General features: G+C 35.8%; 37 protein-coding genes, 5 long non-coding RNA genes and 3 other non-coding genes across 77 annotated transcripts; 29 read left to right on the top strand and 16 right to left on the bottom strand.

The window, feature by feature from the left end:
* Positions 1-40,273: 40,273 nt before the first annotated feature.
* TRNAS-CGA (transfer RNA serine (anticodon CGA)) lies at positions 40,274-40,355 on the top strand. The gene has a single exon. It is a non-coding gene; the product is annotated as a tRNA-Ser (tRNA).
* A 115,341-nt stretch (positions 40,356-155,696) lies between these two features.
* On the bottom strand, positions 155,697-162,079 carry LOC138123867 (uncharacterized). The gene is made up of 4 exons (XR_011156927.1): positions 161,688-162,079; positions 157,545-157,797; positions 157,406-157,482; positions 155,697-156,187 (listed from the first exon to the last, which is right to left on the bottom strand). It is a non-coding gene; the product is annotated as an uncharacterized lncRNA (long non-coding RNA).
* A 647-nt stretch (positions 162,080-162,726) lies between these two features.
* Positions 162,727-164,207, top strand: LOC138123866 (uncharacterized). The gene is made up of 2 exons (XM_069038699.1): positions 162,727-162,875; positions 162,932-164,207. Exons 1-2 carry the CDS (start codon positions 162,768-162,770, stop codon positions 164,078-164,080), a joined length of 1,257 nt encoding a protein of 418 aa, XP_068894800.1. The 5' UTR covers positions 162,727-162,767; the 3' UTR covers positions 164,081-164,207.
* A 2,773-nt stretch (positions 164,208-166,980) lies between these two features.
* On the top strand, positions 166,981-168,618 carry LOC138124417 (uncharacterized). Its single transcript, XM_069039451.1, has 2 exons — positions 166,981-167,846; positions 167,902-168,618. Exons 1-2 carry the CDS (start codon positions 167,835-167,837, stop codon positions 168,520-168,522), a joined length of 633 nt encoding a protein of 210 aa, XP_068895552.1. The 5' UTR covers positions 166,981-167,834; the 3' UTR covers positions 168,523-168,618.
* A 91,499-nt stretch (positions 168,619-260,117) lies between these two features.
* mRpL9 (mitochondrial ribosomal protein L9) lies at positions 260,118-261,260 on the top strand. The gene is made up of 4 exons (XM_069038321.1): positions 260,118-260,377; positions 260,427-260,750; positions 260,798-260,998; positions 261,047-261,260. The coding sequence occupies exons 1-4, from the start codon at positions 260,243-260,245 to the stop codon at positions 261,194-261,196; spliced, it is 810 nt and encodes a 269-aa protein (XP_068894422.1). The 5' UTR covers positions 260,118-260,242; the 3' UTR covers positions 261,197-261,260.
* Positions 261,200-262,615, bottom strand: LOC138123570 (protein FAM50 homolog). Its single transcript, XM_069038319.1, has 4 exons — positions 262,260-262,615; positions 262,039-262,203; positions 261,514-261,972; positions 261,200-261,461 (listed from the first exon to the last, which is right to left on the bottom strand). Exons 1-4 carry the CDS (start codon positions 262,437-262,439, stop codon positions 261,237-261,239), a joined length of 1,029 nt encoding a protein of 342 aa, XP_068894420.1. The 5' UTR covers positions 262,440-262,615; the 3' UTR covers positions 261,200-261,236.
* Positions 262,616-268,613: 5,998 nt separating this feature from the next.
* On the bottom strand, positions 268,614-274,848 carry LOC138123364 (uncharacterized). 3 transcript variants are annotated; one of them, XM_069038033.1, is made up of 10 exons: positions 273,773-274,848; positions 273,282-273,674; positions 271,810-272,024; positions 271,442-271,757; positions 270,780-271,391; positions 270,096-270,185; positions 269,943-270,038; positions 269,688-269,887; positions 269,331-269,634; positions 268,614-269,278 (listed from the first exon to the last, which is right to left on the bottom strand). In XM_069038033.1, exons 2-10 carry the CDS (start codon positions 273,651-273,653, stop codon positions 268,784-268,786), a joined length of 2,700 nt encoding a protein of 899 aa, XP_068894134.1. In that variant the 5' UTR covers positions 273,654-273,674; positions 273,773-274,848; the 3' UTR covers positions 268,614-268,783. The 3 variants fall into 3 exon arrangements, with proteins under 3 accessions (XP_068894134.1, XP_068894135.1, XP_068894133.1); XM_069038034.1 differs by having other exon boundaries at positions 273,282-273,702; positions 273,786-274,848; XM_069038032.1 differs by having other exon boundaries at positions 273,786-274,848.
* A 3,271-nt stretch (positions 274,849-278,119) lies between these two features.
* LOC138124158 (receptor-type tyrosine-protein phosphatase S-like) lies at positions 278,120-354,432 on the top strand. 19 transcript variants are annotated; one of them, XM_069039097.1, is made up of 24 exons: positions 278,120-278,351; positions 278,401-278,505; positions 278,563-278,699; positions 278,770-279,019; positions 279,076-279,405; positions 279,552-279,791; positions 279,847-279,981; positions 295,107-295,237; positions 295,295-295,472; positions 334,901-334,995; positions 335,129-335,615; positions 335,669-335,898; positions 335,948-336,020; positions 336,359-336,546; positions 336,594-337,153; positions 337,207-337,426; positions 337,477-337,564; positions 337,619-337,689; positions 337,748-338,145; positions 338,204-338,580; positions 338,627-338,832; positions 338,882-339,156; positions 339,210-339,345; positions 339,400-340,620. In XM_069039097.1, the coding sequence occupies exons 1-24, from the start codon at positions 278,204-278,206 to the stop codon at positions 339,475-339,477; spliced, it is 5,136 nt and encodes a 1,711-aa protein (XP_068895198.1). In that variant the 5' UTR covers positions 278,120-278,203; the 3' UTR covers positions 339,478-340,620. The 19 variants fall into 19 exon arrangements, 18 of the variants coding, with proteins under 18 accessions (XP_068895198.1, XP_068895197.1, XP_068895210.1 ...); XM_069039096.1 differs by lacking the exon at positions 295,107-295,237 and adding an exon at positions 280,038-280,168 and having other exon boundaries at positions 278,121-278,351; XM_069039099.1 differs by lacking the exons at positions 278,120-278,351; positions 278,401-278,505; positions 278,563-278,699; ... (8 more) ...; positions 336,359-336,546; positions 336,594-337,153 and adding exons at positions 293,219-293,450; positions 293,500-293,604; positions 293,662-293,798; ... (8 more) ...; positions 296,984-297,168; positions 297,216-297,775.
* LOC138124164 (tyrosine-protein phosphatase 99A-like) lies at positions 282,804-285,385 on the top strand. Its single transcript, XM_069039115.1, has 7 exons — positions 282,804-282,988; positions 283,035-283,582; positions 283,633-283,852; positions 283,906-283,993; positions 284,054-284,121; positions 284,175-284,578; positions 284,633-285,385. Exons 1-7 carry the CDS (start codon positions 282,887-282,889, stop codon positions 284,829-284,831), a joined length of 1,629 nt encoding a protein of 542 aa, XP_068895216.1. The 5' UTR covers positions 282,804-282,886; the 3' UTR covers positions 284,832-285,385.
* On the top strand, positions 286,202-288,354 carry LOC138124165 (uncharacterized). Its single transcript, XM_069039116.1, has 9 exons — positions 286,202-286,379; positions 286,429-286,533; positions 286,591-286,727; positions 286,787-287,042; positions 287,099-287,422; positions 287,539-287,778; positions 287,834-287,968; positions 288,029-288,159; positions 288,217-288,354. The coding sequence occupies exons 1-8, from the start codon at positions 286,232-286,234 to the stop codon at positions 288,142-288,144; spliced, it is 1,461 nt and encodes a 486-aa protein (XP_068895217.1). The 5' UTR covers positions 286,202-286,231; the 3' UTR covers positions 288,145-288,159; positions 288,217-288,354.
* LOC138124163 (receptor-type tyrosine-protein phosphatase S-like) lies at positions 288,274-292,381 on the top strand. Of its 2 annotated transcripts, none has more exons than XM_069039113.1 (12): positions 288,274-288,394; positions 288,454-288,545; positions 288,679-289,165; positions 289,219-289,448; positions 289,498-289,570; positions 289,910-290,094; positions 290,142-290,701; positions 290,752-290,971; positions 291,025-291,112; positions 291,173-291,260; positions 291,315-291,701; positions 291,756-292,381. In XM_069039113.1, exons 2-12 carry the CDS (start codon positions 288,495-288,497, stop codon positions 291,952-291,954), a joined length of 2,568 nt encoding a protein of 855 aa, XP_068895214.1. In that variant the 5' UTR covers positions 288,274-288,394; positions 288,454-288,494; the 3' UTR covers positions 291,955-292,381. The 2 variants fall into 2 exon arrangements, with proteins under 2 accessions (XP_068895214.1, XP_068895215.1); XM_069039114.1 differs by having other exon boundaries at positions 288,275-288,394; positions 291,173-291,240; positions 291,298-291,701.
* LOC138124166 (uncharacterized) lies at positions 294,561-297,089 on the bottom strand. Its single transcript, XR_011157039.1, has 2 exons — positions 296,953-297,089; positions 294,561-294,847 (listed from the first exon to the last, which is right to left on the bottom strand). It is a non-coding gene; the product is annotated as an uncharacterized lncRNA (long non-coding RNA).
* Positions 314,211-315,507, bottom strand: LOC138123744 (uncharacterized). Its single transcript, XR_011156903.1, has 2 exons — positions 314,540-315,507; positions 314,211-314,483 (listed from the first exon to the last, which is right to left on the bottom strand). It is a non-coding gene; the product is annotated as an uncharacterized lncRNA (long non-coding RNA).
* On the top strand, positions 345,884-351,611 carry LOC138124162 (uncharacterized). The gene is made up of 16 exons (XM_069039112.1): positions 345,884-346,128; positions 346,178-346,282; positions 346,342-346,490; positions 346,546-346,756; positions 346,814-347,143; positions 347,672-347,911; positions 347,967-348,101; positions 348,158-348,288; positions 348,347-348,521; positions 348,581-348,678; positions 348,772-349,258; positions 349,312-349,538; positions 349,588-349,660; positions 350,479-350,663; positions 350,710-351,248; positions 351,299-351,611. Exons 1-16 carry the CDS (start codon positions 345,981-345,983, stop codon positions 351,462-351,464), a joined length of 3,399 nt encoding a protein of 1,132 aa, XP_068895213.1. The 5' UTR covers positions 345,884-345,980; the 3' UTR covers positions 351,465-351,611.
* A 2,311-nt stretch (positions 354,433-356,743) lies between the features above and the next one.
* On the top strand, positions 356,744-364,201 carry LOC138124161 (receptor-type tyrosine-protein phosphatase S-like). Its single transcript, XM_069039110.1, has 25 exons — positions 356,744-356,809; positions 356,930-357,031; positions 357,081-357,185; positions 357,245-357,384; positions 357,440-357,641; positions 357,699-358,028; positions 358,145-358,384; positions 358,440-358,574; positions 358,635-358,765; positions 358,823-359,000; positions 359,060-359,157; positions 359,251-359,737; positions 359,791-360,020; positions 360,070-360,142; positions 360,971-361,155; positions 361,202-361,740; positions 361,791-362,010; positions 362,061-362,148; positions 362,205-362,275; positions 362,334-362,731; positions 362,794-363,170; positions 363,217-363,422; positions 363,472-363,755; positions 363,810-363,945; positions 363,999-364,201. Exons 6-25 carry the CDS (start codon positions 357,782-357,784, stop codon positions 364,074-364,076), a joined length of 4,401 nt encoding a protein of 1,466 aa, XP_068895211.1. The 5' UTR covers positions 356,744-356,809; positions 356,930-357,031; positions 357,081-357,185; positions 357,245-357,384; positions 357,440-357,641; positions 357,699-357,781; the 3' UTR covers positions 364,077-364,201.
* A 4,063-nt stretch (positions 364,202-368,264) lies between these two features.
* Positions 368,265-376,441, top strand: LOC138123379 (uncharacterized). Of its 2 annotated transcripts, none has more exons than XM_069038066.1 (9): positions 368,265-368,464; positions 370,290-370,397; positions 370,451-370,608; positions 370,669-370,846; positions 370,902-371,231; positions 371,419-371,673; positions 371,726-372,157; positions 372,209-372,438; positions 375,158-376,441. In XM_069038066.1, the coding sequence occupies exons 1-9, from the start codon at positions 368,323-368,325 to the stop codon at positions 375,335-375,337; spliced, it is 2,013 nt and encodes a 670-aa protein (XP_068894167.1). In that variant the 5' UTR covers positions 368,265-368,322; the 3' UTR covers positions 375,338-376,441. The 2 variants fall into 2 exon arrangements, with proteins under 2 accessions (XP_068894167.1, XP_068894168.1); XM_069038067.1 differs by lacking the exon at positions 375,158-376,441 and adding an exon at positions 372,490-374,103 and having other exon boundaries at positions 368,266-368,464.
* A 9,601-nt stretch (positions 376,442-386,042) lies between these two features.
* Positions 386,043-399,111, top strand: LOC138123614 (uncharacterized). 2 transcript variants are annotated; one of them, XR_011156862.1, is made up of 25 exons: positions 386,043-386,218; positions 387,397-387,504; positions 387,556-387,713; positions 387,774-387,951; positions 388,007-388,336; positions 388,524-388,778; positions 388,831-389,262; positions 389,314-389,543; positions 389,597-389,669; positions 389,725-389,912; positions 392,759-392,952; positions 393,926-394,282; positions 394,480-394,678; positions 394,730-394,817; positions 394,876-394,952; positions 395,006-395,140; positions 395,194-395,468; positions 395,519-395,654; positions 395,701-395,902; positions 395,954-396,087; positions 396,142-396,264; positions 396,320-396,468; positions 396,520-396,655; positions 396,762-398,312; positions 398,404-399,111. XR_011156862.1 is itself a non-coding variant. In XM_069038385.1 (24 exons), exons 1-24 carry the CDS (start codon positions 386,071-386,073, stop codon positions 396,834-396,836), a joined length of 4,380 nt encoding a protein of 1,459 aa, XP_068894486.1. In that variant the 5' UTR covers positions 386,043-386,070; the 3' UTR covers positions 396,837-399,111. The 2 variants fall into 2 exon arrangements, 1 of the variants encoding a protein (XP_068894486.1); XM_069038385.1 differs by having other exon boundaries at positions 396,762-399,111.
* Positions 399,112-402,825: 3,714 nt separating this feature from the next.
* Positions 402,826-407,660, bottom strand: LOC138125079 (uncharacterized). Its single transcript, XM_069040346.1, has 6 exons — positions 407,606-407,660; positions 406,589-407,563; positions 405,899-406,521; positions 404,631-405,460; positions 403,711-404,566; positions 402,826-403,233 (listed from the first exon to the last, which is right to left on the bottom strand). The coding sequence occupies exons 1-6, from the start codon at positions 407,658-407,660 to the stop codon at positions 402,826-402,828; spliced, it is 3,747 nt and encodes a 1,248-aa protein (XP_068896447.1).
* Positions 407,661-407,925: 265 nt separating this feature from the next.
* Positions 407,926-408,696, bottom strand: LOC138125078 (uncharacterized). Its single transcript, XM_069040345.1, has one exon. It carries the CDS (start codon positions 408,694-408,696, stop codon positions 407,926-407,928), a length of 771 nt encoding a protein of 256 aa, XP_068896446.1.
* Positions 408,697-425,158: 16,462 nt separating this feature from the next.
* Positions 425,159-430,588, top strand: LOC138123615 (uncharacterized). The gene is made up of 19 exons (XM_069038387.1): positions 425,159-425,180; positions 425,301-425,402; positions 425,452-425,556; positions 425,616-425,752; positions 425,806-426,010; positions 426,067-426,396; positions 426,513-426,752; positions 426,808-426,942; positions 426,999-427,129; positions 427,187-427,364; positions 427,424-427,518; positions 427,610-428,096; positions 428,150-428,379; positions 428,430-428,502; positions 429,125-429,336; positions 429,384-429,940; positions 429,991-430,204; positions 430,258-430,349; positions 430,410-430,588. The coding sequence occupies exons 4-19, from the start codon at positions 425,723-425,725 to the stop codon at positions 430,411-430,413; spliced, it is 3,213 nt and encodes a 1,070-aa protein (XP_068894488.1). The 5' UTR covers positions 425,159-425,180; positions 425,301-425,402; positions 425,452-425,556; positions 425,616-425,722; the 3' UTR covers positions 430,414-430,588.
* Positions 430,589-446,653: 16,065 nt separating this feature from the next.
* On the top strand, positions 446,654-447,425 carry LOC138125071 (tyrosine-protein phosphatase non-receptor type 5-like). Its single transcript, XM_069040331.1, has 4 exons — positions 446,654-446,695; positions 446,755-446,889; positions 446,944-447,218; positions 447,269-447,425. Exons 1-4 carry the CDS (start codon positions 446,654-446,656, stop codon positions 447,423-447,425), a joined length of 609 nt encoding a protein of 202 aa, XP_068896432.1.
* Positions 447,426-447,760: 335 nt separating this feature from the next.
* On the top strand, positions 447,761-448,978 carry LOC138123620 (uncharacterized). Its single transcript, XR_011156863.1, has 5 exons — positions 447,761-447,811; positions 447,865-448,346; positions 448,401-448,549; positions 448,601-448,736; positions 448,844-448,978. It is a non-coding gene; the product is annotated as an uncharacterized lncRNA (long non-coding RNA).
* A 9,734-nt stretch (positions 448,979-458,712) lies between these two features.
* Positions 458,713-485,433, top strand: LOC138123612 (receptor-type tyrosine-protein phosphatase H-like). Of its 4 annotated transcripts, none has more exons than XM_069038381.1 (27): positions 458,717-458,909; positions 458,968-459,069; positions 459,114-459,401; positions 459,452-459,763; positions 459,847-460,074; positions 460,288-460,412; positions 460,465-460,636; positions 460,700-460,797; positions 460,943-461,402; positions 461,473-461,687; positions 461,743-461,806; positions 461,856-462,025; positions 462,077-462,276; positions 462,806-463,078; positions 463,131-463,278; positions 463,333-463,476; positions 463,970-464,060; positions 469,308-469,384; positions 469,437-469,571; positions 469,627-469,901; positions 483,894-484,029; positions 484,076-484,277; positions 484,332-484,465; positions 484,519-484,641; positions 484,696-484,844; positions 484,896-485,031; positions 485,125-485,433. In XM_069038381.1, the coding sequence occupies exons 1-27, from the start codon at positions 458,756-458,758 to the stop codon at positions 485,197-485,199; spliced, it is 4,686 nt and encodes a 1,561-aa protein (XP_068894482.1). In that variant the 5' UTR covers positions 458,717-458,755; the 3' UTR covers positions 485,200-485,433. The 4 variants fall into 4 exon arrangements, with proteins under 4 accessions (XP_068894484.1, XP_068894482.1, XP_068894483.1 ...); XM_069038382.1 differs by lacking the exon at positions 483,894-484,029 and adding an exon at positions 469,952-470,087; XM_069038380.1 differs by lacking the exons at positions 460,700-460,797; positions 460,943-461,402; positions 461,473-461,687; ... (8 more) ...; positions 469,437-469,571; positions 469,627-469,901 and adding exons at positions 476,797-476,894; positions 477,040-477,499; positions 477,565-477,779; ... (8 more) ...; positions 483,379-483,513; positions 483,569-483,843 and having other exon boundaries at positions 458,718-458,909.
* Positions 485,434-487,463: 2,030 nt separating this feature from the next.
* On the bottom strand, positions 487,464-488,284 carry LOC138123621 (uncharacterized). Of its 2 annotated transcripts, none has more exons than XR_011156865.1 (2): positions 488,167-488,284; positions 487,464-488,062 (listed from the first exon to the last, which is right to left on the bottom strand). It is a non-coding gene; the product is annotated as an uncharacterized lncRNA (long non-coding RNA). The 2 variants fall into 2 exon arrangements; XR_011156864.1 differs by having other exon boundaries at positions 488,156-488,268.
* On the top strand, positions 488,032-496,294 carry LOC138123611 (uncharacterized). Of its 2 annotated transcripts, none has more exons than XM_069038379.1 (24): positions 488,032-488,346; positions 488,406-488,507; positions 488,552-488,842; positions 488,893-489,207; positions 489,291-489,536; positions 489,789-489,904; positions 489,957-490,128; positions 490,192-490,289; positions 491,168-491,633; positions 492,117-492,331; positions 492,387-492,453; positions 492,503-492,672; positions 492,986-493,185; positions 493,240-493,515; positions 493,568-493,718; positions 493,773-493,931; positions 493,981-494,071; positions 494,373-494,440; positions 494,489-494,892; positions 494,941-495,314; positions 495,368-495,573; positions 495,628-495,893; positions 495,945-496,080; positions 496,129-496,294. In XM_069038379.1, the coding sequence occupies exons 1-24, from the start codon at positions 488,193-488,195 to the stop codon at positions 496,204-496,206; spliced, it is 4,821 nt and encodes a 1,606-aa protein (XP_068894480.1). In that variant the 5' UTR covers positions 488,032-488,192; the 3' UTR covers positions 496,207-496,294. The 2 variants fall into 2 exon arrangements, with proteins under 2 accessions (XP_068894480.1, XP_068894478.1); XM_069038377.1 differs by having other exon boundaries at positions 489,777-489,904.
* Positions 496,295-496,389: 95 nt separating this feature from the next.
* Orc4 (origin recognition complex subunit 4) lies at positions 496,390-498,392 on the bottom strand. Its single transcript, XM_069038389.1, has 5 exons — positions 498,131-498,392; positions 497,736-498,075; positions 497,389-497,687; positions 496,753-497,040; positions 496,390-496,697 (listed from the first exon to the last, which is right to left on the bottom strand). The coding sequence occupies exons 1-5, from the start codon at positions 498,320-498,322 to the stop codon at positions 496,533-496,535; spliced, it is 1,284 nt and encodes a 427-aa protein (XP_068894490.1). The 5' UTR covers positions 498,323-498,392; the 3' UTR covers positions 496,390-496,532.
* A 200-nt stretch (positions 498,393-498,592) lies between these two features.
* mdlc (RING finger protein mdlc) lies at positions 498,593-499,921 on the top strand. The gene is made up of 4 exons (XM_069038390.1): positions 498,593-498,738; positions 498,823-499,040; positions 499,093-499,565; positions 499,676-499,921. The coding sequence occupies exons 1-4, from the start codon at positions 498,621-498,623 to the stop codon at positions 499,851-499,853; spliced, it is 987 nt and encodes a 328-aa protein (XP_068894491.1). The 5' UTR covers positions 498,593-498,620; the 3' UTR covers positions 499,854-499,921.
* A 146-nt stretch (positions 499,922-500,067) lies between these two features.
* Cht2 (Chitinase 2) lies at positions 500,068-502,807 on the top strand. The gene is made up of 5 exons (XM_069038388.1): positions 500,068-500,282; positions 501,234-501,398; positions 501,456-501,651; positions 501,702-501,798; positions 501,849-502,807. The coding sequence occupies exons 1-5, from the start codon at positions 500,207-500,209 to the stop codon at positions 502,677-502,679; spliced, it is 1,365 nt and encodes a 454-aa protein (XP_068894489.1). The 5' UTR covers positions 500,068-500,206; the 3' UTR covers positions 502,680-502,807.
* Positions 502,808-502,895: 88 nt separating this feature from the next.
* Positions 502,896-516,092, bottom strand: Rbcn-3B (WD repeat-containing protein Rbcn-3B). Its single transcript, XM_069038384.1, is given in 24 exon segments — positions 502,896-504,394; positions 504,449-504,619; positions 504,672-504,798; positions 504,850-505,036; positions 505,090-505,216; positions 505,272-505,673; positions 505,676-505,760; positions 505,763-505,850; positions 505,899-506,643; positions 510,417-510,515; positions 510,627-510,695; positions 511,824-512,167; positions 512,217-512,316; positions 512,370-512,589; positions 512,640-512,860; positions 512,911-513,051; positions 513,103-513,376; positions 513,426-513,516; positions 514,244-514,376; positions 514,432-514,660; positions 514,807-514,950; positions 515,201-515,411; positions 515,459-515,604; positions 515,937-516,092. Coding segments are annotated over 23 exon segments (4,518 nt in total). The 5' UTR covers positions 515,596-515,604; positions 515,937-516,092; the 3' UTR covers positions 502,896-504,221.
* LOC138123619 (transcriptional regulatory protein AlgP-like) lies at positions 508,448-509,782 on the top strand. The gene is made up of 2 exons (XM_069038391.1): positions 508,448-508,596; positions 508,651-509,782. The coding sequence occupies exons 1-2, from the start codon at positions 508,585-508,587 to the stop codon at positions 509,596-509,598; spliced, it is 960 nt and encodes a 319-aa protein (XP_068894492.1). The 5' UTR covers positions 508,448-508,584; the 3' UTR covers positions 509,599-509,782.
* A 385-nt stretch (positions 516,093-516,477) lies between the features above and the next one.
* Positions 516,478-518,208, top strand: LOC138122897 (dnaJ homolog subfamily C member 21). The gene has a single exon (XM_069037288.1). The coding sequence runs from the start codon at positions 516,578-516,580 to the stop codon at positions 518,138-518,140; it is 1,563 nt and encodes a 520-aa protein (XP_068893389.1). The 5' UTR covers positions 516,478-516,577; the 3' UTR covers positions 518,141-518,208.
* Positions 518,209-518,736: 528 nt separating this feature from the next.
* On the bottom strand, positions 518,737-519,515 carry LOC138122901 (LHFPL tetraspan subfamily member 2a protein). The gene is made up of 3 exons (XM_069037291.1): positions 519,218-519,515; positions 519,053-519,163; positions 518,737-519,004 (listed from the first exon to the last, which is right to left on the bottom strand). The coding sequence occupies exons 1-3, from the start codon at positions 519,513-519,515 to the stop codon at positions 518,748-518,750; spliced, it is 666 nt and encodes a 221-aa protein (XP_068893392.1). The 3' UTR covers positions 518,737-518,747.
* Positions 519,516-519,883: 368 nt separating this feature from the next.
* On the top strand, positions 519,884-520,716 carry LOC138122902 (putative gamma-glutamylcyclotransferase CG2811). Of its 3 annotated transcripts, none has more exons than XM_069037294.1 (3): positions 519,884-520,061; positions 520,233-520,479; positions 520,549-520,716. In XM_069037294.1, exons 1-3 carry the CDS (start codon positions 519,884-519,886, stop codon positions 520,574-520,576), a joined length of 453 nt encoding a protein of 150 aa, XP_068893395.1. In that variant the 3' UTR covers positions 520,577-520,716. The 3 variants fall into 3 exon arrangements, with proteins under 3 accessions (XP_068893395.1, XP_068893396.1, XP_068893393.1); XM_069037295.1 differs by having other exon boundaries at positions 520,537-520,716; XM_069037292.1 differs by having other exon boundaries at positions 520,233-520,716.
* On the bottom strand, positions 520,611-521,921 carry LOC138122900 (protein CDV3 homolog). The gene is made up of 3 exons (XM_069037290.1): positions 521,609-521,921; positions 521,120-521,526; positions 520,611-521,016 (listed from the first exon to the last, which is right to left on the bottom strand). Exons 1-3 carry the CDS (start codon positions 521,780-521,782, stop codon positions 520,875-520,877), a joined length of 723 nt encoding a protein of 240 aa, XP_068893391.1. The 5' UTR covers positions 521,783-521,921; the 3' UTR covers positions 520,611-520,874.
* Positions 521,922-522,056: 135 nt separating this feature from the next.
* On the top strand, positions 522,057-524,026 carry LOC138122898 (thyroglobulin-like). Its single transcript, XM_069037289.1, has 9 exons — positions 522,057-522,321; positions 522,373-522,502; positions 522,555-522,665; positions 522,719-522,857; positions 522,911-522,993; positions 523,077-523,289; positions 523,341-523,518; positions 523,571-523,659; positions 523,716-524,026. The coding sequence occupies exons 1-9, from the start codon at positions 522,229-522,231 to the stop codon at positions 523,925-523,927; spliced, it is 1,248 nt and encodes a 415-aa protein (XP_068893390.1). The 5' UTR covers positions 522,057-522,228; the 3' UTR covers positions 523,928-524,026.
* A 1,114-nt stretch (positions 524,027-525,140) lies between these two features.
* On the bottom strand, positions 525,141-525,893 carry LOC138122903 (ciliary microtubule inner protein 1-like). Its single transcript, XM_069037296.1, has 2 exons — positions 525,480-525,893; positions 525,141-525,432 (listed from the first exon to the last, which is right to left on the bottom strand). The coding sequence occupies exons 1-2, from the start codon at positions 525,620-525,622 to the stop codon at positions 525,204-525,206; spliced, it is 372 nt and encodes a 123-aa protein (XP_068893397.1). The 5' UTR covers positions 525,623-525,893; the 3' UTR covers positions 525,141-525,203.
* Positions 525,894-526,959: 1,066 nt separating this feature from the next.
* LOC138122891 (probable cytochrome P450 49a1) lies at positions 526,960-531,851 on the top strand. Its single transcript, XM_069037281.1, has 8 exons — positions 526,960-527,541; positions 527,597-527,713; positions 530,173-530,249; positions 530,304-530,505; positions 530,683-530,851; positions 530,899-531,147; positions 531,197-531,412; positions 531,656-531,851. The coding sequence occupies exons 1-8, from the start codon at positions 527,060-527,062 to the stop codon at positions 531,764-531,766; spliced, it is 1,623 nt and encodes a 540-aa protein (XP_068893382.1). The 5' UTR covers positions 526,960-527,059; the 3' UTR covers positions 531,767-531,851.
* An 831-nt stretch (positions 531,852-532,682) lies between these two features.
* On the top strand, positions 532,683-535,627 carry LOC138122895 (kxDL motif-containing protein CG10681). Its single transcript, XM_069037286.1, has 3 exons — positions 532,683-532,899; positions 533,807-534,471; positions 534,526-535,627. Exons 2-3 carry the CDS (start codon positions 534,326-534,328, stop codon positions 534,875-534,877), a joined length of 498 nt encoding a protein of 165 aa, XP_068893387.1. The 5' UTR covers positions 532,683-532,899; positions 533,807-534,325; the 3' UTR covers positions 534,878-535,627.
* Positions 535,628-536,717: 1,090 nt separating this feature from the next.
* Positions 536,718-537,575, top strand: vih (ubiquitin conjugating enzyme vih). The gene is made up of 2 exons (XM_069037285.1): positions 536,718-536,942; positions 537,002-537,575. Exons 1-2 carry the CDS (start codon positions 536,839-536,841, stop codon positions 537,420-537,422), a joined length of 525 nt encoding a protein of 174 aa, XP_068893386.1. The 5' UTR covers positions 536,718-536,838; the 3' UTR covers positions 537,423-537,575.
* On the bottom strand, positions 537,571-538,920 carry Syx16 (syntaxin 16). The gene is made up of 3 exons (XM_069037282.1): positions 538,623-538,920; positions 538,264-538,567; positions 537,571-538,211 (listed from the first exon to the last, which is right to left on the bottom strand). Exons 1-3 carry the CDS (start codon positions 538,701-538,703, stop codon positions 537,661-537,663), a joined length of 936 nt encoding a protein of 311 aa, XP_068893383.1. The 5' UTR covers positions 538,704-538,920; the 3' UTR covers positions 537,571-537,660.
* An 85-nt stretch (positions 538,921-539,005) lies between these two features.
* LOC138122890 (XK-related protein 6-like) lies at positions 539,006-541,007 on the top strand. Of its 3 annotated transcripts, none has more exons than XM_069037278.1 (4): positions 539,006-539,163; positions 539,223-539,889; positions 539,939-540,094; positions 540,146-541,007. In XM_069037278.1, exons 2-4 carry the CDS (start codon positions 539,292-539,294, stop codon positions 540,592-540,594), a joined length of 1,203 nt encoding a protein of 400 aa, XP_068893379.1. In that variant the 5' UTR covers positions 539,006-539,163; positions 539,223-539,291; the 3' UTR covers positions 540,595-541,007. The 3 variants fall into 3 exon arrangements, with proteins under 3 accessions (XP_068893379.1, XP_068893380.1, XP_068893381.1); XM_069037279.1 differs by having other exon boundaries at positions 539,010-539,168; XM_069037280.1 differs by having other exon boundaries at positions 539,011-539,159.
* Polr3G (RNA polymerase III subunit G) lies at positions 540,998-541,959 on the bottom strand. The gene is made up of 3 exons (XM_069037284.1): positions 541,885-541,959; positions 541,580-541,830; positions 540,998-541,531 (listed from the first exon to the last, which is right to left on the bottom strand). Exons 2-3 carry the CDS (start codon positions 541,751-541,753, stop codon positions 541,058-541,060), a joined length of 648 nt encoding a protein of 215 aa, XP_068893385.1. The 5' UTR covers positions 541,754-541,830; positions 541,885-541,959; the 3' UTR covers positions 540,998-541,057.
* A 473-nt stretch (positions 541,960-542,432) lies between these two features.
* Positions 542,433-542,504, bottom strand: TRNAD-GUC (transfer RNA aspartic acid (anticodon GUC)). Its single transcript has one exon. It is a non-coding gene; the product is annotated as a tRNA-Asp (tRNA).
* A 433-nt stretch (positions 542,505-542,937) lies between these two features.
* LOC138125147 (small nucleolar RNA U3) lies at positions 542,938-543,145 on the top strand. Its single transcript, XR_011157360.1, has one exon. It is a non-coding gene; the product is annotated as a small nucleolar RNA U3 (small nucleolar RNA).
* Positions 543,146-550,455: 7,310 nt separating this feature from the next.
* On the top strand, positions 550,456-551,053 carry LOC138124185 (PI-stichotoxin-Hmg3c-like). The gene is made up of 3 exons (XM_069039130.1): positions 550,456-550,616; positions 550,670-550,849; positions 550,908-551,053. Exons 1-3 carry the CDS (start codon positions 550,490-550,492, stop codon positions 550,913-550,915), a joined length of 315 nt encoding a protein of 104 aa, XP_068895231.1. The 5' UTR covers positions 550,456-550,489; the 3' UTR covers positions 550,916-551,053.
* The last annotated feature ends 2,593 nt before the right edge of the window (positions 551,054-553,646 follow it).

Here is a 553,646-nt window from a genome sequence, read left to right as displayed (position 1 = left end):
CTAACTAATAGGGCCAAGTGCAGTATCTAATAGTTTTCTTAAAATAATTACATAACAACATTACACTAACGCGTATCAAATCATTAATTTCATTTGTTCTGTTTAATTGTCAAATTTGCTGAACTAGAAACTTCAAATCAACACAACAAAAACTTGCACATTTTTTGACATTTCCTTCTTTTTCTTGAGGTCTCTGCATATCAAGTGTTACCACGAAATGACAATATTTAGCGTTTTAATTTATGCACATGATCTTTTCACAACACACTTGATTCACCTGTTTTCCAAATGTAACCACGCTGTATATTTTTTGCTTACTCACGCTGCTGCGCTCGTAGCGTATAATAATAATTGGTTAAGGCTCGTTGACATCATTTGTTTTAATTGTTAATGTTAACAACAAATTAATTGAAAAAGTTCAAGTACTTTGTGGACTTGTTTCGGTCAAAAACCAGTAAATTTTGGTTGTTTGTTTTTTGTTTTTGCACTTTTGCCGTGTGTTTTCCCAAGTGGAGACGTTGATGGACGGCTTTAAACAATAATATTTGCGGAGTGATTTATACAGGTGCGACATTTTTTTGCATGCACAAATTGTGCACGGCCGACTTGATAATAAATAAATATTAATTAGTAGAGTAAATGAGACAAAGAGTAAACAAGTTGTATTATTATGAAATGCATCACGGAAACATTCCAAACATGTGTACATTTTCACACACCATCACAAGAGAAATAAACATGACGAAATTGTAGTTTTTTGGTTTATGGCGGCGTAATTTCTAGGACAGCTTGTGTACAGCAGAAATATTTAATTATGGATTGTGCACGTGAAAAATAAAACGTCGATGGATGGTGGTTAAGTGTTGATGAAAAACTAATTGTAAAAAATTGCCGGTTGCGTCGTTCACGGTTGTAAAGCCGCTTGATTTATTATGGATAACAACCCATTAGAAATTCCAGAAAAAATTAATTAAGATTATTGGCCAGGATCGAGGAAACTGTTTAAATATACAAAATTCTGTTGTCTTTTGTTGAAAGTTTGAAACCAAAAGCTGCATAAATAGCGCCGGTGACAGTCTGCGAGTCTCAAATAATGTTATTTAAAAGTTTCCCAATCGAGTAACATTCTTCAAACGGTCAACAGTCTTTGCAAACGGGGGGGTGACATTTATAAAATTGAATTATTGTATCTGTGGCAAATAGCGTCAACAAGAGCATGATTTTGGTAAATGGTCGTCGATAAATCAAAATGGAAAAATGAAATATGGCCGAGTTGTGAGGACCCATATTTTAAAAGTCATGGATGCGGTCTCGAATTACTTAACAATTTTCAAAAACGTGTGATTATGGGATTTTTTGTAAATAGCAGCTCGTCGTTTTTTTAATTAGGGGGGCGGGGTTACTCAACAATGGCTGCTCATTTAATGTGATTACTTAATAGTACGTATTCGATTCTTTAAATTTGCACTAATGTAATAGTCGAGATTAGGATGGAGAATTCCCGTCTAAAGTAAATGGCTTTGTGTGGGTTGGCTTTTTTACAATTTTATGGTTCATTTTAGAAACATCCTGAAATTAAACCAATTATAGCCAGAGCAAATAATCTTGAATAGGCTAACGAACAGGCTTCCATTATCGTGGGCCGATTGTTTGCTGAATTGTTATGTTATCTTTTATTACAATAGGCGGGGCTTTGATAACTGCAAGTGCCATAATATTCTCAGCACAATAATTAATCTGGAAGTGGATGAATATTTATTAAAAATGTAATAATATGAAGTAATAAAATTTGAGTAATTAATTGATACAAATCTCCAGACCTTGGCGAGTTTTGTGAGCACGTCAGGAAGAGTGGAGTCCAATTTGAGACGAGCCATCCGCATTTCTTTGTAATTAAGAGGACGGACGCGGCACGGGAACGGTACGTCGCGGATTGATTGAAACGTTCGCGAGTTGAATGGCAAAATTGGCACGAATTTTATCACCTCGATTGCGTTCCCACCGCAATTAGAATTTTAACAAGGAGAGCGATTTGTGTGTTGTGTACGAGCGCCATTAATAAATTAGGTGCAAAAGTTGTGAGTTATGGGACTGCCTCTGAGTCAGCCTCGCAATACTCAATCTGAATCTAGCACCATGGACGCTAACTGGCGAAATGGTAATTTTTTATTTTACCAAGAGTAGGTACACCAACGAGTCGGAGATATTTTTAAAACCGAATAAGGAACGTCCGCATTTAGCTCGTTACAAAGCCTCTTTCGTCGAAGTCCATTCCGGCTTTGAGGCACAAAACGGAATTCTGGGAACCGGGGTCGGACCAACCCCTAAGCCGCTTTCTTTTGCCACCCGTCCTCGAATTTGTCGAGTCGTTGTGCGCCGAAAAAGATTCGTAATTAAAATTTTCGTTCGAGGCCGGCGCGTCGACAAACTTGCCAACAGTAGTGTACGTAGTGGGTTGGCGGCGGCGGCGGTGGCGGCGTGGAAGACGTCAGACGTCACTTTGAACACGTCAGATTTGTCTGACAGCGGCGGTGAAGGCTCGCCGTGCTCTCTACTCGGTATCACTTGTTTACGTCAAGACTGAGTGTTTGAAAGATTTATTCAGGGCGCTCAATCATTTTTCATGAGCGACGACGAAGAGCGTCGCGAGCGTCCTGCAGGAGACGCCCATGATTGACGTTGACGATGACTGACTCCCGATCCACGGAAGGCCTCACGGCGACGCTCTGCAACTCCACTTCCCCAAATTACACCCTTTAGCAAAAACGGTGATCTCGCCCACGCGGTTGGCAATCATGATAACTCCCACGGTCGTAATGACATTGCTGGGCTTTGAAATTTGCTAGAAAAATAATCAAACTGTCAAAGCCACTACTGAAGATATCGCATTGGTACACACTACACAGCGAAATCTGCTTACCCCTACGTACTTGTTGGGGGAAGGATCACAAAAGAGGGTTGGCTTGTTGCTTGTCTGTAATTTTTTCTGACTGTGGTTGTCACTATTTGTTATGTTAAATAATTTTAATACCTGCCTGTTTCTTATACATATTTAGAAATTAAAATTATTTAAGGAAACATTTTTTAACATAACTCGACAACAAAAATGATCATTCAAGATACATTTTTCGAAAAGTAAAATATTTTGCTTTACTTAGGATTTAAACTGCAACGAAAAATATCTCCTAAAGCCAAAATAGTTTATAAATCAAATTATAGTTATTATTTTTAGCAGAATTTTTTCTTATCGTCAAATAATTGAACTGCCTGAAGCGCCCATAATAGGATCAGTGAAAAAATAAAATATTTTTGAATAAAGTTAATTAACATTGTAAAAGTAAAAATACGAGGCGTGACCACAACAAAAGAAGGCGTCGAGGAGGTAAAATACCTAGTTTACAAACTGATGAGTATATTTTATAAGACGTATTGATGAACAGACTTTTTTTACCTACTGTAAATAATTTTCAAATATGTTTTGGTTCTCTGTTAAACTAATTTAAAAATGAACTGATTCACACTATTTTTGTTTGAGTAAAAAAATGAATAAAATATGAAATGGGGTATTCTTGTTACCTAAAAGAAAAGATTAAAATATTGTTAAAAAATTTAGTAGCAAACACATATCGCGCGTTCATTTAAATGTATCCTCAAAGTTGGCGTTGAAGAGTTGATTGTGAACGCACCACGGATGACAGATCACTGATCAGCTGTTTAAATCTAACCTCACTTTTTACGTTGTTTGTGTTTTTACTCTGCAGTCGGACGAGTGCGCGTTCACAATCGACTCTTCGACGTCAACATTGGAGATAAATTTAAATGAACACGATATTAATAGGCCCGAGGCGTTCCACATAATAAGCAATTTAATAATCATTATTATTATAACAATTCTTGAATGTTGTTACGTAAAGTGAAAATGATGTGAACAGATTTTAATCATGTTGACGTCGTTAGTTTGGAGAATTATATATAAAAACATGAATTGATTAATTGATCCCGGCGAGATTTTTATTAATCTGCTGTAGAAGTTAAATAAATTTGTAAAGAAGAAAAAAATTAGGTTAATTTTTTATTTTCATTTTTAGTTTTCCAACATTCGTTATAAATGAACTGTTACATGTCAAAAGGAATATCCTTCACATTTGCTTTGCTAATAATTTTTAAAATACTTCTATAGAATTTTAATCGGTTTTTTATTTATGAATTATGCAGTTTCACATTTTTTATCCTTGAATGGTAAATTTCTGAAAGAAAATATTTAAAAGATATTACGCAACGAGGGGGACGGTGGATTTAATTTATCCTTGAAAAATTAGAAATGTATTTCAATTGCCTAGAAAGCAATTTTTCATAACTTCTTCAGATATTTCAATAGTTGTTTGTTTAAATAACTGACAGTAGCGGAATTAAAATTTCGGGCACTATTGTCAATGTCGTGATATAAACTCTAAAACAACCTTTACGTTAATAACCTTATTTTTTACTCTTGTCATGTTTTTGTCTTTTTGGCATTCAAAGGTTGTCATTTGTGGCATAATAACGGGTAGGCAACATATTAAAGCGATGATTTAAGTACATCTCAAAATTCAAAATTGATTGGGTGACTGACATAGAAAAGTTTAATTTTTGAATGTAGAAGGTGCTTTACAGAGATTTTGTTGAAGTGACAGAAAAATGGTGCCCGAAATTTTAATTCCGCAACTGTACCTATTTATAATTTGTAACTTGAAATTCCAAAATTTGAGACCAGATTTTGCTAAAACAATTATTTTACAGAATTAACTAGAATTTAATTAATTATTCTCGCGTAGGCCAACAGATTATTATCTAAAGTTGCAGAAAGAAAGCAAACAATTCTTAAAAATAACTCAATTTTAATTTTTAATTGTATTTACAAAGCGACTCTTTTTCGGTTGTCACTTTTTCGTAACTTGGAATATTAATTTTTCGCATTACTCTTGAAAAGGAGATTTTACAAGATATGTCAAGACACGATATTCTAATAAGTTAAGAATTTGACATTTCTGTCTAATTTACTAGAAGGTGATTGCCAGAAATGTCAAAAAACCAATTTGAACACTTTTTTTGGCGTTGCACCTGCTGCTTCCGAAATTTCAAGTGAGTCCGTCCCTTCGCCCGTTCTGTCAAATTTTAGATTGATGTCCAGGTCCGTCTTATTAATAAAACTTGCAAAAATTCAATTTGGCCGGTTTCAGTTTTCGTCCCTGATGATGACGCCGCTTGAAACAGGTTCCGATCAGATCGATCAGTGTTGTGTTGTGCTTGTGTGTGTGTGTAGCCCCAGCCCACTCGAAATCGATGGGATTTATAAACTATTCAGCCGCAAATATCAACACTCGCTGCGGTTTAATGTCAATTCGACATTACACGCATCCTCGTTAAACATTTAAACTAAAAACTAGACCCGAATTGACTGCACAATCGAACACCAAACGAGATTTCTATTATTAACGGCCTACAATGCTTTAACGATTTCCTGACATGTGCATTTAGCCTTAAGGGGGCGCGTTAACAATTCAGAAACCCCACTCGGAGTGGAGGCGCGCCACGGAAAAAATTTCCAACGTAAAATCTGTTTGCGTTATTCTTGACGAATTTATCGTTTTATTGCTCACGAGATTACCCAATTTATTACGCACCTACTGTAGATAAAAAAATGGCTGAGCGGTGGTGACCCGACCAAGAAAAAATCCTCCGGAGAACCTCCCCGGAATTTGTTATTATCTGGAAGACAAATCATTAATATGTAAATTGAATGTGCATTTAAGATAAGCCCGGAGAAATATTCGAAACGCTCCTACTTAAGTTTCACTTTCTGGTAAATCTCTGCATAGTTCACATTATTTACCCAAGGCAGGTAAAATTTTTCGAAATGAAGAGGGCGAACCAGCCCCGCTCAAGATTCTGTGACTCTAACTTTAAGTATGAGATTATAATAGGGCCCCCAACCATATTTATCAACTTCAACGGCCATAAATTCACCTAATCTTCAAAGTCAAGTAATTTAGTGTAATAATCATAATTACCAGCCAACGTATAATTATGGTAATATCTCCTTTTTTGCCGGGACAGGGATAACGTTTGTGTTAATGCTCAGCTCTGAACATTTCAAATATGTGACGTTTCGTTATTTATGATTTTATGAGTGATTGCAACTTGTCAAAACAACAACTGATTTATTGAGTAAATTCATTTTATAGTTATTAGTTCAGTACTTTGTACGTTTTAATTGATGTTTTCGTTGCCGCCGTTGCTCGATTGCGACTTTAACAAACACTAAATCAACAAGATTTTTGCGAAAAAATCGGCACAATTAAACCGCACACGCCGCCTCCATTTGCACCGCAACCTGGTTATCGCGGTACTTCACGAGACACTTTTTCATTTGCGAACTTCGATCTGGATCAATTCGAAAAATGTACCGAGTGGGTCAAGAGCCGGACGCGGAAAATTTTTCTTTTTATGATTCGATCAAACTAAGTCACGACGAACCTTAATGAAGTCATAAATAACGATAATTTGTGAAATTACAGCCGCAAAATCAATAAACTGCGGTATTCGCCAGAGATATTTCATATAAAAAAATTCTTTCATCTCGGACGTTTCATCGAAACTTGAAATCTTCAACACGAGTAATTAAATTGGTCGAGGAACTGACTGAATTTCACGCGCGTCATTTCTCTTATGAAAGAAAATCATTAATAAAATCTTCGGATTCTTGAGAGTAGAAATTTCTAAAATGCCATAAAGAGTCCGACGAGCAGAGAACGTCGCCAAAGGCTAAAATTTGGGCAATTTCACTTCAGATGAGTGCTACAGGTCTAAAGTTGAAAAGATCTTTGGCTGCTCATTAATATGTTAAATGTTTTATTATTGCCAAACTAGTTTGACGATAAAGCGTATCTCGTTTATTTTTAGTACGAACTAAAATTGTACACTTTTGAGCCTTATCATTTGTGCACGAAAAAAACACTACAGTATGCAAAGCAACGAAAATAAAATACAATGTCTAAGATAATAAAAAACAAAAACAAAATGTGGAACAAGCGCAAGTACATACTACTAAATTTCTTTTTTGTTTAATGCAAATTTTGCAAAAACATTTTACTGTTTTTATTTTTTATGGCGCACGTCACCGTGGAAAAATTTATTGGGCGCTGCATCAAGATCGATTTTATTAGCGAAACGGTACAATTATTTATGACTTTGAAACTTTTACAAATACATACAGTAAAACCTCTCAATAACGGCCACAAAAATTTATTGTAAAAGTAACGGCTATAGGGAGGTGGCCGTTAAAAAAAACACATCGATTATTTTTATGCTTACTTTATTAAGACTAAATATTTTAAACATTACCTGCCGTATTAAGTACATCATATAACAGGTGTTCAATTGAAAAGTCGAATTGGCTTTGATCTTTGTCGCTATCTTTGTCTAACCAACTTAATTTACGATGTTGTTGTCTTTTAAAAAATAAAGTCAAAGCCAACTCGATGAATTTTTCGGGCGCACTCGAATTCCCGTCTGATTTATTTCTTGTCATAAAGTAATGCAAGAATTCCCGTCAGGTAATTATCAACTGATATAATCCATAACTCGAGTTCCCGTCAAGGGTAAAAGAGCGCTTCAATCCCTTACTTACCTACCCCTCTAGCCGTTGCCAGGTACCATTGTTGTTTACCATTACGTGGACCAAAAAAAAAATGTTTAAAATTTTAAAAAGTTACAAATACCCTGTGATCAACAATTATATATGTACATAGATAAGGGGCGGCTGTGATTTTGACAGTGTCAGATTTTTCGTATCTGTGCTAAGTCAGCTAATAAACGTCAAACAACTGTCACTATTAACCAAATTTTAACGCAAAAATGGTTTTTACTTCAGAACATAGAAGATTCATCATTGAATCTTACTTTCGTAACAGTGCTTTCAATAACCAAGATTTTTTTCTGACGGGAATTCGAGTCTAGAATTTGTGGTGCATTTTTGCCTTGACGGGAATCGGCGGAGACGAGTTCCTCCCGGTACCCAAAATATCCTAATCTTGGATGCAGGTAGCGAAGGGTTGGGGATTAGACTGCATTGCAGAGGTGGTAATTATTATCTGCACATTTAAAAAATAATTTTTATTCTAGTCATCTTTCCATTTTTACTTATTTAGATGTACTTATTTGTTTTCAAACATATACGTATAGCAAAATTCAATTTGCAAACAGAAGAATGAAAAAGTTGAGAAACGAGGTAAGAAACAAATAGGAGATATTACAAAAATTAATAGAAAATTATGAAAATGGAATACTCCCTAGAATAAATTTTGTACAAATAATTTCTTATCATAATAAACCTATGTTGTAATAATATTACAAGCGCGAAAAAAGGCCCAATTTACATACGAACGAGTTGAATACGTTTTTTTGTTCGACGAGCCCCTCAAAGGCTCCAAATCGTTTAAAATCTTTAAAATTAGCTTGACGTTTCGTTTTGACAAGTTGTGACATTTATCAAAATCTGTTCACACAGGAGGAAATTCTCAAATTCTGACAGTGTCGAACAAAAAACATTTTATTATAATATTCCTTGATCTTGCACTCAAAAATGTAAAAATATACCTGCCGCCTTCCTTAATCCTTCGACAATAAGCGGGAGCAACTCGTCTACAGATAACAGCTAAGTAGCGACCACCTGTGGTGTAAACTGACCGCTGGGAGGAACTCGTCTACGTCCACGGGAATTCGTGTGCAGGATTAAAGGGCCTATGTCCAAGGCCAGGTATAAAATATTATGCTGACGGGAACTCGTGTGCACCGAATTTTTCAACTGAACACCTGTTATGTAATTAAATTTTTTTGGAATATTTTTCAATAGAGGTTTGTTTTAAGATCTTAATTTTTGTTTGTAATGCCCCGAGATTCACCATTTGCTACAGCGCGTTCACTTTTATCATGACAGAATAGACAACTTTGTATACGTCTCTTAGTTTTTCACACACTTCACTCATATCTTTGATATTTGACGTGTAAATTTCAGATTCTTCCACATCACTTTCACAATTTGAATCATCACCTGAATCACAAGGACACACAACAGGTTTAAATTTAAATCCAGAAAAGAAGAATTAAAGGTTTTTAGGTATCTTTTGTCAAAACAATTTATGACCGGTATTGAGAGGTAAAATTGTTGGTAATTTTCCAATAAAACCTTTGTCGGAGTGGCCGTGGCAGTTTTATGGGGTGTCCGCTATTAGGAGGGTCATTAGTACGAGGTTTTCGGTATATGTAATCAATTTTGAGAACTTCAAAACTGGCCGTTTTTCAGGGATGGCCAACTTATGCCTATTTTTAGAAAAAATATGTTCGTGTTCGTTTCCTGGGATAGGTATATAACCGGGAAAATGGTATATAACTGAATATACAGGGTGTTTCTGAAATAGGTGCATTAATTTTAACCGGTAATAGAACTCGTCAAAAGGAACAACTTTTGTATCTACCATTTTGCCGAAAAACAATGTTTAATTCCAAAAAAAAATTGGAGAGATTTTTCACTAAAATAGCCCTACGTCACTAAATACTGCAATGGCTAATTAAGATCAGCGCTAATATGAAAAAAACATTCATTTTCATCCAGAAAACGTGTTTTAACGCCGAAATCGAAATTCAAATAAATCTACCCGTATAGCAAAAAATCCACGTAAGAATCTGGTTGTTTCACGTTTTTAGGTTGCTTAGTTTTGGAAATATGAACGGTTTTAGGAAAATTTTTCCTAATTTTTTAAGCCACTACGCAACGTTTTTCGCCAAAATGGCAAAGAGAAAAGTTGTTCCTTTTGATGAGTTCTATTACCAGTTAAAATTAATGCACCTATTTCAGAAACACCCTGTATAAATTTTCCCGGTTATACATACCTATACCTAACATGACATCTGTCAAAGATAACCTCAAAATTTAGAATAAATTAATGTTTTTTAAGACTTTGCCTAAACGAACACGAAAAATGTTATTCAATATTCGTGCGCTGTCAGTTTTCAGGTATTCGGCCTGTTTTGCAGCACTTGGCTGACGCCTCGTGCTTCAAATTTCGGCCTCATACCTGACAGCGCTACTCATATGAAAATAACTATTGTCGTGGTTGATTCAAAAATTGCACTGTCTTATGCGTTCGTATGATCTGGAGCTTTTTCTGACTGCAGTCAACAGGCATTTACATTGTCCGAAGGGTGTGATAAATTATTTAGCCGTGTTCGAAATCCTGTCTCATGCACGTTAAATAGGTGATAAATGGGGTGACTGGGCAGACCGTGGAAGTAGGTTCATCTTGTCCAAACAACTCATGTAGAGTTCGCGCCGTGTGGGAGCGCGCAGTATCTCGTTGAAAATTTTCAGTGATTCGGGTAATGCATGATGGAGCAGTCATTAGAAGAGCATGGCGTCTTGAAATGCATGCATTTGAATGTTTCTATTTATGAACGTGAAATTTATTTCAATCAGACATCGGCTTAGGGTTACCATCCGAAAAAAGTGTTATGGGGAGCCAGATGTGTGTAGAAATAGCAGCGGCGCGAAGGCAAAAGCTGTTTTATTTTGGAGCGGGTCTGTGAAAGAGGAAAGGTGTGAAGTGATATCAATTTGCAATCGTTAAAAGTCAAATTAGGTTTTTTATTCGTCGATCAGATCGAAGGAGGACGAGGCCCGGCGCGTGATAACTGATAAGTCCAGGAGAGGGACTTTGATATATCGTTAGGAGCGAGATGTTTATTTTCATATCCGTAACCAGATCCTTGTGTAATTATTTAAATTGATACCCATCTCGGCAACGACCATGCGAAATTTCGCATCAATGCATATTTTCCTCGGGCCATTAATTTTCCAACTACTGACCATAAAAACGTGAATCATATCGATTTCCATTGGCGCATTGATCGCCGAATAACGACCCGTTTGAAGTAGAACTTGTTATCCCGGCCGTCTTTCAGCGGAATTATTCCGATTGCGCTCCGATACGAATTAATAATTTAAATATTTTACGGCACAATGAGATCATTTTATAATCAGGTCGGGAAAAATTCCGCCATAATTGGACTCGGGCCTGATTTGTTCGGCGAATTTTTCTTCCCCCTTCCCCATATATCAAGCCGAATGGACCGAACTTTGTCAGAATTAATGAATAAATTCTAATTAAGACCGTGCCCATAAAAACGTCACTCCACCAAGGAACAGCGCAAATTAGCGATCAGAAAACACTAACAGGAGGCGGTTATAAATTATTATCGTTAAACTTAAACTCGGCTTAACGTGTCTGGTAACGATGCCCCCATGTTTACAAGGAAGCGATCGATTTCATTTCGCGGTCGCCGCTGCCCCCGTTTCGGCCTTTTTTGCGGAATTCGTCGACAAAGGCCTCGTAAATCGCACAAAGCGGTGCATCGTAATATTTGATTTATTCGCAATAGACCTTGATATCAACGTCCATTCATTTACCAGATTTACGACCACTTAACCTTGGTTCGTGGATCGACGTGACCTGAGCGCAAAAAATTTTCAGGATTTTCCTGAAAGGGGCCGCACTATCGATCTCCTCCGATGACAAAAATGAGCCGTAATGAAGTAACGCTTTCGGGAGCAGGGATGGGGTCTGATCGATCCGCTATTACTCCGTGTCCGATAACAAACTAACAATGACTACTAGATTACCACCCTTTGGGGCCGTTCGCCCCCCAGAACCACCCCGTTGGATTTTTTCTCGGCCCTCGCGATACGAGAAAATTGAAATTTCACCTCGATGTGAATTATTAAGCAGTCGTCGGTTACATGCGGTTGTGCCCTTGATTGCCGGTGGAATTAAAAATGACAGGTTGATTGTTAAATATTTATGAAATTACAGAAAATTACACCCTATTATGGCGTTATTGCCGACGTTTCTTGATTGTTGTTGCTGTTGTTGTTATGATAAACAATGTAAAGTGGCCTGCTCGTGTGTTATACGCGGTGTGTTTGTTTATGTGTACACACAATTCAACAGCAATGTCGTTCTCTAAACGCAAAACGCATGTACTAATTGACCGTGTCGTCTAAACACGCTGTTTGTCAAATACTTATCAACCGACGAGGTTTTTATTGTGTTTTAATGTCGTTCGTGTGGTTAATAATTGTAAACATACTATAAAGTGCAGGCAGCGGCGATTTCTCAAAATAATGCCCCCGGAAAATTACGGTGATTATTTAGAAAAATATGGCGGTCGTTGATCAAAAAAGCAAACACCGAAACGAGAAGGAAACGGGAGAGGGCCGGATCGAGGTCGGATACTCGAATCCGAACGACGAGAAAGTTTTCTTGCGTGCGGACGGTGCTCGGAAAGTAGTTGCATCGCACGACGCCGCCGCCCACCAACCATTACCATGACAGAGTTTGGTATTTTCACTTGATTGAGCCGAGGAATTTGTTGTTAAATGCGAAATTGTTCACGATTGCAATAAATGAGACCTTAACGCTGATTACTAAATTATCTACTTAACTTACTAGTTGTGTAATGGATCTCTCTGGTAACTCACGGTTAATTATATTTTTTTCTAATATTTCTCTTAAAACTGTTTGCATTTTACCTGCTTGTAAAACGTTATTCGTCATATATTTATTATTCTTAATTAGCAAACGTTTCATAAAATATTAGTCACTCATATGGTGATGATTTTGCTCCAATGACAAATTGTTTGACAAGAGGGACAGTTATATATTTAGACAGATAATTTAGTTGTAATTAGGAAAAATGACAGTAAGGAAAAAATGGTACTGTAGGTACAAAAAATTATATCGGGTGTTCATTTAAATTTCTCGTCAAAGTTGGCGGATTACGAATCAAATCTAACCGCACTTTTTACGTTGTTTGTGTTTTTACTCTGCAGACTGACGAGTGGTGCGTTCACAATCGACTCTTCGTCGCCAACTTTGGGGAGGAATTTAAATGAACACCCGATATACATACCTACAGTGTTTTTCTTTTGGTTTTACTCTTTTGTCAATTGTATTTCACTATTTCTCAAAACTATTTCCTCTCTCTATTAAATGTCAAAGTGGGGTAAATATGAAATAGTTTTGAGAAATAGTGAAATACAATTGACAAAAGAGGAAAACCAAAAGAAAAACAGTGTAAGTTGGAAAAATGACGAAAAGAAAACAAAATTAAACGGCAAGTAAATTTTTTAATACCTAGGTATGGAAACAGAATAAAAATGTACCTATTATGTGTAATTGGAAGATCTACTGCAAAGAAAAAGGAAATGATCTTCTGCGAAGAAGAAATTGCAACTTGACTTTTAGAAGAAGTGAAGAAAAACTGAAATTAAGAAGACCTCTGTTTTTTGCTAGCAAAATGGACAATCATTTAAAATGTATAATTGAAAATGACGATAGTGATAGAAAACAAGGAAAAAATAGAGTAATGTTAAGAAGTGACAATAGAGATTAAAATTAAAAAATGGAAGGGAATGAAAAGCAAATGCGAAAAGTTAAGAAGTAATCCATATTTTTGTATCCATATATTTTTTTAAAAGGAACAATACACAAAATATTTGTGTATTGTAATAGAAAAAAAAAGAAAATACTTACATATATTGTTTAAAAAAGATATTAGAAATGAGATATAAGGAAAAAAGAATCAAAGATGTTTAGCAACAAGTGTATTTGTACAAAAAAAAATGCCAAGATACAAAAACTTATAGGTACATGGGTATAGTTTTAAAGAAGAAAACAGAAACTGGATGTAACAAGGAAAAAAAAATGAAGTTAAGAAACAGGTCAATTTTTTAGGAACAAGAAGAGAAAGAAGAGAAATTTCAAATATAAAGGAAAATGCCTCAAAAATAATGTTAATTATTAAATTAGAAACTAAGTTTGTTGTTGCTCTAAATAACGTCACACAATACATAAATGAAGGGAAAAATTGGTTAAAAGCAAATGAAAAAATTAATGTTTAAATTTCTGGTTGTCAAATAATTGTTAACCTAATTGGAAAACATAAAATGTATCAGGGCTGAGAACAAAATTTTTGAGCGTCGTATACAATGTAAACGTTTTCAAGCGTAAAACAACTCCTTTCATTATACAATTATCAATGACTATTAAGTATCTCCATAAAATACTCTCTCTCTTGACAGGTGCTTTATAGAGTTGGTCGGTACATTCTGCAAAAATCCTGTCGTTCGCCTATGCAAATCCTTGCAACATTACGCTCTCCACTCGGCCGTATATTATTTAAAATGTTAATCGTAACGAAGGAAATAACAGAAATTTCATTTCATTATGGAGTTGGAGCTTTCTGCTTTCGCTGCTACATAATGCAGCAGGAATTTATGATTAGCAGTAGCAGTCGCAATGTTTTTTACAAAACGTTTATTATAATTAGATCCGCACTTAAATAACTAAATAATAAAATCCCGCGGAAAAATTTCGCCCATTCGGATTGTTTTGTAAAACCTTCGCAATGGCGTCGTCGGAAGCGTCACGTGCCGCCGCGCTATTTCGCACACGTTAAAAATTTTTCCTGCCGAATCCGTCTCGTTAAAACGGATCCTGCGGTGTCGCCTATCGGAGACGGCGTCGTTAACATACGTTGAAATTAATTTAATTTGGTTGGAAGAATGGGGCCCGGCCGGCGACTTCTGAATTAGGCAAGAACATGTTTGTTTGGACGTCGTCTGTCAGGTTCGGAGAATTATTTGCATTTTTTCCGTGTGTGAACAACGGAAAAATCGGTCGGAAGAGGGGTGGAATGCGAGCCGCGGTTTTAATTGTTGCTTGTTCTATTTATGTACAATGGCCCGAATAAATTAAGCCCGCCAACACAATATAATTAGTTTTAATCAGTGTATCGTCAGCAATTTAAATATTTAATTAATTTAGAACGCAATTTAATGATCCGGCAGAGCGCATTGAATACAATTTTCTTCAAAAACACTGTTTGGACGTTTTACAATTGTTTATTCACGTCACGTGTATTTAAAAAACAGTTCTATTTTTAATGTGTTGTAAAATTTAATCGTCCGCAGATAGTATTTTATCGAATTGTTTTCCCAAAATTCCCGACCGGGCTCTCCGCTACATAAATAGCTAACGCCTGATTTAATGCTAACAATAACTCTAATTATATGTAAATAATGCCCAAACTATACAATATAAATACAAATAAAGCTGAGCGAAATTGTATAAGCTGAAGAGAGGAAAGGAAAAACCTATAGATCATTACGAAATGCAAACACCAAAAAACAAACTCATAAAAGTATATTGATGTTATAAAATAATAACGAAATGCATTTATGAAAGCATTTTTAAACACGTTTCAGATGGATGACTGGTACAGTTTTTTAATTATCTTTTAAATACAGTGAAACTTCCCTTAACGGACACTTCCGAAAAGCAGACAATTCCCTTGAGTGGAGAAATTCTAATTCCTCGGCGTCGTCCCATTTGTTTCTTCGAACTAAATTTTTCTATAAAGCGGACACTCCCAATACCGGGCGCGGACAGGCTTTTCGTCCAATTTCTGCAATTTCTCTTTACAAAAATCTCTCCAAAGCGGACGACAGCCCCGCGAAAATGAACGCTTTCTGAGAGAAGCCGAATGTTTCCGCTATCCAATTCTCGAATTGCCAGATCTATATGTATGTTGTGTATAGAGGGTGTGTAATATACAACACATTTTCGTTTTTTCGTAATGTTTTTTATGGTCCACCCCTGATTCCAAATACTTTTTACATTTCTGTGAAAAGCGGACGCCACTGTGTCCGTTATAGGGAAGTTTCACTGTACTGAGGTTGAAATCGTAGCTTTAGTAAACTAAATTAAACAGAAGAAGATCCAAAATTTATTAATTTTGTCTAATTAAAATGTTGTTACTAATATTACATAACATTTGTAACAGCTGTTCTCTGTTCTTCAACATAATTTTGCTAAGAATCTAATTGTAAATAATAACAATAATTAAATAATCTAAAAAACCCATCAGGTTCCAGATTTTAGCTTTCAAACAGTTTTTATAATGCATTTATAATATGATAAACATATTTTTTTTCAGTGTTTAATTTTTTATATGTACGTCCTACTATGATTATAGCAAGCACTGGATTTAATAAGATTATACTTAGTTAATGATATTACGATAAAATTTACATTACATTTACATGTTTTTCCCAGCTGTCTTTCATTTCTCATGTTAATAACTGTGGAATTTATTTAATAATCCGGCCTGAAAACCGTGCATTTACACGTATTAAGGGGGACGTTCCATTTCCCGCCAAAATTTTCCAAGCTCCGCCGGACCGGTCCGTCCGGCTCGGACCCCATTCCTGCTCCGGAATAAAATAGTGGATTTTTATTTGTCGCCATTACGCGATCCGGGTGCGCAATTAAAATTCTGTTAAAATGAAAAACGGCTGGGTACGTCGCGCCATCTATCGGTCGCGCGACGAAGCCGTCCCCGCACCGCCACATTCGATAGGCCCGAGCTTTTGTCCGGACGATTTATGGTTTGACACTTTCGAATACGGACAAAAAATAGATGCTTGAGCTTTTCTTAAGGAGCATATGGCATAAATCACTTAGCCGGTGCATGGGATCTCTTTCTCTCGCTCTGGTCGGGCTCTCCGGCGAGGTTATTTGTGTCACTCATACGGTCCATTGTTGCTTTGGTTTGTTTTGTAACACGGCTAGATTTATTGCCGGCATTCAGACGTGCTCCCGGCGAATACTTTCGGGGGAAACAAAACGTTAATTGAACCGAAAGTGCAACGGAGGCCCTCCAGTTCCCGATTTATTGGACGGACGGACGAGGCCGCAGCCGTATCGGAGCCAAAGACAACCGAAATCAATTTATCGCGTTATTCTTGGGCCGCCGACGCGAGGCCACTCTTCAGGGTTCCCGGGGCCACACACTCAAAATGAGAGTTGGCGATTGCAATTATTAAGAACGCCCGTGCTAAATCACATGCTCACTGAAAATTCCAAAGAAGATAATTAACTCATGTAACGGAAATTAACAAAAAATTAAATTTATCTTATCAAGTGTAGGATTTTCATAATCTTCAAACCTACAAAGTTTCTGGATAACCAAGAAATCACGGTGATTGATGGTATATGATCATTCTCTTCAAATGATAAGAACACAATGTAAACGTGGAAGCTTGAAATTTGAAAAAGCAATTTAAAAAATACCTACCGGACAGATATGCGTGTTAAATTCAAATTTCGAAATGAAACATTACAATGTAAAGGGCGTAAAAGAATTGCGGTCAAGTGGTGCTCGCTTTTGTTTCCGTAAACTTATGGCAGAGCTTCATCAATTGTCAAATTTATTTGAAGTGGTGTAAATTGTCTCTTTTGCAAAACCGAGTGCTTTTGAGATCTAACCGCCAATAGGTTTCCTGATACATGATTTTACTGTAAATTACTAATGTACTTTATACCCAATGAAAATGAGGTTATATCTGAGAGAAATGTCAATATACCAACTGAAAGGAGCAGACATTTTTGAACGCTCCGCAGTAGTTTTTTCAAACGGCCTATACCAACACCGATGATCATGAAGACGATACTAGCCGAAACTATTATTGGCTACAGGTTGTTAGAGCTTTTAAAAAGTTACCGGATATAAATTAAATAAAGGAAGTCGTTTTCTTTTTTATAATTGCAGGAATTGAACGATGGAAAACGTTAAGCAGTTGAAAATAATTGCATTCGTATAATTTACTTGGCATGTGGGTCGATGAAAAAATAAGGAAGTAACCAAATTAGATTTCTTTAAAAAATTCACAAAGTGATCAAAACAACATTTCAAACGATAATTGTTGTTTCAACTTTTATTCACATCGACTGTTTTCTTAGCTCATCTTTTGATATTTTTGCTTTTGTTTAATTAGTGAGAAATATTTGAAATTTCTCCACAATAGGGTTTAAAGTAATTTTCCGAAAATTCTTCTCTCTTCTTATGTACAGTTACTTGCAAATTCTTGTAAAGGATTGAGTTTTATTTTTTCTAAAGAGCAATAAATATTTTACAACTCTTTGGAAGAGGTTTTCACAAAGAGAGTCTTCCGTTGCGTTTGCAATTCTTAGAAGGAAAGCAACCACTAGAGGTGGTCCCTAATGGTAGGAAATTAGAAAGAAGTAATCTTTATAGCTTTAGCAAGAGTAAGACCTTGTCATTCGAGGTAAGGACAAATATGTTGGACAATTGAACACGATTCAAAGAAATATGTGGAAGGGTTGTCAGCTGCATACTTGAGTATTATTAGGGTGGTTTGGAGCAAGAGCAAGAGGTGTCGATGCGTTAAAGTTTGACTGTTAAAATTATTTGATATTCATAAAAAAAATAAATTGTCTATAGAAACTATAGTCAGAACGTTATAGATGTGCATTGGGGACTTCTTGTTAAGTTGGCACTATCATAAAAAGTAACTAGACCCGCTTGTAAGGTATTTGGAATTTATGACAGATTTCTCACTAACGTACAGTTCAGTCATAAGTTTTAACCGACCTTGAGTTTGACAGTTCACATCTAAAACGTTTTTACAATAAGTAGAACAAAACGAACTTCGTCTCTAATTTTTATCTCTTCATTTTATGCAAAGATTAATAAAACAGAATTTTGATAAATATTTCACAGTAGATTTAATTTAAATTTTTGTAAAATGCAGATCTGCTGAATCTTCTGCTAACTCTGGTAAGCTTTCATTGAGCCCCAATTTTTAAAAAGAAGTTTTTACTTATGTGTTAACGTTGCTCCAATATTTTAGATTTTTTTAGACATTTTGCCAAGTTACGACCTCGACTGCGTCTCGGTTTTCAATCTCTGGGCTTGGCACAAAAAGACTCACTTCATCACTATTATTATCATCAATCGTGAAATACCAAGAAATGACAATATTTAATTTACTTTTTGAACTATTTTACTGAATTTTTTACAATGATCATTTCTCTGGATTCTTGAGAAGCGTAGAAGTAGAATAGTGAACGCCCACCCTAAGAACAATGAGCAGCGCTTAGTAACGGTGAACAGTAAGTTTCTGTTAGTGATGTTACAGCATTATCATAAATGACATTTAAAAAAAAAAAGCACTGGGCGCAAAAAATTTCACTCGTATAAGAGTGTTAACCAGAATCTTGTGTCTTCCATCGCTCAAATCGTGCGTTCTTTCGTTGTATCCGGAGCTTAATTCATTTTTGATAACCGTTTATTTTACAAATGATCTTGACAGACACCTCACGGACAATGTATCTGAATATTGCGAGAAGTTGCACGAGCTAAAAATTAATTTCGTTGTGTACGTTTAAGGTTTACTCACACGAGATGATCTAATTAGTCGCGTCGTTTGTTCGAGATTTTGATAAATTCTGGTGTACTGCCCTCGCGGCCCCAGTTGCTCGTTGACCCAAATTTTGTAAAAAACACCGAAGCTCATAGCTCCACCTGTGCGAATAATTCGCCAATAAATGTCAGCATTCGCCATCGAACAAGAGACATTTAAAACGATTTGGAAAGAACGTGTCAGTATCAAATTTCATTCGCACTGTAAGCGTCGGAAAATTTCAGAATGCGATAAACCGGCTCGATAAGGCATTTGCTTTATTACGGCGAACACAGCGCGCAAAAAGTTGGGGCTCCGCTCCAGGATTCTCTCTCATTTTTTTCGGGGGATGTTTTTTTGTCTGTTCGATTTCATAGCGTTTTTCCGTTTCACATGCAAACAAAGGCAAAGCTGAATAAGAGTGAGGCGCGTATCAGTCACGATGCGCATTACAATGCCACTGTTATATATTGATGGACAGAATAGGGGTGGAAAATTCGACCAACCCTTGCGATGGGGTCGAATTAAAACATCGCCGACCGGAGGAATTTCCCGTATTACGTGCAGTAACGACAGCTTTTCTAATTTTACGAACGGCGACGCATCGGGACATGAACGATGTGAACCCTCCCTTATCAACGCAGCCACTTGTGAAAAGTAAACACGAATTTCTTAAAACCACCGTTCCACAAATTTATGGCTTAAACACTGCCGGGACACAATTTCCCACACTTCTTGCAGGCGACAGGGTCTAGGGGAACCCGTCCACTGTCAACCAGAACCTTCACTTTTAACATAAATTAACCACCGGACAAAAAAATATTTTTTTTTGCACCCCCAAATTAGACCAAAACAAATTTTAAACACCAGAAACTACAAACTCATTGTTCTGGCCTGGTAAATAAATTAGCCAAGTTGAATTCTTTAATTAGCATTTTTCGAGGGATTGGTCAGAGTTTGTCTGAATTAACTCAACTAATTTAATAATTAAAAAGTACCACATTTGAATAAGGTAAACCAACACACCATCTCGATGTGAGTGAATTAAATGAATGAACCCACTAAAACTTTAATTAATTTCCGTCTAATTTGATGAATTATTGATTTTTAAATAAACTATTTGAATTTAAATTAGCTGTAATTTGCTCAAGTCCGGGGTACTCATAAATTCCGGTAAATTTGAACAGCGTCGTAAATTTCAATATTTTTATTAGTTAAAAAAATACTGAATTACGTTATGTTAATTGGAATGATTTAGTAGAAAACGACATTTTCTCAGGTTAATTCCGATATAGAAATTAATTTAATTTATCGCAAAAATTATCGTTCGTACGAGAAATCGGTTGGAGCTGTTCAAAATTTTTAACACCGAAGTTAGATCAAATTAACACTACTGATAGGTTAATCTGATGTAAATTTAAAGTACGTTTACGAGTTATGTGATGTCTTAATAATTCGTGTCCTGTTAATTATCATTTATCTTTTTGTTAAAGCACCAATCCCGAATTTACAAATTAATTTAATTAACCGATAACATAAACAGAATTCCGGACAAACGAGATACTAAAATTAATAGTGGAAACTAGTTCACCTATTTTAAAGATTTATCTAGCATTCGATGGTTTTTAACATAAAACTAAATTATTGATTTATTTTGTGACATAAATTTCTGTAAATTGAATATATTACATTATTCAAGTAAATTAAAAATTAAACGTTCATGTGGTGAAGATATTTTTTTCAGGATCAAATCTAATCAATACACCGTTAGGATAGATAAAATGTAATTAAATATATAAATAATTAAGTACAATTTGATAAAATGCAAATTTTATGTGTAATGAAAAATGTATTTGTTGTTAATTGATAAATGCAGTGTGTAGTTTAAAGGCGGCGATTAACTTCTGTATCAATTAATTAAAGTTTCTTGAGAAGTTCTGTTTTTCGATTTACATTAATGGCCAACATTACAAGAAAAGCCAACTTGTATGGCTTAACTTAATGGGTTTAGTTAGCCATAGATTGAACGATAGTCAAATTAAATCGAATCTGATTAGTTAAATAGCAAATAAACAGTCTGATTACAATTGGTTTAATTTAAATTCCGAGGTACCAAAAGAGCGGTGGTGGCTCGAAGGGATGGACGTGGGCATCGAGGCCCCCATAAATATTAATAAATTCCTCGATCATAACACTGATGGTTCACATGTATGTTAAGAAGTGATCGTCTTTATGTGTTGTATCGAGATTACGTTATGAAAATTGGATGCAAATGCTTGGTCGTTAGTCGACTTAATCTGAAGTTAATATGTATCATCGCATGGCTTTTCGTAATAAGACATCCTGTTTTAAATTATACACGACGAAAAAAAAAGTGGATTCAACGCTAATTAATTAAAAGTGGCGATTATTTCCATAAAATTAAATTTATTAGAGTATGGTGGTAGTTTGAGGCGAATTGCTCCACTTGATGCACCATGCATGTACATTTACGAGGTATTAATTTGTTTTGTTGAATGCATATTTCCTGATGGGATAAAAGTTTTGATGTGCAGCTCGTGGGGTGTCTGAAATTCATTTCACGTCACGGACGTGGGGTAGAAAGGCTTATTGGTGCCTTCTCCTAGACTAGTCCTAATCCCTTTTGTCACTGTCACAACTACAAATGTATTAAGGCATAAATGAATATTTCCGAGTCGCTCGTCGACTTTTCAACACTTCCATATTTGAATGGGGCAAATCCGATGGTTGTCACCAGAAATCGGTGCTTTGGGACACACCTCACGCACTCGTGCAGATGGTGGATCCGGTTCGAAGGCCCAAAACTAGGAAAGGGATGATTTAGGACCGATATTAATTTGTACCTGTACATTTGACAATTTTAAATTCGCACTAATTGGGTTGAAAACGTAGTACATACTTAAGGTGTGAATTATGTGTGACCTGTCGGTTGTAATAGTATATTTCAAACCAAGGTAAGAAAGTGGTTTCTTGCAGACCGCAGGCAAAGATTATAAACCGAGTCGTAGACGAGGTTTGTAAGTGCCTAAGGTCTGCAAGGACACTTTCTTAACAAGGTTTGAATACAATTTTTTTCCCTATCGGCACAACTTTGTTGGAAAAAGTAAAAAAAGATGGTTATATTCGTGATTAAAATGAAAATTTTGAGAATTGAATAGTAGGCTGTGTTATTTGTTTAATTAACTTGTCATCGCATTTGAAGATTTGAGGTTTGTTCGAAAATTTGATATAAACAGGGTAAAGTAATCTACCTACCTAGGTTATCTGTTTATTTTCCAGATTATATGATTGACCTACCAACTTACTTCATTGAATTGGCTTTCATTTATCAATAACTTATTTCACTTTTGACACTTTTGACATTTGTATTTTGGTACAGTTTTACCATAAACATTTCATGATTCACTTTCTTACCTTAGCGAGAAAGTTGAATTTTCTCACCTCAAATGAGGTATCCACAGCCTACATTTCTAACCGGTAGGGAGAAAAAGAGTTTCCTCACCTAGTGCAATGAAACAATGACATTTTAAACATAATGTTACTCTTCGCCTCATGTTTGAAATGACTTTCACAAAGTCGGGACATCCATTAAATTGCAGGTATCAGTAATTACTTGCATTAATTCGGGAATTGTGCCAGGCCTCTTTTTGAATACGTTGTTTTTCAGGTATGAAAAAACGAAATGATCAAGGCAAGTGCCTTGAAAGTCCGGAAACTTTTGTTGAACTTCCTCAAAAACTCCAGGTGTCGAATAGGACCATTCGCCGTTCTCAAGTCTTTCTCCATTTGTGAAGTAACACTGCATAATGAACATTATTTGCTCTAAATTTAATAGCCAATAATTAATAATGACAGTTACTATTGTAATGACATCTGATGATATTTCAACTAAATTTTTACGTGTTGCTAACTGAAGCGTATTAATCACGGCCTTCTCGATTTTTTTATTTTCGATCGCACGGTACTTCAGCTTGTGATGATGATGACGACAATGAAAATAAATTTTCAGTATAAATTTAGAAGTTATATTTTATTCTGAATATCAAAAAGAAAAATTAAGGATTTGTGTTTAGCATCAGCTAAGATTATTGGAGGAGTTTGCGTTGCTAGGATAAATTCCAGAATAAGAAACAGAACATTTGGAGAGAGCGAACTATTTCGTCATCGTTCTTCTAAATAACTCGGATTTTATGAAAAACGTAAAGATGTTGATAAAAGAACTGCATGTGGCATGATTGACGGTTGAATAAAAGCTCGGAATTATAGAAATTACATTACATTGATGAGTTTTACACTAAAGACGTGTAAATCTATGCGAAACATTTGATGCTGAGATGCATATTCAGAGGGTGAAATCACCCCTTGAAGATGTTGGTTTACCATTTACACATCCAAAATCAAAAGAGATATCGAAAACATTTCAATTTTTAGTATTTTTCACACTCTAGTTTAATTTTTCTCAAAAATGTAGCAAACTTATGCTTACAGTTTAATTTCATAATACCTAAGTGTTTAATTAATTTTTTGTTTGACACTGTCAGAATTTGAGAATTTTCTCCTATGTGAACGGATTTTGATAAATGTGACAACTTGCCAAAACGAAACGTCAAGTTAATTTTAAAGATTTTAAGCGATTTGGAGCCTTTACGGGGGTCGTCGAACAAAAAAACGTTTTATTCAACTCGTTCTTGTGTAAATTGGACTTTTTTGGCACTCGTGAGCCTTTAAAACGCTCGTTTCACTCGCGTTTTAATCTGGCCCACTCGTACCAAAAAAAGCCCAATTTAGACACGAACTCGTTAAATAAATAACTATAATACCAAATACCTATTTGTAATGTAATACTCTACAGGGAGTGAACCATCTGGAAAATAACTTTCATAAACTGCTTATTTTGTACTTCCGTTTTTCTTGTCCGTTGTTCAACAGGATGGTGCAATGCCTCATTATGTTGCCATTTATATTATAGAGCTTAGGTAGAGATTTGGTAGATAAATCCAGACTGGCCAGTAAGATCTTCTTGTCAATAAAAATAAAGAAAACATTGAAGACCACAACATTTAAAAGGTTTAAGAGAATGTACGGCTCAACATCTTTTACATTTTCTCTCAAAAGAAGAAACTTGCATTGAAATTTGTCAGACAACGTGTTTTGCTAATTCATTCTTAATTGTCAGAGAAATTTAAAATAATAGTTATCTATTGTACAAGTATTTTAGATAGCGTTTTATCACGCAAGAATATTTAAATGCGAGACGATAGTCGAGCGTTTAATTTTCGTGAGTCACTCATTTAGAATCAGAATCGCTGGAATTGCATCTGATTTTATCAAAAAATGATTTGACATTTCGCTCTGGCAGCGCCTGTCACCTCAAAAATCATTGAAATTAATTTAAAAAATATCGGGAGGTGTTGAATAGTTGCTATTTATTTTCAAAGACTCCATTTGTAAAAATTTGTGAAGTTGGTGAAAAATGCAAGAAAGTTATTCTGTTCCTGACATAATCATTGAGGAAGCTGAAGAAGCAACTCTCCAATTATTGCCTGCAAAGTCCAGGGAACATTATGAAAAAGTATTTTTTGAATTTAATGAATGCAAAGAAAAACGGGGGGTAATGACAATAAATGAGGAAGTGATTGATTTAAGATTGTATTTTTCATTATCCAACTAGTGGAATAAAGTAATTTCATTATTCTACTAGTGGTTAAAGTGGTACTTTAGACGGTTCATAAGTGTGGATAAAACTTCAATTTTAAGGTGATTGTGGATAAAACATTTTTAGACATTACATAATTTCATTAGTAACCACTTACTTTTTTGAAGCCTCTTATTTACACTTACTTAACTTTTTTGAAGCCTTTTATTTACAGCTTCGTTATAATTGTTAACCGAACAGCGATTCCATGGTAGGTACTAGACTTTTTCCCAACAAATCCCATTATCATATTTACCGTTCAATTACGCAGATCATAAATAAAAACCATTTTTCATTTTACAATGAAAATGTAGGTCGTATTCAAAATGTAATTTATATTTTTCCGCTAATTTCGCACATTTGATCTTAAATTAATCAAAAATACAAAAAAGTAAACTGTGTGCTCAATAATGAATCAGTGACGTGTACCAAATTTGATTAAGTTTGTTTAACAAGAAGTCGCGAGAACATTAAGTTTTATTATATCGGGTGTTCATTTAAATTTATCCTCAAAGCTGGCGTTGAAGAGTCGATTGTGAATGCACCACGGATTACAAGATCAAGGATCAGCTGTTTAAATTTAGCCTCACTTTTTGCCTTGTTTGTGTTTTTACCCTGCAGATCATATCAGACCGACGAGTGGTGCGTTCACAATCGACTCTTCAACGCCAACTTTGAGGAGAAATTTAAATGAACACCCGATACATTTATTATCAAATCATAGACATTATTGGATTCCAAACATTGAAATGATGCGTTATAAATATCTATTTATTTTAACTTAAGTTAACTGTTTTCTTTTTAAACAAATATAGCGGGGGTAAAATTTATGGAGTAATAAATGAGCCAAACGTAATAAACGTTTAAAATTTTTAGAAAGAAATTAGGGGTGATCGTAAAGTAAAAGATTTTTATGTTTATAACCCTACAGGGAAAGGGAAATAGTAAATGTTTGTTGGTGCATTGATAAAATTTACTTACTACAGATTCTTAGACAATTGAGAGAAGTGTGAACGCTTCAGAGTCGTAAAATAATATAACCAGTTCAAATTGTCGGCGTTGAGTGATCAATGACTTATTTATGGCAGTTTAGAATTTCTTATTTTTTCATTAAAAAACAAGGCATTGGACAAGTGTAAAAAAATGAGGAGAAATGTTTGAAAAACCAGAATGTTTGTTCGTGCACTCATAGATATTTTTACACAATTGAGAGAAGTACATGAGTCGTAAAATAATATAACCAGTTCGAGTTGTCGGCGTTGTGTGATCAATGACTTCTTTATGGCAGTTTAGAATTTGTTATTTTTTCTTTATCATGAACAAAAAAAGTGCATTGCACAAGTGCACAAAAAAATGAGGAGAAATGTTTGAAAAACGAGTTGAAGCGAGAGCTCATTTGAATTTTCTCTTTGGTCATGTTTCGAATTTATCATTTCACCGTGAGGACTTCATGAAGTACGAACTGCTGTGAAGTAATGACTCACGGTCGAGGAAGACAGTTGGACGATTTCTCCGTGAGCGAGGGCCATTAGCAGATTTCCAAATGGCTCAGTGAACCTGAAGAAAATTTCCAGTGCACAAGGCCCCAACATAATAATATTGACTGCAATGTCTCCAGAACGATTTGTCACACAGGACAAAATGAATTTTGAAGAGGGGGAATGTGTATTACATGACGTGTAACGAATCTGAAATAGGAGGGTTGGTAGTTGTTGCGTAGTACAATCGATGTTTAGCGCCCGGACTTTTTCCATGCGGACCTGAAAAATGCTCTCCACGTCTCTCGATTTCTTCATGCTTAAGTTGTCAGCCGTTCATAAATCAGGCGTTTAATTAAAAAAAAAGTGTCCTTTTTAGAATAGTGCTCGGGATCAATTTAACAAAGCTGCGCCGATGTCTGTAAGCCAAAGCGTAAAAATAAAACCGTAAGGATACAATTACCATTATAAGCGAGCTTGAACATGAGATGCAGCAACGATACGCTGATACGGGGCCCCGGAGGCCCCCCTTCCCGATGCACTCGTGTACCCTTTCAATGTTGGCAGATACAAAGAAGGCACCTGTAACAAGACAGGGCCCGGTCGCGGGATCATGACCCAAAGGCCGCCGGAATAATGATGATTTAGCGATTCCTCGGACTCCCATTTCGAAAAATCGGCGGCCTTCTGACTCCACGAGTTATGAAAATTGGCGCGGCTCCAGACAAGAATTAGGCATAAAAATGCACACGTTACGGCCGCGCCATCCGGAGTGAATTGACTTAAGTAGGCGTTGGAAAACCGTGATTTTCAATTTAATCCGAGATTTTATCTGGGGATTTTTCAATCTTTTAACGAACTTCTGGTGCAGCGAAATTAATTAGCCGGCGGAGTATTGATCTTAAATCCAGTCGGATCCAATTGGATTAATTTTTAATGGATTTAAATTTTCAAGTCGATTAATATTTGAGTCGCCGGCACCGACTCCTCAAGAATTGGAAATTACTTATGCGGACCCAGTGGGTAAAAATATTTAAGTAATTTCGAGATGATTACGCTGTTATAGTCTGGCAACAGCCAAGACGAATAATGACGACCATAAAAACCTACGCTCGATAAATTAGCCGAAATTAATTAGTTATTATTAAAATGTAACTGCCTTGTAAACATAATACCCATTTAGATTATTAATAAGTTATTTTAGAAATCTTCGATTCGCTCGTTTTTACTCCGACTTTTCGAAATACATCACCACACTTGATGTATTGTTAACGGTCGAGTTTTCGGAGTGAATTTTTAATTAATTGTTATTATACTTTATTTATTTTAATTCGAATAAAATGTAAATGTTTCCCGATGAGCTCATCCCAAATCAAAATATTTAAAAAATCATCGGCCAAGTTATTACATTTGGCTGATGTCTTAAATTGAGTTTTGATTAAGTCAAATTCCGAAATTTAAATGGGCTGAATTGGCATCAATAACGAACCAACGGGTTACGTCATCGCAATTTTGCAAATCTGATTGTCGGCAACTGTTGTTCTTGTCGAGCACTTGGTGTTAACATCTCTTAAATCAGGTTAATGAAAATCTAATTTGAACAGAAATCACGGATTTAAATTTTTTGAAGACAATTTGCCACGTGAAGTAGAAACGTAGAGGGTGGAATTTTTATGACAGAACGTTTCAAATTTTTCTTTTGGAGTTCTTTTGCGAAGTGACAATTTAGATAAATATTTTGGTGTAAGAAGATTTATATTGTTAATTTTTTTGGGCAAATATTTTGACAATGGTCAAGAAGAAATATTTTTCGAGTCGTAGCTTATTTAAAAATAAAAGTTCAAAAAGTATAACAAATGCTTTGCCTCTTTCATCACAAGAAATTTGGAAATTTGTACTTTTGCTATAGTTGGCGCGGCGAATCAGTGGAGTAGTCACGAAGTGTTCACGTGATACTTCGTAGCGACGTCACGAAAAGCCTGATGTGATTGTTTTGCTGGAACTTTAAATCTTACTACTTTAAGATGGATGGAAATTTCGGCTGCGTGCATTGAGCTGTACCATACTTAACGCGCGCCCTTTAACCAATAGGAAACCATCTCCCGAATATCACGTGAAGATCACGCCAGTTTGTTACTCTATTGAGTCGTCGCGCCGACTATAGTTCATATTGCGTAAACATGACTATACATAGTTGGGTAATAGGTAAAAATATGGTGTTATAGTAAAGTGAACGGACGAACTTTAGAAGAGCCCAAAGATGGATGAAGAAGATTTCTTCTAGAAATGTCGATGGTGCAATTAATTTGACAAATCCAATAGAAAGTATTACAATTTAATATTTTTGAATGAGTGATGTTTATGTGTGTCAGCCTGTATGGACATGTTGTCATGTTAATGGTCAGTGATCGTTTTCATCAGCCAATAAAAAAGTAATGGACGTCCAATTTTGTAAATGAATCACAGAAAAATCAGTGTGTGATTTGGAGTTTTAAGCATCATTTTAGGTGTTACTGGCCATAAAAACCGGTGATAGGTCGATATAATGATTTTCTTGGACCATTTAAACTATTTAGATTTAAACGCAATCAAATAAGGAAAGGGTCTCGGTTTGGACATCCACCCATTGATTGACACCTACCATTAAAACGGTCGTAAAAATAGAATGATTTACATTTGGGAAAACGTAAATTATTATATTTCAGCATGCAGATCGTATTTGGAAATGTACTTTTTCCGTGATTATTTTTAGTGCGATCGCGTTTCTACGTTTGAATTTAAAGCGAAATGGCCCGTTCCACATTAAAAGAATACGTTTGAAATTTAAATGAGATCCGTAATTGTTATTCATGTCAGTTATTGATTGTATTGCAGTTAATGAATTTTTCTGCTTTATTATTCATCATTTAAATTTTCGAGCGATCATTAAATTATCGGCCACGCTAAATTATTCCGAAATGCGCATTACATATTCATATTTTTCGAAATGACGTGTTCCCGCTCATCATTCTCCGGGCGGCCGTTTGTACCATATGGATCGACTAATTACCGAATTTGCATATCAAGGGGACACCTGTTCGTCGTCCTTTCTGGAAAAAAATGTCGGACGGTGATTGAGTTTGCGTTCGGCGAGTCGATATCTTCGAAACAAACCAGAAATCGAAGGAAGAAAGGTGGTGGTGTTGCCGTTGGGGTCCGGGCTTGTTCTGTTCCGCCGCGATATGCAGACGGCTGCCATTCTTCTTGTCCGCTGACAGCCGTGCAAATGTTTATGCAGATGGCCGTCTCGTAGCTTTCCTCGAGGCTCGGATGAGAAAAGAGCAAGATCGCTATAGAGCGCCATCAATCAACACCTTGCACCCCAGCTCATTTACCACAATCACCAGAGGGTGTCTCGTCTGCTGGAATTCCGAGAATTCCCTATACGGGGCATGTAGCCGAGACATCCGCAACCATGAGACGATTTTTTACTTTTCAGCGCTTCGGCGAAGGCGATTAGTAAGATAGGTTCCAAAAAATAAACGCTACTTTGACGTTATCGAATCGGTGTTTTTTCGATAGCGGGCGTTCAAATGAAATCCGGGGCTGGGACTGTGTTGGAAACCGTCAACTGTTTTACTTTTTTAAAGTGTAATTTGACAGTTGGAATCAGAGCATGTTGACAGCTAACCTAAAATTTATAAACAAAAAATCTTTCTGTTTTTTTCTTTTTTTGCGATGGTGTTTGTTAAAAATAGAATAACTAACTATGTATTTCTCTTCTCGAAACAAATATTTAAGGGCACGCTTTGCTGAAAACAAAGATGTTCAATCATGTGCCGATTAAATATAAATAAATGTCTTTTGTGTCAAACGGCGGGAAATTCAAACTTTACTCTATTCCAAATGGTTTACTTTTTTCAACGCCTACTCAGCCCAGGTTTTGATTTGAACGCATGATATACCTTCATTAAAATATAATGTTCTGGTACTGTGTTTCTTGTTTCTTGTTTCTTGTTTTTAAATTAAAGGAAATAGTCCAATGAAAAGACACTTTTTTGGAAATGATTATAAGAATTTTATTCCTCAAGATTTCTAGTCGTATCAGGAAAATTACCTTTCTTAGATGATTTCTATTTTATTAAACAAGAATATTTTATTCTTATTATTGTTATTTTGATTGTTTCTTGCCCATGGATTAAAAACCCTGTAAAAGTGACAACAATAAAAACAGATGACTTGCAACGGATGTTCAATTAGAGAAGGATTCGGTCAAAAAAAAATCTAAACCATCTGGTTTCTGTCGTCTATCAGAAAATGGCTTGTTAAAAAACACAGGCCATGCTGACGTTAAAAAAAATACTTATGGAAAATTTGTCAATGTAGGGTGTGAATAAAAAAACTATGTCTTAACTTATTTCTCTATTTGCCTAATGATGCTAAGCCTTTGAATGGGCGTCGATGGAGTTGCTTCCATAATTTCCCTTGTATTATGTACTACCTCGGCTATTCCTTGAGTTTTTCAGTTTTCAATAATTGAACAGTCTTCTTTACAACTTGGTAAACGTTGTCATAAGTATGATCGTCTGCTTCAGCGAGAAAATATTTGTGAAATTCTTCATAATAGGCAACAAAATTAAATTTAACAAAAGACATGTGAACTCAGGTCCACAGTCAACTTTGACTATTTTTTTTAAATTATTTCATTCCGTAATCAGACAGGTAGTCCTGTTGCGTAGAATAATAAATCATAGATTTTCCTAAATAATTCAAAATATTTAGCAAGATACCTACTAATGTATCTTTTGGGGCTTAAAAATTATGGATAACCATTTAAACTTGCGTTTTCAAGTAGGTACAATATACCTACTTTCAAATATTTTTAAAACTTTACAGGAACAAGCTACATTAACATTTTATTTTTATGGCAACAGACTTTTAGAAAATATGATACTATAAACTATACTGACATACCACTTAATGTCAATGCTTCGATGAATATTATTTTATTACTTATATTTTATGGTTGCAACAGATAACTGGTTACCGTACCTAAGTATGGTTCTACATGATGAAACTGAAAAATCTTAGATCTTTAATATGGTGAAGATCCAAAGAGTTTTTTTAATTGTTCAATGATTTGTAAAGAAGCCAAATTAACTCTCGTAGCTGTTTCGAGTCGTACTTCTATATCATTCTTTTTTTTGTCCTATTTCACTATATGTTTTAGGAATAAATATAAATAGTATTTGTAGTTTCTTTCAGAATTATTTTTCTATTTTTATTTTTGAAGATATTTAGCAAAAACCCATTTTTGATACTTCTTAGGTGATGCAATTTTTTCCATACAACGAATTGAAGGGTACTCTTGATAGATTAATTTATAAATATTAAATGAAACAATATTGTACCAAAATTCAGCTAACTGGAAATAATTTCCTTAGTTCAGTGATTTTTTTGCACCTAGTAATCTTATTATGATTATTTTTTTAAGTTAAAATGCCATACGAGTCCAGTAAAATCACTTTTCTGACGAAGAGCGTATACCTAAGTACTATTTTTTCGCATTTTAAGAATATTAACATTTATTCATAAATAGCACGGAAAATAACTCAACAGATATTTTAAATGCTGCCCGAAAAGCTTCGTCAAGTCTGCTGCAAGAAAGATACGAAAAACACAAAATAGTTGGTTGGTATGCTGTAAAGTGACCTATTATTGTACGATTTTGAGTACAGTAATATAGTTCATTACTGCATACTCGTAAAATGCGAAAAAATGAATTAAGTAACAATTTCTTTTAGATACTTTTCAGTTCCAATATTACTTATGACAAAATCTGCAGCATCTCTGGTCAATCGTTTTAAAGTAGTTTTTTCAAAAAGTGAAGAATTTTTTTTGCTTTTGGATCGTTACCATTTAGAAAGCAAAAGAATTTTGCATCAGTCGCTGTTCAAGTCCTTCCTTTTTTCTTTCTCCATTCTGCCATCTGAAACATTGGTGTAAATTTTTTCGGCGATCAGAATTACGGAGCGCGAAGGCGTGATGGATTAATTAGAAGAGGAAGAGACCCAGCACCATCCGGGACTTTTATTTGATTTTTAGAGAAATTCCGGCGTCTGGGATACTTTATATACTCCACCGGCTTGATTTATGGGTATTTAATGAAATACAATATGGCCATAAATTCAGATTTAATTGGCCTTGAAGCTTGAAAGATTTTGAGCTGTATCACATTTCATTTACAAACCTTGTAATACAACGATTTAATTAGTTGGCTTTCTTACCACCCAGGATAGCCGGGGTTGACGGAAAAATTGGGACGAATCAAAACCGAATCGCGTCTTTTTTGCATCGTGTGCAGTTGAGATTTTATTGGTTCGTGCAGAATGATTATTGCATGATGTGTGTGTACGTTGCGGATTAATAATTTGTTTAATATAGTGTGCGAACACATTTCGTAAACAGGCAGGGAACTTCGATTTCATTAATATTTATGAGCGTATCCGAGCCATGAGCACGAATAAATTGTCAATGTTTTCATAAAATATTTGCCAAATTAATATCGAATCAATGCGGATACTGTAATGCATAATGTTGAGTAAAGCCAAACGTCAACCCTCTGGCTGGGGGACGCCGCCACAAATATCTACCCCGAACACGAACCAGGAAACTTCACATAAAAGTCCGAAGAAATTAAAATTTGCACACGATCCTTCTTCTTTCAGTTTCCCTCAATTCCTATTCAATTTAAAGAGATCGAATCAATTTTTTATATCAATTGATCTCGTACGTTCCACTCTACGACTGCACTTCTTTCTGTTCCCTCCGGTTTCCACGATAATACATATTTCGCCTTTTTTGCATTGCATTAATTGTCTATTGTGAAAGCCGGCCATAAATTGCAAAAATGAGTTCTTGTCCGCATTTAACACCGATTTTACACAGTAGCCCATAAATTACGGCCAGATCAGATAATTCAGTGTCGTTTTAAAACAGTTTTTGATCATTTTTACCTTCAATACACTCTTGGTGGTCTCATTATAACACACAAGTTTTCATCAGATCATTTCCCGATAAATACTTCACAATACACAATTATTTCCGCAAGAAACAACAAATGATTCATTTTTTAAAACACTCGTAAAAATATTAATTGTCAAACAAGGACAATTTTAGAATTACATTTTATCACCAATGTTTGCCATCAATTACTCGGGTGCACTTTTTACCATTTCTCTCGGGCGTACCGCAGAGGTGCGCTTCGGGCTCTCTCCTATTTAATGCTTCACACGGTGACAATTTTATTATGCCGTTGTGATCGGTCTAAATTATTCGAACAGAAGAAATAAATATTAAAAAGTTTAGTCTCTGATATAAATTACTGTCAGTTCGGGAACGCCCTCAAGATAAACACATGAATAAAAATGAAAATAATATGGTGATCAATTGCCTTGGAAACAATTAAGCAATTTGCATAGTTCTGAACTATACACATGTCGTCTGACAATAATTAGCCATTGCTGAGTCTCTAATAGCGGAAGCAATAAATCACATTGGAGTAATTTATATTTATTGGGCAGATTCTGAGTGAATTTTGACATCATTTTCGAACCACTTTCTAAAACTAGAGCCATACAAATATTTACAAAAATACATTTATTTTTGGTTCGGTTGTAGACTTGGTAGTCTCGAGTGCTAATTCTATTAGTCTTGGCTATCAGTTTTCCAATTATGTACTATTTTATGTGTGCCATTTTGGTAGCGCTTGTTTTCTTCTGTTTGCTGGTTCTAAAATTTCTCTTGGTGGATCACATGACAGGCGTAGTGATGGTGTGGGCGTCGTGGTGAGGTGTTAATGGGTGATGATGGCCCGTCAAATTTATCTCTTGCTGTTATTGATAAAGCGCACCATTAAATTCCATTTACCAAGTGGTATGGCGTTAGCAAAACGGTGATAAATTACTCTTGTTTTAGGGTGTAATAAAAGCTTGTAACGCAAAGTATATGATGTTTGCAGAAAGATATGATTAATAAATATTTGACAGGTGTGTGTGACATTTGATACTTCATTAAGTAGAGATTTACAAGGGCCAATAAATGATATCTGTTCGATATTACTGGAGTGGTCTATAAAGGCGAGTCGTAAACTTTTATGGCACCATATCCGAGATTGTGAAGAGTGAACACAGTACCGATGAAACTCTCGCAAAGTAAGGATGCACTGGGTGCAACAAGAAAGGGTTTTTTCAGTTTTTTTAACTTGGAGACCATAAACTCCCACACGTTTATGGGCCATCCGATATCCACCTATCTGCGTAATACGACCGATAAAAATACCAACAACAACTGCATTATGACCCATGAAAACCCAACCGAGAAGAGGACGACGTGCTGCCTGCAACATGCCGCTAAATAATAAATACCCACTTGATTTGCTTTTTATTCCGCTTTTACGATTATTAGGTGGGGGCGGAGGAGCACGTACCCCAATCGTCTAGTCACTCTAGTCTTACACGAGGAGGTCTCGAAGCTCTCCTTAAATAGTACAGATCATCGATTCTGCTTCTTCTTAGGATCTTCCACTTTATTGGCTACTTATATTATACTACATCTTCTATTATTACAAACATCAAGTAACAATTCTCAATCTATGAAACTTCGTTGTCATTATTTTCTTCTTTCTTTTTTGCAGTACCGATTATCTCTTCGATTATTTTTTCCTTTGGTTCTTCAACTTTCGACAAATCCTACACACTTAGTTTTTGTCTTTTTCAGTGTTTTTCCCAAACCCCAAATCATTATTTTCTTCTAGTAAAGATCCACAATATGAATTTCCACTTCCGCTAGGTAGGTAGGTACTCCTATATTACGACTTTTTTAATATATCTGTTCGATACCTCCCTAGAAATTGAGTCTCTACCCATGGTAACCAGTGGGTGAAGATTTCTCTTTCGTTCACTTCACTTTCGCTCATCGTTTTCCGCTCACTGTCTTTCGCTCAATGGTTTTCATTCACACGTAAATTTTTCCAATTTTTTCTGAAAACGTAATTTTGATTTTTTAGCCAACATTTGGACACTTGCCTTTTCCAGGACATCATCAGGAACATTTAACTCTTCATTATCCATTTCCACAAATTCCACAATGTGCACACAACCACTTTATTCACATTGCAGAACTTTGTTTATTTTGTATTTAATTTTTTTCCATAGCGACAGATCCGTCCAAAAATGTGATTTATTTAAAATTTTGAATACAAAGTTACAGACTCACTTTCTAAGGAGGTATCGAACCAAATACAGCACTCCCTGTAAGCCTGCTTTCGTTCACTTGAATTGCATCGTTCACTCAGCTCTGCTTCGTGGATGAACACGCAATTCGCGTGAACGAAAGCTTTGCCTTCTTCACTCTTACTGTAAATATCTGTTGTTTTTATTATCTATTTGTTCCTGTAGTTTTTTGGTTCTGTAAACGTAACGCAAGGATTCCAAAAGTTTTTCAATTTTATTTCCATGTTTCGTAAAGAAGTGGAAGAATGGAGGCAGTGTCGTAGTTTTACAATTAGAAGATTTATTCGCATTGTTTTTTTTTTATTCAGTTATCAATACATTGAATTTGTTCAGTTTTTTTCTTAAGACCCTTTGTTGCTCGGTACTGTTTTCTCCATTCTTCCTTCATTTGATCTTTTATAGGTAAGGAAGATTTCTCATTCTACATATTTTTCGTTTCTCTTCTAAATGTAAAGCTTTCTTTTTACTTCTCTCTGATTTACTCCAAGTTATATATCTTAGATTCATTTTTTATATTTTTTTTTGTTTTCGGTCTTTTTATGACCTCTCTTTATAACCTTCTCATTTTGAACTTGTTTCCACTTCCTCATCTTCTCAAAATCTCCATTGGGTTAGCATTCTTGATAGGCAGGTACTCTCTGTATATCTATTGTATTTTAATTCTTTTGTTTAGATTATATTCTATTCTTCTATTCTTTCTACACATCCCTATTCCCATCAACAACGTAGTGTCGTTCTCTTCGTTTCTTCTAAGCAGACCTGATCTGACTGGACAAGCACCCCTCTCTCTGCATTCTTCTCTCTTCTCTTTTCTTTTGAACGTATCGTTGTTTCTGTAGTTCCTCCGTTATTAATTTTAGTCTTCTTCTTACTTCTTATTTTTTGGTACTTTTCTTAGACACGTTTTTCACCGCACGAACTTCATATCTTTGGCTTCTCACACATTACAAGTACCGTTTTTGTTTATCGTGTTCAACGTAAGTTTTATTAGCATAGAGTCCGCCTTTTTGTATAACATTTAATTAGAGGGTTACCCTTTTGATCCCCGCAACATCCCCGGTCGAGCATGGCTCGGTCTAATTTCCTCGTGGAGAAATTTAGATGCATGCGGCGTTCGCTGTTTCTTTTTTGGCTCGGTCGTGATGAACGGTCGCCTTTAGCACCCCGCCAGGCCTCGACGGTGCATTCCGCGTCCACCTGGGTGATAAATACCTTTCGCGTCCATAAGTGGAACGCCAGTCGATAAATATTCGAATAATCCCTTGTCGTCACCATCATCCCGGATGACTTATGGGACAGGAAAGTGTCACATTCCGCGAATTCGCGCGCCCCAGGGTTGACTTTTCAGTCGGAGGACGACGGGGCTGGTAGCGTGACTGCCGTGTGGGGTGTCTAGTCATCGTCAGCGGTGACCTCCGGAGGAAGTGATGACCGGACCAGCCTTTCTGACACGTCACTCCCACATTTGTTACGTCGTCCATCATCCATAAACTTCAGTCTCTCTGACCCACGGTCGGGACGTTGCCAGTGCGTCCATTATATGACATGATGTATGGTGTACAACAATCAGTATTCCGAATGTTATGATGAATATCTGGGGAATGAGGAAAAAAGACACACTCACCTGGTGGTATAGAATAACAAACTTGTTGTAACGTCGTTCTGGAAAAAAGAAAAGACCAACGGAGGTCGGAATAAATTAAACAAGAAAGATGGTTAATCGCTAATTTGGACATGGCGGATTTTTAATATTTACGAGGAGCTTGATTATGTATTGTTGTTCGAATATCAGTTGCTGCTCGACACAATGAAAGCTGATTCCGAAGTGACTTTCAATATTTCTGGGTGGACTGTTTGCTCAACACGGTAGTTTCGACAAACATTTGTTATGTACGCTTTCGAGTATAACTAGACAATCATGTTCCGAGAAAAAGATAAGCTTTTTGTAATTTCAGGAGGTCTACACAGTGAGTCAACTAAAATTCTACATCCGGGACAACAAACACAATAACTATTCAATGGGTAAATTGTCGAACGTATTTGTCAAATGATTTCAAAGAATTTATTAAAAATTAAATTCGTTATTCATAAGAAAATATGATTTCTTATATGAAAGAACAACATTACAAATGATTTTTTTTAGTTCATTTTTTAGATGTCAGCAATATTTGAATTTCTAGAGTCAATATTTACATAAATAATGTGTCCGTTGTTGTTTTGTAAATATTTTTTCTTTATATTTAAAATCTTTCTTATCGGGGCACTATAGGATATAATAACCAGTGTTCAGAAATTAACCCGTTTGGAGTAGTCTGTGCATTCCTGAACGTAGGTACTTCGTGTTTAAGACGCCAATTTTTGAACACCCGTTATGCTCCAGTTTCATTTTGTTATAATTTCTTATCAGGTAAATAAACAAATAAGTTTGCAACGCCAATATACCAGAGCACTAGAATGTATACTTTTAGACAATGTTGTTGTTGCAAATCTTTTAGTTATTTATCTTTTCAAATTGAAGGATTAGATTTTTTTAACTTCTTCACTACTATAAGAATGCTTTGTTTTCCCTATGGGTTTTTCCGAATCCTGCTTAGAGTTTTATCTAAAAATAAAGGTAACAATAAAAAAAAATGTTTTCTTTCAACCCCACCACTTTCTTTTTCCATTCTGTCCCTCCTCTTCCATATCTTTTTCATCCATCCTATCTCCCTTCTGTCTTCATTAAGTATTTCTCACCCTCTCTCTCTCATTTCGCTAATCCTGTTCCATGTGCTCGATTGTCTCTCTCCCTTCATAGCACATTCTACACCCTTTTTCCTCTCCTTCCGGCTAATACCTCTGCCTCGTTCCCACATCTAAATTTCGCCATTATTTTTCTTTTTCTTTCATACTCCCTGTTGTATCTGAATTCTCTGATTCTCTCCCTTCTTTCTTGCTTGTCTGTCTGTTTGTCCCTTTCCAATTCTTCACTTGCATACCCGGTCGTCTGCGAGTATTTCTCTCTCTCTCCTTCTTCTCCGTGTTTTTTCTTTTCTCTCCAGCACTCCGTTAATATCCGACACTCTTCCCTTCCATCCATTTTATCCTCAAGCTTTGCCGCTCTTTTTCCCGCTTTCACTCTCAGCCTATTCATCTTGCACTCTTAACCTGGCGTTTCTCTGTGCAAATGCCCACTCCTAACACCCATATTTTTCTTGCACACTCTCTCTACCTGCTCTTACTTTTTCTTCTTTACATGCTTTCCCAGGCTCCTCATCATTTCTTTCATTCCTCTCTTACTCTCACTTGTTCGCTACTAGAATACTTCAGTTTCTGAAGTTATGAATAAAAACAGTAAAATGGGAATACAAAAATATTAAGATATATATTTTTTAGTTCATTTGCTCTAAAAAACAAGAAACAAGTGCGAATTAGGATGTAAAGGTTTTTGGAAAATTTAATTTTAATTGGACACTGTTCTCCTTTCATATCATTTTTACTCAAATATGTAGGTATACATTTTTTATATTAACGCTACTACGTCATTAATGTTACTAATTACTTAATAGTATACCTATTAAAGAACGAGTTTTATAAGGGTTCAGTCCCAAGTGTAGAAAACGAGCCGTAGGGGAGTTTTCTATGGGACGAGTGCGCCAATGCCCTTATAAAACCAGTTTTTTATGTAATTTTTTTCGAATTTAGCACCTTTTTTTAATTTTTAAATAAAAAAATTTAATTTTTAAATTCTAGAGAATTTTGTATTATGTATTTGGTAATTCAAGGTAACGGATGCAACTACATCTGCAACAGATGTTAAAAAGTAGAGTTTGAACATTAATACATACATATTGGAAGTAATTTAATAGACCTATTAGAGACGCAAATTCTAAAAAAGTTTTAAAAATTAATAATTCAATTTAATAATTAATCTTTATAATTTTTGAGGAATGTACCTATATATTTTGTTATGGTCTTTTGAACTTTTTAAATCACATTCTTAGTTGAATTTGATGAGATATTTGTCATATTTTGTTTAGAATAAATACCTAAAATTACAACAAATAATTAAGTACAATGGGCCGTATCACGACACTCTTTAAATTTATTCATGACTCTAATTACGATGGCGACGCATTCATCTCTTTCTGGCACGTTATAATTGCATAAATCTATATCGTTTTATATTTATTTTAATCACAACTTTAGTTATCGGCAACTTTAATAACGGTGTCGTGATACGGCCCAATACCTTTTTAAGTTACATATTTAATTTTTAAACAATACATATTAGTGGTTATTATACACTGCGGAAAGGGCATAGTCGATGACATAATGTGATAAATAAAGCAAAACGGAGTAACGGAATGTGTTAATGTTTGTATAAATATTGCAAATCAAACATTATATTATGTGTGATCAATTGCAAATGTACGATATCTATACTATGACGCAGCATAGTAGGCAAGCTGCGATGTCCGAGTGGTTAAGGAGTTTGACTCGAAATCAAATGGGCTCTGCCCGCACAGGTTCGAATCCTGTTCGCAGCGTAATTTTTTTTTCTTTTTAAAATTTTTTCTCACACTTTCTATTTGATTTATGTTAATTAGGGAGTCAGTCGAGTATCGACTAATTAGTACAAAATTACAACACACCGTTTTATATGTAAAACTTCTGTCCGAGCGAACACATCTTTTCTAATGAAGCGGAATGACATAAAACCGCCGACTGGAGGCTGATTTCCGGGTGTCCGGGGGCTATCAGATCGAATTTAACACACTTCCTTGTCTGAATATTTATGCAGCATGGGCATATGCGATGAGCGATGATAAAAAGAGGCAATTTCGACAGCCACCTGGAGGATTTCCGTCGAAGGAATCCTCTCGTGATTATTTTAAGTAACTCACCAGAACCTGCTTGGAAGGTATTATTCGGAAATTTTTCGCGGATTTCGTTTTACGGCACTTCCATAAATTCGACGAGGCCGTCGTGATTATGGGAAATTGCCATATTGTCAGTGTGTGGTTTTTGATGTTTTACAACGCAATCTACATTATAATTCCGTCATATTTCCTAAATGAAAGTCGTATTACGGGGGCCATAAAGCAATAAAACCGCCAATATCACCTCGATAAAAAGCGCCATCATCACAATAACACAGTGGCACCAACGTCGTACGTTTTAAATTTTATTTCTCGTAAACATTTTCTTCGTGCTGTCCTGTCTGGGGAAGCACCAGACTGGATGACGCTTCGGATGCACGATTTGCTAAAATTAACTTAATCTGATTTTGTTTCGTCTTTTGCCTTCTCGTTAACAAGTTTTCAAATTTAATAAATTGCAGTTTTTTGCCGAGCAACAAATTAACGGATGCATTTCCGAATCCGGGGATAAAAAGCCGGACGGCGTGCGTTTTTAGCGATGTGACAATGATAGAATCCCATTAGTCCTGATTGATGGATCATCCAGAAGCTGTAACATCCAGCCGGAGCTCTCCTCCTGGATTGTTACTGTCAGTAAACACGCAGATAAAAAAAATAATAATCACGAGTGTTTTCCGGTCGATTTATAGCCGGCCATGCGCCAATTGTTTATAAATCAAAAAGCAATTAGCAACAAAAGCGATAAATCAACGGGTAAAAGTGATAAACGCCCTACGCCGTCTCGCATCGATCTCTCTCCTCTCCTCGGATATGTTGTCAAATCGCCAGCGACTCCGAAGAGGGTGTTCGAGGCGTAATTTATATGATATTAATGGGCGCCGGCGTCTGTCACGAGTTCCTGCCTAGGAACGACTTCATAACTCTAGAAGTCCAAGTCATGACGGTGCTGCTATCAAATACGCATTTATCTTGAGGTTGAGGTAGGTCGCGTGCTCCCGAACAACAATCATTAATCGTCGACAAGTGGCAGTTCGGACTCGCACCCATAGGGTCTCCGAGCCCCACGTGGTGGCCGTTGTCCGAAGAACGCCGCCACCTCCGCCTCGAGAAATTGATGATGTCATCCGTCTATCGACGTCGCCCCACGTGAAGAGTTCATTTGTCAACGGACACCGATTATGCGAAAATCCAACGCGAAACGGGACGCTCGCTTTTCGAAAATTAAAAACGAGATAACCGCCAAAATTGCGGCTGAGTCACGTTCGGTAATTATCGCGAGCGATAGGCCTGGCTAATGGATCACTCGAGCGTCTTCCTAGATCGCCAGATACGGGCCCGCTTGACTTTTTGTGGGGCACATCGAGAGCGATCAGCCTTTTACATTCCCCCTCGGTTTATCTAGATTTTTTACACAAGGGACGGAACTGAGACTGGAAAAGGTTCTCGTTCTAGCTTCGTTACGATCAAGAGAAGTTTGTTAGTCAAAGATCAGAAGACTTACTGATTTCTTGCAGGTAAATTTTATCAGATTTTTATTTATTTGTAAATCGTAAATGTAAATTTAAAAAAAAATGTTATTTACGAAACGAGTGCGAGAAGATATTTTTCACGCATGAGCGCATCATTTGAGACACGAGCGACGAAGGAGCGAGTGCTTCATTTGCACAAATGCGTCGAATACGTCTTCTCGCATTGAAATTCGTACAATATTTTTTGTAACGAATATTATGTGAATTTATGTCTGATTTGTCGTATACCCTTTGTGAATAGAATGGCGCTTGTCTATGCGCCAAAGTGTCAATCGAATTAATAGCGATTTAATTTACTCTTTCGAAATTTTCATCATCCAGATTGGAGAAAAGAGCATTGCACAGTTGAAGAATTTTCTTTGTGCTTGATCTCATTTTTGTGGCGATTCGGCGCAGCTGGACGCGTTTACGTGGCAACCGGGTATAAATCACAATCGTGCCGAACGTACATATATGTTGGTCCGCACACCCTGTAAACATACAAATGATTTATACATTAATTAATTTATTAAAGTCCGACTTATTTAAATGATTCGCATGTATTTAGAAAATTTGCATGTTGATCACATTTCAGTAACATTATTCGTAGTCGTGTTAAACGATAAATTCGGCGGGAATCAGGACCAGCACGCACTCAAAAATGTCCTTATCAGATGAAAGGCTAGTGCATTAGCTTTCGAGGAATTGAGATACCAAAAAGTAAATTTTTAATTATGCAGAAATGGGAGAAGACGCGAAAGTACTGTTACGTCGTTATTCGGCAGCAGTGGCCTTAAAACTGGCCGCTGAAGAGACATCAAAAAATAAATCAAAACTAATTGAAATATGATACTTGGTAAAGTTCATGGACCTCCTACCTGAGAGTGTTTCAGAAATATGAGTTTTCGATTAGGAGTGCATGGCCTAATATTCGTGATTTATGGCGGCATCGATTTAGAAAAATGGGTTTTTGGAGTCCGGACCATATGGTTCTTGTGAAAACTGTAAAGTGGTAACGGTATCTAAGTATAGAGTAGGTTCAGAGAAAAAATTTTTGCCATGAAAAAATTGCAGATTTATAAGGTCACGTTGGCAGCACTCGGTTCAAATATATTATCTGTACACCCCGCTGGACAATTTACAGTTGGCTATTGACATAAATTAGCTTTCGCATGACCATAAGTGCACCCAAAATCAGATTTCTCCGTCTAGAAATATGTTTTCGTTTATTTTTTACGAGTGTGGTTCCGTGAAGGCTTCCACTCAATTCGAAAGAATATTTTCTGTTGGTTCCCAGATTCCTCTCGAGATTTAATAGATTAAGTAAACATTTTAGAATTTAGAACATGTCCATGCTGGGCTATCGCAAGCCGCTCGCGGATGCCTGAAATACTTCATTACCGAAAAAATCCAACAAATCTATTCGATTTCATAAATGTCACCGCTAGTGGATAGATAATTAGATGTAGTCATGTGGAGAATTTCGCAAATACAACCTACTTAAGCATGCATTTAAATGATAAATAATGAGTTTAATCCGGAGATAAATTTAAATATATGCTAATTAGAAATATAAATAATTGTCTAAATACAGTCTTAGAAACACATGTGCGCGCCACTGTAGCGGATTACCATCGACTTCTTCCGTATAACAGAGTGGATTAAAACACGTCCTCGACTATCCAGGAGAATTTTTAGTTTCCATTGCCGTAATCCCATGAGTTATGGGTTGCGTGTGCACCAGCCCATAGAGCTGCCTCCGACGTCTATTTTTCGAGGGTATTTCTCTCGAATTTAATTAGAAGAGGAAAAATTGCATCCTCGCACTTATTAGAACACACAATTAATCTCCTGAATAATATAAACCCGAGAAATGTGTTACGAGGTGGGCTCCTTTTTAAAGAAACACTCACAACGTAAATCATTCTTATCAACTAATTAACTTTTACTTATCGGTTGGAAATTTATGTTTAATTGTTTTATTGTTATTAGAAAACGTTAAAAACTAAAGAAATATTGCGTCGGGCAGATTTACCGGACGATAAAGTTTGAATATTTTTGTCAAGGTCGAAGTCAATTTCTGCCGTAAATCTGCACGCGGTATAGCTAAAGATTGTTCACATTTAATAAAATCGAATTTTATGTGAAAATTAGCGTCAGGTGCTTCACGGAAGCGATGTTTTATGAAAATGGTGTCCTTAAATGTGGCACGTTGGCAACAAATCATTGATGTATTAAATGCCACGCGGTGTTTTCTCTAAGAAAAATTATTGCCAATAATCCAATGCTTTATACACGAAATATCAAATATTTGTCTATTTTGCATTTTTCGATGAAATTTACGTTTGTTTTTTTTTTGGTCGCCACACAGAGGCAAAGGATTTTATTTCGGCGAGTGACATTTATTTTAATATCTTTATTATTAATAAGATCCGTCCGAGAAGTTATCAATTTCGCTTGACTGAGCTCCGTTAAGTCATTCCGACCCGACTTAAGAATATAATGCGCGAGTGTCAGCCTCGGCGCACCATTTCCTCTTCACAAAGAAGTAAAAATTGTTCGTATCTGATTTCGTCGATTTGTTGTCTAGAATTTCGGCCGCCATTCATCATACGAAAACACGTCAAGACTGATTAAGTCGAACATTCCCCGTTTAGCTGTGCATATTAAAGTGTCATTTTTTTATTGGGATTGGTAATTAAACCGTCACGATGTCGGCCGTCACGGTGACGTTTCCGTTCGCGTTATCGACGAGATTCCCAGCGGGCATGCTGTAATAAGGAGTAGGTTTATGTCGGACACCATAAGTCACGAAGAGGCCATCACGGCGACAATAGAGAGTGACCCCTGACCGTCATCGTCCCAACGAGATCAGCATCTCCGGACTAAATGACCCTCATACGTCTCACCGAGTGAAATTTCGTCACTTGACTGTCAGACCGCAAGTAGGTCCGCTGTTCGTCATCCGATCTAACAGACACCCATTATACGGAAGTCCTGCGTCACCTCGTAGATCACGTCTCTTTCAGGGCCCTAGAGGTCCTGCCGAGGACCCGATTGGAAGGGTTGGAGAGCGGCCGGAACGCGAATTCGGGCCGAGGAAACGCACTTTCACTAGGTCAGCAGAAAGATTTTAAGATTTCTGATTTGTTCTGATAAAAAAAAAAACATTTTATTAACGACCACAATTTCAGTTTCTTTGACGTCAGACGGATAAATCTAAGATTATTTTGAAATGCGCAAATGTAAAAGATGTACTTTCAGCACTTTTACAATAAAACAATTCATTACTAATCATTCTACGTATTACACAATGAAAATCTTTCAGTATTTTTTCAAGTGAAAATTTTATTCCATGGCTGCGAATTAGTTTCATGCGTCACGCTAAAATCGTTTGCGTTCGCATCACGCTAAAATCGTTCGCAGCAAGCTAAAATCTCGGGAGCGAGCAAGAAACAATCAACTGTGCATCACTTATCACTTCCAAATTGCATTGTTCATTGTGTTTTCATTGCATTGCTAAATTTAAGTGACCTCACTGCAGAGCTGCAGGAGTAGCTATATACAGGATGTTTCTGAAATACGTGTGTTCATTTTAACCAGTGGAAGAACGCGCCAAATCATGGAACTTTTCACTATAACATTTTACGAAAAAGCAATACAAATTGATTTAAAATTTGGAATAAATCAAGCATCAAAGTGTGTACCCGCCTATGGGTAAGGGCGAAAATTTTCTGTTGTGATAGAAACAGAGCTTTGTTACAAAGTTCCATTGTTATAGAAAAAAATAAATAATCAAAATTTAGATTCTCATCGTTACAAAAAATAGAAACTAGTTAATCACACAAAACGACTTGTTTGGTAAAAATTGTGGGGCAAAAAATCTTGGAATAATTTTACGAATTTTACAAAATGTTATAGAGAAAAGTTTCATAAATTGGCGAGTTCTTTCACTGGTTAAAATTAACACACGTATTTCAGAAACACCCTGTATAAAAATGACACGACAAATATTGTAACTATTGTAAGTTCACAGATGGATGTAGGATTTAGTATTCTCAATTCTCAATTATATGGCTTTAATAATTCATCCACTGGAAAAATTTGTGTAACAAAACGTGAAGCGCAAAATGAACAAATTATCATAATGCACGATATCTATAAATGATTGTCTGGTCCCGCTTCCTGCGAAAACGTGGCCAATCAGAGAGTTGAGCACCATCAAGGTAGGATTAGCGCAATTTTGCGTTGCAGGGATTTCGAAGTTTTCTGTCTATTATCAAGTGTCAAAAGAGAAACGAGTCTTACGAATTATTAGATTTTTAAAATACTTCTGGCCTTAAAATGACTGTGTTTCAAAAATTTCCTACACTTTTTTTTCTACCTTTACAAGAGTTATTTCATCATTTCATCACAAGAGACTGCACTTCTTTAGAGACAAAATTTGGACGTGTCGCCATTTGAGAAAATTGTCACAGACTGGGTGTGCTTGAATGATTAAAAACTTGAATTTTTCTTATTAAATTGACCAACAAAAGCCCACAAACGTCGCTGATTAGGGTGCAGTCTCATTGTTACTTTCAACAATATGCTCAACGCAAACTTCACCAGTAAATCATCTTCACTCTCGGTACTAATGAATAAGTCATAAACGAAACTGTTACATTTTGCTGCGTTGCTAAACTCAATTAGTCTGAACAACGTGAAAAACGTACTCCACAATGCAATTTTGATAACGAAGATAAGTTTTTTATAAATTGCCCGTTATTTATGGTTCTAGTGAAAGAACGTAAGTACCGCACTAATTTGCGACTGATAAGAACCACGCTACTTCAATTTGTTGCAATATTTGTGGTAATGTTTAGCAATTAGTACTATCGGGTACAGTTCGATGGAAGTTTTGCGTTTTTGCGGCCGCCAGAGTATCAAAAAATACACGAAATGAAACATTTTTCTTGAGGTTGTCGTCGACGGAATAATTATAGGTACACGTCGGGTCGCTTAATTATAATAAATAGAAGATAATTAGACCGTCAAGATACTTTGAAAAAATTTATGAGCGACAGTAAAACGATGATTTATGGCTTCCCCACATCGAAGTACCAATTATTCAGGAAACATTGTCGCCGCAATTAGCGCCGTATGGAATTGGCAAATAGTTGTCGTTGCCGGCGAGCTAGTTGTTGATTTTTATGGGCCAATTATCTGAGGGGGAGTTTTTGGGGCATTACAGGTGAGCGGATCCAGGAAATGGAATCTAGCCGGTGTGAAATTCAGAGGCGAGCTACCCATCGAGCTATGTGACATGGCAACCATTCTCAAATATTTATGGCGGGTAATTTTGCAGCCGGTCTCGATTAGGTAAACAATAAACAAACATGAGGGCGACATCGCCCCGTCGCACCACTATTAAAAATGACAGTTTTCTCCGGAAGGCAACAGGTGCGAGCTCGGTATAATATATTTTTTTAAACGATGATGGCAGTGTCCGAAGAGCGGCCCGCCAGCTGTAGTACATCATCTCTGTCACGAGGTACTTTACGGGTTTACGAAACAGTTAGAGGAGATACACACAAGACTTTCATTATGATACATCGGACCGCCATGAATAAGCCGGAGCGCCACGGAAGCTCCGGGGGCGGCCTTAATTGATCATATTTATTAAGGATAATTTATCGCGAATGCTCTTCTTTCTCCTCCTCGGACCCAAAAAAACTACACCAAAGCTCTGGCAGTGTTTTTGGTTGGGGGCCCCAGTCCGGCCCTGGTCCTAATCCTCGCAGCGATTGTTTCGTTTTCTCACACGGCTCGATCTTCGGTGGAATGTCATATGTAGATGCGGCCCGGCAGGGAGTCCACTTGCTTATCCATTATCCCATGGCGATGCCGCACCGTCACCGGGGCCCCCTCGCTCCGGCCCCCGCCACCGGTGCGGGAACATGTGTTCCGACCGAAGCCCGAGCGAGATAAGGCCTTTTCGTGGTCTTATCGGGGCCCGCAACGAAAACTACAAATTACCTGAGTCATTGTTAACACGGAGATCGAATTATTTAGCCGTGACTCCCTTCCCCCAGCTGGGGAAGTCGCCACAGAAGAGTACGCTCCAATTTCGAATCGGACGATAGCGGAATTTTATTCACTTTATCTGCGCACCGCAAGAATACACTAAAGATTAGATAACGGGGCGAAGGAGGTGGAAAAGTGAATTTTGAGACGAGGGGACTTTTCGGAGTTGTTGACTTTAGTCAAAAGTGAGAATTTGTGGCTGGGGTATGAGAGGTAATCAGGTAATGGTGTTTTCAATTGTTCGGGTGTCCAGGGGTCCTACTTTCAGGTCCGTGGGGTGAAGATGCAAAGTGCAAGATTATTTGTTAATGAGGCTCTAAATGTTAGCCTTTGAAGGTCTAAACTCATATTTTTATACATATTTTATAGCTTCAGAAAAATTTTCAATCACTGAGTGTAAAACGAGTCTTATTAAACGTGAAATGTAAATTTATTACTTCTAAAATAATTTTGAATTTAATTGCTTTCGTATTTTTAGTTCCTTATTTGTCATGACAGACATTTTTTGTTTCAATCTTATTAATTTTTTTATCTAATTTTTCATTTTATTTCCCAAATTTTATAATTTATCCTCAAAGTAGGTGTTGAAGAGTTGATTGTGAACGCACCACTCGGCAACCTTCAGAGTAAAACACAAACAACGCAAAAAGTGAGGTTAGATTCATAATCGATTCTTCAACGCCTACTTTGAGGAGAAATTTAAATAAACACCCGATATTTAAATATACAACGTTTTAAAATTCTCCAGCTGCACAATGAAAGATCCATCTCTTCATTAAATTTAATATGTTATTAATTTAACGGTCAAAATGTTAGATCACTACGAATTAATTTTTTGACACTCCGTAGATACTGTCACGGCTAAATTTTATCACTTCTAAGCAAATATGTGTCCTGTTGGTTTACAACTTCCTCCCAGTAAGAGGATTATAGAAGCAGGTACTTGTCACCGGTCATTAGAAAAGACAACCTAGCGGCGTTTTGTTAATTCGAAAATCCTATACGAAAGTGTTGGAGGGTTCAGAAAGTTTTGAAAAAAAATTCTTGGAAATAACCACTCCGATATTTCGCTGATTCACCTGTTCCGAGAATCATTTAGGTGTTAAGTGGTTCTTAATGACCACTAATATACCCTCATTGTTTATTTCTGATGTAGTGATAGCAAGTCAATCAGTTGTAAACAATGGTGGAAAGCGAAGAACTTTTCACATGAACAATCCCATTTGTTGCCAAACCTGGCACATTTTTAATTTTCCACAACTTGCTTTTGGTTGGTTAATTTGTAAATAAGTACTTGGATAAATTAAATTTTAATTAGCTAATTAAGAATCAAACGTATGCAACTTTGGTACATACAATACTTTTGTCAAACAGTCTGCAGAGTAAAAACACAAACAACGCAAAAAGTGAGGTTAGATTTAAACAGCTGATCCGTGATCCGTAATCCGTGGTGCGTTCACAATCGGCTCTTCACCGCCTACTTTGAGGATAAATTTAACTTAAATTCCGTCGGCCCCGGGTGCGGAGACGGCGTGCCCCGCGACCTCCGTCCCGAACTTTAACTCCTGAAGCCCCCGCCGCCCCTGCGATTCCATAAGCGCCTGAATTATGCAGGCACGTAATGCGCCAAAATGCAAATGCTCCAGTCAGGCCGTCCTAATCGCGACGCCGAGCGCACGGGCACATTCCAAATAAACAAGCCCTGGATCGTCGGCGGCGGCGTCCCGGCGCTCTCCAGTTAAAAATAAGCGTCCATTAACAATTCACTGGATGTTCCGCTTTTAAGGAATTAAAAATGCATGAAACTTCGATGTTTCTAATTACGAGCTAATAGATTATTTTAATGGCCTTGTTAAATATTTACGCAAATCAAGCGCGAAATGACATTCGTTGCGGATGGGTGTGAGGAGCTTTTTTCTGGCTGCCGGACGTCGGTCCGGTTGACAGACGACAGACGAAAATTTGCACTATTGACCTTCTGATTACCAGTTTCGTCGAACGTTCAAAATGGTTGCTTATTGCGGCACTTCGACGGTCGCTTCGAATAATGAAAGGTGTGGAATGACGTGAATATATTAAAACTATAAATTCTGGAGAAGTCGCCATAAATTAGAGCGAAAGTCAAGGAAAATAAAAAAAGATCGTATCCTTCTAAAACTGAATTAAGTTGTTGGCTAATCGCATATTTAACAGAGGCGCAGCTTCATCAACTTTTCCCAGAAAACGAAAACGCTTGAAATATTAGAATTGTGCTCTTCAAGATAATCACCATGTCCACTCTGACTATTCCTTTACCCCTCAGATACCAAAAACTCGACAAACTTTCCTAAATTCAAACAGAATGACTCAAGTCACAATTGCAATGTTCCTCTGGGAGTGGGATGGCGCAGTTGAATAATACCACTGCAATTTTTTTGAAATAAGTCAAACGGAGTTTTCATTAATTGTAGAATTATTGTGCGTGTCGGAGTTTAAAACAATACATATATCACAACAATACAATTTGTTATGATTGTTTTAGTAGTGGAAAAATTTTTTGCTCAAGTTGTTTATGGCTGTTTTATCACTGCGTGCCTAGATAGGCGCCCGATGAACATTGCGAATTTTATTGGTCCGCTGAATCTGATTGTGATTCAGTTTGCACAGAAATTATTACATTTAATGGTGATTTGATCACGTGAGTAGTTTACAAAGACTTCAAACTATTGTTATTAACCCGAAAAAATTTTGAAAACAGGTTGGTCGCACGTACGACGTCTCGAAGAGGAACAGATTTAATTTAAATAAAAATTATAACATGGTCTTATAAATAATTTATTTGCAAAAAAATTGCAACCTAATTAGATGTTTAAAAACGAGCATTGTCATTGAACCCAGAATTTTGTATTACTTTGATGATTTATTATCTTGGAAGTGCAATTTTAACGAAAAGCGAGCTAACAAAATCAACCACCTGTACTGTATGTATGTTTATTATTAGCATTTATATTGCAAACTTATAATTAAAACAGTAATTGTTATGGTATAATAAGTGGTTATGCAAATTAATAAATTAAACATTACATTTAAACTTTGTTTTACATAACAAATACACATTTACGCGGGCATATATTTCATCAACTATAATTGTGTCTCAATCATACAAATTCAGTCAGAAAGATTTACGAAAATTATTTGCCAAATTATGGACCCAATAAGTATATCTTTTTTGTGCAACCGTACGCGAAACAAACACTTCGCGTAGCTAAAACAGGCCGCGAAATCCAATTGTTGTCATGTTGGTATGAGCCACTAGTTATTTGATGGTTATTAGGTTGGTAACGTAAAATGTCAATTGTATGTCAGCCATTTTGATGTAAAGGCGCTTGCGCTACCACTGAATATGTTCAATTGTATTTCTCAGTGTCATTATCGTCTTTATTTTTTGTCTTTTGGTATAAAATTTGCTTACACCTGACACTTTTCTGACTTTTGAAAATTATTGACATAACCTCAAACCTGATCTAGGGAAACTTTACGGTACAGGTGTTCCGAAACGAAAGATTTTAGAATCTTTTTTAGTCTTTTTTATGTAGTATTTTCATTTTTACCGATTCTTTCCATCGATTCTGTAATACTTAACCTCATTTATCCAAATTAGAAAAAATTTCATCAGTGTTTGTTTTTCCATCGTCGATAACATTTTAGCCAAACCTGTCAGATATTGGTCGGTGTCATCCCGGTCCTCGATGTTATCACTTATCACCTAGTTTTACACGGCAATAACACGTCTAATGGATCTGTTCGAGTGGGGGTGCATAAGAGTCATATCCTGTTAATTCGTCCAAATCCCGCGTTATTAGTTTATCAGGAGAGGTGTCGCAGCCACATTACGCTTGTAAACAGGGCCCCCCGTCCAGCAATACACACTCATTATTGAGGAAAGTAAATAAGCAATCAACTCTCACACGCAGCGTGATTGACGGGATTGATTGACAGCGCCGAGTAGCGCTGCTGTGGCGCCCTCTGGCCCTGTTTGGCCACGTAATGGCATCGCAAACACCGGCACATATGCACCCGTCAACGGCATAGACAAATACTATTTGCCGGGGGTAAATAATAGTCCACGCGGATGATCGCACTAAGCCCTGAATAATTCCGGGGGTGGCGGATAGCGGTCCGCAATCTCAAAAAGACTGTTAAAAACGTGACGTCTCCAGTCAATCACTCAACTGTCATTCATTACCGACTGACTGCCAGCCATTTTTGACAGTTTCCAGCCAACTCGTGAAAAAACTTGACGTTCGATTTCGGTGGATTTTTTGAGATTTGGTCGGCCACCCCCGGCGGCAAAAACGCGCCCGTACGAAAGGCGGTGGTAATTGCGGCATGTTCACAATGCGGCATAAAACAGATTTATGACGTACGTTCGTGTATCATAAACAATGAATGGACGGGGAGGCATTGCGGGCAATTAGCACGGACGTCGGCGGCCACGGTAGCCGCCACCAAATTTTCTGTTTTATTGAACGATTAACGTCTTCAGAACGGTCCAAAATTGCATAGAGCAGCCGGAACGGATGCCGAGTCGTAAAATTTCGACTCTAATGTCTAGGCGTGATAAATACTTCAATGTTCATGATTAACTCCGGGGAAGTTGAGAGCAGCGGCGGAGTTCGGATGTTAATTAAAGAAGATCATAGGCCCGACCGTTATTTATTTGTTTACGGGCACAACGGGCTTCGCGATTTGTCAAAAAGATAATTGAGAGCTGCGAAAAGCTGCACGAGCAAAACTTAACCAAAAGTGGAAACTATACAGATTTTCTAAACAAATTTGTTATTCAATTTGGTAATTTACATAATTCTTTGCTTCAGAATCTTAAAGAACTGTCGCATTAAAGTGTTTTTTTTTCGTAGGAGTTCTTTTGTATAATAACCAAAATGTTGTACCTAATAGCTATTTACGATACGAGTATCGTAACGTGTCATATTACGATACGAGGTTGAGTATCGTAATATGAAGTTACATATAATGTCAGTATCGTACAAATTTTTATCCTATCAATTATTATCATAACAAATATAATATTATACAAACCAAAGTAGCAGACTGGAGATATTTTAAATTTTTGTAATCATAGCGAAAATATGTACGGTATATGTAGACCACTCTTGGGCATCGACATTACAGCATATACCACTACTTTTTCAAACAAAATTACTGCAAACCATTTTTACGTTGAACTTTACTTTACCACACTAGTGGGCTAAGGTATGTCATTACTAACTACATTTAAAGCAATGTTTCGGAATGTTTGTAGATAAATTTCTTTTTCATAAATTTAATTTTACACAAAAGCTCTGTGTCGGGATATTTCAATAGATTATTTCCTGGCCCAAATTTAAAAAAGAACGCAAGATATAAGAAACGTTTGCAACTAATTAATACAGTTAGTTTTCGCGTCCTTGTTAAATAAGAATACAGGAAGAGGGCATTTATCGCAGGAAGAGTGCATTTATCGATATAATAATGTGTTGATTGGCTAGTTTCAAGGTTTTTAATTGGTGATTCCTTAAAAATTCAAATTGGACAGGTGGTGGACATAATCGTAATCGACAGTGGGATTACAACAATCGCTACGGTCGTGCGTGTAAACTTCCCACTTTATGCATAGCGCTTTATACAGATGTTGCATAAATAACTATTAAAAGGCAAAGGAACAATAATTGTGTTATGTCGCTGGAAATAGCTATTCAGCTATTAAGAGTTGGACAGGTTTAAAGAAATATAAATTTTGATCTTTTACGTTACTGGTCATTGGCTAAATAATAACTCTTGATAAAATGTATTAGGTATCTTTTGTTACGATTTCTATGAAATAATTTCCATTTAAAATAAAAAGAAATACATAATTGTAATTAATTAATAATAATTGGATTTTTTTCGTTAAGGAAAATAACGTTGAGAATCTAAATTAAGCTAGAACTTAACTTGTGACAAAATTTCATCATTTGAAACAATTTGAGATGAAAATAGAACAGATTATCATTTACGTCTGAAAATTATTAACTGAAATCGTTGGCCGAGATGTTCATGGCCTCCGCTTTTCTGATAAACAGTGAAAATTGGATCATTTCGCAACCCTCGACCAGATTTCTCGAAGTGACACTAACTTACTGAAGGTTGTCAAGTTGTAGGTTGAAGGAGTCGCGATTAGATATCATGTCCCATACACGCTCTAGCGGTTTCATGTCTGCACGTCTTGCCAGCTCATTAAAATACTCCGTCACTATTTGCGAAGTGTGAGGTCTCTCATTATCAGGAAACAGGAAATTTTTATTTGTGTAGACACATCTGGCCGAGGCTCACGTAATGACCGGGGGTAAGTTCAATAGCCACTCCTGAAGCGAAGACGTCACTCTGAATAGCTTTTTAATGGGCGAATATTCTGAATAAGGCAGTTTTGAAGGGGCCCCCTGTGTGACAGGGGCCTCGTGTCTCCGCCACTGCAAGATGCAGACGGTAATTTGAGGTTCGGATGTCCAGTGGCTGTTGTTGTAATTAATGCTAGCGTCGATAATGAGGGTACTGTAAAATACGGCGAAAAACAATTTCCCCGTGGCTTCGTGGCCTATTCGTGATCAATTATCAATTATCGTCATCAAGCAGGAAAGATTACCGTTCATAACTCATTTAATTATATACGTTTCCTCTTCAAATTACATGTCTTTTACAAAAGGTATCATTAGGGCTTCTTATGTCATTGTGAGGTCGAAAATTTGTGGTAATTCGAACACGGAAGGATAAGCGTTATTAAGTTTATTTTACTGCATCACACCACGGCACGTTATAATTTTATAAATAACGGATTTCGTTACCGGAGACTCGTTTCGACCGTGAAAAAAATTAATTGATAAATCGCAATGTAATGGTTGAAAAAGTTGAACGAAGCCACTTCGAAATTTCCACCGGCAGCAGTACACTGGAAAATAATTAAGTGAAAAAATTTTAATTTGGTTAAACCTGTGATATTGGATTTTTACGGTTCTCAACGATAACAAGACTTTTGAATTATGTGGCCAGGCTAAATACTTCATGGGTTCGGATTCGTTTTCAGAATTAAAGTAGCAATGACACAGCTGTTCTTTGGTGGTTTTATTTAAATTGGGCTTTTTTCTCGTTTCAATTTTTTATTCAACTTAATCGATCGACGAACTATTTTGCGGTCGAAAAGTCGGGCGACGACATGGGCGCCACCGGCGGTTTAACCGCAGGGGGCAAATAACAGCTTGAGAATTCAATCTATAACAGCAACGATGGAAAAACACCACGAACAACCACCTAGAAATCTGAAGATGTGGTTTCGACGGGTCACAGCTTTTTTCCCAAAGATGCTGCATTTATGAGCTAAATGTTGTGGTTTCGCATCTCGCTGTGTCTTTTCACGGCCATTTAACTACAATTGTTGGTCGTTGTGAGAGTTGGGACTAAGAATAATCGAGGTAAATGATCCTTTTTCAATGAACTTTGTACGAGGTCAGGCACAGTGCCCTCAGGATAATTTTAAAATTGTTATGAAGGATTAAATGAATGCATAAACGTTTATTTATCGTTTTGTTCAACTCTGGAGGAAATTTATTTTCAGTGAAATAACACACATTTTTTGCTTCAGCTTGTCTAATACTGAAATGTATTTATCAATTTTTCTTCATAGTCGTAGAAAAAGTATTGTATGCTACTCGCGGGTAATGGCTATTACTCACTGCGAGAGTATAGCCATCATTACCCGCTCGTTAAATAATATACTATTACAATTTTTAAGTATTTTTATTTTGTTTTTACTTTTACTTTTACTAATATTACACACGTGTTGAGTCTAAATTTATAGTTCACATTACTGGATGATAACGCCGTTACTGTGTAGCGATAGTAAACAATTGCAAAACTGTACAAGACTTTTGTTTTGCTCGTTCTCGTCATCTGTTCATAAAAGTGCATATCAAGTGCAAGAATCCGCCGTGTGCAATACGTATTATTGCGCTTCTGCAGCCCGAAGGAGCGACTCTGTGTGCACTTTCTCTCGGAGGATCTCTCGCTCGTTAATCATTATTATCTGCGTTTTTCGAAATTATACATTTGGTTGTTTGCATCGAATGGGTATTATAGGGTGCTTCTTTCTTGCCGTGTGATTGAAGATGCAGTTCTGAATGGTAGTGCATTTGCATACGTTGGCTCGGACATCGCAAATTACACATTACGGGAGTGCTGGGCGTCTAAATTATGATGCTTCCCACCTTGCGAGATGGCGTAAAGAGCGTGTACGTCGATACCCTCGCAGATGGTTCCCCGGGTACCTGCGGCACCGCGTCAGGTGCCCCATTGTGCCCCGCATCCCCAACCCTCGTCACGCGGTCCGTGACGCGTTCCCGGATACGCGGGGGCACAAGTCGCATACCAGGAGTCCTCCCGGTTATTTTTAATTGTAGCCGCGCGGTTTTAATCTAATTCTGACATGTGTCATGTCGAGTGGACGTATTACGTTTGTCTGTTTGTGGTGTGTTCCATTGTGGAGTCGGTGGGGCTCTCAGATTACCGACCGATAAGTTGCCGGTTGAATTTAGTGCGATGTGTCCGACACGCCTCGCCCGTCTAATCGCAGATACATCTCACGGAATTAATGAAAGGGCCCGATCGCGATATACTCACGCGCTTTTTCAAAACGGACACTCGATAAGCGACCAAGAAACCCGCAACAAATGAGATGGGAAATTATTCGAGAATGGGGTTAGGGCGAACGGGCCATCCGCGCTCTTCGTTTCTGAACAAATGGTCAAACCTGGCTTGCCTCTAAATCCGGGAAACTACACCAAATCACCGTGTCTTATTTGCAACCAAATGGTCGCTAAAGTACATCCGAGGAAAGATACGATACGATAATGAGAACCGCGAGGTGCGACGTGACTCTAACCGGACGCGTTAGTGGTTGCATAGCGGATTAAGATGATCTACTGCTTTGAAGATTTGAATTTATTCCATTATTTCACTAGCTAGTACAATTAGTTATTCTTGATGATTTTACTAAATCACAAAAGAAGAATTGTATAACTTGTTGCAGCACAGCAATGTAGCCACAACAAAAGGGGATAAGTTGGAGCCACATGTTTCATAGTTTACCAAAGCGTTACATTGCAGAGTGTGTAATATATCCGGTAATAATTTACAAAAGATTCTACCTAGAAGGTATTGCAGATTTGCTTACATCTAGGAATATAAATAGATATATTAGTGCCTCAAGTAATGACTGTTACTTAAATAAATTTGTGGTAAGGCACGGTGTAGTCTTCTCTGTCTTTTCTAAACCTCATTTTGATCGTACCTTCATTTCGTTTTCGGTTGATTTTATATTACATATTTCTCTAACTCTTTCAATGGTTCCTGAAATGCGTATTGATGGTCGTCCACTTCGGCTCTTTTCGTTCTACACTTTATGTTTGACGAGATATTTGAGAGCTAATGAAGCTACAGGCACGGCACTGGATCACACATTTTTTGAACACCCGTTAGTCACACTAAATTGTTAGATCAAAATTACAACCGAAAATGCAAACATACGAAAAGTACAAAGTAAATACCGTTTACGTTGTTTTGGCATAATTATTTATTTTTTTAACGTTGGATACACTGTTTGATTTCCGTTAATAAAGTGCCTGACATGTGGACCTATCAAAATGAACATAGCGTGTTGTTGAATTTCCCGCGCCTCTCTGAGTATTCTCCTATTGCAAACTAGTAAAACTGGCAACAATGCACTAGACATTGACACTAAGTATTTATAACCTCAAACTTAGAAAAACATAACCTAATTCAACAGACAACTTTAGTATCAAATTGATGCATAAATGCAAAATTTCCATGGCCTACCATTATGCTAAAACAACGTGAATGCATTTGATCTGATTTCTGTGAATGTAAAAACATGCGAAAATGACTAAAGATTATTAAAATAATTTCTCTTATTTCTTTTAATTTGCATTTTAAGGTTTTTTTTACTTTTTTTTCATCAAATTCTTTTTTGGTTTTGTACTAAGCATGATAGAAGTGACAAAACCATAATTCAGAAAACTTAAGGTGCATGAAATTATAACTTTAAATTTTTGGTTGGCAGCAGCGATGTCTTACTGTCCTAATCTTTCCACGCTTCCCCTTGGTTTTATTTTTTTTTAACAATATTCAAATATAACAGGCGTTTAAAAAAATATGATCTATAGAGGGCTTTGTCACAAATTGTGTTAATTTTCCGTATGTTGTAGCTTGTAGCTTATGAACTGTCATCGTTGTCAAATTAACCTCCAATTTATGATTATGTTGTTTTTCATTTTGTTGTTCTTTTATTAAAAAACAGTTTTTTTTTTCAAAACTAACTGATATTTAATATTTGGCTTATTCAACTGAACAAGACCCTTTTGACAGTAACTTAATGGTTTGTCTCTGAGCTAAATAAAAACTAAAAACATGATATTTATGAAACATTCGTTCAAAAAATTAGTATTGTTAACCAGATTATTATCCGAAGCTATCCAAGTATCCACACATAACAAAATGAAACATTGTTGACTTCTATATTAATATCATATTAATATAGAATATTAATTGACTTCTATATTAATTCTGACTTAAATTTAAAAACTGTTTAATCCCAAGATATTCTTCTTCTTCTTCTAAATATTCGGCTGTTACTTACTAGTTTAGAAAATCATTCTGTCACGAGTACTTACAATTCCTCCAAAATTATACAGGGTTATTATAAATGATTGTAGTCGAAGCAGGCCCTGTCCATGTTATGAAATTATTGCCGCTTTCATGTGAATTGTCAATTTTTGTCGCTGTCACTGTCATTTTTTAGGTGAAAAGTGCGGTGATGAGAATTTTATTTATTTTTTTAAATTAACGATTGTATCCAAAACTATTGAGTTGTTTTGCAACCAATTCTAAAAATTTTGAGTTATTTTGCACCCAATTTTACTCCTGTGTGTACTCACTTATTCACATCATTTTGATGTTTTTTACATGGAGCGGCAACCATAAATTTTACATTCAGTTTTTACGCGTACTTGGACTACAATCATTTATAATAACCCTGTAGTACAGTATCCCTAGTCAAGTTTAGTCATGAACGATAAAAGCCACTTCGTAGATTGGTTCAACCAATTTTAATTAGATCGTTGTAAATTAAAATTGAATCAGATGAGTTAACAACAATCGTGATTGATATTTAATTATAATAAATTCCTACTGAAATCTCATTTTTCTTCTCTTTACCTTTTAAGGTTATTTGATACGACATATGGCCATGGCGCTGTCAAAGTGAAATCTAACCTTACTTTATTGTAGTAATTGATTTAATTATCTTGTTTAACGAATGCATTGTCTTAAGGAAATCCGGAAACTTGTTGTACATTGTTCTTCGTTAATAAATAGATATTATGATGTTTCACTGTTCATTTTATTTTTTGGTCAGCACCAAATTCAAGTTTTCAAAGGATTCATGTTCTGAAATTACTAAATAACTGTTGTAACAAAAGTTATCGTAGATAAATATTCCTTTCAAAATCGTAGAACTGAAGAAAATAAATTGCAGGTTATAAATTCACTTGAAGTGAATTATTAGGTAAGCAAGATGTTGGACTTGCCGAATGAAAATATATGAACTGTGCACTTTTGTTGCTTTTTTATTTATTGAGCAATCTAAGTCACATTGATGTCATAATTTGGCATCGTTTTCGAAATTTAAATAAAATACAATAAAACAACAATGTTGTTGCTCCATTGAGTAAAATTTTTATTTGAGAACTTTGACAATGATACTTGTATGAATCAATTTACGAGTCGAGTTTTGTTCCTCAGGTTCCAAATTTATTCGTTCAGAATAAATGGTATTCGACAGTGTATCACGTATACCATTTGATAATTTGTACATGTTCACTCATAAATTGCTACTTTCTAGATAAGTCTTAACACTTTGTAACTTAGATATATAATTTTATCTGCAAGGAGTGTTTTCAATTTAGCTAATAAGAATATTAACCGAACACGGTTGCTTTATTGAATTTTAATGTCGAGTAGTTCATTACGTTTTATTTTCGTTCTTGTAGAAAGTGTTGCAAAGAGAGTATAAGTAAACCACGTTACGGAGAAAATGAATCGTCTTTATCAGATATCACTTTGAGACACACTGTCGCAGCTTTGAGTGGTGTTGCGTCTCTTCTGGGTGGCGCAATTTATTTCGGATTGAAAAAATTTTGAAGCAAATTGTCCGATTATTTTTTAATCAGCTTGACTCCCAGTCGTCCGTCACGTCTTAAAAAATAAAAAACGAAGAAAACACTTTCGTAATGACAAAATGGCGCGTTCGCTTTCTTGAAGTCGGCCGAACGATATGCAGGATCAAAACTAATTAAGACGAAACTAATTGAATTTGGCTGGGGGCGGCGCGGGTAAGTTTGCGAACGACACATCGTGCAGGCGATATCTCGCGTACAAGACGGATATCTCCCGGAGCAAATGGTCGTGTATGTGTCTGCGTATATAATTCACCCGGAAATGGAAACTGCGTGAAAGATTTATGGGGACCGCTTCACCTTGCAAACGGCGAACGAAGAGAAGAAGCGTTTGTATGTGTGTGTGTGTTTCTCCGGTTAAAAAATCGAACCGCATCTGTATGTAAAGTGGCGGTATCTGGCAGGCAGGTTTGAAGAAAGATTGAGTTTGATTTTTAAGACACTTTACATCTCATTCGGCCTGACGTAGAGTGACGTGCGCAAATTGAGCAAATCAGACGTGGCAGAACGGCGGCGGCGACGAACGCGTTTATGCGACGCCGGAATCCTCAACACCGACGCCCTGACAATAACAATGATAAGCTTCAGTTTAGAGGTATTTGTAAATATGTGGATGAAATGTGGCGAAAATTTTGCAACGCGTTTTAATAAGATACGGGATCCGAGACGGGAATGCAGAGCGATGCAAGCGGTGACTCTTCACATTTGTTTCCACTCTTGCTCATTGTCTACCGGCGTTTTACGGCTTCTCTTTGGACATTAAAGTCTCTACACTGTTGACCTCAACTCTTCTTGTTAATTAGAAGTCAATATTTTTCAAATAAATTCTGAAACTGGTACCCGCTTTCTTGTCATGCTCTCTGGTTCCACTTCTACCGCATTGACAATGTAACATTTATTGTACCTATTTTTACACTTTCCAAAAAATAAACAATTCTCTTCCAAAGCATTAAGTCATTTGTATTTTATTTTACGGTTTAATTTTTTCCTTCTTCATTCTTTCTTCAACAGGGATTCTATTGTCACTCTTATTCAACTGAGAAGAATTCCAAAGCGTTGACAATTACAATTTTTTTCCTTCCTATTGGACCAACTTGTTATTACCCCATTCAACAGATACACTGATATTGTTTAATTAGCTCATTTACTGTCTCTTTAGAGATTTTTTATACAGGGTGTTTCTGAAATAGGTACATTAATTTTAACTGAATACTGCAATGGCTAATTGAGATCAGCGCTAATATGAAAAAAACATCAATTTTCATCCAGAAAACGTGTTTTAACGCAGAAATCGAAATTCAAATAAATCTACCCGTATAGCAAAAAATCCACTTCATAAGAATCTGGTTGTTTCACGTTTTTAGGTAGCTTGGTTTTGGAGATATGAACGGTTTTAGGAAAATCTTTCCTATTTTTTTAAGCCATTACGCAACGTTTTTCGCCAAAATGGCAGAGAGAAAAGTTGTTCCTTTTGATGAGTTCTATTACCAGTTAAAATTAATGCACCTATTTCAGAAACACCCTGTATGTTACCTCTGACTCACTGAGAAACTTCTCAATTTGCGGCCTTAGTAAACACATTGCAGTAGATTTTTTAAACACTTTGAACTGCTATTCTACACTTATGAAAATGTTTATTGCTTTTCAATAACCTTTGAATCCTGTCGGCACAATTCTTCTCTGGTACTGGTGATTTTACATCCTTGCCAACCACATATGTTGAACGATAAAGCCACTTTCGCAGGCAAGACCCAAAGGTCAGTCTACCTTGTGAAATTTTAGGTCAATCTGCAAACTGTCAAAACATCTGTTGTAAAGTTTAGGTCAGTAGGTATCAAATCATCAGTATGCCACATACGATGAACGAAATACCTTGAATACATAACCAGGAAATATTGTTATGGGAGATGCTATTTGTTATTTATTTTCGTTTTGCACTTGAATTCCTAAAACAAATAACACATTTCTGAGCTCTATTGCCACAAAAACTTACTCGTTCTTGGACGTTAATACGAAATCTCATATCTCTGTTCTCGGCTTCGCCTCGAGCCTAAAACCTAGTTTTCGCGCTGGAAAGTACACCTACCGTACTCTCTTCCCTTGTTGCTTTTACAAAAATGCATTTTTTCTTGAATATCATTCGCCGAAAACCTTTACGATGATATTTTCTAACATGAGAATGTCAAAGCTTTGGTAACGAAATCATTTTATGAAGCACTGCTACTAAAAAGTCACATAACTCACTGTCAGTATATATTTCAAAAATTTTAGTGCCTTTTTATGGACCAGTGAAGAATGTGTTTGTCGGATGTAATAACTCTTCTTTGAAAATGTTCTACTGCCATAGATACATACGCTTTAACGCAAGCATTATATTGGTTCAAGAACTAGTTTTTCAGTTCTCTTTCTTGACTTAACAGGACATAACTCAGTCCTGCGGTTTTACTCTGGTCTGGTGTTGTGTTTTTCCAAATTTTATTTTTCCTGCTGGGAATGTTACTTCCTGCATCGCGTTATCGATTTGTCTCGTCTCCCAATCTGCCAAAATGTCTTATTTCTTCGGAGGTGCGGAGGAAGCGCAAGACGGATCGAAGAGCGCGATAATTGGCAGTGACGTGTCGCTGATTCGTTCAAAGTCACAAATTTTTCCGTGTTAGAGAAATAAACGGCAATTAATTCGATACAATCGCGATTTAGTTGACGGGCGAGTGATATCGCGGCTACAAACGGTTTGTTGTTGGGGCCGAGATATCCATCCCTGATGTGACTTATACGACAGCCGTCACGCACCGACCATGACAAGAACTCTTATAATGGTCCCGTGCAGCGGCTATAAAATCCGCGCATATTATATGCTAATGAGGGCTGGCTGCCCCAAGAAAATGTTGTGGGTACACGAAGACCATCGCATGTGCTGACCGGTCAGTCCTCTCCGCGGTGCTGCAACGTTGACGCCGCATAATTACCCCAAAACGAAAAGGAAAATCACCATAAAAGGACCACGAATACTGAAACGAATTCGACTACCTTTCATGGAACTCGCACGGCTCTCTTATTTCCATCCAATAACATGCAGATAACTCACGCAGGACCGGACTGGATAACCTCCTCTTCGCCGGGTCACACCTTCTTTCGCTCATTCCAGGAATCCCGGACTCGATCCTTCGCTCGGACGCTTTTTCAGCTCCGGACGACCATGTTTGGAGCTGATAGAAACGTTTCACTAAGTTCCTGCAATCCTGCTATCCACTTCGTATTAATAGATTGTCAGTTTTGCCATTTCCTACCCCAACAACTAATCTTAATCTTTCTGCTGGATTACGATTCGCTTTCTTGCTGCCATCTCATAAAACAACATTTTAACATTTCAAGCAAAAACCTTTTATCCCTTCTTTATCACAGCCAAAATATTAATTATACCGCTCACCAACTATGTACTTCTTTAGAGGTGTTGGATTCTCTCATGGGCTGTGACCTTGGAAATATCTGCGCGAAGGCGGAGCGATAAATCAGTGAAAAATGTGTAAATAAAAACTGAAAGCAAGAGAGAGACAAGAGGGAGACGAAATTAACGTAACGAATGACGATGTTTTCCGGTCAGTTTGCAGCGCCTACTCGAGACCAATATTCGTTGTTTGCGCAGTTATGACTCATAGCCCATGAGAAAATCCAACACCTCTACCTATGATCAAGTTTTTGTTATCTCCTTTCAGTTTCTGCAGAAATGATCGTAATTTTAAATTCTTCAACACATCCTTGGCATGTACATAGGAATCTCATCCTTTACTTCTCAATTTCTTCCTTGTTTTGTTGACTTTTGGTTGCTTTTAAATCAGCTAACCAAATGAGAATTTTTAAGATTTCCCCTTAAAATGCTTAAAATTATTTGTAGAAGTTTTGTGTTTTTTTCAGATTTCAGACATTTTCAAAAATTGAAAAATTTCAGGTGAAACAAACGTTCAAGATTAATTGGCTCTTTCAGATTAGGTAAATAGGAGCTAAATATAAATAAGGTGGTAAGATCGTGTCATAGATCTCATTAAAAAGATTTGTCCCACAAAAAATAGAAACGACAGAACAATTTTTGACTTTATTTTGAAAAAATTATAACGATTTATTCAAGTTGTAAACGTTCCAGAGACCATGAAATTAATTGAATCAGATTATGCTCAATTTAATTTATTCTGAGGAAAACGATTGGATTCCTAATCAGAACTAGTCCAGTAAATGTTTAGAATTTTAAACAGTATTTGTGTGAAAGGCTACAAGTTACACGCAGTATATTAATTTTTATAGTCTTGCTTACATTAAGTGGCTAAATAGGTTCAGAAATTAGCCGTAAAAAGATCCATTTAGATGATTTTTATTCGTGATTAATTTTCTTAATATAACAACATTATGGTCGTTATCTCATGCAACTAAACACTGACATAATTTTATAGCGATACGCAGTGAGAATAAAAATTGTGTTGATCTTCCTCATGTTTGAGGCCACCGAAACTTTTCTATTTTTTACCAGATGACTGACATTTTTTGCAAATTACTTTATGCGCTAAACAAAAAAGTCAGGCAGTTTGAAGTTTTCAAAAAATAAAAAATTCGAAAACATTTTTGACTTATTTTTACACAAATTCCAAGGAAAACAACACCAACTCGCTGTGTTTACATAAAATATTTTTCAAGTATTTAAATCATGACATTAAGAATAATTAGAAGCAGAAAAATATTTTTAATTTACTTTTACATATGGGGTGTCCCATGAAAATGTCCAACGCGAGTAAAAATTTGAGTGAAATACAATTTTATTTCCACATTAAATGCAGTTAATTTAAACTTTTTTTTAAAACGATGTAATGTCAGTTTGTACTAGTTCTGTTGAATTCAATATTTATAAAATATATCAATAAAAATACGGAACAAATGAAATATGTAGATGATTTGTTGAAACACAGTTTTAGAAAAATAGAAGTGTTTTCATTCGACAGAATACAGAAACATATGTATTTATGTGGCAGTACCGCAAGGTTCTCGTTTGGGTCCTACGTTGTGCGCCTTTGGCAATATGTATTTTGCAAACCAGCTGTGGGAGCGTGCGCTGCGATCGATTTCCTAAAATTAGGAATCTGACAGGTACACAAGCATCGAAATTTTTGAAAAATGTGGCATCGTCCGGTCGGCGATCCCCGAATGCCGGTGCTAGTATTTTTTAATTTATTTGGTATGGTCGCAGCAATCCGAAATTCAGATTGTAATAAAGATGATATATGAACCGATCGGGACAAATGGGCAAGAGAGCCGCCTCTGTCAGCCGAGATTTTCTCGCACCGTGTGTCGTCTCGGGTCCGATTTCTCGCTTACGAGAAAATTTCTCGCCCGGACGACAACGCGGCTCCGGGGGGGTTGGCGGGGATCGTCCTAATGAAGCGGGCTCACCTTGCCTATAAATTACGACCGACTCCATGTTATAACGGTTTGATATGGCCAAGATAAGCACTTACATAGCGACGGGGGGTGACCTCCCGCTGGCATCGCTCCGTTCACTCTAATCAACTTTAAAACCGAATAAAATATACAGCCGGCTCGGTCGCGGTATGGAAACCACACGAAAAACAAGACGAAACACTGGCAGGGGGTGCCTCTGCGAAACTCACGCTGTTCGCCTTATTGACCGACGGCCAATCTTGTCTCGGACGAAACGCCACTCGCGAACCGAAACCATGTCTGGGATGGACGAGCCGGGGGTGCTGCTGCCGCTGAAGATGGCCACGCCGGGATTTATGGCCGCGGATGAGCGACGGAACGAAGGGGAAACACCTGGTGTTGCGATGCTGCACGACCTAAGCCAACGCCGTCGAAAAATCTCATGGACAAGTCGCTCTTTTAAGCTCTCCGACTTCTTCCAATCGCTTTCCACCGTTGCCATTCCTGAAACACTCATTACGAGCTTTCGTCAACAACTTTTCTGCTCTTCCTTCCTGCGCCAGTCGGAATTAAGAGTTAACAGAAGAATGGTCTAGGTCAAGGATGTGATTATCACCAAACCACAAAAAGCTTTAAAGTATTGGCAATCTTTTGATATAAGTAGACAATATAGGTACCAGTTTGGAGCTCTGCGACACACTCGACGATACTAAATATTTTAATTTAAGAATATTTTTTAAATATTTTCATAATATCTTGGACTGCTTTAGACGTCTTATTAATTTTTTATTATTTATTTACTTAGTAAAATATGTAAAACGCTATGGTCGAAGTAGCTGTAAAATAATTACTATATGTATTAATGATTCTCTAAAAACACGTCCAAAGGCGTGAAAACAAGAAGTACAATAATAAATTACTGTAGATCTTGTCTACAGAAACAGTGTAATAAACATAACTCAACTGTCATAATTTTTTACGAATGCAAGGTGAATTTGAAGTTGGTGGTTTACTGCAGTTAGTGTTATCGAGAACATTCACATCACGATTTTCTTCAGGAGTAGAAGTAGAAGTCATCTGAATGATTTCTGGGTTTAGATATTGATAAATAAAAACCTGATGTTTGGAAATCAACATCGAAGATGTTGTTAGTCTTGCCTGACTAATTGTAAATATTTTGCATGTTTTGCAAACGAACGTATGTATGTATATTATTTGTTTTGGACCTTGAAGTTATCAAGAATCAAGATGTCACCATACGGAACTACAGAAAAAGAAAAATAACAAGCAATCAAATCTGTAATTAAAGTCACAAGAACATGATGATACAGGTCATTATAAATGATTGTTCCATCGCAATTGGCGTTGAAAACCCACACAAATTTTGGATGTGCCGCCAGCCTCACAACGTTAGACAAACTAATAGAGAGGTTTCCATTACTGCTGATAGCGCCACGTATCGGTGGTACTAGTCTCACTCACTCATGTTATGAAGCTTGCGGCACATTCAACTGTGTCACCAACGCCTACTGCGATGGGACAATAATTTATAATGACCCTGTATAATGAGATGGCTATTGGACAACTTCTTCTCCAGTTACGATAACTCTTAGAGAAAGTCAATAATGGAATGATAAATACATCATTTTCAAGTTTCTGCTTCCGAATTTTATTTGTCAGTTGAACATTCCTAGAATGTCATTGTCAGGAGATATTCATCATATTAGAGGAAGAGGTAAAGGAAGAATCTCATTGAACAATTTTTTCCATGGAATAATTATCCCATCAACGAGATACGGATATTTACGAGTACTAAACATTTTGGGAATTCTGAAAAACTTTCAATACCTTCTACTAGTCAAACATTATCTGTGATCTCTATAGTTTTAAATATAATGCATTCATTTTTGTAATGACGAACTAACTGGAACTTTTTTTTTTGTTAAATTTTTTTACAAAATATATGAAAATTCGACAGTTGGCAATGATTTAAAATGTCATGTTATTGTCACTGCCAAAATGAATGAATTTCCAAAACGGAGTAAAGCATCAATAAACAAGCAGAGGAAGCAGCACATTTTAAAGGCTTTCAACAAAATTAAGAAAGAAATTACTCATGGAGACAATGGAAACGTAAATACGTAAAGTATAAAATTGTAGAAGCAGTGGCGAATGTTTTTTCGGTAAATCCTAATCTAAAATAAAACTCTTCCTAAGTGCTGCACAGGCTTCAGTCCTAGAAGTACGTATAGAATTTTAAATGAAGGACAACAACAAGGCTTATGGGAAACTTTAGCACCCATGACATATCCACAAATATTGTTAATTTGGTTGAAGATTCGGATTCGGACTTGGAAAACAGCGACGATGACGAGGATGAGTAGCAAAATGCAAAATTATTTCATTGTTACGTTCAACTGTCTTTTCGTATTTGTGTAATGCAACTTTGCTTTTTTCTTCAAAATAATTAAACACATTTAGTTTGACTATACTTTGAATTGGACCAGTTTTGACAGAACAAATGACGTGACCCATAACCTAACTTTTTAAAAGCCCAAATTCGCGGTAAAAAGATGTGTTCACAAGACAAAAGTTACTAAATTTAGTAACTCTAGTTCGTCATTACAAAAGTGAATTGATTATAAATTGTATAATGGGAAAAAATAGAATATCTCAAAAAGTCAGAGCTTCATAGTCCTTACGTGATTAACGTTCTTTACTAAACCCCAAAATATGTATTATTTTTAAGACAAGCAAGAAAGAAGAGAGTATGAGAGGTGTATGACAGCGGAAATTCCGGAGTACCTGGGAAGAAAGAGTGCAAAAGAGAGAAAAATGATGACGAGATTTAGATTTCGATGTGGGAACGAGGAGAAAGAAAACAGGAAGGAGAGGAAGGAAGGTGCAGAATGTGCTATGAGGAGAGAGGGACAATTGAGGAATGTATGTAGCGAAATGAGAGAGAGGGAGAGAAAGGAACAGGAAAAGGGATGAAAGAGAACAGAAGGGACAGGATGGAAAAAGAAAAGAGTGGGGGATATAAAGAAAAATGTATATATTTTTTTGAATTGTTATCTTTATTTTAGATAAAACTGCAATCAGGAATCTGAATTTTGCGAAAGCTGTCCAAGAAGGTTTGCAATCTTGAATTCTTCATTTTGGTCTTATAATAAGAAAACTGTTTTTGCCTGTTGAATTGAACCTTCTTCATTTCCTCAATGAACGACATTGTCAATCAAGGGTATTCTAATAAATTGCTTATTGTCGTTGGTTTCAAATTTTAACTAATTTTTTGTAACTGATTCCAAAAGAAGGGATATCTATATAGGTTGATGTTGAAGCAAAGAAATTAATTGTGAAATAGTCAAAATGACACCGTGAAAATAAAACCAGAATTATATCATCCATATTTACAGTATTGAGGTAAATATTACTCCTCCCACTCTTAAATTTTGAATCAGAATTTTGATAGAGATATCGCACAAATAATTAAATGATATCGGGTGTAGTTCTTTTTGATATCAAACTGAAGCATGACTTTGCAAAGATGGCGGTTGAGACACCGTCAACTTTGAAATTTAGCTTAGCAAGGGAGGTCAAGTGATACATCATTTCAAAGGTCTTTCAATTATCTCTCCATCAGTGCCTCGATTTTTCACATCCATCAATTCGTTTTGGAGTTACGATCGTTTAAATCAGATTTCACAAGCATGCTGTGTTAATTGTTTCACCTTTGTATCTAAACAATTATTAAAGCAAAATGCCAACCAGGAACGTGTTTGAGATGAACATTAGTTTACAACAAGATGGAGCCTTCTACACTGTCAAGCCTCAACCAGCTTACCTAGACCGAACATAGGTAAATTTGTAAACGAATGACCAGCTTATCGACCCGATTTAACTCTTCTCGATTACTTCTCATGGAATATTTAGAATCATAGATAAATTTGTAATTTTTCCAATTATGTCTTTTGCTTAGTAGTTCATGCGGTTGCCTAAAAAAATGTATGTGCACCTCTGCCAAAAAATGCCTTTGGTCCTGTGTTCAAGCCTCGGCTGCGCCTCGGCCAAAAATCTCAAATTCACACGGAAAAGATGCACTTTTTAGCCTTGATACACAAATAACTAGTAAATACGACAGCGAAACAACTTCTTCAGCACGCCTCTGTAACCACATTCAGACGAAAGTAACTTCAAAAGGAATTCGTGGAATTGATAACTTAAGGCACTGTTAGATACGGAATTGAAAGACCTTTTAAATAATATATCACATCGCCTTGATTACACACCTCACTTAATTGGTACTTTGATTATCATATTAACCTAAGTGAATTCTTTTTCATTTGTTTCTTATTTGAGGAGATCTAGTGTGCTGGATATTTTGAACACTCGGTGTTACTGTTGTATGTATTTAAATAAAATTTTATCTAATTAACAATTAATTGTGCGTATTATTTGCAAAAAATAAAAATGGTTTGTAGAATGAATTTACATGAATTTATTATTTTTCGGTGGCAGAGTTTTAACAGTGATGCTATAAAATATACATTATTTAATTAGTAAATTCGTCCTGTTCAAAAAATGCAATAATCATCATCACTATTATCGGTACCTAGTGTTACTATAATTTTGTATTAACCGGGGCCTAATTGCTCCAACGTAATTAGCGAATCTGCTCGTGCCGAGTGCTCGCCGCGTTTCACGTGCAGGAGCAGGGGTTGTTGAAGAAGGGAGAAGGGAGTTAATCGTGTTAGATTTTTTGTTTTTGGTTGATCAAGCAGCGCGGCCGTAACGAGTACGCCACGGTGATTGATCGCTGCCCATGCCCATTGACATTGAAGAGAAAGTTGATCCAGTTGATGGTTGCGCCAAGATTTATGGCGTTTGCGTCGTTATCTAAGCGATGTAACAATGGTCGAGATGACAGTCGGCCAATTTGGCAGCGATTGAGACATCGAAGGTGCGTGCGGGCGCGCCGCAATTTCTATTCCGAGCTGTGACGTGACGGACCTGGTGATCCCGCCGGTCGAGCCGAAACGTCTTGAGCTTTCGGTGCATTCTCGGTAATTCCGGCGCCGTTGTTTATTCAAATACGAGCGAGAGATAAGAGCTTGGCCGGGTCGTTCTCCCCGTATTTTTGTGACTTCCTTATGCTCTCAGCTTTAATTATAAGTATAATATCTCGGAGATGGCATTACGCTCTCTGAGACTGGAGGTAATTAACTGGTCGACCCTCCGACCTCCGCACCTGACATCGGACATCCACGAAAACACGCAATTCTAAGTGCACACACAGGCCAGGATTATTACCATAATTAACTTTTCCGAGTATTTTCGGCCCACGGTTCACGAACTCTCTTGTTCTCTCCCATCAGCGGATTACGAAACCTCTGATGTCCGGAAAAAAGGCACGATCGCAGACATGCATCACGACGGGCATGACCGATAATAATTGAGGATTAACGTCGAACGACGAGTGTGAATGCGAGCCGAAGAGCCGCGATCGATTACGTTTTCCCGCAGACGATGCCGATGTTTTGGCAGGAAGGAAAAACTTTGGAAACTTTGCACGCCTAAAAGCGCGACCGGGTTTTTCTCGATTTTATTTACTCGGCCCGTGCTTCTCCCGCAGTTCTCCAATCGTTTTTCCTTCAATATACAGTTTCCATTACGGGTTTTCTATTTTTCCCCGCGTTGTCGCTGCATCGTTTGCTCAATAAAATGAGAAATTCACCGTTTCTCTACTCTAGGGAAATTCACAACGGAGTTTATCATTCCTGGACAATCGAAGTTACTTACTTACTTACTTACTTACTTACTTACTTACTTACTTACTTACTTACTTACTTACTTACTTACTAAAAATTTTAATCACAATTTTCCAAATAATAAATATAATTTAGATTTTTTATTCGTTATTGTAAGCGTCTCGACTCCATTCTCCTTTATGTTCTACCGTCAGCCATTTTGTTTTAGTTTACGTTACGTCACAGTTGGATATGCACCAAAGTATAGATAATCAAGAATCCTAATAATATTTATGTTCTGGATCTAATTAACGACTATGTTTTGCACTAGGGGGCCTCCAAAATAAATTGTCAAAAGATGTTACCAACTTATTTTTTAAACAGACAAAATGTTGCTTAATTGGCCGACTATTTTCTTGGTAAATTTGCTTTCGAGAAGTGGCAAGAAATCAGTGAGTACAAAACTACTAAGACAATTAGAGATAATTGTGGTTTTAATATCAGAAATCAAGATAAAAAAGTTTTAAGAGTATCTTCGAGGTTAGAAACATTTTTTTTTTATTTTAAGCGAAATTTAGATTAAAGCTAGAAGAAAAGTTAATTAAAATGTCACCGTTAGCAGGAGAGAAAATTAAATTATAAGTGCTCGCTGGTTAAGAAACTATAAAATAAAAATAAGATATTTGATGATGGCATTTATAAATTAAAAAAAAAAAGATTTGGTATCGATTTTGTGCTAAATTAAATAAATGTGAAAGGCAAGTGCCACGAGAAATAAAAGTGTAACGAGTGATACAAAATAAATTTAAAAGCTAACGCAAAGTAACAAAATGAGTTACTTTTTAATTAGTAGGTAGTTTAAATGCAAAAGAAATTAAATGCTAAATGAAAGACAAAAGTGAAGATGAAGTTAAAATAAACAAGGAAATTTAAAAATACGTATTTACTTCAGATAAACGAGAAATATTTGAATGAATAACCAAAAATGACAAGTTGAAAAAAATATTTGTTCGCCTATTGCTAAATTCAAAATAATTCAGTAAAGTGATATTTCACAGCATAGCAACGAATTTTCCATAAAATAGTAGATTACGTTACGAGTTCAGAAAAGTAGCAGTTTACTAGACGAGTATGGTAAGTTTAAGTACTATCGCGGCCAAAATACTTTGGTCGTCACTTTTTGACACTTCAAATGTAAATCAAGTATTAATGTCAATATACATGACAATTTCAAATTATTCTTGTCAAAAATATGGCACCTTCAGTTTTTGATAAATATAGAATCGTCTTACTTGCTTCTGAAGGTTGTCTAAACCGCGACCACGTTGATCTTTTGCTTTTGAACCCTGCCTCCGCAGCTGGGATTTACCCCACCCGTATGACACTGATAGATTAAAATAATTTTGACAGTAGTAAAAAATAAGGTTAAACATCCTAAAGTTTGCTTTACAATTGAATGTCATTTATGTCACATTGACGACCAAAGTATTTTGGCCGCGATAGTACGAGCATTAGCGAGTACTTAAATGCCATAAAAGTCCAGTAAAATCACTTTTCTGACGACGAGCGGATACTATTTTTTTCGCATTTTAAAAATATTAAAATTTGTTCGTAAAAAAGTTGAATATTACTCAAAATCGTACAGTAATGATTGATATGCTGTAAAGTGCCCTATTACTGTACGATTTTAAGTACAGTAATATAGTTCACTACTGTATAAAATCCGAAAAACAATTTTAAATACTAAAAACACAATTGCTTTAATTTGAAATATCTTAAAAATATGTTTAAAATATGTTCTCCAAAAGAAATAGTGCTTTTTCCTTACTTTCCTGGGTTTCTTTCTTCTTTCTGCTTCTCCAAATCCAAACCAAACCTTGTATATAATAGGACACTAACTTTGGTGATTTTAAACAAATAAAGTGGCTTATAAGTCACTAGTGATTTAAAAACCATATAAGTCACTAGTGATCCGAAAACCTAAACCAAACAGACGAATTTATTTTTCGTAAGCATCTAGATTTCTTCGGTATTAAATTCGAATTCCATTTTCATGTGAAATGCGAAAAAATACTCGTAGTATTCGTAACGCGTTAGAAAAGTGGCTTTACCGAACGCATTCCTTTATTACACTGTTTTTCTTTTGGTTTTCCTCTCTTGTCAATTGTATTTCACTATTTTTCAAAACTATTTCATATTTACGTCACTTCGACATTTAATAGAAATAGGAAATAGTTTTGAGAAATAGTGAAATACAATTGACAAAAGAGGAAAACCAAAAGAAAAACACTAAGAATAGTTCAAATTCTATATTTTCAAACGCTTTTGAATGTGTAAAGAAAATCTTCGAACTTCGGTCTTGAACCAAAACATTTCTCATTAGGAACATGGAACATCTAGGTGTTCTTGAGGATCAACAGGTTTTCCCCGATTTTTGTTGATTTTTTTCCGTTTTTACTTGAAATTATTTTTCTTATGTAGGTAAACTTAAAATGGCTAAAGCAGGTAGTTACCTACCTAATGTTTAAAGATGATTAAGTTTAAAATCTTAGACCCTTCTATATAAGTTTTAACTGTTCATCATATTTAAAAAACAATTAATTTAAGCAACAGAACAATTTCCGGTGTTCCATTTTTTAAATTTATTTTGTTACCTACAGTAATTATCGTATGGTGTACCAAGATATACATTTGAATAATAATTGTCTCTAATAGTCTTTTTTTTTTAATTAATTGTTCTAGAAAGCCAGGGACGTAACTAAAATGTTTTTGTTGGAAATTCCATCATCGGCCTTGAAAGAAAAAAAATTGATAAACTATTCTCTTAATGTTCTTAAATTAAACAATAGCTATACATGCAGTTTTGAATCTTTCAAAAATCTTTAAAAATTTCTGTGTTAACTGGATGAAGGACTACATATTTGCTGAGCCAACAAAAGAATTCATCTCTGATTGTTTTAAAAATATACAGGGTGTCCCCAAAAAAAAAGACGAGTCCATAGCTCCCTTATTTATCGGAGGATTTTAATTATCTATACACCAAATTAAATGGTTGTTAATAGGCTACAAAACGGCTTAATAAATTCACGTATAGCTCCAAGGGCTTCAAGACTAAACTGTCAAAATATTTTTTTTTAAATGGGATCACATACTTTTTTTTAGAAATTCTGATAGAGATTTTAATTCTGAAAACAACAATGTATCACAAGTATAACTTCACATAAAAAAAAATAATACTAACTTTTGAAACAAATGACGAGCACCAAGCGAAAAGCTATCAAAATGCATTGCGTTACAATGTAATAACCAAATTAAGGTAGCTGGAAAAACAAATGACAAATAATAACATGTGGGATTGCGCAGATATGCCGCCAATGTTTAACGCAAAATGGAACGTAGACGATATTAGTGTTTTTTTTACATTTTTTTTTGTGAATTTTTGGTATTTAAGTGTATACTTGTGATACACTGTTGTTTTCAGAATAAAAATCTCTATCAGAATTACTAAAAAAAAATATGTAATCCCGTTTGAAAAAAAATATTTTGACAGTTTACCCTTGAAACCCATGGGGCTATACTTAAATTTATTAGGCCATTTTGTAGCCTATTAACAACCATTTAATTTGGTGTACAGATAATTAAAATATTCCGATAAATAACAGAGTTATGGACTCGTCTTCTTTTTTGGGGACACCCTGTATTAAACAAATAGAAACATATTAGTCTTTGTGTTGCTAGGTTTAGTGTTGTTGGTTAGTGCTGTTCCTAGATTTTTTTTTGTAGTTTGTTAGCACATTCCTCATTGTAACGCAAGAATTTTTAAAATTTTGAAAATCATATATCACAATAAAATGCATTTTGTTTTAAGAAGCGACCTGCTTTTTTGATAAGCCACTCAAAAAATCACATACAAATCTAATATTTAGACTTTTACGACGGCTGAAAAATATCAAAGAAACAGAAAAAAACAAACTTTACATTGGGAATAAGACAAATTCTTTTTTTTTCAGTTGACGGTTCACCGATCCGAAAACAGAAATTGCATCGGGGTTGGCGCTTTTATTGTAACGGAATCCCGTCCTCGCTTAACACCAGCTGCACAATGGAGCCAGGTAAAAACCGAAAAAAATCGCATCTTATATTAAACGCATTTTACCCCCTGCGAGTACATAACCGTGTTTATAGAGAAGTCATAGATTACAATAAGAGAAGACACCCTAAATTTATTAGGAAGACGGCAAATGAGGGTGGTCTGGGGGAGCCTGGGGAGCCCCGGAGCCTGGTCGCACGTCTTTCGCAGCCTGCATCGGTTGTGTTTTTTTCGTGATCAATAGCTCCGCGATAAAGACAAAGATCAAAAAAATGAAACATTACGTAAGCGCGTGACATAGCTTTTCATTTCCGTTAGCGCTCGAACGAAAAACTTTCTAAACAAATTCAGCGGATTTATCTTTGCCGAAGATACCGAACGCGATAATGTCACAGAAACTAACGAGAAGCTTTGGTTATTTATCAAACCGCTCAAAATAATCTTAAATCAACGATCATTAACAATTTGTGCGACCAGGATTTATCTCTCTCCAATTATAATTCGGTGCATTTCGGACGGGCGAAATTTTTTCCACCAGGATTCGTCCGAATTACCATAAAAAATTAACGCATAATTATCGCGCACGTATAAACGGGAGAAATACGTCCCATTGATGACATAAATAATTCATGATCCCGGCTCGTATCTTTCTGACATCTAATTTATTTCGAACAGGTATTTTTATATTTTATACACAGACATGAGCTTAAGTAAGTTGTTTTCCCATGTTTATACACGGCTCGGACTAAGTGGGCTGTATTCTCGTTGTTTTCGTAATTTGTAAGGAGATTTTGATAATGTTTCATTAAAAATTTAAAACAGATCGCAACAATGGCGACCGTCTCGCGAACTGGATGGCGCTAATTATCCTCCGACAAATTAATCGATCTCTCCGACCCATCGCCCGAATAAATCACCCAAATTCCTAATTTAAAAACTAATAAAGCCCATAAATGCAAAGTATAAATGCGCATAAATAATTTAATGCCCGGATTTATGGTCTCCGTAAGGCTGTATTTTATAATCCGGGAAACATACGTATTATTAGCACTTCTCGTGTCTCGAACCTCGCGCATAAAACCTGTAGTTATCGAAATTTATAATATTAGACGAGATTACGGTTGGTCTTAATAAAATCGAGAGAATTATAACACCACGCACCGGAGTGCACTCTCCATCCAGCGACGTCTTATGCAACTCCCGAAGATGACGCGGACGGTCCGAAACGGGGGACGAACAAATCGGATGCATATTTCCCTGTTACTGCGGTATTTGCATAGATCAAGATATTCGTTTCGTAATGTTTATAGTGGAATATTATTTTACGGGCGGCTATTTTTAGCTTTTATTGTCTGTTTGTATAATGGCGAGTGGAGGAATAATAGACTTGCGAAGGGGTTCGTGTTCGAAAGCCTATGCGTCGATAGAGGTAATAGTGAGGTTAAAACCTTAATAAAACCGCGTGTACTTTACGCCGAGATGGGGTCGGCGCGGCCGGGACCCCTCCGCGTAAATAAATCGACTCCTCAAATTTATTTATTGCTATTTAAATTAACATCCCAGTAGGTACACATAATTATATTTAATCGCTTATAATTACAGCGATCGTTCATGCACGTTGTAAATTTAATTAGATGGGGTTTTTATGGCGATCGAACAAAATGCTTCACGTTGCCACATAAAATCCCCATTCATTATAAAACGTAGGCACTCCGGAGCATGCTTAATCCCGTTTCGGCTGTAAAAATAGATCGCTACAAAAATACACACCGGGAGTGTCGATTGCCGTATTTGGTGAACTATCTCAATATGTCATGCTCAACTATTTCTTCCTTTCTCCACAGTTCGTACTCCAAGCCTCATTCCTCGAATTTATGCCCGTTCGCCTTACAGACGTTACAGTCGATTTGAATTCAAACGAACAATGGGAAACTCGTACTGTACTGATATTTTTGCACAAGAAAATCTCAAAAGGATATTAATCAAAATGAAACAGAAAAATTCGGAGGGGTTGAAATGAAAAATCGAACATTCTTAGGTTGGAAAACATTTTTATGCATTCGGAAGTACAGAGAAATTAGCTTTGCAAAGATGTTGTTTATTGGTGTTTGTTGTTTTCGAAATTTTCGAAAAACTTAAGTATATTAGGTATAGATGACTTTGATTTTAGAATGAAATGAGATATCTATATCTACAGATACATTTCTTTTCAAGATATTTATTACAATAACTTCTCAAATAACTAACTGTTTTGTTAAAAAAAAAATCCTTTCTATAGATGATCGGGGAAAAATATGTAATTTATTATCATGAAAGTTATATTTAAGGGGACCGTTGTGTGGGGTCGGAAAAAATATGTTTGCACAGAAAATAGAGTTGTTACCTTAAATGTTTTCTTTTATTTGAAAAAAAAAACACACTGAATGATTTTTTTACGAGTAATCTTGGATAAAAGCTTCTTTGTTATAGTTTGTCCAGCGAGAGGATTGGTTAACACAAAAATCACTCAATTCTACGTAGAGAAAGCACGTAAAATTTGAAATATATGCTTCAAGCTTCAAGCATTAACATTTTTGCCCTGAAATTATGCTCTAATTAATGTATTCTAGTGCATTGTTTTTATAGAAAATTTCAATTTATTTAAATTGTTACATAACATTTTTGGTTTACAATACAAAAATTTCCGATAATAATGCGGAATCTGGGAAAGTGCTCCGAATGCTTGCAGCGTTTCCACGTTGAATAGCAAAGGAAATCGAAATCCTCTCATTTGTATTTTGTAGTGTTGGGTTAATTTAATAAAATTTAAAATCTTCCAATCTCCCGCTGGACGAAGTTTACCACCTGTTTCATTCAAATTAACAGTAGTTCTAGAATAACTAGTAAATATCACTGTTTTCTACGTAATTAAAATATATTGTACGTTACATAAAAGATAAATTTTAATTTAATATACGTTCTCGAGAAATTTTCCATCAGCTATTTAAGTATTCTGTTAGAAAATACCAAATTAGTCTTGGTTATTTCTGAAATACCAAAGGTTTCAAAATATTTTTCCGTTCATTAAAATATGACATTTACTGTCTATCGTCATAATAAGCATTTTTATTTTTATAATTGTTTAATATTCATGTTTTCTTTAATTTTAAAATTTATAATTTCAAATATAAACAGAAGCAACAACAACTGTCAAAATTAGAGATTTTTTGCTGCGTGTGATCCCCTTTTATCTTTTTATCACATAATTTTTTTGCTGACACTTGCTGAGACTCGAGGGAGTAAAGAAACTAAGAGAATTATGGAAAATTTTACTACCAGGGAAAATAGATAAAATACTCAGGCTTGTTTCTGTAATTTATTAAATTGACTATTTTATTATATAGTTGTTTCAACCAATCACTCAACAATGAATACTAAATTTCAAATTAATCTAATCAAAAGTTTGCCGGACCGTATGGTCCAATGAAATCGCGAAGCTAGAGGGTTTTTAAAATGGCAAAATTTTTGTCATAGCAACAGGTTTAATAAGCCAACCAAATAAACAGTCAAAAATTTGTCTAAAATGTTTTGTTTTATTCATGAAACAGTCCTTCGAATAGGTGGTAAAATTTTGTCTGGCAAAATTTTACAATTGATTTACTCGAGTTTGTGCCAATTTATTGGTCAAAGATCATTCGTCTGCGACTCGTGATTTTTTTTAACATTGTCACTAGATAAATTGCTATGCAACAAACTCTTATACAATCAATCTCAAACTTTTTCCGACAAAATTTCACCACTTATGATATTATAACAGGTGTTCAATTGAAAAGTTCATCGAATTGGCTTTGACTTATTTTTTAAGAGACAACATCGTAAATTAAGTTGTTAGACAAAGATAGCGGCAAAGATCAAAGCCAATTCGATGAACTTTTCAATTGAACACATGTTACCTATAGGTATGATAAAAAATATGTAGATGACAATCTTACTCTGTTCTATAAATTGAACAAAATAAATAATAATTTCACCATGAATTTCAAAAACATGCTTCTAGAAATTGAAAAATTGAAATAATTTTTACAAAATTTTTTAAATACAATTTTTAACACATGTGATTTAATCGCTGCACTCATGTTGTAGAATGAAATATGTACAATTTCATTTTCTACTATTAAAGATTCATATTTCCACAAATTGAATATATTTATACGGTGTGATCCACAATTATGTACATACATGAGGGGCAGCTATGACTTTGACAGTGTCGTATTTTTCGTATGTTTGTTAACTCAGATAATAAACGTCAAACAACTGTCACTATGACCCAAATTTTAACGCAAAACTGGTTTCTGCTTCAGGACATAAATTACTTATCATAGAATCTTACTTTCGTAATGGTGTTTTCAATAACGGAGAATGGACATATGCAACCAAAAATACTTCCATGCATTCCGTAGCATCTGTAAACATACTTACGTCCAAAATCCCAAATGCTTCTTTGATCTAAATAATTGTTGATCGCACGGTAATTTCATAAAGAAACAAGAAATGTTTAAATGATATCTGAACGGGCTTAAAGGCTATCAGTTATTTAAATAAAGTAAAAGTCTCCTTATTAGTACCTAGTCTTAATGTCACATTATTTTTTGGCACTTGTTATGTAAGAAGGACTATAGTCTCCCATCTAGTTCTATTTGTTTGAAAGGATTTTTAAGGAGTTTTTTTAAAAATGTGTTGCAGTTATATAAATTTTGTCGCAGACATACACATAATAATTCGTTATTACAGCAATAATAAAATAAAATGTATTCATTTTTTGTTTTAAAAGTACCTATAACAAAACTGTCTATGGTAAAATATTTTTAATTGTAGGTACATAATTTATGCAACAAGTGCATGTAGTACTTTTTTCACGAATTGGAAGTTTAACCGCACGGGGCGTAGGCGAGTGGGGCAATCTCATGAGTGAAAAAGACATTTTATGCACAAGTTCCAGTAAAATATTTTTTCTATGACTGTCTACAGTTACAAGAATCTAAAATTTCACGTTTGTGAAACCATGATCAGCAGAGAACTTCAATTGTTTTCAATGCACTATAATGATTCGGCTATTTCGGTGCATTTGCATAATTCTAGATTGAAACAATAGCCACCGTACACTACACTACACACTTTTTCAACGCTTTTGACTTTTTCCACTATTACCTACCATAAACAGATGTTTTCCGCATTAAAAATAGCGATATACAGTGTCCCAGAACTGCCTCCTCCCCAGAGAAAAAAGGGTGTAAATGTGATACTTTGAATGTTAAAGAAAAAAAGTCCTATCTTCCTATCCCAAGCGATAATCGAGAAAAGACATCCTAAATTTGACCAATCAGAGCTGGGCACCATCAAGCTAGGCTGACCGCAAAATTGCGTTGCCGGGATTTCGAATTTCGAGCGTCTGGGATTGGTGAAATTGAAAACTTTATGTGAGCTCCAGGAAAATTTATTTTAGTCATCTTGGAGTCTCTTGCTGTTGGCACAGCCTGTTTTCTATGGGGAGGCAGTTCTGGGACAGGCTGTATAGTAGAGTGGTAGAAAAAATATTTTACTACATACTTCTAACTGAACCTAATTAAGGTCGTCTACAATAAAAACAATAACAAATGCAAGTGATTCATTTTGTCAAAATGTCGTTGTCTTAGATTGTATCGAATTAAGTTTTTGTCACTGTAAAATTCATATTTCCCTTAGTTTTAAAATTGTTACATGTTAAAACAAAAATCGCAAAAATGTTTCTCTTAGCTACCAAATTTTGTGACACGGTCACTTATATTTTGTTGTCCTGTCGGTAGAATAGCGGCAACTTTCAAATCGCTGTAAATAAAAAAGCCCTCGATAAATTTTCACCAACAACTGTTATTCAAATTTGAATACATAAATTAATGTCGATTGGAATTTGAAAAAAAAAATTAATGTGTACGGAGTGAAGGCTTCGAGAGTACGATTCTTTTAACCCCGATCCTTCCCTAGATGGATCCCAGTTAGTCACCGGCACATTTAGAATGATAAAGTATTGTTCCTTGTATTAAATGTCTCCAGCCCACATTTGTCGAGTTAGAAGTTTATGTTTGCTTAGATACTAAATAAACAAGCACTCGACAATCAAGTAGCCAGTAGTAGCTGATGGTGATGCATTAAGTTCGAATTATTCGATTTATGGGGGTTTAGCGTTTAAGTGTCGGGTAATTCGGGAGTTGACAGCCAAACAGTAGGTGCTCTTCACTCGAAACGGTTGAAAAAATTAAATGATTCTCTCATTTGTTAATACTTCTATCGGCGGTAAAAATTTTTCAACATCAGAGACGTGGCTGCGGTTCAAAGCTGCTGCTTTTATGACTGGTAAAGATGGACAACGAACCAAACATCTGCGCCGCTTTCTCGTCGAAATATTTGACAGTTTCAAGAATTTTTATTTATTTCGTTATTGTCGACTAACGAATCTGAAACGTTGCCAGGCTTAATTGACTGCATTTTCTACAATCTATTTTAAATAAATAATTTGTTCCCCTAATGTTTATCGCCTGGAATTCGGGAAAATATGACACAACTGCTTCCACAACGAAAGCGTTTATACATTTTTAACCAACCAATCTTCCATAAAATCCAGCTATTTGTGGAATTTTGTATTTGAATTCTCGTGTACGTTTTATGACAAATAATAAAATATTCTTAGATTTAAACGTTTGAAAAAAATTATACATAATTAAGTGTAGGTTTCGAAACGTCGTTGTATAATTTTCCACATTAAAACCACTAAACGCTCCTTTTCAAAACAACTTTATAAAATTTAATTATCGCTTTTATTATCGTTTTTGCTAATGAGGAGAGCGACTCTTCCAGACAATATCGGATCGTTCTCGTAGCAATCCCTCCCAAAGATCTTCCTAAAATTGCAAACATTCCGACACCACTGTTATCTTGTTAAAGTTCCAAAGGCACAGGAGGGAATGAGCAATTTTGACCAAGGTGGAAGTCATATCGTAACGCAAAGTGGACACAAACCGTCCCATAATGAGTGCCACAATTAAAATCTTATCCAAGGCTAAATTGTTACTAAAATATGATAAAAATAAATGACATTTTATTTTTACACTTTCGGCAGGTTCATTTCCAGCCGAAACGTAGACTAGACCTCCCAGGAGTCAGTGGTACAAAAGTTTTTATGCTACACCCCGGGATGCCCCGATATTTACCATCAAGATTTCCAGATTTGAATTCAATGGAATCTAACTTCCAGCCCAAAACAAATTCGAAACATGGTCAATGCAAACACCGGAACTACGCTTTATTAATTTGATTTATTACTTTGGCAGTTACTATTTTTTTTTTCAATTTTCAAGACGTGTAAAAATTTTGGATCATATTAAAATAGTACCTGCAGGATTCAAGACAACTTTACAAGACGAATCTTGACCACTAAATCTAAAAATTACTATTTATTATTAATTGCATTTATAATTTCTGACCATTTCTGACACTTTATAAAATATTTTTAAATGGGTTGTTGTCTAATGGCCACTCGTCGTGGATATGAGGTATGTAGACCTCCCAGAAGCGGCGAGCATTTTACATAAAATATCTCATGCTTACTGCCATAAAGATTTCCTGATCTAAGCCCGGTGGAAAATTTAATTATACGTTTCCCGGCCAGAGCTAATTTAAACTGTCGTCAATAATTTCGCGTGATTTTTATGCAACTATTATCCAGGCAAAATATCGCATCGTACCCACATTTCTTACAGCCTTTCCACATGCAATTTTAATTTTTCTCCCGACTCGCCATCCATTCGTACCATCTGCCCCGACCTTTCCACGAGCATCATCATGCGAAGCGGTTTCTCCTTTTTCTGTTTGCAAGTGTTTTGAAAAATTAGCCGCAAATGATACCGACTAGTCGAAAATGAAACCAATTAGGCGAACCGTTATGAAAAAAGCCACAAATTAAACACTTCCAGAATTTGATTTATACACGAAATACGATATGACACACTTTTACTTCTGATCCTTAACTGTGATACCCCTACATATGTTCCATGCCCGTCATGACATATTCGTTTTTATTTTCGTAATTTACGACATTAAAACGTGAAACTCGAAAATTAATTTTTTTGCAAAAATGAAACTTTCTTTCCGCGTCCGCTTCATTTTGCATAAGAGGGACCATATGGCCGTGCAGCTAGACCCATACTTGACACCGCATAAATCAAAAGTGTGTGTATTTTGTGAATTCCGAACGGAGAAATTGATTTTTAATTTTTAATGTGGGAACGTTTATGCAATTATGGAGCCTCGGAGGAGAGCAATAAATATAATTGGCCACTCTGCGTGGTGCCGGCGCCTCTTGTGTTAGAAAACCACGACACACATTCTTCATATTAGAAATTATTTTATGACTTTTTAATGGTACCACAAAAGTGCAGAGAGATCACGAGGACGGTCTGCATTTCAATCATTTATTAGCACCGGCGTGATCGATTCGTCGAATCGGGACTCACTTTAAATGCTTAATTTCCACTTTGTAGCCAATTAAAAATTCCAAGATATCTCTTCGTTTTTCTTCGCTGGTGATGTGTTGTGGCTTCTATATATGGGAGACGCATTCATTTTTATACTAGTACCTCATTAATATTATTCCTTGTAAACGATATCCATTAGCTATAGATATTGCAGTATCGTGCGTTAATGATAATCAATTTTTTACAGCTGTGGCATTTTGTAAATAATTAAAACGCTTACGGGATCGTTAATGATCCGGTATGTCACGACTTCGGTCTGGCACAAATCTCTTTTCCTTCTTGGACAATTAGATAATTTTATTGGATTCGAGTGGGTGACGTTACATAAGTGGAAGAATCCAATTTGTTGTTAATTTAAAAATATGGTGTTTTCCTTTTGTATGTTTGTCATAAAAAATTCGGTATTATAATTATGCAGGTGAGTTAGTAGATCTTATATATTCAAATGTTTAGTTTATGGTTTTTTCATAAGTATTTTCTCTGTCATAAAATTTCGTGTTTGAAGTGATAGTTTTTTCTTTGTGAATTTACGATGACGTTAATCGAAAAACGGTGACAACACCAAAGGCGAAATTAGTCCAGTTATTATAATTATATTTTGACAAATTTGATTTAATAACGATAACTGTCGGTTGGGATCGTATAAAATTTGAAATAATGTCAGTTTGGGAAAAATGGTGAAGGAGTCGTTTGTTAGAGTTGCGGTGGGCCCGGGCGCTGGCAACAATTATCTAGTAGAAGTCTAGGTACGTAAGTTAATTTACGAGGCAGCCGGCTCGCCGGCATTTAATTTAATTTGGTAACCGGCGCATAACTCTCCCACAAAAGAAGCCCCCACGGTCCGCGAAATAATCGCGCGAGTGTCACCTCTGCAGGCAATTTCTGTCGGTAAATAAAAATCGCGGTGGTCCGGGCGGCCGCGACCACGTGCCCCATCGCCGCAGCCTCGGTACCTGTTGTGGTGCCTCGCGTCGAGAGGCGACCGTGCCGATCGTCCAACCACGCCCCTACAGCAATATGGCGTACGGCGTGATTGGTTGAGCGACGGCGCGGCCTTGACGCCTACCTGCCGTTCCTCGCGTGACAGATTGATGGCACGCCCCGCCCCCATCGCCGTTAAAAATCCACCACTTGCTGGATTCGCCGGTGACACCACGTGATCAGCGGTCACGTGACGCCGCCGACTCACGTGCTGCGTGGTGGACACCGCGTCACCGTGACGTCACGTGATAAATGTATGATAAACATCGAAAATCACGCATCGCACCGATAGATAAAGCGAACGTGACGGCTCCGGTTTCTCTCTGTTTACGATCTGTCGGGGCAGGTGGCGAAAAAGATGAATGGAGCACCGGGGGTCGATAAATCTGCGGGGTGCGTCGGTGATAAGCCGAGTGCACCGATCGCGGACGATGACAGGACGCCGCAGATGACTTGATTCGCACGTGCGACAAAAATCAAAACAATCGACACACGAATCGATCGACGTGATTCGGATCAAGGGTGGGGAGCGGCTCGCCTATCAATGGACGTCAAGAGTGACTGGAAACAATTAAATTTGATACATTTAGATATTGACGACTGTTTGACACGAATTAAACAATTAGTTACACCTTCTGATATTAAATTTAGTGGATAATGTGTCTATCAGATTGGCTGCATTGTCGGGTGAAGTTGTACACGGAACTTGACAGTCGCTGTCAAAACAACGACTCGATGCCGGCACGGAATCGGATACGGTGCAGTTTTTGTTGGTAAAAATTGCCAAACAGTCTGACACGAATTCGGCATTAATGTCGAACCCGCCAAATTGCACTGCTATCAATTTTATTTAAAATCGGACGCGAAATGTCACTCTGTGACATTAAACATTCACCAACTTGTCAAAACCGCTGCTCCAAAAATTAAATAATTACTCCGAACACTGCGATTAATGTAGTGTCGAGTCGTTGGTATTTTTTCTTCTGGCTCTACCAAACAGCTGTACCTTCATCGCCTCACTTCCAAATTAAAAATGATAAGCATTCATAAATACGTAATATGTATAAATGATAGTGCCTCGACTCCTGTCCCTACTCTCGTTTTTTTCCGATTATGATTAGGCCTGGTCTCGGCTTAGAAATTCCGAATAATTAATTAGTGTTGGAAGATATTTAAATAATTCCTCGATGATCCCCGACTCGTACATCATCTATTGAAAATATAATTACAGACTCGTTGACCTTGAATATTGTACACACGTACAAAATGAAAATGAATAGAATATGTTGACAGCGATATGTGTCAATTGCCAATTGACCAGTCCGGGGCCTATTGGTAAAATTGAAAAGGGGGAAATAAATGTTTTACTTCCGAATTGATTGATGATGCCCAAAATGTGAGACAAAATAATAACGAGCTCTTAACGAGCCCATTGGTCAAAAAGCTTGCAGAAAAAAGCTCTAAAATGAGTGGCATAAATGTCGAGTAGAGTGCGTTGGGACAATCGGGATTTGGTAAATATGGCCAAAAATTATCGAAAAATGAAATATCAATAGAGGGTCGAGTTTGGTAAAGCACTCACTGGAACTGCACATAGGTACACAACTGGCACCAGATTATTACGATTTTATAAAAAGAAAACTAAATTAGGTTTATCGGAAGAGAACTAAAAGGTACTTGAGTGGATAGATATCTCTTAAAAAAAAAGAAGTCAATTGTTTTGAAAATATGTAAATTGTAAAAAATTGATAACGCATCAACCAGTACCATATTATTTTATTAAACTATCTAAAGAGACAGTGTGGTCAAATAAAATAAACTTTAACGTGCGGTTGTGGTCGATTTAAATTTAGTAGTTTGAACTTGTGAAGTTCTAGGTCATAAAAAGCACAAACATAGTTTCAAAGAAAATCTGGTGTTTTTTTTAAATGTCACCTCAAAGTTGGAGTTGACGAGTCGATTGTGAACGCATCACCCGTCAGTCTGCACAGTAAAAACACAAACAACGCAAAAAGTGAGGTTAGCTTTTAACAGCTGATCCGTCATCTATAATCCGTGGTGCGTTCACAATCGGCTCTTCAACGCCAACTTTGAGAAAACATTTTAAGTAACAAGCGTTCAAATAGTAACCAATAGTTAGAATTCAAGCGTCTATTTAATTGAGTTTCTAACCCTTCTTATTGAAGTATGTACATACTTGGGCAAGTTAATTTTTCCTTTCTTATTCTTCCTTGAGGCAAAACACTTTTAAATCACATTTAAATACTAGGCATTTTTTATTTCTTCTTCTATCGTGAAGTAGAACACTTAAAATAAATTCAGAAATACCTAAAGCAAAATCTAGAAAAGAGAAAACCCAAACTAGTAAAAAGACGAAAAATGTTCCAGAGTTAGTTAAATAATTCTTAATCAGTCGTTAATGGAATGAATGTAAATTGGAACATAAAACGCTAAAGTTTAATAAAACTTGACTTTTATTTAAAATTTATTACTTCGCTTGACTTGATAAGACTAATAACCTAACTTTATTTCCGAAAACAAATTGTCAGTAGCCATCTGCCAGTCGCTAGATGCATGTATCAGCGACACACGTCCGCAGCAAAATGAACTGTTGCTTTTTAAGTACCTGGACAGATTTCGTTTCTTTTTGAATTTTTTAAATAGGAATTTCGTTTCATTGCGGCAAAGTAAATTTTTCTTCCGACCGACATGTCTGAATCAAGTACCGCTTTAGGTGTCTTTATTATCGGCGGGGAGCGCAGTCGTCTGACGGATCGGTTGTTCGACGATGAATGAAATCGGTCGATCCTGGTGCCCCAGAGAGCCGTTCGGTGCAGCAAGCCCATTTTCCGGCCACGTCTCACCACTTATCCTCGTAAAGCTCACGTATGTGTGTGTTTATGTGTGTCTTTGTCCGTGGATGTGTGTGTGCGGATGAAATGAATGGGTGCATTGTTAGGCCGGAACCGCAGGAACGGAACGGAACGGAACGTTGCCATTTATTCCCGCGCTTTAATTACTTCCAATCTTCCAGCAGTCATTAATCACCGCCGTTGGTCGGTTGGTCGGTCGCGAGCTTGCGGGGGTGAAGACTGCCGGATCCGAACCCGGATTTTCCCTCCTGGAAAAAAAATATGTATTTATGGTGTGCCGGGCGAACGTACAGGGTGGAGACGGGAAATAACGATTTCTTCAAAAATGCTAATTTTTAGCAATAATTATAATTTTTCTGTTTTTCACCATAATTATGTCTGCTTCGTGATGGTACTTAAAATCGTCTGTATTCACTTTTTATTACATCTTTCAATGTAAATGTGGGTAAATGTACGGTCATAAACCCGTATCTACTTAATACCTGTATATTAAATGTAAACGTAAAGTACCACACCTTTTCGCACAGTTTTACTTCTTACTAAGTTTTCTGCTGTTTTTTTTATTATTAATTTTATTTCTCTTTTCGATTTCTATTCTTCTCGTCAGACTGCAGAATAAAAACACAAACAACGCAAAAGTGAGGTTAGAATTAAACAGCTGATTCGTGATCTGTAGCCCGTGGTGCGTTCACAATCGACTCTTCAACGCCTACTTTGAGAATAAATTTAAATGAACACCTCCGAGACAACTTCATCGTTATTTTCTATTCGTGCACTTTTTGAGAAGTGTTTGACCTGTAGGTCGAATGTTGGTCCTTCGAGCCGGATTGTTTTCATCAATGAATTATTTTGATGTTCGTTTTTAAACCCTCCACATTTAATTTCATTCCATATCTTCTCTTATCTTTTCACTCTGATATTATTTTGCGTTCCTATTTTTCTTCTGTGGTATTTATTTTATTAGATGTCATAATTGTTGGCATTTCTCTTATATTCTTGATATTTTACATTTTCTGCTTTGTTTGAAATTGCGTCTTTTCTTCTACTTCTCAAGGTAGTTCTTATTATTTTGTCTTTCTTTATCCTTCTACTAGGTATCCTATCGATCTTTTTTTGGTCACTTTATTGTTTTTGTTTTTATATCTACGTACAATTTCTAAAGAACCTTTCTTCATTTATTCTGTATTACTTTCGTCTTTGTTAGTTTTCTTTTATATTTTATTTTTGAATTCTTACCTAGATACATAGGTACTCGTATCCTTTTTACATTTTCAGTTACGTCACAATTTGTTTGTGCACTTTGTTTCTTCCTAGTTTTCTTCGTTTTCATTTTCTATTTTTAGATTATCTTTTAGTTAGTTTCCATTTGTGTAGTTCAGCGGTTCCCAACATATCTTTCGTTCCGCAAACCTCTTTCAATAATAAAAATGTGTTGGGAATCATTTGGAAGCATCTTGAGCAAGTTGCCATTCCAGAATTTTTTGCGCAAAACCCTCAGGACTTTTGGAGTAATGTTCCGTTCTCCACCCTGTATAAAAGGCCACTGCGTGGTTGCGTGCGTGTAGGTTATGAATAAGTGCATGTATGCAGTCTGCGAGCAGTTATTGTTGTCTTAATCGTCTCCGGGCTCCAGACAGCTACAAGCCACCGGCCTACGCCGTCTCCGCGGACCTCGTTGGCGTAGTTTCTTTGCCGTGTCGGCCACACCGCCTCCGACCCCCACGAAACGTCCCCCGTAATCGCGTGTCGACCCCCATTTTCCCCGGCTTTATTGGCCCAACGTGCGTGCTCCGGGCCAATATCGCGATTAACATGCATCGAACACACAATCGACACCGATGATGTGTTTCCACTCGGTTCGCCGCAACGGACGACCATTTTGACAGAGGTGAAAAACTGAAAGAGCGGCGTGAGCCCGGCGAGTAGCCATTACTCACAACGTAACGACAGCACCACGCGAGCGATACGCATCGGGGCCGTGCTTTTACGATGAGACCAAGGCCCCCGATTTCGTCCGGGCAGAATTTCTAATTAGAAATAAAATTATGTCATATCTGATATGTTTTTTAATTTTCGGCCGAGATCGGTATCGTGTCCATCGTAAAAAGGTAATTAACTTGTCCTAATGGCCGGATAATGTAAACAGTGTCAGGGATAACGTATGGGGTTACGCAGGGGTTCGCTCCCGGACTTCCGTTTTTCAGACTGTCGAATGTACTGCTGCTGGAAGAAATCGACTTACGTTACAGAATCGGGCCAAGACGTCGCCTGATTTATTCCGGTGTGTTTGCTTATCTTTCATTTTGTGGACACAAATTTCGCATTTTACAACTTTTTGTTAAAAACTTGTTTTTTATGGCGTCGCCTGATTCCTAGAATGTTGCCCGAATTATTCCCACATAATATTTATTTGCCAGATTTGTATTTTTTAATCTAGTGCTAACATTCTTAATTACGTCAAGTTAAATATCCTGAATAATACATAATTCACAGGTCGCAACGAACATAAAGTAAATTTGGCCTGATTTAAATTAAATGTTTTACGCATTTTCGTTTCTGGCTGCAATAAAAATTAGTCAGGTGGACAGGTTTCAGAAAAAACTCAAATATATGTTAGTGTTACACTCATGAAACTGTAAGTTTTTTTTCCGCGAATTTGCAAATTTTTTAATTTTGAAATTAATGCGTCGGCTTTAATTAATTCTGATTTTCAACTGGTTTCAGGTTTCAGATTTACGATAAAAATTTCGTTTTCATTAAATTCAGTCCGAAATTTTATTTCTGACACTCGTGACTGGCGATGCAAATACTAACACTTAATGTTTTTTGCACTGATTCTACGAAAAAGCATAATAAAAAAGAAATATACAAAATAAATTAAAGAAGTAAATAGGGAACTGGAAATTTTCTTGGTAAAACAAATAACACAAATTTAATTTTTGCAACAGAAATATTTTATTCATTTTTTTTTTGTTTAATTAAGAACACACGTGGAGTTATATATCGGGTGTTCATTTAAATATATCCTCAAAGTAGGCATTGAAAAGTTAATTGTGAACACACCATTACAGATCACGCATCAACTGTTCAAATCTAACCTCACTTTTTGCGTTCAACGCCAACTTTGACAGGAAATTTAAATGAACACCTGATACTTTTAGTACAAAACCCAATAAATTTTGCTAACTAACTCACGATAAACAAGAAGAATTACAAAATTTCGTAAATGATATCAATAATCTAGTGATAGTTAAGTGAAATTCCGGATAAAATTCTTATCGGAAATATCTCTTTGCGAGTTTGCATTGTTAAAATAAATTTTCGGATAAAGACTCGTTGGGAACGTCTCCATGTGCAGAATCGTCCCACCTACATATTAAAAAATTCCAAAAAGCGTAACAAGAGCAGCTCCGGCCGGGACAAAAACTCTGGCATCCTCTTTCAGCGCGCTACCTTATTGCTCGTGTTAAAAAATTAAAAATTCAATGATTGGCATCCCAGCGTGTCCGAATGAAACCTGCAAAAAAAAATCCAAAAAAAAATCTCAATTTATGACGGCGAGAATTGGTGTTTTTTAGTTGGGACGCCCCGTCGGGAGGTCAAGAATATCTCGTCGAATTTCGCAATTTCGAAGTAATGCAAACAATCCGGCAGATCGTCTATAAATATAGAATGTTTCGAACGACCCAGCCGGATAAGAATTCCGCGATTCGGTCGATAAATCTCCGGAGAAAAATGATCCACCGGAGCGGGGTCGTGGGTGTAATTAAAAACGGTCCGGGCGTCCGGGTTACTCCACTAGAACTACCGAAACTCGGTGTTTTATTTAATTGTCGGGGTCGGGGTATTGTGCGGACGGCATACCACAATAGGCGGTTATTATTTATCCACTGTAATCAAGGTGTAATCGTTAATAACGTATGAGATTGTTACAAAACAGTGGTTACAGCTGGACCCTGCCCAGGCTGTATAATTTTTACCAACAGCATAATAACTGGTTAGTAACTCTCCGATGCTGGGATAAGAAAAAATTTAAATACAGCCACGACCATGGCGGCTCGACCATGATGCCGTTTTTAGACCAAATCCAGGCCCGGCCACAATGGACGCGGCACAAAAGCTCCGTGTAATTATCCAAGAATCCATTTTATATTCTGTATGGACGAGGACTGGTTTCCTTAGACGAAGAACCAATAAGTGCGACGTCATTTTTTATCGATACGACCTATTATTTTCGGCTATCACATAAATGTATAATTACTGTCAACGGAACGTCTATTACGGCAGGGACTACCTTAGCCACAAGCTATAATTGGATAATTGTCAATCAAACCATTTTTTAATTGTCGGGTTGGTGGAAGAAATTCGGTGCTCGCGCATTCGCTTATGGAATATTGTTTTTTTGTCCACTCTTTGGGCTATTGTTCATAATGATGAGATCTGACACATCCAAGACGAGGTTTGTGGAAATGGCGACTAATAAAAATGTTGTGCCAAACTGGACGTGTGGTAATTATTTGTCTTTGTGGAAAGTATGATTGCACCCAATTAAAATTTGTAATTTATGGCGGCTCCTTCGATTTGAAAATTGTTCGGCGCTGCTTCGTAATTATTAATTAATGATCCGGCCTCACCCAGGATCGGCGACTGAGAAGGTTCAGAAATTCATGGCAAATAATGTAATCAAGGAGGAAAGGCAATTTAAGGAAAAAAGTTCAATAAATGACTGAACTTAATTACAGTTAAGTGAAAATATGCAATATTAATTATTGCCGGTCATTTCAGAAATTCTTCCTTATTTGTCAATTAACTAGGTATTAGGAATGTAATTTTTTCAGTCGACATCCCTAACATGGCTATTTTCAAACATAAATTATTCGTTACTTATCTATAGCGCTTTCACATGAAATCCTGGGCTGGGAAGGCGTTGGAAACCCTCAATTGTTGTGCTTTTTTCCAAAATCCAAAATGCTTTATTTTGCCCTACGGGCTTTCGGATTCCTAATTACAAATATAAACATAAAAATAACAATTTATTGTTCTCCCTCCCTCCTCTCGTTCTTTATTCTTTCTCTCCTCTTCCTCATTCTTTCATCCATCTCCCAGCCTTCTTTTCTCCATATTTCTCCCCATTCCCTTCTCTTTCTCTTTCTCATTTCGCCGCATGTGTTCTATCTTCTCACTGTCCTCGCGTCACCTCCTGCACCTTCTCTCTCTCTTCTCCTTCTTTCCCATTCCTGTTCTCTCTCTCTCTCTCCTCGTCCCAACCTCTGCAACCCGCTATCATTTTCCTCTCTCACACACACTCTCTTCCCTCTCTATTGTACTTCGATTCTCTTATTCTCTCTCTTCTCTCTTACTTATCTGTGTTTTTGTCCCTCTACCTTTTTATTCACCTTCTCCTTGTACATTTTCTCGCCGGGTCGTCTTCTTATTCTGTCCTTCTTCTAGCAAATTTTCTTCAGTTTCTCCTGTCTCTCATCCCATCTAAACCAGTTTCCGTTTATCTGTATTTTCCTGTAGGTATCCTATTTTCACCCTTTTTCCTCTATCTCTCTCCTCTCTGGCCAACTCTCTTAACTTCTTTTGTGTTTCCCTTTCTTCTTTTGTGTTGTGCTTTTTTAAAGCGTAGATTAATTGGAGCATGTTGACAGCTCACCTAAAATTTAGAGCCAGAAAAATCTTTCTTTTTTTCTTTCACATTAAAATTAGAATAACTTAACGATTCCTATTCTCGAAGCAAATATCTAAGAGCACCCTTTCCTGAAAACAAACATCTTCAATTATGTCCGGATTTAAACAAATAAACAAATGTCATTCGTGTCAAACTGTTCTAAACGGTTTAATTTTTCCACCGCCTACTCAGCCCAGGATTTCATTTGAGCGATATTTAGTGGACATATTTTCTCATTAACCGTAATAGATAATAAGAAAAGTAAAAAAGGATATGTTTGAAGCATTAGACTTTGCAGCTTTGTACTAGCTACTGAAGTACAAAGTAAAAATAGTAGAGAGTTACTTTTCTGTCGATATAGTGGGGGGAAAATGTCTAAAAAATTAAAAAATAGTTATTTACATTAGAGTACGGTAGGTGTATTTTCCAGCGCGAGGCGAAGCCGAGTGTCATATTAGTTGGAGCGCTGGAAATTTTATTTGTGTATTCTAGTTTTTATATTGTAACTGCTCCCATGTAAAAAAAATACTTCAGAATAAGTAATTAAAAATAAGTAAATATTGCGGCGTCTACTTTTTTTCACTGGTGCAAATTGCAGATGTTTGCGTACATGCATAATACGAGCAAGAAGATAAAACTGGTGATCATAATCGATTTTATTAAAATATAATTTATTGCATCTTGTCGACTTTGTAACCGCCAAAGTACTCACTTCGCTTGCATTAAATTAAGAAGCAGACTCTTAATACTCACTCGAACGACATTCTCCAACGAAGAATGGAACGTAAAACACAAGACGAATCATTCTATGTTCTATTTCCTCCCCATAGGTGTGCCCTCCCCCAGTTCCGTCTGGGCAAGTGCATGTACTCATATCGCGTACACTTTATCTTCTTAATTACTTAAAGTGCAATCATTAGCACCTCATTTATTTAATTTAACGTTGAATTTAAAATTGTGCTCGGCTCCTTCCATTAGCATATTTTTTTGAACGTCAAGTCTTGTGTTATGCCGTGGTCAGATGTTCCACAACGGCACCATATGGGCCGCGCGTTCGTGGCCCACTTCGATGACAGCGCACCGGTGCCCATATATCTGTTATAAATGAAACTATTCAAAATATTCCGCGATAAATAATAAAAGGTAATTTGTCTTCCGAACCGACACCGGAAATTCCTCGTGTTGTATAAATATAATTGAATTACGCCGGTCGGATGGGGGTAGGGGCCAGCAGGTGTCCCCGCCGCACCGGAATTATCATAAAAATCAGCATCTTCGCCGGAGACATCGACGCAAGATGTTTACGGCGATCTGGCGTGTTCTCCGGGTATAAATGTTAATGAGACGCAATGAGGGTTTATTATTGTAAACACGAGCCTCCTCCGGTAATTGCTCCGGACGCGGGGTCCCAAACAATTCCTTTAATTATGGAATTGAATTATGATAATTTATAATCTCGGGACGTTAAATTAATTAATTAAACCGGTCAGGAGCCGGCCTGTACCATTTCAATTATGTTAAAGGACGACACTGTTAATTTTTTAGACCAATTAATTATTTATGTGGTTGGAGAGTGCGTCGGGATCGTTAAGTTTACACTTTGACAAATATCCGGCGATGTTTATCTTATTTTTATTTCGCCAATTAAAAAGGCGCTGTAAATCAATGGTCCGGGATTAGCGCTCCGGGATTAATACGGAATTGGGGCCCACGTACCGGGCGCTGACTTAGGGGCGTACTCGACTTCAACGGCGCACTTAGATATTCATAATTGATATTTTAATATTTATTGCGATGCCGGCCCTGATAACGTATACCCGGTGAGCTAATTTATACGGCCACTTGCTCTCCTGTTTCGGTTTGTTTTCGACTCATCTGCATCTCGATAAATTCCGGATGCATTCCGCCGTAATTGACTCTATTTATACCCTCACCTCGTCCGCCGATCTCCTCCACTTCTAAATTATGACGATAATTAGTCGGGCCGGAATTTGTCAACAGCTCATACCTACGTCGGGTTTATTTCGTACGTAAGTGAAAAAAAAATTCTAATTTAGGCTTGTCACGGAAGGCCCAGTCGAACACCCCCGGAACGGGCGAGATACGGCTCTGATTAATGGCCTAGAAATGTTTTACCAACAAAAATTAACACCAACACGGAATTACGATGAAATTTCTTTTTACACACTTACATATTAATTAAATGAGCGCTAAATTGGCGGCGGCGACGGCGGCGGTACGACCGAATTCGTGCTTTATGACGCAAAAAATTTCACGGATCGATCCGGCTGACAGGTGCGCCCTTCGTACAAATACATTATTTTCGTGTGTGGGCTGGAAAAATAATGGAATGTCTTGTGTACTGCGAAAAATTGCTGTCACCACCGAGACGTTTCGCTAGCCACCGGAGCATCATCAGTGTCATCAGTGTTTTTCATAGGTCAATACAAACCCTTTCCAACTAATATATTCGTCGTTTTCATGTTTAATCGAAAGACTTTGTATTTTTAGTTAATTCAGTTTTATATCTACAACAATATTTCTAAGAGAAATTAAATTAATTAATTAAATATTTCTGATTAGATTTAAACATTTTCTTCGCCCTTTATTCGTGAAGTTTTTAAGAAACGGTCAACAAACAGACATAATCTAGCTAGGAAATGGAACAAAACGGAGAAAGATAAACATAAAAATAAAAAAAAGATTTGAAACACAAGCACATCAAATATGCAGTCAAAGGAATCTAATACTTTTGTTTATTACACTAATTTCTTGTGATAAACATTAAAGCAAATTATTTTCTCAGAAGTAGATAAAATGTTAATGCTTTTGGTTGTGCATCATTATTTATAAAGTTAAAAGTAGTAAAATGTTATTTGTAGAATCAGTTTTACAAACAATTTACATAAATATTTTATTTACTTAATTAATTTTACCTTAAGAAGCAGTAAATCATTTAGCAGAACCAAGGCAGAGCAATTAGTACAACTAAGCAGATATGTAAATAAGGTAATTATAAGAAATGTTCATGAAGTGGCCAATTAAGACAATACAACCGCAGCTAATTTAGTGTAAGTTCTGTTTTAACACATTAGAATAATACTTGTGGTTTTGCAACATTTCCATTACTAGTACCTACATAAGGTGCTCATATTACCTATTGAGATAATTAGTTTTTTTATATTCGCTGCATAAATAAAGAATAGTATATTATTATACAAGTTTAATAAGGCGTTTTATTATCACAAGAGTGTGTGATAATAAGTCTTATTAAACGAGTATAATATCTATAATATCAGTTCCCTATGAGGTGCTCTCTCAAAGTAATGGTTTGTGTATTAAAACTTACGTTAAAAAACATTTCAATTATTAATAAAAGCCCCATCAACATCTGTTCAGAATTTCTTTAGTTATAAGCGTACAAGAGATGCATACAAATTTTGTCTTTTATAATATTAGGTAGGTATACGTTAAATAAATGTTTAAATAAGTAATTGTTGTTCGGCAAGATTTGTAAGCTGGTATAAAAATGTTCGCTTCATTTAAATGAAAGAAAGAGTGGAATAATAAAATAAGAATAAATAATAAATAAATAAACAAGTACAGAACAAAAGAAAATCAAGAACTACAAATAAATGTGTGTAATGAGTAAACAAATTATTATTATTCATTTGGATTATTTTTTTTATGGTGTAAACCAAATCCTCGAAAAATCATGTCTAATTTTAAACGTTTGCAATTTTTTTTTCTAAAAGCCTTAATTTCTTCATGGAGCTTTTTCTACAATTTTTTAGACAATTTACATAAAAAATTTTGAATTAATTACTTAATTAATTTTGCATAATGAACCAGCAAATCATTATTTAGTAGAAATAAATTTGGGCAATTAATTAGTACAAGTAAGCAGATGCGTCTATAAGGTAGCCAATCAGGAGAACTTAACCGTAGTGTTATTTCAGTGTAACATTTATGAATCCCAATTATTACAAATTAAAATATGTACTGTGTTGTTGGTTAGTTCTGACTAAACACATTTCAATTAGTTTTAGTTGGACAATATTTCTATACAAGCTGTTGCAATACCACCAGTTCAAAGCAAAATAAAAAAGGACTAGAATAAGTTTATAAAGGAGGCAATAAACGTACTCATACCCAAGAATGAAGAAAAAGAAGAAATAAACGGATTGAGAAATTATCCAGACTGCAATTATTCATTTTCATTTAATTGTTTTAGCAATTTAAGATGTATAGGAGCATCATAAAATTAAATAAATTAAATTAGAATATTTTTGGTTTTTGCAAGATGATGTAAAGGTTTTTTAGGCTTAATGAAAAGGGTAATTTTACGTACTCCCATGCGGACGAAAAGTAACTCTTTTCTTTTCTGACCCCGGACCGTGGCGCCATCTGTTGGTCTGTTTAGTAAGTTAACAATGAAACCGACAAAACCGAGTAAACCGACTGAAAACAAATGAATATTTCACAGTTAAATTTAACCAAAGTATTTTATTGGTTCGAAAAAGTGTTTATTTCTAGTGCTTATTTGGTGCATAATAAGAAAATGAACGTTCATATAATGGATAGCAACAGCGTCGTAATAAAGAAATGTCTAATACAACAGCGAAAGTCATTAATAAATGTCTAATACGCCGCCGACATCGCAGATGATAATCGTAATAATTGGCGCTACTCAACTAGAAGAAAATCACTATCTGATCTCAAAAACTATAAAGGACTAGAAAAATCTAAAATGACAAATCGATTGTAATAATTTGTTTGTATTTAGATTTTTAATTTTTGCACGAAATAAAGGACGAAACATATTTTTTTTTGGAAAAAGCTTTAAAACACTTGTCTAGTTGGTTGTAATTTTTCCACAAGCAACAAATCATTCAGTAGATCGAAAGGAAAGCAATTAGTACCGCTGAGCAGAGATATTTAAGTGAGGTAGTAAGATACGTCCATGAAGTAGCCAATCAGGCCAACGTGACCGCGGTACTAATTTAGTGTAACTTTTAATCATTCAATAATTGCAAATTAAAGCAACCAAGTCTGCGCTATAGATTGGCTCTGACTTAACACATTTGAAATAGAGCTGTTACCACTAACAAATCTATTTTTAATGCCGTACCGAGGCATGTCGGTGTATTCACACTCGAGTCTGGACTGCGTGAGAGTGCTGTTATTTATTATAATTTACTTACCTAATACAAAATTATTTTCCACGGTTAGGATATTATAATGGGGCAATAAAATGGCCAGTGTCTCTTATTGTTGGCGCAACTGACGTCATAATTATTTTCTCATTGTGTCTGCAAGATTTCTTGTAAATGTCAACTGCTTTGCTTTAATTTCTATTTTAATTCAACGGCGACTTTATGGGACTTTTTTATTTACAATGCCGTCATTAGAGGTAATTTACGTTACGACTAGGACGATTACAAAATTTTTATTACACCAATTTTGTATTTTTGTCACTCGAGATGGTCCCCGCGCACACGTTACTTGTGCCTAGGTCTGTATAAACTATTGCAATCATTTCTTATCAGGGCTTAAGGATGATTTGTGTGAGTGGTAAATTTTTCTTTTTGTAAAAAACACCGACATCGGTTTTGACAACAAGAACTCCTGGCGCGGCGCCACTCCACAAATGATGGAAATGTTGCCCAACCAGAAGTGTTTATTTTAACGAATCGCTATAATTAGAAGAAATATTCGCGAAATAATGGCACAAATCTAATATTTACTCGGCTATTTTTATCGCTCTGACGGCCCATTTTGAGATACTGGCCTGCCAATTCTTTGAACGAAAAGAATTGAAATATTTGGGCCACCAGGCGGCAGAATTCAGGTTAGCAGAGTGAAAAATCATGGCAGTATTGCTTAAGTAGAAATGGGCATAAGCGATACTTGATACATGTGGTCCATATATAGAACGGCAACGGCAGAAAGCTGGTGTGGCATTCTAGGTCAAATAAAAATTTTATTACCTCCTTCTAGAAAATCCGATACGTGCTAATCCCCAGACCTCATAAAGAATTAATGCAACGCAAATTTCGCACTTGCGGTACAAATAAGTCCATAAAACGATAGTTGCTAATAAAAACGGCACGTTAACACTTCTTGCAACACACGTCACGAAGAACTCAACAACTATCACAATTAACTACTACTACTAAACGGTAAATTACAAATTTTAAAAATGGTAAATGACCCGCATTTCCGCCATTTGCGTTACAGACAGCTCGTTGATGGTTTGCATTACGCCTCGGAGTGTCTTTTCGTTTGAAAAAAATGTAGCGATCAGAAAAAACATCGATGTAAATTTATTCAATTGAGAACTCGCTGGTAATTAATTTTATTCTGGAGTCGTTATTACCTTGGCAGAATGATGAATCGGCAAGAATCGGAAGCTTTCATCTGCTGCTGCAGTTTCAAAATTGGTTTCTATGATTTGTATCATCTCTCACGCACAGAAGATCCGTGTTAAAGGTAGTTAACTACAACAAGTTTGTAGAGTCCTGCTGTAGATCGTATATTCATTCGCTGCATGTGTTTGTCTCTTCTCTTCAACATTTGCTTTCATCATTTCTTGGGAAGATTTTTACTTTCATTTTTGGAATTACTGAGCAGCCGGACGGTGACATTAAAATTCTCCATGTAAATTACGACGGTTGGAACTTTTTTAAATCGTTTAATTTGTCATAATGCAAGATTCAGAGAACACTCACAGTTTTTTGGTATTAGAAATAAAATTACACAATATTTTTATATGTAAAGTGTAAAATCGAGAGCAATTATACAAGAATGATAAAGACAGGGAAGGTTTCAATTTGAACTACAAAGAATCCATAAAGATAGGAGTAATGAAGTATTGGTGAATCGACACCTTCACATGAAGTGGCAAATTTGAGTTAAAGCTTGTGAACATCCATCAGGCATATACACTCCAGAACCCCAGAAAATTTGCAACAAAAAAAGTTGTAGCTTTTCTGTTGGTAGAGGTGTTGGATTCTCTCATGGCCTGTGACCTTGGAAATATCTGCGCGAAGGCGGTGCGATAAACCAGTGAAAAACCTGAAAATGTCGACGAGAGAGAGATGATACTAACGTAACGAATGACGATGTTTTCCGGTCGGTTTGTAGCGCCTATTTGAGACCGATATTTGTAGTTTGCGCAGACTCATAGCCCATGACAAAATCCAACATCTCTACCGTAGAAAATATTTTGGACAACAAATTGTCCTAAAAACCCGATGAGAGCTTTCGACAACTAGCTTTTGAAACAGGATCTATCATTAAGCACAATTTTTATGGATTTCTTGAAGGATTTGACTTTATCACTTTGCTTTAGACACACGAGTTCATCGCATCCTTGAAATTTCCCTGCAGTCACCTCAGCAGGAATAACTTTTCCTACTTTTCGTACAAGATGTTGCTAATGAAGAAATAAGGAGAACTCTGACAGTAATTATGCTGTTCCATCGGAGGAACATTGCATTTTCATGATCGTTATCCAAAATATTAGAGCAACTCGCCTATTTACCATTCTAGCCTTAATGATTACCATTCATTTCCAAAATTACAAGAGTTTCTTTGTGGTATTAGTTTTCCTGAGAATAAAACAGTGAATATGAAGGTCCCTGAGAATGTTGCTCGGAGCACAAACAGAAGAAAATCTTTCTAAGAAGATATAGCAGACTTTTTCTTTTTTCTTTGAAGACTTATTTTACCACAGTTCAAACTACAAATTACTTTCTTCTTTCTTTCAAAATGTGTCATGGAGACTTCACTTTTAGATTATTTTCCTTTTGAAATTGATCCCTTTCTTTAATGACGTCTTGAAAACAAATGAAATATTGAGGAGTTCCTTTAGAAATTCAATAATTTCTAGTTATGATTTATTAAGATTCACCCTCTCTGTCTTTTGGGCAGTATAGTAATTATAATACTGTGCTTTTTGAAAAATCAAGATCAACCTTGTACCTCTCTTCCAGTACTTGTTTTCTACAGGGTCATTATAAATGATTGTCCCATCGCAGTTGGCGGTGAAAACCCACACAAATTTGGGATGTGCCGCTAGCTTCGCAACGTTAGACAAACTAGTAGACAAATTTACACTACCGCCAGCAGCGCTATCTATCGGCGTTGCTAGTCTCACTCATGTTATAAAGCTTGCGGCACATTCAACTACGTCACCAACGCCTACTGCGATGAGACAATAATTTATAATGACCCCGTAGAACGCTGATGTTTCTCTCGGCAAAGGCTTTCCTAAGATTTCCTTGCAGGAATTACTTTTAATGGAGTCTCGTCATGAAGGTAAATATTTTGATTGTTCTTTTGGGACGGAATTAAGAGATACATAATTTCCATAGAGGACATCTAGGAACTTTTTAACTAATATCTGTTCATCCTTTGTTTTTTTTTTTATATAATGACAGCATAATACTTCGGTTTAAACATTTACTAAATCTATTGAAAAACAAAAAGACATGAGAATAATTTAAACACTTCTTCCAATACTTTTAGAATTTTTTAGGAGACACGAGTTAATCATCAAATTAGTTGAAGAAAAATATTAGTTAAAATTAATACAGGGTATTAAAAGAGTGATAATGAGCCCGGCGGAATTCAAAATGCAACCCACAATACATTTCCAAAGTTAACGTGGCTATTTTAAATATCGTATTGTTTTAAAATGAAATTATGAATCCATGATGGCTTTGCTTCCAATAATGTTATTTGTCACAGCTGACATTTAAGAAAAAGTTAAAATACCACGATTAAAATGTATTCGAACGATGAGAAAACAGACATCCTGCCGTTGCACGTTTATGCAGACAATAAATATTTTCCCAAAACTTCTTCGTTTTTTCAAAATTACATTTGACCAAGCGAATGACATTTATGTCAAAATTACGAAACTGCACAGCTAATTATGTTTTATGTTTTTAAAATTAAAAAACAAATATCCACGTTAACTGTGCAAATGTATTGTGGGTTGCATTTTCAGGTCCGTCGGGCTCATTATTATCACTCGTGAAGTACTCTATCAAAGTAGCATTAATCTCGTTTAAAAAAATAATAATTTAACACAAATTTTTCGGTCAAAGACTACGCCGAAAAGTAATAGTGACAAGAGCTGGATTGTAAACTAGGCCCAGTCTAGGTGAATTATTGAATGTTACTGAATCACTTTCAATAATAATCGGCAGAAAAATTAAACTAGCTGGATCACGTCAAATTGGATCAATTTATAATCAACAGGTGGTGTCAATGGTGTCATGTTGCCTAGGCCAATGATTTGTGAGTGAATAATCAAATCTTATGACAGGATGGAGACATTTTATTAGCTATTTTACGTTATATTTTTGTAACTATTATTTTTTAAACTTAAAACTGAACGTAACTTTGCCTCTTTAGTTATTTTTCTATTGGTCATACATATTTTAATAAAATTCCATTTTAACAGAAATCTTTTTAAATAATTGGTGCGATTCTGTTTTAAAATTTACCAATATTGCTACATAACAAGGTTGTAGTTGCTATGATATGAAGCTGTTGATTGGTTGGATCTATGCAAAATCAATGTTATTCAATAACAATATTGCTAAATTTTGAAACAGAATCGCACTAATTATCTATTCATTTTGATTGTGACCAGTCCCTAGTAACTTTTCAGTTGGTAGGTTATTGATAGGGAATTTTACATAACACTTAATCCCGCCGCAGTTGGCAACTCTCGGAGGCGCCATTTTGGCAGAAACGTCTCGCTGACAGAACAACTTGCGCAAACGTTTTTCGACCTACACTGTGTGCGCTTATCTATAAAATTGAGTTTTGGTACGAAATTTCAGAATTCAAAAAGAAAATGCCACGTGGTCTTCTCAAAGTTATTGTTATTGAAGCCAACAGAAATCCCCAGGTATTTTTCCCATTTCTCTTACTGCCAAATGACTATTTCCTTCATTTCTATCGAGAACTGCATGAGGTGATTTTGAGGTTTTGACATTAAATGATCTGTACCTGGACATAACCCCACTTTTCAACAGACGTGATCACAGAATCAGACAGACGTTTTTAGTTTCTCCTGTTACAAATATTAATTTCCGTTATTAATATTGATAAATACATTGAGCTCATTGTTTTACCACCATTCTCAAGTTTTGACAATTTTGACATTTTCACATCACGTTCACACCACACAATAATTTAGTGGAAAACGTATGCAGCACACAGCTAAACAGCGCCTACTATTATTTTATATAAGTACCTACATATTAAGATTGATGTAGTGTTTGTATTTATTGTCACCATTTTAAAATATTTTGAAATATCGAAACGACAATTTGCGTGAGAATTTTTAATTAAAAGATATTCGTATTCATTTGGAATTTGAATTTCATCAATTTTAGCACCTGAAAACTACGATAATATTGTTTTATATTTGTTCATTAAATGTTATTCGAAATTTGGCAGGATGTACGTTTCGTTCGAGACGTTTATCCTCCATTCGTGCAGGAGAGCAGGCCCGTGATTTGCAGCGTTCGTCTGCTGTAATTTGTTCTTTTAATTTCACACATTAGCCTAAGCCTAGATTTTTTGCGGTCCGACGCGTAACTTTATGAAGATTAGAGTCGGAAAAAGAAATAGATAGGTCGTAATAATTGTAATTCCCGTTCTGATGGGTCTCGTTCCACGTTGAAAATTGGGAGTATGGCCGAAGTAATTATCGAAGAGCTGAGCGGAATGGACGACCCCATCAGAGCCGTCCAAACTCGCCGTATAAATTTAAATTATGATAATTACATCCCGCCCCTGACTTCCACGGTCATGTTTACACTTTTTTCTCGCGGTGCTCTCTCGTCTCGACTCGAGAGATTTAATAAAGTGCCGGTTGAATGGCATAGAAATCGCCCGTCACAATGGTAAAAAGATACACCGCGGCGTTACCATTCACACCACCTGTTTATTATAACGACGGTGATAATAATAATAATGAGTGTGCACGAGGATGATAATAATAACAGGTACCGGGATTGAGACGTGCCATACACAGCCGTCATCGTTATTAAATCTACTTGTTATTTCTGCTACATGCAGCTGCTTTGTGATCCTGTCATCCAGTTATTACAAGGCAGCGACAACCGCTGACAGCTGGAGGTTACCAGCGCACCCTGTATACTACGCGTACGACCGCCAAAAATACATCACCAACAATAAGAAGCCTTTAATTTGTCCTCAAAGCTTCACAAGACATTTTCAAGACTAGACAAACGGTAGACACTTGACAGTTCGATTGGTTCATCTTTTGTCCGCTGGCGCTGCGTCGCTCGACTGAGTTGACAGATTATTATACCTACTATTTTTTTAATGCGAATTGGATAAGCCAAATCCTGAAAGCCCCCGCATAAAAAATCCAATTTTCAATATTCCGAGGGGTCAGCCATCGTCGGTGCATTTTTCGTGTTTGCTTTGTGACGTGGACGTGGCTGCCGCCCCTCGACCGCCGCCGGCCGAAAATAATTAGAAAACGATTACAAGTCCCCCGCGACGCGGTCCATCCATCAAACGCGTGCCAGATCTCTGGAGATTAGTGCGCCGCGACGCCGCCTCCGGAGGGACTCTCCGGTTCATATTCCCGGATTCCCCGGAGTCGCGCCCGGTGTGAGAGCACCGGCGCCGCATCAACACCGCCGCTACAATGCACCGGCGTTAATTACCAGCTTCGATGTGCACTTGATGTGTAATTCCCGACTCGTTAGCGAACGACGACAAATTCGTTCCAGGAATCCGGTGCGAAAGCTTTACGGCGGCGGCGGCGGACGTTCCTGGAAACGGCTGGGCTCGCGCAAAAATGCGAATTTACGACAAAATTAATAGGAATTTATGCCGTTAGTTAGGTGGTGTACGCCCGTCTGGTGGTACTTAAAACAAACGGAACATGAATGGCGTTGTTGGGGATTTTTGCGCGAAATGTTAAGAGCCCACGTGATTTGCGGAGTTGATGGCGCACTAAGCGAAGGTGGCAGGAGTACCGATGGTGAGACGTTTTACGATTTCAGAAACGAATCCCTGCGCGAGTGGGGGAAACTGAATTAAATTTGCTCTCTGGGTTTGGGGTTGAGATGGCACACCTGGTCTCCTCATCTATCTCGGGACGAAATTTTGGCAGAGAAACGCGTTCCCCTCGGTGTGCAACCCTTCACTTTAAACATCTCCCACCACAAATGTGATTGGTAATTAGAGCGACGAAGGGTTTGGAAAATTTTAAAGAAAAATATTTGGAAAAATAAAAATCGAGAAGGGTGTTGTTGTTGTTGTAACATCCAGAGGTGGTGGTCTTCGGTTCGGGGTGAAATCAATACCCTCACCTTGATCCGGTGAGCATGAGGGCCGCCGCGTCCCGACCGCATTTGCATTATTTGTTGTTACAATGTCTAATTTAACACGAGTGAAGGGTGCTTATGCGGCATCGGGTCAATCAGCGACGGGGTTCTTTTCAATGGGGTTGAAACCGCTCACGAAAACAAGCGATAAAGCCGGGGTGTCCCGGTGTAATGAATATAATAATAACACGGCCCGTCACTAATAGTAATTGGCAATTCAAATCGAAAAGAGCAAAAAAGGGGGTCGGTGGTTCACAGAGGGGTGTTAGGTCGTGAACGAGGGCTGCCATTGTGGAGTGATCGTGTCGTGGAGGAGAGTCGCCGTGGAGGATTATGACCGCAACGTGACGCCGTTGCTCGGATCATCCCAGATTTATTATTATTTATTTGCTGGCGAGACTCGCTACACACTAAATCACATTGATCCGCGACTCCGCGTTACCACACAATGAAATACACGAGAGACGATAAATAGGCCGATAGAAGAGAGAACGGAACGCCCTTCCGGCTTCGACGGCCAAGAGAAAACATGCCGGAAACGTCGCCGACAGATAGCCAGATCCAGACGTGCGGCCGGGGGTTTTTTCAAAACGACGACCAATGGCGAACGAGAGCGGCTACGAAGATAATTCTTTGTGAAAAACACTAAACACACAGCCAAATTAAAATGGCGGACCTTTGTTTTGCGACTGGTAGTGTAATGGCTTGCTGGAAATACAGCTAATGCTGCGGCATTGTCACAAATTGGACATGCTTTTTAGAAGGAACAAGACTACATTTATGTAGATTCATAAATTGTTGCTATATTACGTTGGTCTAAAAGTTGCAAAGAACGATCTTACACCTGTCAAAAAATTTAGGGCAAAAAGTCCTATCAAATCGACGGACCCTCTTCGACATTTCATTTTCAAGATTTAGTTCTAGTAAGTTTGAGAAATACTCCTCAGAAGAGTTACAGTTACGCTTTGAAGATGTTGTATCTCAAAAAATTGACGGATACACATACAGGGTGTTTCAAAATTGGCGAATTCCGAATTCAGAGCGTGGTAGGGAAGGACCCAGTGGAGCTCCTAAATAAAAAAAAAACGCTCTTCCTGAAGAAAAAGAAGAAGAAGAAGAAGGCACTTTAATTTTGTTCAATTCATAGCAGTCTTCTTAAAAATTACAAAAATTTAAGATTTTTTTTACTCCAAAGTAAAGCTATTCATGAAAAAATTGTTTTACGTTATTATTTTCCACAATCATCTACACCATAAATAACAATAAACACCAAACTTTTCAGCCTGTATTTGAAGAAAACGCAGTTCAAAGAGTGCACCTTCAGACCAATGTATCTTTGTGGGGGGAGTCCCGATTTTGTTTTATTTCCATATTTGGACTACTGAAGTGATCCTCTACAACGCTCTGAATTCGGAATTCGCAAATTTTTAGACACCCTGTATACCACATTTAGAGATTTTCTCAGTGTTTTACCGAACAATACACCCGGTGATTCAAAATACTCTTTTTGAGACGTCTTCCTTTGTTTCAAAATTTGTTTTAGTTATGTTGATAGCCAAGGAAAACTCAATCCTAAATAATTATGGTCCAAGAATCAGTTGTAAATATGTCTGACTAGAGAAATGTGATTACGAAACCAAGAATCTTAATCTAATTTACTTTCACAAAATCATCAAAAAAAGTAAATCTTTGGAGTCTGTTACGATTCCGTCATTTATCGAAAGAGAATTAACTCAGCGAAAACATTCTCAAAAATTTTCCCCTCAGACTACATGGCCCAAAAAATCGTTTGATGAAAATTCCTCGTTATTCCTCATCGGCCGCCTCTCGTGACCCCGTCTTCCTCCGGCGGCAGTAAATTGACGAGCCCGCCGCTGCAGACGGAAGAGAACGTCGGTATTTATTTTTTGCTTTGGTAATTTCCGTGCCCGGCTCGCGGCCGGCGGTTCCGGGGGCGAGGTTGCATGTGCAGATTTCGGAAACGGCGGGCCAGGTATAACGTGTCGAATAGACGTCGACGTCGGCATCGTCGTCCCGGTGGCAGTTTGTGCCGGGGTGCCATTACGATGATTGCTATTATCGCGGCAGCGGCGGAGGGGAGCGAGGGCGGCGTCCGTGCACCGCTGAAAATGCAATAACTGTCAGTTGTTTTCTCGGGCGGTGGCGGCGGCAGCAGCGTCGTCGGCGGCGGAATATTGCAAGTGGCTGCAGCGACGCGGAAAATCGTACATGACACGTTCATATCCATGGCAACTCCGTCAGATATGAATATTTCATAGAATACATTTTCATACTTTATTGAACGTGTCACCTCTGATTACGAACAATATACCTGTCCTGTCTTTCTCTCTGTTTGGTAAAGCGCCGGTGTCTCCGTAAAACACGCCAGATAACTGAGCCACATTTCCACCCTTCGAAGCTGCACGTTACGTAACGCCCGCGTCAAAATTAATAACCCCCAGCACGGCTTATAGCCGCCCCGACGCTCCTCATCAAAAATACACGCACACCCGGATGCGACGACCGATCCGGGGCTCCGGACGCGAACGCCGCGAGTATCCCGAATTACACCTACACGTACTACTTATACTACTCATACCTACTCAATACTCATCAAGAGCAGATGATCATCCTGTTTTTTTAAATTTATTAATCTAGTCTAGACACTTCAATAGCCCGAGTCTGAGTTTTCTGGCCGAGGCGCAGCCGAGGCTTAACACAGGCGAGGACAAAAGACACTTTTTCAAATAGATACATTTATTAATAGATACATATTAACAATTTTTGTATTGTATTTGTTATCAGCTTGCCTAAATTACTTATTTACATGATTTATGGTGACAGCACAATTATCGGTTTTGTCGGTTTCGTTGCTAACTTACTAAACAGACCAACAGATGGCGCGACGGTCAGTGTCCGAAAAAGTGCGTCCGAAAAAGAGTTACTTTTCGTCCGCTTGTGAGTACGCAAAATTACCGTTACGAAATTGGAGAATTCCTTTTCTCCCTGCTTAAATTGTGTCCGCAAATCCTCCATCAAGAGGCCAACTATTTATGTTTTTAATGGAGCGCAATATTCAATAAGCGGGGCAGAGCTCAGGGATCCGGCGTGTCGCTCCACCTCTTCGTTATTCCTGGTGGCTGGTCATTAGTAATTTGCAGAGTCCGATTCCGGTGCGAAAATAAATCGCGCAGGTGGTTTAATCCCATAACTCTTGCCGTTTGGCCCCCGACACCGAGCCGGACACAATAAAACCAAACAATAACAATAATTACAGGACTAATGTCGGTATTGGGAGCGGATTAAGCCGGCACACAGGCGCGTACACACACACAACCCAACAAAGCAATTATCCCCAGCGGTGGTGAAGTCCGTGAGAGCCGTCCTCGTGCATTGTTGCGGGGCCCTCGGAAAGGAGCCCTCCGTGGGGCGGGTGTCAATCAAGTGTACCGGGCGTCGTGCGGGACTAATTCCCGACACGCACCCCGTAATTGGCGACTGTAATCCAACACTTACGACAAGCAGCTTAGGATTTCATACTCGGATGCGTACCGCGCGACCAAAACTCATAATTAGCCCGAGACCGATCCCCCACGTCCCCGGGGACCGGAGTCGGGACGCTAATTGCCGTCTCCGAGGCCGTTAAGTCGAAAGGGTTCGTTATTTCTATTAAGCGGGGGAAAAACTTTAATAAAAAAACTTGCCGACGAAGTCAACGGAATGATTCGGGAGGAGGCGAGGCCCGCCCGAAGCGGAAAGAGACAAATTGTAATTTTTGCTATGCCATAAAAAATGCAAGAGCCGATTGATCTCGCGACATTATTGATGAAGGCCTGACGTGACTAGGAGACGTTAGCTGGAGTTTCGGCTTTTATCTGCCTCAAAGTTGGAAGATGGGACCGTGATAATAGAGTGCTGCAAGTACTAGAATATAGAATTACGAAATTCAGGTCAGAAGAGTGAAAAACTGAATCGATAATGACAACCGGAATTGTGTCAGACTCAAAAATATCGCCGAGGAAGAAATCGACAAAATTAACTCATCCAAATATTTATTTACATAATTAATACATGATTAAAATTTGTTTTCCAGATGATTGTTCTTCTATCATTCTTTTCAGCATTTTTCTTTTAGGTGCTTTTGTCTTATTCTATGCTACATCTTCTTTTCTATGAAATATTTATCGACATCTATCAATCTCGCAGTTCTGTTTACAAATATTAACAAATAACAAATGGGTTCTGGTAGTTAACATGGTGGAATTTGTATATCACAAAAGAAGTGACGTATTCTACTCTCGTGTCATGGCTATTACTCACAGCACTCGTGCTACAAACTTCACTATACCCATGTTGCATAATTACTCTTCTATTTCGCTTCTAATGAAATACTTGTTCTTATCTTTTCTTCGTTTTCTTTAGACTAATCCTATAAATCTTGTGGTTTTCTCGTTTTTTTATCTTCGGTAGTAACCTAGAAGAACAAAATCACGTGAAAAGTAATAAAACACTTTCTTTTGAATGCTTTTACATCAAGAAATCAAAAGACGTGAAGTCGTTGAGTAAAGAGGAGCGGCTGTAACCCTCCTTGCCCTATTTATTTTATTATCAATTCCGCATCGAGATAAAATTTTTATCTCGGTGCCTCGACACACCCCTCGGGTCGAAAGGGCGTCGGATGTAGTAAAAATCTGCATTTTTGTGTCGCAAATCGGCGCTGCAATATCGGCTAATATCCGCCGCCATTAAAAGGTGTTAGATTAGTTTTTATTGTTTCAGCGATGCGATCGCGGGATAAAAGTAAAATCCGGGGGCGGCTATTTGCATGCCGGGGAAACAGCTGGCGAAATTGCCTACTGGCGGCTCTAATACAGTCATAAAAGTAAGTGTAATTAGTGCTCGCTTTGTTTAAGTACAGCTTAATTAATTTATAGGTATCATCGTGTAGGTAGGTAAGTAATTTGGCTGGCTGGAGACGGCCCACATTAACCCCCATCAAATTGCCTTCTATTACGTACTTCTTAATTATTATAGCACCTGAGAGACGGTTCGTGCGTCGTGTTTTTGTGGCCGGTCCGTCCCTGGGCGTTGTCCATGGGAATATGACTATGTGGAACCGATTTCGGCGAACACAAATCATTACAACCCACCTGTTCTTCTTCCACTCAATCAACGAGAAAACTTCGAATGCCTCACACACAATGCACTTTAACTAAAATGTAGAGGTTCTAATTTATGGCGTCACGGTTCGAAAGAAACGCTTCGACTTTCCAACACTTAATTACACGCAAAATTATCTTAGTTACAAATTTGTTAATTTCACATAGATCGCTCCGCACAAATTGAACCATTCATCCTCCGATCCGTGAAGAATCGATGACCAAACCGATCAGCGCGCCGCCTAATACATCATTTTTTTGAGCATTCCTGTATGCTCTGTCACGAGGTACACGGTGGAGTCGCGGAGACGGAATGCGAGGAACGACGCTTTCGAATGACAATGGACATATCTGCGGAGAAGACAAATAACGCCGACAAAAAATACACCGGACGATGCTGCTTCTAGCGCGAGCTGAAGCGCTGAATGGATAATTGCCGCTTCAAAACCGCAAGGGTGGTACCTGCTTTTGGAAAAGAGATGTTAGGGTCGTAGACAACGTGATACTTGAAATTGAATATTTTTATTTGGGAGTTACAGATTTTGGTAATCAAGCGAGAAATTTATGTTACAAAAAGTGTATCTTTTCCGTCCGAGTCTCAGTTTTCTGGCCGAGGCGCTGCCGAGGCTTGAAAACAGGCGAGGACAAAATGTACTTTTTGGCAAAGGTGCACATTAAATTTTTTAGGCCGCACGAACTACAAACCAAAAGACATCATTGGAAAAATTACGAATTTATTTTGTATCTACCTTTTCCGAATCAGCTTGCCAACAAAACTAGAAGTTTACAACATATTTGCAATACAATTACTTATTTATATAATTTATGGTGACAGGACAACACGGTCAGCGTCCGAAAAAGAGTTACTTTTCGTCCGCTTTCGAGTACGTAAAATGACCGTTTTTTTGGAAAAAACTGTTTCAAGCTTGTGATGTTATCCCTTTATTATTTTTGGAGTTCGTGTCAAAAATTGGCCATAAATCTGATTCACGGTCGACGTTGAGGAAATTCCCGTTCCCATTCCCGTCCCCGTCCCGGGCTTATCTTGAGGACTTTGCATGTTGGACGTCCGTACGTGTGCTGGCAGTTCCCACCTTGTTTGTCCCTGTTTGTCCCTCGTTCGCGTATCCTGTTTGTTCGCCCCCGTCCTGCTATGATTTATTTTATTCGGTGGTGTGCGCAAGCAAGTAAAATCCCATTTCCTTGAGCGTGATCTCCTCCGGCGATAAATAGCCCGAATAAAATAAAAAATATACAGCTGGGAGGCTAATCTCCGGAAGAACACCTTAATTCCAGGGAGCGAGATCGGAATCCCATCCTGATATGTGGATGTCGCCGTGCAAAGCCCGTTCAAGCCCTGGAGGGAGTCCGACGGGCCCCTGCCTGATTCCGGTAATTTACGGCGACAAATTCCCACATATTATGCCGCGGGAGGCCGACAACACCGGCGTGGCGTCGGGACCGTTCACATCACGCTCGTCCTCACACGGGGACGGCGCCCTGCGCCCCTCACAAATTACAACCACTCGATATATACACGGCGACACAACAAACTATCTGTACACTTCGCTCGTGTAACCTGAAACGCTCTCCTCTCTAATTAGAAAATCCGAACAACTCGAAGATTTGTGGACAGGATCGCACTCCTCACATTTCGAAGCAGCTGCAGCAGACTTCGCGCATAAGGAATTTTATTAGTTCCATTCGTTTAATTTTATGCGAATGTTTACGAACAGAATTACGAGAAGTTTAATCCTCTTGCCTTACATGTCGTAACGCAAGCTTGTTATAATTTTTATGCCGCAATTAATATTGCGTTTACATTTCACTTAACGTGCGCATCCGCCGCTTCCGGCTCCGGAGGATCCTTCAGTCGCGACCCCTTCGTCCTGTTCTCCTTTCTAGGAGTCCACCGTATTCAATAGAGCTCACCAGAAACTAATTGGGTGGGATGTTTGATCAAACATGATAATAACGAAGCTGTAAAGGATTAGAAGATCAAGTGATAGAAGAGGAATGGAAGAAGAGTTAAAGATGGCCGAAAAGTATAAACCGGTAAAACGACGTAAATAAATAAAATCTACGAAGAATTGAAGAAGTGAAGAAAATGTTAAAGGGAAGTACGGAGATAATGTTTCTTAGGTCTTAGTTGGCTGTGAAATTTGTCACCTACAATACATAGCGTAACTGTATTGTACTAAAGGAAAATCGTTGTGATTAGTTGGTTGCCTAAAACAAGGGGCATTAGGATAATGTAGTCTGAAGTAGAAAAAATTGCAAGAAATAATTAAAATCAAATCAATCCATAACACAACAAATTTTGTCTTTTCGATTAAAATATACAGGGTGTTTTTGAAAGTTGTGCAGAAATTTTACCCACGAGCTACTGGCTTCATGTAGAACTCGGAAAAAATATTTAAAAAATTCTATGTCAAAAAATAAAATGACATTTATTTTTTGAGCTACAATTTTTTTTAATTGCTTTCAGTCTTCTACGTTGTTCCACAACCTCGAAGGTAAAATGTCGGCACATTTTAAAAATACATCTTTGTATATCATGTTTTATAAAATGTAAGCCAATGCGGTTTCCTTGTTTTAGAGCATATAACAACGTAGAAGACTAAAAGCAATAAAAAAAAAATTGTAGCTCAAAAATTAAATGTCAATTTATTTTTTGACAGAATTTTTTAAATATTTTTTCCGAGTTCTACATGAAGCCAGTAGTTCGTGGTTAAAATTATTCCGTGTATTTCGATTACACCCTGTATGTACTTTGGCCATTAGTGAAAGAAACATTTCTAATAACCACCGTACTGGATGGAGAACATGACTTCTTGAGCTCAGATAACAGTGTATAAGAAGAATGACTAGTTTGGTCTCCGGATTTGACACTCCTTGAAAAACAGTGGAAATGATGTTTGTAATTAATACGATTACGGGTGGGAGGATGTTTCCGGTTCCGGAGGATCGTCGTTGCGGTGCTGTGTCCTGGTGTCCCGCGGAGGAGTCCGATCGGGGCCAGTGGGTCAGTTCTGGATCTAAGAGAGCTTACCGGCTTGGCGTCTAATTGGATGGGATGCTCGTGGAGATGATTAGAGTGAAGAGTGGATTGGTCGGAAAGGCATTACTCCGGTCGTAATAATCTGCGTGGCGGAACAGGTGGCGCATAAACGCCCATCAGACTTTCGGTTAGATGGTATCAAAGTTTGGAAATAAAAATCCCATTTCACCCTTCACATTGTGACGATCAAATGAAGCAGCGAGCGCATCTCGATCCCTAATAAAAGGAAACGTCGGCGGGGAAAGCGAGATCAAGAATCGTCGTCATCGTTCGCGACGAGGAATTCTTGAGGAGGACGGTTCGGTTCCACCATTATGCGATATATTTATGGGCAGCGGATGAATAAAAAGATCTGCTCGGCCTGTAGCTGCGAGGCGGCCCTACATCATTTTAACATAATAGAAGAATGGATGGCTTTCAGATTTATGTCATCTTTCGGCCGTATCAAAGTTTGTAGCGATAAAGAACACAATGAGCCGAGACCGAGAGCGCGGTCCGATATTATAATATTGAATTAATCCGCCAGGTATATCTACACACGGGGATTTCGTTGCCGCCCCATTTGTTAGGACCGTGGCAGTTCTTTAATCCCCAGAGGTCGCCGCGCGGCATTCCACGGCCATTTCACCACGCTCAACAAATACGCCACCTTCGAACGCAATTATCTTAATAATGTCATATTCGGCGGGGACGAAGAACACGACCCCCAAATGAAAATTGCCATTCGCGAAATTACATTCCCGAAACAAATTCAATTTGCTGTTTCATATTTTGATGCCCGGACGGTCACCAGGACCTGGGGTGCTGCGGGATTATTTATTAATGCCCACTTTAGACCAGCCCGACAGACACCCTCAGCTTGGTTTTCTCCCAATCTGTCTGTATGACGAGACACAAATAAAAATGAAAAAATACGACGCGAAAAAAGTAAAATATCTTACTTCCTACCAACTGCACCCACGGAAAACCGTGTCGGGTTTATTTTCTGACTTTTCAGTCTTCTCGATGTAAACATCATTTTGATGTAAAAATTATAAAGCAACGGAGTTGGAATCAAGGAAGAGTTATTGGAAGTGTTTCTTACGTGGCAGAGCGTAAAAGAAAAATTAAATTAGGAAGTAAGTGAAAAAAAAAACACGAAGTAAATAATAGTAGATGAAGGAAGAAACGAAAGAAATTAATTAAGGATTATTATTATTACATTTATACGAAGTAGTACAAGATAAGAAAAAGCAAAATAATCTAAAGAAAAAACAGAAAAAAAAGACAAAATCCAGGGAAGCAAAAATGGAAAAAGCTTTTTAGTTTCTTGGGAAAGAAAGACTTTTAAAAAATTAGAGAGGAAATTTATATTGGCATAACAATTATTATGGAAAGAATCGGAAAAATGAAACGCAAATTCGTAGTATCAGGAATGCATGAAAGTGACTAAATCCAGTCCATTTTTTTTGTCGATGTCAAAATTCCCTTAAAGACCAGACTGTACTATCCTAAAACCTTTCGTTTCGGAACATCTGTATCGTAAAATCTTCCTAGATCAGGTTTGAGGTTATGTCAATAATTTTCAAAAGTCAGGAAACTGTCAGGTGTAAGCAAATTTTATACCAAAAGAAACAAATAAAGCGGATAATGACACTGAAAAATGCAACTGAACATAAATTCAGTAGCGCAAGCGCCTTTTTACATCAAAATGACTGACATACAATTGACATTTTACGTTGGCAACCTAATAATAATCATCTAAATAACTAGCGCCTCATACCAACATGACAAAACTAATAACTAATTATTTGTGTTAGGGCCACAACTGAAGAGGTCTTTGGGTTTTCGGCAATGGTAATTATTTGCCAAAAAGTTACTCGTAATATAAAAATGAAATAGAAAATTTGTATTAGGATCACATAAATAGGAAAGAGTTTGAGTTTTTGGCTCCTTTTACTTTAACTTTTTGCTGTCAGATGGGCAAGAATGAATTTTCACTTTAGTTCGCTCCTAATTTTTTTCTTTCACAAATTTAAAGAGTTCTAAGATGAACCAACCTATCAGGGTTGTATGAAAGCGAAAGATTTGTTACCTGCTCAGTGTGTGTCGTTTTAATTATTTAGGAAAAATGTAATAATTTCAAAATAGCAATAGGAGGTCTGTATTAGGATCACATAAAATCAAGGAGATCTTTGAGTCCTTAGTTTGCTTCGTTGTCGAAAAACGAACAGGAGGTTTGTTAATGAACTGATTACTGATTTTTTCACCTATTATTTGCGAAAAATGTAAAAATTTCAAGATTATGAAAGTGTATTATTTTCTTGTCACCTATCAGTTTATTAATTCTTTGTGAAAAATGTAATAATTTTCAAGGACACAAAAAATTTTATTAGAAAGGCGAAGAGGTTTAGTTTCTTTTCACTTTAAAATTGTACAGTTTTAAAAATACGAAGAAAGCTTGTGCTAGGGTTGCATAAAAAGAAAGAGATCATAAGTGTATTGACTGACACCTGTCACTTTAATTGCTGACTAAAAATTTCATAATTCAGGAAATGGATTAGATTTTTTTTATTAACATTTTATTAAGATAATACAAAAATGAGAGATTTTTAATTTCTTGGAGCCTGGTATCTAAGTTTGTTCCCGTTCCATAAAATGACGAAAAACGAACTCAAGTCGCTTAAAAACGAAGAAGTCCCTAGTTTTGTGGCGCCTGTTATTACAGGATGTGATGAAAGCGAAGAGACTGTTAAATCGGTGGTCCTCATTAATTTAATTATTCGCGAAAAATGTAAATACTAAAAACGAAAGGAAACATTTGTATTAGGGATTCATAACACTTCAATTTCTAAGCGCCTGTTACTTTTGTTTGCTGGTAAAGTATTTTGACATTTTACTTTGCTAAAAAATTACTGTCCATAAAAATAATAAAATCGATACAAAAGACCAGAAAGTTTGTGTCAAAGGTTAAATGGCGTGAAGAGATTGGTAGTTTCTAGGCGCCTGTTACATAATTGAAGCAAAACATTTTTTTATGAGGGAAAGTTTCTGTTAGTGTCAGAGCGGAGCAATAGGTCTTGGATTTCTTAGCGTCCTGTTACTTTTGTTTGCTCTCAATACGTCTCAGTTGTCTATAAGAATTGTTTACAAAAATTAAACATTTCGAAGAACAAAGTGGGAGGCTTGCTTGGGGAGACGTTGTTAGGTGTTTCTTATTATCATTATTTGCGCATAATGTAACAATAAGAATGAAAAAGAAGTTTTCTAATAGGATCTTATAGAGCACTTCGAATTCTTGGCATCTGTTATACAGGGTGATTTACAATAGGTGTAAAAAACTTTACCATCGTGTTCGGGAAGTTATTTTAAGAAAAAAATGTTATATCAATATAGGTCCTATTTTGTTTATTTACAGAACTACATCATATTTAAATATTATTTAAATAATTATGAAAGTACAAATTTAAGATCTAGTAGCAATGGAAATAAACAACATCACCTGTTAAAACAATATAACTAGTTGATATGTGTCAAAATGAATGAGTTTAATGTAGCTGAGCATGTAGATATTGTTTATCTGTATGGGTATTGTGATGGTAACGGTATTCAGGCGTCTATAGTATCGCTGAAGATTTCCAGATGGACGTTTTACTGCATTTTGAACAACTGTTATAGGCAATATTTATTTTTCATAATCATTTATTTTTCTAGATATGAAGATGTCTACTTTTTAAAGTTGTACTCTAATAATTTTTTCAATAAAGTTTAAATCTGATGTAGATCTGTAAATAAACAAAGTACGACCTATATTTATACCTATAACTTTTTTAAATGGCTTTCCCAACACAAAATTTTTTACACCTATTATAAATCACCCTGTATAACATAGTTTGCTTTCGATAAGAAAATGTTTTTCCTGCAAAGGAAGAATTTGTTTAGAGTAAAAAAAAAATGAAGATGACACAATCATGTAATGGTAATAAATAATAGATATAAAATTTACAAAACAAACAAAATTTATTTTTTAAAATGATTAATTACAATCATCGCATTTCTTAGATTCGGTGAAAAACTTTGTCTAATTTTTTAAGTATAATTTTGTTTGTAGTTTTGCAGTTTTTGATCGAAGTTGTGTTCAAGAGTGAAAGAAGAAATAAAATCTAATGGTCGGAGAGGCGGCTCGCATCCAGGGTCATATAACGCTCGCACTCAATTGAGGTAATGGATGCGAGAATAAAACAAAATATTGACAGGCCTTATATAGGTACTTAAAGCAGGCACTATAGGTATCTATGGGTTTAACGTAATAAAATTATACAGCGCGTCCCATAAATTAAAAATAGCAGACATACGTAAAAAATTAATTACATAAATATGTATTTTAGATCTAAGATAGATATTGAGGCAATTAAGAAGGAATCTCGGACAGGTAGTTTAAGCATAGCATAAAAGCAACACAGAATTATAAAAATGCATTATAGCAGCGGCATTTAAAACTTGCACAGTACAAACTCTCCCAGATATGCAGACATTTAGAGACACATTTAATTGGCCTTTTATACACTCGGTCGAGATTATACGATCGTTGAGACAATTTAGATGCCATCAAATTAAAAATGTTATGACCGTAAAACAAATTCTGTTGATTCGGCAGATCGCAGCTGCCTCACCGACCAAATCGGAATGCGAAATGTCGAAGAGTATCGTGGCTGATGGCGGTTGCGAACGGAACGTCTTCGATCTTTATGTGTTCCGTTTCCGGTTCCACGGAAGGATCCCCATCCACTAAATAAATAATTTGGGGGGATTCGCCACGACAATCGTAATGTAGAGGTGACACTAATGCGACTGATTGCGGACCGATATGCACGGATCACGTGATCGACACAAATTATGTCAGGTGTTGTTTATAATGGCAATTTTTTTGATCGTCGAGGGGCGGGACGCATTTGCTGCGGAATTTATTTCGATGGGATCGGAGAAGTCACAGATATTTTCATTGAAGCGCTAAATCGGCCACAATAGAAGTCACCCCTCGAGCTGCGTCTTGAAAAAATCTACTGAGGAAAGTCGGCGTTCTACCTGGAGGAGAGGAGCAGGGCCGGGTCCAGCCGACACCGAACAATGGAAATGTGTCTTGCTAAGAGGAACGTTTGATCAATATTTTCTTACAAAGACGCCTCTAAGATGCTGCATCGTGAACGTTTCAATTTTTTGCTCGTTTATTACAAAAGATACTCGGCTGTATTAATTCATAATTCTAGATATAAATTTTAATTAATTACTCATTCCTAAATAATCTATACTTACCTCTCACTTTCTCCGAGACATCATCATCATCATCATTTTGTAGATATTTACAGCTTGTTAGGTAGCATTTAATATGTTATCTGACACATTCAAAAACATTAATCATTATCTATTTGCGTGCCAAAAACTTTCAATCTAAATGTCTACCAAAAATTTTTACAATTTCCCTCGTCTTTGTAATTCAAAGCTTTTTTAATTATATTCTATTTTAATGAACGCAATGATAGAGTTCCTATCTGTCAGTTGTTAGGATTCTTCAGAAGAAACAGAAGAATTGGAGCTAGGAAGGTTGCAAAAATTGGACAGGCCACTTCTGTCAAGCATGACGTAATTTTTAATCCTGGTAATCTACAGTCAGGACTTTCGATCTCCCTTTAAGAAAATGAATTGTTCCATTGCTCCAGAAAAGGGTGTTCAAAAATTTTTCAGCCAAATAGCTTGGTGATGTTTTCGTTTGGATTAAGGTATGGCGTAGTTTCATCAAATGTCAAATATTTTGAAAAACAGGAATTGCAGAACGGAAGAGTAGAAGTGGACGACTATTAATATGAATTTCAGAAACCCTTGAAAGAGTTAATGAAATAAATTAAAATGAAGGTAAAACTTCAATTTGTCATTTATCGCAGCAAATAATTGTGATGATCAAAATGAGGTTATGTTTCTGAAGGATTTGTCAACTAAAAAGGCGATCTACGTTTGGAGAAGACAAAGAACACCAGGGCTTACTTGAATACACATTTATCTGAACACTCGTTACGTTGAATATTGACTCCTTAAGAAAATTATTTTCAATGTTGTCAAAACTTTATTAAAACACTTCATTTCTTGATAATTTTTTTTTGTAAAAAACAGTCCTGTGAGAGTTATGATCTTTTGCTGCCATGATTTGTAGTAACAGTAAAAAAGGAAACCTTTGAGTTTTGGAGTCATTGTTAATGATGACTCATCAGTTGGCTGTATTATTTAGAAATTTTATGATGATAAGAGGAAGAAGAACAAGAAGAAGATAGAGAAGGAAAACTAATCATTAGACCTAAACAAGGACACTTCAAACAGAAAAGTAACTGACCCTTCCTGTCAATGTTTACGTTCTTTAAAAATTTTCAAAAAAAAAGAAGTGGAGATTTGTCAAAAAAGCTCCAAAAATTCTGTAGAGGATCCTTATCAGGCATGTTGATGAAATTCTTTCTTCTAATGAACCTTTAAGAGAATTATCTGTTCTCCCAAACGGTTTCACTAAGAGAAATCCTTTTTTAAACAACACCAACACTCATTTCCACGATCTTTTTGCTACTAAAAGCTCTGGAACAAAGGCAGATGTCTATTCCGTCAATTGTTGTTCTGTTACAGAATAAATGTAATACGTATAATCTGTTTCAAAATCAAAAATCCACCACCTGTTGAATTATGTTGGCAGAAAAAAAGAAATCTCCAGAAAAAAATTAATTTTTTTGGGTTGGCTCAACCTTCCGCCAAAATTTGACATTGAACTGTTGAGTTTATTTAGGAAAAACAAAATAATTATTATGTACAAAAAGGTTTTAGCTACCATGTCATACTTTTTGAGTGACAATCCAACTCGAAAATTTTTCACCAATCGAATTGCAGCATTTTTCAAATTTGGACCAATCAAATTGATTTATAGTGAACCGAGCAGAGTGAAAAAACAACCAGCTGAGTGAAAAAACAACTAGTGGTTTCTCAGCGAAAAAATTTATGTCAAAATGAAACGTCAAATTTATTAGGTCAACTCGATAAAAATTTTCTCGGTGGATTGTTAAGTCGAATACAATTCGTGGTCTAATTTTTTCTGCAAAATTTGTCATTTAAGGCATTCGTAGCTTTTGCTTTTGGAAAATTACACTCGTCTCCTTCGTCGACTCGTGTAATTTTCGTTGCAAAAGCTACTCATGTCTTAAATGACAAATTTTGTCGGAAAAAAATTAGACCACTTATTGTATTATATATGAAATAATAAAATGAGAATAAAAAACACGATGAACTACGACCAAAACGACTGTCCAACATTTTTTTTTCATAACCACACTTTTTTCTGACACTTGCAGACACACTAAAAACAAAACTCGGCGACGTTGTCGGTTGTATTTTCGAGGTAGAATGCACTGTTGGTGGATTTTTGATTTTGAAACAAATTATAAATACATTTTAGACAAAATAGGATCTCCCTATTTTATCATCCTCTTAACACATTTTCCAAATTTGAAAAGCCTTATTTCCAGAAGAATATGGGACACGTTGATTTACGCAGATCTAAAACCCCCTTAAGTTATTTTTATGTCTAAAATAAAATATTAATTGCTTAGGGCAGCAGCAACTCTAAAATGATTCTTTAGTTAAATAAAATTACCTTCTCAAAGTAGACTCTAATTTATAGTTTTCAGTAATAGTATTAACGCTAACGTTGCCGCAAGCCTAGTAGTAAACATAAAAATCCCTTATTGATTGTAATGAAAAAAGTCAGTAGGACTAGAGAATTAAAATTTATGTCTTGAAGTAGTCTTATGAAATATTATTTAATCAGGCTTGAACCAGATAGCAGAGAAAGAACTAAAAAAGCTTCTTCGGAGTATGAAATTATCAGCTACATTATAACGAATGATATAGTTATCATCGATGATATCTACGTGAATCCCAGCTGCAGATTCAACGAGTCCGTAAAATGAGCTGAATGTGCTACTCCGGTTTCACGAGTCGTATCACCGATTATTAATCACGTCGTGAGTTTATATTTGATGAGCGAATACAATGAAGGAATAAATGAGCAACATTCCATTGTTGCATTTTTTACACAACACTTCAAGAATATTTTATATTTTAATTTCCAATATACTTCTGAATAATTTAGATAATTAAAAAAATTGAAATTAGGTGAAAGATCCTTGACGATTCAGTTGAAAGGCAAATGAAATAGAGAAATGCGTTTCCTAATAAAAATTTTGTTCACACATTCTGTACGGTAGAATTTTAGAAATGTCTGGTACATTTACCCGAAGCGAATCTAGATAGAGCCGAGCCGAGTTAGGACTTATTGTATTCTCCTAGTTCGCCCCTGGCAAGGATCACGGAATTATTAAAAACAGTCAGCGTTCCGGGTCCCTCTTCTGTGACCGCCGCTTTGACCATTGAAGGCATGCTCGCTTTGAATTCCAAAACGTCAAAACGTGACAGGAAGACAATGAGTTATAATTGCCGGTCCCCGCAACTGGGTCGCATTCATCCGTGAATTTTTCTCTTCCACACACTCTCCCAAGATTGATTCTTTGTATTTTTACGAGGGAAGTTCGATCCAGATAGGGCCCAACTAGTCGAGGACGCGTGCATGCATTATCACGCAGGATATGATGTATGATCTTTCCTCGAGTCACTCCTCCCAAGGGCCAGATTTTCGGAAACGAGTTTTTTTTAGAGGTGATGGAGAAATAAATTGAAGTTTTCATAGTTATCCCGTGTTATTCCCTCGCACACACGTGATATACAACAGTCGAAGAAATGAAGATATGGCCTCGCCGTTGCGAACATGCAACAATCACATCGCCTCGCAATAAATTAGGGCCCTTTGTGAGTCGGCGTAAGACCCATTCAGGCCTCTGTAGACGATAGGGTTCATTAAATCCGTTATCGCAACTTTCAAGTCGTTTCTGCAGGGAAACTTTTAAATTTATTTCACTTATCGTTATTCCGAAGACGGCGGTTCCATTTCACCGCTACTAACGGCCACCGCCGACGCGGCTTTCGCACTTAATCAACGGCCTATTTTTAATAGTCTAAGAGCAACACCGGAGCCTATTAGCCAGGGATGGGTTGTAATGGATTAGGGACGCGGCTCCCGATCCGGACCGGAATTCCCGACCAGATCCAAACTGCAATTTCCATTTTTGAACCGACATTTAAAAAAAACTAAATCTCTAATCGAATCGGTAACCTTAACATTCAAAGATGCCACAGTATTTTATTTAACATGTATGAATAGCGTAACAGATGTTTAACGAACAGTTCACTTACACTAAATCCTTACTTGGTAGATAACACTGGATTCTTACTTTTAAAAATTTCCCTTAGTATCTTTCCCGCATATAATTTTTCCCCAAATCAACAAAACTGTTCTCATTATTGTTTTTTTCTTTATTATGTCATAGTTTACGTTATTTCTTTATCGACGAAAATTTAGTTAAATTTCCGATTTTCTGAGAGTTGTGACTCACATGTTTACTCATTAAATTACATTAAAAAGAAGGAAATCGTAAATATTTTTTGCTACATAGAATTGCTCATCTGATTTTGGTTCTGCGTTGTTTCTATTCATATTTATTCCTCTGTATTTGCGAGTCAAAATAAATGCAATAAATAGAGTATTAAAGTATTACAATTATAAAAGGGACACAGCATCGAGGCCGGATTTATTATTTGTTACAGATATTTTTGTCAAGTAATTACAATTTTCTTATACTTCCTTATACTATGATATATTTTGAATTTTTAAAGAACATCCGGTCGGAATTTATTCATACAACATTACGGATTACAGACAATACTAAAATCAAATAATGCCGCTATGAAGTCACAACAGAACGCGGTTTCATTGGTGGCCACGCATCCAAATGCTGACCGCGCTCGATGTTGCTTAAGTTCACTGATCGAATGATGATAGTGCTTTCATAGTATGTAGTTGGGCCTCCGTATTATTATTATTTGTTATATTACATTTCAACATATGTTTATGTGCTATATGTTATAGCTTGAACGGCATTTGGATTCTTACAAACTATTTATTATTTCCAAGCTTTTATCTTGTTGGTTCTTTTTCTACTTTTTTTACTTGTACAGTGTTTATTTAATAGCTAAGCTATTTATGGTATAATTGAATGAAGACGAATTTTAAGACGAAAGGCGAATGTTTTTGAGCAGATAAAATTCGTTTATCTCATTCTTTCTTCTCTCTTGTACCACTTATATTTGCAATTTTTATATCTTCTAGTTATTATTCTCTTTGTATACAAAAGTCTGGTGTTGTTGAAAATGTTTTCTTCTTTACTTTTTGATTGTTACATTTATTATTAATTTATTTAAACCTCTCTTTCTGACATTTATGTTTTGCATCTTAAGTAACAAGTTTCTTTAATTGGTATGTATTTTATTTTCCTGTTTTACAAGATTTCGAATGATGATTAACATGTACAGACTTGATTCCGTTCAGTGATTTACTTGCTTAGTCAATTATTTATTTTTATTTTTTATTATTAAAGATTTTGGTGTTTCTTTTTCTCCTTTTATTCTCATTCCTTCTTTCTTCATTCTTTATAGATTGGCATTCATTTATGTATTTGTATTTTTTCTATTGCATAAAAGGCTCTCGTCGTTAATGTTTGATGCATTGTTGAAATTGTAAAATGTCATAAACCCTTGGCCAACATTTAACAAATTTTATTCCTTCATATTTTTCCATTTTATTTTGAATGTTCTTGCTTTTTTTTTCTTTCTTCTTTATAATGTTCCTGTTACATTAAACATTTCTGATTAACATTCACACTTAATTTATCTTCCTGTCACAGTGAGATCAACAATTACTTAGATGTCTTTGACAATGCCAGATTTTTCGTATCTCTGCTAATAAACGTCAAACACTATCAATCAAATTTTAACGCAAAATTGGTTTTTATTTCAGAACATTAATAGGTTTATTAACGGCAAATATAGCACTATTTAACAGTAGAAAAACAACAATAAGAAAATAAGCAAACAACTTAACATAAACAAAAACAATACTCATGAGAATCCTAAACAGCGTTTCTTACAGTAATTTTGAAAGAACGTAAAAGATTCATCATTGAGTCTTACTTTAGTAATGGTGTTTTTAATAACGAAAAATAGACATACAACGCTATTGCCTGTTTGGCCGAGTTTCAGCAAAAATTTCCAAATTTAAATTGAAAGAGGTAGGTATATGTATGCAACCAAAAATACATAGAATCTGAACCTCTGAACCGGAAGTAAATTTAGCCCTACGTCCAAAATCTCAAAGTCTTTTTTATTCTAAATAATTGTTGATCGCACGGTATAAAGGAACACGGTTTCTAGGGTGTATTTATTTTTCATTAGTAATAGTAATGATAATAATTATTACCATTGTTACTATTATCATCTTTTATACCTACATTATTTCTTTCTATTACTCTTGTGAGGATAATGTTACAGTCTTTAATATTCCATTTCCTTTCTATAATAATTATTTTTTTATTTGCCTATACCTACCTAATTTTCTATTTCAGTTCTTGTTTCATTAAATGCTCACTACATTAGTTTGTAATTTCATGTCCATTAGTCTCTTGTCGGTATTTTTTTTTTCTTTCGAGCAACATTTTCTTGTATGTATTTTGTCTTCCATTTAAATAAATAAATACAATAATAAAATATTTATTTACTAAAAAAACGCCGAAAGGAAATTCGTTTCCACTGAACTTTCCCTGCATTTTGCACTTACAGTGTTTACGTATTTAAAGTTCTAAAGCTACTTTTCACTCATCTGTCAAGTTGTAGGAATAACGTCTTTTTGGCCATTACCTAGAGATATCTCAAACATGGAGACTTATTGACAACTTTTAAGATTATATATGTATTTTTTTTATATAGATTTTTATATTTCAGAACGTATAACAAAATTATGAAAACTTTTTGGAACAAATTCCGTAGAATTGCCGACTAAAATCAAGATTATCACGGAATAATTTAAAATACATATATGTAACAAGAAAGAGAAAAATTGAAAAAAAAAACTTTGTTGAAAAACAACTTGTGAGCATAATGCATAGTTATTTACAAACCGAGTGCGAGAAGACATTTTTCGCACATGAGCGCGAATGTGCCGTCTTCGCACATCGAAGTTTGTACATATTTTTTGAAACGAACATTTATGTCTAATCTGTCGTGTACCTTTTGTGAATCGTTGACGCTTGTCCATGCCAAAGTGTCAATCAAATTAATACCGATTTATTTTCACTCTTTCGAAATTTTCAACATCCAAATTGGAAAAATGGAGTTTTGTAAACCAGATTTTATTATTATCAAGTCAAATTATTTTGGGAATGCTCAAAAAGGCGAATGCTTTTTGGATGATTTTGAAGCACTAGTGCGTAAAATCTACGTTTGCGGTTGCGAAATATCATTTTGAAGGTAGTGACTTCAAAAAATGTATTATGTACTTGCTGTTGTACAGATTAGGGGTTTGGATGTCTCCGAGTGTCGGCAAAATCATGACTCGCCTATATTTTCGGTGCCCACCTAATTAATTATCGATATGCATCTAAATCCAAAAAGCTTGTCAAGTGCGTTGTTGCTTTAATCTCCATACCCGATCTAATTGAATGTGTTTTTTCCCCGTATCCATTACCCAAATATTTGAGCCGTATCCATCTCGCTTTCGTAAATTTAGAAATGGTGTGTTGGGTCATCACCCCGAAAGCTTTTGACTAATTTAATTTCTGGCAAGGGTATATTGTGACAGTGAATGGAATTTATTACCCTCGTCTTTATCTGTCCCCGTATCGGGTAACGCTGATTGATAACAGGTGATGAAATTTCGACAGCGCCGGTAGAATCGAATTTGAGCCGAGGAGGTGGCCGAAGGCGCCACTAAAAACCTCACCGTCTTTTTTCCGTTTTGATTAATTGTCCGCCGCTATTAACTGTTGTCGACGCGGGGCGAGCTTTTACCGATTCCAATAATAGTGGATGCCGTCGCAGGAATTTCGTATGGTTTCCTGCGACAACGACTGCAGCGCAGCGCTTTGTGGTTTCGTGTTCGTTCTTTATTGGTTATTAGTCGTCGGGGGTGTTTTACGCGCTGGGGGAAAGTCGCATTAATATTTCGTTAATTTATTCGGGTCCATTGTTTTTCGGTAACGTCGCTGGCTGGTCCTGCGGGCCCCGCCGCGGCAGGACGGCGGCGGTGCAGGAGAGAGTGCAAGGTCTGGCCAATTTGCTGCGTCCGTATTATCTCGCATAACTCGAATACATCTCTCGCTGGTCTGATCGCAGACGAAGATACAGCCGCAAATGCAACAACAACTCGCCACAAACCTGCCTGCTTATTTCTTTTATCTCTTGCCTGGAACAGGACGAGTAATTAAAATATATATAAGTGTAGCCGGCCGGGTCGCTTTGTTTCGGAAAAAATCCTGCCGGTGTTATTTTTGACGTCGCCTGATTTACAGAGGGCAATTATAATATCCGAGGGGTGCGTTCGCGAACGGGGGCGGTTTTCGGGGGGTGTACACGGCGGCGGAACGCCGGAGAGCTAGCAATATCCGCATTCCAGAGCTGGAATCCCGCGTTGACAGCTCCTGATATTGCAGGGCCGGGTGTCTGATAACGACTCCGCTCCAGGAATGTCGTTAGCTTCCCAAAAATAACGTTTAGACAGTGTTATTTATGGCCTTGACAGCATCGCCGTATCGTAGTCGAGCGCTCAGGAACGCTACCGTCTCACTTTCCAACCCCGTCCATATTAAATTGGTCGGGAACAGGGTGATTTGCCGCTTATTGGATCCGATATTGTTATTGTCTCGCCGGAGCGCGCTCTACAGGAAACTACGAATTCGGGAAAAAAACTCCAACGCAAACGGACTGCGCTGACTTTAATTGGGACTTCGTCTACCGACCTTATCGTAATTAATGCAACGAAATCGACAAACTAGAAACTCGAATTTCCACAGAGAAACATTGATTCCGATTTTTGACCTTTTTTCAAACCATTACTTCGTGTGGTCAAACCAAAAAGATTTATTCTTCCGTTGACAAATTTTCATTTAAGATATGTACTGCAAATACAAGCATCAATGAATCTTCTACAAAATTAGTGATTGTATAGAATTTCTAGTAATTTTACACATTCACTGAAAGGAATAGTCAAAGTCAATAGTGAAATTCACTTAACCCCTGCTTATACTAATGGTTTGACTAACTGCTATTAGTCAAAATTACGCCTGCAGTTAAACACATACTGCAGTTAAACTATCTAGTGATTCTTTACATTTCCTAGGAAATTTAGGTATTCAATATTCTTTACTATACACCGTGTCTTACTTTCACTAGTTTGATCGGTGAATGTGTACAATCACCAGTAATTACTTAGAATCACTGAATGTCCTGATTTTAGCGTAATAGGACACCGGATACAGGATACCGTATGAAATAATCCTAAGTTAGACAGGCAAACGTTATAATATAACGGAAGCAATAAGAAAAAAAACAAAAGTCAATAAACTATAGCAGGAATGAAATGAATGTATCGACTACAACAAAAACATATAACTGAGAAATATAGAACAAAATGGAAACAAGAGATAATACTCATAATAGTAATGAAAGCTCTAAAAAAAATTAGAAGAGAGAAAAAAATACAAACATATTTTACGTAAGAGAGAAAAATGAACTTGATGCCACGTTAGAGAGAGATGGAAAAATATTTTGATTAATAAATAATTTATAACTAGAGTCTACGCTAAAGAAAAGTATAAATTATATTTTAAAATTTAATAAAAAAGTCATAAGAGGTCATTAGAGGAGTGAAAATTATAAATCAAGGAAACTAAACTCAGAGACAAAAATAGATGAAAAAGATTAAGACTAAACAATAGCTACAAAAATAAAAGAAAAGAACATAAAGGAATAATAGAATAATAGAAAATGACAATTACAAATTATATTTTGATCGGACAGTTTTAACTGACATTCACGTTCAGCATAACAGACCAGACATTATTATTTTAAATAAACAACAAAAGCAAGCATATCTTTTAGATATAGCTGTTCCAAATTCACACAATATAACACAGACATATAATACAAAAATTAATAAATATTTAGAACTCTCCGTTGCTATGAGAAATCTTTGGTGTTTAGAAAAAATTTCGATTTTACCATTTATAATTTCAGCAACAGGAATAGTACCGCAATCTCTTTTTAAAAATTTAAACATTTTGGACTTAGAGAATACATTGGTGGTTGAAATTCAAAAAGGTATATTATTATACTCATGTCACATCGTGAGGAAATTCCTTAACATTGACACAGAACATAAAACACAAAAAAGTCAAAATGTGGAGGCGAGACGCCGGTAATTATGTTGATAAGCACTGCACTATTACTTGATAGTATTATCCGTAATAGTGTATGTACTCCGGCAAAATTGCCGTGCCGCCGGGTGGAGGTGGGATACTGCAAAATATAAAAATGGTTTCAGAAAAAACTGAAGACATAAAATTTTATAATTTCTCTTCTCTAATTTTGTGATGAGAATCCAAGGATAATAAGACAATAAAGACACCAAAACTTTTGATTATAACAAGACTTAGAACGTAAATCGCAATAAATAGGTGTATAAGAAAAAAAAGATAGATAAGAAAAAGATCATTTTATGAAGATTACAAATAAATTAATGAGATTGAATGTATCACCTGTTCAAATTATGTATAAGAAACGAATAAAAATACAAAAACTGGAGAAAATGGAAATTAAGATAAAAAGACAAATATTAAATAATATTTAACTCAACACATAAACAACATTTGGAATATCCGTCTGTCATTTCGAGATGCACAGTAATGAATAATGAATAATTAATGATGTATCTGTACCGAGTATAAAGAGGTGTAGTGGGCTCGCCTCGTGTTTCGTCGATTTTAAGCGGCGGCTTTTGTGACACGTTAGACGTCACGTCAATGTTTATTCAAGTTGCAATCCTAAACGTCAAAATTATTACATAGTTATTTTACTTGCACAATGTGGTTGGTAGACAGCACAAGCAGAGAGTTACAGCAATCTTTGGAGCAATTTTGTAATAAAACTTGATATTGATAATAATATGTAATAAACTAGGCAAAAATGAATAAGGAATTTTTCCTTTTTTGAATTTTTTATAAATACCGTTTAAAATTGGTAATGAAATGAGTTACAAATATATTAATATACACATTAAATGTAATGTTTCAAGTACTTGTAACATTTTAAATTTATCTTGTGTCTAAGAATACGTGGGAGGATTGGGGCAATTATTTCGCTTTCCAAGAAAAATTGTGGAATTCCCTATTCATTTTTGCCTAGTTTATATCATTTCTCAATTTACGTGAGCTAAGCAGTAGTCAAAAGGTAGTAACTTAAAAAATAAATTGTTTTATAGTAAATTAAATTAAGCTAAAGTAAACGACATTTTTATTAAGAAAATTTCGTAGAAGCAGAAATTTCAAACAAATTAAGAAGAGAGAAGATTAAAAATCGTACATTGTGAGGTGTGGTTAAAATTGAGAAGCAAAATGATATCAACAGTAATTTAAGAGGAAATGGTTAAATCAATTTTTGTAGAAAAAATTTGTAAAAGAATTGATTAAAAAAACTTACAATAGAACAAAAAAATTCAAGTTTTATTAAAAAAAAAAAATAAGTACAAAAAAGTACACAATAAAAAATGTAGATAATTCCGGAGAGGTAGAACAATGAATATTATGTAAATGTAATAATAGTAAAAACAAAGAAACAAATACAAGAATAATAGCAAACAATGTAAATTGGAAGGAACAATAATCAAATTCAAGGCTCTTTGGCATTTAGAGTGAATAGAAAATTACTCAGGCATTGTTTTCTCTCTGTAAGTTGATAATATAATAATTATGTTTTACGTAGGTAATGTTTTATTTGTTAAACCGATTGTGAGACAATAATTTTTAATAAGATTAAAGTTTGAATGATGTAGATTCTAGTGAATGACAAAAAAATTGTGAAAATTGATCTAAAGCAGTAACAACAAGTGCACTTTATTTAATTTAAAATGAGTGTGGTCAAAAGTTCAAAACCTTTTTCAGTTGTCAGAGCAACATTTTGGTAAATTTCGCAAGTGCCCCATAATGCCTCGGCACAAGATGCCCATCAGCTTGCGACATTTCTGAACCCCAAAAAAAGCAAACACGTCTGCCGTCGTAGTCGATACAGATCAGGCCATCACTCGGACCCATCTTGAGCACAAGACTCTTCCACTCCGTACAATCGTGCGGCGGAAAACGTCATTTGCGACCGCGACAATTTTTATTGCTTCCTTGTCAATCGAGCAATTTTATGCAAACCACCGCATCCAGCCTATTTAGTAACGCTTTTGATGCAATATTCAGACGCTCTCCATCTATCAATCACTACTCGATTTATGGATGGCGCTAGAAACGTTTTGTGTTTGCATTATCAAAATGACAATGCTGAAATCGTTTTTTCCAGATACGCTCGTAATTATTGATAATGGTAACAGCAGAAAGCAATTTTTTAACAAATCATCCGACGTCAATTTGACGGGATAACAACATCGATTGTGATGGATTTCAGGGTCGCAGCAGGACAAATTTGGGTAAACCAAATCAAATGTCTGTTTGGGTATTGTCTGTTAGTTTTGAAATTGCGCCAATAATAGGCGTGAAATGAATTTGACTAAACGACTATTTCAGGAATTTCCTCACGGATTTTAACTTAGGAGAAAAGTTATAGTTGGCTTGTATGACTTCTGATAACAGTTGAAAAGTTGCTTCATTTGTTCACACTTGGCATTGAACGAATATTTGAAATGTGTGAGATAATAGAGAGTTCCAACAGCAACGCAAACAACAATAAAAAATATGTTTACCTATTAGAGCCCAATGCAAATTCTGAAATGTAAATCACATGTAATGAAAATAGTAAATAGTTATTAATGTCTACATAAAGTATATTGCATTTGATCTATTTTATTAGTACATATTTTGCTTCACTTTGTAGGTGTCTAGGTGTGTAATGCTAACGAGGTCTATTTACACGCTTAATTTACATTTTAATCCGTTCAATTACAATTTGTTGTTGCACAATAATTATTGATTAAATTTTGTTCAAGAAAATACTATTTAGAACACTGTTATATGTATCAGATATCCGCGCTACATAAATGAATAAAGAATTATTTTTAAAAGTTGCAAACTGTATTTGGATACATACGAGATTTCTGGCCGAGGCGCAGCGCGCAGCCGAGGCTTGACAACCCGCGAGGACAAAAGGCACTATTTGGCAGAGGTGCATATTAAATTTTTTAGGCGACCGCACGAACTACAAAGCAAAAGACATCATTGGAAAAATTGCAAATTTATTTTGTATCTACCTTTTTCAAATAGATAAATTTATTAATGCATATTTACAATTTTTTTTATAATTTCTGTTATCAACTTGCCAACAAAACTAGAAATTTACAATTTGCAATACAATGATGTATTTACCTACTTATTTAGATTATTTATGGTCAGCGCCCGAAACAGAGTTACTTTTCGTCCGCTTGTGAGTACGTAAAATTACCGTTTTCATTAAGGGTGCCTAAAAACAATATTGGATTCTAGATCTGAAGCCTAATGAAACATTTCTAAGTGATTTGCCAGCGTGAAAGGCGCCCTGAAATATGTCCCATCGTTATTGAAGTGTGGAAATGTGTCTAAGCCCCAAGTCCACATAGTGTCTTCTCCATCGCTATCGCATTCAGGACGGCGATTTTTCTCCGTGGCCCACATAGTGGAACAAAGCTTTTGATGTGGTTGCGGATGTCATCGCGAAGTATTTATTACCGACACGTACTTCGGGAACAAGCTCGCCACATCAGATCACCATCAGAACCGGCACCGTTTTCAGATGCCAGCCCCGGTATTCATAATTCGTGTCCGGAGTTGACGAGGCCCGTACAGAAACACGCTGTAAGCTGTCAGGACGTCGCTGAAAAAAGCGACACACTGAAAAATGCCATCGCAACGTGACGCATTCCTGAGTGACGCTGCGTTACGTGAGCTCCTCGCCCTCTCCGAATAATTAGCGCGCGGCCGCCGCCTCTCGATTCGCCGCCGATCTGTCGCCGTCCCCGATCGCCCGCGTCTCGCTATTTTTGAGCGGCGATCGGCGGGGGCCGTGACAGAGATTAAGGCCCGTCGACTCCCATTTCCCGCCGTCCCTGTCATTGCAGGACTAATGCAACGTTCCTGCCACCGCAGCACTCCCACGAGTTCCGTTCGCCTCTTAAATTAATAATCCCGGAAGTGAACTATTCTTGCACTTTTAATCCAACGGTCGGGCCGAACCTGTCTTCGGCCCTCCCGACAGCTTAATAAGCGCGGCCCTATCCCTGTATCGTGGCTCCGCAGGAGTGACCCGCTTAAGGGGGCTTAAGACCAGATTTGGGGACGAAATTAAACAATAGCGGAACGGTTTCTTTGGCAATTTACTGCGTTTCGGGATGCCTTCAAATATTATTGTTATGTCCCGGGTCCAGGTTTTACCGAGATTGGTTTGTTTTAAGTCCAGTGCCCAAAATGACACAGTTAACAATTGTTTCAATATCTGCATGTCCAACTGAGATGTTGCCACAATTAACACTGATTTACAATTTTTTAGTGCCTCAGACAAATAACAAATGGCGATGAAAATAATAATTTTTTCCATGATCATACGTTTTTGAGGTAAGTTTTATTGCAATATTTTTAACAACAAAGAAATGCGCTTGTTGACGTAATACATATATTTGTTTTTCCATGATCATTGGATTTTTGTGGTTTTTGCTCACTGGAAATAGTTAGCAAAGATGGCGATTGAATCACTAGTGAGGAAATAATATTTTCTCACTAGTGAGCAAAGTGAATGTTTTGAGAGTTTGTGGATAGAGGGCGCCAAATATGTTGTACTGAATGTTTTTTAAATCTGTTTTTAAAATACTTTCTGAATATTACTCGTACGGTTGGGGTCCTCGCCTTCGGCTCAGACGCCAACTTCGTGATTAAATGCACTGCTTTGCTCACTTGTATTGAAAATAGCTATTGATCAATTTAATAAAGCAAAACTACAACAAGTTTTTTATATCATTACCTTTATGACCAGTAATTGTTTACAGATAGGGTGAAAAATATGTTCCATTAAATGCATCCTGTGTGATGATGTATGCCTGGTGGAGTCAGTCAATCAATGGAAAAATTATTTAATGGACATGAACATCCTGTTCGTCGTGACGACCGCAGAATTCCTTCTAAAGTAGGAATCCTGACGTCATTATCAGGATATTTCTAAAAGCAATCCTAAACATTTCCGCATAAAATTTCACAATAATTAACAACAAAACTTTGTAAAAGTTATTTTTAATTACAAGTACCGCTTCGGAAACTATTTAGGAAGTTTTCTGATAAGTCGCTTAGAAAAATCTATCTGCAAAGTTTTCCCTATATCTTTCGGTGACAATTTAATACTCAACTTCGTTAAAACTTACTTTAAACATTAATTTTAATGAGTTTAATTGTTTAAAGGACTAAACGCGGTTGCTTTATAGGGAAAGTTACATTTTAAATTTGTCGCAGTAAGTAGGTAATTTTAATTTTTGTTTTAGGGAGTTATTTACTCTGTTTAGAAAGTTGCACAGCCTCAAGTTCACCTGAAACTAATTTTTTTTTTGCGCAACATTTGTCCTAATTAACCACCCATTGTATTTATCATTAAGTATTCTGTCTACATATTTGTATTTCCAGCGTGAGTAGGTTTCAGGCTCGAGGTGTAGCCGAGTGCCTGCGTAGTTGGAGTGCTGTAAAATACCTTCGTTATTTTAGTAATTAACTTGGTTATTATTAATTTTTTCCTCATTTTAGTATTCAGTGTTCCAAGTTGGCAGCTTTTCGGAAATGTCAAAGAATATTTGACAGTGCAAATCTCATTAGTCAGTCATTGAAAACAATGGCACCGTTGAAATAAATCCAACCACCAATCAAAATATTTATCAGTCGTTTAATTCCGTTATTTTTATAAAATATTGTGTATACATCCTCTCACTCTAATGTTATTTTTACTTAGTTCTAAATAAAAAGAATGTGGAGGAGTCACAGCTTACGTTGAGAATCGACCACTCAGATTAAAAAAATATCCATCTTATTTATTTCTCGCAACTAGAATTTTGATGCAAACACCATAAATGCGTCGTCGACGTCTAAAAGTGTTACGAAACGGGCGAAATTGTCCTGTCCACGTGATCCACCTCCGCCGTGGGCTCGTCCGATTTTTGGTCGTGGCCCCCCCGCAGCTTAATTGCCCCAATTCCCATTAGCTAATTGCCGTATTAATTAAGGGGACCCCTGATTAAAGAATAATATCCAATAACTCATAGTGACGTCCCTGGAACCGCTTCCCATGAGAGCGCGTCTTTAGCACTTGCACCTCCAAAACCAAAGATCAATCTGGATTTCTCGCTCGTCATCGATTACGAAGAGTGCATCCTCATTTAAATGTAATTAGCGGGATGCGGCCGCGTTTCCGGCCGGCCTGAAAGCGTCACCGGTGGTGCACGTTTCTTGGTATTTGCATGGATGATGTATCGGTCCTCATGGGCCGAGATGGGCGTCCGATTGTTGGCGGTGTGTGGACCGCGCCTTCGCCATCCAGAGCCACGATGACATTATCACCGTTTCACATCGCTGAAATTCTCTCCAGCCTGCTCACAATAACTCAGCAGGAGCACATTAAAAATTATAATCAGCCGGCCAGTGTACAACGCGCAATGATGAATTAACACCGATAATGGCGAGCCTAAATCATTAATAATTCCGGCGTTTCCAGAAAAAATTGCTGGGCAATTAACAGTCCGCCAAACGCTCAGTCACACCTGTCACGAATTACAGAGCTTTGAGAGCTTTCCGAATAACGACTACAACGTCTCAGATAGTTTTGTATAATGTACAAGCCATTCTAAATCATGACAGATAAAGAATTGGATAGGCGAGAAAAAAGTTGCACACTCCACGGTATTTTTAGACGTTCCCAGGAAAAGATCGCAGATTTATGGAATCGTTAATAAGAATTAACAAACGTTTCGCAGCAGGGTTAATCAACTTACATTTTTCACGGCCGTCGTTTCAGACTTTTTTCATAACTGTTATTTTTCTAAATTTATTGAACAAACCTTTTCCATAACCGATAGATAATCGACGACAGATTTAACATTTTGATGAACTTTTTCAATTGGGACGCTTCAGACAAATCGAGAAAGTGTGCTTTTCACTCACGCGCTGCTAGATTCGTAGGTGTTTAATTTTTTTTAATTCAGCAAAGCCGCCAATTTGTTTCTTACATTTGATGTATTCACATCGATTCGAACATGTCGTAAATCAATTTAATTCCGTCGAATTTCCATAATACATAGATGCAGCAGGTGTAACACTTTTATGTGAAAACGCAGGCTAAAAAAGGTGGTCATAAAAAATTTGTTATAGAGTGGGAAGACTCTTCTTTGTTAAAAATTCTTAACTAATAATCTGAAAATGAAAGGGGCAATGTGTGCGGTTGTGTAATTTTATTTAGCTTCCTCGAGGATTGAATTTTTTAGTGAAATAACAGCCCAGGTATGAGTGCAGGTGCACGGTGAAGAAAAGTGCAAGGAAATAATAAATATGTGGAAAATATTTGCCCGCGGAGGCAATTAGCATAAAAGCTGGCGATGTCTGGAGTGGAAGAGCCACAACACAGACTAAAATGTGTTGAAACAACGTTAAGCAAAGATTTACACAGCTCAAACCATTGATGATGGCTCAGATTAAAACAAGCGCAGCAGAGCGCGGCCTCGCGGAATATAAAATGCCAAAAGGGTTGAAAATAACACATTTCTCCAATTAAGTTAATTAACACAGTTAAAAGCCATAACAAACGTAAAAAATGGCCACGGGAGAAAAAGATACTAGGCATAATGTAAACTTATTAAAATTCATAGCGTTTTAATTACTTCGGGAACATCAAAATATTGCAGAACTCAATTTGAAGACCTAAAGAGAATCAGATAAGCGTCAAACTATAAAAATATAATGTAATAAATTTGGGAGTCGATAAAGATGCAGCTGGAGTTGTCGCATCAGCCGAGAGCAAGATGCGAAGATATGACGCCGTGCCTGAATTTTGCAGTCTTGTAAAAGTGTTAATTATGTAAACGGAATTTCTTACACCCACAAGTGCAGGATAAAAGCGACTCCATATGGATATTTGCAAATGTAAGTAGGTGGGACAATATTTTTAGCTCTTTGGGTCAGCGTTAGATCGTCGTGATCTCATCCATAAAGTTCGCGACATTTTAATCCGTTTGATTTCCATAAAATCAACAATATGTTATGGTGACTGTTGCGGCTGACGATTTAACATTTTATAGGTAAGGCTTCGAAAATTCCTCAATCGCAAAAATTTTTCTGAACAAATCATTTTAGGAGACAGTCTAAAAACTAAAAATATGAAGAGTTATCACGTAACATCCGGTATACCTCAAATTAGAGATTAAAAATTCTGAAATCGGATTTGCGTTAAATATGTATATCGAAAAAGGTTATAGGAGAAGTGCATATGTGCATATTTTCAGAACAAGAAAAATTGCACCAACTTTTCCACCTTATAATTAATTGGTATAATATTTCGAAAATCCGTTCAAAATACTCGTAGTCCTCGCAATAATAGTTATTGTCATATGAGTAACGTTGTTAGGTCACTTTTCAGGAATGAGGCCGAAGTTTGAAGCATGAGGCGTCAGCCGAGTGATGCAAAACAGGCCCAATACCTGAAAACTGACAGGGCACGAATATTGAATAACGTTTTTCGTGTTCATTTGGGCAAAGTCTAAAAAAAAATATTGTGTCTTTATAATAATAATAGAAACAATTATAATGTTTTATTTGCCCCACGGGCTTTCGGATTCTTGCTTACATTTTTATCTAAAAAAAAATAAGGATCCCAAAAAAATTACATTCTTTCCTCTCCTTCCATCCAATACCTATTTTCTGTATCCTAGTTCCAACATCTCAACCTCGCCATCATTTTTCTTTCTCTTGCACTCTCTCTCCCCTCTGGAATTTCCTCTGTCATACACCTCTCATACCCATGTTATATCTGGATTCTTTTTTTCTTGCCTGTCTGTGTCTTGTCCCTTTCACTCAGCTCTACATTCATCCATTTTCCTTTTGCTCGCATTTTTTCCACTTCTTCACTGGCATATCCGTTTCTCTGGTAGTATTTCTCTCTCTCTCTCTCTCTTCTTCTTCTCCGTGTTCTTTTTCTCTTCTCTCCGGCATTTCGTTAGTATCCTGCACTCTTCCCTTCCATACCTTTTGTCCCTCACTGTCTAACCTGGCGTTTCTCTGTCCACTCCTAGCACCTCTCTCAAATATTTTTCTTGCACTTACTCTACCTCTTCTTGTTCCTTCCATTCCCAGATCTCTACCCCGTCCATCAATGTACTCCCTCACTCGAACCTCGTCATTCTCCTCCTGAAATTACCTCCCCACTTTCTCCCCCGCCACTACCTTATTTGCTTTCCTCATCTCTCTGATATGTGCCTTATCCGTAGCTCTTTTGTTGAATGTGTAACCTAAGTATTTTCCTTCTTTCCCGGTTACACTCATTCTGTTCACTCTTCCTCTTTCTCTTGTTGAACACCATAATTTTCGTCTTCTCAACATTTACTTTCAGCCTTTTTTTCTTCCGCACATACTTTCCCAGGCTTTCCATCATTTCTTTCATTTCTCTTTCACTCTTTACCACTATTACCAAATCACACTTTCAAAATTTTCTTCCTACCTACCACACTCCCTCCCGCTTTGCTCCTTTATATAGGGTGTTTTTTAAATGCCAGTATCTACAAAAAAAACTGGGTTACATGGAGATTCTAAAGAGTCCAGAAAACCATTTTTTTTAAATCTAAAACGGTAAAGGTAAACTGACCCTGTCCATGCACATTCTACGGCCACAGACGCAACAATAGTAAACAATAAGTTAAACCATAGCAACCCGGCAATGCTATGAACAAAAATACAACAAAATTATTATTGTTGCTTGACAACCCCAATTATCTTTTTAATTACCTTTAATTCAGCAGCACACTGACCATTTTAACCAAAATTGATTTTTTTTTATCTCGGAAACGAAAAGACTTTTATTAGATATTTTTTTTGTGTATGAGTTCTACTCATCCTCACCTATTACAAGTCTTTTTTTGTACTAGCATTTAAAAAACACCTGTATACTTTCTACTGAGTCAAGTAGAAATTCAATTTTTCTTTTGGATTTGGAATTTTGGAAAATTTATACATAATCATAAAAGATCATTAGAAACAGCTTTTTCCTATAACTTTCTTTGATGAATGCGACACAAAGTCCATTTTGAATTTTTTTAATTCAAATTTGACTTTGGAAGCGACGTTATAATTTTTTTTCAGTGATATTTTTAGTTTTTAAACAAGTAGCGACATTTTAACTAGATCATTGAATAGAAAATATTTCCATATTGTTCGAATTTTTGGGTAAGCACGCAGTATATATTTCAGCACAGTTTATAAAGTAGATTCAGTTATGTTAAATAATACCTCTTCAGATCATTTGAAAAATCAAAAATCGAAGGTTTTGTATCTTTTTGTTTACTGGGGAAAAATATTTTGGGTCATTGTTCACTTTAACTACTTCTGGAATTTTCCCGTTTTTTCTGGCTAGACAGCGTCAGGGCGTCCTTCTACATCGTTTCCCACCACTCAAACCTTGTGCAAATGAAAATTTTCCTTACCCTTTAGTTCTACTAAGACTTAGCGCGACCTTGACGCGACCTTGAAACACAACAAGAGAGAAAAAAAAGGCATTTGCACAAGGTTTGAATGGTGGGACACGATCTAGGAGGGCGCCCTGAGGCTGTCTAGCTAGAAAAAACGCGAAAATTCCAGAAGTAGTTAAAGTGAACAATTACCATATTTTGGATCTTCAAAATGCATATGTTCAAAATAGGTAGTTTGACAATTTTTTCTTAGAAAATTCAAAAAGTGGAAAAAATTTACGAAAAATGTTTTCAGAAGTTACTAAAACAGTACATATGTACTTTTCCTCCTATACTAAAAAAATACAAAAGGTTATCATGTGTAAGAGTCAGTTAAAGCAAGTGTACCTGATTTTTTAAGTCCGGCGTGGATGCAGACGTCAATCATAAATGGTGTCGGTGTTGTAAGCTTTTGATTTTGATTATCGACTAGCTGCGGCAATAATTCCGTGTAAGATAAGCAAGCATACGCGCATAACGTGTAAATAAGCCTTTACTGTCTGTTTGTCTTACACAACGATTAACACTTAACAGTAACATAAACACGGTTATTGCATCGAAGCACTTTTGGAGATTTATTAATTATTTATTATTTCTGTTTTACTGCTTCTTACAATAGCAACCACCAGCCCGACACGATCATAATTTATTCCCGATAGAAGATTATTATGCAAAGCAGTTTTTTTCGAGAGAATTTTTTTCACCAGATTCCTCTGAAGAAGTTCCACCGAATTAGCATAAAACCGTTTTGCTGACTTGTAAGAAAAATTAATTGATGTGACTAACTACATGGAAATTTGTTGTCGTTTTTGTGCCGCTAATACGTTACCGATCAAGTGGACCGCGGAGGCGGTCGCGAAGAGGCGATGCATCAAGTCCGGAACGGAAGAGGGATGGTGTTTAGGTTAACAGACCACTCGTTGTAAATCAGTGGCGCTTAAAATCTAGTGCAATGTTGACAGCATTGAATTATCTGGTAAGACGCTCCCATGGAGGATGCTAAATTACGTCCAATAATTTCTTAACGTAATTTACTAAGTGCACTACAAGACCGCAGACTCGGCCACAATCGCGAAAATAAATTCGAGAAGGTAACTGATTTATCAATCGATAGCTTCGAATTTATTACAGATGAATTTAGCGCGGGGCATTGATGTCTATATCGCGGATCGCTCCGCTTCTTCGTCGGTGGTAGAGGTTAGGCAACTTGCACGCCTCTTCTTCGTTGCGCTCCCGCCAAAAGGATGACCCCACCACATCCGGTTCTTTCTTCGTTAAATCCTTTATTCAAGAATACCAACCTGCCTAATTTTTAAAAATGAAAAAGTTCTGAAATTTGAAACCCAACAATTTTCTTTTCTCCTCTGCAAAAACATTTTTCAATTTATTTTTTTTATACAAAACTTGTTATTATATTAGTTTTGTAGCAAAATAGCAACTTGAATCGATAATACAATAATTTATTCTTGATTTTTTGTAAAAATTGTCTCACCCACATCGGTAATACGTTTATTTATAGCGCGCCTTACTTTCCGCCATAATTACTTTATTTCCAGTTTCCAAAATAAATCACTATTGGAACTGTGACAAGTGACAGGCGTGAAATTAATTTTAATTATATTTCGACAGACAGCGCATTTTAATTTTACAATAAAATGCCTAAATTAGCGCCGTTTTGGTTGCGCCAAATGCGGCACACTCGCGCTTGTTCACATCACAAAGATAAATCTTTTGTTTTTGCAGAAAGTGTTATTTTAATATCATTTAAATCGTAACGCTATATTTAGAACAGCTTGTGAAAAAATTCAAACTTGTTTGGTGCGCTGCTAATAAATGATTTCCCCCGTGACAGTTATTACAATAAATGACATAACTGTCATAACTAATGGCATTAATTGCATAGGAATGAGAAAAATACGGTTGGAAATTAAAATTTTAGAGATTTCCGGTCGCTGTGTAAATAATCATTTTGGCGCTTAATTCCGAAATGGACAGCTGAATGCGAAGATGACACGAAAATTGATTGTTCTAAACAACTGCCGCTGCTAAATGACATGTGGAAATCCTCCTCCAGTCATCAACACTTGTAACGTGTCGTTGGGTCGATTGGAAAATATTTGATCGGTAACGGCGTTGATGGAGGGACTGGTGGTCGAGGATAGGTTCGGATGGTGTTCCTGTCATTTCGAAATTAGGTCGAATTTGTCAAAAACTCTCAACGATTTGTTCTTCACACGTTTATTGGCCGCACACAACTCTGTAAAGCACAGGTTTTGATATTTCTTTTAAAATGGAAAACTTTTTGATGTTGCCTCGTATATCGAGTAAGTTTTTTTGGTACCTCGGGGTACTCAATACAAGTGAAATATTGCCTTTTAAGAATAAGCTTTGATAAATTTTCTGTGTTTTTGTGTATTGAAAATTAATTTCCATAAACTGAGGTAATAGCGACAAGAATATTTAAATAATTTAGAAACATTTGCACGTTTTTACCATTCATAATATTTGCTTTTTAGTAGTCGCACATAATTTTGAAATAAGTCATAAATAAGAGAGGAGCTAAGAATTTGCCTTGAGGTATACCGGAACATCTATCTATTGGTTGTAATCTATAATTTATTTGGTCTTTTGACAATGCCTCTTAAATCATGACAACTCGAAGAACATGCTCCAAACATATTCCCGTTCTTATCCTATTCCCAAATGGAAGCGGTAGTGAAAAAAAAAATTGGTTATAAAAATTAGAGTATGCTTAGGAGTCTACAAATATTTGTGGCGTAGTATTAAAAAGTGACAGAAAATTCTATTTTGCATATTTATTTACATAAAGTATAACTTTTTAGAATCTCAGGTATAAGAAATTATAGCATTTTTTGTATACGCTATTTTTTTTACTCTGAAATTCGTGACATTTTCTTGTTTGTTTAAAAATATTATTCTCCATTTTTCCAACGATTTTTGGTACCGTTTTTAAAAAATATTCTCAAAATAACAAGTGGCACTAACTTTTATGACATATTATTTCACTTTATTAATTATAAGCTTATCAGATTGTAACAAGATGTCAGTGGTTCTCAACATCCTTGAATTCCCGAAATACTATAGAATGTACAAAAGCAATATAGCCTTTTAGTACCACAGGATTTTTTTATTTGGTACCGCAGAATTTTTTTATTTAATATTACTTTCTTCAATTAGTGACAAGCACTTGACAGTGCAATATTTCATAATTGCAATAAATTTGACTGGCATAAATTTTTGGAAAAAAATTACAGAAAAATGTATTAAATAATGTATTTTCTTCAGAAATTAATTTTTGTGTTATAATTTACTCGATCGAGCTGCCTGTGAACATTTCAACTCCTAGGATTTGATTTCAAGTCCTGTTACAAAAAAAAAGCACTTCGAACATTTCTATAGAGATACACAAAGGCGCAATTTCGACCGCTTGCAAATAATAGTATATTATGATACCAGTCTTATAAGAAGCATTTTATCGCACGCACGGGTTTAGAGCACGACGAGCGTAGCGACGAGTGCCCTAAAGGAGTAAGTGCGATAAAATGCCTTATAAACGAGATGTCATACAGTATTTTTTTTACTTTGTCACTTTTTCAATGAAAAAAAAATAATTTGAAAGTCTGGGGAATTTAGCGCCAGTTGGCAACATATTTTAAAGGCCGCGACACCACACTATCTGTCGACATTAAAAAATTAAATTTCACTGTTTTTAGTATTATTATTATATCACGCTTTTTCCTATTACGATACGCAAAACAGTATCGTAATAGCATCAGTACGAACGCAAAGTAGAAAAAATATGTAATATTGTTTATTATCTACAAATTAATTAAATTATAATTTTGTAAAAGTAAAATTATTGTTTTCTGTGTACTTTAGGTTACAAGTTGTTTTTTACTTATCAGAATTTTTCAAAATTTGCATTTTATTTATAAGTTAAGATATGCATATGTTTCCGCAATTACATACATGTATGTACTTGTAAACAAAATGATTTCCACTTAGTGTATAAATTTTGTTTTTCCGCAGACCGCAACCCATCCACGTACATCGTACAATAATCCTTTATTACTCGAGTGTAGTGTAGTGTTCCTGTTATTGCACCACAAGTATGCACCGGTCTCATTAGCGTCCTCCGCCGTCGTCAATAGAACGTTGTAAAGCCGAGAAGAGGACATCACGTGGGGCGCAGCTTACGCGGCTGCCATGCAAATCTCGTCGCCGCCCATCCTCTTGTCGCTTTTTTTGGGCGTAATGCTCGTGTCGAATTTTTCCGTTGACAAAAGCGCAAAATCTAGCTTTGAAGCTTACGAGTCGGCGATCTCCCGGGGCGAGATTTCCGACAAGCTGTGGCAAAAGCGGAGAGACGTTGGCCATTACACGGCGTGTTTATTCGCATCCCGGCGCGTAAATAATAACGGCTAAGTGCTTAAATTACAAGAGGCGAGCAATGTTTCCAGGCTGAAATTTTCATAACAAAGCTCCGAGCCAGCGTAAAGTATGTCCGAGCAGAGGTAGGCCTTTCTCGATTAATCCAAACAACAAAAAAAAAGACAAACCCAACGAAAAATAATGGACAAAATGAAATAAACGAAAAACCCCGGGCATATTTCACTCGGACTGGATGCGATTATTATCGTATTATTTTTATGATTGCGACCCGAACGGGTATGCAAATGCGAGATGAAGGCGACATCCAATATGTTTCGTTCTTAATTCCGACAATATACGAGCCATAAAGGTTTTACACTTCTCGCGGCCGATTTAAGGACCTGGGATGGGACGATCCTCTTCTTATTATTATTCGTCCGCGGATTATCGCGCCGACGATCGGGAGAAAACACGACGGAATTCATTTCTCAAATTCCAGCGCTGTCAAATCCACCCCGTTATTCGACATTCTTACAAGAGAGACGTTTAATTAACTAAATCATTGTCGGAATCTACAGCGCGACGCACTCGCCGACTGAATATTTCAGCCGACGGGCCTTCCAAGGATAATTGACAGATTTCTTACGAATCACGCGGCGAACGGCGTCGCGAATCGGATTCCGATTCGTGCATTAACCATAAAAAAACATAAATCATGGGCTCGTTTTAATTGGCGAAATTAGCAGAGCCGCTAATGACGGTAACGGGAGCGGCTCGAGAAACGAGAGCGCCGTCGCTGATTAGACCGGACGGTTCGGAATGGCAGCTGTCAGTTCGGTTGCGCTTAGAATTCGCGATCCGGATTTAACTCTGATCTCGTCGATTATTCAATTTAACGCACACGACTGGCTGACTAAGTGCCGCGATTTTTGACATTTTTTACTCTTGTACTCGACCTGATTTTACGGCAAATACCAAACCCCGATTTGTCGTTTTCGACAAACACCAAAAATTGAATATTTAATTCAACAATAATAAACTTGATGATTTTATTACTTTCACTTATTCAAACTACTGATGAATGGATCATTGTTTAACATTTTCCACATTTATGACATCAGAATTTCAATGGAGCAGGATTCTTATTTTGTGTGTGATTTAAATCTTTACATATCTATCGGATTTTTCTTCATAAATTATAAAACACTAAACACAATTTGTTAATGTTCTGCTCACACAGATTTTGATCAAATCGCGTTAATTGAAGCTTTGTCTACATTAACGATATGTTCTGACGTAAGCCGGATGCTCCATCAGAAACATCACAGATAATTGTTATTTTTTTCCAAAACACCTTCCGAGTAAGATTTTTTATACAAATTAATTTTAAGTAAGTAAGATTTCTTATCATAAATAATCGGAAATCATTAATTGTCTTCAAATGAGAAGCTGTAACATGAGATAATTATTTCTTTTTATTAGTTTTTTCAAACGAGTAAGATTTGTTACCATAGGTAAGCAAAAATCATTAATTTTCTAAAAAAGAGCACCTCTTGCGAATTTATAAATTAATCGAGTAGAAAAAGTATATTATTCAACGAGTGTGTAATGATAGCTGTTACGCACGAGCCGCGTAAGGTACTTGCCATATTTATCTTATCATATTTAGATAATCGTCAAAGTATTTAATTAAATAAAATTTCATTATTTCATGTTTAAATTATTTTTTACTTCATTCTCTGTAAGAAAAAAAATCTTTGAACATTTTGAAGTACCTAGAGTGAGTCAAATTTGTCTTGTCACAAAAGATAAATTTCGTCTGAAGTCACTTGTTTACGACAACGGAAACGACAACATTAAGATGTGAAAAATATTTTAGTTTTTTCCTATTTTTTACAAAAATTGTGTTACCCGAAAAGCTCTACAAGCATATGTGAAAATATTCAAATTCAGTCTAAAAACGTTGACTAATTGGGCTTTCGCCAATTTCTTTTAATAATTAGTCTGGATTTGAGCATTTTTGTTTGGATCAAAAACGGATTTAACAGACAAAACAAATACATATGTATAACATTTTTGTGACAAGCACCTAATTGATTTGATAAATATAAATCCAACCTGAAAATAAACAAGAGCGATTTTGAAGTTCCTTCAGCGACACTGCCACTCATTCAGCGCCGCAAGACGGAGGTGTCAAGCCCATCCGTCGGATACTCGTTCCCGCACTTGTTACTTAACATCCTGCTAATTGCCGAAGAGTTCTTCCGAATCATCGCTCGTGAAAAAACCTGTAAATCATTCGTTGTTTTTAATTGTGGAAATTAGTCGTTGCGCTAATGGAGCAATGATAATACGAACGTCGGCCGCGAATCTGCACACCTGCTTTCTCGGACACGACATACCACTTAGCCGCCCCCGATACTGTTAACGATACTGCCAATCTTATTGCGCGTTAATGGTATCTTGCATCTGCCGTCCCGTGTCCCGTCGATGACACCACCGTCCACCGTTCTTCGATAATTAAAATGGGAGTGCGGGGGCGTCGATACCGTCCGTTCATCTACATGGTATATCTAAATATAATGCGGACCGCGTAGCCGCCAACCGATTTATTGAAACGATCTCGGTGAAAAGTAAACTGCCGCCGGTGGCTGTACAAATATACATCGGCCAGGCGATGCTCTACACGATGCATGCACGCGTCGATTTCTGTTTGTTACACGACGTCTCATTGTGTAACAACCAGAGGTTCTCAAACGACTAACTCCTCTTGCCGTTTTCAAAAATACAACTCAACTACTTGAGCACCGTTCCAGAGCGCAGAACAAAAAACTACACTCAACTAAACTCACAGTTGAGTTGGTGAAGTATAAAACATGAGTTTGTGATCGGCTCGATCACAACATAGATGCTAGAAAACTCCTGCAGCATGAGGAAAAATAGAAGCAAACGTCTATGTTCTTCTTCAACTAGCTAAATATAACAAATGTCAAACTTAGTGATTATTACAAAACAGCGGCGTTATCACAAACTCAGTTCGACTATGTTTTAACCACAGCAGCAATTGGCAATGTGATATTTACAACTATTACCTTAAGTTTATTATTAGCTAATTATTATTATTGCTTGAGTGGCAAATATTTAAGCAAAGTGTTGATTGTTGCAGAGGAGCAAACTTTTGTGTTGATTAAACGAGAAAGTTGTAACTTTAAGAATCCAGCGAGTTTGTGATTTGTACCAGTCCGGTCATAACCGAAGGCGAATTGCTACTTTGGGGGCATTGCGCTATCAAAGTTTCTGTATCCGCCCCCGGTTATTTCCAAAACTCGAAAATAAGCCGTCTCTCCACATGCACTATCTTAATGTAATCGTATGACTAAGAGGCTTATACATAGGCGCTGCGTTACGTTTTAATTTTAGCGATTACCGAATCGATTTGTTTAAAAAACACACCAGATAACTGTTGAAAACCTTGAGTGTGAACCAGTAGGGAGAGTCCATTTGTGTAAAATAACGATTGCGGTAGCAATTTGCCCATGTTGGTAGCTTTGAAGGCTCGTCACCAAATCGTGAAACCATAAATCAACAGCACGTAATGAAGCTGTACTCATAAAGATGTTATAACACCAATAAATCGCTTTTATTGTTTATTAAGTGTCAAAAGATAATTTACGAGCGGCGACGCTCTATTATAACTATTTAATCACAATTAATTAAAATTTATTGCAAATAAAATAATCGCTCGCATCTAACGGTCGTATCGAAGTGATTTTCCGTTTTTGTTTTGGTATCGCTGGATTATTTCAACAGCAAACAGCATATATCTGTTCACAGTATATTTCAAAATGTCACGCTTTCGCCTCCGATTTATTTATATTTTTTGAATTAAACACGGTGCGTACGGTTTCCGGATTGTTTGGGCTCCGGCTGATGAAAGAGGTATGAAATGTAATGCAACAAAAGCTAACTTAATGTTTACAACCGGCTCTGAAATGATTATTTTCCTTGAGAAAAAACAGAGAGAATGAAAATATTCGCCAAATCGCAACGCTAAATCTTGATCCGTTTTTTTAAACTCTTGATCTCTTTACACAATTTATTGGGATTTCTCAAATTTGCCCTTCTGCCTCTCCGTGGCACAGTTTTGGATCGTTTCAACAAGAAAACGTTAAAAACTTTGTAATTACGAAAAAAATAATCAAACGCTGACTTAACACTGTTTCAGCTTAAGCTGAGAAGACTAAAAAGAATCAAATGAAACTTCCAACAAGACGAGTAAAATTTTATTCTTATCGTTGTTAAAACCTGAACGGATTGTCTTTTTTCATTTAATTTATCGATTTGTACCTTCTTATTTTTCAAATTCTTGACGAGCTGATAGAATTTCAAAAAATATTAAAATCAATGAAGTTTGAAACACAAATCCAACGTCATTTAAACTTACAAAGAAACTTTTTTAGCTTATTGACTTGATCTTTTACAAGGAATGAAGGAATGAATGAAGGAATTATTTGTTTAGGAACCATTACAGCATTTAAAATTTCCCGCTAATTTTTTGAAAATGGCTAAACTGACAGTCTTTGCAACAATGATATCCTTATGGAAGAATATGTTTTAAACCGTTTATTAAAAGATATAAATCAAATACATAATAACCTTTTTAGACACCCTTAATGAAAACGGTAATTCTACGTAGGTACGCACAAGCGGACGAAAACTAACTTTTTTTCGGACGCTGACCGTCCATCTGTTGGTCTGTTTAGTAAGTTAGCAACGAAACTGACAAAATCGATAATTATTGTCCTAAAAAATTTAATGTACACCTCTGCCAAAACGTGCCTTTTGTCTTCGCCTGTTTTTACGCCTCGGCTGCGCCTCGGCCAGAAAACTCACACTCGGACGAAAAAGATGCATTTTTTGGCCTTGCTACACAAATAACTATTACATTATTAATATCATTATATAGCTACAGTATTGATTTTTTAATATTCTTTATTATGATACAACTACTGTTTTGAATTTCCCACGAGTTTTTCTTGTGTAGTTAAAAGTATGTATTTAAATTAATTGCCTCCTTTGTAGCAACTGCTGCATGCAATTCCAAGAAGTTCCAGGTGAATTTTGCAGCGTTTTATATAAAATTTAAGAAAAATAAAATTACTGTGCTTTGAAGTCTTTTGATGTTGGACTTGATTAAAATATTTGTAAGCATTTCTCATAACCTCAATTTGTGACAGTTCAACAACGTTAAATGGACAAAAGTTGCTATCAATTTATTTGCGTTAACTCTATGGTGTTAAAGCTGTCCAACTAGTGGTAGTTAAATGAAACTAAATAATGAAATTAAATGTTATTGTACAATACTCTCGGCAAATATAATAATTGGTTAAAAATTTAAATTCAAAGCCATTAATCATCTTACGCATGGCAAGATAGATGTAAGAGGTGCATGTCCACGTCAAGCATCAAATGTATTTAACTTCTTTGCATTTCTTCTGAACGTTTTCGATATTTTGGTCGATATTTTTTGTATGCAGAAGTAGCACAAATGTAATTTTTCCCTAAATTAAAGAAAGATCAAATAAAAAAAAATAAAGAAACACATTTATTACAATGTCGCTGGTGTAAAACACCACAAACAATTCTATTACAGCAGGAAAAAAGATAAAATCCGATAATGCTATTGTACCGAGATATAAAATTGTATTTTTACAATGTTTTGCCATTACGTAGTGTTAAGAAACACAGGTTGGCTTTCATTTAAAATTTATTAAGAACCTTTACTTCGTTGACAACACCGCTGATAACTTAACCTCAGTGTGGAAACCAAGAAAGTGTGATTTTAGTCGGTGAGAACTCCCAACAAAGACGTGCCACTAGCAGATGCATTGTTAATTTGTTTTGTATGTTGGTGTTTCGGCAGGCGAGTAAAATTATGAATTTTATCAATTTGCGAGAAGATGAATTAATTTCGCAGCTCGCTCGCTGTTCATTAGACAAGCACCTCGTGTACTTTTCTATTTCTATTATATTATCCCCAGTCATCAATCTCTTGTAATCCCTGACTTCATCCCCCAGCTGGGGCCTGTCAGGGCTCGTCTGGCGTTGCGCCGGCGCTCCTCCACGCCACACAAGATATTAACTGGGCAATTAACGGTTTTAATATTTATGATAGGTGCGTGAACATACAAAGTTAAGTAGGTAGTGAGCACAGGGAACATAACGAATGCCCGATGCGTCTTCATTAGCACGCCGAATATACGATTTCGATATTGATGACCGTCAAGCACGGCAACGCCAATGAAATATTCATCATCATCACCACCGTGATCATCATCGCGCGCGCAAATCTCTTTTTTCCACTTTAAACGGCCATTACCGCGGTATTAATCAAATTCGAATTGGTGGCGCGAACGGTCGTGACTCTGGCGGTGATTAAGGGTGAACTTTGCCGTCACGTATCTCTTATTACTCGGGTTATGTTTAATAAGATGGGAACCGGAGGATCGCCATAAATCTAGATCTGCACGCGGTGCGACTCGCGGAGGAGTCTTCGGCACCGCCGTCGGAGGGTGCGGAGCGATCCCTGGGACGGTTCGGCTGGTATTTGTGATCAACACGGATGGTTGGCATACCAGCATACCGACTGGGCCGTTATCAGTCGGGGAGGATCTCGTAACAGACAGTCCTCGCCTCAGCTATGCGCTCCCCGACGTTTACGATTCATTAAAATTAGATTGCAGATAAGATATCGCACCAACCATATCACTACGCTATTTATACACTTCACTTAGGGCTAAAGGGCGTGCGTCATGTGTGGACACCGACGATCTCCGGGGGATCACCGAGGAGATGCCAAAACGATCGATTCCTTCTTTCCCCCAAAAGAACGAATCTGGCGTCGTCTCGTGGAGCTCGCCAAAATTTTGGAAAATTTTGAAATTCGGATGTGATGGAGCTGCATCTTGTTAATCCAATCTAATTTTGATTGGATTCGTTTTGGTTCGAGTGCAGAGGAGCGTGGGATGACGGAAACAACGTTAATGAGAATTCTGGATGCAGAACAAAAGGGCCACCGTTTTGCAGAATTGCAGAAAGATAAACAAAGCTGCAAGTGGACTAATCCTGAAAAATTCGTCTAAACCGATTAGGAAATAAAAATAAAATCCTTGTGAATTGTAGTGGCGGCAGTGAGTATTTCATTCGTGGAACAACACATCGATTTCATCTGGCGTAATGGCGGCGTGGCCCAGTTCCTCATCGTTGTAAAGATTCCGAAATAACGAGGGAAGTTAGGTGACGAAAAATCGTGAAGGCCGCCGATGCAATTTGGCCGTTGTCGCGGGGCTGCGCTCCCGGCAATTTATCTGGAACGCAGCATGTAATGATCCGGATCGACTCCGGGAAAGCAATTTAAATTATAAAAGTCCGGGCGAGTATTGCATCAAGACCGGGTGGAAACGGAGAGAGTATTGAGGCACGGATTTGGATCTCCCCCAGAGTTACTACAGCCGCCTCCGCAGACGACCCTTCATTTGAACTAAACAAATCCGGGCCGCCAATAAATCACCGGCGAGCCGTTCCCGCCACCGGGGAAAAGCTCGAGCCGGAGCTTTCATAAAACTCACTGCGAGCAAGTCGACTCCGATTGAAACTCGCCGCCCCTCTTCTCCTACCTATGCGTTATCCAATACATTTTGCCAGGTTTTGACAAACTGAACACGCGTCGCGGATTGATTCTCTAATCGACCCTCCTACGAATCAACTACCACCACATCATCGAATACATTTTAGCCGGTTTTGACAAACTGAAAACGCGTCGTGGATTGATTCATCTACTTGACGCTCATCCGAATCAAACCTAAGCGTTATCGAATAAATTGTCAAGCTTTAACAAACTGAACACGCGTCGCGGATTGATTCGTCTATTTGACGTTCGTACGAATCAATCCGCGAGTCTACCTGGACGTTGATAGGTTTTGACAAACTGAACGTACGTCTGAGATTGATACGACTCAAGCTATGCGTTATCGAACATATTTTTTCAGGTTTCGACAAATTGAATACTTGTTGCGTATTGATTCATCTGATTGATGTGTGAATCAATCCGCGAGTGGACTTTAGTGTTTCGCAGCCTGCTCCCCGAAATTTATTTGATGATATGGTATTATAAGCGACGTTCCCTGTCGGAGTAATGGCTCGAGTTCCTCGCTCCGGGCCAACCTCAAATAGGATGATTGCTCCGGCTACCGCTACCGGAGGATTAGCCTTTTTATTATAACTGTTATCATAGTAATTGCTGTTATAGTTAGAGACTGGAGCATGGACTTCTTCCGTTAACCTGCCTTTTTACCGGGTCTATACTTAGACGCGAACCGGCGATGCCGCAATGCCATTATCGGGTTCATAATTTTATACCTGGGTGACTTTATTACTGCTTTTTACTGCTGCAGTCAACTGCTTTGATAAATGGGGCGGCACCCGTACATACTCGAATCGAGACTTTTCTCGCAAAAAACTACATAATCTCAATCGCCGATAACTTATTCGCGCACACCTAATTTCGATCCACTTCCATAACTGAACCATACAGGCACTTAATTAGTCCATTTAATTACACTCTGGCTAATGATCGACCAACTTAATAGTCTATTACATCTAACTCCTGCGCATAAAACCTATAAAAGTAGGCAACTTTAAATACACTTCGTAAAAATGAAATTGTTTTGAGCTGTGGGTTGCCTAGTTCCATTCCATTAATTGCCACAATTTGCACGACCGCACGAAAGTTTTCTTCAACCTCAATCCTTGCCTTCTGATGGTTTTTACAACTGCCAAATATTTCCGTATTTGACTCCCTGACACGTGAGTCAAATACTGTAACTTGGATTAATCTTATCAAGAACGAGAAAAATAGAGTTGGCTTATTTTTGCCATTAATTTTTATTAATCTCTTGAAGATTTATTTTTATCACTTTAATGACAGTCATGAAATAAAAAAATTTTTTAAATAAAATTTACATTTTTTATTTTTAACATCAATATGTACCTACTGACTGTTACAACTCATTTGTAAATTAGCAAAATTAATTATTTATGAACAGACCACAGTTTTAGACTATTAATCTTGTCGTATATAATTTGGTAACGAATATGGCAAGTTCTGAAATGAGGTGGCGTTGAATGCTGAACAAAATGGACATTTCTTCTATTCAAGATATTATGGCTATGTTTGCTTGAACTAAATGTTTTGGTCTTCGTTTAGCCTGGATTCAGGTTGATGTAAAAGTGAACGTTATGAAAAGTGAAGAGAGCAGTGGAGTTCGTCGGGGTTGGGGAAGGTCCGATAATTGAAAAACGGGAGCAACCCTTACGGCATCAGGTTCATAATAAGAAAATATCGAATAATTGCGGCGAAAATTACAAGAGGGAAACAAACAATCTACTTCCTCATAAGCGTGTCGGTGCGTCGAACGGCACTGGCGGAGCACATTCAGGGGAGATAAAGGAATTTGCCGAGGGGATCCCCGGGGACGAGGCCGGTGGGCCGGGATTTAGACGAACAGAAGTCAGATCATTTGGAGTTGTACGGAGCCTCACTAAACATGATGGATGCCGAGGGGTTACATTCAATCAAATCTCCCGAAATAATCTCGGCCCTGATTTGATGGCGGACGGATAGGCAACCCGGCAAGAAATGAACAACGATACACATCCCATCCTGTTAGCTAATGAAACTTACGTGTTGTTTTATTCAGTGAGTGGGCCTAGATAATACAAACACTTAACCGGAATGATAATGATTTATGGAAAGATTCTGACTCGCTAATTAGATCGGGGACTCGTCTGGGAGGTTTTATCTGGAATTGAGACGTTACCTTGTCACGGACTCCGGGATTCGACTAATGCGACACAGATAAGATGCTGACAACTACGCGCCTTCTTTTAATCGGACACATTAGCGATAAAACCAACGCTAATTTCCTCGGATACTTATTAATACACGTAATCGACGCCGATTAACTTAATGCACTCACAACCGCGGACCATTTTTTAACTCGGCGCCAAAGAATCACCGCAAAATGTTGAATTCCAAAACTACAAGACCATCCTCGACAAACCTAGACGTTAATTAAAAAAGAAGCGGTAGATATTCGTAGCTGTCCAGAGACATTCTTTCATTCTGTCTATTAAGAAAAAAGTTCTTTCTATGCTCTCTCAGTGTCTACAGTTATTTGTGTAAATCACTAGTTTTTTTTCAAGTGGGAAGTGTATACACACGAACGCAGCGAGCGTTGCAGTCGCACGCGAAAGTGAATTTTTGTTGTTTGTTTTGTTGTTGAGTTAATTATGTATTACGAAAAAAAAAAGAAATTGGAAAATATGAATTCGGAAGCATTAATATTCTACTGTCATTGCGTAACTTAGCCAAGAGCGAAAAACTGTCCCTGTGTTGTTGTGTCCACATTTAGAGTTCTTTTACAATTTTTTCTATAAAAATATACGGTAGTGAAAGTGATGCTGAAGCATTGATAAACATTCCAGCAGAAATTCATTTTCTACTAATTTTATTTTTGTATTAAATTAAGCAAAACTTGGTTATGTAAAGACTAAAATAAGGTTCTCCAAACTGATTAGCATTTTATTTTACAGCGTAAGACTAATGCCCACTTTATACGCATAACACTGATTAAAAAAACAACATTTTCTTTAAATGGCGATGCAAAATAGTATCCTGCATCTTTTCGTCCAGACTGAAGCTTAAATAATTACATTATTTTTTGAGGAAGGAAATGGCAATAATTACATGAGGGATGACAGAGCACCAAGACTTAATGCAAAATCCTATTTTTAATTTTTAAAATTTTATCTCCGTCAAGGTTCGTAACATTTCTGCAAGCGTTGGCGAACACCTATGAGGTTAGGGCGACCCCTCCAGATTCCATAGACCACAGAGTAAAAACTATTGCTCTAGAACCACTGTTAACCCTCCCTGCCTTCGTGCAACAATTACACGAGAAATGAAAAGGTATCTTAGAGGTGGCATCAAGACTTATTCCAAGATTTTAATCTTAAAGTGTCAATTTTTATTTTATCTATGAAAGATCATAACGTTTCTTCAAGTCTTGGCGGACTCCCTGTGTGGACATGGCAGTCCCCCGTGGACCACATGGCAAGAACTAATGCTCTAAAACCACTGTTAACGTTGTAGAGAAATAAAATTGTCGGAAGCTCTTGTTTGTATCTCAAGATGACTAAACTTCGTATTTTGCATTTTACTGTCGATGAGAAGTGAACCAATCCAATATATTCTTGTTTTGATGAGCGACAGGTGGCTGAAAAAATGTGTAAGATAAACTCATCTGAAAAATGTTACGGCCAAGTTGGTGGTTGGACTAGTTCATCGTTTCGCCGTTGGCGCTGAATCGGTTCCGTACTGTCAAGATAACGAGACCTGTCAGAATTAATCAAAGCAGGTGTCAAGATTAAATATTCAAACATTTATCTGAATGCAAGGAATAATCTGCTACCGGGATCTTAAAGACAGAGCAAGATGATTTCAAATGATTTTACAATGGTGTTAAAAATGTACCTAACATTATCGCACAAACTGTATTTGTCAGCTGTGATAAAACGTGTGTTACATTCTCTAAATACATATCTTAAATATTTCAAAAAATCCAGCTACATGATCATTATACTACAGAGATGTGGCTAATTAACAAAAAAGAAATTTTATCATTTTGTGCTCTTCTATTTTTCTTGTACATATGTATTTCGTGCGACATGATTTATTTATTTTGACAATATTTAATCTAAAATTTATTATTAAATAAAAAATAAATGTGATTATAAAGACGACTCTAAACTCGTTGCCACTTTTTGTAAATTTGGAATAAAGCAACGATTGCACTTTTCTGAAAAATGCATAGTTTTAAACAGACACGTTAGAATTTAAATGTAATTTATGCGCACAATTTGTAGTCTAAATTTAATCCATTAAGCTATGTATGACTCATGTTTCAATTATACTCGGTATGTGTTAAAACCAATTTAATATTATCGATACACCTGTATATTTTTAGAAATATATGCGGGTAACATACACCTGTATCTGGTATTATATTACATTTACGTCAACATTAATTATTTATTTACAATTTATGCTAATATGTGAATTCTTAAATACAAAGTGAGTACAATTTTAAGACTGAAATAGTTATTTACGAACCGAGTGCGAGAAGACCTTTTTCGCACATGAGCGTATTATTTAAGGCACCAGCGACGAACAGGGATAATAGCGATTTATTTTCATTCTTTCGAAATCTTCAACATCCAAATTGGAGAAATTATTTTTAGAATGCCCAAAAACGCGAATGCTTTTTGGATAATTTTGATGCACTAGTGCGCGAAATTTTCGTTCGCGGTTGACTGTTGTGGTCGCGAAATGTCATTTTGAAGGTAGTGAATTCAAAAATTAATTGTCCTAGTTTTCCTCAATTCTAATTAAATTGATTTTTTTTTAAACTGCACAACAAACTGTCTATACTTACCTTCATAACACAGGTTTTCAAGACGTACTAAATTTAATTGTTTGCAAAATAATCTCCATGATACTTTTTCAGTCACCCTGTGAATAATAATCAATTTTAGAACAATTAGTAAAGTAATCGATTTTGCGTGCCAGATTACCGAGATGAAACACCTTCTCGGACATCTTGGAGATTTTGAAAAAGTGCAAGAACTGGAACGCCCACTCTTCACACGGGAGCTCTTGAAGAATGTTAGCTCACGTTCTCGTAAATAAAAATTAGCGTGGGTGGCATAAATATTCCTGAAGCACTCATGCAAACTAATAATTTTAATGAGTTATTAGTCTCTTTCAACGGACGAGATGGTCTGTGCAACTGTTGAATTTCAATTACCTCGACAATCAGCACTCGTCCTGAAAAAAGAGCGAAATTAATGTGTTTAGCGATGATCGACGACCATTATTGTTAGTTGTTGGTTCTTGATGTCGCTTTCGTTTCGAGCAGGTGAATAATCGAGGACAATTTTATCAATTTCTCTGCGAATCCTTGCTCGTGATTGATGCGAGACGAAATGATCACTGATACCTACGCGGACATGAGAATTTTTAATCGGCTCGCTTTAATTTAAATTAAATCGAGACATTTTTTAAAACCTAATTTAAACTAATTTAATTGCTTTATGTCTTATCATTAATTATTATGCTGTACCTGCTTTACATCTAATTTAAATTCGACTTAATTAATTCATTTGAGACCGACTCAATCAATTAATTCTTAAAATGATTACATTCAAGTCAAAATAAGTATGTAATTTAAATTTATGTCTTCCGGTGTACAACGTTTTGGGCCCGACGACGTATAAATAGCGTTATCACTTTCACTGCGTCGACATTTCGATTCATTCCGATTCTAACAAATTGACCACAATTCAGGTTTTTTATTACAACATATTCAAATAACCTTTTTTGGAGCGACCAGCGATAATTATTAGCGCGGTAATTAAATTTGAAAGGCGACAACATTCCGAAAAAATTGTCCGCCGAGATTTACGCCGAGGAAATGCCCAATTATCCTTGCAGTTGTGCACGTAATTACACTGCACGTGCCGCGCACTGACATTTCTTTGTCAGCACATGATGTAAAAATTAATTTAGTCATTTTTTCGATCCATAAATTAATGTTTAACTTAAACGGAGTCGATGCAACTTTTAATTAAGCTGTCAAAGGTGTATACCATTATATAAATCAATAAAGCTCTCTCGTCTTCAGTTTAATTTGTAATCATTAAAAATGGGAGTTGCGTCATTTTCTGGCGAAAAAGTGCAAAATTTCGACGATAAATCTCGTCGTCCTTTGTGACTTATGCCAATTGCTTAATTAAATGTTGTGTCAATTGCGCAGCGACATTTTGACCTTTTCTATTTTAACATTATCAACACCAGTTTTAGGAAAAGCGCCGAATACGTGATCGCAACGATTTTTTCCACTAATTAGCTAATGCTTTAACTAGAGTAAAGTTCTTGAAGTAGTTAAGACGTGATTGTTCCGTTAGTCGCAACCGGTTCACCAAGAATGTCCTCTCGAGCTACATCATTAAGTAAATTTTACCATTACCATTATTAAATAGAAAATTTTACTGTGGAAAATTTATTTTCTTCTTACTGTTTCCTTGTGAAATAATGGACAAGTGGGTTGAGTGACGGAAGGAAGTAGAACACAAATACATATTAAAAAAATAACCGCAATTATTGTAAACATAGCTATACGTTTTTTGTCATGCTTTCACTTTTTGTTATCCTTTACTATTATTTTTGTAGCCTTTCTTCTCAACCTCTTTGTTTTGTCCCTTCTGTTTCTTTTTATTAAACTTTTTGTAAGAAATAACCTCAACAAAACAAGACAACGTAGAATACAACATTTTGTAGTTTTTAAATTTATAATACATATAATATAATATAATAAAGTTCTTTACTCCTTTAACAACGTGGAAGAACTAGGAAAATAAAAAATCGAATGAATTTTATTTATCTGTGAATAAACACAGTGTAGCAGCATCTACACAGTGATACACTTTTATTGAGTTATATCGGATGTTCATTTAAATTTATCATCAAAGTTGGCATTGAAGAGTCGATTGTGAACATACCACGCGTCTGCAGATTAAAAACACAAACAACGCAAAAAGTGAGGTTAGATTGTAATCCGTGGTGCCTTCATAATCGACTCTTTGACGCCAACTTTGTGGGGAATTAAAAAAAAAGGGAAAAACATTTTTTCAAAGGCTTTTCCAAAATCTTCTGGTGATTTCTTTGAAATGTTTTGCACGATTTACTGAAGCATTTGGAAGTTGAGGTGTTGGATTTTCTCATGGGCTATGAGTCATATCTGCGCAAACGACCAATATCGGTCTCAAGCAGGCGCTACAAACCGACCGGGAAACATTGTCATTTGTTACGTTAGTGTCGTCTCTCTCTTGTCTATTTGCATGCAAAGCAGTCGACGTTTTCAGTTTTCTTTTGCATATTTTTCACTGGTTTCTCGCCCCGCTTTCGCGCAGATATTTCCAAGGTCACAGCCAGAATCCAACACCTCTACTGACTATAATTTGAACAGAAACAATATTTTAGCTCTTGTACTCACTTTCTTTCTACCTAACCTGACCTAACCTGTACAAGTTAGGTATAAAAACCTTTTTTGGCCTCCTCAACTCTAAATGACATGTTTATACATTTTGAACAGCTACGGTATCTTGATTTTTAAACACTAATCAAACTATCTGTCATTTTACCGCACGGAGTGTGTAAAATACCACGAAAATTTTAAGCTTTCAGGGACCTCCAAAAAAACTGTTAGCTTATCATAAATAAAGTCCATTTAGACTAAGACAAGATACCGCTACCATTGATCCGTTCAGTTTTCGAAAATGAACATAATTTAATTGTTTTGTTTTGAAATATTGTGAGTTCTGATGGCGCCACCTTGTTTGTGATATAAATCGTAAGCATATCACTTATCGGTATAATAGATGGTATTTTATTAATCAAATGTCAGTCTTTGACAGGTTTTGCAAAATTACTGGTTACAACAAATTTCAAATTTGAGAAAACGAGTTGTCGGCCAGAAACGTTAATACATTACTAATGTGGTAGGCATTTTACATCGCTCGGTTTTTGTTAAAACACTCCCGCTGCGCGATCGTGTTTCAATCTAAAAACCTCGTGCTGTAAAATGTAGCCTACCGCATTTGTAATGTAAATAACTATTTTACTCAGAAACACTTATTTTATTTGACATTTATGTTTTTAGTTAGTTTAAAAGAATGAAATTACGTAGTCGTGTGCTTGATTTTCAGCTTTTACATAATGTTGTTGGCAAGATAAAGTGTTTGTGATTCAAGTAATTAGTACGTTGATAATAGTAATTGACAGAGTCATGAAAGCTTTGTCGTCGATTTAAGACGCTTTTCTTTATTTTGGTGCACGTTTAATGATCGCAATGGCATATCTACGATCTTAATTTGTCGGGGACTCACCCCACGTCGCCATCGAGGAATGTATTTCCGAATAATCGCAGCTGGGCCAATCGTCGCGTCCGTTCGCTTGTCCCGCCATAATTGTTTAATTTATGAAAAAAAAGAATCGTTAAGAACAGGCTAACGTCCCTCTATACAATTGCGCTAATGGCGCCCCAATTTACATATTTAAATGGGGCAATTTTAAATCCGTAATCTGTTGGGGCGCAGCGTCGCAGAGTGTAGCATCGCGAACGTCCAGATAACGACGGCCGTGCTCGAGGACATTAATATGAAAAGGAGTGAGCCCCGTTATCGCCGAAGTTGGGGGTGGCGAAGGGGTTGCGCGGGGCCCCGTACCAGTACGAATGTAATCCGGGGTTTATAGAGATGAGCAATTAGGCGGAGTGCATTACAGAAGTCTCATGTGTGAGGGCGCCACTCGTCGATTACTTGGCCGCTGCCGGAGCCGCCGCCAGATGGGACTAATTACGAACTTAAGCCGCCCCCGTATACTCTAATTACTCGGAGCGATGGGGTTGTGCGAACTCCCACGCGCATCAGTCACAGGTGGCGTGCCTACACCTCCGGGCCCAAAAACAATACAAGAATCGGAGTCTTCGGATGGTCCTCTGTCATTATCATGCTGATTTATTCGCGCGCCCGGATAACTTATACATGACTCCGGAGAGTTCATTTCCTCCGGTGTTTATTATGGATGAACGAGGAATTGCAAATTTTACCAACACAATACCCCATTAACTCAATATTAATTAGCATTATTGTTCATACCGGCCGGATAATTGTTTATTGCAGCGGAAGCTCCAATTAGCCAGGTTAATTGTTTAATTGTGGTCCGGGCCCACGATTTTTCCACCGCCGCAGTCGTCTCCTTTAATTAACTCCTTTCATCCCCCGGATTTTAATCTCCTTCTGTTCACCAGAAAATTCCGACGCCATCTAGAACAAATACCGCGACGACGAACGCCCGGAATAACAATCAAGACCACTCACCTAACCTCCAAAATTTCACAACAACTACTATTTTCGACACCGGAATCGGCGAAGTGATCCGGACGAGTTCAGCGTTTCTTCTGGTGAATGTGAACTGACCTTCACCGTCAGTGAAAGACTTTAATGAGATCGCATTTCCTCTCTCCTACAGTCTGTTCGTTTTGGTGTTATCCGCCTTTGCTATGACACTCTTATTATGCCGTCGCGACTCCTTTCACGGCCACTCTCTAGGACATGTACGGACCAGTCGAGAACGAAAGTGACAGCGTAACGAAAGTATACACAGATATCAAGACGTAATCAAAGACCAGAAAGCGAAAACGTGATGAGTATATTATCATCGGTGGAAACACTCCCATTGGGACAATTGGTTGCGTCACTGGACCTGATCCGAAATAATTGAGAAAAATCGGGAAATTTTCAGCTTTCACTGACATTGTCACCTGGCAATAGAAACCAATTAGTGTAGAAATGAAGACTAATTAATTCAGTGAGTGATTGGGGACTTGACAAATTAGAAATTCTGAAAGAATGGACGAGAGAAATGTCGAAATAGTTTTGATGAATTGCCTTTTATTATTTTATCTTTTTTGTTATTAATGCGGTAACGTTTGATCTCGATTAGATAACTCTGTTATGATAAGGCAAAAAATAAGTAAGAGAGCGTCCGTTCCTTTCGATAACAATGCTCCTCCAGTTCTGACATGGTCGACTTAACTAAAAGCTTTTGGCCAGCAATAATAAGCGAAGAGGCCAACGATCCCGACCTGATACACTATTTTTTATCGACGACCATTCATCGAGGGGTCCTGCATTTTTATTAATTTTGCACTCTGCAACGGAGAAAACCTTTCACTGATGGCCCCACCTTATAGTATCTATAAAAGACAAGCACACGCAAATCACATCATCAGTTTAGTTCGACTTTCATTGCGACGCTCCAAGTGTGGAAACATGAGATTTATTGTGAGTGCCCTACCGACAAAACCTGGTCACCCTTACATTCTTTTGATTTTTTTAAGGGCGCCAGCATCCTTGTGGCATTGGCTTTAGGCATAGCGCATGCCGGATACGCAGGCAGCCTCGACCATGGGGCCAGCAGTGGCGGTGGTTATGATTACTCATCAGGAAACGGGGGCGGAGGACAAGAAGGTGGCGGCAACCACCTCGAACTGAGCGGCGGAGGCGACAGTGGCGGTGGAGGGCACCTGGAGCTGGGAGGCGGAGGCGGCGGAGGTCACCTTGAGCTCGGCGGCGGAGGTGGTGGAGGTGGCGGAGGCCACTTTGATTTCGGCGGTGGAGGCGACGGTGGCCACCTGCAACTAGGAGGTGGAGGAGGTGGGGGCCACTTGGAACTCGGGGGCGGAGGTGACGGCGGTCACCTGCAGTTCGGAGGTGGAAGCGGAGGCGGAGGCGACGGCGGTCACTTGCAGTTCGGAGGTGGAAGCGGAGGCGGAGGCGACGGCGGTCACTTGCAGTTTGGAGGTGGAAGCGGAGGCGGAGGCGACGGCGGTCACTTGCAGTTCGGAGGTGGCGGCGGAGACGAAGGCGGTCACTTGCAGTTAGGAGGTGGAGGTGGAGGTGACGGCGGTCACTTGCAGCTCGGAGGCGGAGGCGGCGGTCACTTTGAGTTGGGAGGAGGAGGAGGAGGTCATTTCGGTGGAGGTGACGAAGGCCAAGGTCATGGTCTCGAGCTGAGCAGTGGAGGTCACGGTTTTGGCCACGGTGTTGATGGTGGTACTGAGCACCATCACATCCCGACCAAGACCATCGAACACACCAACCCCGTTCCTGTACACATCGTGAAGAAGATAGGAGTACCGGTACCACACCCAGTTGGAGTTCCAGTACCTCAAGTGATTAAGGTTCCCGTTCCCCAACCGTACGCAGTTCACATCCCGGTACCAAAACCAATCGCCATACCGATCTACAAGTTGGTGCCCCAAGAAATAGAGAAGAAGGTTCCCATAACTGTTGAGAAATTAGTCCCTGTCACTGTTGAGAAGCCTTACAAGATCGAGATTGAAAAGCATCATCCTGTATATGTTGCCAAACCTTATCCGGTACATGTCCCGGTCTACAAACACATCTTCCACCACGTTCCCAAACACGGAGGCGGCGGTGGCGGAGGTGGCGGAGGCGGAGGCGGAGGTCATGGAGGATGGCATTAAGCGTCGCATTAAGCTCATCTGATCATTTTCCATTTCCTTCATTTAAAATTAACTTATCGTCGCCATCATTTCGTTGTTATTGTTACGTTTGTTGTTACTTTTTACGAATAAATGTATTTTCATAAAACTATTGAATTCTTTGTCGTGCCCTTGAACCTCCTGATAAGGTCAACTGAACGCGACACTTTTTTCTGTTGATCGTTTAGATTACGATCTTGATAGATAGCTATACAGCGTAACCTCTATTTCAGACACGTTAAATATTTAAAGAACTTTTATGGTTGGGTTATGAAACGTAATTTTATGACGCGAACCACAATCGCCCTCTTATGACTCCTGAGAGAATGGAACCATCACCATCCGGTCGAGCTCACTCCTCTCTATTATTTCAGCTTTTATCAGACATCAATATTTACTGAAAAAGTGAGAAATCAGTTTTCTCTTTTAATTACGTAGAAGATCACCAAAACCTCCTGACAATTGTCACAAAACTGTCAACTGCCAAAGACAACGTTTTGATTATACTTCACAATAATTACGACATGAACATCTAATTGACGGTCGTGAAAGTTTGGGTTTTTACATTAGCAATTAACCGCTTAGGTATTTTATTAAATTAATTAGCCGAGACCAAACGAAACGAAATTTTATGATGTTTAGCCACAATGTCATATCTGTAAATTTTAAGTTCATTCTCCGGTGAGCATTTTGTCAGTGTCTCGCAAGTTAACTAAATTTGTCTTAAACAATTCGTGTGTGTTGGTTTTTGGAGATTGTTTTAACATAAATCGAAATTGACCATCAGTCAAAAAAGAATGTCAAAATCTTTGTTAAAAGACTTCTTTGGGAAATGTTTGCTGTTTGAGTTACTCTCCAAAGAAATATAATCTTCTTGACTGAAAAAAATTGAGTTTTTGTATTATTTATTCATCCATTAATGATTATTGCGTAGGTTGCAAGGAAGGTTTCTTAAATTTTTTCTTGAATTGTGGTTCAAAGCCCAAGGCACTGAAACGTAGTTTATTGTGTACGCCCAAACGTGACTCACTCCATTAGCCCTGCAGCTTCTAGGAAAGTACCGAAGGATGCATTCGCTATCTCTTTGGGCTTCCAAAACAAAACACCTAAATGAAGGTGTCTTCTTCCAGTTAGGGTGGAGCGTTGTTGTCTCCCTAATTTTTGACTTGCCCAATTGCAGATTTGTTTTCGTTTTCTTTTTGGACGAGTTCTCCATGAACCTCCTGCTTCCCTCCAAGAACCCTTCTCCAAGTGTTGGTTTACGACCAGAGCCTTCACTACCCTCGTCGTGGTCTTGATGATAAGCAGCAAATCCCATTATACCTTCAAAACAAAAAATTCACATTCCTTTTCTATTAATTTTTGGGAACAACAAAAAATCACTAGGAGTCAGGTCAGGTCAGGTCAGACCCGTTTTCTAATGATTTTACGCTTGAGTCTTCAAAAACGTAATTCCTTTGTTGCTCAGCAGAAGATAAACAGTTGTTGTATTGGAGTAGACATCACTGTAGTACTATGTGTTAACTGTCCATAAATTTTCCTAAGCAACATTTATAATGGATACAGATTTTGGTAAGGAAAATATTAATCTATATTGATTAATTTTGACTGGATAAAAAGAACCATTGTACCAACTGCTTTTTAGATTCGGGTTCCAAACCATACGTCATCTACTGCGATGTTGGAAACTATTTTCGAAGTACCTATCTTCCTTGACGCCCCAGTAATGGCGCAAGATGTTATTAGTAGCAGTCAAAGGTACTTCTTATAATCCTGTAAATGGCTGATTTAATGATTTTCAAGCAGCAGCTGTTTTCTTCTATCTGGGACGAAATCAACCAACTGTGATAGTTTGAATTATTTTTCCCCAAAATAGCAAATTATTAAATTCTTCTTTTTCAATTAGAACAACCGAATATTTATCGATGCCAAAATTTGACCTGGTTCTGTTTGCCAATAGACTTGTTTGTTGTCGTCGCACTGTTCTTTTTGCGAGACTTTTTCGAAGCCACAAAGTGGTTGGTGGTCGCATAAAACACACCACGAAGAAAGAAGAAAAACGCAGTATTATGGGATAATGAGACGCATGTCTCGGATGGACATTTCTTCCGACAATTTTCAAACTCCAAAGAAGCAGTATTTTGAGAGCCAATCACGTTTTTCTATCTGGTTGTATGGTCTGGTGCTTGTGCGTGTAAAGATCGCACCCAGCCTGCGTGAAAGTGATAAATGTATTTTACCGAAGTGAAGCCTTTTAAGTCTCTTTTATCATTATCTGCCACCATAAGTTCATTTAACACTCGACCGATCATGTCGTTCATAAATAAATGTAGAACGAATGAATAAATCGACCCAAATTCTTCGACCGTCTTTTAATTGGTACTTTTTTAATTATTCTCCAGTTGGCATCCTCTCGATGCCAAAACACAGAGTGCTTTTGCAGGAGTGCTCAAACACGTTTCTTCTAAAATTAATAGGCTACTTTAAATTGAACCGTTTTTTTAATCATATTGAATTTTTTTGTTTTAATTCCAACTTTCCATCTCTTGAGTGCCCGGCCTCGTCTCATACTTTCATCTGAAGTGACTTTCATTAACGCTTTTCAGAAAGAACCAAAATCCGTTTTTGAAAAAAATCCATCTCGCACGACTTCCTCGAAACCATTCCCAGAGCAATTTATTTAATTGTGCATTTCCGATGACGAGTTTCTAAAACGAACTTGACCTCTAATTACAACTTACCCATCCACTTCGTCGACCGTGGATGGGTCTCAAATCAGCAAAGATTCGTTAATGAATGCTAATGAATTTTGAAGTTACATAAGAAAAAACGACTACCTTGTAGCCACCTTAAGTGGCTTATCTCGTGACAAGTTCAAGATGAATAGCTCCGTCGGTGTGGAAAAAACTGGATAAATAAATACGGCAAGGTCCTAACAATTTTTTAATTAAGTTTCGGGATAATCGCATTAGTGGAAAAAATCACTGGCGAGTTCGAGGCTCGGGAAATTTATTTTTAGAACATTCGTCTTCAATGTATCTTAATTATGTGAGTCCTGGTAGCTCTGAGCCATCATGTAGCACGTCAAAGTCTCGGTATGTAGATTGGAGACGTTGTTTTGACAGGTTCATAATAAGGTTCACGTTTTTTGTGTTGAAACTTATTCAAATGCAGTCCAAGGCAAGTGATTTGATTGTTTTTGTGAGCAAATTAGTTTCCGTGATTTTTATTTAGATTCTTTCCTGCAGACACGTTAATTAAACTAAGTTTAAGAGTCCGACGATTCAACGAACTCTGGTAATTACAAGAGTAGCGTTTCTTGAGCCGAATTTCAGGGATCGTCTCCGATCCGAGTGTATGCTCTAGTTATGAGAGAGGTCTTGGTCTTCACAATGCATACCAAAGTTTGAGGAGAATGTTGTCAGTTGGTTTTAGAAAGGAGAGAGATGGTCTAATTTAATATGTGATTGTACATAGAGGTATTGAGAGGCAGGAATTCCCACCCAGTTCCTAATTTTTCTCGCAATTTTAATACTTTCACCTAATTTTTTAATCTTCGTTTTATTGTTATGAATTTACACGACCTTCCGTGGAATGCAAATTGTTCTACGAGCCACACTCACAAGCCCCAACCCCACTCGTCGGCGAGAGGCTTCTTATATAAATCTGCAGTAATCCAGATCTCATCATCAGTTTCAATCCATCACGATCATCGTTCTTACCCAAGTGCAGAGCCATGAGATACATTGTAAGAAGACCTAGTGCTCCTCGGCGCCGTTCCACTCATTCAATTCTTCTTTCAGGGTGCGACGATCATCCTCGCTTTGGTGTTGGGAGCCCGAGCCGGCTTCTTGGGCGACTCCGGTGGCCACGATGGCGGCGGTCTGGAGCTGGGTGGCGGCGGCGGCCACGAGCTGCAGAGCAGCGGCGGCGGCTGGGACAGCGGCTGGAAGGGAGTCGACCTGTCCGGCCACGACGGCGGTAGCGAGCACCACGAGATCCCGACCAAGACCATCGAGCACACCAAGCCCGTGCCCATCCACGTCGTGAAGAAGATCGGGGTGCCGGTGCCGCATCCCGTCGGGGTGCCCGTGCCCCAGGTCATCAAAGTTCCGGTACCGCAGCCTTACGCGGTTCGCATCCCGGTGCCTAAGCCCGTGGCGGTGCCCATCTACAAGCTGGTCCCTCAAGAAATCGAAAAGAAGGTTCCCATTACTGTGGAGAAACTCATCCCGGTCTACATCAAGAAACCTTACAAGGTTGAGATCGAGAAGCACCATCCCGTCCACGTCAACAAACCATACCCCGTGCATGTTCCCGTCTACAAACATGTATACCACCACGTGCCCAAGCACGGAGGCGGCGGCGGTGGAGGTGATGGCGGACACGAAAGCGGTGGCGGCGGCGGCGGCGGATGGCACTAAATGATCTGATGAAGTTTGTTGTTGATTAGTTTTATTTCTTGTTGTTATTACTTTTTTATCTGTTTTTTTTTTATATTAAAGACTGTTTCTTCTTAACACGTGCTTTTCTTCACATTCGAATTTAGCACCGAAAGCGACGCCGACAGATCTGGGCTACAAAGGACTTTCATAATGAACTTTTACTTTCACGTGGAGCACTGACCGTGAAATTGTAACTTGCTTTAAGCAGATATCCCAGATTCTAATCCAGAAAAAACACTTTTCACTTTTGAGCGATTTCACTTCCAAAAGGGACATCGTGAGATGAGCGAGATCGAAGGGATCGTCGACGTTTCTAAACGCATTTTTATTAATTGTCGACTGCTGCAGCCGCTCTCGATGGACTTTCTAAGCATCCAGCGTATTAAATTTCTTCTAAATTTAATCTGCAGCAGCATCGAGCGCATTTTCACTCTCATATAAATGTCATCGTTCCACATAAATTCACCGGCGCTATTCAGCTCCGCCGATAGAAACTTAACGCGAGGCAAAGAGAAAATTGTTGTTTTTTGTGGCAACATTTGCAGCGCTAATTGCGTCGCCTCTCGGGGCCCATCCAATTATAATTTAATTAGGCGCGTTGGAAATCCGTTAAAAATCGCACGAGTCATCAGGTGACCTTCTGCTCGCATCGCCAAGAAAAGGGTTGGAGTTTTAATCCCCCGCCCTCGATTTATGCAAATCTAAAACGCCACCATTTAATTCTAAAATGCAGATTAACTTTGTTGTCCGTCCGTTGTTGTCGTAGTCGTCGTCATGTCATTTCCTCCCTCGCTTTATCTCTACTACCCCATTCATTAGAGGACCTTGTGGGTACTAATTTTTACGAGGCCGTTATCGAAGGATCAGACAGCCGTTGTTCGGGAGAAGAGAAAACACTGGCTTTATGTGAGCTTTTCGTCACCTGTCACTGAACCTGAAGAAGTGTTAACGTTACTCCACGTTTTATGTTTACAGACGTTAAGTAATTAATTAAGCGAATTAGAGGGGACACTGCCAGGTAACGGACACTTCTGCTGACAGATTATGCCAACAAAAACGCATGCTCTAATTGGCTAATTGCTGTTATTACGCTGCACACAAGCAGCAATCTTGCGCGATTCTTCGGCCGGACCTGGATGGCGACGCCGCAAATTCACCATAATTAAACATTTCATTAATTTTTATATGAACTGATAACATCTATTCAGTTTGGATGCGCTCCACGACCGAAATTGTTTTTTTTATTAATGCAAATGCTTAAACGAAAGCTTAGACTGAATCAATTTGCAAATTTATTCACTCACTAATGCGACCTTGCACTTTCCTATTTTGTCTCAAACTATTCACGATTTTTAGCTTTCACCGGATGCTTTTTCTAATTTAGGCAAAAGTCGCATTTTTTATGGGTTTTAATCTGCTGCAAAATTAGCAGTTTATGTGAGTATTGACAGCCATGTAAAATTTATCGCTCACGTAACAATAAATGTATTTTTCGCATTTCGTGCTTCGTTATGTTGACATCAGCTCTCTGTAATCAACATTCTACGATCTTCACCTTTTTTGGACATTTTTTCCTTTCTCCTCAGATCTGTGTCAAATATTAATAATGTAATTAACACCTTTTTCATTTTATTTACATTATTCCGAAAGTACAATCAATCGGAGTTGATACTTTGTACGTTTTTTCCACTTAACTTTCAAAATGAACCTACAAAGCGCTAATCTCTTCTAATGCACTATTCATTATAAATAAAAGACTCACAACTGTTTGCTTTAAAGATTTTTTCTTTTTTTTTCCCTGATTATGTCTGTTGCCAAAGCATATCAAAAAGTGGAGCAACAAAGTAGAATATTAATGCACCTGAGTCTACACCTTTTTAAGAAATTCTGTTGATAAGCAACAATAAGTCATTAATAGTAAATTATTCAATGTGCGTGTAACGATGGCAATTACTCTTCCATCTCCTACGTTTTTGACACTTACTATTGATACTTTTTAAGTTAAAGTATATATGACCAATTCCTACAACGAGCGTCTTGTGGTGGTTAATTAATACTCAGGAGGTAATCATCCGAGTAGTTGTTACCCATTACATGCGAGTAGAACACGATACTTTTTCTACCACGTACAAATTCGCGAATTATGACATTTCAAAATATGTAATTATGAGATGAATCTGCGCTGTATCATCATAACACAACCCTTTAACTAATGAGTTACTCATGGTCGTGAGTTATGAACAACATTACGTATCACAACTTAAAATTTTGAATTATATTCATTTTTTTAATTAGAAATGTTTCGATTACATTTATTAATTAATGAGTTTAAACATTCCTGATTCGTCCATGTCTCTATCACGTGTTAATTACCAGCAAGTGAAAAATGTCTGTTGTGTCACGTGATAACTTACTGCAACTTATCTATAAATTCCCGAGCATAAAAATATTTTTTCAAATATCCCATTTCTTCAATTAAAGCTTTAATCTAGTTTATAATCTGACATGATTCTTTTTTTAATTTTATAGCCGTTATCGCTTTAACAGTTGTAAACAATTCGTCCTTTCGTTTCTTCACGCCTCATTAATTTTATGTGATCTTCATCGTCTGAGCTCGTGTTTTTGCATTCTTCTTTTACTAAACAGTCAACATTGTTTTGTTGGCTGTTACTAGAAATTCAAGGTCAAGAAATCTCCAATTTTATGTTAATTGGGTGACAGTTGTCTCGGAACATTTGTTACGACCATCACCACAATTTAATCAATTTTCGCCGACGCCTGATTTACCCAAACCCCAGCCGAAACCAATTGGACACCGATCAGGTGATTCTGCTGGCGTCGCGCACAATAATACATTAATTAATTAAAAGATTTGTCACAGTTAAAGTAAATTTCTCTAAATACCACTAGGAACTAGTTTGTATTCATTTGGAAAATTGTATTCAATTAAAACGTTGACGTTTTATCGGATGCTGTTAAAAACAAAGATATTTATTTACCTTCTTCCTGTTCATGGCTTTTTGATTATGCACTAAAGGAGTGATTTGCTTTTATTACAAATATTTAATTCAGTTTAATTTAAAACTACTCAACTAGAAGAGGAGGGAAGACTGGAGAATTTCAGTGGCAAGAAGAGATTATCGTCTGCATGAGTGAGAACATAAAAGTACCATTTGTGGGAGATAAATAGTTGACAAGTAAATGAATCAATTGTGTTTTATAAGTGGCATAATTCTCGTCTGTTGTTGTTGTCGGCGTTTAAGAATTTTTTTGTTCGGTTTGTATTTGTGGTATTCATATTTAGTAATAATTTTTAAATAATTATTCAACGTAGGAGGTACGTGCGGTGGTCTCGTATAAATTCGGTCTCGTTAATGTTTGATCGTGATGGGTTTAATTGTCCATATTTGTATTAATCAGAGGCAAATGGAGCCGCAGAGGATCGGGCTAGCTAATTAGAGTCCCCAGTTCCTGGCAATTAGTGGCGTTTACATGTGTAAAGGAGCCCGAATGCGAGATATAAATAATAGTGGAGAGGATGGTGTCGTCGTAAACAATAGACGACATTTTCCTCCAAGTGTACGGCAGCATTCATTAACTCCCTCGATTATTGGGGCTCAACACAATGGAACGGACAAACACTGTTCTCGAGTGCATCCCCATTGTCGGTGCACCAGCTCGTTGACTCGCTTTGTCAATTAAAAACATGGGGGTTGTTAACACGTTGCCTTTTAAATGACCCAATTGGATTTGTCCGTCGAAAAAGAGTAACGGACGTATCCAGCGCGGATCGGTGCGTTTTCATCGAATCACTTGTAAGGGTTCATTGTAATCCTTTTAAGGAGCTAAAAGTGTCTGTTCGGATGAAAGGGCCAAGAGCCGGCTCGGGCCATTGTCTCGACGCTCCTTTGCATACGGGGTCCTCGAGCACGCGTCAAAATAGACGATTTTAATCCTGAGCTGTGACGCACCACCGGCCTTAAACAACTTTGTTTATTGCTTCATCGGCCGGATCGCGTATTTTTTGCTAGTTGTTGGCGCGAATGCCACTTTGTGGCATTTCTGTCGGTGTACATTTTCTGAAAGCAAGCATTTACTTCTTTTTTCACCTACTACAGCCTATAAAGAGCTGCTACAGGAGCCATTTTTCTTGCCTCCAACATAAACGAGTCGGATTTGCAACTCGCCGCCCTAAAAAACGATCTTTAATTTCTGTCACGGGCTTCCCCTTTTTGCACAAAAAATCTCTGTTCGACTCATCGACCTTCGCAACGATTGAAGGTTGAAACGCATCTTTGAGGCCACCGAAACTGCGACGATGAAGGATGCCAGGAATAAGAATAAACCTTCAGCACGTTGCTAATTAACACCTAACTCAACAGTTCGCAATGGTTTATTTAGTCTCGTAACAGTTTTTTAAATGGTTTTTCTATACACAAAAAAAACAACAATCCCGTGGTAGTACCATTTCCAAATATACACTTCAACAGTGTGTTTTAAATGTCTTGATCTGGTCTTAAATTAATTAAAACTAAATAGATAACGATATTGGTGTAAAAGATACCTTCACTAGTGGATTAATGTTTAGGCAAAGATATGACATGCTATGATATTTAAATAACTTTGTATTAAATGTCAATTCTGGACTACTTCTTCTTCATTTGAAATTCTCTGTATTAACAAACATGTTTTTTAGTTTCTACTTTTATTGTATTTTTTTATGGAATAGAATATTTACGTGAATACATAAATACAGTTGGGCAGCAGACAAAGATAAAAATGTATCAACATTGACATTATCGTAAATAATAATCAAAAGATACGTTATTTGTTAATATACCAACATAATTTTAAGTGCTGCAGAATATATAACGGGTGTTTTTTTTAAATTTGGCGTCGAAGTTGGCGTTGAAGAGTCGATTGTGAATGCACTATACGGATAACAGGTCATGGATCAGCTGTTTAAATCTTACAGTTTTACACGGGTGGTGCGTTCACAATCGACTCTCTAACGCCAATTTTGACGCCAAATTTTAAAAAAACACCCTTTATAAGTGGCAAAAAGTTAACAATGGAGTTAGTTTTTCGGATTGGTTAGAAGAAAAATATGATTGGAACAGGACTAATTTGTCCCAAATTAAATTCACAATAAGGACTTTTTTTAATAAAGCAAGACATTTTTTTTATACATACATATTTTGTTGCAATGGTCATAAATACCTTTACGACAAATCTTAGATTTTAGTACAAATAACAATTTTCACCTAAAATTTTTATTATAATTTTTTTGGATTTGAAAAGTTAGAATACTGAATGTTGTAAAGGATACCAAAGATCCTTTATACTATTTATAGTTAATTAAAAATTGTGAAACGTTAATATGTACATATTAATTGTTTTAACTTTTTTTTAAAACTAGTTCTTTAAATCAGTTCAAACACTTTAGATTTTCAGGTCTTACATCTCTATTATTCATGGACTGATTTTTGTGAAATTTGGAAAATGGGTATTCTAGTGAACGAAGAAAATATTACTGGTAATAAAATGCCCGATTAATTTCAGTTTTTAAAATCGACAAGCCTTTACGTCCATAAATGCAAATACAGGGTATTTCACAAGTGATAATGAGCCCGACGGAATTGAAAATGCAACTCATTTTCGAAAAAAGCTGGATATTTTAATTTCAATAGCCAGCTTTTTTCGGAAATGTAGTGCTCATTATCACTCGTGAAATACCCTGTATACCGGGTGATTCAGATTGGTATTCGCGCCCCTATATCTTTTTTATTTAAAAAATAAGTATAGCAAACCATATATACAGGGTGTTTGAAAATTGCTAGTACAAAAAAATACTGGTAATTGGTGATGGTGAGCTAAAGTCATCGGCAAAAATTTTTTTTAATAAAAGTCCTCTAGTTTTCGAGATAAAAATTACTAAAAATTGGGTTAAAATTGTAAGTACCATTGTTAGTTGCCAAAATATTGCAAAAAAATATTTATTTTTCATATTGTTGTATAGTCCTTCATTATCACGCTTGGTTACCAAGCCTGAGGCGTAAAATATGCTGGGATAGGGTTACTTTATCGCTTTTGTTTAAAAAAATTAAAAATTGGTTTTTTGGATTTCTTAGGGCTTCTAGATGCGACAGTTTTTTTTTGTACTAGCAATTTTCAAACACCCTGTATTTGTAAATCGCTTATAAAACTACAATAGGTGACGTTGTCAAATCTTCTCTACGATGACATCTGTCAAAGTTAAGATAATCAACTTTTTTTTTTAAATAGTACATTATACATTTCTTAGTCTACTCTTGTAAAGCGATTTACAAATATATACGGTTTGCTATACTTTTTTCTTAAAACAAAAAAGATGTAGGGCCGCGAATACCAAACTGAATCACCAGGTATACAGGGTGATTCATATAGTTGCATAAATATTTTAACCAGTGGCAGATTCCGGTCTTAAAAGGCTCTTGACAATAAAATATTGAGACACATCAAAAATTGGCAAAAATTACCATATCGGTTTTTTCACTATTAGTAAATGCCATTCTTCACTAATTGACTCCACTTTAGTCATGAATGTCATAATAGAAGCAAACAATTGTTGCTATAGAGAAAATATTGGTATTATAAAGGGAATGTCTAGGGGTTGGAATCTACCACCGGTTAAAGTTTGTATGATACTACGAGTATATGAATCACCCTGTATGCTGCGAAACGTTAGCAATAATTTTAGGTTTCGTTTGGAAAAATACATTGAGGCAAATGGTGGTATATTTGAAGAGGAATTGCAGGAATGTCCAAAATTTCACAATGATGCTCATTTGTTTCACGGATGTGCGCATTTTAATACCCTTTGGAAAATTAACACGGTTTTTTCTTCTTTTTCTTGTAGTACTTGACTGCTTTTAGGAATTTTTGAGGAAGTTATTGTTTATTGTTGTTCTACACGTCACTAATAAACGGAGTAAAATAGCGTTTTTAAGACTCCACTCTTTAAATTATCTATTTGTTAAATTTCTCAAAAATTGACCATAACTAAGAGAGATAAAACCTAAAAGTTTTAGGTATACCTATGCATAAAAATTATCAGGGATTAAAATTACTACATAATAATGAAAATAAAAAAAATAAAATTTTTTGTTCGACACTGTCAGAATTTGAGAATTTTCTCCTATGTGAACGGATTTTGATAAATGTCACAACTTGTCAAAACGAAACGTCAAGCTAATTTTAAAGGTTTTAAGCGATTTGGAGCGTTTAAGGGGCTCGTCGAACAAAAAAACGTTGTATTCAACTCGTTTTTGTGTAAATTGGGCCTTTTTTGGCACTCGTGGGCCTTTAAAACGCTCGTTTCATTCGCGTTTTAAAATGGCCCACACGTGCCAAAAAAGGCCCAATTTACACACAAACTCGTCAAATAAACTACTATTATAGTGCAAATAACTGTTAATGCTCTCAATAAAACATTTAATTTTGATTGAACCTTTATAATAACATTAATAACGTTAATGTAAATCGTTAATCCTAAAATGCAATCATTAATCTGCGTAATAAATTAAATTATTTACACTTTTACAATTGCAAAGCTACTACTCAATACTCAAGTATGATTATAATAATCATAAATCAAATATAAACAATTGTAGACCAATTTTAGTCACATTTATTTTTAGAAGAAAGGTTAATAAAACTATACAAGGCTATCTGTTTTCAAAAATACTCTTACCTTGATTCTATACATAGTTCTGTTTTACCACATTGTAATAATTTTTATTTGTTATTTTAGCACAAGCTTTTATTAAAATTTGTTTAGGAAATTCGCATAAAAAGTCAAATGTACCATATCTATCAAAATGTGAAGTTCTCGACTGATTCTGTATTTCTGTATCAAAACTATTTCAAGTGTACCTAATTCATTTGACTCCTCTTTTATTTTAAACTGTTTTATTCTATCATTATCAAAATTGCTCTTCATATTTTTTTCTTAGCGTATTTTCTAGAAAGTGAAGGGATTTGTATTTGTTAAAGTTAAACAAATATAGGGTGATTCTAAAATAAGTTTGGAAAAAAAACCGGTAATTGGTGTTGATCAGAAGAAGTCATAGACAAAAAACATTTTTTCGTTTTCGAGATACAAATGATTGAAAATTCCTAGTAGGCTGCTGAGTTAAAGGTGATTACCTGATTATCTTGGTAGTTTAGCAACAATAATACTCAAAGGGGCCCGTCAGTCACAAACGTAACCTTACTCCTCTCGATCATTTCCATAGAAACATTTATAAAGCAGTGTGCTTGCACTTACGACTTTATTGTGGAGTTGCTGGAACCATGGTTACTAATGAAATGAACAAATTCGGCCAAATTTTCCTTATTCATAGGCGTTGAAAATACAAGGATATAGGGTAATTTCCATCCTTTTGATTTCACCTCCAAAAGTCATTTACGCAGAATTCTTTTGTGTCAAGGATACTCCACTTTTTTTTTTTCAAACTTATTTCAAAATCACCCTGTATAAAGAATGTCAGTGAAAAGAAAGGAAACGTTTCCAACAAAAATTGTTGAAATACGAACAGAATGTAGATGCAGGTATCGGGTTTAAATTTCTCCTCAAAGTTGGCATTGAAGAGTCGATTGTGAACGCACCACGGATTATGGATCACGGGTCAGCTGTTTAAATCTAACCTTACTTTTTGCGTTGTAGTGTTTTTACTCTGCAGACTGAGTGGTTAATATTTCATCAGGAAAGAAAAATCCCTTTTAACGCATCTATTTCCCCATTCATTGCGTCATGACGTTTTTTTTTTGCTTTTCTTGCCATCTCATTTGATTCTATCAATAGATTATTTCTTCCGACTTCAATGAAATTTTTCATGCAACAAGTCTGTAGTGTGATCTTTTAGCTCCTGCTTATTAATCCGTACCAAGAAAAGGGAATTTGCTTATTTATGCAAGTTTTAACCCTTCATGTTTTTTAATTTGTTTGAACAGGTTTTAAGCTCTTATGCATATCGTGATTATGACATTTTTTATTGGGTAATATTTTTGTAGTGTTGGCAAAAATCCTTCAGTAATCTTCAGATATAATCAGTCTGATGTCTGTATTTATTATGACATGAGTATAACAAAAAACTGTTTTCAGTTTTTGTATTCCTCACTAAGTGAGTAATTTGAAGAAAGAAAAAATATGTTAACGCTGGTATTAGCTCAAAGGGTAAAATCATTGGTTTGTACAATTCACGAGTCAGAAATGAGTCAGATTTACTTCGACAAAGAAGGAACGAAACCCGAGCACGTTGTAATTTTTGCGGCGAACCATATTTTTTCGCTGACACTTATGAGGTCGGCTGTTGTCATAATAGGTTCCGGAAGGCGGCTATTTCCAAGGGATTCGATCAGGAGTAGGTCTACATGTCCGTCTTGATTATTTGGACGTGGCAGAATGACAGACAGGCGCGGCGCTAGGCCCGCGCGGTCGGCGGCATGACAGCAGCAAGAACAGTCACTCAAGCAGTAACCAACCAGGCGGAGATTGATAGTCCGAATCAGGGCTAATTGAGTGCTGAAACCGTGATTGATGTAAAAATAATATGTGAAAATCACGGTGACTGGAAACAAATTGTAGAGCGCACGACTGCCACTCTATATACCTGGGACCAGGATTTATGTGAAACGCTGTGGGCCATTCGCATACGGACGCGGTGATGAGATGGGACCATTGTGTCTCGTTAATGGCGATGCCCATATCTACAGGTACCATCGACTTCGAAAACGAGCTTCGCGATCCACGCTGATAAATCAAACGCCGGGATAAAAATCAACAGGCCGACGCAATTATCGAACACTAGAGGCCTTTTCGACCGCTCGGCATGGTATTGATGGTGGAAAACGACCAATCACGCCGACCAGAACCGTGGCCTTTTTCGCAAAGAACTAAATCACTGGACGGGTACAGTCCCGACATGGGAAACGAGACCACAATCGCCACGAACATGATCCAACTCCAACTAAATAAAAGGTAAAAGATCCAAATAGATAACGAATAAAATACACCTCTCAACAGATCATGACAGTTTTCTGGAAATTTTCAAATACCTGACTATGTCCAGCGTGGAACAATTTGCAACACTTTGAAGAGCCAGATTTTTCTTTACGAAGAAATATATTCTAGTATGTCTCAAAGACACTATCTAAAAAGTCTTTGAATGCTTCAGAAGAACATTCCAAAATTACAGCTGAAAAAAAAATGTCTAAGGACTTACTACATTGGTGACAGTATTACTATAATAAACTATTTTTTGTGCAACCGTACGCGAAACGAGCACTTCACGTACCTAAAACAGGCCGCGAAATCAAATTTCGCGGCCGTTGCTTTTAACGACGGCCGTTATTAAAGTAAACGGTCATTTTAAAATCTTCCAACATTTTTACAAAACGAACTGAAATTTTGCTTTTTATAATAATTAATTACAAATTTTCGGTTGCACAAAAAAAGGGGCCTCGGCGACAATTTTTCTCTGGCTACGTAAAGAATGATTTCGCGGCCGTGAAATACAAATACCTATTCACGAAGACAAATTGATTATAGATTTATGATTAAGAAATCTTCTTTCTCTTATTTAATATTCCAAGTTATATTTTATTTAGATTAATACAGATCTCATCTTGTCTTCATTAGCGTTCATTAATTTTTACCTTTATATTAAATCTAATTGAAAATGTCTGCTCTAATCAGCACCATACGGAAATGTACATTAAAACTAGAAATACTACGTGTGATTCGAGCACTTAGATAGACACTAAGCTCACTTTTACATCACATGTCACATTAAAGTCAAGGCTAATAAAATGTTAAGTTGCACTAAAACCCCGACCAATCTCTGATATCCTATTATCGTATGCAACCTGCACAACAGGGACTGAATATCATTATCCTCTGAAGCATCATTCTTCTTATCTTGTACTCAACTAGATTACAAAAAATCAACGATTTTTTTCTCTTTTTTACCCACCATATGATTTAATTGTGCTTTGTCTCTTCCACTTCTCCAAAGCTCTGTTGAAAATAGAAAAATTGTTTCTTTTTATTCTTGTCTTAAATTTTAATTGGTCCTAGTGTCTCGGAAGAAGATGACTATTTGTCTTCAGGTCAGTCGTTCTGCTTGGCGAAGTCCACTGCCATAAAAATTGTATTTTCGGTAAAATTTTGGACTGTCGCGTGTGAACAAGTTAAAATTGAAATTTGTGGTTTAAGCAATGAATGGAATCGCGAAGATGGTTTCGCGGTGCAAGCCGTGGTGAGAACGGTCACCTTGCCATTACGAATTTTTTACATAATTAAACGCTTCCTCTGTAGCAATAAAAAGATGAGATAAGACTTTTATTCAAATAGGCACGGTAAGACGTTTTATTACCTCATGAAAAATAACGACTCCACCATTCGCCCTATCGCACATATAACATTCACATGCTTTTTAAATTGGTTTTATACTTAATTAAAATTTTATTGGGTGATTATACTTGCCCCCAATATCGAACCATTAACCATCGCCAACGTCAAATCTTAATAATACGGACTCGTCCAGACTCAATTTCGCCCAGATAAGATTAGTGTTTATTCGGCACGGGCGCCCCACGCCCATAAAAATTGACAACACCGACGTTTATACTTTGTAATACAACTTGAGGAGGTATAAAACCAGCCCTAATACACTCGAACGACGCCCTAAAACGTATTGCACCTTGCCAAAATCTAGACCCGCTCGCATAATCGCTCTGTAAACAGAAAGAACGATAAAACGTGAAGCGGGAAACGTGTGAAGGGCAAGAGGTTGCCTTCGTGTCACTGTCCATCAAGAGTGGCGGAAGGTAGGGCGGAATTCGAGAAATCTCGCCCGGAGAAATATAAAATACCTGGTGCCACATTTGGACGTTGAAGGGAATTTTGAGAAGCGCTCTTAATTTTTATGATTTTTAAATTATACCTTTTGGAAACGAGATTCTTGGAAGGTACAAACAGATGAAACAATTTTTAAATTTGTCATGTGTAAAATTACGTCTAAAGCGAGCTTTACACTTAACACGGGTTAGCATAAAACCCACAACTTAGCATAAGTGGGGTATTTTAAAGGTGATAAATTACTATTTTAATTTTTTAATTATCACAATTCAGAATTATAATTCGACATAATCTTTTTTATTTATAATTATGGATCATTAAGAACGTATTAATATTCATGTTCAATTATATTATCTGTTAATTGTATTTCGTGTACGAAGAACCAATTACTTTAACACTTAATCATTGATACAATTTTGCAAATGTCTTATGGAAAATTAATTAATGATTTATTTGCACCTGCCCCCTAAACGGATAATGATCATTGGTCGATATTTAAAGTTTGAAACCAGTTTTTCAAATTTTCTTTTAAAACATTTTTTCTAATTTGGACCATTGTTTCTATGATGATAATGCTTCATTTGCCCTACGGGTTTTCCGATTCCTGCATTTAATTTTATCTAAAGAAATAACAGTTCTAAAAAAAATACATTTTTCTTTGTATCCCCAACCCCTTTCTATTTCCATTCTGTCCCTCCTTTTCCATATCTCTCTCCTCCATCCTATCTCCCTTCCGTCTTCATTCAGTATTTCTCTCCGTTCCTTTCTCTCCCTCTCTCTCATTTCGCTACATCCATTCTACATGTACTCGATTGTCTCTCTCTTCTCCTAGCACATTCTACACCTGCTTTCCTTTCCTTCCATCCATACCTGCTTTCTCTCTCCTTGTTCTCACCATCATTTTTCTTTCTTTTGCACTCTCTCTCGTCAGGTACCCCTAAATTTCCTCTGTCATACACCTCTCATACTCCCTGTTGTATCTGGATTCTTCGATCTGTGTCTTGTCCCTTTCACTCAGCTCTGCATTCATTCATCTTCCTTTAGCTCTCAATCTTTCCTCTTCTTCACTGGCATACACGTTCCTGTGGTAGCATTTCTCTATTTTTCTATTTATTTTCCCTCTGTCCTTCTCCGTGTTCTTTTTCTTTCCTCTCCACCATTCCGTTGGTATTCGTCACTCTTCCCTTCAATCCATTTTGTCGTCAAAGTTCGCCGCTCTCTTTCCTGCTTTCACTCTCAGCCTATTCCTCTTGCACTCTTCCCTCACTATGTAACCTGGCGTTTCTCTATCTACAACTAACACCTCTCTTAAATATTTTTCTTGGACTTTCTCTACCTTCTCTTATTCCTTCCATTCCCAGATCTTATCAATCGCTCTCTACCATGCTCTCAAACATCATTATTCTCTTCCTGAAATCACCTCCTCACTTTCTCTCTCCTATTCCCCACACACATTCCATTACCTTGTTTGCTTTCCTCACTATCTCTCTCATGTGTTCTCTTTCATTGAATGTGTAGCCCAAGTATTTGAACTCACACGTTCCATTTTCCTTCCTTCCCACTTCCACTCATTTTCTTCACTCTTCCTCTTTCTCTTGTTGAACACCATAATTTTCATATTCTCAACATTCACTTCAAGCTCTTTCTTTCTCGCATACTTTCCCAGGCTCATCACCATTTCTTTCATTTCTCTCTCACTCTTTGCCACTATTACTAGCTAGACTCCAAACTTTCTCCCTAATAGTAAGAGAAATTCTGAAAATTCTTGTGCATTTTGTAATGGAAGACATTCCTGAGGCATGATAGGAGCAAGATGAGGTTGCTGCCTTTACTGAAAAGCCCGGTGTTCCAAGCACTAATAATTCCATGAAACTCATATTTCAAATGCCCAATATGAGAGCACTTTTTCTTCAGGATTACCTGAAGAATCGAGTGGAAGTTAAGAGTCTCCAAATCATTCAAAAGCTTCAAGACAACATTTAGGAAGAAGTGCTGAATTCAGACATGTTGAGAGATCTGAAGGAAAATTTTACAGAAAGGGTTTTGACTGTTTTTTTTTTATCATGTAGTGCGAATTCTGTTAACAATGGATAATAGAAATAAAGACACCAAGGAAGAGAAGAAAGAAAATTAATCAAATTCGAAAGGAATTTCTTGGGAAAGCTTTATTTAACTAACTAGTGGCTAAAAAATGTTAAAAGAAGTTTACAGTTGTTGCAAAAGAGGGTGGAATATGTTCTTGTTGTCTCGCCAGAAAATCATAACTTTATAACTTTGGGATTCTCTAGGATAAAATTATAAATGATAATGATGACAGGACTTTGAAATTAAAGAAGAAAGGATCTATATTCTATACGTTATAAGTTGGTCTTTAAACACCCGAAAGGCCTTGAAAGTGTTCACTATCTTCTTCATGAGATATTCTAATTCTCTTTTTTATTCCATTTACAACATTTTGGAGTACATTCACAAAACTTAAACCCTTGTGCCGGATCACCAGTTAACAGTTCCGGAACAGGAGTCATGCGGTAAGGACCTAAATGTCAATCCTTTTTAAACATCCTGCGACACATTTCTATAGAAACATTCACATGTTGAGCTAAGTAACGGAAGTTTTTATTCCACTTTCTATTATTTCTTCAACTGCATCCACAACTTCTGGAGTACGTTTTGTCGGTCTTCTGTTACATTTTTCTTCTTCCAGTCGAAATAATGTCACGGTACGATCTAAAACATTCCTGAAATTATTTATAATCAACGATAACTTGTGGAGACTGACGCTGAAATTCTTGCAAACAATATTCCAGTGAATAGAACCACATCGTTGACCGTTGCGAAAATAAATTTCGTCATAAAATTTTTTTGCTCAGTTGAGTAAACCATTTGAGTTTTGAAAAAGAAAAACTGTTTACATATATGAAAAATATGTCACAGGATGAAAAACAGTGACACAAGCTTAATATTTGACGTTAAACTGGACGCCTGAATACGTGACAAAAAAAATGTGTTAAAGGGCTCTTGACCAGAAACTTATTTGGACACACGAGATATGTGAAGGGGTTTGTTAACGGATTGAATTCTTTAGTTGGAACAGTTCAAGTTTACCTCAGTTTCTTGCAACCCCCGAAAACGCTCTAAATTTCTGCGGGCTGCCCTGAAATTCGTTCTAATTTTCGGGGTGCGTGGTGGTCGAAAAAGCCCAATTCTTGCCTTGATTCGTTGGGTTGATTTACGCTTGTATGATGGTCCGGATTACCGCAGAGGCGTGTGTCCAGCAAGTCGATATAAATATTCATCGAGCGGGGCGGCGGGACGTCATTCGGGGGGAAAGTTTCAGGGCGGGTCTCGTCCATAACACATGCAACCTGCACATTAATTACGAGCTGTCAGGACCCCCGCGGCAGGGCAAGGGCCATGCTGAGAGCCCCCGTCGACTAGCTTCCCTTCACGACCGAGACCGAGGAAATCGTGAAAAATGGGTGGCCGTGCGATTTTTGACCGATGGGTGCGACATCTTTATCCACGCGTTCGTGCAATAATGTTTAATTAACTTATTGGGGGATTTGTTTTGCGGACTAGGAAGCGTGACTGACGACGGGAGATAACGCGAATTAGTCGACGAGAACGACCTGGCACCGATATCGCACTCGCCACCTTTTTGCCCCTCGAAAGTGGCCGACACGATATCTGTCATACTCCGCCCCCGGGTCGCCACCGTTTGCGGCGGACGATTGTCACTGCCGGAGAAATAAATTGCGGCTTTGACGGTTCTTGGACGCTCCAGGCCTGCCACTTACCACCACCTGCTTTCGATGATTACCCAGTGCTTACTTCCTAGTGTCCGAGAACCTGTCGCCATCCTTTTAATTACCCCCAGCTACCACTTACCTTCACATGTTTTTATGTAATTGCAGGGCATTAACGCTATTACTGTCATCCACGTTTTCTGAAAAAGACGCAAATGACGCAAATTAATTAACTTGGAACATTAATCAATTAAAACAACGACAGAGTCCTCGCAGACGTTATGGAATACCTCAGAGTTCCACCAAAAGCCCTCTTCTTGTCTTTTTCCTATCTCTTGCAGATGTCGCATTTAATAGTAATAACTCTTTTATACCTGTTGTATAACGAATAACCAACTTATCTTTGAAATCTCTGTCTAACTCTAATGGATGAAAAAACAATAAAACTGTCTATTCTATAAGTCATTTTTATTACTTTTTCACCTGACATTTTAGTGTTCCCTTTGTCTGGCATTAAATTTAAAAAATACTACTCTTTTTTTTCTACCCCCTTCATCGATTCATTTAATTTATTTCCTGAGTTGGTGCGATTTCTTTGAATGTTGTTCCTTTGGTACCCCTTTGTTTCAACCATTGCATTGTGGGAAAATAAATCTGCCACTAAAGGGGCGGTTTGTTTTCTTCACCAGATGGTGGAAGGAGTTGCAGTGTGTCAAAATCTTAGTCTGTTTACAACATTTTCGTGTTCTTTTGACTGATGAGTCTTCTTGCTGTTATTTATAGAACTGAATTTAGCATTTGGTGTCACATGTGCTTGTCTTCTTAAAGAGGCAATTGAGATGTTAAGTGACTGGAAACTTACACAATTCTCAAGTGGTGACGAAATATTCCTTTTGCTGTTGAATTTCCTGTTCTTTGTCTTGTATCTCAGCCTTCGAAAATATCCACTACAACAAAATTTCGACCAAATACATCCAGGTCTTTGTTAATCCATTTTAGTGCCATCTGGTACCAGTTTTGATATCTCTGTTGCCACAACTTTTCCTGTTCAAATTATTGCACGAAACTCTTCACGAGGTAATGAATTTTAGTGTCTTCAAATTTTGGTTCTTGATCGTAACACAATTTTCAAGCATCTCATCTGGATCTTGATTGGCTAAATTTCCCTAAAAATAAGTTGTTGCGTTTCTCATCTGGTGTTACCATTTTTGGTTCCCTTCAATCTGCCATAAAAGGCCTGACGTAAACTTCATTAGGATCCGTCCATCAAAGGAACCATATCGCAAACCAGATCAATCTGAGCAGGTGCAAATTCGCCTAATAGATCCTTCACTTCTTTCTGCAGAAATACGTAATTACCGCCTTTCAGTTTCTGGGCCAGTCATCATTTTCCTAAACTATTCTCGTACATTTCAGAAGAGTTTTTTTCTTTGTCTGGTACCTGGTAAAATTTAGATGCTGCTTCGTAACAAAACAATAGTTTGTTGTGCGCATTACACAATAATTAACTTGAGATAATTATCTAAATGAAGGTAAAAATTAGCTTATGTCTAATTGTTATGTTTAAATTAACCCGCTAATTTCGCGTTTCCGCTCCTGTGCCATAAATCTAACTTCCTGCACCTATCCTTCACTCCCAAACCACCATCTTTCAGCGAAACACAAAAACACAACACCTAAATTACGTCGCGTTATTTGGAAACGTTCCTTGCTGGTTCGAGCGGTGCTAATTACGGGTCCTCGAAAAGGACACATCATTCATTATTTCCTGAGACTAGTTCCCACTTCAGCGTTGCGTTTATCGCCTCCATCTAATAATTCGTAATCTTGTAGCGATTTGGATCTCGGACGTGTTCCAGGAGTTCCAGCGCATTTCCCGCGACGGACTAAGGACGAGCGCATGCAATCCTCTAATAAGGCACATTGTGTACCGTATCAGTTGACATTCTCTAATTTGAATGAAATTAAGGCCCAGTAACGGCACAGAGCCTGAGACACGATATTCAGAAATTACACCGGCGTGACGCGGAATCATTTAAAACGGCATTCTTCACCAGAGACTGTAACACTGTAACCTTTCCTTTGTAGATATCTGTGGATCGGTTCGCATTAGTGCACTCCATTACCGACTCCGTCTTCATTAATATTTATACCGATTACTCAAAGACCGATTTACATATACAGTGTATGGCATCTTATCTCGCTCCGGTAGCCCCAGTATTGACAGTATCCATCATGCGAGAGCGCTCGTGGTGGAAGCCCCGGCGGCTGTCAAACTGACCTCCAATTTACAACGGACGGGCTTTATTAGAACAAGAAGACAAGAGGGGACGCAGGTGGTCCATCCTTTATTGTCGCAATATGGCATGCAGGTACATTAAATTAACTTCGCGTACTCGAGGCACTAAGCGTGATGGTGATACGTCATCAAGGTGAAGAGAGGCCAGGGATACGTTTTTCTGACGTTTGGAGGCCCTCATCACCTACCCTGTACTTAACCGTTCGGAAATTATTGATATTAGTGACAGTTACGGATTTCACGAAACAAAACGCACGTTTAAGAAGTGGACTTCTAAAATATATACCCGCAAATTATACGCCTAAAACAGGCCAAGCCTAACCGAATAATTGATGGATGCGTCAAGGAACCGCCGAAAAGCTGCCAGAAAAGCACCCATCACACCCCGAGAAGAGATATATGTGATATCGAAATTGCTACCTTGATGGGCTCGGGCTTGCGAGTGATTTTAACGATATTAACACAAGAAATGAATTAACCTAGAACTTTGCAAGCTTTGCAATGTTCATTTTATACAGAGTGAATCAATGAAATAGCGTTTTGCAGTATGTTGCCAAACGTTTTCAACATGTCAAAGCTTACATACAAAACACGATATATCTTTTAAGATGTTAAAGTACTTACTAAAATTTTCTGCTGGTTATTTATTTTCTTTAAAAAATAAAATAGAAATAGATTGAAAAGCGAAAGAATTTGTTGGTTTCAAACAATATGTTTCATACAAGATTTTTTTTTAATTTTCTTGGATTTTTTATTAATTGTCTTAAGCAGAAAATTGTGCTTTTGTCAAAATACACAAAATTTCATAATTTTAGATGGGAATTTAAGAAAATCTATGAGATTTAGATGAAGATCGGAAAACTAAAAAATCCAAAATATTAATGTCATATACTTAAGAAATAAAGATAAATTTCACAGCTACATAATTATTAAAAATAGATGAGGTATAAAAATCTACCATGGCAAATGTTGTTAAAAGGTGGTACATAAGAAAAGAAAGTCTAGAAGAAGCTAGAAATTAAAAAAAATAATAATAAAAAACGAAGGTCACAAAAAGCGTGGACGGAAGCTAAATGTGAAAAAAGTTTTATTCCAAATTGCAAAAAATTCAATATAAACTTAAGAATAAGGTAAAAAAATAAGGACACAAAAAAGAAATTAAAAATTTAACCAGAAAGGGAAAGAAGAAAAAAAAAACAAAAATATAAATGACAACAAAATTTCATTTTCAAAGAAATTTATTTACAAAAATAATTCAGAACATGACAAAATATATAAAAAAACAGAATATGTAATTAAAGACAATTAAGATCAAAACTGAAACAAAGTTTAAATAACAAGAGCTTTTTGAAAATACCTACAAATCTCCAATTATTTATAATAAAATGTCATCTTTGGATATAAATTTCCTTGCAATGTTTTGAGTAGTTGCGCGTTTTCCTAAATGGGAATGCAATACATTACAGAACCGTTTTTAGAGCTTTGAAAAAAGAAAAACTGGGAGAAGGAAAAGAAAGAAAAGAAGAAGACCAAGGATATAAAAGGATAATAGAAATATAAGAAGAAAAAAGTGGAAAGCAACAAAGTGTATTATTTTAATTTTAAATTACAAAACACAAGTATGAATTTACCCCTTTTGTCCTCAACGATATTTTTTAAACGGACTACATATCTTGAAAAATAATTAAAAAAAAATGTATTGAATCACAAATGTAACTTCCCAGAATGTTTGTGAATTTCTTTCACTTTAGTACTAATATTAAATAGCACTAGCATTAAATAAACACTTTTAGAGTAAAAATAATCAAACCGTATTATTGATAAAAAATTTCTCCTCAAAGTTGGTGTTGAAGAGCCGATTGTGAACGCACTACAGATTACGAATCACGGATCAGCTGCTTAAATGTTACGTTTTTACACGAGTGGTGCGTTCACAATCGACTCTTCAACGTCAACTTTGAGAGGATGTTTAAATGAACACCCGATATACGAGTATTACCTATATTAAATAAGATTATTAAAATGTCATTTATGTTATAAAATGTTTAATTTTTAAACTCTCTTTAGATTATTTTTATTTCAAGAACTTCGCAATACAAAAATAGTTATTTACATTATAAATGCGGTAGGCTACATTTTACAGCCCGAGGTTTTTAGATTGAAACACGACCGCCCAACGGGAGTGTTTTAACAAAAACCGAGCGATGTAAAGTGCCTACCGCATGAGTAATGTATTAATCTCTTTGGCGGACGACTCGTTTTCTCAAACTTGAAATTTGTTGTAACCAATAATTTTGCACAACCTGTCAAAGACTGGCATTTGATTAATGAAATGGCAGAAAGTTATCTATTATAACGATGACTGATGTGCTTACGATTTACACCACAAGACGGCGCCATCAGAGAAGAAATAAACAATTAAATTATGTTCATTTTCGAAATCTCAGCGGATCAATGGTATCGATATCTTGTCTTGACTTCATTTATGATGAAGCTAACAACTCCGTGTGGTAAAATGACAGATAGTTTGGTTAGTGTGTAAAAATCAAGGTACCGTAGCTGTTCAAAATGCGTAAAAATGTCATTTAGAGTTGTGGAGGCCAAAAAATGTTTTTCAGGATTAATCAGGGTGATTTTCTGGTAGCCAGAACTGTACTTTGTCTTTATGATAAGATAAGAAATTTCTTAAATGTCATTCCAGCTAAATAAATTACTGCATTAAACAATTCACTTTTTAAAATAAACTACCACGTATTTTATTTTTACACCTTTTTATCAATACGCATATTTAACACGTACTAACTCCCATAAACCACCCCTTCATAGTTAATTATAACTATTCGCTAAAAATAAAATTTTCTCTAAACACCACGTTTACAAATTCACCCATTAGCATTAATGAGAAATGATATATCATTTACAAAGAAAATCCTTGACTTTTTACGCGTACATTTTATTGCGTTTAAAAATAAAAATACAACGCCTGTATATATTTAGAAACATTTGATAAGAAAAAACAAGCAACCACCCACATTTGACAAAATCAAAATTGTCAGAAAAACGTGGCGCAGGGACCCAATTTTGGAAGTTGCATCTTCGACATTTGTTTGGGGTGAAATTTTCCGCCGCCGCCCGCGGTTCACTATAAATTGCCTAATTTACTGGTAGTGGGTTGCTGGTATTAATGGCCATCCCATTTAGTGATGATACTGCTCCCCAAAACACGCAAGGCATGAACATGAAGGCGTTTCAATCAAACCATCGCACAAGACCTAAAAATATAACTTGGAATTTAATTTGTACACGTGAATTGCGGATATGTAAATTTATTCAAATGGAAAGAAAAAATTAAACGGACAGGAAGTGGCGTTAGATTTCTGCTACAGCAATCTAAATAGCATGCAGATCGCAGATCGGTGCTGTGGAGGGAATTCTCGGCCTCACCGGACGCTCTTTTCACTTTTGTGGAAACACTTGACCACGCTCGCCTTTAATGACGAACTGATCGTGATCTACGAATTAAAAAGAAACCGATTGTTCTCGTGCGACATGAAATTTTACGCTTTTGCCGAGATTAAGGACTCAGGTTTGCCACATCGAGAATTCCTGCAACCGCAGGAATTCTCTTCGGGGTTATCGGGAGTGGGTGTTGAGTGCTGATTGTAAGGGATTCCCCAAACTGCAGGAATCTGAAATTTAAGAAATTATAAAAAATTGTATTCGAAGAAAAAACTGGAATTTTTATAAATGGAGAAAATTGGTTTAGGATTTTTTGAATGTTTTAGATTGTTACAGAAAAAATTAAAAACGGGTTTAGTAGTCCAGCGATTGGAGCGAACGTGAAAGTTTCCTGACGAGTGGTCGTTGACGTCAGAGTGGGATTCCCGCAATTTGCATGTAGCGTCTTTATCCAGAATTCCTGGCAATTCCGATCGGGACTAAGACTCTTCCGTTGTTTTATCTTTCCGTAACGGCTGTAAAGCGGGCAATAAAGTAAATGCAGTGCGGACCATAGAATAACAATCAGCGGTCTTTCTCGGTGGCGGCGAGGCCGTCCGTGCCGCCGGCACTCATAACAATGCAAGAAACGAGCCGTAGATGGATCCCGAGATCCGAGACTAGCTCCTTAGGATAAGGACTTATTGCCGTTTAGCCTTTCTATCAGTACTTAAGATCTCTCCTTCTTTCCTCGGTCCCGTGTAAAAACGAGAGGAGTTTCGATTTTTCACGAGTGTCACTGTGACAAGAGCTCGAGGAAAGATCCGATCTGGACCCGTCATGCCGGCCCCCTGCACATAAAACACCACTAAAACCAGCATAAAACACGACGAAGAGCACTTCGCCACTCGTTACCGTTAGGAGAACGATCGGCCCGCGGTGAAACTGCCAGATTATTGAAATTGCCGCCCATCAACCAGACCCGAATCACATGGACACGACGAGCTGCTTAAAAAATGATCTAATCCTTCATCCTGTCGGGCCGACGCCGGATTTGCGTTAATTTCACACGAATTTTCCGACAGGCCAACCCGATAAAGAGACAAGAGGACCGACAGACCAACGGGTGCACACACCTTGTCTGAAGTTGTTAAATTAGTAACAACTATCAGATGGAAATTTTCATCAACAGTTACACTTTATTGCTCTACCATAAAATGACACCACAAAATTTATTCATAATCCTATTAAATTCATATCATGCAGTCGTAAATGCAGGCCTCTCACCGTCTCTGCAAAACACACCATCACTCTAGACTTGGGCTTGCAGAACTCTTAAAACCTTCCACTAATGAATACGGCCAATTTACTGGTTTAATTGGTGCAATCTGAGTAGCAATATCATTATTCATAATATTATTCGAATTACATTCTATAGTTGCAAACTTGGAAGTCTCCTAGACTTCTTTCAACTCCTTCGGTAAATTGTAAATTTACCTTTTTGGTTTTGTTGTTTGTTATTATTATTACTTATACTCCTTTTCACATGATTTTTCTGAAGAGTTAATTTTTCGGAAGTACTCAAAATTTGTAAAGCTTTGGTCATGGTCCAAGTCCTAGTAAACTATGTCAGCACCATCTCAACGATTTATGAAAGAAAATGTTATGATGAAGGTGGTAGATGCAAGAGGAAAAGATATGTAAGCAGCTAAATTGGAAGAAGTGACAAGTAAAGTAAATGGAAGTGATAAGTAAAATAAATAAAGACTAGAAATAAATTATATAAAATAGAGTTTTTGGGGGAAAAGAGTAGTACCGGTCTAAAAATGTAATAAGAATTAAAATGGCACCAATGCAGTAAGTACCATAAATGGGTAGTGATCTTGGGCGTTCGGTTAATGATTATTTTGCACATTAAAGGGTGTTTTTTTGGTGTCGTCTTAGAACCACTGATTTTTAAAACTGCTCAAACAACGCAACAGCTGATCAGAGTTGTAGTCCGGTGGTGCGTTCACAATCGACTCTTCAACGCCAACTTCGACGCCAAATATATATATACAGGGTGTTTCTGAAATAAGTACATTAATTTTAACTGGTAATAGAACTCGTCAAAAGGAACAACTTTTCTCTCTGCCATTTTGGCGAAAAACGTTGCGTAGTGGCTTAAAAAAATAGGAAAGATTTTCCTAAAACCGTTCATATCTCCAAAACTAAGCTACCTAAAAACGTGAAACAACCAGATTCTTACGAAGTGGATTTTTTGCTATACGGATAGATTTCTTTGAATTTCGATTTCTGCGTTAAAACACGTTTTCTGGATGAAAATGGACGTTTTTTTCATATTAGCGCTGATCTCAATTAGCCATTGCAGTATTTAGTGGCGTAGGGTTATTTTAGTGAAAAATCTCTAGAATTTTTTTTTGGAATTAAACATCGTTTTTCGGCAAAATGGTAGATAGAAAAGTTGTTCCTTTTGACGAGTTCTATTACCAGTTAAAATTAATGTACTTATTTCAGAAACACCCTGTATAACACATATATCTACATATTTTCCATAATGTTTTTTTAATTTTTAAATGTCAATGTTAAAAAAATTGTTTACAATAGTATTGAATTCATTAAATAATTTTGAATAATTTTAAGACGACTTAGAAAACTGAAATAAGGAAGAACGAAACAATTTGGACGAGTCTTAAGTACCGTGAGACTGAAAAAAAAATTTCAGTTGGCAATTCGTTAAAATTTCAACTATCAGATGTGTCTTAAAAGTTAGGTTAGTGATTTTGAGACCGTTGAAATCTTGATTTTCATAAAAGTGTGACCTATCGGTTGCAAAACAATCATGAGGAGCTCCAATCATATTTACGAACGAGACTAAATGTTTGAAATGTCTGCCTTCAGCTTCCAAACATAATGCTACTCTCTTCGCTTCATGTTTTCAAATGACCTTCGCAAAGTCGGGACATCAATTAAATTGCAGTTATCTTATCAGTGTAATTACTTGCATTAATTCGGGAATTGTGCCAGGTCTGTTTTTGAACACGTTTGGAAAAACAAAATTATCAAGGGAAGTTGTTGGTAAGTGCCTGCAAAGTCACGAATGACAGTTACTATTGTAATTAGTGACATCTGATGACATTTGAATTAAATTTTTACGTGCTGCCAACTGAAGTGTATTAATCATGGCCGTCTCGATTTTTTTTATTTTCGATAATTAATATTTTAAAGTGAAAATGAATAAGTTACACAAAAAGGAAATGCAAAAGATTTCACTAATTTAAAACTGAAATTGTTAATGGCAAATTTGTGGATAAAAGAATTTACCTTAAAAGGTTCTAAATTAATACTAACCATATTTAGTTCTTTAATTTTCTTACTAATGCAATTTGGTAACATTCAGTTATAGTGTCAATAAGTTTCCATCTTTGGGAACATTCTTAGCAATTTGTTTGTTCATAAGTTAGAAATGCAGAATCTTTTGGTACTTTACTGATTAGCAGATTTAAGCCTCTTAAGGTTAAGCCTGCGAGCTGTGAAAATAAAACAAATTATTTCCTTCTACACCAGTTCCTATTTTCAGAAAAAATTCAAAGCCGTAGGTACAGATGAAGTAGAGTTGCTGGACAAAAACTCCCTAAATTATCTTACGTTGAAAGAGTCTAGAAATAAAATTAAGAAAATAATTTCTGCTAAATGCCTTTATTTTCAACCCCTTCCAATGTTCTTGCTAATTTAACTGTCATAAAAGTTAACAATGTTTTTCATATCTGCACCCTTTGAAATCAACAAAACACATTTGCTAGACTATGTGGAAGAAAAGAAACCAAGAGAGTAGAAACCTTGTCAGTTGCATATTGAATTATGTACAAGTAAATCAATAATGGCACTAAGTATTAATTCCTATTGATAAAAATTTTATTTTTTAGGGAAAATCGATTGCTCTTTGCTTAAAAAGACAAGTTTTAAGAATATCTCCAAATCAAATGTCTATCAATGGAACAGGTTTGAATAAAACATGTATATCTTGAAAAGCTCTTTTATTTCTTAGCTGCTACTCAGACACAAATTTTATGAAGCAATATCCCTCACATAAATTGATTTTAAACCCTACTGCAACAACAAGAGATTTGTCTTCTTATGCTGTCTACATAGAACAAATTATAGCCATAAATATTATTCAAATTTCCACCACTTCTGCTGGTGAAACAACGCAGTAGAACAATTTCGCTAGTGAAGAGACGACAGTTGGAATCAGAAGCAGCGTCTTCTGCGTGTCGGTTCCCGCATTCGTCCCGGTGCACTATGATCAGGTGTTGAGCGAAGAAAAACGTCCCGGGGGTGGCGCGCGGGGTGTAGGGTCACAATGGGCTCGGCGGCGTGACTTGCGTTGTACGAGGTCACCGCCGTTGTCTGTATGACGTGCGATCCCACCTGTACACGTGTAATAAATGAGGGTCGCAGTGGTGTCCGTGTCGAAGTGATTGTCGGGTCTGTACATCTAGCTGTGACGGTGTCAAATGTATGACGTTGGACCCGTCCGGTGACAGCTCGATTAAGGAGCGATCGTAGTGAGCTACGACCGCGGTCCTCACTCTAGATGCACGTTTGTTTTGGATCCTCGTCCTGTCAATGTCAACGATCAATCTGCTGTCATCCGTCATGTCGTACCTGGCCGAGGAGGACGGAGGATATCTCTGCGGTTCATAATTCATTCAAAAACGGACCCGAAAGATCTCGGACCGCTTCCACGGAAGGATCCGCCAATATCGAGCGGGTTTTTCTGTCAACTTTGATCGGGGTTAGGAGGAGGTTGACACAGTTTCGGGACTATCTTGATGTGCAAATTATTTGGACGTTTCCAAAAGAGGCAAAAAATCACACAAATTCCTTGCCGACTGCTCCACTCGTGAGTCATTAAGTGACTGGCAATAAAATTTCTTTAATGCCACCACAGAATGTAGATCCATAAAATTTACATGCACTATCGGTAATTTGTTGTTTCTTTGTAAGTGGAGCAGTTTCAAGAAAATGGTTTTCGCCTGACGTTCGCAGATTACGTAACGTGTGAAAATCGTGAATTACGTGCAATTGAAATTATCAGAGGGAAAGTGGAAGTCTAATCTAAGCGTAATCGTCGGTCACGAAATTGCTAACGAAAATGTCAGAAAGTTTACAGACTTCCAGTTTGCTTCAGAATATTGTTCGTAATTACCACAACAAAGTTCAATCTGAATAGTCTCTCTTAACTATTTTTCCGTTGCTTGGATTATTATGAATACAATTCCTGTGGAGTTAGGCTTCGGGAACACTCTCAATGTAGCAGTTTTTCGAAAAATATCGTCAACTACATTGGGATGCATTGGTCAGATCAAATTATTTCATTGTCAATATTTTTAACATCTGGAAATGTGCAATACCTTTACAGATCTTAAACAATCATTGCCATTTCGTTCGGTTTTCCTTCTTTCAATTAGTCAAAAGGGCTTGGATCAAGCGACCTGGTTGCCATCTAACTGAATCAATCTCGCAGATGCTTGGCAAACTTTACTTGCAGTTAATTTAGTTTACAGCAGCATAGTAAGTTGCGTTCAGAAACTAATCCGTTTAGAGTACCTTGTGCATTTTAATGTATGTCTGTTTAAGATGCAGATGACGTGTTGTTAGTACATATTCGTGAGTATAATTTTAGGTTATGTAGGTTAAGTAGCGATAAATATGTTACAAATTCTTTATTTGCCCTACGGGCTTTCGGATTCCGAAATACATTATAAACATCTATACACATAATAAACTAAACAAATAAAAATAAAATAACAATTCCAATAAATTCCAAAAAAAGCCTTTATAATTCCTATTCCCCACCTCTCTTTCTCTCTCTCCTTTCCCTCCTCTTCCATATCTCTTTCATCCATCCTATCTCCCTTCCATCTTCATTCAGTATTTCTCCCCGTTCCTTTCTCTCTCTCTCTCTCTCATTTCGCTACATCTATTCCACATGTGCTCTATTGTCTCTCTCTCTCTCCTCATTGCCTATTCTGCACCTTCTTTCTTCTTCTTCGATCCAATACCTATTTTCTGTCTCTTTGTTCCCACATCTGAATCTCGCCATCATTTTTCTTTCTCTTGCGCTGTCTCTCCCCAGGTACTCCGGAATTTCTTCTGTCATACACCTCTCATACTCCCTGTTGTACGTTGATTCTTTCGTTTTCTCCTTTCTTTCTTGCTTGTTCGTATCTTTGTCCTTTTCACTCAGCTCTACATTCATTCATCTTCCTTTTGCTCTTAATCTTTCCACTTCTTCACTGGCACACTCGTTCTTCTGGTAGCAATTTTCTCTTTCCTCCTTCTCCTTGTTTTTCCGTCAGTATCCTGCACTCTACCATTTTCTATTTCTCTTGCACTCTTCCATCACTATGTAACCTGGTGTTTCTCTATCCACTTCTAGCACCCATCTCAAATATTTTCCTTGCACTCTCTCTACCTCCTCTTGTTCCTTCCACCCCCAGATCGGCCAGATCTCTACCCCGCACATCCTCAAACATCATCATTCTCCTCCTGAACTCACCTCCTCACTTTCTCTCTCCTATTCCCCACACACATTCCACTATCTCTCTCTCTCATGTGTGCCTTGTCCGTAGCTCTTTCGTTGAAGGTGTAGCCCAAGTACTTGAATTCGCTCACTCGTTCTATTTTCCTTCCTTCCCACTTTCGCTCATTCTCTTCACTCTTCCTCTTTCTCTTGTTGAACACCACCATTTCCGTCTTCTCAACATTCACTTCCAGCTTTTTCTTCCTCACATACTTTCCCAGGCTCCTCATGTTGTTTCACAGTCTAGGACTGGTTTACAAATCTATGAGGGGCGTGATGACCAACTCAATAGACCGGGACCAATGGCTTAACGTGACTTCCGAATCACCAGATAGAATATAGCCTTTTTTTTCCGCCCTGGATCGGAATCGAACCCGCGACCCTCGCGTCCCTGAGACGAAACGGACTCCCTTAAGCTATATTCTGTCTCACTATTACCAAGTCGTCCGCAAACCCCAGGGTCGCTATCTACCACACTCCCTCCCGCTTGCCCCCGCTTGTGCATTTCCTAACATTTCATCTACTCGTATATATACCACATACAGGGTGATTTATAATAGGTGTAAAAAACTTTGACATCGTGTTCAGGAAGTCATTTTAAGAAAAAAGTATTATATAAGCATAGGTCCTATTTTGTTTATTTAATCTTCCGTATTACTAGCTATTCGCTTATTTCTCTCTCTCTCCCTCTCTTTCTCTCTCTCTCTCCCTCTCTCTCTCTCTCTCTCTCTCTCTCTCTCTCTCTCGCTCTCCCTCATAGACTCAAACATTTTTTCTCTATAATACCTATGTTTAAAGCCACAGCCAACTTCAAACGCCCAAATTTTTGAACACCTGTTATATGAAACTTACATCCATAAAAATTTGCAACCATGAAGAAAAAAAAAATAGCAAAATTTAGAAACATGAAAAAGAAAGAACTTGTTGAGTTGTACAAATTTTCAAAAAGGGTTTTCTATCATTCTCTCAAAAAATACAAGTACGAATTATTTCATTCTGTAAACATAGTGTAAATTGATCACTCTGTGGATTACATACATTGTTTTTTCATGAAATAAAAACTTAGAGCAAAAATTAAATTTACTTCCTCAACAGTGGAACTAAACTAACTAAACCAATTATTTTTTTTAATTACAAATTTTGTACTATTTCTTTAAAACATACAGGCTATTTATTAGTTTATTACAGCCTCTTTAGTATTAAAGAAGGCGTTCACTAGCCCGTATCGTGCGCACAGGACGATCAGATGAGTAATAATTACAAACAATTATTTTTGCACAATTTTCAATGCATGTGCATTCAGTAAATTGCATCGTACGCATTGATCGTTGGCAAATTCTACTTTATGTATCGGAATTTATCGGATTATCGGAAAAATCACGCTTTTTAAGATGCATACACATATTTATAACATATTCATTACCTGGACAAATTAAATCCTTGCAACATATTTTGAGCTGTAAAATATTTATAATTTAATTATTGATGAATTTTAATTTCTTTCATAATTTTCTATCTAAAAAAATTATTATGACTATCCAAACATACATAAAAGTAACGTGAATTATCGAATTGTTTCATTATTGCCATTACTCTCGCAGTAAACTTTTTCATTATTCTTTTTGTTTTTTCTTCGTCCGATCCGTCGATGCTTACGCTGCAAGCTAGTGGACGTCCACCTTTAGTTGTAGACCGGGTAACGTAGACGGTTTTTTTTTTTTTTTGAGAAAATTTCTTGCATTTGCGATTAGGTGTGGGCGTGTGGCACGTGACTGGGTGAATTTGTAGCCGGTTTTAGCGCGGCAATTAGGCCGCAAATATGGCGCGCAGCGTAATACGCAAGGAAGTCCATAAAACGGAGTGTTATGCAGAACGCGAAGTCTGAGTGTGGCGATATTGCGATTAAAATAAGCGATGTGGGTTTTCTGGGATCTGGTCGTAAAACACCAGCTAAATAAACAAGAAGAAGTAGATGCGTCGTTTCGCCTTGGTTATAGTTGTTGTTTCCGTTACTTAATTAAATGGATCTCCATCAAGTAACGTCTCCACTACCTGGCAGCGCACCTCTAATTTATTTCAATGTATCTTTTAAACACATTGTTATAACAAAAAGGTATATTAAATTGGGAATGGAGTACTAAAACAACTGCCATAAAATGTTTTACGTTTATTTTTATGTTTAGAAATTTAAGAATGACAATTTAAAAGCCATAAAATTAAACACTAACTCCGATGTGTATTGAGATAAAGAGGAGAATAGGGAAGGAAGCACTTAAACCGGGGACGGCCCGAAATCTGGCTTTTATTGCGGCCGTAATTAATTTCCAACTTTTTAATAACGGTCGATATAGAAAATTTTAAGGCGTCGTTCACGTGACATTTATCCCCGTCCCGGATTGGCCACCGTCGATTACTCAGCAGGACTCGTTACTGAGTCCGTTCCCGGGCCGTATTTTACCAAGACGGCGCACTAAATGCCATCACTGCACAAACAATGAGGATTAAACGGTAGATGATGTCGGAGATTTAGATAAATCCGTGTGTAAGTAGTTTTATGACGTTACACGCAACAGAAGCGCAACACAGATTAGCCGCAGCTGCACGTCCACTCTTACGTTACGGACACCGAAGATAATTCAATTGACACTTAATTTTACCACTAACGAAACAGACGCGATCCTTCATTCGACGAAAAAGTAAAAGAGGCTTCCTGTGTTCGCCTTTAAAACGACACTCTTGTTAACACCGTCGCCACGGCTTATAATTAAGATGACGTGAATTATGTCAAAATAAAACACTAATGGCTCCGAGAGGTAATTTGGGTAATATATTTTCTCTCGTCCTTTAACTCGCTATCTCCATCGCCACTTTCACTACGGCCTTTATTCACAAAAAGCCAGATGCGGCAATAAGTCTGGAAGGCGTGGAGCACTCGACTATACTAAATCCTAATATGTTGACGAGAACAAACGGGATGACCTCAAGCAAAAACAAGATAAAATTTCATTCGGACGAGATTCTGCTAACGACTAATCGATTCCCTAAATTTACGACAAAAAAAAATCATTCAATGTTAATTTCAAACCAATCTTAATAGAATAATAATAAACATAAAAGAGTGAGTGTATAGCAAAAAATAAATAGTGCTTTTATAGAAATTATTATTAATTGATAGAAAAATCCGTAATGATAAATAAATCCAGCCTCGATGCCGTGCCCCCTTTATAACAATATATCTACATAATTATTTTACATAAATTAATAACACAATTAAACCGGGTAACTAGTCTGTCAGAATAAAAATTGAATATTAACTTTTTTGATGTAACAATTGCATAATGTAATCTTCCACATTCAAGCAGACAATTAAAAGTAATTAATCTGTCTGGAGGCCACGTTCCAAGTCAAGTAAAGGAATAAATAATTATTTAACCTACCCTAACAAATTATTTGACTTAGGTCGCCGTTTGTAGTGTAATTCATTGCAAAGGAAAATTTTTAGAAAAAAATTTTAGTAGTCCATCAGCTTCAATTGATTTGTTTACGCTAGCGTGACTAGTCAAAAACAGAAATTAATGATTCCAATAATTAGGTCATAATACCCACAATTAAAAAAAAATATATATATATCTGAATTGATTTATAAAAAGGCAGAAAAATTTTAAATTGCTTGTAGAATTTTTTCTATATAAAAAAAAATAAAAAATGTAAGTAAAAAATAAAATTAAATTGACCAAATAGAAAGATTCTGGAGGACGTATTCAGCTGTAGTGGTTTGCGAATATTGACAGTCCAAGTTCTAAATTTGTCATAAGCTAAGCCGCGCATCAGATAATTAATTTTCATTGAAAAACAATAATCGATAAATTAAAGTGATTAATTAAGATATCATGCCTGACACGTAAAGAAGTAAACCGAATCTGTGTCAAGTCGAAGTAGATTGTCTGAGAAGGATCGATAAGTGTCGTGTGACACAAAAGGATGTAAACAATGAAACCAAATAAATATTCAAATGACTGTACTAAAAAAAATACAATTATGTAGCACCTACTAAACTTACAAGGATTCCAATAAATGAAATCAAAATTTCTGGAGTAATGTCACCAAAATTTAGAGAAATGGTACAGATAACGGGTGTTCCAATGAAAAGTTCATCAAGTTGGCTATGACTTTTTAATGAAAGAAAAAGGGATGATGTCTTCTTAGACAGATCTCAGTTGAGTTTTGCGAGTGTAACGTATTTTTTTTTAGTTGAGATTCGTTTACTTTAATTACTTAAATTTAATTAATGCACCAAAAACATCTATTCAATTGAGTCAGCAATTCTAAACCACGCACAAAATCTTACACAAGAATCTACATCTTTATCCCTATACCGTGTCACAGCAATGCAGAAATTGGAGCCAGCAGATTACCCAAGAAGACTACATATTTGCAATTGGCTTTTCGACAACGTAGGTAATAATGTCTTGGTGTGCATTTAATGCTTTCAATACAAAAAACACATCTAACCTAAAATTCTACACTGTACACGTCGCTGCCCCTTTCGACCAATTACGAAGTTTTGTATTCAATGTTACCAACCATGTGGCCAGAGACATGTCCTGCTCTAATTATAAACCTTTTTGATAACCTGGCATTCACATTACATATAAAATAAATTTAGTCAAAAATGTCACTTCTTAACATAGTCCTAACCTAACTCTTGTCATTGATCTTCTAAAACATAATTCATAATGTTGTGAAAAATTCAGAGGCTGCTTGACAATATTATTTCATCATTTCAGAAGATTGAGTTTATTGCGAAGAACAGTTTCTTACGCAGAAATGGTCAATTGTTGAATGCTTTGTATTTCTTTAATTGTTCGTTTAAATTTCTCGTCAAAGAGAAGAGAGTAGAGTAAAAACACAAACAAGGCAAAAAGTGAGGTTAGATTTAAACAGCTGATCCGTGATCCGTAATCCTCTGTGCGTGCACAATCGACTCTCTTCAACGCCAACTTTGAGGAGAAATTTTAATGAATAACCGTGAGTACAATATTTACAGAAATAAAATCAGAAGGTCCTAAGATTTTAATTAACTTTTCCAATAAATTTGCTCATATTAATATAAATTAATTAAAAATGTAATCATCATTTCGTTATAAGTGAATACATAAGTAGGTTATATACAATTTTTATATCGTCAAATGCGTTTCAAATAACACTAAAATTTTAATAAGCCAAAAAAAAAAGTAATAACTGTGGAGAATTTATTAAGATGCAGGCGTGTAACTGTCGTTTAATATAAATACCAACTTTATAACAGTTTTACTGTTGGCAAAATAAACATTTCCTATTTTGACAGTCGTCTAGGTCGTATCATCATCATCATCATCATCTATAATTTTATGGTTCCGAAAGAACACTTAAACCTTGATAAATTCAACATAAAGATAATGATCGGTGACGTAGCTTTCACAAGGTATGCAAATCATTATCGAGGTTCAGTGACTTTGTGAAATTAGCACATTTGGAAGTAATTACGCCAGCACGAGCATATGGCGTCCATTGTGGCACCGTCGACGGTTGGTGCGCCCTTTTGTGCGTCGAAGAGTTCCAGAAGAGTGCGTCCCCAGTCCGGAATGTAGGGCTCGTGTTTTTCAGCGGCAATAATTAAGTTGCTGTCAATTGCCGGTGAAATTTAACGATGCGCTTTTCAGGATTCGGCCGGTCGGACGGTGCACTTGCGGTTTATCTTTTTTGCATGCGAAAGAAGTGGTTCGAGATGGATGAGAGGGGCCGTAATTCAGGTCCGTCTCCGGTTCCTCGGCGCAACGGTCCCGGAGATTAATTGATGGCGGTGTTTGTTTAGCGAATGCTAATGCCTTTGCCGGCAAATGTACTATGTAAATAGGTTTAATGAATACATTTAGCGCAGTGTGCTCGGCTCATATCAATCCTTTCTTCGTTTTACAGCTGTTTGAATAATTCGGAATCGGGCGGGCGAACGCATTGTCTGTTTCTCCTCTGCTGCCTACTCCCGACCGCCGCCGATTTGAATAATGGAATAATTCCGTCGTTATTTGTCTGCCAAAAGGCAATCGCTATTCTACAAGTCAAATCCGCAACCTGCCCAAACCCACTCGCCCCATAAATATGTTCGATTTTATTAAAATCGCCACAGATCAGCCCCAAACGTGTTCTCGACTTCAATCACAACACGCATAAACCAAGAGGGGACGAGGAAGGATTTATGGCGCACGAAACAACGGCGACGTCATCATTTCGCAGGAATCCAACGAAGAATTCGAATGGAACACAAAACACTGGGAAATATGGATATGCCGATGAGTCAGGAGGGAGAATTTGCCCACTGACACAACTAAAATGGCATCTTCAACAAAAGAAATCGGTTTTATGGCATTCTTGATGTGACCGAAACGAAAGCAACTTTGTCAGGTGGAATGATCTTCTTTGATGTGAGCGAAGATGTTCGGGAAAAATTTATTTGCAACCGGGATATAAATGCACCCATAGATTCATAAATAATTTTTATATTCTGTTATCAACTGGACGTCTTTTCGTCCTACCTTGTGGTCACCTCTGCAGCAGAAGATATCAACCAGATGAAAAGAAACGGGGACATTAATTGTAACTCTTCTTATCACTGCAAGTTGATAGAGAATCACTGTCATAAAGCAAATATGAGAAAAGGGATTTTTCAATTTTGATTATTCTTCTAAAAAGAAGTACTTTCAAGAATATTGTTCTGAAGTTTCTCGAAAAGCATCAACCACTTCTAACCTGCAAAGTAAAACTAGCACAGCTCAATTCATATCTTCATAGTCCCAATTAGTTTCCGTTTATTTTGTCTCACCTTTCGGATAATCTCTTGAGAGCTATCAGAAACCTCATAATCTGTGAAGACTTCAATTTCTTGCTAGAGTTAGAAACTAGGTTCAGTTTTTTGCACCCACGACAAGCAGCGCGTTCTTGGTGCTTTCTTTAGGTTTGTACAAGAGGTGGAAAATGGAAGACTATGTTAGGTAAGAAGTTTTTAGACAAACTTTGAGCAAGTAGATCATAATCCATTGTTATCAGTAGAAATACCTAGGATTTGGAAAGTTCGACCAAGTGATCTCTTTTGATTACCTCGACTTGTTTAAAATTGATGATCACTTCTTGATAGTGAGACTTCAATCACTATTATTAAATGAGGTGTATGATAAAACAATATTATGCCTAAAAGCGACTTTAAGTAATTGCAAAATTAAAAACAACCTGAAAAGATTTATTCGAATAAACAAAAAATGACAGTCCTGGTTAGTAAGTAGTCTTCTTTCTGCAAAATGATCACACCACTTCAGAGAAGAACTTTCCTGCTTGAGTTAAGAACCATTAACAGTTTAGCAGTGGAAGAAGAAAATAATAATAAAGAGTATAGCACGCAAGACGTCCTCCTTATTATTATCAATAGCAGGAAAAAAACGAAGATTTAACCAATTGTTGTTTTTTTAAATCTCATTAGATTCCAGATTTTTAGGATATCTTCAAGTTGCTAATCTTCACTTTATCTCTTCAAATTCAGTAAACAATTTCCCATCTAGAAAATGATGTAGATATTTTAAATTAATCAAAAAAATCTTTTTTGACTATACGAGTAGTCGGGGCGGCGACTCAATGGAATGATAAACTGGCATGATCTTCACGTGATTTTCGGGGGTTGGTTTCCTATTGGTTAAAGGGTGCGCGTTAAGAAGTATGGTGCAGCTCAATGCACCCAGCCAAAATTTCCATCCATTCTTAAAGTGGTAAGATTTAAATTTCACACACAAAACTCAAAATTGGCGAGGCGGTGTAAATCAGGCTTTTCATGACGTCACTACGAACTATCACGTGAACACCTCGTGACTACTCCACTGGATCGGCGCGTCAACTATAGGTACTGGTCTGAAAGCAAATATGTAGTACCTATTAGAAATTTCTCAAGACTTATCTTATTAGTTAAGAAACAGGGCAAAGAGACAAATGTTTCTGTCTTTCTGCCCAAGAAGATTCACATTTTACAATAATAGGATATCTTTATAAGAAGTAGTCCCAATTTTTTTTTCTACTCATAAAAAAATAAAATGCGTTAAAAAATTGCCGTAGCCTTATGCAAATATGTACAAATAGCCGAAGTATCAGAATGCATAGAAAATAATGATTTTGCGACCTTGGCTTTAGAAATGTCAAATTTAAAATTTGTGTTTTTATGTTGATTATTTTTCTAATCTTTTCATTCATGTTGCACAAAATACTTACTGTTTTAGCAAATTTTAATCTGCATATATTGACAATGAAGATTTATTTTTGCCAAATTATTTTAGTACCAGCTACAAATGAATATAATTCCAAGAGAAGAAATAAATTAGTCTCATTCACGCTTCCTCGTTTACACAACTCATAACGTACATTTTCAGTTTGAAATTTTAAATCAAAATCTAAAATTTAAGCTTTTTCTTTATTTGAGTGTATTTTAGAAACACAGTTGCTTTTACATAAAACTGGTGCACACTACAAGGAAACTTACCTTACTGTACGCACCTCAGTACATGCTCTTATATTTTGTCGTCCAATCTAAAATATACAGGGTGTATTTAAAATTCGTAGGTATGTTCATTTTAGCACGTAGCAGAACTTGTTAAATGAAATGTTTTTTCTGTTTGATTTTTTTACGAAAAAGCGTTACAATGGATTTAAAATTAGCCGTCAAAATATATACTTATCTATGGGTAAGGGCGAAAATTTACATTCTCATGGTTACAAAAAAATAGAGACTAGTTAGTCACACACAACGGCTCATTTAGTAAAAATTGGGGGGCAAAAAATCTTGGAAAACTTTTGCCAATTTTGAAAAATGTTATAGAGAAAAGTTTCATAAATTGGCGAGTTCTTCCACTGGTTAAAATTAACACATGTATTTCATCTACACCCTGTATACTTTCACAAAAAGCTTGCTACTGAGATGCTTGTTTAAAATATGAAATCACTGAATATCGCACTAATTATGAAACTACACTCTTATAGAGCAAAATGAACAATTTTGCCATTGAAGATATTTTTCCACCTCATTGGCCATTCGAGATAATGGAAAAAATGAAAGAAAAACGATTTACAGGGGATAAAGTCACCTTTTGAATATGCATTAGTAGCATAGTATCAGTAACTAATTTTTTTATGATTATAATCATGGTTTTTTAAGATTTAAAAAAATGGAAACCCATTAAAATAATCGAGTTGATTATGGGATTTAGATAGTTTAATTTTGCTAGTACATATCTACTAAATTTTTCAATACTGTCAGACACGTTTTTTTTGTAAATTACAAACGGTACAAACAAAAGGTCATTGTCCGTATCAAATTCAAATTAGACCATTGATAAATAATTTTTTGTTATGACATAAATTTCTTCTTTATTTCGACCATAAAGAACATTTTTATAATTTACTGTTTTATCCTTGTTAACATGTATCACATTTCAGAAGTAGTTATCCGTTATCCGATCCTATCAAAAATGAAGGAATGTTTTCGTGTATCTCCGAGAGTAACTTCATCAAGCTATTTTCATCTCAGATATTAACTTTCGATTTAGCCATTTCTACTTTGTTTCATCCAGATATCAATCTGTGTCCGTACGTATACTTTTTCACGTTTTATTTACATCAACTGATGAAATCTCAGAAAAGCTCTTCCAAAAAACAAAACAAAAAAACCGAAGCCTTATCACGTTGCCAGTCGCATATTTTCCGTGTTTGTGAACGTGATTGTTTCTGCTCGTGAAAATAAATGACCGGTTGCAGAAACGCAATCACGGGGATGTGCATTTAACGGTTTCATTCGCGCTGTCCATCAGGGCCGCAATTAGGTAAATAATGCGTACGTGATATGAGCGGGTTCCGTGCGAGGGCTATAAAAGTCCTGCTCTGTAAATACATCATCTCGCGCCCCGATAAAAACTTAATTCGTGTTTTATGGGCCCCTCCCCGCACTTAATGGATAGTAGACAATGAAGTCGCTTTTATTCAACGTGGAGTCAGTATTTATGGGCCAAGATGGGATGGCCTCTGCATTTCTATGCGTGTTCTATGCCCACCTATCAGCTCGTCCATCTATTGATCCTTTCAATCATCGCCACTGATAAATTATAGCCTTCCACGGACACCGCCGGGGGATTCGAACCCACATTCTTACGGCCGGGTACCAACACACGGTAGGTGAGAGCGGCGGAGTAATCAAATTTATTATTTAGAGGGTACACGTACCATAACACAATGCCCTTAAAAGTTACCCAATTTGCGAACTACAACCCGCCCGCTTCTCCATCTCCGCACCAAACTTTGGTTTCATTTTAAACTTTGGATATCCTTACATGCCTCCGGTTCACTTCCCGCTCAACTTCTCCAACACGCTCTTCCATTTTATAATCTGATTATTGCCGAAATCAGGACGCACACATTTAAACGACTCCAAAATGACAGCCGGTTTAATAAAACTCCCTACCATTAAAATTATTACACTCGCAAGAGCAATCGTGCTGAAGAATTCCATCGATCTGTGCAAACTGACGCAAAATAAGAGGATTAGGTTAATTGAAAATGAATTATCTCTGCAAGCGTACTGACTATTCCGCATTTCTTGCGATTGGTAAAAATTTAAAATGCAGGAGCGGATCATGATGACATTCTCCGCTCGTATCACAGTTTCCAATCAAGAGAGCAGGAAATGTCGTTCAGGTTGAACAACACTTGCATCTCTAAAACTGCACTATTACTTTCGAGTGGGTTTAAAAAACACGTATTTTCCTTGGGAAATGGAAAGAAACACAAAATTACAATACATCATATTTGAACAGGAACATTCAAATAATTTTCTCTGACACTAATACATCTATGGGGAAAATGCTGAAGTTTTTTTATGCCAGTAGGGAAAAATTCTTTTGTTTCTGTCTTGAGTCACTCATTTACCTTTGTTACCATCGAGTCATCGTCCAGAAAATTAGTATCTAAAGTGCTCTTGTTATCTGGAGCATTGTCCTGAAAGAAAAAGACTGGTCTCAATTAGGCTTTTTTTACTTGATTACATCATGTAAAAATTAATTCAATTTGGTAGTTTCGTTTTACATCTATCACATTTGAAGTGGTAATTGTGGTTCATAATTTAACAGGTACTCAAAAGCTCCGACGCATCGGAGTAGAAAGGAACTCTCAAAAACGAGGGAGGCATAGGTGTTGGATTTTCTCATGGGCTATGAGTCATATCTCCGCAAACGACGAATATCGGTCTCAAGTAGGCACTGCGAACCGACCGGTAAACATCGTCATTCGTTACGTTAGTGTCGTCTCTCTCTCTCTCGTCTAATTGTATGCAAAGTAGTCGACGTTTTCAGTTTTCATTTACACAGATGGAGAGAAAAAGATTATTCCTTCTTTTTTTTCAAAGTCTGAACCTGTCTCTCATTTTTTTTTGCCCGAGCGCAAGCCATTGCAATTCTTTACAAAACAAAAATAATCTCTTTATCTACGTATACTCTGTTTCTGAGTCCGATGCCGCTAAGCCATAAAACGACCGAAGCGCTGACATATTCCAGTGCGTCCAAAAAATTTCATGACGGGAAGGCGTAATGCTGCTTATAGAGCATCACAAACTGCTTAAACGTTTTATTCTACTGGTAAATTATAATTCAACTTTTTGGACTTCCTGCTATAAAGTACCCAGGTTTACGGTTTATCGGCATCGAATTCAGAAGTGGAGTTTTCATCTTCTCACGCTTAAAATAAATATATGTACCTATTCATTTTCCATTTGAAGATTTTTTCTAACTACAGTTTTCTTTGTGACACCCCTAAGCATAACTACTTATCAATACACCCCAGATATCTTCTAGAGGTAATAGTTTTGGTGGTTGAGACGAACTTACCAAAACATCCAATGAGGATTCTTACAAGGATCTCTTTGGTGGTTTTAACCAAGCGTCATTGTGCACTATTGTGTTGAAAACGATTTTCACAAATGCCATTTGTTTAGAACAATACTATAGGCCATAAAATCTTAATGAAACTATGATTTATGGTCAGTTGTTAAACATTATATCCCTCAAATCATTGCTTCAAGGATTTCTTGAGGCAACATCTCAATTTTATCTCTTTTTCCAATAGCGTCTCATCCCTACCCGACTATCCTAGATCTACAAGTAGAAGAGTTGTATTTTTGTTTGCCATTCAATGTCTTGATTGGTTCTTGAGACACCAGATGAGTCTTGCTTCTTCACAAACTTCACTGAAACGAAACTAAATTGTTTTTAAAAACACTATTGCACAAATAGCTCTGTAACATTACATTTACTGCAACTTCCTGTAATGAAATGTAGTGATTTTTCTTCTTTGAGAATAATTGCGCCAAAAATTAGTGGTGCAGGTAACAATTACTCATATAACAAACAATTTGTCTTAAATCGACATTCATTTCTTACAGATAGATACAACACTGTTTTATTTCTCTTTCTTCTTGTCTGAATTGCGTTGATTTTAGGACACCAACATTTTCATCAAAACCAAGATTTGGTAAAATTTTTTGACTCATCTATTGAACCTACTAAGATTAATTTCATTTAGTACTCAAATCAGATCAAGTACTTTACAAGTTTAACAATAAAAAAAAAATTGAAACTGAACAATAAAAGTTCCATTGAAATTAGGTCATACTGGTCGTGTCGTAGCATTTTCATACTGGACAGCCCAAACTTTTTCAACTATGACTTAATCAAAATATTCCTTATATGTAATACTTAGTATATTATGTTATTAAGAGCAAAAACGAAGTTTTATGCGCTGAGGCTGGTCGAAGTGAGACAGACAAGTCAGTCAAATGTCAGATTCAAAAACGAATTTGTTAGAATTTGAATTAGGAATTTCAAATTATTTAGCTAGTTTACTTTATCTGCCGCTTGTCAGCGGATATAATAACTTTATCTGCCGCTTGCCAGCTCGTCAGATGCCATGGCAATGAAGTGACACTTTAGCATTATCAATCCAGCAGTATAATGTCATATTTTACTGACGTTTGAAGAAAAGTTTTATTTTCACATTTTTTAAAGATTTTTTCCTAAATTTTTTATACAAACGTTTTTTGGGGGAAGCGTTTTCTAGAATGATAAATTTCAAATCTTCAAAACTTAATAATCAAACTTTTTAATGTCCCAGTTGTGAAAAATGTTGCTTTAGAACAAGAGAAATTTTTTTTTTAATGTACATAATATTTTTACAATGCTTTTGAGAATAAGTATGTACTTTTATTTAGCTTTAATATGAATATTTTTTTGCTTTTAAATTTAAAATCCATCAAAATAATTCTTCTCCTGTGCAGTCAAACAAAAAACTAATTTCCACAAAATGTCTGATTTTTTTTTTCAATTTTCCCTTTGGTGTCTCCGCATCTTTAGCTTGTTTAATTATTATTTACTTCTTCCAAACTCTCCTTCTAGAAAAGGATTGTCTGCAACTCCCTAAACTAGATCTCTTTACATCTTTTATCTCCGTCTTCATCTAATCAATATCGACATTTTATCTAGTTACTTATTTTTATATCTTTAATTTTTATGAGATTATGATGAGATTTATTATTAATAGTAGTATCTGTTATTTGAGTCCAACTGGTGTCATAAATGTCTAAAAGAAGCACATAATAAAATAATAATTTTGAAGGCGATGTAGAACGCCAGACATGAGATTTTCTACAGGTTTCTAAATTAACGACAATTTTATTGTTAATGTGATTTATTGTAGCAATATATTTATTTTTTTGAGTACATCTTTACGATGTTAACTTAATACTTAGCCACATAAAGGCCTAGATTAGACAGATTATTGAAAGGAGATTGTTGACGTAAGATTGCATTATCTGCATTCTATAAACCTGCAGTAGACATTATATAAAATACTTAATTATGTCATAACTTTTATTATTTATACTAAGATTTTGCCGATATCTATTTTCCAGAAATTAGATATTTGAACAAATCTGAAAAAAAATTATTTAAAAAAATGCGTTTGTTTATTTCATGTAGGTACACTATTAATTGGTTAACTAAACGATGCGAATAATTTTTTTCCAGTAAAATGTGTGAGAACTGTAGCTATTGTAAATGTCGGTCCTAAAGATGTCACCTTTCGCTGCAAGATAGATGATTTCTTTAAAATTCGGTTAATTTCCTTCGTACATGTTTTGTGTCCGGGAACAAATCGTATGAAAATATTGAATTTCGGAAAATATGTAAACGTTCCTGGATCCTTATTCCCATTGTTCGGGGAGTCATAACGCCCGAGCGCTTTCTTATTGGAATAATTCCGAACAAATCGCGGTCAACTTTTAAATCCGACCACGTTACGGCGCTCATAAAGATGCTCAAACGGAAATCTTTATATCCGATGCGAGCAGCCGTGAATACGAACGTACATCCGAAATTAGAGGGAAAATTCAAGGAAAGTCGGGCGAATCCGCGAAGGAAAAGGGAAAAAGGTGGGATAGTGGTGTCCTGGCAATTTCCCGCCTGAAGCGATGTCAACCGAACCGAGCGAATGGCGCGATAAAATCAACATGTGTCATATATCGTATTGTGTGCGCTTTCGGTAATTTAGTGTTTATTGTTTTATAAGGGGCAATAAAGGCGCCAGCGAAGGCAAACACGGTAAAGTCGGTTGGAATTAGTGTTATCGCTGGCCGGGCTACCGAATTCCGTCTCGGGAGATACGGCACCAACTCGACTGTTTACCTTAACTACTGAGATATGTAGCTTAAATCCTATATTATGGTGTAATTGCTCAATAAAACGTCGAGAGCGTGTGTCAACACGCACTTGTCGTGGGAAATTTTCCGTCGTTTTGCCACCGCCGAACGACAACCCAGCGACATCTGTCGACCAAGAACAAATAGAAGCAGAAATTTTGCCAGAAACAACCACAGATCTGTCAAACTTGAGACCACTCTCACACTGTCGCTGGACAGTTGCCACAGAGATCAGTTCTGGGACCACTACTGCACTATGGGAAAAATTGTAGTAACATCTATGGTACTAATAGTGTACCTCTAATAGGTGTGCCTCAAGCAGAGGTGGATCACCCATAAGGCTACGTGGGCCTAGGGGTACCAGGGCAAAAGGGAACTGCTTGTTCTGTCAATAATTGACGTTTGATATCTATGGGGACAGCTGGGGAAGCTACGACACATATTAATGGAAACAAATGCAAGCACCACACAATTGATCACAATTTTTTTTTAAATACTTCTACGATTTATTGTACATGGTAACCATATTTTCAGTAGTTGAGTATTAAAATTAGTCTATTTTACAACTTTTTCTACAAAAAATAAAACAAATTTTGGCAGAGAAATACGAGTACATCTACAGTAACAATGAATTTCTCTGATATCTTTAATTCTTCTTCAGTTTTCTCCACGTTCCCTTTTTTTCACTTTATCTTATACCTTATACCTATAAGGTATATATTACACACCTGTGTAATATACAGGGTATTCCACGAGTTATAATGAGCCCGAAATTGAAAATGCAACCCACAATACATTGACAAAGTTAACGTGGCTATTCTAAATATCGTATTGTTTTAAAATGAATGAAATTATGAATCCATGATCGCTTTGCTTCCAATAATTTTATTTGTCACAACTGACAGCGAATATGATACATATTTATGTCAAAACTTACGAAACTGCACAGTTAACTATGTTTTACGTTTTTTAAATCAAAAAACAAATATCCACGTTAGCTTTGCAAATGTATTGTGGGTTGCATTTTCAGTTCCGTCTGACTCATTGTCACTCGTGAAATATCCTGTATGTTGATCTAAGATTCTATATAAGCCGTCTGTTTTCAACAATTTTTTATTGTTATTTTACATTTTTAGGTTTTACTTCTTCAAAAATTTTGTTTAATTTTAATCCGTGACGCGTCTACAATCATCAATAAAAACAGAGAAAAGGAGCTATGGAAAAATAAATTTCTGAAAACCTGCTACGTAACTTGATAAATTGTCACTGTCAATTTACGTGAATTTTATTTAAAAATTAGTTTTCACTCAAGAATAGAAAACACTTATCTCAGAATTATATTATCGAAATGAGAACGAAGAAAACGATGACTTAATTTACCATTCACAGTCTTTTTCATTCGAGTTTTTGCAAAATCTCTCTTCATTATCGCTGTTATGATTGAAGCTGCGCCACACGTTTTCACAAGTTTTATTTTTTATAGTCGCCCCTTATCTCTTTTTCTTTTCTCGATCATATTGTATTTCTCTAGTAAACTCATCCATAATTTTCGCTTTTCCAAATCGCAGACTGAATTCTTTCCAGATACCACTAATTTAATGCAGCAGTATTTCCCACAAAGAAAAAAGTCTATGTAAGGACATTTCGTCAATATTTCTTCTGGTCGCTGTTATTCACTTGCCCAATAGATATATTTTTCCACTTCCAAACGTTTTCGGTTTTTTCTTTCTATTTTTATAATATTCTTTCTTCAATTCTAGGATCTATTTCATCCTCCTTTCTTCTTAAATTTCTAATCATAATGCTTTAATATCGTTATAAAACTCGCAAAATCACAAAGTAAAATGCAGGTTATGAGTATCATTAAAATCACATTTTTCAATAAGAGGCAACCATTTTCGGCCTAAATTACAGAATGTTTTTCTTTAATATTCTTTTTGTGTTTTTCTTTTACATGGTTCGTTTAACCAATAGTCTTTTTCTTCATTTATTTACCCCTAATAAATACCATATTGCTATTTTCCCTTTTTTGTTTCCTCTTACTCGTTATTAGCCCCTTTAAGACAGTATCATAACCGCAAAAAACAACAAACATTTTGTGTATATTTCGACATTTAAAGATAAATTAATCAAGTAGGAAGAAGAATAATAAAAACGAAGGAAAAACACCACAGGAAAAAAATCGTTTGCTTGAAGGATTAATAAACGAGAATTACAAAAGAATATCTTCAATTTGAAGCAGGAGCGCTTTTTTTCTAGATGAACATTTTGGATTAGCAACTCTGAGTACTACTACAAAAAATGCGATAGTATCGGGTGTTCATTTAAATTTCTCCTCAAAGTTGGCGCTGAAGAGTCGATTGTGAATGCACCACTCGTCAGTATGCAGAGTAAAAAAAAAAAGTGAGGTTAGATCTAAACAGCTGATCCGTAATTTGTGGTAAGTTCACAATCGACTTTTCAACGCCAACTTTGTGGATAAATTTAAATGAACACCCGATACTATTAATTTTCAACATTTTTGGTCTTTTCACTTTTAACCTATCTCGAATAAATTTAAATGCAAAATCGATCTGAATATATTTTCTTCTTATTACCCTTTCAACTACATATTTCTAACGTAATTTCTAATTTCACTAATTTTAAATATATTTATCTTATGCTATTCGTTACTGGGCTACTGCTAAAAAAATGGAACCTACAATTCTGACGATTCAAAAATTTGTACCATATTTCTTTTTTTGTTGTTCAAGCTAAAAGCGCAAAAATAATTTCATAAAACAAAATAAAACTTGATGTTCTACAAAGAAATATGTAAACCGAAACTAATCGTACAAAACAACGACTTGTATTTAGTACGTAGGTACTTTTTTATAGTTGAAAATACACGGCTTTCATTGCAGAGAAAGTTTTATATCTACAATGTATCTATGTATGTCACAATATGTAATTTTATAGAAATGATATTAGAATTTTAACTACTGTCTTTGGCGTTCAATTTCTACGCTACAGGCAAAAATTATGTGTAATTTATATTTAAAATATTTTTTTCCAAAGATTTTTCTTCTGTGCATTTTAATTTGAATTAGATTTGCAATTCTAATATTTTTTTACATAATTTTAGAATTAATGTATCAAGTTGAACTAACCTATTTTGAAACCTGAAACAAGTAAAAAAAAAAAATTATTGGAAACAGTTGTCGTTCAATGTCTTGTGTATCAATAATTCTAATGATGATACTGTTACGTGGAGTGATGATCGAAAGGATGGCAACCTGGCAGCCTCTGCTGCCGCCGTCTCCAGCCGCCGCAGGTGTAAAAACTTTTGGCACTAAACGTCCCAACAATATCACATTTCATTCTCCTCCATTGGAACGCGGATTTAATCGAGTTATCAAATTTTTTCGCCCGGAGCCCGTCTCCGGCCCGGTGTAATGGTCAGTAACCGAGATAAGATCAGATGGAACTGTAATGGTAATGGCGCGATAGCGCTCTCCTCAGACCCGCATACATATTCAAACCAGCTCCGTGGCTCCATACGTGTAAGTCCTCTTATGGGAAGAGGCGCGCGACGTCTTGGATTCGGCTTCGGCTTCGGCCATCGGATTTACATACAATGCTGAAGACTTAGCGGTGCTGACAACCGGGATCCCTTTGTCCCCGGGCCTGGAGCGATGACAATCACCCCTTCGGCCAGCCGGGAAAAAAACCACACGAGGTTAATGAACAATTCCTCCTTCGCTGTGGTCCGCTCTTGACTGACGTCCCTTACAATTAAAATCGATTCTGTTCGGTCGCGGCTGATTGCCTTCCACCACAAAGTAAATAATATCGGAGGATTGATCTCATACACGATTCTCTGGCCAAATTAGAAAAGAGACCAAGAGCGCGCCGGAACCGACGACCAGAGACCAGCTGCTGGAGGACTCAGACACTTACATTTTACTCCTCATGAAGCTGAAATTGCTAGTTATGCAATCTTATCAACGGGAAATTTACACACACGAGTGCAGCGAGCCTCAAAAATGCATTAAAATGAATGATAATGAAGCATTGTCAAGTAAAAAAAAATACATATATTGAAAATTTTGCCAGTGCGTAATAAAGTTTGCCAACATGTAAAATAAAGTACATTATTACACACGGTGAGAACATGTCCACTTTAGACACATAACATTGATTAAAAAACAAGTGCTTTTCTTTTAGGTGATGAAAAACAGTCATTTTACAGCATGTATGTAAAGTAGTACTTTTTCCACAAGTGGGAGATTTACACGCACGAGCACAGCAAGTGTTGTAATCCCACGCATTATTTCCTGACCACCATTACATTAAAACGAAATTTATGCCACCATTTCGCATTTCCTCGCCCTTTGTCACCCTTTCCTCCAACCCTGCCAAAATTTTTTGGTCCTTTTCCGGGATTTTTCTCGGCAGTGCACCCTCCTACCGCCTCCCATTCTCCCCCTCGCTCATTTCCCGAATGCCTTCGTCGCCGAATCGTGAATTATTACACCCCAGATGGGAATCGATAGCGCTCTGGATGTCGAATTTAATGAGATTTCGCATGGACCACTTAAAATATTGGGAATTAATACATGAGAATGAGTTGTGACTGTTTAAATAAGAACGTGATGGTATCTGGACGCCTGGCGACATCTGTGCAGTCAGCTCGTTACTACGCGGCCAACTCTGCAACTCGACTGAGTAACCCGGATTAATTTTTTTCCGGAGATGCATCACGTCTGGAAATTTATGACACATTTCGATAAAAAAAATTAATGACTGTCGAATTAATCAATTCTCTGCTCGTCAATGAGATTGTTTAATAAAGGTGAGTAGGTCGCCACAACTGTTGGTAAACGATATTTATAAACGTATAAAAATGACAATTAATTGAAAAATAGTGGGTCGTTATGTAAAACTGATTCCTAATGTGCGCCAGAATGACATTTTATTAACATTAAGCCGCCATATTTCTTCAAGAAAAATGAATACATGTCAATGTGATTAGGATTGCGGGGAATTATCAATTGAAAGGCATAAATTAGGATTAATTATGCAAAGAAAATGATGCAAATCGAATCGTCACAAATACAAAAATTCTTTGTGAAGATACCTATTCTTTGTTGTCGAAATTAATTAGATCTTTGAATTTGTGGCCGTTTCATGTTAATTTGTCTATTGGTTGATTTGGTGGCCGCGCCGGTGGGAAATGATCGGTGGAAATAAAAATGCCGGAATAGAATTGGGTCCGAAGCGGCGCCCTGCGGTGCTTCCAATAACCGTCAAAAAAGCGTTCGACTGTGATTTCCTGCACCTAGCCAGGAGCAAGCTGGAAATTGTTGCTGCTTCATGGTGGCAATAAACAAAACATGGCCGTCGTTTTTGCTCGAGGAGAAGAACGAGCACTTCCAAATTAGATCAGCTCCGAGTTCTTCTATTAGCGTATAATGTCCATCGATCCGGGAGTGATTTTTTGGCTTGATCTGGACGCCGGCCTCGTCGGGATCGGTATAATAACTAACGATTCGAGCCGGGGTAATTAATGCGATTTTAACCATTGACAGCTTTATGTTAACAATCTAAATACAGGACGAGCCGCGTGTAAATAGAAATTTATGTGTTATGAATAATTTAGAATGGAAAAAGTCGGACTGTTTGCGGGCATAACTCATCCAAATTGGCGATTATAAATACTCGCCGAATATAAATACTCGCCCATTGTCTCGACCACACACCGAGCACTGTCTTGTGGTGGTATGTGACTGTTTGGTACGAGGAGGTGAGCTGCTCTGGGCTCCCCCGCACTTGGGAGCTTGTTTATTGAAGACGTCATGTCGTCTACGAGCTACTGCACTATTAATTAGTATGCTCAGGTCTTATTGTTTCTTGTTGGGGAGTCCTGGACCAGGAAACACAAAGCTCTGCGATGACGCACAATTTTTCAAAAAAAAAACCGAAACGGACCATCCATTCCAATTTGTATTTATTGCCACTCTGCAATATAGCGCGTTATGAATCATTCTCTTATGCAAATTGTATTTTGGTTCTGGACCTAGCATTTTTCAAAAACATGGCCCCTTTTGTTATTGAAATTGTTCCCAAATTAAATTTGTCAGTTCTGATGACTGAAGCGTTTACAGTTAATATCACATTAGTGACTATTTTATTCAGATTCGTTCCTTTGTAGATTTTAATCTTAAGCTGTATTTATTAGTTTCTTTATTTTATCAGGAAGTGTGTACTTATTTAAATTCTTTGGCTGGGACTCGTTTTTTCTGCTTCTCCCATAAAAGGACAATCTGAAGCTTCAGATCGCTAAATCTTTACACTTGAATTTTCTTAGTTTCAGATTTTAGTTTCCCTGACGCCCACCTGGTGCGCCAGCCAGCAAAAGATCCACACCTGAGCCTTGTTGAATATTTGTGGAAGCACACTCAGCCGCTTTCGGCGACTTAATCGCATTTTATAAACTATAACTTTAATTAGCAATGAAACAGGTATTTGGAAAAAAATAGATCAGACTTGCTAAATTGCTATTAATTTTTCCAGCGCGGAGTGATTAATGGCATTCCGCGTGTTATCTGTTAATGTATGGTGTGAAAGAGAGATAAATGTATATTTAAAGAAATTGAGCCAGTAATTAATATAAATTAACATTAACGATAATTTATTCCGATGATTTTAAAGATACATCTTCATAATTACCTACAAGTTATGACACGATTTTATTTTATTTATCTATTTTTATTCCGCGTAAATCGTAAATGCGTAATAAGGAAATTGGTGCACTTTGCAACAATTAAAAAATTACACGGACAAGGTTAATTTGACGATAAGGGGAATTAAACCACTTATTTTCTTAATTGTTTTATTTTTTCATGTTCAGACGTTATACTAAGTACAATTATATTTGAATGGTTTTACTCGTTACATAATGTTCAAAAGGTTACTAGTGAGTAATAAAAATAATGATTAGAAGCTTTAAAAAATTATTGGAAAATCTCGTGGACTATGATTTCTACTATGTATTAAGTCTTGAAAACATTGAATAATAAATGTTATTTGTATCACAAGGGTAGAAAATGTCATTTTGCAAGTGCGACCACGGTTTGTGGGCAGAGGCGTCAGCCGAGGCACCACAAGTAGGAAAACATTTTCTAACCGTGTAATACACAAAACTTTTTCAGTCAAGCAAAATATAATAATTTTTGTTAAAATATTGCCGGATAGGAAATTTATTTTTCTTACATTGGCAAGATAAAAGATATAAAAGAAGCGACTGTGACACCACAAATGTCAATCATTTCCTCAAATATTCAAAACCGTCGTTGTCCTCTCTGTTATTCGCCAGTTGTCGATGAGGATTGTCGATCTGACCGCCCGCCCGTAAGTCTGATAACCCCCTCGCCCTCTACTGATTCGACTTCTGCTATACAGAAAGTACAGCTTGCGATAAAGGATAGATACAAATTCGTCTAACCTCAATATTTCACACTTAAAAAATTGTCCCATAATTGCATTTAAAATGGTCAAGAATTTGTTGTGATGCAAAATTATGATTACATCTAATTTTCGAAAAATTCAAAATTCAAGAGTACATATTTAATTTTGTATTTCTCAATGCGTTTAATTAACGTGTCAATGCTACCAGATCTTAGATTCATTTATTGATCTTTCTTTATTCTTGGTTCCACAGATGAAACCCCAATTTTAACTTTGGGGTGAAATCAGGGTTATAAAATGTATGTTCCAATTTCTTAAAGTAACTGTTGAGTAACAACTCTTATATTCTTTACAACGTTCTTCAAACGATGTCTGAAGAAAGCTAAACGTTGCAGCAGAATTTTTTGCTGTCTTCGTTGTCATTGGTTCATTAACAGAGCATAATGGTGAAGAACCTGAATTGTAATCTGTGATTGATAACTATCAACTAATTAATTTCTTTATCTCCGCTTTGCTAAAAGATAAAATGTGGAGAACCTTCAGTATCAACCTCACGCTAAACTTATTTGTTGCTAAGAATTTCACGTAAATTTTTTTTTTACAAAACAGAAATCGTCCTAGGGAGATCCTTCGGTTGGATATTCTTCCAGATGGAATAAAAAGAGACTGAATTATCGACTCGTAAAAAGGACATTAAAAACAGTAAAAAACAATAAATTAATGAAAGACGTGTTGTTAAGAAACTAATTAATCCAAAAATATAAAAAATCAAAAATAACTTTGAAGACATTGTCATTTTGCTTCAAATGATTTTAGTTGTTGGAACTGTTGTTTATAATCGTTCTATAATCATAATGAGTCCCACGGAATTAAGAATGCAACCCACAATACATTTGGAAAATAAAGGTGGACATGGACGCGGTAAATATCCAGCTTTACCTTCCCAATGTATTGTGGGTTGCATTTTCAGATCCGTCGCGCTCATTATCACTCGTGACATACCCTGTATACATATCATTGTCTAAAGATCTATTTTTTCACTTTAAATTAAAACCATCGAAGAGCAAAAAAAAAACACAAATAGTGTCATGACTTGGTAGCTGTTACCTTAATACAGCAATTTATTTGACAAATTATAAGTTCGATGAAGTTCTTTAAAGCAAACTTGCACAAAACAAGACCATTTTGCATTTTCTAGTTTCAGGCTGTCGAAAAAATGATTCAAAAATGAATGATTTGTGTTTAACATTAAAAAAAGAATAAACAAAAAATAACTGCAAAGGTCAACTGCAAATATTTTTCAACGCGGAAAAAGTTCACAGGCTGCTACGATCAGGTTGTTTATTGATCTCTCTGTACTGATCGTCTGGTACTAGAAATAACAGTGAATCGATGTAAATAATTCAGTTTTGGAAGAGTTTAAGTTTAAAAATAAATCAAAAGTGTTGAAAAATTCAAATTTGCCACTTCCAGTTAAGAACAAAAGTACTACATTATGTGTTAACAGTACCATGACATTTATTTATATTTATTAGGAAAAACAGCAATCACAAGCTATTTTCTAAGAAGTCAAATCAGTGTCTACCACGATGGCTTTCAAAAATAAAGCAAAAAATTATATTTCATAAAGATCAAATTGGTACTACATAATTCTCTTGGTAGTCAATTGTAGAACCTACTTTTCTAATTGAGTTAGTTATGTAAGTTATATTTTTGTGTATTAAGGTCAAAAAGTGCATCTTTTTCGTCCGAGTCTAAGTTTTCTCGCCGAGGCGCAGCCGAGGGACGTGGATTAATTGCGATCTTTTTAATCATTTCTATGCCGAGATCCACGCAGACGATAATTAGTTATAGGTATGTAAAGTTTGTCCAGCGAGAGATTGGTTGACATAAAAATCACAAAATTGTACGTACAGTACAGCATTTTGAAATTATGCTTTAATTTAATGTATTCTAGTGCATTTTGTAGTGTTGGGTTAATTTAATACAATTTAAAATCTCCCAATCTCTCGCTGGACGAAGTATATGTATTTAGATACACCAGTTTGGTTCAAAAGATAATCAAAATAAAACTAGTCTTTTTATGAATCCAAGATGACGAACATCAACGGCCAAGAATTGAACTGCAAAAAAAAATCTTTCTGTATTTGTGAATTTTGGTTCTTTGGCGTGGTAGTTACGACAACGAACCGGACTAGTAAATGAGTGAGTAATTTTTCGATTTGTAGTATTTTTGACAGGATAATTTCCCAACCGCCTCCCCTAATGATCCTTTTTCTTGCGGCATTGATGAGCAACGGTAATTGAAAAGTCAGAAGCCACGTAACATCGCGCGTGTTGGTTCCGGTCTTCGGGGTGTTCCTCCAACTCCCCAAATCCCCCCAGTCCAATAATGCCGTGAGTTTATCGCTCGTACGTTGCGCACTGTCCAGACTTACGTGTGCGCCTGCCATACATATTTTATGCACTTTTGCATTATCATTTAAAGTACGAGCCGGCTCTCTAAATAATGCAGTTGCATTTCACTGCACTCTCTAACAATCTACCAGTTGACCACCTCGCCCTCTACCTGAGTTGACGCGCGTCTTCCTGTCTCAACCGGACTCAATTTGCGCATTAAAAATTAACCGGAATACGCGGACAAAAGGTCGCTTTTTAAACGGCGAGTTAGTTAAAAGCGTCTAGACGCTTCCGACATGCAACTTTAATGCCCACGATGGGACGGCAAGCTTCGCAGCCATCTATAAATTATACGCGCGAATAAATCGAAGCCCCATATAATGAGTCCTAGTAGCGCCAATCAGGACTTGGGCTTCGGATAATAGCCGCTCTTGCGGACGCGTAACCCATCATGGTACAAATCAAAAGCGAGCTGCAGCCCCAGAGCTTCTTGATTGTTTCAAGGTCCTCCACATCATCAATCACGAAATTGTTTTGCCTAACATCGAAATGTGCACCTACTATGGCTCTAATTATACTTTTGTGTCCGTTACTCGGTTTCGTTTTTTGTAATGATGCCACGGCCGCTATTATGGTGCTTCAGTAGTTATTATGTGGCCCATTACTATAGAAAACGCATCTATCAAAAAGCTTTCAGTTTAAATAAACATTCTCAAGTCTTCAGCCGGACGGCTAATTTCATGATACCCACGCACCAGACCCTCATGAAAACGATTCGGCCAAGTATCACTCGTATTTTATGGCTTGCATGAATTTTAAACGGCATTAAGATATTTAAAAAAATGCCTTACCACCGGTTACCGTTTATTAAAACCTGTAAATTTTACCGATTGTCGTGGGGTTATATATGGACATTTTTTTCACGGTAAATATCGTCGAATAAACTTGTAGAAATATTTTTTCACCTGACACATCAACAGATGTTTACGGTATTTAACACTAATTCCAGGTCATTGCATAATAATTCATTAGAAAAGAGAAGCGTACATTACAAATTATTAACGCGGCTGAATGGTCAAATTTATTCATTAATGATGTATGCGAAATGAGATGTCAATTTTTTTGTTAGTTTGGCCAATAAATTTCTGGTTTTCGGATAACTCGTATGCAAATTCGGATCACATTTCTTATTTATGTCACAGCCACGAAATACTTAATTTGATTTATTGTAAGTTATTACCGCCTAATGAAGAGAAAGGTGTTAGACAAAATATTAAAACCTATAAATAAGTCAGTCCTCGCGATTTTGTAATATTTATTCACCTTGACCGGTAACGGCGACGTAAAAACTTTACAACAAATAGATATGTTATAACAAAAATACTTATACATATTTATTTTCGTGTGGTTTGTCAACATTTTTTACATTTTTTTAGATTACGCAACAACTGGGATTAGATAAAACCAAACATAACATTAATATTCTAATTATTACCACATGAAACTTTGCTTTTAGTTAAAAAATTTAAGCTCCCACCTTGTACCGAGCATTCGAAAAAATGTGTGGTCAAGTTTTTCAGTTGGTGTGCTTTGACAGTTTGACACATAACCTCAATTTGATCATCAATTAAACAATCATGTCCCACTAAGAAAACTAGGAAGTCTCGTTGGTTAATTTTAACGAACTAGTTTTTGCAAAAGAAATAATTATTCTCAACACTCTTTATTCCCTCAATAAATGCCATTTGTCATCTGTGCTTTGACGCTACGCCATTCGTTAAAGGAAACAAACGAAGACACCAGGCAACTTGATCATAGGTTCTGTCATTGCCATCTACTGGTGTGTGACGTCACGAGGAAGGCCAAACGTCAAAATTTGTTTACATTTTCAGAAAGTATCAAATACGGTGTTTTAATCATTCTATGGAAGATTGAACCAGGATATTTACAGTTCATCGAACGTCGCAAAAGACGTTGAAACCTGGGAAGTATTTTTATACCCTATCCAACATTTTCGTGATTGTAAGTCGTTGTAAGTACAATTCAGTTGAAAAAATATTTGCTACACATATGATTAAGATGTAAGAAGCATTTGTTGTGATTTGGTGTTATTCAAATGATTCACAAAGTAAAAATTACGCAAAAACAATAAATACACAAACTTAACCTCACTTGTAAATGACAATTTTCGCCTCATTAATGGCATTTTACTCCACGAAGCAGTAATTGTAAAACCTAAACACATCCTTCTACTAGAAAAAAGAGTGCTAAGCAAAAATTTTACTGTTTTTATTCAATTCTGGAGGTTTAATTCCTTTTTCGATGAAACCTTTACTGTGACGTCACGATCAAAAACAATTGCTGCCTTAAAAGGGTTTGTGTTCTAGATGGCAATGGTTCTATGAACGCTTCTTTATTTTTAAAATGTTGCACAGCAAATCTGACAATTTCCCGATGAGAAAATTTTGTCGGTTTGTCTTTTTTGTATCTTTAGACATAATTAATTTTTTTTCTCTTAACTACTTTTTTCATTAATGTCTTTAAATTTTGTTTTTTGACAAATAAGAATTTATTCTGTAAGAAACTATAGATTTATTTCGATTCCAGATGCATTTTGTCTGTTACTAATAATCCATACCAGCGGTTTTCACTGGTTATAAAAAATACTCCATGATATTGATGACTGATTACATTTTCAAATTATTTAGTAGAAAATTTAAATTGTTTACAAATTTCCATAAGTAATCAGAATTTTATTTTTACTTTTTAAATTGTTATCAAATTGCCTTTTTCTGAATTTTTATTTTAACCAATTATTATTTAAAAATGTGATATTACATATTTAAATTTTCAAGAGGTCAAAACACAATTAATTACTTCTGTGAATTTTTACAAACAGTAAATTGCAGAATTTTAAAATTTTATTTTAAAGATAAAGGGAAAAAATGTTGAAACTGTCCAATTTTTTAATTTCTATTTCCCATTTTGGATTACTTTTCTTCATCTTCATCTTTGCTTCCGCTTCTGTCAAATCTTGTTATAATGCTCAAAGTTAATTTATTCAGTTACCTTTTTGTCTTATTAATTACTATTCCTCTATAAACCCTTTGATTCCACAATAGATTTATGACCACCATATAATCTTATTCGATGAGAATTAGTATAGTTTTGTGAAACATTCTAATAATATGGAGGTTATTTAATATTTCTGATAAACGAAAATTTATAAATAAACAATAAAACATAATTTAATTGTTTACCTACATTTTTTGCATAAAGTGCATTCACGTTATTTTGGCGTAATGGGAGGCCATGGAAATTTTGCATTTATAATCAATTTCATAAATATGCATCTAAGCCAACCATAAAAATCTGATTTTCTGTTGTATTAAAGTAACTTTGATTTTCAAAGTTGCTTGCCCTGCGCGAACCTTGTTTATAATTTGTTAATTTTTTGGTCCGCATTGCTGATTTTAAAAGCAGTGTTACATTTTTTACGGATTAAATTGTTTTTGTCTTTGTATTTTTACCAAGTAAAGATTTATTGGATATAACCTATAACGGATCTGTCATTATGTGACTTTTGTAATGTAACTAAAGGTGCTTTTACACATCCACAGCTCACTTGATGAACATTTATATGAAATCAACTATAATTTCGTAGTAAAGCTGTCTGTTGAATTAGGTTATATTTTTCTAAGTTTGAGGTGATAAATATCGTCAATGTCTAGTGCAGAATACTCAGACATCGCGGGAAATTCAGCAACATATTACATATCTTCATTTTGATCGATCGGCATATCAGACATTTTAGTGACGGAAATCAAACAGTGTGTCCAACGTTAAAAAATAAATCATGGCCTCCCATTATGCCAAAACAACGTGAACGCTGTTTATATCATTTATGTTATGAAAAATACAAAATTAAGACAATTTGCAAAATAAAAAAAATTGATTAGTTGAAAGACTCTGGATCAATTTATTGAAGCAGACATGTAGTGTTTTTATGAAGCATTTAATTCTAAAAAGAGATGATTTTCTAGATTAGTGGAAGTAATAGAATTGATCGCTTTTCTATCCTCCTTTGAACTGTTTACCGCCGCAAAAAATCTTAGCGACGCTCGGTTTTCTGTTGGAAACATTTCCTACTGGCATGCCAATAAAAAATGATCCAACCTTGTAGAGCTTCGATTTTTGTCGTTGTTTACAAGGCAATCGTCAGGTCATTATCGAAAATTCCAGGTGCACCGGTGAAATTCCGCAAATAATTCATGTTCGAAGCGGGCGTCGAAAAATGTCAATGGCAAATAAATAATTCCCGGAGCCCTTTTCCGTGCCATAATTCCGGCTGTGTCCGGCATTGTTTCAGGGCAGCTCTTTCAGCACCGTATTGATACCGGACCGAAATGGAATTACGCTTTCAATTTGAAAGCGAATGCACATGGTGTCCAACCTCGGGCTGAAAACGACCGATGGGCCTTTCGCCCGATACAATGAATAGCTTAATTACTTTTTTGCAGGCGAAATGATTAATGACGGCACATGTGCTCTCGTTGCAATTATAATCCTGGCTGCTACGCCGCCCCTAACCCCGTCTTGATGCGTGTTTTCACTATTTAAATCGCTCATTACGGCGAGAGGGTGGCACTCGACGGGACGCTAATTAAATCGGGGATCTTACGGGACATCATCGTAAAAGTTTATTGTGATTTATGTGGGGGAACAATAAATTCAAGTTATTACGTAATTGCCTCGAGATTTAAAGAGTTATTCGATTTTTACAGTTAGACGCCCGTAACTACCGAAAGAGGCAATAAATTACCGAATCGGGTGGGCACAGGGCCTTAAATGTGTATCTTACACGCCGAACAATAATGCATTTTACGAGGTATTCTCCCATTTGAAAGGAGAAAGTCAAATAGCACAGGAAGCCCCGCCGGGCTAAGTAAACTGTGCCCATAAATCATAACCGTTTGGGGAAAAATGAAGAGATTTCGGTTCTACCTGCGAATAAAAGGACCGGTCCTTCTCGGTAGTGCAGGACTCACCCATTGTCCACTCCCAGCAGGTGCCGACTTAATTCTAATCCTCTCCGCCGAACTTAATTGTTTCATTGCGGAACCATTACGGCAGCTCCCCGGGAACAAAAAACTACCCCGCCGGGTACCTGAGACCGCCACTTTGACGTTTCCTGTTATCCGTTCGCCCCTCGCACCAATAAAACCACCCTCGGACGGGTTACTTTTGATTTTTTTATTTGCCATTTCCATAATATCGTAGTGATAGTGGCCGCGTATATAGTCGAAGGCTTGATAAAACTGCCGTATATTTACGGCGGGACTCCACCTATACCTTAGTTGGGGTAAATACCCCGAGGAGACACTAGCTCTATAGACATTCCGGCTCTCCCGGGACCCCCGAATCCCTCCGTACCGTGGATTTTTAAAATTTATGGCGTCAGCGGGGCCCGCCTGCAATAACGTTAAGTGTTATTTGCAATTATAGCCACGTGAAACGTCCATTTCAATATGTTTTAGTAATAACGGTACATGTGTTTTATTTTAGGCGAAAATGTGAGAGCTGTCCGACGGAATTTCAACCCTTTGATTGGCGATTTATGGACGGGCGCATTTTTAATTGGCCGCAGGCTGCAAGCCCTGGCCCCAGGTTATTTTTTCATGGGGAGGCTAAAATTGCCCCGACGGTAAAACCTCACCCACGCACCAAATTTACCACCTTCCTACTATTATTACCGACGCTTCGATTTTCTGAAAAATTTAAATCAAACATTTCCACGTGGGAAAATCATGATCCAACCTTCCAGGGGGTTTAAATGAGCAAGCAATTATGTAAAAAGCCAGTTCTTAAAATTGTTTTGTTACTTGGAAAATAGAGGATTGGAGAAAAAAATCATTGACTAAGAGATTAATACTTTAATTTATAAAAATGAATGTAAAGCTGTGAACTTTTTGCATAACTGAAAATTGAATAAGAGAATCAAAATTATCCTCAAAGTAGGCGTTGAAGAGTCGATTGTGAACGCACCACGCATTACAGATCAGCTGTTTAAATCTAACCTCACTTTTTGCGTTGTTTGTGTTTTTACTCTGACACTAAATTTGTGACAATAAAATACGCCAACGCATTTATGCGCAATCAAGCAAAATCTATTTTAAAAATTTGTGGAAAATCAGCTGTAACAGTAGTTGCAACCAAATATACAGAATGATGGCGTTTCCAGCAAAAGAATTTTTGCCAGAATTTTGTAGCACTTAAAAACTGTTTTACTCTTGGACACCGCTCTGTCATTCCTGTTTTAATTGCAGTTCCAGTTATTTTAATTCCGTGTGAACGACTCGGAGTGATTCTAGTTTTATTGGAGACATTTCCAGGTGTTTTTAAAGCGAGAAGAAGAACATAAACGTTAAAGACGTCGAGGCGGGGACCCGAGACAAGAGGTCATCTCTGGTACTGTTCCAGCCACGCCAGTACCAGTAATTAAAGCTGCTTCCATCTTCCTCCCAGTTATAAAATATTTAATGAGAAGTATATAGTTTAACGGGCGTACCGCATTAACATATCTTTTTAATTATCTGTTTAATTAATGTTTTTGTGAAAATGTCCAGTGCTGTCATGATCCCAAATCGGAGATAAAAGAAACCTGTCAGTGCGTGTTGTCCCTCCGAATCAATTAAAAATTAAAATCTCAATCTGGTGCTTAATTCCTCTATTCTAGAATTCGTCGGAAATGTTTGTTTTATGTGTCCCGGGAATGATTTAGAAGCGCGATGTTTAATTAATTCGAATCGTCGGCGAAGAGGCATGCGAGACTGTTATCTCGTATTAAAAGTTTTCCATTTTCGGAATGTTTTCAAGTCTTATCTCATATTTGCTGCCACAACAGAAATAATAGATCAAGAGCAGTCTCTGTTTGTATACAAATGTGTAACGGCCTTATTAAATATTAGCTCTGGCATATTTATTCCGACAAATATTTTTGCTTTCCACTCGAAATTTTCCACCGCCCAAAATTTAGACACGCCGCACACAAATTATTTATTGCCCCGATAAAAGGACGTCAGCAAGGAAAGCCCCCACTGACGCACGTTCCGATTTTGGAAAAATTTCGCCCTTTCGAAAATAAAAACTTTATGGCGCGGATAAAATTTGATTTGTGCCTCGTAAAAGGAAAATATAATTTTAACGTTTTCTCGGCTAAATGGAAAAATCATCAGATTCGGGACACGCAAGATGGATTTGCCCGTTGATTTGCATAAAAAATTTCTTTAAAACGTTCAATGATAAATTATTACATCAGATTGCAGATTCATTTGTATGAAAGTGAATTTAAACAATACAATTATGATTATTCAAGAGGCCGGCTGGAAGATTAGGTCTTTTTCACATAAGGTGCATGCATCACGCACGTTCAGATAAGAAAATCATTTTTTTAAAAGCATTTCCATATGAACGTAAAGTCGCCGCGAGGGGCTGTGCCCTACTTGCTCGTAAATGGCCTAATTAGGTCACCTCTGACATATCAACTGACACATAAGACATATCAGAAGCTTGTTATTAAATTCAAAAAAAAAATACATTTGAGTATATTTAATATTAAATTTTTTAGCAGCCTACAAAATACCACTCTCTTTTAATGTGGGCACATCGCTATTCATGTATCGGATGTTCATTTAAATGTATCCTCAAAATTGGCGTTGAAGAGTCGACTGTGAACGCACCACAGATTACAGATCACGGATCAGCTGTTTAAATTTAACCTCACTTTTTGGGTTGTTTGTGATTTTACGAGTACTCTGCAGACGAACGAGTGGTGCGTTCACAATCGACTCTTCTTAAATGAACACCCGATACTATGTAAACGCTGTTCAAAAATGAAAAAACCATTGTGGTGCAAATTACTTATCTGTCACTGTGATAAGTAATAGGAATTGTCATGGAAAATGTGTGTCATTTGCACCACAATGGTTTTTTAATTTTTGAACAGCGTTTACGGACATTGCAATGTCGACGATATTGCAGATATGACAATCACGAAAATATACCTGGTGTGTGAATAAAGATCTGATCAAATCTGCTTTGTCACAAATTTTGTTGTCAAATTTAATCTCCATTTTGTGGAAGAGTTATTGTTTTTCATTTTGGACTCTACTTTTGAAAATTATTTGAAGTTCTTAGTCTCTTGTTTCTGTGTCGGATACAATAATTTGTGAACTACCCTTGTATGTTACTAACGTCGAATGTTTTTCTTGAAAAAAAATGATAAAGAATGCTTAAATGACAAAATTCTTATCTGACAACGTATTGAATCCTTCTAATATTAGCTGGAGCTTAAAAGAAGAGAGAATAATCGAGATTTGTATGAAAAAAAAATAGTTGTATATTATAAGTAGATATCGTTTTATTAAAAAAATATATCTCTGACACGTCATTGTCAATTACACCAAACAGACTACACTTTTTGTTGAAATTCTATCAAGCTTGAACAACGTAACAGACAGTTTTCAAAATATTTGTACTTGGAAGAAAAGGTACACCGAAAATAACAAATTATTTTAACGTAAATATTTAACTTCTAATTCAAAAAGCTATAAGGTATTTAACGTTATAGCGGTAGTATTTTAGCTACATCTCGATTTTTTTCTGTTCATGTTTGTCGCGGCCTGAATACCGCGCCACTGGCTCCGAGCGTAACACAACAATAACCACATTTGCTTCAGATCATAAACAATTACGCTAATTAAGTGTTGATCGTCTCGGCCGGTGCCCAAGAGCGGAAGTGTTGTGCGAATTTTCTTTGGAAATAGATTGTCCGGATGGCCTCGTCGCTCTGGAGGACGGTCGGCAACCTCCGGTCGGCGTCTCCTCCGTGGGCGCACCTAGAGCCGCGTCCTGAGGAGCCGGGGGCACCCCGGTGTGGGTGGGTACACGGCAATTACAGTGTTTACAATCGGCAACCAATAGCGAAGGCCAACATGGCAGGTCCGATCCCTCCTATTGCTTATTTACACTCGGTGCTACTTAACAACATGCAAGCATGCATGTGCGTACGACTCGTACGACACACCAATGTGCGTAAGCAAAAAAGCCGGTGACGTAACCGGGGGGAGGTGGTTCCGTGGACGATTTGCCGATGATAAGACGACGAATGATTTAGGGTCCACGGCCAGATTTCTCTGTATACAGAGAGCGTTATTTGTTGCGACACCCACGGAGAAGACGTCCACCCACGAGCGACGGCCGCTCTAATTAATTTCAACTGGATAAAATTGTTTCAAAAATGCTCCAGCTCGCCGTTGGAGTAATGACACGTTTCTCATCACACTGGAGCTTCTTCAGTAGTCGAGGAATCCATCAAAACGGACGAAATCGTCACCCACTGCACTCGACGAGTACCTCCCTCCCCGTCTACATCTGCCATATCTGTACCATCGTCGAAGAGCAATTCTGTCCCAACAACTCCATCAATCTTGATGGTAGCGGTTTCAGGTTCTGCGCCGTAAACTAGCTCGAGATGTAGCGGAGGGATCGTTTCCTGATTGACTCTTAACTATTTTTATTGCGCTGTCTCAGCTTTGGTGTATTTTCCATAACGGACCAGAGCCATAACGAGCCGTCGATAAGAACAATCTGTCTGTAGTGTTCGCTTTCTGCGTTATGCAAATGCGACAGATATCCCACTAGAGAAAATGAATGCAGGTGATGGGTAACTTATCAAGGCGAGAAACACACATAATTACTAAACATAACAAGAAATCACTTGTTGATATGTAAGTATCCCACGAACATCCTGTACACATGTTTTCATTAACATAATTCCAAATTTATGGAGCCTTTTAACGGAAAACGCTTAGAAGAGGGAAACACAAATGAAATCCTAGAGTCTGTGCAGCTGTCCATCTAATTGGGATAAAGCCGAGTTATGTCTTTCAGGTATGGATGAGGTAGAGGCCGTTGTTCCCAAATCCTTACTATCGAATATTTCAGAAGTTAATGTCTGACATTAGAGATAGATTATGTCAAAGGCGGTCGTAAAAAAACTTTTATAAAATTTTCAAATGTTGTTTATTTGCATAACAGTAGCAGGACCATTGTTATTCTTATTTTGCGTTAATGGACGACAAATGACTCAAGATGTAGGCTGCTGATAGAATTCTAGCATGGTGTTCATTTTTACAAAATATTATTTCAATTCGTTATACATATTTATTTTGCAACGTTAAATAATGCCTTCTAACGTAGCTTGATAAAACTAATAAATCATTTTTTACTTGATATCTCTACAGCATTTCTCGAATTATTGGAAACAGTAATGAGCCGATTGTTCTTCTTCGTGGTATCCCCATTTGTACCCAGCAATAAAATTTTATGGACTACAGATTGTGTTTATTATACAACACTTTCCAAGTGTTTTTTAAATTTAAAGTATGTGGAAGTGTCAAACGTTGTAAATCCTCGTAAAAGTTTTTGATCGTTCTTGGATATCTACTGTCAGTCTTTACCTCGTGTTAAAATTCTCCATAGATTTTTCTAATTTTAAAAATCGTTTCAACTGAATGACAGCTGACAGGCGGGCAACGTTTTCATTTTTAAAAACGCTGCAGTTTAGTCGATTAAACCTCCTAGGATTAAAAAAAAATACAGACTTGTAAATTTATTCACAAATTAATGGAAAGGAAAAGTTTTACGAATGTGGAAAGTTTGAATTTAAATTACCACAACGACTGCATTTATTAAAAATATTTTTGACGACAAAGAATGATGGAAAATCCATTTTCTTCATTTTTCCAGAGAATCCTTCTTACTTCCAAGTAACATCGACATCTGGAGTTTTTGTAATCAAGATTTAGATTACCTAATATATTTTATACTGTTTTGCGTCGGCCATTTTTTAATTAATTGACGCCGGTTTGACGTTTGACTTGAGCAATGCCCGCTAGCGCCAAGCACACTGCGCATGCGCGACGCTTGTTAAATAACGCATTAATGATGGACCGCGACAATCATTGCTCAAATTTGTAGGTAGAGCAGGAGAAAATCATAAAATGGTTATAAACATTGTTACAACATTGCAGATATAGCAGTGTTGTTAATTAGACGAAAATCAGAAACGCACCGATTCATTTTAAGCAAGTGTCAAAATATGTCAGAGCTAAACATAACCTCACTAAACTTGTAAGAAATGGGAATGAAAATAAAACAAGAAGGTGTCCACCATTTTATTCACACATTCTGATTATTTTTAAATTCATTTGTAACATTTTCGAGTCAAAACTGAACTCTTTGTGTCGGATCACCAGTTGACAGTTCCGGGACAGAAATAATGCAGTAAGGACGTGTAAATCCTTTTTTAATACCCTGCGTCACGTTTTCACACAAAAAGATTCACTTGTTGGGGTAAATGACAGAGAGAAGCTTTTGGTCCATTCTCCATTATTTCCTCACCTTCATCGACACCTTCCGCTACTTTTTCTCTTGCTATGCTTCCTTCCAGTCTAGGGGACCAATTCACACTCCTGAAATTATTTATAACCAAAGACAATTTGTGGAAACTGAAGCTGAAATTCTTGCAAACAATATTGCACTGAATAAAACCACTCATCGTTGATCTTGCGGCGCTTGTGAAAATGGCATTTTATCAAGAACGCTTTTTGCTGAGTTGAGTAAACCATTTTACGAAAAACGATGACATTGATGCACACACAAAATTTGATTTTGAACTTGAAGCCTGAAGTTACGACATACGTGACAAAGCAAAATTTTTGACAAGGGGCTCTGGAGCAGAAATTTATTTAGACATTTAAATTTCCCGTCAAAATTGGCGTTGAAGAGTCGATTGTGAACGCACCACTCCTCAGTCTGCAGAGTAAAAACACAAGCAACGCAAAAAGTGAGACTAGATTTAAACAGCTGATCAGAGTTTATAATCCGTGGTGCGTTCACAATCGACTCTAGTTCGCCAACTTTGATGAGACATGAAATGAAGACCCGATATTAGAAAGGTAATGTGGAAAGCTCTAAATTTCAAACCGCCTGATTTGAAAGAAATATTTTTAATAATATCACATTTGCTCAAAAAAAATTGCGTTTTCAAATGTCCCACATTAGTTTTTTTTCTGTTATGTCATTTATAGCGTGGTCATAAAGTTTGTACATGTCTTCTTTCATCTAAGTTACCGTGATATACATCTTTTGTGAAAGCTGGGAGACCAACCAGAGAAAGCAACCCTTGTGGAGATTTCAGCATCGCAACCAGCCTCCGTTCAGGTATTCGGAACTTCCATTTGATTTCTAATTAACTAAATTATTGCCGGCGTTCGCGTTAAAACCTGAGAATTTGTTTAAGCCGGAGGCTCGTTTAATTACCGTCCCCGAGCCCGTCCGCCGTTTGCGCCAATTTCGCCCCGACATTTTATAATTAGGATTATGATAATGGGCCGGTGTCCTGCGGTTACCCACAACGATTCGGTCGTAGATACGGCGATGGTTAAGGAAAGAAACAGGAATGGGAGGACCCGTGATAGGGCGGCACAACACGCCGAGAAACGTATCTATCTGGGTATTTGTTTACATGCATAAAACATAGATTTTTATTACGTAGAAAAGACGCTTAAAGTTTTGTGCGTGTGTACATGGTTCGATTGGTCCACGAGAGATGTTTTCAGTGTTTTCCGGGGGTTTTTCGAGTGGCGCAGGGAACAGTATCGCGGCTTGCATATAACTAACATCAATTTCTCAGGCTGTCGGGGAATCATTGGATCGGAAATAAAATGTCCAAACCGAAACGTATGCCTCACAAAAGCAATAAATATACATGAGATGGTCCGTTCGATCTGATCTGGCATCAATTCTATAAATTAATTTGTTAAAGAGCAGGTGAAGCGGCTGCAACGTGTGTATGTTCGTTTCCTAGGCGCATTATCACAAAGGTATCTCTACGGCCATGTTGTACTAATTTATATTGGGAAGGCGATTAATTGCCCATTTGATTTATTCCGACGAATAAAAACGATATGTAAATGGACCGATTTACCGTGGTGCCTAATTGTTCGACCATTACTATTACCATTGGGAAATTTGATGGCTCTAAGATCGGACCATAAATTACGTTAAAATGTCGCCCGGAATGGAACGGCCACCTTTATGCTGCCAGCTCTTTAAACATTAATATTCACCTTTACCGCTTTTTTATGGCCACAAATTAAAAAAGCAACATTGGTCCGCTTGTTTCGGGCAAAGGCCGAATTTTGGGGTTTGTTCGTTTGCAAATTCATTCCGGCTAATTTTAGTGCAACGTTTACTCGCTTTTATAAACAAGACCGGCCTTCTTTATGGTGCTTATGTTTTGCTTTGGGGTTGCGTAGGTGGCAACTTAACCAAGAAAAAACAATTTCTGTAATTGCCTTCGCCCCCGTTAATAACGACCGGCCAGAATGGTTTACGATAAAACTGCTTAAACTGATTTTTTCTAAACACACTAAATGGGAGATTTAACTCGGACTGGCAAAGATTTCTTTCAAAATTTCTTCTTCAAACCAACACAACAATAACATTCTTACGCAAAAAAGTGTTTCAGACCTATTGCCAAGCAATTTAAGAATTTTTTATTTTTTCAATTGTTGTGCTTTTTTAAAGCGTAGATTAACTGGAGCATGTTGACAGCTAACCTAAAATTTACAACCAAAAAATCATTCCTTTTTTCTTTCTTTGCAATGTTTTACATTAAAAATAGGATAACTTAACGATTTCCATTCTCGAGGCAAATATATAAGGGCACCCTTTGCTGAAAACAAACATGTTCAATTATGTCCCGATTAAACATAAACTAATGTCATTCGTGTCAAACGGCGGGAAATTCAAACTTTACACTGTTCTAAGCGCCTACTCAGCCCAGGATTTCATTTGAACGCGTATATTTTGTTACTTAAATTTATACTGAAAAATAACGAATTCGACACAAATAGCGAATTGTCTTAGGCATAAAATACGAAGTGACTCTAAATGCATATAATTGATTTCATCAAGTGAGCTGTGCATTTGTAAAAGCACCTTTAATTTAGTTACATTACAAAAGTCACATTTATGAAGGTCATGTCCAATAAATCTTTACTTAGTAAAAATACAAAGACAAAAACAAATAAGAATTACTTTAATTTAATCAGTAAAAAGACGTAACATTGCTTTTGAAATCAGCAATGTTAAAATGGACAAAAACTAAAAAATTAGTCAAATCAAGTTCGCGCACGGTTCGCGCAGAGCAAGCAACTTTGAAAATTAAAGTCACTAGCTTTAGCTTTATTACCAACAAAAAATCAGATTTTCATGGCTTGCTTAGATGCACATTTATATGAAATTGAGTATATACATACTATTGGGTGATTGAAAGTGATTGTGGCCAAGTATGGCAACTATGTACGAAAATCTATGTGGCAACTGTGTGGGTAGGGCAGAGTTGACATTTCTTTGACAGTTCATAGGCGTGCAATTTTGAAAGTTGTCAAATCAATGTGCAATGGAATTAAAAAAATCAAATGCACGCTTATGAAATGTCATACAAATATGAACTCTACGCCATTCACACAGTTGCCACATACATTTTCGTACATAGTTGCCATATTTGGCCACAATCATTTTGAATCACCCAATATGTATTTTTGTTTACTACAACATATTTTAAGTTTTATTTTGGCATACCCGATTTTCAAAATCAAATATGTCAAACTGAATTAAGTTGTCCTTATCACGCTTTATTTTTATAAGGAAACCAACATCTAGAATATTTGCTCTAATTTATTTTTCCATTTACTTATTTTACTTACTAAATTTGTAATTTTTTTTTATGTCTTTTACTTTGTAGTTCGTGCGGTCTCCTAAAAATTTAATGTGATTCTCTGTCAAAAAGTGCCTTTTGTCCTCGCCTGTTTCAAGCCTCGGCTGCGCCTCGGCCAGAAAACTCAGACTCGGACGAAAAATATGCAAGATTGGTTAAATATAATCGATGAAGCCGTCGATTCCACAGGTCGCGATACCAGGAAGCGTGTTTGAAGAGTTCGAAAACAGCCGTTTGAGCAGAGGTCATGAAAGGCTACCATTAGAGGTTGGATACCTCGGGGAATGTTGGTTATTGGGCGAACGTTTAATTTTCGTGTGAAATGGGCCGTCGAGGGTAATAGCAGACCTCCTGGACAAATAAATAAGAAGTTGAGTGTTCGATCAAAGCCCGCACCATATTTGTGACGTTCGGTGAGCTTGAACGTTTAATTTCCGAATGGTAGGAATAATGTCTGTAATAATATTCTATTAATGTATAATTTTGTGGAAACCGATAATTGCAGGTTCGGCATAGCCGTGAGCTGTCATTCTGACAGGCCGTCAGGTAGAAAAGGCAGCCGGTGCTCCATGAATTATATCTTCGGCCTATTTTCGGTCGAAAAGTCGGAGCTCTGCCCTCACCTCTGTTTTCCTTATTTACCTGTCCTTGCGGTTAAACTTATTTCTCTAATTTATCGCGACGGTCCGCCATTTATCGCCACCACTGACAGCCGTTCGTCCAAAATGCCCCCGACAACAAAAAATGACGAGTCGTTGGCACTGGTTGTAAACCGCCGCATTAGACAACAATGGCGTGTTAATTTTGACGTATTACCCATTAAACGAAACGTGCGGCGAGCCGGACCTCAAACGATGATATATCCCATGGTTAACTGGGAATTATGGGACGGATCGGAATTGTGAAGGATCGAACTGGCACTGATTCGACGAAAAACGATTTTTGACGTGTCCAACTCGTGGCGAACCTGCCGGAAACTCATCTTCACCAGCGCGGGCCAACGTGAATCGGCAAATTTCTTCAGATCGAGGTCAAACGCTGCGGTCGCAGATCGATTTTTCATCAGGACCGATGTCTCGTCTTTGAATTATTCTCTGAACTGCATTCGGTAAAAATGTTGGCATCAGGAGACGCTCTGAAATACAGCTTTCTGTCCGCGAAAATTTGCAACAAGACGTTGCATTTTATTATAAAACAAAAATTTTTAGAATTCAATGATCCCTTTATCAACTGTAAGATGTTGTTAATGCTCTGGTACCAGATGTCAACAAATAATTTATTTCAATTGATGCTGTCGATCATTTAAAAAATTTGAATCTACATCATAATGAGGTCTGTTGAAACAAATTATTCAATTTTATTAATTAAAAATTAGAATCATCACAACTTGTAACGAGATTAGATCAGGTTAAGCTTATTCACTTTTTTTAAGTGTGAAGGATGAAGATTGAAAGAGTAGGAGGAAAGCCAGGTTCGTATATTTTTAAAATCGACAGTATTTACTAATATTTTTCAGTAACCTGGATTTTAAAATTTTGTTAGAAAATCATGAGAAGTGGAAGTTTCGTCTTTTTTATGTCAGTCAATTTGAATTTTCATTTTTATATTATCATTTATATCGGGTGTTCATTTAAATTAATTTATCCTCAAAGTTGGCGTTGAAGAGTCGATTGTGAACCACTCGTCAGTCTGCTCAGTAAAAACACAAACAACGCAAAAGTGAGGTTAGATTTATACAGCTGATTCGTGATATGTAATCTGTGGTGTGTTCACAATCGACTCTTCAACGCCTACTTTGAGGATAGGTGAATTTAAATGAACACCCGATATATCCCTCAACAGAATGAAAGTAATAAAAAAAAATATACTTAAAGAAAATTTCATTCAGACTTTTCTACCCCAGATTTTTTTTTTTTTTATTTTAATTCAACAATTCAGAAAATGTGATGTTTAAGAAGACCCAAATCCAGACTAGAAAAATAATGAATTTAATTTATGTTTCTCTTGCGATCATAATAAAAAAGACTAGTTTGTAAATCAACAAGCATCACTCAGGCCAGACAACTTTTTTATCAGAGAATGTTGTGGTATTGCGCAACATGGTGAACTATGTTTCAGCTCTAATAGCAATTTTAACAATTTAAATTTAGCAAAAAAACTGTAAAATACCGCAACGGTTATTTACAAAAACATCACCGACTGTCTTTGTTGTTGTGGTATTAAACACGAGTCGGACGAATGAGAAAAGCATAAGCGAAAAGTGAGGAAAAATTTGCGGAAACGCGTAGGAGATTCTTCAAATAATAATTACTTAAGCCAAAGTATTTATTTTAAATGTCGAATTTGGAATGTTCGAGTTTCCGTGTAAGAATGATCAAAAGGTTGATTTGGCCAATGACATGGACGAAAAAATCTCCACTTATTTATTTTTTAAACGGTTAAAAATTTTCGAAACTTTTTATCGTTGGAATAATAACCGTACCAACTGCAAGCTTTCTATTGGATGTTTGTTGCAGCAGTGCTTCTTTCAAGATATTTTTGAAGTGAAAACTTCTTTATGCGCACCACATTATTCCCGGGCAATGAATTAGTTTCACCGTCACGCGTCACGTCACACGCTCCGAGGTGAAAGGCTCATTCGAGTGAGTTCGGAGGAGCCGAGTTTAGCTGAGAGAGCAAGAAACAGATTTTGAGAGGAGATTTAATATCGATTTCTCGACAGAAAAATCGAAGCCCTTAATTGATTTTTTAAAAACAGTATTGGATTTAAATATGTCAAATGACCCAAAAGAGAGTACAACAAAATATGGAACTACATACAATAGACAGAGTTTTTTAAGATGTTTAAATAGATTTGAATCCAAAGTATTTATTTTTTCGTATTTTAGCTATCACAAGCCCGTTGTTCCTGATTCCTCCAAGTACTATCATCCATAATAATATAATTTATATAATATGTATATTACTTAAAATCAATTAAGAACGTCATAGAAGTTTTCACTTTTCTCTTATTCCTATCACGAGGTTTTTTATTATTATTATTATTTATTACTTTTTTTCTTCGCTTTTTCTCCATTCTTATTCATTATTTTTGTCATTATCTTTTGTTGTTAAATTTCACATTTCACATTATCTTCGAAATACCATTTTGCTCGGACAATATAAATTATTCAGTTTTTCCTCCTCCATTTCTTTATTTTTATGTTTCTCCAATACATAAATATTAACATTTGTGATTTAGTTTATTTACATGTTTTCATTATTCTATTTTTGCTTCACATCAAATAAAATTAGTCTTTCGACCAACTGTTTTTTTTTTCATTATATACCTACCATTTAATTCTCTTAAAATTTCCTTCAAAGTGGACTCTTCCCGTTTGAAATGAAATTGACAAAAGACAAAACTCCCACAATTTTAATCTTGTTTGAACTACTATCATATATTTTGTTAATGTAAATTGAAACTGATTATTTTATGCACCCACCAATCACAACTCGTCATTTGGCAAATCTACATGGCTTTACAGCGATAATAAAGGTGTTTTTTTTTTTTCATTTGGCGTCAAAGTTGGCGTTGAAGTGTCGATTGTGAATGAACCACTCGTTTTAAAAACACTGATTTTTCAAACTGGAGAGTGAAAACACAAACAACGCAAAAAGTGAGGGCTAGATTTAAACAGCTGATCAGAGTTGTAACCCGGTGATCCGTTCACAATCGACTCTTCAAAGCCAACTTCGACACCAAATTAAAAAAAAAAACACCCGTTATTTCAATAACACCATTTCTACTCAACCAATCGCATTTCTAATAACACTACAATTGTGTTCAAAGAATCATAGCAACATCTACGTGTACAAAATAAATAACTTCATTTAGAAATTTTCGTACACTTATATGCACAAAATAATCTAATCAAATACCATTGGCGCTATGAATTTTTAACAATGAATTACCCACACTTCCTGTCAAATCATGCAAATTTGACAATAACAAAAGCACTTCGTTCTGTCTGGTTTTCAACAGTAATCAAAAGAATAAATAATTTGCCAATCTTTTCGTCGCCTTACAACAACTTTTATTGCTTATTAAAAGATAAAAGGAGTAACCACAGATTACATTTGGACATGAATTAATATGTAGGTATTTATTTTTTAATTTAATAATAATAATAATTGAAAATGTTGGAAGGTACATTTTAATGTTTATACATATTTTGAGCAGTCTTACGAGAAACGGTTTGTATTTTAATAACACCTCTTGGTTACATTTTACCTTTGACCTTATCATTTTTGACATTTGATTTAACAAAGTGCGAACAAGATTTTCGATCGTAACACACCGTAACACCGTGTCGTAAATTTTGTCTTCAGTAGAAATAAACTGTTTTAGGAGATTTGACCTTATTGTATATTTAGACAAAGTTGTGTCGCGGAACAGCGAACTAACTATGTAAAAAGGAAGGCAACGTCCAAATTTATAAATTGTTTACGTTAGGCATAACGTAAGTGGATGAGTCGAGTGGAAGTAGCGAAACGGGCGAGATTCGATAAAATACGTAGAAAAAATGGTCCGGGGATGGGGTGATTTGCTGGCATTACGAAATTGTTTTTCGATGGAGCATGTCGAGGGCCTTGTCCCTTCGGCGTTGGCGGTGTTCGTCTCGGTCGAATTAAGCCGTCCTATGCATGCAGATAGAGTTTTATGGCCACTGCATTACGGCATTAGCATTTCCCATTTCCTCTATAGCCTTTCCACATATACATAGCACATGTAATTTAAGATTGCATCGTTAGTTATACTCCTCCATCACGGGGCGCGCCGCCTCCATTTTCAATGGCCATCGGGGTGAAAAGTTGCTCAGCAGGGAGTTTCCCGACGGACACAACACGACTTTTAAATAGAGTTTTGGGTCAGTTATTCGACCACCCTCGAGCTGGTATTTGGGTTTGGTAGTAGTGTACGGAAAACATTCTACCGAAAGCCATAACTCACCCGACGGACTGTTTCCCCGAAAATTATGACCCTGTTTTGACATATGTTTGCTAAAGTAAAACGCTCGATTTTAATTTACGGTTTGTTTTTGCCTCGATCGTCTTCCGATTTCCGAAATCTTCGATGCCGGAGAGGGCATCGTGCACGGCCGGAAGTGCATCGTGAGTGGTGGCGGGGGTGGCGCACCTTCTCCACGCCCGCCACCCCTACGTTTCCGGCCCGAGCAAACTACTCCAACAGATAAGGCTGTTTTCGTTTCACATAGTCTGCATAATGTGCTCTTTGAGCCTATGCAAACTACATGCATTCACTCACTTCTATGAATTCATTATGTCTGAAAGATGGCCGTGTTTCACCCTGATGAATAACCGCCTTATTTTACGGCCCCATTGTTTATTTTGATTTGTTTAATCTTACACACTACTCTACATTTCGGAGGCAATAAAATCGCTCATGGCCCAATTAAGAACACATGAAACGACCCCGTGACGATTAAGTGACGCCGATCCGTCATCGACCACATCTTTCAGCTTTTTCTGACAGGACGAAATGTCTATATGACGGTCAAATCTGACACAACTCGATCCTTTCAATTTTATTTGCATCTCCTGTTTCTCTAACAAAACACACAAGATTCCAGCGCTGAATAAATAAAACACTTTCAATAATAAATAATGGACAAATTTTGTTCTTTGATTTCTTTTTTTAAGAATAACTGCTGAGGTCTCTGTTTTATCAGCTTTCATACCATTGTTCTAATTATAACAAGAAGTTTTTCTTCAATAAAAAAATTATTCATTTTTGAACTATTTTTTTTTTTCAGTATTTTTTCGTTAATTTATTTTTATAAGAAGCCTAAACCAGATGAAGTAAAATTTAAAAGAAGAAAACATTAATAAAAAAAATCACTCTGTATAAAGAGAAAGTACTATTCCGGACACAGAATCTTGGCCAACATTTTTTAGACATTTCTAAAAAAAATGATGTAAACCAAGCATTAGTGTCATTAATAAATGACAATTATTAAAAATCACTTTGAAGTTTTTCTTGTGACATCAAAAAAGTAGGGAAATGGCATTATCGAGTCAAAAGTTGGGTTATATTCAATAAGGCCAGTTCACATCTTTTTGTCAGTTAAATGTCATTTGTGGCCAAGATTCCGTGTCCGGAATAGTACTTAATATTAATTTAAAAAAATTACTTCTCTTCTTGAAATTAAGGAATTAAGAGACCGAGTGGAGGTATAAAAAAAGTGGAAGGGAAAAAGCCAAAGGGGAAAGAAAAATGGAAAACAGGTTTCCATGGAGAGTGATGCCATGCTCCTTTTTTTAATATTGGGTGTTCATTTAAATTTTTCCTCAAAGTTGGCGTTGAAGAGTCCATTGTGAACACCACTCATCAGTCTGCACAAACAACGCAAAAAGTGAGGTTAGATTTAAACAGCTCATCCCTGATCTGTTTTCCGTGATCTGTAATCCGGCAGAACAAAATCACTAAAGCACTGTGAGAAATTGAAATATGTAATTTATTTTAAACAAAAAACTTAAGAAAAAAGTACAAGATAGTTAAATAGAAAAAAAAAAGAGTGTGTGCTTAAGACAGAAGTGAAAACTTCTATTATTATTTAAATCCAATGCTGTTTTTAAATAAACATCAAAAATCTGTATTTTTCAATAGAAACTGCAAATACGTCCGCTTTTAGAGGTACACTCTGGCAAAATTTGTGAGGTTAGGTTTGGATGTTTAAGTTTTATTTTCTTGACGATGATATTGAACACAACACAAGTTTTCATAGCAATACTCTGTATCATGATAATTTGTCCATTTTCCTCTTTACATTTTGCTACACAAATTTTTCCAATAGATGAATTGTTGAATTGAGAATTACGTATTAAATCCTACATTCATCTGTAAACTTACAATATTTGTCGTTTTTTTATCGTTTATATTATATAAAACTATACAGGGTATTTCACGAGTGATAATGCGCTTGACGGAATAATAAATTCAACCCACAATATATTTTCAAAAAAAGCCGGACATTTTAATGACAGTAGCCAGCTTTTTTCGGAAATGTAGTGTGGGTTGCATTTTAAATTACGTCAGGCTTGTTATCGCTCGTGAAATATCCTGTATATACATACAGTTACTCCTGCAGCTCTGCACTGAGGTCACTCAGGTCACAACACAACGTACAAAAAATTTAAAATTGACAAGTGACGCACAGTTGATTGTTTTTCGCTCGCTCCGCTAAAAAACTCGACTCCCTTGATTGTAGCTTGCCGTGTCGTGCTGCGAACGATTTCCGCTGAGCTGCGAACGATTTTCCGATTTTAGCTTGTGCTGCGAACGATTTTACCGTGTCGCATGAAATTAATGAAATAAAATGTATGTGGCGCGCCTAAAGAAGTTTTCACTTCAAAAAATACCACCGAGAGACACATATTGAAAAAAGAACATTCTTTTTTGGTTAATGAAAGAGTGAAGACTCTAAATGATCCTAAATGTAAATTCTAAATTCAGAAACATAAAAACGCCAATTTGAGTTTGTTAAGCAAATTATGATACCTATTTCAGTTGGTCATTTAAGACGTGGAATAAATGAAGCTGTGAAGTGAAAATTGAATGAATTATTTATAACGTTTAAATAAATATTTAAAAACCAGCCGCAGAACCGTTTTCTTAATTTCCTATAATCCGGACTTATCCGGAATAATTTGAGCTAGTTCTTTAACTAATTTGGCATTAAATTTCCCTGGGATTTTATCGACTCGCGACCTTCCAACTAAGGCCGCCCAATCGAAAAAATTAATCCACCGGAAGTGTAAATCATAGGATTATGCGTTTTATAATGAGCTTTTATTAGTAAATTATTCCAGTTTCGTATTCGCTGGAAAACGATAAAAGCCGTGATCCGGATCCAAACTCGATAAATAACTTAAATAAACATTCCAAAAACAAATCCGATCCGGCCGTCCCAATTCCCAACTTTTTTCCTCCCATCCACCCCTATTATTTTATGCATATGCAAGGTAAGGTTGAACTCTCATATTATGCATCGGTGGTGCGAATTCGGGGCGTGTAAGGAATAACCGTGGGACCCGGGGGTGGCCGGGTGGCATGATGCACGCCGTCGGGAAGGAGCGGCGGCGTCCCCAGGCACGTAGTGGCGTCGCTGGAGGCGGCTGGATGATAAACGACGCATGTGTTTCCGGGGTAATGAGGAATCCGGGTGTAGCGCAATTGTCACCGGGCGCACTGCCGACACCGACTTTATTAAGGTGTAATAATTCTGATAACAGCTGCACTTTATATAATGATGCATGAACCGCCCCCGAACACAACGCGCCCGCTCTATACACACACGAATATCAAAAATTTATTGCCGCCACTACGCAAACGATACACCCTCAAAGGGGCAGGTATTATCTACATGTGTTTTCTCACGGCGATCGATCTGATGGACGTCTTTCACAATCGATCCGGAAAATGGGGCTGTTTCGCACCCCGACAGAGGCTTGGGTTTTACGCGAGGTTTTTCTAGTGGCGCAACATTAATTGTTCATAGGGGAGGATTAAGACGCGCCACTAAATCAAGTTTTATATCCGGACCGGTGAGGCATTCTCTATTTTATTTTTGCACGTTGTACTGTTCGATGTGATGAAATCGACTGCAACAGTTGGGACCAACAAATGCAACAAAAACGGTCAAGATTGATTCCGATAAATGTCAAAAGCAAAGATTGATTGAACATGAACATTTACTCCAGATGGGCTACTTGAACGCTATAAATGACACAATGAGTGTTGATACATTTCAAGAAATTTAAAAACGAAAAGAAAAATGAAATATTTTTGGTCGTATCAACTAGAAATGTCATTTGTTAAAATGTCATCAGTCAGTGGTGCCAACATACTTAACTAGTTTACCACAAATCAGTAATTTTTTTCTTAAAATTGAACAAGCAACAAATAAACACCGTTCACGTTGTTTTGGCATAATGGGAGGTCATGATTAATTTTTTTTAACGTGGGACACACTGCGGACATATCAAAATGAATATAATATGTTACTGAATGTCCCGCAATATCTGAGTATTGTTCTATTGCAAACTAGTAAAACTGACAACAATGCACTAGCATTGACACTATTTATAACCTCAAACTTAGAAAAATATAACCTAATTCAACAGACAGCTTTACTACTAAATTAAATGAAAAATGTCCATGGCCTCCTATTATGCTAAAACAAGGTGAATGCATTTTAGTGGATATTTTGAATTAAGGCAACACATATTAAACTAAAATGAACTTCTTAGAGAAGGGATATTTTATAAATGAACACCGAAATATTGGCAAAACAAAATTTTAATTAGATAAGCTAATATAAAATTTTATTGTTTTGCCACCTGGGAAGAATATCTACTGCGATAGGTGGACTCAGATATATTATATTAAATAAAATGAAACCATAAAATTAAATGATACAATTTCTCATGTTTCATGTTTTAACATGATACTTACATATTACATTTCAAAACCGACATAATTAACGCTTCTCAAAGAACAGTTCTGTAGATCGATAAAAGTGAAGTATCAGATATCACAATCTTAAGATTCATAAATCTAAAGATGTATAATGATCTTAATCTTAAAAGTTTTAACCGCGCTTCTATACGAATCTAAATGAATCTTAGGAGAAGCGGAGATCTTCAATGTAACAATATTCTAAACATCGACCATCAAGAGCTGCAACCAGCTATACACACTTACCCGTTCTTCCTTCAATGGAAGTTATTCCTTCAATTCTCTGTCGAAAGTCTTACAGATGAGATAATTTCTTGACGAGGGTTGTAGTCTGATGAGTTCTGTTCCTTCATTATTCGACAATGATAGACTAAGTTCTTAATCAAGATTGCAATTAATCTCACTCTCACTGTAGAAGTAACGCAATCGGTGAATTTGAAGCAATAAAAATTTGTACAAATATGTATCGGATCGGGTGTTCATCCTCAAAGTTGACGTTGAAGAGTCGATTGTGAACACACCACTCGTCAGTTTGCAAAGGCAAAACACAAATAACGCTAAAAGTGAAGTTAGAAACAGCTGATCCGTGATCTGTTTTAATTGCAGCGAAAAAGAAACAGACAATAAATAATAATCAGCGAAATAGTTGATAACCAAAAATGTCGTGTATATTATGTGTTTAAATAAAATATTTCTACCACAATTAATGGAGAAATGTTTAATCTGTAATAACGTTGGACAAAATATCGGGTGTTCATTTAAATTTAATCTCAAAGTAGGCTTTGAAGATGATGAGTCATTGTGAACGCACCACGGCTTACAGATCACGGATCAGCGGTTTAAATCTAACCTCAGTTTTGCAGTTGTTTATGTTTTTACTCTGCAGACAGACGAGTTTGAGGAGAAATTTAAATAAACACCCAATGCTATGTTACCAAGACAAAAACTCTACGTCTTCGCTTAGTGCCTGCAATGTTTATGATAATATCTATACGGGTGATCAAGAATGACTGAATCTGTTGGTATCTAACAATGAAATTTGGCAAACTTGAAATTTACCATGAAAGATTCATTTTTGGAATAACATAAACATAACTGAAATAACCAAAAATGTTTTTAATGTCGTCTCAAGTTAAAAAATCCGGTCAGTGCCAATTACGAGACAAAAAACACCAATACTTTTCAATTGTTTCATTGCCAACAGACTCAGTCATTGCTGATCGCGTTGTATTATGAAAGAACTGTCACTTGTCCACCACAAAGTAGGATTCACTCATAAATGCTTGATGGCCTAATGTCACTGCAAAATTTGGTTAGACTGTCACAAATTATGCCCATGTCAACAAAATGTCAAAAAAATGTATTAATCAATCAAATAACATAATACCGTGTGAGCAACAAGTACTGATTGAGTTGGCAATAAATTCTGGTGATTTTTGGTGACTTTTATGTCATGTTCCAACGAGAAAACCATTTTATTAATAAAAGATTTACAAAAACCAAGACGTTTAAATTTGAAATGTATACCAGCTGTCAATAAAACAAACCGAAATAGGTCACAGTCTTGAAAATTTTATGTAAAATTTTGTATTGCCAACTGAAACAGTTATTGTTGCTCACCCTGTATTATTGTATTGTATTATTGTTGTTTATCAGAACAAATCAAATGGTCGAAATGAGGTTATGTATCTATTAAAGGATTTGTCAACTAAAAAGACGCCCTGGAAAAGACTGCCCCGGCACAAGTTTATTTGAGCACTCGTTACTAAATGACAGTTACGACGTTTCAAATAAGAATCTAGTTAAGACCACCTTTTGTTCTTCGTGGATAACTTTGATGTCATCCTTTTTAATCACGTGGTGGTATTTGTGGTAGATTCAGGTGAAAATTGGTAGTCAACGGAATAAACGTTGCAGAATGTTGCGATATCCTTTTCGATTTTGGTTTCCTGCACACGTCGTCGTGGCGGAAGAATCGGTCGGAACGATAGGGGGCTTAGGGTCCGCGGTTTCTGTTTCGGTTCGATCGGGGCGGCATCTCCGTCAGCGCGTCCCCTTCTGATCGGAGCGACAACCCGGCTAAAAGCAACCCGACCGAAAAATGACTAAGAATCAGAGCCGATACATATTTATGAAGATGATATATTCATAACATGACCGATTTTAATTGGTTCGGTGTAATTAATGGCGGGCTAGAGTTGCCGGGGCGAGGTGACGGACAGAGGGCGTCCTCGAACGAGTTATAACTTACAAGGCAGTAGCCTTTTTATTTCCTGCTACACAATATTCCTACCTATAATTAGAGGCAGGGTCGGCGGAGTCGGGCCTCGTTCTCTTCGTTTCGTTCTCTCATTGCAGTCCGGCGCGGTTTAATGAATACAAAACTAATCGTTGAGGCAAAAAATAATAATAAAGTGGCCAGTCGATAGCGGCCAAGCATTATGCCGAGATGAAATATGCATTCGCCCCCGGCCATCTGCATTGACGATGCCATTACGACCACTACCACGACCGCCGCTCTCTTAATTACGTCCGACGCGATTAAACCCAACGACCGACACGCACCCTCCGGACAATCGCTTCTTGGACGCCGTCGCCGCCCGGCCGATCCTCCGCGGCCATTTTAGGCCAAGGAGGGTTCACCTACGCCGGCCCATCCCTGTTATTACACGCCGAAGGAGCATCACAGACCTGTCAATAATCGGGATGTGTCTATTTAGTCGGCCGTTTAATTTTACGCGGTTGTCACTCATGCCGAGATTACGAAGCACTTTTACAACGAGCTCTTTTCGACGACTTAATAAATGGACAGATGTTTAAGTAATTAGTTGTGATTTTTTTACTACTAATTGGATACGTGGTGACCTCGATTCCTTCCGGACTGATTCTTCCACGGATTACGCGACAATGCCACCGCGACAAAACGCGATGCTACGATTAATCATTCTTTGATTACTCCGGTCGTTAACGAGGCGATCGAATCAAATGTTCCAAGGAGTTGAGGGTCGCTAACTTTTTACAAATTAACGTTACTACAATCTGGCGTCCTGAGCTTTGAAAACTCTTCCCTCGAACAATAACAGATCGCCATTTTGTCATTGGTATGTTCACTCGATAAATAAATAGAAAAATAAATTGTAATCCAAAACATCCAAAATTTGTTTATTTTTGCTTTGTAGTTCGTGTGGTCGCCCAAAAAATGTAATGTGCACCTCTGCCAAAAAGCGCCTTTTGTCCTCGTCTGTTTCAAGCCTCGGCTGCGCCTCGGACAGAAAACTCAGACTCGGACGAAAAGATGCACTTTTTGCCCTTGATACATAAATAACTATTTTAACAATCCTTCATCACTTAAATCTTCTCATTCAACAATTGGAAAAGATTAGTGACTAACTGATTACTGTGATAGGTTTTCAACAGTTGGGTACTTTGAAAGATAATAATTAACTCTCAACTGTATTTCAAGACGGGGAACTTTGCCATTAACATTATTTTCTCTTCCTTTCTGGTGCCAGATGGAACTAACTACATTTTTCCACCGTTATCTTTGACTGCAATAATTATATTCATTTTGTGTTGCAACTTCAGCAAGAGTATCTCAAACGTCATGTTTTCTTCAATTATGAATACTTAGTTGGATGACAGCAATTGAGATACTCGACTTGTTTCACCAAGTTAGTGAAGAATGTAATTTTTTGGATTGTTTCACAAAACCGAGACAAGAAATAAGATTTGGTAAATTGTCTAAAGATCTTGAAACATTTTGGAAAAACTAGATTTGCACACGACGCTACAAAGTGAGACAGCTCCCAGACAATGATGCCTGTTTGGTTCGATATTAATAATGTGGAATAACGATAACCAGCTTCTTGTGTACGTTTGACGGCACCACGCAGCTCTTCTAGCAGGCACAAAGCAACCAACTTAACCACTGGGAGTCGATTTAACGCTGCTCACGATCAATTAAATTTGAATGTCATCTTTGGACAACGATCCAACTGCGTCCTGACAACAATTAGTGTCCATTGAGGAGTCTCGTTTTTATTTGTGTGCGTCTGTCCGTGTGTTTACAGCAAGGTGTCACTTCGGAATAATAATGAATTCGTATGATCAGGTGCTAAAATCTTTATTGCTCTGGTAATTAGGCTTTATCTGGTCGCCTCGATGGTATCGCCTCGGTACATCCGGTCTGCCTCATCTCGGGCAAGCTCTGGAGCTTTTCACAAAAAATAATTCAAGACGTGGCCCGCCAATTAAGACACATTAAGCTTGTTTGGTTTGGGCGACGATAAGGAGGTGTAATGACAGCTGTTCGGGTGCGAATTTAAATTTCTAATAGATCGCCCAATGACAAATGGGCCTGGTCCTTCGACGTTCCTTTGATTAATTCGCTCTTCGTCAGATCTTCATTAAGATTGCAGAAAGAGCGAGCGCAGCGCGGCTAATTTATTCGTTTGGAAAACACTGCGAAAGTTCGTCAACTTTTATGGGGACATGTCAACATCATCAACACTCCGACTCTCGACTCTTACAATTAAATCAGGAATTTATTGCTTACAATGCAATAAAACGGTGCTGGATGCGCGCCGGTCCGATTTTACTGCGTCTCGTCCTCCTCGACAAAAATCACGTTGCTCGAACCGAAAATTGTCCGGGAGCTTTATTTAATTAGCCCCCGGTATGAGTATCAGTGAGCAGCTAGCGCAGTCTTAACTTGCCGTTAAGCAATTAAATCTCTTTGCGGGCCGCATACGTAACGGCGTATTTATGCAAATCGCAAATACGTTCGGGAGCCGAAATTAACAATTTCGAGGCGGACAGGGGTGAAAGCGCTAGGTGGTGGTGCCGAGCCGGAGACAAATTATGGACGCGGGCGCCCTTATCTCCAACTTCAACTGATACGGCCCTAGTTACTCACACTTATCTGGGGCGAAGCCAGTGGCGCAACGCAAAAAAACTACCCTCACGCCGACAATCGAACAAAATTGTTACGCGATTTGACGCACGGCCGTTAATACAGTTCCCACTGCGGTTACTGCTTCGTTATCCGCTTCCGACTTTTGTTTTGCATTAACCTGAAAGGGTCTCCTGTCACCTTTACTGTACGGAAGACAGACAACACAAAATTACGACTGATAACAACGTTAACGAAAATTCGTTAAAATTGAGTCTACAAAACGATTCACAACAAGAAACCTTCCGAGGTAGTATGACTTGTCATGTTTTGGACAAGTTCTTGATGTCGATATGAATGTGACTCTCGTAAAACATTTTTGACTAGATTTTGACAATCTACTCCTATTCATACATAGATTCGTGAAGAAGCATTTAGGTATCAACAATAACATAATAAAATATAAACATACTTTTATAAAAATGCAAAATTGTGTTAGGTGACAAATCTGTCAAAATGTCAAATTTCAAAACGTCAAATGAAATAGTGTAAACACGAAATTAAAAGTGATTTTACATAAAACGAAAATGTAATTGATTACAATATGCAAATATAATTACAGTAACTGTCAAACGTACACAACTTGGTTGAGTATCCCTGCAAATAAAGATCAAAACTGCCAACCATGTAAAGTAAAAAATAATAGAATGTACAATGAGGGACATGGAATCCTGGGCAGTCTGCTACTGACATTTCAAAAAGTGTCAATGTAAATGCACCTTTACTGTCATTATGATTGATATTTTCAAAAAAAAAAAGTCAAATTAGCTTGAGCTTAGTTATGAGTAGCTAAGGTATGGTTTAGAAATTTTGACAACTGAATGACACATCTGCCCAGTTTTCCTTGTCCCCAATAGTAACCCTACCGACCTTACTTTTTATTTGGTAATGAACTCGACTTTAGAAATATTAAATAAGAAGGAACGAACGATGTCAAATGTAAATACATACAGAATATTTCACGAGTGATAATGAGCCCGGTGGAATTGAAAATGCAACCCACAATACATTTGCAACGCTAACGGGGATATTATGAATCCATGATAGCTTTGCTTCTAATAATTTTATTTGTCACAACTGACAAAAAAACTCTGTTTTTCGCAATTTCATTTAACCATATCCACGTCAGCGTTGCAAATGTATTGTGGGTTGCATTTTCAATTCCTTCGGGCTCATTATCACCCTGTATATTCTTTTAATGCCTTCAACTAATAAGGATTACTCCAGGAACTTTTGTATTTTACGAGTGTGAACGGGAAAAAACAGTGATCAAGTGATCAGTGGGAGTTAAATCTGGCGAATTGGAGCGTTGCTTAATACAGGGTTATTATAAATGTTTTTAACATAGTAGTTGGCGTAGAAAACCATACAAATTTTGGATGTGCTGCTAGCGTCCTAACAGACAGACTAGTATCGCAGACAGGTGACGGGATTGGACTATTGGCGGTAGTTTTGACCGCCGGAAATCTGTTAATTATCATTTATCATATAGTAATGTATATTCAGGGCGTCCCAAAAAAAAAAAGACGAGTCGATATCTCCCTTATTTATATGAGGATTTTAATTATCTATGGATCAAATTAAATGATTGTGAATATGCTACAAAATGACCTAATAAAATCACGTAAGCGCCAAGGGCTTCAAGGTTAAACTGTCAAAAAAAAAATTTTCAAATTCGAACACATACTTTCTTTTAGACAGACACCCTCTCGTCTCTTCCAATTAAAAAATCAAAATATGTTTTTATATTTCCCACACAAACATTTTTCAATTATCATTTTTCTTTTCGTTCATTCTTACATATTGTTGATTTTATATTCCACGAAAAAAATGTCTAGAATTTCTTGTTGAAATCTCGCTTTTTCTCTTACTACCCTTACCTATTAATTAATTCTCCACATTTTTTTCTCTCTTCCTTCTTTTATTACTCCCTTGGTGTCCATCTTTTTTATACTATTGATTGCTTCTTTCTGCTACTTGCCTTCTACCCTACCCTATTCTTAACCACTTTGAGCATTAACACTTACTGCAACTATATAAGTATTTCTCTTCTGATTTTCTATTTTTTCTTTCATTTTATTTCTTTTCTACTTTTCCACCACAATATATAATACAATCTTTTCCTGCAGTTCCAGCACCTATCCACACAATACTTCATTTCCTGCCTGCCATACTCATGACTTTATCTATTATTAATTATTTACCAACTTGTTTTCTTCCTATTAAAGCAATATGCATTTGCATTCATTCATCTTTTCTGCTTTCTAACTTGCACATTAATTTTTTTACAAATTTCTTCTTACAGTTTTTCATCCATTCCATCCCTCCATAAATCAGCAACTTATTGTTTTTTCAAAACCATTTAATTTCCAATACTTTTGTCGAACATTATCTCTCCAATACATGCTTAAGAATTTTTCTCTTAATTATTCTACTTTACGAACCGAGTGCGAGAAGACATTTTTCGCGCATGAGGGCATTTTTTGAGGCACGAAGAAGCGAGTGCTTCATTCGCGCGAATGTGCTGAATACGTCTTCGCGCATCGAAGTTTGTATAATATTTTTTTAAACAAACATTATGTCTGATTTATTGTGTAGGTACCTTTTGTCCATGCGCTTGCCAAAGTGTCAATCGAATTAATGGGGATTTATTTTCATTGTTTCGAAATTTTCAACATCCAAATTGAAGAAACGACGTTTTGTAAACCAGATTTCGTTATTATCAAGTCAAATTATTTTCAGAATGCTCAAAAAGGCGCATGCTTTTTGGATTATTTTAAAACACTAGTGCGCGAAATCTACATTCGCGGTTGAGTGTTGCGGTCGTGAAATGTCATTTTGAAGGTAATGAGTTTTATTATTCTCACTTCTAGAAAAAGTTGTGCTTTACACACATAAATAACTATCAAATTTTTTATTTCTGTTGTTGTTTCATGTTTTCATATTTACCTTGTTTCAAGTAATTTCTCGTTTTCAATTTTTCTTCTTTCTTTACATTCTTGCACTTGTTTAGAACACTTTATCGCAATTAAACAGTGAGATAAGAGATATCTATGTGGAACATTTCTTATTGTTAGAAAATGGTCTTCCGCGTTTCTTTCGTGAGTAATGAAGTAATAAAAGAAGTAATTTGGAAGTAGTTTTGGAGTTAAAAAAAAAAAACAAATCGCCAAATTCTCGGCAGAAATAATTGCAAATTGCAGTATACGATGCAGCGTTGCGGAGGCGCGAGCTGGCCCATTTTGGCGTTGGTACAGTGACATGTGTTGGGTCGGATGGTAGCCCCGGGTAGCCCATCAGCACGGACCGTATAATTGCCACGGACATTGTTACGGTGGAATTTAAAATTTCCCAAATCTCATTATGTATCGCATTAAATTTCCAGCCGTAAAGTTAATTTATACGCTGCCTTCGAAACGGAGATTATTAAAGATATTAAGCGGGGCCGGCTCCCATTGGACGGTGCCCTGATAGGTTTCCTAAACATTCGGGGAGCACAAACCTGTTATTATAACTCAAAACACGGCGGACAAAAAACGAGACTCCGCTGCTGTTGCTGCCGAGCTGAGGGCTCGGGATAAGACCGATCGGCGGTGGGCCGGAGACCCTCCGGGTCACGGACGGAAACATGGCCGACCCACCCACCATGGCACGTATGGGCATCGGCTATCGGATCACTTTCACTATGACAAATGAAGTGTCACAAGACGAGACAGTCGATTGTATCGCCACGAAATCCACACCGGCAGTGCGAATCACGAGCTTGACCCTGCGCCCAACTCCACACATTTTATTTTTCCAAAAAATCTGTCACGTTCGACAACCCAAAACGCACTAAAAATAAACTCCACCAGATAAAAAGCAAGCTGGGCTTTTATAGAGTCACGTCTAGTACTTTATGCTTTATGTGGTTGGCACCTTTCGTCTTTATAATGTTTGACGCATCTGTCAATAATTTTTTGGGTCTCAAAATTGTGCAGGTTTTCGAAGCACGTTGCAGAACAGAACAGCCCTTGTGCGTGGCTCGTTTCGCGGTGGATGCTGCATCCTGGGGGCTCATAAATAGGTGGGGTTTTGGCACCCTCTGCGCGGCGGGGGCGCTCGTCCCGGCAATAAGGTAGTTAGTTATATAGTTGAGCTCGCGAGTACTTACCGTGTAACTAATTAAAACTAGTAAAAGAGGTGAGGCGCGGGAAAGGAGAGCGTTCCGTTGAATTTATGTGGCAATTAGCACCCGACTTGTAATTTATACAAGCTATAACCCCCTGCAGGGTTCGCTCTGCAACGTCTCAGACTCCCACCCCGCTCTACGAATCGAAATTGAATCGTTATAATTACCTGTATACCTCCACCCCGGCTACGAGATCAACTCACCAACTCGGAACGAATTGCTTCCTCAAGACGAATCTCCCAACACAAGCGCCGGCTCAAACCGACAAGAAAAACGCCACCGAGTTTCCTTAATTATCATTTTCACAGATACTATCTTACAATAAATTTTAATAATAGGAATAGCTTATCGTGGGGCGAACTTTCCAGGGGATGCCTTCGAGAAAGTGAAACGGACGGGAATAACGCCGTCCTGGCTTTTGACTCGTGTTTCGTAACGAACTCCAAGACTGCTAACTTTGTCCCGTGTATTTAGAAAAATATACAAAAACCTATAATAATCGAACGTAGAAATATTTGCAACAATTGCAGCAACCTCGAGACGACCATGAAATATGAATACTTAATAAAAATAATAGATGTTTGTTATTAATTTTTGGCTACCTGCTCAAGTTCCTTGGAATTTACTGAATTTTTTACCATAACATTCTTGTTTTTTTAAGAGGTATAACTAGGTTAGAACACGTTCTATTCTTTTTCTCTTTGGTTTTCTGCTATTTTGTTCACATGTTTGCAATTGACAAAATTCAAATGCCACGTAACAAACTTTCGGGTTCTAGGTTCTAATAACCAAAATTAAAAAGAAGTTTTTAAAGTTTTTTATTGAGACATTTCAGTTACAATTATTATTTGTATTTTGTTAACTGTGTTTTTTGCTTTAATTTTTTTGCTTTTTCAATTAAAAATTGAATTCGTTCTAATCTAGGAAATCATTACCTTATATTTTCTTTTAGGTACCTTATTTTTATTGTTCAACCAATTTGTATCTTAGTTTCCTCTAAAATATTATTAATCTTTTTTCTTCCTTTGTGTCCATGCCAACCTACTCGTAGGTATTTTACATGTTTTGATTTTAGTATGATTTTTTTTTCTTGCATTATTAATCTTTTTTCTCCGCTTTTTTCAATGTTGTGCATTGTGCACTTTAAAAACTTCTAATTGTTTTAATTAAGGCTGAAGAACATTGTTTGACAATATTTATTTACATCGGCAAGGCATTATGACTAATTTTCACTTGTTTGCAGTTTAATTAATTCCACTATTAATAGTTATTTATGCAACAAGTGAGTAAAGAATAATGCATTTCATGAGTAAAGTAATACTTTTTTTTACGAGAAGGAAAATTTGCCGCTCGAGCGAAGCGAGTGCGCAAATCCGCCGAGTAAAAAAAAGATACTTTACTAACGAGCTGCATACAAAAAATTTTTGGCGCCTGTAAGTTTAGATAACAATTTTTTCGACACTCAAAATTTGAAATTTTTCTCCTGTGTGAACCCGTGGATCTTTAAAACGCTCGTTTTACTCGCGTTTTAAATTGGTCCACTCATGCCAAAAAAATCCCAATTTACATACGAAATCGTTAAAAAAACTACTAATTAGGTATGTATGAATGAAAAATTTTATAATTGCGTTAAAAAATGACACGCTGCGGCACTTTTTTTAACGCAAAATGCGTGCAAAAATGAACCGCTATGGCACTTTTTTTAATGCTTCTTGACCGATTCAAAAATCAAATTTTATGAACGCAAACGAATGAAAAAACTTGCACTTTTTTGACGGACGTTAAAAAATTCTAATGAATCTACAATATGAACTTCAGTAACAATTTTCATGCTTTGCATTTTGCTAGATCAGCAAAAACTTTCGTAATTTTTAGGGATTTTTTTTTTTAATTTGGTGTCTTCGTTATATCGAGCGACCAAATTAATTTGTAATCGAGCCATCCATGAATTTCAATCCGTATGTCTATTGCGATTGATATGCTTAATTTTTAAAATTGATTTGGTTTTCAAAAATTTTGATATACGGGGTGTCCCCAAAAAAGAAGACGAGTCCATAACTCCGTTATTTATCGGAAGAATTTAATTATCTATACATCAAATTAAATGGTTGTTAATAGGCCACAAAATGGCCTAATAAATTTAAGTATAGCCCTATGGGCTTCAAAGGTAAACTGTCAAAATATTTTTTTTCAAATGGTATTACATTTTTTTTTCACAAAATTCACAAAAAAAAAATGTAAAAAACGCTACTATCGTCTATGTTCCATTTTGCGCTAAACATTGGCGGCATTTCTGCGCAATCCCACATGTTATTATTTGTCATTTAATAAATAAGGGAGCTATGGACTCGTCTTTTTTTTGGGGACATCCTGTATAATGTAAGTTTTAAATAGATCTGAAAAAACTGTAGCCTCCACATTTAATTTTGTTGTCAATTTCAATTTTTCGTCAGATCCTAATCCTGGGTATACAATTAAATTCGTTGTAACTTTAACCACTTTAGCCACCGTTGCAATAGTTTACACGAAATGTCAACTGTCAAGACCTAACCTGTGTTTCGAGCTGTGTTTATTGAAGTAACGACATACGTTTTCGGATCCATGGATAACTCGATTATAAATTAATTTGATTGCACTAATTTTAAAATAAATACAATTGTTGCAATTGTAACAGATTCGTAGTTGTGAAAAATGGTTTTTCTCGAGACTGTGTTCAGTATAAACACAAGAAAAATAACCTCAAATACAACAAAAAAAGAAGTTTCAATATATTTTAAATCACCTCAGAGATGTTTTCCAGAAGAAGAGTTATTTAAAAAATCGTCACTAAAAAGACGTATCTCGAAAATAAGCCTGTTGAAGACACTATTTATGCATGCTTTGTATAGTTCTATTTTAGGGATATTTTTCATCCCTTAGTAAGAGCAATAGCTGATAACGATTCAGGTGCTATTGTGGTGCGTCCTTTCGTCGTTACAATGACGAATTATTTATTTAAGTAAAAAATTCTCATAATAATAGACGATTAAGAATATTTTTCTTGTCAAATAACCAAGAAAAAAATTCTTATTTAGGAAAGTTAGTCAAATTAAACATTTTTCATTAATTTTTTATCAAGATTCTTTAATGTGACAACAGAAAGATAAGGCAGCCACAAATAAAAAGTTTAAAAAAGAAATACATAAACGCTGTTCAAAAACCAAAAAACCATTGTGGTGCAAATGACTTATCTGTCACTGTGATAAGTAATAGGAAATGTCATGAAAAATGTGTGTTATTTGCACCACAATGCTTTTTTGATTTGTGAACAGCGTTTATGCAATATCCTTGGTAACTTGTGTTCAAAAAGATTTGTAGTCAAATGCCCTGGTGCTTGTTTTTGTTTCCGTTAACGTATGACGTAGTTTCACCAGCTGTCAAAATATTTCCTCAAACAGGATATATGGACGAAAGAATGGAAGTTGACGATCATCAACGCGTATTTCAAAAACCGTTGAAAAAGTTAGAGAAATAATATAAAACGAACTATTTTTTTTTTTCAAAATGAGGTTATGCATCTAAAGGATTTGTCAACTAAAAGAAGACCTACGTTTGAACAGAGCGAAAACCACAACCTGCTTAACCATGAATTTATTTCAACACTTGTGACTAACAGAAACATGTTTTGTTCTTCCTTTTTTGGTTCATTCGTCAATGAAACATGAGTTTCTATATTTCTTTGTTATTGCTTCCCAAAATACCAGTTTTTGTATTCTCTACAATCATTTCGGTCTGAATCCAACTTCCAAATATTTTTCATTGCGTAGAACTTGACCTGACATGATTGTTACATGTTATCATCAGTATCTTCTCAACGTTCTCTCATTTGATTCCAATTTATTTATAACGATTAAGTACCCACTTAAACAACAAAGAACAAACACAAAAATAGAGCAAGACACGATTCTCACTTCTTTCCATCACTACTTGCAGCTATACTCTCAAGACTTTGTCACCAACTGCATTACCCAGTTAGCAAGCTTCGAGAACTCTTCTTTCGCCAGCAGCCTCTGTCAATTTGCGCCGAAGACTCATCTTTCTTCTGTTGCAACTCGTGACACCTCCTCCGAAGCTCTTTGGCCATTTCTGTATCGTTCAAATTTCCATTTGCGTGCGAACAATCGAATAGCCCAAACCCGTTTGCGGCGAGCACTTTCGACGTGTGTGCCTTTTCGCTCCATTGTACCCATCCCATTCATCGCCTTCTCGAAACCCAATAATGAAGACACAAATTCGTCTATCGAACATCTGGTCCTAGACACTTCCCGGAATTTATTACGGCCGAACAATTCCACTTATTTGGACAAGATCGCGGTGCAGTTCCAGGAAGGCGGCGTCCAGACGAGTGCGACGCTGATCCGCCGCCATCGCTGGAAATTGCCGAGTTGCCGGTAAGGCATACGCCAGTGGGACGAACAAATTTCCATGTTAATGAGTGTCGGACGGTGTGCGAGCACCGGGCACACTAATTACTGCATAAATATGCGTCGCATCGATTGTATAAAGTTTAAATTTTAATTTAGTCGGCTCGCTTTGTGTTCGACTGAAATATGCCTCTCTACTGAGAGCTAGTTATACTGAATATTGTTGAGCAGCGCATTAAGGCCCGTATGTCTCGGTCTGTATCTTAGTACATCGGCTCAGACCAACCGCCGAAAGCTCCACCGACGGGCTCGTGCTCCTGACGCGTCTGGTCCACTCTTCCCATTACTGCGTTATTGTATTCTCTGCCAATAAATAATATTCTTTATATGACGCGGGATGTGGAGTTCTGAGGAATGCTCCGGCTATATATACCTCCGTTTTAAATCTACATTTTCGGCTTTCAATTATTCGAGGGATTTGGGGATTTCTAATTAAGTCCATCTGTTTCTTAATTGTGATGTTGATTGTCGGTTTTGCTTTTCTTCCTTTTTCCCTCCATCTCGAAGAATAATTCATTCCCGGCTCTAATGGATTTCTGGACCGTAAATGAGACCCCGGTCCGGCCCACGGACTTGCACAGGTCTTAAGGTTACTTCAGACATTCTACCTATTTTTTTACCGTCATCTCCGAGAATTCCGAGTGCGGTGAGCCCCCGCTGGGCGCATTCTTCAAACGACGCCTCCAATTTTTATTACACGTGACTAAAAATTCCAAGCGTTTTCAAATTTTTGATAGCAGCACATAGCAAATAATCAAAGTAAAATTAATCTATCACATGGCGCTCTTCCAGACGTGTACTTATTTTAAACAAACCAACCAATACCTCTTGTTGCCTTTCTTGTGATCCCCCGATTTGAAGCTGCCGCCAATCTGTCGAGTTCTGGTGGTCGGAGTAGGCGTCGCTACCAATCAAGAAGTCTTCTAACAGTTTGGCCCGAGTGTAGAGCCCTGTAAAAATCGAAAAATTCAAAAATGCTGCGACAAACATACCGCCACCACTGTTGTAAATTTTAGATTTTGTTGTCAAAAATAAATTATTGAAATTTTTTGGAATTTTAAAAACCAAAAGTCCCTAGATCGGCGCAAATCTGAAATGTCAATTTGCATTTGCGCGTATGAGGTTATGTTTTCATGGAGTACAAAAACCACCGATTAAAATGTGGAAGTCTTTGATTAAACTCGCGACTCCTTTAGCAAGAAGCGAAAACTGCTTGCTCTTGGCGGAAAATATTTTGCAGCAACAATTACGAGTAACTTTGTTGAATCACTTCAACAGTCATTTGAAGGTTATAATTTCAGACGACTTTCATATTGAAACGCAAAATTCCGCCGAATTTGACGAGGAAAGGTTATCCGTTAAAGAAACTACGCACTAGGAATTACCTTTATGAGCTTGTAAAGAACACAAATTGCGAGAAAAAGCCCGATTTGGATATTATTTTAACCTCGTATGTTGATGGACTGGGCAATGTGGGTGACAGGGTTTCTGTGAAACCAGGTTACGCGTATAACAATTTGTTGTTGCCCGGGTTGGCGGTTTACGCGACGCCTGAAAATATAGAAAAGTACAAAAATCTTGAGATTAAAGATGTTGTACAGTATAGTTCACCAAAAGCTCTCAAAGTGAGTGTGAAAATCTGTGAAGGGGTGTTATAACTTGACTTTTGCAGATGTTGGAATCTTTATCTAGGATTACTTTGTCGATAATTATGAACAAGGATTCACCTTGGACTCTTCAGCCTTGGCATGTCAGAGCTTCTTTTCGTAAATGTGGTTATGTAGTCCCCGAGAGTGCTATAGAAATGCATCAGAAAAGCATCAAAGGACCTGATATGAATATTGAGGGAAAAGAATTTTACATTACTGTTACTGTACGTAAGTTTCTTGATCAATAATAGCCGTCACAATTTAATTTGTAGATAAATAACACAGAAAAGACAAAAGTAAGATGTAGGCTTCATCACTGGAGTACAGACCCGTCAGAAAGATTACCTTACATAGAAGGTTTCTGGAAGGAAAAGGGTGAACTACTGTTCCCCGAAGATTCGGAGATTGAACGTTCTAAATAAAAATTTCATCCACATTATTTGTATATTTATCTTAGAAAAATTACAACTTTTTGTTTTTATCAGACACTGTGTATTTATCGTAAGTTTTTGTTGGATCGTATGGTTCCCATCTGCTTGCTGGAAAAATGTGTTTGTTCCTCTCGTACCAGCTTCTCAACAAAACTTTACCGGCGTGCGACTCTTCTTTCTCGATTGAGGCATCACTCACCAACCGAACGTCATCGTGCACGTCGAACTGGAAGAGAGGTCCGCTTTTACCCCTTGCCTACGAATTCGACTATTAGTGGAAACTCAACTTGCAAATACTGTCAAATTACTTTTGTTACAATAAAATCGTAAAATGTGTAGTGATGTGGAAGTATTAAATCTTCCTTCACATACATCAGTTGGTCTGCCATGACAGTTTTTAACTCCGAAAATTCGCGCCTCAACAACTCTAAAACCTTTTGCAAAAAATGGTATATTGAATTGCCTTTTTTAACTCTGACTGTGCGTCGATGGCCTGATCCGTCCCAGTAACTGAACGTGATGTCAATTTCCTCTTCTTTTAATTTCTGTTGTTGTTCAGCCCACTGTTGCCTTAACTCTTCTCTCAATCTGTTTTCCTCCTCTTCTCTTTCTCTGTCTGGAAGAAAACTCGTGTCCACGTTTGGGTCTTTCTTTATTTTCTTGGTTGTCACAGATATTTCTTCACTTTCTCTCTTCCACGACTTCACGTCGCTCTCTTCATCGGCCTGCTCTTCATCTTCATACAAATTAAACGAAAGTGCTTGAATCTAAAATTGCAACTGCCCCACTTTACTTTTTATCTGTGTCAAAACAAAAGCAATGTCTGAACATACCTGTTTCTTTTGTTTATTTTTTTCAGCAAGTTTGGCTTCAAGTTGACGTTGTTTTTCACGTTCCTTTTCAGCTTGCTTCTGTGCCAGTTTCTTTTCGCGCTCTTTGACAATGTTTTCTTGTTTTGCTTTCATTTCATCGAGAGTAACCAAACCTATTGTCGAGCTCTACAAGTGTTTTATTTAACAGAAACTGAGTGCCGAAGAGCAACAGTCATTACTACCTTTAATTGTTGCTCCACAGCATCATAATGTGTAGCAAACTTATTTTCTATATTGTTCAATTTCAAGTCTTCTTCTATTCGCTTTTTACGCAATTCCAGGTCCTGCATTTCCTTTTCTCGTTTCTTCATCAGCTGCATTGCTCGGCCAGCTTCACTCGCGGCTCCTTTGTAATGTGCCATTTTGAAGTATGCGGGTCTAACTTTATTCTTTGTTTTTTTTCTCTGTTTGATATAATCAATATAAATATTTGTTGCAAAGTAAAAACAAAGTTGAAATACACGATGAATAAACTTTTCTCCCTTCGAAATTGACAAGCACAGCACACAAAATGACGTCAAATGTCAATTTATTAAACATTAAACATAAAGTCCCTACATATATATCTAGGGACTTTAATTACACACAAAACACCGCGCCACCTATAGGACAGTAGAAGAATTAGGTTGTTTTACTTCATGGTCGTCTAGATCCAAAGAGACAACGACGGTCTTTGTTAAACCGGTTAATCAGTGGCGTAGCTATATAGTCCCAAATGGGCCCTGTATCAAAATTTGTTGGGGGGGCCCTTTTTACCCGACTAGGGCGAATCCCTAAGGAGGGTAATGCATTTTTTTACAAAATAAACAAAAACACTTGCATTAACAAAATAAGTATATTTAGAGCTAAGTATAGTGTGACACAGTACTAAATTTCACAGAAAATTTACTGGTACATTTTTGAGAAAATTTAGAACACCGTGTCATACACAAAATAACCAAATAAATTTATTAAGGGCCGGTTGTATAAAGCTTAGTTAACATCGTGTCAGCTAACAACGCGTCAAGTCGGAAACCCGCCCATTTGATTGGCTGATTCAAATCCAATTTTAAATATCCCCCAATCAGATCGCTTGACATTATGTTAACTTTAACAAGAACTTACATCGCTTTATACAGAGCGCCCAGAAATGTGGTAGCAAGTTTTTCGATTGGTCCCGCAAGATGACACTTTTTTACAGAGACCTTTTTTATGCATGGCAACGCCGCTATCTAAATTGAGATAAATAAATGTCAAGAATTGTCAAACGTAAAACATTTAAATTTAAATTTTATTGAAAATGTTCAAATAGACCACCATTATGCTCAATGCATAACTGAACCCTTCGAGCAACATCTCGACAAATTTTAGTGCACAAATGAGGGGTAAAAATTGTTCGGAAAACCTCCTTAACATATTCTTTTGAAAAAATTCAAAAATTGAATGTTGCAAGATTGAACAAATTTGGCTTTTCGAAAGTGCCATCTTGTGACACTTTGTGTAAAAGTTGCTACCACATTTCTGGGCGCACTGTACAACCGGGCCTAAGTAGTATGTATCGGGTGTTTTTTTTTAATTTCACCTCATAGTAGGCATTTAAGAGTCGATTGTGAATGCACTATACGGGTTACGGATCACCGATCAGCTGTTTAAATCTGACGTTTTATACGAGTGGTGCGTTCACATTGACTCTTCAACACCTACTACGAGGTGAAATTAAAAAAAAACACCCGATGCCATTGAATTCGTGAAAAGCTAGGACAGCAAAACGTCGTAGTTATGTCAACTTTTCAAAAATGTTGTAGTGTAACGTTTCTACGTGCTTTATGTTAACTGGTTACTAATGTCTAACATGTCAAGTAGACAGTGTTGCCAGATGATATTTTTAAAATCCCCCAACTGGAAGCACGAAATCCCCCAAAAATAATGGTATTTTGCAGAAAAACCCCCAAAATTTAAAATAAACAAAACATTTATTAATTATACTCATCAACTTTTGAAAAAACAAAAAAAAATCAAATATATTATCTATTCACTTTGATTGTGACCACAACGAAAAACATAGTAGGCGCTGTTTAGCTGTGTGCTGCATACGTTTTACACTAAATATTTGTGTGGTGTGTGTACTATTGCGGGCAAAAAAAGTGGGACATCAACGTCATTGTCTTGACTTTAAATGTGAAATAACCCTTACCTGATTTTAACCCTACTTTGAATTGACTGACGTTGTCATTAAGTATTGTAGGTTGTAGGGAATGATTGTAAGTAAGCACGCAATGAATATTTATTTAATGCAAAGTTCCAATCAAAATCTACCTTTATCAAAAGAAGAGGGCATTTGGAAAAGGAAAATAGTAGTATAAAATAAATTTTTAAACTGTCAGCTGGAATAGTGTCAAAAAAATGACAATAAAGCTTGAACTACATCGAATTTTTCAAAACTGACAGAAATTTGATGTCCCACTTTTTTTGCCCGCAATAGTACATGATGTGAAAATGTCAGAATTGTCAAAACTTGACCATGGTAGTAAAGCAATGATTTTAATGTATTTATCAATATTAATAACGGAAATCAATATTTGAAGTAGGAGAAACTAAAAACGTCTGTCTGATTCTGTGATCACGTCTGTTGAAAAGTGAAGTTATATCCAGGTACAGATTATTTAACGTAAAAACTTCGAAATCACCTCATGCAATTCTCGATATTAATGAAGAACGAAGGAAATGGTAATTTGGCAGTAAGACAAACGCGTAAAATGCCTGGTATAAAGGTAATCAGAACTTTCAATTAGCATTAATTAATACAAATATTTTCAGATAAAAATCAGATAATCAGACAGAAAGTTCGAAAAAATGATTTACAGGGGATGAAAAGGCAGAAGGTATCAAACTACAACACTCACTAGCCAAAATGTACAACAAAAAAGCACAAATAGAGTTAACTTTATTGGTGATGTTCGTCTTTGTGAGTTGTTTTCCCGTTGGCTTCAATAAATGTCTCGAAATAAGTCAATATTAACCGTTTGGTCCCAACTTTGAGAAGACGACTTGGCATTGTCTTTTTGAATTCTAAAATGTTGTACCAAAACTCAATTTTATAGATATGCGCACAGTGTACGTCGAAAAACGTTTGCGCAAGTCGTTTTCCGTTCTGTCTTCTGTGAGCGTGACGTTTCTGTCAAAATGGTGCCTCCGAGAGTTGCCAACTGCGACTGGATTTAGTGTTATCTAAAATTCCCTATCAATAACCTAGCAACTGAAAAGTTACTACGGAGTGGTCACAATCAAAATGAATAGATTATACCGAGTGACTATAAATGATTGAAGGAAAGTAGTGGATTGGCAACACTGATGCAGTTGGTAATGCAAGTCTTCTCGTGCATCATCTGTCAATCATTTCTATTTAGGTTAGGTTAAGTCACGAAGTACATTGTCGATTTAGATTTTTTTGACGTTTGTTTCAATTTTAAAAATTACGTGTGTCATGGCAACGATGTTGCCAACTAAAGATTTCAAATGTGTTACCAACATACCAAAATAATTTTCAATCATTTATAGTCACTCGGTATATACTTAACGCAGGAAAAAACGAATATACCCCTTCAGGCACGCACAGAAGTCCCAAAAATGTAAAAGATTGATGGTAGTAACCGGAATGCAGTTTTGGAAATCTACAATAGTCAAATGCAAAATATTTTAGTCGTCAATGTCGTTTTTTGACAAACTTTGACGTTAATTGTGACATTGGCGCGATGTCAGGCCCATGATGCTATCGTCCGTTCATTTAAATTTATCCTCAAAGTTGGCGTTGAAGAGTCGATTGTGATCGCATCACTTCACTCGTGTAAAAACGTAAGATTTAAACAGCTGATCCGTGATCCGTAACCTGTATAGTGCGTTCACAATCGACATTTCAATGCCTACTTCGACGCCAAATCTAAAAAAACACCCGTTATAGTGCGTCTTCAACTCTAACTTTGAGGATAAATTTAAATGAACGCAGGATACTAATTGACGTTTAAATTATTTTTGATTTTTTGATGACAATAAGGCTTGATTACACAGTGTAAATTACAAAATTCTGACATAAACGAATACATAATTTTTTAGAGACATTGACGACCAAAACGTTTTTCATTCGACTGTTCACCTACCTATGAATTTAGGGTATTCCTGAAAAAAGTTCTAAAATTGCTACATTTTCTGCTCGTAGATACATAATAATATGTAAATAAATTTGAAAACATTTTTTTTTAAATAGTGTTTTTATATTGATAATATGTTCCTCACCCCCACAAATACCACAAAAAATTATTGTCCCCCCCAAAAAAACCCCCAAACATTTATACCCCCCAAAATTTACCCCATCTCTCTAAAAAAACCCCATTTTTGGGGGGAAAACCCCCAATCTGGCAACACTGCAAGTAGATAACCTAAATAGGTTTGACGTTGGATCGAGCATTGCTATTCAAACTGTCATAATGACAGACGTTTTTATTTGAAATTTTCATGTAGCCCAATTTACTCCAACAAAATTTTGCTGTACTAATTTTTCATGAATTCGATAGTACTATGGTGGACAAAAAAATTTGAACGACTTGTTATTCCTTTGACATATAAATGTAAAACTGGCTTTATGGTCAACTAACCTCATTTTTTATTTTTGCCTTTTTTGTCATGTCACCAGTCAATCATAGATTAACACAAAAATTTTGGTGTGCCTATGTCGGCTCACGAATGGTGAACGTGGATGAATCTTAATCGTTTCGTCTTTGCCGTCGAAATTGCGAAAGTCGCTGCAGCCCCTAGGCTATCGAGTGGTGTAGAATGTAGATACGTACCTATCTAGTTCTTAGAGGTTTAGCATCAACACAAAATCAGGAATGTCTTCATCATAGATGAAACCAAATTTAGTTCTATTTACGTCAAGACAGAAAGACCCAACAGGTTGTATTTTGGTACGCAAATATCAAAAAATTCAAAGTACAGATCAATCCACAATACTAACAAATTATAACATGTATTTATTAAACATAAAATTAAAAGTTTAAAATAAAAAAACTTTACAACTAAAACTGAAGAAGTCAATATTTGATCATTGCCCCATTTTATTGTACAACCAAGAGCAATCTATTCCTCATGGGCAGGCACAGATTTCGATGATAGTTCGGGGGTGCCGCGTTCTGTTCCACGGAAGACACCCGCCTTCTTCCAGAACCTAGACGTCGAACCACCGTCCCAGTGTGTTCCCATTTTCGCATTTGGCATGGATAGTGCCCTTCGATAACCGTAAATTCGTCGAAATTTGCCCATACGACATGAAGGGTTACTATTTTGGCTTTAGTAAATTTAGATACGGCAGGCATTGTATCACTAAATTATTATTATAAACTTGAGAGACGTTTACTTCAAACTGTCAATTTTTCGACTTAATTTATAAACGTCATAATAACAGTAAAGGGCAGCTTACATTGACATTTTTTGATATGCCAAAATTTGATCGTTCAAAATTTTTTGTCCGCCATAGTACATTTTTACAGAAATTTACCAGTACGTGTTCTAAATCCAAATAAAAATGTGCTAAAATTTGCACAGAAGCCACAAATTGAAACAGTTGAGCCAGAATGCATGCGCGGCCTTTGAAACTTTGAATTCGTTCTATTCGATCCGGATTCCGGTCTTTAGCAATTTCACATTGTGAAGCCATAACATAAAGATCAGCTGATGCTTGTACCAATTTGTGGTTTCTGCGCAGATTTCCTGACATTTTTACTCAAAATTTTAGAACACGTTGCAAACAGACTACGTGCCAGTTTCTGATAAATTTACTCATACATTTTCTCAAAAATTATCAATAAGAATTTTAGGTTGTGGATAACATTTGACGAAATTTTGCTTACATACGTCGGGGCCCCTGTAGCTTGGGGGCCCTGTATCATTGATACGGCTGATACGGCGGTAGCTACGCCCCTGCGGTTAATATACAGAGTGACTAACGAAAAACCTTTGACGCTGTATCTTGCTTATTTTTTATCCGATTTGAATAAATGCACATCAAATGAAATAATTTTGAAAACACTTCAATACCAACTAAATAAAAAAAAATCTTGCGTCCAGTTTTTGACAGATGAACATCAGCTTCTTTTTTTCAAATAGCACTGTACTGTCGCGAGCAAAAAAAACTGGTCGTCAAAATCATACTTTGACGCATTGGAAAATGCTCCACTGTAAAACGGTCGTAAATATCATATCATAAGTCAATAATAATAATCATAAATTTAACTTGGCATTTTCAAAATCTTCTGAAAAAAAAAAGCTATATTCTGTCTCGTGATTCGGAAGTCACGTTAAGCCATTGGTCCCGGTCTATTGAGTTGGTCACCATGCCCCTCATAGATTTGTAAACCAGTCCTAGACTGTGTAACAAATTTTTTTTTTTATCATAAATTTAACTTGGCATTTTCAAAATCTTCTGAAGATATATCGGTAGCGTTATTGATTAATGGGCGAAAATTCATTAGGTATTTTTTAAACTTTTTTACTGAAATAAAAATACGTTTATTCAAAATATTTTTCTATTTGAAATTACATACATAATATGTTTGACACATTATTGGGGTGTAAAATAATTAACTGAAATGATCAAATGCTACTTATTAATGAACAAAATCGTAATTAGATTTGATTAATGAGTAAAATATAAAACTGAGTTTTAAAATGAAGATAATCAGTTGTGCGCGTTTTTTGAGGGCATTTTATCTTTTAAAGCACCTGGCCAGCACATTTTTATACTAACATTTTCCAACCCGTTCAACAACACTGCAGCAATTTTATAATTAATGCTTTCGTCGTCGTCTTTAACAGCTTGAACACGAACTCTCGGTAATTTGTCTATTTTGTTGTTCATATTTACTGAAAGTGTACACTTTTGCAACGCAACAAAATCGACGGGACTATGATGTGTACTTTTAACAATACAACCATAAAGTACGTAGTCTTGATCCTCCGTGTATCTTATACAATCGCCAAGAGATTTTTTCTTCTTTCTGAATTCATCAATAAATTCAAACTTTTTTGATAAACTGGTCATTCCCTCGGAAATAAATCCGTCCACGGAGGCCAAATAAATAATCACACTTTTCTTTGACATCTGATGAATGCCTGCCTTTGTATGTTGGATTTTATTGTGGTTTTTCTTTTTTAATGATGACTCATCGAAACTCTGAAAAACAGAAAATAAGACTACGTAAAAGAAGCACAGCAGCGGTGCTTACATTCCAGAAAGGAGTGATTATCACTTGTGTGTTAAGTTTCCCAAAGAGATACTGAAACATCTCGTTCATCTTCAACTCACTAAACGCTTTCACTTGTGGAACCAATAAAATTTTCATGCCATTTTTTCTAGCGTGGTCTCGCAGTTGCTTAATTGCGGAAAATATAGTCCGACGCGTGGACGACGTGGTCGGTGTTTTTACGACCAAACAATACAAAAAATTGGTGTCTTCTTTTATAAAAGCCACGCCTCCTTCTGTTTGTCTCTGATTGAGGAGGTTACCGAGGTGCGGACCAATATCAGATCTAACGATAAATTACAAAATTGACAAGTTACATTCTTTTAAAATCTGACATACCCCCACGGAACGCCGCCTTCAGTCATCATGTCTTCGCGAGCGAAACAAACTTTAGAGAGAGTGTCTTGTTCTTTCACCATCGAACATTCTATTTTCCCAGATTTCAATTCCTTCTCAAACGCTTCAAATTCTTTGTCCAAGTCTGATCCAGAACTTTCATTCGCAGTAATATTTATCTTGGGTCGAGTTTGAACATCCGCCTGCAAAAATTGTTTTATCAGCAGTGTGGGGTTGTTTTTGTTGAAACTGTCTCACCTCGTAAACTATTTGACTAGCGGGTGGTGTGGGCGTGTCTTCGTCCCAAGCTGGATAATCCAATTTATCTTCTAAAGCACTTTCTTGGTTACTCCCCTTAAAAAATAATCAATAAAAAGAAACTAAACGTAACACATTTAAATAAATACTTACTGCATACCAAAAGTCATAATTTGATTCCATTGTTACTTGCGACACTGAAATATTTTCTTTGCTCTCTTTAATTTCTTCTTTTGGTTCGGTCTAACAATAAGAATAGAAATTAGTGTCAATGGAATTAATAGAGACAATTTAATATTTATAATCCTTATTAATGTTAAAAATATCGGGCCTTCAAATAAATATATATTTAGAGTAGGCGTAGGCGACATTCTAATTCTGTTAACAGTGTAAAGTAATTTTGTAGGTAACCAATTATTCTCCGGAGTTACACAGGTTACATAGTAAGCTTTTCCCAATTTCATATTGTCATATTCCGTGGAGGGGAAATAGGGAGAATGTACTACAAAAATTAAAAATATTTTCTAACCTAATTTTATTTCGTTAAAATGTCAGACATTTCTTGTGTCATTTTCTACGCTGGAAAAATGTTGCAAATAATTGAATTTCCATAGGTTGCTCTAAATACAAATTTATTTGAAGGCCCTTTACAATTTTTTACACAAGTCACAAGTTTGCTGAAAATTGTAACTCACACTGAATAATTATTTTTGTTAATTAAGAATTCTTCCAAACAGGAAATAAACAAATTAAAAATAAATGATTTAAACACGTCAATTATAAGTTCCTATAGAAAAGTACTAATGTATAAATATTTAAAAAGTTAATTGTACTTACGCGTGAATAATTTGCCTCAACTGTTTTGGTTTTTGCTTTTGGAGAACTCAGCTCATTGTCAAATGAATTATCATTCTTAGAACTATTTTGGCTTCTATCGAGACTGGTTCGTGGACTGTCGCCGCCAGTGGTTCTGTCTTTTGCCATAATATCATACAACTCCCCTGGACAACACACGTAAACTTCGACCTTGCGAAAACTATTCCTCATAACATTGACGAGTTTGTGGTTGATGCATGGGTCTTCATCAGCCAAAGCTTGAAACGCTACATAGTAAAATTTGTGTTTCCTGTTTTCAGTCTGGATGCTATAAAGACACTTTTGCAAGGCAACAAAATCAAAAGGATCTGCTTTCGTTTTTTTCACAATACAACCACACAACAAGTAATTCTCAGCTTGCGTATAAAATATCACGCTGCCACTCGTTTTCTTGGCGATGTCGAATTCGCGAAGGAAATGGAATTTTGCATCCAGCTCATGCATCTCGGGGGAGACAAATTCGTCCTCCGACGAGAAATAAACTATTATGGTTTCGTCCTCGATATCTTGTATTGGGTATTTCTCGTAGGTAACTCCACAGTTTTTGTATCTTTGTTGCGGAGATTCTTCGGTCTACAAGGAAACAAGTTAACTTGGACCCGGCGTCAAAAAATATATCTTACAGGTTCGAGGTTGCAGACTACGATTTCTACTTCCACTTTTGCAAATACAAATTCAATCATGAATTTCACCTCTTCCCATTGCAATCTGTCGAGACCGCATCCGATCCTTGGCATGGCCAGTTTTTTAACGCCATTGACAGTGACATGTCCCCTCAATTTCTTCAAGGAAGAAAATAACGTCGAGTATGTTGGCTTATCTGACGACAAACGTTTGGTGACCAAATAGTAAATGAATCGATCTTTGTGCATTAAGATCGCCAGTCCACCCGGTCGTTCCTTCTGATTCAAGAGTTCGCGGACTCTTTTGAATTCGCCTCTAAAAGTAAGTTGATGATAGGGAAAATAGAGACTAGTGTAAATCGATCTACTTGAATCGCGCTGAAATTCCACCTCCCATATTCATGTCCTCTGCGACGCAATGGGCTAGAGAATATTCTTCTGGCATCTCAAACAAATCGGATGTAATTTCTTGCGTTTTAACATATTCAACGTATCCTTTGTTACGCTTGAATTCGTTGTTGTACAACACGAATTCATCGTCTTCTTGCGACCTCGCGAATGATTGACGATCATTTCTTCTGAACTAAGTTGAAAAAGTTATTGCAATTTGCAAAACGAATTTATCCTTTTTAATTTATTACGTTTTGAAGTCTTGTTCTAATACCGACAACAGTAGAATTGCAACTGAATTTGCAATTTAGTTAAAATTATGTATTAGATATTTTTCCAGTCATTTTATCATACAGGGTGTTATCGAAATGCATGTTTAAAAAAAAGTGAGAGCGTTTGGGGATGTTAAGTATGTTTTTCTACGACCGCTAGTGTAAATAGCGAAAATCGCACAACCTCTCTAGTAAACGCTTCCTTACGTACGTGTACAGTAAAGTAACTCCGCCCACTACTTGTTAGGTAATTTTACGATTTAGCCAAATTATGATGGCAGCACCTATGACCGTTGCTAAGCAACGGCCATTCTAGTGACAGTTTAGACTTCTTTCAATTGGCATTTTCATCTCGTAGCGTGATCGTTATCTAATAAAAGGTAACACTTATAACAGTATTATTTGCTTCTTAACTAAGAGAACTCAATTTTAGCTGTAAAATGTTCAGCGCAAGAGAGGATGAAATGCATACGCCTCAAATAATGGAAATGACCAACAATCTGCTGCCAAAGAAATTTCGCGACAGATGCGAGTGTTTATCAAACATTTATGAATTGGAAAGAAAAGAATAACAATAAATCCTTTTCAGAGAATGAACTGTTGGCATATTTCGAAGACAATTCCAATACAATGAAACCATCTGCTAAAATAATGCTTTACTCTACTACTCTAGTAGTAACGAGATTACGTACACGTGGATTTACATTACCCGCTCCTTCGTCGCTCGTATGCAAGTCATCCACTTGTACGTAATATGCTCTTTACTACTCTCGTAATGTAATATACTATTAACATCGTTCAAAATCATAGTATGTAATCTAAACTGCAGTGAACCAAATTGTTAAAATGGAGACTATATCAAAAACACAAACTTAGTGTAAATACATTCTAAGCATAGATATTGATAAGCTAATATCAAAAACATTTTCTTGACTTAATCAGTCAACGTACAACGAATAACACGATTACTCTTGTCTCTTGGCAGGGGTAAGTTAATGTTGAAATATAATACCACAATCACAATGAACTAAATAAAACTCTATGAGGTGAACGTACGCCTCAACTTATACATCTATGTATAAAGAACAATGTTACGCTAAACAAAAAAATAAATACATCATCCCAAACGTTGAAATAAACAATGAACAATTGAACATGTTAGTTTTGAACAAACTTACATTTGTGTCTCTTGCATCTCTTCTGTTGGATTCATTTTCACTCAAATTGAACCTTTTCTTTTCTCTCCTTCCATCATCTGGATCATTAGTCTTTCCGTAACCAGTGAATTTTTGATCCCTAGAATCGCTTTGTCTATTGTACGACGTAAAATCACGACTCCCAGGCCCCTCATCATGATTTTTATTACATTTTTTATGTGTTTTTGGCCCCCTACTTCTAACATCGTCATGTTGGCGATCCTCGTAAGAGTGGTAAGACTCTGATGGTCGAATGTACTTTTGACTTTCTGTTGTGCCCGTAGCATTTGGTTTCTTTGCTGGTTTCTTCTCATCACTCAATTTGCTTTGGGATTTCTTCTTATTCTTATCCATTTTCAGTTCTGGATTAGGTAGCTGCAAGACTTCCAATTAGATAGGCCAACTTGAAAATGCAACATGGCAAATTATGCGTAAATCTCAACAGTTAAATTTTATACTTCATTATTAACTACCTGAAAAATTCACCTTTTCGTCGGTTTGCACAGAATGTTTCACACAACGCCACGCCCATTAAAGCAGTGGGAACCCCAGAAAGATGAGAACAAGATGGATGTGCGAAACGTAGACGTTACATGTCATGGTAAATAGCCACTTTTCCCTGTTTTACCGACAGGCAATCAACAAAAGTGTTGCAACAATGCGGAGTATTATCTCTGATAATATGATGAGCTGCGAAAAATATCTGTCGGCGATAAAAGTGAAAATTATGCGACTGCGACCTAATCAGCGGTTTATTTCTACTCAAGTGACTCACATTTCCAGATTATTCACTTTGCAGCATGTAGATGTACCAACCACGCTCGTATTCTTGGGGTAGATTGTTAAAAGTCATATCATACCAATAATAATACAATTCGGTCATTTTTAAACAACTGTCTAAACTCTAAACTGAACTTTATTAGAGAATACAGGGTTATTCACATAAGAATACGAATTTACCTGAACAAAAATGCCATCATACACAAAGAACGGCATAGTATCGCGCGTGCAAATGAAATCCTGGGCTGAGTAGGCGTTGGAAAAATTAAACCGTTTAGAACAGTGTAAAGTTTGAATTTCCCGCTGTTCGCCGTTTGACACGAATGATATTTGTTTATGTTTAATCGGGACATAATTGAACATGTTTGTTTTCAGCAAAGGGCGTCCTTAGATATTTGCTTCGAGAATAGGAATTGTTAAGTTATTCCATTTTTAATGTAAAACATTGCAAAGAAAGGAAAAACAATTTTTTTGGCTCTAAATTTTAGGTTAGTTGTCAATATGTTCCAATTACAAATTATAAAATAAATTTATATTTAGAGCAACCTACGGAAATTCAATTGTTTGCAACATTTTTCCAGCGTAAAAAATGACACAAGAAACGTCTGACATTTTAACGAAATAAAATTAGGTTAGAAAATATTTTTAATTTTTGTAGTGCATTCTCCCTATTCCCCCTCCACGGAATATGACAATATGAAATTGGGAAAAAGCTTACTATGTAACCTGTGTAACTCCGGAGAATAATTGGTTACCTATACAAAAATTACTTTACACTGTTAACAGAATTAGAATGTCGCCTACGCCTACTCTAAATATATATTTATTTGAAGGCACGATAGTACCCTGAGATTATTTAAATTTATAATTAGAGTAGGCTATGACTTTAAAATTATATTGGCAACACCGTTGCCACCTTGATTTGAATTGTCAAAGAGACGCTTCAAAATTCATTACAAAATATGAAACAGCGAGTTAACAATTGTATCCGAGCCGGGTGTTCGAATCGGACAAAAACGATTCACTTTTTGGCCTTGATACACAAATAACTGTTAATTTTATAAAACATATAATAATAATAAAAATATTGGTTTTGTTATGTCTGGTCCTGGAGCTTTTGTGTTTTTGAGTCGTCTAATGTTGTGATGGATTTTGTCTATTGTGATATGGTCTGCAGTGGAGTAAAATAAAATTCCAGTTTCGAGGAATGTGTGTTGTATACTCTGTAAATGTTGACGGCTGTCAATCAATTTGCCGGCGGAAGTTATGGTCACCAAATGCAATGCATCTTCTGTCAGGGTCGTCGACAGGTTCGGGAAAGTCGGGTGGGTTGCCTCGGATTTTTTAGACATCGTGGATAACTCGGTTGGAGAAGTTTTTGTTAAAGTTGGAGCTTTGGGGTATTGGATTGCGTGGATGTCTGCGAAGAGATCTGACTGTGCTTGGGGCCTTGGGGGTGGTTATAAAATGCTCCGTTTTGTGTTAGAAAGTGGGTGGTTTGTGTTTTTTGATCAATCAGTATTTTAAACTTGTCCCAAAATTGTTTGCTGTTGCGGTAGTCTAGTTTTTCACCGCAGTTTGACCATTGCTTTTCCCGGAATTTGTTAATGTCGCGTCTGATCATTTATTGATTATACATATTTACAAACTAAATGATAAACTAAAGGCGCGTTCTCACGGATCGATTTTAGTTGTTCAAGTAAAATTGATCAATAAAAGTTGAACATGAGTTGAACGGAGTTCTCGTTCACACGTTTCGGTACAAACTGATAGCCAGTTTCAATTTCAATATGGCGTCGAATGCAGTTGTTCGTCTAGGTGTAGAGGTACTAACCGTTGCTTAAGGGACGAACTGAGAAAATTTTTATTGGATATGAACAAGAAGCGCAAGAAACGTAGTTTTTGGGCGAGACCATAGATTCTAAGAAAAAATAAATTAGGAGCATCCGAAACTTTGCTGAAAGAACTAGCATTAGAGGATACGGAAGGCTATAAAAACCATTTATTTTTCACTTTAGTATAATTGCATGATAACTCCTAGGATACGAAATACGTAAACATGTCCATAACAACCGGGGAATAATAACAGGGCGTAATAAGAATAAGCGGGCGTAATGAATTCATAACGCCCTCATCAATTCATAATTGCAAAGATGCCATTTTTTTTTTAAGAACACGTATAGTAAAAAATAAAATCTTGTATGCACCACGACGTCACCGAATGATTATGCCCATCGAACGATATCCATCTCTCGGGCTAAAGCCCTCGAGCTTGATTCATCGTTCTCCGGGCGTAATCATCGTTGTACCGCCCTTGGTGCATAAATAGTTATTGGGAATGCCTGAAGAAAAATACTATGTTAAAATTGTCACTTTTTAGTGAATATCAAATAGCACGTAGGTAGTCAAGTTGAAATCGGTCTAGACACTGGGTTCACATGTTTCAAGCAGGTTTCAACCTTTCAGCGGACCGAGTATGACTCAGTTCTTGAACGATAAAGTTTGACTCGGTGAAACTTTTGTTGATCCACTAAAAACTTGATCAACTGAGTTGAAACACAGGTTTTCACGACAATTTTCATTCAACTTTTATTGATCAACTTTACTTGAACAACTAAAATCGATCCGTGAGAACGCGCCTTATTTGGAACAGGTACCTTATTGCTAAATCGTACATGATTGCAATATTCTTAATCTGTTGAAATCTGGAGTCACTGAAACATAGACGGGGAGAATAGACAAACAGGCAGAATTTACTAATGCCAAAAATAAACAAGAATTTTATGCAAAGTACTTATAAGCAGATAGAAGATTTTCAAAAGATTAAGTAAATACAAAAAAAAATCCGAAATAAAAATAAATTTAGATAACCACTAATAAAATTGAATTTATTAAAATCCTGGAAGGTATTGAAAGAATTACTAACAGGGGTGTTTGTAATATCCAAGTGTATTAAAAACGTGGCGCATCATATTTATGTAATGCGAATCTACCTTGAATACCAAAAAAAAGCAAATTTAGAATTATTATTATTATCAAAAATGACATTAGTGACAATCCTTGTCACTTTCTGACTTTACTCAAGTTAAAAAAATAACTCTAGCTTAGTTGCAATGTTGCAATAGATTGAAAATTTATTTTTTGCTTGTATTTCAACATACTCGTAGACTCATGTGATGATTGTGATGTAAATACATAAAGTCGACTCAAGTTGCAAAAAACCACTTGTCATTTGCAACAGCATTTTTTCAATATTTTTAAACCAAATAAAGGCACAAAAAGGCCAGAAAATCATAGTTTGGATTGAATATTTTCCATATAAGTACAGTTTTAAAGTAATTTCAAACGACTAATGCCATAAAATTGCTGTTGCAAATCCAAATTGGTTTTTTGCAACTTGAGTCAACATTATTATGTGTTTACTTTAGTATTGTAAAAAAGATTTTACAAATGAACATCAATCAATATTCCAGGTACCATGTGTACAATTGCAAGTGGGAGTCTATAAAATTAAGAGATAAGTTTAATCCTTAATAATCGTGATGGCGGAACTCTTGATACAAGTGTACCTACTCAGATTAATAAACATTAAACCGTATGATCATTGGTTTGGTACATAAACAAAGTAAGCCCCATAAATGTGGATTTAATATCTCGTAGATGTCTTAACAGATAATATTTTTGTGAAATTTTGATGGAAATGTACGACATGTGGGTTTCCCAAGTGAGTTTATCACCGACATAAATTCTTAATCGTTTGTACGATTTGGGCACCAAGGGCATCAAAGGCACGGATAAGATCTGATAAAGTGATCTTTCCATAATCATTTCATTTGACGTTAGTAATAAATGAAAATAAATAAGAATTTTCAAACGAAACATGAACAAAAATTGTTCCACGAGACTCCTTCTAAAGACTGAGAATGAACAGAAATGTATCAAAATAAAAACTGCCGTTATTTTGGCATTTATGAAAAATAATTTCCTATTAATGATTAAATTGATGATAAAAAGATTGTATTGATACAATTGTTTATTTTTTTAATGACGAGTCAAACGTTAAGATAAAAATGTTGTATGTATAAATTAATCAATCTTGACAGATTGTCGGCTACCGCAATAATATGTGGTTATACTTGTGTTATATTTTAACAAGGACATTTATTCTGGCTGAAGTAATTACATTAATTAAAAACGACAACGTTACTTGTGTTCTCACAGGTGATTCAGTGTACTCTGGGCTTTACATTTCATCATTTGAAGATCAAAAGGGTAAACACGTTTTCACGTATACAACACTATTTTATTTCTCTGTTTATAGGATTCAATCGATCACAAAATCAAGTAAATAGTTGGGTGAATGACGATTGGCTTATATCAAATAATACTTCTCAGTATCACCCTATCACTGATATACGTTGGGAAAGTAAGTGCAGGAAGAAGTTGTCTTGTTAAAATTAATCTTGCATTACTTACACTTCAGGTTTGGAAATTTCAAAGTCTACATTCATTGGGTTAGAAAATAACTCAGTTTTAACTTTCTCGGTGTGTCATAAAAATGATTTGGTCTTCAAGTTACTCGATGGAAATAATGATGAAACGTCTTTTAAAGTAAAAGAAGTAGGTAGAATGGAAAATATTTTTCTTTAAATTAAATACAAATTTATATTTTTAGTCACGCATACACCAGCACTTTTGCAACTGGTCTCATTATGCGTTATATATTATGCTTAAAACCCAAATGCAATCAGTCACCGTTTCGGGATCATTGGGTGAATTATTAAAAAAAGGGCAGATTGAGATGCTTAAAAAAGAAAATGAGGAGACTAAAAAAGATTACCAATTATGGAACCTATATGACTATAAACTAATAGAGACCGTACATTTTACTCCAAAATGGTTGAGTATAGGTGAAAGGGAAACAGTTAAAATAGTGAAACGTAAGAATTTGCAATATATCTATTAACACAAAATAATTAATCAATTGTTCCACTAGACAAATATAGATATTCTAATCGCACTAGTGAAAATTACAGCTACCTTGACATTCCAAGATTTTCAAAACATTTATGCGTTTCCATGTTTATCTCTGTGGATATGGATTGTTACTTAAAGGTAACATTAACGTCAGGCAACGAAACGGTTAACCAAACAGTTACAGGATTCAATGAAGAAAATTCATTGAAGGAATGGAAGAAAATAGAAATAGAAGTAAAAAATAATTTTGCAGAAAACGCAAAACTCATGTTTTTCCGCGGACATTCGAGTGGTAGAAAAGAAGGTTATTGGGCGGTTGATAATATTGCTTTTTGCAGATCTTCAGTAGGTAATATTCTTTCAGTTTATCTGATTGATTCATTATAACATAGAATTGGTAACACTCGTCGACCACATTATAACAAAAAAAAAGAAATAGAATAAGTTCCAATTACATGTTATAGACTTTGACATCAATATTAACATTTATTTCAGAAACTAATAATATACATTTACCTCCAAGCATATCGTATAACTCTATGTGTAAAGTACTTGACACAAATTTAACGAATACAAAGATTTGTGAAAAGAGAGGTTATATTGGAAAACATTGTAATATAAGTTGCAGTCAAATCCTTGGAAAATCGTATCCTAACTGCGAAACTTATAAGATATGTTCAGAAAACTCTAACTGCTCGTGCGCTTGGGGATATGAAGGAGAATTCTGCAACAAAAGTTTGTTGATATGCAAAAAAGGTATAAAACAATTATGTTTAATAATTATTCATAGCTTGTGATTCTGGGCATTGGGGGATGAACTGTAATTTAAACTGTGGTCCCAACTGTGAAACCTGTGACAATATGATCGGTTGTACGAAATGCAAAAAGGAGTTTTTTCAGGATTCCCCAGACTTTCTATGTAATGGTATAACGATAAAATTGCTAAAGTCTCATGGTTAATACTAAAAATCAAAATTTTAGAGACTCTACCGGTTGTAATGCGACCTCCGGTTTTAACATCTATAACGGAACATTCGTTGACCGTTCTTGTAGATATGACATATGACCAGAGTGCAAGGAAACCTGAATATTACCAGATTCAGTATAAAAACGTGTGAAATGACAGTAACGATAACATTTGCAGATTAATAATAATTGTGATGTTTCAGAGTAATCAAAAAATGTTTCACAATTATTCAGAGCCAAAACATTTCAACAATGGTGGCAATGTGACCGAAACAATCAGTAATTTGTCGACAACAAAGTTAGAACACCAAATAAGAATTATATTGATAGTTCAAAATCAGTCATTTGTGGATAAAGTGAACACATTAATAAGTCGCAGTAAGTAACCGAAATTGGATTTTCATTTAAAGTAAAGTAAATGAATAATAATGAATCTTAGAAACTCTGGAAGCAACAATAAATAATAATAATCAAATTATAAATTTATCATGGAATTCACTCACTTGGGAAAATGCTGTGACATATCTTATTGAGTACGAGGTGGGTAGAAAAATATTTCCGTAATACAAGAGAAATGCAATTATGTAAAAGAATAGTACATATTCTTCAACGAAGGTATAATGATGGCGATTATTCAAGAGGATGAAAATTCCAACACGAGCCGTAGCCGAGTGGAAACGTCCGAGTGATTAATAGTCATTATACTTGAGTTGAAGACTATACTTTCTCCACGACTATACCAAGAAAAAACAATCCTTGAAAATTTAATTTAATTTGACAATTAAAATTGTGCCTCGTTTAACGGTTGCTACGCGATACGCTCTCTTATCGTTGCCGGTGTTAGAATGTAAATACAAGGGATGTGATTGGCCGACAGCCGTGGGTCTTAGTATCACTGGGTGTGTAATTGATTTCATTTTTTCGCTGAATATCCAACATTCTTTAATAATCGTGGAGAAAAACAGTTTTTGTCGTTTCTTTTCAATGCACATAATTATACAGGGTGTTTCTGAAATGGGTGCATTAATTTTAACTGGTAATAGAACTCATCAAAAGGAACAACTTTTCTCTCTGCCATTTTGGCGAAGAACGTTGCATAGTGGCTTAAAAAATCGGAAAGATTTTCCTAAAACCGGTCATATCTCCAAAACTCAGCTACCTAAAAACGTGAAACAACCAGATTCTTACGAAGTAGATTTTTTGCTATACGGGTAGATTTATTTGAATTTCGATTTCGGCGTTAAAACACGTTTTCTGGATGAAAATGGATGTTTTTTTCATATTAGCGCTGATCTTAATTAGCCATTGCAGTATTTAGTGGCATACATTATTTTAGTGAAAGATCTCTCCAATTTTTTTTTGGAATTAAACATCGTTTTTCGGCAAAATGGTAGATAGAAAAGTTGTTCCTTTTGACGAGTTCTATTACCAGTTAACATTAATGTACTTATTTCTGTTACACGTTGTATATACCGAACTAAATAAATTCTGTGTAATAATTATTATTATTTCAGTGTTTCAAAGACTTTTGTGGAGAATACACTAACGCAACCACTTCTACAAAGGAAACAAATCTAATGATTGACGCTCTACAAAATTCTACCACATGCAACATACAACTATTTAGCATAAACACAAAAAAATCAAAGCAATTAATAGATCAAATCAGTGTCATATCTCCAAATTCGTCATCAGACATCAATACAACATTAGAATTACCCAAAAAAATCAGTCTGCTAGAAGACAGCGTCAACATAGAATTAGAATCCTGTGAAGGATTCAACGGTCAACTAAATTACAATTTGACGTATCAATGCGTCAGTCAATGGTGTAATAACGAAATTCAATTTACAGAAATTGTTCTGACTAAGCATGAAAATTTATTCAACAAAAAAATTCAGGGTCTAAAACCATTCTCCCAATACAGGATTAATGTAAACGCAAAGAGAGGAAGCAATACTGAAAGTAAGACTTATGGGACTATGAGGACTCCACCTGGGAGTAAATTTACAATTTTTCAAAGTAAATTCCTTAATTAACCAAATTCTTGCAGAACCTCAAGCCATACGAAATTTAAGCGTATTTTGCAAAAACGAAAGTGCTTTGTGGATTAAGTGGCAAGCTCCGTATCCACCAACAGGAAATGTGTCGCTTTACAACATCACTCTTAAGGATGGTGAAACAACAACAAAAAAATCTTCAAATTCACCTTGCGAATTATGGGATGATTTCACGTGTGCTACATTCACGGAGTTAAAAAAAGAGACCAACTACACCATTATTGTAAATGATCCGAAATTAATACATATAACTAAAATAAAGAACTTAATTCTAGGTACAAGCCAAAAACGAAGGAGTTCAAGAAGAGGGAAATGAGGTAAATGTAACAACTCAAACGATTCAGGAAGGTTAGTGATCGTGATCAACAAAAGAAAATATGTAGTTAAAGAGCGCCTGTGGAAAATAAATTTTCTAAAAACGTGCGGCATAACTTAATAAACTATCACTTGTGAATTTTGACATTTACGTGAAGGTTGTTTAACAAATAGTTTTCACTCGAGAACACAAATTATTGTAGAAAGAATCCTATTTTCGAGATGGAAGCGAAGAAAATAGTTACTGAGTTTGCCAATAAGTACACAACTTTCTTGGAGTTTCGGCCAAAAGTCTCTTCATCACGGGTTAGCATGATTGAAGCTACGCCGTACGTTTTCAGAAGTGATGTTTTCCACAGCCGCCCCTTATCTGTTTTATTTTTTGATGATCATATCGTAATTGCAGCGTGTCAAGCTCCGCCAAATTTAAAAATTAATTTATCCACTAAACCGAAAGAAATTATTTTATCATGGGATCACCCACTTATTATGAACGGCCCTTTAGAAAAATTTGGGATTGAAATAAACGAGCAAATCATGTCGGCTTACAATATTAAAGAAAAAAAGTATCAACGAACGTATAATTATAAGGTAAGTTGGTTGGGTTTAGAGCGAAGAACTTAATATTCGGTATTAGATTCCAGTTGAAGAAGAAAATGTCTATAGAATTAGCGTATGGGGAATAAATAAATTCGACGGTAAAAAAGCGGAAATAAACGCAACTACTTATTCACTGTTTGTTAGTTACTCATCAATACCTATTGTCGGATGGTGTTCGTCCTTGAAATGTTTTCTTTTAATTCCAAAACCTGACAAATCCAACGAAAATTTCTCTGCGTTATTAGTGAAAAATGATGAAAAATATACTGAAGAAAAGATAAAAAATACATACAGATCATTACTAAATAATTCGGAACAAAATGAGAGCAAATGGATTGTTAAAATGTCATCTTTTCAGAACGACAGTTTAGAATTAGAACTTGGTGACATGTTTAACAAAAGTATTTCTGTGAAGAATCGCACTCATCTGCTGTACGTGATTCATAATGATGATGATGGTTTAACGGTTTATGAATCAAATCAAAGGATGCACATAAGTAATGCTGAACTTAGATTCATTGCTGTAATCATTGGAATCATCATTGTCACCATTACGATTTTAATATGGGGATTTCTTTGTTATGCGTTCGTTTTTCAACCAAATTTTTAAAAGAATATTACATTTGATGTTTTAGACGTAAATATAACAAGTTTCCTTTCAAAACCGGGGAAGAACACGTGAATAGTGCTACAATATTTGAATTCACACCAAACAGAAATATTCGAAGGGAGCCAACTTTATTGAACAATAATACAGAAATTTATGAACCCATAAAAATTAATGATCTGGAACTATATTTGTCCAGTTGCCTAGAAGATGAGTCCGAAGACAACCAACTAACACAGCAATTTGAGGTTTTATTTTATTAACTACATTCAATGAATTTGCAGGATATTATTTGTTGTAGGTAATTTCCAAAGAGAGTTTAAAGAAATGTGATCATGGACGATTACCTGAAAATATTCAAAAGAATCGCTACACAAATGTAATAGCTTGTAAGTTAAACATCAACTAAGTTGTACATTTACACTTAGAACTTAACACATAATTTCCAGATGACGAAACACGAGTTGTTTTAAAAGATAACGAATATGGTGACTATATTAACGCCAATTACGTCAACGTGAGAAACCGCTTTAGTAAACTGACCTGTCAAAACTAATCTACTTTTTGTAGGGTTACAATATTCCGAGAGCTTTCATCGCAACCCAAACACCTCTGCCGAATACCGTAAACGATTTCTGGTCGATGATTTGGCAAGAAAATATTAAGACCGTTGTCATGTTGACTAATCTGAACGAGAATAGAACCATCGTGTGTGAAAAATATTGGCCGGAATTTGGATTAAAGTGTCGATTTGGAAATATTTTTATTTTAAACGTGTCATCAAAAATGTTTCCCAGTTATGTTAAAAGGGAATTTCAAGTGAAGTATGAAAATAAGACTCATCGCGTGCAACAGTTTCAGTATATCAAGTGGCCCGATCATGGTGTACCTACAAACCTTCAAGAATTTACTCCATTCATGAAGGTGATATCTGGAATTTCGAAACATACTTCCCCCATTCTCGTACACTGCAAGTAGGTGCTTTGACATTACCAATATTGTTTCGTTCTAACATCATAATAATATAGTACAGGATGTGGACGAACGGGCACAGTAATTCTGTGTGACATTGTTTTAAAAATGAGCCAATATAAAAAGCAAGTAAATTTCGCGGAAGTATTGAAGCAATTGAGAAACCAAAGGCCTTGGCTGGTCAGTACTGTGGATCACTACGTCTTTGCTCACCGTGTAGTTGTGGAGTATTTTAAACAAAAAAAGAAGCCTTAGCCTTCTTCATTTAGAATTATGAGTATGATTTATCTGTGTATAATTTAATGGTAACATTAGTTCAGTACTGTCTATGTAGACCTTAAATTTTGGTGAGACACATTTTACTTATGTTCTCAAAATACTATGTATAGTTCTGTATTTCTAAAATTTGCTGGACCTAGATTTTAAGGGAATACATCTAAAACTAACGTATTGTTGTATTATGATGAATCAAAGACAATTATTTTGTGGTTGTCTAACACATGCCAACGCCTTGTGAAGACATTTATCACGTATAAGTATAGTTTTGAAAACAAATAAGCAGTACAATTAAATGCTTAATTAGTTCTTGTTTAAAGGAAATATGAATTTATTTTTAGATTAAAACTGTTATGCCCTCTTCTAAATAAGGAATTTTCAAAACTTAAGATGAAGAAGTGCTAGCAGAAAAGTGTTTTTCTTTTATCTGACAAGTGGGGGTTATCAATGAATAAGACTAAAAGTTTTAGTTTACATTAATTTATAAGAGTATTTATTATTTGATAAACTTTCAATAAAACAAGAACGTCATAGTTTTATTTTTTCCAATATAAAAAGTCCTTAGTACACCCATTAAAAAATCAGTAAATAATTTATTTTTTTGAGAATATACCTGAAGGCATATCGTAAATACGATTTAAATCAGTTGACCATAAATCAAATAAATTCAAACAAAAATTTCACCCATGAGAGACTGCGATGCTTCCATTTGAAATTCTCGTAAACAATGTAAATGTTATATTTGCGTTTGTTCTTTTAATTCTTATGTCAGTCAAAGAGGTGAGACCCGCACCGAAATAGTTCTTGTTTTGTGAGGCTACTACATAATTATGAATTAAAAACATCACCACATAGACGTTTACGGAAGATAATAATGTGACAAGGGATAACATGAAAGGATAAATGATCTAATATCTAATAGGGTTACTGTCCATTGGGCGGCTAGTGCCGACTAAATTTTACTTGGTTTCAGGTGCACCGATAAGATCCGATAAGGTGATCTTTCCATAATTACGTCATCTGACATTAGTAATGAATGAAAAACAAATAAGAATTTTCAATCTAAAGAAGAAGAAATACTCGTATTGATCCAAAACACTCGTTTTAAAATCAGAATGAACAGAATCATATCACACAATAACAAAAATGCATCTGTGTCTAAAAATAAACTGCCGTTATTTTGGCATTCATGAAAAATAATTTGATATAAATATAAATAAATATAAAAAATAAATAATACCTGATAATAAAAAGATTGTCATATGTACACATCGTAGAGATAGTATTGCTTATTTTTTAATGATAAGGCAAACATTAAGATTAAAAAAAAAATTGTGAAAATGAATCAATCTTGAATTATTGTCAAGAGCTGCAACAATATGTGGTTGTACTTGTGTTATATTTTAACAAGGACATTTATTCTGGCTGAAGTAATTACATTAATTAAAAACGACAACGTTACTTGTGTTCTCACAGGTGATTCAGTGTACTCTGGGCTTTACATTTCACCACTTGAAGATCAAAAAGGTAAACACATTTTCACTTATACAACACTATTTTATTTTTCTGTTTATAGGATTTAATCGATCACAAAATCAACTAAATAGTTGGGTGAACGACGATTGGCTTATATCAAATAACATTTCTCAGTATCGCCCCATCACTGATATACGTTGGGAAAGTAAGTGCAGGAAGAAGTTGTCTTGTTAAAATTAATCTTGCATTACTTGCACTTCAGGTTTGGAAATTTCAAAGTCTTCATTCATTTTGTTACAAAATAACTCAGCTGTAACTTTCTCGGTGTGTCATAAAAATGATTTGGTCTTCAAGTTATTCGATGTCGATAAGAAGGATGAAAGGTCTTTTAAAGTAAAAGTAAGGAGGTACAATGGAAAATATTTTTCTTTAAATTAAATACAAATTTATATTTTTAGTCACGCATACACCAGCCCTTTTGCAACTGGTCCCATTATGCGTTATATACTCGTATTATGCAATCAGTCACCGTTTCGGGATCATTGGGTGAATTATTAAAAAAAATGCCGATAGAGAAGCTTAAAAAAGAAAATGAGAAGACTAAAAAAGATTACCAATTATGGAACCTATATGACAATAAACTAATAAAGACCGTACATTTTACTCCAAAATGGTTGAGGATAGGTGAAAGGGAAGCAGTTAAAATAGTGAAACGTAAGAATTTGTAATATATCTATTAACACAAAATAATTAATCAATTGTTCCACTAGACAAATATAGATATTCTAATCGCACTAGTGAAAATTACAGCTACCTTGACATTCCAAGATTATCAAAACATTTATGCATTTCCATGTTTATCTCTGTGGATATGGATTGTTACTTAAACGTAACATTAACGTCAGGCAACGAAACGGTTAACCAAACAGTTACAGGATTCAACGAAGAAAATTCATTGAAGGAATGGAAGAAAATAAAAATAAAAAATAATTTTGCAGAAAACGCAAAACTCATGTTTTTCCGCGGACATTCGAGCGATAGAAAAGAAGGTTATTGGGCGGTTGATAATATTGCTTTTTGCAGACCTTCAGTAGGTAATATTCATGTGGTTTATTTATTTTTTATTATTATAATAAACAAAACAAAATAGAATAAGTTCCATCTATATGTTTATTATAGAATTTGATATCAACATTAATATTTATTTCAGATACTAAAAACATAATTTTACCTACAAACATATCGTATAGCTCTAGATGTAAAGTTCTTGACACAAAACTAGCGGATACAAAAATTTGCAAAAAGAGAGGTTATATTGGAAACAATTGTAATATAAGTTGCAGTCAAGTTCTTGGGAAATCGTATCCTAACTGCGAAACTTATAAGATATGTACAGAAAACTTTAACTGCTCGTGCGCCTGGGGATATGAAGGAGAATTCTGCAACAAAAGTTTGTTGATATGTAAAAAAGGTGGAAAACAATTATGTGTAATAATGATTCGTAGCTTGTGATTCTGGGGGCTGGGGGATGAACTGTAGTTTAAACTGTGGTGCCAATTGCAAAACCTGTTCCAAAATAAAAGGGTGTACAGAATGCAAAAAAAAGTTTTTTCAGGATTACCCAGGTTATCGATGTAATGGTATAAACATAAAATTACTGAAGACTTAATTATGGTTAATAATAACCGTCAAAATTTTAGAAACTCTAACAGTTTTAGTACGACCACCTGTTTTAACATCTATAACGGAACATTCGCTGACGGTTTTTGTAGATATGACATATGACCAGAGCGCAAAGAAACCTGAATATTACTAGATTCAATATAAAAACGTGTGAAATGATAGTAACATTAACATTTACAGTTTAATAATAATTGTGATGTTTCAGAGTGACGAAAAAAAATTTCAAAATTATTCACAGCCAAAAGATTTCAACAGTGGCGGCAATGTGACAGAAACAATCAGTAATTTGTCGACAACAAAGTTAGAATACGAAATAACAATTATATTGGTAGTCCAAAATCAGTCATTTACCGATGAACTGAAGACATTATTAACAAGTCGCAGTAAGTTGTAGAATTTCTATTTTCATTCTGAATAAATTACATGAATAAATTAATCTTAGGAACCTTGGAAGCAACATTAATAAATCATACAATAAATTTAATGTGGAATTCATCCGTTAGGGAAAATGCTACATATCTTATTGAGTACGAGGTGGGTAGAAAAATATTTCCTTAATACAAGAAAGATGCAATTAGGTAAAAGCAAAACCATGTTTCTCGTTTCTTTCAATACGCTTAATAAAATGTATTAAATGAATTCTGTGTAATGATTATTATAATTTCAGTATGTCAAAGCCTTTTGTGAACAACGCACTAATGGAAGCGCTTCTACAAACGAAACAAATCTAAAGATCAACGTTCTACACAATTTTACAACATGCAACATACAACTATTTAGTAATAACACAACAAATCGAAAACTATTAATCGATCAAGTCAGTGTTAGATCTGCAAATTCGTCATCAGACATCAATGCAACATTAGAATTACCTAAAAAAATCACTCTGGAAGAAAACAGCGTTAACATAGAATTAGAATCCTGTGAAGGATTCAACGGTCGACTAAATTACAAATTAATGTATCAGTGCGTCAGTCAGTGGTGTAACAAAGAAATTCAATTTACAGAAATTGTTCTGACTAAACATAATGATTCATTCAATAAACAAATTCAGGGTTTAAAACCATTCTCCGATTACAGGGTTAATGTAATCGCAATCAGAGGAAATAATAATGTAAGCAGGACTTATGGGACAATAAGGACTCCACCTGAGAGTAAATTTACAATCTTTCAACGTAAATTCCTTTAATTTACCAATTTCTTACAGAACCTCAAGCGGTACGAAATTTAACCGTATTTTGCAAAAACGAAAGTGCTTTGTGGATTAAGTGGCAAGCTCCATATCCACCAACAGGAAGTGTGTCCCTTTACAACATCGCTTTTAAGGATGGTAAAAAAACAACAGATTTTCATTCAAATTCACCTTGCGAATTGTGGGATGATTTCATATGTGCTACATTCACGGAGTTAAAAAAAGAGACCAACTACACCATTATCGTAAATGATAGGAAAGTATTATAACTAAAATAAAAAGCTTCATTTATAGGTACAAGCAAAAAACGAAGGTGTTCAAGAAGGGGGAAATGATGTAAATGTAACAACTCAAACAATCCAGGAAGGTTGGTGATCAACAAAGGAAATAGTTGAAGGGCGGCAGTGGAAAACAAAATTTCTGAAAACGTGCGGCGTAACTTAATAAAATTTGACATTTATGTAAAGTTTGTTTAAAAAATGGTTCTCACTCGAGAACACAATTTATTAATGAACGAACCCTATTTTGGAAATGGAAACGAATAAAATAGTAACTGGTTTTGCCATATACAACTTTGGTGTAGTTTCGGCAAAACCTCTCTTCATCACGGATGTTCGCATGATGTTAAGCTACGCCGACGATTTCAGAATTGTGTTTTCCACAGGTTCCACTTACCTCCTTTTTTTAAATCATGTTACAATTCCAGTGTGTCCAGCTCCGCCAAATTTAAAAATTAACTTATCCACTAAACCTAAAGAAATTATTTTATCATGGGATCACCCACTTATTATGAACGGCCCTTTAGAAAAATTTGGGATTGAAATAAACGAGAAAATCATGGAACCTTACAATATTACAGAAAGAAAGTATCAACGAACGTATAATTATACGGTAAGTTGGTTGGGTTTTATTGCGCAGATCTTAATATTCGCTATTAGATTCCAGTTGAAGAAGAAAATGTCTACAGAATTAGCGTATGGGGAATAAACGAATTCGACGGTAAAAAAGCGAAAATAAACGCAAATACTTTTTCATGGTTTGTTAAGTACTCATCAAAACCTATTGTGAAATGGTGTTCATCGTTTAAATGTTTTCTTTTAATTCCGAAACCTGACAAATCCAACGGAAATTTCTCTGCGTTATTAGTGAAAAATGATGAAAAATATACTGAAGAAAAGATAAAAAATACATACGGATCATTACTAAATAATTCAGATCAAAATGAGAGCAAATGGATTGTTAAAATGTCATCTTCTCAAAACGATGGTTTAGAAGTAGAACTTGGTGACATGTTTAACAAAAGAATTTTTGAAAAGCATAGCACGCATCTCATGTACTTAATTCAAGATGATGTTGATGGTTTAACGGTTTATGCTCTTGAGAATAAATCAAATGAAAGGATTCACATGAGTCATGCTGAAATTCCATTCATTCCTATAATCATTGGAATCATTATTGTCACCATTACGATTTTTATATGGGGATTTCTTTGTTATGCGTTCGTTTTTCAACCAAATTTTTAAAAGAATATTACATTTGATGTTTTAGATGTAAATATAACAAGTTTCCTTTCAAAACCGGGGAACAACACGTAAATAGTGCTACAATATTTGAATTCACACCAAACAGAAATATTCGAAGGGAGCCAACTTTATTGAACAATAATACAGAAATGTATGAACCCATAAAAATTAATGATCTGGAACTATATTTGTCCAGTTGCCTAGAAGATGAGTCCGAAGACAACCAACTAACACAGCAATTTGAGGTTTTATTTTATCAACTACATTCAATGAATTTGCAGGATATTATTTGTTGTAGGTAATTTCCAAACAGAGTTTAAAGAAATGTGATCATGGACGATTACCTGAAAATGTTCAAAAGAATCGCTACACAAATGTAATAGCTTGTAAGTTAAACATCAACTAAGTTGTACATTTACACTTAGAACTTAACACATAATTTCCAGATGACGAAACAAGAGTTGTTTTAAAAAATAACGAAGATGGTGACTACATTAACGCCAATTACGTCAACGTGAGAAACCGCTTTAGTAGGTAAACTGACTTGTCAAAACTAATCTACTTTTTGAAGGGTTACAATATTCCCAGAGCTTTCATCGCAACCCAAACACCTCTGCCGAATACCGTAAACGATTTCTGGTCGATGATTTGGCAAGAAAATATTAAGACCGTTGTCATGTTGAGTAATCTGAACGAGAATAGAACCATCGTGTGTGAAAAATATTGGCCGGAATTTGGATTAAAGTGCCGATTTGGAAATATTTTCATTTTAAACGTGTCATCAAAAATGATTCCCAGTTATGTTAAAAGGGAATTTCAAGTGAAGTATGAAAATAAGACTCATCGCGTGCAACAGTTTCAGTATATCAAGTGGCCCGATCATGGTGTACCTACAAACCTTCAAGAGTTTACTCCATTCATGAAGGTGATATCTGGAATTTCGAAACATACTTCCCCCATTCTCGTACACTGCAAGTAGGTGTTTTGACATTACCAATATTGTTTCATTCTAACATCACAATAATATAGTACAGGATGTGGACGAACGGGCACAGTAATTCTGTGTGACATTGTTTTAAAAATGGGCCAATATAAAAAACAAGTAAATTTCGCGGAAGTATTGAAGCAATTGAGAAGCCAAAGGCCTTGGCTGGTCAGTACTGTGGACCACTACGTCTTTGCTCACCGTGTAGTTGTGGAGTATTTTAGACAAAAAAAGAAGCCTTAGCATTCTTCATTTAGAATTATGAGTATGATTGATCCGTGTATAATTTAATGGTAATATTAGTTCAATACTGTCTATGTAGACCTTAAATTTTGGTGAGACACATTTTAATTATGTTCTCAAAATACTATGTAGGATTCTGTATTTCTAAAATTTGCTAGACCTAGATTTTAAGGGAATACATCTAAAACTAACGTATTGCGGTATTATGATGAATCAAAGACAATTTTTTTGTCGTCGTCTAGCAAATGCCAACGCCTTGTGAAGGCATTTATCACGTATAAGTATAGCTTTGAAAACAAATAAGCAGTGCAATTAAATGCTTAATTAGTTCTTGTTTAAAGGAAATATGAATTTATTTTTAGATTAAAACTGTTATGCCCTCTTCTAAATAAGGAATTTTCAAAACTTAAGATGAAGAAGTGCTAGCTAGTTATCAATGAATAAGACTAAAAGTTTTAGTTTACATTAATTTATAAGAGTATTTATTATTTGATAAACTTTCAATAAAACAAGAACGTCATAGTTTTATTTTTTCCAATATAAAAAGTCCTTACTACACCCATTAAAAAATCAGTAAATAATTTATTTTTTTGAGAATATACCTGAAGGCATATCGTAAATACGATTTAAATCAGTTGACCATAAATCAAATAAATTCAAACAAAAATTTCACCCATGAGAGACTGCGATGCTTCCATTTGAAATTCTCGTAAACAATGTAAATGTTATATTTGCGTTTGTTCTTTTAATTCTTATGTCAGTCAAAGAGGTGAGACCCGCACCGAAATAGTTCTTGTTTTGTGAGGCTACTACATAATTATGAATTAAAAACATCACCACATAGACGTATACGGAAGATAATAATGTGACAAGGGATAACATGAAAGGATAAATGACTCTAATAGGGTTACTGTCCATTGGGCGGCTAGTGCCGACTAAATTTTACTTGGTTGCAGGTGCACCGATAAGATCCGATAAGGTGATCTTTCCATAATTACGTCATCTGACGTTAGTAATGAACGAAAAAGAAATAAGAATTTTCAAACTAAAGAAGAAGAAACATTGATCCAAAAGACTCGTTTTAAAATCAGAATGAACAGAATCACATAAAATAAATGCATCTGTGTCTAAAAATAAACTGCCGTTATTTTGGCATTCATGAAAAATAATTTGATATAAATATAAATAAATATAAAAAATAAATAATACCTGATAATAAAAAGATTGTCATATGTACATATCGTAGAGATAGTATTGCTTATTTCTTAATGATAAGGCAAACGTTAAGATTAAAAAAAAAAACGTGAAAATGAATCAATCTTGAATTATTGTCAAGAGCTGCAACAATATGTGGTTGTACTTGTGTTATATTTTAACAAGAACATTTATTCTAGCTGAAGTAATTACATTAATTAAAAACGACAATGTTACTTGTGTTCTCACTGGTGATTCAGTGTACTCTGGGCTTTACATTTCACCACTTGAAGATCAAAAGGGTAAAAACATTTTCACGTGCACAACATTATTTTATGTTTCTGTTTATAGGATTTAATCGATCACAAAATCAACTAAAAAATTGGGTGAATGACGATTGGCTTATATCAAATAATACTTCTCAGTATCACCCTATCACTGATATACGTTGGGAAAGTAAGTGCAGGAAGAAGTTGTCTTGTTAAAATTAATCTTGCATTACTTGCACTTCAGGTTTGGAAATTTCAAAGTCTTCATTCATTTTGTTACAAAATAACTCAGCTGTAACTTTCTCGGTGTGTCATAAAAATGATTTGGTCTTCAAGTTATTCGATGTCGATAAGAAGGATGAAAGGTCTTTTAAAGTAAAAGTAAGGAGGTACAATGGAAAATATTTTTCTTTAAATTAAATACAAATTTATATTTTTAGTCACGCATACACCAGCCCTTTTGCAACTGGTCCCATTATGCGTTATATATTATGCTTAAAACCCAAATGCAATCACTCACCGTTTCGGGATCATTGGATGGATTATTAAAAAAAGGGCAGATTGAGAAGCTTAAAAAAGAAAATGAGGAGACTAAAAAAGATTACCAATTATGGAACCTATATGACGATAAACTAATAAAGACCGTACATTTTACTCCAAAATGGTTGAGGATAGGTGAAAGGGTAGCAGTTAAAATAGTGAAACGTAAGAATTTGTAATATATCTATTAACACAAAATAATTAATCAATTGTTCCACTAGACAAATATAGATATTCTAATCGCACTAGTGAAAATTACAGCTACCTTGACATTCCAAGATTATCAAAACATTTATGCATTTCCATGTTTATCTCTGTGGATATGGATTGTTACTTAAACGTAACATTAACGTCAGGCAACGAAACGGTTAACCAAACAGTTACAGGATTCAACGAAGAAAATTCATTGAAGGAATGGAAGAAAATAAAAATAAAAAATAATTTTGCAGAAAACGCAAAACTCATGTTTTTCCGCGGACATTCGAGCGATAGAAAAGAAGGTTATTGGGCGGTTGATAATATTGCTTTTTGCAGACCTTCAGTAGGTAATATTCTTTCAGATTATTTATTTTTTATTATTATAATAAACAAAACGAAATAGAATAAGTTCCATCTACATGTTTATTATAGAATTTGATATCAACATTAATATTTATTTCAGATACTAAAAACATAATTTTACCTACAAACATATCGTATAGCTCTAGATGTAAAGTTCTTGACACAAATCTAGCGGATACAAAAATTTGCAAAAAGAGAGGTTATATTGGAAACCATTGTAATATAAGTTGCAGTCAAGTTCTTGGAAAATCGTATCCTAACTGCGAAACTTATAAGATATGTACAGAAAACTCTAACTGCTCGTGCGCTTGGGGATATGAAGGAGAATTCTGCAACAAAAGTTTGTTGATGTAAAAAAGGTGTAAAACAATTATGTGTAATAATGATTCGTAGCTTGTGATTCTGGGGGCTGGGGGATGAACTGTAGTTTAAACTGTGGTGCCAATTGCAAAACCTGTTCCAAAATAAAAGGGTGTACAGAATGCAAAAAAAAGTTTTTTCAGGATTACTCAGATTATCTATGTAATGGTATAAACATAAAATTACTGAAGACTTAATTATGGTTAATAATAACCGTCAAAATTTTAGAAACTCTACCAGTTTTAATGCGACCACCTGTTTTAAAATCTATAACGGAACATTCGCTGACGGTTTTTGTAAATATGACATATGACCAGAGTGCAAAGATACCTGAATATTACCAGATTCAATATAAAAACGTGTGAAATGATAGCAACAATAACATTTACAGTTTAATAATAATTGTGATGTTTCAGAGTGACGAAAAAAAGTTTCGAAACCATTCTCAGCCAAAACATTTCAACAATGGCGGCAATGTGAATGAAACAATCAGTAATTTGTCGACAACAAAGTTAGAATACGAAATAAGAATTATATTGATAGTCCAAAATCAGTCATTTGCCGATGCACTGAAGACATTATTAACAAGTCGCAGTAAGTTGCAGAATTTCTATCTTCATTCAGAATAAATTACATGAATAAATTAATCTTAGGAACTTTAGAAGCAACATTCATAAATAATTCAATAAATTTAATGTGGAATTCATCCGTTAGGGAAAATGCTGTGACATATCTTATTGAGTACGAGGTGGGTAGAAAAATATTTCCTCAATACAAGAAAGATGCAATTAAGTAAAAGCAAAACCATTTTTGTCGTTTCTTTCAATACGCTTAATAAAATTTATTAAATAAATTCTGTGTAATTATTACTATAATTTCAGTGTTTCAAAGACTTTTGTGAACAACGCACTCATGAAAGCGCTTCTACAAACGAAACAAATCTAAAGATCGACGTTTTACCCAATTTTAGAACATGCAACATACAACTATTTAGTAATAACACAACAAATCGAAAACTATTAATCGATCAAGTCAGTGTTAGATCTGCAAATTCGTCATCAGACATCAATGCAACATTAGAATTACCTAAAAAAATCACTCTGCAAGAAAACAGCGTTAACATAGAATCCTGTGAAGGATTCAACGGTCAACTAAATTACACATTCATGTATCAGTGCGTCAGTCAGTGGTGTAACAAGGAAATTCAATTTGCAGAAATTGTTCTGACTGAACATAATGATTCATTCAATAAACAAATTCAGGGTTTAAAACCATTCTCCGATTACAGGGTTAATGTAACTGCAATCAGAGGAAATAATAGTGTAACCAGGACTTATGGGACAATAAGGACTCCACCTGGGAGTAAATTTACAATCTTTCAGAGAAAATTCCTTTAATTAACCAATTTCTTACAGAACCTCAAGCGGTACGAAATTTAATCGTATTTTGCAAAAACGAAAGTGCTTTGTGGATTAAGTGGCAAGCTCCATATCCACCAACAGGAAATGTGTCGCTTTACAACATCACTCTTAAGGATGGTGAAACAACACAAAATTATTCTTCAAATTCATCTTGCGAATTATGGGATGATTTCTCATGTGCTACATTCACGGAGTTAAAAAAAGACACCAACTACACCATTATCGTAAATGATACGAAAGTATTATAACTAAAATAAAAAGCTTCATTTATAGGTACAAGCGAAAAACGAAGGTGTTCAAGTAGAGGGAAATGAGGTAGATGTAACAACTAACACAATCCAGGAAAGTTAGTGATTAACAAAGAAAATATTTGAAGGGCGGCAGTGGAAAACAAAATTTCTGAAAACGTGCGGCGTAACTTAATAAAATTTGACATTTATGTAAAGTTTGTTTAAAAAATGGTTCTCACTCGAGAACACAATTTATTAATGAACGAACCCTATTTTGGAAATGGAAATGAATAAAATAGTTACTGGTTTTGCCATATACAACTTTGGTGTAGTTTCGGCAAAACCTCTCTTCATCACGGATGTTCGCATGATGTAAGCTACGCCGACGATTTCAGAATTGTGTTTTCCACAGGCTCCACTTACCTCCTTTTTTTAAATCATGTTATAATTCCAGTGTGTCCAGCTCCGCCAAATTTAAGAATTAACTTATCCACTAAACCTAAAGAAATTATTTTATCATGGGATCACCCACTTATTATGAACGGCCCTTTAGAAAAATTTGGGATTGAAATAAACGAGAAAATCATGGAACCTTACAATATTACAGAAAGAAAGTATCAACGAACGTATAATTATACGGTAGGTTGCTTGGGTTTTATGACGCAGATCTTGATATTCGCTATTAGATTCCAGTTGAAGAAGAAAATGTCTACAGAATTAGCGTATGGGGAATAAACGAATTCGTCGGTAAAAAAGCGAAAATAAACGCAAATACTTTTTCATGGTTTGTTAAGTACTCATCAAAACCTATTGTGAAATGGTGTTCATCGTTTAAATGTTTTCTTTTAATTCCGAAACCTGACAAATCCAACGGAAATTTCTCTGCGTTATTAGTGAAAAATGATGAAAAATATACTGAAGAAAAGATAAAAAATACATACGGATCATTACTAAATAATTCAGATCAAAATGAGAAGAAATGCGTTGTTAAAATGTCATCTTTTCAAAATGATAGTTTAGAATTAGAACTTAGTGACATATTTAAGAAAAGGATTTTTGAAAAGCATAGCACGCATCTCATGTACGTAATTCAAGATGATGTTGATGGTTTAACGGTTTATGCTCTGAAGAATAAAGCAAATGAAAGGATTCACATAAGTCATGCTGAAATTCCATTAATTCCTATAATCATTGGAATCACCATTGTCACCATTACGATTTTGATATGCGGATTTCTTTGTTATGCGTTCGTTTTCCAACCAAATTATTAAAAGAATGTTGTTACATTTGATGTTTTAGATGTAAATATAACAAGTTTCCTTTCAAAACCGGGGAACAACACGTAAATAGTGCTACAATATTTGAATTCACACCAAACAGAAATATTCGAAGGGAGCCAACTTTATTGAACAATAATACAGAAATTTATGAACCCATAAAAATTAATGATCTGGAACTATATTTGTCCAGTTGCCTAGAAGATGAGTCCGAAGACAACCAACTAACACAGCAATTTGAGGTTTTATTTTATTAACTACATTCAATGAATTTGTAGGATATTATTTGTTGTAGGTAATTTCGAAACAGAGTTTAAAGAAATGTGATCATGGACGATTACCTGAAAATGTTCAAAAGAATCGCTACACAAATGTAATAGCTTGTAAGTTAAACATCAACTAAGTTGTACATTTACACTTAGAACTTAACACATAATTTCCAGATGACGAAACAAGAGTTGTTTTAAAAAATAACGAAGATGGTGACTACATTAACGCCAATTACGTCAACGTGAGAAACCGCTTTAGTAAACTGACCTGTCAAAACTAATCTACTTTTTGTAGGGTTACAATATTCCGAGAGCTTTCATCGCAACCCAAACACCTCTGCCGCATACCGTAAACGATTTCTGGTCGATGATTTGGCAAGAAAATATTAAGACCGTTGTCATGTTGACTAATCTGAACGAGAATAGAACCATCGTGTGTGAAAAATATTGGCCGGAATTTGGATTAAAGTGCCGATTTGGAAATATTGTCATTTTAAACGTGTCATCAAAAATGTTTCCCAGTTATGTTAAAAGGGAATTTCAAGTGAAGTATGAAAATAAGACTCATCGCGTGCAACAGTTTCAGTATATCAAGTGGCCCGATCACGGTGTACCTACAAACCTTCAAGATTTTACTCCGTTCATGAAGGTGATATCTGGAATTTCGAAAAATACTTCCCTCATTCTCGTACACTGCAAGTAGGTGTCTTGACATAACCAATATTGTTTAGTTCTAACATCACAATAATATAGTACAGGATGTGGACCAACGGGCACAGTAATTCTGTGTGACATTGTTTTAAAAATGGCCCAATATAAAAAGCAAGTAAATTTCGCGGAAGTGTTGAAGCAATTGAGAAACCAAAGGCCTTTTCTGGTCAGTACTGTGGACCACTACGTCTTTGCTCACCGTGTAGTTGTGGAGTATTTTAGACAAAAAAAGAAGCCTTAGCCTTTTTCATTTAGAATTATGAGTGTGATTTATTTGTGTATAATTTAATGGTAACATTAGTTCAGTACTGTCTATGTAAACCTTAAATTTTGGTGAGACACATTTTACTTATGTTTTCAAAATACTACAGGGTTATTCACGTAAGCTGACGAGCCTGACCAGGTAAAAATGCAACCCAAAAGGCAATTCACAAAGCAATCTCGATCCCTATTACATTATCCAGCATTATCATAATTCAAATAAAACATAGACAGCTTTTAAGGGCAGCCAAATGAATGTCAAGTTTTAACAGAAATATACCTCTCTCAACAAAGTATGATTTAATAAGAATAATAAGAGATTAAAATCACAAAAGTATTGAAGCAACTGGGTAAAAATCACCAAGGTGGCAAATTACAAGTTTGGTTTTATGATGAAAAAACTTGGAAGCTATGATTATGAAAATTAGCTTAAATCGTCACTAAACTTGTGTATAAATAATTTTTAAATTGGGCAAGCACAAAACACATTAATTTTTTTCTAATTTGTTTTTTTAAAAAAGCCATCGCAAAAAATCGTCATTTCGAGAACTTTCTTTTTCTAGCATTAGCTTTTTTCTTCGGCGCAAATTAGCGCAAATAAGACGAACTATCTTTTTTTAGTAAATTTTTCGGCCTTGTTTTGGTATTTTCAGCCTCGTGGTGCCATATTGCTATGATAAAAACAACAAGTATAATATCTTGTTGAAAATTGTGTAAACACAACATAAACAATAAATTTATTGAGAATTTGCAATAGCAGATATCACTCCAGGAATGAAACAGTCATCCTGGGAACATCATTATCATTTTGAGAACATGGCCTCATGTCCGGGAATGCTCCCAAAATGACCGTTCACGAAATGACGTTTTCAACTAAACGCTGTTTTTTTTTGACGGCAGCCATTTTCGACGTTGTCTGACATGGTTAGTGTAAAATATTTCAGGTTATTGTTTTAATGTTGTAATCTAAAAGGAATTTTTTCAATATTCGAAACTTAAAAACGCATTCCCGGAATGATGACCTATTGATGTACGCTCTGTAAATAGTGAATTGAAAGGTACTTATCACTTAATTATAATTAATTTGGCAAAAAACACTTATGACGGCCGGTTATAATATCATCTCCTACCACAAACTGCGGCTAGCACCTAAAGGCTGTGTTCATTATAAATTCTTTTCAGCTAGTTACAACTGCGTTCACTGAAATGATGCATACTTTGTCGGACAAAATATTTAAGTATATTTCTATTTAAATTAATTAGATTTTTTGAATAATAGTTAAAAAAATTAGATGTTAAATAAAATTGGCCGCTGATAAGTAGTGGAAATTGTTAAATATCGTTTATTTTATGGGAATTCCTGGTGTATGTTTCTAAGGATCGATCCTTGGGACGCGTTCTCGAAATGACTTTCCATACATATACCTTGAAATAATATTAAATATTATTTACTTTTGAAGTATATTGTATGATGTACAGTTAAAACAAATAAATTTTCGTATTTAGTAATGTTCACTTGTGCAATAAAATGGTAATTTTTGTAATTTATTTGCTGGCGAAGCAAATTTGCCACCTTGGTGATTTTGAGCCAACTAAGAAACCAAAGGCCTTGTCTGGTCAGTACTGCGGACAACTATGTCTTCGCTCACCATGTAGTAGTGGAGTATTTTAGACAAGAAAAGAAGCATTAATTAGTATAATTTAGTGGTAACATTAGTTCAGTAGGGTCCTAGATCTTAAATTTTAGTGATGTTCTCAAAATACATCTATGTATTATGTATTTCAAAATTTTACTACATCTAGATTACGTCTAAAATTAACGTATTGTGGTATTATGATGAATCAAAACCAATTATTTTGTCGTCGTCTAACAAATGCCAACGCCCTGTGAAAACATTTATCACTTAGCTTTGCAAACAAATAAACAGTGTAATTAAATGGTTAATTAGTTTTTGATTAAAGAAGAGGTGAATTTATTTTTAGATTAAAATTGTTATGCTCTCAGCCCTCTTCTTAATAAGGAACTGCAAAAACTTAAGATGAAAAAGTGGTAGGTATCAGGAAAGTGTTTTTTTTTTATCTGGAGTGGCAAGTGCAGTGAATCTACATGGGACGTAAAATGACGTTTGTAAATAATTTTGGAGGTGATTCACGAATGAGAATAAAGGTTTACATTAATTTATATTTATTATTAAGTATTTGATAAACTTTCAATAAAACGAGAGCGTAATAATTTCCTTTTTTTCAACATAAAAAGTCCTTACTGCAGATATTAAAAAATCAGTAAATCATATGATTTCTTAAGAATATACCTGAACGCATATCGTAAATACGATCTGAATCAGTTGGCCATAAATCAAATAAATTCAAATAAAAATATCACCTATGAAAAAATTTCGCAATCTGCAATGCTTCTTATCTAAACGAAAATACTTGGTGATTTGGCTAACCTCAAAAAATCTACCCTTAACTAGCGCCATCTCACAGTGAAATGTTTGATTTAGTTTTTTTATAATTACCACAAAATTATAGCTTTTATCCATTTTGAACGCGTTCGGAGATTGCTGAGAATTTGAAAATAACTGTTGTTATTTTCTCCACATGCAACACACTATTTGATAATGATACATGTCTGTTCTTATTTATTATCTACAGCAACTCTAAGACCCTTGTCACCATTAATTTGGCTTCAAGAAAATTTATTTTGCGTCAAAATGACAAAAATACAAAATAGAAAGTGTTAACCTAACAAAATAAACATGTTATGTGATTGTGATTGGATAATAGCAATTCAAATTAGATTTTTCTTTTCCATTTCGCTAACAGATGGAGTTGGTTAAGGGTAAATTTTTGTCGATTAGCGGAATCAATTATTGCTCCATTGAAAATCTGAGCTTTGTTACGGCCGTAATAATAAGCGAAGCGCGGTTCAGATTTAGTAGGCCATAACCTGGCTTGAAGGGCACCGATAAGATCTGATAAGTTGATCTTTTCCTAATCCCCTTATTTTACGTTAGTAATGGATGAGAACAAATAAGAATTATTTTCAAACGACAGAAGAATAAAAATTGCTCCAAAAGACTCCTTTTAAAAACTGAGAAAGACAGAACAACTGCCGTTATTTTGGTATTCATCAAAAATACATAATTTCCTATTAATATTTTTCTAGTGGCAAATAAATAATACCTGATGATAAAAAGATTGGCATATGTACACATCGCGTTGACACAATTGTTTATTTTTTTAACGGTGAGTCAAACGTTAAGATAAAATATCTCGTGAAAATTAATCAATCTTGAAAGATTGTCCAGAACTGCAACAATATGTGGTTATACGTGTGTTATATTTTAACAAGGACATTTATTCTAGCTGAAGTAATTACATTAATTAAAAACGACAATGTTAAGGCGCGTACAGACTACGCGAACCGAGCATGTAATGTAATGCTCGTCGCAAAATTGGTGCCACGAACAGCCGACGAACCGAGCACACAACGAACAGCTATACTCTGTCCACTGATGATAGATTGCGCGCTTTTTTACAGACACAGAGACGAGTGTCTACACTTTATAACATTTGCTATATCATTAATACTCGAAGAATAAATAATTCCAACAACAGTTTATAACAATTATTGAAAATACCTGTACTGAAACTTCATTTAGAGTCACAGCTGTAATTCTGTAAACAACATCATAGGCATAGGATAACTACTGGCTGGATGGAGAGTTTTGTATTTTTCAGTGCGTTATGTTTTTAAGTGATTTTTTTTATAATCGTCTCAGTTCAGTTCGATAGTTCCGAGGTTGCGTGTCATTACAGCTACATTATACAGGGTCGCTAAAAAGTATGGATTCAGCTAAATATTTTCAGAACGGTTTAGCAGAACGCATTGAAATTTGGCACACAGGTAGAAGTGTTTAAATTTTATCATCTGATAGTTTTTTCAATTTTCTAACGTCATTTATTTTGAAGATGCAAAACTAACTTGGTTTTTTTTAAATGGCACGGGGGATTTAAATGTAATATTTTTGAAAAGAGTATTTTTTGTGAATTCAGTGAAGTAACACATGCCCACATCGCCGCCATTTTGAAAATTTTTTTTTGCTTAAAAATTATGTATTTCGCGTTTAAACTTTTTATCTTTTTTATTAAAATGTATCTGTTTCAGTTAAATGTCTTACTTCTACACTTATACTTTTATTAAGTTTTTGGCCAAAGTGCAGGCGGCAAAGAATTAACAATGGCTAAAAAAACATTCCAAAGGTCAAATTTTTTCAAATTTTATTAATTCGATAATTTTTTTATAAAGTTTCGAGTAAATTGAGATATGCATGTGCTACATCACTGGATTCACAAAAAAATATTCTTTTTAACGATGTTAAATTTGACCTCTCGTGCCATGTAAAAAAAATCAAGTTGGCATTGTATCTTCAAAATAAAAGATGTTATAAAATTGAAAAAAATATCAGCCTATAGAATTTAAACACTTCTAGCTGTGTGCCAAACTTCAACGAGCTCTGCTAAACCGTTTTGAAAATATTTAGCTGTATCGATACTTTTGAGCGACCTGTATGTGATAAGAGTGATAACGAAAAACCGTTAGCTTTAATTCTGTGTAGTGATGTAATAAGAATTATGTGGAATCTGATGAAAAAAGAGAAAAAGGCTCGACGAACTTCATAAAGATTTAAAGTTCCAACATATTAGCGGACAGCATAAAATATTTAATAGAATGTCTCCCACAGACGGTGAGAATTTACTAACCAAAATAGGACCCGAAAATCTCCAAAAAGAATACGCGTTTTCGATGTGCAATCTCAATTTAAGGCAGGTAAGTATTAACGCAAATATTGTTAGTTCAGAAATTTGTTTAACGAATTAAAAGTACCTACAACAATGAAGAAATATTTTTTCCTTTACCATTTTACAGGTAAACTTTTGTAATGACAATTTGTCAGTAGAAAACGTTTTTGCACCACCGGTCATTTTCACGTGTTTACCGATTTCATGAACATGTTTACTTATCAAAAGACGGTAAGTAATCAAATAAGAAATTATTGTTTAGATTCGGCATCGCGTGCAGAGCAATGTGCCATAAACTAGTATGAAAAATGTAAAAAATGCCTTCTTTAGAAAAATCAAACAATTTAATAAATTAAAAAGAAAATGGTATCTATTTATTAATAGTTCCGATGATGCAAAATAGTATATTATATATTGAGGGAGAGAAATGCGAGAGGGCGAAGCCCGAGGGCTACAAAGCACCGAGGGAAAAATGAGCATTCTCTCCAGAAGTATATATACTATTTTTTTCACGCTAGGGAGTAGAAACAGCACAAAAATCTCAAATTTTAAGAATAAAAAAATGATGACAAATGAGTTGTCATCTTTCCATGAATTTAATGGAATTAGTAGTTGCCTTGACAACACAATTAGATTTTTGTCACAACAGTCAAAAAAAATGAAAACTCCCATTAGATTTTTGTCACAACTGTCAAAAAAATGAAAACTCCCTAGGGAGCAAATATTTGCTCCCTAGGGAGAAAATGCTCTACTTCTGTCACGATGTTGACATCCGAAAAGTTGATTTCTACTCCCGATCGTGAAAAAATATTATTAAGCATCACGGGTGCTTGTCCGTCAGAATAACTGGATGCCCATTTTGGGGCCGATTTCTAATTTTACCTGAAAAGGTAGGAGCGGAGTTGCTGTTGATCATAACATTTATTCATTAATTTGTTAGGCTGTCTTACAAATATGGTGATCCATACATTTTATTAAATACATACCATAACTTACTACACTTTTTAAATAAATTACAAGGAAGCGTTCGTCTGATTTGGACGGCGAAGCTGTGAACCTCGAAAGAGCGCATGCGCGCTGCGAACGGTTCGCAGTGCTCCGCTGACTGTCGGTTTTCTGACGAACACAAAGCCATTCACAAACCCATCTCGACAAAGGGAGCTGACCACAGTCATAAACTCATAAATCTAATCTCCAACAATTTCAGTTACCATTAGTTTTTGTCCCTTATTTAAACGGTCTTGATTGACAAATGAAACACTGTAGTTTTTTATGCATTTCATTTATGCTGAACAAAATAAATAGGTTATTATTTTTGAAAGCAACTCTTTACAGTAACTAATAAATGAGTTTCACATTTTCTAAAATAATGCGAATTGTGTCAATTTGTTGTAAAAATGCATAAATCGACATGGAGCATGCCATCAGCTTCGCAAATCAATCCGATGTTTAAGTCAATTATTTTTATATTACTACACATTAATTCCCACATACATCAAAGTCATCAAACGTGCGTGTTCAGCCAATCAGGGCGCTTGCTTTCATCCAATCAAAAATGTTTATCGCGGATAAATCGTCTTCCTAGTCTGTCTTCTGTCAAAAGCGAATAAAATTGCATGTTACGCCTGTCAGATTCTCAAATTGTTTTTAATAACTGTAAGTATTATAAATAAATAATTAACGTTAAAGTTTGTATTCTGGAATTAATCTTGTCAAAAATAACGCGACCTAATTTTTTAAATCTGATTAAAAAATTAGGTCTTGTTACTTTACCTTCGATTATAATTTAATTTTTTAAAACTACACTGACCGGCACAAAAAACGACTCACTTCGCGACTCACTTTGAATTTTAAGTAATTCATTGTCTTAGATTTTTTTTTTGGTATCATGTTGTATTGGTAGGTGCTATTTAAGTTATTCTTTGCCAAAGAATATCCGACAAACAAAACATTAAACACAGGAAATAAGATTTTAATGAAAAATGATAAAAGTTATTTTTTAGAAAAAAAATTTGTTATAAAAAATTGTCAAAATTTGAACAGTATTTTGAATTAGTATCTCGTATTGTCAGATTAAAAATTTTAACACGTAAAACAACCGACAAAAACACAACATGGAAGTAGCGCAAACTTTTCAATAATTTATTTAAACAAAACAATTCAGTTGCCATGGTGACCATAGCACTCCCCATCTTTGAAAATATCCCAATTTAACATAAAAGAATAAGTACAAATATAATTTCAAGATTATTTATTAAAGAAATCATAATGAGTCGCTTTTTGTGCCGGTGAGTGTATAATTTGTTTTGTTTTTTTTTGAGGACACGGAGTCTATTTTCGGTACCAAAACTAAAAAACAACCAACATTCTACCTACTTTCTCCGAAGATGTGCAGTTATGGCTTTGCCTTTTTTTTAATTTTACGATGGGTTTACACCCCTCTGTCGTATACAAGCAATGAGGCTGTTATTTTTTTTTTTTTTAATAATCGTCAGCTCAGTTCACTTCAATATTTCCGAGAGTGCGTATCATAATGTCCGATAACGAAAAAGCGTTAGCTTTAATTCTCTGTAGTGGCGCAATGATAGTTATGTGCAATATGATTAAGAAAGAGAAGAAGCGGCGACGTTGGTGGCGAACCGAACTCTACAGAAAACGCGTCGATAATGAACTTATACGAGATTTAAAGTTTCAACATGTCAGTGGACATTATAAAAATTTCACAAGAATGTCTCCTACAGACTTTGACAAATTATTAACAATGATAGGACCGAAAATCTCGAAAAAAGATACTCGTTTTCGTTTTTTTTTAAATAGTCTTTGTCTTTGGGGTCCCACAAGACACTAAGACTTTTATAACTCTCTACTAAGAGCACTGCACATTCATCCGAAATATTTTCCATGTTTTAACGGCACGAATTCGAGATTCTTGGTTGTAGGTTCGCGGGAGAATGAAAATTTTATTTTGAAAGCACATTTTAGCGACGAATCCCTTCCTTGTAACCTCCTACCTTTTCAGGTAAAATTAGAAATCCGCCCCAAAACGGGCATCCATCTAAACAACAATTTGTTCTTTGAACTACCGTCTTTTGATTGGTAAACATGTCGTTCATGAAATCGGTAAACATGTGAAAATGACCGGTAGTGCAAACACGTTCTTTAAATTAAAAAAATATTTGCTACTGAAATTGTAATTTTGTGTAACACAATATGGGTATTTAAGACAAATTGTCATTACAAATGTTTACCTGTAAAATGGTAAAGAATTTTTTTTTTCATTTCTGGAATAAATAATTATCTTTATTAGGTACCTTAATGTTTTTTTTTATACTTCGATACGTGCTCACAAATTTAACGGTCTATTCTTGTAATGGACTGTTTTGATATTCTGAGTTTCAATTAAAATTTAAAACATTGCATCTTCATTGTTGTAGGTACTTTTCATTTGTTAAACAAATTTCTGAAGTAACAATATTTGGATGAATACTTACCTGCCTCGAATTGAGATGGCACATCGAAAAGGCGCGTCTTTTCCGCACTAGGCTACCTGGTCGTGTTGTTGGATACCTGTTTTTAGCACCAAGTGAGAGATTAAATACCAAGAAAACGACTCATTTCCAGAAATTGAATTTTGCCGACAGGAAAAAGATTCCATATACATACATACCTAATTATTATCAGTGCATCACCACACGGTTTTTCGTTATCAAACATAATGTAGCTGTAATGACACGCAACCTCGGAACTATCGAACTGAATTTAGACGATTAAAAAAAAAATCACTTCCAAAACATAACGCACTGTAAAATATTGCACTCTCCATCCCGCCAGTAGTTTTCCTACGCCTATGATGTTGTTAACAGAATTACACCTGTGAATTTGAATGAAGTTGAATTATTTATTCTTCGAGTATTAATGATATACAAAGGTTATTTGCGCTTTTCGACTTTTTGCAGCACAGACAGTCGTCTCTGTGTCTGTGAAAAGGCGTGCGATCTATCAGTAAACGGACTATAGAAGCTGTTCGTTGCACGCTCTGTTCGTCGGCTGTTCGTGGCACCAATTTTGCGACGAGCATTACATTACATGTTACATTACATGCTCGGTTCGCGTAGTCTGTACGCGCCTTTACGTGTGTTCTCACTGATGAATCAGTGTACTCTGGGCTTTATATTTCGCGACTTGTCCATCAAAAGGGTAAAAACATTTTCACATGTGCAACAATATTTTATCTTTATTCTTATAGGATTAAATCGAACACAAATTCTACTAGACAGTTGGGTGAATGACGATTGGTTTATATCAAATAATATTTCTCAGTATCGCCCTATGACTGATATACGTTGGGAAAGTAAGTGCAGCAAGGAAAGCTGTCTTGTTAAAACTAATCTTTCATTACTTGTATTATAGGTTTCGAAAATTTAAAATTTTCAACCATTAAGTTAGAAAATAACTCAATTCTAACTTTCTCCGTGTGTCACAAAAATGAGTTGGTGTTCAAATTAACTGGTGACGGTGCGAAGAATGAAAGGTCTTTTAAAGTAAAAAAAGTAGGTACAACAGAACATATTTTTCTGTAGTTTAAATGAAAACTGATATCTTTAGTCAGGCATAAACCAGCATTTTTGCAAGTGGTCCCACTATGCGTTACATATTAGGCGAAAATCAATCGCCGGCACCTTTTCGAAGTTATTAGCTAAAATATTTAAAAATTACGAATTATGGAACCTATATGATGATAAACCAATAGAGAGTTTAAATTTTAATCCAAAATGGTTGATTATGGGTGATAACGAAACAGTTAAAATAGTGAAACGTAAGAATTTGCAATCTATCTTAAAAAAAATATATTTAAGAATTTTTTTTCATTAGACAAATTTAGATATTCTAATCACACTAGTGAAAATGGCAGCTACCTTGACATTTCAAATATTACAAAACATTTATGTATTTCCATGTTTGTCTCTGTGAATACGGATTGTTATTTAAACGTAAACGTCAGAAAACGAAACGGTTAGCGAAACAGTTACAGGATTCAACAAAGAAAATTCATTGAAAGAATGGCAGAAAACGGAAATAAAAATAGAAAATAATTTTGCAGAAAACGCAAAACTCACGTTTTCCCGCGGACGTCTGAATGGTAAAAAAGAAGGTTATTGGGCAGTCGATAATATTGCTTTTTGCAGATCTTCAATAGGTAATAAATTTTCTTTTAATTTATTTCATTTTTTTTTCTACATAATACTATTACTCATCGACCACCATCAATATCAATATATGTTTCAGAAACTTATAAGTTATAACATAAAGGTACCTTTAAACATATCGTATAACTCTGTATGTAAAGTTCTCGACACAAATTTAACGGATACAACGATTTGCGAAAAGATTGGTTATATTGGAAAATATTGTAATATAAGTTGCAGTCAAGTCCTTGGAAAATCGTATCCTAATTGCGAAACTTATCAGACACGTTTAGAAAATTCTAACTGCTCGTGTGCTTGGGGATATGAAGGAGAATTCTGCAATGAAAGTTTGTTTATGTTTAAAAAAAAATGGAAAATATTTATGTTTAATAACAATTCGTAGCTTGTGATTCTGGGCGTTGGGGGATTAACTGTAGTTCAAACTGTGGTCCCAACTGCGAAACCTGTGACAATATAAAAGGGTGTACGAAATGCAAAAAAAAGTTTTTTCAGGATTACCCAGTTTTTCTATGTAATGGTATAAACATAAAATTGCTAAAGACTTATCTTATGATTAATACTAAACATCAAAATTTTAGAAACTCTACCGGTTTTAATGCGACCACCTGATTTAACATCTATAACGGATCATTCGCTGGCGGTTCTTGTAAATATGACATATGAGCAGACAGCAAAGAAACCTGAATATTACCAGATTCAATATAAAAACGTGTGAAATGATAGTAACAATAACATTTATTGACGAAAAAAAGTTTCAGAATTATTCACAGCCAAAACAATTCCATAATAACGTCAACGTAACAGAAACAATCCGTAATTTGTCGACAACAAAGTTAGAACACCAAATAAGAATTAGATTGATTGTCCAAAATCAGTCATTTACTGATGAAGTGAAGACTTTAACAAGTCGCAGTAAGTTGCTGAAATTGTATTTTCACTTAAAATAAATAAAATGAATAATAATTAATCTTAGAAATCCTGAAAGCAACGATAAATAATACAATTATAAATTTATCGTGGAATTCACCCAGTAGTAGGGAGAATGCTGTGACCTATGTTATCGAGTACGAGGTAGGTAGAGAGATGTCTTTTACTTTGAATACTTATAATATAGGTGTTTCACGTGACTTTCCGACCCTAGTAGTTATATAGTGCTGGTTCTGGCTCACTCAAAAATCACGTTTTAGAATCATGTGTTTTGCGTGATCTCTTCAAAACGCCAGTTTCAGAATCATGTGTTTTGCGTGACCTTCAACTGTATCAGTCATGTCGCGATCAAAACGCTAGTTTTAATTTGCGTTTGTAGTTTAGTCAAAACATAGTTTTTGATTCAGAGTAAATTATCTGATCATTACATCCGTTTTGGTTCCATCAAATACATGGTTTTTGATTAATGTAAGTAAGCGGTATTTTGCGTGACCTATATTTTTCCAAACAGGTGTTGTGTGTATGTGTTCATGTACATAACATTGAGGTAGGTAATGGAGTTTCATATCTCTGTGCGTGCATTGCATTTTATAGTAAGTACTTAAATCATAAAAAATATTTTCAATCTAATTGTTGAATTCTAATAAAAGATAAAAAATTTGCATTGTTTGTGACTTGGAAAAGTGTTTTGTTTGAGGGTAGGGTATTGCGTAAGAAATAGTGGGCGTTATTTTGTTAACAAGGAGGGGATATGGAGTATTAATTAAGGAAGATTTATCGTTTGATATCAGTTTAATATCAACAGTAAGAATATTTTGCTAAAGACTTTTAATATGAGTTCATTTTTGCAAAGTGTTAATGAAGCAACTTTTTTCATGCCGTTTGTAAAATCAAGCCAGCTGGAAGTTAATAAAAAATTTCAAGTTAATCGGTTTAGTAAAGAGGATTCACAGTTTGGTAAACAAGTTGTGGTTGATTGTGGGGATTTTAAAACATCCTTACCCCAGCGTTTTACATCGCAATTCACTGAAGAGGCCATTACAACTCTCAACCAGGAGTTAAGAGACGGAAAAACAATTTTTATGATTAGTCGGGGGAACGTTGGCAAAACAACAAATATATCTTTCATTGAAGAATAAAGGTGACAACAATGAAAAATCAGAAGAAATTTGTTCAAGATCTGAAAGTAGTGAATAAGAAGAAAAATTTGTTGTTATTGTCACATATACAGTCAATAAAAAACTTAAAATATTTAATTGCAATGTATGAAATTAATAAAAAAATTCAAAGTGTTAAAATATAAATAAACTTTTATAAAAGTGAATATGTGGTGTTTTGTTTGTTTATGAGTGGGGAATAAAATTTGATTATTTTATCTTAATTAAATGACAAGAGCTATAATCACAATAGAAAAAACAATCAATAATGAAGAAAGTTAAATTTAGTGATAAAGTTATTATTCATAATTTAGATGACACTGATGACTTTCGAAAATCAGCCTGGGAAATGTATGCTAGAGATAGATTAAGATTTCAAAAACGAATTAGTGAATTAAGGAAAATTATCGATCCTGTGTTAAATAATCTATTAATGAAACAAAAAATAAAGAAAGATGTCAACAAAACACTGTGTTAAATAAGAGCCACAGCATCCGGCTGTGTTGGGTGAAATAAAAAGCGATGACAACAAAACATCACATGAAATAGGAGACACATTATCCGGTTGTGTTGTTTGATTTTTTTTTATATTTTAATAATAATTTTTAATTGAAAATTCTCTGTACTTTAGGTTACAAACAATGTAAAATAAAACAAATTTATTTTTTAAGTATATTTTTTATTTATACATAAAACTATACACTAAAACACATTTTATCTACTATTTTTTCTAATTTTTCTAATTCTACTAAATTTTGTTTTTTTTTCCTAACTAATTGTTGCTTTACCACTAAATATTTGTTCATTTTTTGAATTTTTATGTCAATTTTTTTATTCATTTTTATAATATCCTGATACATATGCTTAACTTTAGTTTCAAATTCTTGTTGAATTTGATCAACTGAAGATTTTTCATCCTCCATATAAAATGAGGAAGTCGAGGAACATGGAGACGCCTCTGGAGGTGTTGTTTTACCCTTGCCCTTGCCCTTGCCTTTACCCCTAGTTGGCGGCTGGGTGGTAAAGGCCTCCGCTTCCTCATTGTCGTCCACCTGTTCCATAAATCCAATCTGAAAATAATTAAGTTTCTATTATTAATAAAAATTACAATTTTAATAAATATAAACTTATCAATAATCGGAAAAATTTGAATAAAAAAATTACCTCTTGCAACAATGATTCGGAATCAATCAATGAAGGTAGACTAAAGTTAGTTTCTTCATCCTCCATAGGCTGTTGATAAATTTTATTATTAGTTATTAATTTAATAATAATTAAAAAATACATACCTTAATAACTTTATTTTGAAGGATGTTCACTTTTTGAGTAGACATTTTTTTTTTCGTGAAATTACCAACAGTTGAACAAATGAAAACTAGTAATTGAAATAAACAAGAATCATGATTTATATAATAAAAAAATGCAAAGTTTACAAAAAACCCCAACAATTTTTCTGCATGTGCCTTGGTCGTTTAAGTCTACCTCTAAATGGGTGGGGGCTAAGAGTGAACGAATGAAACGTCTTATGTGATAACGCGTAGATGAACAGTGGGAGAGAACGTTAATTACTCATTTGTAGCATAATTTTTTATGTTACCGCCCACAGACGTACAGAGCCATTACAGAATGATTTCTTTTGTATTTATTTTGAATGTGACCAACCCCCAATAAAAGTTGCACCAAAGAAGATGAATGCACCCTTAAATGAAGAGATTGAAGGAAAGAAAAATGTGCCAATTAACACAGGACAACATAAAATGTTTACAATTGAAAATGAATTAAATGCCGATATTGGCAAAAGTTTATTAGGAAATAATTTTGATTTTTATTTTGCTTTTATGGCTGTGTACATTTTCAATTGGATTGGATATTTATTGGTGATAACATTTTGGCACAAACTTGCAGCAAAATTTGGTGCTCTATCAGGACTTGGATTATCAATATCAAAGTGGACGTTTTTGATTCAATATTCAACAGACTGGATATTAAAAGACTACAGCTGGTTTTGTTGGCTTTTAATAATTTTAGGATTAATCGTTTGCATATTTTCATGTAAACGATATTTAAAAATAGTAAGGAACTGGGACATGCTGTCTGTTAATCAACAAATAACTTTAATTTTTAATTAAGTTTCAACCAATGTAATATTTATAAATGTCATGAATAAAATATTAAAAACAAACAATCGTTTAATTTTTTCTTGATTTTTATTCGTAATATGTATTTGTAATTTTTCACTATACAAAATTACATTTACAATATAAATTCAAACAGCAAATATATTTGAAAGGGTGGTTTAAGATCAAAAATAATAAAGGAAAAAAAGCTGCATATAGACGATTGAAATTAAATGAAACAAAATTGAAGTTAATAGAATCATAAATATAACCTCAAATTATATTTTAAAGAAAATTTTTTGAAACTTAATAGCGTTTATCTCAAAAACTATTCGTTTTATTGAAAAATGATCTATGTAAAAAAACATGCGCAAAGAAATGAAAAATCGATTTATTTAAATCAAATTTTTTTTGTATTTTCTACACCGTTCAATATTTTTTGAATTTGAGTTTTTATTTAAATTTGTGAGTTTAAGCGATGAAGTTTGATATGCAACTCGATATGGTTCTGACAACATTTAAAAAAACTACCCTTAGCTTAAATTAATTTAATTTTGAGATAAAAATTTGAAATTAAAACCACAAGTAGCATTTTTTATGGAGAATTCAAGGATTTAATTAAAAAAAATTTAAAATGTTTTTAAGTGCCCTTTTTTGGTAAAAAAACATCACTTTTTAAAGAAAAAAAATTAAAAAAGTAACAATTTAAAAACATGAATTTTTCTAAATCCAACCATCATAAACATTTTAAAAAATAAAAATGTTTTAAGTGCCAAAAAGTATAAAATTAAAGTCATTTCCGCCCGACCAAAAACGGGGGTTAAACTTTGTTACTGATGTAGGTTCTCCTAAGATATGTCTCATAGCTGGATTGAAAAGTCAGGACTCTTTTTTTTTTTTTTTTTTTAAATAGGGGTGTTATATGGTTATTTAATAATAATAACAAAGATAAAAGTATAAACATTTATTTATTTATTCTCAAATACATTATTTTCATCGCAATCATCCCAATTTTCATCATCGGGAGTGTAATTTACTTGAGGGATGACAATTTTTGGTCTCTTCTTCATTTCTTCCCATAATCTTTGCCGTTCCGCAGCACCCTCTTTCCACTTGCGGTCCATGTCTTTCATGTACTCCTCACGATGAGCCTTGTACATGTGGATCGACAAACGATGCTCCAAGCATTTATGGAAGGGGTTGTAGGGACATTGAACAATTCCTTTAAAATAATAAATATATGAAATACAGTTTTATATTAAAAAAAAAAAAACTTACCATTTTGATTATTGTAACTATCAAAATTTTGGAAATTCATGGTTGTAGTACTCGCAAGTTGACAATTATCAAAGTGTATAAAACTAAGCCAATTACTGCTATATTTATTTCAATGTCCCCACTCTTGTTACATCCCTCTTTTTGTCTCCCACCAACTTTTAAAGAAAGAAACATTTTGCTTATCTTCGGCAAAATATATCCCAATTTATTTTTACTTTAGGTAATTAACATGTTATCACCATTATTTTATTCTTTTTATCTCACTATAAATAAGAATCTTTTTTTGAATATTGACATTGTTTGTGCAGCTTCTTTATTAAACTTCAATGGAAACCGTCACACGTTTATGTAAAAGAGTCTTAAAAGTGGTACGTGAATATTTCTCAAAATTAAAAACTATAGATGAGTTAAATAAATTTCAAATTCATATAAATAATACAATCAAAATTGTTAATAAAGCAATAAAAAACAAATTGCATAAAAATAATGTTTTAGAGTCACTTCATTCTTTAGAATCTAGTTTATCATATTTAAAATATTATCGTTTAAAATTAAAAAAACTTAAACAAAATTTAATTTTGAAAACGGGAGGAAAACTTTCAACTAATTTAAATCGAAATTGCTCTAATGTAAAATGGGAAAATATTGAATCAGCTTTTAATGGAAGAATTCGTACTGGTTTTATATCAACATTAAATATAAAAGACCCTTTAATTTTTTTCAATAAAGCTTTTAAGTGTTTTTCAATTAAAATTAAAAAAATCTTAAAGGAGTCTATGATAAAAGTGAATGTTATTTTCTCCGCTTATTTCATAAAACCTCAAACTGGTGAAATTGACATAAAAAGCTTTTGCACAAAAAATGTTCCAATTGACACTTCAACTAATTTAAAACGGTGGTACAAAGAAAACGTTACCGATAAATTAATGAATAAATTAGAAGAGTTTGCAGAAAAGGATTCTGGATGGGCTCTTTATGAAGTTATAGGGCTTAAAGTAAATATTAACAGGTATGATCCATTAAAGATAGGTTTTTCAACGTTTGTAACTGTACCAAATTTTATTAAAAAAAAACATGCAGTAATTAATGTTGAAAATGATGATAATTTTTGTTTTTTATGGTCAGTTGTATCTGCTTTGTATCCTGCAAAGAAAAACGCTAATAGAATTTCTTCTTATCCACATTTTAAAGATGTGTTAAAATATCAAAATATCCAGTTTCCAATTACAATTAAAGATGTTAGAAAGTTTGAAAAACATAACAATCTTGCCATTAACTTATATTGTTTTGAGCGTTCAAAAATTTTGCCTTGTTCTTTAAGTTCACAAACACATAAAGCTGATATTAAAGTTATCAATTTATTAATGTTGCCAATTAATACTAAACCAAATTTGTCTTTTGCTTCTAAAAAGTCCTTACTTTATCACTTTGTGTGGATTAAAAATTTATCTCGTTTGTTATCTAAACAATTATCAAATCATAATAATAAATGTTTTGTTTGTGAGAGATGTTTAAATTCTTTTACCACTGACAATCTACTCCAAAATCATTTGCGTTATTGCCTAAAGTCAAATCAATGTTGTGTCAAATTACCTGATGAAACAAAGAAATTTTTGCAGTTTGAAAATCATTCTTATAAAGAAAAAGTTCCCTTTGTTATATACGCAGATTTAGAAAGTATTTTAGAAAAGGCATCAGACAATAATTACTCTACCAAATCTAATTCTAAAATATATCAAAATCATGTTGCATTTAGTGTAGCCTATTATCTAAAATGCTCTTATAACGATTCATTCTCTAAATTTAATATTTATCGTGGTAAAGATTGCATTCAGTGGTTTGTTAAAGACTTGGAAGAAATTTCACAGTTTTGTGATGAACAGCTTAAAATAATTTTACCAATGACAACAATAACAACAACAACAACAACAACAAATGACAATTGTCACATCTGCAAACAAACATTTCAACCAAACCAAATGAAAGTACGAGATCATAATCATCAAACAGGAGAATTTCGTGGTTTAGCGCATCAAGCTTGTAACTTAAATTATAAAGATGCTCATTACATTCCTGTTGTTTTTCACAACTTAAGTGGATATGATGCTCATTTTATAATTAAAGAACTATCAACACAGTTTCAAGGAACAATCAAATTGCTACCTATAAATAAAGAAAAATACATTTCTTTTACTAAATATGTTGCAGGCACAAATGTATCTTTACGATTTGTTGATTCTTTTCGTTTTATGTCTCAAGCTCTAGGAAAACTTTCATCAAATTTACAAAACGAACAAAAATCTATAACAAAATTATTTTGTAATACCGAAGAAGAATTCTTGTTATTAACAAAAAAAGGTATATTTCCTTATGATTACATTGATTCATTTGAACGTTTAGAGGAAACCGTTTTACCTTGTAAAGAAGCATTTTACAGTGAACTTACTGAGGAACCTATTAGTGACAGCGACTATTATCATGCTAAAAAAGTTTGGGACTGCTTTCATATTAAAACAATAGGAGAGTATGCTGATTTGTATTTAAAGACTGATGTTCTTTTACTTGCAGATGTTTTTGAAGCTTTTCGTGATACATGCAAAAAAACATATGATTTAGATCCTTTACATTACTTTACTACTCCCGGACTTACATTTGATGCTATGCTCAAAACCACAAATATAACATTAGAACGTTTGATGGATATTGATCAAATATTATTTATAGAAAAAGGAATAAGAGGTGGTGTATCACAGTGTTCAAATAGATATGCAAAAGCAAATAATAAATATATGAGAGAAAATTTTATACAAAATTTAGACAGCAAGTACTTAATGTATTTTGACGTGAATAATTTATATGGTGCAGCAATGTCAGAATATTTGCCATATGGTGAATTTGAGTTTTTAGAAAATTTTAACATTCAACAAATATTATATACCTCCAATACTTCTCAAATTGGTTACATACTTGAATGTGATTTAGATTATCCCATTTGCATACATGATATGCATAGCGATTTACCATTGGCGCCTGAACATATGGTGCCACCAAATTCTACATCCAAAATTAAAAAACTGCTTTTAACATTATTTCCAAAAAAAAATTATATTATTCATTATAGAAATTTGAAAATGTATTTAGACCTGGGAATGAATTAACTAAAGTTCACAAAGTTTTAAAATTCAAACAATCACCATGGCTTAAACAATATATTGACTTAAATACCAAACTCAGGCAACAGTCTAAAAATGATTTTGAAAAAGATTTCTATAAATTAATGATTAATGCTATTTATGGTAAATGTATGGAGAATGTTAGAAAACATAGAGACATTCGATTGGTAACGAAATGGGATGGAGGACGCTGGGGACTACGCGCATTAATTTCAAGACCTAATTTTCATAGCTCCATTATTTTTGATGAAAATATTGTTGTTGTTGAAATGAATAAATTAGAAGTTTATCTGAATAAACCAATATACGTTGGTTTTAGTATCTTAGATATTTCGAAAACTTTCTTATATCATTTTCATTACAACTATGTTATTAAAACCTTCCAAAACTCTGCAAAATTACTTTATACCGATACTGACAGTTTAATCTATGAATTTAAAGTTTATGATATATATGAATATATTAAAAAAGATTTTTATCTTTTTGATACCTCAGATTATGAAACTAACAATATTTATAACATTATACAAAGAAACAAAAAAGTACCCGGCCTTATGAAAGATGAAAACAATGGTAAAATTATGTTAGAATTTGTTGGTTTAAGATCAAAAATGTATGCTTACACTGTAGATGACGATAAATCAAAAGAGTATTTAGTTAAAAAATCAAAGGGATCTACAAAATCTTCAATAAAAGCCATCACATTTAATGATTATAAAAATTGTTTGTTCGATCAAACAATTTTAGAAAAAGTACAAAAGTTAATAAGATCTAAAAACCACAAGGTCTCATCTATCAAACAGAAAAAAATTGTCTTAAGTCCATTTGATGATAAACGTATTCTTAATTTTGATACAACTGACACTAAGCCTTGGGGCTATATGTATCAAGCGACACCTAACAGAGAAAAAGAAGAAGAAAATATTAATTATGAGTAAAGTACATATGTGTACATAAGTAAATAATGGAAGGGATATCAACTACAAAATGAGGTACTGCATACAAACTAGCAACACAAATAATTTTATTTTATTGTTGTTGCAGTGCTAACCAGTGTTTCCAAGATGGATCTTTTGTTACAAATCAAAATCGAAGCCCAAGATGCTCTACAGAAAATTTATATGAAACATTTAAATAACCTGATCCTGTATGAAGACACTCATCAAACGAAACTTAAACTTTTTACTCTGATGAACCGAGAAGACTTTATTATTCCAAGTGAAATTTTTCCAAAAATGTCTCTTTACATAAAAAATGCTAATGTTGAAATATTTGTAAAACTGTTACAGAAAAGAAAATTTTTAGATAAGTATGTACACACATTTGTAGATATCTGTAGGAAAGAAAATGTAAGTTTGCTTTCTTATTCGAAATTATATGCCTTGTTAACTGCTCATGGTTTAGAGAAAAATGTATCACATATTTATTATCTGTTAGATTTATTGTCCAACCACAAATTGCAAAACATTTGCACAAAGGAATTTCCATTGTTGAATATTTTGCAAAACCATCAAACTGTTGTATCATGCATTGATCAATTTGTATGTAATGTTTCATACATAGCTGACTACAAAAAGCTTCAGATAGCGATTTTGTCGTTGAAATTAAATAAAAATGTTTTATATAGATTTAAGCCTCATGAAAATGTTAAACACTCCCAAATATTACAATGGGTAAAGGAAAACATATCCAAAGGAAACAGCGATCCAGAGGCTCAGCTAGGTTGGACTTGCGGTCCAGACTCAGCGAGATGGCCATCAACAAAGCTCCAGGATTATAAAGAAACTTTGACTCTGTTAACATTATTATCATCTATTCAATAAAACACTTTTCATATTTTTTTTGTCTTTTATTTATAAATTTTCTTACATAATTAAGGTGCTACAACTATTTATCTTAAATACTACCTAAGTAATAATAACAATAACTAAATAAATAAATACATGGGTACCTACTTATAACCTATCTAACTAAAGATATTATGTTTTTAATTGGTATATATTTAGCTATTCTATCATGCAAAATTAAACAATAAGCAGTTGTTTTATCAGGTATATTTACACTTGTTTCAAATTCTATTCTAATATCCACTGCACTTCTTTTTAATTCTTCGTTTTGTTTAGAACAATCAATCACTGCAATTGGTGCAATATCTTTAAACTCTTTTGGAGTAAAAATAGGTTCACTTTCTTTGTAAAGAAAAGAATTTTGAAAATTAGTAAACATTTCATATAAGAGAGCATATTGATTGTTAACAAAATTTATATTTAAATTGTCATATGGATAATGTGTATCATTAAGGAAAACTTTAATATTTCTTAAATAACAATGATCAAAACGACTACAGTTTTTAATAAGTTGATTTTTTCGATCTGTTTGTAATGCAAACATTACATATTGAGGTTTTTCTATAGCAGATTTAATAGCCCATGTATGTTTTTGTGTTTGAGGTAAAACTGGATATTCATGTAATTCTCGACTTCGAAAAGGAATGTACAATTCTTTTGCACTTTTAACAATATCCAATAATTTTAATTGTTCTTTTATTGTTGTTGTAATATGAGGAACTCTCCATGATATTTTTTCTAAAGACAATTTTACTGTCTTATCTAAATCATCATCAAGCAAAAATGCATTACTATCATCACTACCGCGACGTAGTACTAATTCTTGTCGAGCATTTACCAAAACTTTTTTAAAGTCTTCACACAAACCCAAAACCATGTGAAGTGGAATTATAACATCAAAACTACCACTCACTCCACCAATAATAGTAGATTGTTCTTTGGGAAACCAACCACTGTTTTGAAGAGCCTTACTTTGTGATTCGTTGTATGTTGCATATCCTTTTAAAACAGACGCAATTCCCGGATTTCTAACAGTATCAATGGAATCTCCTGATATTTCATAACGTATTTCATTAAACAAAAATAAAATTCCCATGTTAACAAATTCAACGCTTGAAGGTGGTAAAACAGCATTATCTTTACCATACACTTTTACTTTTCCTTGAACATGTAACGTACTGTACCAAGGTAAAGTGTATATGTCTTGTTGTTGTATTGGAATTCTAATTTCATCATTGTTATTAAAAGAACTAGATGCATAAGGTGGATGAGTACGTTTTTCAGCATAAGCAATTGTCATATCAAACAACGGTGGTTCCTGAACATTCAGAATTTCAAAATTCATTTTGCTAAATTTATACTTTTACTCGAAATCCTAAAGATTTTAAAAACAAACGGTTTGCTGTAGTTAACACTTTCACGTTTTTCACTCGACTAGAAATTTTATTTGTTTTTGAGATATTTATATTTTTACCCTTGTATGCTGCACCAATTTTACTATTAACATTAAACACTATTCCCATTGCAGGATCGCTATTTTACTTTACGCAAATGCAACCTTACTGTTAGCACTTCTCCTCTAAAATTGACAATATTTCCATCTTGATCAGTTATTTTAATTGTTATCTCATCTATTTGTTTAGTGTTAACTGGTAGATAAATAACACTAGAAGGTGTTTCTATTATTTTGTATCCAGGAGGTACACAAGGAAAAAATTCATGAATAACATGCACTTCTTTACCATTGCGATACGCACCAGATACAATATTACACTCCACACATAATGCATTTACTTTGAATATTTTACAAGGATTATCTGATATATGTTTTTTGTTTTGCTCTAAGTGTATTACTGCTGAAACCTAGTAAACTACCAATAGTGTCTTTTTTTGTAAAGTCAATATCAAGACTACATTTAATTTCACATTTTAAGGTATTGTTATTTCCTTCTATAAGTAAAGTAGGTTGTTGCATGTAGTGATTTGTTTTTAATGATTCGTTTTTAACATATCTAATAAGTTCTTGACTTAAAAAAGCATTGAGTTCATCAATTTCATAAGAACCCTCAGGAATTTCAATAAAACCTTTTGTTTGATTTATTAAGGTAAAATAAAATTTGTTATTTGAATTAGTTACGTTTGCTATTGAATTAAATGTTTCTAAGTTTATTAAACCTAAAGCGTATTCACTGTTATCCAATACTAAAGGAGGATAATATTTACTTGAAAGTATTGAACTTGTTCCTGTTAAAGTAAACGTAACAGACATGATACAAACACATACAAAAGACTGTGCTAAACTAAAAACTATCTACATCCGTTATTAATTATTATAGTTGTACAAAAATTTTAAACACAAATGTCCACAAATTACTGTATCAAACTTTTGTAATGTTTGATGATTATATATTATTTCACACTTATTGTTTTTGTTTAAATATTTAACTAATTCTGTAGGTGGCGGTAAGTTGCCAAAGCTATCAAAATAAATGACCTGGTTATTAATTTTTTTATAAGCAGTCCAGTGAGTTCCATTACCTTTCTGATCATCTAAATTTATGAGACCAGTTTCGTTAACTTTTGCTCCTGATTTAGGCAATGAATCTTTCATAAATACTCCTCTAAAATTATGAATTTCTAATAGTTTTGCAAATTTTTTTAAATCAATATTTGTTAAGGCACGTTTTGGAAGCTTTATAGGAATGTCCTTGGTGATTTCCATGGTCCTAAAAAAAGACCGAATCCCTTTTTATAAGGTTTTAAAAACAATCCTTTTCCTGATTTAGACTTATTTAATGCAATGGCTTCCATATTTTGATTATGTCTTTGAGTTTCTTTAAGTTGTTCTTTAGCTGCTTTAGTATCATTTACTGCTTTTGCAATTGCTGCAGCACCACCACCTAAAGAACCTAAGGCCCCTAATGCAGCAAAAATTGGAATAAGCGGTAAAAATCCACCAGTTTTTGGTATAGGAATAGTGCGTGTATGTTTAATAGGACTTTTGTTTTTTACTGATTTTACAGCTTTTACTGCTGGTTTTATAACATCAATGTTGTTTTTAAACTTCTTTCCTTTAATTGCTGTTTTTGCAATTTTTCTTAGTTGGTTAAACCCTAATCCTTTTTTACTTTTCTTAAATTTAGTTTTTGAGCGCTGAGATTTTTTTGCTGATGAACAACCCATTCCAAGTGTTAATTTAGCTTTCATTGCAGATGCAACACCCAAAGCCGCAGTTTTTTCTCCAAGTGAAGAATTAGAAGAACGTAATCTAAGCTTTGCTTTCTCTAATAAGACACGGTCTGCTTTATGTCTATTGATTAGATCTAAACTCTTATTATAAGCGATATCATGTTCTTTGCAGGCTTCATCCAAATCATTAACTCCTTTATCGCCTCTGGAAAGCCGTTTTGATAGTTTTGTTCCTGGTCCACAATAATTATAACCCGGAATATGAAGTTCTACGGGTAGCTTATTTATCACCGAATTTAGAATACCACGCCCACTATATCTCTTTTTAACCATTTTTACTTGACTGTTACGCTTTCGTTTTTTTACTGCCATATATAGACTTTATGAAGTTTAGGTTTTACCAACTAAAACACAACTAAAACAAAACAAGTTTGGATAAGAATATTTATAGTTTACAGAAATTTTTCTCATTAGTTTCATGCAAAATGCGAATAGTACAACAACCAATAACACTACAAGTTTCAAACAATGATTTTAAAACTATTAACAAAAAAAGACATGGAGGACTTTTTCCCTCAACTATACGTTGTCTTATTGTAGGACCATCAAACTGTGGTAAAACCAATACAATGATAAGTTTAATTGAACATCCTAACGAATTGCGATTTGAAAACGTCTATGTTTTTTCAAAATCATTATTTCAACCAAAATATCAGTATTTAGAAACATTATTAAAACCTATAAAAGGAATGAATTTCTTTGCATTTAATAATCTAGAAAATAATATTCCCTCTTCATCAGAAGTTAAACCTAATTCCTTAATAATTTTTGATGATGTAGCTTGCGATAAACAAAATATTATGAGAGAATATTTTAGTATGGGTAGACATAAAAATATTGACTGTTTCTATTTGTGTCAGACTTATACCAAAATTCCGAAACAATTAATTAGAGACAATGCAAATTTTTTAATAGTATTTAAACAAGATGAGTTAAATTTACTTCGCATTTATAGAGACAACGTTAGTTCGGAGCTCACTTATGAACAATTTAAAGAAATGTGTCATTTATGTTGGCAGGATAAATTCAATTTTTTAGTAATTGACAAAGAAAAAGATTTCAATAGTGGAGGTTATAGAAAAGGTTTTGATTGCTTCATACAATCTTAATTTCAGTAAGAAAAACTATATAAACAAAACAAAGTACCAAATTCCACAGTTTTAGAAGCAGTTTGTTAACGCTTTGTAACGCTTTTACGGTTTGATAACGTTTTGCGTATTTGTATTAACTATGAATTTAAAAAGTAGAGTTAATGATACAGACACAGACAATCTAAAAAAATTAATTAAGAAAAGAGATGAAGTAAAGCGAAAAATGACTTTGCTAAAACAAGATGAGTCTATTTATGAAAACACCTTTTCTCCTATTACCAAAAGACTTGAAACAATATCCAATCAGTTACAAGAAAAAGGCATTGTCAACAACTTTAAACCTAAAGAAGAAAAACAAGAAACATTTAAACAAATTATTCCCGTCGAAAATAAACTTACTCTTTCGGATAGAATCTCTAAACTTCAAAAAAGAATGGATTCAATAAAAGATGATAAAGTTGATTTGAATGAAATTGATAAGCTACTTCAAAGTACATCACATGATGCATCAGTTTTAAAAAGGGAGGTAGAACCAGAAAGTTTTATAGAGGAATCTGAAAATGTAGACAATATAGAACTAGATGAGTTAATTGAAAATTCAGTTGAAGAAAGTAAAAATAATATTTCAAATATTGTTGGAACAGATTTATTTACTGAGTACTTAGAAAGTTTTGATGAAATACCACGACAATATATAAGTGCTATGATTCTTGATAAGAAACGAGAATTTGATCATAGGACTGGCATAAGACACGACAGCTTTCAAGAGAAATTCTTCATTGGTTCATCTGTTGTAGAGTTTATGGGCAAAGACATTAAAGTAGATAACAACTTTTATAAAACAACACCGGGACTCTATGAACTTTTATTTAAAAACAATCCTAAAAAGTATACACAAAATGACTTGAGTACATATAAAGAGATTTTGGATTTAGGCAATGCTTGTCGTCCTAACTTTGATCCTTCTGCTCCAATTCGCCTTAGATCTGATAAATATAAATCAGTTATTGCTCCCTTATACTTTCCATCTCAAAATTATACTGAAACTCCTAAAAGACCAAGAAAAGCCATCGGTAAAGGTATGATAAAAGAAACAAATAATTATCCAATAAATTATGTTTACTGGGATGATCCAAATGAATTAGTCGAAAGACTTCGGTTATTAGTTGCTTCGCAGACAGCGGGACATTCGGGTCACAATAACGAAATAGTTTCAATTGTAGAAGAATTGCGTGAATCTGGTATTATTGAATGATGACGCTTGATAAATTTGGACGTCACTTAGTTAAAAATCCACAATTGGTATTGACAAAGTTTAGTGACAAAGAAATTCTTTCATCCTCATATATGTTTTATAACGTAATTTTAAAATTTGAAGCTAATGCCATTGTAGATAATAAATATATTATAGGATTTGACAGAGTTGATTATAAATTTCCATTAGAACAGGGTACCATTGAAAAGATTCTTCTAAACAATGAAGAGGTTCTTATAAGTTTAAATGATAAATTATTTACTAAAGAACAAGCTTTGAATTATCAAATGCAATTTGGAACAAGTATATCATTTGTTGTTAAACAAAGTACATCGAAAACTAAAAACAATAAATTTAAATGTTTATTTGCGCAAATAATTGTTAAATGTCCAATAAAATTTGAAAATCAGTCAGTCAATGATGAAAAAGCGATTATAAAACATTAATAATAAGCATGGTTTCCAAATTAAAAGATAATGGTTATAAACCTACTTCCATCAAAATGGATATCGTAAAAGAATTACATAAGCCTGCAAGAAAAAAATTCAAACGTCGTCGTATTATAATTAAAGGACTAAATGAAACATTGCAAGCTGATCTTGTGGAAATGATTCCATATGCCAAAGAAAACAAACAAACAATTTAAATTCATTTTAGTTGTAATTGATTGCTTTTCTAAGTACGTCTGGATGGCTCCATTAAAGACAAAAAATTCTATTGATGTGAGTACAGCAATGGAGAATATTTTACTAAAAGTAAAACCACCACCTAAAAACTTACAGACTGACAACGGTAAAGAGTTTTTTAATACAAAATTTCAAAGTTTAATGAAAAAACGTAAAATTAATCATTATAGTACGTTCAGTTCTATTAAAGCATCTATAGTTGAACGGGTCAACAGAACGCTAAAGCAATTAATGTGGGTACAATTTAGTTTTCAAGGAAATTATAAATGGGTCAATATATTAGATAAAATCGCCAACGAATATAACAACAAATATCACAGCACAATTAAAACTACACCCGCAAATGTTAAAAAAAGCAATGAAAGATCAATATTGAAATCAATTTATACTCATATAAAGCTTGCAAATGTACATAATAAATTTTCTGTTGGTGATCATGTACGAATAAGTAAACATCGTCAAATTTTTGATAAATCTTATACAGCCAATTGGTCAAACGAAATTTTCATTGTTAAAAAAGTAAAGCTAACTAATCCAACAACATATTTATTAAAAGATGTACAGGGCGAAGATATATTAGGAGGATTTTATGAAGAAGAATTGCAGAAAGTAAAACATTCGGATATTTACTTGGTGGAAAAAGTTTTAAGAAAAAAAGGAAAAAAAATGTATGTCAAATGGTTAGGACTAAACAACACACACAACAGTTGGATTGATAAAAGTAGCATCACATAATACATTCAAATGTAATTTATATTTTTAATAAAATTATAATAAAGAATCTAGTGTTTTATTTCATTATTTCCTTACTTTGCAGTTCATAATCATCCGGATAGAGATGACTAACCTAAGTCAGCATCTTCAACCTTCACATAATTGTGATTAAGCAATATTTTACATCACAATATGGTAGTGATAGTAGCAATAAAACAACATGAATATGTGAAAGTTTATTTATATTTACATTACTACAAAATATACAATTTCAAATAAATAATAATAACATTTAGGAACACACAAATTCACTCTTTAGTTCTATATTCTCGTAAAAAATGTTTAAAATGTTGACTCTTAATTAAATCATGCATGGCGCAAGGAAGACATCTGACACCTTCCATATCACTTTCACCTTTGCATGATGGACACTTATATTTAATCGGAACAGGCATTTTTTTTTCTCGTGTAGCTCCAGAAAAATTTATTCTTCTGTCTGTTCAACAAACTTGATATTGGTTGTTCTTCCAACTATTCCTTCACTAACCATAAAAATGTTTTTTCCTTGTTTCAATAAATTGTTTAAAGTTTGAATAACTTTTTCGCTAAATTTTTCTGTAAACCGTTGTGGAAGAGGCGTTTTAAATTCACTACAATCAACGACTACTTGTTCACCAAACTGAGTTTCCGTCTTAATAAATCTTTTAATGGGGAATCTTCTATCAATTTCTAAATAACTTGGCCTCACATATGGCACAAGATGAGTTTCTTCGTTTATAGATTTTAAGAAATGACTCATCGTTTAATTTTGATACAATGCAGCTGCTTTAATACTATGAAAATGTAAGTTCAGCATACAATTATAAAATGATCCCCCACTACCTCAATGTTTAGATGAATGAAAACACAATGACCCCTTCAGAAAAATAAAGATCATGCAAAATACTACTTATTTGCATGAATCAAAAACTATGTTTTGCAGAGAGCACAGAAATATGAAACTTCAATATCTTCCTCAATGTTTCTAGCTTATAAAAATATAAGTCACGCAAAATACCGCTTATTTACCTGAATCAAAAACCATGTTTTTGATGGAACCAAAACGGATGTAATGATCAGATAATTTACTCTGAATCAAAAACTATGTTTTGACTAAACTACAAACGCAAATTAAAACTAGCGTTTTGATCGCGACATGACTGATACAGTTGAAGGTCACGCAAAACACATGATTCTGAAACTGGCGTTTTGAAGAGATCACGCAAAACACATGATTCTAAAACGTGATTTTTGAGTGAGCCAGAACCAGCACTATATAACTACTGACCCTGACGAACTTTAAATACAACCAGTAATACTTTTTTCATTAACGATAATTAATTAATAATTAATGATAATTAAATTATATATTTTGGTATCTAGCATTTTGTGACTACTGAATATTGAGTTGCATAAATTCGGCGTAGATCTCGGAAAGTGACGTGAAACACCTTGTATAAGTACATACTTAACTAAATAAATTATTATTTCAGTGTTTCAAAGACTTTTGTGAAGAAAACCCTAACAAAAACTTTTCTACAATGGAAACAAATCTAAAGATTGAAGCTCTAGAAAATTTTACAACATGCAACATACAACTATTTCGCATAAACACAGAAAATCCAAAACTATTAATCGCTCAAATCAGCGTTATATCTTCAAATTCGTCATCAGATATCAATGCAACATTAGAATTACCCAAGAACATCAGTCTGCTAGAAGATAGCGTGAACATAGAATTAGAATCCTGTGAAGGATTCAACGGTCAACTAAATTACATATTAACGTATCAGTGCATCAGTCAGTGGTGTAACAAGAAAACCGAAATTATAGAAATTGTTCTGACTAAGTACCGGAAACGAATCAAAGAGGAAATTCCGGGTCTAAAACCATTCTCCGATTACAGGGTTAATGTAACTGGAATTAGAGGAAACAATACTGAAAGCAAGATTTATGAGACCATAAGGACCCTTCCTGGAAGTAAATTTACAATTGTTCAAAGTAAATTCCTTTAATCAACCAATTTCTTATAGAACCTCACGCGGTCCGAAATTTAAGCGTATTTTGCAAAAACGAAAGTGCTTTGTGGATTAAGTGGCAAGCTCCATATCCACCAACAGGAAGTGTGTCCCTTTACAACATCGCTTTTAAGGATGGTGAAAAAACAACAGATTTTCATTCAAATTCACCTTGCGAATTGTGGGATGATTTCATATGTACTACATTCACGGAGTTAAAAAAAGAGACCAACTACATCATTATCGTAATTGATATGAAATAATTATAACTAAAATAAAAAAAAAACTATATTCATAGGTAAAAGCGAAAAACAAACTTGTTAATGAAAAGGGAAATGAGGTAAATGTAACAACTCAAACGATCCAGGAAAGTTAGTGATCAACAAAGAAGATAGTTGAAGGGCGGCTGTGGAAAACAAATTTTTTGAAAATGTGCTGCGTAACTTAATAAACTGGCACTTATAAATTTTGAGATTTACTTAAAGTTCGTTTAAAAAATGGTTTCGAGGACACAATTCATTAATGAAAGAATCCTATTTTCGAAATTGAAAGGATGAAAATTGTGACTCGCTTTGCCATATACAACTTTGGTGTAGTTTCGGCAAAACCTCTGTTCATCACGGATATAAGCTACGCCGTACGATTTCAGAAATTGTGTTTTCCAAAGCCTCTTTTATTCTTTTTAATCATATTATAATTCCAGAGTGTTCAGCTCCGCCAAATTTAAGAATTAACTTATCCACTAAACCCAAAGAAATTATTCTATCATGGGATCACCCACTTATTATGAACGGCCCTTTAGAAAAATTTGGGATTCAAATAAACGAGCAAATCATGTCGGCTTACAATATTACAGAAAAAAAGTATCAACGAACGTATAATTATAAGGTAAGTTGGTTGGGTTTAGAGCGCAGATCTTAATATTCGGTATTAGATTCCAGTTGAGGAAGAAAATGTCTATAGAATTAGCGTATGGGGAATAAATAAATTCGACGGTGAAAGAGCGAAAATAAACGCAACTACTTATTCACTCTTTGTTAGTTACTCATCAATACCTATTGTGGAATGGTGTTCATCCTTGAAATGTTTTCTATTAATTCCAAAACCTGAGAAAACTAACGGAAATTTCTCTGTGTTAATAGTGAAAAATGGTGAAAAATATACTGAAGAAATGATAAAAAATACCTACAGATCATTACTAAATAATTCAGAACAAAATGAGAGAACATGGATTGTTAAAATGTCATCTTTTCAGAACGATAGTTTAACATTAGAACTTGGTAACATGTTTAAGAAAAGTATTTCTCTGAAGAATCGCACTCATCTCCTGTACGTGATTCATAATGATGATGATGGTTTAACGGTTTATGAATCAAATCAAAGGATGCACATAAGTAATGCTGAAATTAGATTCATTACTATTATAATTGGAATCATTATTGTCACCATTACGATTTTTATATGGGGATTTCTTTGTTATGCGTTCGTTTTTCAACCAAATTTTTAAAAGAATATTACATTTGATGTTTTAGACGTAAATATAACAAGTTTCCTTTCAAAACCGGGGAACAACACGTAAATAGTGCTACAATATTTGAATTCACACCAAACAGAAATATTCGAAGGGAGCCAACTTTATTGAACAATAATACAGAAATGTATGAATCCATAAAAATTAATGATCTGGAACCATATTTGTCTAGTTGCATAGAAGATGAGTCCGAAGACAACCAACTAACACAGCAATTTGAGGTTTTATTTTATCAACTACATTCAATGAATTTGCAGGATATTATTTGTTGTAGGTAATTTCCAAAGAGAGTTTAAAGAAATGTGATCATGGACGATTACCTGAAAATATTCAAAAGAATCGCTACACAAATGTAATAGCTTGTAAGTTAAACATCAACTAAGTTGTACATTTACACTTAGAACTTAACACATAATTTCCAGATGACGAAACAAGAGTTGTTTTAAAAAATAACGAAGATGGTGACTATATTAACGCCAATTACGTCAACGTGAGAAACTGCTTTAGTAAACTGACCTGTCAAAACTAATCTACTTTTTGAAGGGTTACAATATTCCAAGAGGTTTCATCGCAACCCAAACACCTCTGCCGCATACTGTAAACGATTTCTGGTCGATGATTTGGCAAGAAAATATTAAGACCGTTGTCATGTTGAGTAATCTGAACGAGAATAGAACCATCGTGTGTGAAAAATATTGGCCGGAATTTGGATTAAAGTGCCGATTTGGAAATATTGTCATTTTAAACGTGTCATCAAAAATGTTTCCCAGTTATGTTAAAAGGGAATTTCAAGTGAAGTATGAAAATAAGACTCATCATCGCGTGCAACAGTTTCAGTATATCAAGTGGCCCGATCATGGTGTACCTACAAACCTTCAAGAGTTTATTCCATTCATGAAGGTGATATCTGAAATTTCGAAACCTACTTCCCCCATTCTCGTACACTGCAAGTAGGTGCTTTGACATTACCAATATTGTTTCGTTCTAACATCACAATAGTATAGTACAGGATGTGGACGAACGGGCACAGTAATTCTGTGTGACATTGTTTTAAAAATGGGCCAATATAAAAAGCAAGTAAATTTCGCGGAAGTATTGAAGCAATTGAGAAACCAAAGGCCTTGGCTGGTCAGTACTGTGGATCACTACGTCTTTGCTCACCGTGTAGTTGTGGAGTATTTTAGACAAAAAAAGAAGCCTTAGCCTTTTTCATTTAGAATTATGAGTATGATTTATCTGTGTATAATTTAATGGTAACATTAGTTCAATACTGTCTATGTAGACCTTAAATTTTGGTGAGACACATTTTATGTTCTCAAAGTACTGTATAATTCTGTATTTCTAAAATTTGCTAGACCTAGATTTTAAGGGAATACATCTACAACTAACGTATTGTTGTATTATGATGAATCAAAAACAATTATTTTGTCGTCGTCTAACAAATGCCAACGCCCTGTGAAGACATTTATCACGTATAAGTATAGTTTTGAAAACAAATAAGCAGTGTAATTAAATGCTTAATTAGTTCTTGTTTAAAGGAAATATGAATTTATTTTTAGATTAAAACTGTTATGCCCTCTTCTAAATAAGGAATTTCCAAAACCTAAGATGAAGAAGTGCTATCAGAAAAGTGTTTTTCTTTTATCTGGCAAGTGGGGGTTGTCAATGAATAAGACTAAACATTTTAGTTTACATTAATTTATAAGAGTATTTATTATTTGATAAACTTTCAATAAAACAAGAACGTCATACGAGTAGTTTTCTTTTTTCCAATATAAAAAGTCCTTACTACACCCATTAAAAAATCAGTAAATAATTTATTATTATTATATTAAGGCATATCGTAAATACGATTTAAATCAGTTGACCATAAATCAAATAAATTCAAACAAAAATTTCACCCATGAGAGACTGCGATGCTTCCATTTGAAATTCTCGTAAACAATGTAAATGTTATATTTGCGTTTGTTCTTTTAATTCTTATGTCAGTCATAGAGGTGAGAACTGCACCGAAATAATTCTTGTTTTGTGAGGCTACTGCATAATTAAGAATTAAAAACATCACCACATAGACGTTTACGGAAGATAATGTGACAAGGGATAACATGAAAGAATAATAAATGACTCTAATAGGGTTACTGTTCCATTGGGCGGCTACTGCCGACTAAATTTTACTTGGTTTCAGGTGCACCGATAAGATCCGATAAGGTGATCTTTCCATAATTACGTCATCTGACGTTAGTAATGAATGAAAAAGAAATAAGAATTTTCAAACTAAAGAAGAAGAAACATTGATCCAAAAGACTCGTTTTAAAATCAGAATGAACAGAATCACATAAAAAAAATGCATCTGTGTCTAAAAATAAACTGCCGTTATTTTGGCATTCATGAAAAATAATTTGATATAAATATAAATAAATATAAAAAATAAATAATACCTGATAATAAAAAGATTGTCATATGTACATATCGTAGAGATAGTATTGCTTATTTCTTAATGATAAGGCAAACATTAAGATTAAAAAAAAACGTGAAAATGAATCAATCTTGAATTATTGTCAAGAGCTGCAACAATATGTGGTTGTACTTGTGTTATATTTTAACAAGGACATTTATTCTAGCTGAAGTAATTACATTAATTAAAAACGACAATGTTACTTGTGTTCTCACTGGTGATTCAGTGTACTCTGGGCTTTACATTTCACCACTTGAAGATCAAAAGGGTAAAAACATTTTCACATGTGGAACAATATTTTATTTTTATTTTTATAGGACTAAATCGAACACAAATTCTACTAGACAGTTGGGTGAATGACGATTGGCTTATATCAAATAATACTGGTATATATCGCTCTATAACTGATATACGTTGGGAAAGTAAGTGCAGCAAAAAAGTTGTCTTGTTAAAATTAATCTTTCCATATTTGTACTTTAGGTTTTCAAAATTCAAGGTCTCCAGCCATTAAGTTAGAAAATAACTCAACTTTAACTTTCTCCGTGTATCATAAAAATGATTTGGTCTTCAAGATATTCGGTGACGATAAAACGAATGAAAAGGCTTTTAGAATAAATGAAGTAGGTACAAAAGAAAATATTTTTTCTGTAATTAAACTGAACTCTTTAGTCAGGCATAGACCAACATTTTTGCAAGTGGTCCCATTATGCCTTAAACATTACGCTGAATACCCAAATGCAATCAGTCACCGTTTCGGGATCATTGGGTGAAACATTTAAAAATTACCTATTAAGGAACCTATATGACGGTAAATCAATAGGTACTTTAAATTTTACTCCAAAATGGTTGGTTTCTGGTGAAAATGACAAAATTAAAATAGCGAAACGTAAGAATTTGCAATATATCTATTAACACAAAATAAGTAATTAATTTTTTTCATTAGACAAATTTAGATATTCTAATCGCATTAGTGAAAATGACAGCCACCTTGACATTTCACATTTTTCAAAAAATTTATGTATTTTCATGTTTGTCTCTGTGGATATGGATTGTTACTTAAACGTAACATTAAAGTCAGGTAACGAAACGGTTAACGAAACAGTCATTGGATTCAACAAAGAAAATTCGTTGAAGGAATGGAAGAAAATAGAAATAGAAATCAAAAATAATTTTACAGAAAACGCAAAACTCATGTTTTTCCGCGGACGTTCGAATGATAATAAAGAAGGTTATTGGGCGGTCGATAATATTGCTTTTTGCAGACCTTCAGTAGGTAATATTCTTTCAGTTTATTTATTTTTTATTATTATAATAAACAAAACGAAATTGAATAAGTTCCATCTACATGTTTATTATAGAATTTGATATCAACATTAATATTTATTTCAGATACTAAAAACATAATTTTACCTACAAACATATCGTATAGCTCTAGATGTAAAGTTCTTGACACAAATCTAGCGGATACAAAAATTTGTGAAAATAGAGGTTATATTGGAAAACATTGTAATATAAGTTGCAGTCAAGTTCTTGGAAAATCGTATCCTAACTGCGAAACTTATAAGATATGTTCAGAAAACTCTAACTGCTCGTGCGCTTGGGGATATGAAGGAGAATTCTGCAACAAAAGTTTGTTGATATGTAAAAAAGTTGTAAAACAATTATGTTTAATAATGATTCGTAGCTTGTGATTCTGGGCGTTGGGGGATGAACTGTAGTTTAAACTGTGGCGCCAACTGCGAAACCTGTGACAAAATAAAAGGGTGTACGAAATGCAAAAAAAAGTTTTTTCAGGATTACCCAGATTATCAATGTGATGGTATAAACATAAAATTACTGAAGTCTTAATTATGGTTAATAATAATCATCAAATTTTAGAAACTCTACCAGTTTTAATGCGACCACCTGTTTTAAAATCTATAACGGAACATTCGCTGACGGTTTTTGTAAATATGACATATGACCAGAGTGCAAAGATACCTGAATATTACCAGATCCAATATAAAAACGTGTGAAATGATAGTAACAATAACATTTACAGTTTAATAATAATTGTGATGTTTCAGAGTGACGAAAAAAAATTTCAAAATTATTCACAGCCAAAACATTTCAACAATGGCGGCAATGTGACAGAAACAATCAGTAATTTGTCGACAACAAAGTTAGAATACGAAATAAGAATTATATTGGTAGTCCAAAATCAGTCATTTACCGATGAACTGAAGACATTATTAACAAGTCGTAGTAAGTTGCAGAATTTCTATTTTCATTCAGAATAAATTACATGAATAAATTAATCTTAGGAACCTTGGAAGCAACATTCATAAATCATACAATAAATTTAATGTGGAATTCATCCGTTAGGGAAAATGCTGTGACATATCTTATTGAGTACGAGGTGGGTAGAAAAATATTTCCTTAATTCAAGAAAGATGCAATTAGGTAAAAGCAAAACCATGTTTGTCGTTTCTTTCAATACGCTTAATAAAATTTATTAAATAAATTCTGTGTAATGATTATTATAATTTCAGTGTTTCAAAGACTTTTGTGAACAACGCACTAATGGAAGCGCTTCTACAAACGAAACAAATCTAAAGATCGACGTTTTACCCAATTTTAGAACATGCAACATACAACTATTTAGTAATAACACAACAAATCGAAAATTATTAATCGATCAAGTCAGTGTTAGATCTGCAAATTCGTCATCAGACATCAATGCAACATTAGAATTACCTAAAAAAATCACTCTGCAAGAAAACAGGGTTAACATAGAATTAGAATCCTGTGAAGGATTCAACGGTCAACTAAATTACACATTCATGTATCAGTGCGTCAGTCAGTGGTGTAACAAGGAAATTCAATTTGCAGAAATTGTTCTGACTGAACATAATGATTCATTCAATAAACAAATTCAGGGTTTAAAACCATTCTCCGATTACAGGGTTAATGTAACTGCAATCAGAGGAAATAATAGTGTAACCAGGACTTATGGGACAATAAGGACTCCACCTGGGAGTAAATTTACAATCTTTCAGAGAAAATTCCTTTAATTAACCAATTTCTTACAGAACCTCAAGCGGTACGAAATTTAATCGTATTTTGCAAAAACGAAAGTGCTTTGTGGATTAAGTGGCAAGCTCCATATCCACCTACAGGAAATGTGTCGCTTTACAACATCACTCTTAAGGATGGTGAAACAACACAAAATTCTTCTTCAAATTCATCTTGCGAATTATGGGATGATTTCTCATGTGCTACATTCACGGAGTTAAAAAAAGAGACCAACTACACCATTATCGTAAATGATACGAAAGTATTATAACTAAAATAAAAAGCTTATTTTATAGGTACAGGCGAAAAACGAAGGTGTTCAAGAAGAGGGAAATGAGGTAAATGTAACAACTCAAACAATCCAGGAAGGTTAGTGATCAACAAAGAAAATAGTTGAAGGGCGGCAGTGGAACACAAAATTTCTGAAAACGTGGGGCGTAACTTAATAAAATTTGACATTTATGTAAAGTTTGTTTAAAAAATGGTTCTCACTCGAGAACACAATTTATTAATGAACGAACCCTATTTTGGAAATGGAAACGAATAAAATAGTGACTGGTTTTGCCATATACAAGTTTGGTGTAGTTTCGGCAAAACCTCTCTTCATCACGGATGTTCGCATGATGTAAGCTACGCCGACGATTTCAGAATTGTGTTTTCCACAGGCTCCACTTACCTCCTTTTTTTAAATCATGTTATAATTCCAGAGTGTCCAGCTCCGCCAAATTTAAGAATTAACTTATCCAGTAAACCTAAAGAAATTATTTTATCATGGGATCACCCACTTATTATGAACGGCCCTTTAGAAAAATTTGTGATTGAAATAAACGAGAAAATCATCAGGGAACCTTACAATATTACAGAAAGAAAGTATCAACGAACGTATAATTATACGGTAGGTTGCTTGGGTTTTATTACGCAGATCTTGATATTCGCTATTAGATTCCAGTTGAAGAAAAAAATGTCTACAGAATTAGCGTACGGGGAATAAATCAATTCAAGGGTGAAAGAGTCCAAATAAATGCAACTAGTTATTCACTGTTTGTTAATTACTCATCAATACCTATTGTGGAATGGTGTTCATCCTCAAAATGTTTTCTATTAATTCCAAAACCTGAGAAAACTAACGGAAATTTCTCTGCGTTAATAATGAAAAATGATGGAAAATATTCTGAAGATGAGATAAAAAATACATACAGATCATTACTAAATAATTCACATCTAAATGAGAGCAAATGGATTGTTAAAATGTCATCTTCTCAAAACGATGGTTTAGAAGTAGAACTTGGTGACATGTTTAACAGAAGTATTTTTGAAAAGAATAGCACGCATCTCATGTACTTAATTCAAGATGATGTTGATGGTTTAACGGTTTATGCTCTTGAGAATAAATCAAATAAAAGGATTCACATGAGTCATGCTGAAATTCCATTCATTCCTATAATCATTGGAATCACCATTGTCGCCATTACGATTTTGATATGCGGATTTCTTTGTTATGCGTTCGTTTTCCAACCAAATTATTAAAAGAATGTTGTTACATTTGATGTTTTAGATGTAAATATAAAAAGTTTCCGTTCAAGACCGGGCAAGAACACAAGAATATTGCTGAAAAATTTGAACTCATACCAAAAAGGAATATTCAGAGTGAGCCAACTTTACTGAACAATAACACACAAATTTCAAAACCCATAAAAATTAATGATCTCGAACAATATTTTTTGACATCATTGGAAGATGATCCCGAAGATAACCAAATAACTCAACAATTTGAGGTTTCGTTTTATTTATTTAATTGAATGAGCTTACTCGATATTTATTACAGGCAATACCTAAAGAGTGCCTAAAGAAATCTAATTACGGGCGACTTCCCGAAAATTTTCCAAAGAATCGCTACAAAAATACAATTGCTTGTAAGATTAATATCGACAAATGTTCACATTTCGAAGTTAATAGCTAATTTATAGACGATGACACACGAGTCATTTTAGAGTACAACGATGAAGAAGGAGACTACATCAACGCCAATTATGTCAACGTGAGTAACTCCTTTGGTGCATCGATACACCAAATTACAAATAAAATAATTTTGCAAGGGTTACGACACTCCCAAAGCCTTTATTGCGACCCAGGCTCCTCTGCCAACGACAGTACAAGACTTTTGGCTAATGATATGCCAAGAAAACGTTACAACAATTGTCATGTTAACAGAAGTGCGAGAAAATGGCATCGTTAAATGCGAACAGTACTGGCCCGATTTCCCGTCAACATGCAGATTTGGAAAATTTTTGATCGAAAATGTGTCGACAAAAATTTTTCCCGATTACATCGAACGAAATCTACAGGTAAAATATGAAAACACGACACATTTTGTTCAACATTTTCAGTACATAACGTGGCCCGACCATGGAGTGCCTTTATGTCTTCAAGCCTTCACCTCATTTATGAAACAGATAGAGGACATACACAAGGTCCCGATGGTGGTACATTGCAAGTAAGTATCTTTTCAATATCTGTCCTCACCGGGACTACTACTGGAGTACTTACTCTAGTGCGGGATGTGGACGAACAGGAACTTTGATTCTATGCGACATAATTCTAAAAATGGCAAATCATGAAAATCAAGTCGATTTTCCCGGGATTCTGAGGAGAATTCGAAACGCAAGAATTGGTCTCGTCACTACCGTAGACCAGTACATTTTTGCTCACCGTGTGATACTGGAATATTTGTTCGGACAAGATTTTTCGATTCCCATTAATGAAAAATTTGAGAGCAATGTTAATAAAGCTGTAAATTTGAAAGCCACGAATTTGCTAATGCAACACTTGGCTAAAGCGATCGATCAGTACCAACGAACAATGTTTAAACTACATCATCAATTCACCGACGAAGAAAAGGCCAAAAATCGATTTTCTCACATATTACCAGGTAATAACACTTATCCTCTTGTCTCCTCTAACCGGATGAACCTTAGGTCACTCGCAAGTATTTTTACCTTTAACTGTGAAGAACTCATCAAATTACATCAACGCCGTGAGTGTGGACTGTTACCGTTACCCCAGAAAATTCATATTAACGCAACAACCCATGCCCAACACGGTTGAGGACTTTTGGACGTTGATCCTAGAATACGAAATAGACACAATAGTGTCTCTGAATGAAATCGTTCAGGACGATCAAGTAAGTAGGTTCGATTTAGGGTCAAAAACCGTATGAGCTGCTTTTACAGAGCTGTCCACGTTTCTGGCCAACCCGCAAGGAACGGCTTTGGTCCTTTGGTGATTCCATGGAGATCACTTTTCTTAACCGAACAAAAGAAGACTCACACGACACAATTAGAGTGAAAATCAATGATGTAAAAGAGGAGTCGAAGAAGAAAATCGTCAACATCATAAATATGAAAAACTGGAAACGTGAAACTCTGGTGCCAGCTAATGTAAAAGACTTGATTCTCGTGTGGAAAAGAGTAATGAAAAGCAGCAATCAAATTATTGTCAGTTGCTAGTAAGTTAAGGGTAGTTAGTTGGTCGTTTTAAATCGAATGGTAACGATTTTAGTGATGGAGCAACAGCCAGCGGACTTTTTGCAGCTTTGGCTTACTTATTAGAAAAGATGAATATGGACCATAACTGTGACGTTTTTTCTGCGGTCAAGACTGTTAGGCAAGGTCGTCCTCAGTGTGTCCAATCTGTAGTAATATGACGTCGGACTTGATTCGTGATGTTTTAAAAACACAATTTTTTTCAGGAACAACTTGAATTTTTATACTGGGCAGCGGTGGAATATCTTCGAGAGTTTAAAATTTATGATAATTTTAATGGTTAGATTAGGAAAACAATAGAGTGGACAATACAACAAAAATTAGTAATGACATACAATGGAAATGAAAATGTAGATAATGTGATTATTTCTATATACATTGCTGAGTGTTATTGTTTGCAATTTTATAATTAAAACTGAAACGTGTCATCTGACAAAAAAATATTTAAAACATCAAGGTTGAAAAATTTCTATACGTACAGTTGCGGAATTAAAATTTCGGGCAGTATTTTTCTGTCACTTCAACAAAATCTCTGTAAACCACCTTTTACTGTCATCATGACTGACATTGAAAAATTAAACTTTACTGTGTCAGTCACGCAGTCAATTACACTGCGTGTAATTAAATTATCGGTTTAATATGTTGCCCACCCGTTATTATGCCACAAATCATAATTTTTGAACGCTAAAAAGGCAAAAACATTGACAATACTGCCCGAAATTTTAATTCCGCAACTGTACTATTGGGAGCATAAAAAGTGGGACATCAAACTTCTGTCAGTTTAAAAAAATTCGATGTAGTTCAAGGGTTAATTGTCATTTGGCCTTTGATTATTGTCATACAACGAGTGGGTAGGAAATTGCCGGAAATTTTTGATCTCAGATACCAGTATTTATTTCGGCGGCGAAAATTGACTTAAGAAACAAATACGACAATTTCGTACCGACGAGTTTGTTTTCGGCATGACAATTCAGATTGAAAAATTCTATGAAAGAAATACTTGAATAGTAGTTTGTAATTTAAAAAAGGTTGTTATAGCAATTCGTCAATAAATAGTGAATATTTCCGCGGCAATTTTTTTAAAACCAGCGTGGTTGGTTCGTACTGACTAATTTCGTAAATCTGATTGGTTGAGAGACTGCGAGTTTAATTGTCATTCAAATTTAATTAAATTAATGAATGAACCTTAGAAACCCTGGGAGCAACATTTATAAATCATACAAGTATAAATTTCATGTGGATTTCACCCGGTAGGCAAAATGTTGTGACATATCTTATCGAGTACGAGGTGGGTAGAAAAATCTTTTCTTAATATTTATACAAGAAAAATGCAATTAGGTAAAAGCAAAACTGTTTTTGTCTTTTACTTTCAATACGCTTAATTAAATCTGCTTAATTAAATAAATGCTGTGTAATTATTACTATTATTTTTGTATTTTAAACACTTTTTTATTATACCTGAATCATAATCCCTGTTTTTGACACTAAAATGCGTAAAATACTAAAGCTTTACGGGTTGGTTAGGTAACAACAAATTCACCTACATTTTGAACAATGATAAATAGACATTTATACACAATTTATGATAGCAACGAAACAACAACAATTGACCAACGATTAATGATACAGATGACTTCGGAAAAGTTATTTCAATTTACTTTTTTTTGTTATAATTTTCAGTTGTAGTGCAGGTATAGTAAAAAATAGCGTATGATACACGTTTATAAGGGCCTTTAAGGATGAACTGGAGTAACATTGAAAAATGGCGAAATTTGCTTAAAATTGGTACAATAGTCCTTTCATCCATTCTAAAGTACTGTGCCAAATTTAAAAAAAATTGGTCGGGATATTTTACACGTGTTCTTATGAGAAATGGAGCAATGGTCGCATAAAAAGTGATAAAAAACATATTTCAAAAAGGCCAATTTTTCTTAAATTTTTCACACGTAAAGTATCGATATCGTAGAATTTTCTAATGTATTTACAAAAAAGTTGGTCGAGGATTTTTCTTGTAATCGCTAATTACATGTGGAAAAACACGGTTTTTGAGGTTATGTATCTGTTTTAATTTCAATAAAAGTGAACAAAATGCATATAATTGACGTCGGTATGCAACATTACACTCATATCGCACGTTTTACTGCAGTTACGTTAAGAACTTTAACAGAAATCAATGAAAATTGAAATTCAGTGTGCTTTTGTTTACTTTCACGTACAGTCTTAGTCAAAAGATTGTAAAATCACATGTAAGTAATTATCTAAATATCAAGAAAACAAACACAAAATTTACTTGCAACTCATTACAATTCGTTTCCAAAAATTATAAACTATTTTTTCAAATATTGATTTCTCGTAATAAACGTTTCATAGCATTATAAGAATTCCGCAACTTTTTGCTGAGATTGTTTATATATATACTATTGTGAACATCGCATTAACGAAAGCACTTCTACAAACGAAACAAATTTAATGATTGGTGTTCCACAAAATTGTATTATTGGGTGCATGGAATTTCGGGCAGCAATTTATTTGTCATTTAAAAAAAACCGTTGTAGTCTAAGCTTTATTGTCATAAATGTCATAATAATTAATTTTGACTGAACTTCAAAATAAACTGTCACAATTATTTTACATTTTAGTGATTGATTTCCAAAGTTTAATCAAAGACTGTTTAGTTTTCGGAAAACAACATCAAAGCACTTGCGCAACTTTTCAGAATTGATGAATGCAATTTGTCAGAATGACATGTGACAATAGTAGATAATAAAATAAGTCAGCCCGAAATTCCGTGCTCCCAATAGTATAACATGCAACATACAACTATTGGGTGATTCAAAATGATTGTGGCCAAGTATGGCAACTATGTACGAAAATTTATGTGGCAACTGTGGGGGTAGGGTAGAGTTGACATTTCCTTGACAGTTCATAGTCGCGCAATTTAGTAAGTTGTCTTATCAATGTGTAATGGAATTGAAAAAATCAAATGCACGCTTATGAAATGTCATACAAATGTCAACTCTACCCCAGTCACACAGTTGCCACATAAATTTTCGTACATAGTTGCCATACTTGGCCACAATCATTTTGAATCACCCAATATTTTTTAGCATAAACATAAAAAAATTAAAACTATTAATCGATCAAGTCAGTGTTAGATCTCCAAATTCCAATGCAACATTAGAATTACCTAAAAAAAACTCTCCTAGAAAACAGCGTTAACATAGAAATAAATGAATTCGTCGGTGAAAAAGCGACAATAAAGGCAACTATTTACTCACTGTTTGTTAGTTACTCGTCAATATCTATTGTGGGAGAATCTAGGTAAATTGCTCGAATGCAATTGCTGGAAAACGAATTTCTCGAAATCAGCTGCTCGAAAGTCAATTGCTCCAACATGACTTTGCTCGATTTGCAAGTTCTTCGAACGGCAATTTCTCGAAAATGTTTTGCTCGAAGGTAATATTATCATGTACTCAGGAAAATGCCGTGATTGTTATTATATCCTGTTCACGTTGGATTGAACATCAGTGGTGCAAATCGCATACATTTGGTATTAACTTTCATATGAGTTGTCATAGTAACTGGTAAGTCATTCATTACTCATTTGCACCACAGCTGTTCTTCCCAACGAACAGGTATTACAAAGGCCGCATCCATATTGCATTTAATAAATTTAAAAAAAAACTGTTTTACTATAATTCAGATCAAAATGAGAGCAAATGGATTTTTAAAATGTCATCTTTTCTAAACGATAGTTCACAATTTGAACTTGGTGACATGTTCAACAAAAGTATTTCTGTAAAGAATCGCACTTATCTCATGTACGTGATTCAAGATGATGTTGATGGCTTAACGGTTTATATTCTTAATGATGAATCAAATCAATGGATGCACATAAGTAATGGTGAAATTCGATTTATTGCTATAATCAGTTCTAATACGACGAGTAGTCAATGTTATGCCGATTATTTTTGTGGTGGTGTTACAAATATCAACGGCGCTGGGATATGAATTTGACGAGTGCGTTAGCACGTTAGCGCAGTTGACCACCGCAAAAATGATCTGTATAACATTGACTACCAGTCGTATTTGGAGGAATATTTAATGAATCAAATTCCTCAAATTTCTTTCAATTTTTCAAATTGTACACTTCAATTTATTAGAAAATAATATGTAGGTATAGTTAATTTCAAAATTATCGAGTACACCCCAAAATCAAGAAGTCGATTTATTACAGTTTTTTCCACATGTAAAGATGCCTTTTTGAAATTTGAGTGTCATATTTTTTATATAGGTTAGGTAAGTTTGACAACATAAAATGTCGCTGATATTTTAGAACACCATAATAGTGTCTGTTTTATCCTCTGCACGGTACTCTTCGCGATGTTATAATAGTGGGCTACCCTCCGGATCGACCACCCTTCTTCTAATTTGGAAAGAATGAGTACTTTCGCATTTTCGGTTAGATCAGGCATTTTGTTTGTCAAAATTGACATTGATCATTGACAAAAAATGTAAGTGCATTTCACACTGTAGAAAATTAGGTGTACTCTATAATTTTGAAATTAACTGTACAATGTCCGCGAGTGGGAATATTCGGTCCAATTTTTTGAAACCATGGTAACAAATGTGTAAAATTGTGTTTTTATTGGTCCATTTTTTACAAATGACAAGTGAATGGAATAGTCATTGGAATCAATATCACCATTATGATTTTTGTATGGGGATTTCTTTGTTATGCGTTGGTTTTTCAACCAAATTTTTAAAAGAATATTACATTTGATGTTTTAGGCGTAAATATAACAAGTTTCCTTTTGAAACCGGACAAGAACACGTGAATATTGCTAAAATATTTTTTTTGTTCGACACTGTCAGAATTTGAGAATTTTCTCCTATGTGAACGGATTTTGATAAATGTCACAACTTGTCAAAACGAAACGTCAAGCTAATTTTAAAGGTTTTAAGCGATTTGGAGCCTTTAAGGGGCTCGTCGAACAAAAAAACGTTGTATTCAACTCGTTCGTGTGTAAATTGGGCCTTTTTTGGCACGCGAGTGAAACGAGACCCAATTTACACACAAACTCGTCAAATAAACTACTATTTTGTTCGACACTGCCAGAATTTGAAAATTTTCTCCTGTGTAAGATATAAGTTTATAAGAGTAATTATTATTTGATAAACTTTCAATAAAACAAGAACGTCCTAATTTTTTTTTCCAATGTAAAGTCTTTACTACACCCATTAAAAAAATCAGTAAATAATTTGTTTTCTTGAGAATATACCTGGAGGCATATCGTAAATACGATTTAAATCAGTTGACCATAAATCAAACAAATTCAAATAAAAATTTCACCCATGAGAGACTGCGATGCTTCCATTTGAAATTCTCGTAAACAATGTAAATGTTATATTTGCGTTTGTTGTTTGAATTCTTATGTCAGTCATAGAGACCAGCACCGAAATAATGCTTGTTTTGTGACGCTACTATACAGGGTGATCCAAATTTTTTTAAAATGCTCTAGCAACTTTATTTCTTGTCCGATTTTAACAAGCGATATATCAAATGAAAAGGCGTTTAAGGGACCATAAACTGCCATATAATATTTATTTTTTAAAGAAGCAGTTTAAGTGGGGTGATATTTAACTTTCTTATTTTAAATACTGACATATGTTTTCCATTACTTATTTTTAAAATCACTATTTTAATGAAACAGCGATTAAAATCAAGTTGCTTTGTGAGACCTGTCAGCTAGAGCATTTGTTACACAAAGAATTTGACAATTCAGCGGCCTGTGCACTTTTTTCACACTCAAAATGCGCTTGTAGCATGTCGGTCATTTCTTCAAATGTATTCATTTTTACTCACGATTACGAGGAAATACAATTTTAACAACTTGTCAAATTCTTTGCGTAACAAATGCTGTAAAAAGCAACTTGATTTTATTCGCTTTTTCATTAAAATGTCTCAATTATTATTTATTAAAAATTTTTATTTCTTCATAACTTTTCAAAAAACAAATAATATTTTTATACAGCAATGTTTAGAAAAATAGTGACTTTAAAAATAAGTAATGAAAAACATATGTCACAATTTAAAATAAGAAAGTTAAATATCACCCCACTTAATCTGCTTCTTTAAAAAATAAATTTTATATGGCAGTTCATAGTCCCTTAAACGCCTTTTCATTTGATATATCGCTTATTGAAATCGGATAAGAAACAAAGTTGCTAGAGCATTTTAAAAAAAATTTGGATCACCCTGTATAATTAAGAATTAAAAACATCACCACATAGACGTTTACGGAAGATAATGTGACACGGGATAACATGAAAGAATAAATGACTAATAGGAATAGGGTTACTGTTCCATTGGGCGGCTGCTGCCGGCTAAATTTTACTTGGTTTCAGGTGCACCGATAAGTTCCGATAAGGTGATCTTTCCATAATTACGTCATCTGACATTAGTAATGAATGAAAACAAATAAGAATTTTCAAACTAAAGAAGAAGAAACATTGATCCCAAAATCAGAATGAACAGAATCATATCACACAATAACAAAAATGCATCTGTGTCTAAAAATAAACTGCCGTTATTTTGGCATTCATGAAAAATAATTTGATATAAATATAAATAAATATAAAAAATAATTATGTAATACCTGATAATAAAAAGATTGTCAGATGTACAAATCGTAGAAATAGTACTAATGATAAGGCAAACATTAAGATAAAAAAAAAAAATCTGAAAATGAATCAATCTTGAAAGATTGTCCAGAACTGCAAAAATATGTGGTTATACTTGTGTTATATTTTAACAAGGACATTTATTCTAGCTGAAGTAATTACATTAATTAAAAACGACAATGTTACGTGTGTTCTCACCGATGAATCAGTGTACTCTGGGCTTTACATTTCACCACTTGAAGATCAAAAGGGTAAAAACATTTTCACGTGTGCAACAATATTTTATTTTTATTTTTATAGGACTAAATCGAACACAAATTCTACTAGACATTTGGGTGAATGACGATTGGCTTATATCAAATAATATTTCTCAGTATCGCCCTATCACTGATATACGTTGGGAAAGTAAGTGCAGCAAGGAAAGTTGTCTTGTTAAAATTAATCTTTCATTACTGGCACTATAGGTTTCGAAGTTTCAAAATTTTCACCCATTAAGTTAGAAAAGAACTCAAAGAACTCAGTTCTAAATTTCTCCGTGTGTCATAAAAATTATTTGGTGTTCAAATTTACTGGTGACGGTAAGAAGAATGAAAGGTCTTTTGAAGTAAAAAAAGTAGGTACAACAGAACATATTTTTCTGTAGTTTAAGTGAAAACTGATATCTCTAGCCAGACACAAACCAACATTTTTGCAAGTGGTCCCATTATGCGTTGAACATTGAAAATATTAACAATCAGAATCAAAATCAGAATGAGGAGAATAAAAAAGATTACCTATTAAAGAACCTATATGACGGTGAATCAATAGGTTCTTTAAATTTTACTGCAGAATGGTTGATTTTTGGTGAAAATGACAAAATTACTCGTAAAATAGTGAAACGTAAGAATTTGCAATATATCTATCAACACAAAATAAGTAATTAATTTTTTTTATTAGACAAATTTAGATATTCTAATCGCATTAGTGAAAATGACAGCCACCTTAACATTTCACGTTTTTCTAAACATTTATGTATTTCCATGTTTGTCTCTGTGGATATGGATTGTTACTTAAACCTAACATTAAAGTCAGGCAACGAAACGGTTAACGAAACAGTTACTGGATTCAACAAAGAAAATTCGTTGAAGGAATGGAAGAAAATACAAATAGAAATCAAAAATAATATTACAGAAAACGCAAAACTCATGTTTTTCCGCGGACGTTCGAATGATAATAAAGAAGGTTATTGGGCGGTCGATAATATTGCTTTTTGCAGACCATCAGTAGGTAATATTCTTTCAGTTTATATATTTTTTCTAATTTTGACATATAAAGTGACACTTTTCAAAATTAACTGACGTTGGGAAACTGGTAACTGGTTACGAAAAGTAAAATCTTTCCTAACTGGTTAGGAAAAATTTATTGTATCATCAATTTGACACTGTCATATTTTTTGTTTTTAAGCAAAATAACCGTGCCTACTTACCTACTTGATATTTTAACACAATAATAATTTATTATTAATGAAATTTATTACTTCGTTTAACGTTTGAAGAAACTTTTTTTTGTCAAAATTAGAAAAAATCTTGTATGTAACACATTAGGAAATGCAATTTTGTGTAACTCGTGTGATTTTGCGGGATCTCGCTGCGCTCGTCCCGCAAATATTCCACTCGTTACACAAAATAACGCATTTCCTAACTGGTTACATAAATACCTATTTTATTACTTATTATAATAAACAAAACGAAATAGAATAAATTCCATCTGCATGTTTATTATAGAATTTGATATCAACATTAATATTTATTTCAGATACTAAAAACATAATTTTACCTACAAACATATCGTATAGCTCTAGATGTAAAGTTCTTGACACAAATCTAGCGGATACAAAAAATTGCCAAAATAGAGGTAATATTGGAAGACATTGTAATATAAGTTGCAGTCAAGTTCTTGGAAAATCGTATCCTAACTGCGAAACTTATAAGATATGTTTAGAAAACTCTAACTGCTCGTGCGCCTGGGGATATGAAGGAGAATTCTGCAACAAAAGTTTGTTGATATGTAAAAAAGCTGTAAAACAATTATGTTTAATAATGATTCGCAGCTTGTGATTCTGGGCGCTGGGGGATGAACTGTAGTTTAAACTGTGGTCCCAACTGTGAAACCTGTGACAATATGATCGGTTGTACGAAATGCAAAAAGGAGTTTTTTCAAGATTACCCAGACTTTCTATGTAATGGTATAACGATAAAATTGCTAAAGTCTCATGGTTAATACTAAAAATCAAAATTTTAGAGACTTTACCGGTTGTAATGCGACCTCCGGTTTTAACATCTATAACGGAACATTCGTTGACCGTTCTTGTAGATATGACATATGACCAGAGTGCAAGGAAACCTGAATATTACCAGATTCAGTATAAAAACGTGTGAAAATGACAGTAACAATAACATTTGCAGATTAATAATAATTGTGATGTTTCAGAGTAACCAAAAAATTTTTCACAATTATTCACAGCCAAAACATTTCAACAATGGCGGCAATGTGACAGAAAAAATCAGTAATTTGTTGACAACAAAGTTAGAACACGAAATAAGAATTATATTGATAGTCCAAAATCAGTCATTTACGGATAAAGTGAACACATTAACAAGTCGCAGTAAGTTGCAGATTTTCTATTTTCACTCAAATTAAATTAAATGAATGAATGAACATTAGAAACCCTGGAAGCAATATTCATAAATCATACAATTATAAATTTAACGTGGATTTCACCCGGTAGGGAAAATGTTGTGACATATCTTATCGAGTACGAGGTGGGTAGAAAAATCTTTCCTTAATACTTTCAATACGCTTAATTAAATCTACTAAACTAAATAAATTATGTGTAATTATTATTATAATTTCAGTGTTTTAAAGACCTTTGTGAACAAAGCACTAACGGAAGTACTTCTACAAACGAAACAAATCTAATGATTGGTGTTCCACAAAATTTTACAACATGCAACATACAACTATTTAGCAAAAACACAAAAAAATTAAAACTATTAATCGATCAAGTCAGTGCTAGATCTCCAAATTCGTCATCAGACATCAATGCAACATTAGAATTACCTAAAAAAATCACGCTGCAAGAAAAGAGCGTTCACATAGAATTAGAATCCTGTGAAGGATTCAACGGTGAACTAAATTACAAATTAATGTATCAGTGCGTCAGTCAGTGGTGTAACAAGCAAATTCAATTTAGAGAAATTGCTCTGACTAAATATAATGATTCATTCAATGAACAAATTCAGGGTTTAAAACCATTCTCCGATTACAGGGTTAATGTAATCGCAATCAGAGGAAATAATAATGTAAGCAGGACTTATGGGACAATAAGGACTCCACCTGGGAGTAAATTTACAATCTTTCAACGTAAATTCCTTTAATTAACCAATTTCTTACAGAACCTCAAGCGGTACGAAATTTAACCGTATTTTGCAAAAACGGAAGTGCTTTGTGGATTAAGTGGCAAGCTCCATATCCACCAACAGGAAATGTGTCGCTTTACAACATCGCTCTTAAGGATAGTGAAACAGAAAAAAAATCTTCAAATTCACCTTGTGAATTATGGGATGATTTCTGGTGTGCTACATTCAAGGAGTTAAAAAATCAGACCAACTACAACATTATCGTAAATAATACGAAATTATTATGATTAAAATAAAAAACTTAATTGATAGGTACAAGCGAAAAACGAAGGTGTTCAAGAGGAGGGAAATGAGGTAAATGTAACAACTCAAACGATCCAGGAAGGTTAGTGATCGACAAAACAAAAGAGTTAAAGAGCGTCTGTGGAAAACAGAATTTCTAAAAACATGCTGCGTAACTTACTAAACTGTCTATTTTCGAGATGGAAGCGAAGAACATACTGACATACTTTATTTTTTGATTATAAACATAAAGTAACAGTTCCAAAACTTTCCAAACAAAATAACCTTTTCAATCTCTCTCCCCCACCCGTCGCCTTCTCTCTCCTTTCTCGCCTCTTCCATATCTCTTTCATCCATCGTATCTCCTTTCTGTCTTGATCCCGTCTATTCAGTCAGTATTTCTCCCCACTACTCCCTCCCGCATCCATTCTACGAGTACATGTGCTCGATCGTCTCTCTCTCTCTCTTCGTAGCACATCCTGCACCTTCTTTTCTTTCCTCCCGTCCAATACCTGTCCTGAATCTGCCACCATTTTTGTCTCTCTTGCACTCTCTCTCCCCAGGTAGGTACTCCGGAATTTCCTCTGTCATACACCTCTCATACACCCTGTTGTACCTTGATTCTTTGATTCTCTCCCTTCTCTCTTGCTGGTCTGTGCTTTGTCTCTTTCACTCCGTCAGCTCTGCACTCATCCATTTCCCTTCTGTTCTCAGTCTTTCCACTTCTTCACTGGGATACCCGTTCCTCTGGTAGCAATTCTCTCTCTCCTTCTCCTCCTTATTCTATTTCTGTTCTCTCCAGCATTCCGTCAGTACTCTTCCCTTCCATCCATTTTGTTAGCTAGCCGTACGTTTTCAGAAGTTGTGTTTTCTACTGCCTGTTTTTTTTTTTTTTTTTGGATGATCATATCGTAATTGCAGAGTGTCGAGCTCCGCCAAATTTAAAAATTAGCTTATCCACTAAACCTAAAGAAATTATTTTATCATGGGATCATCCACTTATTATGAACGGCCCTTTAGAAAAATTTGGGATTGAAATAAACGAGCAAATTATGTCGGCTTACAACATTACTGAAAAAAAGTATCAACGAACGTATAATTATAAGGTAAGTTGCTTGGGTTTAGAGCGCAGATCTTAATATTCGGTATTAGATTCCAGTTGAGGAAGAAAATGTCTATAGAATTAGCGTATGGGGAATAAATAAATTCGATGGTGAAAGAGCGAAAATAAACGCAACTACTTATTCACTGTTTCTTAGTTACTCATCAATACCTATTGTCGGATGGTGTTCGTCCTTGAAATGTTTTCTTTTAATTCCAAAACCTGACAAATCCAACGGAAATTTCTCTGCGTTATTAGTGAAAAATGATGAAAAATATACTGAAGAAAAAATAAAAAATACATACAGATCATTACTAAATAATTCAGATCAAAATGAGAGCAAATGGATTGTTAAAATGTCATCTTTTCAGAACGATAGTTTAGAATTAGAACTTGGTGACATGTTTAACAAAAGTATTTCTGTGAAGAATCGCACTCATCTCCTGTACGTGATTCATAATGATGATGATGGTTTAACTGTTTATGAATCAAATCAAAGGATGCACATAAGTAATGCTGACATTCTTACAATCACTGGAATCATCATTGTCACCATGACGATTTTGATATGCGGATTTCTTTGTTATGCGTTTGTTTTCCAACGAAACTGTTAAGCGAATGTTACATTTGATGTTTTAGATGTAAATATAAAAAGTTTCCGTTCAAGACCGGGCAAGAACACATGAATATTGCTGAAATATTTGAACTCATACCAAAAAGGAATGTTCGGAGTGTACAGGACCGACCTGTACCGTTAGTTAAGGTACCTGACCAGGGAGGACCACACCCCACCACCCTCCCTTAAAAGGAAGACGCATCACACAGGACGAGACAGATAGAAATCAGACAATTCAAACAGACATAACCATCCTTTGTATACAATCGAATCATTTATACTTTATTAATGTTATTGTTTTGAAGTGATTAAATTTTTAAAAACCAACAATTCTTTTCCTGTGGTACAACGCCGCAACACAGAGTAAGCCAACTTTACTGAACAATAACACAGAAATTTCAAAACCCATAAAAATTAATGATCTCGAACAATATTTTTTAACATCATTGGAAGATGATCCCGAAGATAACCAAATAACTCAACAATTTGAGGTTTCGTTTTATTTATTTAATTGAATGAGCTTACTCGATATTTATTACAGGCAATTCGTAAAAGCGTGTTTACATTATATGATTTTACTTATAATTTTTCACAGGCAAAAATCATAAGAAAGGCTTAGGAATACTTAAGAGATGACAAATTTGACGAGATGAGAAAGTCAATGTTTACATTGTTATGAGTCGTTATGAGTTTCCTTAAGATTGTTCGTTGATGTTTAGCGTTGTTGACAGACGAGACAACAAAACTAACCTAGAAAGTCGGGGAAAGTGTAACATGTAATCTTCTCGGGTGTAATTATTGCACGTCGTTGTGATTTAATTGTGCCGAATGGATTCACGGAGAATGATAAAAAAACAAAAATATGGAATGTTGGCAGGCGACTTACTTAACCTATTACTGCTATTGCTTGACTTGCGCAAATTACTATTAAAAAAAAGTAGCACAAGGAGATTTTGGACGTAAATGGCTGGACAGGCTATATTTTGGACGTGGATTATCAAATTTAGTTTTCGAGGAACTGGTCGTGGAGGATAAAGAGAGTTTCAAAAATTTTATAAGAATGTCAACAAGAACTTTTGACGACTTGCTATCAAGTGGGCGCAAAAATCTGTAGACAAAACACAACCTTTAAAGAATGTACAGGGTCATTACTCATTATAAATGATTGTCCCATCGTAGGTGGCTGTGCGCTATGCTTTAGGTGCGCCGCTACGCCCACTAGTTGTGACAAACATTTGTAATGACCCCGTATTTCACCCAGAACTCGATTATTGCTAACACTTAGATATCTTGCCACAGGAGAAACCTTTCAGAGCTTACATTATGGCTGCAGAAGTTCAGTACCATCTACCGTATATGCCCGGATTGAGTTCACAAGATTTGATTTGATTTGATTTTACACAAAAACTTCAGAAGAATAACATTTTTTACTTCATTTCAAACCCCCATTTCTGTTTTTAAAAATCTTCTTCGACACAGAGGAAGACTTAACATTAAAATAAAAGAAAATGCAGAAAAAATATTTTACTTTTTTTTTTTTAAATCAAACGATTAAATATAAAAGTATCGAAGTTTAAGCTTCTGAACACCCATGCGTGATACATAAGTGTTGGGAAATTTTTCATTAAATTTTGTAATTATGTGACGAAAACCGGTCCAACACTGGATTAAATAAATTCTTTGTTCTAAAGGCAACATTTTGAAACAGTAATAAGTAGTTTGTCAAAAAAACAAGGCCAATTGTAATAAAATTTATAACAAAATTAAATTTCAAGTCAAAATTTTAACAGAAAATGTTAATTTAAGAATGCAGTATACCAATATGGGAATTTTAATAACGGAAATGGTTGTTTCAAATGAAGCAAAAAATGTTATTCCTCTGAAGCTTTTGCGTAAAATAAAAAAAAATTTTTTTCTTCACCGGGACTGCTACTGGAGTACCTACTCTAGTGCGGGATGTGGACGAACAGGAACTTTGTTTCTGTGCTACATAATTCTAAAAATGGCAAATCATGAAAATCAAGTCGATTTTCCCGGGATTCTGAGGAGAATAAGAAACGCAAGGATTGGTCTCGTCAGTACCGTAGACCAGTACATTTTTGCTCACCGTGTGGTACTGGAATATTTGTTCGGACAAGATTTTTCGATTCCCATTAATGAAAAATTTGAGAGCAATGTTGATAAAGCTGTAAATCTGAAAGCCACGAATTTGCTAATGCAACACTTGGCTAAAGCGATCGATCAGTACCAACGAACAATGTTTAAACTACATCATCAATTGACTGACGAAGAAAAGGCCAAAAATCGATTTTCTCAAATATTACCAGGTAATAACACTTATCCTCTTGTCTCCTCTAACCGGATGAACCTTAGGTCACTCGCAAGTATTTTTACCTTTAACTGTGAAGAACTCGTCAAATTACATCAACGCCGTGAGTGTGGACTGTTACCGTTACCCCAGAAAATTCATATTAACGCAACAACCCATGCCCAACACCGTTGAGGACTTTTGGACGTTGACCCTAGAATACGAAATAGACACAATAGTGTCTCTGAATGAAATCGTTCAGGACGATCAAGTAAGTAGGTTCTATTTAGGGTAAAAACCGTATGAGCTGCTTTTACAGAGCTGTCCACGTTTCTGGCCAACCCGCAAGGAACGGCTTTGGTCCTTTGGTGATTCCATGGAGATCACTTTTCTTAACCGAACAAAAGAAGACTCACACGACACAATTAGAGTGAAAATCAATGATGTAAAAGAGGAGTCGAAGAAGAAAATCGTCAACATCATAAATATGAAAAACTGGAAACGTGAAACTCTAGTGCCAGCTAATGTAAAAGACTTGATTCTCGTGTGGAAAAGAGTAATGAAAAGCAGCAAGGCAAGGCAAAGGGAAGGTCGTCCTCAGTGTGCCCAATCTGTCGTAATATGGCGTCGGACTTGATTCGTGACGTTTTAACAACACATTTTTTTTTAGGAACAACTTGAATTTTTATATTGGGCAGCGGTGGAATACCTTCGAGAGTTTAAAATTTATGATAATTTTAATGGTTAGATTAGGAAAACAATAGAGTGGATAATACAACAAAAATTAGTCATGACAGATAATGGAAATGGAAATGTAGATAATGTGATTATTTCTATATACATTGCATTGCTGAGTGTTATTGTTTGCAATTTTATAATAAATTAAAACAGAAACGTGTCATCTGACAAAAAATATTTAAAATGTCAAGGTTGAAAATATGTAGTATTTTACAGTAGAACTCCGTTAGGATAGCCTTTACGGCCGAGCCAGAGATTTTGTGAGACGAGCTCGCAGAGCGAGTCGAATAATACTGGCGAGGGAGTAAAGGCCCTAACGGACGTGTATTGTACAATAGTTTTTATACAGTGTGGAATAAAATGATTTACATCTAGTTACCTTTGCATTACCCTTGTAAAAATACGAAATGCCGCTCTACAAAAAAAAAGAAAGCTTAACCTCAAAATATTCCAAAATTCCAAATGTGATTTATTGCGAAGGGATGATATGAATGCAAAGTAAAGATTGAAATTAAAAAGGAGCTAACCAAAGCATGTCACAGCTAGTGTTGAAAGTGGCCACCAACGTTTGTTAATTCAATTTAGTAAATTGTAAAAATTGTCAATTTGATTGATGACATTTATTGACAGAATTAATAGTTCGGCACTTCAAAAAAAAAGTAGAGCGGTACAGGAAAATTTACACGTGCAAAAATTCCAAAGGTAACTAGAAGTAAATCATTTTGTTCCACACTGTATATGTAATATCTCTACGATTCGTTCACAATTATTTTTTTGAAATACATTTTTTTCAACGCCATTGAAAAAACCGAATGATTAATAAGTGTGCAGTGGACGTCGTCATGTCAACCGTTGTTTGTGAAAAAAAATTGTCTCAATGTTGTTTGTCAGATTTGTTTAACTCTTAACTTTCCGTTGAAAATAAATGAATGAAATCAATAAAGAATCGCAATCAAGATATTCCTGATGTCCGGAAGTGAGGTCATCGTTATTGCCTGCAAAATCGTGCTTGTGTTAGTGTTAAAATTGTGAAGCATTATCTTCGATATCATCTACATTTGCTGTTATTTGTTAGATTTGTTCCACACTTAACTTTCCGTTGAAAATAAACGACTGAAATCAATAAAAAATCGCGATCAAGATATTCCCGATGACCGGATGGCCGCAGAGCAAGTGAGGTCATCTTTATTACATGCAAAATCGCGCTTGTGTTGGTGTTAAAATTTTGAAGCATCATCTTCGATCTCGTCTACATCTGCTAGTGGCATACGGATTTCGATTAATTCAAGGTGTGTCCTATAACATTAAACATTAATTATTGTACCAATTGTAAAAAAGTTGAAAAATAAAGTTTAGATCTACGTCACTATAGTTATTTCGTCATTCATAACGGCCGCTCCCGCTCATAACGGACATCCTTAACGGACTCCGGCCGTTTTGAGGTTGTTTACATGGCGACAAACAGTCCGGAAAGCCACCTTTAACAACTAGATATTACAAAAATTTCTATACGTACTATTGGGAGCATAAAAAGTGGGACATCAAACTTCTGTCAGTTTAAAAAAATTCGATGCAGTCAAGCTTTATTGTCATTTTGCCTTTGATTGTTGTCATAAGTAATACAACGAGTGGGTACGAAATTGCCGGAAATTTTCGATCTCAGATACGAGTATTTGTTTCGGCGTGTCGAACAAAAAAATTGCGTTTGTCAATAATTTTGGGGGTGATCAAAGAATGAGAATAAAATTTTAGATTCATTTATATGTATTAATTATTTGATAAACTTTCAATAAAACGAGAGCGTCATAATTTCCTTTTTTCCAAAATATGTAAAAAACCTTACTACAGGAATTAAAAAATCAGTAAATCATATGATTTCTTAAGAATATACCTGAACGCACGAGTACGATTTGAATCGGTTGACCATAAATCAAATAATCAAATAAATTCAAATAAAAATATCACCTATGAGAAAATTTCGCAATCTGCGATGCTTCTCATGTAAACAAAAATACATAATTATGTGTTTGTTCTTTTAATTCTGATGTCAGTCCTAAAGGTGAGAATTGTACCTACATAATTCTTGTTTTGTATGGCTATTAATTAACTAATTAAATAAGATAAATAAGAAAATTACTCTAATAGGGTTGCTGTTCCATAGGTGGCGGCTGCTGCCGACTGAACTTTACCTGGCTTGAAGGGCACCGATAAGATCTGATAAGTTGATCTTCTCATAATCACCTTATTTTACGTTAGTGGATGAGAACAAATAAGAATTACTTTCAAACGAAAGAAGAATAAAAATTGCTCCAAAAGACTCCTTTTAAAAACTGAGAAAGACAGAACAACTGCCGTTATTTTGGTATCCATCAAAAATACATAGGTGACTTTTATTAATATTTTTCTGGTGCAAAATAAATAATACCTGATGATAAAAAGATTGGCATATGTACACATCGCGTTGACACGATTGTTTATTTTTTTAACGGTGAGTCAAACGTTAAGATAAAATATCTCGTGAAAATTAATCAATCTTGAAAGATTGTCCAGAACTGCAAAAATATGTGGTTATACTTGTGTTATATTTTAACAAGGACATTTATTCTAGCTGAAGTAATTACATTAATTAAAAACGACAATGTTACGTGTGTTCTCACTGATGAATCAGTGTACTCTGGGCTTTATATTTCGCCAGTTGTCCATCAAAAAGGTAAAAACATTTTCACGTGTGCAACAATATTTTATTTTTATTTTTATAGGACTAAATCGAACACAAATTCTACTAGACATTTGGGTGAATGACGATTGGCTTATATCAAATAATATTTCTCAGTATCGCCCTATCACTGATATACGTTGGGAAAGTAAGTGCAGCAAGGAAAGTTGTCTTGTTAAAATTAATCTTTCATTACTGGCACTATAGGTTTCGAAGTTTCAAAATTTTCATCCATTAAGTTAGAAAATAACTCAATTCTAACTTTCTCCGTGTGTCATAAAAATGATTTGGTGTTCAAATTAACTGGTGACGGTGAGAAGAATGAAACGTCTTTTAAAGTAAAAAAAGTAGGTACAACAGAACATGTTTTTCTGTAGTTTAAATGAAAACTGATATCTTTAGCTAGACACAAACCAACATTTTTGCAAGTGGTCCCATTATGCGTTGAACATTGAAAATATTAACAATGAAAATCAAAATCAGAATGAGAATAAAAAAGATTACCTATTAAAGAACCTATATGACGGTAAATCAATAGGTTCTTTAAATTTTACTGCACAATGGTTGCTTTTTGGTGAAAATGGCAAAATTAAAATAGCGAAACGTAAGAATTTGCAATATATCTATTAACACAAAATAAGTAATTAATTTTTTTCATTAGACAAATTTAGATATTCTAATCGCATTAGTGAAAATGACAGCCACCTTGACATTTCACATTTTTCAAAACATTTATGTATTTCCATGTTTGTCTCTGTGGATATGGATTGTTACTTAAACGTAACATTAAAGTCAGGCAACGAAACGGTTAACGAAACAGTTACTGGATTCAACAAAGAAAATTCGTTGAAGGAATGGAAGAAAATAGAAGTAGAAATCAAAAATAATCTTTCAGAAAACGCAAAACTCATGTTTTTCCGCGGACGTTCGAATGATAATAAAGAAGGTTATTGGGCGGTCGATAATATTGCTTTTTGCAGACCTTTAGTAGGTAATATCCTTTCAGTTTATTTATTTTTTAATATTATTATAATCAAAACGAAATAGAATAAGTTCTATCTACATGTTTATTATTGAATTTGATATCAACATTAATATTTGTTTCAGATACTAATAACATAATTTTACCTACAAACATATCGTATAGCTCTACATGTAAAGTTCTTGACACAAATCTAGCGGATACAAAAATTTGCGAAAAGAAAGGTTATATTGGAAAACATTGTAATATAAGTTGCAGTCAAGTTCTTGGAAAATCGTATCCTAACTGCGAAACTTATAAGATATGTTCAGAAAACTCTAACTGCTCGTGCGCTTGGGGATATGAAGGAGAATTCTGCAACAAAAGTTTGTTGATATGTAAAAAAGCTGTAAAACAATTATGTTTAATAATGATTCGTAGCTTGTGATTCTGGGCGTTGGGGGATGAACTGTAGTTTAAACTGTGGTGCCAACTGCGAAACCTGTGACAAAATAAAAGGGTGTACGAAATGCAAAAAAAAGTTTTTTCAGGATTACCCAGATTATCTATGTGATGGTATAAACATAAAATTACGGAAGTCTTAATTATGGTTAATAATAATCATCAAAATTTTAGAAACTCTACCAGTTTTAATGCAACCACCTGATTTAATATCTATAAAGGAACATTCGCTGACGGTTTTTGTAAATATGACATATGACCAGAGTGCAAAGAAACCTGAATATTACCAGATTCAATATAAAAACGTGTGAAATAATAGCAACAATAATGTTTGCAGATTAATAATAATTGTGATGTTTCAGAGTAACCAAAAAATGTTTCACAATTATTTACAGCCAAAACATTTCAACAATGGCGGCAATGTGAATGAAACAATCAGTAATTTGTCGACAACAAAGTTAGAATACGAAATAAGAATTATATTGATAGTCCAAAATCAGTCATTTACCGATGAACTGAAGACATTATTAACAAGTCGCAGTAAGTTGCAGAATTTCTATTTTCATTCAAATTAAATTAAATGAATGAATGAACCTTAGAAACGCTGGAAGCAATAATAATAAATCATACAAGTATAAATTTAACGTGGATTTCACCCGGTAGGGAAAATGTTGTGACATATCTTATCGAGTACAAGGTGGGTAGAAAAATATTTTCTTAATACTTTCAATACGCTTAATTAAATCTACTTAACTAAATAAATTCTGTGTAATTATTATTATAATTTCAGTGTTTTAAAGACTTTTGTGAACAACGCACTAACGGAAGTACTTCTACAAACGAAACAAATCTAATGATTGGTGTTCCACAAAATTTTACAACATGCAACATACAACTATTTAGCAAAAACACAAAAAAATTAAAACTATTAATCGATCAAGTCAGTGTTAGATCTCCAAATTCGTCATCAGACATCAATGCAACATTAGAATTACCTAAAAAAATCACGTTGCAAGGAAACAGCGTTCACATAGAATTAGAATCCTGTGAAGGATTCAACGGTGAACTAAATTACAAATTAATGTATCAGTGCGTCAGTCAGTGGTGTAACAAGGAAATTCAATTTACAGAAATTGCTCTGACTAAACATAATGATTCATTCAATGAACAAATTCAGGGTTTAAAACCATTCTCCGATTACAGGGTTAATGTAACCGCAATCAGAGGAAATAATAGTATAAGCAGGACTTATGGGACAATAAGGACTCCACCTGGGAGTAAATTTACAATCTTTCAACGTAAATTCCTTTAATTTACCAATGTCTTACAGAACCTCAAGCGGTACGAAATTTAGCCGTATTTTGCAAAAACGAAAGTGATTTGTGGATTAAGTGGCAAGCTCCATATCCACCAACAGGAAATGTCTCGCTTTTCAACATCACTCTTAAGGATGGTAAAACAACGCAAAATTTTTCTTCAAATACATCTTGCGAATTATGGGATGATTTCTGGTGTGCTACATTCAAGGAGTTAAAAAATCAGACCAACTACAACATTATCGTAAATAATACGAAATTATTATGATTAAAATAAAAAACTTAATTCATAGGTACAAGCGAAAAACGAAGGTGTTCAAGAAGGGGGAAATGAGGTAAATGTAACAAATCAAACGATCCAGGAAGGTTAGTGATCAACAAAACAAAATAGTTAAGGAGCGCCTGTGGAAAACAAAATTTTGAAAAACATGCTACGTAACTTACTAAACTGTCTATTTTCGAGATGGACGCGAAGAAAATAGTGACATACTTTATTTTCTGATTATAAACATAAAGTAACAGTTCCAAAACTTTCCAAACAAAAGAACCTTTTCAATCCCTATCCCCCACCCCTCTCCTTCTTTCTCGTTTCTCTCCTCTTCCATATCTCTTTCATCCATCCCATCTCCTTTCTGTCTTTATGCCGTCTATTCGGTCAGTATTTCTCTCCGGTCCATTCCCTCCCTCTCTCATTTCGCCCCATCCATTCTACATGTGCTCCATCGTCTCTCTCTCTTCACAGCACATCTTGCACCTTCCTCTCCTTCCGTCCAATACCTGTTTTCTCTCTCCTCATTCTGAATCTGCCACCATTTTTCTCTCTCTTGCACTCTCTCTCCCCAGATACTCCGGAATTTCCTCTGTCGTACACCTCTCATACTCCCTGTTGTACCTTGATTCTTTAATTCTCTTCCTTATCTCCTGCTTGTGTGTGCTTTGTCCTTTTCACTCCGTCAGCTCTGCATTCATCCATTTCCCTTCTGCTTTCAGTCTTTCCACTGAGATACCCGTCCCTCTGGTAGCAATTCTCTCTCTCCTTCTCCTCCTTACTCTATTTCTGTTCTCTCCAGCATTCCGTCAGTATCCTGCACTCTTCCCTTCCATCCATTTTGTTAGCTAGCCGTACATTTTCAGAAGTTGTTTTCCACTGCCTGTTTTTTTTTTTTTTTTTGGATGATCATATTGTAACTGCAGGTTGTCAAGCTCCGCCAAATTTAAAAATTAACTTATCCACTAAACCTAAAGAAATTATTTTATCATGGGATCACCCACTTGTTATGAACGGCCCTTTAGAAAAATTTGGGATTGAAATAAACGAGCAAATCATGGAACCTTATAATATTACAGAAAGAAAGTATCAACGAACGTATAATTATACGGTAAGTTGCTTGGGTTTAGAGCGCAGATCTTAATATTCGGTATTAGATTCCAGTTGAGGAAGAAAATGTCTATAGAATTTGCGTATGGGGAATAAATAAATTCGACGGTGAAAGAGCGAAAATAAACGCAACTACTTATTCACTGTTTCTTAGTTACTCATCAATACCTATTGTCGGATGGTGTTCGTCCTTGAAATGTTTTCTTTTAATTCCAAAACCTGACAAATCCAACGGAAATTTCTCTGCGTTATTAGTGAAAAATGATGAAAAATATACTGAAGAAAAAATAAAAAATACATACAGATCATTACTAAATAATTCAGATCAAAATGAGAGCAAATGGATTGTTAAAATGTCATCTTTTCAGAACGATAGTTTAGAATTAGAACTTGGTGACATGTTTAACAAAAGTATTTCTGTGAAGAATCGCACTCATCTCCTGTACGTGATTCATAATGATGATGATGGTTTAACGGTTTATGAATCAAATAAAAGGATGCACACAAGTAATGCTGGAATTCTTATAATGACTGGAATCATCATTGTCACCATGACGATTTTGATATGCGGATTTCTTTGTTATGCGTTTGTTTTCCAACGAAACTATTAAGCGAATGTTACATTTCATGTTTTAGATGTAAATATAAAAAGTTTCCGTTCAAGACCGGGCAAAAAAATATTAATATTTCTGAAATATTTGAACTTATACCAAAAAGAAATAATCAGAGGGAGTCACCTTTACTGAACAATAACACAGAAATTTCCAAACCCATTAAAATTAGTGATCTCGAACAATATTTTTTGACATCACTAGAAGATGATCCCGAAGATAACCAAATAACTCAACAATTTGAGGTTTCTTTTCATTTATTAAATTGAATGAGCTTACGCGATTTTTATTGCAGGCAGTACCTAAAGAAGGCCTGAAGAAATGTGATTGCGGGCGACTTCCCGAAAATTTTCCAAAGAATCGCTACAAAAATACAATTGCTTGTAAGATTAACAATTCAGCAAATCTTTACAGTTAGAAGTTCATAGCTAATTTATAGACGATGACACGCGAGTGGTTTTAGAGTACAACGATGAAGAAGGCGACTACATCAACGCCAATTATGTCAACGTGAGTAACTCTTTTGCTGCATCGATACACCAAATTACAAATAAAATAATTTTGCAAGGGTTACGACACTCCCAAAGCCTTTATTGCGACCCAAGCACCTCTGCCAACAACAGTACAAGACTTTTGGCTAATGATATGCCAAGAAAACGTTACAACAATTGTCATGTTAACAGAAGTGCGAGAAAATGGGATCGTTAAATGCGAACAGTACTGGCCCGATTTCACGTCAACATGCAGATTTGGAAAATTTCTGATCGAAAATGTGTCGACAAAAAATTTTCCCGATTACATCGAGCGAAATCTACAGGTAAAATATGAAAACACGACACATTTTGTTCAACATTTTCAGTACATAACGTGGCCCGACCGTGGAGTGCCTTTATGCCTTCAAGCTTTCACCTCATTTATGAAACAGATAGAGGACATACACACGGTCCCTATGGTGGTACATTGCAAGTAAGTATCTTTTCAATATCTATCTTCGCCGGAACTACTACTGGAGTATGTACTTACTGCAGTGCGGGATGTGGACGAACAGGAACTTTGATTCTATGCGACATAATTTTAAAAATGGCAAATCATGAAAATCAAGTCGATTTTCCCGAGATTCTGAGGAGAATAAGAAACGCAAGAATTGGCCTCGTCAGTACCGTAGACCAGTACATTTTTGCTCACCGTGTGGTACTGGAATATTTGTTCGGACAAGATTTTTCGATCCCCATTAATGAAAAATTTGAGAGCAATGTTGATAAAGCTGTAAATCTGAAAGCCATGAATTTGCTAGTGCAACACTTGGCTAAAGCGATCGATCAGTACCAACGAACAATGTTTAAACTACATCATCAATTGACTGACGAAGAAAAGGCCAAAAATCGATTTTCTCAAATATTACCAGGTAATAACACTTATACTCTTGTCTGCTCTAACTGGATGAACCTTAGGTCACTCGCAAGTATTTTTACCTATAACTGTGAAGAACTCGTCAAATTACATCAACGCCGTGAGTGTGGACTGTTACCGTTACCCCAGAAAATTCATATTAACGCAACAACCCATGCCCAACACTGTTGAGGACTTTTGGACGTTGATCCTAGAATACGAAATAGACACAATAGTGTCTTTGAACGAAATCGTTCAGAACGACCAAGTAAGTAGGTTCTATTTGCACTCAAAAACCTGATGGACTGCTTTTACAGAGCTGTCCACGTTTCTGGCCTACCCGCAAGGAACGGCGTTGGTCCTTTGGTGATTCCAATGATTCCATGGAGGTCACTTTTCTTAACCGAACGACAGAAGACTCACACGACACAATTAGATTGAAAGTCAGTGATGTGAAAGAAGAGTCGAAGAAGAAAATCGTCAACATCATAAATATGAAAAACTGGAAACGTGAAACTCTAGTGCCAGCTAATGTAAAAGACTTAATTCTCGTGTGGAAAAGAGTCATGAAAAGCAGCAATCAAATTATAGTCAGTTGCTAGTATGTTAAGGGTAGTTAGTTGGTCGTTTTAAATCGAATGGTAATGATTTTTAGTGATGGAGCAACTGCCAGCGGACTTTTTGCAGCTTTGGCTTACTTACTAGAAAAGATGAATATGGACCACAACTGTGATGTTTTTTCTGCGGTCAAGACTGTTAGGCAAGGTCGTCCTCAGTGTGTCCAATCTGTCGTAATATGGCGTCGGACTTGCTTCGTGACGTTTTAACAACACATTTTTTTTAGGAACAACTTGAATTTTTATATTGGGCAGCTGTGGAATACCTTCGAGAGTTTAAAATGTATGATAACTTTAATGGTTAGATCAGAAAAGCAATAGAGTGGATAAGACAACATAAAAATTAGTACGTACTGTTGTTGCAATTTTTATAATGAAAACTGAAATGTGTAATGTAACAAAAAATATTAAAAATATTGAGGTTGAAAAATGTCTATAATCTGTCACCTTACAACTCTTGCGTTATGCTTTTAATTTGTTTATAATTTCTTCATTATATTTACAAACTAAACGATAAACTATTGCTAAATCATACATGATTTGTACATTCATGCATACCATAACATATTTCACGTCTGATGTTTAAAAATAAATCAATAACCCTTTTTTTCTTCAAACGTCTGTAAAATATGACATTGCACCGCTGCATTGATAATGCTAAAGTGTCACTTCATTGTCATGGCATCTAACGAGCTGACCTGCGTCCGTGAAGTTATTATCTCCGCTGAGGAGCGTCCGTGAAGTTATTATCTCCGCTGAGGGCGTCCGTGAAGTTATTTTGTGAAATTTTGATGGAAATGTACCATATGTGGGTTTGCTAACTGAGTTTATCATCGACATAAATTTTGGATCGTTTGTACGACTTGAGTTTTTCTGTATTAGAACATAATTTGTTTAATTTAATATCAAAGTTAGAAATTGATATTATTTCTTTGAATGTTTTGCTATAGCTATCACTGTGGAAGTGGATGTCGATTACTGTTGCCTCCTCTCCCAATAATAACGTATTCGAATATGTACTTTCAGCAAAGTCACTCGTATAGAGTATAGACAAAATAGTGTAGGTCCCAAAACGGATGCCTGCGGGACATCGAATATAAAGACATCTCGAATCAGTGTCAAATTGTTTGCGGTCTTGTAGATAAGAAGATATATTTTTTATACTGTCTAAAGAAAATCCACAGTATATTTATCAACTAAGATAATATGTATAATGCAATCACACGCCTTAATCAAATTGTAGCAGGCGGAGAAAGCATGATTTTTATTTTCGAAGGCTTCAAAAACGTACTCCGCGAGTACAGCGCTGGGATTAGGGTCCCATCCGGGTCATAACATAACGACATTGTAAGATAACCGATAGCTACGGTTTATTAATAAATAATTGATTCAGACTAATGACCGGTATTGAATATGCTTCCAAAAGTAACGTCTTTTTTCAGAATAGATTTCAAATTCACATTGTGCAAATATTTACTTTTTGGTACAATAATAAGGAAAACTAACGTTTTATTTTATTTGTCGTGATTAATCAGTGTCATTCTCGACAAACAAGTAACAAAAGGAATATGTACTTCATTTAAAATTTTTCAATTTAATTTTAAGCAAATATCACGGTGATGCTGATGACTGATGACACAGTGATATTCGTTGATAACATGCAAGAGCTGAAACAGTTGATGGAGAAATTTACAACTGGTAGTGATATCAACTTCAATGAGACCAAATATATGATCATAAGTAAAATAACTATTAGGTACTGTCGCGAGCAATAAATTTTGGTCGTCAATGTAATTTCAAAATTTGGTTAGATTGTCACAAATTTAAAAAATTCCCCTGTCTGATTATGCCCATGTCAACAAAGTGTCAAAAAAATTAGAAAAAAATGACAATTAATGTCATACAACATGATGATAGGTTATGATCTTTACGACTGTTTTACAATGGTACATTTTCGATTGCGTCAAAGAATGACCTTGACGACCAAGAGTGAGAAAAGCAAAGCTTTCGTTCACGCGAATTGAGTATTTGCAATGTATATACGAGTAATTCAAGTGAACGAAAGTGGCCTTACTCTCGACTGCTGTATTTGGTTTTGTTCGATACCTCCTTAGGAATCGAATCTGTAACTTTGTATTCAAAAATTTAAATAAAAATAAATCACATTTTTGTACGGATCTGTTACTATGCAAAAAAAAATATATAGAAAATAAACAAAGTTCTGTAAAGTCAATAAAGTGGTTGTATGCACGTTGTGAAAATTGTGGGAATGGGTGATGAAGAGTTATATGTTCCTGATGATTTTCTGGAAGAGGCAAGTGCCGCGAGGTACCAAATGTTGCCTAAAAAATAAAAATTACGTTATCAGAAAGAATTGGAAACATTTACGAGTGAATGAAAACCAGTGAGTGAAAGACAGTAAGCGAAAAACGATGAGCGAAAGTGAAGTGAACGAAAGAGAAACCTTCACTCACTGGTAATTATGGATACAGACTCGCTTTCGAGGGAGGTATCCAACAAAATAACGTCAACGCGCGGCAACTGAGACTAGATTGTGGAACAATTGAAAGAGTTGAAAAATATATTTATACCTCAGAACTATCATAAATGATAAGTGGGACCACACGCAAGAAGTTAAATGCAGAATTGAAGAAAGTAGAAATGTATTCACTAAAATGCGTACGTTTATGTTTGGAGACCATGTTGTGGTGGTCTCTACCTGTGGTAGTCTTTTCAAAACTAACTGATAATATCATAAAATGGTTTTGTTCGACCAGTCCCTTAAAGGCTCCAAATCGCTTAAAACCTTTATAATTAGCTTGACGTTTCGTTTTGACAAGTTATGACATTTATCAAAATCCGTTCACATAGGAGAAAATTCTCAAATTCTGACAGAGTCGAACAAAAAAATGGTTTGTATACTCCTATTGTATAATACTGTAATTATTAAAGTGTTTTTTATTAAATAACAGGATTCATTACCCACGGTCCGTTGATTAATAATTTAAAAACTCACGGTCGTGCTGCAAACAAAGTGCTCACGCAGTAAATTTCTCTTCCCGCATACGTTAGGACGTTAGGTAAATAACCAATTTTATACTCAGCCTCAAAATCGGTATTTCTCGGTTATCTTCGAAATGGCGGAAAACGTTCTTCTCGCACCCCCATGTTTTTTACTTTGCAACAGAAACTAAGACGAATTGCTTTGTAAGGTCGATGTTAAATGACGGAAGACATAAGAAAACGTCAATTCACTTTAAACAAAATGAGTGTTTCGTCAGAAAAATTAAGAAAAAAATTATGGACCAAGAATGAACCGACACCACCGATGCTTTAAATTTTAATAATTTAATAATTGGCGCGGAAAGTGCTACCAACCCAATAGTAAAAAAGTTACTAATGTTAAATTATTTACTTTTTTTAATTGTATGTTTAAACATTTGTTAGTTATTCTTTACAAAAAATATTGTATTATACCTAAGTTTTGCGGGGAGAAATTTCCCGCGCTGCTGCAAACAAAATGCTCACGCGGGAAATGTATCTTCCCGTATACGTTGGGTATTTATTTACGTTACAAATCCGGCAAACAAAATAATGTTTACAATAACGAGTCAGTTTCCGGACGAGACGTGGAAAGAGATGAATCTGGAATTTTGAAACGAGTTACTGTAAAAGTTTACCGGACAATTTCATTATGTACCAAACCAAAAAACAATATTCACGTTAACTTTGCAAATGTATCGTGGGCTGCATTTTCAATTCCGTCGGGCTCATTATCACTCGTAAAATAAAATTAGAGTATTTATACAGGGTGTTTTCGAAGTTGAGGCGTTCCTTGTAACATGAGGTACTATACATTATTCTTAAGAATTTTAGCCTAAATCTTCTTAGTAAAATGTTTGTATTAACGGAGATAATTGATTGGATATTTTTATTGTTTTCTAAAATTTTAAGTCCGGTCCTGTATATTTCTCCGCTGTATTAGATTAATAACTGACGTGACCCAGGATGGTGTCTTTCTGAAAATCGCTCTGCGTACTCTCTGGACGCCGCAGCTGCATTCTGATAACGTGATAACACTGATAACATTGCCCATACATTAGGAACATATCTGTGAGCTCATTATTTTCGTAATGATGAAGCCATTCCGACTAATTAGATGACACCTCTGACAGTATTTTTGATTAATGAGCATGGATCATTTGATTTTTTTTTGTCAAATCTAATTTGTAACAAATCAGCGCAAATTTGAGCAGGACCGGTTTCAAAAATTTCAAAAAAATTAACTTATTTTATCTTCATTGCCGAACACATTTTACTAAGGTGATTTATGCTAAAACTCTTTAGAACAACTCATACTATCACATGTTAAAAGGAACGCCTCAACTTCGAAAACACCCTGTAACGTGTATTACTAAATCTAAAGTTCAGAGGAGGGGGCGATTTTTTAAAATTTGCATAAAGACGGCTCATAAGCACCCAATAGCCCCGAAAGACACGATAAGCAATTGACAAGATATCACCATCCATTTTAGTTTATTTGTTTGAACGATGTGGCTGTCCGTGTTAATTCTAACGACTTTTTCTGCTTCTGCTGAAATTTTTACTCTTTCAACAGAAAAGAATGTTACTTGTGTTGTGACGGAAAGTGACGCGAAAGCAGCTGTTTACATAAATCCTCCCATTAAATCAGGTAAAATATCCCGGGACATTTTTTTAACATTGAACATTGCCCATACTTATTCCCTATGTTCAGTTTTAAAAAACACAGGTCAATGCATGTATGTAATCACGTAACCAAGGTAACGAAAATAAGTACTTGACAGTTTAACAAAATGGTCAAGTTGTTTGAAGAATAAATACACATAATGCAGTTATTCTATGCATTAGAAATGTGCGTGACATTTCCAATGCAACACATGATAGACCAATTCCATCAATCGGAACAATTTTTAACATTACATATTTCAAAATCTCAGGTGTTTGGTATAGTTGGTTGCATAGCAACTCACAATGCATTGATCTGTGTTTTTTAAAATTGAACATAGGGAATAAGTATGGACTATGTTCAGAGTTATGCAAGGTTAATTCAATTCTACTCAATACATAAAAAAAAAACTCATTCCAAATATAAAGAACGCTAACGGAAATAAATTCAATTTAGTTTGCAAAAATAGAAAAATGTACACAGTCGTGTAAATAATTTTATCTTATCATGTATTTATGAGGACAAAATATGACTTGTGTGGCACAAATTAAGTCCCAGATTAATTAATCTCACAACACGTTCAGTATTAATACTTTTATATATTTTATCTATAGTTTGTCCAGCGAGAGATTGGTTGACATAAAAATCACTAAATTCTACCTAGAGAAAGTAGAACGTAGCGCACGTAAAATTTGAAATATATCCTTCAAGCAGTAACATTTTTGCCCTGAAACTATGCTCTAATTAATGTATTCTAGTGTATTTTATAGTGTTGGGTTAATTGAATACAACTTAAAATCTCCCAATCTCTCGCTGGACGAAGTATATCACCGTCGGTTAAGTTGTACCATATCGCACTCGTTTTAGAAGTGTAATGGTCTCCTTATCCCATGAATGTGGTAATGAAATTATTACCGCACTAGTACAGTAATGAAATTGACAACTGACAAATCTAAGAAAAGATAACTATTATTAATAAATATTAACAACACACTTTGAACACATATAAATTAACACCTTGGTTAATACTGGCCGTTTTCAATTGTGTTTGTGCAACAGGAATTGATTACCGAGACGGTAATATTATTATCATTATTATCTACACACACATAATACAAGTTCTTCGGAACTTGAACACCAAAAAATAGTTTCACCTCCCAAAAATTTAAAATTCCTGTTTGTTGTTATTCGATAACTAAGATGCGAACATAGAGCACTACGCGTTGCTATCCTCTTGAAAAAATTAGATCCTATCACCTTGATTTTTAGCGATGACAGATAAAACTTTGTACCTACGATATTCATGGGATATACTACAGTACCTACTACTAGTACATGATTAACGCACTATGTGATTACCCCAATTCTTCACACTACGTGCGTTAATAATGTCTATACCGCACTTATATTGTAATAGTAGTTTATTTAACGAGTTCGTGTGTAAATTGGGCTTTTTTTGTTCTAAAGGCCCACGAATGCCACAAAGAGCCCAATTTACACACGAACGAGTTGAATACAACGTTTTTTTGTTCGACGAACCCCTTAAAGGCTCCAAATCGGTTAAAATCATTAAAATTAGCTTGACGTTTCGTTTTGACAAGTTGTGACATTTATGAAAATCCGTTCACACAGGAGAAAATTTCATTATTTAATTACATTATTCATACAGGTGTTAGAATTTACATAGGACCGTAACTTTACCCTTTACCAATATTATCCAGTTCATTTCAAAGTTCATTTCAAAAACATCTATTTTTGAAATGATTATTTAAGATTAAATCCGCACTTTATGAAATCATTTTTTTGGCAGATTTCAATCAGCGGGAACCTGAAATTGACAACTGGATTAGTAAAGACTGGACTCCCACAAGTTCATTTTTCTCAAACCATTATCCTGTAATTGACAAACGCTGGGAAGGTGAAAGAGAAAAATAAAATTAAAACATACATTTTTCAAATGTTCGTGTTTAGGCTTCAAATTGTACGACGAAACCTACGGCGGTAACTTGTACAACAGTTCATTCTCTTTCTCCATGTGCATGTACGAGTACGACACGGTGACTTTCACTGTAATGAGTGAAGACTTTTTCAACGACACACGGCTAAATTTTACATCAAACACTAGAGGCGTAAGCTCAACATAAAAAAAATATTAGGTATTCTATATTTATATATTCATCACAAAACAGCCTTCCAAGAAAGAGAAATCTTGCCGTTGGTCACACTACACCTTTGAAAGGAAGGAAAACACCGTTCATCTCTACTCCGAAGAAGGAATGATAGTTAAAACATTTCACTTAGATTATATTCCCTATTGGCTCTACTTCAAAAGAATTTCAAATAAAGTTTTATGGAGACTGCATAATTGTAACTATTGGACGATTATTGCAAAAAGACATAGTAACAATAAAAAAATTTACAGATACTTTCAGATCAGCTAACACCATCAGTTTAAATCAAGAGCCAGATCTTGATATTTCCTTTGGTGACAATCTATGTCTTTCTATGTACGTGTCTGTGGATAGCGACTGCTTCTTGGACATAAACCTAAAAAGTGAACAAGGTAGTAGTCAAAACGTAACAGTCAATGGGCTCAATGTAGAAGGTTCCTTTAAAACGTGGCATAAAATTGAAATTCATGCCAAGAATTCTGGAAAGGCGCACCTCTCCTTCTACAGAAGACACAAGGTGCAGGGAACAACTGAAGGTTATTGGGCTGTCGACGACATAAGATTCTGCACTCGCGACACAGGTAAAAAACCTGAAAGCGCTGAAACTGTCTCTTTTCACCATTTGCATCCACTTTGATCTCGCCCCGCCTCTTGTTTTCCTTCCAGTAATTCCCCTCATCAAGGCTTGTTTTGTCGGTATGTCATCATTTAATCTTGCAACATACAAACAACACTTTTTATCTTTGAATTTATAAACAAAAATTTTAGAAGTATATCAAGTCGAATTAAAGGGCGAGAAACCCGATAAGTACGTATGTGAAGTATTAACTTCCTCAAAACAACCTGTTCGTGACGAAAACGTGGTGTTGTGCGACAAAGCAGGCTTCTTGGGTAGCGAATGCAACTTAAGCTGCAGCACTATATTGGGAGCATCTTATCCAAACTGCGAGAACCACAGAATTTGTCAGGGTGGTTCAAATTGTTTTTGCAGTTGGGGTTACCAAGAACCATTTTGCAACCAAAGTAAAACATAATAAATAAGAAATTAAACCTTCACCAATGGTGTCACTTTCAGCATGTGTCTCCGGCACATGGGGCTTGTTTTGCAAAAATAAATGCCCCACTGAATGTCCAAGTTGCCATCCTTCTACAGGAGAGTGTTTAGATGGAATTAAAAAAATGGACATAAAAATCGCTTCAAATCTTAGGGAGATACCGATGCCACAAAATATAAAGCTTGTCTCAAACAGAATTCATGTGACATTACCTGACTTTGAGGAAACTGAGGAAAATATCACTTATGACTTACACTATTTCTGTGACAGTGGATGGTGTAAAGATCAACTAGTGTACAACCACACCATTACTGTTAACTCCGTTGATGATGATGGAGAAAATACGTACAAATTCGAAAATGTAATCCCTTTTACAGATTATAAAGCAATAGTGACTGCTAGGAAATCAGGGAGTGCGAGACTATATTACAGCATCAAACCGGACCAATTAAGTAAGTTAATAAATTGGAAAAAAGATCTGTCTATTAATTTTGAGCAATTAGATCTTCCTGGCGTGGATTTGTCCGTTTACTGCAGCAATGAAACTACGTTGTGGGTAAAGTTCCAACTACCATTAAAAACCAGCGAGTCGAATTACCGTATTTGGTACAAACAATCTGATCCCGACTCACGCCCAATGAGCCTGGAGACACTGTCTCGATGTGAATTCTGGGACGGTTTTGTCTGTGGAAGAATCGACAATTTGGCAAAGGGCATTGATTATTCTCTAATTGTAAGTGCATCAAGAAGAACTTATCATCTCGTTACTAAAAATTGTCTTTAGGTCGAACAATTAGAAATGAATGATCAGAAATGGGGTCTCTCAGAGGTGGAATTAAAAAAATGCACATAAAAATCGCTTCAAATCTTGGCAATGGCGTACTGAGCCCTTAACGGGACCGTGTTCCATCGTGGGAACACGCCCTCCAATTCGTCAAACAAAGTTTTGGTCGAGAAGCTCCTTTTAGTATAAATTTTGTAGATGTCTCCCACTTTGCAGCTAACGTTTTAGCTGTATTGTTTAATTCAATAAATTGCGTGTGAAGTTCTTTCATTTGTTGATACGGATTTGTGAAATGTTTTGTGGCTTCGCCAATATTTTGAATTTCGTTTTGTAATAATTTAGATACAACATCTATAATTTGTAATATATACGTTTCCAATGTTTTTTTAAGCTTTAGCTTCATCAACTTCGGCTTTTAATTTTGAAGTTAATAGTATATTATTATACGAGTTTAATAAGACGCTTTATTATCACATGAGTGTGTTTAAAGCACGAAGAGCGTAGCGAGAAGTGCTTTAATGGAACGAATGTGATAATACGTCTTATTAAACGAGTATAATATACTATTTTATCTACTTTGCTTTACTAATCCCTGAAATTTCGGCTGCTCAAGCTTTCATATTAGTCTAGGGACTTGCACGTGGGTTGGTAATAGACATTTTTCACAAAAATGTAAGGTTATATTTACTAAATTTACCTCGTAGCTTCATTTGTTACCTTGACGCCTGACGTCAAACGGCTGATGTTACCAATATAACAAATGCTAAAAGTTACCAAAAACACTTTAATAATATGCTCATTATTAAACTGTTTTCGGTATAATAATGAGCCAATTTGTAACTCAAAGTAGATAATAGTTATTTAATAAACTAGTTTGTTAATGAAGGCGATCAATAATCGAAACTGTTTAAAGCACGAACGAGTGTAGCGAGTGAGTGCCTTTAATAGTTGAGATTATTAATCGCCCATTAACAAACGAGTTGATTACAAAATTTTTTCGTTGACCGCAATTGTGTCAAAATTTCAAATTAAAACCAAATCAACAACAATTTCATCTTTTTCGATAAAGATGAGACCTTATAAAATACTTTCATCCTTTTTTTGTCCTTAGGTTAAGCCATTTTTAAATTTTTCAACACTTTCTATTCACTTTTTCACAAAGCGTGTCAGAAGACGTCAACTCCATTCACATTCAATTTCACGTAAAAATCACGGTTGCTAAGAAAACCTAGTTACCTTTGAAAAATATGACATGCGAATTATAACCAAAAAGGTCGGGTTTTGAAAAAGTGAATTCGTAATTGTGCAGTTATGGAGCTATAAAATATAGAAAACCCTGCTGCACTACCTGCTGCAATGTTGGTAAGTGCAAACAATGCATGTTCGAGGTTGTTTATACATCAAAATATCATCAAAACGTCAATATCGCAAAAATCGTTGATTAATGAAAAATAGTGTATTAATGCGGTCCATTAATACACTATATTTTAGACAAAATAATTCATTAATATTTAAATTAACAAGCGGTCAACGGAAAAATTTAATTTTGTTAGTGCTTTTAAAAAGTCTGTATACTTGTATCGCAGGGCTAAATAAACGTACTAACTAGAAAAACGGTGTGTGAATTCTTCTAAAATAGTAGTTTATTTAACCAGTTCGTTTCAAACGCGAGTGAAACGAGCGTTTTAAAGGCCCACGAGTGCCAAAAAAGGCCCAATTTACACAAGAACGAGTTGAATACAACATTTTTTTGTTCGATGAGCCCCTTAAAGGCCCCAAATCGCTTAAAAATTTTTAAAATTAGCTTGACGTTTCGTTTTGACAAGTTGTGACATTTATAAAAATCCGCTCACACAGTAGAAATTTCTCAAATTCTGACAGTGTCGAACAAAAAACAATTTTTGAGTCATGACAACCTAATTTTAACAGCTAATATAAAAATGTTAATTTTGGACTTTCTTAGATTTGTAATAATTTGTAATCGGACAACGGAAAGGGCCCGGGCCCATGTTCCGCGGAACCCACGGAACCCTGCTCAGTACGCCACTGAATCTTAGGGAGATACCGATGCCGCAAAATATAAAGCTTGTCTCAAACAGAATTCTTGTGACACTACCGGACTTTGAGGAAACTAAGGAAAATTTCACTTATGACTTACAGTATTTCTGTGACAGCGGATGGTGCAAAAATCAACTAGTGTACAAACAACCACACCATTACTGTTAACTCCGTTGATTATGATGGAGAAAATACGTACAAATTCGAAAATGTAACCCCTTTTACAGATTATAAAGCAATAGTGACTGCGAGGAAATCAGACAGTATAAGGCTATATCCCAGCATCAAACCGGACCGATCATGTAAGTTAATAAATTGGAAAAAAGATCTGGTTCTTGGTGTGGATTTGTCCGTTTACTGCAGCAATGAAACTACGTTATGGGTAAAGTTTCAACTTCCATTAAAAACCAGCGAGTCGAATTACAGGATTTGGTACAAACAATCTGATCCCGACGCATGCCCAATGAGACTGGAGACACTGTCTCGATGTGAATTCTGGGACGGTTTTGTCTGTGGAAGAATCGACAATTTGGCACAGGGCATTGGTTATTCTCTTATTGTAAGTGCATCAAGAAGAACTTTTATTCTCGTTACTAAAAGTTGTCTTTAGGTCGAACAATTAGAAATGGATGATCAGAAATGGGGTCTCTCCGAAGAAATATTGGCAAAAACAGCGCCACAAGATTACAAATTGTTACTTAACATACGAGAATTTATAAAAATGTGTGGTTTTTGCAGCATCTCCAGCCCCCCCACAAAACATACAAGTGAGTTATTCTTCCAACAATGAAACTATCCTGTCGTGGGAGCAACCGTCGATTCAGTATTGTCCTCTTACCAGGTTCGAGGTAATTTTGATGAAGAAAAACGAAATTATAGACTATAAAGTTGTTGCCAAAAAAAAAAACAGATAACTTACAGCCAAAAGGTCAGGTCAGATACGTATGTTTTGGAATATACAAATACATCTCAATATAACAATGTTTCAAAAAGTGCATGTGCATAAACCAGTCACTAAACAGTGTTTTCACGTTTCAGTTCTCCAAAAATTTATCATTGTTGGAAAACCGTCGAGGTTGGTTTGATTCCTGGTAAGTGAAATCCACAGGAAGCAAGATCAAGAGTTTAAGGAGGCAAGTCAAGACGTTAGTTTTGAATTCTAATGGAATACAAGTATCGAGTCATACATTTCGATGCTTTTCTATTGGCTATGGCAATAGCCACTACCCAGATTACTACACGTATTAGGAAGCAGTAACAGAGCCTCCACTAAGAGGCAAGTCAAGACGTTAGTTTTGCATTCTCTAAAATCTTGTATGTTGCATCCGAAGTAGTGGAACGTTGTCGTGATGGAAGTACAAGTAAAGCCCATAAATTTCGATACTTTTCCATCGGCTATGGCAATGGCCACTAAAGGACTTTCACAGTAAGCAGTAAGCCTCAGCTTTCTAGTACTGACAGTCAAAAATCTACTGGAAAGACACCTTGTGATCTTTATGTGGCGATTTACGTCGACGTACAACCATGATGTGTTCTAACTTGTGTTCAAAAGTTTTCTGGTGAACGGTTTGGTAGTTACTTTTATTTCCGTTACCGTATGGAGTAGCATCATCAACTTTCAAATATTTCGCGACACAGGAAGTGTACAACGAAAGAGTGGAAGTGGAGAACCATCGATACCTATTTTACAAACCGTCGAAAGGCTTGGGAAGTAACATAAACTGAATGGAAAACTTCACATTTCAACACTAGTTACTTTATGCAATAATTGGTGCAATTCTGTTTTAAAATTTACCGATATAACAATATGTATATGTAATAACTGTTGATTCATATTTTATCCTTGAGTAATAATAAAAACTACTTTTAGTTGTCATTGAAGATAACAATCTGATATGTATCTTTACATTCTGATGCAGACATGACAAAATATTTGTTTTTAACAGAACCAAATGCCATTTGTTGTGCTCTAAATCAGTGGCTCTCAAGCGATAGTCTCTCAACCCTCGTAAGAGGCTCACGAGATCCATTGTAATACATATTTCCATAATAAAAAAAACACTCTTCTCTCAAAAAACGCAAGTTCTTCGCATAATTTCCAAAAAATGGAAATTACAAGTTTGAAGTAGAATGTTTTATAATAGCAATACATCCCTCTTACTTTCATTTACTACATTAATTAAAATGCCATGTTTCGTGCATGGGAAAAATATTTTGTAGTTTAATGAAAATAAACAATGGCCGATGTTGTTTGATATCATTTAAATATACAGTGCCTTTTTTAACGCTGGCCATAGGGATTTACATGACAAAAACTTTGGATCGTGTTAATAAGTTTTTAGCAGGAATTTTTAAGTGAAATTTGACAGAATATTAGATTAGTATTTTCCGAATAAACGAGTATACAAACCTCGGTGGGAATGTGTTTCATTCCTGTCTCGAGCATTAGTTCACCTCGGCTACGCCTTGGTAAACTATCTTAGCTCTCGACAGGAATGAAACACTTCTCACCTTGGTATGTAATCTACTATTACATACCGAGGCGGAAAGTGTTCCATTCCTGTCGAGAGAGCAATAGTTTACGGAGAGGCTTGCCCTCGAGGTGAACTAGTTCTCGAGACACAGGAATGGACTTTCGCCGAGGTTTGTATACTATTTTATTCACAATCAATCATGTAATAAAACAGGCTACATTATAATAATAAAAAATAAATAAAAACCAACCTCGGTAATATTATCGTTTATTTCGGCAAAATATTAAAACTTAGTAGGCGCGCACGATTGAGATTGTATTAAATTTTAGTTCACAAAAGTCAAACCAAATTGACATTTGCTCACATTTTTTAAGAAACAAAATGTGCGATAGTGAAATAGAGTGTACCCTCCCCAGAATTGCGGGAATCTGCACAACAAATTAACTCTCAATCTCTTACCTGAGAAAAGCAAATTACGATACCAGAAAAACGTACAGCGATTTTCGCGATTGGTGCGACAGTAGCGCCACCACGGGTCAGTTATGGGTTTCATTACTGACCCCTTACGACTCATTACTGACTCCTTTTTCACTGACCGGTTGGTCTGTACTCGAAAAGCTGTACGTTACTAACCGATTGTGAATAAAAGACTTGATTCTCGTGTGGAAAAGAGTCATGAAAAGCAGCAATCAAATTATTGTCAGTTGCTAGTAAGTTAAGGGTAGGTAGTTGGTCGTATTAAGTCGAATAGTAACGATTTTAGTGATGGAGCAACAGCCAGCGGACTTTTTGCAGCTTTGGCTTAAAAGATGAATATGGACCATAACTGTGACGTTTTTTCTGCAGTTAAGACTATTAGGTGAGGTCGTTCTCAGTGTGTCCAATCTGTCGTAATATGGCGTCGGACTTGATTCGTGATGTTTTAAAAATAATTTTTTTTCAGGAACAACTTGAATTTTTATATTGGGCAGCGGTGGAATACCTTCGAGAGTTTAAAATTTATGATACATAATTTGAAATTCAAAAAGGTATATTATTATACTCATGTCATATCGTGAGGAAATTCCTTAACATTGACACAGAACATAATACACAACAAAATCAAAATGCGGAGGCGAGACGCCGGTAATTATGTTGATAAGCACTGCACTATTACTTGATAGTAATATCCGTAATAGTGTATGTACTCCGGCAAAATTGCCGTGCCGCCGGGTGGCGGAGGGATAGTATAATTTTAATGGTTAGATTAGGAAAACAATAGAGTGGAGAATACAACAAAAATTAGTAATGACAGACAATAGAAATGGAAATGTAGATAATGTGATTAATTCTACCGTGAGTTTTTTATTTAACTGAACATAGGATTCATGGATCTGTAAGTTTGGTTGCCTATTTCAAATGAATTGAGTTGTCCATTTTAGAACTGAACATAGCCATTTTACATTGTATGTTCAGCGAAATAAAAAACGCAGTGTATATACATTGCTGAGTGTTATTGTTTGCAATTTTATAATTAAAACTGAAACGTGTCATCTGACAAAAATATATTTATTTCCACCTTCTAAGTAAATGGCATTTGTGGTAGTTACAGGCAGAGCGCTGTAATATTTAACAGGCACGTAGAAGAGTAAGGACTTTATAAGGCTCATCAAAAAATTATAATTATTCAAAACTAATTAAATGATTTTTGAAAAAGTTTATTATAAACACAAACACATTTAACTAATCACATACGTTAATAATGCATTTTGATCCTTTTCGAGAGTCATTTTCATATCGCTCCTGGGATCGAATCAGTAGAGAACCGCACTTGCAGCGTTGGTAATTCCGTGGTTATTTTCTTGCATTTCAAGAAAATCGCCTTCAAAGTTTTCATTGAGCATTAAAGCCTTTCTTTTTGCAACAAATTTCACAAAACTTCTGACAGTATTTTTGTTGTTTATCTCAACACCATGACGACGTAGGTATAATTGCCTCACCGCCTTTCATTACAAAATTTTTATAAACATAAATAACAATTAAAAAACGAAATTTAAAGGCTGAAGGTGGAAATAAAAGTTTGTATGCAACTCGCTTAGCAATTAATCTTTAATGGGCTTACTGGCTTATGGAGACTCGTTCCTTACGTCACTCGGCCCACAAGTGCAAGCGCGCCCGTAAAGATTAATTTACTAAGCGCGTCACATAAATAACTACATACATATTACACTTTCAAACTCAATAAGTTGTATAATTAATAAAGGTAAATTTTAACTGAAACTTTGCATTAAATAAATATTCACTACGTTCTTACTTACACTCATTCCCTACAACCTACAATACAACGTCAGCCAATTCAAAGTAGGGTTAGAAACAGATAATGGTAATTTCACATTAAAAGTCAAGACAGTGATGTTGATGTCCCACTTTTTTTCTCCCAATAGTATGTACAGTGTGGAATAAAGTGATTTACATCTAGTTACCTATGGAATTTTTGCACATGTAAATTTTCCAGTACCGCTCTACTTTTTTTTTTCGAAGTGCCGAACTATTAGTTCTGTCAATAAATGTCATAAATCGAATTGACAATTGTTACAATTTAATAAATTGAATTAACAAACGTTGGTGGCCACTTTCAACACTAGCTGTGACTTGCTTTTGTTAACTCCTTTTTAATTTCAATCTCAACTTTACATTCATATCATCCCTTCGCAATAAATCACATTTGGAATTTGGATATACATATACAGGATGTCCCAAAAATGGCGTACAAACTACTTAGTACCGTATCGAGGATGTTTAAATGTACATGAAAAAAAATCAATTATTTTTATTATTATTATTAACGATAATACAATGTAAACAAAGATATATTCGTACATCATTACCTTGAAATGTTACCGTAGTAGATTTAAAATAATTTTTTAGATTTCCAAAGCTTCTAAATTCTCTATTATGCAAGATTAGATATTGGTAGTGAGTGATCTTGTACTTTGTGATAATGTGTACGAGGAGAGGTAGCTGCCATGACAATTTCATACATATATTTCAAAATAATTGACCTGTTAAGTGCCACTTTCAAAGACCTCCAAATCAGCAACTAAGTCCAATGGAATTTTTTTAACATTTTTCTGACGTTTACGGTAATCTCTTCTACACCGTAGTGCACCGTTAGTACGCCATTTTTGGGACACTCTGTATTTTGAGGTTAGGCTTTCTTTTTTTTGTAGAGCGGCATTTCGTATTTTTACAAGGGTAATGCAAAGCTAACTAGATACAAATCATTTTATTCCACACTGTACTTAGTTTTCACAATCGCAATATTTGCAGCTGTTTCCTTATCACTCTTCTGTTATATTTTTTAGCCGTTTATTGATTATACATGTATGTATTTACAAAATAAACACAAAGTACGCATAAGCAGATAAAAAAAATCAGATGGTTAGTATCTACAAAAAATCCGAAATAAAAATAGATTTAAATATTAAAAGAATTACTGACAAGGATGTTTGTATTGTAATACATAATTCTTATACCAAATGTTTATAAACAAGGCGATCTTCATTTACCAGGCCATGACACTAACCCGAGACAGTGTGCTATGGAATGGCCTACCACAGCCTAGCAACATTGCTTCACCAACATTTAGTGAAAAAATTCGAAAGCCACTAAACCTGTCATTGTATTTGCATTTGTCAAATATCTAATTATCTAATTTTACGACAGTTAAAACCACCTTGGAGGCAGAAAAATAACGGTGCTCATTACTGACAATATTTTGAGTGCTCTGCTGTGTTCCGGACTATTGAAACTGTTTGATTATAAAGTAACGCGAGATGGGCATTTCCAACTTAAATATAACAATTTTGTTCTCCCCATTACCCAAATCCCACCCCATTTCTTGTAATTTGCTTCCCAGTCTCATTTCATTCGTTTTTAAAGCTAAAAGATTTTCCCCAGTGATTGTGTCGTCATTACTAATTTTGATTGTTTCTTCACAAAGTGTTATTTTTTCGTAATTAGAAGTTATTGGCACCGCGTTTGGCACGAGTCGCTTCATTTTGTCCCCATTGATATCTATTTCCCTAAAATGTTTAGCACAAGCATAGCTGCTTTTGCGAATTCTTCACTCTTCAATTTTTAAAATCTCTTTCCAAATTGGCTTCGTTTCCTCATTTGAGGGAAACTTCAATACAGGTACTACAGTACCTACGTAATTTGAAGAAGAAGACGCATAATTTTAGTAACAATTTTGTACGCAACTTTTAAATGACATTCAATTTGACGAATTTGACCATGGACTTGTCAAAATGTATTTTAAATGTCGAATTAGTTTCAAATTTTGGTAACATTGTAGGTCAAGGAATGGCCTACCAGGGAATGTGGCAACACGGCCACTATCCTGGCCTGTAGCTTGAGAACGCCTTGTTATAAATAATTCAAGCAAATTTAGTGAGTTGACATCCCCCAGCACTGGCAACCTTCGTCATTGTCAACATGTCATATCTTGATTCATTTTTTAAATTAGGATTTTCGAAGTTTAGTGTTGTTGTGATAGTAAGGTGTGATCAAGAATGACTGAGTCTGTTGGTAACAATGAAATTTGGCAAATTTGAAATTTACCATCAAAGATTCATTTTTGTAATAGCATAAACATAACCGGCATAACCAAAAATGTTTTTAATGTCGTCTCAAGTTAAAAAAATCAATCACCGCAAATTACGAGACAAAAAACACCAGCACTTTTCAACTGTTTCATTGCTAACAGACTCAGTCATTGTTGATCACGCCGTAGGTTTCCCACTAGCAGTCTCGTAAGATGACATTGCATTCATGGTTACAACTATCGTAAGATTGCCATAACATTTGCTTATTTACCTATTAATCCTTGACGACGGAATTTAATTCATTATATTCTTAGGAAAATAATAAATATGAACAAATAAATTAGCAAAAATCATTGGTTTTATTTCCTTTAAATATTGAACACAATGGAGCAGTTCGAAAAAGATGAGTTGCCTAGGACCAAATTTTCATTTTCAAAATAATTTTCTACTTCTTTTTCATTAAATGAAGCTGAAGTTGATGCAGTTGGAACTGGAAAACATGATGCACTCTCCAACTCTCCTAAAAAATGCTTCTCTTTTGGTTCTTTAGATTTCTCCTCGATGAAAATTTTGCTTTTATAAAAAACTTGATTCGCTACTTCCAATTTATTATTATTAACTGATTCTGCCACACACAACACTCGAACTTTTCCAGCCACCGCCAGTAACGTTGCCCCGCTCCGGCGAAAACAATGTCCTATATAAAGACTTGCTTCCGGTAATTTCAAAAAACTTGCTATTTGGGACCGAATCTTTGCAAAGGTGTGATTTCCCACGGGTTGATTGGCACCTTTTCCAGCATGGTATCGCAGAAAAAAACGAGGATTATCAGGAACTTTTTCTCTAATTTTATAATACTTTTGGAACGTTTCTATATAATTAATATCTTCTTCTGACTTGTCTACAATTATTGTGAATGAACGTTTAGAACAATTTTTAGAGTCAGGAATTTTTATAAATAGTTATTTGTACAACTAGTTATGAAAGTCATACTTTTTTTCACGAATTTGCAGATTGATTAAAGAGGGCGTAGCCCGAGTTAATCAAGCAAATAAGTGAAAAAAGAGACTTTCATAACGTGTTGTACACACTATTTTTTTTGCATATCGATGTAAGTTGAAAAATTTGGTCTAAAAGGATTTACGAAAAATTACAAAAAAAATAGGTGTGCTTTGACAATCATCTCCAAGGAGATGGAATAAAATGATACAAAAAAGTACTACTTTCACTACGATTTTTCGTGTAAAAAAGTGCTACTTTCACTACGATTTTGCGTGTAAAAAAGTGCCACTTTCATTACGATATGCAAAAAAACAAATTTTTCGCTCATATTAATATCTGCTAACTTTATTTTGCATAGTTCGTCAGAGCGACAAGCACCAGCGATGCCCACAACCATTACCGTCTAAAATAAAAATATTTTTGTAAAACTAAGTTAAATTTACAAATGACATTAAAATGCCTTCACTAATAAATACACTTCATCTGGTGCCTGTCGGAAGACTGCACTATTTCTTCATGGTTAAGAACTCTCGACTTTTTCGGGGTATATCCATGATTTTTATTCTTTAAATATCCCATTAGTTTGTGGAATTTTGATATATCCGTATTTTGTTTGTATTGGAGACAGGTCTTCAACATTGAATACTCACACCACAGACTAGCGGGCGACTGCAGTTTATAGGAGCGTTCCACCATGTACGCCAACAGTACATTTTCCGTCACCTCAGTTGCGTTTTTTTTTTCGCATCCACTCTTTGAAGCAAGTGTATGTACCTTCATAACGCTTTTGAGATTTGGGGGGTAATAAATTCTCACAAGTAGCGTTCGCAATTTCTTCAATATCCATCTTCTTTTCACCGTAGTGCACTACACGGGACTGCTTTTGAAATTTTTATTTGTTTATGAAAACAAAATGTGCCTGCACACATGACAACCAGGCATTTGCGATTTCTTTAGACATTTCAATTTTCTGAGTTTACGAACTACCATTTGGCAAGGAAACTTTGGATATTTTGCAGGATATTGACCTCTGCTAGTGGGAAAAACATAATAAGCCATGCGGAACGTAAGAATTAAAATTTCTCGGAAAAATTACGGGCCTCGGTTCCCCCGACCCGTACAATTCTTCCTCGAACCTTATAGTGTCCTTACGTTCCTTATGACTTAAATAACTATTATTTAACGAGTTCGTGTGTAAATTGGGCTTTTTTGGCATGAGTGGGCTAATTTACACAAGAACGAGTTGAATACAACGTTTTTTTTTTGTTCGAGGAGCCCCTTAAAGGCTCCAAATTGCTTAAAATCTTTAAAATTAGCTTGACGTTTCGTTTTGACAAGTTGTGACATTTATCAAAATCCGCTCACACAGGAGAAATTTCTCAAATTCTGACAGTGTCGAACAAAAAAGAAGATTTTTGCAAATAAACATTAACTAACATTCCAGATACCATGTTTACAATTCCCTTTTGATCGTATGCTGTAATTCTTGCAAATTTTTTATGCAGTATAGCAGTATACCCGTATAGCAAAAAATCCACTTCGTAAGAATCTGGTTGTTTCACGTTTTTAGGTAGCTTGGTTTTGGAGATATGAACGGTTTTAGGAAAATCTTTCCTATTTTTTTTAAGCCATTGCGCAACGTTTTTCGCCAAAATGGCAGAGAGAAAAGTTGTTCCTTTTGATGAGTTCTATTACCAGTTAAAATTAATGCACTTATTTCAGAAACACCCTGTATATTGCACGGCAAAATATGAAAAATTTTGATACAGCGGTAATTTACAGAGTACAAGATAAGTTTAATCTTTAATAGTCATGATGACGAAACTCTTGATGAGTCCTCAGATAATCAGATATCATGTGGCTTTAGTATGTCTTAAAAAGTGTTTTTTTATTGCAATGTACGATAATATGTAGATTTCTCAATTGAGCTTATCGACATAAATTCCTGATCATTTGTAAGTACGGATTACGTAGTGAAAAATGGATCAACTTGGGTTTTTTCTGAATTTAAACAATTTTAACCATAATTTAATATCTAAGTTAGAAATTGATATTATTTCTTTGAATGTTTTGTCGATTACTGTTAATCGAATTTGTACCTTCAGGAAGCCATTCGTATAGACAAAACAGTATAGGTCCCAATACCGAATTAAAACGACACCTTGAGTCAGTAGTGTACAAATACAAATTATTCGCATCTTGTAGATAAGAAGACAAATGTTTATACTGTTTGAAGAGTGACAATATTTGCATAGTGTGAATAATGGATCTCCCTAGATTAGTAGCATAACTTTCCTCTAGATATAAATGTGTTAGTGCAGTATTTGGCGGATACAACACTGGTTTCTGGAATAGGTTTCACCACGTTATACGATAACGGTACTACATATGTACATATAACCACAGTGTATAACCGATAGCCATGATTTTTATCCTTGTCAGTAATCACTATATGTTTTTGAGAATATCTTTCAAATTCACACTACAAATATTTATTATTTATTACAATAATAAGGAAAACAAATGCTTCATTAAATTTTATTTAATAAATACAAATAACGTTTAGATAAAACAATGGAAAAATATTGTTTAAACAATACAGTTCAAAATTATAAAGTAATCATATTTTGGCAAGAAACAAAAGGAAATATTTCATTTAAAATCTTTTAATTTAATTTAGTTCGCACACGTACCTTGGTATTTGGGGCCATGTTGTGGTAAGCTCTATCTGTGGTAGTTTTTCAAAATTAACTGATGTCTAAGGGCGCGTACAGACTACGCGAGCCGAGCCTCTTCGAAAAATTGGTGCAACCAGCGTGCCACGAGCCTCTGACGATCCGCTTGCGAATAGACTGTATCTACAGTAGTTTACCCAAAGTTAGTGCAATTATGACTTTGTTTTCTTTTAAGATAGTTTACAACGGATTAGTTCTTCTCTGTCGTATACAACCAATAAGGCAGTAACAATTTGGGGGAGGGGGGATTATAATCGTCTCAACTTAGTTCGATATTTCTGAGAGTGCGTGGTACTACACCTACATAATATGTGATAACGAAGAAGTGTTAGCTTTAATTCTGTGCAATGGTGTAATGTTAATTATCTGCAATCTGATTAAAAAACAGAAGAAATAATTGTTGTCCTTAAGATCCCACCACACACTATATTTTTGTAACTTTCAATTAATTGCAAAATACATCTTGACCAGAATATTATTTAGACATTCAGTATAATCTTATTCATATCCCTCAACTTGAGTTAATGTTTTGAATTGTGACTCGAAATCATAAATTGTTATTTATGTACTGTTTGAAAATAAATATTTTCAGATTATAAATGAAAAATAAAATAAAAAAATAGAGGCAATACAGAGTTACTACGCAAAAAAGATAAGGGAGTTAACAACGGTTGATAGAGTATCTATGTTACAGATCCATTTCAGTTTAAGTAGATATTTGCTTGAATGATGTGGCTGTTCCTGTTAATAAAGCTAACGACATTTTCAGTTTATGCTGAAATTATTACTCTTTCAACAGAAGAGAGTATTAGTTGTGTTGTGACAAAAAGTGATGCAGAATCAGCTGTTTACATAAATCCTCCCATTAAATCAGGTAAAATGTATACCGAAGCGTACGTTTAAGGAAGCGCGTTAATGCAAGATTAATTCAATTCTACTCGATACATAAAAGAAATCATTACAAATATACTGCGTTGCAAAAAAATCTGAATACTAAATATTTAGATTTTAACGAAATTAACAGAATTGGTCTTGGTTTTTATGATTTATTTTTTCTAAAATAAATTAGGCTTTGGCTATTATGACACTGTGATATTAAGAGTTAAAAAAAATGCCGCGAGCTGAACGCCATGCCGCGCCGTGCAGAACATCATCAACTACATGATTTTGACAAGGATCGAATTATTGATATGCGAGAAGCGGGCTTTCTGTTCGCGAGATTTCCCAAAGAGTGGGTTGTAGAGTTTCGGTCATCGTACGCTGCTGGTCTGGAGAGAACAGACCTAGAGCAGGACGTCCTAGAAGCACTACAGCGTGAAGATCGAGCTCTTCGTTTTGTTGCTCTGAGAGATCAATTTTCAACATCGCGGAAACGATTGGTTGGCACTGAATGGTCTTAAAGTATCTATGGTTACAGTTTATAGAAGAATTACATCTTTTGGCATCAAATCCTACCGTCCATTCCTCTGATTCAACGTCATCGTGGTTGAATGGTGGAGGGAAAGACAACACTGAATTGATATTGATCATCTAATTTCTAGCATGCCTCGACGTGTTGCTAAATACATAAGAAATCGTGGTGGTTCCACAAATTTATTGATTGTTATTTTCTTTCATCGACACATATGTTTCGTTAAGTTTATCAAACTCTGTTAATTTCGTTGAAATCGTTCAATAAATATTTGGTCCTCTGATTCTTTTGTAACGTAGTATATAAAGAACGCTCTAGTTCAATTTGGTTTGCGAAAATAGAACATATCTTATCTTATCACTTCTATTTGCGAGGGAAAATTATTGCTTATGTGGACAAACTGTACACTCCCAGGTAAAATTAATCTTACAACACGTTCAGTATTTTTAGGTATTTTACCTTAACTTAGTTTTCATTACTGAATTACGGTTAATTACATTAGGTATTAATTAAATGTAACATGTTAACACGCAATTCATTCAGGTGTTAGAATTTACAGAGCTCCGTAACTTTAGCAATATTATACATTTCATTTGAAAAGCATTTTGAATCTTCACTTTTAGAAATAATTTTTTTGATAGAATTCAGTCAACGGCAACCTGAAATTGACAACTGGATTACTAAAGACTGGACACCTACAAGTTCACTCTTCTCTAACCATTATCCTGTAACTGACAAACGCTGGGAAGGTGAAAGAGAAAGATAAAATTAAAATATGTTTTTCAAATATTCGTGTTTAGGCTTCAAATTGTACGACGAAACCTACGGCGGTAACTTGTACAACAGTTCATTCTCTTTCTCCATGTGCATGTACGAGTACGACACGGTGACTTTCACTGTAATGAGTGAAGACTTTTTCAACGACACACGGCTAAATTTTACATCAAACACTAGAGGCGTAAGCTCAACATAAAAAAAATATTAGGTATTCTATATTTATATATTCATCACAAAACAGCCTTCCAAGAAAGAGAAATCTTGCCGTTGGTCACACTACACCTTTGAAAGGAAGGAAAACACCGTTCATCTCTACTCCGAAGAAAGAATGATAGTTAAAACATTTCACTTAGATTATATTCCCTATTGGCTCTACTTCAAAAGAATTTCAAATAAAGTTTTATGGAGACTGCATAATTGTAACTATTGGACGATTATTGCAAAAAGACATAGTAACAATAAAAAAATTTACAGATACTTTCAGATCAGCTAACACCATCAGTCTAAATCAAGAGCCAGATCTTGATATTTCCTTTGGTGACAATCTATGTCTTTCTATGTACGTGTCTGTGGATAGCGACTGCTTCTTGGACATAAACCTAAAAAGTGAACAAGGTAGTAGTCAAAACGTAACAGTCAATGGGCTCAATGTAGAAGGTTCCTTTAAAACGTGGCATAAAATTGAAATTCATGCCAAGAATTCTGGAAAGGCGCACCTCTCCTTCTACAGAAGACACAAGGTGCAGGGAACAACTGAAGGTTATTGGGCTGTCGACGACATAAGATTCTGCACTCGCGACACAGGTAAAAAACCTGAAAGCGCTGAAACTGTCTCTTTTCACCATTTGCATCCACTTTGATCTCGCCCCGCCTCTTGTTTTCCTTCCAGTAATTCCCCTCATCAAGGCTTGTTTTGTCGGTATGTCATCATTTAATCTTGCAACATACAAACAACACTTTTTATCTTTGAATTTATAAACAAAAATTTTAGAAGTATATCAAGTCGAATTAAAGGGCGAGAAACCCGATAAGTACGTATGTGAAGTATTAACTTCCTCAAAACAACCTGTTCGTGACGAAAACGTGGTGTTGTGCGACAAAGCAGGCTTCTTGGGTAGCGAATGCAACTTAAGCTGCAGCACAATATTGGGAGCATCTTATCCAAACTGCGAGAACCACAGAATTTGTCAGGGTGGTTCAAATTGTTTTTGCAGTTGGGGTTACCAAGAACCATTTTGCAACCAAAGTAAAACATAATAAATAAGAAATTAAACCTTCACCAATGGTGTCACTTTCAGCATGTGTCTCCGGCACATGGGGCTTGTTTTGCAAAAATAAATGCCCCACTGAATGTCCAAGTTGCCATCCTTCTACAGGAGAGTGTTTAGATGGAATTAAAAAAATGGACATAAAAATCGCTTCAAATCTTAGGGAGATACCGATGCCACAAAATATAAAGCTTGTCTCAAACAGAATTCATGTGACATTACCTGACTTTGAGGAAACTGAGGAAAATATCACTTATGACTTACAGTATTTCTGTGACAGTGGATGGTGTAAAGATGAACTAGTGTACAACCACACCATTACTGTTAACTCCGTTGATGATGATGGAGAAAATACGTACAAATTCGAAAATTTAACCCCTTTTACAGATTATAAAGCAATAGTGATTGCTAGGAAATCAGAGAGTGCGAGAATATATTACAGCATCAAACCGGACCAATTAAGTAAGTTAATAAATTGGAAAAAAGACCTGTCTATTAATTTTAACCAATCAGATCCTCCTGGCATGAATATGTCGGTTTACTGCAACAATGAAACTACGTTATGGGTAAAGTTCCAACTACCATTAAAAACCAGCGAGTCGGATTACCGGATTTGGTACAAAAAATCTGATCCCGACTCACGCCCAATGAAACTTGAGACATTGTCTCGATGTGAATTCTGGGACGGTTTTGTCTGTGGAAGAATCGACAACTTGACACAGGGCATTGATTATTCTCTAATTGTAAGTGCATCAAGAAGAACTTATCGTCTCGTTACTAAAAAGGTTGTCTTTAGGTGGAACGATTAGAAATGGATAATCAGAAATGGGATCTCTCAGAGGAAATATCGGCAAAAACAGTGCCACAAGGTTACAAATCGCTGCTTAACATACGACGATTTATAAAAATGTATGGTTTTTGCAGCACCTCCAGCCCCCCCACAAAATATACTAGTGAGTTATTCTTCCGAAAATGAAACTATCCTGTCGTGGGAGCAACCGTCGATTCAGTATTGTCCTCTTACCAAGTTCGAGGTAATTTTGATGAAGAAAAACGAAATTATGGACTATGCAGTTGTTGCCAAAAAAAATCAGATAACTTACAGCCAAAAGGTAAGTACGTAGATTGTCAGATACGTAAGTTTTGCAATATACGAATACATCTCAATATAACAATGTTTCAAAAAATGCATGTGCCCAAACCAGTCACTAAACAGTCTTTTCACATTTCAATTCCCCAAAAGTTTGTCACTGTTGGAAAACCGTCTAGGTTGGTTTGATTCCTGGTAAGTGAAATTCACAGGAAGCAAGATCAGGAGTTTAAGGAGGCAAGTCAAGACGTTAGTTTTGATTCTCTAAAAATTCTTGTATGTTGCATCCGAAGTAGTGGAGCGTTGTCCTGATGGAATACATGTATCGAGACATACATTTCGATGCTTTTCTATCGCCTATGGTAATAGCCCCAACTATATTTCACGTATTAGGAAACAGTAACAAACAGAGCCTCGACTAAGAGGCAAGTCAAGACGTCAGTTTTGAATTCTCTAAAATCTTGTATGTTGCATACGAAGTAGTGGAACGTTGTCGTGATGGAAGTACAAGTATCGAGACCATAAATTTCTATGGTTTTCCATCGACTATGGCAATAGCTACTACCCGGACCGAGCACTGTGGCCAAGCGCCTAGGGCGCCACTTTGCATTCGGGAGGTCCCGGGTTCTAACCCCGGTGCCGCCTGATCTGTAGTGGGTTTTTTCAGGAGTTTCCCCACTACATCACATCGTGGTATGAGCATAGGTCTCATATCACAGATAAGGCGAATGCTGGGTCAGTATTTACCCCTCAGTACCTACTACCTTCCTTCCGCACCCATCCTCACCGCACCCATCCCGAAATTGCCTGTCAATGCAAAAGGCTCTGGAAAGCCTCAGCAGCCCGCCCCCCTTCGGGGGGGAATGAAAAATGTGTCTTTTCGTTTCCACTACCCGGACTTTCACAGTAAGCAGTAACAGAGCCTCGGCTTTCTAGTACTGACAGTCAAAAATCTACTGGAAAGACACATTGTGATCTTTATGTGGCGATTTACGTCGACGTACAACCATGATGTGTTTTACCTTGTGTTCAAAAATTTTGTGGTGAATGGTTTGGTAGTTACTTTTATTTCCGTTACCTTATGGAGTAGCATCATCAACTATCAAATATTTCGCGACACCTATTTTACAAACCATCGAAAAGCTTGGAAAGTATGAAAACTTCACATTTCAACACTAGTTACCTTATGCAATAATGCTTGTCACGTCATGAGAGACATATTCAACTGGCCGCAGCTGGTTGATACACAGTCTCAAAGCGAACAAGCTTTGTTTAATTTTCAGTTTCGAATCTAGACCGTCCTAAAGAACAAATGTTCCTACTTTCATTCTCATTTCTTCGAGATTTATCATGTGATAATTCTCTTCCAAATAGTAGAATTTGATCAAACCCACTGTCTAATTTTATAATAAAATATTTTCTGTTGATGATGCTACTTTGATGAACAAAAATACTCAGTTGTTTCAAAATGGTGTATTGCAAAATTTTCGTAGTCACCGGCGTTTTACGATTGCTTAATGTCTGATTACAGTTGCTTAGGTAAGTGTTTTACATTGTGGCGTTAATTTTTTTCTATTATAAAACAGGTAAACTGACCAGCTTTTTAACATTTTCATTCGAAAAAATAATCACTTCAATTTTAATCATTCTTCAGATAATCAAAGTTTTATTGGATCACCCCTTTTCTTAAACACTTCTCAAACTCAAACCATTGTGGTTTAAGTAAACACACATGCAATAACTATCTAAATTTACAAAATTAAAAATTAAAATAATCATTATGCCTTGAAGAAATTTCAGCGTGTATTTTAGAAAAAAAAAAATGTGTAAAACGTGAGTTTTCTAATGAAGAATTATGATAATAGTAATCCAATATTAGAGGGATCGAGTGAAAATTTTCATTTTCTCTCTATACATACATCCCTTTTATATTGTTGTGTGTTTTTAAACCATCTAAAAAATATTTTATCCTTGAGTAATAATAAAAAATACTTTTAGTTGTCATTGAAGATAATAATCTGATGATTACATTCTGATGCAGACATGACAAAATATTTGTTTTTAACAATTTGTTGTGCTCTAAATCAGTAGCTCTCAAGTGATAGCATCTCAAGCCTCGTAAGATGCTCACGAGATCCATTGTAATACATATTTTCGTAATAAAAAAAAACTAAAGATCACTCTTCTCTCGAAAAACGCAAGTTCTTCACATAACTTCCAAAAAATGTAAATTACAAGTTTTAAGTAGAATGTTTTTATAATAGCAATGATAATCCAATATTCGGGGATTCATTATTATTTAAAATACCATGTTTGGTGCATGGGAAAAATATTTTGTTTTGTAGTTTAATGAAAATAAACAATGGCCGATTTTCTTTGATACCTATCATTTAAATATATAAGTTAACATATTCCAGTATCAAAATCACACAATACTTATTTTTTATTTTTGCCGATCAATAATGTTGTGTTTTACCTATTAAAGTGCCCCCTAATCAACGTAATATCATAAGTGATTGATTATGTACTTGATTAGATGCGAGTATATTTATTTGTGACGCACATGATAAGCAAATCTACATCCTTGACAAAAATCAAATTTCATATTTGACATAGGTATTTTCCAGCGCTCAAAATAATTAGGCCCTCGGCTTCGCCTCGAACCTGAAACCTAGTTTTCGCGCTGGAAAATACACCTACCGTACTTTAATGTAAATTATTACTATTGTACACGTTTATTTCGCTTTTCATAAAGACTATTAAAAATGTCGCAGTTTCGTGTTTCTAGCTTTATAAATTGTCTACCAAACGTTAGAAAAAGTTACAAACCGCGAGAAGCACTTTTGTAAAATAACAAGTTTGTTTCAGATTTCATTAGAATACCAAACTCCATGTTCGGTTGACATTTACGCAGTCAACCACTGTAAAGGAGAACCCAGTAAGATTAACATTACACTCATCCCTTCTAACACCATGTTATCATCCAAACCAACCATACAGATATGTTCGCAAGAGTCATGTCGGTTTATGGTACCAAAACCGAAACTATTTAACACAGAGAGGTATAAATCGTTTGGATTTTCATCCTGCAAAGCAAATTTTCAAATTATACTACAATAATAGATATATTAAAACACGAGTTCTATAAAGCTTATATTAAGACACAAGTCAGATTTGCAACACGACTGCCGCAGACACGAGTGCCTGTAAATAACGAGTGCCTTTAAGTTTTATAAAACGAGTTTGTTGTGATATTTTTTCTAATTTGCATATTAAATACATGTTTTTTACAAATAAAAAATCCATCTTCATTAGATTTTAAAATAAGAACGCTTGTTAATTGACCAATCGCGTGTAGATATAAAATTACCTTAAAAAATTATATTAATAACTATCGAAACAATTTTGATTGTTGCAAAGACATAATAATTAAATATTATGTCATAATAAATTATTTCTGACAATTACAAAAGTCATTAAAAACGCTTAATGTTTACTTCTTCAGAATATTTTGATGTGCCTGTCTTATATGGACAGTGTGATGACAGTGCCACAGTTGCTGCTCAGGAGTACGCAGTTCGTTTTCCCAATAGGGAACATCCTAGCAGAAATACTATAACCTGAAAAATACTATAACCTAAAAACGTCCATTATTGCACAAACAATGCGGATACCCAACAATGCATATGTATCATTTGAAATGCGTCCATAGTTACAAATATAGCAGGAAAACTAATTTATAGGTAACTTAACATCAACAACAGGATTGGTCAGTTTAAATTGCTTTTTTCCTAATCACTATTGAAGATAGATTTTTTTGAACATTTTTCCTATTATTCCCTGAAGATGATGAATTCACCGTATTATTTTGGTCCACCAGTCCCGATAGACCTTGTATTATTTAGGTTATTTCACATAATCTTAAGTTGTTTTATTTACTACGCAAAACATTAATTTTTGATTGAGAGATTTCGAAACATTTCAATTCAAATAAATATGTTGTTACAAGATAAAAATGAACAAAATTATTTTTAGCCAATTTCATCTATTAATCACTGATAAAGCAAATGAAGACACTGCCATAAAAACTTTTAAATTGAAAGAAAAAAAAGGAAAAATTGAGGTTGACAGTCCATCCACGATTTCTAAATTAGAAGAAATCGATGACATCTATTTGACAACAGAAAACAAAATACTTTCACTTGGAAACAATAGAAGTGATGCATTATATCTTATAGAGAAGTCCTTCGATGGCATCTATCATGACTATCCGGTCAAAGATGTTAAGAAAGACATTCTGACAAACTCCTCTTGGGAGATATTCCTCATTGTTGGTTTATCGATATTTGCAACGTTATTCTTATTGTTATTAGCCTTACACAAATTATGCAGGTTTGTGTGAACTTATTTTCTAAATCGTATGCACTGTAGTGGGCATTTGTGAATCTTGGAAAAAACACAAAAAATAAAAGAAAATGAGCCATTTTTGTTTTCGTCTGGTTCACACGCGTCCACTTGTGGTCAAAAATAATTTAAAATCTAATTATGATTGAAAGAGTTTTCAGTAATACACACTAATTAAATTTTAGCTACTACAGAGTGGACGAAAAAAGATCACAATATCATGCAAATACAAAAGCCAAACACGGCCAGTTAGAATTCGATAACAAGACAGAACATGTGATTCTAATTCCTGCAGAAAATCTACTTCTTGAGACGAGCATCGACAGAAATGATTTCGAACATAATACGAAAAATGTGTGGAAAGGGTTAGAAGGGCAATTTCGGGTAAGTAAATTGTTTGAAAAATTTTAAACATTCGCTAATAGAAAGGTAAAGTCTGTTCCAGCGAAGGTGATCAAAACTATCTCAGTGGCTCTAAAGAATAAGAACGTAAACAAAAATAAAGACTTGCAAAACCTACCATGTAATAACTTTCAACAAAAATAAAATATTTTACCAAAATCTGAAATTTTATTTTATAGATGATCACTCTAGAGTAATCCTTCAAAAAATGGACGGTATGGGAACCGACAATTACATAAACGCGAATTACATAAACGTAAAAACTCGTGAACGATTTTGAACGCTTTCAATTACAAATAAATATTATAGGGTTTGGGTCATCCGAAAGCTTATATCGCCACCCAAGGACCCAAATTCTCCACGGTCAGAGATTTCTGGAGGATGATCTGGCAGGAACAAGTTCAGACGATTGTTATGGCCACTAATTTCGTAGAAAGCAAAAAAGTCTGTTCGTCTCACAGTTTAACGTAACCTCGCTTATTAACTTATTTTTTAAGAGAAAATGCGCCGAGTACTGGCCGCAAAGACTCAATTGCATTTTTGAATGCGGCGAAATGGGCATCACACTAAAAAGTGAAGAAAACTTTGAACACTACGACCGAAGAACGCTCGAAATGAATTACAGAGGAGAGGTGAGGGCGGTGCAACATTACCACTTGAAGTGGAATCCTGATCAGCTGACTCCTCTGTATCCAGATCGAGTGGTTCCTCTGGTCAAACAAATAAGAAACATTCGCGAAAATAGTACCACCCCCATAGTAATACACTGCAGGTAACTTTCATGTGGTGATTGTCTTCCGCCACTAAGACTCGGTGTTTCAGTTCTGGAGTGAACAGGACTGGAACTTTGATTTTGTGCGATATGGCGTTGCAAATGGCCACCGAGCAAAACAAGATCGACTTTTACAAGTTGACCAAAGACTTGAGAGACCAAAGACCTAACATGGTCAGCACCGAGGTAAAGAATTACAAAGATTAGTGCCGTGTGAGACTTTAACTTTTAGAAGCAATACCTTCTTGCGCACCTCGTCGTTCTAGAATGTCTCATGGAAGAGGAAAATGTGTTCAGAAAAATAATCAGAGAAAATTTCGCTCTGAAACGGTACAAAGCACAGCTCAATTACTTAGACAGGTTACACTGGCACGATGAAGAAGTTCAGTCCTGGATTCCTTACCAGGTTGCCACTCCGTTCTCTGGCATACCAGGTTGGTCGCAATTTCGATAAAAGCACTTCCTAAAATACGTTCATTTTCAAGTCGACGGTTACGCCAAAAGTAAAAAATATGTTGTTCTTCCGCAACCACACGAAAATTCCTTATCAAATTTTTGGGACTTAGTCCTCCAGGAAAAAATTGAAATCATCCTGTTTTTAAATGAGTCGAAATGTGACGTAAGAGCGGAATAACTTGATTTTAAATATTTTCCTAACCAGAAGGAATTGTAGATATGGCCATATTCAAACAGGAAATACGATTCGGATGTTAGCGTAAAGGCAGTGGACCAGATATGTACTAACTACTGTACTACAACAGAATTGTTGTTAAAATATACAACACAAACAACTAACGTGAGACGGACAAACGTAAATAAACAAAATAAATATAAAACGCAAATATTTGCAGATAAATTACATACAGAGAATCTACCTTTTCCAATTGACGCGCTGGAATTCAACAGAAGTGGTTCCGCAGAACGTTGAAAGCGTTCTTAACATTTTAGACGATATTCAAAAAAATTACTATTTTGAAAAGCCGATTTTACTGGCTTGTCAGTAAGTATTCCACTTTTAAAGTGCTTTCACTCTCAAAAAATATTTTAACAGCGATGGAATAGTTGCCAGCGGTTTCTTTGCTGCTTTGTCATACATTATCGAGAAATTTCAAAAAGAAGTTGAATTTGATATATGCAACGGTGTAAGAACAGTAAGAAGAAGTTGTAAGCAATTTGTCAATACTACGGTAAGTACAAATTTGTCTTGACATTGTACCATCGTTGCAAAAATTACAATCTAGGATGAGTAATCACCGAATATCTGGAATTTTTATTGAACCAATCAATTTTCAGATGCAAATGGAGTTCCTTTACGTAGCGGTTCTGGAATACTTGCAAAAATTCGATAGTTACAGTTGCATTTTGTAACGTATTCGATTGAAGATATTATCGAAGTATTATCTTGCACAAATGTGAATTCTAATACTCACGTTTCTAACATAACACCTAGACTTTTTCTTTGGTGTTGAATTTAAATTTGGGCTCTAAATTTACAATTTATAATTGTAAAAACTTGAACCGATATCGATTTTAAGAGTCCCTTAATTAAGTGAAATAATTTTTTAATTTTTCTAAAATAAATATTTAAAACCGGCTGCAATTATTAAGTATATTATAAAAAAAAATGATATCTAATATTATTTCTTTTTATTTATGCAACATCCCCGTCCCCCCGCAAGAAAAAAATTAAAAATCAAAAATATTTTTTTTGTAAAAATGAAGCAAAAATTAATAATTGCGGGCACTAGTTGATAACATGTTTTATTTATAATATAAATATAGAAATGATATCCCTGACTGATGATTTTTGGGTTGCCTACTGCCCTCAGGTAAATTCGTATTCTTATCTGAATAACCTGTAGGTATATTGCAAATAGCCGAATAAAAAAATATTCTTAATTGAATTCCCAACTCAAACAGTCCTTCTTGATCACCTTGTATTTGGACTCCAGATTATTAAAACCAAAACGTTTCCTCTATAAAAAAAAAATTAATGGTCGCGTAGAATCAATGTCTTATCATCTCATCTTCGTTCAGAGACGGCTAAATTTCCAGAAACCTTTACTGGGTAATCTTTGGAATAGTTATTTATGCAACGTGTAATACCCCAGTTTGAATTCAAATTGCCGCCGCCGAAACAAACGCAAGAGGAACTGTTTGGTTCTTTTGTTGTTCACTGTTGGTAGATTCGGATTGCGTACGGTTGGTAGGTACACGAAAGACACGGGCACGGTACTCGATTTGGAGCTCTTGAAGTGAACGGGTGGTGTTGGTTGAACCGTTGTTTTCATTGTTATTGTTTTAGTTGAAAATGTAGTTATTGCGGTTACGAATCCCGAGTCGTGCACTTTCTTGTGTATTGTCAATGTAATCAGGGCCGTGCTCCGTAAACATTCACCAATCGCGGAGGAGACACGTGTTGGTCGATTACAGGTGCGAACCTCGTGTGTCGCCGACAGTTTGCGCGTTGTAATTCAGGTAGTCTGATCTTATCGACAACAAGTAGTGTCTGGCAGGTATGTTATTTCGTTTTGTTATTCCGATAAGCTCGGGTGAAGTAGGAATTGATAGTGTGGGTAAATTCTTGAGGAATGTCGTAATAAAGTTGTCAGGTAGTTAAAATCCGCGGGACGAGTCCATTTTCAGGGTAGGGTTAAAAAGAGAGGAACCCTTAACAGACCATATTGCGTCAGCGATTTAAATAGGGAAAACGGGAGTCCATTTTGGGAACGGCCTTCCATTTGCCACAAGGAAAAACGTAGTACGTGTTTGGCCGAAATTAGGAGTGTAGACGCGGGGTCAGTTCATCCACGTTGCAATGAAAAACGAGACCAATTCAAAAGGGCCGACGTGAGATTGCCCACGTGGGACCCACGAGGCTTTTTCATGACGTGTGACCTTGGCCATGTAGTTTCTCGACCGTCCTCGGTGGAAGGCCTCTGTTTCATATGGTGTGGGACCCACAGGGGCGATTCGAAGGACACAAGTTGAGGGCACTGCACCCATAACGAGTTAGGTGTCGGAGGGACCTGGACCACCCGACGTCACTAGGGTAGAAATTAGGAGACTGGGGGGCGAGAACTAGGTTAACTTCGCGATCGAAGAACGCGTGCTATCTTGAAGAGCTGAGAGTCCGAGGTCCGTAATATTCGTTTAGGAAATTGGATTGTCTGTCATTGTAATCTAGGATGTTGTTGCGAAATCTTATGGAACATATTGTGTAACTTTAGAGATTGAAAAGATTATGGTGCGCCATCGTTTGTGGATGATTTTTGGGGGTTTTACTCATCCCATTTACAGTGTCTAGACTAGATATATCATTTGTTTCACGGTGCCGCTTTGTTCTTGTATTACGGGTTTATGTTCTGAGCAACCGTTGTTATTTGATTTGTTGTATAGTTTCGTTCCGACAATAAAAAAAAAAAACAAAAAGAAAGGAAACTCTTACTTTCTACCCTCCTCAAGAGGTGGGTAGACAAATTTATTGTGTTATGTATTTTTCTTGTTATGTCATGTAGAGTCGCACCGCTGAATTGTTTAAATTACCATGTGATCGGGTTTTGGATCAATCAGCATTGTAAATGAAAACGAGAATGTATTTATTCATGTGTGCATAAAATAAATACAGGCGTCCTTCCACCGATTTATGCATTTTTATTTCGAAGTTTGTCCAACCTGCAGGTCCGCCATTTGCATCCCGAGCTAGTCTGCCGCCATTTTGTTCAAAATACACAACGTAGGGGTCCTACCGCTTCGATGACGCTCACGACATGGCCAATTTGTTTAATTTGAAATTTAAAATATTTAAATTTTGGCGGAAGAGTGGCGATATCTGGGTTATTACAAACGAGTTTCTGTGTAAATTGGGCTTTTATAATTGCCTGAGAGACAAGAGGGCAATTAGAAAAGCCCAATTTGTACAGAAACGAGTTGCATACAAAATTTTATTGTTTGAAACGACGTCCCTGAAGCTTCCAGACCTGTCAGAAATGTAACTTTGCATGTGTTGTCCAGGGCAACGGTTGGTTATCTGCTATTTTTTGCTTTAGGGCAGTTTACAAAGGAGAAAAATGAGAATTTGTGACAGTTGAAAACAATAATAGTTATTTATGCAACGAGGTTCTGTGTAAATTGGATTTTTCTAATTGCCCGAGAGGCCAGATTGAAATACGAGCGCAGCGAGGATTTTAAGGCCTAAACGAACACGAAAAATGTTATTCAATATTCGTGCGCTGTCTAACCAAATTAACTAGTTAGGTAAATAGAATAAATGTGTCACCGTTGAAAAAATAGTTGGCCGTTTGACTTGTCGGTCGCGTTTCAGTACCAGAAAAAGAAAACTAAATTACTAGATGACCGTGGATATAGAGCAACTGAGTCTATCAGAGAAAACCGTTTACCTAAAAAAAATTAAATAAAAAATAATTTAAGCGTTACCGGGTTACTGCCAACAAAATTATCCAGTATAACCAAGGCGATCTTCATTACCAGGCCATGACACTGGCCAAAGACAGTGTGCTATGGAATGGCCCACCACAGTCTGGCAACCTTGCTTCACCAATATACAGTTTAAATCCACCTTGGGGACAGAAAAATAACGGTGCTCATTAGCATTACTGATAATATTTCAGATGTTCTGCTGTGTTCCGGGCTATTGAAACTGTTTGGTTATAAACTAACGCGAGGTGGGCATTTCCAACTTAAATATAACAATTTTGTTCTCCCCATTGCTTAAATCCCACCCCATTTCTTGTAACTTGCTTCCCAGTCTCATTTCAATATTCCTTTTTAAAGCCAAAAGATTTTCCCCAGTGATTGTGTGGTCATTACTAATGTTGATTATTTTTTCTTCCCAAAATGTAATTTCTTCGTAATTAGAAGTTATAGGCATCGCGTTTGGTAGAAGTCGCTTCATTTTGTCCCCATTTGTATCTGTTCCCCTAAAATATTTAGCACAAGCATGGCTGCTTTTGCGATTTCTTCACTTTTCGATTTTTAAAATCTCTTTCCAAGTTGGGTTCGTTTCCTCATTTGATGGAAACTTAAATACAGGTACCTACGTAATTTGAAGAAGAAGACGTATAATTTGAGTTGCAATTTGGCATGCAACACTTAAAAGGCACTTTTAATTCAGTTTGACGAATTTGACCAATAGTACGAGATCCCACTGCATGATTTCTACGTTCAATTAAATTAAAAATTAAAGATTAAGTCATTGGCAATTATTCCTTTGATATTAATATTCAGCAAATATAAAACAAAAGTCTAGAACTAGAACAACCAGAAATTAATATTCAAGCTTCTCATGCATGGCTTCAAAAATCAAATATTCATCCTGAGACTGAGGGTTTTATATTTGCAATACAAGATCGTGTTATAAATACAAGAAATTATAAAAAACACATATGCGGTTTACAATCGATCATTGATAAATGTAGGATTTGCGGAACTGAAGGGGAAACCATTGAACACATCATTTCTTCTTGCACCGTTTTGGCTCAAAGCGAATATAAAAAACGTCATGTGTTTCGAATCCTCCTACGAAGTATGACGGATGTTTCCGTACCCAGGAGTTAGAACCTATGACACGCCAATTGCGTGTCCGAGAGTGTTTTCTTTTTACGCGTAGGGGTTTCGCACAATGTGGACCGTGATTTCAAAATAAGGATAGATACTTCAGATTAATGCAAAGATGTATTGATGTTTCTGGTTCTACATTTACTTATCAACTAACTTAAAACTAACGAAAATGTACAAAAGTAAATTCGCACCCCCTCTCCGTCATGGGTAGTACGCTGGTGGTCTTTTGCAAGATGTAAATGAGCCAGATGGCGGGACTTTCCCACTATTGTGAAAGAGACCACCAACGTACCGGCACCGGGGATGATTGTCGCCAGGAATATTGGAAGCGGCGTCATGAACTAAATTGGACCGGCCGCTCCAACATCCCGCCCCTCATTGAAGGCTTCCTTCAATATTAAATTTAAAAGATATATACTCCTATAGTCCATTCATTTTAAATCTTGGGTTTAGTAATAAAACTTGCCTGCTTTGACACTTGTCCGAAACTCAGTGAATCTAAAACTGTGTTCAATACCGAGTGTCAACTACCAAACCTGACCATAGGAATTTAACATGAAAAATAGTTTTTGCGTGATTTCAGGTACCTACTTCATTAAGAAATTGATTAAATTTAACATTTGTTAAATGGTCAAGTTATTAGAAACATTTTTATTCACATTTATCAAAATGTCGAAATATGTTTGTGTTTAAATTTACTACTAAAATCGCCCAATAATTTGATTATTAAAAATACCATTCCAAACATTAAATTTCTGAGGGCATTGCGTTCTTGTAGTTAAATTTATCCGCGGATTTTCTTGAGACAAATATCGAGTGTTCTGGGTGGCTCATTATTTAACATACATTTGCATTCGTCAGTAAAACATCTGTTTTTAGGTACTATAAATATGTTCTGCTTACCTTATCTATACGACGGGTGCAGGTAATAATAAGACATCCCAAGCATAGACAGAAAGGACATAATAATGGGGTTTTCCAGAATTTTAAAAATACAGGACCGGCCGGCCCTAAGCCACTAAACAATTACAGTCTTAGTTGTACCGTTCAAGAAATAACTTGTGTTGTGTAAAGTGAATTCAGTGCGTTAATTTTACTCAATATGTCAGGTGGTTTGGGTCATTTGACTTATCAGTCTGAACAAATTATTCTTAATGTGCTGGAATATTTTTTGCCAATACTGGTGAATCATCTAGTGAATTTGATTCAGATGACGATTAATTTTCTATTTGTTTATGTAAGTATTTTATTATTTTATTTATTAATTTACTTTAAAGTATACATGTAATGGATACTTTATTAATTACTCTTATTTCTTTATTTAGTAATCTTATTTCTCAAATACAAAATTTCCCAATACAAAATCAACAATCTCTTAACATTTTTTTGGTCACTGATCGCAAAATGTGTTTTAATTTTTTTTATTTGCGGATACTTTAAGGTCTCTTTCTTTTGCTCGTCGATAAGATGGTGAAAGTACGACGTGGTACCAATTTTATGTGAACAGAGGGATTACTACTTTACAGTACCCACACAATGAAAACTTGCCGCTTTCGTAATTTACGGCGTTTTGAGTTTACAACTTTACCCAAGATTTAAAATGAATGGACTATACAAATCAATTATGTATGGCACATCGGTGTGCACATGTACAATTGAAACTTAGGACTAAAGAACAAACGACAAAACAAAAAACAAAAAAAAACGAAATGAAAACAAACAAACAAAAATGGGTACTATCACTAAAAGTTCAAAAAAGTTCGAACACTATCACTGGTTAACTGTACCTAGAGGCCATGGGTAAAACACACACTTTGTTTATTGAGCGGGTCACTTCACCTTTTGAAGTTTTTAAAGTCACCACACGCACACAACCATCCTTTCCTGGGTGTAGGCGAACGACACGTGCCAAGCCCACTTCGATATTTGGAAGACGCTGGTTCCACTTACGGCGGGGTTGCAGCTGCGTCAGGTAGTCCACGGACCACCTTTTCCAGAAATGCCGAAGTTGTTCCACGTATTGCCATCGAGACAGCCGGTTGACGGGCAAAGGCGTTACGTCATGCTCCACGGGGGCAGTGAGCAGATCACCTATTAAGAAGTGGCTTAGGGAAAGGGCGATTAGGTCGGGCAGGGGACGATTGCGCCGATATGACCTGCTATAATCCGGGGTCTCCCAAATTACCTGTAATCCACAGGTACGATTGCGCCGGTACTAAATTTAATCCCTTAACGGGAAGGGTAATTAGAAAGGTACCTGTACCTGTTTGCAAATAAAGTAGGGGTAGTTGGGAATATTCGGACAGCGTTTTACTAAAATCATTAGTTTCGTCCAACAATATTCAAGTGATCGCTGGAATAAACGCTACAATGGAGAAGATGCTTAGTGAACGTGGCAAGATTCTTGTAATTTTCGAAAATTTTAAATTCCGAAATATACGTATGTAGTTTGTATATATTTTTTTGTAAATAAATGGTTTGTTGAGAATCTTTTATATTTTTTATATTTTTTATATTTGGTTTTCATAATTGATTTTAAACATCGTTGGGGCCCACCATTACCTACTACCTGTATTTTATTGAGGGGCTTACAAAATCAGGGGTGCGGCGCAATCGTGCCCAGGTATTAACAACCACTTGGGTCGCCTCGGCGCAATCGTACCATCGGCTTAAAACAAATCAGGTAATACCGGCGCAATCGTCCTATACCGATTAGGTCATTGGGGTCGTTGGAAATGGGTGTCAAAGGACGTGAATTCAGGCAGGCTTCGATCTGTGTTAGTACCGTGTGCATCTCCTCATATGTTAGTGATGTCAGACCAATCACTCTTTTAAGGTGTGACTTTACGGACCGGATACCTGCCTCCCATATCCCACCGTGATGGGGACTATGGGGAGGGATGAAATGCCACCGGACCGTGCGATCGGCTAGTCGGTCAATTACATCGCCTTCGAATTTTTGCGACTTTAACATTTCGCCAAGTTCGGATAATTCATTGCGAGCACCCACAAAATTCGTTCCGTTGTCCGAATATAAATTTGCAACGTGCCCGCGACGCGATATGAAGCGTTTGAGAGCGCCCAAAAACGATTGAGAACTCAAATCTCCGACGAGCTCTAAATGTAACGCTTTGGTCGCAAAGCAGACAAACAGGGCGATATAACCCTTTACCGTCCTTTTGCCTGTACCTCGACCCTCTTTCAGGTACACTGGACCGCCAAAGTCAACGCCACTGTTGAGAAAAGGTCGGGCCGGTTGAACGCGATCTTTGGGCAAATCACCCATTAATTGAGACGATGTCGTCGGATTTGCTCGGAAGCATTTGAGGCAATTGTGAATGATTCGCCGCACCACGGAGCGCCCCGACATGGGCCAGTACCTTTGTCGCAGAGAGGCCAATGTAGCCTGAGGGCCGACATGCAATAATGAGATGTGCTCCGATTGAACGATTAATTCGGTGATTTTGCACTTGGGTAACACTATTGGGTGCTTAACGTCCGAATGAGCGCCGGAATTTCTTAAACGACCTCCGACACGTATGAGTCCGCTATCGTCGAGGAAAGGGTTGAGTGATATCAGACGACTTTTCTTGCTGACGACCGCCCTCGAGTTCTTTGATTTCGGTACTAAACGCTTGATGCTGTACGTTTTTTAGGATGATAAGCATTGATCTTTGTAATTCAGATACTTTCAATGGACCGGTGTGCTTCGTGATGGGCTTTCGACAATTTTCCGCGAATCGTAAACAGTACGACAACACGCGTTGTAGTTTGCGCAACGATGAAAATCGAGTCAAAAAATCTGGTGGTAACATTTTCTCGGAAGTTATCGCGACAGCAACCACACGTCGTTGTTCCGGCAACTCCTGATCGTTGGCGAAGTTTGGATTCGTCTGACAGTACTTCGGCCAATGCTGTGCCTCGTTTGACAACCAGGATGGCCCGTGCCACCATAATGGAGAATCAATCAATTCGCGGGGTAAACAGCCTCGCGAAATTATGTCCGCAGGATTGTCTTTGATGTTGACGTAACTCCAGACGCAATTTTTTGTTAACACCTGAATCTCGGAAACAGGGTTTGCGACGAACGTTTTCCAAGTCGCTGGCTCGGCCGCTAACCACGACAAAACGATTTGAGAATCCGTCCAACAACATGTCTTCGCGATGGGCAAATTTAAAGATTGTCTTAGGCTAGCAATTAACTTTGATAGCAACAACGCCCCGCAGAGCTCCAAGCGAGGGAGAGTTATTGTCTTGAGGGGTGCCACTCGAGATTTAGCGCAAAGTAACCGGGTTTGATGGGGTGTCGCAGTGTTTAAGGATCTGATGTAGATGCATGCTCCGTAAGCGCGTTCGGATGCATCGCAAAAACCGTGGAGTTCGAATCCAATGGGATTCTGATTCGAAGTTACCTGCCGAGGAATCTCCAACTGATTCAATTCAGGTATAGTTCTCCCAGAGCTGCAGCGGTTTTATGGCAGGGTACCATTGTATAAACGTTAACAACACCGATAATAGGTTTAAACCGCAAGTACAACCCCTAATCGTAAATTCGTCCAAGTACTACCCTGTAAACTGACAGGTATAGAACGAAAATGATGATTGACAGGGGTCTGTTTATGTCGCGTATCGGCATCTCAACAGGCGTAATAATTACTATTGCCCTGCCATAAAACCGCTGCAGCTCTGGGAGAGGTAGTCAGGATCCTTATTGGGACGGACTCATCCCACCCAACATTTAACGACCATAGCGATTGGATCATTAATTTTGCAATTAGGATGACCGGACCCACAAGACCGAGAGGGTCAAAAATCTGCGCGGTGATTGATAAGATTCGTCGCTTGGTTACCCGATTTCCTGACTGGATCTGACATATGGAATATTTTAACGCGTCATGTGTGCAATTCCATAATAGACCTAATGTTTTGGAGTCGCCATGTTTATCGAAATTCACAATGACTTCATTTTCGCTTAACGTGGACAATAGCTCGGGCCAATTTGATGCCCATTTGTTTAACGGGAAACAGCCTCTGCCAAGGATTGCCACTATATTGTCGCGTAACGCGCGCGCTTCGCGGACCGTTTTTGCTCCAGTTAGCACGTCGTCCACATACGTGTCCTGCATGATTGACCGCTGAGCTTCGGGATTATTTGAGCCTTCTTTCAGCGCTACCTGTTGTATGCATCGCGTAGCCAGGTAGGACGATGACGCCATGCCGTAGGTAACCGTGTTAAGCTCGTAAACTTGAACCGGATGGGACGGGTCGCGACGCCATAAAATTCGTTGGTACTTTCTGTCCTCTTTGTCCAATTGTATTTGCCGATACATTTTTGTTATATCCGCGGATATCACGATGTTATGCAACCTAAAACGCGTAATGATAGCGAAGAGATCCTGTTGTACCACCGGACCTACCATTAATTTGTCGTTTAGACTGACACCGTTAGAGGTTTTGGCCGATGCGTCAAATACTATAATACGCGCAATTTAGTGGAAACACTGGACTCTTTTACTACCGAGTGATGAGGTAAAAAATACCAGTCGGAGAACATTTGGAGAACATTTCGCGATCTTCAATTGTTACCGGTGACATGTGATGCAACGATTGATATTCGTCCAAGAACAATTGATAGGAAACGCGCAAATCCGGAGATCTTTTTAATCGTATTTCAAGACCGTGTAACCTTTTCAAAGCGATGTCATAAGACGACCCTAACTCTTTTGAATTGTCTTTGAATGGTAGTCTGACTGTGAATCGGTCGTCATGGTCGCGTTTGACGGTGGAGATGGAATGTGTCTCACACGCTTGTTCCGCGGAAGTTAGCGATTTGTGAACCGGAGTTTCCTCGATTTTCCAAAATTTCTCAATTCGAGCGTCGAGCCTATTCACTGCGCTGGTTACGACATGTAAATTCGTCACGGAATTTTGCGGAAGTTTGGCAGGTAGACGTATTGCGCCCCCGGCTATCCATCCCAGGTGGGTCTTTTGGAAAACCGGGTGCACTTTGGTGGCCTTGATTTGACCGACACAGAGGAGGTCCCAAAAGATTTCAGCATCGATTAGAATATCTATGGGACCGGAACGATGAAATTGCGGATCCGCTAGCTTGATGTTATTTGGGATTTGGAGGAGACTTGCATTTATCGATTCCGCCGGCACTGAATAAGTTATGATCGGTACTACAAGACAATTCAAGTTAGCACCGAACGCATTGTGAAATGATTTGACTTGCAGACTGGCGATTTTATTGACAATGCTCCCGTTAGCATTACCAATTCCGGTGACGCGGATGTTGGTTTCTTTCGAATTGACCCTTAAACGTTTGCAAGTTTCGACCGTTACGAAGTTGGATTGAGACCCAACATCAATCAATGCGCGACACGATTGATATTTGCCGGTGTTGTCTCGTACGAGAATGACTGCTGTTGATAAAAGTACCTGCGATTCGTAACTATGACAGTGATGGTTAGCTACGATCGGGGTGTCTTCAGCCGCGTTTGTTGTCACAGGTGCTGGAGCAATGAGTTGTGCATTTTATTACAAATTTTACAAACTCCTGACTTGCACTGGGACGCGGAATGTGAAGTGCTCCTCCAGCAATTGAAACATAATTTTAACCTTTTGACTTCGGCGATCCGAGCCGAAACGGACAAATTTAAAAATTGTTTGCATTGATACATAAAATGGTTTTGATTGCACAACTTGCACGAGGGCTGTTGCGTAGCCAAGTTGGAGGAAGATCTCGTAAACGGCGCTTTTGATTTCTGTTGCGGAGTTGACTTGGATTGAACGTCACGGTTCTTTTCGGGGTTTTTGTGAAATTGGATCGCTTCCCATACGCGACAGCGATCTTTGAGGTACGCGTACATGTCCTTTAGCGTTGTATCGTTTTTTTGTTAGTTGTTTCCCATTCTCGCATGGTAAATGCATCTAATTTTAATTCGATTAAATGGATTATTAGAAGATCCCATGTTTCCGTCGGCGCATCTAACGTTTTTAACACTTTCAAGTGCAAATCTACCTTGTCGAGAAGCTGCCTCAGAGACGCGGGGGAATCTTTTGTGACGTTAGGTAAATCGAATAACGCGCAAATATGATTTTTTATGATCAAACGTTGATCATCATACCTTTCTTTCAGCAAAGCAATCGCGATTGGATAATTTTCGGTGGTGATGCCTAAAGATTTGATCACGCTACTGGCTTCTCCTGTGACGCACGAATTTAAATACTGAAATTTCTGTATCGGCGACAAAGATGCGTTGCTGTGAATTAGCGAATCAAATCTCTGATAAAATGAGAGCCACTGCTCCCAGCTTCCATCGAAAGAAGGTAAACTCATAGTCGGAAGCGCTACCGGTACGAAATTCGGATTGGTAACCGATTGATTTGAATGACGAGTGTTCGCGTTTGGCGTTTCCGATTTCGCCGCGTTGAGGATTGTGTTGACGCGAGCCACCGCTGCGCTAAAATTGTTTTCGAACTCTTCGCGGTAGTTGATCTGCTCATCTAACGCATCTCCTTCATCGACCTCAAATTCGATTTGTTTTTGGACGTTATCAAATTCGCTCTCTAAGTTTTTAAATTTCTCAAATCTCACTTGTAGTTGATCAAAATTCGGATTTTCTTGGTTGAGCTCGTCGACCATAGAAACAAACTTTGTGAGGCGGGCCTTCAATGCCCCTCTGGATTTGATTAATGCAGCTAATGATAGCTCAGGTATTTTGAAAGTTATGTACGAACGTTATGTAATGTAACCAACCGCAGTAATGACTAAATTCGTTCTGACTAAACGATGGTTTTTACTTCAAACCGCGATTTAAGGTATGCACACAATTTGGAGGGTTGGTGAGTGATAAGAAATGTGGATGAGAACAGTGGCGGCTCGTAACAATTTCAACTGGTACGGCAGATTCGTTGGTATTTTTTTTAAATGCTCAAAGTTGTCGCCGTATTTGTTCCATATTTATTTAAAATAATGTTTAATAATAATAATATGTAATATAATGGAAATTAAAAAAAACTTTTTTTTTGATAAAGAACAAATTCACTGTTCAGCAAGAACCAAGAGGAAGGTCTAGCTAGAGCAATTCTTGCTAGGAGGGGAGGATTAAGGAATTTGGTAAGGTAACGTAGGTAACTAATAATTTATTTAAAAAAAACGTAGCGAAACAACTATAAAAATGTAAAAAAAACAAATTCCAAAAAAAAATATCACAGATAATACCACGAGTAGGCAAAGTTATGTTTGCCATGAAAAAGAAGGGGCGCTTTTTACTTCATCCTCAACCGTAATTGTAATTACATTATTAATACTTTGATTGATCTCATTTTGTATGGTCTTGAACAAACCTGTGAAAATCGTGGATTCGTCTAAAAATTGTTTAAATTTATCATTATGCCGCTTAATAATTTTGCAAGTTCTCTAAAATTGCCCTGATTAAATGAATTTTCATTTTCATTATGCCCTCCAAACGCTAGCTCTTGTGTTCCTAAATAAATAGTGATGTCAATTAATCGTCCAAGGGTTTCGCGTTTTTCGGTGACTTTGGGATTATATTCAATAACACTTTCGCGATGTGCATTGTCTAAGACGTTTGCAATATTTGGTTGTTTTCTTCCAAATAATCTAAATTTTAGTAGGCCTTGTGTGTGATCTTTTGAAATACCGTGTTTTTGCAGTGCCCTACAGATCTCTTTACGATTGTTAAAGCCTGTACAGTTAGTTCCACGGACCTGGACATTGCTCAGAAAAAAGTAAGCACGGCCAACAAAACAATCTATTCCTAATTTCGCTACCTGTAATCCACTTGCACTTTTCATAGCATGAAACACAAAAACCACGATTGGAGCTGTCCGCTTTACTAATTACATACTAAATTTGACATGGCAGGACGAGGCCGTTTCAAATCCTTAACAAACAGTTTGTCATCGTAAAATAATGAAGAGAATTTATTTCTCAGTAAAAAATCTAGAGTATATGAATTATTATTGCTCACCACTTGTCGAACATTTGCCATTATTAACACAGAACAATAAAAATTAAAGTAACACAATTTAAACGTCAAACCGTTGAGTGCTATTGTGCTTCGAAACGAAATAAACAAAAACCCTTACTCTGCGTTAATGAGGTACGGCGCTGCCGTACCCAGAAACTGAATCGCTGTCGCCACCCAATACTTCCTAACAAATTCCTATTTTTATGCCAAAGCCAAATGCCCATCAACTTACATTTTCAGTTAAATTATATTATTTCAGTTTCATTATTTTTCTATAGATTTTTCTTAAATTTCTAAATGTAACATTTAATTTAAGAGCAATAATTTTATTAAATATTTCTTCTTCATCGAACTCAGTGAAGAAGAAGAAAACTTAAACATAATATTAAAGCTTCTTATGGTCTGTAAATATTAAATTGATATTTATGTATAAAAAAAAAATAGGAGCTAGGAGGTATTAATTATGTAGTGCTTTATTGAAAATGTTCACAAAAACCCACAGCTGTTTTCTCAATAAATACAAATTTCTATTATTTTATTAACAACTAAAAATGTTACTTTTTAATTAATAAGATCAATGAGAATTAAGAGATTCGTTAAAAAAAAACAATTCGAATCTATGAATCTAAAGACTGAAAAGCGGTGCGGTACGGCATGCAGTACCAACTAGGGAAGCGCATTGCAATAATCTCGACGTTCTGCGCATTTGGCAAGCATCGGTGCATTTAACGCAACTCTCGCTGTCGCTGATCTGGTACTACTTGCCGACCCAAACCCAAACAGCGTGCAATTTCATCGGACATGCTCACGCGTATATTTATTTTAATGCGCTCACTTTTACGGGATACTGGGACCATAAATTAATGGACCTTTGAATCTCCAGTAAGGGCTAATGTCATAAAATTTGAAAAATATATGCATATTAGAGAGATATGAATGATGAAACTTGTTTAAAAAAAAAAGTATAAATGAACTGTTTTAAATTGTGTTCTTTTCAAATAAATTTCTGGGTCGGCACTGCCGTATCTGCCGCCCCTGACCAGCCGCCACTGGATGAGAAGGAAGCCACTGACCTGCACTTTCCTTTGCTCTACGGGGGGTGTCGTCGCTGCCTCGGAAACCTCTGGGCCTGCAGATGGATTCGTCGCAATCTCGATTACGATCCTGGTTCGCTGCGAGGGCGCTCGATTGTTGCACTGGACTTTGATTGCACTGAAGCACTACTTTTTGATACACATCCGGCTCGAAGGACCAAAAAATGTTTCGGTTCAATTGCCTCCTACGAAGTATGACGGATGTTTCCGTACCCAGGAGTTTGAACCTATGACACGCCAATTGCGTGTCCGAGAGTGTTTTCTTTTTACGCGTAGGGGTTTCGCACAATGTGGACCGTGATTTCAAAATAAGGATAGATACTTCAGATTAATGCAAAGATGTATTGATGTTTCTGGTTCTACATTTACTTATCAACTAACTTAAAACTAACGAAAATGTACAAAAGTAAATTCGCACCCCCTCTCCGTCATGGGTAGTACGCTGGTGGTCTTTTGCAAGATGTGAATGAGCCAGATGGCGGGACTTTCCCACTATTGTGAAAGAGACCACCAACGTACCGGCACCGGGGATGATTGTCGCCAGGAATATTGGAAGCGGCGTCATAGACTAAATTGGACCGACCGCTCCAACATCATGATATATTCGCAAAAATTATACACATGAATTTAGCAGTTAAATTCAACTTATTAAAGGATACACAACCACATTATATTTATAAACCAGAAAGTTGTTTGGAAAATGACAATTACAAATTATATTTTGATCGTACAGTTTTAACTGACATTCATATTCAGCATAACAGACCAGACATTATTTTTTTAAATAAACAACAAAAGCAAGCATATCTTTTAGATATAGCTGTTCCAAATTCACACAATATAACACAGACATATAATACAATAATTAATAAATATTTAGAACTCTCCGTTGCTATGAGAAACCTTTGGTGTTTAGAAAAAAATTTGATTTTACCACTTATAATTTCAGCAACAGGAATAGTACCGCAATCTCTTTTTAAAAATTTAAAAAATTTGGACTTAGAGAACACATTGGTGGTTGAAATTCAAAAAGGTAAAAATAAAATTTATTATTTTATTTTTATATTATTATACTCATGTCATATCGTGAGGAAATTCCTTAACATTGACACAGAACATAAAACACAAAAAAGTCAAAATGTTGATAAGCACTGCACTATTACTTGATAGTATTATCCGTAATAGTGTATGTACTCCGGCAAAATTGCCATGCCGCCGGGTGGAGGTGGGATACGAGTTATCCCAATTCTTCTGAAATTGTGGGATTGTTGGTATTTCGTTCTCATTTTCTACAACCCAGACTGCTAAAGCTTCATCATAATGGTGAATATTAAGCTCATTATCCTTTGAGTTTAGTAATAAAGAAACAAGCTTTTTAACCCCATTAATTGAAGATAGGAAAGCAGGGAGGCAAATATCGGAAATGCAACGAATTCCCAGACCACCAAATCTAGTCGGTAAAGTGGACTGATGCCATTGTAAATCATTTAAACGTAAATTAAGTATTCTCTCTAAAAAAGACTTTAAAGAAGAATCAATTGAATTAACATAATTAGAAAATTTCCAAAATGGAGTTGTTCTTAATAAAAAATTAAATTTTGGTATGAAAAGACAGTTTTTGATTAAAGTATAAGCCACGTGTCTGTTAAGGAGTTCAGCTTTGTTTAAAAGATTTTCAACTGTAATTATAGTTTTTTCGACAGTGTTTTTGAAACCTTGGTCAAAGATTGGAGAGCCTAAAAGAGATAAACTTTCTCGGTCACATATTTTAATGCCTGGTGCTAAATTTTGAAATTCCTTTATGACTTTTAAATCTGTGTCTCCAGAACAGCAAAAGATCTCGGATTTGTTAAAGTTTAATTGAAGGCCAATTTCCTGAGATAAATTGATAACTTCCTTAAAGTCGGATAAAACTACTTCTGGGTAATCAGCTAAGGTTGAGAATCCAAAGATAAAATAATTGGTTGAATGGCAAGACTAAAAATCATGGGACCGCAGGGATCTCCTTGCTGGGCTCCAACAGAAGAAGAAATTAAATGATTACCGAAAAATAAAGTTGAAGGATTTCTATAGCATTGATAAAGATAAGGGTACAGAAGTGGGGTATGACATTGGACTTCTTTTAGAATACAATCCCGTTCGACTGAGTTAAATGCGTTTTTGAAATCTAATTTAAACACTTAAGAAGGTGAATAACATCAGTGATTCAGTTAAAAAAGTAACAATGAAAATTAAAGGAATGGTTTGAAGTGTCCTCCACTTTGCTCTGAATATCTTCTTACTCTCTTGTTTTCAAATAGTTATTTTTGTTACAAGTACCTAAAACATTGCTTTTGTGGACGAATCGTTGCTGTTTCCGGACGAGGCGACAGCCGACAGGCGACAGCCGACTGAGGGAAGCATTATCTCCCGCATGAAAATAAAACTCATTGCGTGCAACAGTTGCAGTAAATCAAGTGGCCCGATCATGGTGTTGTACCTACCTACAAACCTTCAAGAATTTATTCCATTCTTGAAGGTGATATCTGAAATTCCGAAACATACTTCCCCCATTCTCGTACACTGCAAGTACGTGTCTTGACATAACCAGTATCGTTTAGTTCTAACATCACAATAATATAGTAGGTACAGGATGTGACCAACGGGCACAGTGCTTATGTGTGACATTGTTTTAAAAATAGCCCAATATAAAAAGCAAGTAAATTTCGCAGAGGTATTGAAGCAATTAAGAAACCAAAGGCCTTGTCTGGTCAACACTGTGGACCACTACCTCTTCGCTCACCGTGTAGTTGTGGAGTATTTTAAACAAAAAAAGAAGAATTCGCCTTCTTCATTTAGAATTATGAATATGATTTATCTATGTATAATTTAGTGGTAACATTAGTTCAGTAGTGTCTAGATCTTAAATTTTGGTGAGACACATTTTAGTTATGTTCTCAAAATACATCTACGAGTATGTATGAGTATAATTATGTATTTCTTTTTTTGACTTGTTTTTTCCAACTGTATTAATTTTTTTTCTCAAAAATTTCCTTAGTAAGATAACAAAATTTTTATACTGTCATTTAGACAATTAAAAGGGCTATCAGAATCAAGAAAAAAAATAGGGGATTTCCATTTAAAAAAACTATCGAAGACGTCATAACTCGAAAACAAATGACTGCTTGGAATTTTCTTTGGTACTAAAGCGTGTATTTTTATAAACTAAAATTGACTTGTCCAAAGATTTTTTTGAAAAAAAAAATGTTTAATTTTTAACGAATATATTCCATACTTTTGCCGCTCACTGTAACGGGTGTTTTTTTAAATTTGGCGTCCAAGTAGGCGTCGAACATTCAATTGTAAACGCACTATACAGGTTACGGATCACGGATCAGCTGTTTAAATCTTACGCTTTTACACGAATGGTGCGCTCTCAATCGACTCTCCATTCCAACGCCTATTTCGACGCCAAATTTTAAAAAACACTCTTTATATAGAATGCAAAGTCAATGTATGCGAAATTTTTTGGTTTTAAGAGCTTAGCCCCAAATATAAAGATGTCGCTTGGAATTGTAATACATAAGACTGCATAAGACACTCGTCTCTTATCCCGGCCAGTCACATTCGAAAAATGTCTGTTTTTGATAATTGCTATTGATAACATAGAACGTATGTATAGAACCAAGGCGATCTTCATTTACCAGGCCATGACACTGACCAAAGACAGTGTGCTATGGGATGGCCTACCACAGTCTGGCAACATTGCTTCACCAACATTTAGTGAAAAAATTCGAAATCTACTAAACCTGTCATTGTATTTGCATTTGTCAAATATGAGTGATCTAATTTTACGACAGTTCAAAAATGCGTTATGGCATTGTAATATATATGTAGTTTAAAACCACCTTGGAGACAGAAAAATAACGGTGCTCATTACTGTTACTGATAACACTAGTTTACACAGTATCTGTTGCCTCAGATTTTTTTGCCAAAAATGCCTCTAGTTTTTTTTCTATCAGCTCTAGTTTTTGAGTTATAAATAACCCATACTTTTGTTAGTGCAAGCAGATTTTTCTCTTTCAATCGTGAAGCTAACGATTCAGAGACTTGTTTTGAGAGGTTCAAATTTCTTGAGAGATCATTGTTGCATTTCTGTTACATCCAACTGTACCCAACTGTCTGGACGGGTGCTCACACCCCCACCCTCATTTTTCGTAGAACTAGGTATACTGTGGCGGACACAATATTCGGACACCCAATAAACCTAAGCCAAATACCCACAATTATGTTAACAATAAGCAGTAACCATAGCCATAAATCACCAAACTGTGAGGGTTCGCTTGAAAGTTTGAAGTACTTGAAAAAATCCTAATTAGGAAAAACCCGGCGAACGTAGTTTCTATTCAACACAAAGTAGGTTACCCACAGTAATTTTTTCAATGTTGTGGGGCTATTTCGTCAATACCTTTTCTTAAAAATTGTAATGTTTCCTCGTAAGTTCAATGGGAGTGAAGATGTAATGGTACGGAGGAAGCCATAAAATTGTGTGACCATATTTTTTTGCAATTTCATCAATCATAAAACATTTTTCGAAAGAAACTGTACTGTCCTTGGAATTTCGTAATACGGTCCATCATAAGAAAAAAGCGTGTTTGGAATCTCTCATTGATTTACAACCAACCGACCCTTCCTATTGTGGGTCTAATTATGGGCACTTGGCTTGGGTTTATTGGGTGTCCGAATATTGTGTCCGCTACAGTAGTTTGTTTTCAAACTATATGCAGTTGTATCAGTTTATAACACGAACTACATGTATGTAGCTATCTCCTTTCAACACATGCCAAACAAGTTCGTTGCCTCTGCTACGTTCGCTATTAAGATTGTCGCTCTAGCATCTCATTCTAAACCGTACGATTAGAGTAACATAGAACTTTTGACGTGCGTCTACCTCGCCCCGGCGTAAGATGTCCACCAAACGAAATTCGAAATAAATACACAACTGCGTATGCGCATCATTCATTGGAAAGTCTAATGGATATTTGGATTGTTCCAAGCGATTATTACGATTTATTCGATTATCAAAATATATATCGATTATGCCCAACACTACAAAATACAATAATTTTTTGACAATAGCGGTAACATAATCAACTCATTATGCCTTGCTGTCAAATGTCAAATACGGACGAACGGTATGTCGTCTTCTTGATTCAGGCGTGACGTCATTGCATATCCAGGTGTCCCAAAAATGGCGTACAAACTACTTACTACCTTATCGAGGATGCTTAAATGTATCTACATGAAAAAATTATGGAAAAAATGTTTCCGACAAAAACATCAATTATTTTTATTATTATTATTAACGATAATACAATTTAAACAAAGATAAATTCATACATCATTACCTTGCAATGTTACCGTAGAGGATTTAAAATAATTTTTTCGATTTCCAAAACTTCAAAATTCTCTATTATGCAGGATTAGATATTGGTAGTGAGTGATCTTGTACTTTGTGATAATATGTACGATTAGAAGTAGCTGTCATTACAATTTCATACATATATTTCAAAATAATTGACCTGTTAAGTGCCACATTCAAAGACCGCCAAATCAGAAAATAAGTCCAATAGAATTTTTGTAACATTTTTCTGGCGTTTACGGTCATCTCCTCTACACCGTAGTGCACCGTTAGTACGCCATTTTTGGGACACCCTGTATTTCGCATATAAACTATAGTATATAAGATGTAAAATTTGTAAATAGTAGAGACTTGGACTTAGACAGAAGATTTAGATTAGAAACCAGTAAGAAAAAAAAGGTCATTGTTCGCTTTAACTACTTCTGGAATTTTCGCGTTTTTCTGGCTAGACAGCCTCAGGGCGTCCTCCTAGATCGTTTCCCACCATTCAAACCTTGTGCATGACATTTTTGCGCGGTTGTACTCTATTTGGTTGTTTACCACGTCTGTTTCCAAGACGGTAAGCTATGTTTACCCGTTGCTAACGATAAACTCGACGGTAAGTAATTTTTGGTGTTTTAGAACGGTAAGTAAATTTATTCAAAATTAATCAATTATTATAATAATTTTTATGTAGACAGAAGTTGAAGACAAGAAGTCGGGGCACTTTCTGGAAACTTATATAGCTCTTGTAGTCGACCTTCCTTGGCAATGGAATGAAAGAACATTAGCGGACTTGCCGCAACATTACCATTGTCAAAATTGTCATACCTCGAATTTTTCTTGTCTTCTTGATTACACATTGAGGTCGTTGGTTTCGGAAATTCTCTATTTATGTAGACAGAAGTTGAAGACAAGATGTTAGCACTTTCTGGAAACTCACACGGCTCTTGTAGTCGACCTTCCTTGGCGCTGCAATTAAATAACATTAGGAAACTTGCCGCGACATTAGCATTATCAAAATTTTCATACCCTGAACATTGATTGTCTTCTTGATTACACATTGAGGTCGTTAGTTTCAAAAATTCTTTATTTGTGACGCACCCCACATTCAAAGTTTCTTCTACAACATCCACTTCGTTTTCGGAATCACTAAATATCACTTATTTTACTGCTTGTTTTTCAACACAACTGGCGATATTTGCGCACAAAAACTGCAATGGCGGTAGTTGTTTGCAGATTGCCTTAGAAACGCGATACAAAAATCGACATTGTAGCAACACGCTGTAAAGGGTATAAACACGTATCGCATTGGGCCCATTCTAGATGTGAATGTTTTGTAATAAATATTCTATCGCGCAAAAAATCTCATAAGCATCACGAACGTTAATGACATTGTCATTACCGTTCTTCTATCCCACCTCCACCCGGCGGCACGGCAATTTTGCCGGAGTACGAGGGCGGGTTGATAAATTCGCGCGATCATACAGAAACAAAGGAATAATTTAAAAAAAGAAACTTTATTTTTCAACGTAATCTCCTTCTAAATCCATACATTTGGTCCATCTGTGTTCAAGCTTCTTTATTCCGTCTCGGAAGTGATTTTCGTCTAACCCTTCAAAATAATCGTTCACTGTTGAAATTAACGCTTCATTTGTGCAGAATTTTTTGCCCCCGAGGAAAATTTTTAACTTAGGAAATAGGTGAAAGTCAGATGGTGCCAAATCTGGTGAATACGGGGGGGTGCGGTACTAATTCGAACCCTAATTCTTTAATTTTTTGTGCAGCAACCGTACAGGAATGAACAGGTGCATTGTCTTGGTGAAAGAGCACTTTCTTCCTATACATTCCTGGACGTTTTTCAGCGATAGCTGTTTTTAAACGATTTAGAAGGTTTGCGTAATATTCGCCGTTTATGGTCTTGCCTTTTTGAAGATAGTCTATGAACAATATCCCTTTCGCATCCCAAAAAACCAAGGCCATCACTTTTCCCGCCGATAAAACTGTCTTGGCCTTCTTTGGAGCTGGTTCTCCACGTTTGGTCCACATCTTCGACTGTTGTTTGGATTCGGGCGTATAGTAATGAACCCAGGTTTCGTCACAAGTAACAAATCGACGCAAAAAATCTCTTGTGTTGCGTTTAAAAAATTCTAAATTATTAATCGACATTTGACTGCGAACACGTTTTTGTTCAAAATTAGCCATTTCCACTGAATTAGTAGCAAGGTTTAACTCAAAAAATTGCCTACGAAATACGGTTTGTCACAACTTTATCAAACTTTGACAGTAAATTGGTAAAGCATCGGTTGTCAAGATGTGATGTACATTTTTTTTATTTTACGGTCTTCTCTAGGCGATCGCGCGAATTAATCAACTCGCCCTCGTACATACACTATTACGGATAATACTATCAAGTAATAGTGCAGTGCTTATCAACATAATTACCGGCGTCTCGCCTCCGCATTTTGACTTTTTTGTGTTTTATGTTCTGTGTCAATGTTAAGGAATTTCCTCACGATGTGACATGAGTATAATAATATACCTTTTTGAATTTCAACCACCAATGTGTTCTCTAAGTCCAAAATTTTTAAATTTTTAAAAAGAGATTGGGGTACTATTCCTGTTGCTGAAATTATAAATGGTAAAATCGAAATTTTTTCTAAACACCAAAGATTTCTCATAGCAACGGAGAGTTCTAAATATTTATTAATTTTTGTATTATATGTCTGTGTTATATTGTGTGAATTTGGAACAGCTATATCTAAAAGATATGCTTGCTTTTGTTGTTTATTTAAAATAATAATGTCTGGTCTGTTATGCTGAATGTGAATGTCAGTTAAAACTGTCCGATCAAAATATAATTTGTAATTGTCATTTTCTAAACAACTTTCTGGTTTATAAATGTAATGTGGTTGTGTATCCTTTAATAAATTGAATTTAACTGCTAAATTCATGTGTATAATTTTTGCGAATATATCATGACGTTTTTTATATTCGCTTTGAGCCAAAACGGTGCAAGAAGAAATGATATGTTCAATGGTTTCCCCTTCAGTTCCGCAAATCCTACATTTATCAATGATCGATTGTAAACCGCATATGTGTTTTTTATAATTTCTTGTATTTATAACACGATCTTGTATTGCAAATATAAAACCCTCAGTCTCAGGATGAATATTTGATTTTTTAAGCCATGCATGAGAAGCTTGAATATTAATTTCTGGCTGTTCTAGCTCTTTAAAATATCTCCCATGTAAAGACTTTTGTTTTATATTTGCTATAGTGTCAGGTATATTTGGCTCAACAATATCTGAAATTATATTATCACTTAAATTTAAAGGTGTGTAGCCTTTATCCGCTGAAACCAAAGCATTAAAAAAAGTGTTATCACGAGTTCTATTAAGAAAATAATTTTTTAGTGAAGCAATTTGATTATGTTGTAGAATTTCTAGATTTGAAAAACCCCTGCCACCATTTTCGCGTGGTAAATTAAATCTTTCAATAGCAGATTTGGGGTGATGTTTACAAAATTTTGTAAAGAGAACTCTAGTTTGAATATTTATATTCTGTAAATTAGTTTTGGACCATTTTATAATACCAAAAGAATAGGTCAACAATGGAACAGCATATGTATTAACTGCTTTAATTAAATTATTACCGTTTAATTTTGATTTTAAAATAGATTTAATTCTTAAATAAAATTGTTTTTCTAAATTTTCTTTTATAATTGAATGTTGAATATGATTTGATCGATTAATACCTAAATATTTATAAAATTCTCCTTTATTTAAATTTTTAATGATTTCTCCTTCTTTAGTTATATATTCTAAATTTTCGTAATGACCGCGACATATTGATTGCGTTTTACACTTATCAATACCAAAACTCATGCTAATATCATTTGAGAAATTTTCAGTTATTGTTAATAAAGATAAAATGTGATTCTTTTTAGATGCATAAAGTTTTATGTCATCCATATAAAGAAGGTGATTTAATTTTGATAGTGTGGTATTATTATGTCTAATATTAAAACCGTATCCAGTGCTATTTAATAGATTTGTCAAAGGATTAATGGCTAGACAAAACCATAAAGGACTTAAAGAATCTCCTTGATAAATTCCCCGTTTAATTTGAATAGGCTCGGATTTTAATTTAGTATTGTTTATTGATAAATTTAAAGTAGTTCTCCAAAATGTCATTACATGTGATAAAAAGTTAATCAAATCCAAATTAATTTTATAAATTTTAAGAATTTTAATTAACCATGAATGTGGTACTGAATCATAGGCTTTTTTGTAGTCTATGAATGCGGTATAAATATTTCTATTATTTTTTCTAGCTTGTTCCATTATTACCGTATCTATTATAAGTTGTTCTTTGCAACCAAAACACTCCTTAACACAACCTTTTTGTTCTTCATTAAGTATATTTAATTTTTGACAATGGTCGTAAATTATTACTTTAATGCAAGATGTCATAATTTTATAAATTGTAGGCAGACATGTGATTGGCCTATATTTTGATGGATTTTTAGTATCGGAATCTTTTGGTTTCAGATATGTTATATCATGGGCCAAAAACTCTGGAAATGTGTTAGGTTCCCTAATAAATCCGTTAAAGTGATCAAGTAAGCATTTATGAATACAAGTAAATTTTTTTAACCAAAAGTTATGAATTTGGTCACCTCCAGGGGATTTCCAATTATGTGAACTATTAATATTTTTAACTAAAATTTCAAGGCTAATTTGAATATGATGTGGATTATTGGTATCTGGTATCTGGTATCTGGTATCTCATTTTCTAAATTAGGAATCCATTCTGCCTGATTATTAAATTGAACTTCATTTGACCATATGTTTGACCAGAATTCTTTAATTTCATTTATATTTGGTATACCATTATTATTTTGAGTTTTATTATCTGCTAAATTTTTGTAAAACAACTTCTCATTATTTCTAAATAGTTTGTTTTCAAATTTCCGTTGTTTATTATTTTTATATCTTTTTAATCGTTTAGAATAAATATTCAATTTTTGTAATAGTGTCTTTAATTTCTATTAATGTTTCATTATATTCGTTATATTTTAAACAATGTATTCTGTTTTTATTTAAAATCGATTGAATACAGTTATTTAGATGATTAGAATTTATACCCTTTAAATATTGAGTTATTCTACCTAAATCTCGTCTGATATTGTTAATGCGTTTATTTAGTCTTCGTTCCCATTTTGGTAATTCTTTAGCTTTTATATTATTTGTCTGGTCAATTTCTTTTGAACCATTTAATCTGATAATTGTTAAAGCTCCACTATATATAATACTGTGTAATTTTTTAAAACTTGTCGTGTTATTTACAAATTTAGGTAAAATGAATTGATTTAAAATTTCAATCATTGCAAAGAATTTTTTGGAGCTTTGTTGTTTAGGTAATAGTGGTCTATTAAATGGTTCTATATGTTCAAATTCGTTCAGAGTTCTATTAAATTCATCTTCAATTTGTTCTTTAAAATTTTGATGGTAGTAAAAATTTTGATTAATAACATGTATATCATTATAACTCAAGTCTAAATTATTTATGTCGTTTTGTATCGTGTTGTTTGGTGTTGAATTATTTTGACCACAGAAAGAGTCATTATGATTTGGTAAACTTTGCGGTTCAACAGAATTTTCAACTAAATTATTAGAAACTTCATTATTGTCAGAATAATTAATTGACAATTCTAACTTTACATCATTTTTGATCTTTTCTAAAATTGCCGAAGGGATATAGTTTTTCTTCATAATGGCTCTCCTCTGGTCAGCTAAATTTTGAATGGTAACAGGAAACTGGGGGTACTTACTTTGGAACGCTTTAAATAAATCAAGCCTGTAAGTACTCACAACATCCTGTAGTTTCGTGATCCGAAAATATTCCCGTATAATGAAAATATTCATTTCCATAGTCCATTTTTTGCGTTTTCTAACTTCTATAGCACCATTGGATTGCAGTGAAGCACTTGCAACAACATTTGGCGCGTTTTTATTAGAGAGCGAATTTATTGACATTTAGACAGTTGTCACGGCACTCTTATACTTAATATATTATTTTAATTCAATTTGACGAATTTGACCAAGGACTTGTCAAAATTTATTTTAAATGTCGAATTAGTTTCAAAATAGGAACATCGTAGGTCATGGAATGGCCTACCAGGGAATGTGGCAACACAGCCAGTGTCCTGGCCTGTAACTAGAGACTGCCTTGATAGAACGCAAAGTCTGTTGTAGTTTTTACTGATAATATATTTCAAAACCTGGTTTTGAAGGTAACAGTCAAAGTCAGTGGTTTGTACTTTTGTATTTTTTTTAAATGTATTTTTCTCGTAAAAATAAATCAGTTTCAATATTAACTGATGTTGTTCTTATTAGAAAAAGTATCTATTAGGTAATTGAAGGTATTTAGTAAAATAAAATAATAACAGTAGTTTATTAAACGAGTTCATGTGTAAATTGGCCTTTTTTGGCATGAGTTTAAAACGCGAGTGAAACGAGTGTTTTAAAGGCCCACGAGTGCCAAAAAAAGGCCAATTTACACAAGAACGAGTTAAATGAATACAACGTTTTACAATACAATACATTTTACTAGTCTATTCTAACACGCCAATGACCTATTAAAGCACTCAAATGACGTCATTTGTGTGCTACAATAGACTTATTTTAAAAGCAAAATGTAAAAAATCCATTTTTTTTTAATACTTAGCCCCAAAAATGCAGAGGGCGCTCTTGTTTTATTTCAAACAAATTTCCTGAAGTTTGCATTCTATATACGATAGTATATTATTATATTATCTATGACTGAACTGTACCTGGCTTGAAGGGCACCGATAAGATCTGATAACTTGATCTTTTCATAATCACCTTATTTTACGTTAGTAGTAGATGAGAACAAATAAGAATTATTTTCAAATGACAGAAGAATAAAAATTGCTCCAAAAGACTCCTTGTAACACTTATTCGGGTCGAGCCCCAAAGTTGGGTGCCACTTGTAACACCCTTGCGTATCGGTACCGTCGTGGGTCGACAGCTGCAGCACCTTCCGGGTTCGGGCCTTACGTTGGAGTTACTTGGAACAACCTTTGTCCTAGGGGCCCCACGTTGGAGCGCCTCGTGTAACAATCCTTTTCTGTATCCGGCCCAAGTTGGATGGGTACTTGGTGAAGATGCGCTTAGGATGTTTGGGAAAGGTTCGATTCCGATGCAACACGGTGGAGAAAACACAGGCTTTATTTAGTAAAAATAAGTAAACAAACAACAAGGATGGGTAGAGGTCCGACTCGTCCACCTGGGGAGCGTTTCCGGAGCGGAGCTGCTCAAGGTCCGGTTAGATGTCCCGAGGGCGCTGTCTAGGTGGAGCCAAGAGTGATCGTCCGTCCAGATTGTCCGCCGGGGATCTTCTCGGGCAGAGCTATTCCAATGTCCGGGTGGATGTCCCCTAGGGCGCTTTCCGATCGGAGCAGAAGAATAGTCTTAGCTCTTCTGCAATTCAATTCAATTCAACTTCATTTATTTCCTTGCTTATTTATTACATTTCATTCGTTCTTAGGGCTATGGCAAATTTGTACAAGGGGGCGCTGCTGAGGCTTAAGGCCTTTTCTGCGCTGGGATTATTCTAATTACAATGTTATACTTAATGTTAGACAATGATATGGTTATAATAACGTTTGATGGTAACAGTGAACTTATGCTAGGTGAAACAAAAACTTATATACTAGGTGAGGCAGATGGGGCTGGGGGGTACAGATGGTGTCCTGGGCGTCCTTGAGGTTCCTGTGGGTGGATGGTTCTGCTACTGGATTGTTCTTTTTATCTTCTGGGTCCTGTTGTTCAGTATCTGGAATGGAGAAAGAAGAGCAGAAAGAGAACAAGGGGGGTTAGAAGGGCTTACCGGGGTTGATGTCCTGAGTCCCGGTAGTTCAGGCGTCGACGACGGCTACCGCATGGTCAAGGGGGTTGAGTCCACAAGCTCCTGGAGGTCATCTGGTAGGTCGGTGTAGGCTGGTGAGAGGAGAGCTGTTGGGGGGTGTTTTAGCTTGCGCTTTGGAATTTTCGGAATTCTGTTGAGGAGGCGGCCGTCTCGTGACGGGTATTTAAACGAGGTCGACAGGGCTTGGATGGCGAGGGCGTTGTTGGAGTTTAGGGTGCGTGTCACGTAGCGGCTCTGGAGTTCTTTGAGGCGGGATTGGATCGGGATTGTGTTGGTTTCCTGGTGGAGGTTTTCGGAGGGGAACCTGTCGGGGAGTCGAAAGATCCTGCGGAGCATTCTTCTCTCGCAGGCGGAGATTTGGTGGAGGAGGGCCGGGTATAGGGTGGCGTGCTGTTCTGCGTGATGTGCTGCAATTTATATGGTTGGACGATGGGAGAGGTGGGTAGAAAGGAAGTTGCGGAAATGATCAGATGTTGGGGAGGTGACGAGGGCGCTACTCTGGTGGCCGCTCGGCGCACTACAACTTAGGGTCGCTACATCCTTTTAAAAACGAGAAAGATAGAACAACTGCCGTTATTTTGGTATCCATCAAAAATACATAATTTCTTATTAATATTTTTTTGGTGCAAAATAAATAACACCTGATGATAAAAGATTGGCATATGTACACATCGCGTTGACACGATTGTTTATTTTTTTAACGGTGAGTCAAACGTTAAGATAAAATATCTCCTAAAAATTAATCAATTTTGAAAGATTGTCGAGAACTGCGGCAATATGTGGTTATACTTGTGTTATATTTTAACAAGGATATTTATTTTAGCTGAAGTAATTACATTAATTAAAAACGACAATGTTACGTGTGTTCTCACAGGTGATTCAGTGTACTCTGGGCTTTATATTTCGCCACTTGAACATCTAAAGGGTAAAAACATTTTCACATGTGGAACAATATTTTATTTTTATTTTTATAGGACTAAATCGAACACAAATTCTACTAGACAGTTGGGTGAATGACGATTGGCTTATATCAAATAATGCTGGTGTATATCGCTCTATAACAGACATACGTTGGGAAAGTAAGTGCAGCAAGGAAAGTTGTCTTGTTAAAATTAATTTTTCATTACTGGCACTATAGGTTTCGAAGTTTTAAAATATCCAGTCATTAAGTTCAAAAATAACTCAATTCTAACTTTCTCCGTGTGTTATAAAAATTATTTGGTGTTCAAGTTTATTGATCACGGTATGAAGAATGAAACGTCTATTTCAGTAAATGTAAGTAGGTAAACATATTTTTCTGTAGTTTAAATGAAAACTGATATCTTTAGCTAAACACAAACCAACATTTTTGCAAGTGGTCCCATTATGCGTTGAACATTGAAAATATTAACAATCAGAATCAAAATCAGAATAAGGAGAATAAAAAAGATTACCTATTAAAGAACCTATATGAAGGTAGATCAATCGGTTCTTTATATTTTACTGCACAATGGTTGATTTTGGATGAAAATGACGCAATGAAAATAGTGAAACGTAAGAATTTGCAATATATCTATTAACACAACTAAGTAATTAATTTTTTTCATTAGACAAATTTAGATATTCTAATCGCATTAGTGAAAATGACAGTCACCTTGACATTTCACATTTTTCAAAACATTTATGTATTTCCATGTTTGTCTCTGTGGATATGGATTGTTACTTAAACGTAACATTAAAGTCAGGCAATGAAACGGTTAACAAAACAGTTACTGGATTCAACAAAGAAAATTGGTTGAAGGAATGGAAGATAATTGAAATAGAAATCAAAAATAATCTTACAGAAAACGCAAAACTCATGTTCTTCCGCGGACGTTCGAATGATAATAAAGAAGGTTATTGGGCGGTCGATAATATTGCTTTTTGCAGACCTTCAGTAGGTAATATTCTTTCAGTTTATTTATTTTTTATTATTATAATAAACTAAACGAAATTTAATAACTTCCATCTACATGTTTATTATAGAATTTGATATCAACATTAATATTTATTTCAGATATTAATAACATAATTTTACCTACAAACATATCGTATAGCTCTAGATGTAAAGTTCTTGACACAAATATAGCGGATACAAAAATTTGCCAAAAGAGAGGTAATATTGGAAGACATTGTAATATAAGTTGCAGTCAAGTTCTTGGAAAATCGTATCCTAACTGCGAAACTTATAAGATATGTTCTGAAAACTCTAACTGCTCGTGCGCCTGGGGATATGAAGGAGAATTCTGCAACAAAAGTTTGTTGATATGTAAAAAAGCTGTAAAACAATTATGTTTAATAATTATTCATAGCTTGTGATTCTGGGCATTGGGGGATGAACTGTAATTTAAACTGTGGTCCCAACTGTGAAACCTGTGACAATATGATCGGTTGTACGAAATGCAAAAAGGAGTTTTTTCAGGATTACCCAGACTTTCTATGTAGTGGTATAACGATAAAATCGCTAAAGTCTCATGGTTAATACTAAAAATCAAAATTTTAGAGACTCTACCGGTTGTAATGCGACCTCCGGTTTTAATATCTATAACGGAACATTCGTTGACCGTTCTTGTAGATATGACATATGACCAGAGTGCAAGGAAACCTGAATATTACCAGATTCAGTATAAAAACGTATGAAATGGCAGTAACAATAACATTTGCAGATTAATAATAATTGTGATGTTGCAGAGTAACCAAAAAATGTTTTATAATTTTTCACAGCCGAAACATTTCAACAATGGTGGCAATGTGACAGAAACAATCAGTAATTTGTCGACAACAAAGTTAGAATACGAAATAAGAATTATATTGATAGTCCAAAATCAGTCATTTGCTGATAAACTGAAGACATTATTAACAAGTCGCAGTAAGTTGCAGAATTTCTATTTTCATTCAGAATAAATTAAATGAATAAATGAATCTTAGAAACCTTGGAAGCAACATTAATAAATCATACTATAAATTTAATGTGGAATTCATCCGTTAAGGAAAATGCTGTGACATATCTTATCGAGTTCGAGGTGGGTAGAAAAATATTTACTTAATACAAGAAAGATGCAATTAGGTAAAAGCAATTAAATAAATTCTGTGTCACTATTATTATTATTTCAGTGTTTTAAAGACTTTTGTGGAGAATACACTAAAGTAATCACTTCTACAAAGGAAACAAATCTAATGATTGACGCTCTACAAAATTCTACCACATGCCACATACAACTATTTAGCATAAACACAAAAAATTCAAAGCAATTAATAGATGAAATCAGTGTCATATCTCCAAATTCGTCATCAGACATCAATGCAACAGTAGAATTACCTAAAAAAATCAGTCTGCTAGAAGACAGCGTCAACATAGAATTAGAATCCTGTGAAGGATTCAACGGTCAACTATATTACAATTTGACGTATCAATGCGTCAGTCAATGGTGTAATAACGAAATTCAATTTACAGAAATTGTTCTGACTAAGCATGAAAGTTTATTCAACAAAAAAATTCAGGGTCTAAAACCATTCTCCGAATACAGGATTAATGTAATCGCAATCAGAGGAAATAATAGCGTAAGCAAGACTTATGGAACTATGAGGACTCCACCTGGGAGTAAATTTACTATTTTCAAAGTAAATTTTCTTTAATTAACCAACTTCTTACAGAACCTCAAGAGGTACGAAATTTAACCGTATTTTGCAAAAACGAAAGTGCTTTGTGGATTAAGTGGCAAGCGCCATATCCACCAACAGGAAATGTGTCGTTTTACTACATCACTCTTAAGGATGGTGAAACAACAACAAAAACAGCTTCAAATTCACCTTGCGAATTATGGGATGATTTCACATGTACTACATTCACGGAATTAAAAAAAGGGACCAACTACACCCTTATCGTAAATAATACGAAACGATTATAAATAAAATAAAAAAACTTCATTTATAGGTACAAGCGAAAAACGAAGGTGTTCAAGAAGGGGGAAATGAGGTAAATGTAACAACTCAAACGATCCAGGAAGGTTAGTGATCAACAAAACAAAAGAGTTAAAGAGCGTCTGTGGAAAACAACATTTCTAAAAACATGCTGCGTAACTTAATAAACTGTCTATTTTCGAGATGGAAGCGAAGAAAATACTGACGCCGCATCCATTCTACATATGCTCGATCGTCTCTCTCTCTCTTCGTAACACATCCTGCACCTTCTTGTCTCTCCTTCCGTCCAATACCTGTTTTCTCTCTCCTCGTTCTCAATCTGCCACCATTTTTCTCTCTCTTTCACTCTCTGTCCCCAGGTACTCCGGAATTTCCTCTGTCATACACCTCTCATACTCCCTGTTGTACCTTGATTCTTAGATTCTCTCCCTTCTCTCTTGCTTGTCTGTGCTTTGTCCCGTTCACACAGTCAGCTCTGCATTCATCCATCTCCCTTCTGCGCTCAGTCTTTCCACTTCTTCATTGGCATACCCGTTCCTTTGGTAGTAATTCTCTGTCTCCTTCTCCTCCTTATTCTATTTCTGTTCTCTCCAGCATTCCGTCAGTATCCTGCACTCTTCCCTTCCATCCATTTTGTTAGCTAGCCGTACGTTTTCAAAAGTTGTGTTTTCCACTGCCTGGTTTGTTTTTTGGATCATCATATCGTAGTTGCAGAGTTCCAAGCTCCGCCAAATTTAAAAATAGCTCCGCCAAATTTAAAAATTAATTTATCCACTAAACCTAAAGAAATTATTTTATCATGGGATCACCCACTTATTATGAACGGTCCTTTGGAAAAATTTGGGTTTGAAATAAACAAGCAAATCATGGAACCTTACAATCTGACAGAAAGAAAGTATCAACGAACGTATAATTATACAGTAAGTTGCTTGGGTTTTATTGCGCAGATCTTGATATTCGCTATTAGATTCCAGTTGAAGAAGAAAATGTCTACAGAATTAGCGTATGGGGAATAAATAAATTCAACTGTGAAAGAGCCCAAATAAATGCAACTAGTTATTCACTGTTTGTTAATTACTCATCAATACCTATTGTGGAATGGTGTTCATCCTTAAAATGTTTTCCATTAATTCCAAAACCTGAGAAAACTAACGGAAATTTCTCTGTATTAATAGCGAAAAATGATGAAAAATGTACTGAAGATAAGATAAAAAATACATACGCATCATTACTAAATAATTCAGATCAAAATGAGAAGAAATGCGTTGTTAAAATGTCATCTTTTCAAAATGATAGTTTAGAATTAGAACTTAGTGACATATTTAAGAAAAGGATTTCTGTGAAGACTCGCACTTATCTCATGTACGTGATTCAAGATGATGTTGATGGTTTAACGGTTCATGTTCTTAAAGATGAATCAAATCAATGGATGCACATAAGTAATGATGAAATTCGATTGATTGCTATAATCATTGGAATTATTTTCACCTTTATGATTTTTACATGGGGATTTCTTTGTTATGCGTTGGTTTTTCAACACAATTTTTAAAAGAATATTACATTTGATGTTTTAGACGTAAATATAACAAGTTTCCTTTTAAAACCTTCAATATTGCTAAAATATTTGAATTCACACCAACCAGAAATATTCGGAGGGAGCCAACATTATTGAACAATAATACAGAAATTAATGAACCCGTAAAAATTAATAAACTGGAACCATATTTGTCGAGTTGCCTAGAAGATGAGTCCGAATCCGAAGACAACCAACTAACACAGCAATTTGAGGTTTTATTTTATCAACTACATTCACTGAATTTGCAGGATATTATTTGTTGTAGATAATTTCCAAACAGAGTTTAAAGAAATGTGAGCATGGACGATTACCTGAAAATGTTCAAAAAAATCGCTACACAAATAAATGTAACAGCTTGTAAGTTAAACATCAACTAAGTTGTACATTTACACTTAGAACTTAACAAATAATTTGCAGATGACGAAACACGAGTTATTTTAAAAGATAAGCAAGGTGGTGACTAGGATTTCTGATTTCTCGAGAAATTTCTAAAATTTTAAAAAACCTACAATAAATTCTTATTAAATGAAAAATAAAACGTACATACATTAATAATAATCAAGAAGATTTATTGTCTTCCGTTTTAAGTAAATAAACATAAAATGCCTATATAAACTCCTAATTTTTTAAAATGAAATATGCTTTCAAAAATAGAAGAGCATTAATGGCCTCATCTGATAATCGGTTTCTTATCTTCGTGACAATGTTTCCAGATAATGAAAAAACACGTTCATTTTCAGTCGATGTTGGCTTTACTGTCATCACAGCTTTGTACAAATTTTCGAGGTTAGGCGTTCGTTTTCCCGTCGACTCAAATAGTTGAAATTCTTTTTTTATTAAGCTTCTGGGTATTTGAGCTTCGGTATTATTATCAGTACCAGCTGTCGCGATAGCCATTTTTAGTTGCTACTCAAAATTTGCAGTGTTAGGGTCATGTTCATTGCTTTGGATTTGGAAGACATCTTCCAAAGTATTTGAAGGGCTGGGAAATAATCTATTATACAGGGTCTGTCAGAACTGGCGGAACAAAATAATACGGTGAAATCATCATCTTCTGGGAATAATAGGAAAAATATTTTTAAAAATCCATCCTCATTGGATTTTAAAATAAGAACGTTTTTAATTAACCAATCGCGTGTATAAACCATTCACGATTATTTCAAATTCGGACTATCTATGAAAATCTGACATTTTAGTTGGCAGTATTGTGATTTGTCTTAATAAATCTATTTTAGGTTATAATTCAACCGAACACTGCTCCCAAGTTGTTACATTTTTTAAATAATTGAACGCATTAGGAACAATAATCGTAAAATTGTAATTGAAATGAAACATACATATTTGTAGGGCAGTTCTGGGTAAATTCTTATTAACTAAATTAATGACGGAATTGACAACAATGCGAAACGAAACGTCATATGACAGGACCTGACGCCAATCTAACAAAAAAATATCGCGGCCTCCTGCGTGTTTAAAATAATCGTGAACGGCATATAGATATAAAATTACCTTAAAAAATTATATTAGTAACTATCGAAACAAATTTGATTGTTGCAAAGACATAATAATTGAATATTATGTCATAGTAAATAATTTCTGACAATTACAAAAGTCATTAAACGCTTAATGTTTACTTCTTCAGAATATGTTGATATGCTTGTGGACAGTGTGATGAAAGTGCCACAGTTGCTGCTCAGGAGTACGTATAGTTCGTTTTCCCAATGGGGAACATCCTAGCAGAAGTACTATAACCTGAAAAATACTATAACCTAAAAACGTCCGTCATTGCACAAACAATGCGGATACCCAACAATGCACATGCATCATTTGAAATGCATCCATAGTTATAAATAAAACAGGAAAACTAATTTATAGGTAACTTAATATCAACAACAGGATTGGTCAGTTTAAATTGCTTCTTTCCTAATCACTATTTAAGATAGATTTTTTTGAACATTTTTCCTATTGTTCCCAGAAGATGATGAATTCACCATATTATTTTGGTCCGCCAGTTCTGATAGACCCTGTAGAGTTCTCCCGTAAATTTGATTAAAGCTGTTTTGCTGCAATTGGTTCTATTTACTCTATTTTTGTCATTGTTAAAGGTCGTTGGGTTGTGAAGGTAACTGATTAAGGAAATCAAGTTCACATTTCGCCTGTCATTAATCTTGTTCTTGACATATTCCAAAAATTGTATGGCTAAATCGTTTTTGTAATATCTAGTTGTTAAAGGTGGGTTAGATCTAGAAATTCAAAATGACATGTATTTCATTGTGGACCGTTCACAATGACGTTATGTTGAAAATTAATGTTGCATGATATTGTTAGCGTGAACGTTAGTTCTAGAAATGTTGTGGATTCTTAACGTTACATTCTAACATTAGCCAACGGGAATCATTTTTAAAAAGTACTGAAATACATGTCATTAGATCTAACGTTAACATTAACGTTTTAACATCGACGTAACGTTAACGCCATTGTGAAAGGGCTGTTAAGCACGATTTATAGTTCCGTATACATATAGCATAACATAGTCAAAAATCATAAACATAACATAATTTTTAAAATTCAATTTATAGTTCATGACAAAACGTGATATGATTGTTGACTTTTTAAGTGTCAAACTAATTGTCAAATATGTTTTATGAAAACGTGGTTTTAGAAGTTGCTGCCTGGGGTGTGGTTTTAGAAGCTGCTGCCTGGGGTGTGGTCTTAGACGAGATAGGTCGTAATAAAGAAAGAAGGAAGAAACCACGAAAAACAAAACGCGTTACAAACACATGGATAAATCAGCTACTCCAAATCATTTCCTTCGTCACACCGTCCTCAAAGTCTTTGGAAGACTTATCGTACAGTGCCTTGAACCTTTCAACACCCTGTACGATTAGAGTTTTCTTAATTTTTTCCACCTTTTCAATAATGTTTTTAAATTGAATTTATTGATAGCGTACCTACACGTAACCGTTTCTATGGAAAAATATTAAAATTCCGTAACGGATACTGACATATGTTGACGGATCTATAAATGAATATATCTGATTCAATAGGATTCAATTTTGATATGTTATGCCATATGTACACGTTACAGAACTATAAATCGGCCTTTAAGGGTGTCCGTTATGAGCGGGAGCGGCCGTTATGAATGACTAAATAACTATAGCAGCGTAGATCTACACTTTATTTTCAACTTTTTTACAATTGGTACAATAACAATTAATGTTTAATGTTATGGGACACCTTGAATTAATCGAAATCCGTATTCCGTATGCTACTAGCAGATGTAGACGAGATCGAAGATGATGCTTCAGAATTTTAACACCAACACAAGCGCGATTTTGCAGGCAATAACGATGACCTCACTTCCTGACATCGGGAATATTTTGATTGCGATTTTTTATTGATTTCATTCATTTATTTTCAACGGAAAATTAAGCGTTGAACAAATCCGACAAACAACAATGACAATTTTTTTTCACAAACAACGGTTGACATGACGACGTCCTCCGCACACTTATTAATCATTTGGTTTTTTCGATGGCGTTGAAAAAATGTATTTCAAAAAGATAATTGTGAACGAATCGTAGAGATATTACAAAAACTATTGTACAATACACGTCCGTTAGGGCCTTTACTGCCTTGCCAGTATCTTCTGACTCGGCAGTAAAGGCCTGCGGTAAAGGCTATCCTAACGGACTTATAATGTAAAGTACTATGTCATCGATTGTAATTTATTAATCAACACGTCTATTATTGCCTCTGACGTCAGAATCGTAACATCTTTTCTCGATAAAGCCTCAACAGAAGACTTTACTGACTAAAAGACGTCTAATAAAGATTCTAGAACGCCGGTATTACTATCAATACCATCACTCCACATTGAAGGCATATTCAAACCAATCAATGTTTTTTTGATAGCGTTTTTGAGTTTTAGAATCCGTTCAACCATTTGCATCATCGAATTCCATCTTGTACTTACGCACGTCAAATAACAAATTCAACTCGTGGCCTAATTCTTCTTTCACATATTTTTGCAACGTGATATTTTTCAAAGGATTTTTTCGAAACAGTTTCACCAAAGACCGTGTTTCTTTTAAGTTTCTTTTAAAGCTATGTTAATATTTTCAAGAATGTATTTCCCTTCTTCAACAAATTTCTTTAAAAGTTCCCAGGAGAAACGCTAGAAGCTCTAACACTTTTTATTTATCAACTTCTCGGACTAATGTCTTGATCAACTCTCCCCTAAATTTTATGCTTCGCAGTTACACCTCCATAGAGAACGAGATTGATATATTTGGTTGCACTTTAGGTGACATAAAAACATACTTCCAAAGTTTGCAAGTTTAGATTCTTTGCAACCTCAATTTTTATTCTTTACTTTCATTCCTTGTCCTGTTCCAAATTGACATAATATAACACAGACATATAACACAAAAATTAATAAATATTTAGAGCTCTCCGTTGCTATGAGAAATCTTTGGTGTTTAGAAAAATTTCACCATGACCTTAGGCCCATCACTTGTCACAGCTACTGTGTGTTGTTCAAAACTCAGACCAAATTCTTACAAGCGTTTTTCGACAATTTCCCTCGTCTCTCTAGCTCCGCATTTCCCCAGGACATAAACAAGCCCCAAATTATAAAACGTGCCATCCATATGATGGATAGAAATGTTAAAGCACCTTCGATTTCTTAAACTTGTCCATTCATCGAGAGTCTGTTGAATTGCTTATTTAGATTTCTTCAATTCCGGCGGTGGATTATCTTCGATGTCACAGCCGGCTGAAGTGGATGTCTCTGTTTCATTTTGTGTTTTTAAAGAAATTTTGTGGATATGTTCAAGGTGCCTCATTAGCCCACTTGTATTGGAGCTCTTCATGGATGTCCTTTTAGGACATTTATGGCATTGTGCGGACGGAGACGACGAATCTTTGATCTTAGAAAAATATTTTCACACTTTCGATTTCTCCATAATGAAATGGAACTGTAAAAAAATTACATTCATTAAACTAACTCTTTAGTACATTCCTTTTCCAATGAATGAACGCTACGTAACTGTCACGTGGCGTCGGTAACTCGAACTTTTAGGTAGGTACTAACTATATCGATCTTATTGGTAGGATGGAAGGATCTCATACACAACATAAATTTAACCTGTCGGCTGCTTTTTGCATTTTTCTATTGTCTCTGCATCGTTTAATAAATGATACATTTGCAATTTACGTATCTAAACGTAAAGACGACTTCATTATTGAAAGTCGTAACATAGACATTCTAGATAAAAACAACTAAAATGTCGATTTGATTATGATCATTATTACTGTGAGTTAATGAAATAATCAATAGCAACAAAGAAAGGATCTAACTTAACTTATAAACAGAAACTAAAGGACAACATTTTATGCTTAACACAACACCTAAATTGACTTAAGAATTTTAATATCATTAATAATAATTATCATATCATTTACTTTTTATGGGACGTCTGATACACGACAAACAATCCGTCGTTCTGCCTGCGACTTGCCAATACACACGTCGCACACCACCTGCAGCGTCGAAATATATTTTTTTCGTGCCTCCGGCCGGAATTTGGTAAATGACAGATCTCGAAATCGTCCAGAAACACATGCATTGCCGGCCTAGTCCGGCTAAAAGTAGGGATTTCGAGTTGTCATCGGTTTCGGTTGGCATTTGTTATCAGAATTCTATCAAACGTCAATGTTTGTTCTGTGGATGGCTCGTTAAAAATGTTTTTCTATTTATAACAACGTACAAACTACAAAGAAGCAATATTTAACTAAAATTAATTAATTAAAATTACGTTTCCAGCCACTTCTTGAATATGGGCTGGTGTATTTATTACAACAAATGTTTCAGGAAAATGTCAAAAACAAAACAAATTAATTAAATTTAATAAATGTCAGGAAACAAGAGCGATGTTGATTTTAAAATTTAAATGTTTAAATGCAAGTGTTGCCAACACAAAAAAAGTCCCTAATACCAATTATTAACTGTTTAAGTTGGCAGTACAATTAAGAAAATGTTTTAATTCGGTTATTTATAACACCGCAACCGGATATGTTTTGTTGGTTTATTTGATAAATATCTGATGTAGGTATAGCATTAACAACGACAAGCCATCAAGAACCGAAAGTTACTCCTGTTATACGATTTAAAATACAATTCAGTGTTACCAACTTAAACAGTCCTTCTTAATCACCCCGTAGTTTATTTAACGAGTTCGTGTGTAAATTGGGCGTTTCGTTTCACGGGCGTTTTAAACTGGCCCACTCATACCAAAAAAAGCCCAATTTACACAAGAACGAGTTGAATACAACGTTTTTTTGTTCGACGAGGCAAATCACACCGGAAATGTTACAAAACGTAAGGGATGCATGTTACTATCGATTTGCAATTTGCCAATAAAGAAATGGTGCCCAATTTAAGCATTTGTTGCATTAAATAGAATTCAACTTATAAAATTGGTTTTTATTTTACAAATAGTGCGTTGTATTCCTTGTGAACTGAGCTTTCAAACGAGGTGTCACTTGGCGTACCCTTCCATTTGAAAAAAAAAAAGTTAGTGGTGGTTGCGCACTTCCGGGAGGAGATATGCAAAAATCATAATAATATGCGCCAAAATGTGGGCAGGGAAAAACAAAAATCGACCTGTTTCGGGATTTTTTATAAAAACCGCCTATGTCCAAGTTATGAATTTTATTCCAGTTAAAGTTTCCACACTGTATATAGATTAACACAAATCATATAATCGTACCGATCACAGCGTACGATACAAACAACTTAAAGGTAAATAAACCGGTCCTAAAGTAAACAAAAACAATATAGATTTAGGCCCGGTTTATTTACCTTCAAGTAAATTTATCTGGCTAGTAGTTGCTATGATTTAGAATCTGCTGTTGGTAGATCCATGCTAATTATCTGCTTGAGAATATCTATTGATACCGGGGCATCGTTCGCGTCCCGGATTTGATCAGGGTTCTCTGCCCGCTCATTGGTGGGTCAATGATCGGCGCAGGATCCGTTCGCGCCGCTTTTGGTCTCAACTTTCCGATAAGTAGGTGACGCCCCCGAAATACGTCCCACTTTCGTTCACACTCTAAACGTGTTCGTTTTGTTCACTCCTCTCCTCTCCCTCTACAAAAAAGACTGCGGGTGTGGTAAAAGCGAGCTGGACAAAAAGACGATGCTCTTCTTCGGGACGACTTGCATCTCGAGAGACGAGACCCAACCGGCTCTTTCCACAGTCAGTCCGGCGTAGAAGAAGCATTGGTCCACAAATCGACACCGACCCCGAAGATGGATTCGAAAATTCGACCGCTCCAGAGGGTCACTATGCAAAAATTGTAAAAATATACCAAATTTATTCTGAGAGTTCCCGCAACCATAATCGGAAGCTGTAGTGTAACACACAAACTCTATGAAATTTATACACTTTCTGCGCATCGAGTGTCAGCAGTGAGATATTTCCGACTCTGTGGTTGTTAGTTGGTACTATAACATTTGTGAACGTTACACAGCCTCATTTTGAATTACAAGTTAGTGACAAAAAAATCTATCATTGAAAAGTAATGCTGGTCAATTTCTTCGAGGGGCTAAAAATAAGAGTTAATTTACGTTTCGAGTAAAATGGGGGGGCACTTCGAGCATTTCCTTTAGTTAATTTTTAGATAAATGTTCTGTGTTTCAAGTTTAATTTCTTTTTACCGTTAAGTTTTCTCATAAGTCATAACCTCATTCATAACTCATAACCTATCATTTTGTCACTGTTAGTGTTACGTCAAATACTTGTCAAATAAACCAACAATAGTATATTAAGTACAGTGTGGAATAAAATGATTTACATCTAGTTACCTTTACATTACCCTTGTAAAAGTACGAAATGCCGCTCTACAAAAAAAAGAAAGCCTAACCTCAAAATACATATCCAAATTCCAAATGTGATTTATTGCGAAGGGATGATATGACCGCAAAGTTAAGATTGAAATTAAAAAGGAGCTAACAAAAGCAAGTCACAGCTAGTGTTGAAAGTGGCCACCAACGTTTGTTAATTCAATTTAGTAAATTGTAACAATTGTCAATTCGATTGATGACATTTATTGACAGAACTAATAGTTCGGCACTTCGAAAAAAAAAGTAGAGCGGTACAGTCTATAAAACTGAGCAAAAAAAAGTTAATAGTGCCATTTGAAAAAAAAAGTTGACTATCATCTTTCAAAAACAGAACTCAAGAACAAATATTGGATCAATTCAAATTGTAGCCCATTTAAAACGATTTCGTTTGACATATCACTTATTAAAATCGGATAAAAAATAAGGAAGTTATAGCACCAAAGGTTTTTCATAATACACCCGATATGAGTAGAGCTTATAAAGCTACACCTACCTATTACTCAAAGATAAAGAAAATTGATATTACCAGCCGAAATGATCATCCAAGCGATTCTTAAATATATTCACACTTTCAGACTCAGTAAGTTCTATAGGAAGCATATTCCAGTGGTTAACAACGCGCACAGATAAGAAATTTTGCCTGACAGTCGCTCTATATTGTGCAGTGATCAAAATTAGCTCATGTCCTCGAAGCCTGTCGTCACGTCTTAGTTCAAAAAAAGTGACATCACCACCCAGCTTTAGAACTTTAAAAGTGTAAATTAGGTCACCTCTTAGTCTACGATTAGACAAGGAAATTAGATTCATTGTTCTTAATCTATTGCTATAGCTAGGTCGCCTATGGCCCGTATCCAAAACACCATCTCGTGAACCTACGCTGAACCCTCTCATAAACCTTCAGATCCTGTAATCTGTCAGGAAACCAGACCGGATGCGCAAACTCAAGGATTGGTCTGACAAAAATCTTGAACAACTTGAACACCAACGGTAGATTACATTTGGTGAAACACTGATGCAGAATGTACAGTTGACTCAAGTTGCTTTTAAAGCACTTGCGACGTTAAAAGCGTGGTGCTCTTAAACTCGTCGCGCGTGCTTTAAAGACTTCCTTATAAACTTGTATCATAATATACTATTATATTTTATAGAATCTTGAGTTTCACCCGAGCAACTTAGGTACTTGCAGTGAAAATTGTTCAAAAAATCGCATCTCTTATAAATATATGTGTATCCTTGTGGGGACTCCCCATGGACGTCTAACAAAAAGGAGAAACATTTTGACGCTTCGGCTGTATGCTGTTTGTACAATATGTCCACGGATTGAGTTACAAAGAGGTATGTTTGACAAGCATTTCTTGAATTTGAATTTAATATTTGGGGATTAAGCCCTGCTTGGCTTGAAAATAATTTTAAAAATATTTTGGATTGTTTCAAATCAAGGAGGCCTGGGTGGTTTAGGTAAAGTAGCTGTTCTGTACTATACTTGGGTCAACCAACAGATATAGTAATAAAACCGCCCCCTAGTCCTCACGTATTTGAAAATGGCAGCTTCCAATTGGCTTATTCAAAACGTGCGCAGATTTTCGAAAGCCTGATGTACATCCACAAAAATTACTTGACGGCATCCGGCATCTCATTCGTTTTAACCTCGCTTCGGGAGTTTGACCACGTGTTTATGTTTGTTTGTTTTTCTTGGCAATTTTCGATTTGTATTACAAAATAGGTTTTTTTTTCAAGACTTATAAGAATGACAAATGGCAAAGAACCTGCTTCATTGTGAAACAGGCTTCGGCGTATATCGTTCTACGCAACTAGGCCACATCCCCTTTTTTTATTACTATATCTGTTGGTTGGCCCAAGTATAACTACAACAAAACGTCATTAGGAAAAGTTGTTCACAATGTGTAAAATCATCGCTCCACGCAAAATTTCAGAAATATTAGCTTACTTTTATGAAACCGTGTCTGCTTATTGTTTGCAAACCCAATTAAATAATAAATAATATTAATCTCAATTTCAGTTTGTAAAGCTCTATGTCAAAGTAACATTTGCGGATTTTCTCCAACTGAATGAAAAGCTGAACCGGATGCTGCATCATTTTCGTCTAAATGTTTTCTTATTTTTTTAACATTTACGATGGAACCAGTTTCCTCAAATATTCTCACTAGTTTTCGGATGGTCACATGAGAAATTGTTATTTTAGGATACCTATTTTTCAGTAAATTTGTTGATCACCTCACGATAACAAAGATCGCCAGTACGAGTAGGTACCATAACATTGAATAAAGCAATAAAGTATGTTCTCTCTTGTAGAGCTAACATTATAAGAAGTTTTTGTACTCATAGCCTTGAAAGCAACGCTTCCAACATCCAACTCTCGCTCCGAAGCGAGTGCTTCCCGGTCGACTCGAATGTAAAAATTGCAAAAAACACTGGCCCTTTGAGGCATTCAAAAAAAAATCTGTCTTGATAATAATAAAATTTAGTTCATAAAATACAACTTCCCTGGGTTTTCCTCCATTAAAAAATTACGGAAAGATTTTAAAATCGTTGAAAATTGTTCCTACAAAATTCACAAATTATTGCAAAAATTGAAATATCAAGTTAAGCAATTGTTTCCAATAACCAAAGATCACTGCCTACTTGGTTTTATGTTCGTTTATGTTTAATGCATTAAAACAAAAAAAATTAATTTAATTTTCGTACAAAAAATATTGTACGAACCACTTGCGTGAAGACATCTTCCGTTCATTCGCGCATTAATTAAAGGCACTCGCTCCTTCGTCGCTCGTGCTTTAAAAAATGCGCTCATGCGGGAACATCGTCTTCCCGCACTTGGTTCGTAAATAACTATTATCAACACTTACACCGTTTTAATGTGTAGTCTGACATTTTATAAATTGCTTAAGCACATTTGCAGTAGGTAGCTATGGTAATGTCATTTTTAAGCTAAAATTCGCCTTGTAGCGTCTCGTTTAAATCTTGGCGGCTTCGAGCAACTGTAACTACCCTTATCAGATGTTAGCACCACCCTACAGTTTCTCGAAGTCGCCGATGCGCAAAACTATTTTCCAAAATGCGCTCTCAACGCTATAAATAGCACCTCAACCCAGGCCTCGGCCTCTTTGCCGTTTTGTTTTTGCCCAAGTTCGATTTACTTATCATATGTTAGTTTAAGTGTTGTTTCAGTGTAAGTTGTTATATTTTAAAATTAATATAGCAGTGTGTTAGAAGCTATAGTTTTTCATTAAAACTCAAAATACAGTCCACAAAATCAAACCCCAGGAAGTGGCAACGGCATCACCAAATTGGATCCCGCCAAGTACCACACACGCCTATTCAAATTTTTCATGATTTTTTAATAATTAAAGTCCAAATTTTCGTGATAAATGCGAATAAAAAAAGAACTGTGGAACAGCCAGCCCAAAAATGAAAACTACTTTAGGAGTCTGAAAACAAGCAGATCATTTTATCACGAGTGACTTTTTCAATCCGTGGACATACTGTATAATATTTATGAAAGTTACGCTGTATAGTTGACTCAAGTTGCAAAAACCACTTTGCATTTGCAACAGCACTTTTATGGCATTAGTCATTTGAAATTACGTTAAAATTGTACTTGTTCAATCCAAACTTTGATTTTATGGTCCCTTTGTGACTTTATTTGGTTCAAAAATATGAAAAAAATGCTGTTGCAAATGACAAGTGGTTTTTTGCAACTTGAGTCAACTTTATTTACATCGTTTTGTTTTAAAAAGCAATATCTTATGATTATAATGTGTCATTTTATGTTTTTTGTGAAAGACCACATTTTTCACATGCAATGTCATTGTGTTCCAAAAGAAGAGACCAAAATCTGACTAGTCTTCCGGTCTTCTTCATCAGAAGTTGATAGCATTTTATCTGATCATATTCCGTATGTGCTACAATCCCGCGATCTTGACACCAATGGTGCTAATTTCCCAAGATTCTCAACTGAGGACAATAACAGTTCCATCATTTGATATAAACACAATAATTTGTTTACGTTTACTTAACTAAGGTAAAATGTTATTCACTGCCGCTAAACAAATTTATCATTGAGCAATTTAAAAATGATCAATGTAAGTGATTATGGCCCATACATCCACAAATACATACTGATAACGTGATTAGGTACCTCAAGTTTAACTTATTCGTTGTAAGATAAGTCGAAAATGTATTTCATACGGTTATGTTTGCTGCTTTTTTATTTGAAGACATTGATTCATTGTGACATAATTACGTTAAAGTATAACAATAGTGTTGTATGTGTTGCCACTGAAAGTGATGTCGATTCAACAATTTATTTGCAACCCCAAATTGGAAACGGTAAATAGTACTTTCGCATTAGTACGAACGTACGGTGATGATCTTGGAATGATTCTAGCTACATTAAACAAAACACTAAAAGTTGAATTCGAATGGACAAATGATGATTGGGAGTATAAAATATTAAATAGGGGAATTGTAACCGACCAACGCTGGCAAGGTAACATTAAAGTTCTTAAGTTCTTCCTACAACAATTATTTTAGAGTTTAAGATTGTGGAAAATGTAACGTATAATAAAAGTGGCACGTACGGTTTATCTATGTGTGGAAAAGGCAATCTAACATTAGATAATACAAGTATGATTCAACACTCCACAAATCGCATGTGTGACGAATGGAAACATTATAAAGTGGAAATTGAGAAAACTAATACCAGCTCCATCATTACTGTATTTGATGAAACAAACAGAACGATCACGAAGACATATGGTGTCGATGAAACCATCGAGATAAAGAGTACACAAGGTCCATCTTTTTGGAAAATGCATCAAAGCAAGTCATATTTTAAAATCGATACCTCCAAATCAGTTTTTCGTTTGCAGTAAAATGTAAAGGATCCGCAACGCCTAGTGTTGCTTCTAGTTCCATCGACGTCTTTTGGTCAGGAAAAGTGCATCTGTCAATGTTTGTATACCTAAACGTAAATAGTAGACTAAATATAAAATTACAATCTGACAATAAAAAAGTAAGTCGGACAATTCACGGACAGCTTTATTCAGCAAATTGGCGGAAAGTTGAATTAACTATTGAATCCGTCAACAAAACCACACTCTACATTGATAGAATTACGAATAATGATAAAGAAAAATCATTTTGGGCAATTGATGCTATAAACTTCCGTTCTCATGAACCAGGTTAGCAGAAAAATTACAAAAAATAAGTTAAAAAATTTACACAGGAACGTGATAGTGGTTGTACCGTGAGATCAATTAAATTTATAATTAAAGTAGGCTATGATTTTTAAATTAGATTGGCAACACTGTTGACAACTTGATTTGAATTATTGTCAAAGTGACGCTTTAAAATTCATTACAAAATATGAAACGGCGAGGTAACAGTTGTATTCAAGCCGGGAGAAAACACTTTGAACATTTTCTATGATTGTCAGTAAAACTGTATCATTTCATAGTGTTTCATTTCTTTTTCTAAATTAAAACGATTGAACATGAGAACCCTAAACGTCGAAATGTTTACATAACCTTTAATTTACACAGCGACTCAATTGGCGGGATCCGCAATCGTAGAAAAAAACCGCCTACTTTAATTATAAATTTAAATGATAAACGGTATTAATGATAAATGTTTATAGCAATTTATCAGGCACACCTGACTGAACACTACGAGTCTACATTTCCTATATGCAAACAATTAAATTATGCTAATCATCTACGGTCAACACGTCAAACGAAAGAATTTACTCAAGACGAAGATAATAGTTCCTGTGAATTCGTTCATAAGGCCGACTTTTCTCCCTGCCAACCTGATGAGAGCACCAATGGGTTATATTATAATTGTGACACATGTCATAAATGTAGAGGATACGATGATTCTGGTAACTAAATTGTTCTAATTTATAATTAATGTGGTAGTGGTAATTAAAACCGCAGTTAAACTAATTTGACACAAAATTGCGTTTAAATCACAATTCTCTTATAAACCCCTTCTAAAGGGCCGCACTAATATGGCCCTAAACAAAGACTGAAGAATTGGGGGATCCAAAATCACTGTTTTTGCCGTTAAATGGTCCGTTTATATTTCTCACATAACCGTCAATCGCCACATTTTGTTCCAGATTTACAGAGACCCCAAAACTTGACTTTAAAAATAAATTCTTCAAACGAAGTAATAGTGACTTGGGAGCATCCATTTGTGAAATATTTTTATCTAAATATTTCAAGTAAAGGCACCACAAAAAACTCTCCTGTAAATTGGGATAATTGTCGACACAAATACGGCAAATCGGTAAGACAAAAAGCATAATGACGTCGATTGTATTTTTAACTGAATTTCTAGATAACTATCGAGAATGACATCATGTATAAAATTAGCGTGTGGCCCGAAAGCTCTCAAACAGAAAATGTCACCATTACAGCGCTGTTCAAAGCTTCTCCACCTGAACTGTCGTCGAAGCCCTTCTTAAAATTATGCTTTGGCGAGTCTGACATAAATTGTACATTTCTTATTCCAAAGCCCAAAAACTCTACGGAGACAAGGTTTTTATTATAATTACACAAAACTTATTATCTGGCTGGAATACGCTTTGTCAATTTCAGAATTGAAGTTGTCAAAAACGGTACTAAATGGTATATCCCTAACTTACATGTCGACGACAACGATTACTTGTCCGTAGCAAATGACTTTTTGAGTTTAAATTGCTTCCAAGATGAAGTCAAACAAACTCTTCCCGTTTATCTCATAAATGGTAACAGAAGTTACCTTATTTGCCAAGCAACCAACCAAGCACCAACAACTGAGAGGGCAGCAATATTTATTTGTTTCATCATCGTCGCAGTCGTGACGTTTCTCTTTCTGGGATACCTTATTTTTGCGTTTGTTTGTCCAAAAACAGACCTCGTCTCTTTTATTTATAATTACTTTCAGGTACACCTTTAGGAAATATCCTTTTGGAATAAAACGGACTAGAAGTCAAAATAAACATGAATTTCACCCACCGGAAACGATAGACACTTTACGAAGTTACCAAGAAAAGAACGTCAGAACTATTCGGAAAAAATACGACTTGCGTCAAGATGTACACACAATTTTACATTTTCAATTACTTTATAATGGATGAATTCTGTTTAAGGGCACGGAACTTGAGGTACTGATAGAATCAGAAAAACCACGTGAAATCGATTCGGTACCCATTCTAGTCAAAGATTTTGAAAACTATCTTATAGCGTCACTTGAAGATAACTCATTCTACCATAATTCACTAACAGATCAACACAAGGTAACATGCACATATTCCATTCAGTTCAATTTTATTTGCACTTTTTCAGAATTTACAAACAAACAAAAATAAAAAATCGTGTACTACTGGGTCGCTGCAAAAAAATAATCACAGAAATCGTTACAACAATATATTGGCATGTAAGTGTTAAAAATGCAATTATGCTTCACAGTAAACATTTTCCCTTAACTTAGAGAATGAAGAAAAAAAAGATTTCGACAGAAAATTCAATGCTAAAATTCTCGAAAAATTCAGTGTGTAGATATAGTCCAATTTTTACCCTTTTGAGGTGACGTCACGATTTCCTTCCTCGCTTTCTCTTTATTGAAACGACAGAAACAGAAAAAAACAAAAGAAAAGGCACGTTTATTTATTGATGGTCATTTTGAGGTTATTTTATGCTCCTGTCAATTTGACAATTTTTAATTTCTTTCACTTATTACATTGATTACAAACATAACCTTTCGAAGCAATTGTCAACAAATTTGACACATTTATCGTTATTTATGATCAATTCAAATTTGTTTCTGATCCTAGCTCAAACATACGTAAAGTTACTAGATAATAACGTCATCGCAAAAGGGTAAAAATTGGACTATAGTATCGAGCGATCAAATTAATTTGTAATCGAGTTATCCATGAATCCGAAATCGTATGTCGTTTCTTGAACAAAAAACACAGCTTAAAACACAGGTTAGATCTGAGCATATCAATCGAAAAGACATATGGATTCAAATCCATGGATGACTCGATTACAAATTAATTTGATCGCTCTTTAGATACTGTCCATAACTTTTTCGTGTTCGTTTCCTGAGATACATAACGTGAAAAGTGGTATGTATATGCCTAACTAAATTTCTAAATTTTTCAGTTTATGTTACATAATTTGACATCTGTCAAAGATAACGTCAAAATTTACAATTAATTCATGTTTTGAAAATGTTCACTGTGGGACAGAATAACTTTTTGTGCAACCGTACGCGAAACGAATATTTCGCGTAGTAAGACAAGCCGTTGATCCTAACGACGGCCGTCACACTAAACATAATTTTAATATTTTAGATTATTCGGGTATCAAATTAGAAACCGCAGAATTTCATAATACTTTTTAACTCTGGAGGAGTACACGAAACTGAAACATCGCTATCACTGCAATTCTCTTCCGACATTTTTACGATTATCTACAAAATGAATGAAAACGAAATATATTTATTGACAGTGAAGTAAATTTTACTTGTTGGTTATAATTAGATACAAATTTTCGGTAGCATAAAAAATGTACACCTTGGTCGCAAAATCCTTTAACATCGAGATTGTCCTGCCTTGGCGACAATTTTTCTCTCGGTACGTTAAAAAAAGATTTCGCGGCCTTGATATACAAATAACTAGGTATAAGCAAAATCTTAATTTCATTTTCAAGATGATCACTCTAGAGTAATCCTTCAAAAAATGGACGGCATGGGAACGGACAATTACATAAACGCGAATTACGTAAACGTAAAAACTCGTGAACGATTTTGAACGCTTTCAATTACAAATAAATTTTATAGGGTTTGGGTCATCCGAAAGCTTACATCGCCACCCAAGGACCCAAATTCTCCACGGTCAGAGATTTCTGGAGGATGATCTGGCAGGAACAAGTTCAGACGATTGTTATGGCCACGAATTTCGTAGAAAACAAAGAAGTCTGTTCATCCCACAGTCCAACGTATAACCTCGCTTATTAACTTATTTTTAAGAGAAAATGCGCCGAGTACTGGCCGCAAAGACTCAATTGCATTTTTGAATGCGGCGAAATGGGCATCACACTAAAAAGTGAAGAAAACTTTGAACACTACGACCGAAGAACGCTCGAAATGAATTACAGAGAAGAGGTGAGAGTGGTGCAACATTACCACTTGAAGTGGGATCCTGATCCGCTAACTCCTCTGTATCCAGATCGAGTGGTTCCTCTGGTCAAACAAATAAGAAACGTTCGCAAAAACAGTACCACCCCCATAGTAATACACTGCAGGTAACTTTCGTGTGGTGATTGTCCTCCGCCACTAAGACTCGGTGTTTCAGTTCTGGAGTGAACAGGACTGGAACTTTGATTTTGTGCGATATGGCGTTGCAAATGGCCACCCAGCAAAACAGTATCGACTTTTACAAGTTAACCAAAGACTTGAGAGACCAAAGACCTTACATGGTCACCACCGAGGTAAAGAATGAAAAAGATTAGTGCCGTGTGAGACTTTAACTTTTAGAAGCAATACCTTCTTGCGCACCTCGTCGTTCTAGAATGTCTCATGGAAGAGGAAAATGTGTTCAGAAAAATAATCAAAGAAAATTTAGCTCTGAAACAGTACAAAGCACAGCTCAACTACTTAGATAGGTTATCCTGGCACGATGATGAAGTTCAGTCCTGGGTTCCTTACCAAGCTGTCGCTCTGTCCCCTGGTTTACCAGGTTGGTCGCTCTTCCGATTAAAGTTACACTTCCTAAAATACGTTCATTTTCAAGTCGCCGGTTACGCCAAAAATAAAAAATATGTTGTTGTTCGGCAACCACACGAAAGTCAAGGAAAAAATTCAAATCATCCTGTTTTTAAATCAGTCAAAATGTGACGTAAGCGTAGAATAACTTGATTCTAATTATTTTCCTAACCGGCGGAATTGTAGATGTGGACTTATTTAAAACGAAAATACGATTCGGGTGTTAGCGTAAAGGCAGTGGACCAGATATGTACTATTGCGGGCAAAAAAAGTGGGACATCAAATTTCTGTCAGTTTTGAAAAATTCGATGTAGTTCAAGCTTTATTGTCATTTTTTTGACACTATTCCAGCTGACAGTTTAAAAATTTATTTTATACTCCTATTTTACTTTTCCAAATGCCCTCTTCTTTTGATAAAGGTAGATTTTGATTGGAACTTTGCATTAAATAAATATTCACTACGTGCTTACTTACAATCATTCCCTTACAACCTACAATACTTAATGACAACGTCAATCAATTCAAAGTAGGGTTAGAATCAGATAAGGGTTATTTCACATTAAAAGTCAAGACAATGACGTTGATGTCCCACTTTTTTTGCCCGCAATAGTACTAACTACTGTACTACAACAGAATTGTCGTTAAAATATACACAACCAACAATTAACGTGAGACGGGCAAACGTAAATAAACAAAACAAATATAAATACAACTATTTGCAGATAAGTTACAAACAGAAAGTCTACTTTTTCCAATTGGCGGGTTGGAAATCAACAAAAAAGGTCCCGCAGGACGTCGAAAGTGTTCTTAACGTTTTAGACGATATTCAAAAAAATTACTGTTTTGAAAAGCCGATTTTACTGGCTTGTCAGTAAGTATCCCATTTTTAATGTGCTGTCAGTGTCAAAAAATATTTTAACAGTGATGGAATAGTTGCCAGCGGTTTGTTTGCTGCTTTGTCATACATTATCGAGAAATTTCAAAAAGAAGTTGACTTTGATATCTGCAACGGTGTAAGAACAGTCAGAAGAAGTTGTAAGCAATTTGTCAACACAACGGTAAGTACAAATTTCTATTGACAATGTGACCGTCGTTGCAAAAATTACAACCCAGAATGAGTACCACCCAAATATCTAGATTTTTTATTTAATCAATCAATTTTCAGAAACAAATGGAGTTCCTTTACTTAGCAGTTCTGCAATACTTGCAAAAATTCGATAGTTACAGTTGCGTTTTGTAACCTAGTCGAATGAAGTATTATTTTGCACAATTGTAAATCCTAATACACAAGTTTCTAAGACCTAGACTTTTTCTTTGGAGTTGAATTTTAATTTGGCCGCCAAATTTATAATCTATACCTAATTGTAAAAACTTGAACGGATAAGAATCCCTTAATTAACTGATTTAATGGTCGGTAAAACCGGGTGCAATTATGATCATAAATGAACTGTATTATAAAAAAAATTTAAATGATTATTTCTTTTTATTTACATCCCTCTCCCCCTCGCAAGAAAAAACTTAAAAATCGGAAGTATGTACATACATATATTTTTTGTAAATGTGAAGAAAAAACGAATAATTGCAGGCACTAGTTGTGACAAAAAATGATAACCAAGTAAGTCATCAAAAATAAAAATCAATTCGTAGTATGATTCATACAAGCACAAATAACGTAGAGCATATTGAATGCAAACGCCCTCCTCATTTTTGCTACACAAAGCATTTACCCCCGTCTTGCAGACGGTGTAAAATCACAAAGTTTACATTTCCTTTAACTTTTTTTCGTTATACCATACTGTAATCAGGATTTAACAGTACTCAGTTCTTGATTGATATGACACCCATAACAGACTAGGCCGTTATTAAAATTTAACAGGTCAACAGGCCTATTCTGTAAGACACTTAAAAGTTAAACGTTAAAACAACGGTTAAAATATATTAACCCATTGCGCTATTCTCTAAGCCAAAATTTTAACCAAAAGTTGTTAAAATTTAACTCAAATTGCTAATTTTTAGCGGGTGGTCATACCCAGCTGTTAAAAATTAACTTACGTCAAAACGGTCCCAAATTATAATGGCGTTTGCAATGAATATTCTTTTGGTGCATGAACTGGAATGAAGCCGACAAAAATGTAAGTAAATTTTTCGACAAATCAAATCAATTCTTAAGGGTCATTTTGCCACCGGCGGTAAAAGATGAATCACCCTGTATATACAAGTATATACAAGTGCATAATGGTATTTTGCTCAAATGAACAGGCACATATTCAGCCAAAAAACCTATCAAAAAGTGATAACTTTTTATTTGCAGACAAAAAACTCCTACAAGAGTGGCGTGAGTACCAGGTGAATAAAAAAAAAACAAAAATGGCTGCAGCTAACAATCGATTTAATTGTGCCATTGGTGAATGCAATAATTCAGTTCTTTGGTTTAGTGACAATGAAAGAAAACTTGTTATAGAGATTGGGGGTAGTGGATTCAGGGGAAACTTTGGTTATAGTGAGTTGAATGGGTTCACCCCTAATTACAGAGATGGCACGAATCCGAATTACGTTCAGGGAAGTTTTAACAGTATTTTCAATTAGTATCCCGTATTGTCAAATTAAATCATATAACACGTAAAACAACTGGCAACAACATGGAAGTAGCGCACACTTTTCAATAATTTATTTAAACAAAACAATTCGGTTGCCATGGTGACCATAGTACTCCCGATCATTGAAAATATCCCAATTTAACTATTATAAAAAAAAATTAGCGCAAATATAATTTTAAGATTATTTATTAAGAAAATCATAATGAGTCGCGTTTTGTGCCGGTCAGTGTATGTAATTGGTATCTACACCAATAAATAAAAATAATTCATATGCGAGATTGAGTTCAACAAGTGCTTTGCGGTTTATTGTGTACTAATTGATATGTTTTGGTTCAGGGAACCTGCGATCATTCCCACACAGCCATCTTCAAAAGAAAATGTCGAAGGTGCCGAACATGCCCAATAGAATATAAATATATTTTTGTACCTAATATACACAGCACAGCGGATTTTGCTTCAATGTACAATTCTTTCTCAAGCACTGATCGACCTCCTTTAGAAAATTTTAACAACGTTGATGCTGCCTGCTCCTGGTTTTATAAAAAGATCAACGAAATATTCGACTTGTACGTTAGAAAATCTTACCGTTTTAGGAAAAGAAAATATCCTCATTGGTTTAACTCTGCAATAATAAAAAAAAGAGTGTGTGCTTAAGACCGCACGACAGAAGTGAAAACTTCTATGATGCTCGTTACTGATTTTAAGTAATATGTACCTATTCTATAAAAAATATATCATTATGGATGACTTGGAGGAATAAGGAGCAAGGCATAAATAATTAATATTATGTATTTAAATCCAATGCTGTTTTTAAATAAACACCAAAAATCTGTATTTTTCAATAGAAACTGCTTTTAGAGTCCGCTTTTAGCGCTCTAGCAAAATTTGTGAGGTTAGGTTTGGATGTTTAAGTTTTATTTTCTTGACGATGATATTGAACACAACACAAGTTTTCATAGCAATACCAATACCCTGTATTATGATAATGAGCCTGACGGAATAATAAATTCAACCCACAATACATTTTCAAAAAAAGCCGGACATTTTAATTTCAGTAGCCAGCTTTTTTCGGAAATATAGTGTGGGTTGCATTTTAAATTACGTCAGGCTCATTATCACTCGTGAAATACAGTTACTCCTGCAGCTCTGCACTGAGGTCACTCAGGTCACAACACAACGTACTTACTATGAAAATTTAAAATTGACAAGTGACGCACAATTGATTGTTTTTCGCTCGCTCCGCTAAAAAACTCGACTCCCTTGATTTTAGCTTGCCGTGTCGCTGATCTGCGGACGATTGAGCTGCGAACGATTTTCGCTTGTGCTGCGAACAATTTTACCGTGTCGCATGAAACTAATTCACTGCCCGGGAATAAAATGTATGTGGCGCGCCTAAAGAAGTTTTCACTTCAACAAGTTGAAAATAAAATGGAAACTTTGGGTAGAGTTTAAAAGATGTAATACGACAGTCGCGTACAACCGTTTCAAGTCAGTAAGATCTGAACTAAAACAGGAAATTCAGTATGCACATACCGATTACGTAAAATCTATTGAGAAAAACATTCAGACAGATCCATCGAAATTCTGGTCTTATGTCCATCTTTTAAAAAATGAACGTTTCTTTCCCGTTTCGATGACCTATGACAACGAAGAATTAACTGGATCTTTGTCGATTCTAAACGACTTTGCAGATTTTTTCCAAAAATCCTATGTATTTTCCTATTTTCTCAACCTAATGAATTGGAGATGCTAACGCAGAATCCTACTCTTCTCATCATGATGAGGAAGTTGTGCACAAGGCTCTACAGAAAGTCAACGATAAATCTACTGGAAGACAAGCACATATCCTGCCTTGTGGAAAAAGTCCATAATAAGTCCCATACATAAAAAAGGCAACAAATCAAAAGTAGAAAATTATCGTCCTGTTACTCTAGGTACTCTGTAATTTTTCTAAAGTCTTCGAAACTATGCTCCACGATATTATTTTAAACCACACTAGACAGTTCATGTCTCATTTACAGCATGGCTTTTTACCAGGACGATCTGTTGATACGAATTTGTGCTGTTTTGTGCAATATGTCTTTCGATATGAAATGTCAAGTAGATACGATATATGTATACAGACCTGCGAAAAGCCTTCGACACTGTTGACCACTATACAGGGTGATGAAAAAAAAGTGCCTGTGCTAACCTGCACGTTATAAAGTATTTTTAAATAAACACGAATTCGAAATCCAAAATTAAATTTGTCTACTCTTCGCCAAGATATAAGATTTCTTTTTAGACATAGAAATCTATATGATTAACCGTTTACTAATAAATAATAATTTTATTGTTGAAGTCTAGATTATGATAGAGTTGATGATATTCTTAAGTAAAAAATGCAAAAAGTCTATCGGAACCAACGTTATTAAAGATATTAGAGTTCCATTTCTTGGGTCCAAAGAAAATTCGAATAAAGGAGTTATGGACTCATCTTCTTTTTCGGGGACACCTGTGTGTTACAAATAGCAAAACATTCATTGTTTACGTTCATACACTGGAAAAAATTAGGGGAGTAAATGCCGAGTGAATTTGGAGCGAATGCGGAGTGAATTTGGATCGAATGCGGAGTGGATGGTTTGTAATTGATTTAATCCCCCCCCCGCAGTAAAATCCACTCCAAGAGGGAGTTTATTTAGATTATTCATAAAAAAAAAACTCTTCGGAGTGAAATTCAAAATACTTTGACTATTAGTGGTTTGCCACCACATAAGTTAGTATTGAAAGTTAATTGCACGTTTTACTGATCAGAAACTTAAATACAAAGGAAGTATTAGACTCTGGAACAAGAATACGCATCAAGTTTATGCATCGCAATGCTATTGATTGCGAAGTTTTAACTGGAACCGAACGCAATAAGAGAATTTTGATTCCACGTATAAATTTAACATATTCAGGTACTATTTTACCATTTAATTTTCAAAGAAGTCAATTTCCAATTATAGCTGCATTTGCGATGACAATAAATAAGTCTCAAAAACAAACATTAGAAAAAATTGCAATTTTATTGAAGCAGCCAGTTTTCAATTGTACGTCGCAGCAAGTGGAGTTCGATCATTCAATGGTTTGAGATTTTATATTTCCGAATATAACAGCCAAGGGCATTTAGCAAACGATGAAATTTAATTTTAAGTTCAATGGATATTTTATTTTTTTAACCGCCCGGTTTTTTTATTTCAATAAAAAATATATCTATAAAAAATACGAAACATTTATTTCATTTTTCATTTTTTGTATTAATTTTTTATTTCAATTTTATATATGTAATTTGAAAAAGCTAGGCAAACCTGGCCAGTATAGCAATAAAAAACCTAGGGAAATGTCAAAAAACGCGTTATTGTTTTTTAAATATGGCATAGCCAAACTATACCTCATTTTTCCTATCGTTCGTATTTTTCAAAAAACTTGAAAATTAGTGCATAGTGACGTATGTACTTGTAAACGCTCGCAGCTGACGTAATAGAACAAAATTCAAAAAAATTATATGCGATAATTAAGTATAGAGGTAAACTCTTTGATAAAAAAAACCTCAGTAACGTTCAAACTTAAAAATTTAATGAAAACGGTCGAATTTTGTTGGAACTTCATCCAACCACTTTTGGAACTGTCGAAGGGGTGGGGACGTCCAGAAGCAGAAATCAACCCTCAGAAGACAGATCGACTCAAGACTCGAGACAAGACTCGTCTCTATACAAACACTTTCTTGTATTTTACATTATTCAATAAATTGTTAGTGTTACCCAATATACGACTATCAATTTTGGTCCTTCGACACAAGAGAACAAATTTCGACCGCTGGGCGACCTCTAGTACTTATAAAAGGAAGTCGCGCGGCGGATGAGGACACAAAAGATAAAGAAATAAAATAAACAAGAACTCTCACAAAAAAAAAATCGGCCTGACCGGCCGTTTGCAGGCGAGGTCACCAGCAGACCGATAACTCAACCCGAACGAAAAAAACGTTCTGCCTGAAACGACGTGCTGGCTTCGCGAAAACTAAAAAATTTTCACCCTGGCCTTGATCGTCAAGGGACGGTCGACGTCTCTGGAGACCTGGACTTTCCTCGGGGACTTCCTCGGGCCCACGGTAGACGACGAAATCCGGGCGTGGAATTTGACTCCGCACTCCGGCGTTTGGTTCTTCACGAACCTTCCGTCGGGGATCCGCAAATCCGCTCCTCGGCGTCTGGGTTTGGACTTTCTGGACTCTTGTTCTAGCCTCACCTTCTTCGGACCCTCGACGTCTCCACACCCTTTCCTCGCCGTTCAAACACTCGCCGTTTCAGTTTTAGCCCCTTTCATAGTCCCGCACCGATCTGACCTCCTGACCAAAGACCAAAAAGCCCCTCCCCGCACTCTCTCCTATCGTTTATAGTTTGGCCCCTCTCAATTCAGGTTTTTATTATTTCTGGCGGAAAACGGGCTCTTTCCGATGATCGAATCATTGACAATATATGTATGCATTTTTTTTAATGTAACATTACCTACATATAATTTCAATTTTATTCTGGTTTATTTCTTTCTTTTAATACTAGCTTCAATAATTGGATTTAATCTGTAGGGACTTGTTAATTAATTAATTAATTAATTAATTAATGAATTAATTAATTATTTACCCAGGGCGAAATTTAAAAAAAAGGCTATATTCTGTCTCGTGATTCGGAAGTCATGTTAAGCCATTGGTCCCGGTCTATTGAGTTGGTCATCATGCCCCTCATAGATTTGTAAACCAGTCCTAGACTGTGTAACAATTTTTTTTTTTAATTTTTACTTTTACTTAACATAATACATTTAACACTTTGTTTAGCAAGGAAACACTTTTTGATTTTATTGCCGCTTTGGTTTTATTGGTAAAACATAGACACTGGACTCAGTTATGACTTGAGGGCTGTGCAGACTTTTTGACCAATTAGTCGCCTATGTAACCCCGGTCGACCGTCGGTAGAGATATTAGAAATATTAGCATACTTTTATGAAATCGTTACTGCTTATTGTTTGCAAACCCAATTAAATAATAATCTATATATATAACGAGTGACTATTAAAATTTTCACTTTGGGTTGGCTATGGATCATTCTTTGTTTTCCGTTGCACCTTAGACACTGACAAGTTTGACATTATAATTAACATTATAGGTTACGTTTCAATTGTACTGACTGACATTTGTCGTTCGTTCTTGCATGTGTCTAAAGTAACAGCAAAAATAAAAACTCGTTCAAAGCCAACTCCAAGTGAAAATTTTAATAGTCACCCGTTATAAATGAATCGCCGTTCGTTAGTCTCGCTAAAACTCAAAAACGGCTTGACCGATTTGAATATTTATTTTTTTATTTTGTTCGCTTTACTTCAGGGGTGGTTTAAAAAGAAAAAAAAATCGGAAAAGTTGCCCGGAAAATTGGAAAATTCGGGAAAAACTGAAAGTGCTTTTTTCTGTGGGAACGGCTGGAACGATTTGGCTAATTTTTTTTTTTATGTTCGTAATAATCCGTATGAGGTTTTTATGTACAGAAAAATTGGAAAAGTTACCCGGAAAATTGAAAATTCGGGAAAAACTGAAAGTGCTTTTTTGTGGTGGATATGCATAATTCTTTTTTTTTTGTTTTGTTCGTTATAGTCGTGAAAAAGTTTTCAGGAGAAAAAAATCGAGACAATTACAAAGGAAAGTCGAAAAATTCGGGCAAACTGCAAAAATTATAACTGACGATAGGAACGACATATTTGATTAATTCTTTTTTTTTTGTTCGATATGCCCCGAGATGGAAATAACTCAATTGAAAGTTTTTAATAGAAAAAAAAATCTGGAAGATTTGGAGAAAAATCTGGAAAAACTAAATTAAAATAATTCGGGGAAGACTGAAAGTGCTTTTTTGTATGAACTCAAGACCATAACTCAGGATTCGAACGATGGCTATGCGTAATTCTTTTTTGGTTTTGTTTGTTAGGGTTTTGGATAAGTTTTCGGAAAAAAAATCGGGACAATTACAAAGGAAAGTCGGAAAATTCGGGCAAATTTAAAAAATTATAATTTTTGTATGCACTCTCGATCATAACTGACAAAAGGAGCTACATATTTGCTTGATGCTTTTTTTGTTTTCAACTGAAAAAAAATCTGGAAGATTTGAAGGAAAATCTGGAAAAATGCAATCCAGTAAATTAAAATAAAATTACATTTGCTTTGTGTTGTTACGCGATCTGTCGGACAAATGTAGTAGTTGTTTTATTTCTATTCCAATTCATTTGCCTACATGCACAAATGTCATGTGACAGCTGATTGTCAAATTGGGAATCAAACCAATCCGATTGTTTGCTTGAACATCGATCTTGCAATCGAAATCGAAATGTAAATATTGGGTGATTCAAAATACTTGTGGATAAATCTGGCAACTATGTACAAAAATTTATGTGGCAACTGTGTGGGTGGATAGAGTTGACATTTTTTTGACAGTTCATAGTCGCACAATTTTGAAAGTTGTCAAATCAATGTGTAATGAAATTTTAAAAATCAAATGCACGCTTATGAAATGTCATACAAATGTCAACTCTATCCCATTCACACAGTTGCCACATAAATTTTCGTACATAGTTGCAATACTTATTCATAATCATTTTGAATCACCCAAGAAAACTGCTTGAGATTCATTGTGATTTCAAATTTAATGGAAGAAAATAAATAATTAGTTTGGACATGAAATTCTGACTTAATTAAATTGTGACTTAAATTCTGGAACAAAACCGCATGGTTCCAACTTGATCATATTCCAGGCACATCACACATTTCCAGCATTTCAGCAGTGTAGAATACTGCCGATAGAATTCATCTCCCATGTAAAATTCCTCATTTTTACTTTGTTTACACATTTCCAATAGCTTTTCACAAATTCACAAAATGATCAGTGATCACAAACAAATTTAGGTATTGAAATTTGGACAAAACAACGTCTGTCGAGTCAGCTCTTCGCGATGTTATAATATTGGGTTACCCTCCGGATCGACCACTCTTCTTCTAATTGGGAAAGAATGATACCACGTAAACGTCAAATTCGCCTGTCAACTCTGTCAAAGCTGACAACCGAAAATCAGAAATGCGTTTAGATCACAGTAGTACCAATTGTATTTATATTTCATGTACATAAAAGACATCAAATTCATTGGAATTGTAAACAAGTTTCATTTAATAACCGAACGAAATTCAAACCGTATAAGATATAGCAAGTACTATTGATCTCAATGAATTGAAGTTGGAAGGTTGATTAGGATTGATTATGGCTAATCAAAATGTTACAAAAAAAATATTCAAATCGGTGAAGCTGTTTTTGAGTTTTAACGAGACTAACGAACAGCGATTGTAGGTGATACGAAGTTCACCGGGTCAGCTAGTAAATAATAATAATCTCAATTTCAGTTTGTAAAGCACTATTTCTAAGTAACATTTGTAGATTTTCTTCAACTGAATGAAAAACTGAACCGGATGCTGCATCATTTTCGTCTAAATGTTTTCTTATTTTTTTAACATTTAGAATGGAACCAGTTTCCTCAAATATTTTCACTAATTTTCGGATGGTCACATGAGAAATTGTTGTTTTAGGATATTTTTCGTTAAATTTGTTGATCACCTCACGATAACAAAGATCGCCAGTAGGTACCATAACATTGAATAAAGGACCTATGTTCTCTCTTGTAGAGCTAACATTATAAGAAGTTTATCAACACTTACACCGTTTTAATGTGTAGTCTGACATTTTATAAATTGCTTAAGCACATTTGCAGTAGGTAGCTATGGTAATGTAATTTTTAAGATAAAATTCGCCTATTCAAATTTTTCATGATTTTTTAATCATTAAAGTCCAAATTTTCGTGATAAATGCGAATAAAAAAAGAACTGTGTAACAGCCAGCTCAAAAATGAAAACTACTTTAGGAGCCTGTGAGCCTGAAAACAACTCAATCCGTGGACATACTGTACAATATTTATGAAAGTTACGCTGTATTTACATAGTTTTGTTTTAAAAAGCAATATCTTATGATTATAATGTGTCATTTTATGTTTTTTGTGAAGGACCTCATTCTTCACATGCAATGTCATTGTGTTCCGAAAGAAGAGACCAAAAACTGACTCGTCTTCTTCATCAGAAGTTGACAGCATTTTATCTGACCATGTTCCGTATGTGCTACAATCCCGCGATCTTGACACCAATGGTGCTAATTTCCCAAGATTCTCAACTGACGACAATAACAGTTCCATCTGATGTAAACACAATATATTTGTTTACGTTTAGATTTAAATTTTATTCACCGCGGCTAAACAAATTTATCATTGAGGAATTTAAAAATGAAAAAATGAACAACGTAAGTGATTATGGCCGATAGATCTACAAATACATACTGATAACGTGAATAGGTACCTCAAGTTTAACTTATTCGTTGTAAGATAAGTCGAAAATGTATTTCATACGGTTATGTTTGCTGCTTTTTTATTTGAAAACATTGATTCATTGTGAAATAATTACGTTAAAGTATAACAATAGTGTTGTATGTGTTGCCACTGAAAGTGATGTCAATTCAACAATTTATTTGCAACCCCAAATTGGAAACGGTAAATAGTACTTTCGCATTAGTACGAACGTACGGTGATGATCTTGTAATGATTCTAGCTACATTAAACAAAACACTAAAAGTTGAATTCGAATGGACAAATGATGATTGGGAGTATAAAATATTAAATAGTGGAATTGTAACTGACGAACGGTGGCAAGGTAACTCTAAAGCTCTTAAGTTCTTCCCACAACAATTATTTTAGAGTTTAAGATTGTGGAAAATGTATCGTATAATAAAAGTGGCACGTACGGTTTGTCTATGTGTGGAAAAGGCAATCTAACATTAGATAATACAAGTATGATTCAACATCCTACAAATCGAACGTGTGACGAATGGAAACATTATAAAGTGGAAATTGAGAAAACTAATACCAGCTCCATCATTACTGTATTTGATGAAACAAACAGAACGATCACGAAGACATATGGTGTCGATGAAACCATCGAGATAAAGAGTACACAAGGTCCATCTTTTTGGAAAATGCATAAAAGCAAGTCATATTTTAAAATCAGTATCTCCAAATCAGTTTTTCGTTTGCAGTAAAATGTAGAAGATCCTCAAAGCCTAGCAATGCTTCTAGTTCCATCGACTTCTTTTGGTCAGGAAAAATGCATCTGTCAATGTTTGTATACTTAAAAGTAAATAGTATACTAAATATAGAATTAAAATCTGACGATAAAAATGTAAGTCGGACAATTCACGGAGAACTGAATTCAACAAAATGGCAGAAAGTTGAGTTAACTATTGAGTCCGTCAACAAAGCCACACTCTACATTGATAGACTTACGAATAATGATAAGGAAAAACCATTTTGGGCAATTGATGCTATAAACTTCAATTCTCATGAACCAGGTTAGCAGAAGAATTACAAAAAATCAGTTAAAATATCAACACAGAAACATGATAGTGGTTGTATTAATTATAAATGTTTATAGCAATTTATCAGGCAAATCTGACTGAACACTATGAGTCTCCATTTCCTATATGCAAACCATTAAATTCTACTAATTACGAAAAGGAAGAATGTACTCAAGAGGAAAAGAATAGTAACTGTGAATTCGTTCATAAGGCAAACTTTTCTCGATGCCAAACTGTTAAGAACACCAATGGGTTTTATTATGATTGTGACACATGTCATGAATTTAGAGCATACTTTTATTGTGGTAACTGAATTATTCTAATTTATAATTCGTGTGGTAGTGGTAATTAAGATGCCAGTCAAATTTATTTGACACCAAACTCTTTCTGTTTTAAAGGCCGCAATAATGTGGCAATTTCGCTTTTTCCAAAATACATAATTTTCATCTAACGTTAAATTGCGACTAATTTCCCGGAAGAGTGTGCCATACGTTTTTATATAATTCCTTAAATTCCAGTTATATTTCCAGTTCTAATACCTACATTGGAAAAAATTTCAAACGAATCTGTTACAATACGAGTAAACAATTTTAGATATGGTTCATACGAGAGGGAACCCAAATATCACGTGCAATTCAAACAAGTAAAACGTAATGGAAATAGTTTCCAGTATTGTTCAATATTTAATATTCTAGGAAAATGAACAACAGTTTAAAACATTTCAAACTATACCCTATTCAAAGAGAAATGAAACTTTGGAAATTTCAGAATTATCAACAAGAGACTGGAGTTATAAAATAAGAATTTTACCAACAGTGGATAACAAGTCTTGTGAAGTAAAAGTCCCTGAATTAGAAGTTTTCAAAAGTACGCGAGGATTCAATATTTGAAATGTGAAAAATATATTCAGTTTATTAAATTCAATTTCAGGATCTCTGAAAACGACTAGAATAACGCCTACGTCCATTTCCTTAAGTTGGTCAGATAATATGAAGTCTAAATCATCAGAATGGATCATTCATTTCAGGGTAAAATTCAGCTTTTCTCATTCCAAAGTCGAGGTTTATTTTAGAAAAGGGATAAAATTAGTGGGAAAAACAATTATCGATTGAATAGTTGATGGAATTTCTAATATATTTTCTGTTAATTCAAGATTATTTTCGTTCTTTTTAGTGTCAACAATTAAACTGTACGAAACCGGAACTCGTCAACTCTATAAATGTAAAAAAGCTCACTCAAAATATAAGCAGATTAGAACCTTTGACAACATGCGACTTTAAATTGTACACAAAAAACAAACTACTCATCGACATGATTAGTGAAACTACTCCTGCGAAGTCGCTGGACGACGGTGAATTCCCAATTGTTTCATTTCCGAATGACTTCCACATAAAAATCAAATTCCCGGAATTCAACGGACCGTTAACTTATAACGTTTCTTATCTCTGTGTTAGCCAATGGTGTAAGGAAGATTCTGTTGGGAGCTTTAGCACTACCAGAAAAAACTGTAAACGTAAAGAATTTATAAGAAACGTTACATTACAACCGTTTAGTGATTATAATGTAACAGTGACCGTGTCCAGATCAACGGATAAACGGTCAAAGACGTACCAACTTAAAACTCGATCGGGAAGTAAGTCTATATTATTTATATAGTGTAAGTTTTTGTTAAACTATTGTGAAATAAACAATGACTTTCACAGAACCGAAAGAAGTGCAAAACTTGAGCATTTATTGTCGGAACCGAGAAAGTTTTTGGATAAGATGGAATCCTCCGGATCCACCAACAGAGGAAATTTTAAATTATAGGATATTGCAAGAGAATAAAAATCTTACACACTGGAAATACACTTCTTGTACTTGGAAAAACTTCACTTGTGTCATTCTGGACGCAAAAAGTGTATCGTCCAAAATCTTTGTAATTAAGTACTTCTGCAAAGAAGGCAAAAGTAGTCATTCTCGTCCTGTCGTAGGTACAAGCCCTGAACAACTCTGCAGAATTAGGGGAACCAAAATCACTGTTTTTGTCGTTAAATGGTCCGTTTACATTTCTCACATAACCGTCAACCGGCACATTTTGTTTCAGATTTTCAGAGGCCCCAAAACTTGATTTTAAAAATAAATTCGTCAAACGAAGTAACAGTGACTTGGGAGCATCCATTTGTGAAAAACTTTTCTCTCATTATTTCAAGTAAAGGCGCTACAGACAACTATACTGTAATGTCGGATAATTGTACACACAAATACGGCAAATCTGTAAGACAAAAAACATATCGACGTCGATTGCATTTTTAACTGAATTTCTAGATAACTATCGAGAATGACATCATGTATAAAATTAGCGTGTGGCCCGAAAGCTCTCAAACAGAAAATGCCACCATTACAGCGCTGTTCAAAGCTTCCCCGCCTGAACTGTCGTCGAAGCCTCTCTTAAAATTATGCTTTGACGAGTCTGACATAAATTGTACATTTCTAATTCCAAAGCCCGAACAATCTACGGAGACAAGGTTTTTATTATGAGTACACAATAGTAATTTACGTTATAAGTCCGGTAGGTTACTTGTAACAGTATGAGGTAGACATTATGGACGAGGCGACGTTAGGAGCCGAGTCTAGAATGTCTAAACGAGTACCTGTTACTACTAACCTACCGGACTTATAACGTAAATTACTACCTGGTACTACCGGATGTATATCGTAATGTATTTTATCTCATACTGGAAGTCTCTGGTGCATCATCATTTTATTTCAAAAATTAAAAAATCACATTATATTGTGAAAATAGCATCACCTTTTTTCCTGTGGCAACGGCCGTTGCTATTGTTTTTCTAAATCGAATATTGTTTGACTTTTTCACTTTTCAAGGTCAGATTTGATGTATAAAAGGAAAACAGTCCGGTAGGTGTTGCTAAGTGACACTTTCCGCCTCTGATACTGTTATAACTCACCTACCGGACTCAAATTGATGATGCAATCGAGCATCTACCGGACAGTATGAAATAAAACTTATTATCTGTTTGGAATACGCTTCGTCAGTTGCAGAATTGAAGTTGACCAAAACGGTGCTAAATGGTATATCACTAACTTACATGTCGACGACAACGATTACTTGTCCGTAGCAAATGACTCTTTGAGTGTAAATTGCTTCCAAGATGTAATCAAACAAACTTTTCCCGTTTATCTCATAAATGGTAACAGAAGTTACCTTATTTGCCAAGCAACCAACCAAGCAGCAACAACTGCAGCATTAATTTGTTTCGTCATTGTCGCAGTCGTGACGTTTCTCTTTGTGGGATACCTCATTTTTGCGTTTGTTTGTCCAAAAACAGATCTCGTCTCTTTTATTTATAATTACTTCCAGGTACACCTTTAGGAAATATCCTTTTGAAATACGACGGACTAGGGGTGCAAATAAAGATGAAATTCACCCAACGGAAACAGACACTTCACGAAGTTACCAAGAAAAGAACGTTAGAACTCTTCAGAAGGAATGCGTCTTGCCTCAAGATGTACACACAATTTTACATTTTCAATTACTTTATAATGGATGAATTTCGTTTCAGAACATGGAACTTCAGGTACTGATAGAATCAGAAAAACCACATGAAAGTGTTAAATTAATCAATTCGGAACCCATACAAGTCAAAGATTTTGAGAACTATCTTATGGCGTCACTTGAAGATAATTCACTAACAGATCAATACAAGGTAAAGTAACACTTAAGGTATAAGATTATATGGCCCTTTAAAAGTATTTGACCGAAGATAAACGTCCCTTTTGTCACAATTGCAGTAGGCGGTCAGCCCAACCATAAATCATGCTTCAAGCAATTCTCTGTTGTGAATTCCAGAGCCGGCCTCAAAACAAATGCGTACGGACGAAATTATATTTATTTATTAAATATACAATACTATTACAAATCATTTTTACTGTTTTCAAGATTCAAAGTACTAAAGGGAATTTCGTTACAATAACAAAATGTACAATAAATATCAAAAACATGTTCTATCACAAATTTTTAATCCCTGCCCTGAACGAAAGAAAAGGGATGCAGCTGCACGAGCCGAGACAACCATCTTAACGCCAATATTGGTTTCCATTATTGAGATAATTTTAGTGCTGCCATATAATCTTATACCTTAAGCGTTACTTTAAATTGCACATATTCCATTCGGTTCAATTTTATTTGCACTTTTTCAGAATTTACAAACAAACAAAAATAAAAAATCGAGTACTGCTGGGTCGCTGCAAAAAAATAATCACAAAAATCGTTACAAAAATATATTGGCATGTAAGTGTTAAAAATGCAGTTGTGCTTTACAGGAAACATTTTCCCTTAGCTTACAGAATGAAGAAAAAAAAGATTTCGATAACGAGAAAATCTAATGCTAAAATTCTCGAAAAATTCAGTGTCTATTTAGATACTGTTATAGTAATTTACGTTATAAGTCCGGTAGGTTACTTGTAACAGTACGAGTTAGACATTATGGACGAGGCGACGTTAGGAGCCGTTAGGAGTCAAGAATGTCTAAACGAGTACCTGTTACAAGTACTACCGGATGTATATCGTAATGTATTTTATTTCATACTGGAAGTCTCTTGTGCATCATAATTTTAATTCAAAAATTAAAAAATCACATTATTCTGTGAAAATAGCAGCACGTTTTTCCTGTGGCAACGGCCGTTGCTATTGTTTTTTTAGAATGAATATTTTTTGACTTTTTCACTTTTCAATGTCAGATTTCATGGATAAAAATAAAACAGTCCGGTAGGTGTTGCTTAGTGACACTTTCCGGCTCTGATACTGTTATAACTCACCTACCGGACTCAAATTGATGATGCAATCGAACATCTACCGGACAGTATGAAATAAATAACTTTTTCGTGTTCGTTTCCTGAGATACATAACATGAAAAGTGGTAAAATATACAGTGTGGAAATTACTTATGGAATAAATTCAGTAGTTTCGAAAAAAACTAATGACATTTGTCGAAAACGCTGACAGGTCAATTTTTATTTCTCATAATGTTTATTTTAAGTTGCTTCACTCGTTGATGACGTCATCCATTTTTGAGTTATGACGTCATCACCAATTTTTTTAAATAATGCCCAATTTTTTCTCCCTTTCTAATAGGCCTTTGTACTAGCTAAACAATGAATGAAAAAAATTGGTACCTTCCATAACAATTTTTTTGAGAAAATGACAAATTTTACTTCCAGTTTTATTTAATTTTCAATGTAAAAATTTTAATTGACCTCAAACAAAAACAAACAAATATTTAAGGTTAACAATAAAATGTAATGCAAATGTTGAAATTACCCCCCGCCAAATATTTGACACTCACACAAGAGTGCAAACACTGTACACCGCGCTCAATAATGTCAGGGCTGATTTCTTCCATCTCAGCGCGAATTCTCTGCCGTAAATCTTCTAAATTGTTTCGTCTATTAAAGTAAACCCTCGATCTTAAAAAACCACATAGAAAAAAAAATAAGTACATTCAAAATTAAATTAAATTTTTGAAATAAAATTTGTAATTATCTCAAAAAAATTGTTATGTAATATACCAAACTTTTTAATTTATCGCTTAGGTTAGAAAGGTCTATCAGAAAGAGAAGAAAAAAGTGGGGATTGTCATTTGAAAAATTAGTGATGACGTCATAGATCTAAAACGGATGACGTCATGAACAAATGAAGCAACTTAAAACAAGCATTATGAGAAATAAAAATTGACCCGTTTCAGCGTTTTTGTCATTAGTTTTGATATTATTGAATTTATTCCATAAGTAGTTTCCACACTGTATAACTAAATACGGAGTCATTATAAAAGTTTGTAACAACTAGTGGGCGTAGCGGCGCACCTAAAGCATAGCGCACAGCCACCTACGATGGTACAATCATTTATAATGACCCCGTATATACATTTTTCAGTTTATACAGGGTGATTCTGAAATAAGTTTGGAAAAAAATGTGGAGTATTGACACAAAATAATTCTGCGTAAATGACTTTTGGAGGTGAAATAAAAAGGATAGAAATTACCTTGTATTTTCAACACCTACGAATAGGGAAAATTTGACCGAATTTGTTCACTTCATTAGCAACCATTGTTACATCAACTCCACAATAAAGTCATAGGTGCAAGCATGCTGCTTTGTAAATGTTTCTATGGAAATGATCGAGAGGAATAAGGTTACGTTTGTGATTGAGGGGCACCTTTGATTATTATTGTTGCTAAACTACCACGATAATCAGGTAATCACCTTTAGCTCAGCAGCGTACTAGCAATTTTGACCAAATTTTCAATCATTTGTATCTCGAAAACGAAAAAACTTTTATAAGAAAAATTTTTTGTCTATGACTTTTTCTCATCATCACCAATTACCGGATTTTTTTTCCAAACTTATTTCAGAATCACCCTATATACCTCAAAATTTACAATTAATTCATGTTTTTCAAAATTTTTGCCTAAACGAACATGAAAAATGTTGTGTGCACCTAAGCCAAAAAGTGCCTTTTGTCCTCGCCTGTTTTCAAGTCGGCTCCGCCTCGACTAGAAAACTTAAACTTGGACGAAAAAGATGCACTTTTTGGGCCTTGATACACAAGTAACTATTTATTGTCAGTTAGAAGTAATTTGCAATCATTTTCGACTTTGAACACTGAAAAACAAAAAATATCCGTTTCTCTAACGTGTAATATTGATTGCAAAATTAGGATTGGTTGGTAATTACTTACTTCTAATAGGTATTAAAAATTAAAATTTTCATTATAGTATTCAAACTCTATGTGAATTTTTTGACAGCATTTAAATTGTTTTCAATCAATTGTGAAACCCGACGTGAACCGACGAACTACGTCTACAGCAAAACAGCTACAATACGGCAGGCAAATACTTTTCTGAAGGAAATTGTGTGTTCAAAAAAAGGGTCTGTTGTAGCACGAGTGCTACAATGCCTCTTATCAAACACAATAATACAAAAAAAGTTCTACCGAGCGATCATTTAAAAAATAAATCGAGTTTGCTTTGGAGCCTATGATATAGCATGGGTTGTCATAGGTAACACGCCGACTCGATTTATTTTTTAATTGATCGCACCGTACTTTGCGTCATTTATGTAAAAAATATATGAATTTTTATTTTTAAAAATAACTCATTATTTAGGGAGTTTTGATTGTAATATGTAATGAGAATGGTAAACCATTTTCAAAACTATGAAATTAGATAGATGTTTCACAATAGTTAACAATACATAATTGGAAATTTGACAGATGGAACAAATGGTGCCGCTCTTAGGAATTAAAATTTTACGATAAATGGTTTCACAATGGGATAGGTATACTAAAATGACTATAAATGTGATTTTTTTTGTTACGTTGGTAACATATTTTAAGTTTAATGTTGGTACCTACTCTCGATCAAATATATGTTTTACTACTGAACACAGTACAATCATTGTAATACATAGTTTTTCGACGCGGATTGCATAATGAAAATTAATTCATGTTTGTTTTTAGTATAATTTTGTAAAATATTATTTATAATGTCGATTATTCACAATACCACTAAACTTCCAGAACCCTCACCTAAAAAGTTGATCAAGAGATGACATGTTGACAATAAGGAGGTTTACCATTTGCTCAGGGATGCTATTCTGCTAAATTTGCTTCAATTTGGTACATACTTTGCCATACTTATCCACAATCATTTTAGTGATTCAAAATGATTGTGGATAAGTATGGCAACTATGTACGGAAATGTATGTGGCAACTGTGTGGGTAGGATAGAGCTGACATTTCTTTGGCAGTTCATAGTTGCGCAATTTTGAAAATTGTCAAATCAATGTGCAATGGTATAAAAAAAATCAAATGCAGGCTTATGAAATGTCATACAAATGTCAACTACACCCTATCCACACAGTTGTCACATACATTTTCGCACATAGTTGCCATACTTATCCACATTAATTTGAATCACCCAATTATAGTCGTTTTTTAGCGACGAATAATATTCAACACAAATATTCAAGAGAATTCGTCTGTGACGTCATAACTGATTAATTTGTATGCGTCTCGCTGAAATTTGAAGAATTCAAAAACTTGGGGAGGGAAATTCGTTGTAATGTACGGTCAGTGGACAAATAAAACTGGGACACTTAAAATTTAATCTGTGTAAATCAGACCATTGAATTGTCAATATATTTGTCAGCGTCTATATAATATGTCACACCAAAGTTAACCTATTTGTGATAAAGCCGTAATTAAACGATGCAAATTTGCAAATTTTGACTTATGTGATTGTCATTTTTGTCCCAGTTTTATTTGTCCATCGACTGTACATAAACATAATATAGATGATACAGTGACAGTGTTTGGGATTGTGGCTGTGCAAAACTGGCAACAAGAGAGCTGCCTGTACAGTATAATGGCTGATCACTGATCACTAAACTGAAAACTGACACTGAATCTGAAGAACTGAAGATTAAAATAAAAATAACCCTCTACGAATTACGAAATAACCTAACTTTTTTTGTCTGACCGCGAAAATTTGACGTTTCTCCGTTTCCCCTCCCACAAATACAACATTTAAAACCTACTATGGGACTGGTTTCAAACATTCACGAATATTATTCGAAAATTGACACTTGTGACGTCATAGTTTTGACGATAAAATGCAAGGTATTAAAAATCTGATAATATGTTTCAAACATATTCGTCGCTAAAAAAACGACTATTATAAAACTGTTTTCGATGTCACAATAAGTCCACAAACGCAAAGTAGAAAAATTTAAGTTTCAATATTTCGACAATTTTAATAAATTGTTTAAACTGAGTATTTCCTCCGGTGCAACTGTTGTATTAGTTTTTAACTATAACAACAAGAATAGAAATCTGCTTGAAATAACGGAGTTGGGGTGATTTAGATTTAAATGAAAAGTCTTAAGTAACTGTTCTCTTCTTTCACATCTCTGAAACTTTTTACACTTCTTCAAGTCTGTCGTTACACCCTTTTAAATCTTGTACATCTTGTTTCAATCTGATAGGGAAATGTTCACTATGAGACAGAATAACTTATTTTTTGTGCAACCGTACGCGAAACGAATATTTCGCGTAGTAAAACAAACCGTTGATCTTAACGACGGCCGTTAAACTAAACGTAATTTTAATATTTTAGATTTTTCGGGTATCAAATTAGAAACCGCAGAATTTAATAATACTTTTTAACTCTGGAGGAATACACGAAACTGAAACATTGCTATCACTACAATTCTCTTCCGACATTTTTACGATTATCTACGAAATGAATGAAAAGGAAATATATTTATTGACAGTGAAGTAAATTTTACTTGTTGGTTTTATAATTACAAATTTTCGGTTGCACAAAAAATGTTGTGAACACCTTGGTCGCGAAATCCTTTAACATCCTCGAGATTGTCCTGACTTGGCGACAATTTTTCTCTCGGTACGTTAAAGAAAGATTTCGCGGCCTTGATATACAAATAACTAGGTATAAGCAAAATCTTGATTTCATTTTCAAGATGATCACTCTAGAGTAATCCTTCAAAAAATGGACGGCATGGGAACGGACAATTACATAAACGCCAATTACATAAACGTAAAAACTCGTGAACGATTTCGAACGATTCAATTACAAATAAATGTTATAGGGTGTAGATCATCCGAAAGCTTATATCGCCACCCAAGGACCAAAATTTTCCACGATCAGAGATTTCTGGAGGATGATCTGGCAGGAACAAGTTCAGACGATTGTTATGGCCACGAATTTCGTAGAAAGCAAAGAAGTCTGTTCGTCCCACAGTCCAACGTATAACCTCGCTTATTAACTTATTTTTTTAGAGAAAATGCGCCGAGTACTGGCCGCAAAGACTCAATTGCATTTTTGAATTCGGCGAAATGGGCATCACACTAATAAGTGAAGAAAACTTTGAACACTACGACCGAAGAACGCTCGAAATGAAGTACAGAGGAGAGGTGAGAGCGGTGCAACATTACCACTTGAAGTGGAATCCTGATCAGCTGACTCCTCTGTATCCAGATCGAGTGGTTCCTCTGGTCAAACAAATAAGAAACGTTCGCGAAAACAGTACCACCCCCATAGTAATACACTGCAGGTAACTTTCGTATGGTAATTGTCTTCCGCCACTTCTACTAGGTGTTTCAGTTCTGGAGTGAAGAGGACTGGAACTTTGATTTTGTGCGATATGGCATTGCAAATGGCCACCGAGCAAAACAGTATCGACTTTTACAAGTTAACCAAAGACCTGAGAGACCAAAGACCTAACATGGTCAGTACCGAGGTAAATAATGAAAAAGATTAGTGCCGTGTGAGACTTTAACTTTTAGAAGCAATACCTTCTTGCGCACCTCGTCGTTCTAGAATGTCTCATGGAAGAGGAAAATGTGTTCAGAAAAATAATCAAAGAAAATTTAGCTCTGAAACGGTACAACTACTTAGATACAGCTCGTCAAATGTTAGATGACCACTGAGATTCGGATGCGCAATGGTAACGAGTGGGGACGTCACTTGTTCGAGCGTCGCAGCAGTGGAAACTGGAAACACTGGTACATTCCACACCATGGCTTTTAAAAGCACAATAATGTCTGTGATTTTGTAATACATAACAGTTTATTAAAATAATGAATAATTCTTTGTGCCTCATCTTACCGTATTCGAATTCTGCGAAATTGTTTACGGCATTGTGTAAAAGTGGCTACACAAAGCATTTACCCCCGTCTTGCAGACGGTGTAAAATCACAGAGTTTACATTTCCTTTAACTTTTTTTCATTATACCATACTGTAATCAGGATTTAACAGTACTCAATTCTTGATTGATATGACACCCATAACAGACTAGGCCGTTATTAAAATTTAACAGGTCAAGGCGGTTATTTTTTGCTACCGTTGCTGCGGTTACGGCGCAGATGACAAGTAAATTTAATTTGAAGTAAAGAGAAATGTCAGTCCTACAAATAAATCACTGTTATATTATAATTCAGAATAAGTGGCATCGCGGTAGGTGTTGGAAATTCAAATTTACGTTGGCAGCAAGACCCTTCCTAATAATACCCTAGTTTCGATGCTGTTGGTAACCTTCGCTTTTAATTTGGCCTTGATATTATCATTGGAATCGTTTTGTGTTTATTTTCTTGTTATAAATATTTGGAATTTCCTTGTTTCATTTATGAAAAGTGTATTATTTGTCTGGGGATTATCTCTCACAGTTGGTCTAAGTACAAGTCACCTTCAAAAAAAATGTCCAAAGCTAATTTTAGTCTCAAATCGCTCCTTGTAACTCTATCTTCCAAAAAATATGTTGGAGAAAATATTTCACCGACGTATTTTAACACAGTTACATGTTTTGATATGTAGTTATTTTAATTCATTTGAATGACCATAGAAAATTTTAATATCGATAGCAAAACAAAATAATTGTTTTAAACATTTATTTAGAATAAGATAAACTATTTTACAAATGAATACTATTATAAAATTGAACAGATTTTAGGAATTTGGAAGGAAATTCCGGATGCGTTTCTGCTATTTTGTACCTTGCCCATATTTTTTTAAAATCAGCGTGTACGGCTTCTGAAGCTTGTTCGCTGAACTTCCCGAAACCACCACTCTCATGTTTACAAAATTCTTCAATATGGTAAAATATAGCATGAATTTTTGGGGTTACACTTATATCCAGTTGAATAAAATCACTCTTAAATTGTTGAATAACATGCTATGAGAAATCTTTGGTGTTTAGAAAAAATTTCGATTTTACCACTTGTAATTTCAGCAACGGGAATAGTACCGCAATCTCTTTTTAAAAATTTAAAAATTCTGGATTTAGATAACACATTGGTAGTTGAAATTCAAAAAGGTATATTATTATACTCATGTCACATCGTGAGGAAGTTCCTTAACATTGACACAGAACATAATACACAACAAAGTCAAAATGCGGAGGCGAGACGCCGGTAATTATGTTGATAAGCACTGCACTATTACTTGATAGTAATATCCGTAATAGTGTATGTACTCCGGCAAAATTGCCGTGCCGCCGGGTGGAGGTGGGATAGTTTCAAAATTATTCAGCAAATTATTACCAAAACATGATTTTAAAACTAATTCAAAAGTACACAAACACTGAACATATTTTAAACAATTAAGAGGACAAATTGAACGTAAAACATCGACCTTAGCAAGTAACAAACGGCAGGAGTTTCCATTGAATGAACCTCCATAGAAAGCTTCTTTCTGCACATGGCAAATTCCTGCCCATTTTTCACAAACTTCTGGAAAGTCTTTGTTCATAGCAGAGTAAATATTATTGACAACATCCATCATTAAGTGTAATTCTGGAGGTGGAATAATTTTCAGAGTTATTGCGTTTTCAACTGATGATTGAATGATGGGAGGGAAAATACAGTTGCCAAATTTCTTCAAATCATTTTTGTTTCCTCCGGAAATTGACCAATTATTATTATTCTTTGTATTACTCTCCAAAGATCTTAAAGTACCTTTATTGAGCAAGTGATATTTATCAATATTACACCACGTGCAAGGATACATTGAACTATGTGTCATTATTCCCGTAAGAATATTAGCAAGTTTCAAATCAGTAGCAACATAGAATTTATGAATATCATTCAATTTCAACAAGTTCCACAATTTCTGTATATTATGGTAATTTTCCTGCACACCACATACGATTCCAATTATGAAGAGTTGCTTAACGCTAGTATCCTTTACATTTCTACTACTACTTCCTTGTTTGCTTAAGCCACAGTCATATTCATTTTCATTTTTTTGTAACAGACTAAGACAGATTTTCAAAAACCCTCCGCCTCCATCAATTCCAACTTTAATGATGGCATCTTTATATTGCCTTTTATCCATTACGTATGATATAAATTTTTGTATATTATTGCAAAACACCGTTGCCTTAGTAGTAACAGATTTAACTTCTCTATTGACTTCTTCAACATAATCTATTTCTGCTATTTGAAAAAACTCATCTACCGAGTGGTAGGTATCTCGAAGTTTGGTTTTAATATTTGATTCAAATATTTTTGCTCCAGCAGCTTTACGTAACTCTGATGCTAATTTTAACGTTTTATTTATACTCAAATTCAAAGATAATTGTATTTTCGACAACTGGCCAGTAGACAAATTTGTATCTTTATTAACTGAATCTTTTTTATTGAAGTTTACGGAAATTGGACGTCCTGTATTTGTAGATAATGAAATCATATTTTCCTCGATTGTATGCTGCTGCTTTTGTTTTAATACTATAGAGGCAACTTTTTCTTGCGACTTTGGAGACCCAGTAATTTTTAATGCATTTAAATATTTCCTACCTTTGGTACAGTTGTGAGGCTTTCCTTTTGAAACAGCAGCCAAACAATGATTACATATTTTTGTAATTTTTCTTTTACGTATTATTTTATTATTTTCACATTTCGATGGACGTTCTGGTTTTTTTCTTTTGTGTAAATGTGGAAGAAGTGTAGATCTTGCAACTTCACAAAGTAAGCAGACACAAACAGCGTTGTTTCTTGTTACGACTTGTGGACGAATATCCAACTTGGAATAATCAATCTGCTGTATTTTTCTATTGAAACAATCTTTGCGGTATTCTTCCACAACTATTCTGCACGTACCACATAAAGAACAGGGCAATTTGGAATCTTCCATTTTAAAATCTTTTAGAAAATACTTAGTTATCGTTTGGAGCTGCGTTTTGTTAATGAGCCGCATTTCCTTCACTTTTTCAAAACACAAAGCACAAACCATTCTTCTATTTTCTTCGTGAGTTTTCATTTTTTTTATTTGTGGCAACAATAACGAAAACAAACACTTAGTACAACAATAACGAGGAATCAACTTGGGCAACAGTAAAGAACATTAACAAAAATGACAATTTAATTTGCAGAATAAAAGATAGCAATAAATTTAACTATAGGTCAAAATATGCATTTTCATGAAAACCCATCGGTAAAAATTTTTGAATCTTACATTTGCTTAAAAAGAGAATAGCAAGAAATAATTTGAACTGAAAATTGGACTTGGACATTTTTTTATACATAAGTCATGGTTAGGCGAACTGTGCTCTGCTGTGTGTGAAAACCATGTCAAAATTATGTAACGCATAACCTCAGAATAAAGTAATGATGGTTTCACATGTTTACTAAATTTTTTGACATAACATAGAGCTCACTTTAGAGAATCAACGCCTACCGCGATGCCACTTATTCTGAATTATACTATAAATGTTAAGTACATATTATTGGTATAATGAAAAGAACTGAACGATATTCGGCCGATACGCAAATAACAGACTCGATTGATAGTAAAATCTCGGCTGCGCCTCGATTTTACAAACTTCAATCTTATCTGTTATTTGCTACATATCGACCTTATGACGTTAACTAACTATAATTACCTATAGCTAAATAGAGGGTTTTCGCGTTACGTTCCGTTAAAATAACCGGTACGCTATTCGCGAGCAATTACCGTAATCGCTTATTGTAATAATGAATCGGTTACGCTATTGCCTAGCAACACCGGCGTTAGCGTACACGGTTATCTGAAAAACGTAACGCGAAAACTCTCTAATGAATTGGTTACGCTATTTCCTAGCAACACCTGCGTTAGCGTACACGGTTATCTGAAAAACGTAACGCGAAAACTCTCTATTTTCACAGCAAATTAAAACGCCAGCAATACTTTCGATTTTTTATTTTAAACCGTTTTTCATACAGTTCTGCTTGCTGCATTTTTATTACATGCTATTCCTAAATGCTACCGTTTTCGTATCCTTATCACTTAAAATTAAGGTTTCCTCAATACAATTTTCTTTCGTGGCGGAAATGAAGTGTTCAGCCGAGATAGTTGAATTTTCAGAAACCTTTACTGGGCGATCCTCCAACACGAGTTCAAATCTATCAAATTCAGCCTTTTGCGTTGTAATCTTTGAAAACGTACTCTATTTCTAATCTATCCAAACAAAAATTTCGACATAAAAATACACTCCCTAATTTTTGTCTAAAGATGAAAAAACAGAAAAAGACAACTTTTCAAATAGAGCTCCTCCTCATTTTAATTTTCAAAGTAAAATCACATATAAAATCAGTAAATTCTGCTTCCGAATACTATAGGCCACCATTTAAGGTAAGCTGTTCTGTTCTCTTGTTATCACTATGTAAGCCAGAATACTAGAGTTTGGTACCAATAAGAAGAAATTCAACAAGACAGAGTTGACTTTTAAAAAAGAAAAACTGTCTAATTATAAGATTATGAATGAGTCAGTTGTTTTAGCAATGAGACGCACAATGTTTACTTATCTATAGGTAAATTATTTGATAAGAATTATGAACTAGAGATAAGTTTTTCTAAAAAAAATTGAAGAAAACAACTTATTTGCAGTGAAAATTGTTTAAAAGATCGCATCTCTCACAAATATGTGTGTGTTCTTGTGGGGACTTCCCATGGACGTCGAATATAAAGGACAAACATTTTCGCGCTTCCGCTGTATAATATTTATGAGAGTTACACTATATTTACATAGTTTTTTTTTTAAACAATATCTTATGATTGTTTTTTGTGGGCGACCTCATTCTTCACATTCAATGTCATTATGTTCCAAAAGAAAAGATCAAGATTTGACTCGTCTTCTTCATCAGAAGTTGGTAACATTTTATCTGACGATGTTCCATCTCTGCTACAATCCCACGATCTTGACACCAATGTAGGGTGTTTTCAGTAATTTCCCAAGATTCCCAACTGAGGACAATAACAGTTCCATCTGATGTAAACACAATATGTAATTTGTTTACGTTTACTACAAAACGTAGGCAATAGCTTAACGTAGATTAAATTTTATTCGCCGCCGGTAAACAGATTTATCATTGAGGAATTTAAAAATGGTCAACTTAAGTGATCATGGTCGATACATCTAGAAATAAATATTTGCATTAACATTTTTGCATACTAAAAATCAAAAAGTAGATACGGAAAATAAGTACATACTGATAACGTGATTAGGTACCTCAAGTTTACCTTATTCGTTGTAAGATAAGTCGAAAATGTATTTCATACGGTTATGTTTGCTGCTTTTTTATTTGAAAACATTGATTCATTGTGAAATAATTACGTTAAAGTATAACAATAGTGTTGTATGTGTTGCCACTGAAAGTGATGTCAATTCAACAATTTATTTGCAACCCCAAATTGGAAACGGTAAATAGTACTTTCGCATTAGTAGTAATAGTAGTAATAGTGAATTCGTTCATAAGGCAGACTTTTCTCAATGCCAAACTATTAAGAACACCAATGGGTTTTATTATGATTGTGACACATGTCATGAATTTAGAGAATACTTTTATTGTGGTAACTGAATTATTCTAATTTATAATTCGTGTGGTAGTGGTAATTAAGATGCCAGTCAAATTTATTTGACACCAAATTCTTTCTGTTTTAAAGGCCGCAATAATGTGGCAATTTCGCTTTTTCCAAAATACATAATTTTCATCTAACGTTAAATTGCGACTAATTTCCCGGAAGAGTGTGCCATACGTTTTTATATAATTCCTTAAATTCCAGATATATTTCCAGTTCTAATACCTACATTGGAAAAAATTTCAAACGAATCTGTTAGAATACGAGTAAACAATTTTAGATATGGTTCATACGAGAGGGAACCCAAGTATCACGTGCAATTCAAACAAGTAAAACGTAATGGAAATAATTACCAGTATTGTTCAATATTTAATATTCTAGGAAAATGAACAACAGTTTAAAACATTTCAAACTATACCTTATTCAAAGAGAAATGAAACTTTGGAAATTTCAGAATTATCAACAAGAGACTGGAGTTATAAAATAAGAATTTTACCAACAGTGGATAACAAGTATTGTGAAGTAAAAGTCCCTGAATTAGAAGTTTACAAAAGTACACGAGGATTCAATATTTGAAATTTGAAAAATATATTCAGTTTATTAAATTCAATTTCAGGATCTCTGAAAACGACTAGAGTAACGCCTACCTCCATTTCCTTAAGTTGGTCAGATAATATGAAGTCTAAATCATCAGAATGGATCATTGATTTCAGGGTAAAATTCAGCTTTTCTCATTCCAAAGTCGAGGTTTATTTTAGAAAAGGGATAAAATTAGTGGGAAAAACAATTATCGATTGAATAGTTGATGGAATTTCTAGTATATTTTCTGTTAATTCAAGATCATTTTCGTTCTTTTTAGTGTCAACAATTAAACTGTACGAAACCGGAACTCGTCCACTCTATAAATGTAAAAAAGCTCACTCAAAATATAAGCAGATTAGAACCTTTGACAACATGCGACTTTAAATTGTACACAAAAAACAAACTACTCATCGACATGATTAGTGAAACTACTCCTGCGAAGTCGCTGGACGACGGTGAATTTCCAATTGTTTCATTTCCGAATGACTTCCACATAAAAATCAAATTCCCGGAATTCAACGGACCGTTAACTTATAACGTTTCTTATCTCTGTGTTAGCCAATGGTGTAAGGAAGATTCTGTTGGGAGCTTTAGCACTACCAGAAAAAACTGTAAACGTAAAGAATTTATAAGAAACGTTACATTACAACCGTTTAGTGATTATAATGTAACAGTGACCGTGTCCAGACAAATGGATCAACGGTCAAAGACGTACCAACTTAAAACTCCATCGGGAAGTAAGTCTATATTATTTAATATAAGTTTTTGTTAAACTATTGTGAAAAAACAATGACTTTCACAGAACCGACAGAAGTGCGAAAGTTGAGCATTTATTGTCGGGACCGAGAAAGGTTTTGGATAAGATGGAAGCCTCCGTATCCACCAACAGGAGAAATTGTAAATTATACGATATTGCAAGAGAATAAAAATCTTACACACTGGAAATACACTTCTTGTACTTCGAAAAACTTCACTTGTGTCATTCTGGACGCAAAAAGTGTATCGTCCAAAATCATTGTAATTAAGTACTTCTGCAAAGAAGGCAAGTGTAGTGATTCTCGTCCTGTTGTAGGTACAAGCCCTGAACAAAGACTCTGCAGAATTAGGGAAACCAAAATCACTGTTTTTGCCGTTAAATGGTCCGTTTACATTTCTCACATAACCGTCAACCGGCATATTTTGTTTCAGATTTTCAGAGGCCCCAAAACTTGATTTTAAAAATAAATTCGTCAAACGAAGTAACAGTGACTTGGGAGCATCCATTTGTGAAAAACTTTTCTCTCATTATTTCAAGTAAAGGCACTACAGAAAACTATACTGTAATATCGGATAATTGTACACAGAAATACGGCAAATCTGTAAGACAAAAAACATATCGACGTCGATTGCATTTTTAACTGAATTTCTAGATACCTATCGAGAATGGCATCATGTATAAAATTAGCGTGTGGCCCGAAAGCTCTCAAACAGAAAATGCCACCATTACAGCGCTGTTCAAAGCTTCCCCGCCTGAACTGTCGTCGAAGCCTCTCTTAAAATTATGCTTTGACGAGTCTGACATAAATTGTACATTTCTAATTCCAAAGCCCGAACAATCTACGGAGACAAGGTTTTTATTATGAGTACACAAAACTTATTATCTGTTTGGAATACGCTTCGTCAGTTTCAGAATTGAAGTTGACAAAAACGGTGCTAGATGGAATATCACTTACTCACATTTCGACAACGATTACTTGTCCGTGGCAAATTACTCTTTGAATTTGCATTGCTTCCAAGATGGAGTCAAACAAACACTTCCTGTTTATCTCATAAATGGTAACACAAGTTACCTTATCTGCCAAACAACCAACCAAGCAGCAACAACTGCAGCATTTATTTGTTTCCTAATTGTCGCAGTCGTGACGTTTCTCTTTGTGGGATACCTCATTTTTGCGTTTGTTTGTCCAAAAACAGATCTCGTCTCATTTATTTATAATTACTTCCAGGTACATCTTTAAGAAATATCCTTTTGAAATAAGACGGACTAGGAGTCAAAATAAACATGAATTTCACCCAATGGAAACGATAGACACTTCACGACGTTACCAAGAAAAGAACGTTAGAACTATTCGAAAAGAATGCGTCTTGTCTCAAGATGTACACACAATTTTACATTTTCAATTACTTTATAATGGATGAAATTTGTTTCAGAACACGGAACTTGAGGTTCTGTTAGAATCAGAAAAACCACGTGAAAGTGCTAAATTAATCAATTCGGTACCCATACAAGTCAAAGATTTTGTAAATTATCTTATGAAGTCACTTGAAGATAATTCATTCTACCATAATTCACTAACAGATCAACACAAGGTAAATTGCACATATTCCATTCAGTTCAATTTTATTTGCACTTTTTCAGAATTTACAAATAAACAAAAATGAAAAATCGTGTACTGCTGGGTCGCTGCAAAAAAATAATCACAAAAATCGTTACAAAAATATATTGGCATGTAAGTGTTAAAGATGCAGTTGTGCTTTACAGGAAACATTTTCCCTTAGCTTACAAAATGAAGAAAAAAAAGATTTCGATGACGAGAAAATCTAATGCTAAAATTCTCGAAATATTCAGTGTCTATTTAGATACTGTCAATCACTTTTTCCTGTTCGTTTCCTGAGATACGTAACGTGAAAAGTGGTATAATAGGGAGTTTGCGGTCGCGCATTTTCTGTTACGTTATACGAGAATTTTACCGTATAACAAAATATAACGTAAATTGCAGGAAACAGATGTGCGGTTAACAAAAAAAAAAAAAATTAATAACGTATAAGATAACAGTTGATGACAGATTCTTAGAATGATAGAATTAGAATGTCAAATCGAACAAGATGACGGAAATTATTTTATTTTATATATTGCGGTACAAAGGGCTCTTGAGGAAAAAAAAAGACTATTCACTGACTACAGATGTGTCTTTGCGTTCAAAATTTTGTTGCTCAATGTGAGACACTGGCACATCAGATTCCATGGTGACTTCAATAACATTAGCTTCAATACCAATTCCAGTACATTGTGCATTAAATAACAATGACTGTGCAAATGCTGGATCTACCTACAAAGTATCAAACTTAGAACATCTACCTACTTTATACCAAAATTCACTTATCTGACACAGATCGTACAGCGTCTTCTTTGTTCACTAATACTTGGTATGTTTTCTAAGACTCCTGTTATTATTTTCGAACAATTCTGCATCTTGCACAATAATTTTATTAACAAAACTATGAAAATATTTGACATTAATATGAAATTGGGTATATTGTCACTTTTTCATAATGGAATATTTTCGGATTGGCTCCCTTATTTTCAGAATTGTAAGGAAATTCGGTATACGGTATAAATTCTGTATGAGTTTGACGTTATAAAACATAACGACAATTTTTATAACGAAAAATGCGCTACCGCAAACTCTTTAATACCTAACTAAATTTTTAAATTTTTCAGTTTATGTTACCTAATTTGACATCTGTCATAGATAACGTCAAAATTTACAATTAATTCATGTTTTCAAAATTTTTGCCTAAACGAACACGAAAAACGTTGTGTGCACCTCGGCCAAAAAGTGTCTTTTGTCCTCGTCTGTTTTTAAGTCTCGGCTCCGCCTCGACTAGAAAACCTAGACTTGGACGAAAAAGATGCACTTTTTGGGCCTTGATACATAAATAACTATTTATTGGCAGTTAGAAATAATTTGCAATCATTTCCGACTTTGAACACTGAACAAAAAATGTCCGTTTCTCTAATGTGTAATATTTATTGCAAAATTAGGATTCGTTGGTAATTAATTACTTACTTCTAATAGGTATTAAAATGTTCGTTATAGTATTCAAACTCTATGTGAATTTTTTGACAGCATTTAAATTGTTTTCAATCAATTGTGAAACCCGACGCGAATCGTACGAAATTGTAAATTTCGTGGAGCGTTTTTAAACGTCTCTCATGTCTACAGCAAAACAGCTACAATTCGGCCGGCCAAGACTTTTGTGTAAGAAATTGTGTGCTCTAAAAAAGGGTCTGTTGTAGCACGAGTGCTACAATGCCTCTTATCAAACGAATAAAATACAGGGTGTTTTCGAAGTTGAGGCGTTCCTTTTAACATGTGATAGTATGCGTTGTTCTAAAGAATTTTAGTCAAAATTACCTTAGTAAAATGTGTACGGCAATGAAGATACAATAAGTTAATTTTTTTGAAATTTTTGAAACCGGTCCTGCTCAAATTTGCGCTGATTTGTTAGAAATTGAAATTGACAAAAAAAAATCAAATGAGCATGGACGTTAACCAAAACTACTGTCAGAGTTGTCATCTAGTTAGTCGAAATGGCTTTATTATTAGGAAAATAATGAGCTCACAGATATGTTGCAAATGCATGGGCAATGTTATCACGTTATCAGAATGCATCTGCAGCATCCAGAGAGTATTGCAAAGCGATTTCCGGAAAGACACCATTCTGGGCCAGGTTAGTTATTAATCTAATACAGCGGAGAAATGGACAGGACCGGACTCAAAATTTTAGAAAACATTAAAAATATACAATCAATTATCTCCGTTAATACAAACATTTTACTAAGAAGATTTAGGCTAAAATTCTTAAGAATAATGTGTAATACCTCGTGTTACAAGGAACGCGTCAACTTCGAGAACACTCTGTATACAATTTTTTCTACTTTGCGTCATTTATTTAAAAAACACATGAATTTTTATTTTTAAAAATAACTCATTATTTAGGGAGTTTTGATTGTAATATGTGATGAGAATGGTAAACCATTTTCAAAACTGTGAAATTTTATAGATGTTTCAAAAGGGTGTATTTTTAAAATGTGCCGAAATTTTACCTACTAGGTTGTGGAACAACGTAGAAGACTAAAAGCAATTTTAAAAAATTGCAGCTCAAAAATTAAATACATATTTTATTTTTTGACACAAAATGTTTTAAATATTTTTTCCGAGTTCTACATGAAGCCTAAGTAGCTCGTGGTTGAAATTTTGCCGCGCACTTATGGGACACCTGTGTGTACGAAAATTTATGTGGTAACTGTGTGGGTAGGATTGAGCTGACATTTCTTTGACAGTTCATAGTCGCGCAATTTTGAAAATAGTCAAATCAATGTGCAATGATATAAAAAAAATCAAATCCACGCTTATGAAATACAAATACAAATGTCAACTATTATATACCCTATCCACACAGTTGCCACATACATTTTCGTACATAGTTGCCATTCTTATCCACAATCCTTTTGAATCACCCAATATTATAAAACTGTTTTCGATGTCACAATAAGTCCATTACAAACGCAAAGTAGAAAATAGTAATAAATTTATTATACGAGTTTTATAAGACACCATTTTGTCGCACGCAGTTTTTAGAGCATGAGGAGCGCAGCTGCGCTCCTCGTGCTATAAAACAAACAAATGGGACAAAATGGATTATAAAAAAGCTATTTAAAAAACATAATGCTAGGAATAATATTTGGCAAATATAAGAGTTGGTAACGCTAGTGAATAGACGAACAATTGTAAGTTTTGAATTTAAATTGTCGTGAAGTGCAGTGATCACGTAGCAACAACTCACTATGAGTCACTGCCAACATTAAAAATTTAAGTAAATGTTCCTGAAACGCGTATCGAAAAAAGCTCCTTTTTGAAACCCGTTTGAGTGTTATACTGACTGCGTTATAGGTGCAAAATAGAAAAATGTAAGTTTCAATATTTCGACAATTTTAATAAATTGTTTAAACTGCTTATTTCCTCCGGTGCAACTGTTGTATTAGTTTTTAAACTATAACAACAAGAATAGTGATCTGCTTGAAATAACGGAGTTAGGGTGATTTAAATGAAAAGTCTTAAGTAACTGCCCTCTTCTTTCACATCTCTAAAACTTTTTACACTTCTTCAAGTCTGTCCTTACACCCTTTTAAATCTTGTACATCTTGTCTAGATCTGATAGGGAAATGTTCACTGTAGGATAGAATAACTTACTTTTTGTGCTACCGTACGCGAAACGAATATTTCGCGTAGTAAAACAAGCCGTTGATCTTAACGACGGCCGTCAAAGTAAACGTAATTTTAATATTTTAGATTATTCGGGTATCAAATTAGAAACCGCAGAATTTAATAATACTTTTTAACACTGGAGGAGTACACGAAACTGAAACATCGCTCTCACTGCAATTCTCTTCCGACATTTTTATGATTATCTACAAAATGAATGAAAATGAAATATATTTATTGACAGTGAAGTAAATTTTACTTGTTGGTTTTATAATTACAAATTTTCGGTTGCACAAAAAATGTTGTGTACACCTTGGTGGCGAAATCCTTTAATAACATCCTCGAGATTGTCCTGACTTGGCGACAATTTATTTTCTCCCGTTACGTTAAAGAAAGATTTCGCGGCCTTGATATACACATAACTAGATATAAGCAAAATCTTAATTTCATTTTCAAGATGATCACTCTAGAGTAATCCTTCAAAAAATGGACGGCATGGGAACGGACAATTACATAAACGCGAATTACATAAACGTAAATACTCGTGAACGATTTTGAACGCTTTCAATTACAAATAAACATTATAGGGTTTGGGTCATCCGAAAGCTTATATCGCCACCCAAGGACCAAAATTTTCCACGATCAGAGATTTCTGGAGGATGATCTGGCAGGAACAAGTTCAGACAATTGTTATGGCCACGAATTTCGTAGAATCCAAAAAAGTCTGTTCGTCCCACAGTCCAACGTATAACCTCGCTTATTAACTTATTTTTTAAGAGAAAATGCGCCGAGTACTGGCCGCAAAGACTCAATTGCATTTTTGAATGCGGCGAAATGGGCATCACACTAAAAAGTGAAGAAAACTTTGAATACTACGACCGAAGAACGCTCGAAATGAATTACAGAGAAGAGGTGAGAGCGGTGCAACATTACCACTTTAAGTGGAATCCTGATCAGCTGACTCCTCTGTATCCAGACCGATTGGTTCCTCTGGTCAAACAAATAAGAAACGTTCGCGAAAACAGTACCACCCCCATAGTAATACACTGCAGGTAACTTTCGTGTGGTGATTGTCCTCCGTCACTAAGACTCGGTGTTTCAGTTCTGGAGTGAACAGGACTGGAACTTTGATTTTGTGCGATATGGCGTTGCAAATGGCCGCCCAGCAAAACAGTATCGACTTTTACAAGTTAACCAAAGACCTGAGAGACCAAAGACCTAACATGGTCAGCACCGAGGTAAATAATGAAAAAGATTAGTGCCGTGTGAGACTTTAACTTTTAGAAGCAATACCTTCTTGCGCACCTCGTCGTTTTAGAATGTCTCATGGAAGAGGAAAATGTGTTCAGAAAAATAATCGAAGAAAATTTAGCTCTGAAACCGTACAAAGCACAGCTCAACTACTTAGATAGGTTATCCTGGCACGATGATGAAGTTCAGTCCTGGGTTCCTTACCAAGCTGTCGCTCTGTCCCCTGGTTTACCAGGTTGGTCGCTCTTCCGATTAAAGTTACACTTCCTAAAATACGTTCATTTTCAAGTCGCCGGTTACGCCAAAAATAAAAAATATGTTGTTGTTCGGCAACCACACGAAAGTTCTCTATCAGATTTTTGGCACCTAGTCGTCAAGGAAAAAATTCAAATCATCCTGTTTTTAAATCAGTCAAAATGTGACGTAAGCGTAGAATAACTTGATTCTAATTATTTTCATAACCGGCGAAATTGTAGATGTGGACATATTCAAAACGAAAATACGATTCGGGTGTTAGCGTAAAGGCAGTGGACCAGATATGTACTAACTACTGTACTACAACAGAATTGTCGTTAAAATATACACAACCAACAATTAACGTGAGACGGGCAAACGTAAATAAACAAAACAAATATAAATACAACTATTTGCAGATAAGTTACAAACAGAAAGTCTACTTTTTCCAATTGGCGGGTTGGAAATCAACAAAAAAGGTCCCGCAGGACGTCGAAAGTGTTCTTAACGTTTTAGACGATATTCAAAAAAATTACTGTTTTGAAAAGCCGATTTTACTGGCTTGTCAGTAAGTATCCCATTTTTAATGTGCTGTCAGTGTCAAAAAATATTTTAACAGTGATGGAATAGTTGCCAGCGGTTTGTTTGCTGCTTTGTCATACATTATCGAGAAATTTCAAAAAGAAGTTGACTTTGATATCTGCAACGGTGTAAGAACAGTCAGAAGAAGTTGTAAGCAATTTGTCAGCACTACGGTAAGTACAAATTTCTATTGACAATGTGACCGTCGTTGCAAAAATTACAATCTAGAATGAGTACCACCCAAATATCTATCAATCAATTTTCAGAAACAAATGGAGTTCCTTTACTTAGCAGTTCTGCAATACTTGCAAAAATTCGATAGTTACAGTTGCGTTTTGTAACCTAGTCGAATGAAGTATTATTTTGCACAATTGTAAATCCTAATACACAAGTTTCTAAGACCTAGACTTTTTCTTTGGAGTTGAATTTTAATTTGGCCGCCAAATTTAGAATCTATACCTAATTGTAAAAACTTGAACCGATAAGAATCCCTTAATTAACTGATTTAATGGTCGGTAAAACCGGGTGCAATTATGATCATAAATGAACTGTATTATAAAAAAAATTTAAATGATTATTTCTTTTTATTTACATCCCTCTCCCCCCCGCAAGAAAAAACTTAAAAATCGAAAGTATGTACATACCTACATATATTTTTTGTAAATGTGAAGCAAAAACGAATAATTGCGGGCACTAGTTGTGACAAAAAATGATAACTAAGTAAGTCATCAAAAATAAAAATCCATTCGTAGTTTGATTCATACAGGCACAAATAACGTAAAGCATATTGAATGCAAACTCCCTCTTCATTTTTGCTACACAAAGCATTTACCCCCGTCTTGCAGACGGTGTAAAATCAGAGTTTACATTTCTTTTTTCATGATACCATTTTGTAATCAGGATTTAACAGCAGGGTTTGCAAAAAACATGTTTTTTTTATTTAAAACCAAACATACCGTTTTTTGTTTAAAACATGATTTAAACTTGGTAAAAAAAAAATGTTTTAAACCAATTTTACACACGAATAAAACAGCATTAAACCGGTTGAAATCTTTATTATGTTGCTGTACTTTTACGCTCGACCAATGGGCATGCACACTGCGCAGTTATATTGCAATATTGCAATGCAAACTACGAAATTACCGAAATTTAGATTTCTTATTATTTTCTCGTGTTATCTCTAGTGGTATAATAGTAGTTTATTTAACGAGTTCGTGTGTAAATTGGGTTTTTTTTGGTACTCGTGGACTTTTAAAACGCGAGTGAAACGAGCGTTTTAAACTGGACCACTCATACCAAAAAAAGCTCAATTTGTATTGGAAATGTGAATAATCTGAATAAATGAGCATTGCTAAAAAAAAGTTGAATTCTTGTCTTTTTTTTTGTTTTAAACAAACGTGTGTTTTTTATACAACATGTTTAAAACAATGTTTTAAACTGTAGATTAAAACATAATGTTTTAAACATGCCAACCCTGTACTCAGTACTCAATTCTTGATTGAAATGACACCCATCACAGACTAGGCCGTTATTAAAATTTAACAGGTCAAGGGTCAAGGCGGTTATTTTTTGCTACCGTTGCTGCGGTTACGGCGCAGATGACAAGTAAATTTAATTTGAAGTAAAAAGAAATGTCAATCTTACAAATGAATCATCGTTAAATGTTAAGTACATATTATTGGTATAATGAAAAGTACTGAACGATATTCGGCCGATACGCAAATAACAGACTCGATTGATAATAAAATCTCGGCTGCGCCTCGATTTTACAAACTTCAATCTTATCTGTTATTTACTACATATCGGCCTTATGACGTTAATAACTAAAATTACCTACAGCTAATTTTCACAGCAAATTAAAACGCCAGCAATACTTTCGATTTTTGATTTTAAACCATTTTTTATACAGTTCTGCTTGCTGCATTTTTATTACATGTTATTCCTAAATGCTACCGTTTTCGTATCCTTATCACTTAAAATTAAGGTTTCCTCAATACAATTTTCTTTCGTGACGGAAATGAAGTGTTCAGCCGAGATAGTTGAATTTTCAGAAACCTTTACGCCCAGTAAAGGTTTCTGAAAATTCAACTCCTCCAACACGAGTTCAAATCTATCAAATTCAGCCTTTTGCGTTGTAATCTTTGAAAACGTACTCTATTTCTAATCTATCCAAACAAAAAATTCGACATAAAAATACAATCCCTAATTTTTGTATAAAGATGAAAAAACAGAAAAAGACAACTTTTCAAATAGAGCTCCTATTACGGAATATTCCCTCCTCATTTTAATTTCGAAAGTAAAATCACATATAAAATCAGTAAATTCTGCTTCCGAATACTATAGGCCACCATTTAAGGTAAGCGATGCACCGTTTGCTTCTCTTGTTATCACTATGTAAGCCAGAATACTAGAGTTTGGTACCAATAAGAAGAAAGTCAACAAGAGAGAGTTGACTTTTAAAAAAGAAAAACTGTCTAATTATAAAATTATGAATGAGTGAGTTGTTTTAGCAATGAGACGCACAATGTTTACTTATCTATAGGTAAATTATTTGATAAGAATTATGAACTAGAGATAAGTTTTTCTAAAAAAAAAGTCGATAGAGAATATTTTATAATTTATAGAACCTTGAGTTTCACCAAAACAACTTATTTGCAGTGAAAATTGTTTAAAAGATCGCATCTCTCACAAATATATGTGTGTTCTTGTGAGGACTCCCCATGGACGTCGAATATAAAGGACAAACATTTTCGCGCTTCCGCTGTATAATATTTATGAGAGTTACACTATATTTACATAGTTTTATTTTTTTTTAAACAATATCTTATGATTGTGTCATTTAATGTTTTTTGTGAGCGACCTCATTCTTCACATTCGATGTCATTTGTATTCCAAAAGAAAAGATCAAGATCTGACTCGTCTTCTTCATCAGAAGTTGGTAACATTTTATCTGACGATGTTCCATCTCTGCTACAATCCCACGATCTTGACACCAATGTAGGGTGTTTTCAGTAATTTCCCAAGATTCCCAACTGAGGACAATAACAGTTCCATCTGATGTAAACACAATATGTAATTTGTTTACGTTTACTGTAAAACGTACGCAATAGCTTAACGTAGATTAAATTTTATTCGCCGCCGGTAGACAGATTTATCATTGAGGAATTTAAAAATGGTCAACTTAAGTGATCAAGGTCGATATATCTAGAAATAAATATTTGCATTAACATTTTTGCATACTAAAAATCAAAAAGTAAATACGGAAAATAAGTACATACTGATAACGTGATTAGGTACCTCAAGTTTACCTCATTCCTTGTAAGATAAGTCGAAAATGTATTTCATACGGTTATGTTTGCTGCTTTTTTATTTGAAAACATTGATTCATTGTGAAATAATTACGTTAAAGTATAACAATAGTGTTGTATGTGTTGCCACTGAAAGTGATGTCAATTCAACAATTTATTTGAAACCCCAAATTGGAAACGGTAAATAGTACTTTTCGCATTAGTACGAACGTACGGTGATGATCTTGTAATGATTCTAGCTACATTAAACAAAACACTAAAAGATGAATTCGAATGGACAAATGATGATTGGGACAATAAAATATTAAATAGTGGAATTGTAACCGACGAACGGTGGCAAGGTAACACTAAAGCTCTTAAGTTCTTCCCACAACAATTATTTTAGAATTTAAGATTGTGGAAAATGTAACGTATAATAAAAGTGGCACGTATGGTTTATCTATGTGTGGTAAAGGCAATCTAACATTAGATAACCCAAGACGGATTCAAGACTCCACAAATCGAATGTGTGACGAATGGAAACATTATAAAGTGGAAATTGAGAAAACTAATACCACTTACAACATTACTGTATTTAATGAAGCAAACACAAGCGTTGTCACGAAGACATTTGGTGCCAATGAAACCATCAAGATAAAGAGTACACAAGGTCCATCTTTTTGGAAAATGCATAAAAGCAAGTCATATTTTAAAATCAGTATCTCCAAATCAGTTTTTCGTTTGCAGTAAAATGTAAGAGATCGGCAACGCCTAGTGCTGTTTCTAGTTCCATCGACGTCTTTTGGTCAGGAAAAGTGCATCTGTCAATGTTTGTATACGTAAACGTAAATAGTAGCCTAAGCATAACATTAAAATCTGACGATAAAAAAGTAAATCAGACAATTCATGGAGAGCTTAATTCAGCAAAATGGCAGAAAGTTGAGTTAACTATTGAATCCGTCAACAAAACCACACTCTACATTGATAGAGAACTTACCAGTAAGGATAAGGAAAAACCATTGTGGGCAATTGATGCTATAAACTTCCGTTCTCATAAACCAGGTTAGCAGAAAAATTACAAAAAACAAGTTAAAAAATTAACACAGAAACATGATAGTGGTTGTATTAATTATAAATGTTTATAGCAATTTATCAGGCACACCTGACTGAACACTACGGGTCTACATTTCCTATATGCAAACCATTAAATTCTGCTAATCACTTACCGTCAACATATGGTAAAACGGAAGAATTTACTCAAAACGAAAAGAATAGATACTGTCACTTCGTTCATGAGAAAGACTTATCCCAATGCCAACCTAATAAGAACACCAATGGGATTTATTATGATTGTGACACATGTCATAAGTTAAGAAGAAACGATTGTTCTGGTAACTAAATTGTTTTAATTTATAAGTCGTGTGGAAATGGTAATTAAGGCGCCAGTCAAACTTATTTGAAACTAAATTCCTTTTAGACCACAAATCTCTTATAAATCTTTCCTGAAGGGCCGCACTAATGTGGCAATTTCATTTTTTCCAAAATCTTTTTCATCTAACGTTCAAAATTCGACTGAATTTTTGGATGGTGTTTTAATTTTCCGTTTATGTTTATAATTCCTTAAATTCCAGATAAATTTCCAGTTCTAGTACCTACATTGGAAAAAATTTCAAACAAATCTGTTACAATACGAGTAAACAATTTTAGATATGATTCATACGAGAGGGAACCCAAGTATTATCAAGTGCAATTCAAACAAGTAAAACGTAATGGAAATAGTTACCACTATTGTTCAATATTTAATATTTTAGGAAAATGAACAACAGTTTAAAACATTTAAAACTATACCCTATTCAAAGAGAAACGAAACTTTGGAAATTCCACAATTATCAACAAGAGATTGGAGTTACAGAATAAGAATTTTACCAACAGTGGACAGCAAGTCTTGTGAAGTAAAAGTCCGGGAATTAGAAGTTTTTAAAAGTACGAGAGAATACAATATTTGAAATTTGAAAAATAAATTTAGTTTATTAAATTCAATTTCAGGATCTTTGACAACGACTAACGTGACGCCTACCTCCATTTCCTTAAGTTGGTCAGATAATATGAAGTCTAAGTCATCAGAATGGATCATTGATTTCAGGGTAAAATTCAGTTTTTCTCATTCCAAAGTAGAGGTTTATTTTATTAAAGGGATAAAATTAGCGGGATAAACAATTATCATATATAATATACCAAGGGACAGATATATTGCCGGAAATTTTTTTTGAGCAGTCCTCACACACGAGTGTTTGTAACAAGAAAATTACACGAGGGCGCTAGCCCGAGGGTAATTTTGAACGACAAACACGAGTGTTGGACTGCAAGAAAAAATTTCTGGCGATATATATCTGTCCCGAGGTATATTCAATAGTAATACAACGAGTGGGTACGAAATTGCCGGAAATTTTCGATCTCAGATACGAGTATTTGTTTCGGCGACAATTTTCACGAGTGAGCGAAGCGAACAAGTGAAAATTGTCTTAAGAAACAAATACGAGTGGTCTGAGGAGAAAATTTCCGGCAATTTCGTACCCACGAGTTTGTATTCGGCATGACAATTCACCGAGCGAAGATTGAAAAATTTAATAAAATAGAAAATAAAATATCCTAGTGGAAACATTTTGTTGGAAATTTTTGGTGGCAATTTTCACTAGTGAAAATTTCCGCGGCAATTTTTTTAAAACAAACGTGATTGGTCCGTACTGATCAATTTCGTAAATCTGATTGGTCGAGAGAATGCGAGTTGAATTGTCGGAAGAGAATCGCCCGAAAAAATTTTTCCCTAGGTCAATTATATCGGAAATTTTCCCTAGGGAAAATTTCCGCTTAATTAAATTGTGATTGGTTGCTATTCAAACAATTCGGAGTTGTGATTTGTCAATATAAATCATGTGACATTTGAGGGCGATTCTCGATTCAATAGTTGAAGGAATCTCTAATATATTTTCTGTCAATTCAACATTATTGTCGTTCTTTTTAGTGTCAACAATTAAACTGTACGACACCGCAACTCGTCGACTTTATAAATGTAAAAAAGCTCACTCAAAATATAAGCAGCTTAGAACCTTTAACAACATGCGACTTTAAATTGTACACAAAAAACAGACTACTCATCGACATGATTAGTGTAACTACTCCTCCGAAATCGCTGGACGACGGTGAATTCCCAAACGTTTCATTTCCGAATAACTTCCACATAAAAATCAAATTCCCGGAATTCAACGGACCGTTAACTTATAACGTTTCTTATCTCTGTGTTAACCAATGGTGTAAAAAAGATTCTGTTGGGAGCTTTAGCACTGTCAGAGAAAACTGTGAACGTAAAGAATTTACGAGTATAACAAACGTTACATTAAAACCGTTTAGTGATTATAATGTAACAGTGACCGTGTCCAGATCAACGGAAAAACGATTAAAGACGTACCAACTCAAAACTCCATCGGGAAGTAAGTCTATATTATTTGGGGTGTTTCTGAAATACATGTGTTAATTTTAACTAGTGAAAGAACTCGCCAATTTATGAAACTTTTCTCTATAACATTTTGCAAAATTCGTATAAGTATTCCAAGATTTTTTGCCCCTCAATTTTTACCAAACGAGTCGTCTTGTGTGATTAACTAGTTCCTATTTTTTGTAATTTAAATTTTAATTATTTCATTTTTTCTGTAACAATGTAACTTTTCAACAAGGCTCCGTTTCTATCACAACAGAAAATATTCACTCTTATCCATAGGCGAGTATACACTTTGATGGCTAATTTATTCCAAATTTTAAATCAATTGATAATGCTTTTTCGTAAAAATGTTATAGAGAAATGTTTCATGAATTCGCGAGTTTTTCCACCGGTTAAAATTAACACACGTATTTCAGATACACCCTGTATAAATTTTGATTAAACAATTGTTAAAACAAAACAATGACTTTTATAGAACCGAGAAAAGTGCAAAAGTTAAGCATTTATTGTCGGGACCGAGAAACTTTTTGGATAAGATGGAAGCCTCCGTATCCACCAACAGGGGAAATTTTAAATTATACGATATTGCAAGAGAACAAAAGTCTTACACAGTGGGACTACACTTCTTGTACTTGGAATGACTTCACTTGTGCCAAACTGTATGCACAAAGTGTATCGTCTAATATCACAGTAATTAAGTACTTTTGCAAAGAAGGCAAGTGTAGTAATCGCCGTTCTGTCGTAGGTACAAGCCCAAAACAAAGACTATGAAGAATGGGGGAATCCAAAATCACTGTCTTTGTCGTTAAATGGTCCGTTTACATTTCTCACGTAACCGTCAACCGGCACATTTTGTTACAGATTTTCAGAGACCCCAAAACTTGACTTTAGAAATACATTCTTCAAACGAAGTAACAGTGACTTGGGAGCATCCGTTTGTGAAAAACTTTTACCTAAATATTTCAAGTAAAGGCACCAGAAACAACTATCCTGTGATGCCGGATAGTTGTCAACACAAATACGGCAAATCTGTAAGATAATAGCTATTTATTTAACGAGTTCGTGTGTAAATTGGGCTTTTTTTGGCATGAGTGGGTCCACGAGTGCCAAAAAAGCCCAATTTACACAAGAATAAGTTGAATACAACGTTTTTATATTCGACGACCCCCTTAAAGGCTCCAAATCGCTTAAAATCTTTAAAATTAGCTTGACGTTTCGTTTTGACAAGTTGTCACATTTATCAAAATCCGTTCACACAGAAGAAAATTCTCAAATTCTGACAGTGTCGAACAAAAAAAAAAAAAAACATTTCGACGTTGACTGCATTTTTAACTGAATTTCTAGATAATTGTTGACTATGACATCGTGTATAAAATTAGCGTGTGGCCCGAAAGCTCTCAAACAGAAAATGCCACCATTACAGCGCTGTTCAAAGCTTCCCCGTATGAACTGTCATCGAAGCCCTTCTTAAAATTATGCTTTGACGAGTTTGATATAAATTGTACATTTCTTATTCCAAAGCCCGAACAATCTACGGAGACAAGGTTTTTATTATGCTTACACCAAACTGATTATCTGTCTGGAATACGCTTCGTCAGTTTCAGAATTGAAGTTGACAAAAACGGTGCTAGATGGAATATCACTTACTTACATTTCGACAACGATTACTTGTCCGTGGCAAATTACTCTTTGAATTTGCATTGTTTCCAAGGTGGAGTCAAACAAACACTTCCTGTTTATCTCGTAAATGGTAACACAAGTTACCTTATCTGCCAAACAACCAACCAAGCAGCAACAACTGCAAAGGCAGCATTTATTTGTTTCCTAATTGTCGCAGTCGTGACGTTTCTCTTTGTGGGATATCTCATTTTTGCGTTTGTTTGTCCAAAAACAGATCTCGTCTCTTTTATTTATGATTACTTCCAGGTACATCTTTAAGAAATATCCTTTTGAAATAAGACGGACTAGGAGTCAAAATAAACATGAATTTCACCCACCGGAAACGATAGACACTATACGACGTTACCAAGAAAAGAACGTTAGAACTATTCGGAAGAAATGCGACTTGCCTCTAAACGTGCACACAATTTTACATTTTCAATTGCTTCATAATGGATGAATTTTGTTTCAGAGCACAGAACTTGAGGTACTGATAGAATCAGAAAAACCACGTCAAAGTGTTAAATTAATCGATTCGGTACCCATTCTAGTCAAGGATTTTGAAAACTATCTTATAGCGTCACTTGAAGATAATTCATTCTACCATAATGCACTAACAGATCAGTACAAGGTAAGACGCACATCTTTGATTCACTTCGATTTTATTTACACTTTTTCAGAAATTACAAACAAAGAAAAATAAAAAATCGTGTACTGCTGGGTCGCTGCAAAAAAATAATCACAAAAATCGTTACAAAAATATATTAGCATGTAAGTGTTAAAAGTGCAATTGTGCTTTACAGGAAACATTTTCCCTCGTAGAACGAAGAGAAAAAAAATTTCGATGACTGAAAAAAATCTAATATTGGGGTTATTTCGATTTGAATGAAAAGTCTTAACTAACTGACTTCTTCTTTCACATCTATGAAACTTTGTATACTTCTTCAAGTCTGTCCTTACACCCTTTTAAATTAAATCTTGTACATCTTATCTCGATCTGATGCGGAAATGTTCACTGTGGAGCAGAATAACTAATTTTATGTCGCGGATAATTCATCTTTACGTCGTCTAGATGATGATACGAGAGTGATTCTCAACGACAACGACAATGAAGATTACATTAATGCCAATTACATCGAAGTAAGTAAATTGTTTAGACGTTGACCGTCATAACCAACGTTTTAACAGGGCTACGACACCCCCAAGGCCTTCATAGCGACTCAGGCCCCGTCGGAATCAACTTTCGCCGACTTTTGGTGGATGATTTGGCAAGAAAATGTGAAAAACATCATAATGCTGACCGAACTGATCGAAAAAGGTCAAGCCAAGTCTGAAAAGTATTGGCCGGAACCGCAGATAAAGAGAAGATTTGGAAAAATTCTGATCGAGAATGTCGTCGAGAAGATTTTTTCTGATTACATTCACCGACAGTTTAACATCAAGTGCGAAAACGAGGTGCGGCAAGTCCACCACTTCCAATACACGACCTGGCCGGACCACGGGGTGCCCCTCTATCCGCAGAACTTCACTCCTTTCATGAAGCGCTTGTTGGCGGCACCGCAGCAAAATTCTCCAATAGTGGTGCACTGCAAGTACGTAAAATACACTTTCAGGTGCTGTTAAGTGAAATTTAATTCCAGCGCTGGATGCGGAAGGACCGGGACCTTAATCCTGTGCGACATAGTCTTACGAATGGCAGCTAGAGAAAAAAAGGTCGACTTTGTTAAAGTGTTGTTGAAAATGAGAACGCAAAGATGCAATCTCGTCAATAACGTGAAACAGTACATTTTCGCCCACTTCGTCGTTCTGGAGTGTCTGTTCCGGGCAGACTTTTCGATCCCGGTCAACGACGGTTTTCAGGACGAAGTTTTCAAGGTGTTGAGAAAAATTTCGGTGAAACCCTTGATGGAAGAGCTGGATAAAGTGACGGAGCAATTCTACAGACAAAATAAGAAGCCAAGGCAGTTGACCGATGCTAACAAGAAAAAAAATCGGTTTCCTACAATTCTACCAGGTGAAAAACATCACGTTGAAAAAATTCGTTATTCGTTACTTTTCTCATTTTAGGCCATTCGCAAGTATATTTGCCAACCTCTTCGGAAACCCCATCCAATTACATCAACGCTGTACGCGTCGACTGTTACCGCTGTCCAAAAAAATTCATTGTGACGCAGCAACCCTTACCAGACACCGTTCAAGATTTCTGGAGACTGATCAAAGGATACGAAATCAACACAATAGTGTCTCTGAACGACATCGAGGAAAACGATCCTGTAATAAACAATTGGTACAAAAAAATTTATTGATTTAAACGTTGCTGTTTACAGAATTGCCCCGAATTTTGGTCAGTCCATGACGACTCCACGAAGCTTCACGTCTTGGACGTAATTGACGACAGGGTATACAAAATTACGAAACTGAAAATCGTAGATATGGTAAATCGGTCCAATGAAAAAACTGTTAATGTTTTGAAAATGAAAAACTGGAAGCGCGACACACCGAAACCTGTAAACATCAAAGATTTGATCGTAGTTTGGAAGGAAATGTTTAACAGTTCGTGGAAGGGCGACAGTCAGATCGTCATAACCTGCTAGTCAGTGACGTTTTCGTGTTATTTTTCACCATTAACAAAAGAAAATTTCAGTGACGGAGCTACAGCCAGTGGTCTCTTCGTCGCTCTGGCTCATCTCTTGGAAAAAATAAATTACGAACAAATTTGTGACGTGTTTTCTGCAGCCAGAACTGTGAGGCAAGGCCGCGAAGAGTTTGTGCAAGACTGGGTAATTATCGTTGTCGGTCGTAACAACTGTGGTAATTTTTTGTTTCAGGCTCAAATTGAATTTTTATATAAAGCGGCGAAAGTGTACGTGGAAGAATTCGACAATTACGACAACTTTAATGAATAAGTCAAATAATCATTACTACGTCGCGAAGACTTTAAAAATATTGTTTTTGTAGTCCACTTTTTGCACATGATATGATTTATAGATTAAATTGTCATCTTTTCTTTCTCCAAAAATGAATATTTCAAAAGCGTGAAGCGAAAAAATCTCTCGGGAATGAAAAGGTAACAGTAAGATATTCAATCATTCTAGAACACTTCGTTGTATTAAATTTAAAAAAGTACATAAAATGGTGTAAACTGCAGGGTTTGTCTCTTGAAAAAAATAAGTAATAGGTTGAGTAAATGTAATGAAACTTCAGTTAAAGTTGAAGAACTGGACATCAATGACTAAATCAAACAGCTATTTGCGTATTGAACGACCTCAGTTGGTAAACCTGAAGTTCTCTTAACAGCCGCTGCTATTTGCTGGGGCAGCACTAGCAGTTTAAAAAGCTGATACTCTCTTTGTATTCCGCTGTTTCCCGCACTCAACATTGAAATCAACTCAAGATTCTAAAACAAAACATTTACAAATATTTTGCTGAACATGAATCTGATTGGATCCCACCTGAATCTGTTCAAAAGCTTTCATTATTACCGGCCTTTCGGTAGTTTGCATACTTGAATTCGCGTTTGCAAACTTCAGATATCGATTAAGTACCATTTCAAAATTCATTGGTTGATTGTCATAAATATCACAGTGATGTTTCATTGAAATTATCAGACACAATTCAAGTACACTCAAATCCTGCAAAACTTGAACTGTTTCATCTTTTTCGAGTTGCTGAATTTGCACCAAGAAGGCTTCGTGAGTTAATTTGTTGTTGGTCTCGCTCAATTGAGACACTACAACTACCTAAAATACATCTTATTCCTCATTCCAATTTTAGATTGAACAAATAACGACCTGCTGTATTATAACCGGCCTGTTGAAAAGTGTAGTTTGAGTGATCTCCGCCGAGCGCTAGTGTACGGGCGCTTTTGGGGATATTATTCATCTTAAGTTTTTGTCACCGAGAATTTTTCTTGTTCAAATGACATTTTGAATTTGAAGTCAAAAAACTCCTTGTTTTTTTTGTGAAGCGCCCGTTTTGTGACGCCCTCAGCGGCGGAAATTGACTCTTTCTCAAAAACATTTTCATAATGCATTTTTAATTAAATGAACAATCCGGTTATAATACAGCAGGTCATGAAACAAACTTACCAAAATATTTTTTAAACTCTTCTCACTCAAATCTAAGTCTAAGAGCCTCTGCATGGCATTTTTAAAATTTTTGTCCCTCAGCAATAAGTCAATGTGATTATTCCACAGTTTTTTAAATGAAGGTGTTACATCTAATTTGGCATCGCTGGGTATTAAAAGAAATTGTTGCAAACGTTCTAATCTGTGATCTAAATTATTGCCACCTTCTTCTCCAAGAAACAAAAATATCTGTCTGTGAGAAAATCTGGATTTTACACGTTTCTCTAAAAGCTCTATAACATCTAATCTACATGTGATGCCTGTAAATTGCACAAGTTATTTTTTTAGGTGGACATTTTTTAACTTACCTAAAACACAAATTGGTGTTTGTGCTGATTGAGAAACATCAAATAAATTATATAATAATGTTTGATTGTGATGGGAACAGAACAAATCAAACTCCTCAATTACAAAAATTATACTTTTCGAAACATCTTTCTCTCCTGATTTCAAGCAAGCTAGTAAAAACGCCAAGTTATCTGCGAAGCTCCCAAAAACCTTGCCGTCAACGGCATTGTCTAAATTCATCTGCGAGGTGACACTTTTCAAAGCTACACGATCGTCTGTATGAATCAGACCGTGCAACCGTACAAGCACTGCATCCGACTTAAAATACGATTGCAAGCTTTGTAAAACATCATTGACCAACTAATTCGTAGTAAACAACATTAATTGACTGTCTTTACGCTATTCTAAAACTTACTGTTGTCTTGCCGGATCCCCGGGGACCTATCAGCAGTGCCGAATTTGATTCGCCAGATTCAATGGTCCGATGCAACAAATCGTAAATCTGTTGCTTCTCCTTTTCATGACCCACAAACTTTGAATTGTTTAAAATATTATTCTTAAGAAATTTACGCAAATTAACAATGTTTTTATCATTTGAGCTCTTCATTTTAATAAAACAAACACCTGTTGCCTTGACAACTGATTCAAAGTTATGTCAAAATTGTCAAAAGAGAAAGAAGTGCTACCAACTGTCAACGCGATCGCGGAAGAAGTGTTTATTGCGTTTGATAATAATTGAAATAGACTATTGATTAATATTGCGTGAAAATTTAAATCGTAAAAACCATAATTTTACAAGCAAATGCTGCTTATGTTTTCAGGTAACACAGTGAAACTTTGTTTGAAAATACAATTTTAGTAACTTTTAGCTTGTCAGGTTGTCGGCAAAAGTGTAAACACAGAAAATGGAGGATCCGCGTGACGTAAAAACGGGAGAAGATGAAAATTGTACGTTCATATTTAAAAAACGCAATATTAGAAACAAAGGGGCAAGGAAACGACAGAAATCTAGTTCCGAAGAAGGTAAATATTCAGTTAATAAGCTTTAAGTCTTGCTCATTTGTAATCTGTCAGTTTAAAGGTTATGTACATTACGGTTTTTTGCAGAGAACTCCAACGACGAGGCAGAATCGGCGGTGAAACGTCCAAATCAGCGCAAAATTAAAGCGAATCCTAACGTTCACGTTACAAGTAAGATACAAAAAAAACGCGACGCCGAGAAGGAGAATGGTTCCAGCAGTGATGATGAAATTATGGTCAGTTACAAATCCAAAAGATCTGCCATGGCAGCAGGACCAGCCGATCAAGGGGCCACGGCAATTCTAGTGAGTACTAATAACATTCTGAATACTTGCAAAATTAAGAAACTGTCTTTAGGAAATTGAAACTGAACGTGACAGAGATGCCCAAGCAATTTTCGAAAAAAGGTTGGAAATCAATAAAAACCTTGAGGGCAAAGAAGATGACAAACTTTACCGCGGCATCAACAACTATACGCAATTTTACAAGCCGAAAGACACAGCAGCAGGAAACGCCAGTTCAGGTTTAGTGAGAAAAGGACCTATAAGAGCGCCTGCAAATTTGCGCGCCACAGTGAGATGGGACTACCAACCTGACATCTGTAAAGATTACAAAGAAACAGGTTTCTGCGGTTTTGGGGACAGCTGCAAATTTTTGCACGACAGGAGCGACTACAAGCATGGTTGGCAGTTGGAGCGGGAGTGGGCGGAAGGCAAATATGGGGAAGAAGACGACGACGATAAAAAATATGAAATTGACTCGGACGACGAGGATTTGCCGTTCAAATGTGTGATTTGCAGAGACAGCTTTACAGATCCAATCGTCACGAAGTAGGTCACGTCCGCGTGTACCCAGTCTGATTGTTTTGAATTTGGCGCCAATTAATGGGAGCCGCAAAATTTGAAATTGGCCGAGATTGAAAATCTTTTGCTTGTTGCAGGTGCAAACACTACTTCTGCGAGAAATGCGCGCTGGAAAAATACAAAAAGACCACGAGATGTTTCGTCTGCAACACCCAAACGAGCGGCGTTTTTAACCCGGCGAGAAAACTTATAGCGCGTCTGAACAGGGAAGATAAGGTTAAAAAAGAAGAAAATTCGGATTCTGATTCTGATTAAGACTTTATTTAAATCTTCGCAGTATGTCACCAAAAACAAAATGTAATATATATGTAATAAAAACCGCCTGAACTGGTTTTATTCCAATGTGGACCAACCCACACCAACTCTTTGTCCAATCCTGAAGAAAAAGAGAGAGACTACTTTTGGTGAGGTGCGGCTGCCGAGTGAAAGGTAAAGTCATAGTCAACCGAATAACCCCCATCCGTAACCTTATACCTATCTCCTTCTTCAGACCCTGGACAAAGTGAGCGCGAAGAAGAAAGCCGCTTATAACGGTCTAGCTGTAAATTTATTGTTGAAGAAATGTGCAGTTCATCTCTCATTTGTTTCAAAGTTGTGAGAACTGCAGGATGGGATTTCTAAAAAATGTTTGCGTGGTTTTTGGACTATTAGTCGTCACGATGAGTGGTAGTAAAGCGGTTACAGGTGAGCAAGTGCATTCTTACTAGATTTAATTCACCTCAATTGCACTTTTAGTTAGTTTACTGATAGACTTGACATTTCATAAAGTTCACGTGAATTCATTATTGAGCAATCTGCACTGATGAATTTTAAATTATTGGAAAAATGTTGAACCGGTTTGTGAAACTTGCGCGTTTGCAAATGGAAGTTTACTATAGATAAACTTAAGTATGTTTGGTATCTTTGAGTCATTCACGGCCGAAAACCGTATTCTTGCGAAACTTTCAAAGTGGCATAAATTAATTAGCTTGGCAATTCACGCAACCGTTTGCGTGCATTGTGTTAATTAATCATCCAATTTCAATATATCCCATGGCTGTTGAATTTAAATGATTCAATTTGCGGCCGCTAAATTACTCATCGGTGATTTTATCACTTTCATTGGAACCCTAAACCAGTATCTTATCATCCGTATCACAAAAAATAATTTCTCGAGTACTTGTTTATTTCGGAAAGTGAAGCATTCGGTTGGAGATCATTTCAATAATTGAATCGGTGATGCGTGATTTGATTATCAGATTAAAATTAGAAACTGCGATATGATTTGATCCCTTGGCAAAATCTTCACGCTTTTCTGCCTTAAAGAAAATTACATGGAATTTGTTGTGGTTAACGACACTCACAAAAAAGTAATCAAACCAATTATACAAATGACACCGTGACTCATCTCAAGTGTAAATTACATTGTTCATTGAAATTCAATTGAATTCGGACTTGTTTTGTTAACACTTGAGCGGCTTCCTAAAAAGAGGGAAGTTACCCTTTCTTTGCGGTTTGATGAACAGTAAAGTGATGAAACTGTATCGGCGAAAGGCCGGACAAAAAGAATGTAGCGAAGCGTTACCTCTAGGAAGTAAACAAAGCTGATTTGAATTGTACCATAAATGGTGTATTGATTGCAGTTTAATGCTTCAGGTCCCACCCATGGGAAAGTGGTGATTTGCTATTTGGGCACATGGTCCGTTTACAGACTGGGCAGAGGCTCGTTTACCATCGAGCATCTAGACCCGACGCTCTGCACCCACATCATCTACTCCTTCGCGGGACTAGATGTGAAAGCGGACGGCATCAGATCTTTGGGTAGAATATCTGTTGACAACGCACGTCCAGTGCAACAACTGGTCTTGTTTCTTGCAGATCCCTACCAAGACTTGAAAGAAGATTACGGAAAAGATGGTTACCAGAAACTGACCAGGCTGAAGCAGAGGTACCCTCACCTGAAAGTGAGTCTGGCAATCGGAGGCTGGAACGAGGGCTCTGCCAACTACTCTGCTCTCGCGAAAGACCCCGCCAGGAGGCGTCGATTCGTGGCGAGCGCTGTCGACTTCATCAGGTAGAATTTTTCAAAACATACCGACAAATCCTCGACTTCGTTCGTTTCAGAAAATACAACTTCGACGGTCTCGACTTGGACTGGGAGTTTCCGGGAAAAAGAGACGGCGCCCCCGAAGACAAACTCAACTTCCTCTTGCTAGTCAAAGTGAGACGACTCCCCGCGAACTTTTCTTTTTCACGCATTTGAGGTTGCAGGAGTTGCGGGCGGCGTTCGACAAGTACAACTTGCTCCTGACGGCGGCTTTCGGTGCCGGTAAGGACACCATCGACGTCGCCTACGACGTCAAGGGCCTGTCGGCCTACCTCGACTTCATCCACATGATGTGCTACGACTACCACGGCGCCTGGGACCAAAAAACCGGCGCCAACGCCCCCCTGCGTAGCTCCGACGTGCTCAACGTCGAGTTCTCGATCAACTACATGCTCAAATTGGGGGCGTCTCCCAAGAAGCTGGTGATGGGGGTGCCGCTGTACGGCCGCACTTTTCTGCTCAACGAGGCGTACGACCCGGATTCGGGACGCAAGCCGAAGCTGGGCGCGGTGGCCAAAAACATAGGCTTCCAGGGCCCCTTCACCAGGGAGAACGGTTTCATGGGCTACAACGAGATCTGCATGGAAGTGAAGAACAACTCGCAGCTGTGGCACAAATTCTGGGACGCCGAGTCGAGCACGCCCTACGCTGTCTCAGGGAACAAAATGATAACGTACGATGACGCCAGGTCCATCAAGGAGAAGGTGAGGTTCGCGATGGAGAAGGACCTGGCCGGAATCATGGTCTGGTCCGTCGACACCGACGACTTCTACGGGGACTGCGCTGACGTCGGGGATAACGGGAGTTTTGAGAACTTCCCGCTGATGCGGGCGATCAACGCGGCCATCGAGACTTCGATCGAGGAACTCCAGGCCGACAGGGAAAATGCGATTATTCACGGAAACGCCGAGAGGACCAGCGGGACCGGGTACAAAAGCGCAACAGTTCTGCTGGTCATGTTCGTTACTTCTTTGTTGTTTGTAAACTTTTTGTAAATATGTAAATTGTGATTTTAAATTTAGTCTAGGGATGCTGTGAAATTATACACCTCATTATATGCAACAAATGTACAATTTTGGAGGAGAAATAAACACGTGAGTGTAGGAGTGAGTACACACAGGAAGTGAACTGTATTTTTTTCCTGCGACCTCACCGCACCAATCTAAAAAAAATAGTTCCCTCCTGTTAAAGTGTTCAATTAGAAATGCGTGTGAGTATCATTAGATAATATATTTGACTAAATTTACCATGTACACACATGTACACAGAACACTTAGAATATTGCTAATAATGTATGTTATAATATATACATAACACAAGCACCGAAAGATTCTACATTTATTTCCGTCTCGCGTTTGTATACTGACTAGCATCCTGTGGTGAATCTGTCGAATTTGTGAATAAATGCATAAAATCTCGGCGCCGAACGGGATAGGGAACGTACTTGTCACAATACACGCACATCGAATAGTTCAATACTTAAAAAATAAACTGTTCAACGACATAAATTACATTTAAAGACACAGTGAGTTAACAGAAAAAATGTTGAATGAAAGTTGAGATCACATTTCATTTTTGGAATTGTGTTATCAATAAAATTAAATCTATCTTAATCAGAACCTTACAGTAGGCCTCGAGACATCTAGTCGTTGACGAATTCCCAAATTGCTGAGCACCGAATTTTACAAAAATCTTCATTGAAAAAAGCTCAAACCGAACAACACAATTATTAACAATATCTAAAGTCGAAAATCCATCAAACCATTCGGGGTTTTCACCCGAACCGTTTTGACCGATACCTTGCAGAGTATCCTCTCGCTAAAACTTAAATGACTGAAATTAAAAATAAATAACATTTATATACAGTTTTTATAAACATGGTACATCGTTAAACAATAAAATTACCTCTATATAATATATCACTATTCTTTTATTATATAAAGTGCGAAATATGCTAATAAATTAAATGTTACAAAAACTATAGGACTGTTTATACTCCCGATATAGCTCCTCTTTATGTTCATAATAAATACAACAGGCTATGTTATACTTTAGCAGTTCAATAATTGTACTAACTCTTCAGTAATCAATATTCAATTCAACAATTATTAGGTAACGTCGATGATTCTTGTAATGTCTTATTAAAACCCCCATCAATTTGAAAATTTCTTGAAATACTAACCGGTGTAGAATAACACATCAATTTAATACTTACTCTGTGTACTAGATTGTATGCTGAGGCACACTCATTTGAATATTTAAGGCTATTATTATAATACACGAATCGCCGGCTCAATGGCTGCACGAACTGGCGACGAACCAAACCAAACAAGTGAAAAATTACACGATCATATCTCGAAATTATTGTCTTGTGACACAAAGAAACCGATCAATTTAAGTTTTTATACAAATATGTAAGGAATCGGATTTACCGTGCAATTGAATAATAATGGCTTACATCCTAACATACGAGAGGATAAGAAGAGACGTGAAAGAACAACAACAAGTCGAAAGGCCACGGTTTTTTTACATGCCTGTTATACATTGAAACGTGTCTCGGAACCGTCGGCCAACATCAGAGTCACCGTTCTGTTGTTTATCCAAATCAGTCTTGCCAGCCTCATGGGATTCAAGCGAGCCACGTCCGCTATGGGGGCGGTGCTGTACGATTTTATACACCTGGTCTGCGACTGACCCAAGCCGAACATTCCTGCAACGATCGACCATTAACCGACGTTCATTTCTGTCGCGCCGCGACTCTCACCTGTGCTGGTCTGCCAGAAACACAATTTGTTCTCGCCGCAAGCGTAACTGACCAAGAATTTGCCGTCGGGACTGAAGGCGGCCGCCGTCACGGCTGACCCGTGGGCGTGGATCGTCGTACACTTGCCCTGTCTCAGCTCGTACAACGTCAAAGTACCCGCGTTCGAACCCACTGTCAAAAAGTACCAACTTAACCAAAACAAAAACACCGCTCGAGCTCTTACCGGCAATCCTTCGCGTCGCAGGACAGTGCGAGACTTGATTGAACCGACACACCGCAGGGAAAACGTCCTGCAGCCCCTTATTTTTCAACTGACTAGGGTCCAAACAATGCAAGATTATATCCATCAACTGGAAACGACCACATCAAACGAGCGCCTCAAACACGTTCACAACACTTACTTCAACTAAAAGATCGCTCATTTCGCTTTGCATCTTGTCGATTAGCAATTCGACGCCGCGTAATATTTCCGGTTTGGCCTTGTGTAAGACGTTGTTGTGCATATTTATGTTCAAAGTTTGGGCATTTTGTTGCATCGCGTTGTAACGCGCCACTTCTTTGGCCATTGTTGTTATAAAAGCTGCAGGTCTACAAATTGAAACGATGCATTTCGGTGAGCACTTACGAGTGTACGTTGTTACCTCGCCGTAGCGATGAGAGTGAGGGCGTGCCTGGCCGTCCGACAAGAATCCGCTTGCGGTGTTAGAGGTAAACCGTACGTCATGCTCGGCACTAACCTGTCGGCGTCCGAGCACAATTCCAAAAGACCTGTCAATAAAAATCGTTACAATGCGCTCTTAGTGATGAGAGGGATCTCTCGTACCTAATAAAACTTTGCTAATATCTAAAAAGGGAGCCCACACCGTGAAACCTCTACCGATTAAATCAATAGCTGCCCTCCTGAGGGGAATGTGCGGAGGTAGTTTCGGCGTCGGTGCCGCCAGTAACAAATGCGACAACGCCATCGCAGTCAGTCTTGCTAGATTATTATTGCCTTGACCGAAACCCTCGACGACCGAACTTTTCCTCCTGTCTTCGCTCGCTCTCCTCTTGTTATTATCCACGCCGGTAATATCTTGCCCGAACTCGGCCCCTATAACACCCAACAGAATCACGGCAGTCGACTGCTTACGCTTCAATTCGGAAAGACTCGAAGGTTTGCGCACTTGCTCCTCTTCCTCCTCTTCGAATTCCTCCTCCTGCAACAACGAATTAGCACCGCACAAGCGTCCACGTTTTCTTTAATACCGCAGTTTCGGGCGACTGCTGAACCTGTCCCGAGTTGACGTGGTTCATCCCTGGCGGCGACACCGCTTGCTGGTTGATGGTCTCGGTCTGGGTGTACAAGGGAAGATACTGAGCCCAAGCGTCGACCAGGGCCTTGCGACCTTTAGGCCCCATCCTGGAAAACATCAATGCAGAATCGAACGGCAAAATGCGACCGCAGTACCTGGACAGCTCGGCCAAGAGTAGAGTCTGCGCGGCCTCTCTGACCTCCACGCAGTGATGCTGCCACCTTTTGGCCATCATCTCGACTTGCGGTCTTTTGAAATTCTTCGCCCCCGCTTCGACCACCTTGTCCGGTAGAAGGACACAGTGCAAGGTGGCCAACAACGACCACCCTTGCTTGATTTGTGCTTGTTGCTGGGTGTACATCTCTTCGTGTTCTTCGTCCGTTTTGGTCCAACTGACTCGAGTCTGCTGTCGGTGCAACTTCCTGTTCCTCTCTTGTTCGGGAACGAAGGTGGCGTTGCTCATCGACATGAGAGTGTGACTCAGGGCGATGATTGCCAAGAGATGGTTGCTCGTCAGGGTCGTGCTCAACTCCCAGTGAGTGTGAGACGTGAATATTCTGGTCAGGTGATCCCTCTTCGCCAATTCGGGGTACATGCTGGCGAGCTTTTCGTCGTACGATGAGAGGTCGTCGGTGATGCTTTCGTCGTCGACTAATATGGCGCTGTTCCAAGTCGGCAGAAACAGAGACATCTGATTGGCCTTCGACAGCAAACCGAAAGAAATGGGCACCATCGGCCTGAGCAGCCCCAGCTTGACATGACACACCCTGTCGAGATCGTTGTCCAGACCCCACGAGTGCAGCAGCGACAGGAGCAGCTGGGCTATCTCCATGGCGTGGCTGGCATCCAAGGGTCCCAGCATGGGCTTGCTGTTGGAGCGCAAGCTTCCATCCGTTCCATCTGGAGACAATACAACTTTTGTAGAGTGAACAGTCGTTTCCGTTAAAAAATCTTTAACATAACACGTCCGTTAACATTTAAGTACGGTGGCGACCTTGCCCAAATAACAAGTTCAACACTAGGTGTGGTCCGGGTGTTCCTGAGTCAGCCAATAACCCCACAGTCCTTATTAATAAATAATTATTTTTAAGACGTGCATTTACACAATGTCTCATTAAAAGTCGGATTACATCCGCCTTCTGGAGCCAGCGATGGTCGTCACAATTGAACCAGTACTACGAGACCGAGTACCGTAGACACTCCGCCTGTGCCTGAGGCAAGGTCGTCGAATTTAGAAGTTCCAATTCTCTTGCGATACAAGAGCGACGTGGGCTCTTAAAGGTCAATGTCAAAACAGCTGTTAAAAAAATACAACGATCTGGTGGAGCTGCCCCAAAAGTTTCCAGTTTATTGGAATTAATTTAAATTAATCGGAGTAGTAAGGCGTCAATTGATAAGCCAAATTGATCTGCATTAAGAACTGGACAGGACAATGACTGTTCTGTTGAATTAATTTTCTCCTGGGCCGGGTTTCTGAAGTTCAAGGGCTGGAAATATACCACATTTTTCTAACAAATAAAAATTGCGTGAGATAATTCCCAAACACTATTAATCCTGAGATAATTCCAATCCAGTACTTACTCATAGTTTTATTTGTCTTTAATAATGCCAGTCCTACTATCGTATGATAAAAAAAATCCATTAAAATTACTCGTGATGGTCTAATTCATACAGTTTTTATGTAAATACCTGTTTTTAGAGAAATGTCAAGTGTCCATCAAAAAGTATGATTCAATCACATTTTTTTATTATTTAAAGTAAAAACTATCTGAAATTTATATGAAAATTATAAAACACAATTGTTGGCGTCTAGTGCTTAATAAAATACGAAATGACAGTAATGACATTTCAAATACGAATTTAGCGAAGACATTAACTTTTGTTTTTCATAGGTAACTTGGATTGCATTTTTATTTGATCAAGATCATATTAAAAACTTTATGAAAGGGAAATTAAGCTTTATCTAAATTTAGATTGCCAAAATAAAAAAGGTGATAAAAATGGATTACTATATAGATATTAAAAACCCTAATCCGTATAATCGATGAATCATCCATTTTAAGCAAATTAAAACTTTGTATTGATTAAATTAATGCTACAAGAATAATACAGTTGGTTAAAAAAAAACGGGAAACGAAAATATTCCTAATGTAAAATGATGTCCATTTGTCAATGAATTGTCTACTTGACAATTCCTATCAAATAATTTTTTTCAAATGTCATTGAATTTTGACTATAACTCTAACCTACGTGTCAATTTTATTCTGACAGCTTCCTTCTGTCAGCCAAGCCAACTGTACGAAAATTTTAATTCAAATATTTATCAATTTTATAAAAAATGTTCAATCAAAAGAGAGTCTGGCGGATGTGACGTCCACATTTTTCCTTTTTTTTCTATCAAATTAACATACCTTTAAAATGGAAACAATTAAGCTACAAAAACTTCACCTTTTAAAATTTTCAAAAATCTAAATTGGTAAAAATATGTCATAAAGAATAAATTTCGTTGGAATTCAAGTCAAATAGCAAGAACGCCAATATAAATTTCAATGCTATGTATAAAAAATGATCACTTTTTTTCAGATTTAATTACTGGGTATTTTTAGATAAAAATTCGATCCATTTCATAATCACTGACTCGTATATCACTTCTTGCTTCTTAACGGTGAGGAAAACAACACCTATGACAAATGGTAATAAGTGTTAATGTCATATGGTTTAAGGCAAACGAGTACTGGGCGTATACCGATCTGGGCAAGGGTACCATCGAGTGGTATAAATGAAGAATTTGGCCAGAAATTAGCCAGTTGACTTGTACAAATCGACCGAAACACAATCAACATGAAATTCTTGGTAGGTACCAAAGCAAACCCCACAAATGTATTTTTCACGAATCGAAATTTCCAGGTTGCCCTCTCTTGCGTCCTGGCCGTCGCCTACGCTAGCGGCGTCGCCCCCGTGGCCTACAGCACCAACCTGGTATCCGGACACGTCGCCGCTCCCGTATCCTACTCTGCCTACTCCGTGGCCCACAACGCCGTCGCCGCCCCCGTATCCTACTCCTACAACACTGTGGCTGCCCCCGTAGCCTACTCCTCCATCGCCGCTCCCGTGGCTCACGCCGTGGCCGCCCCTGTAGCTCACACCGTCGCCCACCACGCCGTGGCCGCCCCTGTAGCCCACACTGTCGCCCATAGCGTGGCCACCCCTGTGGCCCACACCGTTGCCACCCACGCCGTGGCCGCCCCTGTGGCCCACACCGTCGCCACCCACGCCGTGGCCGCCCCTGTGGCCCGCACCGTCACCACCCACGCCGTAGCCGCCCCTGTGACTCACGCCGTCGCCACCCACGCCGTAGCCGCCCCTGTGGCTCATGCCGTCGCCGCTCCCATAGTAGCCGCCCCCGTCGTGCAGAAGACCCAATACCACGCCCAAGACGAGCTCGGCCAGGCCTCTTACGGACACTCTGAGCCCCTCCAGGTCCACAACGCCGTCCAAGACGCCGCCGGTAACAAAGTCGGCTCTTACAGTTACGTCGCCCCCAACGGTCAAGTCATCGCCGCCAATTACGTAGCTGACGGTTTGGGCTACCGCGTCGCTTCTAACGCTCTCCCAGTCGGCCCCGCCGCCGTCCCTGTGGCCCCCGCCGACACCCCCGAAGTCGTCGCCGCTCGCATTGCTCATTTGAACCAACACGCTCTTGTTAAGTCCCGTGCCCGCAGAGGTATCCTCGCCGGCTACCACGCCCCACTCGTCCACAGCTCCTACGCTTACTCCGCTCCGGTCTTCAGAGCCGCCACCTTGAGCACCGTAGTCAACACCCCCGGACACGCCGTCTCTTACCATGTCTATTAAGGCGAACGTTTACCCGCGACGAGAGGATTTGAGTGTTGAAAATCGGTTTTTTTCATTGGTCGAGGATAGTTTCCAGATTTTCAACATTCAAAATGACCAACAATAGTCAACTTTAACTCTGGGAGTTAACACTGTGTCAATATTTGTACGTATTAGGTTTAATAAAAGCAACAAATCAAATTGATATGGCGTGTCTCTTTTTATCTTAACAAATTTCTCTTATTTCTTATTTCTCTGACCATCCTGAGGTTTTCTGCATTACGAAACCTTTCAACCGTAACCGCAGGCAAAAAATTAAGAACAAAACAAGTCCTTCTTCCGGTACTTTTGTTCAACGCATAAATCACAAATTATCTGCTTCATTAATACATAGGTAATTAAAAGAAACACAGAAATAATTAATATTTACAAAATTAACAATCAATCGAATTAAATTTTAACAGTTACGTTAATTGTCACATTGAGCACAAACTTCCCAATAAACAAGTCTAAAAACAAGATTAATTAAAATTCAAAGTAAAACATGTAATTAATTCAAAAATCCTTGTAAAGTCACGTTCTCTGTCCAGTTTTTTTATTTCGTACCAATTTTGCTTATCGATTAACGATGTGGCACGATCGTAAATCTTAATAATAACGGAAAAGTTTATTTTTCCATAATTTAACATTAACCATTTTCACTTCAGAATTTTGTTTACCTTTCTGATAAAACTTGTTTCTTTAATAAAAAACGTTGCCGATATCCCCCAACTTCTTTTGAGAGTTCGAAAGCGTATTATCCTCCCAGTCTCACATAAATAATCTTCTTCGCTTCTTACCTTTACTCATGTCTCCGCCTTGTTTGAGAACACTTTCAGCTTTCGCCTGAATCTTAGTTTGTACAGTCTCGGCGCCCTCCTTCATCTTCGCGAGAATTCCTAAACGAGAAACATTGATAAAATTGTTTTAAAACGAGAAAAAGTAGTGACCGCTAAGCAACTGAAAAAAGAACAGAAACATAACACACTAAGCTAGGGAAAAATCGTTACCATGTTTGTCTTTTTCCTTAATAATCCGCTCCATGTTTTCCGCCTTATCTTTCACTTTTCCAAAGAAGTCTTAATGCAAACAGATAACAAAAAATGAGTTATTTATCCGTCCTAGTCATTATTATAAATTCAAATCGTTGCCCTTGAAACAAGCGATTTTTTGCAGCTTTGTCAAGAATGACGTGGAGTTCCGTTAGCCGAAATAAGAATGATGGAGCAGATCAAGGCTCTGACGTTTTACTTGGTAATAATTTACTCTGATGTAAAAGCCAAAATTACATCCAGAAACGATTTCCCGTGAACAAAATATGTTACAAAAATCAAACAAAGCAATGAATGTGACGAGTTCAACCATTAAAACATTTTCCTTTTTTGTAGATGTCACTACTTGTGCAAATAATACAGAAGAAACAACAGTTGTATGTGTAACCTTCTGTTTTTGCATATATGCGTAGTTAATAATAAACTTGTTCACATTTAAATTTTCAAACAATGATGAAACAAAAACAAAAAATGTATTAAATAATATCCACTAATACCGCCAGGTTTATTCTGTAAAAAAATGTTTGTTAAATCTTCAACTTTACTTCATGCGGAAAAATGATTGAATGAAAAAGAACTGAAAATAAGGAAACATAAAAACTGTTACTTATCCAATAAAATCAAGAACAAAGAGATAAAGGGCTCCTATTGAAAACAAAACTTCTGAAAAGATGTTTCGTAATCACACGAACAACGATGATGAAGAGGTTAGAAAAGTCAAATACAAATTTTTACCGAAACTCTAACGATTACACTTGTGTAAGGTAAACCCAGTCACCATTTTCTTCGTTCCAATTTGCAAAATAGGATTTTGTCGTAAATATTTGAGTTTTCGAGTGAAAATCATTTTTTTCAAATGTCACAATTGACAGGTGACAGCTTACTGAGTACGACGCACCTTTTTAGAAATTTTATTTTCCACAGCCGCCTCTTATCATCTCCTTTTTAATATTTGCACGTCGACAACTTTTTTTTTCTTCCCAATTAGAAAAACAAAAACGTAATGCGCCATTTCTAGATGTAAATTTGCCGGTCGCAAACGTTTCTTTTCGTGCCTAACTAACGTCACAATGAATCAGTCGAGTTAATAAGCGTCGTAATGTCAGTCTCAGGTGTTAAGGGCAACAATTTCCACATCGCGCTCTTCCTGCTCACCTACTAGCTTCTTGTGGGCGTCGGGACTGGCGCTCTGCGTGAGCGCCGCAACTTTCAGATACTCCGACTGCGCGATCAAACCCGCCGCTTCCAAACTCCCCGGCGACATCATCGCGTACTCCTCATTCAACAGCTCGATGATCAACGCTTCGATGTCGAAAAACAAAATGTGACTTTCCGCATCTTTCGGATTCGTCTTGACTCCTTGGATGACTAGAGGCGAATTGTGCGTCCTCTGCATGTGAGGATCGTCGTTATTCGTGTGGGCGCCCAGCTGTTGCAACTGGTGGAGGCCTCTCTGAGTGGCGTGGCGGATGGCTGACAGGTTCCTGTGTCTCAAACCTCTGCAAACAACCGAGTAGAACAACGTGACCTCGCTGCGCCTGTCTGTACCTGAAGAAGTGAACGGCTGGGTTCGCCAATCCCACCTCCGAGGACGTGTTGTTCACTTCGTGTTCTTCGCACGCGTACAAGACCTCTTCAGCGGCGATTCCTAAACGTTCGAAAGTTAACCGATTGGTTGAAGTTTATTTGCAACTAGAAAACCTTGCAGGACTCGATCCAAATGTCCGGTCTCCATCTGCCACACGTACACGGTACCATCTGAACACCCGATGATCATGAAGTCGTCCATGGGTCTCCATTTTATTGTCGTTACCGGAAACAAGTGTCTCGAGGCCAAACAAACGCACTTCCTTTCCGTCAGGCTCAACAGCGTTACCGAATGATCGGAAGCGACTGAACAAACACACTTCTGGATTCTCGTCTGAAATGACAAAATGCGAACGAAACATTTTTAATTGTGGAACAACTTACGCTGCAGTTGTTTGGGGGAACAAGAAGCTGAGTGATTTCCCCCGCGTGGACGCAAAACCGATGCAACAAAGTCCCCGCGTACAGATCCCACAAGCACACAGCAAAATCCACCCCTCCTGAGACCAGATGGTTCTTGTCGTAGCGCGAGTGCTCCCTGTGGGGGTACAACAAACAATTGACACGTCCCCCGTGCCCCGACAGGACCTGATGCGGAGGCCAATCTGCAATAATCCGGTGGATTACTCGACCAAAACCTAGTTTTTCGACTGACTTGAAAAGTCCTGGTGGTGTCCGTGCAGCAACTGCAACATGACAGTCTGCGTCGCCGACACGATGATGATGGTGCCGTCCTCTCTCCCCACGACCAACCGACACTGCAAAGGCAAATAAATGCTCGCCGTCAGTTTGATCGCTGCAACAAGAAAAATCAGTACGCCCTCTGGTGGTGACGGGCGCAACTAACATCGCCCCTCGCGACCTTCCATTTGATCCAGAATCCCCACAGGACCGGGCACCATGCTGGCCCAGGCTTCGGTCAGGCTCGTCGTCAAGGTCGCCGTCATCTGCACCGGTTGCGGGGGCTTCTGGTTCTGGATTTCGTGGAGTTGAGCGGGCGAGATTTCGGGAATGTTCCAGACCAAAACGTAGCCTTCCGAATCGCCCCTCAACAAGTACCGGTGCTCTTTGTTTTGTCGGCGCGTCGTGACGAAACGCATCGCGGGGGGGCACGAGAGAAGCTGAAATGATCGAGTGAGTACCGCGCGTGCTGGACGCGTCGAGGGTTACCTTGTTGTCGGGTTGGCTCAAGAGACAGTAGAGAAAAGGACTGTCGCTCTCTATGCTCGGCGTGTGGAAGTTTTTGTTATCGGGAATACTGCTACAAAAAGATTTGTCGCGATTAGAACGGATCGGGACTCGGAGAGACGCACAAGAAACCACCAAAATTTTAGAGAGTGTTTTCAAAGAATTTCGATGGTTCTGGCAGACTCGTTACGTTCTGTACAGGTTGTAAAAGGCGAGATGAAACGAGTTTGTTAGTCAATCCACATGGTTAATAAAAAGTAAATAAAACATGCAAAAGGTTTTAACACAAACAAACAAGCGCAAAATATGTGTGCACTATTTCCTTACGTAAGTGAAAAGAAACAATGTTTTGGTTCAGTTACGTAAAGGAATAAAGAAAGCTCCCCAAGCGACGTGTTTGCATTGATTGGAGTGGTTGTTAGAGGTCACAACCCGACATGCCTCAAGACAACTGCATTATGTTGCAGATGGCTTAGTTTAAGGGATGTTGCTGCAAAAGCAAAAAAACACATAAATGAATGATTGTCTAACCTATTGGTAACGTTCTTGCCACGTAGTTTGCTGTGTTCCATGGTGAAAAAAAAAATGTATCATTAATATCGGTATCTGGCTAATGGTGGGTGCATCAATAATCAGAACAAAATCAAATGAAAATTTGCAGAAAATCAACAATTTACAGTCTGTTCGACAGTTTACCAACGCACCAATTACAGAACTATGGTTAATGTAAAATCAAGAGTCCTGCATGTTGGGACTTGTGTCGTGTTAATAGAGTGGCAATCAGTGGAAAAAAGTCTTACTTCGCGGGCAGTTTATAAAGATAACCTTTGCCGGCATCTGACCACATGATTATGCGATCCGCCGCCAAAAAGTCTCCGGACATCCACCGCTCCCCTCGCGGCGCCAGGTACGAACACAAGATGCTGAAGTCGCCTGGAACGATCCGGATCAGTCGGTCCCCGCCGTCAAAACCAAAAATTATCAATACCTGCGTCGTACACTTGCCAATACTTGCTAACGACCACCAGAACCGTTCGTTGATTGTTTGGACAACACTGGATGCAAACAGCGTTCAACGGCTTGATTTGTTTGCTCTCGTTCTCGTAAATTGGCTCTGAATGTTTGGTCTCGTGACCCAGGAGGGTCCACACTTTCACCATGCCCGTTGTAGTCAAGGCCAGGACCACGTCGTCTTTGCGATTGCAAGGGCGCAGGACCTGCACGGTTTCACGTTCAATGACAATTAAAAAAAATTCAAACAAAACAAAACGCTCATTAGAGAATTAGTTTGGATCTATTGGAATTTTTTTTGGGCGGGAGCAGTATTTATTCGTTTGAAAAAAGTACAGCTGGAGGCACTTACGTGAAGGGCACTTATCCAATCTGGATTTTGTTTGGAGGACAACATAAACAAAATTTCCAAACTGAATGGATCCATCACGATTATTTCCGGGTAATAGCCATTGCAGAACAACCTGACATCCTCACAATTACACATGTGGTACGCCTAAACAAGTAACAATAGTAATGTTTTTTTCCAGACATGTAATTAGTTTTTTGTGTTGTTTTAAAGTGTTTAGCATTCTCTGAAATGACTGTGTGCAATTAAATAATAGAAATATATTTGTCAAGGCCAACATAAATGAAAAAAAATCACTTTTTAATTTCTGTTATGTAGCTGGTGAGCTGTTTTGATGAGAAAAGTAAACAATCTTATCAAGAGTCAGACATGTCACATGTTTGTTAACATTTCTTACCTGCATATTTGTGTGCACTTGAGGTAATTTGACATGTTCTCTGCACCTCCCATCGACCAGATCCCAAGTGCACATCTCCCCAGCTTCTGAACTTGAGACAATGTAGTTGTTGTCTTGAAGTATAGATGCTTTTGATATACATAAAATGGGGGCTGTGTGTCCTACGAGTAAGCATCTAGGTGTCATCTGCAGAGTGTCTGGATTGACCTGCCTGAAGTTTTGCATCAGTTTGGGGAGGACACTCTGGGATGGACTTACCAAAGGCAAATCTGGCCATCGTAACAACCTGTGGCCAAGGTCTTCTGGTCTTTTGATAAATAGATGCAGGAAATGCAGTGTGTGGGGGCATATTTGCCCCACAACACTACTGGCACCACCAAGCTATTGCCTGGCATGTTGATAAACTAAAACAAATAAACTAATTGGATTTATTTATGTTTTACTTGAAGATAAATGTGGTTCAATTAGGATAAATTAGAGTCAATTAAATGTTTGTGGTTTAAGTGTGTCATGTGACCCAGTACATATTTGGCACTCTGAAAGTGTCCGCGGATAATTAAACCGTTTCCAGGGGGAATAAATTTTGAGGCAAGCCAACGGTGCGGCTCGCACGGATGTAAAAACACCGAGACAATATGTATCGTCGCAAGTGACATTTCCAATAATTACTAACCAAACTTTTTTGACAATTTACGCCACCGTTTTCGAAAGATCGCTATTTTCAAAGGAACAATACCTGTTATCAGTTACTGGCCTAAGGGGGACGGAGTTTTAACACAGTATCAAATTTTTGCAATAAATTGACCTGTGAATCGCCATTTTCACACTAGCAATCAGCTGTTTGACATTTGTCACAGATTCGCATACAGCGCCCTCATTTATTGACACGACCAACGACCTTTCCTGACAGGTCTTCCCCCCCTGCCAGCACGAGTAGTCGAGTACAAGACAAGAACAAAAAATAGAAACGTAACATGTCGTGCGTCTTTGTTAATTTATATATCACCCGCAGCTGGCGCGGTCTTACAGATTTTATTTCATTTCTATTCATCATCTTTGTTCCATTTCTATGTTTGTTAATCACTAGAACTCGTCTTATTTGGGGACCCAGCAATTAATCTTTCCCCTTCAAGCTACTTATACCAATTTTCAGCTAATAATTTTCGTATTCGTAGTTTCTTCGTGTCTTTTTTTGATCAGCCACGAGAGGCGCCACAGTAGGGTTCTCCATATGAAAATGTTTCTGCCTCCCATCCCCACCTCTGTTTCATTCTGTCAGTTTGTCAGTTTGCTTTTGTGGGTTTGCACGTTGGTGACAAGGTGAGGTTAAGTTTTTGGTGTCATCGTTTTCGTTTCAAAATCCATCCGTAAATCAAAATGAAGTGTCACTACGAAATTCTTGATGTCTCGAGAGACGCCGACGCTGCCGAAATAAAATCAGCTTACAGAAAATATGCTCTGAAATGGCATCCAGATAAAAACCTCACCAACACTGAGTTTGCCAAGGAACAGTTTCAACTCGTGCAACAAGCCTACGAAGTGCTAAGTGACCCCCAGGAGAGGGCCTGGTATGACAAACACCGTGAACAAATTTTACGAGGCTCAGATTCCGAATTTCAAGACAGCAGCCTTGATGTTTTCCAGTATTTCACGACCACCTGCTTCAAAGGCTACGGGGATGACGAGAAAGGTTTCTACACCGTGTATCGCAACGTTTTCGATCAGATTATCAAAGAAGACTTGGAATTTATTGACGATAAAGAAGAATTTTGTGAGATACCAAGATTTGGTGACTCCAAGAGTGACTATGATGAAGTTGTTGGGCCATTCTACTCTTACTGGTCAAGTTATTGCACTAAAAAAAGTTACGTGTGGCGCGATCCCTACGATATTAAAGAAACTCGGGACAGGCGCGTATTAAAATTAATCGAAAAAGAAAATAAAAAGGTCAGACAGAAGGCCAAGAAAGAAAGGAATGAGGAGGTCAGAAATCTTGTGGCATTTGTGAGGAAGAGAGACAAGCGTGTTCAAGAACACACGAAGCTGCTTGAAGCGAGGATTTTGGAGAACCGGCAAAAACAGGAAAAATTGAGCAAGCAGAGAAGACTTGAAAGGAAGAGAGAGTTGAATGAGTCGGGGGCGCAAGCTGAATGGACCAAATTTGATAACGTCAAGTCAGAACTGGAAGAAATCGAGAAGAAGTTAGCCGAAGAATTTGGCGAAGAGTTTTCGAATTCGGAAGATGACGATGACGATGAGGACATCAGCGATCTCTACTGCGTAGCGTGCAACAAAATTTTCAAGACTCCAAAAGCCTTAGAAAATCACGAATCTAGTAAAAAACACAAAGAGAATGTAGAGAGATTAAAAGAAATTATGTTGGAAGAAGAGGAGGAAGAGATTACTGATGATGAAGTGGAGGCAGCAGCAGAAGAAGATGTAGACGATATTTCTCAGACTGATGATCTCAGTGGAACTAGTGAAGAATCGGAAGATTCTGTGGAGCAGTTGAAGAAACAAAAAAAGAAAAACAAAAAAGCGAAAAATATAATGACAATTAATAACGAAGAAGAGATAAGTTGCGAAGTTGATATGACTAAAGTTGAGGACTCTGATGATAATTTTGACTTTGAGTTAACAAAAAAACAAAAGAAAAAGAACGCCAAGAAGCAGAACAAAAGTAAGGTGACGACGGAAAATAAAAATGAAGAGAATGAAGTGACCGTTGAGAAAATAATGAAGAACGGTAGAAAGAAGCAAAATAAAAAGGAAAAGCAATGTACAAATATTGAAGAAATAGATACGGACCACTGCTGCGTGACATGTTTGGCAAAATTCTCATCAAAAAATAAATTGTTCCAGCATTTAAAGCAAACACGACACGGAGCGTACTTACCTAATAAAAATGTTAAAGTTAGAAAGAACGGCAGAGAAGAGTAGTTTATTTGAAATGTTTAAATTATTATTTAGTTAATTTTAAATTATAAAATAAAACTTCTAGGTGCAAATGTACTTTGTTTTATTACATAATATGTATATATTTATTTATGTAAAAGGTGCAAAAGTATAATTGTATAAAATAATTGTATCATATACGCAACTACTAAGAAGGCCCTTGCAGCACACACCATTCTTTTATAAAATCTACCCCGTTTTTCAAGGCAAAAAAAAGGCGAATTTTAACTTTTAACAAAAGTACCTTGAAAAACGGTAGATTTGATAAAAAAATGGTGTGTGCTGAAAGGGTCTTCTTAGTAGTTACATACTTAAATACAAGTTACAAGATATAAAATTTTTGGTATAAAACGGTTTACAAAAATCCTAAGCTACTTAAAATAAGTACAGTAGAGTGTTGCAGTACTTAGAGAGCACCATAACAATAAAAATTAAATATCACTTTAAAAATTGCCAAAAAAATATTCAGATTGTTCCCATGAGACATAAAGGCACTTGATCAGTACCATTTTGGTATGTAATGACGAGTATTATTCTGTAAAAAAAATTGTATGAGTTATCGCCACCACACCAAACTCGCATTCTCTTACTCTTAAGCGAGACATATAAGAGTTTGGCCTTCGTATATTTGGTCTTGTACTGTATCACTGCTGGTGGACTTTTCGGCAGGCACTGAAAGACAAGCTGAAACGAACGCAAGGATGGTACCAATCGCGGCCAGCACCAGCCCCAACCCGAGACTGCAGTCTGCGGGATAAAACGGGGAAGCGTCCCTGCCGCACAACTTCTGCACCCTTGTCGCCCCCCAACCCATGGGATGCAACATCACACCCAAAATAAAACAGATACCTGTAACAAAACTTTCACTCTCGCTTTTTCACCTCGACGAACAAAAACCTGCAAAAGCTTGTGCAACACCGGACATCGTGAATATGCTCTTTTTGAAGAGGCTCTGGACGCAACAACTGATCAGACTCATAAAAACAGTTGCAGACATGATCATAATACCTGCAATGGATGATGTTGTATTCATGTGCCGCCTCTTGCGCTTGTACGCATTACCTGTGATGAGGAAGACCGTCGCAGCTTTCCACACTGACGGATATACATAAGACTCGGTCGCCAGGCCTCTCACAGCGATGGCTGTGCAGGAAGCCTTTTCAAATTTAATCGGTTTGCTACATTTGGTGTACACCCCCACGCTAGGCGTGTACAGTATTGTTTCGTTGTCGTATCGCACTGACTGCGGGTTGGCCACCAGCCACACGGGGCTCATCAGGGCCCCCAGCATTAACAAAGTGGCCACCAAACTGGCCAGCATCCATAGTAGACTACGAGCAGTCACAATCAAGTACCCCATTATTGTATTGTTCCGACAGGCATTTGAGATGAACGTAAAAGTGACATCGAATCAGCTAGAACAAAGAAATCGTCCAGTACTCGACTAGAACCGTCATCAATGCAAAATATAATTTAAATTTACCGCGTCGATTTCATTTGTTATTATCATTGCTATGCGAAATTTCGTAATCTCTCGGCGAGGTGAAAGGGTAAGTGTAGTCGTTGGTAATAATTAATTCATTTAAATGAAACTTACCTGAAATTTTAATTGTGGGTGTGTTTAGTTTGACAACACCACACCCTCTGTCAATCAGCTGATTAACCATAAAAAATCCGGGGCGCCGGAAGAAGAAAGCGATCAGGACCGTAGTTGGGTTTTTGGGAGGCATGAATTTGCACAAGGTTTTCGTGTATGGAACGCTTAAAAGGGGCGAACCTAATCACAACTGGTTTTCAAAAGACTCCATCGGACACTATCGGCTGATTTGCGAGGCAAAAACCGTAGACAAGTACCCGTTGATCATAGGAACAGAATATAATATTCCATTTTTGCTTTACAGTCCAGGTATTACAAGTTCTCAGTGAATTTTTGTAAATTCATTTCAGAAATCCAATTTCTGGGTGAGTTTTTTGAACTCGGGTCCAGTCCTACTAGCGCCCTCTCGCACCTGTCACTTAATTAATTACTTTAAGTACCTAATAAATGCCTTTCGGTGATGCTTATTTTGCTTACCAGGAAACGGTACTAACGTGAGGGGAGAACTGTACGAGGTGGACGATGCAGTTTTCCGCAACTTGGACGCTTTAGAAGACCACCCAAACTTTTACGTCAGAGAAGAGCGTGAAGTACTGTCTTTAGATGACAACCGGAAGATTACCACTTGGATATATTTCATAAAAGATTTTAAAGAGAATTTATTAAAGCAAACCAGTTACGAATCTTACAGCAGCGAAGGGCCCCACGGGTTAAAGTATGTTACAAGGTACTTGCGCGAGACCACTTCTAACTACAAAATGAAAGTCTTAAACGCCGTTAAAAGTTGAATTTGTAGTGAGGAGGCGACGATTGAAGATCTTTAACAGGGAGCAACGGGTGTAATAAAAACATATTGAAAAATGTTTATAAATTTAATTTGTAAAAAAAATCAAAACTTTAAACCAAAAAATTCAGAGCCCTAGTAATAGTTTCAATAAAATTCCCTATGTCGGTTTCTTTTTAATGACAGTTTAATTTAAAACAGGAAGAGACTTAACTTAAAATTTAAGGTAGTTTGACAGACTTATGAGAATTGCCTGAAATGAGACGGTACTACTCTTGTGTTCCACAGTCGATACGGCCATCACTTATTAGAAACATGTCTCTAAACAATAAAAGTCACTAGCTATCGCTTAGAGTATTGTAGCGATTTTCGAGAGACAGTTTGGGGCCCTGCCCCGAACTCGCTTTCGCCTGCTCCACTTGTCGATGGGATCCCGCCCTGTTGTGTTGCACTACTTCAAAAGTCCCTTCACTTCGATTTCTGCAATGGAGAAAGACTTTTACCCATTTCTTACCAAAAATCTGCTCGATTTGTTCAAGTTATTCGGAATGTGAACAACCTGGGATTAATTTTTTGTGCTTACTTCCTATGGTCACTTGTCTTGGACAGTGTGGGGAAAAATTCTTCATTGTGTATGTCCGGTGCGGCCTTTGATCGTAGCCGACTGGGTTGGATTTGCGGCTGTGATGACTGATTCCTCATGCTGGGTGGCACATAAGCTCCACCAGGACCGGGCTTGGGTGCTGGTGGCTCGACCTTCTTCTCCACAACTTTGACCGGTTCCTCTTGCACTTCAGAGTCGACCCGCTTCCACGGCCCCATTTTCTTCTCGTTGTCTTGTCCGGAGTCGTCGAATCCTTGCTGTTGCTCGGTATTGGTTTCCGTAGCACCTGTGCTCCCATCCGTTGGCGATGCTATGGTTAAATTGCCGATTTTTAGTCCGCTGTAGTCCTTCTTTTCTTCTTCAAAGTCCTTCCACTCATCCTGGTCCTGAAATTAAGGTACAATATGGCTACAAACCACTTCTAACCAAACATTTTCCACAAGTTTCGCTTATACGACGAATTCTTACATGAACGGGAGCGGAAGTCTCGTCGCCCTCAGGAACACGTTCCTTCTTCAGTTTCTCGGATTTTTTTGCGTTGTCTTCTAGTTTTTTTGCTACTTCATCGGTCGTGGAGAATTTCTTCGTGCTTTTAGACTTCTTGCGATCTTTCTTTGCGAAAAAATCGTCCAAATCTGCCATTGCAACAGCTTTTTCTGGTTTCACTTACAAAGTCCTCGCTTTTGCCAGTTTTTTGATAAATTTTATATTAACACACTCTGAGAGCACTTCGGCAGAAACTCCAAAAGAAAGGTGACCTGTTTTACCGGCACAGGTGACAGATCTCATTAAATAAATTCCCAAAAGTCCGACACCTCATTGCAAACGGACGAAAAATGTCGTTACGTCAAAAATACCGCAGGACCGGATTCCAATCATTTAAACCCCCCACAAAACAAAACTCAAAATTTCCTGTCAAAAGACAAATCAAATTTCTCCTCGATCAAAACCGACACCAAATTCTTAAAAATCGACGTCATTCTTTTATCTTTCCGATCTTAGAGGAAACCGAATTATCTTATCTAAATGATTTCAATCAAATTCTCGACTTATTGCGAGATTCCTGTCACAAACATTGTTCAGCTAAAATGAAAGTGTTCATACTGTTGTTGATTTTATTGTCCAAGAACGCAAAAGCCCAAGACGAAGACGGTGTTTTGTGTTCTGCACGATCTTGCTCCGTAAGTATTTGCGGCACTTTCAGTTCCCCCTAATTTCTAATTACTTTTTAGGACTACATAGCAGACAATCCTTGTCCAGCCCTCCCGGACAACTGCCAGATCCAGAATTCAACGCACAGTGGTGTAATCCTACCCGGTCCTTATCTTTGCAACTGCTGTCAGTTTTGCCTAATAAATCTAGGTTTGTGTCTCCAAATAAACAAAAATTGTTCTCGTTGACATAATTATTTCAGGAGAGAATGAGTACTGTGCAGTGGGAGAAGACGGCGGTCTCATTCCGGATTCAATCTGTGGCCCTGGTCTTACCTGCAGCATTGACGGACTGGACGGAGTCTGCATACCAAGTATTTCTTGTCACCAACACAAAATGTTTTGTTTTTCGAAAATCAAATTACAGTGACTAACACTAAATGCACCCGCGCACGAGCTGAATACGACAACAGAAAAGTTGATGGAACTCTTGGTACCATGCAGGTACGTCCAAACTGCGACGACGACGGTTTTTACAAACCTTACAAATGTCTACCAGGGCAAACGTAAAATTTCAATTGCATTTGTAACACATACATTATGATTTGCACAATTTTAGGTGTTTTTGTGTGGACAATGAGGGAGAACGAATCTTTGGAGAAATCCCCTATACCAGCATAGCAGAGCTGACTATGAAATGCGGTACAGATATCTCCCCTTTGTATAATTTGTTTAATTATTCAAGATCGTAATTAAGAGTTGTAAATTAACAAAATTTATTTCAGAATGCTCTAGAAAACAGAAACAAGCTGAAAAGTTTATCGGGAGAACTCTACACCCAAATGAGTACTTCCGGTGCACAGAGAATGGTGATTACGACGTAATCCAATGTATTGACGATAAATGCATGTGCACGGACCCTCTGGATGGCATCCCAACATATCCGACAACCGCTTCGATAAATATGGAGGACATTTCGAACAAAACTCTGGATTGCTGTAAGATCCTCCAAAATAATTCCAACAGTTTGTAATCTTGTCAAAATACAGTCATTGAAGGAGTGCATGAAACGGGCAAATTTTACTATGCTTGCGCGGAAAGCTATTTAGAGATCCTGGACGAAGATAACAAATACAAAGCAAACGGTTTTGACGCAGTTTTCGGATCAAAATTTCCAAATTGTACGATTGATGGTAAATACGCACCGATTCAGTTGAACGTGGAAAAGTGAGTCAAATTTAAAACACAACGACATCTCGTAATCATTGTTTTTTGCCAGGGAGGAGGTTTTTTGTGCAGATCCAGACGGACTCCAAATAGAGGAGTACGGTATGCACCTCAGTGAAAACACCGGCTCCATGAATTGCAGTCAGTATTTGAACGATTTTGATTTTTGTGTAGTTTTAGCTTTAACACTTTTCCAGACTGTGCAAGAAGTAAACGTTTTTTACCGAAAGATTCGACAGAAGATCTAGTGTGTTGCCCCAATGGCAATTACAGGAAGTATCAGTGCAGAAGGGGCGTGTGCTATTGCGTGGACACAGATGGATATCAAAATGGGAATGAAGAGGTCGCAATGTACGAACTCGACAAATTAAGTTGTTATCAGAACAGTTGTTACGAAAACGAAATCTAAAATATTTCATGTGGATATGCAACCAACAATACACGCCCAGACCCCAAATTAATTAATTTTAGTTGTGATAATTAATAAAGAATAAAAATTTAATGTTTGCATGATGAATCACAAAATTGAACAAGTACTGAACCCCTACTTGCTTTATACAAGTACCAGCCGCTGACTTCTTTTTCAAATTATTTCCTTTAGGAGAAAAGTTTAAGAAATTATAGCGTTACGTAATCACAACACGCACGGTAAATATTGCGTAATTAGACGTAACGCGACCAAGATTCCGAACTACTAATTTGCTGTAATCTTTCCTTAAACTGTCGTACAAATTGTTATAACGATTGAGGAAAATTGTATGAATAGAATAATTAGCCACCTTCAAAATTGCGTACTTAGCAACAATCAAGAAAAAATGTCCTTAAATGCAGAAATTACAAAAACCAAATACTTCTTCAAAGTCCTCGATGCCAACCAAGCTTAACTTCTGGGTTTTATTGTGAAATTCGTTAAGTTAATTTATGATATGAAGGATAACAAATTCTACATTGCACTACATATTCAGAAATAAATTTATTTATTAGTGTGGTAAGTTGACCGACCGTCATGATTTCGAAATGTCAGCTGGGGTGGAATTTTTTTGGTTTGAACAAGCCAAACGTCGGATCAACAAATAATAAAAATAAGTGCCAGAAACGTTCTTGTTTACGTTGAGAAAGTCGGTGATAAGAGTCAGAATCCGACAATTGAAATAAAACCAAAAGAGCGACCGGTTTTTATTAATGCAATTTGTGCTGGTATTTCCCTGATAGTAAAATCAGCCTTGAAATGCTGTTGAACTTGCTCACGCTATTGCAACAGTGATTCGGTTATTAGTGTCAGGATAAAACGATCATGACGTCTTTCACAAACGTGTTGAAACCCAAAATCAGCGAAAAGAAAATAAGACATAACAATGATATTGCAATGAACTCATAATCATTGCAATAATTAACCTAATTTATGTAGACGGTGTATTTTTGTAATGTGCGAGCGTTTCGGGGCGAGACAGAAAAAACAAAACGGTTTTGGTCATCACCAGTGAGTATTGCGTGGGTACTCTGTAATTGCTTTTGTCGCCTCCAGTGAAAGGAGTGCGTACGTCAGTATTTACCTTAGCAAATGAGGTAGTAATAACAGTTCAAGCAAAGAAACAATAATTGCGTGAAATCAGATACGATCGAAGAGCTTGCACAACGCTCGTATATTGTCTGTACCAATATCTGTGACAAAATCACCATCGACTTCATCCTTTGAATATGTGGTAGGTCTCCGGCAACGGCGCCGGACTGTCGACGTCCGCACCGTACTTTTCCAGCTTAAAATCCGGCAGACTCGGTATCCACCCGTACTCGTGATTGGTAGTCTCCGGAATCGGCTTGATCGTCCTCTTGTCCGTCTCCCTCAGGTTTTTATTGACGTCGCTCAAGAACGCCGAGTCCTTGGACAACTCCCCGAGCTTCTTGTGCAGCTCGCTGCAAATCGCAAGTCACAAACACCACCTGATCGCCGCGCCACTTACTCGTATTCGTCCAAAATCCAGTTCCATTTGTTCTTCCAGTTCTGGTTGGTCTTCTCCTCGGAGGCTATGTAGGTCCTCCACAGCTGGTCCTCGAGGACCGCGTTTTTGATACGTTTGGAGTCAGTAGATTTACCGAAAGCCATTTTTCGAAGAACTGTCGAAAGTGACAGATTGTCGCCCGGGAACGGACCAGCCGCCCCAGTTTTGCAACAGGGGTCAATAGAAAGTGCCCATTAACGATGCACTGTTAATATGCGAACTTAGGAATTGCTCAAAAGAACCGAATTTCAAATATATATTTTGCAACGGTTTTGACATCTCGGCTGCTTTCAGTTTGTACTACACATTAAGAGAATACAGTGTAGGAAACAGTTCTGGTGCAAATCGGCCAATGGACTTGGAACGACCTCAAAAAATAACACAGACTGACATAAAGCTAGCATTATATCTGGCCCCTATATGAAAACTGTCAAACTGTCAAATATTACCGTGTGAGCAACAAGTACTGTTTGAGTTGGCAATAAATTCTGGTGATTTTTTGTGACTTTTATGTCATGTTCCAACGAGAAAACCATTTTATTAATAAAAGATTACAAAAACCAAGACGTTTAAATTTGAAATGTATACCAGCTGTCAATAATGTCAATAAAACAAACCGGAATAAGTACAATTCAGTCTTGAAAATTTTATGTAAATTTTTTTTTTGCCAACTGAAACAGTTATTGTTGCTCACCCTGTATTAACTAACATGTAAAACTAAAGGGTAAAAAGTTGTGATTATTTTTTATGGGTTGGTAATACTTTTGGAATATTATTTTGCAGAAGTGTGCACAAATGTCATTTTGACATTTATTGTTAATTCATTTTTTAAAATAAACGTGCACACCTGTGTCTACTGTCAAACGCGGAACTGTCATTTATTAAAACAACCAACGTTTTCTTATTTTATTTTTATCTGTTACATTCATTGGTGATGGTTAAGGACGATTTTTCTGCTAGAAAAAAATAATAGGATCAATGTTGATTGACATATTGGCGATATTGAGGTATTTTTGTCTAGTTGTTTCTAGTCCTGGCGTGGTAGAGAAAAAACAAGGTAGACTACCTGGACTTTCTGCAAAGAGTAATAAAACATTTTGACATCAATTATTTACAAAGTTAAATTTTGTGTAATTGTCATTTATTCTCTTGTCACTTTTGCCACATTAAACCGGCAATAAAATGATCTGTACGACAGGAACATTAAAAGCGCATAAATCGAGCGAGCGCTACAAGGAAGAAACCTTTCTGAAAGAATTTATCTGTGACGTAACGGCCGGTTCACGGCTTGCTGGGCTCGGCAAAGATCTCACTTACATAACCCCCTGTATATGTATCGCCCACTCTTCTGAAATATTGCAAAAGTTCTAAAAGCCCTCCCCGCTATACTAAGAGATTATAAAGCTAGGAAAAAACTTACCAGCCAGGGTAGTACCGCACCGAAACTATGCACTAGTGTGTCAAGCGTCCGACACCAACAGAATCGTGAGTGTTTAATTGTACAACACCGAAAATCGATTGGTACAACTTGTGAAAAAAAAATGTCGATCTCTCGCAAATTGCTTGCGCCCAAAGCGGCCCTAGTGTGGGTCCGAAGGGCCTACTCCACCGACCGCCCCTACTCGACGGCCCTCGGGGTGATGCCCGAGCTGTTCGACGAAGCCCCCCGAGTGGAAGTGGACAGGGCGGACAGCGTCCCCAAACCGTACAGCGAGATCCCGGGCCCCAAAGAGCTGCCCTTGATCGGCAACGCTTGGCGCTTTGCTCCTGTCATAGGGCAGTACAAGATCCAGGAGCTGGACAAGGTGATGTGGTCCCTGAACCGGGACTACGGCAGGATAGTGAAGGTCGGGGGGTTGATCGGCCACCCCGACTTGCTCTTCGTGTTCAACGGAGACGACATCGAGAGGGTGTTCAGGATGGAGGAGACGATGCCGCACAGACCGTCGATGCCCTCGTTGCACTACTACAAGCAGATCCTCAAGAAGGAGTTTTTCGACGGCAACGCCGGCGTCATCGGGGTGTAAGTAGTCCCGCCGAAGATGTATTTGGGGTAAGTTGGATGGACTTTTGTGCAGACACGGTCCCAAGTGGGAGGAGTTCCGGAAGAAGGTCCAACACGCGTTGCTCCCACCGCACATCGCCAGAAAATATGTGGAACCGTTGGATGTCATAGCCGGCGACTTCTTACGCAGGTAGTGTTTTTGATTTCCGGATTGTTACTTAAAATTTTCTGATATGTAATTATCGGTTAGACAATCTGGTACAGGCCCCAGGGGGTTATATAATAAGTGAGATAATGCGTCTCAGACGGCTGACCCACATCTCAGTAAAAGTGGAATCCATAAGAACCCGTACGGTTCCTCGATATTTACATCAAAGATATCACAACGCCGCATAATTTAGCCTTATTTGTTGTGCAGGAAATTATGTTGGATTACGTTAAAGTGGAAAGAGAAAAACGTGAGGTGCGTGTCAAGCGGATCCATTGTTTTCATTTCGGTAATGAAGGCAAATTGGACTACTGGAAGCTGATTTAACGTAAAAGCGGTGTTTCTTTTCCGGGTTTGTAAATTAAATTGGCCAATATTATTATTGTTGTGTTTCAAAAGTGCGATTATGTGGGTTGCAGTTTGTAGGAAATCGAGAGGTAGGATCCAGGAAAATTCTCATGATATCGAGAGCGAATTAGCATATTATGTAATTTATGCAAATTAAAACAAATACAACACGGAAGAATCCGGAATTGGGTTTGTTGAATCTGCAAACCGCATTTTTATCTTTCCGAAAAAAAATTTTACTGTTGTGTTTTTCAAAATAAAACTAGGCACTCTGAATTCCATTTGTAGTTTTAGATTCGATTCTAGAATTTATGACGCAACAGATTTCAGATTTGGTTCACAGGTTCATTATCAAACTACTATACTCTTGAAATATGACCCCCATAAACCCTTTGATTCTACAACATGAACCTATTATCTAATTAAGAAAAAAAAAACTATACAGGGTGTGTTAAGTTGATCAAGTAAAAATGTTTAAAAAAAATTGCTGTCACTTTGAAAAAAATATCAAAGTTGCCGATATTTCTTCAAAAGTACCTGATTATGTAATATTCTAGCTATGTTGTACTTCCCTTTTGAACAAAAATTGGAAAAATAAAACTTATTTATATTTTAATATTTTACATAATCATCCTCACCATATTTCAAAATGAATGTCAACCATTTATATTTTTTATTTGAAGAAAACATGATGAAAAGTTTGAACCTTCAGACCCATATATCTTTGTGAAGACCTCCCGTATATTTTTTATTTTATTTTTTAGAGGTTCCTGAGATTTTTCCCTACAAGACCCCCGACTTGGAATACGTTAAATTTGCGACACCCTGTAGTACCTATTGTATCGGTTGTTCATTTAAATTTCCGGTCAAAGTTGGCGTTGAAAATTCGATTGTGAACGCATCACTCGTGTAAAAACCATATATCTATTAACTACTAGTTAATAGATATATGGTAAAAACACAAACAACGCAAACACTGAGGTAAAATTTAAACAGCTGATGCGTTCACAATCGACTCTTCAACGTGAACTTTGACCGGAATTTAAATGAACGCCTGATACAACTGGAACAGAAACTTTTTTACATCTTTTTAATAAGTTGAAACGCTTCGTTTTTTATTGTATTTTATCGTTAACCCTGTTAATATTTCCTTGCACTGTCCACTGTCAATATCTTTCCAACAGGCAAGAATGTTTGTGATGTTTGTCGCCTATCTGCTGATTAAGATTTTATATACAGGGTGTTTAAAAAATGCCGCACTAAAACTATAGCACAGGGTTTAGAAGCATTTGATAAGTAAGGGAAAAATATTTAAAAAATTCTTGGTGTTGAATTTGCACGTGGATGAAGGTTTATTTTATGATAAATTTGCTAACTGCGTGCACTACCTTTAAAAAATTGAAATAGTTTCATCCATTTTTGCATAATTTTCGATAATTAAAGGAGGTAAATGGCATTTAATATTAAAGACCACAGAGATTGTGTTAAAAAATATTAATCAACCTTCTATTCTGCATATTTTATTTGCATCCTTACACAAAACTCTCATTGTGCAAAGAAATGAAGACCAAGGATTTTTTAAATATTTTTCCCTTACCTACCAAATGCTTCTGAACACCGTACAATAATTGTAGTGCGGCATTTTTTAAACACCCTGTATATAGATTTTGTTATATTCTTTTCAAAATTCAAACCTGCTAATTTTTTTAAAGCAATTGATTCCTAAGTTTTTTTTATTATACGATTATTTTATTATATTGGGCGTTTATTTAGATTTCTCCTTAAAGTTGGCGTTGAAGAGTCGATTGTGAACGCACCACGGATTACGAATCACGGATCAGTTATTTAAAACTAAAGTCACTTTTTGCGTTGTTTGTGTTTTTAATCTACAGACTGACGAGCGTTTAAAATTAATTGATAATAAAAATATATAAATACGCAATAGTACAGTCTTCAGCGAGCGTGTAAAGATGGCTATTGGTCAAAAGGATGAAAATTCTAACACGAGCCGTAGGCGAGTGGTGGAATCATCCGAGTGAATAATAGCCATTATACGCGAGTCAAGTTTTCACCGCCTCGATCGATCTTTACAGAATGGAGAGCACGCTGGACGAAAACCAAGAACTGCCCGATCACTTCCTGTCGGAAATCTACAAATGGGCCCTAGAATGTAAGCCACCGAGCCCCTCCACACTTTCAGTATCATTACGTAACAACCTTTCAGCTGTCGCTAGAGTCTCTCTGGACACAAGACTCGGCTGCCTAGAACCAAACCTGTCCCCAAATTCCGAATCGCAACGCATAATAGATTCCATCAACACTTTCTTCTGGAACGTGGCGGAAGTGGAATTAAAAATGCCAGTATGGCGGGTCTACCAAAACAAATCGTTCAGAAAGTACATCGGAGCTTTGGAAGATTTCAGGACGTAAGTCCCACTTGACTGGTAACCTAGATATTGAGTACACTCACTTTCAATTTGCGCTAGTGAAAGCTGACTTTGAACTTGAGGTTTTGTGTAATAATTTCTGCAAGGTGAATGACATAATTCTTCCGCGTTGCGTCATGCACATCATTAACAAAAAGTGTGCAAATATTTCTTCAGGTTGTGTCTCAAGCACATCACCAAGACGATGGAGAAAATGAAAACGAAAGATTTCGACCAAATCAAAGAGGAGAACGTGTCGATAGTCGAAAGGATTCTTCTGAAAACGGACAACCCCAAGCTGGCGGCGGTGCTAGCTTTGGACCTGTTGCTCGTGGGGGTGGACACGGTGGGTGTCAAGTGTTGATAAAATCAAAACTGAAATTGAGATTTTAGACGTCCATAGCCGCCGCCTCCACGCTTTATCAACTGTCCCAAAGCACTGACAAACAACAGAAACTCTTCGAAGAGTTGCAAACGGTCATGCCCCAAAACGACTCAAAAGTCGAGGTTGCCACTCTAGATAAGTTGCCTTATCTCAAGGCTTGCATCAAAGAGACGCTGCGAATGTACCCCGTTATAATTGGGAACGGGAGGAGTCTCCAGAGCGACACAGTGATCGCAGGATATGAAGTCCCAAAAGGAGTTGGTGTCCCAAAATTTGTTCTAACAATTTTCTAACAACATTTTTCAGACTCACGTGATTTTCCCTCATTTGGTGGTGAGCAACAGTGAAGAATATTTTCAAGAGCCTCACCGTTTCCTTCCCGAGAGGTGGTTAAAGAGTGAAGGTTCTTGCCCAGTGAAACACAAACCGCATCCTTTCGTCAGTCTACCGTTCGGTTACGGACGAAGGTCCTGTATAGGGAGACGATTTGCCGAAGCTGAATTACAAATTCTGTTGGCGAAGGTATAATAGCTTATACTCCGTTCGCTTGAGCGGTGTAGGAATCACGTGCACAGTACGCAGTGTGATCAGTTGCCAAGGAGCCTCCGCCTTGCGTTGCGATTGGTCCAACAACCAACAAATTTCAGAGCTGGCTCTATTCAGTTTGTCAAGCAAACAGGCGAAAGTCACGTGATTTTTTAACTACATAGCTGAAGTGAACGGAGTATAGACTTTTGAGCCAGTAGTAACTCAGAAAGTTTACAGATTTTTAGAAAATATAAAGTAGAGTATAACTATGGACCATTGAGTTATAAAATAACACCTACGTATGTACCTGAACAACCACTGAAATTTAAACTGACCCAAAGACTTTGAGAGTGGAGTTTTTTCTTTGTAGCAAAAATTAAGTATTGTAATATTTAGGACGGTATTGTTAATAAATAAAAATATAATAAAAAAAGTAAAATGCGAGTTTTTTTTTGCATTTTTCAGCGACACAAGACGAATTCATTCTATCAACTATTAAAGAACCAAAAGGAGAAAAATGTATACAGTAGTAGTGAATTAAATTTTTTCCAAACAAATAATTTTTTAAATCACATTTTGTCCCTTGCAACTCGTATCAGAGTTATCAGACCACATCATAACAAAAAATTTGTTAATTCAACGATGTTTCAATTAAATAATGCAGTAATTAGATCTCGACAATGGACGCTTTAATTCATTTAAACTTGATTAAACGCTTGGAAAACTTCTAGGAACTTTACCTATATCGAGAACCTGGTCGAACGTTTGCGGAAATGTTTTCATATTTAAAGCTTACGACTGCAACTTTAATATTACACAACGTGACATTACACGTAATTAATTTAAATAAATAAATACATAAACAACCTTTTCACTTTTGTGGATTTATTTTTGTCTCTGTTCTGTTCCAACAATTGATAACACGTTTTCTAATTTGCGAGTTTTAAATTCAAATCGAGCATTTTACGAATACGCGGAGATTTTTGGTGTTAAGTCGTACAACAAACAAATTCGAAAATATCGCGTTCATTGCTATAAGCCAAGATAATAGGGAGAGATTACGATGAACGATTTGTTTCATAATAAAACGATTCTAAAAATAAATGTTTTATTTTGTTATGTTTCTAATAATAACGTCCACAACAATCAATAAAAAACAAAGTTACAAATATGAAACGATAACAGTTGTTTATTTTCACTTTACGACAAAACTGGTAATTCCTTTTTCCCAGAGGATAAAACGGGGCTGCCCCGGTCTAGAAGTTTTGCTATTGAGGAATCCCCTTAGTAATAAAACCGAACAAACTCTTATAAAACGATTTGCGAAAATAATATTTCCACATTGTAAAACAGTCACACATTCCTGTTCCAAAGAATTTACTTTGTTGGTAAAATGAAAGCCGCTCGTTCGTCTGTGTTTCTTCTCTTATATGTTATGGTCAACGTGTTGTGCTATCCTTTAGAGGAGTATCACGCAACCGGTAAGTGACAGAAATAATTTATTACCGATCACAACAAACAAGCTTGATCTATGGGAACTATTATATTGCGAGAATAATAAATACATATTTATTTATTTATTTATTTATTATCTCATTCATATGAATTACGCCACAAAAAATAATTTCTAGCGTTGACACAAATTAGTAAATTCCGGTTGATTATAATAATATTTTCATAAAATGTTTTCTGATTCTTACAGGAACTTATTTAATAGTAGTTTATTTAACGAGTTCGTGTGTAATTTGGGCTTTTTTGGCATGAGTGGGTCAGTTTAAAACTCGAGTGAAACGAGAGTTTTAAAGGTCCACGAGTGCCAAAAAAAGCCCAAATTACACAAGAACGAGTTGAATACAACGTTTTTTTTGTTCGACGAGCCCCCCAAAGGCTCCAAATCGCTGAAAATCTTTAAAATTAGCTTGACGTTTCGTTCTGACAAGTTGTCAAATTTATCAAAATCCGTTCACACAGGAGAAAATTCTCAAATTCTGACAGTGTCGATCAAGAAATAAAATATTCTTTGTGTTTATCCCTTCTGTCAGGATAATCACAACAGATATTGTATATTAACCGGTTTAACAAAGACCGTTGTTCTCTTTTAATCTGAAACGATTTTACAGAAGAACATTCGTCTATTTAAGTAGTTTTAAATTTTTTCCAAAAAAAAAAATGTTTTATAATAAAATGATTTTTTAAGGTTTCGTTTTAAATGGCTACTTGCATACATTTCTTTAACGTGATGAAGGTGAATTTTTTGTTTTGTGTAGGAAACGCTGCAACTACTTTTCAAAATCAAATAGGATTTACAATTCTCTTTTCGAAAGTAACGAAACAAATTAATTTGTTGCTATTAGTTCTTGCTGATGTTATAACATAAGTTTTTTTTAGATGGATTGGAAGTAAACATCCGATCGAAAAGAGGAGAAAAAATGTGCCACATTCTCAATCGTTCACATAAACCAATTACAGAGTCACATTGCGAGCTAGTTTGCTGGGAACAAGAATTTAGAAGAGGAGAATGTATAGGAAGTGCCTGTTATTGTAGCTGAAGAATTATTTCATAAATAGTACATTTTACTACTCACAACCATCTTTTATTCGCATCACCAACTGGTGTTGCATAATACAAGGAAAATAATTAATTACAACCGTATATAAAAATTGTGGAAAAATCTATTCTTGCGTCAACGAAACTAGTTATAATAAATAATTTATTTATTAGAATCTGTATTATTATCGGTTTATTGCTTAAATATCTATTTAAATCCGGCCCTGTCCTGGGTAATCTATTGGTGGAACCGGAACGTCATCTAACGATTTTTGTTTCTAACATCCTAACCTCAATTTCCCAGATAAATCGATAAATATGTAAACAGCATCGTCAAAGTATTTTGGTTGTTAATTATAATGGATGACAGTAAGGGCACACCCGAGAGTGACTTCAGCATCGAGTGCTTTCAAAACTACACAGCCCCTGAGGTTTTTATCCAAGGACTAGCAGGAATAGTCGACCAACAAGATGTAGAGTCAATGATTAGGGCGCAAAAACAAATGTATCCGTCACAGGTTTTTGTAATTCACCCGTTGTTATACATTTTCAATTCAAGGTTACAAAGATTTGAGAAAACAAATGAAATGCTCACTAACTGCAACGCGTTAAGTGCAAACCGCTTAAAAACTATCGGTCCTGAGTTCAAGAAACACACTCAGCTCTTGTTAGAAATGAAAAAGGATCTGGACTACATATTCAAAAAAATTCGTGCAATTAAAACTAAATTGTCAGCGCAGTATCCTGACGCTTTTGCTGAAGCTGTTCGCAGCAGTCTTGCTGAAGAGTGTGAGGAAGATGAGGACTTGAATGAAAGTAGTGCTAGTAATAAAAAGGACAACAGGAGAAGTCTCCATTTGAAAAACACAGACACTCAGAATGTTGAAATGGAAAGAAGAGCCTCCCAATAACTTAATTGTGATTTATTTTAAATTTATAAAATAGATTTTAAGTGTTAACAAGCGTATTTCTCTGTAAACAGTTGAGCCTTTTTAACAAATTCACCTCTGAAATGTTTGTATTCTTCTGCAATGTCAGCCATCAAGGGGTCATCAGGATTGGGGCTCTCTAAAAGCATTCTCACTGCTATTAATAAACCCTCTAGACCAATGGTAGGCCTCCAGCTTCCTTTTGGCGGCATTTTAATTAAATCTAGACAAATTCTTCCGTTATCGTCAATGTTCGGGTGGTACACCTTCGTTAAAAATTTTATCGAGGGCGGCGTGAAAGGATACCTCGAAGGGATCATTATTTCCAGCTTAAAAACTCCGTTTTTGTAAGGAGTTTCATCTGGTCCGATAATTTGTGCTTCGAGGACGTCCATTTTATTGTCCTTTAACGAAACACTGATTCCCACAGGTGGAGAACTGGATATTTTTGCTAATTCGCGTGAGAGACGTTGCTGTTGCATCACGAAACGGTTGAAAAACTCGGTTCTAGTTGAAAAAATTTCTTAACCTCACACACTTCGAACGCGTATTGGCGTATTTACAAAAACGTTAAACTTAAGCTTAGTTTTTTGGCAGTTAATGTTTTCTTACACTTTTTATATGCAGTCAAAAGTTATCAACTTTCAGAAGGAAACGCTCAACACACAACTGATAATAATAAACAACCAAAAACAAAAGGCAACTGACGCACACTTGGAGAATATTTAAAAAGCAACGATATTATTAATTTGTTGTAAAGTCCATTCGTTTTAATAAACAATTGTCAAAATGTTGTCAAGGTGGTAGACTTGCCAAAATGTCAACCCTAGTTATTTCATAAATCAATCTTGGCATCTCTGAGTGTCAGCCAAATTTCGTCCTTTTGACATGCGCAAGACTTGTTTAATATAAAATTCAAAATTGGCGAAGAATTTAAAGTTGAAGAATGGCTTCACGTAAAAGGGGTACAGGTCAGTCGCTTCTTCAACGTGAAAAGATGGCAGTAGTTCGATACTGCAAAGAATTGGAGACGGAAAAACCATGAATGTCGATGAAAGAAATTTGCGAGAAAGCTGCTCATATTTTTGAAGTAACCTATTTCCTAGTTTTTTCATTTTTCTAATATTAAAATAGTTTTTGTCTTTTATCTTTCAATCCACATTTTATTTAACCGTTCACATTTCCCGATTTATTGGATTTCAAGTAAATATTCCGTACAAACCTTCATTTCTTCTTGCTAAGTTTGAAGACGCAACTCATTTTTAAGAATCATTAAACATAATAACATTGCTTTTGATGTGCAAGGTCTTAACAGATATCATTTTTCTGTAGGTACTTGCGTACGAGTCGCTGGATATGACATTATTATTGTGATTTGTGTAATTGCGATAGAAAAACGTCAAAGTGCAACATATACATAACCTCAATAAATGTCTAGTGTAAAAACCAATATACATCCGGTCCATAAATACGACATTCTGGGAAGTCTGGGGTGGTACAGTCCGGTTTTATAAGAATTTTTGACATTGACAATTGTTTATTAAAACGAATGGACTTTAATTTGTAAAAATTGAATAAACTATTCACTTAGGGTGAAACTATTTTTTTGAATGTTGGACACAACTCCGCTTTTAAAACTTGAATTTTCTATGTTGATTGTTGTGCAATGTTCGCAATGCATTTAAAAGATACAAATAAAAAACAAATAAACAAAAGGCAAATGTAACAGAGAAACAATTTTCGAAATTTATTTACGTGTTCGTTAGGGATTTTCACTGCGTCAGTGTGGTGTCCTGCAGCACTCTTGGTAATTTTTTTACATCAGTTTTTGATTGGTAAATTTAAACGTGACTTGACGTTTGGCATCCATCTGCATTGTAACGAATTTTCAACAAATCAATTAAAAGTAGATTTAGGATAATTTGTTTGTTAAGTGTGCGACAATGGCCCAGAATTTTAACCCGTTCGTCGAACAGCTCCCGGAAAACGTGAAACAAGCAGAGAGTTCGAAAAAAGTATCAAATGACAACCATGCAGTGACAAAAAGGTAACAAAAACACAGGTTCAAATTAACCTTCCACATGTAATCCTTATCTGGCGCTTCAGGTTGCACAAAGAACTCATGACGCTAATGATGTCAGAAGATAAAAGCATCTCTGCATTTCCTGAGGGAGACAATTTATTCAAATGGGTGGGCACCATCTTGGGGCCAAAGGACACAGTTTATGAAAATTTAAAATTCAAACTGAGTTTACAGTTCCCCAATTCTTACCCTTACACAGCCCCGGTAGTTAAATTCATCACACCCTGTTTTCACCCTAATGTTGACACCAGCGGTAATATTTGCTTAGACATATTGAAAGAGAAGTGGTCAGCTCTCTACGATGTTAGAACAATTTTGTTGTCTATTCAGGCATTGTTAGGTGAACCTAATATTAGTAGTCCCCTAAACACCACAGCAGCGGACAAATGGAAGAAAAAAGATGAGTATAAGAAACTACTCCTAGAGTCGTACAAAGAAGCTTAGTTTTAATTTTTCATCTCTTATTTAGCAAAAATTTCAGTTGAGAAAGTGTCATTGTGTAATAATAGACTTCATAATCATATTTTGTGTTACTATATAATTTTTACTATTTCATGTGTGTTATATATATGAACTAAATAAAAAAGATATATTGAACTTGTTTTTCAGTGATTTATTTACATAAATAAATATTTGGCTTAGTAATAATCTGACAAATAATACAAAAATTACAGGGTTATGACTAGGACTTGACAAAAATTAAAATAAAAAATAAGATGATTGTTGTTACAGCTAATACTAGAATAGCACACATCTTTCTGTTTTTTCTTTGATAAGCATCTGCCTTCTGTAACTGCTTAAAGCCTTCATACACTTGTATTTGTGTTTGCTCTACATTATAATCAATTCTGTCTAAAACTGTTCCTTGATCTACAACCATTTGGCTCAGATCTTTAAAAATTTCATTTAAATCAACAATTGACTTGACAATCGCGTTCACTTCTTGCTCCCTTTCCTGAGCAAATCGCGTGTTTTCCTCTTCCAACAGTAGAAGCTGCTGCTGATTCATCTGCTTGGAATTCACAAAGTAGTTATCAATGTCATCAACTTCCCGATTGTATAAATCTTCATCTTCTAATTGATTATCGAAATAGACCTTGGAGCGGTCCTCGCGCGATTGAATCTGGCGCAAGTAATTATTTTGTGTAGATCTAAACATAGTGGATAACTCTTGTAAAGCACTGGCTAAGGAATGATACACGTTAATAGTCAGCCTTTGTTCTTTGACAGGACCTGAAAGGACAAAATCAACTAGAGATTTTTAACCAATTAATTGATTAATCACCTTCAGTAGAATGACTTTTTATAATTTGTACCAATCTATGTGTCTCATTAAACATCCTGGTGATTTCATGCGTACAACTCTCTATAGCAATCTCGTCGGCGGAACTCTCGTCAAACGTAGGCCTGTGCAAGTGTCTGGAATGCAACATTTTCAAGTCGTTAATTTTCACTTTCAGCTTTGGCAAAATCATTTGAGCTTTCTCTAAGTAGTCAATCCACATTGGCGGCATTCGATTGTCGTTTCTGTCGCCCAAACCCTCCTCCAGGTCGTTCAGCGAGACCAAGTGCATCCTCTCCGAATTGTCCTGACAGGATTACGTCTTTTAGGGCAACAAATTTGATTTTGCGGCGGTACTTTACCTGGTCAGGATAAATGTGGCGGCTGCGAACCGCATTATTTCGCATTAACAAAAACACATCGGTCAAGCTTCGGGACGCCATCGGGGCTGATTTCGCTTAAATTGTTGCCTCATAAAATTAATAAACGCCGAAAACTGCAGATCGGTACATCGTGACAGTTACAATCTGTCAACTACAGCTGTCCTGTCATGGCGGTTGAGGTTATGTTTACAATTTGATATCTCGCGATCGATTATCTTGTAAAATTTTCCCGGGATGCGTCAGATAATCGACTTGGCGAAACACAATCAATAAATCGATCTGATCACTATTATTGACGTAACAAGATTGCACATTTTTCAAAGTTGATAATCACGTATGACATTGAATTGACAGATTAGATTACAAATTAAGAATGTTAAATGTCCCTAAAGGTAGAAAAAATTTGACGTTTGTTTTTTAATTTTAATTATTATTTAAGAGTCGTGAGGTATTCATGCTCAAAAGACTGATGATTCATGCTCAAACCTTAACAATGAAGATCAATATTTGAAGATAGTCGGTATTGTATAAAAAATAATATTTTGACAATGATAAGAAATGTAAATATTGTCTTTTCAGGGGCATCCAGCAAGTGTAACTTCAGTGTGATGTTCATTAGTGCAAAAAAAAGTGATTCACTCTTGAATAATGACAATAATTTATCAGACAAAGATGTATGCTCCTGCTGCAGATGTCGTGGACCGAATTCCTTCAGTGGATCGTGTTACCAACTGGGATATAGCTGGTTTTGTCATCTCTATAATAAGCCACATACTAGATGTGTTTTTTGACTGCAACATAGCCTACCGCTATTACATCAGTGCACATTTAGACTACTTCTTCACCACTTTGGCCTTCATATTGATACCAGCATTTGTAAACACAGTGTTCAGTATAAGAATGTACATGTTAGATACTGACAATAGTGATAGGAGTGCAACTTTGACTGATAAGTTTACAAAAAAGAGATTGTGCTGTTTTGCTGTGCTGATCTTTCAACTGGCCCCTGTGTTGAGATATTTTGATGCATTGCAATATGCAATCAAGTCAAAGAAGGCTGAAAAGAACAAAGATCAGGAAAACCAAAGGAAATACTATGAGCTCATGGTGAAAGAGGATTCTGATGTTGCATTGTTAAGAGTGTTGGAGTGTTTTCTTGAAGCAGCCCCCCAACAAATCCTCCAACTGGCAATTATTTTCAGTGTTAAGCTCAATGATGATTTGGACAGCAGTGACACATTTACATGTAAGTCTATTTGTCTTGTAGTTGTAAAGCTGACCAGCATTTATTTTAGTGGTCCACCAGTTACTTTCAATTGGTAGCTCGTTTGTTAGCATGGCCTGGTCTATGGCCTCTTATCAGAGATTATTGAGGGTATCTCTAAAAAACAAGAACAACATCTCATGGCCAGGGACCTTGATCCAATTCATGTGGCATTTTTTAGTAACAGGTGAGCATTACCAAATTAGAAGAACCTTCATTTTACTCATTTCCTTTCCAGTGTCCAGGATTTTGTGCATCAGTGTGATTGCATCAACACACTTGATTCCAACAATTTTGGTAATTGTGCTCCACTGGTTCATAATGACCCTTTGGCTGTCATGTACAAACCAAAAGAATAATTTTTGCAAACACAACAAAATTTATGACATGTTTTTCTATTCAATTTTTGGAACTGTGTATGTTTTTACGCCTGTTACTCTAGTAGAGGGACCTACTTTTTGGAAGTATGTCTTCTTCTACTCTGTTTTGTTTGTAGAGAATACCATAGCTAATGTTGTATGGTATTGCAATGCTGATTCTGAGCTTCAAGGAAAAGTCTACTATAAGCCTATTGTATATTTAAATGTGATCCCGTTTTTCGCCGGGCTGATATTCATGTTGTTGTATTACAAAGTCTTCCATCCTAGTACAGGGTATCATAGAACTCAAGCAGTACTTCCTAGTTAATTTTAGTCAAATTAGTCTGAATCAAAGAGGGGATAAGTAAAATGTTGTGATCTCTGTAATGTACTCAAAGCTCCTTTTTGGTTTTTTAGATATTTATTAACATTGTGATGTTTAATTTATTATGCTCGCTCTAGTAGAATCGATGTGTGTATAATTATTAGTGATAGAAGTTGAACTGTAACCCTTGGAAGTTGTAATTTTTTTTGTGTAATTATTTACCGGTTAGTGGTGCAATAAGTAGCGATTTCAGCCACCTTTTGAGATTTCTGTTGAATGTTATGAATTTGAGTAAGTCCACTGGAAGAAATAACTGTGCCTCCATGACTTTTAAACAATCTATTTATAACCTTTTATAAACAAGTGCCTTAATTTATAATAATTTATTTTAGAATAAAAGTGAATCTGATTTTGAACATTTTATTACTCAATGCTATCTATTTACACTTTTGTAAAAATAGACATTTCAATAAATGGGTCCATCATCCAAATTATCATCTTCATCTTCATAGTCTTCTCCATTGTCAAAGTAGTTGTTTGCATAATCAGTCCCATCGTCCATTTCTTCGTCTTGTTCCTCCTCCACAAGCTCCACATCTTCATCTTGTCCCTCTTCGTTGTCTTCTTCCTTCACCACTCGTTCGCCGTCATCATTTTCTTCCAGTTTCTCTAACTGATTGAGCCTCTGCTGCACGTCAACACTTTTGGCGACCTTTTCTTTGTTGACACGTTTGGCCATAATTTTAGGTCTCAATTCCGAGGGGAACAACTTCCAGTCGTATTTCTCTTTAACGCTGGGTAATTGGGCCACCAGTTTGTCGATTTCCTGCTCGGGTCGTTTATTTTTGTCGTGGGGCATTTTCAGATACGAAGGTGACAATTGCATGTGGTCGATCAAGTCTTGTTTCAATATCAACAGATAGTCGAGTTCCACTGAATGCTAAAAAGTATACATCAGATCGGTTAATCGCGTGGGCGAATTCCTTACGACTAGAGGCACGGGTTTGCGGTCTAAGATCGGATAGAGAGGGGGCGGCTGCGTGACGGGCCCGGGCATGAGCTCGTTGCTCACGACGCCCAAAGCATTTAGTTGTTCTCTGTTGAAGGATTTGGAAATGCCGCCGCGACCGCCTCGCCCTCCTCTGCCGCCTCGACCGCTCATTTTTATTTTGTCACTTCCAACTTTTTCAAATCTTCGCTCAGTTTCTTCACTTCATTCTGCTCCTGCTCGAGCGCCTCCTGCAATGTGTGGATGATCACAAAAAAATCGCTTGATTTTCCGATTTGTCTTACGTGATCGTAGATTACTTTGACAATAAGAGAACAGCTAGGGCAAGTCGCGATTTCCTCTCCCGCTAACAACTCCTCCTGAGAGTCAAAGAAAATGTATCAACATTGAGGTTATGTCAAATTTTACCTTCGAAATTTGGAATCTGTCACCGCAAGGACATGGATAAGAATAAATTTCTTCCTCTTCGTCGTATTCGAAGTCTTCGATTTCTATTTCGTCGTGGAAAACACTCATCACTTTACGAATTTTACTTCTTGTGGTTCCAATGCCATGTGAAAGGTTAGGTTAAGGTTTTAAAGGTTGTTGGATAACAATAATAGTACAGAATACAGATAAGCTGTGAGCTGTGTATGAGCCATATTCAATAATTTATGGCAGGGATCTGTGGTCATAAAATACCTATTTGCTCACAGGTGCATGGACAGTACGCAAAAAATGGTGCAGTGCAAGGTAAAATAAAAAAAATACTTGCGCAAGTTTTAAGTATGTATTCATTCTAAATTGTTAATTTTATTTTCCATATAAATTTTAAAATAAATGAAAAAAAAGTCTCCCCGGCGGGGAATCGAACCCCGGTCTCCCGCGTGACAGGCGGGGATACTGACCACTATACTACCGAGGACTCATGTCATTAAGTATTCTCTAAATGGTATAAAAATCTGTTCAATTGTTGACTCAAAAAAATCAAAAAATAATTTTTATTAATTAGATGAATATGTTGGAAAACTTTATTCTAAATATTTTATAAAACAGTACGGACCAATTTACAGAAAAAGAATGAAAATTTTCATTCGAATTAAATTTTAATGCGCGATGAACCCATGATCCGAAACTTTGACTGGTTCAATCTGATCACGAATTCATTTAATCTCGCCTTTGATTACGATTAACTTAATTTCGCTTCTGTAGAAGTTGTATCAGATTGTTTATTTTTGTTTTTTCGTTGAAGAATAACAGTTACAAAATGTGTTACCAGATGACTCCGTCGGTACGACTTGTGTATTATTAACGCTCGCTTGCTGTAGATATACCTGTCCTTGTTCGGTCAAATCTTCAAGATCATACTTCACAGGATCATTTCTGTAGTATGTATATTCACAATCTGAGCTCTCAATGAGAGTTTAATGCAACCACGATGACGAGGAATAGTTTCGTGCTCTGAGCGTGAGGCAGATTTGATTTAGTTATTATTACTAAATCGAGTCATCGATGATCGTTCGACACAAGTTTCTTGTGATATGGGCACGGAGCAGTCTGAGTGGTTATTTTTATATAATTAAAATATAAAACTGAGCTGAGACGCTGAGAGCTGACCAACTAACATGTTAGAATTCTAAATTATACGGATCTTGTACGGCCGATTTCCCTAGAGTATGTTCCTTTCCCTTGTTCCGTGTTACCAACCATGGAGGTAGTGTTAACAGGAAGGAGCATTCCCTATACCGTCAATGCTTTAGATGCGGTACCAGTCGGCCACTCTCTAGTACCACTTTATGACTCTTCTTAAACTAGCCACCAGCGTTAATGACACTGTTGGCCCACTGCTCGAATCTTTTCAGTGGCGTGCTCAACAAGAGTAATTTGGGGAATTTGGGCATTTCAGTTATTTTACTTTCGGCTTTACGTGTACGAGTGGTTTTGGTATGAATTTTCTTCGTGTTTGAGTGTTGTTTTATTGTTTTTGTTGTTATTTTTGAACTTTTTGTAATTCAGAAGAATTGCAAAGAGAGCGAAAAATACCAATTTTACCACGCCACTGGAAAGGCACATGGTGCGCTCTGTATTTAGTACCACTTTATAGCAGTGCGCATTTACGCGGCATTTCCGCTTTTTTCAAATAGTGCTCCCTCCTGTTATATACTGCTATATAATACTACTACCTCCATGGTTACAACCGAATTTCTGTTCCCTGTTTCGATAGTCCAATACTAACAGATTCCTGAAATATGAATAGTTACGGAATGGCTGTCAACTGTAAATGCTAACTTATCTGTCACCAAAATGACCGGCGAATAATAGTCCGGTTATTTCGGTTGACATATATTTTTGACATAACTCGACGGTAAATTTTTGTGTTCTAGAACGGTAAGTAAATTTATTCAAAATTAACCGATTATATAATAATTTTTATGTAGACAGAAGTTGAAGACAAGATGTTGGCACTTTCTGGAAACTCTTGTGTCGGCCTTCCTTGCCGCTGCAATGAAATAACATTAGCGGACTTGCCGCGACATTAGCATTGTCAAAATTTTCATACCCAGAAATTTCCTTGTCTTCTTGATTATTTATTATTACACATTTGAGGTCGTTGGTTTCGAAAATTGTTTATTTGTGACGCCATGAAGAATTTTTCTTGTAAATTGAATCTTGTTTTCGACACAACCTTCAATGTAGTCTTCAGCTGTACGTGAAGACTTCCAGCCTCCGTGTCTTTTCAGTCCAAGAAGGTTCTTTATTAGCTAACAATGCAGCTGAACTTCGAGGAAACGAATGCTTTGTAATAAATATTCAATCGCGCAAAAAACGTCATAACTGCATCACGAACATTAAGGACAATGTACTGGTCTCAGACAATAATTGGAGTCGTCGCTGTCCTTAATTGTCTTCGATCGGTACATTGTCCTTACGGTTCTCCAACTTAATATATGTATCACAAAGATTTTCGAGTTAAAAACGAATTTAATAAGTTGATGACATGACAACATGACATGATTAGTGATTTTAATTTTTATTATTTGTAATTGTTTTTGTGTTGGCACGACACTCGTCATTGAAAATTTTTTGATCGATAATGGCGTTGTATTTTTCTGGACGTTGCGCTTTTGGCCTTTCTGCCTTTGCTTTTATTATTGGGTCGGTTGGCGGGGGCGCATCTGATTTTGACAAGTCGGCCGCTCGTTAATCATGTTTAATTTCAGCCGTTGATTTTATGTTTAGAACAGGCCAAAAGTCAAACGTTCTGTTAAAATATAACCAACTAGTTTCCAGAATGCATCGTCATTAAGCGTTTTATTAATTGAAATTCGATATTGCTTTATTTAGGACGTTTTTATTACGCGAAACGTTGATGGAACGAACTGAAAAACTGTTAAAATGCCCTTTCTTATATAAAATGCTGTTTTATTCCTTCAAGGGTGATTTTATCTGAAATTCATGACGACACGGGAGGGTTCTTGCTGACACCTTGACCTCCAGAAGTGTTGCTAAATCGAGAATGAAGTGCATTAAGGAAAAATATATTTAATAAATGTACTCATACGAGTATAAATATGTCCTTTGATATTTTTAAAAACTGATTTGGAAGCATTTCAATCAGGATGATCCTTTTACAATGTTGATGCTTTAAAAACTGAAAAGTACTGTAACAAGTAAGAATTAAAATAAAACACAAAACTAAATTAAATGTATAGGTATATATATTATTTGGATTTTGTTTTAGTGATCTAATATCTTGCAATATTTTCCTTATTAAGTAAATTACAAAAATTTAATTTTGTACAGCAAAAAAAACGGGAACTGTGAGAACAAAATTGACACATTTTTTATAATTTTTTTCATAGTGTGAAACCTTTTTACGAGAAATAGGTTAGAATTATGGTCAAATTCGATGACATTTTTTAAAATTATTTGATAGGTATTATCAAATAAACAATGAATAAAATAAAATAATAATTAAAAAATGTCATTGAATTTGACCATAATTCTAACCTATTTCTCGTAAAAAGGAACAAATGGACAAAACCCAATTTACGATAGGAAAATGTTTCATTTCACGTTTTTTTTGCAACCAACTGTAAGTTCAAGAATGAACTAATATCAGAAAGAAACATGATATTGGGTGATTCTAAATGATTGTGGAAAAAAATGGCAACTACGACATAGTTGTCATATTTATCCACAACCATTTTGAATCACCCATTAGATACATCTAATCGAAGTGGTCTAATTTTTGAACGACTTGAAATATGACAGATGTGAAATAAATCCACCAGCGGCGATTTCTTTCCGCCCTTTTGGCGGCGAGGATCGTCGCCGTGAAGTTTTGTGCGTTAACAAGCCGTCCGTTTAGGCGGTGGATCCATACCGCCAAGTGATAAACGCCCCAGAAACAGTTTTGTTTAAAATCGATTGCCTAAACAAGATTAATTACGACAGTCTCCGGAGGGGGCAGGGTGCGAGCGTAACCCCATCTGTCAATCACCATCTTCGGCACGGAACGAAGTAACAATTCTCCGCACCGCAAAGTAATGGTCAGAACTAGCATATAGCCCCCTACAATTCACTCCGCCAACTAATTATGTTTTAATTTGACGTCGATCATTTGTATTCGGGCGCCAAGTGTATTACTGGTTGCGGCAATACAGGCGGATATAAATCCCCAAATGTAGGAGCGATTTTCGGTCGTTCCGGCTTTATTAAGCCCCGTAAAAATGCCTCGGCCAGATTCGTTTTTAATTTGTCCCCTTGCATAAGGGAAAGGAACTGATTTAATTCGCAGAAAGAAAAAGGCCAAGTAATCGGATTGTGTTCGACCGACTTAACTGGGTTTGTGTGCTAATTGAAAAATAATTGTGTTTCGGGTTTCGTTCGGCGTTATTGTCAAGGATCCTCTTATCAAAAATGGTCGCTTAGGGGACGCTCTTGCGGTTATTAAAATGGATCTGATTAGTGGCGGCGTTAATGTATTCGCCGATCGAATCCCTTGTTGCTAAGCTGGTGGAACTATCGCAATTTAGTGTTTTACACCACTTTCACTCATTACCGATTTCAATAGGGAAGCACTGACCTACGCTCGCACGTCACCAGCTCGACTCTTCGTGAAAGTGCCGAAGAAGTCCATCCTCCTCCATCAAACGTCCGGCCTCTCGTTGATTTTTCCTTTGCGTCATCGTTACGTTCAATTGGAGCAAAATAAAATTATCACCATCCAAATAAAACAGACGGATTAATTGAATGCGAGTATCAGCTGGTCTCTGCATACAACTATCGGTTTTTAACTAATCGGTTAATGTAGCTTTATTGTTTAATAAAACAAACAGTGCCGCCGTTTTTGCTATTGTGAGCCTGTAACGATGACGGATGGGGCTCTGTTGCAATAGAAAATTTTCATCAATATGTGAGCGCCGGAAAAATTTATGTGTTATGTTCTCAGCGTCAATGTTTACGGGGAAGTGGGAATTCCCTATAAATTCTTAAGGAGTTCGTAATCGTTTATAAATAATTAAAGTCCCGCCGTGTGGGGAAAGTCGACGAACAATTGATGCGGAGTTTAACGCAGCCGCTTCCTAAAGCGATCATATTTTTACTGGTTTACTGTTTATTGTTGTTTGAAGAAATGCCGCGCGTACGCATTTTATTAGCCCATTTAGTAACACCGTGGAAGGTTCTCGATGAAATGAAAGTGAACAGTTCTAGAAACTACACCGGGAATTCTGTTCGATAATTGAACAAATATAAATATTGCACGCTGTGTACACATGATGACACGTTTCTGTGGCAAAGAGAATGCAAATGATTTTTATTATTGTTAGCGATACAACTCGCCGCCAAGAATCTCTTTGTACAAATATTAGTCCGAAAACTACTTTTCCTTCAACCTGGAATTTTTACAAACGAAATGAATACTTGTTAATTTTCCAATTTCTTCTGTATGATTAATTTTAGTAGTTAGCTAGAAAACCATTGTGTTCCAAATATTTTTTTCACTTGACAGTGTTCTTGGTCTTCACAGTGTAGCTGCAACTAATCTAGGGAATTTATTTATAGAATAAAAGACAAAAAATATTACATACAAGTAAGGAATTTGGTAGAGTTTGTGCTAAGGCGCCATTTTGATTCAGATCAGAGTAGAGAAAAAAATCAATTAATAGAAGAATTGCTTGCAGAATGTGTCTTTTGGTGTTTTAAAATTTTTCTCTAAACGTAAAATTTGTTATTGTCAGACCGTAGTACAAGGTTAATCTTAGGGGGCGTTTGGTACGTTAATTGAAATGTCTAGGTCCTTCAAAAGTAATCTTGTGTATCTTCTAGCGTGATTTTTTTGCGTAAATTATCTGTACTAAATTGTTTAAATAAGATAATCGACAACACATAGGTCAGTCGCGAGCAATAAATCTTGGTCGTCACGGTCATTCTTTGACGCAATCGAAAATGCTCCATCGTAAAACAGTCGTAAATATCATAACTTATCATCATGTTGTATGACATTAATTGTCATTTTTATCTCATTTTTTTGACATTTTGTTGACATGGGCATAATCAGGCAGGGAAATTTTTTAAATTTGTGAAAATCGCGACAGCACAGGGGTAGTCACGAGTAACAAATGGGCCTAACAAAGTCCCGACGCAACCAAATAAACATATGTATCTTTCAAACGAGTTACAAATGAAATTTTTATTTTTTATGAATCCAAGATTGCTTTTATTAAGACAATTTCCAGCTCTCGTTACGTGACATCTATCAAACCTAAAATGTATTTGTGTTTAAATAAAAATAAGCTAAAAAAATTACATTAATTTAGATGTCAACTTCATGTCAAATTAAAAAAAAAAAAACCTAAAACCAACTATGTTTAAATAAATATTGATGATCCACGAAGGCGATGAAAATGTATAACTGGTTGCGTTTCAATGTTTGTAAGGCCTATTATTTATTACTCGTGAATAACCCTGTATATTATATTTGTTCGCATTTTATACAGTAATGAACTAAATTCAAAATCATTTAGTAAAGTGGTATTTTACAGCATAGTAACCGTTTCTGTATAGCAACAAATTTTGTATAAAAAAACATTTTTAATAATGTGTTCGAATGTGAAAAAAAATATTTTGACAATTTAGCCTTGAAGGTCTTGGGGCTACACGTGATTTTGTTAGGCCATTTTATAGCCTATTCACAATCATTTAATTTGGTGTATAGATAATTAAAATCCTGCGATAAATAAGGGAGCTATGGACTCGTCTTTTTTTTGGGACACTGTATATAAATTAAATATTTTCCGTTTTCATGTAAAATGTGAAAAAATAACATTCCCAAAACGTTAGAAAACTGATTTTATCTAGTCTCGTATCAATGCATAATGTCACTTTACTGCACTAGTGTGGTAATGTGTCAGTACTGAGGTCAGTACAGTACAGTAAACATTTTGTACTTTTGTTGTCATTTCGTTGGTATCAAAGTTGCAATAGCCAACAATATTACATTTTGTTTATTGGTTTTAAATTTATTTTAACAAGTAAATACTGAGGTGTACATATTGGTGAGTTGATTTTTAGCTCCTTCCACCTATCTAGAAAAACTTGGTTTTTCGGTGTAGAAAGAATTCGAAAACGTTTCCTCGTGTTACGATAATTTTCCTATGATTTCCTATTTTATTTTGCATATTTCGTATGCATATTTAGAAACATTACCGTTTCTTTCACTTTATGAAAGTCAACTTTGTGTTTAAGACAAGACATTTTCATTCTTAATTTATTAAATATGCCTAAATATTTTTATATAAATAATTTACTTAATCCATTAATGTAGCTTTGGTACTTTTATTTATTTTTAGACGAAATGATCTCATCTACACACCGTACAAGCGTGACAACACTTTTAATTAATAAATAAATATTACCTCACTCATTTTTTCTCACTAACAATTTACATTTTTCCCGTAACCAGCACGATCAATTTTAATTTTAATTTTTTCTTACGTAACTTGTTTATGTCTAGAGGAAACGGGAAGGTTACGTTCCCGACTTTTCCTGCATTTGAATGTTTAAGTACATGAGAGTGACGCTCAAAGCGATCTAAAAAATTAATCTGTAAAAAATCCCTGATAAGAGCAAAACTTATCTGGCTAAACTGGTACAGTTGACAAATATTTTAAGAAATTCAGTCAATATTGTCACTGTCAACTGTGACTGTAGTAATAAAGTCGTAACACACTTTTCGTGAGGCTTTCATGTGTGAAGAAATTACGATTTAATGCGAGACCTACCAACAGGATATTGTCCAACATCTTCATCCGCTGCACATCGAGGCAGGTCGGGTCAAGGTGCCCCAGACGAATTTTTCTCTTCGCGGCGAATTTAGCTGTCGGATAAATTGGTCATTCATTAATCGTCGGCGTTTTAGCATTCCGTCGGTGAGGAGAAACCGTCTAAGGTCAAAGTCAGTCGCGAATTAGAGAAATGTCTTCTTCGCGGTGGCCTCTCTGACCCTAATAGAGCACGACGGTCGCGCGAGAGGCGCTAATCTCTGAAAATGGAGTCGGAAGAAGTGAAATTTGGAAGCTTCCAGTCTAATTTCGCCAAAGCGGGGATATCCTCGTATCGGATGTCACCAGAGCGAATAAATTACTGTCCACTCCTCGATGAATATTGTGCAAAGGTTCGTTCACCCTTTGCGAAACTCCTCTTAATTATTCATTGAACTTCGTCGACCCAACCGTTGCATAATCGCACTTGTACCAGTAACAACAAAAATAATTTTGACCCAGATCGGCGTCAGTCCCCTGAAAAGTCCACCGACCCAGGACCATTAGACGGATTATGCCATCGTCACAAATTTTGTGATTTCACCTGTGACGTGCTGGCGACTTTAAATACCGGCACCTCCACATGTTCGCTTCAGTTTTATCAGAGAAATCGTGGTCGAAGCAGCACAGAATGTCCCAGAAAATCTTCGTGGCTTTGGTGGCGCTCGTCGCGGTGCTGGCCGTCGTCCTCGGCAGGCCCTCCTCAGGCGGTAAGTTGGCACTCCAGGCCCGGCGCCAGTACCGAATTTGGTTCGTCTTTCAGAGGGCCAGAACGCTTCGGTGATGTGCAAACTTCCTGAGGCTCGAGGACATTGCAGGGCGCTGTTGCCGCGGTGGAGATACGATCCGGCGACGGGGAAGTGTCACGAGTTCAAATTTGGGGGGTGCGACGGAAACGGAAATAATTTCATGACGCAGAAGGCGTGCATGAGCGTTTGTGCAGGTGAGCGATTTCTTGGGGCGAATTCGAACCCTTCTTCACGATTTTTTGATGCTTTCAGGTGTCTGAAAGGGTGCAGCGCAGAGCCGGAGTCAGTATTAATTGGAGTTTTCTCTTGGACAGTGTCTATGTGTTCGTAATGTAATTATTTTATTTATTGTGATAGAGATACATTCGTATTTTTAATAAATCTACTTATTAAATTTATATGCGTTTTCATTTTGATTTATGTGATTCCAAAAAAATTCTACAAAAAAAAAACAGTTCTTCGAGAACGTTCTGTAGGTTTAATGACATTCTGGCCTAGCCTTCTTTCTCGTCAATCCACTATCTGCATTCCAAGTTAATTGGAATTCTTCTTTATTACTCCTACTAGACAGTTTATCTAATCTTATTGGGGTCACACTATATCTGTAGTACGGTGCTGTACACACTTTTAAAATAAATTCTGAGTTATACGATTATGTAAGAGGATCCATCAAAATAAACACCAGAATAATACGAAAACATTAATTATATCGTCCAGTTCTTCGTATTTGTCCAAAGTTATCGATTAATAAAAAAACAATAACAATTGAGTGAAAACTAAAATTTCAATGTATTAATTATAGAATTCGTGTCATGTTATTGTTTGAAATAAATTTAAATTGTCATAAATAAATTTAAATTGTCACTAACTACGTAAATGCTTTTGTAATTTATGAATAATTAAATATACAATTTTTATTATTTATATGAAATTAAAAGAAGAAATATTTCACAATGCTGACAATAGAGTATTTGAAGTAAACATAAAATCGTCTGTACTTTTAGTACCAAGTTTTCAGAGATAAAAAGTAAATCTGGAAGCGAAATAACCTAATAACTTCATCATAAACCATTTTTCTAAATAGCGAATTTTCTAAAAAAAAATATATTGTGTTTGTTTCCTACATCGCATTTTCGATTATAATATAACTAGTGGTATAATTATTATCGATGATATTATGAGTGAAATTGAGCTGGAGATTTCACGAGTCCAAAGGACAAGTGAAATATCCTGCTCCAATTTCACGAATTTAATATCATCGATGATTAATTATACCACGTATTATATTCGATGAGACAATATAATGAATGAAATACAAAATTATTCATTTATTTGTCAAACTGACAAATTTATTTCAATCAAAAATCGTAACGACGAAAGTAAATAAGATAATAATTTTTTTGTTTTTTATTATTGCTGTGATAGCCATGCAACTAAGGACTTTACGCGTTTTCATTGAATGATTCATGATCACGTGATACATGAATTATATTGTCATTTTAATTTTGGTCCTTCGAAAAGTTGACATGATAGAGCAATCCTGCTGACTAATTTTGAATCTGTGAAGAGCGCATGGAATTTTCGACGGCAGTGAAAAAACCATATTTTTGCAGACCAATGTAATCCAACAAAATTTTTCTTAAGGTAGCCATACACGAGCGGGATTTCATGAAGGTTCGGTCTGAACAGTTCAAGCCTTAAGGAACTCCTCAACGTGTGTGGCGGCGTCCTTGAGACACAAAAATCCTGAACCAAAATCAATTTTTTTCGCCTTGAGGGTGGATTTTCCCAGCCCCATGTGTTGACATAATTGTATTCTTTAGCGATAAAAGGGGTGACTAATGAGAGAAGATGTAAATATGTATTGTGGTCCATCCTCAATTAACTGTGGAAATCTTTCTGGAAAACCTCCAGTTCAGTAATTAGATTCTTGTGGGAATACAAAGCTTCTCTTCAAAAATCACCCCTTGCACCATACATCTATCTCTTTTGTACCTTTTCTTGCGAAAGCTATCCCATGCAATTCTGGTGAATTTAATCTTGATCAATATCTCCACCTAAATCTTGATCCATGTCTTCACCTTCATCTATGCTATTATCTTTATCGTGATCTTCACGTTTATCTTAACCTACGATCTCAATGTTGATCTTGATCAATATTTGGATCTGTCTTTATCTTGACCTACGATCTACATTCTCATATATTTTCATCTAGATCAAGAGAGATCTTGAGAGGTCTAAATCTTGATCTATGTCTTCTTAGAATATTTCACATCGATTAATACTGTTAACATGAAATTTCTTTCGGCTAATTTGATCTAAATCGTGCATTCTTAGTTATGAGCGCTAGATTTTTAACGAGTAATTATAAACAAATTTGTAAATAATGATTTGTAATTATTTTAACAAAATCAACAATTGGCAAAAAGGGAAACAAACCGTAACCCAGTTGGAAGTGCTTAATTACTACAATTTATGCTGCACTTAGTCCATTAAACAAATTGTTGTAATTCAAAGCACCCATAACAATGGCCATAATAAACACCGAACTAGTGATCGATAGTTAAACCGTTAATCACCACATCAAACAAAAACCAAATCAAGGTTTGGCTAAATACTAACAAAATTAATTTTGTTTGTTTACTAGTTCTTCAAACAAAAGAATTATCCGGAGAATTTTCCTAAAAGATTATTTCACAATTTTATTCAAGACTTCAAAAAGGAATAATCTTAAAAGGTTGATAGACAATAGTATATTGTTATACGAATTGCACAAGACAGTCTATTGTCGAACAAGAGGGTTTAGAACACGACGAACGCAGTGAGGAGTGTTCTAAAGGAACGAGTTCGACAGCATGTCTTGTGCAACGAGTGTAACATGCTATTTTTTCTACTTCGGTTTCATTAATTTAATTTTTTTTCCGTTGACCGCTTGTTAATTTCAATATTAATGAATTCTTTTGTCTAAATTATAGTGTATGTCATTAATAC

Source organism: Tenebrio molitor, chromosome 2 (genome assembly GCF_963966145.1).
Source record: "Tenebrio molitor chromosome 2, icTenMoli1.1, whole genome shotgun sequence".
NCBI classification, from domain to species: Eukaryota; Metazoa; Arthropoda; class Insecta; order Coleoptera; family Tenebrionidae; genus Tenebrio; species Tenebrio molitor.
The sequence above is the reverse complement of the archived record's forward strand: the minus strand, read 5'-3'. Positions and strand labels throughout refer to the sequence as shown.

Coding starts and splice junctions, on each gene's coding strand:
- LOC138122901 (XM_069037291.1), bottom strand. CDS start 519,515: ATGGGGTACTTGATTGTGACTGCTCGTAGTCTACTATGGATGCTGGCC. Junction 519,164..519,217: donor GACGGTCTTCCTCATCACAG/GTAATGCGTACA, acceptor CATCCATTGCAG/GTATTATGATCATGTCTGCA. Junction 519,005..519,052: donor TGTTGCACAAGCTTTTGCAG/GTTTTTGTTCGT, acceptor GTTTTGTTACAG/GTATCTGTTTTATTTTGGGT.
- LOC138124164 (XM_069039115.1), top strand. CDS start 282,887: ATGAACGGCCCTTTAGAAAAATTTGGGATTGAAATAAACGAGCAAATC. Junction 282,989..283,034: donor AACGAACGTATAATTATAAG/GTAAGTTGGTTG, acceptor ATTCGGTATTAG/ATTCCAGTTGAAGAAGAAAA. Junction 284,579..284,632: donor CCCATTCTCGTACACTGCAA/GTAGGTGCTTTG, acceptor ATAATAATATAG/TACAGGATGTGGACGAACGG.
- Orc4 (XM_069038389.1), bottom strand. CDS start 498,322: ATGAAGAGCTCAAATGATAAAAACATTGTTAATTTGCGTAAATTTCTT. Junction 497,688..497,735: donor AACACCAATTTGTGTTTTAG/GTAAGTTAAAAA, acceptor TGCAATTTACAG/GCATCACATGTAGATTAGAT. Junction 496,698..496,752: donor AAGCTTTTGAACAGATTCAG/GTGGGATCCAAT, acceptor GTTTTGTTTTAG/AATCTTGAGTTGATTTCAAT.
- LOC138123612 (XM_069038380.1), top strand. CDS start 458,756: ATGTATTTCATACGGTTATGTTTGCTGCTTTTTTATTTGAAAACATTG. Junction 479,252..483,248: donor TTACAAAAATATATTGGCAT/GTAAGTGTTAAA, acceptor TTCATTTTCAAG/ATGATCACTCTAGAGTAATC. Junction 483,844..483,893: donor CCCATAGTAATACACTGCAG/GTAACTTTCGTG, acceptor TCGGTGTTTCAG/TTCTGGAGTGAACAGGACTG.
- LOC138124158 (XM_069039094.1), top strand. CDS start 293,303: ATGTGGTTGTACTTGTGTTATATTTTAACAAGAACATTTATTCTAGCT. Junction 338,833..338,881: donor AAATCGTTCAGGACGATCAA/GTAAGTAGGTTC, acceptor CTGCTTTTACAG/AGCTGTCCACGTTTCTGGCC. Junction 339,346..354,253: donor CTCAGTGTGTCCAATCTGTA/GTAATATGACGT, acceptor ATTTTTTTTTAG/GAACAACTTGAATTTTTATA.
- LOC138125079 (XM_069040346.1), bottom strand. CDS start 407,660: ATGTTTCAATTGCTGGAGGAGCACTTCACATTCCGCGTCCCAGTGCAA. Junction 404,567..404,630: donor GGTCGTCAGCAAGAAAAGTC/GTCTGATATCAC, acceptor AGGTCGTTTAAG/AAATTCCGGCGCTCATTCGG. Junction 403,234..403,710: donor TGATTTGTTTTAAGCCGATG/GTACGATTGCGC, acceptor TGTGGATTACAG/GTAATTTGGGAGACCCCGGA.
- LOC138123615 (XM_069038387.1), top strand. CDS start 425,723: ATGAAGAATGAAACGTCTATTTCAGTAAAT. Junction 429,941..429,990: donor TGGGGATTTCTTTGTTATGC/GTTGGTTTTTCA, acceptor TTGATGTTTTAG/ACGTAAATATAACAAGTTTC. Junction 430,205..430,257: donor AACTAACACAGCAATTTGAG/GTTTTATTTTAT, acceptor TATTTGTTGTAG/ATAATTTCCAAACAGAGTTT.
- LOC138122890 (XM_069037278.1), top strand. CDS start 539,292: ATGACAATAATTTATCAGACAAAGATGTATGCTCCTGCTGCAGATGTC. Junction 539,890..539,938: donor CAGCAGTGACACATTTACAT/GTAAGTCTATTT, acceptor CATTTATTTTAG/TGGTCCACCAGTTACTTTCA. Junction 540,095..540,145: donor GTGGCATTTTTTAGTAACAG/GTGAGCATTACC, acceptor TTTCCTTTCCAG/TGTCCAGGATTTTGTGCATC.
- LOC138124161 (XM_069039110.1), top strand. CDS start 357,782: ATGTTTGTCTCTGTGGATATGGATTGTTACTTAAACGTAACATTAAAG. Junction 361,156..361,201: donor AACGAACGTATAATTATACG/GTAAGTTGCTTG, acceptor ATTCGGTATTAG/ATTCCAGTTGAGGAAGAAAA. Junction 362,149..362,204: donor CTACAAAAATACAATTGCTT/GTAAGATTAACA, acceptor GCTAATTTATAG/ACGATGACACGCGAGTGGTT.
- LOC138124165 (XM_069039116.1), top strand. CDS start 286,232: ATGTGGTTGTACTTGTGTTATATTTTAACAAGGACATTTATTCTGGCT. Junction 287,043..287,098: donor AGCAGTTAAAATAGTGAAAC/GTAAGAATTTGT, acceptor TTGTTCCACTAG/ACAAATATAGATATTCTAAT. Junction 287,779..287,833: donor AGGAGAATTCTGCAACAAAA/GTTTGTTGATAT, acceptor AATGATTCGTAG/CTTGTGATTCTGGGGGCTGG.
- Cht2 (XM_069038388.1), top strand. CDS start 500,207: ATGGGATTTCTAAAAAATGTTTGCGTGGTTTTTGGACTATTAGTCGTC. Junction 500,283..501,233: donor TGGTAGTAAAGCGGTTACAG/GTGAGCAAGTGC, acceptor TTAATGCTTCAG/GTCCCACCCATGGGAAAGTG. Junction 501,652..501,701: donor AGCGCTGTCGACTTCATCAG/GTAGAATTTTTC, acceptor CGTTCGTTTCAG/AAAATACAACTTCGACGGTC.
- LOC138124185 (XM_069039130.1), top strand. CDS start 550,490: ATGTTCGCTTCAGTTTTATCAGAGAAATCGTGGTCGAAGCAGCACAGA. Junction 550,617..550,669: donor CGGCAGGCCCTCCTCAGGCG/GTAAGTTGGCAC, acceptor TTCGTCTTTCAG/AGGGCCAGAACGCTTCGGTG.
- LOC138122903 (XM_069037296.1), bottom strand. CDS start 525,622: ATGGCTTTCGGTAAATCTACTGACTCCAAACGTATCAAAAACGCGGTC. Junction 525,433..525,479: donor TGGATTTTGGACGAATACGA/GTAAGTGGCGCG, acceptor TGCGATTTGCAG/CGAGCTGCACAAGAAGCTCG.
- LOC138123570 (XM_069038319.1), bottom strand. CDS start 262,439: ATGGCACATTACAAAGGAGCCGCGAGTGAAGCTGGCCGAGCAATGCAG. Junction 262,204..262,259: donor CTGTGGAGCAACAATTAAAG/GTAGTAATGACT, acceptor AAACACTTGTAG/AGCTCGACAATAGGTTTGGT. Junction 261,462..261,513: donor ACGATTTTATTGTAACAAAA/GTAATTTGACAG, acceptor TCGAATTCGTAG/GCAAGGGGTAAAAGCGGACC.
- LOC138124163 (XM_069039113.1), top strand. CDS start 288,495: ATGTGGAATTCATCCGTTAGGGAAAATGCTACATATCTTATTGAGTAC. Junction 290,702..290,751: donor TGGGGATTTCTTTGTTATGC/GTTCGTTTTTCA, acceptor TTGATGTTTTAG/ATGTAAATATAACAAGTTTC. Junction 290,972..291,024: donor AACTAACACAGCAATTTGAG/GTTTTATTTTAT, acceptor TATTTGTTGTAG/GTAATTTCCAAACAGAGTTT.
- Syx16 (XM_069037282.1), bottom strand. CDS start 538,703: ATGGCGTCCCGAAGCTTGACCGATGTGTTTTTGTTAATGCGAAATAAT. Junction 538,568..538,622: donor GCCACATTTATCCTGACCAG/GTAAAGTACCGC, acceptor TAATCCTGTCAG/GACAATTCGGAGAGGATGCA. Junction 538,212..538,263: donor AAAAAGTCATTCTACTGAAG/GTGATTAATCAA, acceptor TTGTCCTTTCAG/GTCCTGTCAAAGAACAAAGG.
- LOC138123611 (XM_069038377.1), top strand. CDS start 488,193: ATGTATTTCATACGGTTATGTTTGCTGCTTTTTTATTTGAAAACATTG. Junction 488,843..488,892: donor TTTTTGGAAAATGCATAAAA/GCAAGTCATATT, acceptor TTTCGTTTGCAG/TAAAATGTAAGAGATCGGCA. Junction 493,516..493,567: donor GTGGGATATCTCATTTTTGC/GTTTGTTTGTCC, acceptor GATTACTTCCAG/GTACATCTTTAAGAAATATC.
- Polr3G (XM_069037284.1), bottom strand. CDS start 541,753: ATGAGCGGTCGAGGCGGCAGAGGAGGGCGAGGCGGTCGCGGCGGCATT. Junction 541,532..541,579: donor GCAAACCCGTGCCTCTAGTC/GTAAGGAATTCG, acceptor TATACTTTTTAG/CATTCAGTGGAACTCGACTA.
- vih (XM_069037285.1), top strand. CDS start 536,839: ATGGCCCAGAATTTTAACCCGTTCGTCGAACAGCTCCCGGAAAACGTG. Junction 536,943..537,001: donor AACCATGCAGTGACAAAAAG/GTAACAAAAACA, acceptor CTGGCGCTTCAG/GTTGCACAAAGAACTCATGA.
- LOC138125071 (XM_069040331.1), top strand. CDS start 446,654: ATGGACGGCATGGGAACGGACAATTACATAAACGCGAATTAC. Junction 446,696..446,754: donor ATTACATAAACGCGAATTAC/GTAAACGTAAAA, acceptor TAAATTTTATAG/GGTTTGGGTCATCCGAAAGC. Junction 447,219..447,268: donor CCCATAGTAATACACTGCAG/GTAACTTTCGTG, acceptor TCGGTGTTTCAG/TTCTGGAGTGAACAGGACTG.
- LOC138122895 (XM_069037286.1), top strand. CDS start 534,326: ATGGATGACAGTAAGGGCACACCCGAGAGTGACTTCAGCATCGAGTGC. Junction 534,472..534,525: donor ATTAGGGCGCAAAAACAAAT/GTATCCGTCACA, acceptor TTTCAATTCAAG/GTTACAAAGATTTGAGAAAA.
- LOC138123379 (XM_069038066.1), top strand. CDS start 368,323: ATGTGGCTGTCCGTGTTAATTCTAACGACTTTTTCTGCTTCTGCTGAA. Junction 370,609..370,668: donor TTACATCAAACACTAGAGGC/GTAAGCTCAACA, acceptor ATCACAAAACAG/CCTTCCAAGAAAGAGAAATC. Junction 372,439..375,157: donor GCATTGATTATTCTCTAATT/GTAAGTGCATCA, acceptor AGTTGTCTTTAG/GTCGAACAATTAGAAATGGA.
- LOC138123614 (XM_069038385.1), top strand. CDS start 386,071: ATGATGTGGCTGTTCCTGTTAATAAAGCTAACGACATTTTCAGTTTAT. Junction 394,679..394,729: donor GGTTAGAAGGGCAATTTCGG/GTAAGTAAATTG, acceptor AGAAAGGTAAAG/TCTGTTCCAGCGAAGGTGAT. Junction 396,469..396,519: donor CCGATTTTACTGGCTTGTCA/GTAAGTATTCCA, acceptor ATATTTTAACAG/CGATGGAATAGTTGCCAGCG.
- LOC138122891 (XM_069037281.1), top strand. CDS start 527,060: ATGTCGATCTCTCGCAAATTGCTTGCGCCCAAAGCGGCCCTAGTGTGG. Junction 530,250..530,303: donor CTACAAATGGGCCCTAGAAT/GTAAGCCACCGA, acceptor ACAACCTTTCAG/CTGTCGCTAGAGTCTCTCTG. Junction 531,148..531,196: donor GATATGAAGTCCCAAAAGGA/GTTGGTGTCCCA, acceptor AACATTTTTCAG/ACTCACGTGATTTTCCCTCA.
- LOC138122898 (XM_069037289.1), top strand. CDS start 522,229: ATGAAAGTGTTCATACTGTTGTTGATTTTATTGTCCAAGAACGCAAAA. Junction 522,322..522,372: donor GTTCTGCACGATCTTGCTCC/GTAAGTATTTGC, acceptor ATTACTTTTTAG/GACTACATAGCAGACAATCC. Junction 523,290..523,340: donor GAACAAAACTCTGGATTGCT/GTAAGATCCTCC, acceptor GTCAAAATACAG/TCATTGAAGGAGTGCATGAA.
- LOC138123866 (XM_069038699.1), top strand. CDS start 162,768: ATGGCCCCACCTTATAGTATCTATAAAAGACAAGCACACGCAAATCAC. Junction 162,876..162,931: donor GTGGAAACATGAGATTTATT/GTGAGTGCCCTA, acceptor GATTTTTTTAAG/GGCGCCAGCATCCTTGTGGC.
- LOC138125078 (XM_069040345.1), bottom strand. CDS start 408,696: ATGGTCGACGAGCTCAACCAAGAAAATCCGAATTTTGATCAACTACAA.
- mdlc (XM_069038390.1), top strand. CDS start 498,621: ATGGAGGATCCGCGTGACGTAAAAACGGGAGAAGATGAAAATTGTACG. Junction 499,041..499,092: donor AAGGGGCCACGGCAATTCTA/GTGAGTACTAAT, acceptor AACTGTCTTTAG/GAAATTGAAACTGAACGTGA. Junction 499,566..499,675: donor ACAGATCCAATCGTCACGAA/GTAGGTCACGTC, acceptor TGCTTGTTGCAG/GTGCAAACACTACTTCTGCG.
- LOC138123364 (XM_069038033.1), bottom strand. CDS start 273,653: ATGGATAAGAATAAGAAGAAATCCCAAAGCAAATTGAGTGATGAGAAG. Junction 270,186..270,779: donor TTGAGGCAAATTATTCACGC/GTAAGTACAATT, acceptor TCTTATTGTTAG/ACCGAACCAAAAGAAGAAAT. Junction 269,279..269,330: donor TAATCACTCCTTTCTGGAAT/GTAAGCACCGCT, acceptor TCTGTTTTTCAG/AGTTTCGATGAGTCATCATT.
- LOC138122897 (XM_069037288.1), top strand. CDS start 516,578: ATGAAGTGTCACTACGAAATTCTTGATGTCTCGAGAGACGCCGACGCT.
- LOC138122902 (XM_069037292.1), top strand. CDS start 519,884: ATGAATTTGCACAAGGTTTTCGTGTATGGAACGCTTAAAAGGGGCGAA. Junction 520,062..520,232: donor ATTTTTGCTTTACAGTCCAG/GTATTACAAGTT, acceptor TTTGCTTACCAG/GAAACGGTACTAACGTGAGG.
- mRpL9 (XM_069038321.1), top strand. CDS start 260,243: ATGAGGTTATGTTTTCATGGAGTACAAAAACCACCGATTAAAATGTGG. Junction 260,378..260,426: donor TTTTGCAGCAACAATTACGA/GTAACTTTGTTG, acceptor TTATAATTTCAG/ACGACTTTCATATTGAAACG. Junction 260,999..261,046: donor AATTTTACATTACTGTTACT/GTACGTAAGTTT, acceptor TTTAATTTGTAG/ATAAATAACACAGAAAAGAC.
- LOC138124162 (XM_069039112.1), top strand. CDS start 345,981: ATGTGGTTATACTTGTGTTATATTTTAACAAGGACATTTATTCTAGCT. Junction 346,491..346,545: donor GGTCTTTTGAAGTAAAAAAA/GTAGGTACAACA, acceptor TGATATCTCTAG/CCAGACACAAACCAACATTT. Junction 348,679..348,771: donor CATATCTTATCGAGTACGAG/GTGGGTAGAAAA, acceptor TTATAATTTCAG/TGTTTTAAAGACCTTTGTGA.
- LOC138122900 (XM_069037290.1), bottom strand. CDS start 521,782: ATGGCAGATTTGGACGATTTTTTCGCAAAGAAAGATCGCAAGAAGTCT. Junction 521,527..521,608: donor AGACTTCCGCTCCCGTTCAT/GTAAGAATTCGT, acceptor CCTTAATTTCAG/GACCAGGATGAGTGGAAGGA. Junction 521,017..521,119: donor AAGACAAGTGACCATAGGAA/GTAAGCACAAAA, acceptor TCTCCATTGCAG/AAATCGAAGTGAAGGGACTT.